The sequence below is a fragment of the Neovison vison genome, chromosome 5, assembly GCF_020171115.1.
Source record: "Neovison vison isolate M4711 chromosome 5, ASM_NN_V1, whole genome shotgun sequence".
In the NCBI taxonomy this organism is placed as follows: domain Eukaryota; kingdom Metazoa; phylum Chordata; class Mammalia; order Carnivora; family Mustelidae; genus Neogale; species Neogale vison.
In genome coordinates this window covers 59,675,302-60,252,017 of record NC_058095.1, presented here as the reverse complement: position 1 = coordinate 60,252,017, position 576,716 = coordinate 59,675,302, and the positions used below count along the sequence as shown (strand labels likewise).

Here is a 576,716-nt window from a genome sequence, read left to right as displayed (position 1 = left end):
ATCAGAAACCCACCTTGATCCTTACCTCACACCATATACAAAATTTACCTCACAACAGACCACAGACCTAAATGTAAGCTAAAATTACAAGACTTCATCCTAAAATGATCCTACACCCTCCTTTGCAGCCAGCCCTCTCCCTCCATGCCTCCCCATATCCTTGAAAATCAGTCATCTGCCTGCTTCTGTCATTGTAGTTTTGCCTCTTTTTAAGAATGTGCATAAAGTGGAATCACACAACATTTAGTTGACCTTTTTGTATCTGGCTCCTTTGCTTAGCATAACATTTTTTGTTGTTGTGTTGTTTTGGTAGTTTTGTTTTGTTTTTAAATTGAATGAGAGAGAGAGAAAGCATGAGAGGGGAGAAGGTCAGAGGGAGAAGCAGGCTCCCTGCAGGGCCAGGAGCCCAATGCAGGACTTGATCCTGGGACTCCGGGATCATGACTTGAGCCAAAGGCAGTGGCTTAACCAACTGAGCCACGCAGGTGCCCCGGTTTTGAGATTCAACCACATTCTTGTATATTTCTGAAGCCTGTTCATTTTTATTGCTGAGTGGTATTCCGTGGTATGGCTAGAACACAATTTGTTCATCTGCTCACATAAGAACACTTGGATTATTCGTATTTTTTGACTCTTACGAATAAAGCTGCTGTGGACATCTTAGTACAGGTCCTTAAAGAGACATCTTCTTTTCACTTGGATAACCCCTCGTGAAAAACTGCTAAACTGTTTTCCAAAGTGGGAAACAATGTTGCATTCCCACAGCCTCTAAGCCAAATTGGGAGGAAGATGAGGACCACTGAGCTAGCCTCCAACCCTCAGAAGGAGCACAGAGATGTCAGACCAAGCAAAAGAGCAATCTTTATTGCAGAGACAGGACCTCAGGAAGACAGAGGTACAAGTAAAATACAGAACAAACTAATACCCACTGCTCGAGCCCAGACCAAGGGCAGGGCCTCGAGTTGGCCTGGTCTCAAAACGTCTTCAACACAAGCTCACATTCTTCATTCATGCGCTCACCCTTTGGCATCCAGAATTGCAAATATTTAGGGAACAAGAAGATGGGGATTATTGTATATACAGACCAAAGGCCCTCCTCCTGGACTGTTTCCTTCTTGTGAGTATTTAATTCATATTTGCCTCATTTGTTTGAGTTCATTAGACAGGGACTGAAGTTACAATGAAATCTAATCATTCTGTAAAAACGTCTCCCCGCAAAGTCCTTCACGGACCGTATCAGCCACAAGGCCACACAGACCCGGGCACAGAGCTATTTACCCACTCTGCAGAGGAAAGAGAGCCATGTATGCTAGACAGGGCCGAGGGCAGGGGAAGGGATGTAGGCAGACCCAAAGGTCCAGCTGGTTGCATCCGTGGTTGCGGACCGTCAGGCCAGAACCAGCAGGTGGCAGCAGGGTCAGAGCTCAGATGGGCTCCGCGGTCTAGGGTGGGGCTTTTAAAATGACAACCTGCAGAGCTTCAAGGCTCCTCACGGTGGACATGAGGGGATAAGGGGCCACCAAATACCCTTCCTGGACTTCACCCAAAGCAGCTCTGCTTTGAAGTGTTTTACATATTCAACTTTTCACAAGATTTTGTTGTTATCCTTTTTTTTTTTTAAAAGATTTTACTTATTTATTTGACAGAGAGAGAGATCACAAGTAGGCAGAAGAACAGGCAGAGGGGGAGGGGGAAGCAGGGTCCCTGCTGAGCAGAGAGCCCTATGCCGGGCTTTATCCCAGGACCCTGAGATCATGACCTGAGCTGAAGGCAGAGGCTTAACCCACTGAGCCACATGGGTGCTCCGATTTTGTTGTTTTCTTAAGAAAAAAAAATTCTTGCTAAAAGCAATTTGAAAATGACTAGTTCAGAGCAAGATCCCAAAAGGAAGCCTCTACAGAGGCAGAGAGGGGGCATATACGAGTAAAGCAGGCTCCAAGGCATATCAATGGGAGTGTTGAAGACAGTGACTAACAAAAATCATCTACAAGGCAGGTGCTCCTCGAGTCCAAAGAGGTAGACATTTCTGCCCATGGCAGGAGTAAAGGTGCATGAGTGTGTCCATATGGATCAGACGTGGGCCACAGGAGAGAGGGGACTTTATAGGACCACCAAAACACTGTCCAAGAGACCCGCCTACAGAGGAACGGAGACCTCGGCCAGAGGTGGGGAGTTAAGCCTGAATTCCTTAGAACAGTGGAAGGAAACATGAGTGGCCACTGGAAGTAAATATATCAGAGGTGCCATGAGAAGCATACTTGAATATTCCTGGTACAGACGCCAACCAACCCACAGATGAAGTCTGCTTTGCTCATGTACTAACTTGCTGCAGATGGAAATATCAACACTCAATTACATGAATACTGGTCATGCTAGACCTTTCTGGCTGCTATCCCTCATCCCTCCCCCATTCAGACCTGGAGGGTTTTCTAGAAACCTCAGCCAGTATCCTAGGCAAGGTGGGAGAAGAGTAGTATTCCCCATTCCCTCCCTATCCTATGCACACACACATCCCCACACACACCCACACACACACATGCTCACACATATGCACGCACACACACACACACACACACACACACCCCTTCCATAACAGGCATGCCTGGGATGGGAGAGGGGATGGAAACGTTAACCTTGGAAAAGTTTGGAGGCCTTCTTTTTCTCAAACACTGCATTGAGTTAGATATATTAATTACTAAAATAAAAATACTCTTGAAGCTAAAAATGACCAGAGGACTTTTTAATTCTTAAGAATGAGCTGGCTGACTCTGTTGGCCACCCAGGATTTCACCAAAGTGCGGAGGAGCCCATATCCCCAGGGAGCTGAGGAGGGGGAGTACAAAATTGTTAAAGTAATAGTTTTTTTGTGTTGTTTTTTTTTTAATATATAGGGAAAGGGAAGGGCATTCCAGACCTTGGAACAAGGATGCTCCTTGTTTGAAGAAGAGCAGGTGCGCTGGGAAGACCAAAGCAAAGGAAGTGAAAAGGGGAGATGGGGCCACCCTGCAGGGAAGACTTGCTTCCAAGGCTCTGAAGTGTGTCCTTTATACTGCCAGAGAGAGGGGAGTTCTCTGAGGAGGCAGAGAAATGTTCTGTCAGATACTATCAGAAGACACACCCGGGGACAGTGTGGGCAGAGACTAGAGGCCGTTTGGAAGTCACTGCAATAACCCAAATGAAAGGTGAAGGTTTCAATAAGGACCATTGTGGTTGGGATGGGAAAAGGATGGATCTGAGAATCTCTTGGAAGGCATCACTAATGGGAACCAGCCAGTCTTTGGACGGGAGGAGTGGGGGAATGGAAGGCGAGGATGGCCAGTTCTTAGAGCCTGAGCAACAGGAAAGCAATGGTGCCAAGAGCCTGGAAATGAGCTAGAGGAAGAGAAAGAAGGAAGGAATACACTGAGTTCAGTTTCAGACATGGTGAAAGGCAGGTGCAACTGAGGCAGGGCGTTCTTGGAAGCATGTGTGAGAGCAGCTGGAAATCCTGGTCTGGGAGGCGCACAGAGAACAGGGCTGCGAGACCAGCTCTTCTCTCCCCACTCGGCACCCTCCTCAAGGGGGTAACTCCTGCCCAAGGCACTCATCCACACTTGGAAAATTCTACCAATTATTCCTCAGCACATGTTAGGGGTAGAGGAGAAAAATGGATCTCCTCTTCACATTTTCATTATGTTCATTCTAAAATTATACTCTCCTGATTTCCAAGGACTTCCAGTGCCTGGTGTTGATATATAACCACATAGCTTCGCCCTCTGTGTATAAGGCTGAATTACTTACGCCTCGTCCAGGGCTCGCTCCTGACACAGGTTGTCAAACAGAAATAGAACACGCATCTCCTGCCTCTGGGGGTGAAACCTTACAGAGAATTCCATGGGCTGCAGTAAATAATCCGCGATGTTCCTGGAAAGGAGGTCCGTGCTCAGACAAGGTAGGGTCACTGCAGATTTATGAGTGTGTCCTCTCACGCACAGGCTCTGTGCAGCTCGGGCTGGGGCCTGCAGACGGTGGGAGGTCCGAGGGAAATGCAACACGGGGACAGCTGGGCACCTCAAGAGCCACATTCACAGGGGCTCCCATGTCCTGGCGTTTTCACTGCCGTGCTCACTGCCAGAAGAACTTGAAGTTTACTGAAACCTGAGTGTGTCTCCTGACAGCCATTCACGTGTGATACCCAGAACACCGGCACACACTTGTATTGTTGCGAGTCCAAGATCTCCTGGCCACTGAGCATGCCCAGAGTTGGCCTTAGGTGAGCTGTGCGTGGGTGGAGATTGCTTTCCCTCCCTGCCCTTGCCTACTGTTCCTAAATGGCTTTCCTTCTCTCGTGCACTCTCTCTCTCTCTCCCCAAATTTTCCTATAAAAACTTCCTCCTGGGGCATGACTGGGTGGCATTACTTTACCTCTGAATATCTTCATTTTTCTCACCTCCAAGATGAAGGAGGTGCTTCATCAAACTTGAACGGGCAAACTGCTTGTTGATAAAACACAGATCCAGATTTGGAATCAGAATCCGTGGCGAGGCCCAAGATTCTGCGTTTTGAAAAAACTCATGGTCGATTTCAGTGCTGTTGACCCATGGAGCTCACTCTAAGCCAGAAGAGGAATCATGATGGCAAGGAGAGCTCACCTGCAGGGCTCTCTCCGGCTATGTCCACACGCCGCTGGTAAAGTCTGCTCACAGAACTGGGCTGGGAGTTCTGGGGATGCTTCAGCCTGGGGGTGGGGGGGGGGAGAACATCAATGTGGTCATGATGCATTCAAAAGAATCCTCAAATACTTGCCTTCAGTGGGAGAGATGATCTCTAAGTGCTCTTACAAGATGATGATCTAGAACATCCGGTTCTCTTCAACTGGGAGCATGTCTTAAAAGCTGTCCATGTAGGAAAGAGTCTCATGGACTCATTGGTGTTGAAGATGAATCATGGAGGAAAATCTTCCAGAAATCTTAAAGGGTCAATAAAGTAGGACCAAAAGATTATTGATAGTTAACAAAAGTTAGTTCATACAAAAAGCTTTTAAAAGAAGTTTAGGGACACCCAAGTGGCTCAGTTGGTGAATCATCTGCCTTTGGCTCAGGTCATGATTCCAAGGTCCTAGAATCAAGCCCCACTTTGGACTCCCTGCTCAGCAGGCATCCTCTGCTCCCCCTGCTTGTGTGCTCTCTCTCTTGCTCTCTGACAAATAAATAAGTAATATCTTTAAAAAAAAATTTTAGGAGGAGTGTTAAACTATGGACTCTGAAAAACAATCTGAGGGTTTTGAAGAGGTGGGGGGTGGGAGGTTGGAGGATCTAGGTGGTGGGTATTAGAGAGGGCATGGATTGCATGGAGCACTGGGTGTGATACAAAAATAATGAATACTGTTACGCTGAAAAAGTAAAAAATTTTAAAAAAAAGAAAGAGTGTTAAAGGGGAAAAAGAAGAGAAGTTACAAATAAACACAAAAGAAAACAGAAAAAGAGAACTACATTCATAGGAGATATTCTAGTAACTATAAAATAATATTTTGAGCAGAAACCAACAAATTTCAAAAGTCGGAAGCAACGGATGAACTGTTTAAAAAGTATAAAATGCAAAAACTTTAATACGAAAGACTGGAAAATTTATTTAGACCAATAATGCTTAAGAAATTAAGAAAATAAGAAAAAACCCTCTCTCTAGCCTCACACCCAGACAGAAAGCCAGGCCCAGAAGGATTGAAGGTGAGAGCTACCAAACTTTCAAGTAATAAATAATCTGTATATTATATTAGCGGCCTCCCCAACAAAAGGGGTTTTTTTTTAAAGATTTTATTTATTTGACAGAGAGAGACACAGCAAGAGAGGGAACAGAAGGAGGGGGAGTGGGAAAGGGAGAAGCAGGCTTCCCACTGAGCAGGGAGCCTGATGTGGGGCTGGATCCCAGGACCCCGGGATCATGACATGAGCTGAAGGCACATGCTTAATGACTGAGCCACCCAGGCACCCCAAAAAGGGTTTTTTTTTTTTTTAAGAGGGGGAAAAATATATAACCTTGATGCCAAAACCAAACAGGGACCATACAAGGGAAGAAAATTATAGGCCAGTTTCACTTACGAAAAGAGACGAAAATCCTAAATGAAATATTGGCCAACAGAATCCAGCATGTATTTCAAAATAATTCATCATAATCAGAATTTATCCCAGGTATTGAAGGATGAGTCAACACCAGAACAACTATCAATCTAATTCACACAAATGAAGACAGAAAATTCAGATGATGATCTTAACGGATAATGGAAAAGCATGTCATATGTGTCACACATTCTCATTACAAACATTCCGAAAACAGGGATATAGAGAGGCTCTCAAATTGACAAAGCTTACCTTTCGAAAACTATATCGAACAAAACACATGCTGGAGAATGTTTAGAAGGTGGACAACAAGGCACATGTGTGCTCTCACCCCTACTCTTTGGTGTGATCGGTCTTATCTAATTCAAGAAGATGAAGAAGAAACAGAAGATTGAAAAAAGTAGGAGTTGCTATTATTTGAAGAGGCTATAGGGAACACTCAAAGTAATCAAGCTGATAAATGCTTACTGAACAGATGAGGAAATAGATGCACGGGACGGTCCAGCAGGATTCCCAGACACAAGATCAACACATGAACACAGCCGTGTCCAAAGAGCACGGAGGAATGGCCATTTGAGGAGCTCCATGTAACCTGGCTTAGTCTGTTCAGGCTGCTCTAACAGAAGACAACAGACTGGGTGGTTTTTGAACAACAGAAATGTACTGCTCACCGTTCTGGAGGCTGAAAGTTCAAGACTATGGGGCCTGTGTGGTTGGGTGAGGGCCTTCTACCAGGTTGAGGACTTCTTGTGGTATCTTCACACTGTGGAAGGGCCCTTTGAAGCCTCTTTGATAAGACACTGTTGCCAACCCTGAAGGCTCTGCCTCATCGCCCCCCAAAAGCCCCATGTCCTAAAGCCATCACCTTTGGGAGTTAGAATTCAACATATGGATTGAGAGGAGGGACATGTTCCAAACGTAGCACTCTCCCCCAGTGAAACAACCGTAATTAGTGAAAATTACAAAAAACAACCACCTACAGTCTCTGGAAATTGTCCTAAAGGCACAGGGCAAAGGGAGAGACATCAATTCAAGGAAATGTGAATCTCAGTAAGACAGTGAACGAGTCTGTCTGTTTGAGCAACAACCCACTCATTACATGCCCACCCACTCCTGCTCCGTGTGAATGAACTTCTATTCTGGGACTTATGTGGCCAAAAAGACAGGGCTCCCTCTTCCCCAGCTCTCATTGTGAGGGCACTGTTTCCCCCTGGGACAAGCAGGTTGCCCACAGTTCCCATCCTTCCACATAGCTCCTGTTTCAGAAGTTCCATTGTGGGAGGATGAAACCCAGAGGTCTGGGGTCCTCCTTCCTCTACTCCATCATCAAATGGAAGCAGTATGAATAAAGTACAGGAAATAGCCCAAATTCCCATGTCCCCATTCCTGCCACACTACCTTCTCTAGATAGCACCCATAGACTTATGGGGGGTGAGGGATAAGGAAGACGTGAGGGGGCACATCTATGATCAGCTGACTAAGAAAGAGCGAACTCAGGCATGGTTTGCAGAGGATCTGGCCTTACCTAGAGGCACCATTCAAAAGTAGACAACTGGAATTTCACTTCCTGGGACATCCCTGATGTCATCCCTGATGATGAGAAACCCTCCCCAGGGGGTCAGACCTCTGGGCAATGCATCGGACTGGTCATTTTTCTTAGAAGGAGAAGTGGCCAGAGGTAGGAGTCCATACTGATTCATGAGCTCTGACCAACGGTTTGGCTGGGTGTCTGAGGACTTGGAAGGACCATGATTAGAAATTTGATGGTAAGGATGTCTGAGGAAGACGTATGCAGATGGACTTCTCTGAATGGATAAGTAAGTAAATAAATATATGCATGCATACATACCTATTGTATCTTATGTGACTGTACATCAAAAGGTAACCTTGGCAAAAGGCTTTTAGTAACCAGGTGGATGAGATGATCTGTTCCATGGATACCAGTCAGTCTCTTTCCTCAACCACTCTTGTTATTCCCCAGGGGATTCAGAAGCAAAGTGGATATGGTGACAGGGACGGGGGAAGTGCATGATCTCAGCAACAGGGACTTCTATTGACCAAGGCCAATGTGGCTACCATCATTGTTGGGTGCCCAATCTGCCAGTGGCAGAGACCAAACCTGAGTCTCTGATATGCACCATTCCCTGCGGCGAGTCAATCATCAGGTTGATTCCATTGGACCCCTTCCATCACGGAAGGGAAAACCATCTGATCTCCCTGTAACAGACACTTACTATGGCTATGTGTTTGCCTTCACATGGCGCTTCTATCAAAACCACCATTCATGGACTCACAGAAGACCCTATCCACCATCCACCATCATGGTGTTCCACACAGCAGTGCTTCTGATCAAGGAACTCACTTCGCAACAAATGAACCACAGCAATGAGCACAAGCTCATGGAATATGCTGATCTTTCCACATTATTTTTTATCCTAAAGCTGCTAACTTGATATAATGGAGGAATCCCCTTTCAAAGCCTGTTACAGCACCAGTTAGGTTACAATTCCTTGCAGGGTTGAGAGAAAGTTCTCAGGTGTCTGTATATACCACTAATCCACACCTAATATAGGCTGTTTCTCTCACAGCCAAGATTCATGGGTCCAGGAATCAAGGAGTGGAAATGGACATGGCAGCACTCATTCTCACCCTTACTCATACGCTAGCAAAAGTTTTGTTTCCTGTCCCCCTGATCTGCTGGTCTACAGGTCTTAGTTCCAAAGGAAGGAATGCTCCCACCAGGAAATACAGCAGTGATGCCACTAACCCAGAAGTTAAGAAGACCATTTGGCCACCTTGAGACCCTCATGCCTCTGAATCAATAGGAGAAGTAGGGAGTTACTGTCCTGGCTGGGGTTATTGATCCTGTCTAGCAAGGGGACATGGTTTAAGTGATCAGCTGTGGATATTAAGCAGAACATGAAGGAAGAAAGACCATGAGAGGAGTAAGGGATGGTTTAAAAAAAAAAAAAAAGAAAAGGTAAGATCAATAGACTGAAAGTCCCATGGAATCAAAATGTTGGCCCCCGGGCTTTGCTTCCTCCAAAGACTTTCCTGCTGTTGTCATTCACAGATTAGACTCCCCTCATTTCCATTCCAAAAAGGAAGATCTAGATGAGTGTTCAAATAAATACATACAATGTCACAGAAGGACAGATACAGGCAGCAAAGGCAGGAGGATAAAGGCATGATCATGGCAGAGATGGGGGGCTATTTCATACTCATTGGTCACAGAAGACCTCTGAGCTACAGTTGCATACCCTCTGTAATGACCGTTTTGTGCCCAGCATCTCCCCTCTCTAGTAAGCCCCAATCCCACTTCTGCATCCTATCCCACTCCTGCCAAGTAACTGTGCCTACTTGTTCATCAGGAAGTATTACCTAGCAATAAGGGTCTTTATTTTTCCCTTGCCTGCCTCCAAATGTTTTCTCTTTCTCCAGTCTGCCCACATATCCTCCAGGCTCCCTGACTGGGAGAATTCTTTCCTCATAAAGTACAGCCTCCCCCATTTTGGTCTTTACCTATTATATTTGATCTTCTCCTGACTGCCCTGGTTCCTTTTCTCTGGCCTTCAAACAACCACAGATCTTCCCATGTAGAAGAGAATGTTCTCTTGAATTTTGGTGCGTCACCTGGGAAGACTCAAGGGGGACCTCAACCCTGAATCTCCTCTCCTGGAAAATGCCAAGAGTCCCTAGTATAGACAGTTCCTAGTCCAACGTGTGCCGATATTTGGAGGTGGGCCTTTGGGAGGTAATTAGGGTTGGATCAGGCTACGAGGCTGGGTTTTCATGGTGGGGTCAGAAGAAGAGGAAGAGACACAATATCTCTCTCTCCACCTTGTGTTGACACAGCAAGAAGGCAGCTGTCTACAAGCCAGGAAGCCAGCTCTCTCCAGAGATCTGCCAGCACCTTGATCTTGACCTTTCCAGTCTCTAGAACCGTGAGAAGTAAGTGCTTGTCATCTAAGCCTTCCAGTCCAAGGGTTTTTGTTAAAACAGCTGGCGCGGACTAAGACAGTCCATGAACCTCTCCCCGTCCTGCACAACCTCGCTTATTCCCCACCTTCCTCCTTCTTCCTTCTGTGACTGGTCCATATACCTAAGTTTTCTTTTCTGCCCCTTCTTCTCCTCCTTCAACGTTCTAGCTCCAAGATTCATTCCACTCCCCCTCACACCATCTCTCAAATCTGCTCTCCCAATCCTAGAGCTACTGGCACAATGTCGGCCCCCATCTTCATCACTGAGGAATCAAAATCTCTAACAGCCTCCTCACTGGCCCCTGACCCCGGACTCACCTTTTTCTAATCTATCCTGCATAAATTCATCTTTCCATGCTCCTATCTGGATCCATTCCTGCTCAAAACCGTTTGTGCCCTGCCCGTGAAATTCCAGACTAAGGGGTTTGGACTTGGGCCTGGAGATAAGTCGTTGTGAACATGCCCTCGACCTATCTTCTTAGATGTGTTTCCCATCACCCCCGCCCCCAGGAACTCTTCTGGTATTGCCCAGCCTCCCCTCCCCCACCTGCACACACTTCCTGTCTCCTTGTGATACCTGGCTCTTCCCAGGCACCGCCGGCCGCCTCCCTCCTCCAGACATCTGACTTGCGGTGTCTGAGTGCAATCCGTCACCGTTTGCAGGGTCTGAGCTCACAGCAGCAACATTTTAGAGTAAAAAGGTACCCCTGCATCTTCCTACGCAAAGCCAGGAACTGGGCTAGCTGACTTCTTACTCCGAGAGAGATTCTGTCACTTGCCCAAAACCAAATGGAGATAAGCAAGCCCAAATCATTTAACTCCTTTCCTAACACCCTTTGCCCCACATCCACTGTTTTTTGTTTTTAGCTATAATTAACATTCAGTGTTACGTTAGCTTCAGGTGTATGGTAAAATGATCGGACAATCCTTCATGTCTCCCTGCTCCCCAGCGTCTCTCCCCAAGCAACACATTACAGCCTCAGTCCATTCCCTACGCTGTTCACCTCTGTGACTTATTTAGTTCATAACTGGAGGTTTGGAGTGCTAATCCCCTTTCCAGATTTCACCCACCCCTCCCGACCTCCCTTCTGCAACCATAACAACTTGCTTTCCTTCCCGCAGCATGCTAAGCATCGTTCCATGTGTTGGACACACAGCAAGGAACAAGACACCTGTCCTTCCTGAGCTGACATTCTGGGAAGGGGAGGCAATCATTAGACAGGTTAGGGAAGAAGAATACATAGAATGTTGTGGGGTGAGTGCTGTGGTGGGGGAGGGTAAGTGTGGATGGGAGGGGGCTGCCGTCTTTGAAAGAGAAGTGAGCTAACGGTGACAAGGGTGTAGATGGGGAGGAAAGAGAGTAGTGGGAGGCTCTGCAGGTAGGGGCGGTCAGCACATGTCAGGCAGTGACACAGGAGTGCTCCTGGACTGCCCACGAGCAGCAAGGAGGTCCACGCAGCTAAAGCTGAGGGGCCAGTTGGGAAAGGAGGGACGGTCAGAGACCTCTGGAGACACCTCTGGGAAGGGTAGCCCTCAGGGAGTGAGACGGGACCCACCAGGGGTCCTGAGACAAGCAGCAGCGCCATGGGGCAGGAGGTCAGGACGGTAAGCGGCAAGAACTGGGGAGAAGATGATGACAGCCCCGGGACCATCACGGGAGCAGCGGAGGTGGTAAGCAGTGGTGGGATCCGGGATTTGGTTGGAAGGCGGGCCAACAGATTTGCTGATGGACGTGGACAAGGAGAGACAAAGAGGCGTTTGGGGCAACTCAAAGGTTTTGGCCGGGCAGATGGAGACTCGGAGTTGCCCTTCACCAAAATAAGAAGGTTTATCAGGGAAACGAGTACTGGAGAAGATAAGGAGCAAAGTTGTAAGTAACAGGACGTGAGATGCCGTGCCCCCTTCCAAGCGGAGATGTGGTGGTGTAAGACGTTAAATGAGCCTGGGTCCGGGGAAAGGTGGAGGTTGGAAATACAAAGTTGAGAATTACCCATCTCTAGGGGGACAGAGTTCTGAAGCTGTACAAGGTGATCCAAGGAGGGCGTGTGTCGGTGTCCTTATGCTCGTGTGTGAGTCATTTTCTCCACGGTAATGCCGGTCGCCTGTATTTTATAAGAGCTGTGTATACAACAGGGCGGATATGTACTAAACAGCATCTATTAAGCTCCCACTTTTTAAGCACAGACCTCAACAAAATAAAATGTGCACCCCACATTCATCAGCCAAAAGCTTGGGAACACGGATAAACCATCCACAGACGTGCGAGGAGGGGGAGTAAATTTCCCCGTGCTTGGAACCTAACAGGCTTGGAGCCAACGATGATGTTTATTAGGTGTTTGGGGAATGATTTGGGAAATAAAAAAGACTCTGGCCTTCAGATTACCAGTGACTTGCATGACTATGAGGAAATCGCTTCTCCTCTCCCAGCCTCTGTTTGCCCAAATGCAAAAAAAAAAAAAAAAAAAAAAAAAAAAGGAGGGAATGGAACTAGATGACCCTTAACCCTTCCCTCTGTCAGAAACGGAAACTTGACCTTTTCTGGGAACTGGTTTGATTTTCGGTTAGAGGGCTCCCCCAAGTGGTCCATGGGGAGAATGCAGCTTGCCGGGCAGGCTTATAATTGAACCCATAGATTGATCATTCAGACACGCTGGCTCCCATTTTAGAGGCATTCTCTCCTTAAATCTTCACCAGAACATTATGAGGCAATCATGTTTTTATCCCCACCTCCCAGAGGAGGAAACGGACAGCGGATCAAGGTTGCAACAGCGATGATCGGAGCTTCACACCCAGGCGGTCTGAGCTCCCAACCCATGCGTCCATCAGGACACGTCCCCTCCAGGGATAAGAAAGGACAAACAGCCAGGACCAGAAATGCTTTCTTGGTGTTGGCACCTCCCCGGGAGAGGTTATGAATGTCCTTGCTTGTGGAAAAAGTCAAAGAGTCTCCCTCCTCCTTACGTCGGGTGAGAAAGGATTTCAGCAGCCAGCGGAGGCCCCTAGGGACCCCAGAGCCCCGCCCCACACTATCCCCACCTCACACGGGGCTCTTAAGCCAGCAGGGCTGGAAGGAGGGTCATCTGCTGCTGGTGGTTGCTTTGGGTCAGTGTCCTGAGATTAGCTGGCGTCCAGGTAGTTCTGGAGAAATGTGTCTGATTTGGGGTTCAATTAAGTGACTGAGCTCAAGGGACCAGAAAGTGGCTGAGCCTGGGGAGACCCGGGTCTTCTGAACCCTCATCCCAGTCTTTGCCCTCTCTCGTGTGCTGTTGCTTAAAAATTAATATTCTAGGTTGGTAAGATTCGCTCACTTAGGATTACATGTCTCTGAGGTTTTTTTTTGTTTTTTGGGTTTTTTTTTTTTTTTTTAAGATTCTGTCCATTTATTTGACAGAGAGAGAGAGATCACAAGTACACAGAGAGGCAGGCAGAGAGAGAGGGAAGCAGGCTCCCTGCTGGGCAGAGAGCCCAACGCGGGGCTCGATCCCAGGACCCTGAGATCATGACCTGAGCCGAAGGCAGAGGCCCCAACCCACTGAGCCACCCAGGTGCCCCCATGTCTCTGAGTTTTGATGAAGTATGGTCGTGTCTCCAAGGTTTGACATCTTTCCGCAGGGCACCTGCTCCTCTGGGCTCTCCAGGGTGGCTGGCTCTTGAATTCTGCCTGGAGATCTTGGCTGTCGGAGGGAGGGATGGGCTGAAGTGGGGGTCCTGCAGGATGCCAGCCAGAAGCCTTCCGGATGGTTTCAGTATTTTGGAAAGGATGACTGATTTGCTCGTTAGCTGGGCTTGTATGGAAAACAGCGAGAAATCAGCCCGATGCCCAGAAGCCGGTAGTGTATTGATCCTGGCGGGGGTCCTGGGGAGAAGGACACTTAGAAGCAGGAGCCACGGTGGGCATGGGGCTCAGACACTGGCCCTGCAGGCTGCTTGGGGTCCGCAGCAGCTGTAGGGCCATGAGGCTGGAGTGTTGGAATTTCACTCCATACCCCCTGCCTCTATGCCCTGGGTTTCTGTTCCTGCATCAGGAAAAGAGCACTAGCTCTCGGTGGATGCTCTCTACTTTGTTGTTTCTGCCCTGTTGGACTCGGACTTGCCCATGATGTGCACAGCACATGTCCTCTAACTTGGGGACACTCCATCCCCATGCTTGTGTTCAGCACTGGCTCTCACTGCTCGCTGCTTCCTCATCTCAGTATTGCCCTGTGCACAAAGTACAGACGATGGGGCCACTCACTTCCTTACACCAGGCCTTGCCATGGGGTAGCCGAGGGCTGGCCTGATTGTCCATGATCCAGGAGACTGTCACTCAGGGGGAGAGAGAGGCAGGTGGTGTCACGGGTTGCTGTCACCCGTGTCAGAAGGCATGTCACACGAACTTCTTTGTCCAACACAAGCAGGATCGCCGAGGCTCTTCCCCTACGACTTCTGTGCCACTGTCCTCTAGTATGTTTTTGCAATTTGCTGAGAAATATGTCAGATAAGCAGGTGTATGTAAAGGATGTATGTGCCATTTAAAGAATAAAATAAACACCAAGGTACCCACCGTGATCCAGCTGAAGAAAATATGAATGCTGTGTTAGAGGTATTGGCTCCCCTCTCTGTCTCCCGTCCTCTCTGCCCCGAGAAAAACCAATATCCGATGCTTTGAATTGATCGTTCTTTTGGTTTAAGGGTTTTCCCACCTCTGAATGTGTTCTTATAGGTTTTCCTCGGTTTTCTCTGGTTTTGGACTTTGCATACGTGGATTCACAGCTGATAGAACGTTCAGGGATCTGTGCCATATACTCAGGGTTGTGTTTTGGGCATTCACCCTGTTGCTGTATGGTGGAGTATTTCACTTCTAGTTGTTTCTAATAAGCTATTATTACATACAGCTACATCATAAAAGGTTATATACAGCATAGCTGTATGTATCTACATGCATGGTTATTATGTATCTGCTACTGGTGGGCATTTGGGGCTCCCTGGGTTTTGTTAGTATAAACAATATAGACATTCTTAGAAATTTCTTCTGATCGACCTGGCAGAACATCTCTGGTACACATGCTTAGGGCAGAACTGCTGATTGCAAGTTATCAATATACTCCAGTGTATTAGGGTGTAGCAACTTTTTTCCCCTGGGTATTTTAGGTCAATTGATACTCCCAACAATAACGAATGAGAAGTCTCAGAGCTCATCATCCCTGCCAACATGTGGTTTTGTCCAAATTAATTATGGACGTATAAATTAAAATTAAACGTTCCTAAGGCCATGGAGGATGAAAATGGTATCTTACTATGGTTTTAATCTACCATTCCTGAATACCAATTACGATCAAGCTTCTTTGCATATGCTGATATTCTCCCATTAAAACACCTGCATATGCCTTTACACAATTTTTTATTGGGCTGCTTGATCTTTCCTGATTGAGTCACAGGAGGTTTTTGTTTTGTTTTGTTTTTATCTATGGTGGATGCCCCAAATCATTAGGTATTATTTTCCATTGTCTTTTCAACCTTTAAAAGTCTGTGGCCCACTGGTATTCTAGATTCATCTGGAACTGATGTTTGTATACAATGTAAAATTTCACTTTTCCATTTCCATCCTAAAGACCCATTGTCCTAGAGCCATAATTTTTACCTCTCACTACAGGGAATGCCCACACCATAAAGACTGAGTTTTTGGAATATGCATGAGTTTGGCCCTAAGGTCTCCATTCAGTTCCTCAAAAAATGGTATGCAGAATGACCCCCTCTTCCTCTAGTCTCTGGAAGATGTGGCAACGTTTGTAATTCTCTGCTCCATAAGTGTTTGGGAAAACTATGCCTAAAACCAGGCATCCAGCATATGGTGCATTTTTGAAGATTTTTAAACTATGCTTCATTGACTTTAATGGACACAGAACTGTTAAATCTTCACATCAAGTCCAGTGATAACTACAGCTCCCTATTCAGTCCTAAACTAATTTTCACATTCTTTCTCTATATAGTAATCATGCCAGGGATTTGCCCTTTTACTGATCTTTTCAGAGAAATCAATGCTGTCTTTACTGGTTCTCTCTACCAAATTTTGGCTGTGGGTCCCCCCACATTTATTTCTGCTCTTCATTCTTTCTTTCTTTCTTTCTATTTTCTTTATATTTCCTCTGCTACTAAGCAAACAAAAGTCAGCATACACATAGAACACCTGAACAATGAAGTAAACAAACTTGATCTAATACACTCAGATACAGAATAGAAGTAATTTTTTTTTTTCAAGTCAAGAGTGACATTGAAAAGGAAACCACTGACTGGCTCTAAAAAGTGCCAGATTACAAATACATGCCACATATACCATCAATGTAATTGAATTACAAGTTAATAATGGAAAGATGTATGGAAATTTTAAAATATGCTGTTGAGTAACCCCTTGAGCAAAACAGGAAATCATCATGGAAATGTAAGGAAAGCCTAAGACAGAACAAAAGTGAAACCACCATGTATCAAAATGGATAGGGCTCATCAACAGCTGTTCTTAGAGGGAGGTACAGAGCTCAGCACAGAGCTCATGTTAAAAAGAATAAAGTCTCCGAAATTGAGCAAGATGGCAGAGGAGTAGGAGACTGAAATATCATCAGGTCCCAGGAGTTCAGCTAGACAGTTATCAAACTGTTCTGAACACCTACGAACTCAACAGGAGATCAAAGAAAAAAGGAGCAGCAATTCTAGGAACAGAAAATCAACCACTTTCTGGAAGGTAGGACGTGTGAAGAAGGAAGTCCAAGGCAATATACAGGAGGATAGGCTGCAGGGGGAGGGACCAGCTCCTGGCAAGCCATAGAGCAGTGGAGCACAAAATTGGGACTTTTAGAAGTCTGCTCCGCAGAGGGATTTGCTCGACAGGCTAAGCAGGGGGAGGAGCCCTCAGGGACAGTGTGGTCTCAGGACCCACAGAGACACAGAAAGACCGGAGGTGCCTGAGTGTGGAGGACCTCAGAGGTATGGGAGTGGGAAAGCCCACGACAGAGATGGAGCCAAGGAGTGAGCTCTCAGCTCAGGGTTACCTTAAACCATGATCCAAGGCACATTCAGGCCACTAATCTTCAAGCAGGGACCCCACAAGGGGCAGATCGGGGGAGACCCCCTCCTTCCTCTTCGGGAGGAATGGTGCAGGAGCGTGTAGCAGGAATCTGGTGGGTTTGGAGACTCCAAATGGGCCTGAGTACCAGAGATAGAAACACTCAGTCACAGGCCAGGTGAGCTTGGAGTGCGGCCAGAGACCAGGGAGATGGGAGGGATTGAGCACTTTTCTCTGAGATGCACTGAGGAGTGGGGACCCCAAGCTCTTGGCTCCAGCCAGAGACTGGGAGGCCACCATCCTCATTCCCATCCTCCAGAACTCTATGGAAATTGTTCAGGGAACAAAAGCTCCAAGAGCGAACCCAAGTGGATTACATAGCCTAGCCCCTGGCAAGGGCAGGACAATTCCACCTCAGGCAAAGACATCTGAGAATCATGGCAACAGGCCCCTCCCCCAGAAGATCAGCAAGAACATCCAGCCAAGACCAAGTTGACGGATCAATGAGAACTGCAGAACTCCAGCACTAGGGGAAACCAACACATAGAATTCATGGCTTTTTCCACATGATCTTTCAGTCTTTCAAAGTTAAACTTTTTAAATTTTATTTTTTCTTACTCTTTAATTTTTCCTCTTTCCTAATTTAACATTTTTTAATGTTTGTCTTTTCCTAATTTAACGTTTTTTAACATTTGTATTGATAACGTTTGTCTTATCAATAACTTTTTAAAAATCTTTTAAAATTTTCATTGTTATAGTCATATTTTATCCTTCCATTGTATTTAATCTTATTTTTTGTATACATATAGGTTTTTTTTCCTTTAAAAATTTGGGATGCAATTTCTTCTAATAGATCAAAATATACCCTAAATCTAGTACATGACTTTGTTCTAGTCTCCAGCCTGATCACATTTTCCCCTCTTTTTTTTTTTTAACCAACCTCTTACCAATTTCTTTTTTAGAATCTTTTTTAATTTTCATCTTTACAGTCATTCCATCCCTTCATCGTGTTTAATCTTATTTTGTGTGTGTGTGTATATATATATATATTTTTTTCTTTCATTAAAATTTTGGGAGGTAGTTTCTTCTAACAGATCAAAATACACCCAAAATCAAGTGTGTGGCTCTGTTCTATTCATCAGTCTAATATATATATATATGTATAGAAAAAAAATATATATATATGTATGTGTGTGTGTGTGTGTGTGTGTGTGTGTGTGTGTATTTTTTTTTTTTCTTTTCCCCCTACTTTCTTCTCCCCCTCAGTTTTGGGTCTCTTCTGATTTGGATAGTGTATATTTTTCTGGGGCCGTTGCTATCTTTTTAGTGGTTTGTTCTCTCATTAATTTATTCTTATCTGGGTGAAATGACAAGGTGGAAAAACTCACCACAAAAAAAAAAAAAAAAAAAAAAAGAACAAGAGGCAGTACCAAAGGCCAGAGATGTAATCAATACGAACATTAGTAATATGTCAGAACTAGAGTTCAGACTGATGATTATCAAGGTGCTAGCTGGGCTTGAAAAACCATGGAAGATATTAGAAAATCCCTTTCTAAAGAAATAAAATCCTTTCCAGAGAAATAAAAGAACTAAATTCTAACTAAAATCTAAATCTAACTAAAATCTAAACTAAAATCTAACTAACTAAAATCTAAGTTGAAATTTAAAAAGCTATTAATGAGGTGCAATAAAAAATGGAGGCCCTTGCTGCTAGGATAAATGAGGCAAAAGAGAGAATTAGTGATATAGAAGACCAAATGATGGAGAATAAAAAAGCTGAGAAAAAGAAAGAAAAACTACTGGACCACGAGGGGAAAATTTGAGACATAAGTGATACCATAAGACAAAACAATATTAGAATAATTGGGATCACAGATAAAGAAGAAAGAGAGAGGGGCAGAAGGTATATTGGAGCAAATTATAGTAGAGAATTTCCTTAATTTGGCAAAGGGAACAAGCATCAAGGCACAGAGAACCCCCCTTTAAATCAAAGAAAAATAGGTCCACACCCTGTCAACTAATAGTAAAACTTACAAGTCTCAGTGACAGAGAAAATCCTGAAAGCACCTTGGGACAAGAGCTCTGTAACATACAACAGTAGAAATATTAGATTGGCAGCAGGCCTATCCACAGAGACCTGGCAGGCCAGAAAGGACTGGCATGATATATTCATAGAACTAAATGAGAAAAATGTGCAGCCAAGAATACTATATTCAGCAAGGCTGTCATTGAAAATAGAAGGAGAGATAAAAAGCTTCCAGGACAAACAAAAACTAAAAGAATTTGCAAACACCAAACCTGGAAATATTGAAAGGGGGACATTAAGCAAAGAGAGAGCCTAAAAGTATCAGACAAGAAGGGAACAGAGACAATATCCAGTAACAGTCACCTTACAAGCAATACAATGGCAATAAATTCATATCTTTCAATAGTTTCTCTGAATGTAAATGGCCTAAATGCCCCAATCAAAAGACACAGGATATCAGAACAGATTAAAAAAAAAAAAGACCTAACCAAAGAGGCTAAGAATCTATACTCAGAAAACTATAACGTACTCATGAAAGAAATTGAGGAGGACACAAAGAAATGGAAAAATGTTCCATGCTCCTGGATTGGAAGAATAAATATTGTGAAAATGTCCATGCTACCTAAAGCAATCTACACATTTAATGCAATTCCTATCAAAATACCATCCATCTTTTTCAAAGAAATGGAACATATAATTCTAAAATTTATATGGAACCAGAAAAGACCTCGAATAGCCAAAGGGATATTGAAAAAGAAAGCCAAAGTTGGTGGCATCACAATTCCAGACTTCAAGCTCTATTACAAAGCTGTCATCATCAAGACAGCATGGTACTGGCACAAAAACAGACACATAGATCAATGGAACAGAATAGAGAGCCCAGAAATAGACCCTCAACTCTATGGTCAACTAATCTTCGACAAAGCAGGAAAGAATGTCCAATGGAAAAAAGACAGCCTCTTCAATAAATGGTGTTGGTAAAATTGGACAGCCACATGCAGAAAAATGAAATTGGACCATTTCCTTACACCACACACAAAAATAGACTCAAAATGGATGAAGGTCCACACCCTGTCAACTAATAGTAAAAGGAATCCATCAAAAAGAGAAAGGAATCCATCAAAATCCTTGAGGAGAACACAGGCAGCAACCTCTTTGACCTCAGCCGCAGCAACATCTTCCTAGGAACATCGCCAAAGGCAAGGGAAGCAAGGGCAAAGATGAACTATTGGGATTTTATCAAGATCAAAAGCTTTTGCACAGCAAATGAAACAGTTAACAAAACTAAAAGACAACTGACAGAATGGGAGAAGATATTTGCAAACGACATATCAGATAAAGGACTAGTGTCCAAAATCTATAAAGAACTTAGCCAACTCAACACCCAAAGAACAAATAATTCAATCAAGAAATGGGCAGAGGACATGAACAGACATTTCTGCAAAGAAGACATCCAGATGGCCAACAGACACATGAAAAAGTGCTCCATATCACTCGGCATCAGGGAAATACAAATCAAAACCACAATGAGATATCACCTCACACCAGTCAGAATGGCTAAAATCAACAAGTCAGGAAATGACAGATGCTGGCGAGGATGCGGAGAAAGGGGAACCCTCCTACACTGTTGGTGGGAATGCAAGCTGGTGCAACCACTCTGGAAAACAGCATGGAGGTTCCTCAAAATGTTGAAAATAGAACTGCCCTATGACCCAGGAATTGCACTACTGGGTATTTACCCTAAAGATTCAAACGTAGTGATCCGAAGGGGCACGTGCACCCGAATGTTTATAGCAACAATGTCCACAATAGCCAAACTATGGAAAGAACCTAGATGTCCATCAACAGATGAATGGATCAAGAAGATGTGGTATATATACACAATGGAATACTATGCAGCCATCAAAATAAATGAAATCTTGCCATTTGCGACAACGTGGATGGAACTAGAGCGTATTATGCTTAGCGAAATAAGTCAAGCAGAGAAAGACAACTATCATATGATCTCCCTGAGATGAGGAAGTGGTGATGCAACATGGGGGCTTAAGTGGGTAGAAGAAGAATAAATGAAACAAGATGGGATTGGGAGGGAGATAAACCATAAGTGACTCTTAATCTCACAAAACAAACTGAGGGTTGCTGGGGGGAGGGGGTTTGGGAGAAAGGGGGTGGGGTTATGGACATTGGGGAGGGTATGTGCTTTGGTGAGTGCTGTGAAGTGTGTAAACCTGGCGATTCACAGACCTGTACCCCTGGGGATAAAAATATATTATATGTTTATAAAAAATAAAAAATTTAAAATTTAAAATTTAAAAAAAAAGAACCAATGATATGCTGTCTATAAGAAACTCATTTTAGATCCAAAGACACCTCGAGATTGAAAGGGGGGGTAAAAAACAATTTACCATGCTAATGGACATCAAAAGAAAGCTGGGGTGGCAATCCTTACATCAGATAAATTAGATTTTAAGCCAAAGACTGTAATAAAAGATAAGGAAGGACACTATATCATACACAAAGTACCTGTCCAACAAGAAGATCTAACAGTTTTAAATATCTATGCCCCTAATATGGGAGCAGTCAATTATATATCCAATTTTTTAAAAAGATTTTATTTATTTGACAGACAGAGATCTCAAGTAGGCAGAGATGCAGGCAGAGATAAAGAGGAGGAAGCAGGCTCCCCACTGAGCAGAAAGCCTGATGCGGGGCTCGATCCCAGAACCCTGAGATCATGACCTGAGCTGAAGGCAGAGGCTTAACCCACTGAGCCACCCAGGTGCCCCTATATATCCAATTAATAACAAAATCAAAGAAACACATCAACAGTAATAAAGTAATAGTAGGAGACTTTAACACCCCCGTTACTGAAATGAACAGATCATCTAAGCAAAAGATCAACAAGGAAATAAAGGCTTTAAATGACACACTGGACCAGATGAACATCACAGATATATTTAGAACATTCCATCCCAAAGCAACAAAATACACATTCTTCTCTAGTGCACATGGAACATTCTCCAGAATAGATCACATCCTAGGTCACAAATCAGGTCTCAACCAGTACCAAGAGATTGGGATCATTCCCTGCATTTTTGCAGACCACAATGCTCTGAAACTAGAACTCAACCACAAGAGGAAAGATGGAAAGAGCCCAAATGGAGCTCCATGCTCTTACATGGAGACTAAAGAGCATCCTACCAAAGAATGAATGGGTCAACCAGAAAATTAAATAAAATTGAAAAAATGCATGGAAACAAATGAAAATGAAAACACAACTGTTCAAAATATTTGTGACACAGCAAAGGCAGTCCTGAAAGAAAAGTATATAGTGATACAAACCTTTCTTAAGAAACAAGAAAGGTCTCAAGTACACAACCTAACCCTACACCTAAAGGAGCTGGAGAAAGAACAGCTAAAAAAGCCTAAACTCGCAGATGAAGAGAAATAATAAAGATCAGAGCAGAAATCAATAAACTAGAAACCAAAAGAACAGTAGAATAGGGATGCCTAAATGGCTCAGTGGGTTAAGCCTCTGCCTTCAGCTCAGGTCACAATCCCAGGGTCCTGGGATCAAGCCCTGCATCAGGCTCTCTGCTCAGCGGGCAGCCTGCTTCTCACCCCCTGCCCTGCCTGCCTCTCTGCCTACTTGTGATCTCTGTCTGTAAAATAAATAATTAAAATCTTAAAAAAAAAAAAAAACAAAACCCACAACAGTAGAATAGATCAACGGAACTAGGTGCTGGTTCTTTGAACGAATTAATAAGATTGATAAACCCCTGGCCAGACTTATCAAAAAGAAAAGAGAAAGGACCCAAATAAATAAAATAAAATCATGAAGGAAAGAGGAGAGATTACAACCAACACCAAAGAAATACAAACAACTATAATAACTATGAGCAACTATACACAAGCAAATTTGACAATCTGGAAGAAACTGATGCATTCCTAGAGACATAAAAACTACCAAAATTGTACTAGGAGGAACAGAAAACCTGAACGGACCCATAACCAGTAAGGAGATAGAAGCAGTCATCAAAAATCTCCCAACAAACAAGAGCCCACGGCCAGATGGCTTCCCAGGGGACTTCTACCCTGGGAAAGAAGAATTCTTTAAAGAAGAATTCATATCTAGTCTCCTGAAACTGTTCCAAAAATGAAAAATGGAAGGAAAACTTCCAAACTCATTTTATGAGGCCAGCATTACCTTGATCCCAAAACCGGACAAAGACCCCCATTAAAATGGAGAATTACAGACCAATATCTTTGATGAACACAGGTGCAAAAATTCTCACCAAGATACTAGCCAATAGGATCCAACAGTACATTAAAAGGATTATTCACCAGGACCAAGCGGGATTTATTCCAGGGCTGCAAGGTTGGTCCAACATCTGCAAATCAACCAATGTGATACAATACATTAATAAAAGAAAGAACAAGAACCATATGATACTCTCAGTAGATGCTAAAAAAGCATTTGACAAAGTACAGCATCCTTTCTTGATCAAAACTCTTAAAAGTGTAGGGATAGAGGGTACACCCCTCAATATCATCAAAGCCATCTATGAAAAACCCACAGCGAATATCATCCTGAATGGGAAAAAAAATGAGAGCTTTCCCCTTAAGGTCAGGAACACGGCAGGGATGTCCACTATCACCACTGCTATTCAACATAGTACTAGAAGTCCTAGCCTCAGCAATCAGACAACAAAAAGAAATAAAAGACATCCAAATTGGCAAAGAAGAAGTCAAACTCTCACTCTTTGCAGATGATATGAATTTTATGTGGAAAACCCAAAACTGCACTCCAAAACTGCTAAAACTCATACAGGAATTTAGTAAAGTGTCAGGATATAAAATCAATGCACAGAAATTGGTTGCATTTCAATACACCAACGATAAGACAGAAAAAAGAGAAATTAAGGAGACAGTCGCATTTACAACTGCACCCAAAATCATATGATACCTAGGAATAAACCTAACCAAAGAGGCAAAGAATCTGTACTCAGAAAACTATAACATACTCATGAAAGAAATTGAGGAAGACACAAAGAAATGGAAAAACGTTCCATGCTCATGGATTGGAAGAACAAATATTGTGAAAATGTCCATGCTACCTAAAGTAATCTACACATTTAATGCAATCCCTATCAAAATGCCATCATTTTATTTTCAAAGAAATGGAACAAATAATCCTAAAATTTATATGGAACCAGAGAAGACCCCAAATAGCAAGAGGAATGTTGAAAAAGAAACCTAAAAGTTGATGGCATCACAATTCCAGACTTCAAGCTCTACTATAAAGCTATAATCATCAAGACAGTGTGGTACTGGCACAAAAACAGACACATAGATCAATGGAACAGAATGGAGAGCCCAGGAATGGACCCTCAAGTCTAATCTTTGACAAAGTGCGAAAGAATGTCCAATGGAAAAAAAAGTCTCTTCAACAAACAGTGTTGGGAAAATTATACAGCCACATGCAGAAGAATGAAACTGGACCATTTCCTTACACCACACACAAAAACAGACTCAAAATGGATGAAAGACCTCAATGTGAGACAGCATTCCATCAAAATCCTTGAGGACAACACAGGCAGCAACCTCTTCAACCTCAGCCACAGCAACTTCTTCCTAGAAACATCGCCAAAGGCAAGGGAAGCAAGGGCAAAAATGAACTTTTGGGACTTCATCAAGATCAAAAGCTTTTGCACAGCAAATGAAACAGTTAACAAAACTAAAAGACAACTGACAGAATGGGAGAAGATATTCGCAAATGACATATCAAATAAAGGGCTTGTATCCAAAATCTATAAAGATCTTATCAAACTCAACACCCAGAAAACAAATAATCCAATCAAGAAATAGGCAGAAGACATGAACAGACATTTCTGCAAAGACATTCAAATGGCCAACAAACACATGAAAAAGTGCTCCACATCGCTTGGCATCAGGGAAATAAAAACCAAAACCACAATGAGATACCACCTCACACCAGTCAGAATGGCTAAAATTAACAAGTCAGGAAATGGAAGATGTTGGCAAGAATGTGGAGAAAGGGGAACCCTCCTACACTTTGGTGGGAATGCAAGCTGGTGCAGCCACTCTGGAAAACAGTATGGAGGTTCCTCAAAAAGTTGAAAATAGAGCTACCCTACAACCCAGGAATCGTACTACTGGGTATTTACCCTAAAGATACAAATGTAGTGATCCGAAGGGGCACGTTCACCCGAATGTTTATAGCAGCGATGTCCACAATAGCCAAACTATGGAAAGAACCTAGATGTCCATCAAGAGATGAATGGATAAAGAAGATGTGGTATATATACACAATGGAATACTATGCAGCCATCAAAAGAAACGAAATCTTGCCATCTGCAACATCGTGGATGAAACTAGAGGGTATTGTGCTGAGCGAAATAAGTCAATCAGAGAAAGACAATTACTATATGATCTCTCTGATATGAGGAATTTGAGAGGCAGGGCGGGGGTCCTGGGGAGTAGGGAGGGAAAAAATGAAACAAGATGAGATCAGGAGGGAGACAAGCCATAAGAAACTCTTAATCTCATGAAACAAACTGAGGGTTTCTGGGGTGGGGGGTGGATAGGGTGGCTGGGTAATGGACATTGGGGAGGGTATGTGCTATGGTGAGTGCTGTGAAATGTGTAAGCCTGATGATTCACAGACCTATAACCCTGGGACAAATAATATATTATATGTTAATTTTTTAAAAAAGAATAAAGTCTCAGAATCATTGAGTCTGCTGTCCATGTTAAGAAGTGAGAGAAATAACATTAAAAACCTAAAGGAAGGAGTCGAAAATAAGAGGTATTAGAAATAAGAGCAGAGGGGCGCCTGGGTGGCTCACTCGTTTAAGCGTCCGACTCTTGATTTTGGCTCAGGTCATGATCTCAGGGTTGTCAGATTGAGCCCCAGGTCAGGCTCCATGCCTAGCATGGAGCCTGCTTAAAATATAAAAAGAAAATAAAAAGAAAAAAGGAAATAAAAGAAGAGTAATGATAAGCACATGCCAACAAATGTAACAATATAGATAACATAGGAAAATCAACTTCCAGGAACTGATGCAAAAAGAATTCTCAGAAATCATCCTCTCAAGAAATTGATACAGTGATTTAAAATCCTCTCATGGGGGCACCTGCGGGGCTCAGTGGGTTAAGCCTCTGCCTTCAGCTTGGGTCATGATCTCAGAGTCCTGGGATCAAGCCCCATATGGGGCTCTCTGCTCAGCAGGGAGCCTGTTTCCCCCCCTCTGTCTACCTGCCTCTCTGCCTGCTTGTGATCACTCTTTCTATCAAATAAATAAAATCTTAAAGAAAAAATCCTCTCACAAAGAAAACATCCAGCCAAGACAGCTTTATAGGCAAAGTGCTAAACAACTTTCAAGGAATACATTATCCCAATTTCATGTACAAAATCTTCCAGACAAGAGAAAAAGGAAAAATTCCAATTCTTCCTCCAAGGCAAACATACCCTGATTTTTTAAAAAGGAAAAAAAGAAAAAAAAAGAAGTCTTACAAGAAAGGAATATATAGGCCCATATCACTCAGGATTATGGAAGCGAGAATCTTAAACACAAGCAAGCTGTGTTTATCCTAGTGATTAAAGAGTGGTTTCAAGGTGGATGAGTATTAGAAAAGCAAGGTAGCGTGATCCCCACGTGAACACATTCCCCAGGAACACCATTAACGGTGTCTTACTGGGGCACGCCATCAGAGACTAAAGCCCCTGGTACTTCCTAGTAACAGCTGCCTGGCTTCTCTTTAATGCCTAAACTCTGCTTACTGTTGACCGTATGGGCAGCTAAATCCTTATCCGCCTCTTTGCTTTCAGCGGAAACATGCCACAGATAAAGAAATCCAATTCATTTTGCATTGTTCTGGGGGAAAAAATCATTGAGGCTCAAAAGAATGAAGTGTGATCTTCAACAAGGGGGAGAATATCAAGAGTATATATGGCTTTCTTCACAGAAAAGCCCTATTTCCATATGATGCTCACGATGACCCTATCACTGGGTCACAGGATGGCTGAGACTGACTTCAGATAACTCACAGCCAAGGAAGGGAGGAGATAACCATCACTGTGCAAGACTAATGCTGCATGGAGATAAGGACAAAAGAAGGAAGGAAAGAAGGGAGGGAGGGAGGGAGGGAGGAATGGAGGGAGGAAAGGGTAGTTTGAGCTCAGAACAGAATTGGGAAGTCCTCCCAGAGTTAGAGCTATTGAACTCAGATCTTAAGGAATGATGAGATGCCCTCAAGACAAGGGGAAAGAAGAGTTCCAGACAGAAGGAACGGGCTTAGAGAACGAGAAGGCTTTGAAGAGCAGATCGCAGGTTTGGCGAACCATGAAAGGCTGTACGTGGCCAACAGCTCTGTAAAGCATCATCTATCCAGAAAACAACATCGGTTCAGGCTCCCCTACCTTGTTCTTTACCCTGCACATTCGATCAGGAACTCGTGGAGCTAATTCCACTTCCTACGTTTTCTCTTAAATCCTCTCTTCTCCATTCCCACTACTTTACCTCCCCCAACTTTTGCCTAGAATATTGCAAGCCCCTTCCTTCCTCCCCCCAACCCCTGTATTTTTAATGTAGGCTCATGCCCAGCTGGAGCCCAATGCGGGTCTTGAACTCATGATCCTAGAGCTGAGAACAAGAGTCAGATGCTTTAACCACCTGAGCCACCCAGGCGCCCTGATATTGCAAGTTTCTTATTTGGCCATCAAATCTTCCCACTTCCAGCCTACATGGTCACTGAAATGGTTTTTTCTAAAGTACAGCCAGGCCAGACCATTTTGTCACTTACTATCCCATACAGTTCTCTAGCACACAGGAGAAAATGTTCATCCTTGCCGTGATATGTAATTTCAGGTATGATTAAGACCCTGTCCACCTTTTCAGACTCATGCTATCCCTGACCCTTCCAGACTCCTCGCTGGCACTGTGACGGTGCACAGGTTACTAGTCCTAGTTACTAGGATAGGTTACCTAGCACAGTGAGCCCACTTTACCCTGAAGAGAGGAGTGCCTACCCATGTGTTCAGGATTAAATAAAACTATGTATCTAGAAACATAAATACCTGGCCTTCATCTTGCATATCCCCAGGACTTATTAAAGAACTGTAAACAGAAGAATGATGCAATTCCATCAGCACTTTAGAAAGATGAAAGGTAGTAGTGGGGACAGATGGAGGGGTTGAGGAAGGTGAGGAAGAACAGGGAGCAGGAGGAAATTCGCGGTGAGAAAGGAGTGTGTCACGTCAGCCAGACTAGAAACAAAGGAACTACGGGAAAGTGAGGGATCTAATCTAAGGGACTCAGTTCCTAACTGCAAGTGGACATATTCAGGAACAGAAGCTGATTCTAACATGTTCTGATGCCTTTTCTGCCCTCCCATGAAACTACGCTCCATGCTTTGAAATGGATTCACATTACAGAAACGGGCAAACGTGTGCGGGGATCCGATCTCGCAAGTCAAGAAATCAAGCTGGGAAATGCCATTTAGGATTAAAAGGGAGCAGGGATGACTGTGTGAAAATGCTTCTAACGAATACGTTTAAAATCATTTTTCTGAAGACATGAAAAATGTTCTCATCAATGGCTCCAGGGATGAAACTAATGCAGAGTTTATAAAAACAGGTAGGAATCCAGTGCATGTAACAAATCTTGGTTTCAAAAAAACAAAGAAACAACCCTAGCCATTTTATAAACACATCTTCTAGTTTGTTACATTGTCAAACCGGAAACACAGTTTCAGGAGAAGACTCAGGGCAAAGTATCAAGAGACTCAGATGGTTTGACTATCAGTGCATTGCCTTATGGAAACTACGAAGCTTCTTAAACATCTGATCAGAAGAGCCAGATCAGAAGAGCCAGGAAAACCTAGAAGTCCCACTGCGAGTTCTTCCACAAAACGTCCACAGAGACAGAAATTTCAAATGCACATAGAAAGTTGATTCCTTCTATAATCTCATGACTCAATTGTGACTTCATACTGTGCTATGCAGATTGACAGTTTTAGCCAGTAGGGTCGCGTCCTATTGTTAAAGAGGATGATATGCTTCGGCACGTCCTCTGAAAAATGAAATAAAAATGCTAAAGCAGAAATTGCATTACCTTATAACGATTTCAAGGTCTGAGCTGAGATGATACGCTTCGGCACATCCTCTGAAAAATGAAATAAAAATGCTAACGCAGAAATTGCATTACCTTATAATGATTTCAAGGTTTGAGCTGAGAATCCCTGGATATTCATTTATCGGAAGGAATTCCTGGATGCCCGTTTATCTGAAAGAAATACATCGGTTTAGAAGATGTGCGGAGGCTGATGGTTCACCTAATGGTATTCCTTCTACGCGTAGTCTCGTGCCAACGTTTCGTGACATCTGTTTCTTGGAGTGTATTCTAAGAGAGTCACTAGTGCTATTGATTTTCCTTCAAACCACTTTGTGAGCTAATTAAAGGAGTTAACAAGCAAGACCAATAGGTTTTAGGGTCTCCATCCCTCACCTCCCAAGTAAGACACAGAGGTTCTAGGTATGGCTGGTGCACTCCAGACCTGGCCAAGAGCAGGAGACACAAACTGTCTCGGACCCCCAAGACAGGGTGGCCAGAGCTCCAAGCCACTTTTGAGACTTTCTGTGTCCTACATCTGTCTTCCTGCAGCTGAGACAGACGGATGGAACGAGGAAGTGAGAAAGCACTTTAATACAAACTCAATACCAGCTTAAGTTCTTCTCCTGCAGAATCCCCCTCATCAGTGACTGCCACGTAAGGTCATCATGCTAATGGAGACTCACGGCCTCTATCCTGAATTCTTAGGTGGGCTGTGCCTGAGAATTCAGTCGGATTTAGAGCTTCTCTGCTTAGTTCCAAGGTAGGAGGTTCCTCCTTCCTCACAGCTGCCACTGAGCCCCACTGGGGCCCCCAGAGTCTCTGATGTCGACTCATCCCCGAGACAACAAAGGCGGTCTTGGTCAGGATGGATGTGCAGCTGTAGCTGGGGACTTGTGTACTTCTCAACTCCACTGGACTCCATGGTGCGGCATTCCCTACAGTACATGTTGCAGACTTGGATTTGAATCTCACCTCCCCTCCCTACTGTTATCAGAGTCAGAAGCTGCCTTCTCCCAACCCTGTTTCTTCTCTTGTACCTAAAACGGGACACTGCCACCTGACTTGGGGAGGCTATAGTCAGGATCAACGGAGAGGAACAGTCCACGCAGAGTCCCACGAAGCCTGAAGCACAGTCTACCTAGCTCTCATGACATCGTCTTGCTCAGCTGGGGTCGGGTGCCGCGGGCCACCCCTTCCCTTAGTAGCTGAGTTGGAGCTGGGGGGTCGGGGTATCTGAGAGCCATTCCTCGGAGAACGCTGGGTACTTACCGCAGCTGGTTCTGCATCTCAGATCAGGTTAGAAACAGGCATAGGAAAAGGGGAAGGTGCTGAACTGCACGTGAGCAATGACTCAGGTGCTGGTCAGTAACTGGGAGGTGGTAGCATTAACAGACATATTCAGCGCTGGCGCTTCGAAGCCCTGGTCTCCCACAGCTTCCCGCCTCTGTGGCTTCTTGCTCAGCTCCATCTGTCTGGGATCCCGTCCACCTCCTGGGTCTGACCTCCACAGGTCTCTGACCCAGAATTCTCCTTTTCCTCCTCCCCCCTCTCTCTGGGGCAGTGGGGACTGCAGGCGGAGCTGCCGTCTCATGCCTAGCTGGTGGCCACAACACCAGGAGCAGAACACAGGGCTGGCAAACAGGCAGCCGGCAAGGCAGCCTGGGCTCCTACGGGCTGTGTATGTCCAGCATGTCACAGGTTGAAGCACGACACCCGTCTCCTCTAGCCTCGAGAAAGCCAGGGCGGGTTAGGGCAACTGACAAAGGAACAACCTTGAAGAAGAGACCATATCCCACCTCCTTGGACAGAGGGCAAAGCCGGTGCCTCAGGGATACACCTGTGGTTTCAAGATGAGCAAGCTAAGAACCACGGCAACCGCCAAGAGGAGAGGAGGAAAAGAACGGAGCCGTAGACGCTTCCAGACGAAGAGAATTTCTCCCAACATGAAATGCACAGATAATTTAATGGAATTGACTTGATTTTCCCCTCTCAGGGTCTGACTTCAGGAAATCAAATTACAAAGTCATCATCATATCCTAGATTTATTACAACTGACCTGCAGGCAAAAGGATAGAACTATTACATAAACACTTCGATTCCATGTATATATCTTAAATAGAGGAGGGTTCAAACAAGAATACAGGATAAAATATTCCCAAGCTCCAAGAAGCAGGTATGTTACTGAGTTCCATTTGTACAGACAAATAAGGCAATATCCCTGCACATTAGCTTTTTGATAATTTTTATACATTTTTCTATGGTACAAGAGAAAAATAACCAGAGCTCACAATGTACAGTTCTTACACTATTTTCACAGTTTGTGAACACTATACACCCTTTTGTTTTAATAAAGATACATTGTAATAAACTCCTTGCCCTTAAGTTTATAGTTTATAATAATCTATGATTAATACACTAAAATTGCCTTTTGATGTGGTCATCCACACAAGAGAACGGTCAGATGAAGCTCCTGGACAGTCAGAATTGCTTTTATCCCCACGTGTCCGATGGCAAAGTGACCCTACGCGGAGCCAGACGGGAAGTGGACAGGAGAGCTACAGATTTCCTCTTGAGTCCCCGGGAGCAACGGAGGACGATGGCTTGGTGTGGTTGAAGGAAGACGCGCAGCAACGCTTCCTTTCAGGACACTGGGGGGTCGAAGGTTTAGGAGGCTGGGGTGGGGGGAAACTGGGGAAACTAGGGAAGTGGACCGAAGCGATAATTCATTTCTGAAACTTGGAGATTTACGGGGATGTCACGTGACACAGCACCGTCCTCCCTCGACTGTTTTACAGCATTTGGGACGATCGCCCTGGGAGGGGGCTCCCCCCGGAACCACCGGCCACACCTGCTTCCGACCGGCCGCGGCTGCCCTCTCCCGTGCGCTTGAACTGCTCACGGAGCCGCTTCACTGCCACACAGAGCCGCACGCTCGGGGCCAGCGAGGCCACTGTGACACCAGAGGGGCCACCCGGCTAATGAGTTGGTGATGGAGCAGAACATCAGGGGGCAGACCTCAGTGGCCTCACAACTACTCTGGGGCGGTTTGGGGGTTTGGGTTGGTTTGGTTTTTTCAATAGAATTCCAATTCCAAAAAATAACAGTAATCTGCCAGAGACTCTCGCCGGCGATGAGCTTCTGTAAGGGACCCTCGTCTGGTCGGACGTGTCTCCGGAAGACGCTTCTTCACCACCCGCCACATCGGCGAGGCCCTGTGTTTCTCAGCCTTTTAAACGTTACAGCGTGGGAGGGACTGGGGGCTAAACATCCCTGGAAATTAAAAAGGTTTTTGCTATAGGATGGGGGAAAAAAAGGCAAAATATTGGATTAAGCAAAAGTCACAGAGCGGCAACAGACCAGACGGGAAGGGAGGGGGATTCTGAAACCGAAGATCTGGGCCAGTGAGAGCAAAAGGTTGAGGTTTGGTCTTGTGCTGCCCTACAAGCACTCTCTACATTATCAGTCAAGGCACATCGCTTCTAGCTGCTTCTCCCTGTGCGTGAGCTGTGACAGCGGAAGTCTCAGGCGCGGGACCGAGGGGAACCCAGAGCTGCTACAAGTCGGTCTGGGTCAGATGCTCGGCACGGAAACATCTGTACTCTTTGCCCTCAGTACGTTTTTCTTGTTTCAGTCCGGGTGGTTTGTGGCAGATGGAACATCGAGTTGGCAGCACACCAAATTTGAGAATGAAGATTCTTAGGATCAGCACCTTCTCTGACAAAGTGGCAGACTCCTGAGTCTTCCCGACGAAGAGCAGAAGGACCGGTAAAGGAGAAAAGAACACATTCTGTCCCGTCTCAATATTTCCGTGTCCGCCTCTTTGAACGCAACATGGTTTTTGGTAAAGATAAATTCATTCTAATTTAACGTGATATTTCAAACAGGAAATTTGGCTGAGCACATCGATCCCCGAACACCGACTGTGACGGTAAAGCAACAGAATATCAAATCAGTAAATCTATTGCACTTGGTGAAGAAAGTAAATTCCTCCCTTGTCTCCCAGCTCCGGAAGGCCGTGGGTCTCGTGGGCTGCACCAGCTCTCCTCACTCAAGCCCGAGTCTCTCTGTTCAGACATCGTACGTCCATCACTGCATTCTTCCGGCATCTGGAAGTCCGACAAAACACCACGCCAGTAGCTGCGTCTTCAGTTTTGAGTCTAGAAGTGAATTTAAGAGGTGATCTAATCACACTCAGCAAATTGATCGTACTGACTTCCACATTTCATGAGTATATTCATCACAAAAGAACAGGACGCGGTCTCTCTGACCAGCACTAACACTGTGATCAATCAGGTATCACGGGGATGCGTGTTCTAGGTGACGGGAGTATACAGACAGGATGGAAACGAACACCAATCTTATTGCACATGGTGTCTGGGCGAGCAGTAAAAACACTGTGATACGGGATGAAAATTCTTTACGTCTTGCTTCCTCTCAGCCCTTTTTTTCTCAAATCTGACGCAGCAGCGAGATCAGTCGACGTACATGGGAGAGCTGGGAGTCGCTGGCATCTGATCCAGGATCTTACAAACGTAGCAGGCAACCTCAACGGTACGTTCTTCATACATCAAAATAAAGGGATGTTTCTGCAAGAGAATTGGACAGAGAGAAAGAAAAACATCAAAGTCTGTGTCAGAGCCCACACTGAGCTGCTCCCGACTGCGCCGTGGCACAGAACCGAGGGCTCCCACCACGTGTGGCTGCACAGTTTCGTGGCACTGGCACAGAGAGGCAAGCATGGCCAGTGCTTCATGGAGACGTGGGGCCGGGTGTGGGCAAGCCTGATCTGGATGGGCCACCTGGTCAGTGAAGTCGGGAAGCTAATCTCTGCCACAGAGCCCATCTGTCGAGGCAGAGAGCAGAGTGGGGCCTCTGCCGCCATCTGAGAGCCAAGAAGAGCTCATGGATCCCATCGCCAATCCTCTTGGCACATGGGACACAGACCTCAACCTCCCCTCCCATCTGCCCATGTGCAGCAGAAGGATCTTAGAGAAAAGACTCGGCCAGGGCCTCAGATGCATCCCAGGATCGCATTCTAGGGGCGTCTGCCCTGTCCCCTGCAAAGCCCCTTGCCCCGATTCTGAGTCACTAAAGCCCCCCCTCACATGCCCTCTCCGTCAGTACTTTTCATTCATGGCTTCTCTGAGCTTGTGGACTGCATATCTTTACAGTCCTTGCTAGTGCTGACCACAGGCTGGACCTAACATCCGGGACAGCTAGACACTCAGGTCTTTTCTTCAAAGATCCCCAGGTCATTAGATCAATATTTTCTTCACTGCCGAGACCGATGCCACATCCAGGATGGCTTAGGACACCCACGTCCTGGGGAAGGGTGGACTGTCAAAGAGGCAGGAATTTGCCGCGTGACGTAAATTTGCAGGAGAGCATTTCATGATGGCAGAAGCACAAGAAAGTCTTATGGGTGTGTTACCCATACCTAGACCATGTGGTGGAAGGTGGCTCCCTTAAAGTGAGTGTTACAACTCTTCAGGGTAATTTTTATGACCCGTCAAGGTCAAAATTTTCTGAAAATTTCCATGAGAATCCAGATAGTAAATTGGTAGGAAAATTATAACTTTCAATTTGCTCCTTCCAAATATCTATTTCAAACATTTTTTAAAATTATTCATTAGGTCAAGCTGTTTGTCTAGGATGGAGAGGACCATTACTTGCTTAGCAAACCGGCATGCTAACAGAATTCACAGTGAGGAAATATCTAAAATTCCCAAAAGTAAAAACAAAAACAAAACACAGAATATAAAACAAACAAAATTCCCAAAGTCTCATACTCACCAGAAGTTCTTTATACTTTGGCCTTTTGGATTCATCCTTTGTAAGGCTAAAATAACACAAAAAGAACATTAATAAAATGGAGACACAGTTACCCAAGTATTTTTCTTTTCACAAATGAAATATGACAAAGAATCAAGCAGTTTTTTCCTTCAGCTATAAGAGTAACAACAAGGACAACCCACCGAAGATAAAAAAAAACAAAAAAACAAAAACAAAAAAAAAAAAAAAAAAACAAGAAATTAGACAAGGTATAGCCTAAGGATTTATCCTGAGGATATTCAGTGTAGAAGCATTAGTGAAAAACCGGAAACAAGGTTAACTACTGAAAATCGGATAAATTATGGCACAGCCGCATGGCAGAGTACTGCGCAGTTAACTATATGAATGTGTACGTATAAAATGTGCGTGTGTGCATGTGTGCATGTGCTTTCTAAATATACACACGAGTATTTACACAGACACAACCAAAGAGAAACCAGTGTCTGGGAACTAAACTATATATAAATTTTATCAATTTATCCTCAGATTTTAAAAATTTTTGCATTCTGTATCTCAATCTGTGTTCTCTGGTCCAAAAGTTGACAGCATCACTACCTCACTAAGGACCACACTGCTATGTTGAACCCCTGCCCTGGTGATATCCTCCCCTTGAATCCTACCTTGTCTAACTTAACGTGACCAGAAGCATCTTCATGTAGTTTCTATTTTCCCAGATTTGTCCTGGACCATATCTTAGCCACCGCTCTCCTCCAACCTATTATATTCAACTTCTTTTACTATCAAAAGGTAACCAGGGCCACCTGGGTGGCTCAGTCTGTTAAGCATCCAGCTCTTTGGTTTTGGTTCAGGCCACGATCTCAGGGTCGTGAGATCAAGCCCCGTCTCAGGCTCTGCGCTCAGTGGAGTCGGCTTCTCTCTCCACCCCTCGCCCCCACTTGTTCTTTCTCTCAAATAAAGAAATCTTTTTTTGAAAAGTTAACTGCTGGCAACACAGTTCTCCGATTTCTACAGCCAATGCTGTGTTCTACACCCGCACCTTCTGCGCGGCACAGCCCGTAGCTACACAGAGTTCCTGAATGCACAGCCACCAGCCTCTCAGGGCGACCTTGGTGGCACACAGTCATCCGAGCCACCTGGGGCAGCCTAAGCTAGAGACCGCTCCACAGAGGGGTGGAGAAATGCAGCTCCTCACCCACGTCACGCCAAGCTTGGGGGCCCACCCAGCGGCATGGCTTGCTCCGGGGTCCCTGAAGGCCCCGGCTGAGAACACGCTACAACCCAACTTGGCCCCGCGAGCTGCTGGTTGCAAGGTCTCTTCCACCCCACCAGCTTCCCGGCGACCAACTGCAACCCCTTCTGCTGGGTTCATAGCCCTTCTTGGCGAAGTCTATCTGTTCTAACAATCTATGAATGCTAAACTCTTTGTCTTTTCTAAAAAGACATTATTCCATTAAAAAAAAAAAAATCTGTATTTCCTCCATGTTGTGAATGATAACTGAATGCCCGAGTATAAAACTAAAACTGTAGGACAAGGCTAACAATTCTGTTTCCTCTATACCCCAGAACTAGGACTCGTTTTCTGGCAAATACTGTTGCTAATAATGAGTTGGTGGCCGTCTAATTAATTACTCCCTCATAGACATTCTATTCTCCTGCTAACTTACACCTTATCATTGTTCTGTACTCCTACTTCAATGCATTAGGTATAAATTCACCTTGGTCTATCCTACATGGTAGAGACTTTAATTTCAGTCCGAGAACACATCCTAGATCACTTCTCAAATGCTTTTCACGATTGTCTCCAATATTCCGTCTCCACTTCCAGAATTATCTTGTCATTTTCACTACACACCTGCGAGAAGTTCCCACTCTAGTCTCCTTGGTGCTTGACTGCTCTTTGCTCCAGTGTCATTTGTGTCACGCCGGGAAACCCCTCAGCCCTATTCCGCCAAGTTCCCAATTCCGTCCTCAATTGTTTCCAGTCTAGAGTACATCAAATCTGCTTTCCTTTGTAACAATAGCTGTGTTTTTTCATTTCTAAGATTTAATGAACTTTCATATCCAGCTCTTCCTTTCATCGCTGTTTTTCTCCTTCCTCGGTTTTAGCAGAACCCACGCCTTCATTTCCTTGGACACCCTAAATACGGTGATTTTACCTTGAACTGTATTTTAGACTATTCCACAGACTCAGCTTGGTTTACCATAAACTCATGTTCTATTAGTTGCTTTTCTTAGCATTAGACTCCATGTATTTTGGAAATGTGGTTTGCAGGGTGTGCACGCTTCTCCACACCTCTGCTCAGCAAGTCTCCAAGCACCTAAGTACTATGAACAGCAGCTAGAGAGACAGCGGTTTCACACATCCGGGGCCACCAGACTAGAACATGGTGCCACCATGGGTCCCATACAGACCCAGCACCCTGGCTGTCTACGACCCTGCCACTACATAGCCTGTAGCTGTGGCCCAGGCACTGACTGACACAAGCATGTCTTTCACTCCCCAGATCCCGACTTCTAAGCAAACCCTGCTCCTGCAGACCCCGGTCCACAAAAGGGCACTTGTCTACCTCTGATCCCACAGGAAGTAATGCCCCAGCTGCCGCTGCCCGCTTCTAGACCTGGGGAGAGCACGGCCACAGCAGCAGACTTCAGAGCATTTTATACACCCTTCCGTCCAGCTGCCACCCGCACTGATATTTACTTTGTAAAGCTGCCACGACTTTTTGGTTTCTGATTTTTCCATGTCATTTACTGGAGCAAAAAGCTGTGCCAATGTAGACACTCACGACGCCATGTGAGCAGAAACGTTTAACCCAATTTTTATTAACACTATCTTGTTTCAGAATTCCTGCTGTCATCAGTAATCACAGTAACCCCAATTAATTAAGCCCCAGGGATCCAGTAAGGGAGCCGGCTGTCAAATTCATCCCAATGAAATAAAATGTGAACATGTATTTCCTCAGCCACATCGTGGGTGCTCTGGCCACCAGACCGGACGGGGCGGACTGTGAAACATTTCCATCATCTCCAAAAGTTCTGCTGGCAGCTTCAGACCCACTTTTCAGTTTACTGATCTCTCTTCAGTTACACCTCATCTGCCGCTTAATCCAGCTACCGAGTTTTACTTTATGATTTGTATTTCTGGACATTCAGTTTGCTGCTTTGTAAATTTCTGTTTATCGCTTATATGTCCAAGCGTCTTCTCCATTTTTCTTTAAATTTATGAAAAACTTTCTCCTGTTTCTCATTATTCTCATATCTGAAGTCCTCAGATGCATCCTGCTATCAGTCGTTTCTACTAATTCTCATATCTTGTATGAGTGCTGGAATTTCTCCTGAACAACTCATCCTGCATCTGACTTATCTTTGGGAATTCTTGGGTCCCAGCTTGAAGGATCTGTCCTGCTTCTGCCAAATGACTGAGTCTTTCCAATCAGCAACCTCTTAACAATCTTTACCTCCCCTAATTTATTTTTTTTAAGTCACTTTTTTTTCTTATCAAAGTATTGTTGACACACAATGGTACACTGGTTTCAGGTACACAACAGAGTGATTCGACAAGTCTGTGCATTACACTGTTGCTCCCACATATCACCATACATGCTACAATATCACGGTCTATGGTCCCTGTGCTGCACCTTTCATGTCCATGATTCATTCCTTCTGCAACTAGAAGCCTGGACGTCCCACTCCCCTCCACACATATGACCTCTCTCCAACCTCGCTCCCCTCTGGCAACCATCAATTCTCAGTATTTATGGGTCTCTTCCTGGTTTTTGTTTATTCATTTGTTTTTGCTTTTTAGATTCCACATCTAAGTGGAATCATGACATTTGTCTTTCTCTGACTTATTTCATTTAGCATAATATCCTCTAGGTCCATCCATGTTGTAACAAATGTCAAGATTTCCTTCTTTCTATGGCCAAGTAATATTCCTGTACGCACACACCCCACATCTTTATGCATTCATCTACAATGGACACAGATTGCTTCCATATCTTGGCTACTGTAAGTAATGTTGCAATAAACACACAGGTGCATATATATTTTTGAATTAGTGTTTTCATTTTCTTTGGCTAAGTACCCATTAGTAGAACTACTGGATTGTATGGCATTTCTATGTTTAATTTTTTGAGGAACTTCTGTACTGTTTTCTAATTCACATTCTCACCAACAGTGCATGGAGGATTCTTTTTTATCTACATCCTTACCCATACTTGTTATTTCTGGCCTTTTTAATTCTAGCCATTCTGACAGGTAGGAGGTGCTATCTCGTTGTTTAGATTTGTGTTTCTCTGATGATGAGTGATGGTGAGCATCTCTTCATGGGCTTCTTAGCCATCTGGATGTCTTCTCCGGAAAAATGCCTATGCAGGTCCTCTGTCTACTTTTTAACTGAATTATCTGAGGTTTTGTGGTGTTGAGTTGAGTTCTTTATATATTTGGACATTAACCCCTCATCAATGTCTTACCTCCCGTAGTTTCTGATTTCACTTAGTTTTAGAACTCTGTGGACTCCTTGGTTTTGTACCAACTCTGATACATATAAAAAGACACCATGAAATGTTTATCTGGTATTTGAGTAGATTCAGTGCAATTACTGTCCAAGATCAAATCCACTCCAAAAATCTGCAGTCCACACTCATCATTCCACAGCTGTTTCTTTGCTCTTTGGGTATGGCTCTGATTTTGTGTCTTTCTTAGCTGATATGTACATTTATGGGTGCCTGTTTTAAACGGAAGCTTGCCAAGTTTTCTTTATCTCTGAAATGCATAAGACAACAGCAGTATCTTACAACATCCCTAGACAGGTTTTTTTTTTCTTTTTTCCTTCCCTATTCGCTAATTTGGTCTCAAACTTTCATTTAAGGACTCAAGTTTTTCTTCAAGTCAAGATAATTTTCATTTTAATTCTCTACTATCAGTTAAGTGGAATCTCCTGGATTTTTCTTCTCCAGGTCTCTCATTCATCTTTTTATCCTTTCCTCTGCAAGATTAACTCAAGGGTGTTCCCCATATAAAGGATTCAGTCAACCCTGCAACATCTGCTAAGCTATGTACCATCACTGCCTCCCCTTCAATTCAGAAACCATGTCTGCTACTTGGAAACTTCTCCTGAATTCAAATTAGTCCATTTCCCCCAGCTTTTCCGCTGACATTTTCAGTGGCAAATTTTATAAGGGGATATTTGTTCAAATTTTCCAGACTTATACAATTCTCATCTTCCTTTCTCTTTCTCCATGCCCCACAGGCACCAATGCTGACTGAACATGAGGAATTGACCCTGGTCACAGACCTTGGTGACTGTGAGAAGGAGTAGAGGGCCATCCCAAGGGCGCCATCACCTGGTCAACGGATCTGCCTCCTGGATCTGTGACCACAGATTCCACCATACTCCCCAACCTCTAACCAACACAAGTGTCCTCACTGGGAGTCACTGCAGACTCCCAGTACAAGACTGGGACCAGACCCCAGACTGGGCCAAGTACAAGGCAGGGGTGAATACTGCCAGAGAGTCCCGGCCATGTCTGAGATCAACTGCAGAAAACACTCCCTCAAGACATTTTTAGATCAAGATCTGCTTCCTACTGGCCTGGCCCCCAGGTTGCGTGCTCTCCTGGGTCCTCTGTGGCATGCTGAGAAATTCCAGTGCAGGTCTGATATCCTGCCTGTGCTGTTTTCCCCCTGCATGCAGCAAACTAGAGCAGTCAGCCCATCTCTGAATTCAGCCTCGTCTTCCCAATTTCACAAGAACTCCTCATAGAACTTTTGCCCTTTTTCAGAACAAGTAAAGACTTAAAAATTCTATTAACATTTTAAATAGGGAGGCAAAGCAGGGAGGAAGGTAAGCTGGGCACTGGTATCATCACTTTGGTCCTGAAGCCCTCATCTCCCTTTTATTCCTTAAGGAAACTTCTAACTGAAGCATATGTTCAGCAAAGCAACACACCCTAAATGTAGAACAAAAATAAGAGGAACAATATTCTGACTCTACTACCTTTTATTCCTTCTTGTCTTCTTAAATTTCATACAAATGAAACCATAGATACTGTTTTATGTCTTCCTTCTTTCATGCAATGCCGTTTGCCCTCATTGCCAAGGGTAGCAATGGCCCATCTTTGTGCTGTGTAGTGTCGTGTGAACAATGCTAGAACTTCCTGTCGACCCTACTGCTGATAGAGATGCTTCTTTTCAGCTGGAGGTGATCATGAACGTGTGGTTCTGGACGTCTCACACGTGTCTTCTGGCGTGCCTCTGTCTGGGCCTTCGTGGGGCACGTACTTGGGACCTGAACTGCTGGAGCATAATGTATCCACTGGCTGTATTCCACCAGCTCTAGGAGATCCTGCCACGGCTTCTCAAAGAGACTGCACCAACTTACAGGCCTGCAAGTGCTGGATGGGACTTCCAGTTGCTTCAGATGCCCTGATACCATCAGTCTTTTAACTGCGGTCATTTCTGGTGATCGTAACGGTGTTTCATCGTAGTTTCAACTTGCGTTCCCCTGCTTTCTAATAATGCCGAATGGACACCCTTTCCTATGTTTACTGTGCACCTGAATGCCATCTTTTTAAGCATCTTTTCAAGTATTTGGCCATTTCTGGTTGTCACTTTCATATTTACAAGTGTTTTATACTCTTTACATATTCTGAATGAAAATCCTTTTTCCAATATCTATGGCAAGGACACCGCATGGTTGGCATTTCATTCAGTTGTGTCTTCTAATCAAGAGACGTCCTTAGATGTTAACAAAATCTCTTCTTTTATGCTTAGGTGCTTTCTGTGTGCTGTTGAAGAAATTTAATCTACCCAAAGGCTATGAGAATATGTTCCTGTATCTTCCGTTACAAGTTTAACTTACACAACTGAAGAAACTCAGTTTGGCCAAAAAACTGCTCAAGGGGAGGACTGAGAAATGTGGCTAGAGCAATATACCAGGTCCAGATCATAACGGGTTTTGAAAGCTAGGTTAATTTAGCCCCCCCCCCTTTTTTTTTTTTTAAGGGCCATGGGCATCCTCTGGACCAGGGCTCCCCAGGCCTTTTTTCACCATCGCCCTTTCCTTCCTGTGCAATTTAAACACCGTGTACCTGTTTATATGCTGTAGCAGGCCTGCAGAGGGCTGCAAACCATTATGTTAATCCAAGAGTTCCTGCCTCTCCGGAACAAATTTTTGACCCCTCTGGGGTGATGATATCACTCTGTTAAAAAATGCATGCTCTAGACAGTCTTAAACAAAAAGGAACATAATCAGACGTGCATCATAAAAAATACAACTCTGACAAAAAGAGTGGTCTGGAACAATGGGATACTGGAATATGAGGAAAGCCAGTAGAAACTGAATGATCCAGGTCAGAGAGGACAGAAAACACCCCAGGACAGTGGAAGGGAGGATGGACACATGCAAAGAGGTGACAGGAGCAGGTCCTAAAAACAAATGTGCTTCCGACTACAGCCCAGGATGATCTGGGATGAGCGGAAACCACAGACCTACTCAGGTTGATGTCTATAACCGTTATCTGTAGGGAAGCATGGTACCAAGGGACACGGAAATAAAAAATACATAAGTACTACACACAGATACAACAAAAACAGTAGAGAGATCAACGGATGAAGAAGAAATCAACTGTGGTGAGAGGTTCACAGATGATCGTTTTGGAAATTCTACTCCATGACTCACAGATTACTTTAACTAAATTATTTTATTAGAAGGGAATATATAAAACGATCATGTGCGATTCTGTAAACTGCGTATTTGTGTGCAAACTGGTAAAAGTGGATTGTTTTTGAAAAGGAAGAACAGCCAACTTGAGTCATCCTTATAGCCTTCTACCTATAAAATTTTGAGGAATTCCTCTCCCCCGGGGAAACCAATGCAAAGATAAGATAGGACTGAATTACAGAAGATGAAATAGTTCCTAATCATATTTTCTAAATAGTCGAATCTTTTCTAATTATTTGAAAAGACGGCAATGCTAGACCATGAAATGGAAGTCTTAAAAGGAAGAGAGAGGAGCGAGAAACAGCAGTCCTGGCAAGAAAAAAATTCTGAGAAAAAGAAGAGTGTTTTCAAGAATGCTTTTTGCTCATAAACACATCTCATTTTTAAGTCATGTTGGATAAATTATCGAAAATATTGAAACGATAAAGCAGATTTCATTTAAAACACAGACTGAGGCGGTACAAAGCACGACTGTATTCCTGCCTCCCTGCAGTTAGTCCGACGTTCTCCATACACGGCCGTGCACATGCACGTGCGCGCACCTGTGACAGGGCAGACGAAATACACTAGGCTCGGCACACACCGCCCTTAGAATAAGGTTGCAGAGTGCCGGCGCCTGGCCCACCAGCGGAGGGCAGGGCCTGGCTCTACCGCACGCCCACGTGTTACATGCTGCGACAGCGCTGCGTCACCGCTACGTCAGCGCAGACAGCTGCCCTGCACTCACAGTCTGACCTGGCGGGGTCGGACTTGGGAAAAGCTTCCGGGTCATTCCTGTATAGCTTCCCCATTAGAACCACGTCAGACGGAGACGACCCGTGTCGCCTGGTGGCATTTCTGGCACAAGGCCTTAGACATCCACAGGCAGCAGCCTCTCTGCCCGCGGCACTGCTTCTCCTCAGCACCAAGTCCTCAGTACTCAGCACCTCAGTACCTCAGTACCTCGTGAAAGACCCTTCCCCCAGTTAACTAATTAACTGCTCTTTTGCCTTTCTGTAACCGCTTGGCTTTTAGGGGGTGATACTGGTCTCCTGTTTGAACAAGATACCTTCTGCTAATAGCCGAGGCATAGGCAGGAGGCAGGGGGCCGCATAGTCACGTAGGCAGGATGCTTCTCTGCTGAGTAATAAGGTCCAACTCCCCCTCCTCACTCCCCCTTCCCGCCTTTTTCTTCGCGCGCGGGTCCTCCAAAGCCAATCCGCAAACACCAAGTATGCCTTTTTCAAATGTTCAAGTTGTCAGCCAATCAGCTCTGCCCCATCCAAAACTTGTTTGTATCTGTCTATAAAAATCCTGCACCACCCCAGCCTGGGGTGCTCAGCTAGCAGGAGCTGCTGACCACCCGCAGGCGCCTGCGCTACAATAAAGAACCTCTTGCTGTTTGCATCCTGTGGCAGTGTTGAATTCTTGGGTAAGGGGATCCGCGGGTCTTACACTCGTACGGAAGTACTCAGTACCCAGTCGCAGCGCAAGATCGATATTCTCCGCCGGCGGGAGCCTTCCGTGAGACCCTGGGACCCGAGCCCCCGCCCGGAAGCAGAGCAACAGCCAGCAGCGCCCCTTCCCCGCAGGGGGACCGCGCCGCAAGGGGAGCAAGCCCCACGGCCCTCTCCACACCACCTCCGGGCACTCACCACAAGTTGACGAAGTTGATGAAGCTCGGGGAGAACTCGCGTTCTTCGGAGTTGCTCAGCTGCGGAGGGTCCCCTTTCACGACTTGCGTGAGCTGATCGAACACACTGTTCCACTTCGGGTAAGGAAACCGACCTGTGGCTAACTCGTACTGCAGAGAACAGGGGAGAAAGCACGCTGCGCGTTATCACTGCTCCTCACGAACACCACGTGGAAAATCTGAACTCCAAGCAAAACTCTTGTGAAGACTTGAATCCAACCCAGATAAGGGTGAGGTGAGGTTTTTGCAATTATAAGGGGAGGCGGAAAAGGTATTTAGAAATCAAGAGGCTGTAAAATCAACTGAGCTCAAGGATGGGGCCAAAGGGAAAACCTAGACAATGTCGCCACCGCCTAAGCGTCAGGGCAGCCCTTGATTCAGATGCCTTTATATGAAGGACCCTGGAAGGCTGGTTCTAGAACTTTACTGGTGCAAAAGGTGCACAATTTGTCATTATCTGAATGGAAGTGGTCAGTCATTTCTTCTTATATATATGTTTTTTTTTAAGATTTATTTATTTGACAGAGATCACAAGGAGGCAGAGAGGCAGGCAGAGAGAGAGGAGGAAGCAGGCTCCCCACTGAGCAGAGAGCCCGATGCCAGGTGTGGTCAGTCATTTCTAAGGTAAGAGAACTTGCAACCAACAAAAGCCCAACCTGAGCTCTGAAGAAGCAACATGCACATTCTGTTCTCCAGGAGTCCTGTGGTCACTACAACTTCACCCACAAGCAGGTATTACCACACCTGAAGAAATCAGGTCTGGGCTCAACCCCAAACCCTGAACCCCAAAATGGCACTCGGGGCAGATATATCTCTAAATCACACCAAACTAGATCTGAAGGTTCTTACAGACCCGCGTCCCAATGCACCAAAGTTCAAACATATTGGGCTGTATTCTTATCTTTCTCTCACTCTGTTCTGGGGATAATGAAAACCAAAAAATTGTGCTTTTTCCAAAAAATAGGTTTAAATCTGTGGCATGGCCTAAATGAACCCCGTGCCAGGTGCACTGATAGGTGACAGGTAATGGGAGGGGGGAGACCTCCAAGGTCATCCGAGAAGGTATCTGAGAGAGAGCACTGTCTGAGGACACCGTCTCAGAGCTTCTTCAGCTCAGGGCTACTGGATGGTGTTGATTTAGTCAAGTATTAAATTACTAATTTATTAAATTACTAGTTTAGTTACTAGTGAAAGGGAAGCTACCATGCAAACATAAGGGCATCCTCCAGAAGGAGGCTGGGCTGGGAAGTTCTTTGCCCTAAGATGGCGCCTTCAGCTCACCACTGTCCCCAGTTACACACGCCTGTTGGGGAGCAGCAGGCACGCCACACACATGCAGAAATTCAGGCCTCTAAGGTTTCTTTCCAATATAAATACAAATTCTTAGGATGAAGTAAACTTTATTGGTTATTCACAACACTAGGAATAACTTCATCAGATTCATTCTGGAGAACAGATGTTAGTAAGAGAAGGAAAAGGTAAAATGCACCACAGAAAGTGAAGGACTTAGGAACTTAGAAATTAATTTCACAGATTTCTTAATTTGTATAAGATTATTCACATGGAAAATAGATTAGGAAGCAATTTTAAGTACTGAATGCCTTGCTTTTAAACAAAATTTAGTCAGATATATTAAAAGAACTTACTGAAAACGTTTCTGTTAAAACTTTTCACAAAACAAAATTCTGTTTGTAAGCTGAAGTAAATACTCCCTTTAAACATAACTGGTTTGGACGTAGGTATTTCTCAATCGTGACTATCCTTTATATGCACATGGTTAGGTACTCAGCAGGACGCTACAGATCGTGCTGTAGGCCTCTGGACCAGTCACCACAGGGCATCACCTAAAAGATGCCCAAGTTCTATGTTCTCTCCTAACTAAAGAAGAAGGGCTTACTTCTCTCTTTTGGTCAGTTGGCTTCACAACAAGAAAAAACTCCATGACGTATCGCTCGTACCACGTTATAAGGGAAACCGGATGGAGTCTTCTGCAGAGGTCAGCCCCTAGCCTTAACTGTGGGTACAGAGAATTCATCATGCCCGGCAACGTGACTCAGCAGGATCGCTAACAAGGGTATGTGACTGCCATCTACAGGAAGATCTCAAGGCCACATAATGCCAATGAACAGATGGAGAGTATTTAGTAAGCTACAAAAAAAAATTCTCTGCTCAGAACCTGTGTTACCTCTGGGCCATGGGACCTTATTAAAAATGGGAGGAAACTGAAGGGAAGCTTTAGGCTGCCTCCCAAATAGGACACAGCTCCATCTAGTGATAGGAAATCCCACAATGTAGAAGCACCTGTCCAGAGTCAGAAGAATGCTACCAAGCCGTGGTATGTCAGGAAGCACAAGAAAATAAATCTAAAGCTTTAAACCAAAATTTAGGAATAAGGAAGTAATAAGCAAATACAGATACTTCTAAGACAGAAGGAAAATTTTAGTACAGTCATAGATGAGAAAGAAGAGTTTATTTCAGGTGCCTGGGTGGCTCCGTGGGTTAAGCCTCTGCCTTCAGCTCAGGTCATGATCTCAGCGTCCTGGGATGGAGCCCTGCATCGGGCTCTCTGCTCAGCTCCCCCTCTCTCTCTCTGCCTCCCTCTCTGCCTACTTGTGGCCTCTCTCTGTGTCAAATAAATAAAATCTTTTTTAAAAAAAGTTTATTTCATTGCACTTAGTTGCAAATTAAGTAGCTTTCTCACTCTTCTTTCTCAGCACTGTTTTAAGGTAGAACTTTTATTCGAATTCTCACCTAGGTAGTTGGTATTCCTCCAGAAATGAATTACTTTATACTCACCATCTGTGACTTTTCTATTCAGTGAACAGAAGATTCCAAGTAGAAACAATGTTCATACACGTAAACATGTCTGCCGGACACCCTGCTCTTTTTCTTTTTTTTTTTTTTAAAGATTTTATTTATTTATTTGACAGACAGAGATGACAAGTAGACAGAGAGGCAGGCAGAGAGAGAGGAGGAAGCAGGCTCCCTGCTGAGCAGAGAGCCTCATGTGGGGCTCGATCCCAAGACCCTGAGATCATGACCTGAGCCGAAGGCAGAGGCTTTAACCCACTGAGCCACCCAGGTGCCCCCGGACACCCTGCTCTTGCCCGAGGTGGGAGGAGCCACCCTCCCCGTCCCTCTTCCTGATGCAGGTGTGACTCCTAGTACCTCTGCCAAGAGATCCAAAAGCACAACGGAGGGCGCAGAGATACCGCAAAAAACCTTGAGGGAAACCATCAACTCTGGTTTGATTTTCAAAGTAAAACACAGACTTTTCAATCGGAGAAAGACAACTATCATATGATCTCCCTGATATGAGGAAGTGGAGATGCAACGTCGGGGGCTTGGGGGGTAGGAAAAGAATAAATGAAACAAGATGGGATCAGGAGGGAAATAAACCGTAAAAGACTCTTAATCTTCACAGAACAAACAGGGTTGCTAGGGGGAGGGGGGTCAGGAGAGGGTGGTGGGGTTATGGACATTGTGGGGGGGTGGGGGGCTGTGCTGTGGTGAGTGCTGTGACGTGTAAACCTGGCAATTCACAGACCTATACCCCTGGGGCTAAAAATACATAATATGTTTATAAAAAAATTAAAAAACACAGACTTTTTCCCAACAACTAGAAGACAGAGTCCCTGTGATTATAACTATAGAGGAAAAAATAGATAAGTAAAGTCAAAGACTAGAAGAGAAAAAAAAAAAGCAGTTCTCAGGAGGGGTGGAAGGCTGATAAGATTTTCTTTCCATTCTGAATTTCCTGCTACAGTACTGTGATGAACATACCAATGTGATCCCCAAACTCCAGACATCAGAACGGACGTCATATCCTTGTCGTGACGCGCTCGGGTCTATTCTTTCAGGCTGGAACAGAAAGAGAAGTCATGGTCATTAATTATGCATATTCTCAAGGAACATGATGGAAGCAACAGCTGGGTAGGGAGCTGAAATGCCAGCATACTCCTAGAAGAATCCACGTGTAGGGTCAGACTGGGAGTAACAGGAAGCCATCATCATAATGAAAACCAACAACAATAACACCCAACCCATTACCACCTCCATAAAGGGAACACAAAGCAATTCTTCTAATTTTTACCCCCAAGGACTCACCAGCATTTACAAACCGGAAGCTGAGAACAAAGAAAAAAGGAAGAAAAGTGGAAAAGTGAAAAAAATTAAAGAATTACAGGGTCAGATTAGTAAAAACAAACAAAAAAGCAAAAACAAGAAAAAACAAACAAAAAAAAGACTAAGTCTTATCTGTTTCACTGAATAAGGCCACACCACAATATATCTGAAATACAAGAGCAAACATGAGCTAATTTCATTGCAATTACTCCACCCATTCTTCATCATAAAGCTAAAGGCATCACTATGCATATCTTTAAAGACATCTATTAGTCATTTTTAACCAAATTAAGGCACTGTCAAAATATATTATCCTATCATCCAAACAGCAAAAATCATCTTTAGTAGTTTCCATGAAGAGAGCATTCTTCACATTTCCTTGAAATAAGGGACCATGATTTACACAGTGCATCAGGGACGGAGAAGGAGGTAGAGAACCAGGAGCACAGAGCTGGCAATGATCCTTACCGAAGGCTGAGAGTCACTGCTATTGAAAGAAATGTGCAGAAGTGCAGAATTGACTGTGTTATAAATCCTGCCTGTCAGCAACAACTTATTTGGAGACCTATTTTACACATTTTTGTTTTGAGCATGAGTACTGTGGCTGCATAAATAAATATTCACTGGGAGCTACTTAGTTTTTAGCTGTAAAAAATGTGTATTTAGGATAAGATATAAGGTACCCAGAAATCCCAGATAGTCAACCAAGAGAGGAAAATACTCTGTCCAACAACAGCAGGTTACACATTTTTCTCAGGCTCTCATGGAACATCCACTGATATGGACCATGTTCTGGGACATAAAACACACCTTATTTTTAAAATGAGAATCATGCAAAGTGTGTCACAAAATCACTAAATTAGAAATCATTAAGAGAGAGTTACCTGGGAAGTCCCCAAGTATTTGGAGATTAGGCAATACACGGATCACAGAGAAAGCCTCAGGTAAAAAACAACAACAAAAACAAATTTTGCACTAAATGAAAATGAAGTAGAACTTATCAGACGTTGGAAAATGCAGCAAAAGTAGTATTCAGGGGGAAATTCATAGCGCTAATGCAACTAAAAGACAAGACAGATGGCAATCAACACCTCACTTTAAAACTTTAAGGAATTAGAAACAGAAGAACAAGTAAAATAGAGAAAAACAAGCAAACAAAAAAAACACACAATGAGAAAAGACAACAAAACCCAAAAGCATTCTCTGGAACGCTCAATAAAATTGACAAACTTTCAGCTACACTGACTAAGTGAAAAGGAAAGACAATCAGATGACTAAAATCAGAACAAAAGAGGGGACATAACTACCACTCTTCCAGAAACTGAGGAAATGGACATATTTTTTTTTTAATGAAACCTATCAAAAAGAATACAGAAATCTGAATAGACTTAAAACTACTTTTTCGGGGCACCTGGGTGGCTCAGTGGGTTAAAGCCTCTGCCTTTAGCTCAGGTCATGGCCCCAGGGTCCTGGGATCAAGCCCCACATCAGGCTCTGTGCTCGGTGGGGAGCCTGTTCTCCCCTCTCTCTCTGCCTGCCTCTCTGCCTACTTGTGATCTCTGTCAAATAAATAAATAAGATATTTAAAAAACAAAACAAAACAAAACCTACTTTTGCAATGAATTTGTTATTAAAAATCTTCCCATGAAAAAAAGCTGAAATCCAGATGGGTTCTGGTAAACTCTTTCAACCATGCAAGGGAGTAATAACACCAGTCTAACACAAATGTCTTTTGAAAATGTTTTATGAGGCCAATATAATCACTTATGGAAACCTAATAAAGACATCACAACACAATTCATAACCCTCATAAACACAGACACAAAAACTGTTAACAAAAATAATGAGAAAATCCAATTGGCAACATGTGAAGAGGTAATAATTGGGACCAAGTTGTGTTTATCTCAGGAATACAATACTGACTTAAAACTTCAAAAGCAATCTGATGTAACATATTTTCAGAAAAATGAAGAAATATCTTATCTTCGTCTTAATAAATGTAGGCATCTAACAAAATTCAAAATTCAGTTCTTAGAACACTAAGAGAAAAGAAGGAAACTTCATTTCACAAAGGGCATCCAAAAATCACTTATAGCTAACATCATACTTACCTCTGAAATCCAGAACAGCCCCTTCCTTATTAAATGTGGAATAAGGTACAACTTCTTTACTTTTTAAAAGATTTTATTTATTTATTTGACAGAGAGAGAGAGAGAGAGAGCACAAGCAGGGGGACCTCCAGGCAGAGGGAGAAGGAGAAGCTGACCACCCCTCAACTGAGCAGGGAGCTTGATGCGGGACTCGATCCCAGGACCCTGAGATCATGACCTAAGCAGAAGACAGATGCTTCACCAACTGAGCCACCCACGCACCCCCGAGGTACAACTTCTATTCAGCATTGTATTGGAGGTCCTAGCCAATATAAAAAGACAAAGAAAAAACAAAACAAAAACAAACACTATTTTGAACACAGACACCTGAACTTCTGCAACTGTTTACACAGAAAATCCCTACTAAAACTAAAGTGAAACTAGCAAGGACCCAGGGCACAATGACAAAATATGCAAATCGTCTGTCTTTACCTACAACAAGAAAAACACTGGAAGGGGCCCCTGAGTGGTTCAGGCAGGTAAGCATCTGACTCTTGATCTCAGCTCAGGTCATGATCTTGGGGTCCTGGGATTGAGCCTTGTGTCAGGCTCTGTAATCAGTGTGGAGTCTGCTTGTCCTTTTCCCCCTGCTCCTTCTCCCACTCGCTCTTTTTCTCAAATAAATAAACTCTTTTTTTTATAAAACAAAAATATGAGGTGCCTGGGTGGCTCAGTGGGTTGAGTCGCTGCCTTTGGCTCAAGTCATGGCTTTGGGGTCCTGGGATCAAGCCCCGCATTGGGCTTTCTGCTTGGCGGGGAGCCTGCTTCCCGCTCTCTCTGTCTACCTCTCTGCCTACTTGTGATCTCTGTCAAAACAAACAAACAAACAAACAATAAATCTTTAAAAATATATAAAAAATAAAATCTTTTAAAAAAAAAAAGAAAAGAAAAACACTGGAATACATTTTAAAATTCCATTTATAATAGTGGCATCAAGAAACATGCATTCCTTAGGAATAAATTTAAGAGTTCAAGAGATCCTACACTGAAAACTACAGAACACTACTGACAGCAAAACGACCTCAATAAATGGAAAAACACCAGGTACTGAAAAACTCGGTAATGCCAAGATGCCCACAGGTCAATGTATGAATAAACTGTGGTCTATCAGTAGAATGCAGATCTTCTCAGCAATCAAAAGAATAAACTAACTAACACACATCAAAAACAGGGCTATCTCTTCAAAACATTACGCTGAGAGAAAGAAGGCAAGACACTAACCAGTACATGGTGTAAGATGACAATTAGATGAAACTCCAGGAAAGCAAATCCAACTGACACTGACAGAAAACAGGACCAATGATCTTTTTTTGGTGACATACATCTTCATCTCTTGATTGATGAGGTGATTACCTAACTACATCTGTCAAAATCCAAAGTGTATACTTAAAACAGGAGCCTACCATTTGTGGTTCTGGTGGTCGTGTCCTTCTGAAACTGTTGTATGCTTATATCAAAGGGCTGGAATTTCTAGCACATGTGTGGTAAGAAAACTGACCCAACTCCTATAAGTCAGTCAAACAAGGGTTTCACTTCCTTTCATGTCACTTGATATTTATTATTCACTAGGGACAGACACTTACTTAAGTTACATGATTACTGGAATATTTTTTGCTCATGAGGGATGTAAATGATTTCTGTTCAGTAACCCCAGAAGTTTACATCTTTATGGACGGGGAGATGATGATCTCCCCGTCCATAAAGATTTCTGAATGAGCCATCCCATCCCAGCGTTCTTTCCTCGGGGACCATAAATACTGAATTACACAAATGTTCTTGAGCTAGTCTCACCTTCCTGCCTGCCCAGTGTTCTTATGAATGAGTTAAATGTATTTTTGATAGGTTCTTTCTTTATTTGTATGTATAGTATTTTTAACATTTTGAAAATTATTCTTTGAGAGAAGTAGATATCTAAGATTCATGAACTAAAGATCCCACATCCCAAAGCTAAATCCAAAATATAGGTCTGAAAAACACAAAGCCTTCTGGGGTGCCTGGGTGGCTCAGTGGGTTAAAGCCTCTGCCTTTGGCTTGGGTCAGGATCTCAGGGTCCTGGGATCCAGCCCTGTGTTGGGCTCTCTGCACAGTGGGGAGCCTGCTTCCTCCTCTCTCTCTGCCTGCCTCCTCTGCCTACTTGTGATCTCTGTCAAATAAATACATAAAATCTTTAAAAAAGAAAAAAAGAAGAAGAAAAACAAAAAGGCTGTTAAAATTATAAAGTTTAAAAACATCAACTCGAAGAATAGGATATGTAACATTAACAAAAACGGCAACAACAACAAAAAAAGATAAGACAATTTTATATCCAAAAGTATGTATAAAATATACAACTCAAGTTACTCTGTATTGAAATATATAAAATAAAAACCAAGAAATAAGGAGAAACTGACAATCATAATGTTAACAGATTTTGAACAAATCCTTAATTTTCTTGGATTAAAGAGGCAAAAAAAAAGGGGTGCTGAATAAATGTACTTAATAATACAGAACAGGCATTTTCCAATATTTCATTTTTAGTTGGACACTGATCATGCTAAAAAGACTCTCACTATGTCCCAATAGGCAGAAATGTACAGGCTAAAAAGCTTTGAAAGGAAGTAATAAGCCAAAAGATTAAAAAGAATCAATGAAACACTTTGTAGTGGTTAGCTATGATGTGTAACAAATTATCCTAAAACTGAGTAGCTTTAAAACAACAAACACTTATTATGTCACAGTTTCAGTGAGTCAGGATTCAGGGACTACTTCTGATGAGTGGTTCTGACTCAGGGCGTCTCATGACTACAGTCAGGAAGTTGGGCAGGACTGACGACTTTACTGGGTTTCTGGAAGATTTGTCAACAGGCTCATATACACAGTTCCTGGCAGGAAGCCTTAGTTCGTCACCACATGAATCTCTCATAAAGCTGCTTTAAGTGTCTAAACAACATGGTAGTTGGCTCTCCCCAAAGTGAGCAATCCAAGAAAGAAAGAAGAAAGAAGCTACAATGCTTTTTTATGACCTACTCTCAGAAGGGACACAACGTCCTTCCTGCCTTATGTTCTTCAATAGAAGTGACTTGCAAAGTTCAGTCCATGCATCAGGCTTATTTGGTCTCCACCTTTTAAAGGGAGGTGTTTTAAAGAAACTGTAGACAAATGTTTAAACTACCACATATTTGGATATTTAAAAACATTCCAGAAAATAGCTCTTAACATCTAACATTTAAAACAACTACGAAAACAAAAATATGTATGTGTATGCACAGACACATGCATACACACCCACACACGTGCTGATGCTGAGGAAATAGTAAAATTTCACAGGTTTTAAAGAATTCTCTCTCTTTCCTCAAAGACTCCTGACTAAGATGGATTTCAATCTCAAGGAACAGAAAACTATCCCACCACCGATGTTCTGAAGTGTGGGGAAACTTTTTTGAGCTCAAGGAGGTCAAAGATGTTTCACTCATGAGCTAATTACTAACTTTTTACTATAAATAAAATAAAGATGGAAATTTTCCCAGTTTGATTTTTAAAGCTGGCATAGCCCATATAAAACCTTCACAACATGAACTATAACTAATCTCATTTAAACATTTTCATGCAGAAATTATCATATTAACATACCAAATGTAAAAATACATTAAACATATAAACTGTGAGTTGGGATTATTTCTCAAATGCCGGAATGATTCAACCACAGGAAAGAGAGGTTACTATGTTCATCCTATCAGTAGATATGCAGGGAGCAACATTGCCTCATGGACTGAATGACACCAAAAAAGGCACTTAATAAAATTTTAACAGCTGTTCCTGATTCATTCTCATCTTCTCTCTCTCTCTCTCTCTCTGTCTCTCTCTCTCTCTCTCTCTCTCTCACACACACACACACACACACACACACAGAAATGCACAGAGACTTAAATCAGAAGAGTCTAAAAAAAACATGAGAATCCTATCAATATTGTCAATCAACATCTAGATGTTCTAGGCAAAGCAACAGAAGTAAATATGAGAAAAATAAATACATACACATGTATGAGAAAGATCAATAAATATGAAGAGGGCCAAGGCAAAAATTATGTGCAGAATGGTACCTGGAGTACCGTCTGCAACCTATTAAAAAATCAGGCAGATGAGTAATTTGGCTGGTTATAAAATTAACATATCAATCTAACTAGCTTTCCTCTGCATATCAGCAATTATTAGGAAAACACATCATATTACATTCAAAATAGTAACAAAAACTGTCTTAGCACCCAAGAACACAATGGGGAACAAAGACTTGGGTCTCCAAGGGCTCGCAATCTGTTTGGGAGAGATACTGAAACCAACAGTCGGGTAGTGATGAGGGTTTCGAAGCCGAGCAGGGTCAAGGAGGTTGAGAGAGAAATGGAGGGCACCATGTCACATGCGGTGATCCAGGATGTTTTATCGATGCATTTGCTCCCAGACCTAACGGAAGTGAAAAACTGGCACACTAAAAATATTCACAGGGGAGAGAGTTCAAAGAAGAAAGGAAGAGACCCTGAGGCAGGAATTCCCTCTCATATATATGTGGAACGGAGAGGTCAGCGAGCTGGACAAATGAGGCTGGAGATAACATGAGGGTGACTCAGAGAGAGCCTTGTAGACCCACTGTGAGGATGTGGGGGTGAAGGGGCATCATCTGACAGTGCCTGGAAAGGAGAGCCGGCTGTTGCGCTGAGCACAGACTATGCAGTAGAGCAAGGTCAAGCAGGGACACCATTCTGGGGATGACAGCCATCAGGCAGGTGAGAAACGCCAGTGGCCTAGGAACCTCAGTGGTTTTTAAAAAGACAATGGGTTCCGTGCCTTCAAAGTAAAGCAGACAAGCCTTTGCTTATGGACAGGAGACAGAATATGGAAAGTAGAATGAAATGAAACTCCCAAGTCTGAACAACTAGAAAGAGGAGTTCGTATTTACTAAAATATAGACAAACTGGGGCAGGGAGGTGGGGAGCAGGAAGGGAGGCAGCCCCCAGCTCTTGTAGGAAGCAGAAAGGTGATATGATGAGGTCGAGAGCTCGGTAATGGACTTCTTGTATCCATGACTTCTATGGGACCTATGAAGGGTCATAAAGTAGGAAACCAGAGACATGGTTTTAGAACTGACAGGTAAGGTGTGGGCAGGAAAGAAATTATCAGCATTCATCATTCCTGAGCACCCAATAAATGACAGATGCTGCACTTTGCTGAATAAAAGAGACAGAAAGAATTAATACTTGGGATTGAATGAACTCACTAAAACAATCAACATAGTTAAGAGGGAAAAAGAGACTGATTATCAACCCTGGAGCACACCAGTGTAAAGAGATCAAGAGGATGAGAAGGCCCTAGAGAACCGGGAGAGAAAGGCCAGCCAGACAGGTACCCAAGAGTATGTCATGTTGTGAAGCCAAGTGACCAAAGTCCTTCAAGAATGCAGTATTTTAGGGGCAAAGGGCACCTGGGTGGCTCAGTTGTTAAGCGTGTGCCTTTGGTTCAGGGCAAGATCCCAGGGTCCTGGGATTGAGCCCTGCATCAGGCTCTCTGTTTTGTGGGAAGCCTGCTTCTCCCTCTCGCACTCCCCCTGCTTGTGTTCCCTCTATTGCTGTGTTTCCCTCTGTCAAGAAAATAAATACAATCTTTAAAAACAAAATAAAGAATATAGTATTTTAAACATTACAGGAAAACTAAGGAAGATCAGGACTTAAAACTCACCATGGTCTTCAGCAACATAAACGATGGTATTTACTCTGATGACAGCAGTTAAAATGCAGTAATGGGGGTAAAAGGACCCACTAGGATGGATTAAAAAAAAGGGGGGGGTGCCTGGGTGATTCAGTCGGTTGAGTATCAGAATCTTGATTTCAGCTCAGGTCTTGATCTCAGGGTCATGAGTTCAAGCCCCATGTTGTGCTTGAACACAAAAAAAAAAAAAAAGGGGGGGGGGACACATACAAAGGGTATAAACAAGTACTCAGAAATGACAACAAAATTTGCAAGAATTTAGTAAGAAATGTGCACAGCCTGTAAGAAGGAAAAATAAACAAGAAACCAGAGCAAATGGAGAGAAACAACATATTCTTCATTGGGAAGACTCAAGAACATAAAAATGCAATAATCAAAGGAATTTATATGTCTAAAGAGATGCCACTTAGATTCCTGCTGAATTCTTTTTAATATGATACACTGTTCATATGAAACATGCAGAAAGATGATATAACGTAGTCCAGAAACAGTCCCAAATCCAAGCATTTAGTACCAAGAGTGCTGATTCTAAACAACAGAGTTTGTATAAACAGATAATTAAAAAAAAATGTTTATTTCATAGGTGAAGGGGATTAACAGGGCTCTTGTCACCATGAGCACTAAGTAATGTATAGAACTGCTGAGTCCTTATATTATACATCTGAGACTCACACCACTGTATGTTAATTATTCTTGAATTAAAAAAAAAAAAATAGGGGCACCTGGGTGGCTCAGTCAGTTAAGCATCCAACTCTTGGTTTCGTCTCAGGTCATGAGTTGAAGCCCTGTGTTGGGCTCTGTGCTCAGTGGGGAATCTGCTTGAGATTTTCTCTCCCTCTCCCTCCAGCTCACATTCTCTCTCACCCTCTCTCTCAAATAAATAAATAAATAAATAAAATCTCTTTAAAGAATTAATATTAAAAAAATTAAAGTTTAAAAAAATTCTTAACTGTTTAACCAACTGTGAGGAGAAAAGTTAGACTCTTTCCCTTAATAACACATCAACGCTGATCACAGCAGGATTAAAAACCTAAAATGTAAAAAACAAAAGCCTAAACTTAGATATTCTGATGTGACCCTGCAACCATGTCTAATCTTGGCATAAGAAAGATCTTTCAAGACACGCTAATGGCCAGAAAGCATAAAGGTAACACTGATAAACTCACCACATGGAATTTTTCTATTTCTGCAATTCAACCACAAATATGTAAAATTTCAAGACAAAGGACAACTTCAGGGAAAATATATGCAACCCAATAAGAAATGGATTAAGATTCTCATTATATTTTACGTCAATACCAAAGACTGGCATCCTCATAGAAAAATGGGCAAAGGTTAATACATAAAAGTGGCCAAATTAAAAAAAAATGCAGAAGTATCTACCTTTCTCAATGATTTTAAAATACATAACAAAAGGGCACCTGGGTGACTCAGTTATTGTTAAGTGTCTGCCTTTGGCTCAGGTCATGATCTGTTGTCCTGGGATGGAGCCCTGCATTGGGCTCCCTGCTCAGCGGGGAGTCTGCTTCTCCCTCCCCAACTCTCCCTGCTTGTGTTCCCTCTCTCGCTATCTCTCTCTCTGTCATAAATAAAATCTTAAAAAATAAATAAATAAATGAAATAAAATACATAACAAAACTCCCAGGAAAATTTCCCCAAATCCCATTCTGGCCAATCAACTCAACAAAGATAAAACTGTAATACTCTAACCCAGAATGACATTTAAAAATATACTCTCTCAGTCGTACATCATTTCCCCATAGGTCTCAAGAGGCGTGAACCTTTTATAGCCAAGGGAAAATAGAAAAGAGTTGTGGGAAGCCACAGCTTAAAAATTTTGTGGCAATATTAAGAATAACAAAATACTAACAAAACAAAACAAAACAGGGGCCCCTGGGTGGCTCAGTGGGTTACGCCGCTGCCTTCAGCTCAGGTCATGATCTCGGGGTCCTGGGATCGAGTCCCGCGTCTGGCTCTCTGCTCAGCGGGGAGCCTGCTTCCCTTCCTCTCTCTCTCTGCCTGCCTCTCCATCTGCTTGTGATTTATCTCTGTCAAATGAATGAATAAAATCTTTAAAAAAAAAACAAAAACAAAAACAAAAAAACAAAAAAACTGCAAGCAGGCAAAAATAAAAAGTCAGTTAATTTTTAGTGGCCAAATTCATTATATATGAAGATGCCCTGGCCTGGAAACATGCCTGCAAATGCCTACAGAACAGATAAAAAGCATATGTGTAATAAGTTTGCATTTACATAAAAATGTAGCGGGACATATGCTCACAATTTTTTCCCTTTATGAATGAATGATGGGTAATCAATTCTCCATTTTACGGTCTGCATTTTATCTTTTATGTACTGAACAAGGACATGATCTTCCAATAAGAAACACATTTATAAAACTATCAACAATAGAGTTCTTCAAACTTAAGAGTTGTTAAACATTTTTTAAAACAGGCATAATGTGATGGGATTTCAAAGTCACCAGGAAGTGAAAATATCAACCCACGTCAGTCTGTAGATCAGTCATAGGGTCCTTCATTTGCCTTACAGAGTTTTTGAGGCAGAAAAGCAGAGGTCATTCCTCAAAAACTCTGTAAGGCGAACGAAGGACCCGCGGATGGCTGGTGCAAAAGATGAGGACAGAGATACGTTAGAGCTCCAGAAGTATGGCAGGAAAAGTAGACGGAAGAGTTCCTTTGGAAAATTAAGCCATTCAAGATCGCCTGTGTATATTGAGAAATTCAGAAAGCCATGTGCATGCCTGAGGCAGGACACATGCTCAGAAAAACCTGATAAGAACTTCAGCTGTAACCTCTGGCTGATCTACAGACTGAGGGCAAGTACGAAGTAGAGGTAAAGGCAGGCTTGTAAATGGTCGGGCTACACAGGAGCGCTCAAGCGCAGAGCCAATCTGCAAAGACTGGAATGTTGGGGTCTCTTCCCCATTGTTTTCTTTGTGGATTTTTTTTTTCTCTTTTTGGGTCCCGGTATTAAAAAAAAAAACAAACCCTAAGAAAACAAAAAACAAAACCGTCAAAACACTAGCTGAACACAAGCTAAGAAAACAGACATCAGAGACCACCTAGGAGTAAGAATACAGACTTTAAAACAAGACGGTAGGAAAAAAATCACTAGAGAAACAGCTACATCTCACAGAAAGGAACAAAACACACCATGAAGAGAGGGGGAGAATCATCTTATTTTATTTCCAGAATTAATAATTTAGTTCCCAAATCACCACAATTTATTTATTTATTTAAGAGCGAGCACACCTGTGTGTGAGCAGGGGTCAGGGGGGAGCAAAGGGGGAGACCATCTCAAGGAGACGCCCCACTGGCACAGAGCCCGACGTGGGGCTCCATCTCACGACCTGAGCTGAAACCAAGAGTCGGAAGCTAAACCCACTAAACCATCCAGGCACCCCCCCAGAACCACAACACTATAATATTCAAAATGTCCAGTTTCTCACACACACAAAAATACAAAGCACGCAAAGAAACTGGAAGTATGACCCATCCACTGGAGACACGAACAGAAACTGGAAACTTCCTGAGGGAACACAGACACTGTACTTAAAAAGTCAGATAACCCAGATGGAATGGAAACGTTCCTAAAAGCACACAAATTACCAAAAGTGACTTAGAAATATTAGAAAATCTGAATAAACTCGTAACAAGCAAAGAGACGGAGTTTGTCACAGAAGCCTCTGAACAAAAATGAAGTCTTACAGGAACTGGTAAATAATTTCTTTACCAGACATTCGAAAATGTGAATGGTCTTCCAAAGGGAAAAAAGTGAATACCACTGTTTCAGTCTTATACACAAGTGGAAAATGAATATTATGTCCTGAAGAATCAAGTTTTTTGAAACCAAAGAGAGAGAAAAAGAATACAAATGAATGAATGTGTATTACCCAATTTGTTGAACAAAGACCAAAAGAGGACACAAACTTCAACAATTTCCTGATGTTGATTTCAGAACCTGGTTAGATTTTCCTGCCTAATAGGCTGTATCTATTTTAAAAGGAGATTATGTCAGGGTTTGAGAAATGTCCAAGGTAAATAAATTGACATATTTCAGAAAGGACTGCTATGAAATGAGTTCCTACTTCTACTAGCAATCAGGACGACGTAACCTACAAACTAATACAGATGAGTTTCTATCACAGAGGGAGAAGAGGTACAAGAGGAAATGCTGGTCAAAGACAGGGAAGCTGGTGTGACTTCATATTGGAGGACAGCAGAGCTCGGGAAGCATGAGAGGCTAGCAGGGGAAGGAATCCTTCGGAAATGAAAAGATTAATTACTGATTTGGAGAAGAAAAACAAAGGGAAAATCGAGAAAATGAGTTTCTATTTTACAAATATCTCAACTGCTTTAAAAGGGAAAAAAAAAAGCATGTCTATAAGCATTACAAGATGTGCTTTATGATGCGATACAATATGAATTACCTATTGTCTAGAAAGCATCCGTGCTGAAACAACATATAGCCTGAAACTCCTTACGAGGAAACGATAATCAGACAAACCCAAAATGTGGGACGTTCGCAGGGAAATCTGTATATGAACATCGTATCAGGTGATGCCATGAAATTCGTGTTCATTACCTTGGGTTTTTGTTTCAGGTATGGTGGTCATGGTAGTATGGTTACACAGAACACTGCCCTTGTCTATGGGAGATACAGGTGGAAATGTTTATAATGAAATTCCTATCTGCAACTTACTTTCAAGCAGCCCAGAACACACACACACACACACACACATGCACGCATACACACACACCTGTACATACACACACACCTAGACAAGGAGGTATAGAGGCCCCAAAACATGAACGTTAACAACTGGTTTATGGAAAAACTTGTGTTTCAACTCTACACTTCATACACCTTTATGTTAGATAATGTAAAAAGAAATCACAATTCCCAGAGAGTAAAGACAAATAATAAATCTTAAATAGAAAGACAAGATCCATTTCCAAGGCCTTCGGTCAAGGTGCATCAAAGAAGAGTCACGTCAGAAGGCGTGTAATAACAAGAACGCCGATCACACTCCCGTCCACCTGTAGGCCTTGAAAGAATGGAGTGGACAGAAGCATTTCATTTAGCCCAGTAATGATCAGAGACACAGAGTTTATCTTCAGCCTGCTGACTCCAAGGCTGAAGAAGCTTAGCAGGGAAAGAAAAGCCCTACCCTTCCTGGGCCTGAGAACCCTGTTTCCACACAAAAACTTAAAGGCTACTGCTCTCTTAAAAGTTACCTGAATTCAAACATAAAACCTACATAAATCAGGGACACCTGGGTCACTCAGTTAAGTGTCTGCCTTTGGCTTGAGTCATGATCTTGGTCATGGGATCAAGCCCCACATCAGGCTCCCTGCTCAGAGGGAAGACTGCTTCTCCCTTTGCCCCTGCCCCTGCTCGTTTGCTCTCTCTCTGTATGTCTCAAGTAAATAAATAAAATCTTAAAAAAAAAAAAACCCTGCATAAATCAAACATAATTCTTAGTCAATGTCACATAGCAAAAACACTTCAATACTGTGCCAAGCCCTACACGTTACTTCTCAGGGCATTACTACTAAATGCATCAAATATGAGACTTCCCAAATGCTCCCTGTTTAATATGTCTTATTTCTTGCTTTTGAAACTTTTGTTCCATTTATCCCCTAATTATCAGGATGAATGCAAGACCTTCCACATTTTCCCAATAATCTGCCTCACCAGTCAACATCCACAAAGCCCAAACTTGAAATGGACGCCTCCTTTCGTGCACACACATGTGTGTGTGTGTGCACACACCCAAGTCCATAAACACTGCAGCCAACGCTGTTGACGGGAGTGTCTCAACAGTCTGCAAAGCCCATGTGTCACTGTGTCAGAGCAGCATGCCAGTCCCCAAGGAACCACGGACACATTAGGGAAGACACTGACAGTTAGGGTAAATGCTTAAAATACAGACACTAAATTTCCAATCAAATACAAATCAAAATCCAGCTGTAGGCACAGCATGTGCATTCGCGGGGATAAGAGGAGCGTGACAAGGAAGGCTGTAAGTCTGTCTTCCTGAGGCTGGCGCTCAAGACCTCCACCCTTGGATCTGTCAGTGTGCTACATCCACCTCTGAGGAAGGGCCAATAGTTTGTAGAACACAGCCCCAGACTCTAAGCTGTACTGAGTTCTATTAGGAAAACTGCGAACTCCAGTCTCCCATTCTTCTCCAACTGGAAAAGAAGTATCCCTGAGTGGCCTAGGCCACATTTTCCACGTGTGAATGGATGATGTGGACACGTGATCCATAGTATCCATGACCCTACAGTGACCCAACAGTCACACAAGTACATGGGGTGCGGGAAGCTCGGAGGCCTTCTGAGAACTACTGAACCACCTAGCGGACGAGCGGAGTAGAGTATGACAATGAAACAGGACTTCACTGGGATAATGTCATAGTTTGATGGAGAAGCTAGAACCTCAGTTTGGTTTTTAGGGTAGAGGAAAATGTTCTAGTATGGCGAAACTGCGTGACCAGTGGCAGAAGGCGAGCCCCCAAGGGCACAGGCTCTCTGGGCAAAGACTACCAAATGGGAAGGTCTGGCCTTTGTACTTACTGCCATGTAAGGCCTACACCCGGCATCTCTTGTCTTGGCAATGGAGTCCACCAGCTGTCCGCTGATGCCAAAGTCACAGAGCTTAATATTTCCACTCCTGTCCAGAAGAATATTGGAAGGTTTGATATCTATGAGAGAGAGAGAGAGAGAGAGAGAGAGATCATTTCATGTAAACGTGATTAATCAGGGCACCTGGGTGGCTCAGTGGGTTAAGCCTCTGTCTTTGACTCAGGTTGTGGTCTCAGGGTCCTAGGATCAAGTTCCGCATTGGGCTCTCTGCTCAGGAGGAGCCTGCTTCCTCCTCTCTCTGCCTGCCTCTGCCTACTTGGATCTCTCTCTGTCAAATAAATTCTTAAAAAAAAAAAAAAAAAGAAAGTGATCAATCAAATGAGCTACATTTTGAAGCCAGAGTAAGCACAAATACCAAAAAACCTTAGTTTTAGTGACCAAGTCCTGAAAATGCAGATATGTGAGAAGATGAGGAAAAATGAGGAAACACTGCTCTGAATGCCAATGTTTAAAAACTTAGTATTAAAAATGCTTCATAAGAGGGGCGCCTGGGTGGCTCAGTTGGTTAAGCATCCCCACATTGGGCTCCCTGCTCAGCGAGGAGCCTGCTTCTTCCTCTTCCTCTACTGTTCCCCCTGCTTGTGCTCTCTTAAATAAATAAATAAAATCTTAAAAAAAAATGCTTCACAATATATGTAGGCATTCTATAATGCTTTCTTTGTTTTCACCAAAAGACTTATATTTACTTGCTTCAAATTCACTACTTACTGGTCAAAATATGAAGAATGAATTTAATCTCTCTGTAAAAATACACCAAGCTACTACAGAGTATGTCAAAGACTATCCACCTAAATGCAAACTATACAAATTACACACCCACAGTTAAGTCACAGCTGAGTCTCAGGGACGCCTAGGTGGCTCAGTCGGTTAAGCATCTGCCTTTGGCTCAAGTCATGATCCCGGGGTCCAGGGATTGAGCCCCACATCCAGCTCCCTGCTCAGCAGGGAGTCTGCTTCTTCCTCTTCCTCTGCCCCTCTCCCTGGTTCACGCTCTCTCTCTCTCTCAACCACTCTCTCTCTCAAATAAATAAAAGCTTTAAAAAAAAAAAAAAGAGTCAAGTTTTAGCTAACCTAGGAAAGTATCCAATCCAATCCATCAAAAAGGCCACAGCTTTGGGATCAGAGAAGCAAAGATTGAAAATCTGGGTCCAAAATTCACAGTGTGACCTGGGGCAAGTGATTCAACTTTGACTCAGCAACCACAACTTCGTCAACTACAAAATGAAAATAATTGCTAATTCGTAGGATTCTGGAAATTAAAGCACCTAATACAGTACCTGAACTTTATTTAAATTCAATAAATGCATCACTTAATAATTATTTCTCCTTGAGCAATTTTTTTCTGACATTAGATGACTTCATCAAGTTTCCCCTGACCAACCCTTTCCTCTAGTCGTCCTTGAGATCCATTTTCACCCCTTTGGAAGTGTGGGTGCTTGCTTTTCTGCAAATATGAGAAAGCAGAATCCCTCCCATTTGGTTCTCCCAAGTTTTACAGTCTTGCCAAATTGGACCCTAGGTTTTCACCCCTTCTTCACTGATCATGAATTCACTGCCACTGTGTACTCATCCCCTGTTGAGTCAATTTGCCCCCTTTGCTCATGAATTCCCCATCCCTGTCTCAGTGCTTCTATCCATTTTATTGTCACTGTCATGATTCAATGAATAAAAGGATACGAATAAATACAAGATACAAAACATCGGTTTATAACTCAGAAGGGGATCTATAAAAAATCCAGAAAAGGTCTCCTGCCATCACTGACAAGGCTGACTACGACTGCCTATCAAACATCCATCCTATCTACCACCCCTTCCCTTCTAACGGAACCTGCATTTGATTTTATGGAGGTCTCCCTCCTGCTTCATGTAGCTGTAACCACACCTTCCCAAAGCGGGGCCTGACTGGTCCAAGCTTATCAGGGTCAGCTGACGCTCCCTGCCAATAAGCAGTTTAGAGTAAGGGCATGAAGCAATTCTGGTGAAAACATTAGAGAGATGTAGGGAAGATGTCCCGGCCCCTAAGACAGCCACACAGGAAAAGGAACAGCTTCTCCAGGAGGCTGTCACATCTACATGTGACGCTGGGGAGCTGGGCACTTGCTTTGGCTGTTATCATCCAGAGGATGGAGCCAATGTATTAAGAAGGAAGGAGCCAAAAGAAGGGAGCTTGCGCCCTAGACATAATGTGCCTAGAGCCACCTCTCCTTGGATTCATTAAGACAGACAGTGAACCTCCTTGACGCTTAAGGCAGTTACTAGGATTTTTTGTAACTCATGATCAAAAGCACTCCTAACTGTACCAAAAAAGCTCACTGATCCTAATTAATAAAAAAGACTACTATACTGGGGCACCTGGGTGGCTCAGTCAGTTAAGTGTCTGCCTTCAGCTCAGGTCATGACCTTAAGGTCCTGGGATCAAGCCCTGTGTCGGGCTCTCTGCTCAGCCGCGAGTCTGCTTCTCCCTCTGTCTGCTACTCCCCCTGCTTGTGCTCCCTCTCTCTCTGACAAATAAATGAAATAAACTAAATAAAAAGGGCTGCTTTTATTTATTAGTAGGGAAACCAAAGTCATCTTTGAAGCTTTTCCCTTTCATCCAGCCGCCCCTCAGGCACTGTCTTAGCGCTTCACTGTGATGGCAAGTATCACAGAGGTCATTGTTAAATGCACTAAAGGTGATACTACTCTTAAGTGCAAATGACAATCAAAAAAGAAGGAATATCCCCAAATAAGAATGCAATGAACTACAAAAAGAACAAAATAATCTTCTACAGGAACCGGATTCTACATGATCTCAAGCAAAAAAGAAAATAAGAAGTCCATCTATCTAAAATTATGTTTATTAACAAGCATTAAGCCAAAGCAAAATAAAGTGAAATATTCTGATGTTCAAGGGTAACTAATTTCAGTGGTCTTGAGTTAACCCCAAGCTAAAATTACTTAAATAGATGCACCAATTACTGAGGTCTTAACTACTAGAAACTGTTTCCTAAAATGTAAGGCATTCCACTTCTCCGAATATGACCTTTTACTTTCTGTCCTGTTTATTGTCAGGCTGAATCCCACACTGCCATGTACTGTCCTGGGCTTGTCTGTTACAAGTTTTTTGAGGAAAGTGAATTTAGGTGCGTCTTCAAAGCCACCAGCACTACCCGGAGTCTAGCACAGTAATAAAGAGAGTAGCTATTTAACCTATTTGCTGAATTAATTTCACGGTTCCCACTGGCTTCCCATAAATCTACGTGAAATATTTGGACCTGTGTCCAACAAGGCCAAGTTCACTGTTTTCGCAAATACAAACATTTTGGAAGAATTCCAATGTACAATAACAACTAAAGCATCTCTCTTTGCAAAAATATCCTCTAAAGTAAAGAAGAAACACCCAAAAGGGACTGTAGCGTCCTTTAAACTGCTCCACGTACCATCCTCCTGACCCTGTGACTGTCCCCAGGACCACCTTTGGGCCCATTTGTATATACAGAGAAACATCATCTATCAAGTAAATGACTAATTATTTTCAAAGAAGAGTAAGAAGAACCTTGCAGCAAAATGTATGACAGTTTCTAAGCTCAATATACTAATAAGCTGAAATTTATAGAATCTCAAAGGAAAAAATAACCTAAATTAATCAACAAAATTTTAGGGAAAAAATAGTAATAATAGTGTTAGGGTACATATAGTATGTTTTGCCAAAAATACAAGTATTTCAAGAAAGCTTATACAGAGACACTGTAATTTGCAATAATGTTTTTCAATTAAGGAAGAATATTAACTTCTTTTTTTTAAGGAAAAATATTAATTTCCAATCCATAAAAAAGAATTCATACCCACCTCTGTGAATGATTTTCAAGTTTTCTTTTAAGTGGTTTAGTGCTTTCACAGTCTGGGGAGAAAGAGCAAAGATGGAATAAGCAATTAATATTCTTTTAATCATTCAGCACAGTGTTTATCATGGATAACAGCCCTAGTAACTTTTACATTCTTTAAAGCTTAATTATTTCAATATTCTGTCTGCTTTTTATGTTAACTGAAGATCCTAAATGATTATTTTGGATCTGAAAACTTAGCTGCTCTTACATGCTGTTCCCTGACAGCTAAACAGAACCTGGTAACTTAGAACTTTTTAGTAAGTCACTACAAAGTTGTACATTGTTTGCATCTTCAAACTTTTCAAGAATGGAAATATTCAATTACGACGGAGTCCACAGTCTGGCTCCATTATCAACTCTAATTTAAATAAGTCTTTCTAAATTTCCTCAGTTTCTCTTAATTATTCATCCACCTTTACCCGGCGCTGAGCCTTCAAAGTAATTTTGGCAAAGTCAGAGCATGTTTGCTCAACCACTACAGCAACTTAAGCACAACTTACAGTATCGTTTGATCACTGCCCATGATCACAAAATCAGGCATTTCTCCAGGAATACAGGGAACAGGGGCTTGAATTAAATTTCCCATACTCTCAAATTAAAAGAGAACCAAGAACGTGCCAACCATTTGCTATCAAATGGTCAGGTCTCCGCCCCATCAAGCAAGCTACTGGGTGTCAGGAATGCGGAACTTGCCATGTTTCAAGTAGCTGGGCCTGTTGTGTTCATTGGGTTATTAATCAGCAAAAAGAGAATTAACACAAAGTAATTTTAAATGTTGTGCTTAAAAGAAAGGATGATCACCAAGTCTAGAAACACAGGCAGATATATAACCAAGGATTTATTTGTGTATCTACATCACACAGACTGAAATAGACAATAAAATAATTTTGTCTATGTTTTCTAACCTCACGATCACCCTGTCATCACAGTGGTTAGGAGCAGGATTCTGAGATTGGGCTGCCTGGGACGTTCCAAGCAAATTAATGACTTAACCTCTCCAAGCTCCAGATCTGTCATCTTTAAAAAGAAGGGTTACACTATTCACCACAGAGAGTCATTATGAGGATAAAATGTCGTAAGACCTTAGCCGGATGCAACTAAACACTCAAAAACCATTAGCCACTGAAATGATTCTACTATTGTGGCATTACAGTTATTATGAACAGTGAAAGTTCCAAGATAATACGGGGTCTGGTATACTGGGGAGAGAGATGATAAAAATGATTAACATAAAATGTCATGCATCTTCCCAAGAATAAACAGATTTCTAAAATAACTCAGCTGCTTTCTATAAAATCATAAGAAAGAGTATATGATGTTTTAGCTCATAAAATATTTAGATTTACATACCAATTTGGCTAAATAAATTAAAATACTAACATGAATCGTAAGATTATGATTTTAATCTAATTTTTGAAATTCCTATTACACACACACACACACACACACACGCCCCTTTCACAACTAACATACAGTTCAGAAATTGTCTCTGTATTTTTGCATTAACTCTTAATGATCAAAAAGGATCCGGGGGCAATCAGCAGGCAAACTCTACTGGAGGTGGAGGAAATGAAAAGGCAGAAAATTAAATCCATTAGAATTTCCACCTTACAACTTCCTACAAAGCTCAGTTTACACACCCACTAACTACGTTACGTCATTGGCTTAGATTCTTAGGGCTTTCTAAGAATCTTACTTTACTCCACTGAAAAGAATTTTGTGAACTACCTCTGTCAACTAAAAGATTCAGAGCAGGAAAGAAAATGATCAGGAATTCACTTTGAAAACCACAAACACCCGTGTGAAAGACTACCTCTTTTCTTTACAGTGCTCTGGCAAAAGTGAATTGGCCAAATTGGTAGCAATGCTGGGTCCTGAAATTTCTAGTCAAAACTTTTCACAGTGGACAGCTCAAATCTTAGACCACAGGAAAGATACTTTGTGTCTAAGAGTTTCAACAAAGGGACTTCAAGGAGAAGGCTATGATCCTGATCAACTTAGAGATAACGGTGAGAACACAACCAATTCGAAAGCAGTTAGAGCAACAGGGCTAAAAAGGAACAGAAAATTTCTTTTTCTGGTTTTGTTTACAGCATAATCTACTATGGTTCACTGCGATTTTAATGAACAGAATACTGTAGTTTATATGTAGAACATATTCTGAAAACTATTCTTATGACTTGTTGTATTAACAAACCCACAGAGTGATTTTGTTTCTTTTCCTATTATGAATGATTTTCCAAGAAGGTCAACAACATTCTGTGAAGGACATTCAGATAGGTGCATTCAAACTCCAGCAGCATCTTTATATAAGTATATATACAGAACAATTTAAAAACCAGGTACTTACTGCTAAAGTGATTTTGCCTAAAATTTCTTCTGGAATAACATCATCTAATACACTATATACATATTTGTAAAACTTATCAAACGAGGTAGACATGAGTTCCATACAGATCCAACAGTCACCCTACAAAATAACAAATATCTGTTATTCCTTTGCATCTTAGTATTAAGTACCATGTTTCCTTTACTTAAAACAGAATACAATTAGAGAAAAAGCAATCTTCTTCTTCATTTTTAATCTTGCACTAGAGGTCATTCTTGGTCCCTCATTAGAGCCCTGGGCAGAACAGTCTCCTCCTGTGTAGACGCGAACCTATTTGCCTCATTTCCCCACTCTTAACTGTAAAGACAGGGACAGTCTTGCTCAGAAACCTTTGTGCATTTATAAAAGTAATCAAATGTGGCCATAATTAAATACAAACAGAAAATGTGGGAAACTGCTGTCATTAACAAAGAAAGTAGATTACAGTAATCTGGACGTTCTATATAAGCTTGTAAAATTAGTCAAAAAAAAAAAAAAAAAAGGAAGGAAAAAAACACACAGAGCAACACCAATGCCTCACATTCTTGTATACATGGCGCCTTCTCTGCGGCTGACCTTTAAAATGCAGGTCATGCCAACTTCCAGCACCCCCTCACCCTGCTCTTTGCTGAAATCTTCTAATAGAAAATGTTAAGTTATTTGCTAATGTTTTTCCTCCATCTCCCTCACCTAAGTAACACAATCTGCCAGCACAGGGCCTCCATAAACACTCCCCAGATGAACGAATGATTTAACTGAATCATCCAAACACTACAGGCAGCATCCTCGTGTGTTTTAGATCAGGCAGAAGGCAATCTGACAATAAAACAAGAGAAACAGAAGTATCTATCCCCTCTGATAGAGTCATCCGACTAGAAATCTAGTTAAACAAACAGTCCATAAATTCCAAAAAGAAAAAAACAAAGAAAACTCAATGATCTCACAAACTGGATGATCTCACAAGAGGGAACGGCGCACCATTAAAGGGATTATCTAATATGACCTTCCGTGGAAAACTACATGGTTCGTGACAGGTGTGCAGAACACACAGCACACGGGTAGACACCATGGTTCTGACTCTCTGAAAGGATGTGAACACATGAACAAGGGCCACAGTGGACCTCACGAGCATAAAGACAGCTATCGGGACGATGATGGGAATGGTCTCAAATGAGTGTGCATGTGCTACTAACGGATGGGTCCAGCAGCATCCTCGGAGATGTCTGACCGCTCATCTCCCACCTGGACTGACTGTGCAGGAGACGAAGGCCCGCTGAAGGACGGAGGCTGGAACAACACTGCCGGTCATGCCGGGCTCAACATGGAGAAGAGTGACAGTGCTGTGCCCTGGGGACAGACGCCTGCTGATGCACGTGTGTAGCTATGTGGCTCCACACAATGCTTACATGTAAAACATATCTGCCACGGGGAACGTCTGTTTTCTTCACTTAAAGTCCTTCTCTCTCGACGGCTCTTTCTTTTGAGTGCTCTAGCAGACGGACCCTCATAAAAGACTGAGTAACACACTTCGCGCATAACAAACACCTGAATTTATTCCAATCTCAAGACACCATCTTCACAGGTGTATTACAATATATTTTTTTAAAGATTTTATTTATTTATTTGACAGAGAGAGATTACAAGTAGGCAGAGAGGCAGGCAGAGAGAGAGGAGGAAGCAGGCTCCCCGCTGAGCAGAGAGCCCGATGCGGGACTCGATCCCAGGACCCTGAGATCATGACCTGAGCCGAAGGCAGCGGCTTAACCCACTGAGCCACCCAGGCGCCCTGTATTACAATATTTTTTTATAAGAGCAAAAGGCAGCGCACTTAACTCATCTACTTAGAAAAACAGTAAGGAAGGACCAGGAGAACAGTGATGTGGAAAGACCACTGACACGAGGGTCTAAGAGGCCTCACTTACTATCCAGGTTCTCCCACTTACATAGCTTGAGCCCCCTCAGTTCCTCATCTTGGAAACAGGGTTGCCCTACCTTCCTTAACAGACCAGAACAAAAATCAAATGGCTTAACATACATAAAGTACAAAATAAAGTGTCTGGTAGGTATGAAAAATGACAGTTAAGAAAATGAGGGGGAGAAGGGAGAAGGGTGGAAAAACAGGAAGGCGGCCAAGGGAGAGAGACAGAGAACAGGGGAAATAAAGATGGGAAATAAACTGGAACTGGGGGGTAGGGAGAGCGGGGAACAAAGCAACAATCAGCCCCAGAGAGATCTTTGTGGTTGATAAGGCACAGAACCTGATGTGACCTTCTTATTTCTTCTGGCGGTTCCTTATGGCCATAACAGAGAATAGGTAGCAGCAACAATGAGCTGCATTTAAAAAAAGGGGCAGGGGGTGGATGGTCTGAGCTGCCTCAAAAAGCAGCGACAGCAACCTTACTTTCATGGTCAACACAAGATGGGATACCCACCAACTGAAATGCAAAAGCAGGAATCACCAAATATGGATTTACTGGAAAGAAAGGTGGAAATGATAAAACACTGAACCACTAAGATCAAGTGTTCCTGGAGACAAGAACCAGATAAAAACAAAGGCATGCTTATACGCCAACAGGAAGTACTCTTAAAAAGTAAACTGTTCAAAAAGACACCACTCACAATACAAAGAAAAACTATAAAGCATCTAGAAATGTATTTAACAAAGGCAGCAAAACATTTATATGAGAACGTGTGTAAGATGTGACTAAAGACATAACGAGTCATCACAGAGAGGCAAAGCACATGATGAATGCAAAGACTCGAGATCATGAAAATGTCAGATTCCCCTTAATTAGCTTAAGAACTCAAGTAGATTCTAATCAAAACTATCATGCACCTGGACAAGCTGATCCTAACACTTATATAGGAAAGTAGAGCCAGGGCACCTGGGTGGCTTAGTCAGTGGGGCGTCCGTCCAACTCTTGGATTCAGCTTAGGTCATGATCTCAGGATCCTGGGATAGAGGATGGCATCGGGCTGCACAGTCAGTGTGGAATCTGCTTGGGATTCTCTCCCTCCTGCTCCCTCTGCCGCACCCCACAAGCATCCGCATGCGCTCTCGCTCAAATAAGTTTATTAAATATTTTTTTTAAATTAAAGCAGAGTCAAGAATAGTCAAGACAATTTTTTAAAGAAGGAAGCCTAGTCTACCAGACAAAGTCTTTTTAAAGAGCTTTCACAATAAAAGGCAGAGGTATGATGCAGGGGGTAGTAAAAATACAACAGAACAGATTCAAAAGTTCATGTGCACGTGGAGATTTGAAGGACGGCAGATGTAGCAAAACAAACAGCTGCAAAAGCACAGAATATGTAATGACTGTTGCTGGGACCAGAGGCCTTCCAGACAGAGAAGAGTTAAATTAGGTCATTACCTCAGATCATTCACAAATAAAAATTTAAAAAAAAAATCCCAAATGGATTTTTTGAAATGCAAAAGTTAAAAACCTTTTTGTAAGAGTTCTTCAGGACTTCAGGGTAGGAGACAAATTCCTTCTCCAAATCACACATGAAAAGGATACATTACAAAGGGTAAGATCTGCTAAACTGAACCCCCTTATAATGGATATTTCTGTACAACAAAGGATACCTCACCAGAAGTTCAAAGATAAGACAAAAGTATCTATTTGGGTATAAACAAAGAATTAATACCTTGAATACTAAAGCACTATGCTAAATCAATCAGGCAAAGACAAAACTTAACAGAATAAAGGAAAAGGGATATCGATTCGATTGGCAAGTCACAGAAAAGAAGACCTGAACACACATGTAAAAAATTCTGTACCTGGCCAGTAATTAGGGAAATGTCATTTGAAAAGTGAGGTACCACTTCAAACTCACCTGACTGCCAAAAATGAAACATATAATAATACCAAATGTTAGCAATGAGATCTGTGTCAATAAACGTTTATGGTTTGTCCAGCAACCACCCCCTCTGTGTTCCATACACGGCGCCCAGCTGAAACTCCGTGTCCCCGTCTCCTGCGCAGAGAAGGCTGGCCAACAAGATGTCAACACAATTGGCTGTCGATTCCAAAGCAGCCTTTTGGGTTCTTCCCTCTTCCCTTCCTTTGCGTGGACATCACAGCTGAACTCCACAAGCCAGCCTGGACCACAGGACAACCTTCACAATGTCAACCACAAACTCAGTCAGCCACTGCCAGCTTTCAGTGCCGACACCTTAATACGATTCCTGATGTGGAAACCCTCACTCTTGCGGGTAGGAACAGAAGTTAGCGCAACACTGAGGAGGAAAAGGACGATATGCAGTTGGAAACAGTTCATACCATGTAACCTAACAACCTTATTTCTAGAGACAGACTATACAGAATCTGCGACCTATATCCCCAAGAAGAAATGCAAAAAGAAGGTTATTTTTATACTTTATAATGCAAAAAATGAGAAACAACCTATAGTAGGATTATTAAAGAAGTTGTATTTAATTAGCGAATACTGCCCAGCAGTTAAGATAAATGAACCAGATCAGGGGCGCCTGGCCGCACAGTCAGCAGAGCAGGCAACTCTTGATCTTGGGGTCCTGTCGTGTGTCCACAGGGCAGAGAGCCTACTTTAAAACATCAACCAATAAAATAAAACAATAAATTAATCTAATCTATATATTAACGATCTATATTTCTATGGATGAATCTTGAAAACTCTGTTGAATTAAAAATGCTATGGGAGATAGATGCAGGATAATTTCATTTATGTAAACTTTAAGAATACAGAAAGCAATACTAAGTGTTATTTCGGGAAAGATATGTATGTCAAAAGCCTAAATGAAGCAGTTGAAGGAGATACTCGCTTCAAGGTAGAGTTTAGATCTGTAAAGTGAAAGGGGGTTTAGGATGGGGGCTTCCACTGTATCTATGATTTAAAGAGGAAATATAACAACGTGCTCATTGGAGGTGTTGGGAACACTGTGATTCCCCTAGAAGAGTCTGCAAGTTTGAAATATTACACAATTTTAAAGAAGCAAGAGCTATTTTAAGAAGCTAGAAAAAGATGAGCAAATTAAACAAAATATACAGAAAACTGGAAAGAGTGATCAGAATGAAAAACCTTTTAAACAAAAACAATACAGAAAATTAATGCAACTGAAAGCTGCCTCACTGAAAGATTGATAAAAAACTGAAAAATCTCTAGCCAGACTCACCAGGAAAAAATAGAAAATATGCAAATTACCTATTAAATTGCTAATTAATTTGACCATTTAGAGGAAAGGAACAAATTTCTTCAGAGAAACAAAGTACCAAATTTCACTCCAAAAGCAACGTAACTTGAATAGAACTCTATCTTTGAAAGAAACTGAGTTCGTAGTTAAAAATCTCCTCACAAAGAAAACTCCAAATTCAAATGGCTTCATTGGTGAATTCTACCAAACATTTACAGAAGGAATAATACCAATCCTGTATAAAGTCTCTCAGAAAATGCAAATGAGGAGTATTTTCCAACTCATTCTGTCCAGGCACTGATACGAAAGCCAAACAAAAATATCGTAAGGAAACTACAGCTCAGTATCTCTCAAGAACAGATATAAAACTTCCTAATAGGAGTGTCTGGCTGCCATAGTTGATAGAGTGAACAACTCTTGAACACAGGGTCCTGAGTTCAAGCCCTACACTAGGTATGAAGCCTACTTAAAATAAATAAATAATTTTTAAAAATTTTTAAAGAACTTCTAAATAAAATTTTAGCACATTTAATCCAATAATATATTAAAAAGGTAATACATCATAATCACATGGATTGATCCCAGAAATGCAAGGTTGGTTTAACATAAGAAAAGCAGTATGTGTAACTTACAATATGGAAAAAAGAATTTCTTTAACATCATATAATCACCTTAAAGATGTGGAAGAAGACTGAGAAAAAAATCTAACATCTATTCCTGATTAAAAAAAAGAAAAATAATCTCAGCAAATTAGAAATAGAAGGGCATTTCTTCAATCTGATAAAGAACATTTATGAAAATCCTATAGCTAACATCGTCCTTCCCGGTAAAAGCCTGAATTCTTTCTCCCTAAGATCAGAAATAAGACAAAGATGGGCACTGTCACAGTACCTGAGGACTAGAAGACCCAGCCAGCACAATAAGGCAAGACATCAATAAATGGAACCCAAACTGAAAGAGGACGTGAACTTTCTTTACTCACACACAACATGATAATCTACAATTTGATGGAATCTACAAAAAGCTACCAGAACTCATAAGGGAGTTTAGCAAGGTTACAGTACACAAGATTAAAAAAAAAATCAATTTGTATTTCTTTATATTAGTCACAAAACACGAGGAGACAAATTTCTTTAAAGTATCATTTATTAAAGCACCAAAAATATTTAAAAACTTATGGATAAATTCAACAAAAAAAAGTGAAAGTCCTGTACAGTGAAAGCTATAAAATATTGCTGAGAAAGATTAAAGAAATGTTAATGAATCAAGCAAAATACCATGTTAATGAGTCATAGACTGAATGTTGTTAAAATACCGATACTCCTCCAATGACCTCCAGATTCAGCCTAAGCCCAACCCAAATCCCAGGGACTGTGTTTTGTCGAAACTGACAAGCATATTCCAAAATTCATACAGAATTGGAAAAACAGGGGCACATGGGTGGTTCAATCAGTTAAGCATCCAACTCTTAATCTCAGCTCATGGCTTGATCTCACAGTTGTGAGTTCAAGTCCTGCATTAGGTTCTATACCCGGTGTGAAAACAAAACAAAGAAAACAAAACAAAAGGAAGAGAAAAAACGTTAAAGAGCCAAAACAACTTTAAAAGGAATCAAGTTTAAAAACCAGCACTACCTGATGTTAAGACTAGTAGAAGGTCACAACAGTTTGGAACTGTTACAAAGAAGAACAAACAGGTCAATGGAAGAGACCAGACAGTCCAGAAACAGACCTACACACGAGACAACCGACTTCTAATGCAAGTGCAAAGGATACGCACAGGACAAAAGTAAACATCAATCCATACCTTCCACCACATAAAAATTAACTCCAAATGGATGATAAATATAAGTGTGATACCTGAATTTATAAAACTGCTATAAGAAAACATAAGAGAAAATCTGAACGACTGTGAATTAAGGAAAGATTCCTTAGATACAACACCAAGAACACATTTAAAAAAACAAACTAACAAATTTGCCTACAATAGCATTAAGAACGTTCATTTTCCCCAAAAAAAAAGGGGGGGGCGGGGGGGAAATGCTGTTAAGAGTATAATGGATGGGACGCCTGGGTGGCTCAGTTGGTTAAGTGTCTGCCTTCGGCTCGGGTCACGATCCCGGCGTCCTAGGATCAAGTCCCAAATTGGGCTCCTTGCTCGGCAGGGAGCCTGCTTCTCCCTCTGCCTCTGCCTGCCACTCTGTCTGTCTGTGCTCGCTCGCCCTCTCGTTCTCTCTGATAAATAAATAAATAAATAAAATTTAAAAAAAAAAAAAGATTATAATGGATAAGGCACAGGTCAGATATCTGATAATAAACCTATATCCAGAATAGATTTTTTTTTTTTTTTTTTTAAACTCTCAAGGGGTTCAGTCAGTTAAATGTCTGACTTTTGGTTTTGGCTCTAGTCATGATCTCAGGGTTGTGAGATCAAACCCCACGTCGGGCTCATTGCTGAGCACAGAGTCTACTGGAGACTCTCCCTCCCTCTCCCTCCACCCATTTGCCCCTGTGCATGGGCTGTCTCTCTCAAATAAACAAATCTTTAGGAATATAAATAATAAAAATTAAAAAAATAAAAACTCCCAAAACTCAGGAACAAACAAAAAAACAAGTTTTTTTTAAAAAAATGGACAAAGGTTGGAAGAGGAACTTCATCAGACAAGACATATGGTTGGTAAACAAGGCAATGAAAAGCTTTCAACAACACTAACCATTAAAGAAACACAAATGTATTGGTGCTTGCGTGGCCCAGGGATAAGCAGCCAACTCTTGATGTGGACTCAGGTCATGATCTCGGAGTCCTGGAATCAAGCCCCTTGTGGGGCTCCTTGCTGAGCGGGAAACATCTTCTTTCCCTCTCCTTCTACCCTGCCCCTCCCCGCCCCCACTGCTTACTATCTATCATATGAGTGTACATGTTTGCTCGCTCTCAGATAAATCAACCTTGGGGGCACCTGGGTGGCTCAGTCAGTTAAGGGTCTGCCTTCAGCTCAGGTCATGATCCCAGGGTCCTGGGATGGACCCCCACGTCAGGCTCCCCTCTGAGCGGGGAGTCTGCCCCCCCAACCACGGCTCATGCACGTGCACAGTCTCAAATAAATAAAATCTTAAAAAAAAATTTTTTTTTATTTTAAAAATTAAATTCCAGGGTACACCAATTACAATGGCTAAAAATTAAAAAGACCATCCCAAGTGTTGGGATAGTGTGGAAGCAAGAGAAGTCTCTTACATTACTGGTGAAGGCTGAAGACAGTACAACTACTTTGGAAAACAAGTTTCACAATGTTAAACATTCACCTACCAGGTGAGGCAGCCGTCCCACTCCAGGTATGTACCTGAGGGAACTGAGAGAACACATCCGCCACAGACTTGCACACAAACACTTACAGCAGCGTTATTTGTAACAGAACAGAGACCTCTGAAAGTCCCTTAGCCCGTGAGGGAGAAACCCACCTCCAGCATACCCCCACCACGGAGTATTGCTTCCACCACTCAGCAGCGTAAGTGACCAAGCTGCTGACATCCGCCACATCCATCACGCAGAGTAAGGAAGAAAAAACATACATACTGTAGGATTCCATTTACATGAAATTCTAGAAAATGCACATTCATCTCTAGCGGCAAAAAGCAGCCCAGCGGCAGCAGAAGGGAAGTGTGTATGACTTGCAGGGCACAAGGAAACGTGTGAGGGGTGGAAAGGTCCACATCCTGCTTACAGCGATAGTCCCACAGGTGTACACGCTTGTTCACACACCTGAAACTGTACGCTTTAAATATGTGCATTTTGTCGTATGTTGATTTCACCTCCATAAGGCCATGCAAGGGGGAAGGAAAGGAAAGAACATGAGCAGGATCAGGGATAGAAAGGGAGGAGGGCACTCAAGTCAGCTAATTATCAATGCCTTTCATACAATCCAACAATCTTCTATAACCAGAAGTTACTCAGAATAGCATTTCCCTCACTAGAATTTCTCCAGGCTCAAAAGATACTTGAAATAAGGGTTTCGTGCTTTTAAATTCTGAAAATGTACATATTGAAGGACATGTTTTTAAGTGATTCTAGGTTGCAGTGTTGGTAAGATAAATGGAAGGGGCAGACGCTGGTGCCAGTTACAGGCTAGAAGGTATGTTTATGGTCAAGATCTTTGTTTTCCTGTCCACATAGTCTGACCAGGAGTTTAGAAACCTGCGCAGTTAGGTGTTGTAGTAATTTCTCTATGTCAAAACCAAGTTGTACTTTGGACTTTTTAACTTGAGTTCAGTTCCGTTGCAGAAAGAAGTGTAAAGGGCTGGACACAATGGCAAAAAAGCCAGCTTCCATACTGAAATCATTAAGTATGATTCAATCACTGCTCTGAGGAAAGCTATGAAACCTGCATTGGCTCGATTATCACCCAACGGAAAGACTGATCCCAAGAGGAGCAGCCAGAAGAAGAAAACAAACATCCCACAAGTCCTTGAGTGACAGCTGACTGAACCAAACCACAAACTGATGTCTTACGGGCATACAAATTACAAAGTGAAATGTTCTGGAAGGTTCCTCACAGTGACGGGCATTAAAGGCCATTTGTCCTCCTCACAGCGGTGGTTAAGAATTCCAGACTGCATATGCTCACTTCTGCTCTTTCCTTTCATAAACCCAGAATCGTGGGTTTATTATTAGAACTGAAGGTCAGGTCACCAAAAAGATCTTTTGAAGTGATCAACCTCAAAAGAAAAATGTTTCTCTATACCCTTATTAAATTTGTTTAGTATTTTTAACCTTTGTAACCACAGGAAACACACTCTGCCTGTCCATTCTTCTTTAAAGGTACACTTTTAGCTTCTAAACTCAATTTTTTTTTTTTTTAATTCAGAAAGGACATATTACTTCTTGGGGCAGGGGTGTGGGGGGTTCATGTTCAGCCTATCTGAGCATTTTGTGACTTTATACAACTTAACTGTATAGTTCCTCAGCCTTCATCTGATCACACTCAAAAACTGTAGCAATGTTAAAAAGTAGATTATTTTTTTTAATGAAGCTGAAAGTTTCTCATCCCCAGACCACTTGTTCTGTAACAGAAAGAACAGTGAGACTTTTGTCCCTGAAGTCCCATCTCCGCCACTTACTGGCTGCGTGACTCCCATCGAACCTCTGCCTCCTCTCTGGAGAAGAGGGATAAGGCCCCCGAATGCCCCGAGGCTGTTACGAACAGAACATATAAGAAAACTACGGAACACCCAACAGATGTTTTTGCTTACGGTGGTCTATCTCAACTCCCTTTGACCTCCCTGAGACAGTTACACTGTGTTTTGCCCAGCTTCTCATAAGGAACGATGAGGAGATGCGACTCCAAGCTTGCTGCGTTGTTTCCAACACTTTGCAATCCTGCAGATCACTTACTCTGCCTTCTTTTCATGAAATCAGACTTCTACACTGTGTGGGCTAGGGTCATACGTCTAAATGTTGCTTAAAGGGATGATGAAACTATGCACCTGAGAAACAGGCTGCGCATCCACGCTCTATGGAGGGGAAACCGCCGCGAGGGGCAGGGACTACAACGCTGGAAGAGCTGGCTGAAACTCTAGAAGAGCAGAAAGTCTAGTCCAGACCCTAAGCCACTACAGCTCTGCATAAGATCCGAAGAGTAAAACAGCCAGAGGATTTAGTGATTATAAAGACTAAACTCACGGTTTGGGGGAAGAAGGGAGGAGGAGATGGCAAGATCTTTGTGCAACACGAAGAAAGTTCCGGATGTGTGATGTTACAAACAGCACGGAATTATGGACTATTAGGTCCAGGGTTCCCTCAATACATGACTGTCTACTGTCCCAGCACACTACAGGTACTGCAGTGTTGAGGTTCATAAATCAGGTGTACCTGATCACAGACACAGATATTCGAATCATGAAAGTACAAGGACAGAGTAGGAAGAAACTATAGGAGTCTAGAATTAACAGTAATTAATTAGTGACTCAGCAAAGCAATGGACACCTCCACCTACTAGAGTCACCCATTAAGAACACAGAAAAACAAATTAATAAAAACATAGGGACTGAGCGGGAAATTCCTTAACTAATCTCAAACGTCGTCTCCAATGACAAGACTTCATAGATTTCTAGTCACTGTGACAGCCAGTCCTATCTTACAACACAGTATTTTTTAAGTCAGTAACTACAACAAAACCTCCAAAGCTACATACATACACACCTGGTGATCCAGTCCCAAAAAGAAGGGAGAAGGGCTCTCACCAGCTTGCGAGGACCCCACCGGCATAATCCTACCATTTTCACAATGAGAATGGTATTTTATAAAGAGCATTAAAAGTGCTTCAGGGTTCATTTAGCTGAAATCCTTCTGACCTAAGTATCCCAAGTGTACCAGGACTGTCCTGACACCATAAAGTGTCTGATTCAGGCCCAGCACCAGCTCCGCCCGCTGCCCTAACTCTCTTCCCTGCTTCAGGCAGTGGGACGACTAGAAGAGAGGATGTGGGTTTGACAGCTGGAGGCAGAAGGGACGAGCTATGTCAGGACACAGAACAACCAGAGGCTAAAAAGAAGACACATGACCCCAAGACCATGCAGTTTCTTTCTTTCTTTTTTTTTTTTTTTTTAATATTATTTACTTATTTATTTGAGAGAGATAGCGAGAGAGGGGGCAGGAGCAGGGAGGAGAGGGAGAAGCACACTCCCCGCTGAGCAGGGAGCCCCAAGTGGGGCTTGACCCTGACCTCACGACCTGAGTCAAAGGCAGACATTTAACCAACTGAACCACCCAGGTGCCCCGACCACACAGTTTCTACAGAAAAATCTGGATGAGAAGATTGGCTAAGAGAATGTCTACTATACTTGTGAATTTCCTCATGGGCTGTACTGAGGGAGAGTAAATGCTTACATTAAATGCAGATACAGCTGATGGCAGAAATAAATAAGTTTTTAAAAGGGTGGTGGGGGCAACACTGAGGGGGTTCAGAGCTGAGAGAGCAAGCCCAACCTATAGCAAAGGGTTAACATCCAGAAGTCAGCTCATTTGTCAGGTTCTTAAAGAACAGAAACTATGGGGCGCCTGGGTTGCTCAGTGGGTTAAGCCTCTGCCTTTGGCTACGGTCATGATCTCAGGGTCCTGAGATGGAGCCCCACATCGGGCTCTCTGCTTGGCGGGGAGCCTGCTTCCCTCTCTCTCTCTGCCTGCCTCTCTGCCTACTTGTGATCTCTGTCAAAATAAAAAATAAGTTTATTAAAAAAAAAAAAGAACAGAAACTATAAGAAAGGAACAGCCATAAATATGTATTTTAAAAGTACAAGATCCACCCCTTAACTAAGGAACAATGAATGCTAGAAATGAACGTGTATATTTTCATGAATTATATGCTAAATTACTGAGGAATCAGCTTATTGCTGATTATGGCAATTAACTGGAGATCAGAATCTAAGCCTGCCATCCTCTTATTTATTCCAATTAGATATTTATTCATCAGCTAAAACCCCCAAATTATTTATTCCTACCTCTCTGAAGAGTGCACCATAAAACTGAACAATGTATGGGCAATCACTACTCCGCATTACTACATCCAAATCCATAAGAAGTTGTTTTTGTTCTTTTTCATCCACTGTTGACCGAATTCTCTGGAAAAGAATGACAAAAGATGTCACAAAAACATAAAACAACTTTAGAAACCTGAGAAAAACCACTACCACCACAAGACTGAAAAGTTCTAAGCAAACATCATAAATACTAACCAGACATAAAAATTATCATCTTCCTTAGACTTTACAAGAACAATTTTTATCACAGAAAAACAAAATAGCACTTGGGATTTTTTTTTTTTTTTTAAACAAAATAGCACTTGGGAATTCTTTAAAGGACACAGGGCTTTTTAACCTCAAGCATCCAGGGATGACGTTGGAAGTTACGTAACAGTTGGTAGGCAGTGAAAATTAACCCTCACATGCAAATACAAAGAAAAGCATTAGGAGCTGTACTTAAACAGTTTTCATTTGCATAATGAGCTTCACAGATACCTTGATTGTATGGCTAGGTATTCAAAGCAAGAACTGGCCTCCTCACTCCTTGGGAACCTTACCCCCTAGCATCCTCATTCGTTAGAGATGCAAAACGATCCAGAACAGGTCACCATGGGAGTCAGTGTAGGTGCAGCACACAGAGGACGTTCCCAGCCTCCCAGATCCTACGCTGGAATTCTCCCCCTCCACCACACTGTCTATAGGTTAAGAACAGAAAGTTCTACCTGACTCCCTACCCCCTGGGTCAGAAAGGAGCACAGTAGGAACATGTGGAAGAAAACCTACAAATGAGGAGACAGAAGGCTGTCTGTCTGTCTGTTCCTACACCGATGAGGCCCTCTTCTCTGTACATGGTAGACCTGGGCCATATCCCTAACCCACCTGCACAACTTCTCAGCACACTTCTAAAAGACTGCCTCCAAAACCAGTGCTCCCACCGCCCACTGCCCACCCGGGAACAGCACGGTACATGGAGACGTTCAGAGGGACAGTTCCCGCTGCACGAGAGAGAGATAGGAAGAATCAAGTTCAGAAAACGTAAAACATGAATAACGAAGTTATAGTTTCACATGGAAGCATGCAGACAACTTTTTTCTCATAAAAAAAGTTCACAATGTCACACCGCACCACTGTGTACGACATATAGTACATACTTACAAGGCAAGTTAGTATATCAAAAAATACATAAGGTGGCATTTTGTCTTCCAAAGACTTCAAGGTATCTGTCCTCAATGTTCTTGAAAGGGATGAAGGCAGTCAATTAAATTCTTGAGCCCATTTTACAGAAGAGAAGCCAGAGGCACAGAGAGATACAAAAGATGTATTCCATGTAACATGACAATAAGCAGTTGCAGAAGGAACAGAAGCAGGTTCTTTCATCTTCCTCTCTCCCCACTAAATGAGGAATCCCATATATTCCAAACACAAACACATTTAATTTTGCTATTTAAAATTTATAGACTGCTAGCTATAGTACTTCATATCAAATAAAATTTACTAACTAGCATCCTCTTGTATACACTGATTTAAGACTTTAACACTGAATATCACTACCCAGACAAACAAGAAATAATAAATAAATAAATAAGAACAAAAAATAATGACAAAGTAAGACTAATACTTTTAAAATTAAGAAAAATTGCCTTCTTTGTCTCATTTCTATATTTTCAGAGCTAGGAGATTAGTTACCTTTCTTTTAAATCAACATCAGGATACTGTCTGCTCAAAAAGTATATTTTTTGAAAGTCAAAATAGCCCAGAGATGTTAATTTGTTATTAGTTCAAAACCATGACATCAATAATTTTTGTAAACATCTTAATTACATGTATTCCTGTTTTTAAAACAATAACATTGAAAGGATAGCTGTGAAAATACTAGTTTGGGAAGGCAATTTTTTAATAAAAACTTAACAATCTCATATACCTACATTTAAAAGACAGAGAGCTGGTAGCTACAGACAAATGGGGAAGAAAAAGGCAATGATCCTCTGAGGAAGATTTCCACCAACCAAAGAATTCTCACTATTAAAAGGTTTAAAACACTTTTTTTTTCTATTTTCACTTGTACAAATAGAGGGGTGTGTATAAATATACTAACACTCACATGCCACAAGGCACTAGTATAAAAGATATCCTCTTTCCTAATTTGTTTCCCCAAACTGGTTATATGGTTTTCTAAACTTCCACTGTACAAATGCTCATATTTCAACTACTGGAAAGCATATTACAGCCAAAACCTCAATTGTTACCATCGGTAACTGACTCTTGAGGACAATTTCTACGTACTGCAGGAGGTCCAGAATGGGCGCGCGCTACTATGTGGACTGGAGGCCCGACTGAAGTTCCAGCATCGGACTGGCATCTACTTCTCAGTCCTGGGCCAGATCAGCATGAACAGGAATGTACAGGGTTCCTGGCACAGCTCAAACCTTTGAGCTCGTCAACACAGCAGTAAAATCTGTTCAGCTGTAAACTATTCTTTAATGCCACTAGTAATACAAAACAGAGCACGGGGCTGCTGGATGGCTGACTGGTCTACCAGGAAACGGATTCCACTCTTGGACACCGGTCAAGAGATCATCATCTCTTCATGCTCTCTGAACATCTGGTCCAAGGGACAGGCGGTGGGTAGAAGAAGTGCTAGTGGTACGGAGTCAGAATCATTTGGGGACGAGAAAGCAGAGCGAACTCTCCATTATACAGAAGTTTTAGGGATATACTGCAACATGCATTCTGTGTGAGCACTTCATGAAACAAACTGACTCAAAAGGCCTTAAAGGACTCAAAAAGGGGATTAGCCACAAGCACACAGCTACAATAGTGGTTGCTTCAAATTTGTTATTTTAACTCAATTAAGTCAATAAATGTTCAAGTTGGAGAATACATAATGATCAATGACTCAAATGAGAGAATTCTTAATAGTAAGACTCACGACTAGGAACACTTCTCTGATGGAACAAAACGACGCATGTGGATAAGATTTCTACCACTGGAAATAAGGAGAGCCAGGACTCTCTAATATTAAGGGAGAATAATCACCCAAGTTGGAACACATGAACAAGACACACTTCCCTTCCCTTTCTGACACTGTCCTTGGAACTCCCCTCTCCTTGCCAGATGAGATGCTACCTGACTCAGACTCGTATCATGAAGCCAATTAGATCCTCAAAATAAAGAGGGAAAAAGAACTTTCCTTACGAGGCATGAGAATGGAAAATGGAAGCACAAAGGTGACATGAATTATATCTAAAAAATCTCTCACAATTACAATGTTCAGAAAGCAATGTATTGGTAAATGTCTTGAATCACAGGAACCTTTTATTTATATCATAAATTTAAAAGTTAAATAAGACTAATTGAGTTTGGAAAACCATTTTTTTTCCTCATAAGGAATGGGGTTGGAAAGCGCACATAAGACCACAAAATATTTAAGAAAATCATCTCAAGAACCATCAGTTTTTTTAAAAGTTTCATTTTTAACCAAATATCAGAACCCATTAAATTCACTAATTTTTTCACCGTGGAACTACTGAGCTCTTTTACTTGTGACTCCTTCATTAATCTAACTCCAACTTAGATGCTCTCAGGACAAATTATACTTTTTGAAAATCAATCCACATTGCTTTTCCAGTAATAAAGTATTTTCAAATTAGCACCAGATTTACTTTATTTGGAACAAAATATAGAGAAAATACCTAAAATCAAAACAAGAATTACCACCCTATATTAGAAGCTGTTTTCCATAGTGAGATCAATATACTTGAAGCTTAAAAAAAAAAAAAATTGTTTTTAAAATTGTTGTCCAAATTTGTGTTCAAAGTTGTTTCATATTCCAAATAAGCAGCAGGAAAACACCAGCAAAAACAGCATGTAGCTACAGATCAGCAACATCACAATGACTCCAATGAAGTCTTCCAGAGACACAGAAAAAGGATAAACTGAATACTCAATTCTCTGTTTACACGACTGCTAGAGTTACACATGGCTCTTATCCATGTGTAAAAATTGAAATTAAAAGCCCAAGAGGGGCTGGGTAGTTCCTTGTGTTGAGCATCCGACTCTTGGTTTCAGCTCCAGTCATGATCTCGGAGTCATGAGATCGAGCCCTGTGTCAGGCTTCACACTGGGTGTGGAACCTGCCTAAGATTCCTTCTCCCTTACCCTCTGCCACTCCCACCCCCCATTTGCTATCTCTCTTTCAAAAAAAGAAAGAAAGAACGAAATTAAAAAGTTTTGAAAATTAAAAAAATGTAGAAGTCCACAGAGCTTCCCTTCTCTAGAATAGCCAACCCAACTCATGCCATTGGCTGGAGCCATAAACTCTGATGCTCAAATTCCATACTGATTAAGCTGTAGTGACAGGAAGTTAACAGGTTCCATGGGTAAGCTAAAAAATTTAAGTTAGAAATTGTCCTCTTGCCCTGTCCTACCTTGTGCACAAAACACAACAACGTCCACTCTGAGAACGGTCCAAATCACGCAGACGGATTTACCAAGAAGTGGCTGAAAGGTTGCTTTCCTTCTCTCTGCACAATGTGGCATCTGGAAGTCATTGGTAAATTTAAACGCTGGCAGCTTATACTTGGCCTTCATTTGGAATGCCTCAATGTTTAACAATTTAAATTGAAAGCATAAATACCCCTTCACTGATAGTGAGCCATATTTAAATGTGGCATAGTTCTCAGTGGCCGCTAAATATACTGGGACCTTCACACTTAGATGATGCTTGCACATTATCTCTAAACCCTGCCAACCTGCCCATCAGGAATGAATGGCTGGGGATAAAGCTAACATAAGTAGGAAGAACTTCCCAGTAGATTAAGACCCACTGTTCTAATGGAAAGGGATTATGTGAACTATTAAAACTACATTCACTGAAGGACTAGGATGGGAAGAGCAGCAGACACTATCAAAGAAACCATTTACTGTTTGTTTCTCTTCCTTTCCTAAATGGATTTTCAGGGGTCAGAAGAAACAGAGAGAACCGATAAAAGGAAAGAGTGTCACAATGACCCAATTGCTATTATGGGATAAGGCCAGGACAGCCCAGCTGTGGCAAAGAGAAAAGGAAGAAAGGCTCACAACACAATGGCTAAGGGACGAGCTGTAGAGGAAGCAAAAGAAGATAGGCCCAGGGGGGCAGGTCCTCAGAAGCAAGGAGCATTTTGCTTAGGTGCTAACTCAATACCCAGCTGCTAGTCTCACCACTCCTGCTGACTCCAAGTTCACCCTCACATCTCCATCTCAGAGTTCCCAAAGATTTCTTAGTTGCTAGAGAGGCCAGGGATATACCAAAGCACTAGGGCTTGCCTTGAAATGACCCAGTCTGTCTCTTCCTGGGCCCTGGCGTGAGAACTTCCGACCCTCCCCGGAAACCCAGAGCTCTTCTTCCTACCAACTCAAGCTCTAAGAAAAGGTCAAACAGATGGTCAGCTCTATCTCTTGGACAATGTGGGTGTGGGGAAGGCCCTCTGGGTTATGTGATCCCATTCCCGCTCAGAGAAGGGGGAAAGAGCTCCTCATATGCTCGAAAGACTCAGAATAAGGCGAGACTGATGACAAGTCATAGAAGCTCTTGGTTAAAAACAGCAGCGCCACAATGTGTGTGACAGATGTCAGATCCCAGGATCGGATCATTCCAGGCAAGAAAGATGCAAGTCATCTGCAAACAGACAGGAAGTCAGAGGAAGAACTAAGGAAGAACCGAGGCGTCCAGGAACAAACTTGAGAGAGGCAGACTTGAAAACAGCAACACAGTCAAAGAAACTTGAAAAAATATCCACTAATTTGAACTGATATTCTTGTTTTGTTTTTGTTTTGAAATGGACAAAGTATGTCGGGGTATGAGATGTGGGGGAACAGAAGGAATTAAAGTGGAAGGGCATGCCTCCTAGTCCCAGCAGACGAGGTCTCTAAATTCTCACCAGTTCATGTCAGGTTTGTGTGGGGCTCAGAGGAGGGTTCAGAGTGCAGCATAGCAAGGTCGTGAGAGCGCAGTCGGTGACTCCACAGGCTCGCCACGCATGGTCAGCTTCAGCTACCCGGGGTACCTTATGAACAAGGTCCAAGTACTCAAAGTGAAAAGAGAAGTGGGTTCGCCGATGAGAATTCAGGGCCTGGATACAACAAGGTCCAGCAAGGTGATGGGTTTGATCACCTTACCAGAAATCAGTTCGTGGCTTTAAAGACTATCTAGGCATTGATTAAGACAATTTGACATCCGATAAAATGATGCCAGCTATTAGGATTTTGACCGTCAGCATGGCAAGGTGTCCTTTTCAACTTGCCACCCACCCAAACTGGAGCACGGAAGGTATATCCTCTTCAGCAGAACGGTGTGGGGTCTGCAATCACTGGCATGTAGCTAAAACTCGCATCCATGACTGGGGTTCATCCCTAAGTGTAAGCACCCATCATCATCAAAGGTTACCGAAACATCAGGATTCTGTGCTTCAAGTAATTGCCAAACGTCTTGCCAGAGTGGTATGACAGCTAGAACCACCATTCCCAGGACAAGAATAAAACCTAATGCTCCCTGGGTTTTACCAAGTGGACGTTGATAAATATCACCCATGCAGAAATCCTAGAATGGGTTCATGGGCAAACAGATCGCATGGGGTCTTAGGTGGAAAGCCTCTCCATAGCAACCATTTCATTTAAGATCAAAAGATGAGGGGGCACCAGGGTGGCTCCTTGGTTAAGTGTCCAACTCTTGATTTCACCTCAGGTCACAGTCTCAGGGTCAAGGGATCAAGCCCCGCATCAGGCTCCAAGCTCAGTGGGCAGTCTGAGAGTCTCTCTTTCCCTCTCCCTCTGTCCCTCCCTCCTCTAAAACAAATAAATTTCTTAAAAAACCAAGTCAAAAGATGAAAAGAACAAGGATTATCTTAATTGAAACAGTTGTGACAATGACATTTTGAAAATGTGTCCTGTTCCTGTTATCTACAAACCCAACCCTGCCAAGCCAGGAAAGCACTCTGTTCCTTAAGCATCCCTTGCTAAAGAACACTCCTAAGGTTGGTGTCTGTGAATAAAATATGAAGGGAAGCCCACTGCCAGTCAGTAGGTGACTTCAGGCCAACCTAAATCAGTGATGTGGGGGACGGGAGAGCAAGGATCTCGCATCAGATCTCCAAGCGCCCCAGTGGATCCTTACAAAAACGCTGCTTTCCCGGCAGAAATGTTCAGAAGTCAGTTCTAATGCAAAGGTGGAAAACCCCAGAAGCCACTGCAGCATATCCGTGTGCTGTGACCCCCTTCCTTGGGCTGCAGAAAACCTCGGGCATTCTTTTGCTCCTAAGTTCAAAACAGAGATGCCATAGCCCCTGCTACAGAGGTTCATGGCTCAGCCGCTAGAGTCTTCTAAAGAGATCGCGTTCAGAAATGCCCACCCTCTCTGCCTCACAATGCCCTCACTAACAAGATCAAAGCAGAGAACAGCATTAGCTAAAACAGTTTAAAAAGCCAAGTATTGGGAATGCTGACCGTAGATGCAAAATTGGCTTTCCTCTCTAAGACTAACCAATATAAGTGTCTCCTAAATCAATTGTTTTAAATTATGAAAACATGTTTCTACTAAAGTAGGAAGAAAGAATACTAATGTTTAATTGCAAAATCACCCCAGGTCTTTAGAATCAATTTAATGAACTCTCAATTGTATCTTAATCAAATTAATTAATTAACAATAATACCCCCTATTTTCCTCACTGAGGATACTGAGACCCAATTAATGCCTAGTTCTACACAGGCTCTGTTACCCATCCCCCAAGAACTGGGGAGATCAGTTCCCAAAATATATGGGGTATTTATCATAGCACCGGCAGAACTGCCTGAGGGCAAAGCTAATGGGACAAATTACATGTGTCTTGATTAAAGATGGTATCATCGGGGCACCTGGGTGGCTCAGTGGGTTAAGCCGCTGCCTTCAGCTCAAGTCATGATCTTGGGGTCCTGGGATCGAGTCCCGCATCGGGCCCTCTGCTCAGCAGGGAGCCTGCTTCCCTCTCTCTCTCTCTGCCTGCCTCTCCATCTACTTGTGATTTCTGTCAAATAAATACATAAAATCTTTAAAAAAAAAGATGGTATCATCGGGGTGCCTGGGTGGCTCAGTGGGTTAAGCCTCTGCCTTCGGCTCAGGTCATGATCTCAGAGTCCTGAGATCAAGCCCTAAGTCGGGCTCTCTGCTTGGCAGGGAGGCTGCTTCCCCCCCCACAACTCTCTGCCTGACTCTCTGCCTACTTGTGATCTCTCTCTGTCAAATAAATAAATAAAATCTTTAAAAAAAAAAAAAAGACAGTATCATCTTCTTCCTCTTTACTAATTATAGCATCTACCTACAAAGGGTACATTCTCAGCACTAAGATTTTGCAAGGCCTAAAGATCATATACGACAGATCATTACTTTGGTACCCATGACACTAAAGTGAGATATGAGAGAGGAAATCTGATGTTTAACCAATTTCCAAGGCATGGCCGTAAGACCACAATAACAAAAAGGACAGATGTGCAGAAGGCATATCGGAAAGGGGTCAGATGATCCTCCTTCACAGTAAAATGTGATAAGGTTTTTCTCCAAATTACTCACTACTCACTACATAGGCTGAGCCAGAGATCCCAGAGCTTTCCTCCGAGTTCATGTCCCAAGAGCTTGCAGTATGAGCAAGAGGGGGTTCCCATCTCCTATCCTGGCCAAAAAAGTACTGTTTTGTCTCTATTATTTATTAGGGTCTCTCCACAATTCCGTTAACCGAAAGAAGCCATGGTGTAAAAATTCCAAGGAGCAAAAGAAACTTGTGCATACAAAGAGTTCCAAACCTGACTACATGAGGGACCTAAGTTCAAAACCAAGGCTGATGGGAGGACAGCACTGCTATGTCCTTTGGATTTGCCCTCTCCGGGAAGGCCTCCACGTCACACTTCATCTGCAACACCACAACATTCGAGCAACCTTAAGAAGAGCCCAAGAGCATGGCTCCACCCAGCATGGATTTCTTAATGAAGCCACATGATCCAGCCAGTCAAGTAAGAGCAGAAGGCACTGGAATCAAGCTTCAACTCAAAACCACACAGCCATGACATGACCTCTGCACCCACAAGCGATCTGGAATATCAGCACTAGCACTGCACCGTCTAAAACTCAACGACATTGCCTAAGCACTCCATACTCTCAGAAAGGAGCTTCTCCCATTTAAGGCCACTCCTGCCAACTCTCATCCTAGTGCTTTCAGAGCAGTGGGCAAGAACAATGTTTAAAGACTAAAATGACTTCACCCAATGAGGTTCACAGCTCCCACCAGAATTACTGAGTAACGGAACTTCTGGTAGAAAGGGCAAGGTGTCTGTAGTGACAGGGCAAATGAGTAAGCCGTCCTCTGCTGACCCCCGCGCTCCCGCACATGCAGCTCTGCCCAGATCAGGGAGGCCTCCCCACTCCCCACTGAGCAGACGGAAGCCCGCACACTGCTCAGACAAGGACAGAGCTGGGGGCTGCTGATGGGGGCAGGAAGAGGGGGCTCTGGGGTTTCCCACCAGGCATTTGGGTTGACCTAGGTCTCGACTCCCAAAGGACGTGGAAGGCAAGATCCAAATACCATGCGAGAGGCAGGAATGCAGGAATCAAGATCAGGTTACCAGCCTAGGATCAATCCGGGGCACTCAAATCAATGCAACAGGAGAGCTGGAAGAGTAGAGAAAACACCCTGAGGCTTGAAGGAATAAGACCAATTAGGCCCAAGAGCAAGAAAGGGAAAACACTCGAAACCCTTCAGGTCGGTAACTCAGGCTGACCTAAGCACCTAACCTCAGACAGCCAGGCTGTCTCTCCGATTTAACAGAGATAACTTCTCAAGCAGAAGACTGAAAGCTCATCCATAAATACCAACAGTGACAAGCTCAACACAACACCTTCGCATCCCCACCGACCTGCCCGCCACCCATTCATTCCATCGGCCTTGGCTCCGGGGTCCCCCCCTAAGTACCAATCCCAGTTTTCCATCTTTAGGGGCATCAACTGCATCCCCTCAGAGTCCCTCTCATCTGCATTCTTTTCTACTCTCCCTGCCAACAAGCCCACAGACAGACACAAGCAGACCTTCAAGAGTCAACCTGGACATGGTTTATTAGGACACAGCAGGGAAGCTGGAAGTCTAGTGTGGGTGCATGGTTTATGCCACAGGCAAGGTCAGGTGAAGGACATGCAGTCAGGTCCTGAAGGCTCATCGCTCCCTCTGTCCGCAGTCTGCGTCTGTCATACTGCTCCATTCCAGGACACCGGCCTGAGTTGCGGCCAGAAGCCACTCTTCCTAACACTTTACTCCTGCATCCCAGATTTGCTCTGTCATGCCGATTCTGATCATCTGTGGACCAGACTCTGAGGGGTGTTTCTCCCAGCTCCCAATTTCTCTGACCCTAGCCCAGAAACGCAACCATCATTCCCTGGTTATTCCACTGTCATGCAAAATGGGCCCTTAAATAAACGTAATTTGCAGAGGATGCTGAGCGAAGCCTGACGCTCCCAATCAGAGTAGAAGGCCATCCTTACCAAGCTTTCAGAAGATCCTAGGGCAGGAATGGCTTTGTACTTTGCAGCCCCATGACTCAGTCATTCAAGAAGTTCGGTAAGTCAGTCATAACACTCCCACTTGCAAAAGACTTAAGATTTCTTTCCCCAAGCGTGTGTAATTGAAACTGAGGATTCAAAATTTTCCCTGTCTTAGGGCCTAATGCAGAGAACCTCACTGGCAGCTTGAAGAACTGTCCTCAGGCCATGAAACTGGTATAAGTACAACTCTTTCATATGCTGGGTGTTACCTTGCTGAATCTGAATTATTAGATCTTAACCGATTTTTAAGTTACTGTTTCTGGTAACTAACAAATCATCTTTTCAAGCATTTCTTCCATGTGAAGAAGTTTTGAGGGCTCCCTCAAAACTAAAAATGAGGAAGAAGAAGAAGAAGAAGAAGAAGAAGAAAAATCAGTCTAATACCACATTTCACTTTTGTTTAGATACTGCAAATAAATCTTAAGGATAACGTATTTCTAAGATAAACTTAAATGTTTAATCAAGTAATCCTGCTCTATTAAATGCATATTAAAACACTGGTATAGAACTGCTTCAAGTGTGTCCTCCTTTTACCAACAACAATGGAAAACTCATGGGAGTGTGAACCACTACCTCCCATTCTTTTAAATCTCTATAGTCCTTATCTCAAAGCTAAACACGGCAGGTGCTTAGTCATCAAACTATCTACATGGAAAATGTCAACTCAAGTCCCTAACCACACGCTGCCTGTGTGTGTACTTAATCTGGTCCGTGGGCCTACCTGATAAAGTAACAAACTCTCAGGTGTGACAAAAGGATAAGCTCCTTCAGAGACCAACAAGACACACCTTTAGAAACTGTAGGGGCACCTGGGTGGCTCAGTCTAGGTTAAGCATCTGCCTTTGGCTCAGGTCATGATCCCAGGATCTTGAGATCAAGTCCTTCATCAGGCTCCCTGCTCAGCAGGCAGTCTGGTTCTCCTTCGGTTTCTGTCCCTCCCTGTCACTTGTGCTGTCTCTCTTTTTCAAATAAATAAATCTTTAAAAATATAAAAATAGTAGACATCATCTATCAATCATCAAATTGGTATCAAACCTTAATGTGTATTAAGGAAGAAACCCTCTTCGAGTATCATACAATGTCATGGAATCTGACGCTATGCTTCGCCAACATGTCAGTGGCTACGTCCTGTCACCACCCTCCCCAGGCTAAACTAACACGCTGGCTCAGGAATTCCAGCAGATCAACAAAAGAGACAGTATCAACTGGTAGGTACAGACGTGACCATTACCAATCTGTAGGTCAATCTGTAGATCGACTACCTCAGAAGTACTTCTTAAGAGCTGGAATTTTAAAGGCATTCTAATAGGGTTCTCAAAATAAGGTCAGATTACAAGTAGAAGTCAGCGATTTCCTATATTTGCCCTTAAATTCCTTCGAAACTCAAGTAAGCATTACAGAGTTCAAATCAAATTAAGAAAAACTTTTCTTGGGGCGCCTGGGTAGCTCAGTGGGTTAAGCCTCTGCCTTCAGCTCAGGTCATGATCTCAGGGTCCTAGGATTGAGCCCCGCAAAGTTACAAGTCACAATGAAGCCCGTTCCTTCTTTACCTTGAAAACCTACTGACCATGGCTCAAGTCTATCCAGATAACGAAAACAGATTACGATATTGATCTACATGGTAAAGCAGAGAACACAGACTGAGAAAAGCAGTACATAATTATTTACAAGTCCTTTCCCTAGTATCTGCAAGAAAGTTTAGAACTTCAGTTATATAGGCTAGCTCTCCCTTAAGATCCAGCCAAGGAACAGCAGATGTCACCTGCAGAGAGTACATAAGAACAATGCAATCCTCATCCGAGAAAATCTAAAGAAAATGACTTTCCACTTACACTGCAATGGCATAAAATAAAAATGGGAAAATCATTCCACACTGCAAGGAAAACACTATTTTATTTCAACAGATAATGCAAAACAGAGGCCTTAGCCTGTGCTTCTGTAGAGGTCCCCCAGTTCTAGGTAAAATCTTGTCTCCGTATGAGTCATGCTAAGAAAAAAGCCTATAGGTGTCAGCACATTGCAAAAGAACTATGACCAAACACAAGGCTAAGAGCCCATCAGGAGAATCATAAAATTTCCCCCCCATCATTAATTTCCCTTCAGTTTCACATGACCCCTCAAACAGAAATGCTCAACAATGACGGAGGCAAAAAGAGAGGAACATTTTGCTCACAATAAACTTCAGCACAGATAGCATTTCACATTAATGCGATACAAATCCACTCCCAAAGTCAGTTACGAAACTGAGGCTCCTCCCCTGTCAGGTTACTGTGACAAACTCTCCCGATAGGGTGCTGACAGGAAACGGACTAGCTCAGACTGTCAATTAGTAAACTGAGGCATTACTGGTTCCCCTATGGATTTTAAGTTGGACAAGGGAATGGTTGTATCTCATTTGTCCTTTTTCTTTTTAAACTCCCACCCCCAACACTGTCGATGTTCCTGTAACATCTTACACACAGCAAACATCTGTTCAGTGTCTAAACAAACAGATGAAACACATTACAGTTACATGGGCCCACAGGCGTCGGATGGAAACCATCCGTTCGTAACAGGTACTCCCATCAGCCTGCCAGGTACAGTCTACGGGCTGATCTCCATTTCTGGCCATTCTTGACTTTCTTTCTTTCTTTTGTTTTAAACGAGCATATTATAAGGTATGGCACTCACAGTAAGGACAGGGGGAGACAGCATTATCACAAGGTATGCATGTCGATACAACTTTCCAACCGGGGAACAGGGCAGTACTGATGGAGACGAAATAAACAAACAGGAGCCGAGCCGGTCAGGGCCGAGTAAGGTTGAGGTTAGTGGCAACAGCATGTGCGTGGTTTCCAGGAAACCTTCAGTAAGACTGCTGTTAGCCCTAGCCCCGCACCTTGCCCAACCCAGTGCACTGCCTCTTCTTCCAGCTCCCCGCCTGGCTCAGTGCAGCACTGCCCTGCTCCCAGGGGTGCAGCCGCCCGGCCTGAACTCACCTTGGCAGTGGAAGGGCCTGAAGTTTAAAACACGTTAATGCATCACGCCAAAAGTGCAGTGAACATGCGTGCTTCATACACTCGCGTTTCCGGGGCAATAGCAAATGTGCCACTGACAAGACAACCATTGTACAAAACGCCCTCAGAGGATTTGGAGAAACAGTCTTACAAACACCCGTGTTTACCACACAAGCAAGAACAGAACAATAGGGATAGCACTGCACCCAGAAATCGCACCTAATGGAGGAAAGTGCCAAAAAGAATGACGGGCATCACCTACTTTAACTGCCATTATTTGCCCACTTGGTTTGTGGACCATTTTGTTGACAGAACCATAAGCTCCTCGTCCAATTTCTCCAAGGTCTTTCAAGTCCTCCGCAGTGAAATCCCAGTGCTGCTCAGGGGAGATCTTCAGTTTTCCTGACGATTCAATGCTGTGTGTTCTCAGTCTCTCTCTGTTAAAATATTGGGAAGCAATTTTTCCACATTTTAAATAGGTTTTGACTTTTTCTTATAGCTAGCACTGATGAATGCGTGGGAAAATGTTTTTCAAGCTGCTAACACCCTCTGACCTCCAGGTTTTTGGAGTTGTTTTGTTTACGTCGTCTTGGTTTTTTACACACTGAACTCATTAAGAAAGGCCTAAACTCAGGGAGTCAATAAACACAGCTTTAATGTGATTCAGAAAACCGAGTTTCCAGTTATTGAAGAAAGTAATTCTGTAGACCAGTTTTCATTTCCAAATACAAGATCTTTTCCAAACTGTGCAAAACTGTGTTACCCAGTGCAAAATCCCAAGAGCTACAAACCTCATTTCCGAACAGTTCTTATCCTACCTTACCTGAAAATAATAACCCCAGGCCCTCCATTCTAAGGACAGCCGCTCCTGAACTTGGCTGCATATTAGAATGACCTGGTGTGATTCTTAAAATGCAGATGCCCAGGTATCATCTCATAGCAATTAAATTAGAGTATCTGGGGGCAGGAGTAAAAAAACAGTATTTTTAAAGATCCCCAGGTGATTTTGGCAAAGTTTGGGAAATAGGATCCTACATACTGCCCTGTTCCTGCCCATACCACACTGAGGTAGGGGGTAGTCAAATGAACGGCCAGCTGCCTCCAGGAGAAAAACTGTCATGTACCCATCAACTCTGAACCCTTCAACCTAGATAGAGTGATGAGGTGAAAACCAAATGATGCATGGACAAAAATCTCATTATGGATTTTCGTTAAATTAAAAAACCATCTCCAAAATTCCAATCTGGAGATCAACACATTAACTTGTAACCATGCTTTGTAAAAAAGCAAATCTAACGAAAGACATAAAAACAATCTCATTCCTCTCTCTGTGCTCCCGTCCCCCTCTAGCCCCCACCCTGCCCCCCGACACCAATGTATAGGAGTGAACTATATCAAACTAGAGTGTGAAAACTGAGTATTTACCCTAAAGATACAAATGTAGTCATCCGAAGGGGCACACGTACCCTAATTTTATAGCAGCAATGTCCACAATAGCCTAACTATTAGGAAAGAACCTAGGTGTCCATCAACAGATGAATGGATAAAGATGTGGCATACACACACACACACACACACACACACACTAGAATACTATGCAGCCATCAAAAGAAATGAAATCTTGCCTTTTGCAATGATGTGGACGGAACTAGAGGGTATTGTGCTGAGCAAAATAAGTCAATCAGAGAAAGACAATTATCATATGATCTCCCTGATATGAAGAAGCTGAGAGGTAAGGTGGGGGGTTTGGCGGGTAGGGAAGGAAAAAATGAAACAAGATGGGATCAGGAGAGAGACAAAGCGTAAGAGACTCTTAATCTCACAAAACAAACTGAGAGTTGCTGGGGGTAGCGGAGGAAGGAGAGGGTGGCTGGGTTATGGACACTGGGGAGGGTATGTACTATGCTGAGTGCTGTGAGGTGTGTAAGCCTGACCACTCACAGACCTGTACCCCTGGGGCTAATAATACATTATATCTTAAAAAAAAAATTAAAAATTAAAAAAAAAATCTGATCCGGGAACACAAGCAAGAAAAATTTACATGCTTGGTTATTTATTTTTCGTCTTCCAAAATTTAGATACGTCTTCTCAGGTTAGCAGAACTGTTTTTTGTAGCTACTTTTAAGGCTCTCAAAATATCCAGAATTTCAAAATCATTTCCCCAGAATTGCTGTCTTTACTAGTATTAATAGTAACCACGATTCAAGGTCATAGCTCAAAGACTATATACTTTGTCCAAATAACCAGGTAGTAAGCCGGCACTCTGACTGCTGGATTCCCAGGTCACAGTAAGTCGTAATACCAGCTGTTTTCACACAAGTTATTTTCTGTTTACAACATACTTTCACCAGTTGACCCTAGTGACTAATTTTCTTAGCAATCTTTTTCATGATGTAGAAATATCCTAACACAAAGGAGTTCATTTGCAAATAATTATTGTTCTATGATCACTCGCATGTAAACACCATCTCTGTGACTCAGTTTAATCACTGGTGAAACAGCACCAGCCAATTGCTGAGGGTAGCTGAAAAAGAGTTAGTTTAAGTACCGTGCAAACTGGAAGCAACATTTTCACATTATTCACTAATTCCTGGGGCGTGGCAGACGGGCTTTAAGGTGCTCCCCGTGAGCTGCATTTCCCTGGGTTCACAGCTCTGTGTAAGCTCCTTTGTCTGAGTGTGGACAAGACCCGCAACCTGTTTCTAGCCAATAGAATACGGCAAAGGATGTCACTGCCATGAATACGTTGCGTTAGATAGCGTCTGTTGCTAGCCTTCCAGAGATAAGGAGCATTTCACTACCATAAAAACCACGGAATAGCGAGTTGTAATATTAACTATTACTACAAGATCAATTTTTAGAATCATGGAATATCTCTTTGAATAGCTTGGCTTATTGTAATGTGCTGCATAGTTTCTGGATGAGGTCTTTTTTTTTTTTTAAGCAAACAGACAGCTAAGGGATGCGAGTTATCTCCCTGGGCTAATGCAAATGTTCAAAAAACTGAGTAAGGTGACAGACGCACAACTCTGAACATAGGAAAAGTAAATGAACTGTATAGTGTAAGGAGTAGATTGTATGGTATGTGAATAATATCTCAGTAAAGCTGCTGAAACAAAAAATGAACAGCAGAACGAGGCTATTCCCGAGTCCATCTTCTCATTTAACAGAAAAAGTTGTGAAAGTCACAGAAAAACATGCTATGGTTATGCCATCATGAAGCATGTTCATGGAGTCTCCACTTCCAGCAGGCTGGCGATCTTTCCTGTGAAATCGAATCCAATTTCACAGTCATTGTTTTAAGAATTAGTCCAATCCCAATGGCTTCCAAAGAAGGATTGGACAGAGATGCAGTCTGACCTGACTGTTTACCATTATATTAGACAGTCAACCACTGAGGCAACTGTACTAAGTGTCCAAAACCTTGGCTGTAGTTTTTATCTTGGGGCCAATGTGTCAAGTAGGATTTAAGTGCTACTTCTACTAGAAAGGATCAAAAATTTCCAGATTTCATTATTAATTTCTTACCTGAAAATTTGCTCAGCTCAACTCCACTAACCTATAAGTTACCTCCAATACCTCTGCCTCATCCGTAGCTAAGTTCAGCCCAAGACCTTATATTTACTCTTATATCTGTCCTTCTAAAATGTATATTAAGTGCTCCACATGAGCAATTCCTAACCCAGACATCTCCCCATTCCCTCTGTTGGGCTCTATTCAAGAAACAAGCAAAGGACTGAGGTTCCAAGTCTCAAACTCACTCAAATCTCACACAGGAGCAATTCCCAGTCCCATATCTAACCATGTATACAGAAAAGTCCTTAAGTAAGTTGGTAACATTCTCCTTTGGATTTAGAGGTCTTTAATATGAAAACAAGTTAGAATGGACTTTGTCATAATTGGACTTGGAATTAGACGATCAAATGATGCACACTCTAGTTTAAAAGTTAACTATACACTTAATTCTTTTAATACCCACAGATCACAAGTCTGATTGCAAGGGCGCCTCTGATGAATACAGTATTTCCAACAGCAGCATTTGGGGATGGAGACTAGCACCTGGGAAGCTGTTCAGATGCAACTGATGTCACCATTCAAATGTTTTCTCTCATAGAAAGGTAAGTAGAACTTTCAGGGCAATAATAAACTTGGGTGAACTCTACAGACACCAACAGAAAGTTAAAATCTTTAAAAAACCATACACAATCAACTTTATTAATGGACTGGAACCAAATTTGGAAAATCAACTCATGGACACACTGCATCTTACTAGCAGATGTGCTGATTAACATAAACAGGCTGGGTCCACGTCCCCTGCAGCTAGTATGTCCACTTTCCTTTTCAAAAGACTCTATTCCCTGCTTTTGTAAAAGGATGCTACATGAATGACTGAAAAAAAAATTAAAGATTTTAGAGCTTACCTCTCCCAACTGTTTAAAGGAACACTTGTCCCCTCCATGCTTCATCTTTCCACAGAGAGGGATCGGGTCTCTCACCTGAGCCCCTACTGCTGACCAGTGAATATGGAAGAAGAAACTAAACACACTCAGTTCAAGTCCTCTCTTTTGAAGCCAGATGTCCTGCAGAGAGGGTACAGACACTCTGGCTGTCCCTCTGTCATGCCTTTTATAAGAGGCTGCCACTGAAGGGATGCATAAGTCTAATTATGTTGAGGCCGGGAAGAGTTAGCGAAATATTCTGGCCTGAAAATCTGAGCTAAAATTTCCAATTTTATGAAGAATACAATGGATCTTGGTTCAGTTGACTTGGCTTTGGCTCACGTTCAGGTCATGATGCCTTGGGCTCCACCTCAGGTAGGAGACTGCCTTAGATTCTTTCCCTGTCCCCCGACTCGGCCCCACGCTTACACGAGTGCACACTCTCTCTCTCTCTCTCTCTCAAATAAATAAATAAATACTTTAAAAAAATACATATGAAAATCTTGTCATCTCCCTATGTCTGGTCCCTACATCTCTCCCAACTGATGCCAAACACAAATCAAAAGGAGGCTTCTTCATTTTTTACTAGACCTCTATGTAACCAAAACCCCAAATTCTCAAAAATGTTAACAAAGCATTGGATAATAAGAAAATGAAATCCAATCATACAAATTCTAGAGTTTGGAGAGAATAAATGATTTCCACGTGACGTAAGAGCTTCCAGGTGCCATGAGTTTCAGAGCTCTCCACTGACCCAATAACGTACAACCAACTCCCTTCAGCCCCCTTGCAGAAGCGCACAGAAGTACAAAAGACAAACACTTTCGTGACCTGCGTTATACCTGTAACTTCAAAGTTCTGGTTTATTCCACTTCTAAAAAAGTTCACCAAGAGGCTCAAGGGCAACAAGATTATGTGCAGTCTGCTGATGGTGACTTCTGTCCTAAGACAAAAGTTCTGTCCTAAACTAAATAGCAGGCCTAGAGAGAAAATATATGAACAGCAGAAAACACACTCATGACGAAGACTGGGAAAACGTAAAGACCAGCAAGCAGCAATGTAAAACTGCCATTAGCTACACTCTTACTTCTCTCTGGGATATCTCTTTCTTGAGACCAGGGGCTGTGTTTTATCAGCAATTACTTCTAAATCTCTCTTCCTTTCCCAGTTCTCTGTGGATAATTTCATAGAGTATCTTGAGCTGCCTTCAGTGAATGCTCCACAGGGTTCCACCTTCAAGCACCTGACAGTCCAATGGGGAACTGAGTCAGCTGCCACCCAACACCCATCCTCTTCTTCTCGATAAGGTCACCATCCTTTGCTGGGGCAGCTAACATGCTGTACTTCCCAGCTGCTACAGAATGAACTGTGCCTGAGCCCTCACCCCTCCCACCAAAATTCACATCAAAGCCTTAACCCCCAAAGCGACTACTGGAGACAGGGCCTCTGAGGAGGTAATTAAGGTTAAATGAAGTCATAAGGATGGAGCCCTGATCCAATACAGGATTAGTGTCCTAGAAGAAGGACACCACACAGCTGTTCCCAGTGGAGTCTCTCCCCCATCCTCACACTTACACAAAGGTCACATGAGCACCTACCAAGATGGCGGCACCTACAAGCCAAGAGAAGAATCCTCAGAATGAAACCCACCTTGTCAGCACCCTGATCTTCCCAGCTTCCAGAACCACTGGGTATGAATTTCTGTTGTTTAAAACACCCAATCTGTAGTTTGTTATGATGGGCCAAGCTGACAAAGAATCAAACTTCCTTGCAGTAAGAAGCAGTAATATAAATGGGGTATTTAAAAGGAGCTGACTCAGCTGGAAGGAAGGTCTTTTTTTTTTCCTTTTTTTCTTTCCCCCCCTTCTCCTTCTTGTTGCCTGGAATGTTGGTGATGACTGGAGTTCCAGCCACTCTCAGGCCCTTGAGAAGGAAACTCATGTATTGAGAATGAGGAAGCAAAATATTGAAGATCTCCAGACTCTGATGACCATGAAGTCATTACACCAACCCTAGGCCTGCCTACCTCCAGACTGCATCTACAGAAAGAAAGAAACTGTCTTATTTAAGCCGTCATTTGTCTTCACGTTGTTTATATGAAAACTGATCATTTCCACTTAATACAGCCCGTAACACCATTATATTTCCCAGGAACTGTCCACGAAGGAGGTATCCAGCATCCCCAAGTAGTGGGGAGGGAGGGAACAGGCCAGAGTTTGGTCATCAAGATGACTGGGAAGTGCTATGAGCACTTCGTGGCTGAGGGCCAATGATGCTGACTGGCTTCAGACCCACAGGCCAGTTACAAACAGGACAAAAACAGGAATAAAATCCTTAGTTCTGGTATCCCTGATTTCTTATGGCCCATCTAAATCCCATACCTAATCTTTTGTATATGTTGCGTGCAACAACATACACACAGAAACAACGGACATAGATGCTATGGGCATCGCAAGTAAGTGGAATAGGTGTGTTTTTTTATTTTTTATTATTTTTTTTTAAATTTTATTTATTTATTTGACAGAGAGAGAGAGATCAAGATCACAAGTAGGCAGAGAGGCAAGCAGAGAGAGAGGGAAGCAGGCTCCCCGCTGAGCAGAGAGCCCGATGCGGGACTTGATCCCAGGACTCTGAGATCATGACCTGAGCCGAAGGCAGAGGCTTAACCCACTGAGCCACCCAGGTGACCCTAGGTGTGTTTTTTTACAAAACATGCAAAATGATGGGTAGAATGCTCGAATCTATGCTATATAGACCTTATTAAAATATAATTCGATATACAGAAATTACTTTTTGAAATCAGGGGATTATCTTGTTACCTGAAAACCCAAAAAATAAATAAATTTTATTTTTAAAAGGGGGGGTGCGCCTGGGTGGCTCAGTGTGTTAAGCCTCTACCTTCGGTTCAGGTCATGGTCTCAGGGCCCTGGGATCAAGCCCCACATCGGGCTCTCCGCTCAGCGGGGAGCCTGCTTCCCTCTCTCTGCCCTTTCTGCCTACTTATGATCTCTAATAAATTAATAAAATCTTTTAAAAAAATAAAAACTTATAAAAAAGAAAACCCCAAAACTATAATTTCTGAGCCCACGTGTCAGCGTGGAAGTCCTTTCTGTACCCTCTCTGATGGCCAATCCTCCAGAGAGAAATGACCCATGTGTCCCGTTACTCCTTAGCGAACTGACTTGGAGACACTGTGTTTTAGCTGTCATCTTTTTACAGACCCAGACTAATTTCCTGTAGAAATTAGTAGAAATCCTGTAGAGTCTAGAAATCCTGTAGAGTCCCTACCCCCCCCAAAAAAAAAAAAACACTGTGACATAATGTTCAGAGCACTCATCAGACTGGTCACCGAGAAAAGCTTATTTCTATGTAAATTGTCTAATAAAGCTGCCCAGGGCTTTGCACACAGGTAGGTGGACCTATTTTCTGAAGAGTCACAGCTGACAAAGCCAAGGTTACCTGGGGCAGGTCTAGTCACACCCTCCTCCCCCTCTCTGCTAAACCCAGTGTTCCGCTACACTAATTCATCAACAGGACAAGTACTCAAACCTCTTTTTCCCACCAGATAATGTCACACAGACTAAAGCCACACAGACTAAAAAGGAAAAACAGAAAACTCAATCATAATCCAGAACAAACTGCTCTCAACAACTCAGCATATATACCCTTTGTGTTTTTCTGGCACAAAATGAGATCTCACGCCTATTGCTTGACAGACCTCACCTCGTCTGTTTCTGACCTATTAGCCATGACCTGGTCCACACAGTTATTGCCATGCTGCACGGCCGGTCGGCCTGAGTCAGGGCACCGGCTGTGGGTGCCCACAGGGCCCAGACCGTGCACCTTCTCCCTCACGCTGACCTGAAAGGCGAGAAGGGTGACATCACTCTTTAAAGTGGCATTCTGATTTCTTACCCTTAGAGTCGGACGTCTCTTGCCATCCGGTGAACACGTGGCTCTTCGTGGGTTAACTGCCTGAGGGAACACCCCCAGCCCTCCTTGCCAGCACTTGCCGTTGCTGCTTCGGACAGAAGTCCTTTATTAACAGACTGACTCTTGGTCCTGCATTGTAAATATTTCTCCAGGGTGCTGTCCACCTCCCCATTCTATTTATGAATTTAAACATGTAAAAAATTAGAGAGTGCCTGGATGGCTCAGTTGGTTGAGCACTGGTCTCTTGATTTCAGCTTAGATCCTGATCTCAGGGTCATGAGATCAAGCCCCGCATTGGCTGTGCACCCAGAGTCTGGTTGAGATTCTCTCTCTCTCTCTCTCTGCCCCTTACGCACTGTCCTCCCCCCACCGCGAGCACACAGGCAGCACTCTCTCCCTCTGAAATAAAATCTTTTTTAGAAAATTCAAAAATGTGTATACTTTCAAATCCTTTACTCTGTTCCATTCTTTTCTTCTGCGGTCACACAGTATCATTTATGTTCGCTTCCACGTGTGATACAGACTTCATGCCACCGCTGTGTTTCCAGTTTCCTGGCAATCATCTTTTCTCCTCTATCCTCCTATCAGTAATCCTGTTCCCCATTTATCCACTTCTGCACAATCTGCCAATGCTTTTTTTATAAAAACCATGATGTCTTCTACTGTATTAGGAATGCTGCAAAATATCACATTCAGAGATGCTCTTTCTCAAAGTCATGAGGCTATGGCTCCCAAGTTCCCTAATTCCCGCTCCCGTATCACAAGGAGGATCCATGTGGCACTTGGGCTTGGGCTACTGCACAGCATCAGCACACAGACCTCCTCTCACACCGGGAACAACTACAAAAAACAGACAGAATATGAGACGGTCTTGAAGACACTGGACACCAGACAACAAAGAGCAGTGAACGCCGACAGCCAACAGACAGAAAATACACAAGGGGAGCCCTGTAACTGCCCCCAGCTTCCTGTCTGGAAGGGCCCACAGACTGTGATGGGGGTCAGGGAGATCCTGGCAGTTCTCCTATGTCGGGGAGGTGGCTCTGGGCACCTGAGGAGACCAAGGCAGCTAGAGTCCGAGAGGTAGAGTACCAGATAAGAGAGAGCTGCAGAGGAGAACCCCACAGATATGCACAGAACCCTCCTTGGGGTTCCCACAAAGTTCTCGCACTCTTACAAAGAAACCATACAGGTCAGGGGAAGAACCATCCAGAAAGATGAGAGGGGAAATACCCAGGCTGGAGGAGCACTCAGAACACCCACCAAAGCTAAAATGCAAGACCCAAAGGATCCAACTATTTCCAATTAACTTAACTGAAGGACAAAGCTTTAAAATATTTCTAGGGATGCTGGGGCACCTGGGTGTCTCAGTGGGTTAAAGCCTCTGCCTTTGGCTCGGGTCTTGGTCTCAGGGTCCTGGGATCAAACCCCACTTGGGGCTCCCTGCTCAGTGCGGAGTCAGCTTCTCCTTCTCTATATGCCCCTCCCCCTGTTTATGCTCCCTCTCGCTCTCAAATAAATATATAAAAATCTTAAATTAAAAAAAAAAAAAGAATGCAAAACCATCCAGCACTCAATATCTGGCTGCAATCTAAAATTCACAAGTATGCAGAGAAGCAAAGTAACGTGCCCCAAACTGAAGAGAAAAGTCGCTCAGCTCTAACAGATTCAGAAATGACAGGGATGCTAGAATTGGGAGACAAGGACATCGAAACTGTGTGGATTACTGTATTCTGAGTGTTTGAGACACTAAAGGAAAGAGTTAATACATTGAACGAACATGGAACATGCAAAAAAAACAAAAACAAAAACAAAAAAAAACAAAGCAAATGTCTGGAAGGCAAAGCTATAGCAGGGCAGAAGGAATCTTTGGGTGATGGGTAGGTTTGCCACCTTGCCCGCAGGGGTGGTTTCACAGGTGTGTGCACATCAAAACTTAGCCAACAGTACACTTCAACCATGCACAGGTAATTGAATGTCCATTATACCTCAACAAAAGTGATAGGAAAGAGAAAGAAAAAGAGAAAGAGAATGTCTTTGGGCCTCACTCTCCTTGTGTGAAAGGGATTTATTTGTCTATCATGTATCTATAGTTCAAACCATGTCTATAGTTCTAGGCCCCCCGGGGCTCAGCTTACTACCAATCAGAGAACACACTGCTCCAAAGGTAAATTCTCCTTTAGTGATCTCCTTGTTCTCCAATACTGGACTCTTCAACTGAGAGTAGCAAATATAAGAACACAATCCTCCATTTATATCGCTACTACGACCCTTCTGCCCACCCACAACAGTTCTTGGAATGACCGCCCTGCCCAAATACGATGTGCCTGCATCCATCCCGCCTCCCTCCTCCCACCCTGCCCCATGCTTATTTTCCACTGGTAGTCACCAGTGAGGGGGAGGGCAGACAAGGAGTAAAGGTGCTCTGTCTTTGAAACCAGTGGCTCTGAAGAGGCCACCTTTCTTCCCACGGTCTACAGAAATACTCTTAAGAGAAACCCTCTATAAATTTTTCTTTGTTCCTACAGTGATCCTACATAGGGTTTAGCATCAAACTGTCTTATTTTCTGGGTTTCATATATTCATCCTTGTTTCTTAATAAATATTTCAGCAGGATACTACTACTCCTACATCATTTTGTACTAAAAATCTGAAATTGCTTTTATAAAGTCAGAACTTTTAGTCCCTGAAGCAAGTAAGAAGAGTCTTAACTATTTTCCATTCCCTACCTGCAGCTTCTGAATTATCTTTTGAACACCTATGAATCATTCTCAAGCTTACTTTTATTATTCAGGGGGGGGCATTTATCCAAACGAGTCAATGAGAAAAGATGATTTTATAGAAATAAATTTTATTAACAGACACACTTAGGAACACGTGCTATTTTATATAATATACCTATTTGAAATCGAGGGTATTTCTGAACCTCTTACAATGCCTAAGTTTTAGCTTGGATGAACCATGATCAAACCAGTTTAACTTAATACCAGTCTATGCTTTAAACCTTAACTCATTCTATTTCCTTATGTGTACTCTAGATGCCAAGAGAAAAATAAAAGTTAAAATCTAACTGCAGTTGAATTTGAATCTTTCTATGAAGTTATCTACGCTGAAGCATATAATTCAACATGTGTGGTAGTTCCTAAGCAAAATATTCTGTGAAAAGGGGAAAACCAGAAAACTTTCATCCCCACAGCTTCTGGACCTTTCAATTTGGTGTGTAAGATGCACACGGTCAGAGACGAATAGGAAGCAATCAGAAAAGAAATAAAGACTTCGTCCAGGTTTATCCTCCAGGGAACTCCGCCTGAAAACCCTGGACTGGGCCCAATGTTCCTCCTCAGTACCCACAGATGCTGAGATCAAGAAACACCCAGTCCACGGCCAAGTCCTGACCTACAGTCCCAGCAGTGTGTTTGGGTTTTCTGTTCTCGCCGTTGTTTTTTAAATGTGTCTTAGCCTAGTTTGGCCCTGCTTATTCCTGGTGAACCCTAATGAGGACCCACTTGTAGCCATCTTTGCTTGACTCTTCAGAGAATTATCCCCCCAGAGTCTGCGTGAGAGGTTTCCTTCTAAGGGGCACAGGTGAGGCTATGGACAATAGGCCAAGGCCCCTCAAATGACAGCATACAGGGGTTTTCCCTGCAGGTCTGCATTTACGCTGGAACCCTCGTCTACTACCTGATTGATTCTTCACCATGGCATGAACACTTCTCCAGCATTCCCAAACACGCCCCGGTGTGCTGAAGGAAGCAGCCCAGGAAAGCTAGGACAGAAGCCTACTCCCTCAGTCACAGGAGAAGAGCACAGACGCCTCCTGCCCAGGCCAGCAGCTCGTACTGTCCCACCACGACACAGACCCCTCCACGCAGGGGCAAGTCTCAGATTCCCAGACCTGTCTGTGGCTGCACACGTCCTGTGCTACCACTCCTGCACAGCTTACGAAGTTTATTTATTCTGAGTCACGCATGTATTCCCCACTGCCCTAATGTAGACAAGAGTCTCCTTCCTCGAAACTGTCTTTCATTAGAATGCCAAATCCACTGTGTTGTTTTTTGGGGGTGGGAGCCGAGGAGAGACTGGTCTGAGGCATCAGACCCTGCCCTTCCTCAGTTTCCCATGAATATTCTGGTACTTTTCCTCCTGTGATACCCTGGGACGACGACCTCTCCCCTGCTCCTTGTGTTCGCATCCCCGAGGCTGTCTGCTCTGATTTTAACTGCGTCTGTCCCACCCTGTCCTTGGAAAGTAAGTGTGACCTTCTCTCCAGCAGGTCAAGTCTACTGCAGAGCATATGCTCCATGGGTTTCCAAAGGACACCGGCCAGGAGCTAGCAGCTACTCTTGACACAGAACATGGCCTGAGAAGCCAAAACCCAGTTCTTCAACACCACATGCACTGGGCTAAATTAAGACCCCATCCGCGCCCCTCCTCCCCAACAACAGATTTGTCCATTTGGAACCTCAGAAGGTGACTTTGTCTTTACAGATATAATTGAGATTCTTGAGAAAAGGTCATCCTGGATTCAGGTGGGCCCTAAATATTATAACGGCAAGCATACTTGCAAGAGACAGAAAAGGAGACAGAGACACAGCAAGACACAGGGAGACGCAGGAACGAAAGCCAAGCGAGACAGAGACAGTGAGTGGAGTCACGCTACCACAACCCAAGGAGAGCCAGGAGACACCAGAGCTGGAAGGGAAGGAAGGATCCTCCTCAGAGCCTTTGAAGAGACCTCATCCTGCCAACACCTTGATTTCGGACTTTTGGTCTCCAAAACTACAAGAGAATAAATTTGTGGTTTTAAGCCACTAAATCTGTGATAATTCGTTACAGCAGCCGCAGGAATCCAATACACCATCTAAACCACGAGTCACCGAACTTCTTCTGTAAAGAAACAGATAGTAAGTATTTTAGGCTTTGCCAGCCAGGCTCTGTAGCAACTACACAACCAAACAGGTGTGGCTATGGTCCAGTAAAATTTTATTTACAAAAACCAGCAGCAGGCCACATTTGGCTCCTACATGATCTAAATGGCATCTATCGTTAAAATGATCTACGTCGTACCTATTCATTTTTTATATCCTTCCTCTTTCAAATTTACAATATTCTCTGGAAGAAAAAGAAATTCCAGTCATGTACCCAAATCTTATAGCTTTTATTTCTAGAATTTAATCTCGAGCCCAATCTCTGACTTTTTCTTAACCCCAACTCACCCACCCCCTGACACACACAACACACAAATCAACAGGCAGTGAAAACAGGGGTCTGATAACCCACCGTGGCTCTCTCACCTCGCCGGTAAATAAATATACTAAGAGGCAGCAAAGCTCGAAGCCTGAGGCAACCTTCCCATCTACGTATCCTTCAGCTAATTACCTTAGCCCATTTCCTTTTCCTGGACATGAGAACCTGATTCCCCAACCCTGCCAGTGCCTACAGATCTTCCTTTGATAAATGTCTCCTTGTGCCCAGAACCTTCTATTATCTAATTAGCTTGATATGTGTTTTCTCCCCTTCTTTCATTACCACATTCTTCTTCGTTTATCTTACTCTTGATTTCCTCCCAATGCTACCAAACATGTCTTTTCTCTCCAAATTATTTATTCCTCCTTTTCCCCTAAGCACCCTCCATTTCATCAAGCCAGCATACAGCAAACGTGCCTCAGGCTGCTCTACGCTCTCCTCAGCATATACCTATATATGTAACTCGCAAATCTCTTTAGACAGGAAAATAAACAGAACACATACCCTGCACACCACTGCAACTGTTCTTCTCTGTCCGTACTGTTGGGATCTCTAGATGAATACTGCTTTATGCATCCTTCTGCAATGCAGCTCTGTTAATTCCGGAAATTTCCACAGTAAACCGGGTCTGTCGGTTGCCATGGAAACTGCCTGCTTCCTGGCACTACTAACAAAATGAGTATCTTTGCTCAGATTTAAGATAAGGCAAAGGGAAGAATTAAGAAAAAAAAAGAGAGAGACAGACAGATGCCCAGAAGAGTTGCTCAAACACTCCAAATATAAATTTCCAAATCCTGATGTTCATATCCAGTGAACAGGAGATATTAATTACACGAATCCGCAGCGCTTTGAAGCAGTACTGATTTATGAAGCAGACAGCAACATCTTACCACTAAGGGAGAGAGTAACAGTAGAGAGTGTGAGATCAGCGTTCGTGTTCGCATCTTGCTGCTATAGATGGCACAGTCCGTTCGAGCTGAACGTGGGTCAGCTGTACTGACAGCTTACCCTTAGAGGGTTTTTCTGGGCCACGTTTCTTATAGAGAAAGTTAAGAATGCTACCCTCAACCAACAGGTTACAAGTTTTCTTAAGATCCTTTCACTGCCCAGGCCCCACTCTCCACTGGTGGGTAAAAACCTTTCTTGCTAGCATATAAGGAATCGGAGTCCTTAAAAGTTTATCTCAGGAGGAGACACCAAGAAAGCCATGTTCCTAGGACTCTCAGAGCAGGAGACATAGCTGACCATAATCCCTTCCCACCTGCCCTTGGAAACAATCGTGGTTTCTATGACATCACAGCGAATGATCTGCTTCCCACTTCTCAAGCATCTTGTTTTCTTTGCCTATAGCTCCTCTCCTACTCAACCTCCACAAGCTAGATTTCCTGGGGGCTCAGCCCTGGATCCAATTCCCTCATCAAGATACACTCGTCCCAGACAACATTAGCATCTATGTGCTCACAATTCTCAACCTTTACTCTCCCATCTCCCCCTCCTCTGGGCAGAAGAGTCATACTTCCAACACCAGAGCATATGAAGTATTATCTCCTTGACCTAACAGGTTATTTCATGGGCATCTCAAACTTAATGTATGTCAAGCTGACCTCTTTCTTGCTTTTCTGTGTTCTCACCCACAGATGCTCCACACCCCGTCATCCTCATTTCAGCAGTGGCAACTGAACCCATCATTCAACCCAGAATTCTGGAAGTCACTGGGAACATCATCCCCTCTTTACCATCCACATTCAAACTGTTACTGATTTTTGTGAATACTACCATCAAAATTCCTTTGGGATACGTCCATTTCCCTCTGTCACTGCTGTCATCAACCTGATGTCATTATCCTTCCCTCTATCACTGCTGTCATCAACCTGATGTCACTATCACCCAGCAACACTACCACATCACCTCCCAAGGACTCCTGAACTCCTTTCTTGCTTCCCTCCAACACATACTCTGCACAGCAGTCAGAATTCTCAGCTGGGAAGTGTCAGATGGTGTCACTCGCCTGCTTATGATCCTTGCACAGCTTCCCACTCACTCTGAGTGCCATCCCAACTCCTTACCAAAAGGCCCCACATTATCTAGCCCAGGACTACCTCTCCACCCCTGAAACACCCCTGATCACATTGGCGTCTTTTCGGTTCCATGAAGAACTGAATGTTTCCCGCCTTGACATCCTGCCACCCTACATATGTACACTTGGAACACTCATCAGTCCCTTCCCTAGATCTAGTAAAAGCCTATTCGGGGTTCAGAAGCCTTCAAGGACTACTTCTTTACCACTTCCATTCTAAATCAAGCCCCTTTAATACGCTCTTACAGCTGGTCCTTTTCCTTCAACAGCATGTACACTATTGGCAATTATACACATGCACACACAGATTTGCTGTGTCACCCCTAAACCTTAAGTTCCATGAAGTGGTAAGGAGCATCTCTTTTTTCCAACATGACATACCCAGTGCCCAGCACAGTATCTAGCAGACGGAAGGCATTCAACGAACACTTGCTGAATGTACAATGGAATGCATACAGGGCTGCTCTGGTTTCAGACAGCTACCAAGGCAGTTTCTCACAAAGCTTCACTGCACTCACTCCCTGGACTCTATGAGATACCCCTAGAACCATCCCCTAAGCTCCCCGTCCTTTTGCATCCATTTAAAACCCAAGATATGGAGGAACACAACCCTGGCATCTGACTTCAGCAGCTCCTAGGCGAGGAGAGAGGCACCAGCAGCCATCTGTGTGGACCTGCAATGCTTCTCTGTATTGATGGCTCTCAGCCATGGGCAGTTTTGCACTTCCAGGGTCATGGGGCAACGTCTGGAGACCATCTGCATTGTTACTACTGGGAAAGGAGATTGCTACTGGCATCCGGCTGGAGGCCAGAGTCGAGAGACACCAGTCAGCATCCTGCAGTGCCCAGGCCAAGCCTCCTGTAACAAGAATTATCTAGGCTAAAATGTCAGTAGTGCCAAGGTTGAGAAGATACAGCTACTTCCAGTCTCCTAAGACAGGAATAGGGCCAAAAACTGTCAGTCTAGGAAGGAAAGGATATATGTAATCAAAAAAATGTGACATTTCATGGGGCGCCTGGCTGGCTCCGTTGGTGGACCATGCAAATCTTGACCTCAGGGTTGTAAGCTCGAGCCCCAGGTTAGGTGCAGAGATTACTTAAAAATAAAATCTGGGGGGCGCCTGGATGGCTCAGTGGGTTAAGCCTGAGCCTTCAGCTCAGGTCATGATCTCGGTGTCCTGGGATCGAGTCCCGCATCGGGCTCTCTGCTGGGCGGGGAGCCTGCTTCCTCCTCTCTCTCTCTCTCTCTCTCTGCTGCCTCTCTGCCTACTTGTGATCTCTGTCAAATAAGTAAAATCTTTAAAAAAATAAAATAAAATCTGGGGGCATCTTGGGTGCGCATTTAAACATCCAACTCTTGTTTTTGGCTCAGATCACGACCTCAGGGTCCTGATACTGAGCCCTTCGTCAGGCTCTGAACGCAGTGTCTGCTTGAGTTTCTCTCCCTCTGCCCCTCCCCCCTCTGCTCCTGTTCTCTCTCTCTCTCTCTCAAATAAATAAATCTTCAAAAATAAATAAATGGTTATCAGTATGGAACTCATTAAATACATAATACACCTATACAAACATAATGAAAAGATATATAAACTGACTTCTGAAAATGAGTAAGATATTGCTAATTTAGAAATTTCTTCAAGGTCTACTAAGTGAAAAACCAAGCTATAAAGTAATGTACTAAACTGCTTTTTGTATAAATATTTTCAAGGATTTATATCAATTATTATATATTTTGGTATAAAAGTTTTTCTCAAAGGACACATTACACCTAATGGTGGGTTATTTTTAGAGAAAATATTTGGTCTCTGCCGCCAGCTCCTGGCACAGAGCCATCTGTCCCCAGTAACAGATGAGAATTCTGGTTATACCACACACTTGTTAATATACCATGGGCTCTTCAAGTTTTATCCATTCGGGGGGGTGTGTGTAATAATGTCAGATAATAGAAAATATATATATTTGGTCTCTGCCCCCAGCTCCTGGCACAGGAGAACGGGGGTGCCTGGCTGGCTCAGTGGGTTTTAACCCTTGTGATCTCCTGAGTGGTTAAGAACACTGGCAGCATCTCTTGTTCTAAACTGACAATCCTGGAAGGCTCCAGAATGGGACCAGTCACCATGAAGGCCACGCCAGGATTAGAACTTTGGAATTTTCAGTCATACCCCATCGCCACCTCCAGAGAAGGGAGAGGGGCTGGAATGGAGTTAATGATTCGTCGTACCTACATGACAAAGTCTCCATAAAATCCCAACAGTAAGGAGCGGGAAGAGCTTTCGGCTTGGCGGACACATGCACACAGACGTTCTGATGCTCGGGAGCCTCCTGTGGCTCATCCGTTGTACTCCTCATCTGGCCGTTCATCTGTACCCTCTATCATGTCCTTGAATAAAGTGGTAAAGCTAAGTGCTACCCTGAGTTCTGTGTGCTGCTCAGCAAGCAACTGAACCCCAGGGGGTTGCTGGAACCTCTGGTCTCTAGCCAACTCGATAGCACAGGTGACAAGAGGCTTTGGCTGGTGGCTCAAGCAGGGAGCGGGGGAGTCTGGTGGGACAGAACCTGGATCCATGCAATCTGATGCCACCCCTGCACAGTGTCCGAACTGAAGCAAACCACAGGACCCCCAGCTGGTGCTGGACATGTGCTTACTGTGGTGGGAAACCCCCCACACACATCTGGTGACCAGAAACGTCAAAGTGAAGTGTTCTGTGGGAGAAGCAAAGGATACTCCCAGGGAAGAAACACACTGAACTGGGTGCTTCCCTAAACACACGTGGGAAATCTGAGTTTTCTCATTTGCAAATGGTTTCTCCTTGTGGTTTTAATTTGCATTTCTCTAACTACTGATATTGTGAAGTATATTTTTCATGTACTTATTATCTACTCCCAAACCTCCTTTGTGAAATGCATTAAGTCTTTAACGTGTATTTTTAATTGGGTTCTTTGTTTTGTGTTGTACTTCATTATATATGTTAAAGGCTTTTGCAGATAAATAAACTATGAATAGTTTTGTCCCAGTTAATAGTTTGGCTACTTATTTTCTTAAGAAATTTCTGAAGAACGGGGGTGCCTGGCTGGCTCAGTGGTTAAAGCCTCTGCCTTCGGCTCGGGTCATGATCCCAGGGTCCTGGGATCGAACCCCACATGGGGCTCTCTGCTCAGCAGCGAGCCTACTTCCTCCTCTCTCTCTCTCTCTCTGCCTGCCTCTCTGCCTACTTGTGATCTTTCTCTGTCAAATAAATAAAAAAAAGTCTTTAAAAAAATTTAAAAAAAAAGAAATTTCTGAAGAACGGAAACTTCTAGTTCTGGTAAAATCTAATCTATTGACTTGCAGTGGTTATGTCTTTGTTCTATCTAAGAAATATTTGCCCAGGGTCCCTGGGTGGCTCAAAGGGTAAGGCGTCTGCCTTCTGCTCAGGTCATGATCCCAAGGTCCTGGGATCAAGTCCCACATGAGGCTACCTGCTCAGCAGGAGCCTGTTTCTCCCTCTGCCCCTCCCCCAGCTTGTGGGCACATCTCTCTTTCCCTAATAAATAAATAAAAATCTTTAAAAAAAAAAAAAATACTTGCCTATGCCAGATCACAACTGTATCTGAATGTTTTCTTTTATTTATTTATTTATTATTTATTTATTTTTTTTCCAATTTATTTATTTTCAGAAAAACAGTATTCATTATTTTTTCACCACACCCAGTGCTCCATGCAAGCCGTGCCCTCTATAATACCCACCACCTGGTACCCCAACCTCCCACCCCCCCGCCACTTCAAACCCCTCAGATTGTTTTTCAGAGTCCATAGTCTCTCATGGTTCGCCTCCCCTTCTAATTTACCCAAAAGCACATACCCTCCCCAATGCCCATAACCCTACCCCCCTTCTCCCAACCCCCCTCCCCCAAGCAACCCACATGAATGTTTTCTTTTAGAAGCACTATAGATTATTTGCTTGTAGGATTATGATCCATCTCAAACTAATTTTTGCATGTGGTATGAAATGGGAATGAAGATTTATTCTAATTCCACACTTTTTCCAGTTATTCCACCACCATGAAAAGTTTATCCTTTGCCCCCTTGAATTGTACAGGCCCCCAGGCAAAAAAAAAACAACTGACTGTGTGTGTCTATCGGACTTTCTATTCTGTTCCACTGATGGATCTGTGTATCCTCATGTCCCACAACAAAGCCATTACTATAGCTTTATAATAAACCTCAAAATCAGGTATAAGTCCTCCAGTTTAGTTTTCCTTTTACAAAAATGCTTTTGGCTATTCTAGGTCTTTTGAACATCCACATAAATTTCAGAATCATTGTGTCAAATTGCATACATTCGTTAAAGTTTGCTGGATTTTCTTTGGGATTTCAGTGGGTCAGCAGATCCATGTGGGAAGAACAGCTATCCTAGTCATACAGTACCTTCCAAGCATGGCATCCTGACCCGTATAGAGGTCTTTAATTTCTTTCAGCAATGACTTAGAGTTTTCATTAGGGAAGGCTTACACAATTGTCATTAAATTTATCTGCAAGTATTGTAGACTTTTTCACGGTACTACAATCATTTTTTTTCAATTTCACTTGTCCAAGTGTTATTTTTTAAATTGATTTTGGAACAATGATCATTCTTCCTGCGAGCTTGCTGAAGTCACTCAATAATGCTAGTAATGTTCTCTAGTTGGGATTTTCTGCATTTTCAAGTACATCATATTAAAAAAGAAAAAAAATCTGTTTGCTTCTCTTTCCCATCTTTCTGTCTTTCAATTATTATTCTTACTTTATTGTACTTGGTAGGCCTCCAGTCTACTATTGAATAGCACGGGTGAGTGCAGACATTCTTGTCTTGTTACCAATTTCACGGAGAAAGCATTAAGTCTTTCATCATTAAGTATGATTTTAGCTATAGATTTTTCACAGATGTCCTTTAAAAGGCTGAAAAATTCCCCTTCTTTTCCTACTTTAATGAGAATCTCTATCACAAATGGATAACTGAATATTCTCAAATCCTTTTTCCACATCTACTGAAATGACTACATAATTTTTTGCCTTTATTTTATCACTGCAGTGAATTATATTGATAATTTTTCAATGTAAAATTAAAATGAATCCCATTTCATTGTGATGTATTGTCAATAGATATATTGATAGATTCCATTTGTGAATATTTTGTTGAGGATGTTCACGTCTATGTTCATGAGAGATAGCGGTCTGTAGTATTCTTTTCTAAGAATATCCTTGTCTAATTTTGATATCAGGGTTACGATGGCCTCATAACATGAGTTGGGAAATATTCCCTACTCCTCTATTTCCTGAAATATTTGTGAAGGCTTAATCTTATCTTTTATTTTAATGGTTGACGAAATTTACCAGAAAAACCATCTGGGCCTCATGTTTCCTTTGTGTGAAAGTTTTTAACTACAAATCTATTTTTTAAATAAATATAGGGATATTTGAGATCTTCTACTTTTTCTTGGGTCAGGTTTGATACTTCTATCTTTCAAAGAAATCTGTCTCCATCATTCAGGTTACTGAATTTTTGGCATAAAATTATTTATCATATTTCCTTATTCTTTTTTTGTAGTGAGATCCCTTCTTTCATTCCTTACAGTCATAACGTGAGCTTCCTCTTTCTTTAATCAGTCCTGTTGGGGTGTTCATCACTTTTATTGACCTTTCCAAGAAATGACTTTTGAATTTGTTCATTTTCTAGTTCATTGCTCTCTACTCTTATCTTTATTATTTCCTTTCTTCTACTTATTTTGGATTTCACTTGCTCATCTTTTCCTAACTGCTGGATGTTTTTGTTACTCTTTCCAGTGATTCTGTGTTTGTGCCTTGCCTAGACATATAAATATTTGCGAACAGTATCATCACACCTTCTGTTTCTTTCTGATTCGTTCAGAATCTGTAATCATTCTCTCAAATGAGTTTAATCCATGCTCATTTATTGCTTTTATCCCTAAATTAAGAAACAAATATTTAGATGATTAGTCGTGGAACAAACATATAAAGTTTGACATAATTCTTATTACGTCAAGAAGCTTAATTTTAAAAGCCTACTCATTGAAGAGATTTTCAGATAAACAGTCATCACTCTCCCCTTCCTCCTCAAACACCAACACAGCATCAGAAAAGGATTTTTAAAAGACCCAAACTCACAAGAGACCACACTCCATGAGAAGTTGCAATGCATTTTTGGAAGATCAAAAGTAAATGAACAATTAACAAGGCAGAAAAAAGGTAAAACTAAGAACTGCCTGCAAACAGAGGGTACCAAAAAAAGTAAGCTGACTTGTACTATAGAATCCCAGAGAAGTTCAAGAATGAGAAGCATCAGTGAGGGATGAGGGATGAGGGTAACTCCAAGGGCAATATTATAATCTACATGTGGTACAATTAGATCCCTGGATTCCCCCAACCAGGTGATGATCTCTCCATTCCCTCAGCTGGTAAACAAGGCTGTATACTGTAGAGAAATTACCAGAAGAAAATGTAGTAAGGCGGATTAAGCAAGCACCTATACAACAGACGTACACACAGCCTCCTGTGGTTAGATCTACAGCAGACTTTTTAGCAGCCTGACATGCATACCTTCTCTCAGCAACCCAAGCTAATCCCCTTCTCACTTCTTCCTCCCCTAGGAGGAAAAAGAGAGAGAGAGAGATTTGCCTTGAGAAAAGAGAAGTCCTCCAGATCTGATATCTGGGAATCTTCCAAAGGAAATAATCAGACCTCTCTCCTTCACCTCACCATGAGTTCTACCAATAAAACCACAAAGTTTCTGGGGGGGTGGGAGGTTGGGGTACCAGGTGGTGGGTATTATAGAGGGCACAGCTTGCATGGAGCACTGGGTGTGGTGAAAAAATAATGAATACTGTTTTTCTGAAAATAAATAAATTGGGAAAAAAAAAAAACCCACAAAGTTTCTAATCAACTTTCTGTTGCCTTATTGTGGGTGTCTGTGTGTGTGTGTGTGTGTGTGTGTGTGTGAGAGAGAGAGAGAGAGACAGAGAGAGACAGAGAGAGAGAGACAAACAAGGATCAAAAAAGGTAAGAACAAAGAAGTGAAAATACATAGAAAGTTGAAGGACAGAAAAGGTTAAGAAAACTAGGCACTCAAAACTAAGAGGTGCAAAGCCTGAAGTAGGATTCTAGTCAGAGAGCTCCTGGAAAAGAGAAAATAAAAAGAATAAGAGAAGAATAAATCGTGTACTCTAGAATGAAAGATAGTGGCTTGAAAGAGACCACACCAAGAGCTCAGTGGAAGGAAAGAAGAAAGGAAGGAGAAGAGAAAAGAAAGGAAAATAAAACAAAAGCAGAAAAGTGAGATTTCAGATATGGAAGAGAAAGTCCAACCCTACAGTCATCCACAAAGGGAAAAAACAGATCACATTCCAAAATCCAGGAATCACAATGGCATATAAGTTTTTAATAGTAACTCTGGAAGGTTGAAAATATCAGAGCAAAGCCTTCAAAACTCTGAAGGGCAATTTCTACCCGGGAATTCTAAAGCCAATAAAGTTACTAATCTATCAAGAGGGTTAAATAAAGGAATTTTCGGACCTGCAAAGACCCAAAAACCCCACTTACTACGGAAGAAAATTTATCTCAAGAAGCTATTAGAAGACATAATCCCTCAAAATGGAGGGAAACTAAAAACCAATGAAAGAAAGAAAGAAGACAGACATGAAATCCCAAGCCAGGGGAATCAAAATCAGGAGCGCATCACAGGCATTCACAAACCAATGCCAACAGCCATGAAGCAGGCCTAACATGCAACCACTTCAGATGACAGCAAGATTACAGCTGGGTATACAACTCTTTAAAAAGAACTGAATGATCACCTACTGTCCTATGTTGAGAGAAGATTCACAGTGAATCATTAAATAGAGCAATTAGGGACGCCTAGGTAGCTCAGTGGGTTAAGCTCCTACCTTTTGGCTCAGGTCATAATCTCAGGGTCCTGGGATCAGGTCCCACATTGGGCCTCTCTGCTCAGCATGGGGCCTACTTCCCCCTCTCTCTCTGCCTGGCTCTCTGCCTACTTGAGATCTCTCTGTCAAATAAATAAATAAGACAACTTTTTAAAAAAATTGAAAAAAAAATAAGGCAACTATTAACTCTGAGGAAAACAAATTTGAACAAGAACAATAATGTAATCTTACTGACTCAGTTGTAAATGATAATAAAAAAGAACACTCTGGGGCACCTGGGTGGCTCAGTGGGTTAAGCCTCTGCCTTCGGCTCAGGTCATGATCTCAGGGTCCTGGGATTGAGCCCTACATAGGGCCCTCTGCTCGGGAGGGAGCCTGCTTCCCCTCTCTCTGCCTGCCTCTCTGCCTACCTGTAATCTCTCTCTGTCAAATAAATAAATGAATAAATCTTTAAAAAAAAAAAAAAAAGGAAAAAGAACACTCTGAAAAGATATGTCTCTTTTCTATAGTATAACTCCTTATTTATAGAGAGGTTTCCAGAAATATGCCTACAATACAAAGACAAAGGACTTCTATAACATTCTGAACTATATCAGAACTCAGAGTCTTGCTGTCAGATCAGAAACAGTTGAAAAACTCATAAAAAACAAAGGAATCAGACATTTATTTAAAGAGCAGAGCTCTGCAATTCTACAGGTTAAAGAATCAGGGACACCTTCCAATGTCAGCCTAAGTCTCTGGCTCAAGAACAAAGACACTTTAGAACACAAAAACTAAATTCGTTTTTAGTAGACATGCAACTCGACAGCATTCATTATTAATTTCTTTAAATATTCCAGAACTAACACCCAGTATCTCCGCTATAAATGCCCAGCCTGAGGAGAATTATACTAGTGAATCTCCAAGGGTAGGAGGGCCACATAGGATCAGTGCAACCACAGCTATTACCCCTATGCTCGGTTGAGAATCCCATCTCTTGTGAATCTCTAACATAAGGAAACGTAACACAACCATCAGGTGTACCAAGGTAGGATGTGGGACTGAGAAAAAGCTTAACCACCTCTGAACTTCAAAAACCACGATGATGCAAGCTCTGGTGGAAAATCTCACTCGCTGGGGTTATTCACTAGAGTCAAAAGGGAGAAATGGCAAAATGTCCATCAACATATGAACAGATAAACAAAATGCCATATATAAATTCAATGCTGTTCAAGCCTTAAAAAGGAAACTGTGACACATACTACACTTGGAGAGAGTGTGCAGACATTATGTTAAGTGAAATAAGCCAGACACAAAAAAAAAAAAACAAATATTGTGTCATTCTGCTTCTATGAGGTGCCTAGAATGACCAGATTCAGAGACTAAGTAGAACCAGGGCTGACAGGAAGAGGGAGGAATAGTTAGTGTTTAACGAGTACACTTCCAGCTAGAGAAAATGAAAGCGTCCTGGTGGTGGATGGTAATGGCAGCTGCACAATAATGTGACTATACTTAATGCCACTGAGCTGCACACTTGGGAATGGTTAAGATGGTAAATGTTCTGTTATGTATATTTAGACCAGAGAGTCAGAAAGAAAGAGCTGGCAGCAGTAAATCTAAACCAGTCAAAAATTAAAAGATCCCTTAGTATTTCATACATTTGGTGCTTCCAATTTTGGAGTACTACTTTGTACCTACAAGTATTTCTACCATGACTGCCATTTTGTGAAAGTGCTTACCACAAAAGTGTAGTGATTCCAAATTACTATGACTCCATCGAAAAATATCAGAGATGGGAAAAACACTCTGAAACTCATGTAGATTTGAGAGATGTTCTAATGGGCTACTTTAGGGAATGAGGGCAGTCAAGACTACAGAGCCCTCTCTGTAGTCATCAGAAACATTAATCTACAACTTTTGTCCTTAACATTTTATCTTAAGAAAGTAGCACAAAACTGGGTTTCCTTCCCTCCCCTAAATCATCATCTAAAGTAACAGAAGTCATGGGGTGCCTGGGTGACTAAGTTTGTTAAGAATCCAGCTCATGATCTCAGGGTCTTGAGATCAAGCCCCATGTTGGGCTCTGCACCAGGCTTGGAGGCTGCTTAAAATTCACTCTCTCCCTCTGCCCTTCCCCTCCTATTCCCTCTCTCTATCAAAAAAATAAATAAAATAATGAAAATCACTATTCTAATTCAACAACTGAATTGACATCAAAATGCTAAGTGACATACTCAAGGTCACATGGATGATGATGATGATGATGATGCTAAGAAAGAAACCAGGATTTTAATATTAACCAAAATGGTTAATTCAAAAAAATATGATTAAAAGATAAAGTATGCATAATTTAACTGGGAATAGTGGCTAGATAATTTAGAATTGCTATTCTATGCTTTACAATAAAGCTCTACTGGGTAGAATTATCATGAAATTAAGAATACCATTAGTTGTTAACTGGGACTTTAAAACTTATCTAAAACTACTTCCTAGATATTCGATAGCTCAGCTGAGCCTCGCTGTGCTCAAATGTAATGAAGATAAATGAGATCCCAGACATCTTCTTGGTCTCAACAAAGAGATTCCTTTAAACTTAGAACATATGGTTTCAAAATGTTTAGCTCGAGCCCCAAAACGTATCTGTCCTCATCATTATTTATTTCTCATGTCAGCATTTAAGCTAGTGTTTCGTCTTGTATAATTCTGATATGTTTTGAAGATAAAAGGGCTGTTCTTTCAGGATAACAATTGTATTTGGTGCATTCTCAGTGAGGCAGTGCACTGAGAGCACTCAAACATTACTCAGTGTGAGGAAAGCATAGAACTAACAGTAGAATATCTAACTTTGTTCATGTCAAGTTGATATACAGAACAGGACTATGGCACCAGTCTGCCACATCTGTAACAATACCTCTGTGGTATCAGAGAAACCTATGGCACTTTCTATAATCCAATCCTGACAGATATTAAAAGGCAGCCACACATTTTTGCTTTAGCTTTTCCTTTTATACTCTCTATTTTTACAGCTTAATCTTCCATTTAAAGAGCCAAAGGACAAAAGGTTAACGTCTGCTACATTCACGTAATAGTTTCAAAAGCCTCTATCACAATACTTTTCCCTCAATGTCTATGCTACCTAGAGCAATCTACACATTTAATGCAATCCCCATCAGATTCCATCAGCTTTTTTCAAAGAAATGGAACAAATAATCCTAAAATTTGTATGGAACCAGAAAAGACCCCGAATAGCCAGAGGAATGTTGAAAAAGAAAACCAAAGCTGGTGGCATCAGAACTCCAGGGTTCAAGCTCTATTACAAAGCTGTCATCATCAGGACAGTATGGTACTGGCACAAAAACAGACACAAAGATCAACGGAACAAAACAGAGAGCCCAGAAATGGACCCTCAACCCACTGGTCAACTAATCTTCAACAAAACAGGAAAGAATGTCCAATGGAAAAAGGACAGTCTCTTCAACAAACGGTGTTGGGGAAATTGTACAGCCACATGCAGAAGAATGAAACTGGACCATTTCCTTACACCACACACAAAAACAGACTCAAAATGGATGAAAGACCTCAATGTGAGACAGCATTCCATCAAAATCCTTGAGGACAACACAGGCAGCAACCTCTACAACCTCAGCCACAGCAACTTCTTCCTAGAAACATCGCCAAAGGCAAGGGAAGCAAGGGCAAAAATGACTATTGGGACTTCATCAAGATCAAAAGCTTTTGCACAGCAAAGGAAACAGTCAACAAAACCAAAAGACAACTGACAGAATGGGAGAAGATATTCGCAAATGACATATAAGATAAAGGGCTAGTATCCAAAATCTATAAAGAACTTAACAAACTCAACACCCAAAAAAACAAATAAACCAATCAACAAGAAATGGGCAGAAGACATGAACAGACATTTCCACAAAGAAGACATCCAAATGGCCAATAGACACATGAAAAAATGTTCCACATCACTTGGCATCAGGGAAATACAAATCAAAACCTCAATGAGATACCACCTCACACCAGTTAGAATGGGTAAAATTAACAAGTCAGGAAACGACAGATGTTGGCGAGAATGCGGAGAAAGGGGAACCCTCCTACACTGTTGGCGGGAATGCAAGCTGGTGCAGCCACTCTGGAAAACAGTATGGAGGTTCCTCAAAAAGTTGAAAATAGAGCTACCCTACGACCCAGCAATCGTACTACTGGGTATTTACCCTAAAGATACAAATGTAATGATCCAAAGGGGCCAATGTTTATAGCAGCAATGTCCACAATAGCCAAACTATGGAAAGAACCTAGATGTCCATTAACAGATGAATGGATAAAGAAGATATGAATACACACACACACACACACACACAATGGAATACTATGCAGCCATCAGAAAATAAAATCTTGCCATTTGTAATGACATAGATGGAACTAGAGGGTATTAAGCTAAGCGAAATAAGTCAATCAGAGAAAGACAATTATCATATGATCTCGCTGATATGAGGAATTTGAGAAACAAGGCAGAGGATCATGGGGAAGAGAGGGGAAAATGAAACAAAACAAAACCAGAGAGGAAGACAAACCATAAGAGTCTCTTAACCTCAGGAAACAAACTGAGGGCTTCTGGAGTGGAGGGAGGTGGGAGGTATGGGCTGGCTGGGCAATGGACACTGGGGAGGGTATGTGCTGTGGTGAGCACTGTTAACTGTGTAAGACTGATGAATCACAGACCTGTAGTCCTGAAACAAGTAATACATTATATGTTAATAATAATAACAATATAAAATAAAATGTAAATACAAAAAAATAAACATTCATGTATAAAAAAAGAAAAAAATACTTTTTTCTCTTTTAATGTGTTAGAAATACTTATTAATTTCTATCAGTGATAATTAAGAACCTACGCTTCCTGGTCAGGGTGTCTCCTCATTCTCTAAGGACTCACAGGAAAAGAACAGTGGGGGGAATAAACAGAAAAGAAACAGTGAAGAAAGAGAGATTTTGGCAAATTTCTGAATGCCTGAGAGCAGACAAAAGTGTGTGGCAAAGAAAAAACTAATCAAGTCCAAGAGAAGGGACTTCATAGTCTCAGAGACTTACCAGCCACATGCAATAGAGGACCTTATTGAGATCCTTATCGAGATCAAAAAAAAAAGGTTTTTTTGATGAAGTAATCTACTTATATGATGATATTAAAGAATTATTTATTCTACTAGATGTAACAGTGGTATTTTGATGTTTTTAAAAAGAAGCCCTTATCTTATAGAAATACACCTCAAAATAGTTATAAGTGGAATGATGTCTGAAGCTTGGTTAAAAATAAGGAGGGTGGAAGAACAGACAAAATCAGTCTTGGCCACATTAACAACTGAAGCTGACTGATAAATACAAGATCCAGCTATCACTCTCTAGTTCTGGATATGTTTGCAGTTAAAACAAACAAACAAATAAACAAACTAACAGTAATAGGGGTGGCCTGCCTGGCTCAGTCAGTGGAGCATGTGACTCTTGATCTGGGGATTGTGAGCTGGAGCCCCATGTTGGGTGCAGAGTTACTTAAAAATAAAATCTTTTAAAAAATGTAAACTTCTTTAAAATTTGAACTCTGCCCATCACTTAAAAGGGGGGGGGATTTCCTTAAAAAAAAAAAAAAAAAAAAGTACCACCCAGAACACATGGTAGGAGGGGAACATGCAGCAGAGACAAGAAATAAACAATGATCCCAACACGACTGCAGAGAGGATGCAAAGTTAAAGGTATGAACACCTAGAAGTAGAAGAGTTCATTAAAATTCTTTCTATAAGAAAGATCTAGTCAGTTCCTCCTCTTCTCTGCACCTTTTCCCCAAAACAGAAAGAGGGCATGACCTTAAGAAAAATAAACATATTATCTGGAGAGAATGAGTCCTCCTAGGTGATTGTTGGCCTTAATCATTCTGGCATCTGAATATTCCTGGCCTAACAGCCATCTCTCAAACCATTCACAGAGAAACAGTCAGGTCCACCAGCTGACCACCTGTGCCAGAGCTACCAAGAAGCCTTCTAATTTCCTCGTCCTCAACTATCAAAGGGCAACCCAGAATTACAAGACACATGGAAAAATACTAACACAAAGAAGAAAAACAAGATTAAAGAAAAACTGACCCTTGAAGAAATGGATTGCCTAGTGGATAGAAAAGAACTTCAAAATTCCAGATTTTACATCCATGATAAAAGAATAAGATGCTAAGAAGAAGCCACAATCAACTACTGGAAGTTAAAGTCAATTGCCAAAACAGAATACTTCATACAAGGATCAGAAAAGAAAGGGGGAGCCTGGTGGCTCAGTCAGTTAAGCATCCAACTCTTGACTTTGACTCAGGTCAGGATCTCAGGGTGGTGAGACTGACCCTGACCCTGATCCTGACATCGGACTCTGCACTGGGGGTGGAGCCTGGTTAAGATTCTCTCTCTTCATCTCATTCTACCCTCCCCTGCTCCTTTCCCCACCCTGTTCATTCACTTGTGCTCTCTTTCTAGAAAGAAAGGAAGGAAGGAGAGAAGGGAGGGAGGGAAATCTGTAGAGAAAGAAAACAAAACGATAAAAAGTATGAAAAAAAAGTCACAGATTCAGGAAATGCAGAAAGTCCAGTGTCCAGACAACAGGAGACTATGAAAAACATGAAGGAATCAATCAAAAAAAAAGCAAAATTTTTTCAGAAAGAGATACATGGATCTTGAAACTAAAATTGTCCTTCTAGAGTACAGAAGGATGATCCAGACCTAGATGTATCTTCATATAACTAAAGAACACCAAGAATAAAGGAAAAAAAATGCTATAAGTTTCCAGTGATAGAAATAGGTAATCTGTAAGTAACATCTCTGCTATAATTAAACAAATCTACACATAGTCCCCAAAACTTATCTTCTACTTCCACTCTCCAGAATGCCACTCTCCCTTCTCTACATGTCATTCAAATCTTGTTCCTCTGTGAAGTGTTTCACCGAGCTGCTTATCCTAAAGTGATCTTACTCCCTCCTGCACCATTCATGTGACATTCAATCTGTATTACCTTATGCCTCACTTCTTGAACTGCTGTGCCCAACTGTTATTTCTTAGAATTTTATTTAAACTGTTGGTTCTCAGAAAATAAGGACATGTTCTTAAAATTTTAAATCTCCCACAGAATCTGCACCCAGGAGACATCAAATGCCAGGTGGCTGTGAAAGTAGTTCCTGGGGCATATCTTAACTCTGTTGCTTACATTTCGTCTTATCTTTTCCTAAATTCATGAGAAATTTTCTATTTATATCTGTAATTAAAATTCAAGGACATTTTAGAAGGGGGAAATACATGGAGGTGACACAGAGGTAGTTGTTTCAAACTCTCACACACTGCAAACTACCTACCCCACACAGTGACCCACAGCGGTTTAGTGCCTGACAGTACAGCTCAAAGGAAGAACACAAAAGGATCCCTTATGGAAGGGGGTGGGAAGGTAGAGGAGATAGGCTGCCCTAAGTAGTGAAACAATTATCTTTGACCAATATCAATATTAGTAGTTACCTGTTCCTGATTGATATAACAGACCAGTCCAATAATAATAGTGAAATGAGGTCTGGGTCTAAAATTTTTACATACCAGAATCAAAATCTAAAGGTTCTACATGAAGTAAAAAGGCTTATTACCATGTCCTCTCAGACTTTCAACATGTGCTGGGAAGGGACAAAAGATAAGAAACCTACCTGGTTGAAGTGGTTAGGTTTAAAAAAAAAAAAATGATTGACTCAAATCTTGGAAGGAAGCTTTTTTTTCCACCCAGTTTACTGTTTAGGGAGGGGAAAAAAAAAAAAAAGATTTTCAATTCCATGAATTCCCAAAGGAAGAGAGTATAAGTACATAAATATTTTTGCGGTTCTAAACATAAGTCAGGTTGCCTTTGTGTCCAAGGGGCTTTAAAAAAAAAAAAGCTGTTAAGTCTGGCAATAACTACCTATCTTTTCTGTCTTAGACTTCGAATACGTGGTTCAGCTAGCAACCAAGGTAACAGAAGTGGACCATGTTCAAGAATTAGTTTTGTACTAGCTTTCACTAGAAATTCTAGGAAATGAGGAAGGAGGTTCTTTTAAGAATGTTTCCTTGCTGCCAGAGCTCTGACTAATTAAGAGGTACTAAGAGTTTCCTTCCTCAATATAGCCCCCACTCGATGTTTCAGAGGAGGTAAAAAGGCTGGGACTCAAAGCTGAGCTCCGACAAGAAATCTCATTAAGAACACCAGTCTAATAAAATTAAAAGACACTATTCCGAGGCAAATGAACTGTTACTCCAGTTTTCATTTGTTCTAAAGTTACAGGTGAAAGCCTAAAAGCACAGACACACACATCTACATTGCTCCCTTCTACACGTTGATGTTTTAAAAATCACAATATATTTTCAGCACTCCTCTTGCAGGACACGCTACCTTCTACCAATCTGTTACTGTTTGCAAATACGATGTATGCCAGACATCAAAAGGAAAGTAAAGAGCAAAAAATGTGCCCTTTGAGAGAAGCATGAACATATTTGTAGCCTAACAGGACCTGAATAAAAATTGTTGAGGAATTATTAAAAACTATAAGATAATATATCCTGACCTCTTTTTTAACCATACCTTCTATCATTTGCTTTATTATTCTCAATATTATTCTCGATATTATTGTTCTCGATACTGGAACTAGGTAAAATTATATTTATGAATATAAATGCAAAGCTACTGGCCTTGACCCTTCATGATCACAATAGGTCTTATGGGGGGAAGAAGGGAGGCATCATTATTTAACACAACACTTCAATTCAAAGGTCTATAAATATTATTCTGAAGGTATTATTTTAAATTAACAGATGTTTCTAATACTTTAAGTGACCTTCAGTAAGGTGCTAAAATATCATTTTTGTATTTTAATAAAAAATACTTAGGGAGAAAATATATATATTTAGGGAATACATTTTTAAAATAATCACTGACAGCTATACATACACATCATGTAGACCTATACACGTACACATTCTTTCAATGTACTGTGACACGGAAATCTTACAGGAATGTCATTTACCCAGAACAGGACTCCTCTTGATCCCCTAGTAAGAAGGGATGATTTGTGCAGATCTGCAGGGGAAAGGTACGTCTCCTAAATACCACTTACAACTTAACTGGAGACCCAGAAGGAAAGGTCTAAACATATTCTCAGAGTTCAACGTGAGGAAAATTGAAAAGATAGCAAATTATCTGGATCTTCAGCACTCTTTCCCTTCAAGTAAACTTTAACAAGGAAAACAGTGTTCACCTACTTCAGACTACAGAATCAACAGCTTTCTAGTCAAGTTCAAACAGTAGTATTTCAAACGGCCTATAAGATCATGAAAGTAACCAACATCTCGACTTGGAAAAAGTACACAAAACACAGTAACTTTGAAACCTCCGCTTGAGTTGAGCCTTGTAGTTGATTACCAGGAATACTCACATGTGTGGGTTTTGAACTCCTGTAGGGTTGGGATTCAGAGTAAACCTTGCTGTAGATTTGAAAGGTGGATTTGCAAAATTCAACTTCAGTGCTTTGCGTTTACCTAAGAAATAACAAATAAAAAGTAAAAGTTTCAAGTACTATAAAACAGATACTCCTCTGAGGGCATAAGAAATTCATACCCAAAAAGCAGAAAAATTTGTTTTAACACATAGTTAATATCATATTTTGAAAGGCAACAAAAAATTTCTCAGAATTAAGAACAAGTATATAAAAATGAACTGAAGCTGTTATTAACCACGAATCACCCATTATCCTCCAATACAACAGAAAACGCTTCAAGTTTACAGTGTTCAGAGATGCTAACATTTTTGCAAAGGAGAATACCACTATAAAAATCATTTACCTCGACAGATAGACTGAAAAATACTAAAATAGTACCACCTTACCAGGGTTACCCTTCAACACCTTCATTTAATGAAAGGATTTTCCCCCAAACATAATATGAACACCTGAGTGAAGAATCCAGAAAGCAGTCTACAACCATAATGAGCTTAAAGAAACACCAGGCCACTGTCAACTGCGCGGTCACCACACAGGTATTTCAAATAATCTTATCTGGAGCAATGTCTCTGGGGTAGGGAGGTAAGGTAATCGTCTTTTATATAATATAAACAAAATCTGTCTGGTGGAGAAAAGCCAAAAAATTCAGAAAAGATAAAGAAAACAAAAATATACAAAATATTTTATATTTTATATATATTTTATATATATGTGTGTGTGTGTATCTAGAGACTATATGGATTTTTTAAATATATGTGTATTACATACATTTCTAAGTCCAATTATCCCCAAATAATCACTGTCTCTTAGAAGCTATTTTCTATTTGTAGATACACAATCAGACAATACATTTTGCAACATGCTTTACTCCTTGACCACGTTTCTTCATATGTCAATAAATCCTACAAAATCATTTCTTTGGGATTGTTCTCCATGGAGACTCTGCAAACATAGCTGGGTTTTTAAGCATCTGCAGCACATCTTAGTTTCGCACAGATGTTAAGGATACTTTTCCCAGCATCCACTCTTCCCAGTTTCTTATGCCTGTATCTACCTTCTTAACTCCTCTGCAATCCAAACACTTTCCCACCCCAGAGGATTCGGAAGATGTATGAAGGGACTCATTCGGCTCGGCCTAGTGGTTTCAGTATCTGCAAGCTTGAATGCACCACACCAGCTGGACAGGGGCAGAGGCAAGAGCACAGAGCTGCTGGCCGGGGCTCCTGGATCTGCTCTCAGGCATGGACCTGTCGACAAGAGAATGTGAATTCCCAAGAAGACCAGACACATCATTTTCAGAAGTAAGCACACTACAACATGAATTTCCCATGTAACTTGCCCACTCAGGTACCAAACATTTAAGTTTTATTTGACATCAAGTAGAGGGAGGACATTCAACCTACACATCCAAAAGGTACTCTTCTTGCAGCAAATTTAGCTGTATTAAAAAAGCAAAAGCAAACTCTGTATATTACCAAAAACGAAACAAAACAAAAAACAAAAAACCTTCAAAAAATTTACATGAATGCTTGGGAAAATCCTTCCCATACAAAAGGAGAAACTCTAAGTATATAAAGATACCACACAAGTCAAGAAAAATAGAGAATTTGACAAGGGTGTGAACAGTAAAGCAAAACTGAGAAAAAATTATGAAAGGCACTCACTAACACCAAAAACATTTAAAAGTTTTGTTCATATGAGGGGCGCCTGATCTGTTAAGTCTGTTAAGCAGCCGACTCTTGATTTCAGCTCAGGTCACAACGTCCTGGGCCTGGGACCCACATCAGGCTCCATGCTCAGTGGGGAGTCTGCTTGGGATTCTTTCTCTTCCTCTCCCTCCGCCCCTTCTCAAACCCTCCTACCCCACACACACTCTCTTGCTCTCTCAAATAAATAAATAAAATCTTTTAAAAAAACGTTTCTTTCATGTGAAACTGGCAAAGCATTGGTCTCATTTTACATGCACACCAATTTTTTTCAATGATCATGTGTTCATCAATGTGCCCAGGTAAAGAAATCACAAGTACAATACATTGCTGGTTAAAAAGTAAATTGATGTAGTATTTTTCTTTTAAAAAAAAAAAAAAAGATTTTATTTATTTGACAGGGAAAGATCACAAGTAGGCAGAGAGGCAGGCAGAGAGAGAGAGAGAGAGAGAGAGAGAGAGAGAAGCAGGCTCCCCGCTGAGCAGAGAGCCCCATGCGGGACTCAATCCCAGGACCATGAGCCGTAGGCAGTGGCTTAACCCACTGATCCACCCAGGTGCCCTGTAATATTTTTCTGATGAAAGGTTCAGCAATATACAAGAAAAGACTTTCATGAAAATGTTCTTTTACTTCTTAAAGATTTGTCTTCAGGAAATATTTAAAGGCAGAGGACCCTCCCCAGGCCTTGTACCCTAACGGAATCTGCCTGGCAGGATCTGGAAACTGCTTGGGACTGCTGCCTTTCTTCCTTCAGTGTTCTCCTGCTTTGAATGGGTCTCTCTAGAACCGGGTTCCAAAGCCAGTCCCACTCCTGGGTTTTGCAAGCAAGTAACCTGTCTTGTTTCCAGGTCTGCAGAGGGAGAGGAATTCTGCGTCACAAGGGATTGTACTCTGTCTCACCCACACCTGATTTGGATGCTTTTGATGAGGAGACTGAAGCCTGTGGAACTGATGGCGTCTCAATCAGATCCGGGTTTGCACTGACACCGTAATGAGCTGCTAGTCTGGGAGCCACTGGAGCAGGGTGAGCGTACTTTGCACACAGGGCAGGTGTGTACCATGAGTGAGATGTAAGTGAAAACAGTGGCCCTCAAAGACACCAGGTCCTAACCAATCCCTGGAACCTATAAATGCTACTGTATAGGGCAAAGTTTCTGGAGATAAAATTAAGGTAAGGACTTTGTAATCATAAATCTGAATGAGCTCAAATGCCCACAAACTCCCCAAATCAAAAGCTGACCACCACCTGTGTGTGTGACCCACCACAATCTCTATATGGTGAAAAACTGAAAACACACTTGGATCAAAGGCAGGACAATAACAGAACAAAGCAGCATTGTGAAAACCACCCAGAGAAAAACACCAAAATTGGCCCTTTCTTCAAAAGCTCACTTTGAGGGGACAGTAGCTATCCTCTGCAGGCAGATAAAATCTATTATGACCAAAAAAAAAAAAAAAAAAAACTATTATGACAATTAAAACTCACTTAAACAGTTTCCTTTAAAATAAATATTTATATAAATACACACACATACACAGATTCCTTCTCAGCACAGCATTCATATTTAAACAAAATAAACCGGGCCTTAAAGGACATTTCCTGCATAAATGGACAAGCACACAAATGCAACACAAAGTAGCTTACATAAGCTAGATGTGGACACACTCCACACTTTACATCTGCAATGATCCTGAGAGCCATCCAAGCATATATTCTGATCGTTCACCAACAAAACATGCTAAATAATTCTAGAAAAGTTCACAGCCTAAGCAGAGCTGACTCAGAGCCTGAAACTGGTACCGGAGGGTAGAGGTTAAGGTCAAGCAAACTACGTGGGCTCTCCCAGCAGGGCTCTGCACTTGCCAAAGGATGATCATTTTGAGATGAACTCACACCGCAGTCTTAAGGAGGAGAAGGAAGACCCCAGTCAGTCGGTCAAGCATGAGATTCAGGGAGAAGCAGAAAGAGACCACTTTTACACTACTTGAGCAAGGCGATCTCTGGCTATTTAATGAGCATCCTCCCCATCCCCCATTTCTTCTTCTCCCATTCACTTTCTCTAAGGAAGAACTTTTATTAGGACTTGTCCTTCTCATCTTTCTCAAGGGCCCCCAGAACCTAACCCCTAAAGGCAACTATGCACTCAGTTATTTTTAACAACAAAACTATAAGCAAATATGACATTAGAGCAACATAGGTTTTGTTTTGTTTTTTTAAAGCCTGCAACAACTTCCACAGGGAATAAAGGGCATAAGGAAGAGACTGATACTACACTGTCCTGTGGAGAATTTTAGAAGCTAACAGAGATTAAAATATTTGTACAATAAATGTTGATCAAGGAAGATTATTAATTTGTTATTATAATTCCCCCTTGGATGAGACTGCCAAATAATCAATTCCTAACCAGTCAACAGAGATAAACAGAGCCTCCCTTATATCTACAGCAGCACAGAAACCAGGCATGATCAAACATCTTAAATTATTCATATGGAAGGAGCTTCCTGTGAGAGAAGACTTCCTTGTATATTTAAAAACTTATTCAGTGCCTGATACAGAAAATGCTTTCGAATGTGTATTAGATCAGTCTAACAATAAATTTCACATGGAGAGCCCCAGACAACTCAGATGTGGGGCAAATCAGCTGGAATAAGTTTCTGCTGTTTATCACCCAGAACCCTGACTCTTTGGGACAACAGTATCTGTCCCTGTTCAACACACTGGGGGGATCAGAATCACAGCCGGCTCGGTGCTGGGCAAATGGCTCAGCAGCCTCATGCCCCGTTCAGCCACTCCAAGGACTGGGGATCCACCTCTCTGTACCACCCCTGAAGTTCTGGTTTCAAAGTTCTGTCTTAAGAAAACATCCAGAAATTTTAGACAACCTTTCCAACACCATCCATATCCACCTTCCTCAGACTTCTCATCGGAGAAGCAGTCCCAAGGATGGGATCTTCAAGAAGATTCCAAACCATGATTCCGAAGAACAAGGATTTGTCCAAGCATATCCATACCCACCTGAGCATGTTTTGCTCTTACTCTGACTGGAGCACAATGCACGGACTCACAGAACACTGAAGGTGGAAGAAGACATCTTTCAACTTTACTTAGCTTCAGTGATTGGACAAAGAGCTTTGAATATTCTCCCTCCACTAACTTCTCAAGCAATACACACCTTTAACATCACTTTCCACAATCAGCTGAGCCGACCCAGTAGTTGAGGTCAATGTCAGTCAAAAATGCCATCCAAGGGCAGCAGAGAGTCTACCAACGAACCAACTATGGACGATGGCCACTCTCTGCGGTCCAGGTTTCCAGAGACACCCCTCCCCAACTCTCCAAAAATGAGAAAAAAGCAGTATTTCCTAAGCACTATATCTAGTTTCCAAAACATCAAAAAAACCAACCTGTTCTCAGAGAGATCCTGTGTTCACACGGGATCCACCTTGTCACCCTCTCCCACCCTTCTCAAGCCTGTTCCCATCATCAAATTGGGAGTGATTTTCTGTTCTAAATGTCTATTGATTTATCTTTGAATTCTACAAATCACCTGTAACAGGTATAAAACAGCAGTTCAACCAATATTTACTGAATTAGAATTATTGTTTTTTGGGGTTTTTTTGTTTTGTTTTGTTTTGTTTTTTTTACCATCATTGCACTATCCTTTCAAACAACCTAGTGGGCTTATTTTCTTTTACATCATAGGAAAACAAGATTCTGCTGTCCTTACAGTCAGAATCAGACAGCCAGACTCTTCCCACCAACCAGTAAAAAAGGAGACCATCTCTAAACTATGGCAGTCGATCTACATATCTTCAACAACAGTGGTTTCACCAAATCTGAAAAAGCAACAGTAAAATTTCTTATTGTCGATGGCAGCAAAGATGACTGAAGAGCAACAGATGCATCTAGAAAGTGGCCTTTTTGATAGAATGTTAGTGGATCACCAGGCATTACGTGATAGATTGTTACCAAAATAGCCAGCAACGAATCACCTCTTTACAACATGACTTTGCTGCTCCTCCCGTCAAGAGGTGGAGTCCATCTCCCTACTTCTTCAATCAGGCTGGGCTTTGGACTCGCCGTGACCCCAAGAATATAGCAGAAAGGATGTTGTAGGACTTCCAGAGCTAAGCCTTCCACGTTCACCCTCTTGGGAAGTGACCAAGTCTAAAGGTGAAGCAGCTCAGTCTAGCTTCTTGGGCGATGAAAATCCACACGCACCAAGAGGTCCAAGGTCCCAGCCGTCCCACCTGAGCATAGGCTCTACCAAAAGACCTACTAGCTAAACGCAGACATGTGACAGAGCTCAGGCGAGACCAGCACAACCACCACCCAACTAACAAGCAGAACCATAAAAATTAAACAGCTGCTCTTTAAAGCCACTGCTCAGAAGCCAAAGGAACTAGGGAGGAATCATCAAAAAGCAGTAAGAACCAGTCCCTCTTGTGTTTGCACAATCCCAGTGCCAGCACAAGGGAGCTCCAAGAACCTAGCACAAGAAAAAGCGAGAACTGGCACTACAGGGTAGCCGTTGCTCATAGAATACCTACAGAAACATGAGTGACTGACCTACCAGGAACCAGAGCATCCCAGCAGGGGCAGAGGGAAAAGAACTGCTGAAATTCTCATTTCCCCCTCGGCTCTATCTCTTAGTACCTCATTTTCAAAACAGAGTATCCAGAGTCACTTGTTAAATCTGCAATCACCAGTTATAAAATGAGGAACACCATTTCAACTAGGCAACTTCATATCCAAACAATCTCAGAAATGAGGAAATAAAACGGTAGAGAAGAACTTACCCTCATTCCCTTTTCTACCACAATTCCTACAGTGGTGAGTGCCCTAAGCTATTGGATAGGCTCAAGTAAGTTGCGAGAGTAAGACAGGAAGGATGTGAGATTCGGAATCAGAAGAAACAGACGACTTTGTCCGTTTCCTCCCAGACTGGCATCTGGGTCAATTCGGGTATTAAACAGGCCACTGTCAGCTAATACTACTTCGTCCCCCTCCTCTGCCAGCCTTTGATATGTAAGAATGAATAAGTTCTAAAAATTTATAAAAATCTAACGTAGAACTCTGAACTCCCATCAATAAAGGAAAACATGGTCATCCATCCATACAGCTAAGCAGTTTGGAAACTGGATTGTTCTGAGTTTAAGAAACCAAGGGGGAAAAGTGCCAACAGGCCCTTTTAGCACACAGTTCAACACTTCTGTGTGTAAGATGGTTTTGGGGGAAGTCCAATGTCATTACTGACACAGCCACAGGTGCAGAAATATCACAGTTACACACAAGCTGTTGTGTCAGGTAATATGAAGACAGATAAGGCAACTGACCTGTCCACAAAGCCTGTTTTGTTTGGTATCCTAGCAAAATCAAAAACGAACATGGCAGGAGAAGGCTAAATGACAGGAATGGGGAGAGTATTACTTCTGCTACATGATAATTGATTATCACTGAAATACTGATTAAGATAAGACAGGGGTGTTTCTGTGGTCAAGTACCAGAGGCATCTGTAAAACCACGACAAAAACAGTACCTTACTTGCCTGCCGTGTGATGCTGGGCTGGGGCTCACCTACCTTTAAAATACAATGATAGCAACTATGAATAGTAACTATGAAAAAAATGGTAACTACTCTGTTATTAGCTGTAAGTATCAAAACCTAATTGAAAAGTTAGTTAAATTGGTAAGTTCTCTAAAAAGGGAAGAACCAAAAAGAATGTGTCTGATACCTTTTAAACCAACAAAATATATGAGCAACAAAGGAAGCAAGAAATTCAGCTTGCTTTGTAGATTCAACTCCTGTGCCAATAAAAATCCCTGTTCTTACCCAAAGCCAGCATCCCAATGGTGTTCAATTAGAAGCTAGGAACCCAGTATGGGGCGGTAAAGCCAGGCTATCTGGTCTTGACACTCAGCTGTGCTACTACTTATCAGCTATATGCTCCTGGGCAAGTGACTTCACCTCTCTGCCACGGTCCCCACTCCTGCAGCACAGGACTGATGTTCCCCTCCTCTGAGCAGGGCTGGCAGGAGCGAAGGTGTTACTGTGGCTGACACAGTCAGCTGTCACTCATTCGTTCCCACCCTGCATTAGCAGTTGTGTCCTGGTTTCTGGCAGCAAGGTCCTGAACCAGGGCGGGAGATCATGGATAACCATGCTTCCGAAACGTTAAACATTTTCCTCACCTGACAGGCTTAGGGCCTTGGAGGCTCTGCTGCCAAAAAAAGAATCGAAATAATTCACTCTCACCCTTGTCCACCTCTGGCAGATGATTCCTACAGCTCTCCTCGGGTAGAAAGACTTCTGTAACCTGGAATACCAAGGACTCTGTCATTCCTCCACCAGGGCCTAAAGGGACACTGCTCTGACACAAAGGCGTAACCATTTTCTAGCAGACTCTGTGGACTCCAGGCAAAGGCAAAAAAAAGCATTTTAATGGTTGGAGGCTGCATTTCAATAGGAGACCTGGTTTGATTAACAAAAGTTTTCAGGGAGAGTCTGCATGCTGAAAAGCCTCAACTGGCTCCCAAAGGTGATCATCCAACACGGGGAAAAAAAAAATTTTAACTCAACTTCCATGGCAGTAAAATGGAGAGTTTACCAAGTTAACATCCTTCCAAACCTAACATTAAAAACTCATACTGAGGGGCACCTGGGTGGCTCAGTAGGTTAAGCCTCTACCTTGGGCTCAGGTTATAATCCCAGGGTCCTGGGATTGAGCCCCGTATTGGGCTCTCTGCTCAGCAGGGAGCCTGCTTCCCCCTCTCTGCCTGCTTCTCTGCCTACTTGTAATCTCTGTCAAATAAAAAAACAAAATCTTAAAAAAAAAAAAGGAAGAAAGAAAGAAACTCATACTGATTCTTCATTCTTGAAGGGTTCCCCTGACCATCAACTTTGACATTGATTACATGCCCCTCTACGGTCACCACTAATTTTACCTCAATTATGCACAATGTCACTGTTATGAGTTTCTACAGAGAGATACACCTTTGAGCTAGCAATTAATTAAAGCCAACAACAACGCCCCACTTGGATCAGACTCTGAGCCGGAGGTCTACTACCAACGAGCAAATACTAATTCCGCAGGCCAAACTGGCCAAGGCCTGATTAGTCCAAACTCTTCAAAAATATGGGAGAGCCAGCTAATTCAGGATTACCAACACAGCACAAATGCCAAGGTTTTACTGAAATAAACAGGACTCGAATGCCCCTCCACATGGTCATGCTACTGGAATGAACACTGTCAAGCAGAACCTTGACTTTGGATTGCCACAGTCCCCCTTCTCCTGTGAGGTCCCCAGGTTCACTGAGGGGAAAAAGAATACACCTCTGTACCTTTGTCAAAACCACACAGCCCCACAGAAGGTTATGAAGGTTATGAAGTCATAACCTTCTGAAATGACCAAGAGTGTATGGGGGGGGGAGGTCCTCTATCAGCTAAAATTTACAGTATTTTAATCTCCAACAAAACAGGAAAAGCTTATTCAAGACAAACTCCTCCTTCCAGAAGTCACGCACCAAGGGTTTTGGAAGCACAGCCTCCATGGGACTCCGAGTGGGAATTCCAGTTACATGTTACACACCCACCTTGCGAAGGTTCCAAATGGATACCAAAAAGGTGTCACCTCTTACTGCCAACACAACTCCACTCCCCAGTTTCGGGGAGAAGAGAAAGAAGGTGCTGATAATTCTAAGTTCTTCATTTGGCCCCCACTTGTATAGTGTTCTCTATTAGACCACCACCCTACACAGCTCTTTCATCCTAAAACCTGAGCTGGGGGCGCTGGGTTGAGCATCCAACTCTTGGTTTCAGCTCAGGTCGTGATCTTGGGGTACTGGGGTTGAGCCCTGTGTTAGACTCACACTCAGGGCACAGTCTCTTGTGACTCTTTTTCCTTCCCACTCTGCCCCTCCCCCGTTCTCTCTAAAATAATTAAATCTTAAAAAAAAAAAAAAAGGCCCGACCTACACACCTGCACAAATTCCATTCCCACAGACACACAGCAACTATTAGGGTGTCAAGGGTCCTAACCAGGACAGGAGAACGTTCATACCAAGTCAGTAAAGGTACTCAGCACCCTGTCCAGGTGTTCAGAACACTTTAAAATCCATGTCATACCTAAAACAGCCAAACCCACAAGGCATTTACATTGAGCCTTAAATCTGTGAACAGGTCAACAGGGGCCCCACGGAGACAAGTGAGACATAAATGCTGTGTTGATCAAACCCACCAAGACATGCTGTGCGGGATGGTCAGTGGTCCTTTCTTCTGGGCTATACATAGGCCATGTGGTGACCTCTACCTCCCAGTAAGACCCCTCAACATTCTATTTAAACTCTTCATCAGCTCCCCAAAGTTTCAAGTTACTATCTTACCACATACCAGCAGCACAACATTAGGATTTCTGGAAAATCATCCACATGACAGACTCATACTTCTTGGTAGCCACCTTTCTAGTGGGACGAGGCACATGACACATACACTTATGAAAACTGGGTCAAGGAAAGTCACAAGGCTTGTTCCAGCTGTCACCAATACCCTGGGGCCCACACCACTGGCTTCCAGCCCACCTCACTGTCAAGACACACCACACAGCAGATAGTCTCGGAACAGCTGGCTTGAACTCTAACTAAAGGAACCAAAGTGCCCACTGGTCTCAGGTCACATTTATTCCTCCTGCTTGGTAGACCCCACTATCTACCACTACCATTTTAATGTCCAGCCCCCCAGAAATGAAAGAGGCACATTAACCGTATTTTCTAACTATGCCATCAGCCATCAGTGCTTCAAACCTTTCACATATGTGCCATGACGTGAGGGAAAGAACACTTGTACAACACAGTGGAGGGCACACAAGTGTGTTCTTGGCTAAAAGCCACTGACCCGAGCTCCAGTGAGTAGCCAAGGCCAGAGGCCAAGGCGAGCTATGTTTCCACTGACAGGTAACGTGCTCTCGGCAGCACCCAAACTGAGGAGCCCCCGCAACAACCAGATTGCACTTGTCCCTCTTGAAGAGTTTACTTAGAATAATATTAGCCACGAAACAAAGTCAGATTCTTATCAAACATTAATTTCTTCCTTTGTTTGCCTGAAATACCAATGAGGATTCCGACCCGTCTCAAATAACTCTTCCAGACTCAATCCTACGTGAACTTCACTAACGAGTGGGTTAGGATAAAGAAAACTGTAAGACACAGGTAACTCAGCATCACAGTGACTCCCTTGGTCCTGGGAGGTGGGGCATACTGATCCTTTTCACAAAAGAAAATCAACCATCCACTGTCTCAATGATACTGGCACCCATTCCTCTTTCTAGGTGGAAATGTAGATGAGCCCTCATGGAAAGCTGACAGATTCAAAGCTATGGGTCTGCTGTGTGCAAGGTAGTTTTGCTACAGCGTCTGTGATGTAATAAAAAATATGTCTGGTACTTGTCCCAGGTACCTGACATGGCCACTGGAATATTCCAAATGACAGAAGTGTCTTTTGTTATTCATAATAAGCCCCTTCCTTCCTACCAAACCAGAGATTATGCTAATGAGGTGAAAGGGCATGAGGACCCCCCCACACACACAGGCACTACACCTACCTAATTTCAGGATGGGAGGCTGGTCTCCAGAAAAACCAACCTAGTGCTAAGAGCAACTTTTTTTTTTTTTTTTTTGCAAATTAAAAACCTTTATGTGCCAAAGCTATCTTTTAAAGTTGTGGTCATTGTATATGCATGCTTTCTTTTTTTTTTTTTTTTTTTTCCCAATTTATTTATTTTCAGAAAAACAGTATTCATTATTTTTTCACCACACCCAGTGCTCCATGCAAGCTGTGCCCTCTATAATACCCACCACCTGGTACCCCAACCTCCCACCCCCCCGCCACTTCAAACCCCTCAGACTGTTTTTCAGAGTCCATAGTCTCTCATGGTTCACCTCCCCTTCCAATTTACCCAAATTCCCTACTACTCTCTAACGCCCCTTGTCCTCCATGCTATTGGATATGCTCCACAAATGAGTGAAACCATATCATAATTGACTCTCTCTGCTTGACTTATTTCACTCAGCATAATCTCTTCCAGTCCCGTCCATGTTGCTACAAAAGTTGGATATTCGTCCTTTCTGATGGAGGCATAATACTCCATAGTGTATATGGACCACATCTTCCTTATCCATTCATCCGTTGAAGGGCATCTTGGTTCTTTCCATAGTTTGGCGACTGTGGCCATTGCTGCTATAAACATTGGGGTACAGATGGCCCTTCTTTGCTAAGAGCAACTTTTAGTCCCATTCCCTAACCTCCATGGAGGGGAGAAGGGCTGGAAATTGGCCATCACAATGGTCAATGATTTAATCAATTGTGCCTACGGTGCAACCTCCATAACCCCCCTCCCCCTACAAAACAACGAGCTCCAGGAGCTTCCAGCCTGGTGAGCACTCAAAAGTCCTAGAAGGACGACTTCCCCAGAGAAGGCATGGAAGCTCTTCGTCATCTCTCTCCATACCTTGCCCCGCACATCTCTTCTATTTGACTACTCCTGAATTGTTTCTTTTGTAATAAACTGATAAAAATAAGTGTTTTCCTGAGTTCTGTGGGCCGTTCTAGCAGACAACAGAACCTGGCAGTGGAGTCATGGGAGCCCTCTAATCCATGACTGGCCAAGCAGACCTGGGCACCCCATTTGCGGCTGGATCTGAAGTGGGGGTAGTGCTGTGGGGCTGACCCCTTTAACCTGCAGGATCTGATGCTAACCGCAGCTATGTACTGTTAGAATAGAACTGAACTGTTGGCACACTCAGCTGACATCAAAAACACTGGAGAACTGCTTGGTATCAAAACACTGCATTGTCAAAATCTGAAACACTGAGAAGTGAAGAATATTAAGTCAGTTTCAAGAAATAAGTATTTTCCTATTTCCATTAATATTCATGCTTGATTTTTTATGCTATCCAAATCTATATTCAAGCCTAAAAACAGGTTAAAAATATTGCAATTCAATTAAACTAGAAAAATACGGTTTATGAATATATTTTCTCTAACATATATCAACAATTTATAAACCGAATGGACGTAACATATTATCAACTTAAGTTGATAAAAAAAAGGTCTTCTTCTTTTTTTTTTTTTTCTTTTCTTTGTCCTGGATGAAGGTTAATATTTTTTTTCCAATTTATTTATTTTCAGAAAAACAGTATTCATTATTTTTTCACCACACCCAGTGTTCCATGCAAGCTGTGCCCTCTATAATACCCACCACCTGGTACCCCAACCTCCCACCCCCCCCGCCACTTCAAACCTCTCAGATTGTTTTTCAGAGTCCATAGTCTCTCATGGTTCACCTCCCCTTCCAATTTACCCAAAAGCACATACCATCCCCAATGTCCATAACCCTATAAGAAAGATCTTCTTAAAGAATGAACATACATGACCACATTAGGCTAGCTCAGGAAAATCAGATATAAGGTCGTATTTACTTCTTTTCCTTTCTATTTGGCTCTGCAATGGCTCAGAGCTAACTTTTTATTCCAAGCTGACTTCTCCCTGGTCTCCAGAAAACACTTGACTCCCTTACCCTATTGCCCAATTTGCTTATCCCAAAGCAAAAACTTCCTAGCAGCATATCAAATTTCACCTGTAATATCCTCTCCCTGCCTTTTTTTTTTTTTTTTTTTTCCACCCTCTGTCCTTAGGAATCCAGAAAGGCAAAGGCAGGAATCAATTTTGTTCATATACATAATTTTGCATATATTTTCATTCAATTAAGATAATTTGGAGAGCCTTCAGGTAATCTTTTACCACTAAATGGCACTCTTACATGACCAGAAGGTTAACCTTCACTGACTATGTGTGCTGATGGTAAGACAACTTGCACCAGACACACTGGCTACTTACTGCTGCAAAGCAGGAGAATGCAAGCCTTCTTCCAGTAGCCTGAGCTACCTAAGACAGAAATAAAGCCTTATTTCAAAGATAATTTCTCTAATTCTAAAACACCAGCAGTAACTCAGCAATCATTTAGTAACTGCAGAGGAGGGGCAAAAAATAAAATAAATTAAATAAAAAATCACACTATGCCATTTTTAACTAGTCTTCCTTTATTGATATAACAACCTCTCTCCTTAGAAACACGGTCAAGATTTGAATAGAAGCATTCTTCACATGCAGAACCTAAATATTCATCTGGATGATTTCTGACCACTGGTAATTAGATCTAGCACTCCAGTGACTCAGGACTTCTCAGAACAGCACAGCACAAGAACGCAAACATTTCTTGAATAAACGGATAAATCCAAGCTCACATTTTGCTTTTTTTTCCTCATTAATCAAAATATGTGTGGCAAGAAATTATGTTCTCTGAAGAAGTTAGCCAGAAGCCTTAGCTCATTAGCATAATCTCTGGTTTGGTAGGAAGGGGCTTGTTATGAATAACAAAAGACATTTCTATCACTTGGAATAGTCCAGTGGCTGTAGGAGCTCTGTGCCAGGTACCTGAGACAAGTACCAACTATATTTTCTATTGCATCACAGACGCTGTAGGAAAACTACCTTGCACACAACAGACACATAAATTAGCCATGCTCTGGCCTTCAAGAAGATATTTGGTGTTTTCCGGGGGGAGGGGGTATTTTTATTTTTTAAGATTTTTTTTTTTTTTTAAGTAATTTCTACACCCAACATGGGGCTTGAACTCCCAACTCTGAGATCCAAGAGTCACCTGCTCTCCTGACTGAGCCAGTCAGGCACCACAGATACTTGCTATTTTTACAGGCCGAGGGTTGCATAACATGTGACAATCTTTTGTATACTCAAATGGCTTTTCCATTTCAATGCTGCATTACACTATACATACTTTTTAATTTTTAAGCAATAATCTATGATCTAAATTTAAACTCATATCCAACTGTGTTACTACCAAAGCAAATAACAAAGGTAGAAAGTGAGTGAGCCTCCTGTACACAAAGCTAATACGATGTACGCACAAGCAACAACTACAGCACTATCACACTCATCTGGTTATCAGTATCTGAAGAGCTTCTTTGGACCCCACTGAATAATTCCTCCCAATTTAAAAACCATTAAGCTGTAACACTTTCATTTCTTAGTGAACACAAATACTATTTGTTGCCCATAAATGTATTCCATAAATTAAGGTTTTTGAAAGGTTAAAATAAAGTAAGAGTTATCACTAGAGTAAATGGCACTCAGAGAGGATACGTTGTATCCCTTCTGCTTCCTGAACGGGAGGATTTTGATGGCAATTTCTCCAACTGGTTGTCAACAAACCGGGTGTGATCAAATCAGCTGTAGAACATCATAAAGGAGAGACTTCAATAATTCAGTTACAAGAGAGTTAACTACACAGGAATAGTGAAAAAGAAGAGCTGGGGAAGACACTTTTGCTACTGAAGGGTGCATAATGACACCTGTTGGACAAGACCACACCATCACTGAAAAGGCAATTGTTCACTGGAACGCCAAGTAGTTCCCCAGGTTTTTTTTATATCCTGGATGAGAACTCTAACTTACTTCTATTCTCACCACCCTGCCTTTTGATGACTAATGCTGGCACCCAAGTAATGGGAAGGCAATGCCCTAGAGGACCTGAGCATTCTAAGCACTGAACAGAAATTAATAAGCAAAGCCAGACTCTGATTTGGAATTGGATCTTAATGTGGCAGAACTGGTCTCACACACTCACGAATTCTTCAAATTCACCAAAAAATGTCAAGAACAAGTATTTGACATGTTTTCTAATCATGTTCAGAGATTAAGAGATTTTAAAAAGCGAAAAAGAACCCTGATTAAAGGAGAGGTTGAGGGGCGCCTGGGTGGCTCAGTGGGTTAAGCCTCTGCCTTCGGCTCAGGTCATGATCTCAGGGTTCTGGGATCGAGCCCCACATCGGGCTCTCTGCTCAGAGGGGAGCCCGCCTCCCCCCCTCTCTCTGCCTGCCTCCCTGCCTACTTGTGATCTCTCTCTCTCTTTCTCTCTCTGTCAAATAAATAAATAAGTAATCTTTTTAAAAATAATTAAAAAAATAAATAAAGGAGAGGCTGACTTATGTTCCTGGGCACGTAGGTAGATTTCCAGCCTCAATTCTCCCAAAGTACAGAAAGGCACAATAAATGTCTGTGTGTATGTGTGCACCCAGAGACACGTATGTTCACGTTCTTCAACACTGGTGCAGTTAAGTCAGAGGTGATCAGTGCTTCATTTAACTTGCATCCAATGGTATGCCCAAACACAAATGCTCGGTTTTTTGGCTGAATATAGCTACTCTTTGCAGAACCCACAAATGTTTGGTAGTGTGAGTTAAACAGTCCCCAACGAAATAATTTAGACAAAAATCATTGATGATGGCTAAAACCATCAGGTGAAAAGCTCATGGGGACCTTTCTCACTGACAGCACGTTAAACCCAGTGATTAATCTTAACAAGGGCTACAATCAGAAATCCTGTGCCTCCTGATGTGATGCAACAAGAAATACACACCACCCATTAAAGCCTTCCTGCCAAAAACTGGAATCTCTATGTGATCAAGCCTCTATCTCTAACTGCCAATTAACAGAAGCTACAGGGCAACAAGGAACCTGTAAAATACTAATTACTGAAAGGACGTAATCAGCCAGATGCAAAATATGCAAAAAGCTACAAAATGCATGACCCAATTTTTTCAAGGAATAAACGGCAAGAGAAAAAAAGAAGAGGGAACCACCATAGATTTAAAGACACTGAGAGACATATCAACTAAACGCAGTATGTGTGGACCTCGCTGAGATCTTTACTTGAACAAATCAACTGCAAATGTCCGTAGGGCACTAAGGAGATCTGAACACTGAGTGGCTATCTGATAACGGTGTTTTATTTATTCACCAGTGTGACAGCGGTCTGAGGTTATGCATTTAAGAGTCCTTATCGCTGAGAAGACTGTGACTGACACAAACGACACAAATGTGGACGACATCCTGAAAATCAGAATCAGTGTGAAGGTACTTCAGCAGACAGGGGCAGAGGGAGGAGAGCACATGAAATACTGAGAGGCCACAGGTTGGTAACCGCTGATGGGATATAAGAGGCTCATGGGGGTGGCTAATACTACACTTCTTTCATCCGAAGCTTTTAAAAATTAAACAACATTCTTTCTACCATTTATAACAGACAGGAAGTCAGGGGGACATGAATCTCTTGCCAATAGCATGAACGGGTTGTGAGGAGTCTGCATACAAATCCATCCTCACACGGCACAAGGCTACGCCACCTTGTTCGGGACTCTCGTGTCTCATCTTGGTCAGCTGCTCCCTGGACATACAAAGTCATTGGAGAGTCTGGAAGCAATTCATTCTCTGAGGCTGTCTAGGCCAGAATAGTATGTATTTCTTTAATTATCAAGTTTTCTCCTAGTGGTAGATCCCCTATGTCCTAACTTCAGAGACAGAGGAAGGATTCTTTCCACTTAACATTCAGCCAGGCTAATTAGATAACACTGAAACTCTCCAAGGCCAGAAAATCAGAAATGATACACGTGATGAGTCCAGATCTCACGCTCATTTGCAAGTGAAGGCCGCCAGAAAGCCACCTGTTTAGAAGATCAATCCCAGGGCGCCTGCGTGGTTTAGTCGGTTGGGCATCTGCCTTCAGCTCAGGTCATGATGGCAGGTCCTGGAATCAAGTACCGCATCCAGCTCCCTGCTCGGTGGGGAGCCTGCTTCTCCCTCTCCTCCCCGCTTATGTTCTCTCTCATTATCTCTGTCTCTCTCTCTCTCTAATAAATAAATAAGTAAATAATATTTATTTAAAAAGAAAAGAAAGAAAATTAATCCTACGAGCACCCCTGCTTTCTTCCAAGACGTAAGAAAACACAATGGTTTACAGCATGTCGACTATGACCAGAGTAAGGTCACACAGTTCTGTCACTCATTAGCTGGATGACTGGAAGATTTACTTATTAACCTTTCTAGGCATAATAGTTACTATACCTGCCTCGTGAAGTTGTAGGAATTAAAGAAGTTAATAGAACCTGCTCGGAACAGGGTCTGGCACACCGTAAATGGGTTACCTATTATCATTATCATCATTTCTGCCAGTCCATCTCTACATGTTCAATCTCTCAACGAACAAAAGCTCCCTCAGAGTAGGCTCTAGATCGAATTCATCTTTAAAGACCCCAGTGCCTCTTATCATTAGCACTATTTGTTAAATGTTACATTTGTGCTTCTGTTTATTTAACCTTATACAAGGTTCTCTACAGGGGAGGGAATATGATTATATACACTTGATTTTCATTTCTCATTACTGTTCATCTAACTCTGTCTAATGAGAAGATGAACACCAGCCTGGGTAGTGTAAAAGTTTCTTATAAAACTTTCTTCTAGTACACCTTTTCATCTAGACACTTGCATCTGGATTTTGAAAGCACTCGTAAAATCATGTCATGGGAATCCCAAGTATTGGCAACACCTTGTTTGAAAACCATCACCTTAAATTGAAAACCACTTTGATTACTTAGAGATTTAGTTGGGAATACACTCTGGAAACCTTCCACAAAATTTCTGCCCTGTGGTTGCCGAACCACAAAAGTTTTTTTGTTGTTGTTGTTGTTGTTTGTCAAACAGCCCAACACTGCCAAGAGTGAAGTTCAACGGGCCAGTGAAGGAAAACTTTCTGCACTGTAGGATTATCACTCATTTTTTTCTTGCTCAAAAACACCACACATTAAGCTTCTCCAAAAGATTTTTAAGGTGCAGTAGCTATTCAAAACCTTCCTTCTCCTAGCAACCAAAACCATTCTTCAGGAGGGATTAATGTTCCCTCCACTTTCAAGATCAAAGACAATTAGGCAACATTCCCCTTGGAATGATACACAGTATAAAGGGATTGTGTGAACCTTGACTCAGACTGAACCACTACTACAATTCTTGGGCTATAACTTGTATAAAAGCTGTTTCGAAGCAGATGGACTTTCCACAGGCAGTGGAATATTCTGGATACTAGTTGGGCTTATGGCAAATCTTACAAAAGCCTTGTCTGTCAACTAACTTCAGCATATAAACTTAAAATATAAATAATAGTAAATCTGGGGGCACCTGGGTGCCTCAGTGGGTTAAGCCTCTGCCTTCGGCTCAGGGTCCAGGGATCAAGCCCTGCATCAGGCTCTCTGCTCAGCAGGGAGCCTGCTTCCCTTCCTCTCTGCCTGCCTGTCTGCCTGCTTGTGATCTCTGTCAAAAAAATAAATAAAATCTTAAATAAATAAATAAACAGTAAATTCCATATAAACTATATAAATTTAAATAAAACTTGTTAGCCTCCCATAGCAACATTCTGTTTGTGATTCCAAAAAAAAAAAAAAAAAACTTAGCTGAATTTCATAAATTCCAAATAGTAAAATCTTAGCCATTGTGTATAAATTTTTCCTACATAAAATGGAAAATCAGAAATGTAATCCACTGAATTTTCTAAGCTCTTAGTTTAAATGCAGGATGGTTTGACTCCCTCCACTACTTCCCCTGATTTTCTACATACTCTACCTCCAATACAGTTAAATACTCTAGAGCAAAACATCATCTTTTATGGATACTTATCAGGTCAGTAAACTTATTAATGATTTCCTCAAGTTTCTGGAAAGATTACAAAACATCCTTCCTCCTCTTTATGGTTTCTTTTTATTATTATCAACTTAAAAACAACTAGGGATGCTTACTGTAAAAGAGTAGTTTCATGGGGCACCTCAATGGCTCAGGTCATGCTCTCAGGGTCCTGGGATGGAGCCCCATATTGGGCTCCCTGTTCAATGAGGAGTCTGCTTCTCCCTCTTCCTCTGCCCCTCTCTCCGCTCATGCACTCTACCTGCCTCTCTCTCAAATAAATAAATAAAATCTTAAAAATTAAAAAAAAAAAGAGAAGTTTCACAATTAAATGAGAATTTGTCATTAGGATACCTCCATTTTTTTCTCCAAATACTCTGATGTGCAGTGTTACCAAAACCAACCTCTACCTGTAATCCAATTTCTATTTGTGACTTCAAGAATAAAAGTCAGCTCTGGAGCACATAATTTTCTAAATAAAGATCCTGTTGTTTATGTAAACTTTCCCAAGTAAAACAATTTTTAAAAGCCACTAAAAAAAAGTTTTCAGGGGCGCCTGGGTGGTTCAGTGGGTTAAGCCGCTGCCTTCGGCTCAGGTCATAATCTCAGGGTCCTGGGATCGAGTCCCACATCGGGTTCTCTGCTCAGCAGGGGGCCTGCTTCCCTTCCTCTCTCTCTGCCTGCCTCTCTGCCTACTTGTGATCTCTCTCTGTCAAATAAATAAATAAAATCTTTAAAAAAAAAAAAAAAAAGCCTCTGCCTTCGGCTCAGGTCATGATCCCAGGGTCCTGGGATCGAGCCCCACATAGGGCTCTCTGCTCCACAGGGAGCCTGCTTCCTCCCCTGTCTCTCTCTGCCTGCCTCTCTGCCTATTTGTGATTTCTCTCTCTCTGTCAAATAAATAAAATCTTTAAAAAAAAAAAAAAAAGTTTTCAAAGCTACCAAAAAGAGTAAAGGCCCTAATTCTCACCCAAACAAAAAAGTGAGAATGCTAATACACTATGGTAAATTTGACATCTATAAAAGCACTTCTCAAAAAATGTTTCTAGGCATATCACTGACCCTCCGCCCACCGCCAAAAATCAATTTTTTTAAAGATTTTATTTATTTATTTATTTGACAGACAGAAATCACAAGGAGGCAGAGAGGCAGGCAGAGAGAGGAGGAAGCAGGCTCCCTGCTGAGCAGAGAGCCAGATGCGGAGTAAGATCCCAGGACCCTGGGATCATGACCTGAACCGAAGGCAGAGGCTTTAACCCACTGAGCCAGCCAGGTGCCCCAAAAATCAATTCTATAAAGCAAAGCAAATCATATTCTGAAGAACTGTGTTTAGGTTAGCTGATTAAAGCCATTGAGATATTATCATTCAAACTTGGTCATTCAAACTTGGTCAGAAGTCACATAAACACCTTTACAAATACAAAATCATTATCTCCAAATGATAAATGATGAATTAATCAACCTTCCAAATGTAGGCACTCTAATCAGAAAGAACATTGTTCCCTAAAGTAGTCTTACATTCAGACTTCAGAATAATGTGACAATCCAACAGTGTTAAAAGAAATATAACACTGTTGTCTTAAATAATTATAACTTCATCTATTTACTTATCTTAAAAGCATATTATCTTAAACAAATTTATTTAGAAAATCAAAAGGCAAATAAATGCAAACTATAATTGATAAAAAAGAAGGCCATGAGGTGCAAAGTGGATTTTTATTGAATTTCTATAAAAATCTGACTCCAACATTAAATAGGCAATCTCACACTGTGTGTGTAAATGCCCACACACACATTTCCAATAAAACTCCACTAGCTTAAAACAGCAATTGTAGTAAACTAATTGGAATAGTGATGTAACAATATAAAAAACAAAAACTATGTGAAAGTCAAACAATGGGGAAAAATTAATCCTTCAGAGCTTCCATTAGTCATCAGAATCATCTTACAATAAGTCTTTCTGATTTATGATGGAGAATTGAACGTTTGAAGCAGTTGTACTCACTGACTTTTAACAGTATCTAATTTTGTGCTCTTTGCACCCCATCCCCTCCTACAACCATTGTATGACATACAAATATTCTTAATGAAGTAAATGTAAAGTACTCTGATAATTTTGAAACATCCTTTGAATAAAACAGAAGATTCTCACACTTGAGTATGCTCTATTGGATGAGAAAAGACTATCTGAGTGATTTCAAGCCCTCTATTTTCAAAGAGGCAATGACCACTTTTAACATCAAGTTCACGTATTTCAAAGGTAAGACTGCAAACATTACAAAACTGTAATTTTTAAAGTAGGACCAATCTTGGAAAAAAGTTACGGATGTAAGCAACTGAAAACTTACAGTTTAGTACAAAAATAAATGGTGTCAACTTAGAGCTGGCCATACCTACCAACTTTCCTGCTCGGACCGCCCCAGATATACGTGCCCACTCCCCCCGAGTCTCCAACTGAGGTCCCAGTCACAGACAGTTCGGCTTCACTGCAAAGCAGGGCGAGCCCATTGCTGGTTCTCTGAGCCACGATCTCCAATCAGGGAAGCAGGTCTCAGAGACCCACTGCAACCTCCGCCCACTGCGCTGTTCTCGCTGAGGACCTCAGCAGGTGCCCGCCTGTCCTCCTCCGCCACCCCACCCTGGGTCCAGCTGTGAATCAATCTATAGCATCCGCCGCTGAACACTCAGAACTGAGCCAGGATCAACTCAAGTCACTACACTACGAGCTCACTAAGGGCAAGGACCTAACTTACTTGCGGACCAATCGTTTCCCTCTCGCTACGCACCGAGGTGTCCAAAAGGTTTTGTGTCCACAATGTTTTGTGAATGAGTGTATCAAACTGTACTAAATCCCAAAAGCTGGAAAACAAAGAGGGCAACCTCCCATAAAGAGGGGAAAAAATAAAAAAGGAGACATGAGCAGTGTGAAGGGGTAATGAAAATCCAAAGTGAGCATCAAAGTGGGAATACACACGCTCCCATGTGCGGCTCTTCCACGTGGGCCGCATCGCTGATCTGCCGTTGCTGTAACAACAGAAAAGGGACAGAGCCATTTAGACGGTCTAGAGGCACTTTTCATCTAGCTATAGAGCTTTTTATGGACACTACATACACAAATTTAAACTTAATAAAATCAGTACATTTCTCCTGTTTTGTGTTCACAACTAGGCTAAGTAGAAAAAAGGACAATGTGAATGCAGCTTTAAATTTTTTAAATGTTGGCATTTTCCTTAGATTTTTGTCCACAGATAAATTAAAATTATATTAAACCTTAAACAAATATTTTAAAACTAAAAATTATTGAAGTGTATTAAAATTAAAAACAGCATAAAATCAAAGTTGTAACTTCATTACATATAGATGTATATCGTATATGTAGGTTCATTATGGACAGGAAACACATAATATTGTTAGTTAAAGGTAAGAGAAGGATAATAGTAATGAACCAATTAAAAAATTGTATCCTACAGCCTAGCTGCCCTACTATCTATCATGAGTGAACCATTCCAGAAATAAATTTTTGCTAACTACATTTCAAAGGAAGTCACAATGTTCAACCAATGGAAATTATAAAACATTTTGATTCCATCAGAAAACTTTAAAACAGCAGAAAGTTTTCTCCAGGTTAAACGTTGTTTCCTTTGAACTAACTAACTTAAGAATGATCTATATTGGGGGATCCAAAATGTACAGCATGGTGACTATTGTTAATGATACTGTATGATACACTTGAAAATTGCTAAAAAAGTCAATTTTTTTTTTTTAAGATTTGTTTATTTGACAAAGAGTATAAGAGGGAGTAGACTCCCTGCTGAGCCGGAAGCCAGCCCCAGGAGCTCCATCCCAGGACCCTAGGATCATGACCTGAGCCAAAGACAGATGCTTAACTGACTGAGCCATCCAGGTGCCCTAAAAGAGTAAATCTTAAATGGTCTCAGCACAAAAAGAAATACTAATGTTATGGGAGGTGGGGGAGGTGCTAACTAACCATACTGTGATAATCATTTTGCAATATTTATCAAATCACCACACTGTACACCTTAAACTTAATGTTATATGACAATTAAATCTCAATAAAGCTGGGAGGGAGAAGGATGTTTATCAAAAAGTGGTCCCCATTCTTCCTCATTCTGTGAGTAAATCAGCAGATGATGATACTAGTTAATATTATATTGGGGGATTTTTTTTTTTTTTTGTCAACTGGAGAGTAGCCTCCTTGAGTGAGGGTTTTTTTGAAACTGCATTTATACAAATGATATTTAAGGTTAAAATGAATTTGTTTTAGCTTAAAAAATGTGCTTTAATAGAAAATGTATTCTGTATTCAATAAAGACTAATGTCCTAATATAGAGTACTAGTCTATAGTGGGTTAAGGGGAGGCAGGAGGAGGAAGAAACAAACTTTTTCAAAGAGAAAAGTTAAAATGCTCTAAGTGTATGGTTCAAAAAAATCAATTTTAAAGCATGAAAATTCTGAGTAGAGTGACATACTTTTTGCACCACGATATTAATAGAAACCTTTCCTCAATTTGTAGTCTAAATTATGATTAAGTCCAAATACCTATGTACAGCTTTTTATAACTACATCATATAAACCTATCTTTTGATACCTGTATACATCTTTCTAAATCTAGTCTGCTTTCTGGACCTATCTACATTTCCAAATCTACATACATCTGCATATCTATATATGTCTTCCTATGCCTACGTACATTTGAATATCTGTATCTTTCTATTTCAATTTCAAGTGCAAACAAGAACAATTTACAGGGGCACCTGGGTGGCAGTGGGTTAAAGCCTCTGCCTACAGCTCAGGTCATTATCCCAAGGTCCTGGGATCAAGCCCCACATCCCCACATCGAGCCCCACATCCCTACATAGGGCACTCTGCTCTACGGGGAGCCTGCTTCCTCTTCTCTCTCTCTCTGCCTGCCTCTTTGCCTATTTGTGATCTGTCAAATAAATAAATAAAATCTTTTTTTTTTTTAAAGAACAACTTACAATCAAGAATATAACAATGACTTTTTTTTTCTTTTTGGTATTTGGAGTAAGAATGAGAAATGGAAGCTCTTTTAATGTAAAATTGCCATGGTTGGTTAGTTGAAACAATAGTGGACACATTCCCAATACCAAAATGGATGTGAAAAAAAGTAAGTAGCATAGTATCATAAAATTTGTAGCTTACTTTGTGCCTTTTCACAGAAGTTTATCTGAAAGCCTAAAGTAAAAGAGATAAGTTCCAGTTCATTGACTGTAAATCAAACAAACCAAAATTAGAACATGACATTGCATTTTTATGTTACATTTGAACAAAACCAATTCAAGAACAGTTCAAATCACATAAGCCCCACCATCACCGTGATAAATGTAACATACGGGCTTTCTTTAAAAAAGTCAGCTGTCTCAGATAAAGCTGTACTTTATCAAGCGAAGCTGAAGTCAAGTTTAAATTCTAAATTCTGCCGTTACCTTAACTTTTCACATCTATTCGAGAAACAGAGTAGCCATTAGCCCCTGGAAGTCAAGAGTAACTTTTCGAATATTCTTGTTAATTTTTTAAATCCAGAAATTCATAACACATTACAGGTTATTTTTATTAACTCACACTACTTAGAACTATTCATGATTAATTGCTACACTGATTCAAAGGCTTCAAAAGTAGGTCATAAATTGGGAAGCCTCAACACTCAAACCAACGTTTTCTAGTCAATTCGCTAACTTCAAGCGTAAGACAGTGAACTAGTGAGGAGGGGCAGAAACCCTTCTAATGGAGGCCTGACAAGAAGACTGTGTCCCTAGGAATGATACAGCAGAATGGAACCTTACAAGTTACAGGAAAAAAACCTGTGAACTCATTTCCCAAATCCAGCTCGACCTGCTTATACCTTATGCCTACATTCATACAGATTTAATTTCTTTGTGAAATGCACTCAGTAAAATAGGCTGTTTATGACCAAACCTTCACAAAATCTCATCCGTTTGGTTTAAGTGGGTCTGGTTTTCTTAGTAGTCTTCCTATGCCTGTGTTCATGAATGCTTTTGGGAACAACACGGGGAAATTCAGAATGAGGATCCACTCAAGCTTGCATTTATGCAAACACAATCAAAACTTCGAAAAAAAAGAGGCAGGACTAAAAGGAAGGATGTGTTTAAATTGTCTTTCTCATCCAGTTACCAAGATGCTTAAGATTCTAAGATAAAGACCTCACTTACAACATACAAAACCTGAAAAATCTTAAGGTAGCTACTTTAGCCAAAAGTAACCCACTGCTTACTACCTAATCACAAAAAGACAACACAGGAGGGAGTGTGAATGGAGAGACTTCACCAGCAGAAGTCCTTGGGGCAAACGTGGACACAGCTACCACCTCAAGCTCAACTTGCTACCCCACCAGATATATGGCAGGAAAAGACTTCAGAAAGAAAAGTCAGAGATCCGTGGGTTTTAGAAGCCTAAGCAACTAAAAGCTAGCCAGCTTCCTCCTGGGCAAAATGAGGGGAGCACAGGTCAAGGAGAGGAAACTGGCTCTCTGGAGACAGACAGAAATACACAGATAGAGAGCACACTGGTGCTTCAGCAACAACCACCCCCCACCCCCCACTCCCCCACCCCCGCCAATGGTTCCAAAGCCCAGCTTCCAGTACCCTCCCTCCCCCCACAGGGGAGGGGGGTAGGTGGGGGGAGAAAGAAGGGAAAATTCACCTGCAACAACTGGAGAGGATGCAAAGGGAGGAAAGACTGAAACAAGTTTAAGTCAATAGTCACTCTTTTCTTTTTAGCTCATTGGTTGCTACTAGGTAGCAAAAAATAAATAGTGGATGAGAGGTAAACAGAATAGCAATATGAATGGGGAAAAAAGCAAGATAAATAAACTTGAAAGATACAAGAAAAAGAATGAGCTGGATCTGTCTGCACAATTATGTAAAAAAAGTTCCAGGAGGAAAAATGTGTAAAGGCAGATGTAACTGACAATGTTAGAGTGTCACCAATTACTGCTCTAACACGAGGGGTTAAACCCACTTCAAGTACAGAACCAATGCAGGTAACTAAAAATGGAGGAGTCTGGAATTCCCAAAGCGTCACTACAGGACTTGTTCTTTTTATTATGGATAAATGACCCCGTGAAGGGATTCTGAGGCCTCACACCAACATTCATCTCTGCATCATTTCTTACTCAGAAAAGACTTGCTAACAGACCCAGAGTTCAAAGGCAAGGAGGGCTCCACTGACTCAAACAGAATGGCTCACTTTGGAATTCCACTTAGTCTTATCAGTCAGATCAGATAAAAGGCTATTAGCTAAATCTTTCTAGACCTCCCCTAGCTCCTTACTCTCAAAGGGCAGGGAGGCAGTGAGGGGACCACCAGCAATCCTGTACAAGAACAGAAAGACGGTGGTAAAGAAACGGTGAGGAAAACTTCCAGTATCCTCGGCTGTAGACAAAGCCAGATTTTGGCTATACTGTAATTCATCCATTAATATTCATTCACATATGAATGTGAATGAGGTCTCCTGTATCTCAGAAATTCTGTCTTCCCATCCACACACTTAAGGTATCAGTAAAATCCGTTGCTGGTAGCAGTTAATCTTAAATATCTTAGGTGCCTCCCTCTTTTATTCTGGTATCTGTACCCTGAGTCTAAATTCTACATGATCCTCTACTTCAAATTTGAGTCCTTTTCATTTTATCTGGCCCTAGGTGAGCTTACTTGTGTTAAATCTTAGACCCCCAAGATCAAGCATCCAGAAGTATATGGTGGTGTGGAGAAATGGAGCTGTGTAGGGCTTTTTCTCTCCTCTTTCTCACGAGGTCACCCTCTTTCCCACATTCCTACTCATTCTCTGACTGTTACCTCAATCGTGACAGCCCTTCACTGGCCATGACTCAAAACTTACCATTACCGTATGTGCCCGATAAAGTAAGCTTGTCTACATTAGCATAGAAGACCCTTTACAATGTGCATTATGTATATAGAAAAACAAAAGGCAAAGAGCCTTTGTGAAAGGAAAAAAGAAGCAACATCAGCCCAGGGTCCTAGTTCCAACTGTGAAACTCAAATCATTTCACTTGACCCCCAGGATCCTTCTTTAACTATAAAATTTAAAAAATATCTGTATGGGGCGTCTGTGTGGCTCAGATGGTAAAGTGTCTGACTCTTAATCCCAGCTCAGGTCTCGATCTCAGGGTTGTGAGTTCAGGCCCCATGTTGGACTCCATGAGTGTGGAAGCTACTTTAAAAAAAAAAAAAAAAAAGTAATCTCATCTTAAAATTTGGAAACAGTGTGTCAGGACCTACTTTGCCTGGGTAAGAGCCCCCCTCCCATGGGGTTTTACATTCTCCCTGGCCTGATGCTTTGGGTTGATGTTATAACCCGGAGATGGTACGTGCGGGACAGGGGTGTAAGTGATTTCCCACTTCCTCAGCGATTCCTTTCAGGCCTCTGGGCATCCCAGATTTGGGTACTGCTGACAATGGACTATGAATTTCAGAATGAAGCCACACTAGCGTAAAGAAAATCAAAGCCACCTTACCAGGTCACGCCCATAGAGCAATCTACCAAGCCTTCCTTCTGACAAGCATGAAGAGTCTAGTTGTTTGCTGCCTTCCAGATTCAACCTCAAAACTGTGGCATGTGGCCTCAACTGCAGTTACTCAGAGTACATCATTACAGCTCTAACATCTAAGGGTTTATCTTGGCTTGTCTGAAATTTGCATGTGCATTGTACTTAGAGTGGTTTCCATAAGATTTGACTCCTGCTGTGTTGTTTCCTTTCACTTTCCTTGCTTCACCAGCCTCAAACTTCAGAGAAGTCCACCATAATTCAGTTGGTCCCAGCTTGTTTGTGTCGTCCAGAACCATTCATGATTTGACAAATACTGATCAAATCCTTTCCATAGTTGTTTTGTTTTGTTTTGTTTTTAAGATTTTATTTACTTGACAGAGAGAGACACCGCAAGAGAGGGAAAACAAGCAGGGGAAGTGGGGGAGGGAGAAGCAGGCCTCCATCTGAGCAGGGAGCCTGATGCGGGGCTCGATTCCAGGACCCTGGGATCATGACTGGAGCCAAAGGCAGTCGCCTAACAACTGAGCCACCCAAGCGCCCCTCCATAGTTGCTTTTAGTTTGGGATCTTATCAGACCTCATGATCCATTTCTTTTTCCTGCCTCTGGCCAATGACTACCTCATTTACTCTTTGGTTGTGTAACTAAATGCTGTATTAATACCTCCAGCTTGTTCAGGGAAGCCTGAGTACACCTGGGGAGGGCAACTGATTACCTCTGTGACTGTGGGAAGTATCTAACCTCTATGAGCCTCAACTTCCTCATCTGTAAAATAGAACAGCAATACCCAAAAGCGCTCTGTGATGATTAAGCAATATCTCTAAAATGTCCAACAGCACCTGGAATACTGCAGGTCATTATTACCGTAGTGATCATTCCTGGTCTCTCCCTCGGGTGAGCAATGCCTGACACTTTCCCCATCAGACCAGCTCCACCTACACAAAACCAGTCCCTCTCCTTTCATTCCCTGTCTCCCTGGGAGAAGTAAAAGGGAGGGACTCCAGACAGCCTGGGGATCCCACCCCAGGCCTTACATTCTGCCACAGCCCTTCCCAGACACAGCCTGGTGCCCTGGTGTCCAAGAAGGTGGATACTTTCCCTGGCAGGAAGCTAAACCAGATCTCAGAGATACCAGCACACATCAGGGGAGCCAATACTTTTTTAGTAAGGTCAGACAATGAAGGCATAGCAGATATATCTGGTAACACTTCTCTTATTTCTCCCTTTTATAAATTTTGAGTGCCCTTTGGTAAGCTGAACATAACAAGCCTTGAAAAAGCTGCTGTGGTGCCTACTTCAATCATCTTTCCATGTGGTGGGGAATGATGTGTTTGCCAGGAATCAAGCTGTATACAATATGAATGTTACCTTCTTTCGAAAGGCCCATCTTGAGTTAACTACTAACCAATGGTCCCTTTCACTGTGTAGCCACAAGTTAGGCCAATCTTATCACTCCTGGCCCTTGAAGCCTTTCTATAAGTACACAGTAATTCTATACCTTGCCAAAAGCATGAAAAGTCAACACATGAAGACTTTCTGGAGCTCCTGGGGTCGGGGACAAGGGGAGAAGCAAACCCATGCCCATTGGCAGAACAGTCACTTCCACCAAATGTCAAATTTAGTCGGGATAGCAACATAAATTATTAACTCTTCTGCTAAATGGGTTCCTTTTACATATTATGTACGGTGATGAAAGGGTTCCATTACCTTTCAAATCTATACTGGCTTCCTGGGCCAATGCCTAATTAAAATTTTCTACTTACTTTAGATTCCCAATCAAAATGCCTCCTAATCCAAAATGCTACTGTCAACCCTCCATGAAGTTTAAAACTCTAGAACATAAAGGAGCATCAGGAAGCAACAAGGCTCCAAAATCAACCCAAACATGGCTGGCTGCTTAGAGCTTCCACCCTCCCCAACCGAAACCTAAAATAATTTCCCCTTTCTATTCCTGAATCTGCATCATTCTGGCAAAGTTTCTTCTCTCAGACCTGAATGGCTGAAACAGCTCTGAGCACGGAAAACCTGTGTGACCCTGTGCTACTGAGCAAGAAGAAAGGCTACTAGTCACACGAGTGGGTCAGAACCCACCTCCTCCAGAGCAAATCACTTCATTGAATGTTAGTTCCCTAATCTATGAGAGGGAACTAAGGCAACCTACCCTTAAAGTAGTGTTTATGAGCATCAAATTAGGGAAAGAGTGAAAAAGAGCTGTGTTAACTATTGGTTTCCCTTCTTAACTTTAAATCTGAATGAAGGTTTCCCAGGTTGTGTAACTTGGACCGACTCCCTATCTCTGAGAGATGGAGACTACAGAGACTGACCTGGCTTATGTATGATAGAGCTGCTTGTGATCTCCTGATCCCTAGGAAGCAGGGAAGGTTGGATGAGCCCAAAGCAATCCAGCTGCTCACAGAAATGGAAGAAAAATAAAGAAATTTATGGGGGGGGGGGAACAGGACTCAAAATACAGGGTTAACTAATATCCCATCTTAAAATGAGTTTCAGTACACATTCACTTGAAGGTACATGAGAGGAAAAGGAGAGAAAATAAGTATATTGAAAGGATTGTTTTTGTACTTTTTGTCTTTTAATACTAGGATTGTGCTTGTTTTTAAGAGAAAACAGAGAAATGCACTGTGCTTTGAGAGGGGACCAACTTGCTTGGTCCCAGGTTTTGTCACATGAATGGTTAAGGGAATAGTACTCAGCCTGCCTGGAAGGAAAGGGAAACAGTCCTAGGGAACTATATCTACTGTCTGCACAATTCAGTTCTTTAGTATCCAAATAAAGGCATCTTCCTATGGTTCTTGGAAACCACAGACTAAATGGTACAACAGTCTAATATAATCACAAATAAGGCATTTCACACATATTTTATATATTTAAATATTATTGAGAGAAAAAAGTGTACTGATTTGAAATCTTTTTTAGCAGACATCCACCATTACGCCTGAAAGTTCTGTGTTTCTTTCATAAAGTTTTTTAGTACTGAGGTATAATTAATATACATGACATTAATTTCAGATATATAACTTAATGACTTGATATTTGTACATATCACAAAATAATCGCTATAATAAGTCTAGTTAATATCACCATACACAAAAAACTTACATTCTTGTGATGAGAACTTTTAAGATTTACTCGTAGCAACTTTCAAATATGCAATATAGTATTATTAACAATAGCTGCCATGCTGTACATTATTGTGTATGTGTTTCTGGTTTTGTTTTTGTTTTTAAGCAGGCTACACACCCAGCGTGGAGCTCAGCGCATGGCTTGAATTCATGATCCTGAGACCAAGACCTGAGCTGAAATCCAGAGTTGGATGCCTAACCAACTGAGCCACCCAGGTGCCCTTGTGTGAGTGTGTTTTTTAAGGAGAACCAAACGATCATCTTTTTACTTTAAATGCTATTTATAAATAGTTCAGGTGAAGGTAAATAAGCAAGGACTGGACTAGTAGTCCATAAGTTTTATGACACATCTACAGCTGAGACCGGAGAAGAAAAAAGAAAAAACTGCCTATCTAGAACAGCTCATTAAGAGAATCAGAGGTACCTACAATGTAGACTTTATAACTGCTTCCTGTAGCAAGTACTTTCCGATGCTTCCATATTTTTCAGAATCAACTATAGATGCTAACTATTCTAATCACATTTTAAAAATCGCTTTAAAAACTGACACTTCTCGGGCGCCTGGGTGGCCCAGTGGCTTAAGCCTCTGCCTTCGGCTCAGGTCATGATCTCAGGGTCCTGGGATTGAGGCACCCGCATCAGGCTCTTTGCTCAGTGGGGAGCCTGCTTCCCCCTCCCCTTCTGCCTATTTGTGATCTCTCTCTCTCTCTGTCAAATAAATAAATAAATGAAATCTTTAAAAAAAAAAAACTGGCACTTCTCAGCTGAGTAGAGTTTACAGAAATACAGAAGTCTTATTTTTAACAGAAGTTTTATTTTTTCCCTACTTTAAGTCTTCTAAAATAAACTTCTTGTGTTTATGAGATAGTCATATGTTTTAAGTGTCTAGTAATTCAACCAGGTGAATAGCCATGTCTATTAAAAATCCTTATATACTTACAGTTTACAATTTTCCAAGCACTCCTGTGTGCATTAATCTAATAATGTGATCATCACAACAGCCCTGTCAGGTAGGTTGTATCCCTATTTTAACAGATGAAAAACTCAGAGTTCAGAGAAGGTGAGTAATCATCCCAAGTCACAGAGCTTGTACATGACCGAGCAGGTATTCTACCTGAATCCAGGTAGAATAAAGACTCATCAGGAATATTCTTAAAAGAAAGGCTCAATGAAAAGTGGACATCAACAGATTAATGAGAAGGGTAGAACCCAGTAATAATGAAGCTGGAGAAACTGTGCAGTGGATCATGAGGGGTTAGGGACACATCTAGTAATAATGAAAGAGACCATTAAGGACACCCTTACAAATAACAGCATTGTTGCTATTAACAATGGTGATGGTGGGCATGTATCACATCCTTACTATATGTCAGGACTATGCTGTGTGCATTCTCAAAGAAGTTGTGATTCCTACATTATTCCTACATTTCAACTGAGAAACAAGCTTGGAGAGGTTAAGTATCTTGCCCTAGGTCACAAAAATCTTAAATCCTGAGAAGGGGATTCAAATCCAGGACTCCAGAGCTCTGGATCTTAAACATTATGATATTAAGAAAATAATGCCTCCCAACTGGGCCACTCCTGGGCCACAAACCCCATGAAAAAAGTGTACAGGGTTATCCAGTGCCCAGCACAGCGCTCATCACATAGAAGTACCTCTTAATGTCTGTTAGATAAAATGTATTCCATATATGAATACTAGTTGCTTGAAAGAAGGGAGGTCATTAACACCGCCCAGAAAGGCAGTGTTCTGGGGTAGCAAGTAGAAGTAGACTGGAGCAAGGGGGTGATATACCAAACATTCTGAGGCTCTGAAGTCTGATCTAAAACTGAAGGTCTCTAGGGCAGATGAAGCATGAAAGGTTAGGCTCGAACTACACAAAACAGAAAAGATCCTAAACTGCTATTAAGCTCATGGTCTATAACCTGGACTGTGCTAGACAACATCCTGAGAATGTCAAGTGCTTCTCTTCATTCTGAGGAACCAAAACAGGTTCAAGTAACAAGATATATCTAGCAGGTTCCTGAAGCAATCAAGGCTAGACATGGTAGTGGTAAAAGAAATTCATCAATAATTCAAAGAGAAGTCCTATGTATTCCTTCTCCCTTTGAAAATAGGTTCCGCTTGATAGAAAGTTTAGTTTACTAGGCACTGGCATTCAGGGGTGGCGGAGAAGCATGGAGAACGTCAGAATAATGCCCAGCCACAAGGACTTTGCATTCCTACAACACCCCAAGGTCTTCCCCACTTTGCCCACTTTGGAGCCTTCATACAGTTTCCCTTTGCCTTTAGCAGGAGCGTCGTCTTTACAGACAGGTCTTCTTAAACCATCTTATCAAAGCACTCTACCTTTCCCCATTATCTTCCATCACAAAACCCAGCTTGTTATCTCTGTAACACTTTTCTCCATTATTTACCTGCCGATTGTCTTCCCTGGCCCATCCCATGGGGAGGGTAATCTCCATCAGAGCTGTGACTGCCCCGTTCACTCTTTTCTGCAAACCCAGCACTACACAGTCTATGCCCAGCACTAAGCAGATGCTCAATAAATTTTGTTTTGAGCAACAAAAAAAGAATACATTTATACAACTTTTTCAAACTATCAGCCTCCCTACTCCCCACCATGAACTCCCCGCCAAAAAACCTGCATTACTTTTACAAGCATTGTAAGTCACCCGTTTTGCATAAGCAATACAACCCTAAGTTGTCGTTTTGCTGTTTCATTTCCCCACCAGCAACAACTAGACTGGAAAGCGGTAAGATCACTAAATCCATGTTTCACTTCGTCTATACAGTGTGCTGTGCAACACAGCAGCATCCAATAACGAATTCAATTTGAATTAATGATGAAAGCCTGCACAGAAAGTGTCCTCTGAGCTCTGACATCACCCTGTCTATATGTCACCATTCTTTATGTGTATCAAAATTATCTCATAGGGAGGGCAGCTGGGATATAAAAATGACTAAAATCCTGTCTCTGCTTCCTGAATCACAGACGCTCTCATAAACACAAGATAGTCAGTAAATGTTGACCCTAACGCGGTTCAGACACACCTAGACACCCGGTTAAGACTGACCAAAGCGTCCTTAGGAAGCTTTTCATCAAAGAGTAACCATGGCGACACGGACCACCAAGGGTACCCCGACAGATTCCGCTAATAAGGTAACATAAGCAGTCAGCCGAAGTTGTCAAGAGATTTCTGAGATTCCCTGTTTTAAAAATAACATTACTCCTCGAAATTCCGCAGGAAACTTAAGGAAATGGCCCCCGATGGGCTGGGGCCTGGTATTTTCACAACAGCCCCCACCACCACCACCACCCCTGTCAGGAGCCCTACCGATCTAAATGCGCACTCCCGGTGAGGACAGCCAGCCATGAATTAGGAAGCTGCCTCGGATGTCCAGACGCGACACGGGACCACTTTGACCCCTGCCGCGTTCCACTGCCTGCCCCTCTGCACTGGAACCGAATCTGCTCTCTCTCGCTTCTGTGCTGAGATTCTGAGCCTGCCATGCTCACGCGGACACCCCCGGCCCCGGACAAGCCGCTCCGCCAGGCCCGCGGCCGTCCACACCACCACCTTACAGGTGGCACAGGCCCGAGCGCCTCCTCCCCCCACCCCTCTCGCCCTCCCGGCGCGCGGAACCCCCGCGAAAGTTTGCAGGCGCGGGGTCCCGCTGGAGCGCAGGGCCGGGAGGTCAGCTCGGCAGGCGGGCCGGCTCCAGCTGCGCCCCGCGGGGAGCCAAGATGGCCCTGCGCGGGGCCCCACTGCGGCGGCGGAGCGCCGGGGGGCGCCGGGCTGGGGCTGAGACGCCGCCGCCGCCTACCTGCGCGGCCGGGTCGCCGGGCCGGGCGGGCTCAGGCCCGGAAGCGCGGGCGGGGCGGCGCCAGGTGAGCGGCGGCGGCGCGGCGGGGGCGGCCGCGGGAGCGGTGCAGGGCCAGGTGGGCCCCGCGCGCAGGGCCGCCGGGGTCGAGCGGCCGCGCGCGGGCGGAGGTGGAGGCCGCGGCCCCGGGCCTGCGCGCGGGGCCCGGGCCGGGGCCGGGGCAGGGCCGGGCGCGCGGCGGGAAGCGCGAGGGAGGGCGGGGGGCGGGCGCGGGCGGCTCCGGTGGCTCCCTCAGCCGGGTCCGGGGGCGTCCGCGGCCGCGGGGACAGGCCGCGACGACGCCGACGGCCGCGCCGGGGGGCCGGGGTCGCGGCGCTGGCGCGTTCCTTACCCTGCATGCTGCTGACGGCCGGGTGGCCCGGCGCCGGGGGCCCCACGGGGCCCGGGGTGCCGCTGCCGCTGCCGCCCCCGGAGCCGCCGCCGCCGCCGCTCGGGCTCGGAGCCGCCATTGTTGGGAGTGAGGAGCCGAGCGGCGCCGCGGCGGCTGCAATGCAGCAAGCTCGGCCTCTCGCACGGCCGAGGGGCGCGGCTAGCGCCCGCCTTGGCCCCACCCCCGTCCCGCCCCCTGGCACGCCCCCGCCCGCGCCTGACGCGGAGCCGGGCCAGCTGCGGATCCGCAGAACCGCCCAGGACGCGGGTGCCCGACCCGGAGGGAAGGCGGGCGGGACTGCTGCGCCGGGGCTGCGGGGCCTAACGAGGCTTGCACCATTAGGAGTGCGTGTGCACCGGGGAGGTTAGGGGACGCAGAGCTTTCCTTGTTCCCACGGAGGCCTGTGACCCCAAAAGTTGAAAAACCCGGTTGTGGGGGGAGAGGGGAGAGAGCACCTGGCTGGCTCAGTTGGTGGCGCATGGGACTCTTGATCTCCAGGTCGTGAGTTCCAGATCCATGCCCGGCACGGAACCTACTTAAAAAAAGAACCACCTTGTTGGAAACCTCAGAACCCCAAATCAGAGCGGTAAAGCTACAAAGGATCCCAGGGATCATGCTTCCTGTCTAGTGTCTGACGCGGCTCGTCCGGAGGAGTTGTCTAGCTGTGGTTCCATGTGAAGCTACTGTTAAGTTCTGCCTAACACCCCAAGCCTCTACAGTGGCCTGGGGGCTGCCAGGGAGTCCTACTCCAGTAGGGTCCACGGACACATCCCAAAACTACGAATCCGAAACTACATCTTCATATAGATATTAAATTTGAAAAACAGTGTCTTAAGCACCTAGCATTCCCTGGCCTCCCCAAATACACTAGTTATGTCACCATCTTCCCCTCAACACACCCTGGTTTCCCTCACCCACCTCCTCAGCACCTGATAAGACTAGGGGTGGTCATTATTATGAGCTGCATGAAATGACAACCTCCCCCCCCACCCAAATCAAGTTTCTTCCATTGTTTTGCGCAGAAACTTTGATTTTAGGAAGGCGCAGCTAAAAGCAGCAAAATAGTCCTCTGTGAAGTTAAGAGTTTCTGGGCCAATGGAAATGTGACTTGGCAGCTGGAGACCTGGGTCTCTGGGTAGAGTTATCTCTGCCTATAATAGAATGACCAACTATTCAACATAGCAGACAATCTAAACCGTGATCCCTGCCCTTTGGAAGCATTGCACAATGTACACAAGGACCTCCTTCTGGAATCTCCTTCTGCACAGACTATCTGTGCTGCAACTTCCTCATAACATGTTGGAATTGTGCCCTCGGTCCAAAGAGCTCTGCCTTCTTGCTGTAAATCCAACCTCAGCCTCATCATGAGTGCTCAGATGCTAAAAGTGGCTAGAGATAGGGCTTAAGAAAAGTAAATTGGGGAAGCAATAAAGGCATATGGAAGATGGGTGGATGTATTTAGTGGAAAGGCTTTCATTCTCCGCTCTGCCTCAGGACTCCCCTCACAGGGTTTGGCTGACCCAGCAATACCTCCAAGTCTCAGTCATTGTAAACAGTGCCATATCCCCATCTAAGAATCAGGAGCCCAGGGGCGCCTGGGTGGCTCAGGGGGTTAAAGCCTCTGCCTTTGGCTCAGGTCATGATCCCAGGGTCTTGGCATCAAGCCCCGCATTGGGCTCTCTGCTCAGCAGGAAGCCTGCTTCCCCCTCTCTTTCTGCCTGCCTCTTTGCCTACTAGTGGTCTCTCTCCGTGTGTGTCAAATAAATAAATAAAATCTTAAAAAAAAAAAAAAAAAAAGAATCAGGAGCCCATCTTGCTTTTATTGGTTCTGAGAAATCCTGTATCTTCCTGTATCTTATAAGACCCAGAAAGAAAAGGTTCCCATCCAGGCTGCCCCGTACAGAGTACAGGCTAAATATTCTGTCTACATCTTCTGCATGGTGCAATTGGAAAGAGAACAATGACAAAGAAAAGGAGAATCTTTGACTCCCTACCATTCTCTCCTTTGAAGGTGCACACTGGAAAATGGCTTTCTTCTCTTTGGGATTTATACCTTAGTGCCTAGGGGGTTGGTATACAAAATCAGATGAAGTTCTTGTTTCCAAATATGAACACAACTTATGAACAATTAGAAAAGACTGATGCAGAAAAAGAAGGCACTGCCCTTCCCACACAATTGTTTCGTATTTTCATGGGCTTGGCCACTTTGGCAGATTGAGAAAAGGCATCCGCAGCCCTACAGTTTTGCTGACAAATGAACCAAATATAGTATCTTGTCATCATCAAGCTCCAGTTGCAGCATGACCAGATATGAAATCGTTCTATCTGAGCAATTTTCAGACACTTTATTCCAGTGTCTGCCAGTAGGGTTCCCAACCAGTTCCTGTGGTCTAAATGTCACTGTTGCATCTGTATGTCACCTCATTTCTCTTTTCCAGCTCTTGGGAAATTGGGGTGGTGCCAAAAAATAGCTTGGAGGGCTATTAGTCTCCCCGTCCCTATAAGTACTTTAAGAATCCCACCCCCATTCTTTGATACAGGTAGTTGATTTATTCATAATCTTATTATGTAATGTGCTACAAGCCCGCTTTTCCAATTATACATATTTCTTTAACAAAACTTGTTAATTTGATAGAAATCCTGGAGGCAATACTAGAAATTAGGCAACTACTAGGAAATTCCTTTAAAACCATGCAGTATTATTTTACTAGTATTATTTTAGATTATACATAAAAAGTTACATTTCAGGGGTCCCTGGATGGCTCTGTTGCTTAAGCATCTGCCTTTGGCTCAGATCCCATGGTCTTGGGATTGAATTCCACATCAGGCTCCCTGCTCAGCGGGGAGTCTGCTTCTCCCTCTACCTTTTACCCTACTTGTGTTCTTGCTCTCTCTCTCTCTCTCTCAAATAAATAAATAATCTTAAAAAAATTTTAAGTTACATTTGGGGTTGTTCAAACCACCAGTTAGGTCTGCATATGGGCAAAAGCAAGGAACAACATTGATTTCTTAAAACTGACAAAGCTATAGGCTTTTTACTTTTTCTTACACTCATATTTTTCATATGTTTGTGTTTTATCATTCAGTATGGGGTGAATTGTGTCCCGCCAAAAAAAAAAAATGTATAAATAACTATATTTGAAGACAAAGCCTTTAAAGAGGTGATTAGGGTAAAGTGAAGTCGTATGGGTATGCCCTAATGCCATATGTCCAGTGTCCTTTTAAAGGGAATAAGAGACAGACACACACTGAAGGAAAACTGTGAAGACACAGGGAAGAGGTGGCCATCTACAAACCAAGGGAAGAAGTTTAAGAAGACACCAATCCTGTCAACGCTATGATCTTGGACTTCTAGCCTCCAAGGCTCTGAGCAAATAAATTTCTGTTTTTTAAGCCATCCAGGCGGTGATAGTTGGTTATGGCAACCGTAAAAAAACAAAGACACTTGGGCGCCTGGGTGGCTCAGTGGGTTAAGCCACTGCCTTCGGCTCAGGTCATGATCTCAGGGTCCTGGGATTGAGTCCTGCATCGGGCTTTCTGCTCAGCAGGGAGCCTGCTTCCCTCTCTCTCTCTCTGCCTGCCTCTCCATCTACTTGTGATTTCTCTCTGTCAAGTAAATAAATAAAATCTTTAAAAACAAACAAACAAACAAAAAAATCTCATACATGGCTAAGAAAATGAATTGCTTAAAAGTAAAAAATTACTTTTACTTTAATAAGTAAAAAATTGCTTTTTAAGTAATAAAACTACTAGCTGGCATAATCTTTGGGGAGAGGGAAAGTCAATCAGGCAATAACAATAATCAAAAACTTCACCGGGCTGGGCTCAGGGGGTTAAGCCTCTGCCTTCAGCTTGGGTCATGATCTCGGGGTCCTGGGATCAAGTGCCACATTGGGCTCTCTTCTCAGCAGGGAGTCTGCTCCCCCCTCCCGCCGTCTGCCTCTCTGCCTACTTGTGATCTCTCTGTCAAATAAATGAATTTTTACAAAAGGAAAAAAAGAAATTCATGGGGCACCTGGCTGGCTCAGTCAGAAAAGCATGTGACTTTGAATCTTGGGACCATGAGTTCAGGCCCTGTGTTGGGTAAAGAGATTATTTATAAATAAATAAATAAATGTTTTTTTAAATTGCCATTTAGAAGAGCTCCTTGAGAAAATCCCCACAGATGCTTCAAACTCTTGGATCTGCTATGTAAAGACATTTAAAGAGTATGGGAGTAACAGATTAAAAGCGTTACTAATAGCAATGTATGTCAATATCAGAGGGCCTTGTCCCAAAAGAGGGTGTAGAGAAAAGAAATGTACATGTTTCCAGGTGAGAGCACCTTTGTTTAAAAATCTAGCTTGCTGGTTCTTTTTTGATCCCTATGTCTCAATGGTTAGATTACAAAGACGTGTTTCACTTCACATTTCAAGTACAGTAAAAGTAAGTATAACTAGATTTCCCTTTAGGACCCTGATTTCAGCCTCTGAGAAAGTAAAGGTCAAACACCACTATTTGGCAGGAGCAATCACCAGACATCCCCTGTAAGGGCTCAGCAGTTGACTTTGAGCAAAGCCCATCTTCTATCCATCTCCAGTCACTGAGGACTCAAGACCAGGACATCCAATAACTGATTTTGCCAGGCAAAGGGCTGCAAGCTGTGTGGGTTTCTAGATATTGACTGAACACTGTATTTAACTGGAAATAAACAGCATGTGAGAAGCTTTTAACTGTCATTAAAAGAATCACAGTTCTGTCAGTTCAGTTAAAAGAAGATGTTAACTAATTATGCCTATTAATAATCAGGCATGCATATAAAGATTTATGGGTAAATGTTCATCACAACATTATTTGTAAGAGTAAAAAAATGGAAATACCTCACTGTAAGTCACTACCACTAAGTGAAAGGTAATATCGACAGTATTAGCCATCATCTGACCAGATTCAAATATGTATTAGAAAGCTATGATTCTCATATACCAGCACAATACCCACAGCTTGTCCTCATATTCTGTATTCTGTTCATCTGTCTTCATTATTAACACACACACACACACACACACACACTAATGAAACTGAAACAAAACAAAAACCAGCATCTTTTGGGGAAGGAGAGCATGAAGCAAAACTGAGTGGGAAGGGGCAGGAGGGAATTTTCTAAGGTAATGATCATGTTCTATACCTTAACAGTAATTGGATTACACAAGTGTATATGCTTATCAAGATGCTGCAAATAATCTAGATTTGTGCAATTCAAGGTATGTAAATGTACATTGAAATAAAAAAACTTGAATATCGTGGTATGAATGCTAAAGTCTTCAAGAGGACATACTCATATCTGCAATTTACTTTGAAATTTGTCAAAAACAAGATGGCTGAATGAAAAGCTAGTGGGATGGATAAATGGATATATATGTGCTAAAATAAATATAATACAATGTTAATGGTAAATGTAATACAGTGTTAATGGTAAATGTAATACAATGTTAATGATAAAATCCAGTGGGTAGACTGACATGAACAATTATCTTTTCCATTGAATGAAATTTTTTCTAATAAAATATTAGGGGAGGGTCACCCGGGTGGCTCAGTGGGTTAAAGCCTCTGCCTTCGGCTCGGGTCATGATCCCAGTGTCCTAGGATCGAGCCCCACGTGGGGCTCTCTGCTCAGTGGGGAGCCTGCTTCCTCTTCTCTCTCTGCCTACTTGTGATCTCTGTCTGTCAAATGGATGAGTAAAATCTTTAATATATATATATATATATATATATATATATATATATATATTAGGGGAGGGCGCCTGGGTGGCTCAGTTGGTTAAGTGACTGCCTTCGGCTCAGGTCATGATCCTAGAGTCCCGGGATGGAGTCCCACATCAGGCTCCCTGCTTGGCAGGGAGTTTGCTTCTCCCTCTGACCCCTTCTCTCTCATGCTCTCTCTCTCTCTCTCTCTCATTCTTTCCCTCTCAAATAAATAAATAAAATCTTTAAAAAATTAAAATAAAATATTAGAGGAAAATGAAAAACAATAAAACAAAAAAGTGCACAGAAGTTAAACATATTGCTAAATTGTATTGCCCCCTCGAGCAAAATCACAACCCAAATGATATGACTTCTAACAGCTAAGTATACATTTGTCTAACTAATTTATCTGATGGGGTAGGTTTCCTATAAAATTCAGAAATTCCTGAAACGTATTATCTGAAAGAAAGGAATCGGGCACCTGAGTGGCTCAGTCAGTTAAATGTCTGACTCTGGATTTTGGTTCGGGTCATGATCTCAGGGTGATGGGGTCAACCCCATGCTCAGCTCTGCAATGCTTCTCCCTCTTCCTCTGCTCTTCCTGCTGCTGTGCTCTCTCTCTCTTGCAAATAAGAAAAGTCTTTGAAAAAATTGTAATAATAAAAGAAAGGACTCACCTCGGTATAGCCATACAGGGTCCTCACGAGAAAGAGCATTTGTTGTTGTGGACTCATAGGAGACCCCACAGACACCTCTAGCTAAGTCAAAATCTTAGGTTTAATAATTAGGGGAGGGCGTTGTGGTTTTGTTTTTGAGATTAAGTAACAATATCTGGTTTGAATTTAATAACATTGTTTTGTTTCATTGTGTGTTTTGTAACAGCTTTGAGCTATAATTCACATACCAAATGATCTGACAGAGAAGTACTGAGCTAAGCTTTCCTTAAAGTGGATTTGAAGTACATTTCCTTAATTTATTATATTTAGTAAGGGAAATTTTATTGACCCCCTTCTTTAATTCAGGAGGATGAAAATGAACATTTGTCATTATTATAAAACTTAAATAAAATTACTTTTTACTTTTGATTTGACCCACAGTAATGTTTTTCTATGGGTTGGTCACACTTCATAGAAAAAGAAAAAGATTTCCTATTCATCATCTGAAGGAAAATGGACAAGCTCGTTATAAAGTTCATATGGAAAAATAAACCAGTCCCCTAAAGAAGTCTGAAAAAGGAAAACAATAAGGGGATTTAACCCTGCAAGATATTAAAATACCTTAAATCTACAATGATTGAAACTTTATGGAACTGGCACAGGAATCAACAGGCAGATGGAACTAATTAGGAAGACAGGAAATAAGCTCTAATACTTATAAGAATATAGTATGATTAAAAGTAGGATCTCAGTCAAAGGTAGAAATCTGAAAAGAAGTACATTTCAATCCATACCTCGAAATTTAATTCAGAATAAGTTCCAAGTGAATAAAATAAAGTAACGTAAAAGGGAAAAAAAGAAACCATTAATGGATAAGATGAACCCATCTTCCTAAGCATGACAAAAAGTCAATTAAGAAAAAAAATCTTTGGGATGCATGGGTGGCTCAGTCAGTTAAGCCTCTGCCTTTGGCTCAGGTAGTGATCCCAGGGTTGTGGGATGGAGTCCCGCATCAGTCTCCGGGCTCAGCAGGGAACCTGCTTCTCCCTCTCTTCCCCCTGCTTGTGTGCTCTCTCTTTCTCCAATAAGTAAATAAATAAAATCTTTTTTAAAAAATAGGAAAAAATCTTTAAATCTTCTTGGCAAAAACCACAATAAACACATTCAAAAGACACAACTAACTGGGAAAGTCATGTTTCAACTTATAAGACAGATAGAGGCTTAATTTCACTAATAAAGAGTTCCTATTAAATCAACAAGAAAAAGACCACCAACCTAATACAAAAATAGGAAAGGATATCAAGTAGACAGATCTCCAAAAAAAGAATATAAATGTCTCTTAAAAATGCAAAGATGTTTAACCTCACTTAAAGTAAACAAAGTGCCAATTAAAACCACACCGAGATATCACCGTTTCAATTGTCTAACAAGCAAATTTAATAACACACTATGTTGATGAGAGTGTGGAAAACTGGCTTTCTAGACATTGCTGGTGGGAATACACATTTGCACAACTCATTAGAAGACAATGTAGCAATTTCTATCAAAATTACAATTACATTTCCCTTTATCACAAAGAGTGTTACTTCTAGAAGCTTATTCCAGCAGATACACAAAACCTCATATAGGGTTATTGAGTATAGCATTTTTATAGCAAAACGTTAGAATCACACAAAATGTCCTTTAATAGGTGAACAACTAAATAATGTAGAAGGAATACTTAGCAGGTGTAATACTAGGAAAGCTCTTTATGGAGTGTTGTGCAATGATTAACTATATATAATGTTAAGTGAAAAATCTAGAAGTAGAACACCATGTTAGTATACTGTTATTTCTGTGAAAAGAGAAAATGTATATATTTAATATAGGCATACTTGCTTAAAATATATTTGGAACTCTTTATTAGTGAAATTAACCCTCTATCTGTCTTATAAGTTGAAACTTATAAGACTAAAAATATTGATTGTCCCAAGGGAGAGAAACTGGATTGGGAGAAAATCTTGTCGTTATATACTCTTTGGTAGCATATAATTTGTGAATAATGCATAGGTAATACCTACATTAATATGTACCTAAACCAGGAAGAATGGCTGTTTTTCCTTTTGCTGTTGTAACGAGCATTCTTTTTTTTCCCCAGCATAACAGTATTCCTTGTTTTTGCACCATACCCAGTGCTCCTTGCAATCCATGCCCTCTATAATACCCACCACCTGGTACCCCAACCTCCCACCCCCCCGCCACTTCAAACCCCTCAGACTGTTTTTCAGAGTCCATAGTCTCTCATGGTTCACCTCCCCTTCCAATTTCCCCCAACTCCCTTCTCCTCTCTAACTCCCCATGTCCTCCATGCTATTTGTTATGCTCCACAAATAAGTGAAACCATATGATCATTGACTCTCTCTGTTTGACTTATTTCACTCAGCAAAATCTCTTCCAGTCCCATCCATGTTGCTACAAAAGTTGGGTATTCATCCTTTCTGATGGAGGCATAATACTCCATAGTGTATATGGACCACATCTTCCTTATCCATTCGTCTGTTGAAGGCCATCTTGGTTCTTTCCACAGTTTGGCGACCGTGGCCATTGCTGCTATAAACATTGGGGTACAGATGGCCCTTCTTTTCACTAAACCTGTATCTTTGGGGTAAACACCCTGTAGTGCAATTGCAGGGTCATAGGAAAACTCTATTTTTAATTTCTTGAGGAATCTCCACACTGTTCTCCAAAGTGGCTGCACCAACTTGCATTCCCACCAACACTGTAAGAGGGTTCCCCTTTCTCCACATCCTCTCCAACACATGTTGTTTCTTGTCTTGCTAATTTTGGCCATTCTAATTTGTGTAAGGTGATATCTCAATGTGGTTTTAATTTGAATCTCCCTGATGGCTAGTAATGATGAACATTTTTTCATGTGTCTGATAGCCATTTGTATGTCTTCATTGGAGAAGTGTCTGTTCATTTCTTCTGTTCATTTTTTGATATGATTATCTGTTTTGTGTGTGTTGAGTTTGAGGAGTTCTTTTTTTTTTTTTTTAAAGATTTTATTTATTTATTTGTCAGAGAGAGAGGGAGAGAGAGCGAGCACAGGCAGACAGAGAGGCAGGCAGAGGCAGAGGGAGAAGCAGGCTCCCTGCCGAGCAAGGAGCCCGATGTGGGACTCGATCCCAGGACGCTGGGATCATGACCTGAGCCGAAGGCAGCTGCTTAACCAACTGAGCCACCCAGGCGTCCCGAGGAGTTCTTTATAGATCCTGGATATCAACCTTTTGTCTGTACTGTCATTTGCAAATATCTACTCCCAGTCCATGGGTTGCCTCTTTGTTTTCTTGACTGTTTCCTTTGCTATGCAGAAGCTTTTGATTTTGATAAAGTCCCAAAAGTTTATTTTCGCTTTTGTTTCCTTTGCCTTTGGAGACATATCTTGAAAGAAGTTGATGTGGCTGATATCGACGAGATTACTGCCTATGTTCTCCTCTAGGATTCTGATGGATTCCTGTCTCACATTGAGGTCTTTTATCCATTTTGAGTTTATCTTTGTGTATGGTGTAAGAGAATGGTCAAGTTTCATTCTTCTACAGATAGCTGTCTAGTTTTCCCAGCACCATTTTTTGAAGAGACTGTCTTTTTTCCACTGTCTGTTTTTTCCTGTTTTGTTGAAGATTATTTAACCATAGAGTTGAGGGTCTATATCTGGGCTCTCTACTCTGTTCCACTGGTCTATGTGTCTGTTTTTATGCCAGTACCATGATATCATCCTCAATGGGAAAAAGCTTGTAGCCTTCCCATTGAGATTAGGAACACGACAAGGATGCCCACTCTCACCACTCTTTTTTTTTTTTTTTAACAACTATTTTTTCCCCCAATTTATTTATTTTCAGAAAAACAGTATTCATTATTTTTTCACCACACCCAGTGCTCCATGCAAGCCGTGCCCTCTATAATACCCACCACCTGGTACCCCAACCTCCCACACCCCCCCCCGCCACTTCAAACCCCTCAGATTGTTTTTCAGAGTCCATAGTCTCTCATGGTTCATCTCCCCTTCCAATTTACCCAAAAGCACATACCCTCCCCAATGTCCATAACCCTACCCCCCTTCTCCCAACCCCCCTCCCCCCAGCAACCCACAGTTTGTTTCGTGAGATTAAGAGTCACTTATGGTTTGTCTCCCTCCCTATCCCATCTTGTTTCATGGAGTCTTCTCCTTCCCACTTAAGCCCCCATGTTGCATCACCACTTCCTCATATCAGGGAGATCATATGATATTTGTCTTTCTCCGCTTGACTTATTTCGCTAAGCATGATACGCTCTAGTTCCATCCATGTTGTCGCAAATGGCAAGATTTCGTTTCTTTTGATGGCCACTCTCACCACTCTTGTTCAACATAGTATTAGAAGTCCTAGCAACAGCAATCAGACAACAAAGAGAAATAAAAGGTATCCAAATTGGCAATGAAGAAGTCAAACTCTCTCTATTCGCAGATGACATGATTCTTTATATGGAAAACCCAAAAGACTCCACCCTCAAACTACTAAAACTCATACAGCAATTCAGTAACGTGGCAGGATACAAAGTCAATGTACAGAAATCAGTGGCTTTCTTATACACTAACAATCAAAATACAGAAAGGGAAATTAGAGAATCGATTCCATTTACTATAGCACCAAGAACCATAAGATACCTGGGATAAACCTAACCAAAGAGGTAAAGGATCTGTACTCGAGGAACTACAGAACACTCATGAAAGAAATTGAAGAAGAAACAAAAAGATGGAAGACCATTCCATGCCCTTGGATCAGAAGAATAAACATTGTTAAAATGTCTATACTGCCGGGCGCCTGGGTGGCTCCGTGGGTTAAGCCGCTGCCTTCGGCTCAGGTCATGATCTCAGGGTCCTGGGATCGAGTCCCACATCGGGCTCTCTGCTCAACGGGGAGCCTGCTTCTCTCTCTCTCTCTCTCTCTCTCTCTCTCTCTCTCTGCCTGCCTCTCCATCTACTTGTGATTTCTCTCTGTCAAGTAAATAAATAAATTAAAAAAAAATGTCTATACTGCCTAAAGCAATCTATACTTTTAATGCCATTTTGATCAAAATTCCACTGATACTCTTCAAAGAGCTGGAGCAAATAATCCAGAAATTTGTAGGGAACCAGAAGAGATCCCGAATCGCTAAGGAAATGCTGAAAAACAAAAATAAAACTGGGGTCATCACGTTACCTGATTTCAAGCTTTACTACAAAGCTGTGATCACCAAGACAGCATGGTACTGTAACGGGCATTTTTATAAAACAGTTGCAAAATATGTATTACTGCATATTTATATTCTTTTAAACAATTACATTTTATAATGACTCAAGAACACAAATAATTTTTGAACTGTTTTATAAAAAGTTATGTTTTTATGCTATTTTCCTTACAGAAAATGTTTCTATTTTTCTTTTTGTTAAATCAGAAGTGTACTGAGTTATTATTCTCTCTTCCAGTTCTGCTTGAATACTGAAGAATTATAAGATACATAGATGATAAATCCTGTAAGAATTCATTCAGTAGATATTGATTACTAGATTAATATACCAGAATTCATTGATAGTACTTTTTTCACCTAGAGAAGTCTTCACTGGTTCTCAGTTCTCAAACCTGGGTGGTGTGAATGGTTCTAGGAGAGTCCCTATAGGGACACACAGGCTCACAAAGAAGGTTGCTGACACCAATCATATCTCTTTGAATATATCCTTGAATAATGTAAGTTGGACATGCTGACCAACCCACACCCTCAGTGCAAAATTCATGTACGACTTTTGGTTCCCTAAAATCTTAACTCCTAATATCCCACTGATGACTAGAAGCCTTACCAATAACATAGTTGATTAACACATATTTTGTGTATGTATTATATACTGTGTTCTTAACACACAGTGTTCTTAACACCCAAGGGGTGGGGTGTCAGGGTGGCTCAGTTAAGCAGGCTAAGCGTCTGCCTTTGGCTCAGGTCATGATCTCACAGTCCTAGGATTGAGCCCCGAATTGGGCTCCCTGCTCAGCGGGGCATCTGCTTCTCTCTCTCTCTGCCCCTTTCCCTGCTATCCTCTCTCTTTCTCTCTCTCTCTCTCATAAATAAATAAAGTCTTTTTAAAAAAAGAAGAAAAAGGAAGAAAAGAAAATCACAAGGCACATCTGGGTGGCACAGTAGGTCAAGTGTCTGACTCTTGGTTTTGGCTCAGGTTATGATCTTAGGGTCATGGGGCAGAGTCCTGCGTCAGGCTCCTTGCTCAGTGCAGAGTCTACTTGGAAATCTCCCTTGCCCTCTCCCTCTGCACCACCCCATGCCCACTCTCTCTCTAAAATAAATAAATCTTTAAAAGAAAAAGAAAAAAAATCACAAGGAAAAGAAAATACATTTACAATATTGTTCTTTATTTATTGAAAAAAAAATTCAGGTATAAGTAGACCCACGCAGTTCAAACCAATGTTGTTCAAGGGTCAACAGTGTATGTGTTCAGGTTCATGGAGGAAATCTAAGATCGTTCAATGGACTTGGAGAAAGAAGTCCAGATTCCATCTTATAATCAAGTACAAAACTTGTTTCCATCTCCCAGATGGGACTTGCAATTCTTTTTTATTTTATTTTATTTATTTGACAGAGAGAGAGAGAGAGAGAGCACACGTAGGGGTAGTGGCAGGCAGAGGGAAATTCAGGCTCCCTGTGGACTTGGGATTCTAACCCCTTCCATCCCTCCTTTGCCCCCAGTGTACATGGGCTGGAATTTATATAACTCTAGTGCTCCTAATGTCATGATTTTCCCAGGGCAGTCACAATTTCAAATACTATGTTCCTGATTTTGAACCACGAGATCTGAATTCTGGTTCTGGAAATAGTTACCGTTTACTTTGGCTAAATTCTAGTCTATTGACCTTAACAAATTCCTTAGAATTTCTCTCTTGGGAGTTTCCCCCCAAAATATGAAAATTGGAGAAGAACCCTTCCTAGATGCCTAGTGCCTCAGACAGATGAGGCACTGTGAATGTAACTGACTAGGAATAAGGCTCTGACAAGGGTAGTACTCTGCCCAGTCTGCAAGTACTCAGCCTTGCCTTTCCCCCTGATTACCCCCAGACCCTCTGGTCAGCAAAGCTCTCAGGCATCCCCCAATGGGCTCTAAAACCCAAGGTGGGCATCATTAATCTATCATCTCCTGTGTTCTGGATAATATTCCTGAGCAATCCTGCACAAATGCTTTCAGAGGCCAGGTAGTAAAGTACCACGAATACATAAAGAGGTTTGATTTTTTTTTAAAGAGATCTGATTTAAAGGGACAGCCAGACAGGGTGAGTGGGAAACCTGCACCATAAAAAGCATTCCCATTCAAAGAAAGAATTTTTAAAATTGTGCTTGGACACGAAATACTGGTTGCCCATTACAGCAGCTGGTGGGGGGTGGTCTACACTGACATCAGAGGGAAAGGATCTTGGATAGAATTCTGTAAGCTATAAAGAATACATTCCAGGGGTGCCTGGGTAGCTCAGTGTGTGAAGCATCCACCTTTAGCTCAAGTCATGATCTCAGGGTCCTGGGATCAAGCCCCGCTTCAGGCTCCTTGCTCAGCGGGAAAGTTGCTTCTCCCTCTCCCTGAGCCCTCCCTCCTGCTTGGGCTCTCTCTCTCTCTGTCTCGAATAAATAAATCAAATCTTAAAAAAAAAAATACAGTCCATGCCTAATTCTTGGTAATCAGCTCCTTCCAAGATGGACTTTTTCTTTTCTTTCTTTCTTTCTTTTTTTTTTTTTTTGCCTCTGGGTACTTGCTGTTTCTTTTGCACATCTCCATGGGCAACCTAAACCCTGTGGTGGCCCCCTTCAAGACTAAGATGGGCTACCACTGCTGATTAACTTCATTCTCTGTGTGTTCTCCTGACACTACATCATGAATAGGTTACATTCTGGAAAACCAGTTGTTTTATTTTGTTTTTAAATGAACCCTGGTGTCTGGTTAACCCGAATCCTTCTTTCTCTGTGTGTTCTCCAATGTTCAGACCCTTTCTGCTAATTAGCAGTGACGGATAAATCACCTGTCTTATTATCTCCCCAGGGAAAGAAAAAGCTTGCTTCTCATATTGATCTAGAACTTCAGGAGTCACCACATGCTCTGGAAGCTTCCAACAGAGAGAGGAAATTTCAATCTGAAAAACCCAGTGCAGACAGAAGCTCGACATGGGCACGTGTCCAGCCATCCCTAGCATCAGACAGTAGGGACAGATGGGGCTTCCCACTGTTCAGTGCTGTTGGGATTTTCGGGAGTCGTGGTCATCAAGAAGAGGTAAATGTCACAGACATAGCAAGGGCAAGGTCTGGTTGTCCAATGTTGGCAGACTCATCAGCTTAGCAAAGGTCATGCAGCCTAAAGCAAAGGAGATACATGGGTGCCAAAAGTGACCATAGAAAGTGCCAAAAACAGAGGTCAGTTACCAAGGGATCAAGATGAGGCACTTATGGGAACCAGAGAAGGAGAATTCTGGGTGGTGGAAAGTTTAAGGGGGTATGAATCATCTTGCTCGATCCTTTAAGGTTGTTATCTGAATGGAACTTACCAGGTTTTCAAGAGAACCTGTTCAGTTAATGAGAAGAAGAATCACCTACAAAGTCAGATGCTTTCCAGTCTGTGTTTTTCCAGAGGGCGGGGGGAAAAAGCTCTTTTTCTGGCATGAACTGAAACTCAAAAGGGGAGTCAACATATGGAAAGAGTCTTGGCCAGGTTTGAGCCCAACGTTCAGGGAATTTTTGACCTAACCCTCTTCCTTTTTTTTTTCTTTTTTAAAAAAAAGATATTATTTATTTATTTGACAGAGAGAGAGAGATCACAAGTAGGCAGAGCAGCAGGCAAAGAGAGAGGGGGAATCAGGCTCCCCGCCGAGCAGAGAGCCTGATTCGGGGTTTGATCCCAGGACCCTGAGATCATGACCCGAACTGAAGGCAGAGGCTTAACCCACTGAACCACCCACGCGCCCTCCTAACCCTCTTCTTAATGGGGGTAGCTGAAATCTTGGTATTTGCAAGGACAGAGATTAAGCTCAGAAGCTGAGGCAGATCCTAAACAAACAGAAATAAAATAAAATCAAGACTGGGCCTGTCACAGAAAACAGCATCAGTGGTAGATATAGGTAGATACAGGTAGGTATAATCTCTGTCAGACGACGTCCACAGTTTTCTTTGGAGATTTCTTGTGATCTCGAAGAAATAGACAATATTTATTACACTATGCAGACTGTCATGTTTTACACAACTAAATTCATTAATAATAAATAAATTGAGAATTTCTGCATCTCTGATCATGTCAAGCTGGTTTTTTTTTCTTCTCTTCTTGGATATTTGGGCATTCTGTTGAAACCCTGTTGCAAAAGAGCTTATGCTCAGATATATTAATTTTTTATTACCATTCTTTTCACAAATCCATTTTAAATTGGATGGTACGTAAACACTAAGATACCAGTAACAGTGAGATTTTAACAACCATAAGAAGTAGGTGACTTTGTATCTTTCTAAGGGGACTGAGATACAAAAGGATGGCTATGCTAGACCCTAAAGAGGTTTCCACGCTAAGAGTTTTCATGGATAAAAGTCGACACTAAATCTGTTTTAGCGTCCTGATTACCAGTCGACTGTGCTACTCCCTGTGCTGTGTTACTATTCCTGCCCAAGTAAGTTCTGGAAACTCACTAGATCTGTTTGTCTCTTGAAGTTTGAGTTCATAGACAGTCACCTATACTGGATGCTGGAACGCTTCTCCTCAGATCAATATCAAAAGATCTGGACCTCAGCTCAGATCTTGATTGCAGGGTTATGAGTTCAAGTTCCATATTGGGCTCTATGCTGGGCAGGGAGCCTACTTGAGGGGGAAAAAATCATATATCCACGTCCCAACTCTCAGAAAATCGGATTAGGGATGAAGTCAAGAAATCTGGGTTTAACATGTTTTCTGTGTGAGTCTGATGAGCAGCTGGGTTTGAGAAGACTGATTTAGAGCAGTGGGCTTGTGGGCTTATGGGATTTACTCTTTTCTAAGCGAGCACCCCTTACCAGTAAAAAAAAAATGGGGGGGCAGGTTAGGAAGGAACTATTTGTAGGTATATTATTTGTAAATAATATATGTGTAATATTTTGTCTTTTTATTCTAGATTATAAAACATAGGCAAAATAAAGTCAATGAAGGCTGAGGTGAGAATAAAAACTATTTAAAAAATATTTATTTTTCTCATTGAGTAATGTTCTCATAAAAATATAATGAACAATGAAATAAATATGCTGCATTCTCTCATCAAATCTTGGTTTATACTCTGTTATGCAGAGATTTTTCGGGTCTGGTTCTAAGTTTATTTTTGCATTAGTTTTAATGGTTGCCATAAGTGAAAAATCACACAAAACCTCCAAATGGAAAAAGTACATCATTGGCAGTACATATTAATTTTTCAGTACCATCTGCTAATTAAGCAAAAGTTTTCGATGAAATGGGGCAACTAATTTCCATAGTCTCTGATGTCAGTCAGCACCTCTTGCAAACAAATTGGAAGATACATTGCACTTTTATTTATTTATTTATTTATTTAGAGCAAGGATGAGTGGGGGAAGGGCAGAGAGAGAGGGAGAGAGATAATCTCAAGCAGACTCTGGGCTGACCATGGAGCCTGCTGTGGGGCTTTATCTTCTGACCTGAGCTGAAATCACGAGTTGGACGCTCACAATAGCTTAAGCAAAACTCACAGACGCTTACTCGACTGAGCTACCCAGGCACCCCAATACCTTGCATTAAAAAAAAAAAAGATTTTATTTATTTATTTGAGAAAGAGCAAGAGAGAGAACACAAGCAGGGGAGAGGGAGAATCAGGCTCCCCACCGAGCAGGGAGCCCAACGTGGGACTGGATCCCAGGACTCTGTAACCATGACCTGAGCCAAAGGCAGATGCTCAACGGACTGAAACATCCAGATGCCCCCAAACCTTTCTCATCGGACTTAGTACTTGGTAAGATATTGTATGACCTTAAACATTGCTGAAAAATAACCTTCATGTTCTGGTCATATTTTTTTTCTGGATATATTCTATATATAACCTGTATGTATATAATCCTTTTCTCTCTACGTAATCTATATTATATAATCTTTATATATTTATAATTTGTATATTTTATAGTCTGTATATATACACTGCCACATATACATACATATTTATATAGAATATAAATACTTATATTTACCACTGTAATTATACATATATACACATGCATGCATATACTTACATACAGTACATATAGACATATTTTTGTGTATATGAATATATATTATATACAAACATACATACATATATAGTTAAGTGACACTCATCATCAATGACAGTGGATATAAATGTACATTTCTCGGACGCCCGGGTGGTGCCCCATGTCACAGACCTTCTCTTCTCTTAGGATACCTCCCATACTATGACGCAAGTCTGCTCAGCATATGACAAATGAGGGGACAGTTCAGTCCATTTTACTCAGTACTCATGGAGTTGAGTTTCTTTCTCATCTCTGAGGCTCCAAGGGTTTAGATCAAAAGCATCTGCCTAAGCATTCAATAAATAGCTTTTTATACTTAAAAAAATCATAGATCCATTTGAGGAAGCCTCCAGAAGAATTCTTATATCTACAAACACCTGCACTAAAGGGATTTAGTCATTGAAATCCTGAAGCCTCTGACTGAGAACCCCTTGTTGAAAGATATTTTATGTCCTCAGGAATTTGGTTTGGTTAGAGAAGCATCAGGATTTATCCACAATTTTTTTTTTTTTTTTTTTAATGAAGGACTCAGATTTCTCCAGTCAGGTCTGTGGTCCCTTGTCTCACCTGTGAGCAGGTATGAAATCCTATCTCAGCCCCACCTGAACCTTCTCGAACATCTTAAAGACCTCCTTCAAGACACTCCCCGTAAAACAAGTGATATGTTAGGCGTTCTCCTCACCAGAAACAAAACAAAATAAAACAAAACAAAAAACAGCATTTTGTTAAGTACTCTCTAAACAGCCCATAGAAGACAATGTGGCTTACATTTGCTGTGAATTAAAATCACGGTTTACTCCAGTGACGTCAGGAGGTTACAAACCACATCTTGATGTCACAGGAAGAGTATTGAGACTGGTTTCTGTTCCAACCTCCCTTCCTTGCTCACTCGACGTGGTCAGCATTTCCACACAGCCTTCACTGGTATTCTCCACTTCCTTAAACTCAAGTCAATCTGGATCCCCATGCCCCCACCTGCTAAAGTCAACATCCCTTTTCAGATCTCTGTTCAAATCTATGTTACTAGGTTTCAGTGAATTGTTAATGAGATAACTGATTTGACCCACTGTAATCTCATGTAATTGAACTTCACTGTTAAATTCATCGTAAATTTTTCTCCTAAGAGATCCCCCATAATGCTCCCAAAGCTTACACCATCTCTGAGCAGTGTGTCCTCGCTGACATCGTGCAGCAGAGATAGGCAAGAACATGAAATTTGGAGTCAGAAAAAAGTTTAAATTTAGGTTCAGCAACCGACTGTCTTTGTGGCCTTGAGTTAGGCACGGATCCCTCCAGATCTCAGTTTCCTTATTTCTGCAGTGGGAGTGTTTCTGAAAACTGACCTCTGTGCTCTGAAACTGAAATATGTAATGAGAAGACAGAGTTTGGGTGTAAAGAAGGAAGAAAATTTATTACTTAGCCAAGCACAGGAGGCTAGAGCAGGCTAATGCCCCCAAGACTACATGCTTGTCCGATGTAAAAGGCTGAGAGGTTTTATAGGAAAATGCAGGATCTGGGCGGTTTCCATGGGAATCCGGAACGTGCTGCTTTGCCCTGCGTCACGTCTTCAAGGTGGTCTCATGACCAGCGCTGCCACCTGCCATCAGAATCTCGTTACTAAGTATACATTGAGGTCAGTGAGATGTCAATATCGATACTGAGTTCCTGGAACAAAGGAGTCTATACAGAAAAACAAGCGAAGGGGAGGTGGGGGAGGCTTCAAGAATGAGGAAGAAAGAAACATGTTCAGTTTAAAGCCGAGTCTTGCTGAAGCACTGGTGGGTTCATCTGAATTTCCATCCATCTTTAGGTTTTTGTTTTTATTTTTAAAGATTGTATTTATTTGTCAGAGAGAGAGAGAGAGAGAGCGAGCGAGAACCAGCACAAGCAGGGGGAGCAGCAGGCAGAGGGAGAGGGAGAAACAGGTTCTGATGAGCAGGGAGCTGGACTCTGGATTTGATTCCAGGACCCTGAGATCATGACCTGAGCCGAAGGCAGGCCCTCAACCCACTGGGCCCCCCAGGCATGCCATCTTCACATTTCCGCAGTGGTTTCAGGAGCAAGGATGTTTGCTGTGTCTGTCAAGAGGAGTGGACTTTTTAATTTCAAAGTGAATATTTTTTAGTTTGTAAAAGACACAATTGGTTCTGGGTTGTAATATTTTGTTGGGTCTTTCCTTCTCTCTTTTCCTTCCATGATGCTCTTCTTTTTATTTTATTTTTTATTGTTTATATGGTTTCTACTTCTTTTACTCTTTGAACCATCCAGGATACTTACTTAAAAAATCGCTTTCAGACTGGGGTAACCTGGCTGCCTTCTTCAGTGGATCATGTGACTCTTGATCTCGGGGTTGTAAATTCGAGCCCCATGTCGGGTGCAGAGATTATGGAAAAATAGTTTTAAAAATATGGGTTGCCTAGGTGGCTCAGTTGGTTAAACATCTGTCTTTGGCTTGGGTTATGATCTCGGGGTCCCAGGATCGAGCCCCGCATCAGGCTCCCTGTTCATTGGGGAGTCTGCTTTTCCCTCTCCCTCTGCTGCTGCCCCCTCTCATGCTCTGTCTCACTCAAATAAATAAACAAAATCTTTACAAAACCATAAAAAAATCTTAAAAAAATCTCAGATTGTTCTATTATCTATAATTTTGGGGGTGCAAGTTCTCATTTAAAAAAATAATTGGCGACTGTCCCTTTCGATGGATTGTTTCTGGTGCAGCTTATAATTTTTACTTTAAGCTTCTCTTCAGTGAAGAATGTTTTCTGCAGGTGCCCCACGTGGTCTAATTGGAGTAACCCGGAGTTTTGTAAATCGAATAGCAACCTTTCCTCTGCTCAAGAGTACTGTTTCAGGGGCACCTGGGTGGCTGAGTGGGTTAAAGCCTCTGCCTTCAGCTCAGGTCATAATTCCAGGGTCCTGGAATTGAATCCTGCATCGGGCTCTCTGTTCAGCAGGGAGCCCGCTTTCCCCTCTCTCTTCCTGTCTCTCTGCCTACTTGTGATCTTTGTCAAATAAATTGAAAAAAAAAAACTTAAAAAAATACTGTTTCACAGTTTTCTCTTCCCTCTCATGAATTACAAGTTTGTCCTCTCTGCTGGATCATTCCATTCAGCATATAAACACGCTGCAATACCGCCTAATTTGTCTGGTTTTGATACTTCCCTTTATGACAAAACTTCTTGAATGATTTGTTTCTATTTGTTGCTTCTATTTGTTTCTCTATCGAAGGGCTCCATTCAGGTTTTCTCCACTCTTTGCTGTTCTTGCTGAAGTCACCAGTGATTTCCCCTCTTGCTGAAACCCACGGTCAATTCTCAATCCTGATCGTACCCTTGACCACTAGCTTTTGATCTAATTGATTATTGCCTCCTCCTCCTCCTCCTTCTTCTTTTTTTTTTTTTTGAATAATTTGCACACTTGGGCTCCAGGACATCCATCTGTCTTTGTTTTTCTCCTACCTCGATGCCCCTTGATCTCTTTCTCCTTTGATGGGTCCTCCTTAAGTTCTTGATCCTAACATATTGATGTGTCTCAGGATTCACTTCTCATACCTCTTCTCTTATTTTCACTTGTTGTCTCAGGACTTGGGCATTTGTTATTTTCTGTGCCTTGGAGCCTCCTCCAGATATCCACAAGATTTGATCCTTCATGTATTGTCTGGGTTCTGAGATGTTTTATCCGTTAGCTCTTCCCTGATCATCCTATTAAACTACATACCATTCCTAACACTGCCTATCCCCTCTCACCTTGGTTTAATTTTCTCTACAACACTTATCATTATCCAGCATACTTATTATTGTTTGAGTGTCTATTTATTGGCCAACTCTTTCACAAAACATAAATCCTCTGAGGGCAGGAACTTTGTTCATTGTTGTGTTACCTGCTGTTGGAACAGTGCTGGGTGCTAGAGGCATCTGTTAAATATTTACTGAATAAGTGCGTGAATAAATGAATCGGAATAGATGATAGAGTTCCATTATTTCCTAGACTGAGAGAGATACCTCCCAACTTTTAAAATAGATTTTTTAGTTGTTTAGTTTGTTCAGACAGAAGGAAAATTTCATGCTTCACCTCAAGTTGCCAGTTCATTTTTATTTTTTATTTTTGTATTTTTAAAAAGATTTTATTTATTTGAGAGACAGGTGGAGAACACAGAGAGAGAGTGAGAAGAAGCAACTCCCCACTGAGCAGAGATCCCGGCATGGGCTCTATCCCAGGACCCTGAGATCATGACCTGAGCCAAAGTCAGACACCCAACTGACTGAGCCACGCAGGCACCCCTATTTTTATTTTTAGAGATTTTTTGTTTATGAAAGAGAGACCTAGAGAGAGCCTGAGCAGGGGTGAGGGTCAGGGGGAGAGGGAGAAGCAGACTTCCCACTGAGCAGGTAGCCTGTTGCAGGGCTTGATCCCAGGACCCCGAGATCATGACCTGAGCTGAAGGCAGATGCTGAACCGAATCAGTCACCTAGGAGACCCTCAAGTTGCCAGTTTATAAAGAAATTATTAAACTACCAAGTGTCCCTTCCATGTCAGGAGCCATCTATCAAGGTTTGAGTTCTTACCCTGAGCTTCACTGGTTCTGAGGACAGGCTTCAGGGCTCTGTGAACTTCCTGAATATGTGTGAAAAATGTTGAAGATTTTATGTGAGTTTTCTTTGGGAAAAGATTTATAGCCTCCATCAGATTCATGAACTATCTATGGCCTGACTAAAGGTTCTGAACTGTTATCTTCCTTGGATATCGATCAGCTAAAAGCTAAAATGTTGAAGACAGAAACTCATCATCTTCCTTTCCAAAGTCTCTTGACTTTCTTAATACGAAAGCCTTTTGTGTCAGAAGAAACAGCCACTGCAGGTATCTCTTTAGAATGTTCCTGATATGGGGTGCCAGGGTGACTCAGTGGGTTAAGCCTCTGCCTTTTGCTCAGGCCCGGATCTCAGGGTCCTGGGATGAGCCCTACATTGGGCTCTCTGCTCAGCAGGGATCCTGTTTCTCCCTCTCCCTCTGCCTGCCTCGATCCCTTTTTGTGATCTCTGTCAATCAAATAAATAAGTAAAATCTTTAAAAAAATTTATTAAAATGTTCCCAATAAATTGCCACCCTGTTGCTTCAGGAGCTCATAAAGTAGCACTGCTAGACAAGTTGACTTTAGAAATTTCCACTTGGGTTAAGCTGAAGTAGTTTTCACATGCTGGGTCTTGTTCAGGCCCTGGGACCTAGACCAAGATGCTAAATTCCTTTTCCACTGGTTGGTTTTTCAGATATGTAAAGATATCACGATTCATCCTCCTCCCTCTTCCAAAGCCTTATTTTCTTCAGAATGTCTTCAATTCCTCTAAACGTGGGCCAGGGCAGCGCATCACCCTGCAACCGTTCCTGAATGCCACCCCAGTTTGACAATTGCCCCAAACTGAACCCACACGCGATACACATAGGAGTCCGGGCTCACACATCTGGACCCGATACTTTTATCAACGCTGCTTTGTATCACGAAACGACTGCTGCGGCGGAGTGCGGCAGGGACGGGGAAGAGAGACAGAGGTGGAGAGTGGAGAGAGGGGGCGGTGTCAGAGAGAGGAGGCAAACCACAGCGCTTCGTGACTTCTGGCCTGCGGGAAAGGGAAGGAGGAGGGGACCGAGGAGGAATCATATGTTGAAGCAGAGAGTCTGGGGGAGGCAGAAGGAGGGAGACAGACAGAAGGACGGATGGGAGGCGACAGGTTAGCTAGCACCTGGCCACATTCCAACACGGGGAAGTGGAGAGAGAGCGTCCAGGAGCTGGAGCAGCAGGACGGGGAGAGGTCGGGATGAATCAAATGCCGCAGGGAGGCCGAAGGCGGGGGTGGGGCAGGGTACGGTGGGAATGGAGTGGGGGGGAGGGGCAGAGAGCAGAGGCCCCGCCTGAGCGTCTGGGCTCCTGGCAGAGTCGCAAAGATGTGGAGCCGGCACAGGGTCTGGGACGGACAAGGGAATGATCTTGGTGGACCGTCGCAGCGCTTGGAGACCAGCGAGACAGCAAACGCACCAACCTGGAATGAATGACCCAAGCGCCGCAGAGGGCGACCGGGAGCGGCCTGGGAGCCCCGAGGACGCAGGAGGGGCGGGGCGACTCGGGCGGCCAATGGGAGCCCTCGCCCCAGCATAGGCCACGCCCCTTCGCGTCAGCACCGGCGCCGGCGGCGCGCGCAGTCGCCCGCCTCCCGGAAGTGCGCCTGGAGTCGGCGTCGCGGGCCGAGGTGAGCGCGCGCGGGCTGGGCGGGCCTGGCTGCGGCCACCCGGGGTCGGGCCTGGCGCCTCCTGTCTCGGCGCCGGGCTCGGTGGGGCCTCCGGGAGCGGCGGCTGCGCCGGCGGACGCGCGCCTGATGGTCTCGGAGGGCGAGGGGACGCGGCGGGTGCGGGGCAGGGGTGGCGGGGCCGAGGGGCTGTGGGGTAGTGGAGACGCCGCTGCCGCCCCCCATTTAGCGGGCTCTAAGCGCCGGACTCCTCGGCCGCGCCCCTGGACCCGCACCGAAACCGGGCCGTTTCCTCTGCCTTCCCCCGGGGGCTGGAAGAGAGGGGCCCCGCGTGGGCCGATGCCCGGAGCCTCTCTCTCTGGGTTGTTTTGGGCGCTGGGCAGCGAGAGTGGAGGATACCTGGGTGGGGAGTGCTGCCTCGGCCTCCGGGATGCCACATTCCAGTAGCCCTCCAGCCTCAGGGCGTTTGTGAAAGCCCCCAAACCCGCTCCCCAGCCCCAAGTCCCCCAGCGTTGGCAGCTCTCCTCCCCAAAAGACAGGCCTTGCCTGGAGCTTCGTGGGTTCCAAATCGGCCGCCCCTTGTGAGCCTCTCGAGGTTCCTAATCAGTCAACTCTGATAGTTGCCTTGCAGGGGGTTTGCGAGGATTAGAAATGGCATGAACAGGGCCTGATAAGGAGCTGATGCATAGTGTTGGGGGAAAAATTACTCGTATGCTCGTTAAAGACGGCGAGGCAGCGTTTGTTCAGGGGGGCTGCTGCAATGCGGTTTTGCAGGAGAGCTACCGGGCTGCACCCTGCAACAAGGAGGAATGGAGAATTAAACAGCCAAGGAGCCCCGGTGCGGGGGCGGGAGGGAGGGGTCCGCGGATGGAAAATGACTAAGAGGAAGCATCCGGGACAAAGGGAACTCTGGCTGACATCGACTTGACTGGAGTTTTGCAGAAGTCAGGGCTGGTGATAGGGAATTTGTTCAGGTGTCGGGACCGATCAGACACCATGATTGATGGAGAATTTGACCAGCTATCGGAGATGAGGGACTTTCCCTCTAAACAGGACTCAGCGAGGTTCTTGCGGGACTAAAAGGGTCAAGGACAGACTGAAAGGCCAGGCCTTGTCAAAAAGAGGACTCCCTTGACTTGACTGAAGTTTGCTTCAGGAACGAGTGTTTGTCGGTATGAGGTACACAGCAAAGGGCTACTAGTATGCATAGATATGGTAGGCATACTTACCTAAGGGTACATTTTAAGTTCACGCTGATTTGTTACAGTTTGAATAACAACTATACATGTGGGATTACTTGAAACATTTTTCGTAACAGGAGCAGATACTCATGAAGTCATTGGAATAGAAACTGTACCCTCCATAATTTAATCTGGAATAATTGAGGCATTTTTTTCTTAGCCTTTTTTAGGATATAATTACTAAAATCAGATTTAAATATTTTATAAGATTTATAATTTCCCCTAAATGTTATCTGTACTGCTATCTTCATTCAGGAACCAAATAAATTTGAATGAGTCCACCCATCAGTCTCTTGCCATCTGAAATCTTTCTACTTGTTATTTGAAACTCGGGAGCCAAATAGCTTTAGGTAATGAAGGATGCTTGTATATTTATTCAGTATTTATTTAATATTTTTGTGTTTATTTGTTAGATTTTTATTTACTTATCTTAGAGCATGAGTGGGAGGGAAAGAAAGGGAAAGAAAACCCAAGAAGACCCCACACTGAGTGGTTGGAGCCAGACCCCCGGATCTTGACCTGAGCGGAAACCAAGAGTAGGCTGCCCAATCAAGTTTGCCACCCAGGCACCCCATTCATTCATTCATTCATTCATTCATTTATTTTTTTAAGTAGGCCCCATGCCCAGGGATGCAGGGCCTGAATTCACAAACCTGAGATAAAGGGTGGGACACTTGACTGACTGAACCACCCAGGTGCCCCTTATTTAGTATTTTAACATATTCAAAACTACATTTTTTTCTCTAGAGCTTTAGCCGTTACCTATACATTTTGATACTGTGTTTTCACTATCATTCAGTATGAAAACATTTTAATTTTGGGGGTGCCTGGGTGGTTCAGTCAGTTAAGTGTCTGCCATCTGCTCAGGTTGGGATCCTGGGGTCTGGGGATGGAGCTCCAAGTCTGGCTTCTTGCTGGTGGTAGGTAGGGTGGGCAGGGGGTGGGCAGCCTGGTTCTCCCCCTCCCTTTTCATATCCCCCTATTGCTCTCCTTGTTTGTGTGCCTTCTCTCTCTTCCGCTGTGTCAAATAAATAAATAAAAATCTTTAAAAAAGAAAAGAAAACATTTTAATGTCCATTGTGATTTTTTCCTTTGGCCATAGGTTATATTAGTTAATAATTTCTGTATGTTGGCATTTTCTAAGTATCTTTGTTACTGGTTTCTAATTTCATTGCACTGTGGTGCAATTGAGATTCCAGTCTTTTCTTCTTTATGCATGTAGTGAATGTTTCATATGAACTTGAACTCAAAATGAATGTGTATTCTGCAGTTGTCAAGTCTGAATGGCCATTAGATTGCGTTGGTTTATAATACTCAGATTTTCTGTAGCCTTACTGTTTTTGTTTGTTTGTTTGTTTGTTTTGGTCTTTGCTTTCTATCAGCTATGAGGATTTGTCCCTTTAGACTTGATATTAGGTGCATATACATATTGGGTTTTGGATTCTAAATGATTAGACTCATCATAATGATATGTTCTTCTTTTTCTTTATTTCTTGAAGTCTCTTTGTCAGATCCTAATATAACCATACCAGCTTTTGTATGCTTGCTGTTTGCATAGGATGTCTTTTCCCCCATTGTTTTATTTCCAAACTTTTGTGTCTTTATGTATTAAGTATCTCTATTGTAGGCACTCTGGTTAGGTCTTACTTTTCTAAGTCTGGTAATCTTATAATTCAGATGTTTAGTCCATTTACATTTAATGTGATTACCAATACAGTTGTGTGTTAGTGGACCATACTCTTTTTTTCCTGTTGATCTTTCTGGTTTTTATTCTCTTGATCTTACTGTATTCCGAGATAGTATTTTTAAGGATTCCTTTATTAGCTTTTTAAGCCGCACTTCTTCGTATAATATTTTTACAGCTACCAGGATGTATCTTTATCAGAGTTTAACATATTAGAGTTTAATATTTATACCACTTTATCCTAAACAATTTACATTTCTCATTCCTGCCTCTTATTTAACACCTTTACACTTCCAGTTTGTCACCTGACATTTAGGTGTCACTTCCCACTTCCTATTCCTTCCTCATTTAACAACTCATAAGTGTAATTACCTGATTGATACCATTTACTCACTCCTTTGTGCTGTTTTCATATCTTTAACTTCTACTTATGTTCTATGTACATGCTGTTGTTATTTTTGATTTTAACAGTGAGTTGCCTTTTAAGGAATTTAGAAGAAGTGAAAGCATAGTATTTCTATATTTATACACTATATATTTACCGTTTTTGGAGATCTTCATATCTTTCTGTAGGTCTGTGTTTCCCTTCAACTGGAAAGGTGTCCTTTAACATTTCTTATAGTACAAATCCCTGTAGAGGGGTGCCTGAGTGGCTCACTCAGTGAAGCGCCGGCCTTCAGCTCAGGTCATCTTGGGGTCCTGGGATAGAGCCCCAAGTTGGGCTCCCTGCTTAGTGGGGGGCCTACTTCTCCTCCCCATGTGCACCCCCTACCCCCATGCTCGCTATCTCTTTTTCAAATGAATAAATAAAATCTTTAAAAAAAAAATCACTGGTGAAAAATTCTCCAAGCTTATTTTTCTGAAAAAAGTATTTTTTTAAAAATTAAAATGGGAGTTAACATACAATGTTCTATTAGTTCCAGGTTTACAACATACTAATTGGACAATTCTGTACATTACTCCGTGTTCACTTCAATAACTAGTTGTCTTCACCATACATTGTTAAAACATTATTTATATTCCTGTGGTGTGTTTTTCACCTGTGATTTGCTTGTATATACTGTATAACTTGTTATAACTGAAAGTTTGTATCTCTTAATCCCCTTTATTTTGCTCATAACCCGCACCCCCCTCCCCTTTGGCAAACATTTATATTTAAGAGTCTGGCTTTTGTTGTTTATTCTTTTTTTTTTTAATATTCTACAAATAAGTGAAATCATAAGGTATTTTTCTTTCTCTGTCAGACTTATTTCACTTAGCCCAGTGTCCTCTGGGCCCATCCATGTTGTCAGAAATGGTTAAGATTTCATTCTTTTCTGTGCCTGAGTAATATTTCATCGTATATGTACACAGTATCTTTATCCATTCATCTATCAATGGACACTTGGTTTGCTTCCATATCTTGGCTGTTGTAAATGCTGCAGTAAACATAGGGGTGCATTTATCTTTTCGAATTAGTGTTTTTGTTTTCTTTGTATAAATACCAGTAGTGAAGTTACTGGCTCATATGGTATTTCTACTACTTTTAAAAATTTGTTTTAAATTATAAATTTTAATTTAAAAAAATTTTTTATTTATTGATTTGAGAGAGAGCAAGTGAGAGAGAGAGAGAGAGAGAGAGAGGACAAGAGATTACAAGCCAGGGGAAGGAGTAGAGGGAGAAGCAGACTCCTTGCTGGGCAGGGAGCCTGACATGGGGCTTCATCCCAGGACCCTGGAATTGTGACCTGAGCCGAAGGCAGACTTAACTGACTAAGCCGTCCAGGTTCCCCAGTATTTCTACTTCTTAATTTTTTCTGTTTTCCACAATGGTTGCACCATTTTACATTCCCCCAACAGTGCACAAGGGTGCCCTTCTCTCTACATCCTTGCCAACACTTGTTATTTCTTGTGTTTTTTTTTATATTAACCATTGTGAGGTATCATTGTGGTTTTGATTTGCATTTTCCTGGTGATTAATAATGAGAGCATTTCTTCTGTATCTCTTGGCCATCTGTAGGTCTTTGGAAAATTTTCTGTTCAGGTTTTCTGACCATTTTTTAATTGAATTGGTGTTTTTTTTTTTTTTTTTTTTTGGTGTTGAGTTGTAGAAGTTCTTTGTATATTTGGATAGTAATCCCTTATTGGTTATATCACTTATGCATTTCTTTTTCCATTCACTAAGTTGCCTTTTTGTTTTTTTTTTTTTTAAAAGATTTTATTTATTTATTTATTAGAGAAGGGGGGGGGAGAGCAAGCACAGGCAGACAGAATGGCAGGCAAAGGGAGAGGGAGAAGCAGGCTCCCTGCCAAGCAAGGAGCCCGATGTGGGACTCGATCCCAGGATGCTGGGATCATGACCTGAGCCGAAGGCAGCTGCTTAACCAACTGAGCCACCCAGGCATCCCTGCCTTTTTGTTTTGTGGGTGGTTTCCTTTGCTGTGAAAAAGCTTTTTATTTTGGGGTAGTCCCAATGGCTTATTTTTGGTTTTGTTTCCCTTGCCTGAGAAGACATACCTATAAATACGTTGCTAAGGGCAGTGCCCCAAGATTTTACTGCCTGTGTTTTCATTTAGGAGTCTTATGGTTTCAGGTCTCACTTTTAGGTCTTTAATCTATTTTCAATTAAATTCTGTGTATATTCTAAGAAAGTGGTCCAGTTTTGGGTACCTGGGTGGCTCAGTCGGTTAAGCGTCTGCCTTTGGCTCTGGTTGTGATCCCAGGGTCCTGGGATGGAGCCCTGCATCAGCAGGGAGTCTGTTTCTCTCTCTCTCCCTCTCTGCCCCTCTCCCCTGCTCATGCTCTCTCTCTCTCTCTGTCAGATAAATAAGATCATAAAAAAAATGTGGTCCAGTTTCCTTCTTTTGTATGTAACTGTCCAGTTTTCTCAGCATCATATATTGAAAAGAAGCTTTTCCCCATTGTATATTCTTGCCTCTTTTGTTGTAGATTAATTGACCATATGGGTGTGGGTTTATTTCTAGGCTCTCTATCCTGTTCTGTTGATCCATGTGTTTGTTTTTACGCCAATATGGTACTATCTTAATTGCCTTAGCTTTGTAGTTTATCTTGAAATCCTGGAGCAGAGATACCTCTAGCTTTGTTCTTTCTCAAGACTGCTTTGGCTATTGTCCCTTGTGGTTCCATACAAATTTTAGGATTATTTTATTTATTTATTTATTTTTAAAGATTTTATTTATTTATTTGACAGAGAGAGATCACAAGTAGGCAGAGAGGCAGGCAGAGAGAGAGGGGAGGAAGCAGGCTCCCTGCTGAGCAGAGAGCCCGATGTGGGCTCCCAGGACCCTGAGATCATGACCTGAGCCGAAGGCAGTGGCTTTACCCACCGAGCCACCCAAGCGCCCCAGTATTATTTAGTTCTGTGGAAAATACTATTGTATATTGATAGGGATTGCATTGAATCTGTAGGTTGCTTTGTGTAGTCTGGGCTTCTTAAAAATACTAATTCTTTTAGTCCACGAGTGTGCTGTATCTTTCCATTTCTTGTGTTGTCTTCAGTTTCTTTCAATAATGTCTTACAGTGTTTTGTTTTGTTTTGTTTTAAGATTTCATTTATTTATTTGACAGACAGAGATAACAAGTAGGGAGAGGCAGGCAGGGGGATGGGGAGGCATTCTCCTTGCTGAGCAGAGAGCCTGATACGGGGCTCGATCCCAGGACCTGAGATCATGACCTGAGCTGAAGGCAGAAGCTTAACGCACTGAACCACCCAGGCGCCCCTGTCTTTTATAGTTTCCAGAGTGTAAGTCTTTCACTTCTTTGGTTAAAGTTATTCCTAGCTATTTTTTTTTTTTTTTTAACGTGCAGTTGTAAATGGGATTGTTTTCTTAATTTCTCTTTCTGCTATTTCTTTATTAGTGTATGAAAACACAGCGGTTTTCTGTATGTTAATTTTGTATCCTGCAACTTTACTGAATTCATTTTTCAGTTCTGATAGTTTTTTGATGGAGACTTTAGGGCTTTTTATGTATATCATCATGTCATCTGCAGGTAGTGACAGTTTTACTTCTTCCTTACCAGTTTGAATGCTTTTTTTTTTTTTTTTTTTTTTTAAGATTTTCTTTATTTATTTGACCGAGATCACAAGCAGGCAGAGAGAGGGGGTGCTGGAACCAGGCTCCCCGCTGAGCAGAGAGCCCAATGTGGGACTCCATCCCAGGACCCTGAGATCATGACCTGAGCCGAAGGCAGAGGCTTAACCCACTGAGCCACCCAGGTGCCCTTGAATGCTTTTTATTCTTTTTTCTTGTCTGATTGGTACAGCTAAGATTTCCAGTATTGATGTTGAATAAAAGGGGTGAGTGGACATCCTTGTCTTACTCCTGATCTCAGAGGAAAAGCTTTTAGTTTTTCTCCACTGAGTATGATGTTAGATGCAGGCTTTTAATATATGTCTTTTTTTTTTTTTTTAAGGTATGTTCCCTCTAAGTCTACTTTGTTGAGAGTTTTTATCATGAATATATGTATTTTGTCAAATGTTTTTTCTGCATCTATTGAGTTGATCATATGGGTTTTTTCCCCTTGTTAAATGTGATGTGTTAGTGTTTTATGACTATTGAACCACTTGATTGAAGTGAATGATTTTTTTTCCCCAATTTATTTATTTTCGGAAAAACAGTATTCATTATTTTTTCACCACATCCAGTGCTCCATGCAAGCTGTGCCCTCTATAATACCCACCACCTGGTACCCCAACCTCCCACCCCCCCGCCACTTCAAACCCCTCAGATTGTTTTTCAGAGTCCATAGTCTCTCATGGTTCATCTCCCCTTCCAATTTACCCAAAAGCACATACCCTCCCCAATGTCCATAACCCTACCCCCCTTCTCCCAACCCCCCTCCCCCCAGCAACCCACAGTTTGTTTCGTGAGATTAAGAGTCACTTATGGTTTGTCTCCCTCCCTATCCCATCTTGTTTCATGGATTCTTCTCCTACCCACTTAAGCCCCCATGTTGCATCACCACTTCCTCATATCAGGGAGATCATATGATAGTTGTCTTTCTCCGCTTGACTTATTTCGCTAAGCATGATATGCTCTAGTTCCATCCATGTTGTCGCAAATGGCAAGATTTCGTTTCTTTTGATGGCTGCATAGTATTCCATTGTGTATATATACCACATCTTCTTGATCCATTCATCTGTTGATGGACATCTAGGTTCTTTCCATAGTTTGGCTATTGTGGACATTGCTGCTATAAACATTCAGGTGCACGTGCCCCTTTGGATCACTACGTTTGAATCTTTAGGGTAAATTCCCAATAGTGCAATTGCTGGGTCATAGGGCAGTTCTATTTTCAACATTTTGAGGAACCTCCATGCTGTTTTCCAGAGTGGTTGCACCAGCTTGCATTCCCACCAACAGTGTAGGAGGGTTCCCCTTTCTCCGCATCCTTGCCAGCATCTCTCATTTCCTGACTTGTTGATTTTAGCCAAGATTGAAGTGAATGATTTTTTAATATATTGTTGAATTTGGTTTGCAAATGTTTTGTTGAGGTTTTTTACATCTGTGTTCATGAGAGATAATGACCTATAGTTTTCTTTTTTTGTAGTGTCTCTGTCTGATTTTGGTATTAGGATAGTACTGGCCTTGTAGAATTAATGGAAGTTTTCCTTGTTTCCATTTTTTGGAATAGTTTGAGAAGAATAGTTATCAACTCTACTTTTTTTTTTTTTTAAAAGATTTTATTTATTTATTTATTTGACAGACAGAGATCACAAGTAGGCAGAGAGGCAAGGCAGAGAGAGAGGAGGAAGCAGGCTCCCTGTAGAGCAGAGAGCCACATGTGGGGCTCGATCCCAGGACCCTGGGATCATGACCTGAGCCGAAGGCAGAGACTTTAACCCACTAAGCCACCCAGGCGCCCTTCAACTCTACTTTAATGTTTACTAGAATTTGCCTGTGAAGCCATTTTGTCCTGGACTTTTGTTTGTTGGGAGTGTTTTGATTACTAATTCATTTTCATTACTAGTAACTGGTTCATTCAAATTTTCTAGTTCTGAATTAGTTTTGGAAGGTTTTATGTTTGTAGAATTTATCCATTTTTTTTCTGCGTTGTCCAGTTTGTTGGTATATACTGTTTCATAATATTCTTCAGTAATCTTTTGTGTTTCTGTGAATTCAGTTGTTACTTTTTTCCTTTCATTTCTAATTTTACCTATTTGAGCCCCCCCTTTCTTGTTTATGAATCTGGCTAGAGGTTTATAAATTTTTAAAAAATATTTATTTATTTTACAGAGAGTGTGCACAAGTGCTTGTGGGAGGAGGGACAGAGGGAGATGATCTCCAATAAACTCCCTACTGAGTGAAGGCAGTTTAATGACTGAGCCACCCAGGCACCTCTGGATTTTTTTTCTTGTAATTGATTTCTAGTTTAATACTGTTGTGGTTGGAGAAGATGCAGGATATGATAACAGTTTTTTAAATTTATTGAGACTTGTTTTGTGGCCTAACATGTGATACGCCCTGGAGAATGTTCCAAGTACTCTTGAAAAGAATGTATCCTGCTGTTTCTGAATGGAATGTTCTGGAATGTTCTTTATATTAATCTCTTAGTTCTGTCTGGTCTAGTATGTTATTCAAAGCCAGTTTCTTTGTTGATTTTCTGGATGATGTCTCCATTGATGTAAATAGGGTGTTAAAGTCCCTTATTATTGTGGCATGACTGTCAGTTTCTTCCTTTATATCTGTTAATATTTGCTTTATGTATTTATCTCCTGTGTTGGGCATATGAATATTTACAGTTGTTACGTCCTCTTCTTGTATTGATCCCTTTATCATTATATAGTGCCCTTCTCTGTCTTTTTGTTACAGTCTTTGTTTTAAAGTCTATTTTATCTGATATAATTATTGCTACCCTGGCTTTTTTTTTTTTTAAGATTTTATTTATTAGATAGAGTGCACGTGCGCTCGTGCAAGCACTGTCAGAGGGGAGGGGCAGAGGGAGAAGCAGACTCTCTGCTGGGTAGGGAGCCGGAAGCAGAATTCGATCCCAGGACCCGGAATTGTAACCCGACCTGAAGGCAGATACTTAACTTACTGAGACACCCAGGTGTCCTACCCTGGCTTTTTTTTTTTTTTCCTTCACTCTATTTGCATGGTGTATGTTTTTCATCCCTTCACTTTCAGTCTGTATGTGTCTTTAGGTCTGAAGTGACCTCTTATAGGCAGCATATTGGTAAGTCTTTCTTTCTTTTTTTTTTTAATTTTATTTATTTATTTGACACAGAGGGAGACAGCAAGGGAGGGAACACAAGCACGGGGAATGGGAGCCAGAGAAGCAGGCCTCCCGTAGAGCAAGTATCCCAGGACCCTGGGATCATGACCGGAGCTGAAGGCAAACACTTAACCACTGAGCCACCCAGGTGCCCCATTAAATTTTTCTTCATTCAGTTTCCTTATGTCTTTTGATTGGAACATTTAGACCATTTAAGGCATAGTTGATAGTTATGTATTTGTTGCTATTTTGTTATTTTCTTATTATTTTGTAGTTCTCTTGCTCTCTTCCCTTTTGGTTTGATAGCTTTCTTTAGTGTTTGCTTGGATTCCTGACTCTTTATCTTTTGTGTATCTATTACAGGTTTTTGATTTGTGGTAACTACTGGTTTTATATGTAATGTGTATAGCAGTCTCTGTTTAGTTGATGGTTGCTTAAGTTTGAAGATCCTAAGTAGGCAGAGAAGCAGGCAGAGCGAGAGAGGGGGAAGCAGGCTCCCCGCTGAGCAGAGAGCCCAATGCAGGGCTTGATCCCAGGACCCCGAGATCATGACCTGAGCCAAAGGCAGAAGCTTAACCCATTGAGCCACCCAGGTGCCCCTGAACACTTTTTTTTTTAAAGAGTAGACTCCACACCCAGCATGGGGTCCAGCACAGGGCTGGAACTCAAGACCTTGACCTGAGATCAAGAGTCTGATGCTTAACTGACTGAGCCACCCAGATGCCCCAATTTTGAACACATTCTAAAAGCGGATGTCTTTATTTTAATTCTGATTTTTGAAAGATGTTTTTACTGGGTCTGGAAATCCAGGTTGATGGTTCTTTTTCTAGAATTTGCATTTGGTTCTTTTTGTAATTTCTATTTCTCTGTACAAAGTCCCTATCTCTTCTCTCATTATGACTATATTTTTCTTACAGTCCTTGGACCATCTTTGGGTTGGCTTCTCTTTCATATTTTCCCTTTTCTTAAAAAATTTTTATTTATTTGACAGAGAGGGAGCATGTGCGTGAGTAGGGGGAGTGGCAGGCAGAGGGAGAGGGAGAAGCAGGCTCCCTGCAGAGCAGGGAGAGCCCGATGTGGGTCTTGATTCCAGGACCCTGGGATCAGGACCTGAACTGAAGGCAGTTGCTTAACGAACTGAGCCACCCAGGTGCTCTTTTCATGTTTTTAAATGTCCTATAATTTTGGGTTACATCTTGATATTGTGGGTGGCACATTGTAGATGCTAAGGGTTCTGTGACCTTCCTCTGAGGAGTATTGAGTTTTGTTCTAGCAGGCAGTTGAGCTACTCACTGATCACCTTTGACTCGAATTAGCTTGTTTTTTTTTTTTTTTTTTTTTTTTAAGATTTTTATTTATTTATTTGACACAGAGAGAGGAAGAGCGTGTATAAGCAGGGGGAGCAGCAGAGAGGGAGAAGCAGGCTTTCCACTGAGCAGGGAGCCGGATGTGGGGCCCGATCCCAGGACCCCAGGGTCATGACCTGAGCTGAAGGCAGATGCCCAACTGACTGAGCCACCCAGGTGCCCCGAATTAGCTTGGTTTCATATCTTGTTAGGACAGATCTCTGGAAAGCCCACAGTGGATCCTGAGGCCTCCTGACTTGATCAGACTAGACCAGTAGACTGGGTTTCCTCTGCGGATCTATTTTGAGGCTTTGCTTTAGGCTCTACTAGGGCAGGTTTAGAGTAGGTCTTATTCTAGGATATGGTCTGTACTCCTAACATGCCGCCTTTCTGGTATCTCAAGATGCTTTGGATATTAGTGAGGTCTGTCCATTCTCGGTGGTCAAAACTGATACCTCTCATCACTGACTGGCATTTTGTATTTCTTTTGCTGCTAACCCTGTAGCAACAGCTCTCTGTTAAACCTCGCATAAAGAGGGAGCAGCAGCTTTGTTTATTTATTTACCATGTATTTATTTATTTTAGAGAGAGAGTGTGGGAGCGAGTCGGGGATGGAGAACAGAGGGAGAAGGAAAGAGAATCCCAAGCAGATTCCATGCTGAACAAAGAGCCTGACGCCGGGCTCGATCTTGTGACCCTGAGATCATGACTTGAGCTGAAACCAGGAGTCAGATGCTTAACTACAGAGCTACCCAGGTGCCCCAGAAAAAGCAGTTTTTATTTTTTCTTTGTATTATTTTTTTAAAATTTAATTTCAGTTAATGAACATCTAGTGTATTATTAGATTCAGAGGTAGAGTTTAGTGATTCCTCAGTTGTATGTAACACCCAGTGCTCCTTACATCACGTCACCCAGTTACCCCATCCCCCCAGGCCCCAGAAAGCAACTTTTTTTTTTTTAAAGATTTTATTTATTTATTTGACAGACAGAGATCACAAGTAGGCAGAGAAGCAGGCAGATAGAGAGGAAGGGAAGCAGGCCCCCTGCTGAGCAGAGAGCCCGATGTGGGACTTGATCCCAGGACCCTGAGATCATGACCTGAGCCGAAGGCAGTGGCTTAACCCACTGAGCCACCCAGGCGCCCCCAGAAAGCAACTTTTAAAAAGCTGGAGTGTTATGCTGATCTCTGATTAAGCCAGACAGATGAAGTGATTGGGTGTGTTTGCGTGTTCATTTTGTTTTTATTGTTGTGGTTAGCATTACGGAGAAATGATGACCCGTAGCTCTTTAATAACATTCCAGGAGTGACCCAATGAGCCAACATTAGGATCTTATGCAAGAAAGTTAACTTGAAATAGTATGTGATTCTTAAAACATTTCTGAATACTAACTGTGTCATTTAATATTTCTCTCTTCCCTTAGTTACTGTCTTCTACATTTTTATACCAGTCGCTCTAAAGGAGTGCTCACTTAGTTCAAGGCCAAAGGAATGTTTCTGAGGTAGTCATTGTTTGTTCTATGTCTCCTTTAAGCCCAGGTTTGAAAATTTCAGCTCTGACAGGTTTTCCTAAATTCCCAAATAGTCCGGTTTTCCATGTGGCACTCAAAAGAGGTCACCTAGAAATTTCATTGCATCTTTTGGGGGAAAATCACTTTGTTTTCTTCATCTTCCTATTTATTACAGAAGCATCAGATTACTTCAACATTAGCCTTTATTTCTAGGGCTTTGATGTCTTCATTTAGCTTTACTTTGTAGTCTGCAGACATACCGATGCAGATAAGGAAGGGTGCAGAAGAGCCGTTGGCTTGGAAACCTCTAGTGAAAATGGTTCACATGGTGCATTTCGTTTTTCTACCTGGTTTGCACGTTTGAAGACTGGGAGGGAACGTTGTCAAATGCTCAGGCTGGTGATGCCAGGTTAGAGAGTATTAATGATTTGCTTGGTGGGGCATGTGCCTTCTTTCTCACCGATTATATATCCCTCTCCTCTGCCCAGCCCTGGCTCTCACTCCCTCTTTAGCGACCCTGTGAAAGCCTCAGTGAAGACCCTGTCGTCCTGGCGACAGCTCCGCCCGGAAGACACTTCATCTCAGAGGACTTGCCAAGCCAGAGGATGCCCGTGGACCTGGGGCACGCCCTGGTCCCACCGCCGCCCCTGGCGAAGGCCGAGGATGCCCCGTTCTCTGGACCAGCTGCTGGCCCTCGAGGGGAGCTCTCTAACCCCGAGACCGCTCGCCAGCTCTTCAGGCAGTTCCGTTACCAGGTGATGTCTGGGCCCCACGAGACACTGAGACAGCTGCGGAAGCTCTGTTTCCAGTGGCTGCGGCCAGAGGTTCACACGAAGGAGCAGATCCTAGAGATCCTCATGTTGGAGCAGTTCCTGACCATCCTGCCCGGGGAGATCCAGATGTGGGTGCGGAAACAGCGCCCCGGCAGTGGGGAGGAGGCGGTGACCCTTGTGGAGAGCTTGAAGGGAGACCCGCAGAGACTGTGGCAGTGGGTAAGCAGAGGGTGGGAGCTGCCAGGGATGCACGGGGCTTCTCTGGGGCCCCTACCGGGTATGTTGTCCTGTTTCTGACCCTCAGCTGTGGGGGTGGTTTTCCGCATTAACAATCAGTTCTCCAGTTCAGTGATGCCAGCGAGGTGTCTTACGGTTCAGTTAGATCTGACACTGATACTCGAGGGTGGGCAGACCCAGTGGGATAAGGGTTGGTCTCACCAGCCTGCTCCCACTTCAGACACCAAGCGTGAGTCAGCCAGGCCAGCTGTATTTAGACTGATGGCCTGTAGGTGTGGAGGTTCCCACCGCCGCCTCCTCAGGTTTGTTAATTTCCCAACATGTCTCCAAGGAGGAGGTTTCCCTGGTGTCTCTGGGCCATCCTCCCAGCCCTTCTGTGTGGCCAGCTCAGGAGCTCCCTGAACCCATCGTTCAGGGGATTTTGGGGAGCTTTCTTTACTTAGGCATGATAATCATTGGCCGTTGTTGATTGAACATCTCCAGCCTGTCTCTCTTTCTCAGGGGCAGAGGGTTGGGGCTGTGGGTTCAGTCCTCTGGTCACCTGGTAGGTTCCTATGGTGACCAGCCTCCATCCTGAGGCTGTCTGGGGGCCCACCGAGTGTCACCTTCTTAGCATAAACTCAGGAATGGTTGAAAGGGGCTCATGATGAATAAAAAGGTTGCTCCTATCACTCCTGTTGTTTCGGCAGTTCCAAGAGTTTTAGGAACTCTGCCAGGAACCTGGGACAAAGACGAATTACATATTTCTTACTATACCACATCAGTATCTCCCCATATCTCCCCTAATTCTAAGACTGGATGAACACTTTCTCGTCCTTAAAAATAGAAGATAAAGTCTCTTGTCCCATCCCATCTTTATACAAAAGTGTTTGAGAAGTTGTTCAAAGGATACCTGAGTTTTAATTGGTGGAGACTATCCAGTAGAAACACATCACTACTAGCACGTTCAGGGTCTCCCAGGCCCAATTCAGGCCTCAGCTCTTGGCCCCTCTCAGGATGTTTTCCGCACAGGTTCCTACTGGTCTAAACAGAGAAGTTGGTTTTCTCTTCCCCTACTCCATGTCCCAAATGACTGCCTTATTATCTGTTATAGAGCTTTAGCTTTGTTTCTATGTTTTTAGAGTTTCTTTGTTTCTTTCTGAGAACCCCTCAGTCTAGATCTTTCGGTAATTAGTAATATGTGGTCTCTAGATCAGCATCCAGGTTCTAGGACAGGAAATCTTGTCAGAGAAGATGGAATCTGCAAGCTGCCAGGTGGGGGAAGTGGAGCGCCATCTTGAAATGGGGCCTCAGGAGCTGAGGCTTCAGGACTCACCCTGCAGGCCTCTGGAGCCTCCAAGCCAGACCGTGAAAGAGGAGTCTGACATGGAACAAGAATTAGGTGAGAAGCAGTTCAGTTACTCGTGATGGTGTGTGATGCTTTCTTGGGGAGTTTTGGGGATTGTGGTTAGTGGGCCTCAGAGTGAGTTGCAAATGAGGGGCTTCTCAGATGAGGGTATCTCTGGAAAGTTTGGAACAGGGTGGATCTACTGAATCACTCTGATTTGGAGATTCAGTCTGTGAATCTCCTTTGTGACTGGGCCAGACCATTTGAATGTAGGTTCTGAGGAAAGGGGAAGGAAGGAAGGGGAAAATACAGGTGAGGCTGCTTGCAAGGCTTGGGGAGTTGGAGTTTTTAGGGAGGTAAACATGAATCTTGACATCATGGATGGTGGGACATGCATTAGTTCTCATTTGTGACAGTTTTTAATCCATGCCCTCCGAGGAGCAGATTGCAATGACCTTTGATCTTCAAACTTTCTGTTTCTCCCTTCAGCGATGACTGCTGCCCCATGTCCCACCCCACCAGAGGAAAGGCTCATCAGAGACCAGGACTTCGGAGCCTCCTTTCTCCAAGCAGCACCCCCGGTGAGCTGACTTCCCTGCCTCTCTCACCCCAGAGCCGGGCTTGAGGGTGTCAGCAGTCAGGAGGGTGGAAAGGGGACATTTTCTCAGAAGCAGAGGGGAAAGGACAACAAGAACGATACACATGGAATGAAACCCAAGTCTCAGCATTTCCCTCGAGGCAGAATGTTTAGCAGTTATCTTGATAATGGAATCTGGGTCCTGGAAGAAGTGGCCCTCTTGTTTCTCCCTTTTCCTATTCCTTGGGTTATGCTGAGAAAAGGCTCTGCTTCATATCCTGGTCTAGGCCTTGCCCATAGGAGTCAGTCTGAGATTTTGAATGCTTCTATTTAATGTGGGACAGGTGGCCTCCCCCAGCTTTATGGAGGCGTAATTGACAAACAGCAAACTGCAGTTACTTCAAGTGTATAGTTTGGTAAGTTTTTGACATGTACACACATTGTGAAACCATGACCACAGTCAGGATGATAAACAGACTTGTTATGCCCAAAGGTTTCCTTTTGCCCTTTTGTGATCCGTCCCTCCTGTTCCCCACACTCCCCCAGTCCTGAGATCCCGAGGCCACCACTGAGCTGCTTTCTGTCACCGTACGTTGGTTGGCATTTTCTAGAATTGTATGTAAAATGGAATCGTGCCATCTGGACTCTTCCCTTTGTTTTTTTGCGTGTAAGTTTTCTTCTTTAATATTTTCTCAGTGGTTTTTAACAGTTGGACTATGATGGACCTGAGGGTCATTTTCTTCATGTCTCTTATAGTTGGGATTCTTTGGCAATCTTGGATCTGTGGACTTATGGTTTACAACAAATTTGGAAGAATTTTGGCCAGTATTTCTTCAACTGTTTTGTGTCTCCCTTCCTTCTCCACTTCTTTGTAGACTTTGAGAATAACACCTATGGGGTGTATAGAATGACAACATGACATATGTTAGATCTCTTGAGTTGTCCCAGAGCTTACTGATGCTCTTCTCTCTTTAAAAAAAAAAAATCTGTTTTGGGGCGCCTGGATAGCTCAGTGGATTAACTCTGCCTTTGGCTCAGGTCATGATCCCGGGGTGCTGGGATCGGGCCCCACATCGGGCTCTCTGCTCAGGAGGGAGCCTGCTTCCCTCTCTTTCTCTGCTTGCCTCTCTGCCTACTTGAGATCTCTGTCTGTCATGTAAATTTAAAAAAAAAAAATCTGTATTATTTTGGATAGTTTCTGTTTATGTGTCTTCAGGCTCACCAATCCTCTCTTCCACAAAGTCTAATCTAATCCACTGTTAATTCCATCCCATGTAGTTTTCTCTAGAAGTTTCAATTGGGGCTTTATTATATTTTTTATGTCTGTACTTAACATGTTGGGTCTTTCCTACACCGCCCTGAACATGTCGGATGTGGCTCTGCCATCTGTGTCAATGTCCTTGTCTACTACTCTATGACCTGTGTCATTTCTGAGTCACTTCTGATGGATCGATTGATCTCATTTTGAGGTGTTTTCCTGCTCTTTTGTGTGCCCAACAACCTTTGACTGGATGTCGGACATTGTGAATTTTGCCTTTCTGGGTGCTGGGTGTTATGACATTCCTCTAAATGTTGTTGAATTTTGCTCTGGCATGTGGTTGAGTTACTGGGACGTAATTTGTGTTACGTCACCAGAGAAGTCTTTAGTCTGGGCTTATACTTTTCCCACTACCAGCAATACCTTTTCATATATTCTTCCTGATGCTGCCTGATGTACAAGGTTTCCACTCTGGCTGGTAGAAAATAACTGTTTCCAGCACCATCCAAGCTCTGTTTCCTCTGCTTCTTTTGGGGGATCCTTCCCAGACTTATGGGGAACTCTGTATGCATCTCTGGAGCTCTCTCTCTTTTCAGCTCCCCACTCTGGTCTTTTGTCTTGGTAACTGTAACTGCCCTCACCACCCCAAATTCTGAGCTCCTTCTGCCAGCTCAAGGGGGAGGAGGCTGTCTGCCTCTACCTGGCACCCCCACCTCTGCTTCCTGGGCTGCTCTCTCCAGGCAGCAAGTTTGGCCAATGCAGGGCTCCCTCCCCTCATTCGTTTCCTCACTTTCAGGGATCTCTGCTCTGCTCTGCCTGGCATATGATGTCTGTGAACCATTGTGTCACACACTGTGTCCTCTTTTCAGTTGTTGCTGGCGGGAAGGTAAATCTGGCCTCTGTTATTCCATCTTGGCTGTGAGCAAGTTTGGGAACAGGTTTATTTTGAACACGTAGTTAAATTAACAACTCAGAAAAGTTGGTTTGATTAAAAATAAGGTTTTTCGGGACGCCTGGGTGGCGCAGTTGGTTAAACGACTGCCTCCGGCTCAGGGCGTGATCCTGGAGTCCCGGGATCGAGTCCCACATCAGGCTCCCAGCTCCATGGGGAGTCTGCTTCTCCCTCTGACCTTCTCCTCGCTCATGCTCTCTCTCACTGTCTCTCTCTCTCAAATTAAAAAAAAAAAAAAAAAATAAGGTTTTTCTGGAACCTGTACATCTTTTTTTTTTTTTTTTTAAAGATTTTATTTATTTATTTGACAGGCAGAGATCACAAGTAGGCTGAGAGGCAGGCAGAGAGAGAGGAGAAAGCAGGCTCCCTGCAGAGCAGAGTGCCCGATGCGGGGCTCGATCCCAGGACCCTGGGACCATGACCTGAGCCAAAGGCAGAGGCCTTAACCCACTGAGCCACCCAGGCGCCCCTGGTACCTGTACATCTTGATCAAAGCATTGTTTCAGACCATGGGGGAACCCTTCTTGGATTTGCCTCTGGGGTACTTGGAGCGAAGGTCAAGGTAGGGAAGCCAGTAGGTGGAGCTTGGTGTGATGCTCAGGCCAGGTGTGAGCCTCAGCTTTCCCAGGCTCGGAGATACAGAAACCAGATCTGCTTCACACAGTTTACCCTGGGGAGAGGCCCAGACTTTTTTAGTGACTCAGGGATACTTGTCTTCCTACTTTCCAGAGACCTAGAAAGCAAATTTTTAGGCAGGAGGTTTCATATTGACAACGATTTGGGTATTCTGTGAGACATTTCAAGGAGACATGGAGGATTATTGTTGCCTCTGTAGTTAGTACAGAGTATGTGTATGAAAGGTCTGTAACAATTTCTTAACATACTTGAACCGGTAGAGTTAAGCATTAACAGTACATAAGGTAACAACACGAACCATGACTTGGTTTGGATAGCTCAAATCAGAAGACTAAAAATGTTCAGCAACACTGTGTGTGTGTGTGTGTGTGTGTGTGTGTGTGTGTATTTCCCTACATTGCAGATAACTGATAGCCACTCAGCCCAAACAAAAGTCACTCTTGTCCAATCCCAGCATCCCTGCTCCAACCTCTAACTTCTAACAAAGCTCCCAACAAAAGCCATTTGCATTAAAAGGACCTTGATATTTAATGGATGCTTTGTGAAGGGAGGGAGATATTAAAATAGATGTAATCATTCCCTCTGCTGTCTTTTACAGGTTGGGAGATTCGTGAGTAATGCCAGAATAATGAGGTAGCCTGCCTGCACAGTGGTCCTTCGTTGTTAGGCATGGTGACTGAGTTTAGAGCCTCACACAGGTTCAGTCCTGTGTCTTCCGGCTTCTGGAAAGGAGCCCTGTGTGTGGAACTCTGCGCTAGTCCGTTGTGCAGTGTCTCCTGGAACCACAAGGTGGTGCTGTCTCCACACAGAAAGATTACTTTTTTATCGGAGTCCACCTTTCTGTCCTGGAGTAGGAATTGAGATTTTATATTTTCTCTGTTTATAAAAATGAGGAAGAGGTAAGACGGGTACAGGTGTGTCTTGCCTGTTAGAGTCAGGGCTTGCTTCACGCACCCCCAGCTTCCTGGCAGTTCCTTGAGTGAGTGTGTGGCTTCATGTGGAGATACACTGTTTAGAGCCCTCCTGAAGCATCTTTTCTGAATTTTGAATGAGCTGATTGTGGCTCTTGGGGATTTTGGGGGCTGCACTCTCTGTTGACTTGTACTCTCCTTGGGGGCTCCCATTTTGGTGACCATAGAACCGGCCATGTGTCCAGCAGGCTGGGCAGCCGAGCAGTCTCGCCCGTGCTTGGCCACCAGAGCAAGGGTCTGTGTCTTCTGATAGGGAAGGTCAAAGGGTCCCATATTCAGCAAACTGGTTATTTGCTCAAGTTGGCTCTTATCTGTGGGCTGTTAAGGTAGCTTCACTCACAGATCATGAAAATAAGCTCACAACTCTATGAATTCCTTTATATTATTATTATTAAAATACAAATTAAAAATGTGGTTATAGTGACACCTGGATGGCTCAGTCTGTTAAGTGGCTGCTTTTGGCTCAGGTCATGATCTTGGAGTCCTGGGATCGAGTCCCGCATTGGGCTTTCTGCTCAGCAGGGAACCTACTTCTCCCTCTGCCTGCTGCACTCCCTGAGGCAGGCAGAGAGAGAGGAGGAAGCAGGCTCCCTGCAGAACAGAGAGCCTGATGCGGGACTCGATCCCAGGACCCTGGGATCATGACCTGAGCCAAAGGCAGAGGCTTAACCCACTGAGCCACCCAGGCGCCCTCACATTTTTATCTTAAAAAAAGAAAAAAAAAAATCCAACTTGTCTTTTGCTTTTTAAAATTTTCACTTAGTATCTGCTCATTGCAGACTCTTGGTATCTTCGTTCTTTTTCAGGTCTTCGCTTCCCTTTTGTGTGCTGTGGGGCAAGACTTGATTTAAGACTGAGAAGGGCTTCCCTGAGTATACCTGTTCATAGGAAGATCTCATTTTCTTATTCGTCCTCCTCATTTTTGCCCCCCGTAGCTAGCAGTTTGTGATAATAATGGATGGCTATCGGCTTTGAGGTCCCTGAAAGTGTACAGGACCCCTTAATTCTCAAACTCTTGGTGGAGAGTCTGGGAGACCAAGTATCCCATAGACCACGTGTAAGATAATAACGGTAATAAATGTATTACTTCCTGAGGAGTTATTTGCCAAGGGCTTTGTTTCTCCTGGACAATATACATGGAGTGCCCTCTCTACCCTGGGCATTGTCGTGGGGATGGAGAAAGCAGAGTAGCTCTGGTAGCTCATGTGCTAGGAGGGGCAGGTCTTAGAGACTTGTGCGTGCGTGTGTGTGTGTGTGTATGTGTGCACACACAGATGTGTAAGCATTTGACAAACAGCTGAATGCTGTGAATGAAGACTACAACATGCTGTGAAAACAAGTGATGCCTTACTTGTTAGCTTTTGTGTTTCATGCTCTAATCAAGTAAGGATGGAGATGCAAAGGTTATGTGACTTAGGTTCACACAGGAGGCCCCTGTGTCTGACTCCAAGGGCTGTGTTGTTCATGAATCCCACCTCTGTACAGACCGAGTCTCTAACAGTCAGCTCCTTGGGGGCAAGATTAGAATTTGAATTCACGGGAGACCCCAGTTAGGCAGACTTCCCAGTTTTGAGCCCCTGCTCTCCAGTTTCCTAGGCAAAGAAGGACATGCTTTAGGGATAATAGGGGCGCATCTTGTTCCCATCGAGAACCCATCGATTTTCCACTAAGTGGTAGGAAAACTAGTCTAATGTTAGACCTTAAACTCAGAACTGTTGGGGAGTTTCCAAGCATGCACTGAGGCAGCGTCTGTCTCTGCCTGGAATCCACTGATCTGTGTCCCGGAGACAACGCAGTTGACGTCCTCATAGGCTTTTGCCACCTTTTTGCTGATTTGCACTTGCATTTCCAACACATTCCCTTTTAATTTCTTTTCCCTCTTGAATGTCCATATTTTAATGAAATGTTGGGACTCTTAGGTTCTTACCATTCAAAGACCTCTATTATAAGCACTGAGTTAAAAGAAAAAACTAAAGGACAGTGTAGAAAAGGCCTGTGCCTTCTATGCCCTTTAATCTTAAATATGTGCAACTGGAAAAAATAATCCAGAACCTTAAAACTTGTTTTCTAACCCGGGCAAGAAATAGTGACGTGGAGACTGTGGGTTTTTTGCCCTTGGCCTCTTCAGTGAGCTACCTCTTGCCATCCTTAGCTCTTCGGATGGGCCGCTAGGGCATGGTCCTGTTTTCCTCGAGGTGGGGAAGGCTGGTTCACAGACCTGCAGTGAAGTCACGGCATTGTGTGCTTTCTAGGAGCAGTGGAGGCACTTGGATTCCTCGCAGAAGGAGCAGTACTGGGATCTCATGCTGGAGACCTACGGAAAGATGGTGTCCGGAGGTGAGGGCATGTGCTAGTCGGATGGGAGGAGGCGTGAGACATTTCCCGTGTCTCCTTAGAGACAGCCGCTTCACTTCACGTTCCCTGGGGAGGGGAGGGCATGAGGGGTACATCTGGGAACTGGAGATAGCACTTTATCTTTTTTTCTTAAAATTAACTTTATTTATTTATTTGAGAGAGAGAGAATGAGAGAGAGCATGACAGGAGAGCGAGCATTCAGAGGGAGAAGCCGACTCTCTGCCGAGCAGAGAGCCCAACTTGGGACTCGATCCCGGGACTGACCAGGATCATCACCTGGAGCCAAAGGCAGTTGCTTAACCAGCTGAGCCACCCAGGCGCCCCTGGAGACAGAAGTTTAGTGAGAGTTTCTTCTGAGTTTCTTCTGAAAGGATTCCGTCTACTCGGAACTGTCACGGCTGCATTTCATGTAGTAACTCCCGAAATCTATGAGATAGGTGATGGTCTCCCTATGTTGGAGATGACCATGGCTGAGTGTCAGATTAAGCCACATGCTCACTGTTAATGTAGCTTGCGAGTGCTGAGTTATGACAGAACTCAGCATGGCTGACAGTCCACGCTCTGTGCCACTACACCGCACTGTCCCATCAGCCATTGGCGGGCCCAGTCACGAGCCTGGCACCTGCCAGATGGTGTGGAAGGCCTGCTGGTCACCTGTCCACACTCCTCTTTTGTGACCTTCATCGTATTATCTCGGTCATGTTGTGAGTTACTGGTGTCTTAGAAGCTCCCAACAGCCTTCTAAGGTCTATCTATCTTTCTTTCTTTCTTCCTTTTTTTCTTTTTTTAAAGATTTTATTTATTTACTTGAGATGGGGAGAGGGAGAGAGAGCATGAGCAGGGGGCTGGGGAGAAGCAGACTCCCCATTGAGCAGGGAGCCTGATATGGACCCCAAGACCATGATCTGAGCCAAAGGTAGATGCTTAACCAACTGAGCCACCCAGGCGCCCCTTAACATAAGTTTTTCGAGTGGTCTCCAGATCCTTCGTGCTTCCCTTTCACGGTCAGGTTGTACCTTTGAAGGACAAAGCTTGGTCCCCAGTTCTCCCCATTCATGTAGGCTTCCTGTTATCTCTCTGTGTGCCAGGCGTTTCCAATTCCAAGTCTGATCTGACTAATTCAACTGAGTATGGGGAAGAGCTGGCAGGGCTGCACCTCCATGTCGGCGAGAAGATTCCAAGAACCCCCTGCGCTGGTAAGTGATCTCTCATTTCTGACCTGTCATTAAATCAGAAATGGTAGGGGAGGTACTAGGACCGAATGTCTACCAGCTTGTCTGTAACTAGCTGTGATCCGGTCAGCCTGGTGTGAGTGCTGAGGTTGGGTCTCCTTGTTTCTGGTATGGGGCTGTTGATGCGTATATATGTGAGCACGGAGCAGAGACCACACGTGGACCTGCTGCATTCCGTCTTGTGTGCCTTGACAGCTTGCTTTCTCACTGAGAATAAGATTAGGACAGATGGAGACCGACACAGATAGGAGTCGAATTCCCATTGCAAAAAGATGACATAACAGCAGTCCCTTCCTGACTCCTTTGTTTTTCTTCTCTCTTTCTTTCTTCTGGTTCTAGCGGAATGAATGCTAATTAAGATAGAACAGAAAAGCATGTTTAACTAATCGCCAAGCACCTGACTTTCACTAAACAGCAGCAACGACAAGCACTTTTTATAAATCGACTAGATTTATAAAAAAAGATTTATTAAAAGAAAAAAAAAAAAACTAGAGAGGAAGAGATACACGACCTTGTTCTGTTGTAATGGAGCCATCACCCTTTGTTTGCCGCACTCTGAAACAGCGCAGTCGCTGACACTGACCTGTCATGCATACCCCCGCACCCCCACCAACACCCTTCTCCACAGACGAGAGATCCCAGATCTGTGCAGGAAGAAAAGGACGAGGGATGCCAATTATATGACAAGTCATTCTTTCTCCTCTGTGGGATTGAATTAATTATTTTCCCTTTCTAATGTACTACAGAGACAGCAAGCATCAAATGAAACATACGATTTTAATTCTGATATATTTATCATAAGACCTTTTCACAAGGATTCCTCTGGAGCAGTATTTTTCTGACTGCATTTAAGGACCCATCAGCATAGTATAAAATCATCTTCTAGGTTGCAACTAGCATTTAAAAATTGCAATGATAGGGGCGCCTGGGTGGCTCAGTGGGTTAAAGCCTCTGCCTTCGGCTCAGGTCGTGCTCCCAGCGTCCTGGGATCGAGCCCCGCTTGGGGCTCTCTGCTCAGCGGGGAGCCTGCTTCCTCCTCCCTCTCTCTCTGCCTGCCTCTCTGCCTACTTGTGATCTCTATCTGTCAAGTAAAATAAATAAAATCTTTAAAAAAAATTGCAATGATAAGACTGAGTAGAAAATATCAGGATGCAGACAGAAAATATAAAATGTTAGGGTAGGTAGCATTTCAGGAAATTTTTGTTCCAAATATGGGTGTGCATTTTGTATCTCAGTATTTCTTATTTCTTTCTCTTATCTCATATTTCTTACTGTGGTTGAAAGACAAGGAGAGTTTGAAAACACTGCTTTAGAGGTTGTTGCAGTAGGATTTTTGACTTATTTTTTCTTTTTAAAGATTTTAAAAAATTTATTCATGAGAGACAGGGAGACAGAGGCAGAGGGAAAAAGCAGGCTCCCCTGCTGAGCAGGAAGCCCAGTGCGGGGCTCGAATCTAGGACCCAGGATCATGACCTGAGCCGAAGGCAGAGGCTTAACCGACTGAGCCACCCAGGTGGCCCGGATTTTTGTTTTCATAGATTTTACTTTCCGGAGCATTTCAGATTCACAGCAAAGTTGAATGGAAGGGACAGAGATTTCCCAAATGCTCCCTGGCACGGGGATTTTATTTGTGATACATAGTCATATACATGATGATATATTTGTGATTTATAGCTTACATTTCCCCACTTTTTTTTTTTTTCCCCTCCTCCTTCAACCCACGTGCTGACATGGTCCCATTAGATCTTACCTTAAAAGAGACCGCGGAGCATCTATAAAACTAGCCTGCATTACATAAAAGGGCAAAGAAATGCCATTGTCAGTTCCTGAAAGAGAGGCTACGTGGGAAGAGAGGCCAGGGAGGTAGGCACGTGCCGGCTGGCCTGGAAGGAGTGCTTGAGGAGCCCTGCGGAACGTCGGTGCCGGAGGTGCAGGGGTGCAGGGATGGGACCCGGATTAGTGTGGGAACAAGTGACAGGACCAGAGAGGACTGGCCCCGTCTAAAAGACAAAACAGTTAGCCATTCTACCAGATCTGGACTCACACCGAGGGGGCAGAAGTCTCAGGAGAGAACATTTGTGCTGTTTGTTTGACCATATGGGGGAATAGCTCCTAAAGCAGGCCAGCAGGGGAGTAAACCTCAGGAAGCCCTGTTCTTGCCTCCTGTCAAAATCCCAAGGGATTTACCCCCCTCTCCCAAACAAAATTACTTGGGAAAACGAATCTCCAGTAGTTATCTGGGAGAATGCTGCAAGAATACACAAGAGTCTTGGAAGAAGAATGTTTCATCAGCATTAGGTCTCTAAATATTAAGAGTCTGTCCGTTTCATCTGGCTGGCTCAGCCGTGGAGCTTGTGACCCCACCTCGGGGCCATGAGTTTGAGCTCCACATTGGGCATGGAGTCCATTTCAAAAAAAAAAAAAAAAAAGAAAGAAAAAGAAAGAATCTGTCATTTTAGAAAGGTGAAGTCATTAAAATGAGGGGATATATAAAGATTGCCTCCCAGACTGATGGAACAGAAAAGGGAGCCTCGGAAGGGACACTGGTCTGTATGGAGGAAGAGGGAGCACAGGTCCACGGGGGCAGGGATTTTTCATCAGTTGGTTTAAATGTGAAGAAAAAGATATAAAATGTGAAAATAATAGTAAGGAAAGATGTGGGTGACTGTCTCACATCTGGAGCGGTGAAGATTTTATCAGTATAAAAGCCACGGAAGAAAACAGTTAAGGAAAAGTGATGAGTTGAGTATATTGAAAAATAAAACCACGCCACAACTTATCCATATACGTAAATAACCCCGAAGAAAACTAAGGTAACTAAATTGGTGAAAAACATTGTTCATTGACATGACGGATTAATGATTATTTTTCTTAATATATAGAGAGTTCATGCAAGTTAATAAGAAAAAAAACGACTTTCTCAATAAAAATGGGCAGCAGTCTTATGAAAAATAGCTCACAAATATGAAAAAATTCATCCTTTATTAACTAAGGAATTAAAATTTATAACAATGAAAACCTTCTTTCTTTTGACCGCTCTCAGTGGCCAGTATCTTAGAAATCGTCAGTATTTAAGTACTGAATGCTGTCTTGCACTTAGCGCAGCTGCTCCTGGCGGGGGGTCATAGTCCTTCTGGAGATGGAGCGGCCAGTCAGTGTCAGGAACCTCAGGAGGAGTGTTCGTGCCTGCAGACATGGTACTTAGACTTCAAGGAACCGGAAGTGGTCAGAAGTGCGGACGAAGAAAGATTGCAGCAGAAACCGCCAGCAGACAGCCTCGATTTCCACAGTAGGAGGGTTCCTTCAGGAAGGCCTGTGCTTTGTCTTAGGTGTTTATGGTGATGACTCCGCGACGGACCGTTGTTCTGCTTTAAAGTGGTATTTACAGAGGCTTCTTTAAAGACAAGAGCAAAAGTACCTTTGTCATTTGAGAGGAATGTGTTCTAAGACTCTGTGAATTAGCAGGTCAGATCTAAGTTGTTGGCAGATTCCTGGGTCTCTCACAGATAATTTGAAGACACTAATACAGGAAAGGAAAGGTACGTAGCTTCCTTAGATCTGCAGGAGGAAAGTAATTTTTCAAAAGCTGGAAACAAATTCTTCCACCAAAATAAAGGCCTTTATGCTATGTATCGTTTAGTGGTAATAACCAAAAACTTAATTGAGGAGGAAAACAGGCTATTTTTTTAAAAGATTTTTATTTATTTGAGAGAGAGAGAGAGAGAGAGCACGCGCACGCAGGGAGAGTGAAAGAGAGAAGCAGACTCCCCGCTGAGCGCAGAACCCCATGTGGGGCTCGAACGCAAAACCCTGAGACACTTAATCTACTGAGCCACCCAGGTGCCCCAAGAAACACAATGTTTTAACTTAATCTAAGTTAGTGAAACACAGGTGAGTGCTGCATTAAGGCACAAGCTGAGGGACCCACGTCTGTGCTGTACCCTCACTGTGCATTAAAGCCACACAGTAAGGTGACACATTAATGCATTTCATGAAGTTTTAGGTGACTTGTGAATAGGAGAATCCATGTGAAATTGGTAAATAGTGCTGTTTACAATTTAAGTGCCACAAAGCCAGGTATGGAATGGTGTATACAATATGATGTCAGTTATGTAAAAAAAGAAAAAAGAGCACACGTGTACATACATAACCATGTATATAAACTGTAGATATGCATGGGTCAAACAGACACAGGGAGGAAATGTATAATCACCGTTGTTCCCTCTGGGTGGTATGATTGAGGTTAGTCTGGTTTTCTTCTGTTTTTCTCTCTAAATTTTTATTAGTGATCAGACTCATGTTTTCTGTAGAACCAGGTAAAAACGAATCCTTTTTCAGAAGAACACACTGCTGTAATACACTTGGTTTCCCCCGGCCTTAAGAAATGCAGGCCGCTCCGGGCACCTGGCTGGCTCCGTCCGTGGAGCTTGCGACTCTTGATCTTGGAGTTGTAGGTTCGACCCCCATGCTGGGTGTGGAGAGGACTTAAAAAGAAAATCTTAAAAAATGCATGCCGCTTATTTACGGGGGCCGGGACCCCTGCGTGCCCCCTCCACAGTCAGACATTCTCCTCAGCTCTAGTGCCGGACCTCTTAGCCTGAACCCCAGCAGTGAGTGCCAGGCACTCGGGCTGGATGATAGCATCCTTCCTCACTCCCTGATACCCTCTTGACAAGAAGCATTAATGTTTCACGACAACCCTTTTCCTGACATACCGGTTAGAAAACAGGGCATCCCATTGATGGAACGATTTCAGATCTTCTTTCTTCTTCCAGGAGACAGGCAGGAGAACGACAAAGAGAACGTGAATTTGGAAAATTGTCGAGGCCAGGAAGCCTCCGATGTCTCCTGTCAAGCGTCAGGAGAGGCACCTTCGCAGGCTTCCTTGGGTGGCCTCTTCAGTGAGGATGAACCGAGATGCTTTGGAGAAGGGGACAGTCTCCCTGGGGCTCTGGAACACTTGCAGGGGGAGGGGCCAGCCGGCCAGCTCTCGCCCCACGGAAGGAATTCTGGGAAACCGCATCCGGCTAATCCCCATCCAGAAGAACTGTCCCTGCCATGGCTGGAGGAGAGGAGGGAGGCCTCCCCGAGAGGGCAGCTGAGGGCTCCCATGGCCCAGAAACTCCCCACCTGCAGGGAGTGCGGGAAAACCTTTTATAGGAATTCTCAGCTGGTTTTTCACCAAAGGACTCATACCGGAGAGACATACTTTCAGTGCCCCACCTGCAAGAAAGCCTTTCTGCGGAGTTCGGACTTTGTGAAGCATGAGAGGATCCACACGGGAGAGAAGCCTTGTAAATGCGATTACTGTGGCAAAGGCTTTAGCGACTTCTCGGGGTTGCGTCACCACGAGAAGATCCACACGGGAGAGAAACCCTATAAATGTCCCATCTGTGAAAAGAGTTTTATTCAGAGATCCAACTTTAATCGACATCAGAGAGTTCACACAGGAGAGAAACCTTACAAGTGTTCCCGCTGCGGGAAGAGTTTCAGCTGGAGCTCAAGCCTTGATAAACATCAAAGGTCCCATTTAGGAAAGAAGCCCTTTCAGTAGTCAGGCGGTCTCAGCCCAGTTCTGGCTCTGGTCCGTTTAAAAATACTTCGTTCCACCTGGAGAAGTTGCAGCTCTTAAAGACCAGCCCTGTTTTCTCTGTTTTCTTCCGGGATGAGAGAGGAGATTTACCTGAACGCGGCTGCGGCCTGGGAGGACATAGCCGCCCCTGGGTTGGATTTTGTGTTGGTTTAGTTTCTTGCTTCTGCATCAGGAGAAAGAACAGTCTTCCTCCTTCAGCTCTTCTCTTTCTGGATCCCTTGGGGAAGAAAGTAGTCCTTGGAAATCCTGTTTTGCAAGTGCTGTGTGGGGAGAGTTGAACCGGATTAGCCACAGTTACTGCTCATGGGAAGGACCTCATGCCGGCTCTTTGGGTTGGGGGTCGTGGGGCAGGTCTCTTGTTCCAAAAGGGGCAGTGGAGAGGGCCAGTGAGCTCCCGTGTGTTGTCATACAGGTACAAAACTAACTTCAGGCGTCCCTCGTTTTAAATAAACTTCTTAAAGCCACTCCTGGTCTTATTTGTGTCTCGACTGTCGACTGTGTTTTAACTGTAACTCAAAGTGCATTTTCTCACAGAAGCCCCTGAGTGGTGGTTGAGCTCCTCATCATCCCGTACAGACTTACCAAGTGTTATCAGTCAGCTGAAGAGGGATAGGAAACCGCTAACCTGGTGTCCAGGTGTGAGAGCTCGCTTAGTGCTGGGTGTTCTTTCTGTCAGGTAACTGTGTGTCATCTCTGGTGTCCTTCTGAGCTCACCTCCCACTTGCTCACCTGCCTCAACCTGCCCCTCTTCCTCCTGGCTGTCAGTTTTCCAAAGTGTTGTGTGCTTTAAAATCATTGATTTATTTATTTTTTTTTAAAGCAGGCTCCATGCCCAGCATGGAGCACAGCGCGGGGCTTGAACTTAGGACCCTGAGATCAAGACCTGAGCTGAGATCGAGCGGGACGGTGAATCGACTGGGCCACCCAGGCACCCCTAACTGATCTTCATGATCTCCTGTTGTCAGTAGGTATCAGGAAGAAGTCAGTAGTGTTGATCTACTTTCAGTTCTGTCTGGAGGGGGGGGACACGTTTGCCTAATATGTGTGCTTTGTCCTTCAGAATCATATGCCAAAAAAAAAAAAAAAAAAATCATATGCCCCACAGAGTCTTGCTCCGCCTTCCTTCTGTCTTGATCCTCCTCTCCCCTGCTCTTGTTTTACTGTTGTGGAGGATGGGGAAGGCTGAGGCTCGTGAGGAATTAGCATTTGATTTTGTATTTGGTACAGCAGAGATTTAGAGAGTGCTGGGATTTTATTTACTTCTTATGTGACAGAGCGCAAGCAGGGCATAGTGGCAGAGGGAGGGGGAGAAGCAGGCTTCCCACTGAACAAGGAGCTGGATGCAGGGCTTGATCCCAGGACTCTGGGATCATAACTGGAGCTGAAGGCAGACACTTAATCGACTGAGCCATCTGGGCACCCCAGGATTTTATGTTTCAGATCAGTTCTGCAGATGTGTTCCCTGAACCAGCAGCATTGGAAGTTTGTTAGACTTACTGAATCATAAATTCTGAAGGGTGGCCCCCAGCAGTCTTTGTTTTAACCAGCCCTCCAAGGGGACTCTGGTGTCTGCTTAAGTTTTAGGGCCAATGTTCTAAGTCATAATTCATTAAAGATAGGCAGAATTAAGGATTCTAGAAGGAAGACTGTGCCCTCTTGAACTCTTCTGGGTACCCAGGACTCCCTATAAGAGCTCTTTAGAACTGTGGAACTCTTTGGGCTTCCAGTGAAAATTTGTTACATAGAGAAAAATCGAGAAAACTGTTAGGTTAAAAAGCTTGAGGTGAAGGGTTTCTCCGTGGGTCCCTCTTAAATGATCTGCAGGATGATAGAGATACAAGGAAACAACCTACCTCGTTCACAGTTGTGTTCTCAGCAAACTGTAGGTGTTTAACCGATTGAAGTCATGTGTGGATTAATGAAGGATAGATAGCATAAGGTGTGCGTCCCTTATCCTCTAGAGCAATGATCTGCAAAATATGGCCGACTGTCTGTTTCTGCAAATAAAGTTTTATTGGAACCCAGCCACACCCACTTATGTATGTGCTGTGGCCACTTGGGGGCCACGGTGGCAGCGTTGAGTCACTGCAACAGAGACAAAGGCCTGGCAAAGCCTAAACTCTTTACTCTCTGGCCCTTGACAGAAAAAGCTGGGCGATCCCTGATCCAAAGTACTCTTAAACCCTAAAGTGCATACGTATCACCCAGGGAGCTTGTCAAAATGCAGACTCGGGGATGAGCTGATGTGTCTAGTCCCCAGAATAGCTGGGAGCTAGAGCGCTGAGTACGTGTCGGGTACCAACATCAGGGCTCAAGTGTTTGTGGTTCGTTTCTCTCGGTCTCTTCAGGCTCATGTATGACTGTCGCTCTCACAGCTGGGACCAGACACACTTGAAGAATCAATCACTTTATTAGGAAAAGTGCAATGTTAAGAAATGCTTCTCCCCTTGTTCCTGGGTCTGTATTCCTCAAGCTCTGTCTTACTTTAGGCACTTCTCTCCAGGCTCCCTACAAGAATTCTACAGAATTGTGAGTATGTGTGATTCTTTATCTGTGCGTCTCCGTCTTCCCTCCCCCACGTGTCCTGGGCAGCCTGCAGCCCAGCCTTGTTTTCTTAGTGGTTCTGCAGGCAGCTAAGTCTGGAGAAGCAAAGCGACTCCAGCCAGAACCCACTTAGATGGGTTCTCCTTAGTCTTCAGGTTGAAGGTCCACACGTAGGTGGGTCCCCGCTGGCAAGTCTTGTACACAGGACAAGGATAGACGCTATGGCGGTCCTGCTTATCTGCAGGAATGGCCTTGATGAAAATCACAGGCATGGGGGGTGTCAGATCCTTCAGCTTTGCCTCTGTAATGATCCCAGCCTGAGGACAAGAACAGGAAAAGAGCCAGTTTAGATCAGACCCAGAGCCTGGCGAGCCAGCCTTCTGCCTTTCAGGTTTGCTCAACAACCCGCATTGGAATGCATCTGAGATGCGGAAAACCTACTTCTGCTGTTTTCCAGTCTAAATCACTTTTTGAAGGAGAGTTCTAGAAGTTGTTATGTGTCTCATACAAATTAATCCCTTTGAAACTCGAGTCTCTTTATATTTTTTCATCCTTTTGTTTCATAAGCGTATCAAATGCGACTGTTTGCCAGATGTTGTCATGCTAGGTGCTAGGGATTTAAAGACGAGGAAGACACGGTTCCTGCCAGCAAATGCTTTAGGTTTTAAGAGTTTGGTTATGTCCTGTTCAGTCTCCTGTGGGACCTCATCCGCCCTCAAGGGCATTTTGACTTTGAGCAGAGCTATGTTCTATCTTTACTCATGTGACAGAGAGGACCTGACTAGTCTGTAGCTTTCCAGTTGGGGACTCTGTGGTTTTCTGAGATATCCCATTAGACTGATCTGGGACAGTTTATTATTTTTTAAATTAATGAATTAATTTATTTATTACTAGTCCTGTGAAATGTTTTCAGGAACAAAAGAGTTTCTTCATCAAATAAACTTGGGAAATGGTGTTTATCATACCCTGGGCTTGAAGCTTTATAGTGCACTCTAGCACAATGAAGACAAGAAATCCTAGCAGTAAAGAAAAGAGATGAACTTTATTTAACCTGGGCTTCCCCAAACTTATTTGACCGCAGGACTCTTCTTTGCAACCTATTTATTTCCCATGACACTAGTGTTTTATGGAACGTACTTTGGGAAATGTTGATCCAAAGTGATTCACAGATTCCTTGCTTTTTGTGCTGGTGATTCAGCCCCTTCTACTATGGAGAGAGCTTGGCTCATTTCCCATAAAGTTTATTTAAAGCGGAGAATGTGCCTTTTCAGTGCTATGAGAAACTGGGTGTAAGGCATGAAGAGTAACAGAACTAACGTAAATGGTGGGGGCCCATTTAGCCTGAAAAACTTTATGGCAGGGAGTGGGAACAGGGTAGAACCTTTCTTTTTTCCCCACATATCATAAACACCAGCCCTTTTAGAATGTATTGAATCAGTGTTTTATTTATTTATTTATTTATTTGACAGAGAGAGATTACAAGTAGGCAGAGAGGCAGGCAGAGAGAGAGAGGAGGAAGCAGGCTCCCCGCTGAGCAGAGAGCCCGATGTGGGACTCAATCCCAGGACCCTGAGATCATGACCTGAGCCCAAGGCAGCAGCTCAACCCACTGAGCCACCCAGGCGCCCTGAATCAGTGTTTTTTAATGTGCAGTCTTCGCATTGTAATTCCAGAACATTTCCATCACTCCCAAAAGAAACTCTAACCATTAGCACTCACCATTAGTAGTGGGGTATTGATGTCTCCAGTTACTGTGGTTGAATTCTCTATTTGGGTGACATATTTGTTTCCATCTCTTTACTTTCAGTTTATTGTGTTTTTGAATCTAAAGTGTGTTGCTTGTAGACAGAGTATCAGAAAAATACATTCTGCCATGCTCTTCTTTTCAACTGTAGTGTTTAATCTATTTACATTTAGTGTAATCACTGATAAGGGGAGGTTTACCTCTGCCACTTAACTATGTGCTTTCTATGTCTTCTGTCTTTTTTGTTCCTCGGTTTCTTCTTTGCTGCCTTCTTTTCTGTTCAGTAGATATATTTTACTGTACCATTTTGATTCCCTTGTTATTTCATTCATTGTTTTAAAATATTTTCTTAGTGGTTTCCCTATGGATTTCAATTAACATCAATGTATAAAAAATCTACTTAAGGCTAGTACCAACTTAATTTCAGGAGTATACAAAACCTTTATTCTTTTACAAGTTCCATTCCTTACCCTTCCTGTGCTTAAGACCTTCTGTTGTTTTCATTATACAGAATTACATTTTTTATGCTTATTAGCACAGATTTATAGTTATTGCTTCTTGCAATTGTCTTTTAAATCAGTTAAGAAAGAAATAAAAGTTACCAAAAATTTTGTTTATACTTTCCTTTATGTTTACATATATAATTACCTTTACTGATATTCTGTTTCTTCATGTGGACTACAAGACTTACTGTCTTGTAACTCATTTCATCCTGAAGGACTCCCTTAAGTATTTCTTATAGGTCTGGCCTGGAAGTGGTAAATTCTCTCTCTGTCTCTCTGTGAACTCATGACCCTGAGCTGAGATCAAGAGTCAGATGCTTAACAGATTGAGCCAGCCAGGTGCCCCTCTTTCTCTCTTTGTAACCTGGGAATGCCTTAATTTTGCCTTCATTTTTGAAAGATAGTTTTGCTGGATATAGAATTGTTGGCTGACAGTATTTTTCTTTGACCAGTTTGACTTTTCATTCTACTGGCTTTTGGTCTTCCTGGTTTCTTACAAGAAATCAGCTCTTTATTCCATTGAGGACCCCTTGTATGTGATGAATTGCTTTTCTCTGGCTGCTTTCAAGATTCTCTCTTTTTATCTTATAACATGTCAAGATATGGATTTTCTTTCCTTTTCCCTTTCCTTTTTCTTTTCCTTTCATGTTCCCTTTCTTTTTTTCTTTTTCCTTTCCTTTTCCCTTTCCTCTCCTTCTCCCTTGCCTTTCCTTCTTTCTAAGGAGGCTCCATGCCCAGAGTAGAGCCTGATGTGGGGCTTGAACATACGACCCTGAGATCAAGACCAGAGCTGATACCAAGAATTGGAAGCTTAACTGACTGAGCCACCCCGGAGCCTCAAGGTATGATTTCTAGGTTTATCCTATTTGGATTTTGTTGAGATTCTTGGATGTGTGGATTGATGTTTTTATCAAATCTGGAAAGTGGTCATTATTTCTTCAAATATTCTTTCTGGCTCTTTCTCTCCTCTCTTCTCCTTTTGGGACTCTCACTATGTGGATGTTTGTATGTTTGATGGCATCCCTTAGTTTTCTAAACTGTTCATTTGTCTTCATTCTTTTTATCTTTCTACTTCTCAGATTGGATAATCTTAATTGATGTATTTCCAAGTTTGGTGATCCTTGCCTACTCAAATATTCAGCTGTTGCATTCCTCTATTGAATTTTCATTTAAGGTATTATACTTTTCAACTCCAGAGTTACTACTTGGTTTTTTTAAATGTAATCTCTGTCCTTATTAGTATTCTTTCTTCAGTGAGACACTGTTCACATACTTTCCTTTGGTTCTCTAAACATATTTAAAATGACTGATTAAAAGTCTTTGCCTAGTATATCCCACTTAACTCCCTCAGGGACCATTTCTGGTGACTGCTTTTCCCCCTTTTTGTTTCTTTGCATGTCTCATAACTTTTCTTTGAAAACTTGAACATTTTAAAAACTATAATGTGGCATCTCTGGCGATCAGCTCTCCCTCTGTAGGATTTGTTGTTAATTGTTTAGTGACTTTTCTGAAATAATTCTGTAAAGTCCGTGTCATATATGACTACTGAAGTGGCCTGCTCAGTCGGCTTAGTGGTTAGCAAGTAATGGGCCAGAGATTTTGGTAAGTCTCACGGTTTTTGCCCAGGGGCTCTTTGTATGCGTTGGGCATGTCTTCATTGCTCAGCAGGGCAGTTTAAAACTCTGCATTAGCCTTCACTTCCTGCTTTCACAGAATCTCAAGGTCAGCCAGAGGTGAGCTTCCAGCCTTCTCCAGTCTTTCTTGAGCATGTGCACAGCATTGCACATGACATGGCCTTCTGGGTTTCCAGGGACATCTTGGAGGTCATCTCATTCTCCAGTTTCTCCTTTTAAGCCTTTTGGTTAGCCTGTTATTTGCACTGTTCTCTACCACCTCAGGCAAGCTTCGAGGTTGCCTGTTTTCAGTACATGCCCTTGGGGGGAAAGGCTGTTGCTCTGGGTGAGCTCCAGCTCAGGTCAAGTAGAGGCGGACTTGTAAATGGGGTCTTCCAGGAATCCAGTACATGGGGAAAATAATGCCTGTTTTCTGGGAATGGGGCTTTGAAAGTACTCCAGCTCCATTTTGCCGCCTCCTGTGGCTGGAAGGCTGCAGTTTTCACTGTGACTGGGCATGTTGCTTTCCAAGGCCTCCATAGAGTTGGTGGGGAAGGGATGGAAGAGAGCAAGTTAAAAGGCTGCAAAGCTTGCTCCGCTTACTGAGAGTTGGACATTTTTCTTCCATAACACTCTTTAGGGGAGCCTGGTTGGCTTAGTCAATTAAGTGTCTGCCTTTGGCTTGGGTCATCATCTCAGGGCCCTGGGATTGAGCCCTTTGTTGGGCTCCCTGCTCAGCAGAGAGTCTGCTTTTCCCTCTCCCTCTGACCCTCCTCCCTGCTTCTGCTCTTTAAAAAAAATAAATAAATAAAAATAATAACACTCTTTGGATTGCTAAAAGCCTTTGGTTGATTAAAAAAAATTTTTTTTAAAGATTTTCTTTCCTTTTTTTTTTTTTAAGATTTTATTTATTTATTTGATGGAGATCACAAGTAGGCAGAGAGGCAGGCAGAGAGAGAGGGGGAAGCAGGCTCCCTGTGAGCAGAGAGCCCGATGTGGGCCTCAATCCCAGGACCCTGAGATCATGACCTGAAGGTCAAAGGCAGAGGCTTAACCCACTGAGCCACCCAGGTGCCCAAGATTTTATTTCTTTATTGTCAGAGAGAGAGAGAGAGAGCAGAAGCAGGAGGAGTGGCAGGCAGAGGGAGAGGGAGAAGCACACTTCCCGCTGAGCAGAGAGTCTGATGAGGGAAACCATCCCAGGACCCTGGGATCATGACCTGAGCCAAAGGCATTTAACCCACTGAGACACCCAGGCTCCCCCTTTGGTTGATTTCTAGAGTTCTGTGAAAAAGTTGGTTCTGACAATTTTAGTCCCATGTTATGATTTTATGGAGGAGAGGATTTTTGGACATTCTTACTCTTAATTTTGCTGACATCTTTCTGGGGGCAGAAACTTGAGAACCAGAGTTCTTGGTGGGTGGGTATTACTTTTTGGGAAGTTATTATTATGAAGAAACAAGGTAATACGATATTAGAGGTAGATTATTGGAATCTGTGTCCTTTCCCCCTCTCCCACAGTGCCAGTGTTCTTCTGAGCATCTTTCCTAATTGTTCAGTTTGGTGTTTCTTGGTATTCTAGTTCTGGCCACCCTAGGCCACACTATACCTACAATCCATGTGTGATCCCCACGGACGGGATCTTGGACAAATGTTCAGGTGGAGGGGAGAAGTCAACTTCCTTCTCAAGGTTGTATAAGCACTTTCCCACTTTGTTTTCCTCTCTGTTAACAGGCCCTCAATCGGTTTCATAGGGCTGCTGTAACAAGTTACTATAAATTTGATGGCTTAAAACAGAAATGTCTTCTTTCACAGTGCTGAAGGCCAGAGTCTTAAATCAAGGTGTAGGTAGGATCTGTTCCTTCTGGAGACTCTGAGGCAGAAACTGTCCCCTCTCTCTCTCCTAGCTTCTGGTGGCTGCTGGCAGTCCCTGGCCAGCAGTCTCTGCCTCTGTCCTCACAGGACATCGGCTTCTGTGCCTCCAGCATGGCCTTCTTCTAAGGATTCCAGTCCTTGGATTTAGGGCCTGCTCTGCTCTCCTCATCATAACCACTTATCTCCACAAAGACCGTGTTTCTGGATAGGGGTGCGTTCTGAGATTCTGGTCGAACTGCTTAGCCCAGTGCAGCTGTGTATGTCTGTTATGTGGCCGTCTGCATTACTGTAGGTCCTTACAGTTTTTCCCCATTAACTTGGGGCTGACTGCTGGGAACAGTGAAGTGTCACTTACCAAGCAGGGAGTCTGACTCAGCACTCCTTCCTGGTCATGGGTGTAACAGATGGAAAGTGTCCTCCATCCTTGCTCATGTCATTTATCCGAGCCAATCTTAGGGTTACTCGTTTTTATTAGGCTTCAGTGAGGAATCCTTTCAGAACGTCCTGCCAGGTCATATCTACTGGGCTTCCTTTGCAGATGGGGGCAGTGTAAAAGGCAGAAGGGACGCCTGCCCTCCTAGAGCTCGTAAATGAGGAGAGTGGCTGTGGTTGAGGGGTGAGGACGGGCCTCAGCCACTAGTGGGGACAGCTGACTCCAACACTCTCTAAGTGCCAAGCCCTCTTCCAAATGTCCTCCATTGTAACCATGTTCATCTTGGCAGCAACTCTATTTTCCCATTTAACATTTGAGGAAACAGCTTCTGAGAGCGGGAACCATGTCCCAGGGTCACAGTGGCAGTAGATGGCGGTGACGGGGTACAGACCCAGGTGCTTGGGTCCAGGGCCCTTGCTTTTTGTCACTGTACTCTATGCACTCTGCGGAGTCTGTGCTCCTCGTGCCACCCCTGGCTCTGTGAGAGTGGCTGGCTAGCCTCAAGGGCAGGGTAGCTAGGCCAGAAGATCCCGGGACATCCCTTTTCAGGGTCACACTCTGTGGAGGCAGTATGTAAGGTCATCAGCCCACAGAGGATTCCCTGAGGCTCCCCCAAGATTTACCTGTGCGTCCCAGCGAGCGCCTTCCATGAAGAGGCCGTGGATGTAGGCCCCTTCCCGAGGGGGGCTCCTGAAGTCCTCCCTGTTCTTCTTGGTCACGTCACACTGCAGGGCCATCTGGTCCAGTGGCCACTCGTTCTTGCGGGCCGTGGACTGCATGATGGCAGTGAGGAAGGACTGGGGGTTGAAGAAGCCAGTCAGCCACACCGTGGATGGCATTGCCAGGTCTCCTACCCAGGCCTCCAGCTCTTTGATTCGGTTAAGGAGGTCCAAGAACCAGGCTCCCAGGCCTGCCGTGGAAGGGTAGGCTCGCCTGGCCCAGGGCTCTGGCACTGTGTCCAGGTACAGGGCGTTCTGTAGGGTCTCCATATCCCCGGTCATAGTGAGCTCCCCCTGTAGAGAAAGAGCAAGAGAGCAGAGAGTGAGGGGTAGCAAGTCCCTGGAAACAATCCACCTTACGGACCACTGGCTTAAGGCACACAGCCAGCCAGACAGGAGATAGGACACAGGGACTGTCCCTGTCTAATACTTGATTTGCAGACTTTAAAACTCTCCCTGCTCCATGATGTCAGAGTCTACACCCATCTACTGGCAGTAGTTAATGTCCACTGCAGACCTCAGACCCCCTATTTATTCCCTGCTCCTTCCATCTACCAAGCTCAGGTTTCCTCCATCCTTCGCAGCAGCCCTGCAGGCTTCTGTGTACAGTTCCAAAGCACCCAAGGCCCAAGCCTGGAAGGTCTGTGTTGCCCCAAGTCAAGGGTTTCCTCTGGAAGCAACGTATTAGATTTACAGCCCGCTTGGAAGGAGCCCTCTTCCAACGACGTAAAATTCGTAAAGAAAGGTTCCACTGAAAACCACTGTTACAGTCGATTTTGTAACTCTGGTTATGACAAGGGTCTCTAGCAATTTCTTGAAGAATACCCACCTCTAGCACAGCAGTTTCTGTGCAGGGGTTCGAGGACACGACGTGGCTTGTGTTAGGGAGTGAATTTGTCCCTCCCTGCCCACCCACACCTCAGTGTGATCATGGCATTAGGAGGTGATGGGCTCGTGAGGTGGGTCCCTCATGCATGGGATTGGCACTCTTGTTATAAAACAGCCCCTCGAAAGCCCCCTTGCCCTTTCTGTCTTGTGAGGACGGGGTAGGAAAGTGACCCGACTGTGAACCAGGAGGTGGGCCCCCCCGCCCCAGACGCCAGATCTACCGCTACCTCTGGGACCGTGAGAAGTACATTTCCATTGCTGATGAGCCACCCAGCTCGTGTTCAGTTAGAGCAGCCCGTGTGCACTGAGGCCGCTTGGCTGGCCCCAAGTGCAGACTGCTGAAATGTCAGGTCTCTGTGGGACCTAGAGTTACCCTGCCTGTGGGATGGGACACTGGGCCATGCAGTTCTAGGCCCAGCTCTTTCCTAACTCTTGGAAGTGCTTAAAACAAAACAAAACAAAACAAAACAAAAAACTTAAGCACACCTTCCTTAAAGAGGAACTTGTTTCAGGTTCCAAGTGATAGCTAACCCTCTGACCCCTGATTTATAGGAAACAGGTGACTAACTTCGTCATGAACCTCAAAAAGCGTAACTAGTGTGTATATAGAAAATACCGTGGAATCGAGTGGCTGGGCTATTTTCAGATCTAAATACCTTAATATTTTAAAGAAAAGGCAAACAGCCCCATCAGAGCAGTGCCAGGTCAGCCAGACCAAGAGAGTACAGCCTGAGTCACAGACGTTTAACAACTAGCTGTGCCACCCAGCAGCCCCACTAATTCTTTATTATGTGGAGTTTATAAAACCTAGCTATTAATAAGGTTTCCCTAAAAATAGTTGATTTAATAAAATAACATTAAATATCAAAATTAAATTTAGTGCAAAGGGAACAAAATGAATGAGTTCAAACCCTCTCTTTTAAGAGAGCCTATCCACATAACTTTTTCTTACCCCATTACAGTATCTAGAACCTTCTTTACAATGATGAATGAGTCATAAGGGCGGACATCCTTGCTTACTTCCAAACTCAGAGGGAAAAAATTGTCTTTCAGAATTAATTGTGGTTTTTCTTAGGTGTCCTTTATTTACTTGAGTAAAGGCCCTTTTCTTATTTTTCTGATATTTAAAATCAAGAGTTGATGTTAAATTTTATAAAATTCTTTTTTTTCATCTATGAAAATGGTCACATGGTTTTCTTATGCAGTGCATTCATACAGTGAACTCCACTGACTGATTTTTGAAAGTTCTGGGATGAACAGTTCTGGGATGAACCCCATGTGACCATGATGTACTAACCTTTTCTTGTATGATTTCATTTACCAACATCTTGCTAAGGATTTTTGTATTTGGATTTATGAGGAATATTTGTCCTTCATTTTCTTTTCTCATAGTATCTTTAGTTTTGGTATCAGGTCAGTTCTGGCCTCATAAAATTTATTGGGAAGCATTTCCATTGCTTTCTATTTAAATTAAACTATTTGAGGGACACCAGGACGGCTCAGTTGGTTAAGCGTCTGACTCTTGGTTTCGGCTCAGGTTGTGATCTCAGGGTCCTGGGACCAAGCCCCACATCAGGCTCTGTACACTGTGGAAAGTCTGCTTGGGATTTTCTCCCTGCCTCTGCCCACCCCCCACCATGCTAAGATAAATAAATAAATCTTTAGAAAAAAATTAAGCTATTTGAGGTAATTGTAGACACATTTGCAGTTGTAAGAAATAATACAGATAGGTCTTGTGTACCCTTTGCCCAGGTGTCCACAGTGCTAACATTTTGCAAAACTGTAATACAGTATCACAGACAGAATGCTGACATGGATACAGTGAAAATACAAACATTTCTGTCACCATAGTGTCCCTCACGTTGCTCCCTTCTAGACACACTGACTTTCCTCCTGGCCTCACCCTTTCCATAACCCTAGTAATGAGTGATCGGTTCTCTCCTTCTATAAACGTGTCTTTTCAGCAGTATTATATAAATGGAATAATTTATCAAAACTTTCACCTTCTGGGCTTGGCTTTTCACTAAGCATAATTATTTGGATATTCACCCAGGCGTTTCACTGTACCAAATTGTTGATTCCTTTTCATTGCTAAGTAGTATTCCATAGTATGTGTGGTAGGCAGACTAAAGACCCTTCCAAATATGTTCACGTCTCAATCCCTATAACCCGTGAAGATGTGACCTCATGTGGCAGAGGGGATTTTGCAGATGTGATTAAGATAGGAGTTTAAAGTGGGGGTGGGAGCTTATCCTGGATTATTGGGGTTGGAAGCAGGCAGGAGAGTCAGAATCAGAGAGATTGGAAGATGCTATGCTGCTGGCTTTAAAGATGGAGAAAGAAGCCACTGGTCAAGGATGGGAGAAGCTGGGAAAGGCAAGTGAGCCTTTCCTAACTTCTTCCCTCGAACCTGCAGAATAAATACAGCTCTGCCCAAATCTTGATTTTAGCTAAGTGGCACCCATTTCAGACTTCTGACCTCTAAAACTGTAAGATAAATTCTTGAAAGCCAGTAAGTCTGGGGTAACTTATTACAGCAGCAAGAGGAAACTAATACAGGATAGATGGCGATTGTTTGTTTCCCCATTTTACCCACTGAAGGACATCTGGGTTCTTTCCAGGTTTTGTTATTACAAAGGAAGCTGCTCTAAACATTTATGTGTCGATTTTCCTGTGAAATTAAGTTTCCATTTCTCTGGGATAAATACCCAGAAGTGTAATTCTTAGGTTGTGTGGTATTGACATATTTAGTTTTTAAAGCACTGTCCAGCTGTTTCCCAGAGTGGCCGTTTTATATTCTTACCGGCAATGTGTGAGTTCTTCCTTTTATTCACATCCTTGCCAGCATTTATAGTTGTCATTCTTTTTTTTTTTTAAAGACTTTATTTATTTGACAGAGAGAGTACTAGCAGGGGAGCAGCAGGCAGAGGGAGAAGCAGGCTCCCTGCTGGGCAGAGAGCCTAACACGGGACTCGATTCCAGGACCCTGGGATCACACAACCTGACCCAAAGATGCTTAACTGACTGAAACACCCAGGCGTCCCGTGTTATCATTCTTATTTTTTTTAATTTTAATTCCAGTATAGTTAACATGCAGTGTTATATTAGTGGCAGGTGTACAATATAGTGATTCAAGAATTCTGTATATTACTCAGTGCTCATCATGAGAAGTGTATTCTTTTTTTTTTTTTTAAGATTTTATTTATTTATTTGAGAGAGAGAGATCACAAGTAGGCAGAGAGGCAGGCAGAGAGAGAGGAGGAAGCAGGCTCCCTGCTGAGCAGAGAGCCCGATGCGGGACTCGATCCCAGGACCCTGAGATCATGACCTGAGCCGAAGGCAGCGGCTTAACCCACTGAGCCTCCCAGGCGCCCCTCTTTTTTTTTTTTTTTTTAAAGATTTTATTTATTTGTCAGAGAGAGGGAGAGAGAGCGCGAGCACAGGCAGACAGAATGGCAGGCAGAGGCAGAGGGAGAAGCAGGCTCCCTGCTGAGCAAGGAGCCCGATGCGGGACTCGATCCCAGGATGCTGGGATCATGACCCGAGCCGAAGGCAGCTGCCCAACCAACTGAGCCACCCAGGTGTCCCGAGAAGTGTATTCTTATTTATTTATTTATTTATCTATCTATCTATCTATCTATCTATTTATTTATTTGACAGAGAGAGATCACAAGTAGGCAGAGAGGCAAGCAGAGAGAGAGAGGAGGAAGCAGGCTCCCTGCTGAGCAGAGAGCCCGATGTGGGACTCGATCCCAGGACCCTGAGATCATGACCTGAGTCGAAGGCAGCGGCTTAACCCACTGAGCCACCCAGGCGCCCCCGAGAAGTGTATTCTTAATCTCCTTCATCCATTTCACCCATCCCTCCACTCACCTCCCCCTGGTGACCATCAGTGTGTTCTCTCTAGTCAAGAGTCTGTTTTTTTGGTTTGTCTCTCTTTTTTTTTCCTTTGCTTATCTGTTTTGTTTCTTAAATTCCCCATAGGAGTGAAATCATATGGTATTTGTCTTTCTCTGACTTGTTTTGCTTAGCATTATACTCTCTAGATGTCTTCACGTTGTTGCACATGGCACAATTTCATTCTTTTTTATGGCCGGGTAATATTTCTGTGTGTGTGTGTGTACCACATGTTCGTTATCCATTCATCTATGGACACTTGGGTTGCTTCCATGTCTTGGCTGTTGTAAATAATGCTACAGTAAACATCGGGGTGCACATGTCTTTTTGAATTAGTGTTTTATAGTCTTTGGGTAAATACCAAGTAGTGGAATTACTGGATCATATAGTTGTTCTATTTTTAACATTTGGAGGAATCTCCATACTGTTTTCCACAGAGGCTGCAGCCGTTTACATTCCCACCAAACAGGGCAAGAGGGTTCCTTTTTCTCCACATCCTCGCCAACACCTGTTGTTTGTGTTGATTTTAGCCATTCTGACAGGTGTGAGGCAATTTCTCCTTGTGTTTTTTTTTTTTTTTAAAGATTTTATTTATTTATTTGACAGAGAGAAATCACAAGTAGATGGAGAGGCAGGCAGAGAGAGAGAGAGGGAAGCAGGCTCCCTGCTGAGCAGAGAGCCCGATGCGGGACTCGATCCCAGGACCCCGAGATCATGACCTGAGCCGAAGGCAACGGCTTAACCCACTGAGCCACCCAGGCGCCCTCTCCTTGTGGTTTTAATTGCATTTCTCTAATGATGAGAGATTGTGGATTACTTCTTTTTTGGTGTTGAGCTGTATCAGTTCTTTTTTTTTTTTTTTTTTTTAAGATTTTATTTATTTATTTGACACAGAGCGGCAGGCAGGCAGAGAAAGGGAGGGGGAAGCAGGCTCCCTGCCAAGCAAAGAGCACTATGTGGGACTCGATCCCAGGACCCCGGGGATCATGACCTGAGCCAAAGACAGAGGCCTCAACCCACTGAGCCACCCAGGTGCCCCCAGCACTGTTTTTCTGAAATGCTGTCTTTCCCCCATTGACTTGGTTTTGTACCTTTGTCAAAAATCATTTGAGATATTTCCACTTTCTTTATTCTGTTTTGTGTGTCTGTCCCTCTACCAATAACACACAGTCTTGATTACAGTAACTATACAATTTCTGAAATAAGGGAAACTGCTTCCTCCTACTTTATTCTTTTTCAAAATTGTCTTCACTATTTTAGTTCCTTTGCTTTTCCACATAAATTTTAGAATGATCTTCCCTATATCTACAAAAGGTTCTTGCTGGGATTTTGATAGGAATTGCATCAAACCTGTATACCAATTTGAGTAAAATTGACATCATATGATGTAATCTTCTAATCCATGAATATGGTATGTCCCTCCATTTATTTCTGTATTCTTTATTTTCTCTTATCACTGTTCTGTAGATTTCAGCATACAAGTCCTATACATGTTTTGTTAGATTTGCGTGTAGGTATTTCATTTTTTTTTTAATCTAGAAAAATGTTTCTGTGGCTGATGTCAAAGAAATTTCCTCTCTTCTCTTCTAGGATTTTTATGGTTTCACGTTTCACATTTAGGTCTTTGATCCTTTTTGAGTTAATTTTTGTATATTATTAGAAAGTGGTCCATTTTCATTTTTTTGGTAAATGTGCAGTTTTCTCAGCACATTTATTTATTGAAGGGACCATCTTTTCTCCCATTGTATATTCTTACCTCCTTAATCATATATTAATTGACCATATAATTAAGGGTTTATTTTGGGCTCGCTCTTTAGTTCAATTGATCTATGTGTCTTTTTTTGTTCTAATAACATACTATTTTCATTACTATAGTTTTGTAGTGTACCTTGAAATCTGGGGTGGTAATACCTCCAGTTTTCTTCTTTCTCAGGATTACTTTGATTATTTGGGGTCTTTTGTGATTCTGTATAAATTTTAGGACAATTTGTTCTAGTTCTGTGAAGAATGCAATTGGTAATTTGATAGGCATTGCATTGAATCTGTAAACCACTTTGGGTTGTGTGGACATTTTCAACAATATGGTTCTCCTAGTCCATGAGCATGGAATATCTTTCCATTTGTTTGTGTCATCTTCAGTTTCTTTCATCAGTGCCCAGAGCTTTTTAAGAGTACAGGTCTTTCACCTCCTTGGCTAAGTTTATTCCTAGGTATTTCTCTTCTTTTTGGTGCAATTGTAAATAGAACTTATTCTTAGCCAAAAGGCCAAGAAGCAATTAGAATAGTTTTCTTAATTTATCTTTCTGCCCCTTCATTATTAGTGTATAGAAACAGTATGAATTTCTGGGTATTTGTATCCTGCAACTTTACAGAATTCATTTTTTACTTTTAATAGTTTTTTTGGTGAAGTCTTTAGGGTTTCCTGTGTATGGTATCGTGTTATCTGCAAATAGTGACAGTTTAATTTCTTCCTTACCAATCCGGATGCTTTTTATTTCTTTTTCTTGTCACATTGCTGTGTTTAGGCCTTACAGAATTATGTTGAATAACAGTAGTGAGAGTGATCCTTCTGTCTTGTTCCTGATCTTAGAGGAAAAGCTTTCCAGTTTTTCAGTATATAACTAGTTGCTTCTCTCTGGATACTTTTAAGATGCTCCCTTTATTTTTAATCTTTGACATTGTTATATGTCTTGGTGTAGACCATTCTTGAGTTCATCTTATTGGGGACTTTTTTAGTTCCTGGACCTGGATATCTGTTTTCTTGTCCAGGTTAGGGGGGTTTTCAGCTATTATTTCTTCAAATAAAATTCTGGCCCCTTCTCTCTCATCTCCCTTCTGGCAGATGAATCTGCTCCCCGTCCGTCAGTACTATCCCTCCCCATCATATGTAGACTCTCTATCCTTTGTTGTGCAGAAGCTGTTCAGTCAGCCCTCGCTTCCTCTTCAGGAGGAATTGTTCTATATATAGGTGTAGATGTGATGTAACCGTGGAGGAGTTGAGTTCAGGGTCTACTTACATCACAATCTCAGACCCCCCAGCCCCCATCTTTTAGGGTTGGTTTTTTTGGTGACAAGTTCCTTTATGATTTTCCTTTCATTCCTAAAATATTTTCTCTGGACATAGGATCATAGTCTGTGTGATATCTCACAGGAGGGAGATAGCAGAAGGAAGTCTGCATATGGATTTCTCCTACTCCTTCTGTGACTTCTTCCTCCATGATCCAGCTGTGTGTGTATTCTTACTGGCCCATTATAACAGTCTCAGTCATATGTGTACTGTATGCTGAGATCCAGTCTTCAACTGTGGGAGTGATCTGGGGACAGAATCCCCGACACAACAGCATATTGTTACATCTTGTTTATTTGTTCTGACAGTTCTAATGAGTACTTTGGATGCTTGGAACATTTATAATTAATGTAATTATCAATAGGACAGAGTTTAAATCTACCATATTTTACTTACTTCAGTGGTTGCCCTAGGACGGGGTTGGCAAGTTTTCTGTAAAGTGTCACATAGTAAATACTGTCGGCTTCATAAGCCACATGATATTTGTTGCAGCTACTCACCTCGTCAGTTGTTACACAAAAGCAGCCATACGCAATGTGTGAATTAATGGTTGTGACCATATTCCAGTAAATGCAGTGGCAATTTCTTAAAATAAGACAACAGTGAAATCTGCCACATCAATTGACTCCTTCTCTCATGAACAATTTCTCTGTAGCATGCAATGCTGTTTGATAGCATTTGACCCACAGTAGAGCTTCTTTCAAAATCAGAGTCTGTTCTCTCAAACCCTGCTGTTGCTTTACCAGCTAAGTTCATGGAATATTCTCAATCCTTTGTTGTCATTTCAGCAGTCTTCACAGCGTCTTCACCAGGAGTATTTTCCATCTCAAGAAACCACATTGTTTGCTCATCAATAAGCAGCAACTCCTCATCCACTGAGATTTTATCAGGAGATTGTAGCACTTTGGACATGCTCAGGCTCCACTTCTGCTTCTAGTTCTCTTGCCGTTGCCACCACATCTGCAGTGACTGCCTCCACTGAAGTCTTGACCCTCATAATCATCCAGGAGGGCTGGAATCAAGTTCTTCCAGAGTCCTCCTGCTCATGTTGATATTTTGACCTCTTCCCATGAATCACAAATATTAATGGCATCTAGAATGGTGAATCTTTTCCAAAGGTTACCTATTGACTTTGTCCACATTCATCAGAGGAATTACTATCTATGGCAGCCAGAGCCTTACGAAATGTATTTCTTAAATAGTAAGACTTGAAAGTTGAAATGGCTCTTTGATCCATGGGCTGCAGAATGGATGTGTTAGCAGGGGTGAAAACAACATAAATTTCACTACATCTCCATCAGAGCTCTTGGGTGGCCAGGTGCATGGTTAACAAGCAGTAATATTTTGAAAGGCATTTTTCTGAGCAGGAGGCTTAAAATATTCTGTAAACCATGTCATAAACAGATGGGCTGTCATCCAGGCTTTCTTTTTGCATGGATAGAGCACAGGCAGAGTAGATCTAGTATCATTCTGAAGGACCCTGGGATTCTCAGAATAGTAAATGAGCATTGGCTTTAACTTAAAGTCACCAGCTGCATGAGCCCCTAACAAGAGAGCCAGCCTGTCCTTTGAAGCTGTGAAACCAGGCATTGACTTCTCCTCTCCAGCTATGAAAGTTCTAGATGGCGTCTTCTTCCAGTAGAAGGCTGTTTCATCCACACTGAAGATGTGTTGCTGAGTGTAGCCACCTTCATTAGTCATGTTAGCTCCATCTTCTGGAGAACTTACTGCAGCTTCTGCATCAGCACTTGCTGCTTGACTTTGCACTTCTATGTTGTGGAGATGCTCCTTTCCTTAAACCTCCTGAACCAGCCTCTGCTAGCTTTAGACTTTTCTTCTGCAGCTTCCTCACCCCTCACAGCCTTCATGGAATTGAAGAGCATTAGGGCCTTGCTCTGGATTAGGCTTTTGCTTAAAGGAATGCTTGGGCTTGTTTGACCTTCTGTCTAGACCCCTAAAACTTTCTCCGTGTCAGCAAGAAGGCTGTTTCTCCTTCTTACCATTTTGTGTATTCAGTGGAGAAGCAGTGTACTTTCCTTTAAGAACTTTTCCTCGGCATTCAGAGCATAGGTAATCCATTTGGTGCAGGGGGCCTAGCTTTTGGCCTATCTTGGTTTTCAACATGCCTTCTTCACTAAGCTTAGTCCTTTCCAGCTTTTGATTTCAAGTGAGAGACATAGGACTCTTCCTTTCACTTGAATACTTAGGAGCCATCGTAGGGTTAAAGTTGGCCTAATTTCAATATTGTTATGTTTCAGGGAAGAGGGAAGCCAGTGGAGAGGGTGAGACAGAGGGAGGCTGGTCAATGGAGTGGTCAGAACACATAAATATATACCAAGTTTGCTGTTTTAAATGGGCCTAGTTGGGGGACCTGGTGGGGCACCTGGGTGGCTCAGTTGGTTAAGGGTCTGCCTTGACTCAGGTCACGATCCCAGGGTCCTGGGATTGAGCCTATGTCAGGCTTCCCGGTCAGTGGGGAGTCTGCTTCTCCCTTTGTCTCTCCACCTGGCTTGTGTGCTCTTTCTTGCTCATTTCTTCTCTCAAATAAATAAAAAATATTAAAAAAAAAAAGTAAATGGGCATGGTTTGTGCATTCCAAAGCAATTACAATAATGATATCAAAGATTACTGATCATAGGTAACCATAACAAATATAATAATGAAAAAGTTTGAAATATGATAAGAATTACCAAAATGTGACACAGAGAAACAAAGTGAGCAAATGGTGTTGGAAAAAAACGAGGCCTATAAACGTGCTTGATTGCAGGGTTTGCTACAATCCTATTTGGGGAAAAAAAAAAAATCTGTGAATCTCAGTAGAGTAAAATGCTACAAAATGAGGTATGCCTGTATTTAGTTTTCTTTTTTGAAAGTTTTTTTTTTTTTTTGGTTGTCATAGAGTTCTGGGCTTATTTATTTATTTTTTAGATTTATTTATTTGAGAGTGAGCGGGAGAATGAGAGCAGGGTGGGGAGAGGGAGAGAGAATTTCTGTCAGACCCCTCACTGAGCAGGAAGCCTGCCACTGTGCTCGATCCCTGAGCTCATGACCTAAGCTGATATCAAGAGTCAGACCCCAACTGACTGAGCCACCCCACACCCCTATTGTTTTCTTTTTGGTGCTTTTCCTTTAGTACCTTCTCTCTCCACTGTCTCCAGCTTGCATAGCTCCCTACCAGAAGTCTGCTGCCATTTGTCTCTCTTCTCCTTTGCATATACTTCACCTCACCTCCTGCCCTGCCCCTCATCCCACCTGCTTTGCCCTCGGGTTTCACCAGCTTCATCATGAGGTACCTTCACATAGTTTTCATTAGGTTGACTCTACATGGGGTGTGTTGAGCTTCATGTGCCTGTGGGTTTATAGTTGCTGACAAATTTGCAAAGCCATGGCCTTTATTTCCTCAGGTATTTTTTTCTGACCCTCCCCATCACCTCCATCCTCCTGGGGCTCCAAGGACATAGGTTAGATCACTAGATATTATCCCACAGGTCCCTGATGTGCTGTTCACTTTTTTCCAGTATTTTTTCTTTTCCCCTCACTTTGGATAGTGTCTTTGGCTATGTTTTCATCAGCTGTAAGTCTTCTGAAGGTCTCATTTTTCATTCAGCTACTATATTTTCCACCTTTGTATGTTCTTTGTATATGTTCCATTTGTACTTCATCATATTCCCATTTTCTTCAGTCTTCAACATACACAGCGAACTCAGGATCTTGTCTTAACCTCCTTGCATGTGAATTCCATCATCCCTGCCATTTCTGGTGCTTTTCTGACCCACTTTTCTTCTGGATATGGGCTAAATATTCCTGCTTCTTTACATGCTTGTAGTTTGTTTTTTGTGTGTTAGACACTATACATCTTATATTCCTGAGTGCTGGATTTCATTATATTCCTTTAAATAGTGCCAGAAAGATTTACTATTTTTAAAAAATATTTATTTATTTATTTATTTGCCTGCAGTTAATTTTCTTGAACTCAGTGGATCTGTTGGTGGCTTGCATTTCAGCTTTGCTGCAGGGGGAGTACAAACCAGCTTTCAGTCTTAGTCTGGGTCCAGTTCAGTCCTTTTACTAAGTTGATACCCTTCTGAGAATCCTCCCTGAAACTTCCTATGTTGTTGCTGTTTCGTTTTTTGTTTTGTTTTGTTTTTAATCTTTGTACTCCAGCTAGTGGGAACACAAACTATTCCCAGCTCTGTGTGAGCTCTAAAAATTGTTCTCTTTGCTCCTATCTTACGGTTCCTTCCCAGCCTTGGCTAATTTTTTTCCTCACTTATGTGCAGAGCTGTAGCCAGCCAGAGTTTTGGGGGTTCCCTCTGCAGATGTCGGAGGCTTTTTGTCTGGGCAGCTCCCTGTCGTAGGCACTCTGCCCTACAAACCCCACTACTTTGGCCTTCGTGAGCTCTGGTCTGTGTGCTCAGTTTGGTAGAACTGTGGGGCTCTTTTCCTGAACTGTAGCCCAGAAACTGCCTCCCCATAGTAAGCTTGTACAGTGAAGGGATCGCCTTCCTTCTTCCCTTTCAAGACTCACAGTCATGTCATTTCATGCTTGTCCAAATTGCTGGACTGTACACCATCAAGAGTGAGCCCCACTGTAAACTGTGGGCTGTGGCTGATGGTGATAATTTAGTGTAGGCTCCTCTTTTGTAACAAACGAGACCACGCTGTTGGGAGATGTGGATAGTGGGGCAGGCTGTGTGTGGAGATAGGGAGTATGTGGGAAATATCTCTATGTCCCTCTTGATTTTGCTGTGAACCTAAAAACTGCTCTAAAATAATTAAATCTTAAAAAAATGTGCCATACTTAATTTTTAACACCATTTGGAAATCTGAAGTCATTTCGATAGAGAAACATCAAATGTGTAGCTTGGCTTTCTTAAAAATTTCTCACATCTGCTTACAATATGGTGTTAATTCATTCTGACCATGATTTTGCATTTGCTAATTGAATGTGGAAGTGACAGAGACTTCGAGAATGTCTCTGAGGTTTTGCCAGTTTGAGAGTGAAGAACAATTCCGGAAAAGAGGAAACCATTCATCTTGTAGTTGGTTTCTGAGGTCAGTATTCCCATGACCTTGAGCTGAAGGAGGAATGACTCACTTTCATTGTAGGGGCTGAGAAGAAATGACCCCACACAAATTCACTAAGTCTAAGTTGTGTCCGTTTCTTAAGAGGAGAGAAAAGTATAGACTCTAGGACAGTGTTTCCCACAAGCTGTTCAGCAAACATCAGTTTTCTGCGGTGTTGCCAGATTGGCTGGGGTGGGCAGTCAGGAAATTTCTTTGGCCAAGCTCTGGGCCAGTGGGTCCTTCTTAAAGACTCCAGCTATAGTAACATACAGAAACGTGTTTGCATTTGTGCGAGCCTGATTTTCTCAAAATTCCTCCTGCCTGGATCCTCTGTGCCGCTGATTAATATCTGTAACTTACTTGCTTGCAGGTCAAGAGTCAACTAAAAGAAAACTGACCAAGTAAATGCTGAATCCCTGTCTTAGGAACATGCTGCATTACAGGGTCCTGTGACTTGCTTGCCGCATGTCAGCACGGCAGGTGAATCTGGGAGAATGAAGGCAGGGGGTGGTGCGTGGAGAGGGGTCCCTTATTGTAGATACAAAGGCTAGCAAGCTGTGACCTTACCCACTTTATTCATCCCTATAAAGACGTGGTTTCATAATCGAGTAAAAACCTTATTTTTCCTATAGGTCTCCATTCTTTGGAGTCCGTGAGGCGTGCGTTTTTTTTTTTTTTTTTTTTAAATAATAAAGCTCAGATGCCTAGGCTACAGTCCAAATGTAGGACTCAAACCTCCAGAGGGCCAGGAGCGTCCATTCGGAAAGGGCACCCCTGATGGGTCTGAAGCAGCTGTTGCGCTGGGCTCACAAGGGGGTCAGCAACACCCACATTGTCCTCTGCGAGTGGCCACAGGGTGCACCCTGTCCTGACGGTCAGTTCCTATCTACTTTTTCTTCCTTCTGAACATGGTCTTTGCAACCAGCTTTCACTTTTCTGGAGCAGGGGAGGAGAGAAGGAGGAAAGTGGGAACGATATGGGCAGTGCCCCTGAGGGTGACCACAGCCCACCCTGCTGGGTCTTCTGACAAAGTGCCGGAGGACCCGAAGGCACACGGGCCAGGGTGGCTGCCTGCTGAGGGGTGACTGTAAGTCAGCAAAGGGTCAAAGCAAGGCCCTATCAGACCGGCACTCTCAAGTCAGCGCCCAGTGGCTCAGAGTACAGAGTTGGACTAGTTCTCCAAGTCCGCGAGCTGGAGCTCAAGTCTGAGTGTCCTTCGTGTATTCAGAAACCGATCTGGTGATTTAGCCACGGGCAGCTTAGGAAACCAAAAGTCTGACGCCTAAAACATCTGAATAATCAAACACGATTCTTGGAGCACCTGGGGGGCTCAGTCGGCTGAGTGTCTGACTTTGACTCAGCTCACGATCTCGGGGTCCTGGGATTGAGCGGCAGGGAATATGCTTTTCCCTCTCTCTCCACCTTTTCCTATATGACCTTCATTTTGTTGACGTAGGTTCCTGTAACCCTACTTTTTGGAGGGTGTTGTTGTTTTTTTTTAAATCATGAATGGATGTTGTACTTTATCAAATGCTTCTTCTGCATCAACTGAAACGATCATGTGGTTTTTATCCTCTTATTTATGTGATGTGTTGTACTGATTGATTAGTGAATATTGAACCCACTCCATCTCAGAAATAAATCACACTTGATTGTGGTGAATGATCGCTTTAATGCATAGTTGGATTCAGTTTTCTAGTATTTTGTTGAGAATTTTTGCCTCCCTGTTCATCAGAGATGCTGGCCTGTAGTTCTGTTTTTATGTGGTGTCTTCAATCTGGTTTTGGTGTCAGGGTGACGCCAGACAAATGGAACGAATTTGGAGGTTTTCCTTCCTCTTTTATTTTTCGGGAGAGTTTGAGATGAATAGGTATTAACCCTTCTTTAAGGTTTGGTAGAATTCACCCAGGAAGCCACCTGGTCTTTTGTGTTTTGGGGAGTTTTTTGATTAGTGGTTTAATTTCATTGCTGGGAGTTGGTTTGTTCAAATTTTCTATTTCTTCCTGATTCAGTTTTGGGGGGTTATATGCTCCTAGGAATTTATCCATCACTTCTCGGTTGTCCCAATTTGTTGGCATATAATCTTTCATCATCTCTAACAATCTTCTGTATTACTGAAGTGTTGGTTTATATTCCTTGTCTTTCATTTCTGATTTTGTTTGTATCCATTCCCCATCCGAGAGAGAGCGTGCTTGAGCGGGCTGGGGAGAGCGTGCTTGAGCGGGCTGGGGAGGAGGAGAGGGAGAAAGGATCTCAGCAGGGAGTCTGATACGGCCCTGAGATCATGACCTGAGCTGAAACCAAGAGTTGGGTGCTCGGGATGCCTGGCTGGCTCAGTTGGTAGGTGTCTGCCTGCGGCTTGGGTTATGATCCCGGGGTCCTGGGATTGAGTCCCAGGTCGGGTTCCCTGCTCAGCTGGGAGCCTGCTTCTCCCTCTGCCTCTCCACACGGCTCCTGTTCCCTCTCTCTCTCTCCCTCTCTCTGACAAATAAAAAAATCTTTAAAAAAAAAAGAGTGGGGTGCTCAACCAACTGAGCCACCCAGGCACCCCCTCCCCCGCTTTTTTTTTTTTTACATGAGTCTGCTAAAGGTTTATCAATTTTGTTGATCTTTTAAAAAAAATCTCCTGGTTTCATTGATCTGTTCTATTTTTGTTTCTCACTTTGTTTTGTTTTAGTTTTTATTTCATTTATTTCTCCTCAAATCCTTATTATTTCCTTCTTTCCACTGGTTTATTCCTCTTCTTCTAGCCTTGTTAGGTGTAAGGTTAGGTTGTTTGAGATATTTCTTGCTTCTTGAGGTACGCCTGTATGGCTATAAACTTCCCATTTTGAATTGTTTCTTTTGCATTCCAAAGCTTTTGGATTGTTTGTGCTTTCATTTTCATTTGTCTCCATGTAATTTTTAAAAAAGATTTTATTTATTGGAGAGCACGTGCAAATGCACAAACAGCGGGGAGGGGTAGAGGGAGAAGCAGACTCCCCACTGAGCTGGGAGCCCGATGCGAGGCTTGCTCCCAGGACCCTGGGATCATGACCTGAACTGAGGGCAGACGCTTAACCGACTGAGCCACCCAGGCGCCCCGTCTCTGTGTATTTTTTTTACTTCCTCTTTGATTTCTTGGTTGAGCAATTCATTGTTTAGTAGTTTCTTATTTAACCTCCATGTGTTCTTTCCAGATTTTTTCTTGTGGTTGCTTTCTGGTTTTGTAGTGTTGTGGTCAGAAAAGATGCGTGGTGTGACTTCGATCTTTTTGAATTTGTTGAGATTGTTTTGTGGCCTAATACGTCATCTCTCCTGGAGAACGTTCCATGTGCACTTGAAAGAATGTGTATTCTGTTGTTTTAGGATGGAATATTCTGAATATTTGTTGAATTAATCTGCTCCAATGTGTCATTCAAACCCACTGTTTCCTTGTTGACTTTCTGTTTGGATGATCTCTCCGTTGATGGAAGTGGGGAGTTAAAGGCCCCTACTATTATTTTATTACTACTGATTATTATTAACCGTTTTAAGTATTTGGGTCCCCCCATGTTGAGTGCATATTTACAATTGTTGGGGCGCCTGGGTGGCTCAGTTAAGCATTGGCCTTTAGCTCAGGTCATGATCTCAGGGTCCTGGGCTCGAACCTGCGTCAGGCTCCCTGCTCAGTGGGGATACTGCTTCTCCCTCTCCCTCTTCCCCTGCTGTGTGCTCACTCACTCCCTCGCTAATAAATAAAATCTTTAAAAAATATTTACAGTTGTTGTATCTTCCTGTTGGATCGTCCCCTTTATGATTATTAAGTGTCCTTCTTTGTCCCTTCTTAGTCTGTTTCAGAGTCTGATTTGTCTCACGTCAGTATTGCTACCCCACCTTTCTTTTCACATCCATTTCCTGGATAAATGCGTCTCCATCCCTTCATTTTCAGTCTGCATGTGTCTTTAGGTCTGAAATGAGTCTCTTGTAGGCAGCAAGCAGATGGGTCTAATTTCCTTATTCATTCTGTAGCTCTGTGTCTTTTGTCGGGAGGATTTTGTCCATTTACAACTGAAGAATTATTCATAGGTATGTATGTACTTACTGCCATTTTGTTAATGCTTCACGATTGTATTTATATTTCTTCTCTGTTCCTTTCTTCCTTTGCTCTCTCACTGTAAGTTGGCTTGCTTCAGTTATCTGTTTGGATTCCTCTCTATTTTTTGCATATCTGTTACAGGGTTTTGACTCGAAGTTTACATCTTCTGCATATAGCAGTCTATAGGAAATTAATGGTTGCTTAAGTATGAAATCTGGAAGCACTAAATTTTTACTCCTTGTTCCTCCATATTTTAGGTATGTGATGCCATGCTTTATCTCCTTTTATCTTGTGAATCCCTTGAATGATTTTTATAGGTATAGTTAATTTTACTGCCATTTTGCTTCCTCCTTTTCTTATTCTGGCTTATGGTCCTTCCTTTCTACTCAGAGAGTCCCCTTGAACATTTTTGGTAAGGCTGGTTTAGTGGTGACGAATTCCTTTTTTGTTTGGAAAACTGTCTCCTTCTATTCTGAATGACAGCCTTGCTGATGAGGGCGTTCTTGGCTGCAGATTTTTTCCTTTCAGCACTTTGAATATATCGTGCCACTGCCTTCTGGCCTGCAGAGTTCCTGCTGGAAGATCGGCTCACAGCCTGATGGGGTTTCCCTTGGATATCACTGTGCTAGCTTTGAGGCACCTCTTTGGATGGGCTCTGGCCTGGAGAGTGTTGGGGGGGGGTGGTCTGCAATGTGTGTGGGTGTGCAGCATTGGTGAGGTTTATGCATTGGTTCTCTGTAGGACGGGACCTGCTGCTGCCCTGGGGATGGGCCGGCTAGGTTGGAGGGGTAGATCTGCAAAGTGTGTGGGTTGTGGGAGACGTGGTCTTAGAAAGGTTTGCACTGGTCTTCTGGAGGAGGGAACCCATGCCATCAGGCTGGAGGCAGTGGGGTGTAGCGCAAGCACATCCGGTAATGAATGTGCCCACGCTGGTTCCCATAGGCAGCAGTGTGGTTTCGCTGGAGGGCGGGGGAAGGGAAATGGCACCTGGCAGCCCCTTTGTTCCTGCAGGAGCCTCCCTAGCATCTCTGCCTCTCCAGACTTGCTCTGAGATCGTAACTAACTCTCCCTCCCCTGTGCCCTAGGCATATTTCAACCTGCTGCTTCTATAGTATATCTGTACGGCTGTTTGTTTGCTGTGACCCCTCCTTAAGGTGGGGGACTCCATTTCCTCTTGGCCTCTGGCTCTCCCAGAACTGAGCCTGGTGATTTGTAAAATTCCAGGGTTTAAGTCACACTGGTTATAGGAACTCATGTAATTTGGCCTCTCTGGTTTCCAAAGCCAGGTGTGAGGGCTCCTTAGTGTGATGGTCTGTTTCTCCCCCTTCCCTATGTCCGTGGCTGCCATGGCTGCTTTAGCTCCCCACTGTTGTCTTCACCCTTCCCACCCTCTTTGCTGTGGCCTCTTTACCTTTAGTTGTGGAGTCTGTTCTGCCAGTTTTGGGGTCGTTTTCTGGGTTAGTTACACTGATGTGTTGCCTAGCTGTATCTGTGAGGGAGGTGAGCTTGGGGTCCTCCTACTCCACTGTCTTCCTAGTCTCTTTCCTAAGCATGGTGCTTAACTTACGCTTACAGAACATCTCAATTTGGACTAGTCACATTTTAAGTGCTAACCTATCATTGGCTGCTCCTGTAGACAGTGAAGGTCTAGGAATTTAGCTTCTTGTAGAATTTTTGTCCTTAGGCAGAGGACTTTCTGGGTCCACTGGCATCAGAATATGGCCCTTTGGAAGTTATACCTAGTTGATATAAAGAAAGAAATTGGCCTTTAGGAATTTTGTACATCAGGCTTTTGTGCATTTGGTTATTGGGAGTCAGTACCTTTGACCAGTCAGCTCGGACTACTTGCAGAACCTGTTTTCACTGTGTAAGGCTCAGAGCTAGATGTCTTACTGTGGTGAGTTTCCAAGGCAGTTCCTCTCTGTGGGAACACGGTTGTGGTAACTGACCTCTTTTCAGTGCCTACCCTATCTTCCTACACCACTTTTGTGGCTCAAAGCCTCTACAGCCCTTGGGCTTAGCAAACTATGCCTCCCAGTTCAGCTGATACTTTTTGGCTGGTAGCTTTATGGTTTCCCATCCAGCCAATTATGAATGGTTACAAACACAAGTTTATCATAAATGCTAGGAGTACTGACTTAATGATTTAATTAATTTAATTAATCTCCTAATTTTGATGCCCCATCTGATGTGCTGGGCAGCGTGAGTGGCCCTCTGTCCTTCTGTGTGCCAGCTGACCCACTCCCAGAACTTGAAACTGACTGTTCAACTCTTAATCTCACAGAACAAACTGAGGGTTGCCGGGGGGAGGCAGAGGGTGGTTGGGCTAAGGACACTGGTGACTGTATGTGCTATGATGAGTGCTGTGAAGTGTGTAAACCTGGTGATTCACACACCTATACCCCTGGGGCTAATAATACATTATACGTTTTTTTTTAAAAAGTGGCTGTTCAGGAGACTCTCAGTCCGAATGTCCCCTCTCCCATCCAAGTACTAACCAGGCCCGACCCTGCTTAGCTTCCGAGATCAGACGAGATTGGGCGCGTTCAGGGTGGTATGGCCATAGACCCGAATGTCCCCTCTGCCCCCTGCCAGGTGAGCTGGTCAGCAGAGCCAGCCGTATGTCCCACAGTGGCTGGCTGGGAAGCCAGGAACGCTCGCTGCTGCCACATCAGACAGCGTGCTGTGGGGCTCTCCCGTGGACCCCTAGACTTAAGAACTCGTCCTTCCCTGACCTCTGCTGCCCTTCCCCTCGCCCGCCCCTTCCCCCATCTTTCTCCTCCATGTGCTCATCTTAACACTGCGCTCCACAAATGACCCATCACCAGAATCACCTCGCCGCTGCTTCAGAGGACAGGTTTCCTGGCGCCGGCCGCAGCGGGGGAGCTGGGACACGTACTGTGAGAAATCCTCCAGGGGGTCCGACAACCAGGCCGCAAGACTGGGTTTAGGTGACGGCATTTAAAAATAATCTCTTCTCTACCTCCCAGAGCGACCAGGAGAAAAAGGCCACCCGAGGTGTCCTGACGGCCTGTCACCACATTTACTCACCTGCGTGGACCCTCTGCTCTGGTGAGAGCAGGGGACTCGTAGAGCAGGGTGAGGGCACCTCTGTCGGCTCCTCTGGAAGATTCTTCCCCTTGGCCCCACCCATTGTAGTCCCCCTTTCTCTGCTGGCCTCTCCCCCGATGCCACAGCCTTCTTTCTTCCTTTCTCTTCCCGCATCTCTCTGTGTGCCTTCTGTTGTGACCTGCCTGCCTGCTCATTCTTCCGAGGCCGTCCTTCTGCAGGGAAGGCCCCCCTCTCGGTCTCCTGGCACCCTCCAGCGGGAAGTGCTTAGACCTGCCCGGGGAGCTCATCGGTCCGCTTTGCCTGAACTAGACTGAGAGCAAAGAGAAACCTCTTTGCCCATCCCCTTCCTCTCTGCCCAGGCATAGTCTGTGATTCCTGACACCTGACCACGGCTGCAGCTCTTGGAAGAAAAAATGAGCGAACTGGCCCAGTTGCACGGACCCTGTAAGCTGGGATTGCCTCAGACCTCCCCGAGTCCCTACTAGTAGACACCCGCGTGCCGCAATAATGGGGCTGCATCACGTGACCTGCCAAGTCCTCCTTCACCTTCGAGATTGTCCTATGGAATGTTGCATTTCGTTTGATTACAAGCTGGTATGTAATTTGGAAACATCACCAACTACTGTCTTCAACATCCCTTTCTGCCTGTCCTTTCTCCTTGCTTCCCTCCACCTATACTGGGGAGGAGGAGGAAATTACCAGATTTAAAAAAAAAAAAAAAGGCCCACTAATTCAGAATTCGCAGCCTTGTTTCACAGTTTCTAGGGAACCACTTGCGACAGAACACACAGTTGTTCCTCGTGCGCACAGGGACCTGTGGCGGTGTACATCCGAGCTACAGAACTGGGTTCTCACCTCCCCTCTGTCTGGGCCCAGTTCTGTTCACAAACGCGCCCGTATATGCTGACGACAGCCCCTTCCTCAGCTCCTGAGAGGCAGCAGGACCCCCGTGTAGCTGTCATGGAGGGGCACAATCACCATAGCCAGGCCCCTGACATGGTTCCCTCCTGGCACATCGAGGAAACTTATGTGAGGCGCTGGGGACAGAAACAGACTCATGCAGAGTTTGTGCAGGCTCTTGGGTCTTTCCTACAACCTCGATGTTGTAAAAGACCGTTCTTGCCCCTGGTGCCTCGATAATAATTATCAGCTGATACTTTGGGGGTACTTACTACCCACCAGGGACTGTTCTAAACACTCGATGTAAATGAATTTATTTCCTCCTTTCCAAAGCCTTATGAAGTAGGACCATCGTCCCTGTGTTACAGGTGGAGAGGTGGAGGCCCAGCGAGATCCAGGCCACTTTAAGGCCACACAGCAAAGAAGTGTAGGGGCCGGGGTGACCCCGGGCCACCTGGTTCTAGAACCTCTCCTATCCAGTGCTCCTTTGCCCCCGATGTCAGCAGAAGACACCAGGCTGTCAAAACCTCCTTCTTGCTTCCTCCTCAGGCAGCTCGCGTGCGCTGACCGACCGGTCTAGCACGTTCTGACTTCACTACGGCTTCGCTCGTCATAGAACTTCGGTCTTGGAGCCTCTGCAGCCCAGCCAGACCCTGGTTTCTGGGAGGGACGCCATCCCAGGCATTCGGATTGCTACAGGACAGCTCTCTAGCTCGCAGGTCGCGGCACCCCCTCTTCCTCTCCTCTGGGCGTCCGGCTGTGTCCTCTGGCTGTGCCCTTTCCCACCAGGACCCCCACCCCTTACCTTCAAGCCGAGGTCCAGCTCCGTCAGTGAGCGCCGGATCTCGCGGGTGAGGACGTTCATCCGCTCACACTCCTGGAAGGCGACCACGATGTAGGGGCTGCGCTCCTCCACTTTGGCCAGCAGCTCTGCCATGTTAAACTCGTCCGTCATTCGCTCCTGGATTTCTTCCAGGAGGGCCTTGACCTGCCCCGCAATGGGAAACAGGGGGTTAAGAAGGGCTTCTAACCCCCCAGGACTCCGGTCCCCTGTGACCCACTGGTCAAAATGCCGGTCGGCCGTCCCAGGTCTGTACTCCTGCCTGCTCAGGTCAGCTGGCGCAGGCCGTGGGAACCGACCGTGGGCTGAGCAGCTAAGAGAACAAACATCCCGTTTGAGTGTGGCTTTCTGAGAGTCGGGAGTTGGGGAAACCCAGGGGCTGGCACTTCGCGGTGGGGATCGAACTGGAAAGACTCGGGGTCACCTCGGGGGGTCGCCCCATGAAGCTGGAGCGACGAGCGGAGGGGTGAATGGATGTGTGTGCTCAGGCTCCCCATTCTCTCTGTTTCCCTGAGGCCTCACTGCACTTTCTGTCCTCCGGTCCTGGGCAAAGCAGCCCCATCTGTCACGGAGGCCTCCTCCCAGCCCCATGGTTCCCTTCACCACAGACTGTCAGCTAATTAGACCAAGGGAGCTGGAATCCCCGGGGTGTCTCTCCTGGAAGACTGGAACCAAAGCACGGAGATCCTGGGTTATCCCGGGGCAGGCACGTAGAGGCCGAGTCTGCCATTTTGCAGTAAATGAGTAAGCCCAGGAGGTCTGTCAGCAGAGAGAGAAAAATGGAACGAGTGCAGACATAATAGAACATGTGGCCAGGGGGGAGGGAGGGCGCCAGCGAGAGGAAGCCAGCCCTGCGGGGGGGTCACGAGAGCCGGGCTCCTGGGCACCTGCTGGGGTGGACGTTGTTCATCATCTCTAGTAACAGCTTGTGAGACCCCCCTCCTCCCCACGGTCCTGGGGTGCCGTCACGAGTCCGAGCCTCCCGCAGTCTGAGGAGGCCAGCCAGCTCCTCATGCCCAGGAGGGAGAATGTGCATCTCGAGTCTGAGATTCAGGGACAAATCTGAGATTTGTGGCCAGAGCCACTGACCCGAGGGCCCAGAAAGGATGCCATTCTTTCTTCCTGGGGCCCTGGAGCCGTTGGGTTTCTGTCCTTTCTCGGGGTGGTTCCTTTGACACAGTGGGCTCATTTCTTGCCTGTTTTAGCTAAATTTGTCTCTGTTGCTTGCAGCCAAAGACCCTTGGCTGAGTTAGTACCATTCTGCCAGATATCACCCGTGTGACTGTGAGCAAGTCAGCTGGGCCTCCTTTTTTTTAATCTAAAGATTTCCAAGAGCATCTTTCTTCCCTCACGCCTCTCCCCCAACTCCCAGGGCTGATGCAGAGATCAAATCGAGGGAACTGATGGATGTGGCAGCATCTGGAAGCTGAGCAGAGCTACAGAGGGATTATTAATATTCACTTTGCCTCGTATTGTTAACACACAATACCGTAGTCTCTCGGAAAAGAGCTGATGTCTAGAAAAGGAAAGTAAAGCCTCCTCTCCCTGTCAGAAAGGGCTCTCCGGAGCCACCACAGCAAAAACCAGGACAGAACTTTAACAGTACCTGAGGGCTGCTGCTGGCAGAGAAGACAAATGCCAAAATTATATCCTGTTTCTATCGCTGGAGCGGAATTTGAAGAAATAGCCCTATATCCGTGAGCTGCCACTCGGACACCACACACAGAGATGAAAAGATAGTCTGGAGGCGCGGTCCCAACATACATGGAACATGGAGAAACAGAGTTCTCTTCTGTCCCGAGTGGGGCAAGCAGGATTTGGAGACCAGGCCTGAGGTCAGGGAGGGCTGCGAGGGACGGGAGGGGTGCCCAAGGGCCTTCAGATGGGAAGAGCGGGCTGCAAGGGATGTGGTCTAATTTTTTTCCACAAGCAAACTCCTCTGCCTTTTTATTTTTCTTTTTGAGAAATAAAACGGTTACCGTAAAAAGCGAAGCATTATAGATACTCAGAATATTAGGAACAAAATCCTGTCACAATCCTGTCTCTTCCCTCTGAGGTGGGAGAGAGAATGTTAACTGCTCTGTGTTTCTAATCCCCGCAGACGTCCTTCAATACACAGAACTCTGTCCGTCTCGTACCGATACCGATGATACTTCTCCATGCTCTCTTCCTCCCCCTGTGCCCACGCCAGCCTTCCCCCTTCCTCTGCCCTCCCCCTCTGTCCGTCTATCACTAGTGGTGTCATACTACGCTTGCTTTTCACCTTGTAATAAATCCTGGACAGATTACAGATACACACAGATATTCCTGTTAAAAAACAGTATGTATTTTCTGCGTGTACTGGGATGTACAGAATGTGCTGTATGTACACACAGAATAGTATATAATACATCCATTAGGTCACTGTTTGGTGTACCATGGTCTATCGTTTACTTCCCTTCTGACGCCTGTTTGGTCCGTTCATTTGTACCATAATCAATCTGTAATAAATACATATATACCATAAAATCTGTGTACTTTGGCGTGTTTCTGCTGGCTGGCTTTCTAGAAACAGAATTACGGGTAAAAAAATATGTACATTTGAAATGTTAGTAGCTCTTGTTCTGGAAGTGAAACCTCCACCCACAGAGGGAGAATACCCGTTTTCCGACACCCTCACCACTGGATACTATCGCCTTTAAAACTGTACCATTAAGTGAAAAATGGTATTTCACGTACCTTCATGGAATCGGGAGTGGTACCGAGAACTGCTGTTTTCATCGGTCCTTTGTATTACTGTGATTTTGTATCCCTCTGCCCCCCTCTTCCGTCCTCTCTTCCTCCTCACCTGAGAACTCGTCCTATATTAGCAAGATCGCCCCGTTCCCAGTGAGCATGGCAGAGTTTCTCTTAGCTTGTCTCTGACTTCATTCACAGTGTTTTAAAGCTTTGTGCATCTTTTAAATTTTTCCAGTCACCAGATTTGTCCATCTTTATCGACTCGGAGTTGTTTCTAAAAAGGTTTGGTTTTTAAAAAGCCGCCTTTGTATGATCATAAACTCATTCGCCAGGTTTTCTTTCAGTACTTGTTACGTTTTCATTTAAAAACATTTCATTGTGGTCGTCTGAAAGGTGCTGTGGTATGAGTCAGGGCACCTGTTTCGCTTTACTCAACAGGACGAGCCACCTGTCCAATTCTAGGGGAGTCCAGTAGTCCAGGGCCCATGGGGGACACAGACCCCCTCATCCCCTATACAGGAAGGGTGTAGGTTTGAGGGAGGCCCTGCAGCCAGCACGATGGGCTGGATCATGTCCCCCTAAAGCACATGTTTTAACATACCCCCCGCCCCAGTATCTTAGAATGTGACTGTGTTTGGAGACACGGCCCTTAAAGAGGCAATTAAATTAAAATGAGGCTATGAGGGGCCCTTACTCAATCTGACTGGTGTAGGAAGAGGACAGATGCACAGAGAGACATAACAGGGGCCCATGAGCTCAGGGGGAAGGCCTCACGAGGCCACAGGAGAAGACCGCAATCCACAGGCCAAAAGAGAAGCCTCAGAAGAAAAGCAACCTTGCTGACACCTTGACCTTGGACTTCCAGCCTCCAGAGTGGTGGGAAAATACACTTATTGTCCAAGCCTCCTGGTCTGTGGGACTCGGTGATGGCAGTTGGGCAAACTAATGTGGCCAGGCACCCCCTGATGAGTAGAGGCACTTGGGGACAGCAGTTCCAGCTCAGGTCATCAGAGGAGCCCAGAGAGTCCCCAGAAGAACATCCAAGCGGGGGCCGAAGACGGTGGGAGGCGGCCGTGTCTGCTCCCCACTGCCTGCCCCGGTGCCAGGAGGTCCAGCGGGACACCTGTCCCAGGTTCTCATTCAGATGGAGGCGGGCAGGGAGCAGATCCGCGCCGTGTGCCCCTCTGGGTCACCTCCACGTTCTCTGTTCTTTGCCACTCTGCTGAGCTGTTGTGTCGGTGTGAAGGAGGACGTGTGAGTCCAGCGCTCATGGCCCAGCTGCTCGAGCAGCACACGCACAGCCCCCTGCCCGGTGCGGTGCGTGCAGTCCGTTCGCCTCCATAACACACACACACACACACACACACGTCATTCCTGGAGCTGGACACGGGGGCTGAGGACCTTCCGAGAACCAGCAGCTTCTTGGAACCCTGCCCGGAGAACCCTGTCTTTTCCTTGCGTAGCCCTGGCCTTTTTCAACGTTAGGGCTGGAACAGTTTTCATTCCAGCTGGCTTGGCTTCTGGGTGTCATAACCTTTCTTCTCAGATTCTATCTGACGCCATCAGATAGTGGGGTCGGCTGAGCGGTGTGATGCAGAGCAGCCTTCTCGAAGGACGCTCACCAGCCAGGTCACCAGGTTCCCGTGCCTAATCCGACTCCAGAGGCACAACTCCAGGCTCCTGGGCTCGCCCGGGGGTGTACTAAGATCTGAGGACCACCCCATGGTACCACTGCACACCTCTGACCAGAAGTCCCGCTACTTCAGGTAGGAGGCGGGTTGTTTTCCAAAAATCAATCCCCGGAGCCTAGAAGTCGGTAACCACCCAGCTTCCCGATCTTCAGTCTTTCCTCGTAAACCCAGTTAAAGGAATCCAGGCAGTACTAGGGAGCGGAATGGGGGGAGTGAGGGACATCGTTCAGGGAGAAGTTTCGCTGCGGCTCCTTCCTGTTCTGCCCTCACAGCATGCACCCCAGGAGCAGAACCCTCAGATCACCTCCGGGGGTGTGACCTCACCCCAGACCTGACCCCAGTCTGCCGTTCTGCCTTCCTGACGTTTCTGCAAGTCCCGTGCCTGCAGCCCTTCCTCACCTGTGTGTTGGAAGACTTCCTGATCCAAGTTCACGCAAAAAGAAGGCATTTTTGGTTTCGAGTGACTCCGCCCAGTGAGCCTCTAGTTGATGGAGTGCGGGTGGCTCTCGTGAGTGCAGCCCCAACCCTGCACTGCTCAGCTCGTAGGAAATCATGAGGTCCCTTCCTAGCTCCCCACACCCACCGCTGTTCCTGCCTTTCTTCTTTTGGGCAGAGAAATGGACTAGAGACGGTCTTCAGGTGAACGAGAGAAGCAAACCAAGCCCCGTGGCAGGTGCCTCCGGTGACTAAGCCAGATGACCAGAGCAGTGGGTCAAGCCAGGCGGCCACAAGCAAGCAGAAGGTGTGCAAGGCATGGTCCCCGGGACCAAGGCGGCCGGCAGGAGGAGCATCTCGAGGGCCGTCCTAGGGCTCCTGGAAGGAGCTCTGGCCATTCTCCTCCCTGCCCACCTACCTTTTCTTCCCTCGTGGTGCCTGCTCCGGCTCCGGCATGGCCGTCCCGGGGCTGCAGCTCCAGCACCGTGCGGAAGAGCTTCTCCGAGGTCTGGGTCAAGAAGCCGATCTCAGCATTGGGGTGCAGGCCGTAGAGGTAGGGCGACTCGGCAGGCAGCTGGTCGTCGATGTACTGCAAGTCAGGGCTGAAAGTGACACACGAGCCCAGATGCGGCTCCCACCCCCCCTCCCCGCCCCCGGTTGCTGCCAGCCTCGCCCCGACACCCTCTGTCCCCGCATGTCCGGCCGGGACCTTCCCAGCCCATGCGGGCATTCTCGTCTTCAGGAAGCTCAGAGGCCCCGATCTGTCTCCAGTCTCCCCCGCTCAGCCTGCTCCCAGGTCTGTGCCTGTCCCTCCCTCCGCACACCTTCCGAGTCCTCGAGAAACACCGCACTTCACATCTTACTCGAGCCCTCCTGCGGCCCCCGCCCTCTCTCCCTTAAATTTCTCTCTCTCTTCCCCATTGATCTGATCAGAGATGACAAACCTAGATTCAAACATGGGACTGTGCACGCAAAACAGAAGTGAGAATCGAGCCGTGGGACAAGGCGAGTTTTGCTGTTAACCAGGGAATTCCTGCCTCTGGCAAGAATTACTTGAATTAAAACAGTTTCTAATCGTGCCATCTGAACAACACATCCCTGTGCTCGGTGACGGTGGGCCACCGTCGGCTGTCCCTATAAACTCTGTCCCTCACTGTCTTCTCCGAATCTCTTCTGGGTACCCTCCGGTTCTCTCCACTACCGTGAGAAAGGGCCCCTCAGGGCGAGCTCCTGATTCAATTTTTTTTTTTAAAGATTTTATTTATTTATTTGACAGAGAGAAATCACAAGTAGGCAGAGAGGCAGGCAGAGAGAGAGAGAGGGAAGCAGGCTCCCTGCTGAGCAGAGAGCCCGATGCAGACTCGATCCCAGGACCCTGAGATCATGACCTGAGCCGAAGGCAGAGGCTTAACCCACTGAGCCACCCAGGCACCCCTCCTGATTCGATTTTGATTTCCTACTGTGTCCTCTCATCTAGGTAAAAGATGGCTCGTTTCTTAAAGGCAAATTCGTGTGTTTAGTTTTGTATTTCTTCCAGCCCCCAGCACACCCCTGAACTCTTGGTCGGTGCCCTGCAGCCACATATCAGCTGGTGGATTAAAGAGAGATGTAAAGAAGATGAAAATCCGTCTCAGTCATTCAGAACCGGCAAACTCCGCCGTTGCCCATCCCCAGCTCAAGCCTCTTGTCGGACGGCCCCGCAGGCACTAGGGGGCGCCCTTGCACAACTTTCTCTGCCTTCCGCTCAAGCAGTTTTTAGAAATTCCTTCTTTTCTTTAAATAGTCCTAGTGTTTGAAATTTCCTTTCACAGGTTCAAGTCTTTCTGGTTTGAATGACTTTGGCAGTTTATCTTTTTCCAATTATATCGTTTTTTAACAAAAATATTTATTGAAGTAATCTCTATACCCAATGTGGGGCTAGAACTCATGACCCCAAGAGCAAGAGTTGCCCCCTCCTACGCTCCTCCGACTGAGTCAGCCAGGCCCCCTTCTGTTTAAATTCTATGAATTCAAAACTTTCTCTTTAAAGTTTGTATTCATGTTTCTGTGACTGGTATTTCCCTTAAAGCTGGTATTCAGAGTTATTTTAGGCTTTTTTTTTTTTTTTTTAATTATCCTTTAACATATCTTCCATGGCAGGCTTAATAGGCAAAGATGGTCACTTTAAAAATAGCTGTGGTCATAGCCAAAGGAAAACTCAAAGTGACAGTCCAGAAGAGCTCCCTGGAATGTGTGCGCGCAGGGGCCTGTGTTTGCAGCAGCCAACAAAGAACAGGAGGGGTGAGTGATCTGCCCACGTGGTCGGGGCCCTCTGAAGATCTTTGGAATCGCTAACATAAACTTACTCAGAGTTGGCTAAGTCCTTAACCTGGAGTTTTGCTCCTAATGGCTCTGTCAATATCTCGGATGAAAACAATCAAATGAATGCCCCAGATGTTATTTGTAGAAAAGAGCAATGAATAGGGTTATTGAACCAAACATCAACAATAGAAAGATCTACTGTATTGCTAATTGGAGGCTGGGAATCCTACCGCTCTCAGATCAAACAGGGCAAACTTGGGGCTGAGTACCACACTCCATATAAGCTCTGTTCTACAGGTTGTTCTTCCCTGGTCCTATGTGAACGTCCCTGGTCCTGTAGGACAGACTTGAAGGAAGCCCCAGGTCCCGAGTGAGCAGAGCCTTACCTGATGGTAGCCAATGAGATCCAGGTTGCCCGGGAGCGGGAAACCCGGTGCCAGAGACAGCTCTCCTTCTAGCATTTCTGGCCTGATGAATTCCTCCAAATATGTCCTGCAGAGTCTCCTGTCCCAGTCATCTGTGATGTGGCCTCCGTACATGATCTCTCCAAAGAGGTAGCGCAGATCATCATAGGGGACCTGGGAGACGGGGAAGAAAGGGCTCTGCACAGACATCGGGGTTGCCCTTGCGTGTGGGCAGAGTGTAAGCCACAAGACGGGATGATTTTCAAGACAATGAGCAATGCTGTCTGCACCTGCACAGCCACAGCACCCCGAGGAGCTCGGTAAATGCTTGAAAACTTACTCACATCCGAGAGTGAGGAGAGGCAAGGTGCCAACCCCCTTGCATATATGCCTTCCCTCTTTCATGGTCATTAACGGTGGCCAGGAAGTCAGGCTCCACCTGCAAGTCTCTCCCATGGCAAACAGCACACGGGACAAAGTAAAGACCGGGGAACGTTCCTAATTTCATACCACTTCTCAGCATATTCATTTATGGTCTCCTCCCAAGTTCAAAGTGATTGAAATGGAGCAGGCAAAGTTAAGATAGTGATGTCAGTTGGGGAACCATGTGGGGAAAGCCTTGTGTCCGTGCAGAGAATGAAGAGGGGGTGTCTGGGGTGGAGCTTCCCAGGGCCCTGGAGCTGGAGGCTGAGCGATGGCTTAGGGCGTCTGGGCCTGATTCACGTTTCCCACCTGCAAGCGGAGGGGGCCTTGCTAATGCTATGTTTGGTCTGTGAACAACAAAAGCCTGGATGGTCTCGACATGCCCTTATGTAGAAGGGCATGGGCTGTTAGTAGAAGTTTTCTGTGAAATGGACACAACAGAGAAGAGAAAAGTTCTGTGTTGGCTAATTCAACCAGGAACAGGTATCAGGTGGGCATGGTCTGGTGGGTCCTGGGACACAGACTCAAGGGACTCATTCACACCAGGCATGAGTCACTGGTTTGGTTTCCTGAGCTTTCTGAGCCCTAACCTCTCCGTGGTGCCCTTCTCGGCCTCACGCTGCTGGCCTTTCCTTCCTGTACTCGGATTGGGTGTAGACCATTCACACCGCGTGCTCTTTCTCCCTGTGCTGACTGCGTCACCCTTCTGAGGGGTGGACCCGCCCCTGCCCCCCACCCCCGCGGCCCTGGCCAGAGACTCTATACCTTTGCGTTGGCCTCCAGGAAGTTGTAGAGCACATTCACAGAGATGGTGAGGTCCCCGGTGTTGAAGGGGTAGGAACGATTCCATCCCTGTGGCCCGAACTTCCGTCTCTCTGCCACCACCCCGTGAAAGTAACAGAGAGCAAAAAGGATGCTCTTAAACTCCGTCTCCCGGGAGCACATGTCCAGCGTGTCCTGCAAGGGAGGTGTGGCCTCCAACGTTAGCACAGGTTTGCTGTTGCGCAGCGCGGACCAGCGCGTGGGTTATGGCAGTTGGAAGTTGCGCTGCAAAGTCCTTCTGTAGATCCTGGTTAGGTTTGGAGCTACAGTGAGACTAACAGATTGCACTGTGGGTGGGCGCAGGCTTAGGGTCCGAAGGGACCTTGGGGAGGGGCTGGGCTCTAGTTTAAAATCTGAGTTAAGGTTTTAGATTCAGGTTCTTACAGAGTTTGGTTTGCAACTGACGTCTGTATCCCTGGACATACCAGGTAAGTCCCCCAGCATAGCTGATGGCAAACGGGGTCATGGGTCGTGAGGGTCGCGTGTGACATGGGAGTGACACTTTTTGCGGGGGTGTGGGTAGGGGCTCCTATAGCAACATCTCGGATTTCTCCCCTTTCTGTCTGCTCTTCTTGCCCACAGTGGAACCAGAGCAGGTGTGGTCACGGCTGGTGCGACCGAGGGGGAGGATGGGAATCAGAGCCACGAGACAAAGAGAAATCCCATACCCATCGCCATACCACCTGCTCCCCTAAACTTAAGCAGAGGGGGACCAACCATGCGGCTGCGAGAACAGGAGCACAGAGGGGTCCTGCCTGCCATGCGTAAGATGGTTGGGGGGGGTGAGGCTCATGAAGAGGGGATTAAAGAAGGGACAGAAGGAAGAAATAGAAAGTGAGAGACAGTGCAGAGGAAGGCAATAGGATTGTGCTTGGCGGATTTTAAGGGGGTCGGTGGTGACGGTGTGGCAGATGGAGAAAGTGTGCATCTCGAAGGCGTGGAAGGACAAGAATCCTTACATTGCCTGGAATGAACAAGAATTTCCGCTAAGTGAGACCCTTTGTAATCAGGAAGGAGCAAGATGCAGGCAGAGCCTACGAGGGACGCTTCCAAAGCTTGTGTCAACCGGACTGGGTTGAGTCCTGCTGTTTCGTCCAAGGACTGGTCCTTAGACTTCGCTCACCTGGGCAGAAGCAGAGGAGACAGGACCAGTTCAGCTTCTACTAGCTCTGACTTTTCCATGATGAGCCCAGGACAGTCCCTATCTCTCCCTGGACATGTGGCGGTCCCCCTGTGCCTTTGCTGGATACCATATTGGGCACAAAGCTATGGCTAGGAAAGGTCAGAGGTGGCACAGAAGGACAAGTCACTGCCCATGAGAGCAAGACCTTAACTGCCTTCTGGATGTAGGATGCTTCCTTTGTTACTTTTTTTTTTTTAAAAATGAGGAAATACTTTATTTTTTATTTTTAAGATTTTATGTACTTATTTGAGAGAGAGAGAAAGGAGAGAAAGTGAGCGAGCAGGAGTCGGGGGGGCGGTGGGATGGACAGAGGCAGAGGGGGAAGCAGGCTCCTGCTGAGCTGGGAGCCCGATGTGGGACTCGATCCCAGGACCCTGGGATGGTGACCTGAGCCGAAGGCAGACGCTTCACCGACTGAGTCATGCAGGCGCTGGGCTCTGCTAAAAAAGGACTCGAAGCACAAAGACAAGAGTCCTGGTTGACGGTGGCACACTCAAACAAAATCAGAATAGAATGATCGTCCCCAACAGCAGGGTCAGCAGGGATCCAAGAGCTCAATTCTGTCATTTGTCCCTTAAATGACTAAAATAGGGCTCCGAAGGAACAGAGTGAATACAGGGGTAGTAACCAGGCCTCTGTTTTGGGGCACTTAATAAAAGCAGGATGGAACAATGAAAACACTTGTGAGCAATGACTGTACTCTCTCTCTTTCTCAGAATGAGTTACCGAAGACGGCTATAAATGGGCCAAAGCCCAACGGTGGGAGGGCCTGAAAAACCAGGAAAAGCCTACATCCTTTGGGATTTATTTCCGAGGTAACCCAGATGGGACGTGGGGCTTGCAGGGACAGAAACCCAAGAACAAGGGTCTGGGGAGAGGCTGAGAGGTGAAGCCAGAAGGCTTTCATAGATGGTGATAGTCCCACTGAGGCATAATATTGTAATGCTAATTACTAGGAGGCCCAGCATCTGAGACACCTTCTTGCCCTTCTCCCTGCATCTTTCCAAGACCCTGGAGGCGAAAGGTCAGAGAGGGGTCTGTGTGTCCTTCAAGAGAGTTAGCTAACTGCCTCCTAGTGCCTTTTACTTTTCAGTTATGAATAAAAAAAAAAATTCCTGGTAGAATACACAATATACAATTTATCGTGTCAACCGTTTCTAAGATGGGAAAGGGAGTAAGAAAGGAGGCTGGCCACATTTTGCTTCTCCTTGGAAGCTTTCCCCTCCAAGCAGGGCTGCTTGATCTCCAAGCTATGGGGGATCTCACACACTCAAGGAAATCTCCTCAGATCCTGACTACCATATAGCCGTCAAGTTTAAGTCAGACCAGACCCCAGAGGGCCCCTAGTCCTGGTGGTTGACGTTGGGTTAGTGACAAAGTCCTCCTTCAGGTTCCCGAGGGGACCGCTCTGGGACTGGGGGTGAGTCTGTGAGTGTGGGGTCTGTGGAGCCCGAGGTCTGCGGGGGGCTGTTAGAAGACAACGTCTGAGAGGACAGATCCTAGAACCTTCCGCCTGGACTCCACCAAGGCCCGGGTGACGGATGGACTTTGAGGTGGCTCCATAGCCCCCGATCTCCTGGCTCTCACATCTTTGTGGATTCCACTTCCCAGGTAGCGGGAGCTCCCCCAGGGAGAGGCAGCAAGACAGGCCGCCTTCCTGAGACGGTGAAGAAAGCCTGAGCCGCAGACTTCACAAGTCACCCTCACATACTAAGTCAGTAGCCCATGGACCCCTTTGCCTTTAAATCCACGCTCTGCAACACAAGTCTCAGATTCCCGCTAAAGGAAGGTTCTAGTACGCGGTGGCCTACGTCTGAAATTTCTGTCCTGATCCTCTCAGCTTCGCCCTGGCATCCGCTGGAGGCTTGCTAGAACGCAGGTTCCTGGGCCCTCACCCCAGAGTTTCTGATGCAGGAGGTCGGGGGTGGGGTGGGAGAGGTGGAGGGTCTGAGAATTTGCATTTCTACCAGGTTCCCAGCAGCTTCTGCTGCTCCGGGGACCACGCTGTGAGAGTCTACCACATGGCGACGTCCCAAGGCCAGATCCCCCATCTGACACCCAGGTTATGTGACGTGGATGCTCGGGATGCCTGATGATGGCAGGTGTTCTCGTGGAAACATGCGCACCTGTCCCCAGCGTGCTCAGCCAGTAAGCATGTGGCCGGCGTAGCATGTCCCTTAGATGTACAGCCACATGCCCTCTCCTTCGAGGGTTATCTCCTTAGCAGGGAGACCTGCGCAGAGTTCGCCCACGCCTCTTGCCAAAGACAGACCCCCAAGCTTGGCTCCCCTTCCCCACCCGCAGTGTACTGGGGAACTGAGAGCGGGGCTGTACTCCGCGGGCACTGGGAGGTCCGTCCCAGAGCGGACACACAGCTCCACAGCCCGTCCCCCCACTTCCCACCCTCCTGGCAGCTGGATGCTCTGAAACGCAGGTCAGACGCATGGTGAGGGGCGCGGCCCGTCCGCCCCGCGCCCGTCCGCCCCGCGCCGGTCCGCCCCGCGCCCGTCCGCCCCGCCCCCAGCCCCGTTTGCCCTGCCTCCCCCATCCCCCACCCCAGCGGTACCTGAGAGAAATTGTCCAGGGCCTTGTGCAGGTTGGCATGCATGCCTGTGGGAGGCTCGTTGGTGATCTTGATGGCGTTCTCCAGGATGCCCTGGGGGATGACGTGGCCCTCCGGGGAGGGCGCGGGCTCTGCGCTGATGAAGACCCTGAGGTCTGGGTGGCTGTTTTCTGCGTGCTCTGCCAGCTTCTCCTCCAGGGTGCTGAGCCACTTGGCCACCAGGTGGATGTTCTAGGGGGAAGGAAGACCCCCCCACCCACCCCACGCAGGCATCTGTTTTGTTAGCGGCAGACGGTTTCAGGAAGGCAGCAGTGGGGGGCAGGGGGCTGGCCTTCAAATAAAGCTCATGACAGCAGGTGTCTTGGGTTCCCAGTGATGGGACCTGGCCGTCTCTGGCAACTGAACCCCTATTCCCTTGATTTCCCAAGTCTCTCCAGCACACAGGGCTCAAACCTGACGCTGCACAGGGATTCCCTGCAGGCCTTCTCAAAAACAAGATACTTGGGGTGCCTGGATGGCTCAGTGGGTTAAAGCCTCTGCCTTTGGCTTGGATCAGGCTTGGATCATGGTCTCAGGGTCCTAGGATTGAGCCCTGCACCGGGCTGTCTGCTCAGCGGGGAGCCTGCTTCCCTTCCTCTCTCTCTGCCTGCCTCTCTGCCTACTTGTGATCTCTGTCAAATAAATAAATCTTAAAGAAACAAAAACAAAACCAAAAACAAACAAGATCCTTGGGTCTAGGGCAGGCCCGAGCATTTGCATTTCTACTAAGATCCGGGCAGAGCTGAAGGTGCTGGGCTACACTGGGAGACTGGAACACATGGTCCAGACGCTCCAAATCTTGACCCCCGCCTCTGACACTGGGAGGATTTGAACCCTTGATAACTCAGAAGCAGGGCCCATGGACTTGGAGTGTTGCCTTCCCTAGGAGCCGTCTAGAAATGCAGACTCTCCGACCCTACCCAGATTTCCTGAATCAGTGCATTTCAATCAGATCCTGCCGTGATTTGTATGCGTGTTAAAATGTGAAAAGCACTGATTTAAACTTCTAGCTAGCTTTCTTGCGTCCTCTCTCCCTCTCTCCCAGCCATTCTGCTAATTGTTGCCAAACTTATCTTCCTAAAACACAGGGAGGCATAGCTCCTCACACGCTGGGAAGGCTTCCTACTCCAAGCCGGGCTCCTTCATCTGCGTCCTTCTCTCCCCTGCCCCATGTGATTCCTGTCTATCTGTCTGTTTGAACCTACACTTGTTTCTCAGCACTACTTTGCAGAATCCAGGATGTAGGCAGGATGGCTCCTTTGTGGCAGGTTCCATTATGATGGAGAGAAAACTCCAGAAATACTGGAGGAAGCCTGCCCACAGAGCCTTAAATATACGGATCGGCATGGAGCACGGCACTTGGCCCCAGCAGCTGGTCTCTGGGCACTGCTTTCTTTTCTATAAAAGGAGAAAGAACAAGAATATTGGCCCTACTTATTTCACAGACTTGCTGCAAAGGACCAAAGTTAATGGGTTTGAAAGGGCTTTGTGTGCCGTAACCACTACATAAGCGTGAGGGGCAGCTGCCGAAATGAGCATTTGTTAAGGAATTCATTTGTAAGCCCTGTGTTGGAGCTGAGGCTCCAGGGCGCTGCCTGGGAAAGCCAGGGCCACCTTAGCCAGGCCCTCCACTCCTCCTGCAGGAATTCCAATTCCCGAATTTAAGCCGGGAGAGCTCTCAGGAAAGGACATCAGCAGATGCAAGCGTTCTGGGGTCACTCTGTGCCAAGGGAGGAAAGGCTCTTTGTTTGCCATCCGTGTGGCTGGGAGGGTCCCTGAAGGATAAGGGTCCAGGATTGGGTCTCATCCTGCCAGCCTGTGAGGGAGGAAGTGGGATCCCAAACTGTCACGGTCTTTTCTCTTGAGTTTCTGGACAAAGAGCCCCAGGGAAAGGAAGGACGAAGCCCCCCAACTCTGGGTTCTCGCTGTGGCCAGTGGTGACGCAGTAAGGGGTCAACAGACAGAAGTTCTAGGGACTCAGAGCAAGAACGGGATGGGAGTGACCTTTCTTGTTTGTTTATTTTCCCTTGCACTGATCTCTTCCTCAAGTCTGTCACTGAGTAGGCTTTCGGAGAGTGTTGCCTCTGTCTGCCCTAGGCGCTGGGCGCCAAGGGGATTAAGGAGCAGGTGTCTCCTTAAGGGAATGTAGTGAAGGGCACGGTCATCAGGTAAGTCCCTTCAGCTCAGCCAGGGCACCCCAGTAGAGCTCTGGCCCAGCCCCAGCTCCCCGGCAAGGTGCATAAGCCAGGGATGAGGGGACAGGTGGCGACAGGAGAGGGGCGGCCCTTATGTCTTGTGAGTTCGGTGAAGTGAGCAGCAGGAGACCTCCCAGACAGGCACCCACCGGCATGAGCTCTGGGTGCAGAGGCAGAGCTCCAGTTACATGTGTGCTGTCGTGGTCACGCGGGTAACTGAGAACACAGAACATGGGGTACAGCAGAAGGGTGGAGTGGTGGAAAGTTCTGGGATACATCTGGGAAGAGGTTCACCTACCAGACCCCATTCCCACAGTCTTCAGCTGGATACCTACTCCCCGAGGAGGCCCCAAACAGGAAGTTAGGGGGGCATGGGGCTGTGAGGGGCGGGGGACAAGGAGTCATGGGGAGTGGTGGGGAGGACCCCAGAGGAGGGACGGAGAGAGGATCAGGCAGTGAGATGGGCAGGGGTGTGGAAGGAAAGGCAGGGGAGAGAGGCGGAGAGGACAGAAAAGCCCAGAGATTGCCCTGCGAGCTCCAGACAGCTGTGGGGCCAAGAATGACCCTGAACAGGGCACAGGGGTCATACCTGCAAGATAACCCAGTGACCTTTCTTGGCAGCCAGGTCCAGCGCTGCCTCAGCCACCACCTCCTGTCCTTGCCCCAAAGACACGTTGTGGAAGTTCCTGTTGTTGAAGGTGTAGCCGAGCTTTCTACCTGAAAGGGGTGTGGAGTTGTCCTTATTTTCGCTCATGTCTGCTATCTTTGTTGTTGTCCTTTGGTTGTGAGGAGAGGCCCATGGCCCTACCACTGCTCGAACCCAGGTGTGCCTGAACGCTCATACCCTTCCCCTCTTCCTCTTAGGAGCGTGCTGGGGGGTGAGGGATACCTCTTCCCGCTCTCTGTTCCCAAACAACAGGAAGCACTTGTCAGACATCGACCCCCACCCCTCCACCCTCACTGAGTCCCCAAGGGTGGAGTGAAGTGATGACGCCCTTCAGTGTGGCTTCGCTTGAACACCAGGCATTGGTCTGCTGCCCTAGAGCCTAAAATGGCTTCCAGGCTATGCATTTTCCCTGGACCTCCACGGGGTGGGATGCCTGGTTGGGGTAAGACTCAGGGAGTTCTGGCTTCCTGATCTTTACTCCGTATTAGCCTCCTCTGCTGTTCCTCAACACGGACGAATGTCTTATCTCTTCATTTTGCATGAATGAGAGCAAAGAGCAGCAAAAGGCAGGACAAGAAAGGGCTTGGCTGGGCAGGTGGAGATGCTCTGTGTCCTGGGAAGGGCAGCTGTTACAGGGACACACATCACAGCCATCTCACTGCGTGTTCTGCCGGCCCAGGAGAAACTTCACACAACACAGCCAGCCTCAGCAGCGAGGACCACTTCTGCTGGGATGTCAGCTATCAGCCCCGTACAATAAAGTTTAGAGAAATTACATAATATTCTTTAGACAGAGGATCATAAAAGTGTATCTACGGCCACGCAGGAATTACGGAGCAATTTTCTTCTAGGAAGATAAAGTACGCGAGAGAAAAGAGAAGAAATAGAAAGACAGAAAGAAGATTAAAAAATATGTCCTTAAACATTTCGTTTCAGGGGAACGGAAATGAAAGATACAATTCGATATTTTGTGCAAGAAAATTTAAACAAAACTGTCAATACTGGATATTTCTTTTAAATGCTAAGAAAAGGTATAGAGTCTCCTTCCCAAGTCTGTGCGAGACGAAGGATGATGACTTTCTGCAGCAAGGAAGAGTTATTAGAGATTCAACTGAGATGAGCCCGAGAAACACCCTTATTAAACCATAAATCCTTGCTGGCAATAGATCTGATGTCAGCTTTGGAACCGGCAATATAAACAACTTATTCCAGAGAAAGTACCAGGATAAAAGGTGCCGGGATTATTAGACAGCCTCCGTGAGGTTCCTACTCACAAAAGAGCCAATTTCTTTTGTTTGTCAGGGAGATGTAGGAGAAGAGGTTCTCGCTGAAGATCAGGTTGCAAAACACGGACTGCAGGGACCCATTGGGGCAGAGGCTGGCATGCACAGGGGGGCTCAGCGTGGGTTAGTTTAGGCTTGAGGTGTGGTGATGAGGCTGATGTGGAGAAGTTGAGAAGGGGTAGCATTGATGGGATTTGCAAGGACCGAACGTGCCGGCCCCATGTCGAGCTGGGGCAAACTTGCGGGGTCCTTCCACTGGCAACTCTGAGGCTGTCAGGGCTCCCTGCACCATCACCAGCAAGCCCCTCAGGCCAGCCACATTCTCGTGGCTTTTCATCTTCATGCAGTTCTGCACCATGGCTCCTGTGCCTCCCCACTCCCACTACCTTTAACTCTTCTTTCCTTTTCTGATCTTCCTTCCCACTCTCCACGTGGCAGTGTCACCCAGATCGTGTCCATTGTAAACCTCCTTCTACACCTCCCCAGCATGCTTCTTTGTCTTGTCTCTGAGGACGTGGCATCTTCTGTGGCCCTGTCCCGAGCTCCATGTATCCACAGGGCTGGGAGGAAGGGGAATGTTTTTCTAGGTTCCTCTTCACTTGCAGGTTATTTCTTCCCATCCTTGTATAAAAGCCCCCTTTCTTTTTAAGCACGTGTCATTTGGCTATATTATCTGCTAACATCTATGTTCTCTGCCTTCCACCAACTTCCCAGTGAGATTCATTTCCACTGGGAGCTCAGTTCAAAATCTTCCATATGTCCCGTTTCAGCATTATCCCAGCAAAACTCAAGGTCATAATGGATGACTCAGTCAACCTCCAGACTCCCGCATCGACATCTTCAAAGAACCGAACTCTATCCACTTCCGTTACTCACTCCCCATGGCTGTGCCCAGAACTTTACGATCATCAAGAACCATGTCGTACAAATTCTTCATTCATGTCTATGACCGTTGCTTTCTCCTCTCTAGTCGGGTCCCTCCATCCCTCCTCACCTGTCACTCTGCTTCAGTGAAATGCCCAGTCCATTGGCCCTTCTATTTTTTCTAACCTTCACCTTGACTTCCCTCTTATTTTAATATGGATTCAATAATCCTTTAGGACGAAGATCTTAGAAAACCTTCAACTCCGGTGCCCCTTCTGCTTCTGTGCCACCCTTTTGCTAAATCCACCCAATCCTGGATGAATTAACAAGACAGGAAGGGAAACATTTGGTGTGTTGGAGCCACCCCAAGTTCAGGATTCTCATCCTCAATGCTGTTTGGCAATCTTTCCATCTACTCCCAGCAACTTGCTTCACTCTCTACTTCCCTGGGGGAACATATGCCATGTGGCAGGAACTCCTTTAATTTTCTGCCATTGTATCTGCATCCCTGCGCAACGGAAGAGGTGTCCTCCCTCTCCCTTTCCCTCTTCTGTTCCCTGAATCCCATCTCTCCTTGTCTCATCAACCTTTATCTCCCCATTCACTTTCCCACTCCCTGGCACATGAACAAATGGTCTCTCTCAACACAAAAACCAATATTCCCCCAATCCTGAAGCTGTTCACCAAGACTGCACTTGCTCCCACCTCACTGAGTTCCAATGGACTATTAAAGAAAAGAGAATAGAGCTAGGAACAATGGGAAAGAGGCTGCATGCAAATGTGGGTAATCTGGCTACAGAAACACTAAATTGAATACTTTCTTTGAACACACTGGGTAGCAGGTTTGCAAGAAAATTGTAAGTGAGCTCAGAGTTCTGATCAGCACCTTGGAGAGAGCAAACAAGGAAACAGGGGAAGGCAAAGGTGCTTCTTCCAGATTACAATGTGGAAATTACAGAATTATTTATTAAAGCCAGATAACTGAACAAAGGAGGAGAGAGACTGGGTAAGACGATGAAAGAGTCAAGTGAAAGACAGAGAAGATGCCTGTGAGTTAGGGTGGAAAGGGGAGTCGTGGGTTGGGAGGGCCACGGATGAAGCCATGCTTCAAGGACAGAGAGGAAGGAGCCAGCTGAGCTGCCTCAAAGAACAGAGGGATTATCATCTTCGTTAGAATGCTGTACAACGCTACTGTGCTCTGAACATTTCAAAGCCTTTTCATGTCCGAGATTTCATTTCTATCCTACCGTAGCCCTAGGAGGCAGGCATTATGGGTGATTGGGAAAAATGGGTGATTGCTTTTAAAAGAAGCAAAGGCGAGAATGTATGAAATAAGGAAGTGTAGCTCATTCAGGAAGGAGGTGATGAAGAGAAAGGCAAAGAGGGTAACATTAAAGCACTTTGAGGGATTAATCTGAGAAGGCAAGAAGGAAAGCAGTGGGGGTGGATGGTGCTAGGTTTTGTCTTAGAACAGAAGCCATGGAAAGTGGATGGAATTTTGTCCTCCTTCCCACCCCTCCCTCCTCCTCCTCCAAAGTTGTTGAGGAAGGAACATCCTGGAGGAGACTAAGATGCACAAAGCTGCCAGAAAAGCATAGATTCCTGATCAAGGGTCAGTGGATGAGATGTAGGGACTCGAGAACTCCTAAAATCTACACGGGACTTTGTGGGTTCAGCGCATTTGGGTTGGGGTTAGGGGGTGATGGTGGCATGAGGATAAGGAAACAAAGCTTTCACTTGACTCTCAGGTAGGTAGGTAGGTTCATTCATTCATTCGTTCATTCATTCATTCATTCATTCATTTGTAGACTCCACGCCCAGCATGAAGCCCACGGTGGGGCTCGAACTCATGACCCCAAGATCAAGACCTGAGCTGATATCAAGAGTCAGATGCTTAACCAATTAAGCCATCTGGGTGCCCTGACTCTCAGGTTTTAAAAACCTCCCCATATTAAAACCTGCCATGTTGAAACAAAGGGACAGAGAAATGAAGGGGTTCAGAACATAAATCACAAACTCAAAAATGGGAAAGGATGCCAAGCTTTGTAAGCGTCTACGTGGAGTGAAACAGTGAGCTGTCTGATACACAGACTCTCCCCAAACACAGAGACAGTAAGTTTCCTTAATACGCTGGGGCTAGGGAGAGAGAGGGAGGGAAGTGTGAGTCAGCCGTGTAGGCTCCAAACTGGAGAAGAGGAGCCCATCAGGCAATCTGATTTGATTCAAGATGCAGAAAGCATGGCTGTCACCAGAGTCTATGTTCTAAGTGGGTGAATTAGAAAATAAATGAAGCCATCAAGAAGGCAGGGGGAAGGGAGAGAGAGAGAAGGAGTCACAGGTGCTTAAGTAATCTGTGGCTGATGAGCAGCAATATTGCCTCCAGTAAGGAAACACGACTTGAGATTAGGCCAAGGGCAGGGCTGAGATAATGTATTCAGAGACAAATAACCAATATGGCTCAGGGAGAGGTCGGCGTCCCCGCAACGACAGAAAGCCTCGAAGTGGGTGATGGAAGAGATGGAGGTCAATTGGCAAAGGACAGAAGGAAATTGCTCATAAACAGGGCATACGCGAGCTTCCAAAAAGGAAAATACTGGATCAAAATGAGGCAGCTAGAATTTGCCAATACGAAAGGACTAAACCTCCAGAAGACAGAATAAGAACTCTATAAAAAGGTGAAAATTGGGAACAACTTAGCGACAACAACAGTTCTTATGACACTCATTCATGTGTTAATTCACAAGTAATTGCGGAATGCTTTTTCTCTGCTAGATACACTTTTAGGTACTGAAAAGTGTGGTCCTTGACCTGAGGACCTTAATGACAAGCAGGTAGGCAAACCTCAGTTAAAATGATAAAAGAAGTATTTATTTATTTGTTTTCTAAAGATTTTACTTCTTTATTTGAGAGAGAGAGAAAGCAAGCAGCAGAGGGAGAGGGAGAAGCAGGCTCCCTGCTGAGCAGGGAGCTCCATGAGGGGCTTGATCCCGGGACTCTGGGATCATGACCTGAGCCGAAGGCAGACGCTTAACCGGCTGAGCTGCCCAAGTTCCCTTAAAAGAAATATTTAATTAGAAGTGTATTGAATGCTCTGAAGCAAATACATGCATAACAGGGAATCACTGGTCTTGCAGGGAGGTCGGAAGAGGCTGGTACCTGTAGGGTGAGTGGGTACCGCAGTCTTGAATGGCTGGGGAGAAATATTTCTGATAAAAGAAATCTCTTGTGAAAATGCCCAGGTCAGGAAGGCTCATAGTGTGGCTGGGGATCTAAAAGGACTGTGTGGCTGGAGTAGAGTGAGATTGGGGGAAGGAAAGAGCCAAGGCTTGGCAGAAAGTTCAGGCCGTGCAGGGCCACATAGATCATGCCAGTGGTACCAGACTTTCCCTAAGAACAAAGCGAAGCCACTGGAGTGTTTTAAGGAGGAGAATGATACAGTCAGATCTGAGGTTTAGCAAGATGTCTTTGGCTGCCAAGTGGCCAAAGATTGCAGGCAGCGGGAGAAGACTGAGGTGACTTCAGAGGCCCCTGTGTCAGTCCAAGTGAGGTTACGGTGACTCACACCAGGAAGGCAACAGTGATGCTAGAGACCAGGAGACCAGCCTGAAATGGATTTAGGAGGTAGAATCAATAAGACTCAGTGTGGTGGGTGGTGGAGGGAGTCTCTAAGGCGATCGATTTCCAGGTTTTGGGGATGAGCAACTTGGTGAATGGTAGTGATATTTACCAACAACAACAGCGCGAAATTTCCGGACATCAAGAAAGGTCTGACTTTTCTGCTTAAAATGGCATGCTGAGTGCTGAGCAGATGAATGGAAAAGACCCACACCCACCAAACACAGCTCATAGTGCTTCAGCCACAAGCTGGGGAGACGATCCTCAAGTTCCCAGCACAGAAACTGGTAACCACCACGACGGGAAGAAGAGCGCCTTACTGGCATTTGATCCCAAGGGAACATGACTGACTTCTTGAAGACAACGGAGCAATGCGGATGCATTCTGGAAAAACCATTTCACACCTAGAAAAACTACTGAAAGAGTATATGGGCAAAATTAAAGCCTTTTAGCCACCCAAGGATACAGAATTTTTACTTCCCATGATTCTCTTCTGATGGCGCATGCTAGCAAAACTAGGGTCAAAATGGAAGGTAAAAGATCCAGGATCCCCAAAATGATAGTATTTGACTAGAATATAGAGAGAGTAAGTCGCAGGGTGGCTAGCATGCAAGTTATCTATTTTAGAACAGAACGTAAGTGAGCTCTGGGTGGAACATTCTCAAGGAGGATAACGTGGATTCTAGACAACATATACGATTAATAGAGGTATGAAGCCATGATAATGGCAGAGGGGACATTTGTTTCTTCTCTCAAGAACAAGGAAAAGACACTCAGAAACCCTAGGAAGAATGTAAAGCTATCCAAGAAAATCATCATGTACATGAAGCAAACTGAAATTTGGTATGACTTTGAAACTCTGTGCTGAGAACATTCTTCTCTGAGAGTGCCCTAGAGATGAGTACATTGGATCCACGAAGAAGGAAATGTCATCCCAGCATATTTGCTTGCCTCTTCGGTGACTAATATGTGTAAATTAATTATGACATAAATGCTATTGGTTTTCAAATATTACAGTTAACTCATAGACTAGGCACTAGGCATGAATAAGATTAATGATGGTAATGGAGTAGAATGAATATATATTCATCCTTGTCTATGGAAAAAGCACAGCTGAATTAAGTTGGAAACCTGGTCTCAGCTTACACAGAGGGAAGTCCAAAGAAATGATCTAGAAGTCACAGAATAAAACATTAAGTTTCACTAACATTGTTTAAAAGTCAACACAGCCAATAGAGGAAGTAAACTTTAAAAAAAAGATTTTAATTATATAGAAGAGAGAGAGAGGGCCAGAGAGAGAGAGCACAAGCAGGGGGAGCCTAAGACGGGGAGGGAGAAACAGGATCCCCGCTAGACAGGAAGCCCAATGTAGGGCTCGACCCCAGGTCCCTGGGATCATGAACTGAGCTGAAGACAGATGCTTAGAAGCACTGATCCACCCAGGCACCCCATAAGTAAACTTTTTAAAAAATATTTGTTTATTTATTTGAGAGAGAGAGAGAAAGCAGAGTAGGGGGTAGAGGTAGAGGAAAAAGCAAGACTCCTTCCTGACTAGGGAGCCTGAAACAGCACCCGATCCCAGGATCCCAAGATCATGACCTAAGCTGAAGTAAGATGTTTAACCAACTGAGCCACCCAGGTATGCCAAGGAAGTAAATATTTTAGTATAGATACCAAAATTTGGGAGTTTGCCAATGAATTAGATAATTGAATAAAATGGCCAAGTTCTGGGGTGCCTGGGTGGCTCAGTGGGTTAAGCCTCTACCTTAGGCTCAGGTCATGATCTCAGGGTCCTGGGATCGAGCCCTGCATTGGGCTCTCTGCTCAGCGGGGAGCCTGCTTCCCACCCCCCTCTGCCTGCCTCTCTGCCTACTTGTGATCCCTGTCTGTAATAAATAAATACAATCTTTTAAAAAATCTTTAAAAAATGGCCAAATTCGTAGAAATAAATACCCAAACTCACTCAGGGAGAAATAGAAAATCAGATTAGATTTATAACAAATGAGATTGAAGTAGTAATTTAAAAACTTCCCACCAAGAGAAGCTCAGGTCCAGGTGGTTTCACCATGAATTGTATCATACATGAAGAATTAATATCAATCTTTCACAAAATCTTCCAAAAAATAGAAGAGGAAGGAACACTTCCCAAATCATTCTCATGTATAGGTTACTAATTTTTCCCTTATACCGCAAACAAAGACATCACAAGGAAAGAAAACAACAAGTCATTATCTTTTATGAACATAGGTGTAAAAATCCTCAAAGAAACATATGCAAATTGAGTCTAGAAATATATGCAATGATTATACATCAGGATCAAGTGAGATCTGAGGAATGCGAGGTTACTTTAACTTCTAAAAATCAATTAATGTAATATATCAATAGAATAAAGGACAAAATGATATCATCTCAATGGATATGGAAAAAGCATTTGACAAAATCCAACACCTTTTCATGATAAAGGAAAAAAACCTCATCAAACTAGAAGGAAACTAGAAGGAACTAGAAGGAATCTGATGAAAGGTATCTATAAAAAACCTGCAGCTAACATCATATTTAATAGTGAAAACTGAATGATTTTCCTCAAAGATCTAGAATAGGCCCAGGATGTCCAAGCTTGCCATTTCTACCTAATACTCTGTTATAAATTTTAGCTGGGTCAAGTAGGTGAGAAGAAGAAATAAAAGGCCATCCAGTTTGGAAAGGAAGAGGTAAAACTATCTTTCCATAGATCACCTAAACTTGTATCTGCAAAAAACCTAAGGAATTCAGAAAAATCATTGGAACTAATAAACATGTTCAGCCAGGTTGCAGGTTAGGAGACCAATATACAAAAATGTATACAAGTCCCTAGCAGTGACCATTCCAAGAATGAAATTAAGGAAATAATCCCACTTTACAACAGAATAAAAAAGAACAAACTACTCGGGAATGAACTGAACTCAAGAAATGCAAGGAGGTGAAGAGTACACTTACTGTGACGAGCACTGAGTATTGCATAGAAATGCAGAATCATTTTATTTTACACCTGAAACTAATGTAACACTTTCTGTTAATCATACTTCAACTAAAAAAAAGAAATGCAACACTTTATACACCCCAAACTATGAAATAGTAATAATAGAAATTACAGAAGATCTTAATAAATGGGAAGACATTCTATAGTGCTCTATTAAGTCAGAAGACTTAATAATTGTTAAGATAATACTTGCTTGATTGATCTACAGGGAATATTATCCAGCCATAAAAAAGGAATGGTATAGGCTATAGCTGCAACCTTGATGAACCTTGAAAATATTATGCTAAGTGAAACAAGCCATCAATGAAAGACCTCATAATGGATGATTTCACTTCTAGAAAATGTCCAGAACAGGCAAATCCTTAGAGACAGAAAGTAAATTGGTGGTGGGCTAGGGAGGACATGAGATGAGATAAGGAGTACTCACTAAGAGATACAGGACTTTTCTGGTGCGGGGAGAGACACAATTTTGCTAAAATTAGATTGTGGTGATGGTTGCACAGCCTTGTGAAAATATTAGCAAACTGAATCATATACTTGCAATGGGCGAATCATACCGCGTATGAATTATGTCTCAGTAAAGCTGTTAAAAATGGGGTAGGAGTGGACGGTCTTGAGTGGGCAATAGTGGGAGTGAAACTCTTATTTTTTTATATCGGGGAATGTAAATAGAGATCTAGAATTGATCACTTTAAAACTAGTGATCAAAGGGGTGCCTCGGGTGGCTCAGTCAGTTAAGCAAGCTCCTTTGGGTGCATTGGCTCTGTGCTCGGCATGGAGTCTGCCTGAGAGTCTCCCCCTCTCCCCCCGACCTCTCACGGTCTCTCTCTAAAATAAATAAATAAAACTTAAAAACAAACAAACAACAAAAAAAACCTAGGGATACAAAATTAGTAGGAAATAGTAGGAAATTAGGAAATTAGTAGGAAATAGAGCAGGAACCACGAGGAGGACTAAATTCAGAAATAGGCAAAAAAAAAAAAAACCCCACAAGAAGCCCCCAAAATCCCCCAAAACAAAAAACAAGTGTCTGGAAAGAGGTGGTATGGGGAGGGCTGGCTGGAGCTGAGAACTGTTGCTTTCATTTTGAATTCTTTATTATCGATACTTTAAAAATATGTGAGAGTTGCGTGAATTTATTAGGAGACTACAAAAATATACATAAAATCAGCAAATAAAAAAGATAATTCTTGTTTCTCCCATAGATCTTACCCATTCTTCTCCTTTTTTTTTTTTTTTTTAAAGAATGTGGAGCCTGACATGGGGCTCAATTCTCATGACCCTGAGGTCAGGACCTGAGCTGAAACCAAGAGTCGCATGGCTTAACCGACTGAGCCACCCCAGCATGCTAATCTTCCTTTTTTTTTTTTTTTTTAAAGATTTTATTTATTCGACAGACAGAGATCACAAGTAGACAGAGAGGAAGGCAGAGAGAGAGGAGGAAGCAGACTCCCTGCTGAGCAGAAAGCCCGATGCGGGACTCAATCCCAGGACCCTGAGATCATGACCTGGGCCGAAGGCAGCGGCTTGACCCATTGAGCCACCCAGGTGCCCCCGGTGCGTTAATCTTATCCATTCTTTAGGACTGAGTCAGCCTCATCTCAATGACCCCCAAGCACCAGGCATAGGCTGTGGAGTCCTTTCACTGCAATAACGAAGAGACTGCTCTTGGAGCTGTATGGCCTGGGCTCTGACCTGTCAGGTCTTTATTTAACTTCATGAAATGTTGTCATTTTGCCAGGGTTATAGTTTTGTCATTCCTCCACTTGCTTCCACCTGCTCATTCCTTCATTTAAAGCATCTTCCGCTTGCTCATTCCTTCATTTAATGTATCTATTTCTTGAGTATCCAGCACAGTTCTAGGAACTAGGGATATCCTGGTGACAAGGACACCCGATCCCAAGGAGCTCTCACTCTCTTAGGAAGACACAGTAGTCATTAGACAATTATAAGGTGATGGACATAAAGAAGGGTGCTCCAGGAGCACATGGGAGGGGAACCTAGAATCTTGGAAGTCAGTAGGGCTTCCTGGAGGTGGTGACCTCAAATAAGGATCTGAAGGATGAATAGAAGTTGATCTGGTACGGGGATTCAGGAAGGGACGCAGCATGCACGGGAGAATGGGTGCCACGTAGAATGCAAAAGAGGGGATTCGAGGAATGTAGGCAGAATGGTAGATCCCCAAAGATGCACATGTACTAATCCTCAGGACCTATGAACATAAGACTTTATAGGGCAAAGAGGACTCTGTAGTGTGAGTAAATATAAGGCCTCAAGATGGGGAGCTTATCTTGGATTATCTAAGTGGGCCCAGTATAATCACAGGAGTCTTTCTAAGGAAAAGATGGAGGCAGTAAGACCCATTTATGATTTCTGATCTCCAGGACTGTACGAGAATACATTCGTGTTATTTTAAGCCTCTAAATTTGCAGTAATTCATTACAGCAGCAATAGACTAATGGAAAGGAGGCTGGAGAAGGAGGGAGGGATGGGAGGATGAAGTTCCCTGTGAGACACGTTAACGAGTCTGGACCTTATTCTCAGGGGAGTAGGAGCCTTGAAGAAAGACCACTCCAGCCAAAGCAAGGGTGAGTAGGTGGGTGGGCGGGTGGTAGGACAAGGTCTCCTGGTAAAATTGCTAGCAGGGACTCTTCCAGTGGTTCCCCCCTCCAGGGAAGATCCTCTAGTATTGGCTCAGCCATGACCCTGACTTCTCTGTTAGCAAATACTGGGTACTACGTATTGAGCTTTGAGCCAGGAAAAGGGAGACCAATGGATGCAAGGAGTGAAAATTCGTGGGGCTAGGGTAATCTCAGCTCCAAGAGGATGATTTCTCACCTTGATTCTCCACGTCCTTCAGAGGGTCCACCCCTGGAGACAGGATGAAAAACATGGGTGTGGCTGGCCCTGACTCCTCAAACGAGGTCGCGAAGTCTGGTGCTCTTCCCGCCACATATTGGCTTCCCAACTTATCCTCAATAAAATCTCTGCCAGGAAAGAAGCACACGCATGTGTATCTGTCACAGACCGGTCATGCTGGAGACAGGGAGGCCTACAGACCTGGCAGGATGTACTCAAGGTCATGGGCTTGGTAGTTATTAGTTACAGAGCTGCGGCCAACTTCCAGTTCCCTAGTTGTTAAGTTGGCATTTAGAAGCTATGCCATTCCTGCCTGCTGTCCTAGATCAGGGCTTGTTCTGAATCCCTATCTGTCCATGCCACACCTGACTCCTCTGGGAAGCCTGCATGTCCTGTCCCTTTACCACCATCTTCCAGAAGATGGCCAGGATCAATGCTTTCTAGAAGCTTGCAGGCACAGCTGCATCCTCTGTCTTCTGCATCCTGTGGTCCTCCTTCCCCACTCAAGATTTAAGGCTCTCCACCTCCCTATGATCTCCTGCTTCTATCACCATCTGTTTCACAACTATTCTACTGGCCAATGTTCCTTTCCAGACTGTCCCATGCTATGCCAAACAAGCCTTGCAGTTGTAACCACTTACTGGTCATCGGGTCCAACTCTCGGCCTTAATGTTTCCCCAAGGACACTATTCTCTCTGTGGTCTCTTCCATTGGGCTCCTTCTCCTGCCTCTGACCTACCTCAGGACTGAGAGGTGGGATCATGGTCTTCCTCTCTGATGCCTGCTGTTTCTAAACCATGGCTTCCCATATTTGGGGGGTCCGTGGACACCCCACTCCCTGGCCGCGTTCCCACGACCCCTGCAGGTTGATGTCACCTACTGTTCCTCTCGTCACTCTAGTTCTTCCCTGAACCCTTAACTCATGGACCATCTCTTCACCAGCCCGAGTGATGTTGACTTTCATGTGGACAATCCTCCTGATTCTTAATCTTCATGTCTTCCCCGATTCAGCCACCTGATTCCATGGCCACACCTCATCCTTGTCATCCCTTGAGGGCTTTTTCTACATCTGAAACCTTAACTGAGAACATCCCACCCTCTGACTAAAGCCTTTTACCAGCAATTCAGCAACAGACCCTTATTCCACCTCTGATTTGCCTGCTCTGGTGCCAAGACTGATGTAGGATTTTCAGCATTTTGTCCTCCCTGTTTTCTTTAAAAAAAAAAAAAAAATCTTTCCCTTACTTGGGGCATCTGGGTGGCTTAGTTGGTTTAAGCATCTGAATCTTGATTTCCACACAGGTCATGACATTAGCATCAGGCTTCATGCTGACTGTGGAACCTGCTTAAGATTCTCTCTCTCATTCCCTCTGTCCCTTCCCCTCTTTCCTGCATATGCTCTTTCTCTCTCAAAAAAATCAAAATCAATCAAATCAAATCATCCCCTTACTCTCTTCACTTCTTTCCTATCCAGTGTAGATTACACAGCTTATAACCTTAAACACACAAACCAACAAACCAAAAACTTCTTGAGGTACAATTCACATAAAAACCTATTTTAAGTATGCCATTCACTATTTTTTGATATATTTACTGAATTATACAGCCTTCACCATAATCCAGTTTTACTACACATTCATCATGCCAAATAAGATTACTCCTGCCTACTTGAAGAACTCCTGTTCCCACCATCCAGCCCCAGGCAGCTGCTAATCTGCTTTCGGTCCCTATAGACTGCACGCACCTTGATGTCCAATCAATTATCTCGTCTATATCCTGATGCCCCTACCCCCGCCCCTTGCCTAACCCCTGCCTCGAACTGACTCACGCTCCAGACCTACTGAACTGCATCTACACCGGGGCTGTTGGATGTTGCTGTGGAGAACCACCCAACGGTGAAGACTGGTGCCATTACACACACAGGATCTTAACTAGCGGAGCCCTCAATGCTGCTTGGAGTTCTTTGGGTTCCCTTGGTCGGCCTTCTCTCCCACTTGTCACAGACTCTATTTCAAACCCTGTATCCTCCTTGAATTCCAAAACTGCCACTGCCTCTGGCACACAGACTCCCCTGATGACCTCGCTCCCAACTTCTCAGAGAAAAGAGACGCCATCACACAAGATCCTCCTCAGTTTCCTGTCATCCTTCTACCACCTCAGCTACAGCCTCCGCTCCTTCTCTCTCCCTTCTTTGTGGTCAGAGAGATGTTCTTCCTTTTTTTTTTTCCCACGTGAAAAGATGTTCATTGTCATTAGTCATTGGGAAAATACAAATCAAACCACAATGAGATACCACTTCACACTCAGTATGACAGCTATTATCGGGAGAAGAAGAAGAAGGAGAAGAAGGAAGAAGGAAGAAGAAGAGGAGGAGGAGGAGGAGGAGGAAGAAGAATGGGGAGGAGGAGGAGGGGGAAGAGGGAGAGGAGGAAGAAGAAGAAGAAGAAGAAGAAGAAGAAGAAGAAGAAGAAGAAGAAGGAGGAGGAGGAGGAGGAGGGGGAGGAGAAGAAAAAGAGAAGGAGGAAGGGGGGAGGGGGAGAAGAAAAAGGAGGGGGAGGGGAAGGAGTGGGGAGAGATGTTCTTCCTGCTGTGGATGAACCCCTGGGTACCATCATCTCCCACCACATCGGGTGTGCGCAGTATCCTTCATAGGCTGATATTGATGAGCACCTCTTTCCAAATCATGCACTTAGGTATTAAGAAAATACATGGCAAACACATAGCAATAGGCCTTATGGGGTTGACCTTTGTGCTCAGCTCTGCTCATTGGGCATTGCTGAGACTGTCCCATGCCTTCCCTGGGGCTCCCCACTTTCCCGTGTCCCGTACCGCATGGCGTAGGTCATCCGGTCGGGCCGCATGGCTCTCATCACGCAGAGGCGCTGTAGGGCTGTCTTGTTCTTCCACTCCTGTGGAAGCTTCTCCTTCTCAGGATATTCCGATTCCACAAACTTTTTCCAGCTTTTGGCAGATCCCTCAATGTCCCGATCCAGATTATAGAATCCTTCCATTGATGAAAGTGCCTGAGAAATTGAAGGGAATCTTGCTCTGAAATGCAATTTCTTCAGAAAGCTATAATTTTCATGCTGTTTTGGGGGGCGGGTAGGGTCAAGGAACAAGATAATAGTATAGATATAATTCTGTCTCATTCATTCTCCAGTCTGGAGTTTTAGATTTTTCCCCCAGGTACTAGCAGAAAGGTTTTGATAAAGTCACCTTCAGGAAACCAGACCAATAATGTGCAAAGTTTAGCAAATAAAGATTGAGCAGCCCTTACCTGCTGGGTATTGCCTGGAAGGAGGGACAAAAAGGGATGCCATGAATTTTCTGGTCATGGAGGTCAGACATTCTAAGTCTCTGACTCCTTCCTTTCAGTACTCACTCTACTGGCAACTCCTGTCAAGTTCTCTCTCAAGATGTCCCTAGCATCACTGAGGTTTTGTTAATGCCAACGTAACATTTCCCGAGTTGCCTGTTTCCATAAGAATGAAGCTCAAATGCGTAATTTGGTATATCAAATGTCTTCATTTAGTGCTTCCTTCCAATCCTTCCAGTGAACTTGGTGTCCTGCTTCCCTACTCCTGCATCCAAGAGTATCTGTGGCCAACCTTGGAACTGTGCCAGACTTGTTACCAACTCCCTGTTTGTTCTGCTTTCACCATGGGACAGACAGGTCCTCGTTCTTTCCTCCCTAATTACACTCCTTCCTTTTCTTGTGCTGGTCCCAATTAGTATGCATTAGGGTCCTTCCTACAAGTTGTTAAGTCCTGTTCATAGTCAGCAACTTCTCTCAGGTTCATCCTCTGCAACCTAGAACATAGAGCCTCCCCATCCTCCTTGTGTGGGTTACTTGGAATCATTTGTAGAGTTGATCTCTTCAATAAAGGGTCTGACTCAATTTTTAGATATTTGATTGCTGACAGCTTTAAAGTCTTATCCTTCCCTCTTCCTTTTCTGCTCCACGTTCGGGCAAGCTAATTAGTGAGCATTGGTCCTTTCTCCTCTGGTGCTGGAGGGAGGTTGTAGCATGCAAACTCCCACCCATGGGGGGGGGGACAAGATGGCAGGGTACTAGGAAGAGGCGTCTTTTCAGCTGGTACCCCAAAGTGAGCTGATTACCTACCAAAGAACTCTGATCACCCATGAAATCAGCCTGAGATCAGAATTATACACGTCTGGATCTCTACAGGGGCAGAAGACGCCAGTGAGCAGGTAAAGCGGAATGGGAACAGCGGACTGATATCGGAAGATAAACAAAAGGGGGAGGGAGCCACCAGAGGCGACCGGTGCAAAAGTAATACCCCGATACGAGCGAGAGTGCCCTGCGTCTGGGGACCAGCATTAACTCGGAGACTGGTTGAAAGCACTCCAAAAGAGCAAAGGATCGCGGGGGCAAACTGTGGGAATCGGGGCGGCTAGGGACAGGGGCTTGAGTCCCCGGTCCCAGATGGCCTCCCCGGTGCGGAGGCAGAGAGAGTGCGGCGGAGAAACCGGCTCCTGGTCCCTAAGCCGCCAGCGTGCCCCAGAGCGCGGGGTTCCGGCTCCTGTGAGGGGATGGGAGCCGCGCCGGTCTGCAGAACGCGCGCTAGCCCTACCACAAAGCTTGAGATGCGCGTGCACGTCGCTCCAGCTCTCCTGGGTTTCTAAGGCCCTGGGGCGCTTCTTGACCCGGGCCATTGTTTCAAAGTCTAAGCCTCGCGCCCGCGAAACTCTTCCCCGGACAGAGGCGCGCAAAAGCCCAGCCTGCGGCTTACGGACCAGCGCCCCGTTCTCAGTGCCCCAGACGCGCGCCCGACCCACAGCCGCCTCTGAAAAGAGGTGCGCGCAAGCCGGGCACTCCCAGCCCCGGCCAGCGGCAAAATCTCAGTGTGCGATCGCTGCTTGGAACCTCTCTGGCGGTCAGGAGCTCCCAGACAGCCGCCACTGCCTTGGCTTTGGGGACGAGCAAAAGATCCTGCGCCCCCAGGGTCTTTAACTTGGAACCTGCACTGCCAGCATCCAAGGGGGAATTTATTCAGCTTCTGCACCCAGACTGAGGCTTCTGAGTCGGAGATCAGGAAGTGTTCCAGGGTGCACCTTGACTGCACCAGAGTTGATACATCCAGCTACATCTGTTCAGTCTTCTCCCACCAAAATGACTAGGAGGAGGAATGCCCAACAGAAGAAAAATACAGAGGATGGACCTTCCGCAACAGAGCTAACGGCTATCAACATAGACAATATGTCGGAAAGAGAATTCAGGCTAACAATTATCCAGGCAATAGCTAGGTTGGAGAAAGCCATGGATGACCAAACAGAATTGATTAGAGCCGAACTGAAAGCGACCAGACAGGATGTTCACAATGTTAGGGCGGAGCTTAAAGCTACCAGGGAGGAGGTCCACAATGCTCTCAATGAGTTCCAATCCAATCTAAACTCTCTCAAAGCTAGGGTAACTGAGACAGAAGATAGAATTAGTGATCTGGAAGACAAACAGATAGAGAGAAAGGATCAGGAGGAAGCCTGGAACAAACAGCTTAGATCCCACGAAAGCAGAATTAGGGAAATAAGTGATGCCATGAAGCGTTCCAACGTCAGAATTATTGGAATTCCTGAAGGGGAGGAGAAAGAAAGAAGTCTAGAAGATGTCGTGGAACAAGTCCTTCATGAAAACTTTCCGAATCTCGCGAATGAAACCAGCGTTCATGTACTAGAGGCTGAACGGTCTCCACCCAAGATTATACACTCCAAAAAAACATCACGACACCTGATAGTCAAATTGAGAAGTTATAATTGTAGGTATAATCTCTTGAAAGCTGCCAGGGCAAAGAGGCTCCTTACTTACAGAGGGAAGCCCATCAGAATAACGTCAGACCTGTCCACAGAGACCTGGCAAGCCAGAAGAGGCTGGCAAGATATATTCAGGGCACTAAATGAGAAGAACATGCAGCCAAGAATACTTTATCCAGCAAGACTGACATTCAAAATGGATGGAGAGATAAAGAGTTTCCAAGACCGGCAAGACTTAAAAGACTATGCAACCACCAAGCCGATACTGCAGGAAATATTAAGGGGGGTTCTATAAAAGAGGAAAAATCCCAAGAATAGCATTGAACAGAAATATAGAGACAGTCTACAGAAAGAAAGACTTCAAAGGTAACTCGATGTCAATAAAAACGTATCTATCAATAATCACTCTCAATGTGAATGGCCTCAATGCACCCATAAAACGGCACAGGGTTGCAGATTGGATAAAACGACAGGACCCATCCATATGCTGTCTACAAGAGACCCATTTTGAACCTAAAGATACACGCAGACTGAAAGTGAAGGGGTGGAGAAGCATCTTTCATGCCAATGGGACTCAAAAGAAGGCTGGGGTAGCGATTCTCATATCAGATAAATTAGACTTCAAACTAAAGACTGTAGTCAGAGATACAGAAGGACACTACATAATCCTTAAAGGGACTATCCACCAAGATGATCTAACAATTGTAAATATCTATGCTCCCAATATGGGAGCAGCCAATTACTTAAGAAAACTGTTAATCAAGATAAAGAGTCATATTGATATGAATACACTAGTCGTAGGTGATCTTAACACGCCTCTTTCAGAATTAGACAGATCATCGAAGCAGAAAATCAATAAAGAAACAAGAGCATTGAACGACACATTGGACCAGATGGACCTCATAGATATATACAGAACATTCCACCCTAAAACAGCAGAATACTCATTCTTCTCAAGTGCACACGGAACCTTCTCCAGAATAGACCACATACTGGGTCACAAATCAGGACTCAGCCGATACCAAAAGACTGAGATTATTCCCTGCATATTCTCAGATCACAATGCTTTGAAACTGGAGCTCAATCACAAGGAAAAGTTCCGAAGGAACTCAAACACCTGGAAGCTAAAGACCACCTTGCTTAAGAATGCTTGGATCAACCAGGAGATCAAAGAAGAACTGAAACAATTCATGGAAACCAATGAGAATGAAGACACTTTGGTCCAAAACCTATGGGATACAGCAAAGGCGGTCCTAAGGGGAAAATATATAGCCATCCAAGCCTTGCTCAAAAAAATTGAAAAATCCAGAACACACCAGCTGTCTCTACACCTTAAAGAACTGGAGGATCAACAACAAATCAAACCAACTCCACACATAAGAAGGGAAATCATCAAGATTAGAGCTGAGATCAATGAGGGAGAAACCAGAGATACAGTAGAACGTATCAATGAAACTAGAAGCTGGTTTTTTGAAAGAATCAATAAGATCGATAAGCCACTGGCTACACTAATCCAAAAGAAAAGAGAGAAATCCCAAATTCATAAAATTATGAATGAAAGGGGAGAGATCACAACTAACACCAAGGAAGTAGAAACAATCATCAGAAGTTACTACGAACAGTTATATGCCAATAAGCTTAGCAACCTTGATGAAATGGATGCATTCCTGGAAAAATATAAACTACCAAAATTGAACCAGGAAGAAATCGACAACCTGAATAGACCGATATCTAATAACGAGATTGAAGCAGTGATCAAAAATCTCCCAAAAAACAAGAGCCCAGGACCTGACGGATTCCCTGGGGAATTCTACCAAACCTTCCAAGAAGAAATAACACCTATTCTCCTGAAGCTGTTTCAAAAAATTGAAGCAGAAGGAAAACTTCCAGACTCTTTCTATGAAGCCAGCATTACCCTGATCCCCAAACCAGGCAAGGACCATACCAAAAAGGAGAATTTCAGACCAATATCACTGATGAATATGGATGCTAAGATTCTCAACAAGATCCTAGCCAACAGGATCCAACAACACATTAAAAAGATTATCCACCATGATCAGGTGGGATTCATCCCTGGGCTACAAGGATGGTTCAACATTCGTAAATCAATCAATGTGATACAACAAATTAATAGGAGAAGAGAGAAGAACCACATGGTCCTCTCAATTGATGCAGAAAAAGCATTTGACAAAATCCAACATCCGTTCCTGATTAAAACGCTTCAAAGTATAGGGATAGAGGGAACATTCCTGAACCTCATCAAATCTATCTATGAAAGACCCACAGCAAATATCATCCTCAATGGGAAAAAGCTTGCAGCCTTCCCGTTGAGATCAGGAACAAGACAAGGATGCCCACTTTCACCACTCTTGTTCAACATAGTATTAGAAGTCCTAGCAACAGCAATCAGACAACAGAGAGAAATAAAAGGTATCCAAATTGGTAATGAAGAAGTCAAACTCTCTCTCTTCGCAGATGACATGATTCTTTATATGGAAAACCCAAAAGACTCCACCCCCAAACTACTAGAACTCATACAGCAATTCAGCAGCGTGGCAGGATACAAAGTCAATGTGCAGAAATCAGTGGCTTTCTTATACACTAACAAGGAAAATACAGAAAGGGAAATTAGAGAATCGATTCCATTTACTATAGCACCAAGAACCATAAGATACCTGGGAATAAACCTAACTAAAGAGGTAAAGGATCTATACTTGAGGAACTATAGAACACTCATGAAAGAAATTGAAGAAGACACAAAAAGATGGAAGACCATTCCATGCTCTTGGATCGGAAGAATAAACATCGTTAAAATGTCTATACTGCCTAGAGCAATCTATACTTTTAATGCCATTCCGATCAAAATTCCACCGGCATTCTTCAAAGAGCTGGAGCAAATAATCCAAAAATTTGTATGGAATCAGAAGAGACCCCGAATCGCTAAGGAAACGTTGAAAAACAAAAATAAAGCTGGCGGCATCACCTTACCTGATTTCAAGCTTTATTACAAAGCTGTGATCACCAAGACAGCATGGTACTGGCATAAAAACAGACACATAGACCAGTGGAACAGAGTAGAGAGCCCTGATATGGACCCTCAACTCTATGGTCAATTAATCTTCGACAAAACAGGAAAAAATATACAGTGGAAAAAAGACAGTCTCTTCAATAAATGGTGCTGGGAAAACTGGACAGCTATATGTAGAAGAATGAAACTCGACCATTCTCTTACACCGTACACAAAGATCAACTCAAAATGGATAAAAGACCTCAACGTGAGACAGGAATCTATCAGAATCTTAGAGGAGAACATAGGCAGTAATCTCTTCGATATCAGCCACAGCAACTTCTTTCAAGATACGTCTCCAAAGGCAAAGGAAACAAAAGCGAAAATAGACTTCTGGGACTTCATCAAAATCAAAAGCTTCTGCACAGCAAAGGAAACAGTCAAAAAAACAAAGAGGCAACCCACGGAATGGGAGAAGATATTTGCAAATGACAGTACAGACAAAAGGTTGATATCCAGGATCTATAATGAACTCCTCAAACTCAACACACACGAAACAGACAAACACATCAAAAAATGGGCAGAAGATATGAACAGACACTTCTCCAATCAAGAAATACAAATGGCTATCAGACACATGAAAAAATGCTCATCATCATTAGCCCTCAGGGAGATTCAAATTAAAACCACATTGAGATATCACCTTACACCAGCTAGAATGGCCAAAATTAACAAAACAGGAAACAACATGTGTTGGAGAGGATGTGGAGAAAGGGGAACCCTCTTACACTGTTGGTGGGAATGCAAGTTGGTGCACCCTCTTTGGAGAACAGTGTGGAGATTCCTCAAGAAATTAAAAATAGAGCTTCCCTACGACCCTGCAATTGCACTCCTGGGTATTTACCCCAAAGATACAGATGTCGTGAAAAGAAGGGCCATTTGTACCCCAATGTTTATAGCAGCAATGGCCACAGTCGCCAAACTATGGAAAGAACCAAGATGCCCTTCAACGGATGAATGGATAAGGAAGATGTGGTCCATATACACTATGGAGTATTATGCCTCCATCAGAAAGGACGAATATCCAACTTTTGTAGCAACATGGACGGGACTGGAAGAGATTATGCTGAGTGAAATCAGTCAAGCAGAGAGAGTCAATTATCATATGGTTTCACTCATTTGTGGAGCATAACCAATAGCATGGAGGACAAGGGGCGTTAGAGAGTAGTAGGGAATTTGGGTAAATTGGAAGGGGAGGTGAACCATGAGAGACTATGGACTCTGAAAAACAGTCTGAGGGGTTTGAAGTGGCGGGGGGGTGGGAGGTTGGGGTACCAGGTGGTGGGTATTATAGAGGGCACAGCTTGCATGGAGCACTGGGTGTGGTGAAAAAATAATGAATACTGTTTTTCTGAAAATAAATAAATTGGGAAAAAAAAACAAAAAAAACAAAAAAAACTCCCACCCATGTACCGGAATACTGACTCTGGCCCCAATCTTAAATTACCAAAAAACTCCAAGGTGGTCTTCCCTGGCTCTCAAGCCATTTTCAGACTACTTGGGAGTTCCCCTGCTCTCCCAGAAAGACTCACTATGTGAATAATAAACTCTTTAATACGCTCTTGGTATGTGTAGGCATTATTAGTCTTGACATTGGAACCAAATATCGGGTAGGGGTTCTTCCCTTTCCATTTCTCCAGAGTGCCCACATAAACATTAGTCACTTGGACATTTATCTGCAATCCTTCCATGACTATTCAACTATTCATGACTATTCCATGACTATTCTGCTTGTAAGTCTGGTCTCTTCAATGACATTAAAAGCCAGACTAAGTCCAAAGCACCTACCGCAATGCCATGAATTTCAAGGATCCCAATACATTCTTGTTATTTGAATGCATTCATTCATCATTCATTCATTGCAACATTTATTTAATGTCTACTACATGCCAGGTACTTGGGAATACAAAAGAAAACAAAAAAGGACACATGTCTTCAAGGACCTTGTGATCCTAAGTTAAGGAGAAAGAGGAGATGAGGGAGGCCTTAGTAGGTATACAGAATTCTGCTGGGCAGAGACAGAGGTAAAGACAAGGAAGGGGCATCTTGTAGGGTGGGGTCAGCAAGAGTCAACATCTGGAAGGGGAGATTGTGGGATGTGTCAGAAAGCAGGAGAAAAGTCTTACCTGTGACCAGGGGCAGGTAAAGTGGAGAAGGAGAGAGACCTTTGACCTGGGCTTGCCTTGGCTTATTTCCCAAGCAGATGAACGCATGTCCTATTTTTATGTGCCCTTTTCCATGGGGTCCATGGCCCCATGACTTCACCCTGGCCACTCAGCAGGGGATGTGCATCACTTGTACTGAAAGGAGGGGTGGGGAGTGGTGCAGGATGGAGAAGGGAGCTCCAGGAGGTGAAGGCTCTGGTCTCAGTGTCCACCCCTACCCCTCCCCCCTTAGGAGCCTCTTGTGACTCAGAGACTGTTTTAAAACCTTCGTGGGCTTTGATTTTCTCATTTGGAAAATGAGGCCAAGTCATCCTAGCTCATATTCTAATGCAGATACGAGTGCTCTGAAGACTATAAAACCCTCCCTGGTGCTTTCTCGGGGTTCCTACAGTTATTGGATCACACTTGTTGGTTTTCTTGCCCATCACCTCCCACAAGACGGTGAGTTCCCTGCGGGCAAGAACTTTCTTAGGCGGCTTTGTATGTCTTGGGCCTTGCAGGCTGCTTAGCACTTAGAAAATGTTCAGTTAATAAAGTTTGACATCTGCGTGGCCAGCGGGAGGGCTCTTGACAGGCTGAGAAAAGCTGCCTCTGCTGTAATTACTTCTCTCTGGGCTGAGGAACAGGCTCCCATCTCCCTCCCAGTTTGCACCACCATTAACCCTCCTGCACACCCATTACCCCCTTCGGTGCCACCACTCAATGGTGCAAATGACACTCTGATCAGTGTCCCCAGCTGCCGGACGGGGTCTGGGATGCACGTTCTTGAAGCCCTGGGTTGAATACAACGGCCCCATTTAATCTTCCAAATGAGGGAAAGGGATTTCTAGCCTTCTAATAAGCTAAATGAAAATGACTAATTAACCTAATTACATTGGACTATGTAGCAAAATACAACTGTGCTCAGCTGGCATCTGGAGGGGTTGGTAAGAGGTCCTTTCACAGGCTGACAGAGGCGTGCATCTCAGATAAGATTTTTATAATGAAGAAAAAGAACTTGCCCATTACCCAAGTTCAACATTTGGCGAGACTTAAAAAAAAAAAAAATCCTTACAGAGAATAAATAATAAAAACAGTGTTTTATCACCCAGATTTCACTCATTATTTTTGCTTATTCGTTCTTTTGGGGGGCAACAGAGCAATCGACCTTCCTCATCAGATAGTATTAAAAGACTTTTTTTTTTATCATGTCCCATTCAATCAATTTTGTTTTTTTAGGCTGAAATCCAACCGAACACTTAAAAGGAACATTTATCAAAGGTTTCGTTCATGAACACGACACGCTGCACTGTTTCCGTTGGACGGGTCTGGATTCCATATCAGGACTCACAGAAAGAGAGAGAAAGCCGCACGCATTTGTAAAAGCCTTTGAAAAGCCAGAGGCACCTAGCCCACAAAACCAAACAAAAAAGCAAAGCAAAGTGAAGCAAATAATCCATCTTGTGAAAAGAGAGATGGAACCAGGAGGCACAGCAGCTTCAGAGTGGAGGAACTTAAAATGAAAACAGTAGGGAGTGGCTTTGAATCATTTATTCTCTATGACTTCTGCTGCAGAGGGCTTGGTGGGATAATAGAGATGATGGCAACTGGACTTGACCCGAACTCACAATTCCTCAACGTTTTTCCATCAGTGGGCAAACGCTGTCAGGCACGACCCATGTCAACCACAGCGTACGTACAGCCCACAGCTGGTAATGAATCATCTTATCGTAACTCTTGTGGAGTGAATCGTGGTCCCCCAAAAAGATGCGTTGAAGGACTGACTTCCCAGACTTGTGGATGTGACCTTCTATTTGGAGACACGGTCTTTGCAGGTGCAGTCAATGTAGGATGAAGTCACTAGAGTGGGCCCTAAGTCATTATAAGTCATTCTTATAAGGAGGGAAGATGCAAAGAGACGCGGAGAGAAGACGGCCGCATGAAGACCTTGGGGGAATGGGCTGAGTCTGCCACAAACCAGGGAACACTGGAGCCAGCCTGCTGGGGACCTGGAGGAGGCAATGGAGGACCCTCTCCTAAGAGGCTCTGGAGGGAGCACGACTCTGTTGACAATTACATTTCAGACTCCCGGACTCCAGAACTGTGGGAGCACCCAGCTCCCGGTGCTTAGTTATGACAGCTCAGGGATACTACCTACTGCATCCGTTCACATTTACTGATCATTTATTGTCTGTTCGGCCGAACCCTGTGAGGTGGGTATGATGACAGCCATCTTGCCAATGAGGAAAGAAAAGTTCAGAGGAATAAGATAACGTGCCAGAGGCCACACACATTCAAACTTGAACTTGACCCTGGGGATGTCTGACTGCAGAGCCTGTGTTGACCAGTCTGTCACTGCACTACTTCTGCAAAGGGACTCCTGCAGAACTGATTTCCAGAATTTATTTTCCATAAAGGCGTCAAACGAGGAGGCACTATTGTCAACTCTAGGCCCCCACTGTCTGTCCGACAAGATAGTCAATGAGCAGGTGAAATGTGGCTCATGCGATCGAGGAATTGCGTTTTTAATTGTACTTCATTGTAATTATTTTAAAATTTAGGATTAGAATCTAGAGCTTGCTTTAGTAGTTGGAAAACTTTTAAGTATGCTTAGAACAACTGAGGTATATGAATCAATGATTTAAAAAATACATTTTATGAAATCTAAAAACATATCAAGTATTTTTTTTCTTAAGATTTCATTTTTAGGGGTGCCTGGGTGGCTTAGTGGGTTAAGCCTCTGCCTTCAGCTCAGGTCATGATCTCAGGGTCCTGGGATGGAGCCCCGCATCGGGCTCTCTGCTCAACAGGGAGCCTGCTTCCCTTCCTCTCTCTCTCTCTGCTTGCCTCTCTGCCTACTTGTGTTTTCTGTCAAATAAATAAAATCTTAAAAAAAAAAGATTTCATTTTTAAGTAATCTCTATACCCAATGTGGGGCTCAGACTCAATCCTGAGATTAAGAGTCACATGCTCTACGGACTCAGCCAGCCAGATGCTCCTTAAATATTTCTGATGAAAATTTAACATCTGAACTGAAATGAACTACTAGTAGAAAAAATACACACCAGGGAAATTAAAATCAAAACCACATTGAGATACCACCTTACACCAGTTAGAATGGCCAAAATTAACAAGACAATAAACAACGTGTGTTGGAGAAGAGGTGGAGAAAGGGGAACCCTTTTACACTGTTGGTAGGAGTGCAAGTTGGTATAGCCACTTTGGAAAACAGTATGGAGATTCCTCAAAATATTAAAAAGAGAGCTACACTATGACCCTACAATTGCACTACTGGGTGTTTATCCCAAATATATAGATGTAATGAAAAGAAGGGCCATCTGTACCCCAATGTTCATAGCAGCAATGTCCACAATCGCCAAACTGTGGAAAGAACCAAGATGTCCTTCAGTGGATGAATGGATAAAGAAGATATGGTCCATATATACTGTGGAGTATTATGCCTCCATCAGAAAGGATGAATACCCAACTTTTACATCAACACGGAAGAGATTATGCTTATTTGCCAGATGGGACTCGGAATGGCAAATGCAGTTAATAAATGAAAGTCAAATCACACCTTTATTATTTTGGCCACAACTATGGCTTGCCGGCCCAATCTGGCCCACCACCTGTGTTTGTAAATAAAGTTTTATTGGAACTCAGCCATTTCCATTTGCTTCCGTATTGTGTGTGACTTTGGCAGAGCTGAGTAGTTGTGACAGAGTCTGGCCCTCAAAGCATAAATATTTACTATGTGACCCTGTGCAGAAAGTTTAATGAATCCTGATTTAGATACAGTCCGGATTTAGATACAGATGATGAAAAGAATAGCAGCAGACCCTGAAAAAGAAGCTAGAAAGATATTTTGGGCAATGGCGGCCTGAATGGAATTAGCCTTGAATTTCCTAAGACAGTCCCTTTGAAGAGGGGAGCGTGTATATAAATATTAAGTTCTGGGCTTCCATTATAAAGTAAATCAACTTGGATGGCTCTTAAGGGAATTATGCTCTGCGAACCAGCCAGTCCACAAAGGTTACATGCTGTAGGATTCCATTTACATAACATCCTTGGGAGGATCAAATTATACGAAGGGAGAACTGCAAATAGCGGTTGCCAGGCATTAGGCGTTAGGCAAGGGAGCAGGTTGTTCTGGTTATCAAGGGCACCATGAAGGATCCCTACAGGGATGGAATTATCTGTATCTTAACTGCGGTGGTGGGAACATGAACCTTCATGTATGAGAAACTAAACACACACACACACACAGACATGCACATAAAATCTAGCGAAATCAGGGGTGCCTGGGTGGCTCAGTTGGTTGGTTGGCTGGCTGCCTTTGGCTTGGATCATGATCCCAGGGTCCTCCGATAGAGCACCACATCCTGCTTCTCCCTCTCCCTCTGCTTCCCCCTACCCACTCATGTGATGCACGTATGCATGCGTGTATGCTTTCGCTCTTGCAAATAAATAAATAAAATCTTAACAACAACAACAACAACAACAAACTAAGCCGTACAACATAGCAAGACAAAGGGCTTTGGGTTAAACAGGAACAGATACCTCCTACCTCCTGGCTGTGAGAACAGAATGCCTTTCTAAGGTGCTCAGTGAATGTGAGCTATTATTAACCACTGAGAATCCCAGGCTGGAATGCGTGTCCCACTTGGAGACTGAGTTGGGACTCTCCTGGACATGCCCAAACAGAGCCTGGCATCTGTTTGGTTCCTGGGAGCCCTGCTGCAGCATCCCCATGCCAGTCCCCGAGCCTCACAGAGGAGCTCACCTTCTGGCCCTCAGCACTGACAGGTGAAACGCAGCTTTGCTGAGGCCAGGAAGCTTGCGGGATCTTAGCATTTCCCCACATTCTGGAGGCAAAGCCCGTACCTTGCATGCTCCTGGCTTCTCCAGCAGGCCTGGGAAGGGTGAGCTCTGCTATGGGGTGCCAGGTAAAGACCCCCGCCTATGTTTAACACAGCTCTGTGCTAGTACCCCAAAGGGAGCCCTGCTGACATCATGCGGACACTTGTCAGGGGAAAATCTCTGAGAGATGAGAACCTGACTTCTTTCTGGGGGTCTTTTCTACTGACCTTGATACCACCCCAGGCCTGATGGGAGAGGAAGCTCACGGGACTGGTGACACCCGTCTGTCCTGGAGATCGAAGCAGGAAATCCACTTCTGCCGCATCAACTTCCTGGTTCATGAGGAGAATCTGCAATGTGGAAGAACGGTTTCTTTAGGGGGTTGGGGGCCACAGGGTTCTAGAGATCTTGGGGTTGGCACTCAAGGTAATTACTGCTGCTTTGAACCCTAGAGCTTGCCACCGGTTTTGGTTGTTGAAAGAGGGGGGAGGGGAAGAAAGTGAGTATCTGTGCAAATCTCTCCTGGGTGCGTGTGTATCCACCCCAAATATCAGAGTGACTTAAATGCGCCCAGTGAATGACTAGCTACCTTGGTTGGCAAGTATTTTGTACACCAGTCCCAAATGCCGTGGTGTATGTCCCCGCAATCACATTGAGACGGACACATACAAATGACGGAACTCGAGGAGAATGTCAGTCACATACAGATACATGTAAAACAGAAATGCCTACGTGAACCAATAACGCAAAAGGGCTTCCAGAATAGGGGGCTGCCTGGCAAGCAGGGGTGGGGGCATTAATTTGATTAAACCTACATGTGGTTTTGAACTGGGTGTTGGAGAAGCGAAGGGGTGGGGCTGTCTGGGCAGGAGGACAAGGTGCTCCAGGGAGGGGCCAAGGAATGGGCCAGGGCAGGAGGGGGGAGTTAGTGAGGTGTGTGCAGGGGAGAGTGGAACACTCTGCTTGGCTAGAGCTAACGATTCACACTGAGAGGTGCTTGGGGAATTGTCCTCCCCCCTTTTAAACGGTGTTCTGTGCTGTGAGGTTACAGATGGGAATGCTCACTAAGAAATAATTATTTGGCAAATTTGAGGAAAGCTCTCTTAGGAGGGAAAAAGGCCTGGTAAAATGAGGTTAGAATATTTATGAGGAGAGAAGAGCGAAAGCTAGGGTTGGGAGCTCCTTGGGGTTTGAGGGTGATGAGTGGCAGGAGAGAAGACAGTTCGTGCTGGGGTTTAAGTTCTTTTTTTTAAAAAAATTAATTAATTAATTAATTAGACAGAGAGAGAGAAAGAGAGAGATATCACAAGTAGGCAGAGAGACAGTCAGAGAGAGAAAGGGGGGAAGCAGGCTCCCCGCTGAGCAGAGAGCTCGATGCAGGGCTCCATCCCAGGACCCTGAGATCATGATCTGGGGCGAAGGCAGAGGCTTAATCCACTGAGCCACCCAGGCACCCCCATAAGTTCTTTTTTTAAGTAGGCTCCATGCTTGGCATGGAGACCAATGTGGGGCTCGAACTCATGACTCTGAGATCAAGACCTGAGCTGAGATCAAGAATTGGATGCCTGACCGACTAAGCCATCCAGGTGACCCAAATTAAAAAAAAATTTAAGTAATCCCTGTACCCAGTGTGGGGCTCAAACAACCCCAAGCTCAAGATTTGCATGCTCTGCTGACTGAGCCAGTGAGGTACCCTGAGTTCTTTGTATGATAGCCACACGCGTCTGGACTGGAGAGGGAATACAGGGGGTAAGGGGACAAGCCACGCTAACACTCCCCCATGCACTCAGGCTTCAGAACATGCCCATGTTGTCAGCCCAGAATAGACTATCCAGTGTTTAGAATGGAAAGAGGTCTTCAAGACAAGCTAGTGTGTGCTCCTGCTAAACTTATGGAAAAAATTCCCAATCCTAAATGAGATCCTAAATGAGATTACAGGGATAAATGCAAGAAAATAAGTTTTCGTGCCTTTTTGATGTTGAGAATAAGTGAAAGACAAGGTTTTTAAAATTAGCACTGGGGGTCCCTGATGCACCCAAACACTTGGAAATCAGAGTTTCTGAGGACCTTTTCAAGGCCAAGGCTGTCGTGGCTATGAAAAGACATTTGCAGTTAACATGGGAAGTTTGGCGCATTGAACTCGTCTCTGGAGGTAAATAAATAATGAGAGATGCTGTAAATTTCTTACAGCATCTCAAAAAAGGATCTAGTTATTGGTATGGCCATTGAGTTTCATTGTTTGTGCCACTTTTGGGTTGCTGGGTCGTGGAGGGCTATGCTGATCTGAGGATCTGAGGTCACCCAAGGTAAACAGGAAGTACAACAGTTGATCAGACATGGCCGCCAAGAGTGGGACAACAGTGAGGCAACACGCATGCACCATATTGGACCTTCTTGTCCAACACTTCCGCTTAGAGCCAAATAGTCATCACATTCTATGGGAAGCGGTGTGAATAGAAGAAACGTTCTTTACTCCTGCTGGTTGGGCACTGGAAAATGACCTCTTTTCCAGAAACTTCTTCAATCCGCATTTACCTGAAAGGTAAGCTGGGTAAGGTAGGTCAGCTTGTCACACTCGAAGAGACCACGGGTGGTGTACTGGTACACCGAGAAGGTGATGCTGTCTATCAGATTGGTCACGCGTTCCTTGAGGCTCTGAACTGGAGCAGCCTTCTCCACAGCCTTCCTGAAGACGATGCTGAATGCCTGGGGACAGGAGGGTGGACACTGGTAATTTACACAGCTCTCTTTGTACATAGCTAGTAGACTTACCTGGGAAGAATACTGTAATTCGCCTGCCACAGAAATGACTTCCCAGCAGAGCCTGCCAAGAAGGGACTGTGGCCATCAGACAACATGCTATTAGCTCTTTTCTTAGTTTGCTTGTATGAATTACATGGCTACAAAGTGGGCAAAGCTATGGGGCATACAGTCGAGAGCCTCCAGTTTTGACCAGTGAAAAGTAATTATCCAGTAGCCCAAATCATTAAATTAGATCCAGTAAGTTTTGTTGGATAACTACCCTCCAAAAAGAGTACACACAGCCAACAATAACCAGTTGGGCTTAATGATCCTAGCCAGTAAACTCCACAATTCTTGATGGTAGAACCAAAATGTGTTGGACAAATTTATTATCTTAAAGAGACCCCTGTAAACGTTGTAGGCCCTCAGAATATTTTCAAATTAATTATTTTTTCATTTGGGAATGATCAGAACCTCACGTATTGTTTTTCTTCCTATGAACTGTGCATTCATTTGGAGAGTCCTCTTATGCATTCCTTATTTCCTGATAGACACTTCCTGTGGTCAGGGAGCAGGGTGCATAGCCGGCTTTGGCTCTATCTTCTGAACATGAAGGCTTTCGTATGAAATACAAATTTACATGAATCAATTTTTCATTACTTTAAAGTGTACAGCATTTATAAAGATATTAGGAATGCTACATTTTGAATGGGATATTTATACAATGCATCATTAAAGAAAATTGAAATAAAAAGATGATTGGGCCTTCTCAGTTCTGGCTATGCAGATTTCCAGTCTTTTCTCTTTTTCCCTTTTGTGGCTTTAAAAAGAGAATAAAAAAAAGTCTTAGGTCTTTCTAAGATCAGGCATTTGAACCTCAATGGGAACCGATATAAAATCTGTGTCTCGGTATTTCCTCATTTGCAAAATGGGGGGAAATATGAATTCCTTTATTTCCTAGTTCCATGGTCTTTCTTGTTACTGAAACCCTTGTAGGCTTCCTTCCTCATTCGTGTTGAGGATTGTGACAACATCTTCTGACCACCTCAACCCAACCCCCTGGGATGTTTCTCCACACCTGGCAGGGTGGGGATTGGACTTTCCTTTGAGAAATGCCATTCTAAGAGCTGGACCCCTCTATGTAAGGCACACAACAGAGGGAGCCGGGCCTTCCATCAGTCCTGGACTGATGGACACCTCAGGATACCCTGAGCACTTGGCAAGTGAAGTCTCATTAACCCTGTCTTAGCCTTTGGCTGAGTTTTGAAGAAAAATTGCAATCAAGTAGGTTCCATCTTAACCATGTTATGAGCTTCCAGGCTGGTTCACAACTGGCTCTCAAAGAGTTTTTGCTTGCGTAAAAGGAAATAGACACACTGGAACACATTCCTACTCAAAACAAGTTAGAGGGCTGGGATGTGCCACACTGGCCTGTCTCTGGTTTCTGTGCTCTGAGAACACCTCTCCTTTCTCTGCCTGGAACAGAAACTAAAAATTTCAACCTCAGACCAAAGCCAAGACCAAGGAGACTCCCGTGGTTGGTTTTTCTTCCAATCACACAAGGCTTCAGGGTGTACTATTGTTTCAGAGCCCCTGAAGACACTTCATTTTGTTATGATTAAGTATTTAAATCTGCTTTCAGTGATCAAGCTGGTCAGCAATTCTTAACAGCAGCACGGGGCCCCACAATGCCCTCCTGCCCCAAGTAGCGCTTCCAATGATGAAGCAAGCCTCTATGAGGATATTATTGCTTTAAGACAACTTACATCATGTTTCAGAACACACATTTTCATGGGTTTCATCTGATATCTTTTCAACGGCTCTTAGAACTAAGGAGTGATCTTGTAGTTATGAGGCTTATCATCTAACTTTCATACTGTCTTGAGATACTTTATAATTCTTTTATCTGCCGCTTTGACCTGAATACAAGCCCAAGTACTAGATTTATTGTAAAAACATAAAATATTACATATTTATTAGTAATTTTTTAGAGGGAATGGGAGGGGCAGAGGGAGAGAGAGAGAATCTCAAGCAGGCTCCACGCCCAGAGCGGAGCCCCATGCAGGGCTCCCATGACCCCGAGATCATGACCTGAGCCGAAATCAAAAGTTTGGACACTTAACTGACTGAGCCACCCAGGTGTCCCCAAACCATAAAACATTATAAACACATTTCATGTAATCTGCAATTGAGGGAAGGGGCCCCAGAAATGGTTAAATGCCACCTATAATTTAGTGAGCCCCAGGTACAGGAGACGTCCTGATTTCCCACCTGCTCACCTCCATCCCCACACCCTGGCCCCAAACTTGGTCAGAGTTTACCTTCACAGAATGAGCTGTGTTCTCTGAGTATGGGTGTCTATCTTCTGTTATGTCAAACAAGGAGGTTGATCAGAAATGCTCCTACCCACAATGTCTCTCCACCTGTGCTCTTTTCCTGAATACCGTCCCAGAGGAAGATATACGTTGAGTGACTTGCTTAAAATTTACAGGGCTTTATTTTTTCATGAGTGAGTTAAGTTTAGTCAGCACTTACAATTTGCTGACGTCTTTGGTTTAGAAAGATTTCAGCAACCATAAAGCAGTAGCTTTGAGGATATTAGAGTAATAAGACAAGTCATTTAAGGCTGGACTGCTATTATTGCCTCCTTTGGTCCTTAGTGGGTATGGATGGCATGTACCTTTGATTGTCCCTCTATCCTATTTTAAGCTCTTTGGTGGCGGGGGTCACTTCTGATATTTCTCCGTCCTCCTACCACAGCACCTCCTGTGTCATCTGTGCTCGCTGAGTGAGTCAGGCTGTGGCATCTCGCATTCCAGCCCAAGCACCTGTGAGTCCTGAATGCCCCAGTTAAAGAGATGAGGACCGTAACATGGGTCTGAAGACACTATAGCTGCCTTCCCGGACTTGACCTGGAAGACCTGCCCTAGCTAATGAAGCCTATAGACAAGCCCTCACGGAGAGTTGTGGGGGCCGTATTACGATGATTATGCAAAACAAAGCAGGTGTAGGTCACCTTGAGAGAAAACTGGTACATCGGGTGGACCTTGCTGAGGTCGTTCATGACGAAGTAGAGCAGAGAGGCTCGGGCAGCTGCCGGCCGGTAGTGCTCTCGGGCCTCATTGATTTCCACTTCTGTCACCTTGGCCTCTTGGACCTGTTGGGGAGGGAAACAGTGGTGCGTTGTTCCAACCAACCCATCCGCCTGGCTTCTCTGTGTCAATACACACGGGTCTGGGTACAGGGAGGCAGGAAGGGTCTGGGGCGGGGCAGGGGGTGGATAGCAGCTAGAAGGTTAGGAAGCTGCCACGTTAATTAATTAATTAATTAATTTAATTAGAGAGCACATGCATGTGTTTGTGCATATGCATGGGGGGTGGGGCAGAGGGAGAGAGAATCCTAAGCATGCTCCACACCCAGTGCAGAGCCTGATGTGGCGCTCAATCTCATGACCCCAGGATCACCACCTGAGCCAAAATCAAGAGTCTTGCACTTAACTGGCTGAGCCACCCAAGTGCTCCATGCTGTGGTAATTTTTTTTAATAGTGCTTGAGTGAGAAAAGAGGCGACATACTCTTTCACGAGTGTGAGTGCAAGCTCTTCCTGCTGGGAAGTGTGGGCCATGCAAGCTTCTGAGCTTCATTTCAAATGAGAAAGATCTCACAGAAAAAAACATATATAACTTGAAAAGAAAGAAATAAACTTATGTGTGTATGTATGTATGTATATTTACATATACATTACTAGGAAATAACCAGAATTCCAGGCAGTGAAAATCCAGTGAAAACAGCATAATGGAATTTTGTTTTAATTTTTATGAAAGAGTTAATATGTAAATTCACAAAGAGGATTCCTACCTTCCTTCCTTCCTCCTTTCCCTTTCCTTCCTTTTCCCCTTCCTTCCTTCCTTTTTTCTTTCTTTTTAACAAAAATGTAATGCCAGTGTAGTAACGTTCAGTGGCATATTGGCTTCAGGTTACAAGACAGTGATTCCACAACTCTATACGTCACCCATTCTCATGGTGAGAAGTGTACTCTCAATTCCCATCAACCATTTCACCCACTCCTCCACCTGCCTCCCCTCTGGTGACCATCAGTGTGTTCTCTAGAGTTAAGGGTCTACATTTTGGTCTCTTTTTCCTTTGTTCATTTGTTTCTTAAACTCCACATATGAGAGAGACCATATGGTATTGGTCTTCATCTGACTCCTTCACTTAGCATTAAAGTCTCTAGATCCACCCATGTTGCCAAAGGATCTCTTTCAATGGAATGGTTTATTTTCAGAAAATTTCTTATCACAGGGAAAAATGAGAAAAGAGACCTTAGCATCAGAGAGGGATTCTGAAAGAACATGCTGCTAAATACACACCTCAGTATGACCTGCTTTATGCTCCAGAAGAATGAAACCAATGATAATTCATGAGAGTCTCAAAGGAAAAAGTACAACAACAACAACAACAACAACAATGACCCCCTTTGAAGATGAGCTTGCAGTAAACAGTTACAAATTCAGAAAGAAATGTTGACCAAGGTGACAATTAGAAACCCTCACTCTGCCCTCTTCCCCCAAATCCCAGAAGGATTAACATTCCAAGAGCTGAAGATCACTGAATGGTCTATAGTTCACCATTAACTATTACTGCTTAAGAGCAGTAGAGATGGAAGAAAGCATAAAATCTGGACATTAGAAACAGGAAGACAGACTGCCTTAAAAAAAAAAAAAAAACCAAAACAAAACCACACAACTCACTAGGATTTCTAAAAATAAGAATTCAGTTATTTAAATGAAAAACCAGTGCACAGGTTAAAGAATGGACTAGCATCAGAAAGAGAATATGCAAAATAGAAGACAAATTGGAGGAAATTGGAACAAAAGCAGTTCAGAGAGAAAAAAGATGAAAAATATATAAGAGGTTGTGAGAGTTGGCAGACAGAATGAGAAGATTCAAAATACACCTAAAAGAGGTAAGTAGTGAATAGAAAGAAGCAACACTTGGAGCTATAATAGCTGAAAATTTTCCAAAATTGAGATCAGAGCTCATCAAAGAAACAGTCAACATCAAAGAGAATTTACTATCTACAGACCCTTGAAGAAATATTTACTTCATTTAGAAGAAGATTGAATCCAAAAGGAAGAAATGAAGTCTGAGAATTTCTTATATACATGGTTAATCTAAAAAACAAAGGCCATAAAAAAATGGCCACCTTGGGAATATTGGGAATATTACATGGAACTAAAATATTAAACAGTAACAGAAGTTGGGAAAGGATGATCAAAGCATTCTGAAGTCCTTATATTGTTTTGGTTAGAGGCCAGATACATCATTAGACTTTGTTAAGCCAAAATATATATTGTTAAGTCACACATAAAATGAAATACAATTTTCATATATAAATGAAACAAGATTCATCAGTAAGATAAAACAAAGTAAATAACTTTAAAATCAGCAAAGGATAAAGAGGAGAATAAAGAAAAAGCAAAAAAGGAGAGAAAACTAAGTATGGTTGCTAGAAAACACAAATTAAGACAGTAGAAAGAAATTCACTCTATCAATAATGTTAATAAATGTAAATCAGTTAAATTCAGCAGTTGAAGACGTAGATTCTTGGAAGGGGTTGGACTGAACAGAAATCATACAATTACTCAGAATGGCGTTCTTGAGATCCATTCATAGATCGACACGTTTCCAGCTCACCTGGATCCTTAATGCTGTCCATGAACTGTGTTTCCAGAGCCACGTTTCATTCCTATTCCAGCAACTGCAAACCTTCACTCCGCTCTCAAAGCTACCTACCTCACCACTACTCCTTTACTCTCAGCAGGTGAACGTGACTCATGCTCTCCCCGGTTATACAGAGACCAACAGAAGGAATCTCCTTCACTTCTGCCTCTCCTCTGATTCCTTTAAGTCTCCGTCTCCCTAGCTCAGTTGCCTACATGGATCCGTGGACTACGCATCTCATTTCTAGACTCATGTTTGTCCCCAGACCCTACCACATCGGAACCAGCTCTCCCTCTATTTATTTATTTATTTTTTAAAAGATTCTATTTATTTGAGAGAGAGAGAGAGAGAGATAGCCTGAATGAGGGGAGGGGCAGAGGGAGAGGGAGAAGCAGACTTCCCACTGGGCAGAAAGCCTGACATGAGGCTTGATCCCAGGACCCCGAGACCATAACCTGAGCCGAAGGCAGATGCTTAACTGACTGAGCCACCCAGGCACCCCTCTCCAACTTTCTAAAGACAAGCTCGTTGTCTGTGACCTAAATGACATTTCCCCTGACTTTCTTATGTCCTCCACTGTATTAATTGTTCCTTCTTTTTCCTGTAAATTAACATTTTCTTCTTGACTCCTGCTTTTCCTCTGTAATCCATGCATCCTCCCACCTCCACGAGGATCAGGCATGCTCAGTCTGTCCCACCTCAGGGGATCCATGTTCTTAAGTCACCGTCCTTTCTCTGTCCCCCATTTCAGTTTGACTTCTTTAAAGGGTTGTTTATACTTACCTTCCCTTTCTCAGCTCCCATTTGCTCTCATTCTAATGTAGTCTGGCTTCTGCTTTCACCAAAACCACTCTCCCCAAGATCACTGATGACTCCTTTTTGCAGAGTTCAGTGGCCACATCTCAGCCACATCCTATTTGAGTCCTCAGTACCATTCAATACCACTGGCACAACTTCTTCAGATGCTTTCTCTCATAATCTCTGTCGATCCTCCAACCTCTCTGCTCTACTCCAGTTCACATCTTCTGTATTTCTCTTCAAACATATTAGTCTTCTTCAGTGCTCTATTCCCAGTCTCATCACCACAAACATGTCTCCTGGGACTTCATCCACTCCTTGTTTCAATGACCAACTACTTGTTGAAGACTGTCAGCATTTTATCACCAGCCAAGATTAAATATCCAGAAACCCATAGCACAGACCTATGCAAATGGCCCAAGGTGCTTGGAACTCAACAGAACACAAACTAGAATGATAATTTCTTCTCATCCCCCAATTCATTTATGCTCCCATCTTTCAGTTTTTGGCACCAATACCTAGCTAGGTGTTTATTCCTGGAATCTGAGACATTTCCTTGACTAAAACTTTTTTTTTTTAAATTTTATTTATTTGACACAGAGAGAGACAGAGAGAGAGAGAGAGAGCAAACACAGGGGTGTGGGCAGAGGGAGAGGGAGAAGCAGACTTCCTGCTGAGCAGGGAGCCCAAAGTGGGGCCTAATCCCAGGACCCTGGGATCATGACCTGAGCCAAAGGCAGACGCTTAACTGACTGAACACGCAGGTGCCCCTGAAACTTTTATCCACATATAACCATATGTGAATTGGTTTATGTCCACCTCCCCATCCCTCCTTCCCAAGACAGTGGAACTTCTACATACTTATTGTACAAACCCTGCACCCTCATATCTGGAGATACAGAGAACCCGCAGTAAAACCCGGTGGTCACCCAGTGGCCATGGAGACGATGTGAGGCTGGACCTCCTTGTTCTCAGTCTCTCACTCCAACCTCAATTTTCTATTATTCCAGAGAGGGCATGAGCCAGACTACCTGCCCTCATTGTTACTTTTCATTTTTCTTACCCTGTCCCTACCTGGAACAGAGGCTTTGCTATTTGGAGAAATCTCAAAACTCTGACAAGGAGTGTATTCCCTCAAAGGTGTACTGTTATCATTCTGAGCAGGGCTGTCATTGCTCCTCTGATTCAGGAGCAGGGCTGGGAACGTTCCTGAGCCTGTGTAAGCAGCAGCAGCCTGCCCACGAAGGGCGAGGGGCTCGGACACCCCCACGTCTTGTCTTCCAGTCCCCCATGGTGGAATAAAAGCCTTCCAAACCTTGTGACATGAAGGAAGGAAGTCCATTCAGCATTGTCAACCGTTTTGGAGAGCTGAGCTTCCTGAGAATCCACCCGAGTTCTCTCATGGACACTGGACTTGGGAGATCTTTGTGGGTAGGTGGGTTTTCTCAGGGTGCAATCATGCCTGAACCAGCCAACGCTCAGAGCAGTGTGACTTCTTAGCTTTGGGGCCATTGCACAAGCTGCTGAGGATGAAGTCTGAGCTACCATCCCCTGCACGGAGGACGAGGCCGGGCACCGACTTAATGCTCATTAGGTGTCCCCAGGGCTGAGCTGCCAAACGCCATCTCCCAGAAGATGGGGACTCCCTAACATGGGGTGTGAGCTGGTCGACTCAGGAATCCTGCCTCCCTGGACTTTCTAGAAGGAATCTGGGAACCTAGAAAAGCCATCTGGGAATTCTAACTTTTTTTTTTTTCCCCCAAAACTCAGAACTCAGGGGCTGGGAAGAGGGTCTTGCCTCCCAACCTTGGCTGACACGGCAGTTTTACCTTCTTCTCAACTTCGGCAGCTGTCTGCTTGGTGGTCTCCAGGTTCTCCACTAAGGCTGTGTCCCCCAGGAAGTTCCCAGATGCTGAGGAGAGGCGAGACAGCAGGTCATCTTCTAACGTCTTCAGGGTGATTTTGAACCCATTCTGCTGCTTCGTGAGATCTGACTGTAGACATGGAGCAAGGGGGAGTCAGGTGTGGAAGTCCAAAGGATCCTAAATAAATAAATGCTATGGGGTCAAGTTCCTTCCTTCAGATGGATGAAGTGGGAAGCCAGATAGCTTGAGGCCAGACAAGCAGATGAATGGGATCCCAAATGCGCCATTTATTAGTTATGTGACTGTGGGCTAAATTCACTGCTTCTTTTTCTTCTTCTTTTTAAAAAGATTTTATTTATTTGACAAAGAGAGAAAGTACAAGCAGGGGAAGCGCAGAGGGAGAGGGAGAAGCAGACTCCCTGCTGAGCAGGGAGCCCAATGCGGAACTCGATCTCAGGACCCTAGGGTCACAAATGAGCCAAAGGCAGATACTTAACTGACTGAGCCACCCAGGCACCCCGACTTTCTGGTTTAAATTAGCTCTCTGACTCTTCAATAGAACAATACATTATTTTCTTGAAAAGTCTTGTCACTACCTCAAATGACATTATTTTTTTTATTTACGGTGATCTTCTATGTTCCTCCACTAGACTGTAAGGTCCATGAGGGCGGGAACATAGTCTTCCCGTCCGTGGTATTTTGTTGTAGCAGCCTGAGTTCACTAAGACCCTCTCCTCCCACGGTGGTTACTTCTGGACTCATGTGGGGGCCCAAGCATGTTCCTAGCCCTGGGCCAGGCTCTGCTGTTGGTGACAAGAGTGTCTTCTGCTCTCCCTGATGTCTTCGGCCTCTCTGGTCCTTGCCTTGCTCTATTGTCTTTCCCAACTTGACATTCAGGCAGCTAAATGGTGCTGGGTACCCCCTTGCCGCCCTCCCCAAAGTCTAGCAAAGAACCGTGATGATTAGCTCCAGGAAAAGCAACGAACCAACCAGGCACATAAGAGAGAAAAGCGAGCAACCCCAACCCTCGCCCGGAATGGGGAGCAGGATGTGGGGGCTGAGCATTTTCGTCCTCCCTTCCTTGGTGGGTAGCCCACATACCTTCAGCTGCTCCAGGTCTGGCCTCTCCATGCTGACCACAGCGGCCAGCAGCTGGTCCTCCAGGCCGTCCCTGGTCACCGTGAAGTTGATGAGTGTGGCTTGAGCCTGCAGTTCAGGCTGGTAGTGAGGGTTGGCTAGCTTGGTGTGAAGGATGAGCCGGAACTTGGGATTGTATTCACACTCTTTGTCTCCGATTTTAATGAATCTGGAACACAAAAGGTCATGTTGGAGGTGGGGGTGCCTTCCTGGGAGATTCGGTCAAGGACAGAATTCTAGATGTTTTTTGGCGAGATGTTAGCAAACAATATGGCCACATTCGGATTCCTCCCAAGCATGTCTAGATTGAGCCCTGAGATCCTTGTTTGCCCTAATGTGGGGCACGGGGGTATGGGGGGTGCAGGTGGGGGGTGAGAGACTTTCTCATGCGGCCGCCATGTTTGATTTGGCGTGCCTGACTCTTGGGAGGGTCATTCACACTGTGGTCCAAGTAGGCTGGTACATTATGAGAATTTCCCAGCAGATGGCACTAAAGCGTTTGCAGAAAAGGACACCAACAGTTCGCACAAAGGTGCTTTATAGGCTTGAAAGATAGGGCGCCCTTTTTTCATGGCTGGCCTGGGCAGTGGGTGAAGGTCCAGAGTGAAGAAACCTTCTGTGATATTTTTCTTTCTATCTCTCTCTATGTGCCTGCTGTCCTTCATCCTCTCTCGTCCTCTTCCTTCTGCCAGACACTTGCTAAGCCCTGATCCCTTGCCAGCCCCCCAAGCAACAGGGGCTCATCAAAGGGCCAGAGCGCCGAGTTCTCAGAACCCGGGAGTCTAGTTTGGATAAAATCCTCAGGCTCACAAGTCAGTCTGTGTTTTGAGCACTTCCTTTCTAAAGTTCCTCCGAAACCATGCACTGTTCCCACATAGGAGGAAGTCAAGGACTTGATTGAGGGGCGCAGAGTAACTCCAGGAAAGTTTCTCCACAAGTCAAGGGCAGCTGAGGATTTCCCTCGCGGAAGTGAGAGAGGGGTGCGTGCTGTGAGGGGATGGCGGGGAAGAGCAGACCTGCTCACGGTTCTGGGACCCCGCTCCCTGGGAAGGATCAGCGACAGAGCGGAGCCTTACCGTCCTTTCTTGATGACCTCTCTCCCAAGCAGGGGTCCCAGAACAGGATCAATGGACTCTTCTAGATTTTCGATCAGCACCACGTCTCCGGCCTCCAGGGCACGCTCTAGGGTTTGGAGGTAGCTGGGGAGAGAGTTGGGCAGCGTGAGTCGGTGGTAAGGTACAGATGTGCAGAAAATGTAATATGACAACCACGGCCTCTGTGGCAGATGTGTGGGGCGCAGTTCCCTGGGCTGACTCCGGTGGCCCCGTTTTCCTCTACTTAAATGTATATTTCTGTGATCTTGTGCAGTTTCAGAGATAAGAAAACATGACAGAATATAAAAAGGATATGAAAATGAATGTGACCTTTTCATCGGTCATTCACATTTTGGTGTTGAAAGTGTGTTTTGATATATTTTCAAGTTGATTCCTTTTATTATACTTTATTTATAATTTATGTTTGTACTTGTATTTATTTATTAGTGGATTCGTACAGCACATTTGTTTTATAATTTGGTTCTTGGGGATAAAATGTATCGGAAACATTTTCCCAGGTTGTTAAATACTCTTCTGTAACAATTTTCTATGACCAGATGTTAGGCTGGACTGATATATCTTAATTTTTTTAAACAACTAATTGTCAAACCCAGGTTATTTAAAATTTTTTAACATTACACAGAGTTTAATAAACATGTTAAAAGGTTGATTTTTCTCTAAATAGACTGGTAAGTTTGATATAACTCCAGTTCAAATAACATACAACAACGAAACTACAGAGACTGACCATAAATCTTAAAGTTAGTAAAAGAATAAGGATGGTAAAAAAGAACTAAAAGGTCCTGAAAAAGAAGAGGAGGGACTCATAGTAGCTAATGCTGAAATATTTTATATACCTTGAAGCATAGGTATATGGTATCCTATGTATAAGATATATAGGAAGAAAGTGAAAGGATTTCAGCTACCAAAAAGTTAGCAGAGTTCTTCTCTGAAGCATGAATCACAGGAGTTTTAAATTTCTTTTATTTTGTAACAGCCACCCCCCCGCTTTTTAACAATGCAACTTTTCCCCAATACATTATTATTTTTTTTAAAGATTTTATTTATTTGACAGAGAGAGATCACAAGTAGGCAGAGAGGCAGGCAGAGAGAGGGGGAAGCAGGCTCCCTGCTGAGCAGAGAGCCCGACATGGGGCTCCATCCCAGGAGCCTGAGACATGACCTGAGCTGAAGGCAGAGGCTTAACCCACTGAGCCACCCAGGCGCCCCGATATATTACTTTTGTAATGAGCTTTACCACAATAAATGTTGCCAAATATAAACCTAGGTAATCAGAGGCCAGTATAGTATTATATCAATGGAAAAGACTGCTTAATAAAATACTGTAATGTAAACTGTCATCTCTAATCAATTGAGGAAAGGATGGAGAATTTAATAGATGGTACTGGAACAAGGGCTAACTACTTGAAAATGAAAATTAGGTCTGTATCTTCTATAGGGGCCTAAAATATATTTCAGGTGATTGGATTTTAATGTAAAAAAAAACTTACAGAAAAACCTAAAAAATATAGGTGAATATTTATAATTTCTGGAGAAAGACTTTTCTAAGCACGATGTATGGAAGAAATGGATGACATACCTGGCTTAAAATCCTGCAAACAAAAAAGCCCCCCCAAACTGTCATAGATCAAATCCCACAAATAAAATCAGAAGGCAAATGACACCTGGAACAAATTTCCATTCATATGATGAATGGAGACTATACTTACGAGTCTTAACACATACTGTGTATTAGAATATTTATATTCAGATAATACACAACAAATCCAGAAAACTATCCAACAGAAAAGTGGGCACACAGAAACACAGAATTAATGGATACATAGTTACTGTGGGCGTGCTGTGTGTCAGCACTGTCTTTGGTACTAGGGATCTAGAACAAGCAAAGAGGAAAGTGCACCGGTGTCTAAGGTACGGTTGTTAGCTAATTAGAAAGGATTCTTTTCTTTCTTTTTCTTTCTTTCTTTCTTTCTTTCTTTCTTTCTTTCTTTCTTTCTAGAGAGAGTGAGAGCATGAATGGGGGGGGGTTGGGCAGAGGGAGAAGGAGAGAATCATAAACAGTTTCCATGCTCAGCACCGAGCCTGATGTGGGGCTCGATCTCACGACCCTGAGATCATAACCTGAGCCTAAACCAAGAGTCAGGGACTCAACCAACTAAGCCACCCAGGAGCCCCTAGAAGAGAAAGCTTTGATCCAAGTGTGGGGAAAAGGTCAAGATGAGATTATCTGGCCCATGACACAGATATAAATATACCCTGACATACCCTGGGATTCATTTTAAATCTTACCCTCTCTAGGAGAAGGGATTCATGTCAGTAGCCAATATTTGCTCTGTTTAATGATTTTTGTAACATTGAGTGTTTGAGTTAAACAATGCCGGCTGATCTGGACCTCTGGGCAGCCACGTTGGGGGCATATGACCAAAGCAGCAAGACTCACCTTGGCAGCTGTATGTTAAGAGTAGATAAACCTTGGGTTTCTAACTGAGGACCACCTGCTTCAAACACTGCCTCCATCGGTTGTTAAGAACATTCAATAAATTAATTTATAATGGCGATGAAATGTACATCACCCACAGCCTGCCATCTTAGCAGCTTCCAACTTCACAGCTCAGGGACATCGAGCATATTCCCACTGTTGTCACCACCACCCATCTCCAGAAGTTGTCCATCTTGCAAAACTGAGACTCTGTACCCCCTTAACCAATAACTCCCCAAATCCCTCCTCTCAGCCCCCTGGGAACACCATTCTGCTTCCTGTCTCTGTAGATTTGACAACTCCAGGAAACTCATGCAAGTAGAACCATATGGCACTTGTCCTTTTGTGACTGGCTTATTTGACTCAGCAGAATGTCCTCAAGCTTCCATGTTAGAGTGTCAGAATTTCACTCCTGTTTCAGGCTGAATAATATTTCATTGTATGGGTACAACACATTTTGTTCATTCATTCATCTGTCAATGGATCCTTGAGTTGCTTCCACATTGTAAATGTGGTGGATAATGCTGTTATGAACATCGCTTTTATTTTTATTTATTTTTTTATTATGTTCAGTTAGCTACTATATAGTGCATAATTAGTTTTTGATGTAGCGTGAACATTGTTTTTAAAATGGCATACTTGGGTGGCTCAGTCGGTTAAGCATCCGAGGCTCAGCTTTCCACTCAGGTCATGATCTCAGGGTCATGGGATTGAGCCCCGCTTCAGGCTCCCTACTCCGTGAGGAGTCAGCTTGTCCGTTTCCCTCTGATCCTCCCCTTGCTCATGCTCTCTCAAAATAAATAAATAAAATCTTAAAAAAAATTAAAATGGTACACCTCCGCAAACATTAATTTGCTTCTGGGAACCTCAGTTTCCCCAGATGTGAAATGGTGCCAGTAATGCTAACCTTATCAGCTGTGTGGATTAAGGAAAGCATTTGAGATGAGGTCCCTAATGTGAGGACTGGCACGAACCAACCATCTCACAAATGATCTCTGTCCCTCACCCTCTCCACCACTGCCCTGTCCTATCCCGCTCAAGTGTCCTGATGGCACAGAACAGGAACTGAGAACTGAAAATGTAAAGCTAGGATCTAACACAGGTACTGAAGCCATGAGGTGGGAGGTGCTGAGGCTTGGGGAAGGTGCTGGATAGACATGCTCAGTGTCGTTCATGGCCCTTTGGGTAGTAACACCCCCATCACTCCCACATGGCAGGTGCCAGAGCTCTGGAAATGTCAGAGCTGACTTGGTTGCTATATATCCAACTGCAATGGTCCATCATTCCCAAGGAGAGACAATGTTTAGGTTTGCTCTTTGGGGCTCTGGGCTGGAGGTGGGAACAACGGGCAGAGAAGTGGGTTCTAAGATGGGCTAAGACAGGTACTTTTGGCTAAACATGAAGGGAGACTTTGTGAAACCCAGAATTTTGCTTGCCTGTGGAGTGCGATGCTCGGGGTGGACGTGTCCAAGGAGAGATGGGAGGGGGAGGACAGATAGTGGAGACAGGACTCCTGGTGGGTCAGGAGGCACTCTTTCTCTTTCTCTCTCTCTCTCTCTCTCTCACACACATGCACACGCACACACACACACATGCACTCACACGATTTCTCATGGCAAAGAAAAGCAGAGACCCGGAACCCACGCATCTTTCATTGAGAGGTTTCCTAAAATGGGAAGAGAAACAAGAGAAACCTCATGGAAGGAGCAGGAAGGTAGAAACAACCCACTGGGCCTTAAGATCCACTCAGGACACTTTTCTTGTCCCCTCCGCACAAACGACACAAAGGGAGAAGCGATGTGCTCAGCCACCTACCCCTTCTGGCCAATCTGGGTGACCCGGAGGTTCTCGCCGTATCTGTTCTTGATCCACTTCACGCCTTGTAGCTGTGGGTCAACTGCGAGTGGCCAGCGCTCACAGCTGAGGAGGATGGCGGCGTTCTCCGTGGACATGCGGTCTGCGGGGAGGCCCTGGTTCTGCCAGGCTGCCACATCAGCGTCATCTGTCAGCACCCGCAGGGGATCCAGGGTGGGGTTGACGGGGATGGGGACCTGGGGAGGCGGAAGGGGACACACGATCAGAGCAGAAGCAGGCTTCCTCAGCTGGGGCTGGGGGAGCTCCCAAAGTCGCCAAGACTCCTTGGAAAGCACGATTAAAATCTCCCCAAAGAGTGCTTTTCTGGCTGTGTGATGATTTCTGGAAGCGTTTTCTTCAAGTCCTGGGAGCTTTTTTTGTTTTTTTTTTTTTTTTTCTCTTGACGGAGGAACAACAGTGGAGATCCGGCCTCCGTGAGCCTTTGTTCTTGGGTGTACTCATCTAAACCGAATTTCTAGCATGGATTATATGTGCGTCATCCACAGGCTCCTCTCTGCCCTTGCTCTTGCTAATAGGGTCCCTTTTCCCCCGAGTTCTCAAGGCCTACCTCTGCCTGTGCCATGTCACCCTTCCCGTCACGCACAGCACTCACCACGTGCTGACAGAGGCCCAGCTTGCAAAGAACCAGAAATGCTTCCCTTTCTCCCAGCCCAGAACACACTCCCCCCCCCCCCCAATTCTGGGGTCGCCTGCATAACCTCTCCCTGCAGACTTGCTGGCTGGTGCATCCTGGGAAATCTGCCAGCACACCTGCGGGCCTGAGGATGCCTCCCAGGGCCTGGTTCCCTCTGTGGCCCCTGTGTGTGCCCCAGACTCCTCCTTTACTTTTTTATTGTTGACCACTCTCAACTCATTTAATTCTTCTACAGCTAATATTTTCTACTGGGGACACACTTCACGCCTACATTTTTTTTTTAAATTGGGGTAAAATTCATGTCACTTAAATGAACCGTTTTAGAGGGCCTGATTCTCCAGCATTTGGTCCATCGTGATGTTGTGTGTGATGGCAAGCTCTATCTGGTTCCAAAATGGTGTCTTCACCCCCAGAAGAACCCCATACCCTTTGGCAGTCACTCCTCCTTCCTCTACCCCAGGTCCCAGCTTCTACTAGTCTATTTTCTATACCCCTTCTGGATCGTTCACATAAATGGAATCCTACAATGGGTAGCCTTTTGTGGCTGGCTGCTTTCCCTTAGTGGAGTTTTTTCAAGTTCACATACACATGACCCTTTAATGTCTCTGTCCCTCTCTCCTCTGTGGTTTGTATTCCCTGTTCCCTCGGGAAACCCTGTCCAATCCATCGCCCCATCTCCAGAGTGTCCCTGGAGAGCCCAATGGAGAGAAGACATGATGTCCTCAGGTGTCCCAGAGGGCAGTGGTTGGGAAGATGGGAAAGCAGGTGGAAGCAGGTGGAAGGACATGGGTGCCTCCGTCCCATGCAGGGGGATGCTCAGGTGGTAGTGGTGGGAGGAAGCAGGCAAGAAGGAACGAGAAGAGCGGTATAGTTAGCATCATGTGAGCTCACTGGTAGCCCCAGGCTGGCGTGGTCAGGAGAAATTCAGGATGTACGTACTTCCAGCTGGCTCAGGTAGGGTCTCCAGGTCCCGTCCATAAGGCTCTGCCGGTACCTCTTTGTAAAGAAGCCGAGGTAGGACACGAAAGCTGTGGTGAGTAAGATGTCTCCACACAACTTGCTTTCCTGGTGTCGGAAGTTCTGTATGGCTTCTGCCCACCTCACATTCTCAGAGGCGAGTCCTCCCACCTGTGGTTTCAGAGACCAGAAGGGAGAGAAGGGTCACCATCCTGCAGACTCTACACAGTACCATGGACTCAGTCACAGAGAATGCACACGGCATGTCTGATACCAGAAGACTCGGAACATTATTTATGTGGCCCTTTTGCTCAAAGGGGACTTGCCACAGTGCACACTCAATAAACACACCTGTTCTGTGTTATACATTGCATGGGCTGTGGATGGATTACAGTCTTGGAGCACAGGCTTCCAGGTTCTACCCTTTATAGGCTTGGAGACAAATACCACCTACCTCCAAAGGCTGGGGAGAAAATTAAATGTGATCATGTACATTCGTCACTTAGCGCAGTGCCTGGGCTGCAGAACCTATTAGAAAATGGTATGCCTCCCCTTCTCCTCGCCAAATGCTAGGGATCAGAAAATAAAGAAAATCACTGCCAGGCACTATAAATAATTCACAGTGGGTGGGCACAGAGACACGGTGATTAGGACAGAGTTAGAGTGACTGGACCATGGGCATGCACAAAGAACCAAGATGGCGGAACGTGTCCTGACTCTGCCCGCCACACTTTGGCAAGGCATACCTCTTCGTGGGACCCCTCTCCAGGGGAAGAGAGGCCTCCTTTCTATGGATATGGTAGAGCTGAGTCTGTGTTAACACTGACTGACCTTGTCCTTCCTCAAAAGATGGCAGTTCTACCAGAATATCATGGTTGGAAGAGACCTTAAGTATTGGCTAACCCAACCACTCCCAGGCCCGTTTTGGATTATCTTACTACAACCTCTAGGTGGGCTGGATTCAGAGCCTTGACACCCTGCCTGCCTTCCAAGAGGACTAGTTCAGAAACTGCTTCAGCCAGGCAAAGAAGGCTATGCTAAGTTCTGGAAACCAGACAGAAAATGGAATGGAAGCCAGGCCAGCTAGGAGGTCTGGGATGCTTCCTGCCCATTTGCAGAGGAGCTGTCTCTAGACCGAACTGTCCAGTTCAAATGACCATCTCAAGGCAATGCAGCAAGAGTGGGTCCAACAAACAACTGCACAGACACACTTCCATGATGGCACCTTTCCTCACCAAAGCATGGCCCAGTTCCACCATTGCTGTCACCCGTTTCTCCTAAACATGAAAATCTGGCTTCATTGTAGAAACACACGGTGGCCAGAATCGAAGTCAAAAGGCTTCGACTCCACCACCCTTCACTGGTGGCAAGGGAGCTATAAAGGCTGCCTATGGAAGAGAGCTCATACCTAGTGGACCCTGCCTTGTAGGATCTTAGCTAATGCAGGACAGGAAATATAAGCCATGGGGGAGGTTACAAAAAGGCTATGAATTCTTTGACACTCCATTCCTCAATAATTGGCACCCGGGCCACCTTGGTAGCTCAGGCAGTTAAGCATTTCACTCTTGGTTTTGGCTCAGGTCATGATCTTGGGGTTGTGGGATCAAGCCCTGCATTGGGTTCCGTGCTTAGTGAGGAGTCTGCCTGGGATTCTCTCCCTCCCGCCTCTACCTCTTCTCTCACAGTCTCTCTTTTTCTCTCTCTAAGATAAATATATAAAATTAAAAAAGAGTTCCTGCCTATGCTCCCCCACCCTGAACCTGTGACCACTTTAACCGATAGAACACAGCAGGAGGGATACTGTGTTGGTGTTTGGTCCCAGGCCTTAAGAGACTGGGATCCTCTACTTACTGTCTGCTACAGCGCTTGCTCTTGGAGCCTCGAGACCCCGTTTGAGATGTCTAGGTGCCCTACTGGAGAGAGCTTTGCCCTTCTAGTGGTTCCTGCCAAGGTACGTTGATAAACCAGCCATCCACTAGACAAGGAATGCTGAGTGGCCCCAGTAGGCACCACCCTGAGCTGAGAACCTGCCCGGGGAAACCTGCCCAAAGTCCTGACCCACAAAATTACAAGAGACAACAAAATGGTGGTTGTGTTACATCACTAAGATTCAGTCAGCAAATACGCCAAGACAAACACCCTGCGGGGACCCTCAACTTTACTCTTAGGGAGGCCAGAGCCTACATGTGTGCATATGCATATGTTTGTGCACACGCATGTAAGTGTACATACATGCATCTGGGCAAGGTCACGCTCACAGATGCTCAGGGTCAAGAGGTGTCATTCTTGTCTGCTTCTGTCTCAGATCCTTATCCTGGTCATGCCTTTATCATCAAACATTACACAGCAAAGAGTTGCTGAGCTTGCCTATCGAGTGGCCGGCTTTGTCTTGAAAGGCTTCCTCTGGTCGATGCGCATATACCACATAAGGGTGTCATGTCTCACCCCACTGTCTCATAGATCAAGGGCTCCCATCCTCCCAAACATCTCTGTAGGAAAACGGTCTTGACCAGACCAGGGTGTGCTTAGGCGCACTTCTCAGGGTTCAGTCCCTGCATCCCAGCACGTTTTAGTATCTGCTCCTCCCTCTCGCCCCGCCCACAGCCCAGCACATTTTAATATTTCCCCCCAAGTCAAAGCAGTGCTAAGCTGTGCTCATCTATTCTGTACCTCGGTGGCACTTGACAAGCTTAGCTAATGTAATTACGGCTCAGGCTGCTGAGGTTCACACTCACCAGGCGATTTGCAAGGGAGATGGTGCCTGCGGTTGCTTCAGCTTCTTGCTGACATTTGAGTTTGTCTGCCGTCGCTTTCTCGAACTTGGCTGTGAGCTTGGCCAGGTTTTCATTAAGGTGCTGTTTAGGAAGGAACACAAGGTCTATCCGTAATTCCAGCCTAAGTTGCCTCCAGTGGGGCTGATATAAGAGTCATGTATAGGTGGTGTTTAGGGAAGGCATCCTGGGGTGGGGGAGCTGTAAGGGACTGGAGAAGGTAGGGCAGGGAAGGAAAGGCAGGCAAATTAGGGGTGATCTCAGGTGGAGCCCTCGGGGAAGCCCAGGTCAGCCCTGTCCTAAGCAAGAAGGCTGAGCTTTCTTGCCCCAGTCCTTGGTGCGGGGCCAAGTGGGGTGATGGAACTGGGGTGGGGTGCATAAACTCTGTTTCTCCTTGAATTGGGAGTGGGAAGGGGTTGCAGGTGTTATTAAAACACCAGTGCTTCTATTAAAATCAGAAGTGCACTGAAGCCTGGATTGGTCTGAAAATGGTCAGAAGGATGCCAGGGGTCCTGGGAGGGGAGCATACTGTATTTGCTGCCACAGGTCTGCGGTTTGGGACTGGGATGTGTGCAGTCTAAGTCCTCTCCTTGTTTTCAGGTCCTAGGAGTACAGGTAACTTTTGCTAACCTCATCTATTCTGTCCAATAATCCTGAAGTAGAGGAGAATTTTGTAAGAAGACATGGTTTCAATGTTTTCTAAATTTATCAAGAGTTTAGAATTGAAGTATGTAGCTTCTGTTGCCCCCAGAATACATATTTGCATACACAAAGACATAGGGACACATTGTAGATACCTCCAAATAGGTCTCATGCCTATGCAGTAGCTGGCATTCAGGCTGCTTTGCTGGCCATTACCATGTCCCAGGAGAAACAAATCAAGGGCCAAGTTTATACAGCCAAGCAGTTTGAAAAGCAGGTGGTGAGTCATCCGATTGACAATGGCAGACTGGCCACACTCATTTACCTTCTCTTCTTCCCAAGACTTCTCTAAAATAATTATGAAGCTATTGAAAATATCATAAACCCGGAACACTGAGCAAATGTTGAAGGTCACTGGAGAGTGAGGGACTGCAATCAATTTATGGCAGACTGGACTTAGAGAAGAGTGGAAAGTACCAGAGGAGGGCACAGGAAGCTACAACACAGAGCGGGCCTCCATTCACCAAAGGAGACATGTACCAGGGATTTGGAAATGTTAGGTGTGATGGAAGGGGGTGCTGAAAGTAAGAGGGCTCATTGGGAGCTGACTGATCTTCTACCCCCATCTCCACCCACGTGCCCAGTGTCCAATGTCACCAGGTGCCTTTGTCACCAGCAGGAGATTCAATAGTTGCAGGGAGAAGACACCACGTTGTGGCATCAAGGATGCAACCCAACTTAACTCAACTGATCCTGAAAACAAATTCTGCCAGTCAGTCAGCTAGGCCCTTGCTTGCCGACCCATACCAGCTTTTGAGCACTACTCTTATAAACATGAAAAGACAAGAAGCCATTTGATAAAGACTAAATTAAGGTAAACAAGAGGGGGGGGAACACCTGAGAAAAGATACAACATTAGTCACAAGGAGCACAATAAAATCCTTCATGAGTAGTTTTTCAGGAAGACTTGAGCTGTTTCATCCATAAAATAAGGAAAGAATGTTAGCAAAAGGAACAGAGGACAAAAACAGAAAACAAAACAAAACAAAAAAACCCAAAACAAAAACTATTGCAGACATTACTATTCTTATTAACGTAAAAAATTAATAGATTCAAGGGAAAGGTTAAAAGATGAATTTCAGGAAAGTTAGAAAGTGTAAGAAAACATAAAGTGACTCTGAGGGAACAAAAGACTCATCAGAATGTTCAACATCCAACAAACATGTATTCTAGAAAATAAGGTCAAAAAGTAAACAGAAGGGAGATTACCAAAGAAATAATACAAAATAATGTTCCAGAGTTGAGGAAAAGAAGTCTCCACATGCTGAGTACAGTGAATCTAAAACATGGCAGCTAAGCACATCAGTGCAAAGCTTCAGACATCAAGAATACAGAAAAAGGGGTGGCTGGGTAGCTTGGTTGGTTAAGCATCTGACTCTTGATATTGGCTCAGGTCATGATTTCACAGTCATGAGATCAAACCCCACATTGGCCTCTGCACTGGGCATGGAGCCTGCTTGGGATTCCCTTTCTCTGTCTCCCCATGCCCCTTCCTCCACTTGTGCTCTCTCAAGAGAAAGAAAAGAAAAAAGAAAAGAAAAAAAAAGTAAAGACTTTCAGAAAGGCAGAAACACAGTGCATTGACAAAGGAATGTGACCCTGACTGCTCATCAGACTTCTCACTAAAGAACAGGGTAAGGCATGCAGTGTTCTAAGTAGGGCGGGGTGGGGAGGGGGACGGACACTAGCATCAGAATTCAGTACTTAGCGAAATTGCCAGGTCATTTTAAAAATCAAAGAAAGGTATTTCCAGACTTGAACCAATCAGAAAATTGACCTCTTACTTAACATTTCTGAGAAAGTTACTTAAGAGTGAGCTCCAGCAAACAAGAGAAGAAATCAAGGAAGGAGAAGTCAAGGGCTCCGTAAGTCACTGAAACCAACCCAAGAAAGCAGTGAACATGTTTCCTCTCCAACACTGATTTGAACTCTGAGTCTGGGACAAGAGTGAAGGGTCGTGGGGGCAAAAATGGAAGTGTTAGGACACTGGATTGCATGGAGAGTTTAAGGGTAATGAGGTTATGCAAAAGGAACTAATGACAGAGAAAAAAACCACAAAAACAAGTAGAAACTCCAGGGGGAAGGGGAAAGATTGTATAAAAGAAGGAAGTGAATTAAAAATAGAATTGTTTTAAACAAGAAGCAGAATCAGACCTATAAACACAGAGAATAAACTGATGGTGGCTAGAGGGGAGGTGGGGGTGGGGGTGGGGATGGGCAATATGGGTGAAGGGGAGTAGGAAATCCAGGCTTCCAGTTACAGGATGAATAAATCACGGGGATGAAAGACACAGCATAGGGAATATACAGTCAATGATCTTGTAATAGTGCTATGTGATGACAGGTGGTAGCTACCTTTATGGTGAGTACAGCAGAATGTAGAAATTTGTCACATCACTATGTTGTACATCTGAAATTCATGCAACATTGTGTGTCAACTATCCTTGAATAAAAAGAATGATTTTCTTAATCTCCTTTTTGGATCTTTCAATGTTTATGTATAGAAATAGTGATTTTTGCGTGTTTATTGTATATCTTTCACGTTTTCAGAATTTATTAGCCCAAACAGCATTTTGTGGATTGTTACTAATAAATAATAATTTCCATAAATAGAGGAAACGGAATACTAATGGACCAGTTAGATCTGCTTAAAAAAAAAAAATACAGGAAGGTTCAGAGAATGCAAAGGGAATTTACTGACGTTTCACCTTTCCCAGTCAGTCAGTGAACAGAGCCCGGGACACTTAATTTTGGTTGCAGAACACAGCAGAGATATTTTGTATCTCGGTGACTCAAAAGCAAAAGAAACAATCAGTAGTGGCAACAGAAGGTGGGAAGTGGGAGGTTGGGGGAAGAGCTGAAGGAACAGGCAATAATTTTGTCTTGAAAACCAAAGGTTGCAAGGGAGCTGCTTCTCTGCCCCAGGGCAAGAATTACCTTTAATGTCAATTAAAAGTGGTTGTCATGATGGTGTCCAGAAGACACGCAGCTGAAGAAACAGGGATGTCAGCACAGTCTGGAGATGGGGCCAGGAAGACCATGGGAGCTGGTCAGAGGAGCCTGACGCTGAATAACACGGGGATTCGTGGGAACTCGTGACAAAACTGGGTTGGATGGGGTTACTCAAGGGGCTTCTGAACTCTAGGGTCGGTTCATGCTGTTTGGGAATCTTCTGATGACTTTAAGGCCGGCCAGAAATCAGATTTTTATGAAAAATCTCCTGTTGATTTAAATACTGATGGTTAACAAAACCGTTTGCAAAGACTGAGTGTGGGCCAAAGGAAACACATGGAAGGTACTAGCATGAAGGCTCTGAGTGGCTTGACCAGTCCTTTTCAACATGAGCACTTACAGGGCTGGGGACTGTGGTTTCTCGTTAGATGCCTTTCTCTGATATTTTACTTACATGTCCGTATAAGCTCCGTGAAAATGCATTGTTTTTATTACCGTTCTTTGAATGAATCATTATATTAATATTTGCCATCATGACAGAAAAAAAGGAAAATACCTATACGCAAAACCCATCCAAAATATACTACGCAGATATAATGCCAGTATTCCTGCTTTTAGGTCTTTGATAATCTGTTTGGGAATATGCTTAAAAAAAAAAAAAAAACCTTTAGCTTGGATATAATGTTCTTTACTTGGAAGTATCGTAAAATCCTGAAAATAAGGCTGGGGGACAGGAGGAGCTGGCAATGGCCTCAGTGTCCTAGAGAGAGGAATGTCCTTGCCTGGGGTGGCCCTCATGTTAGGGGTGGGAGTGTCATTGCATCTGTTAGTGTCTGTCATTAGTGGGGGAGTGTCCCAAAGTGTTAGGACGCTGAAAGTATGTGGATAAACAAAGGAGGGAGAGGAGGATGTTAAAAGCTAGAGTACATTTTTTTTCAAAAAAAAAATTTTTTTTTTTGGCAGAAAAGAAGTGTCTTCCTAAGGTAGCCAAGTATTTGAAAGAAGCGCTTGTTGCTTTCACAGGTTGACTGGGCCCATCATGGGAATGTTGGCTAGTGAAAAGGTATAAACATTTTGAAAACATTCCCTTTGCACCAAATGTTCCTTTAGTTAAAATAACTTGAGTGAAAAAAAAAAAAAAAGAAAACCAACTTTGAAAATGCAGTTCTAACATTTTTCTGGGAGAGACTGTAGAATATGGAAATTCTCAGGCTTACTCCCTTCAGAATCAGTCGTGGGGGTGTTCTGGTGTTCTGGTGTTCTGGTCTGGGTGTTCTTTGAAGAAGGCCATTGTTAAGGTGATTATCATCCATTTTAAGGAGATGGCCCCTGAATGTCTGGATTTATAAAGCCAAGGTACTGAGCGATTAGCTGCTTTGCCCAGGTTTCTTTTCCTTTTTTCCTTTTTTAAAATTTTATTTTTTTTTCCAGTGTTCCAAAATTCATTGCTTATGCGCCACACCCAGTGCTCCGTACAATACGTGCCCTCCTTAATACGCACCCAGTTTCTTTTCTTGAGAAAGAGATCGGTGGCAAGGTTCTTTGAATTAGCACCTTCAGCCACGGAATTTAATCTAGCAATTAATACGCCCGTGTCATGTGAAGTGGACGGCACATCTGCAATTTACTTCTCACTATCTGTAAAGCCCCTTTTACCATCACGACAGATCTGCCCCAAGGATCCTATTTGCCTGGAATGTGTGCGTAGCAAAGAAAGATCCGGGAAGTGTTTCGGATTGAACTCGATCCTAGGAGCGACCAATCACCTGAGCTGGAGCACGCGTGTGAGAGCACATGTAGGGAGGAGGAGGAGGGGGAGCTGAGGCGGGGTAGCCATGGTCGTGGTGACCGTGGCAGTGGCCTTAGCCCCATGTGGACTATGGGAGGGCTCTGTGAGGACACTCTCCCTGGTCGTCACTGTGTTCTCAATAAGCGAGAGGTTACTGTGTCCATTTTACTTCAGGAAACGGAAGTGTGGGCATTTTAAAGACCTTTCTAAAGGTCACACATCTGTAAAGGGGACAGCCTAGAATGGAATTTCAGTGGCTCTCCCGTCCTAAGGGATTCCAATTTCTACCTTTGATTGCGTCCATTTTTAAGGGCAAAGGTGAGGTTCAAGGGGGAACTCTCTCTCAAACAGGTGTAAACCCACGATCTCCCCAGCCCCCAGTCTGGAGAGAGGCAGATCTACTCAAGACATCACCCAGAGGTAGTCAAAGCTAATGACCCTCACCGTTTTACACTTACGGTCAAGGGACCGTCCCCCCAACCACAAGGTACTGCTTGGTTCTGAAAGCTTCCATAGAACAGCGCAGACCTCATAAGGGTCTGCAGGATCGGTCTGTATTTGAGGAAATACAGGATTTAAGGAAAAGCAAAGGGGGCCTCAATTGAAAAGCCAGGAGCTTCGGCATCCCACTTTGGTTTTCCCGCCTCTTTTTCAAAATCAGGACCCTCGGGGGCTGGGACACGGGGGGCGCATGCGGTTTCCCCCAGAGACTGCCCGGGTGGAATGGGGGAGGAGGGCCCCGGCCTCACTTACCGCGATTTTAGTTTTTATAGCCGCCAGCTTCTCCTGGGCAGCGGCGAGGTCTGCGGTGGCTCTGCTCAGTGCCTGGCGCTTGGGCTCCACGTCGCAGAAGACCTCGTAGAAGCGCACGATGTTGATGACCCAGGAGCAGAGCCCCGCGGCCGCGGACGACTTGGTGGCCACGAGCTCGGGCTTGAACTCGGGGTCCTGCAGGTACGGCCTGATGGCCTTGAGGCAGCTCTCGGGGATGTTCTCCTTGTCGAAGTTGACGAGGGAGTCCAGGAAGCCGTCCACTTTGGCCATGGTGACCTTGGCGGCCTTCCAGCTCCGGTCCTTGGGCACGCGGCCCCCGCGGGCCGTGAGGGTCATCACCGCCGCAGTGACGTTGCTGACAGCTGGAGGCGGGGCCCCAAACGACTTCAGCTCGGTCAGGTTGGTCTGCGAAGAGAGGAGGAGGTGCTTAGGAACAAACGATCGTGGTTCCTTTGTCCTCCGCTGCTAATGGACTTGGGCTCCAGGACGATCGTTCTGAAAGGGCTGCTTTGAAGCCCGCGGAGCCCTCCGAGTTTTAAATGTCATGACTCATCCGACGGAAACCAAAGCTACCCCCAGGGGCTTCAGACTCCCCTGCCAAGGGCTCGCGGAGACTCAGCTCATTTGTTCAGTTCTGGAACGCCACTCACAGCCCATTAGAAACACACAATTATTTCACATTTGACAGTAAAATAGAAGGATGCCAACATTCTCTGAAATAGGCAGCATGCTATGAATAAAAGATAAGGTTATTATAAATTAATTTCCCATCTTGGATTGGAGAGACTAGCCCTGTAACCCAACAAATTTTATTTTTCTTTAATTAAAGAGCTTTGTTCCATGAGCTTATTCTAACTACACTTGACTGTCCGGATGGCAAAGTGACATTTTCCACTGGGAAATAATTCGGGCCTAAAGCTGAGCACAATCACTGCGCCCGCTTCAAGGTGGGGTCGTCCTCTGCTCCAAGCATCACTTGCACCAGAAAGATATGGCCAAACGGCCTTGGCAAGTCATTTCCACTCTCCGGGCCTCTGTGTGTCCATCTGTAAATTGGGAGCAGGGGTGTGCCCTCATCTGTGAGAGAAGCCGTGTCTTAAATGCATGTGACGTTGATTTAAGGTTTGTCATGACCACGTGTGAGAAGCCTATGACTCCAGAAGCACTTGTTTTGGGGAGATGATTTTGGAAGGGTGGGGAAGTCTTGATTTGGAAGATGTGCCAAATTCATTTCCAGCCCAAGAGGGCCTGGAAATCTACACACGGTGAGGGGAAGGGATTACTTCTTGCTCCTAATGAAAGCACGTGGGAAGACGATATCTGCTTCTGAAACCATTTTCACATTTGGTCACGAAAACTCATCAGAGGCGGGGATGGAAGGATGGCATACATGTTGGGAGGGTGGCCTCCCCTGGGGGCAGAGTCAGGACATAGAATCAGGAATCAAAACCCCACGATTTTAAACCAGTGTTGAGTTCAGCCTGCTCAGCGTCCGGAAATAAGCAACCATAAAAATGTACAGAGTTGAAAGGGACTCCTACGACCCAGATATGTCGCTGTTAATGTTTCCATGTAGTTCCTTCCAGTCTTCTTTTTTTTTTTTTTTATATTCGTATCTCTTGATAAATTACCCATAGCCTTTTTGGTAGCAGTGACAGAAGACCCAGCTCAAGAATAAAGAGGACTTTCTGGTTCCAGTATCTGAGGGCGATGAGCTGGGAGCTGGCTGGAGGGACGAGCAGGACCTGTGTTTTTCTTTCTTTCTTTCCTTCCTTTTTAAGATTTTATTTATTTATTTATTTGACAGACAGAGATCACAAGTAGGCAGAGAGACAGGCAGAGAGAGGAAGAATCAGGCCCTCTGCTAAGCAGAGAGCCCGATGCGGGGCTCGATCCCATAACCCTGGGATCATGACCTGAGCCGAAGGCAGAGGCTTTAACCCACTGAGCCACCCAGGCACCCCATTTGTTTGTTTGTTTGTTTTTTTTTTAAAGATTTATTTATTTGACATACAGAGATCACAAGTAGGCAGAGAGACAGGCAGAGAGAGAGGGGGAAGCAGGCTCCCTGCTGAGCGGAGAGCCTGATGTGGGGCTTGATACCAGGACCCTGGGATCATGACCTGACCTGAAGGCAGAGGCTTTAACCCACTGTGCCTCCCAGGTGCCCCAGGACCTGTGTTTTGAGCGCCTGTGGTCTCTCTGGATCGTCTCTTGTTTCTGCTGCTCCCTGCGTGCACTTCTGTTTTGCACAGCATCTTCTTGTGTTGCAAGGCCTTCGACCTACCCCTCTGCCCTCACCTTGTGTCATTGTCTCTGTCACTAAGCTCTAGCCATGGTCTCCTCCTTCTAGTGCATCGATTGCCAAGCTCATCCCCCCTTCCAGACCCCTGCCTGGAATGTTTTTTGCTAAGCTATTTGCCTGGCTTATCCCTTCTCATCTGTCAGGATCTCAATTCAGAATTCAGACACTGCCCACTGAGAAGGACTTCCCCATCAGCTTCCCCTTCCCATCATTTCCCATCAGCTCCTTGATGATCTGCAGACAAATTGGGGCTATCAGAATTGGTCACCACCTTTTCTTTATTGAATTTCCATATCTTCCTCAGTCTTGTTAACCACAGTTTCCCCAGGGCCTAGAACAGAACTCAGCATACAGCAGATGCTCATCAACATGGGTGTCCAACAATCATCTGGAATGAAAGGGGGTCAGCTGTTCAAGGTCATCGCCATGGCTTTGCAACCGGAAGAGGAGACCTTTCCTCCAGTGCAAGTGGAAATAAAAATGTCCTGGGAGGGTGCGCCTGGTGGCTCAGTCAGTTAAAGGGCTGACCCCTGGTTATGGCTCAGGTCGTGATCTCAGGGTCCTGGGACGGAGCTGTGCGTCAGGCTCCTTGCTCAGCAGGGAGGCCTCTTCAGATGCTCTCTCTCCCTCTCCCTCTGCCCTGCCCGCCCCTTGCAGGCTGTCAATCAATCAATCAATCAATTGGTCTTTTAAAAAATGTCCTGGGAAATGATCTCGTTTAGTTAGACGGGGCTCCTGTAGCCAATCACTGCAAGGCAGGTGGTTACGGTTCTCCTAAGAGGAACACAGGACAGAAGACACAGTTCTAGGAAGGCAGGTGGGATTGTGAGCGAGTCAACAGCTGCATGCTTGGTTTCTCCACTCCACTCCTGCCATCAGGCTCTTGCTCTCCCTGCTGCCTGGACCTGCTCTTCTCCAAGTTTTTACTCAAATTTCTCCTTCTCTGTAGAGTGGGGTTGGGAGGGTGGCCCGGGTGGGGGGAGGAGAGCCGGTCAGGATCAAAGCTTCAGGGAGGATCCAGAACCACAGGGGGGCAGTTTGAGTTCATTCTAACATCAAGGGAAAGCCACTGGAGGGTTTTAGGCAGCGAGTGAAATGATGTGGTTTTGCTCTGAGACCTTTTAGCGGCTGGCCCGCCCCACTGCAGCCAAGCAAGGCCGACGCACAGTTGTTGGGGTAGGAGACTGAGCCAGCCCAGGACCAGGGCTCTCAAAAGTGGAGATGTGATAGGTGATTGGGTTTGGGACATCTATAGGAGCTAGTGTAGGCAAAAGTTTGAAAAAGAGGCATGAGAGAACATGGCTCCTCTGCTCAAATAGAATTTTTAAAGTCAACGTACCATTGGGGGACGAGCCACAACTGACGTTAAACATTTAATTCCTGGAAACTTTTCCACAAACGTACCATGTGGATAAGGTTTGCAGGACATTCTGCTACATGAATCTTCGTGAAAATCTTAGACAAGCTCTTTGGGAGTGGATTTGCTGGGTCAAAGGGCAGGGCACATCTTTAGTGTCCTTTGTACACACTACCCGCCTCCCCAGAAATTCCCATTCCAGTTCTCAGTGTCTGAGAAAGTTTACATTTGCCCCTGTTCAGCAGTGGTCACATTATTTAAAAAAAAAAATTTTTTTTTTCAATTTGACAGGCTGAAAAGGGGATAACATCAGTTTAATTCATATATGGGCATATACATATTTACTAGCGATACTAAATGTATTTTTTCATGTTTTTAAGCAATTTGGGTTTTTTGTTTTGTGAACTGTTGGGTATTGATCTTTGCCTACATTCCTACTGGGCTGTTTATCTTTTTATTTTTGATAGCTGTGTTAGTTGTTAGTTGGGGTAGCTGCAGGCCAAAAAGATGGTACAACACACTGGCTAATTTGAGGGGCATTAATGAAAGGAATTATTTATAAAGTGATAATGCCTTACCCTGGGCTAGTAGCATGGGCTAAGTGGGACTGGGGTGTCTCCATTTCTATCCCTGGAAGCTGTGGTTAGGCCAGAGAGAAGAGAGGGAAGGAGAGGAAGGGAGGGAAGGAGGGAGAGAGAGGAAGGGAGAAGGAGGGAGAGAAAATCGGTGGAGAGGGAACCTGACGGGAGCTGTAGTTTTCAGCAGTGGGCAGGTTGGGACCAAAGGAATAGACACATTTATCTCTGTCCTCCAATCCCTTGCTTGCCTTGGTCAAACAGGACCAGAAGTAGGAGGTCAAGGGAGAGTGTCTGAGCCACCCAAGCCAGCCTCCTGGGTCACGGAGAAAACAGAATGGGGAAGGACCAGGAGGAGTAAATGGGTGGGGAGACAAATGGTGAGTTTCCAGCGCAGTTTATAGGAAGTTTTACATACTAAGGATATTAACTCCTTTCTTTTTAAAATTAAAAAATCTTGTTTATAATGTTGTGTGGTATATAAAGATTTACTTTTCATGGAGACAAATTTAATAATCCTTTTCCAGATGATACCATGATTATCATCCTTTGTTTCTCTGTTCAGAGGGTCTTTCACATATATTAAAATTGATCCTAACTTATCATTTTTTTAGTTATTTTATAAATTCATTTTTTTCTTATTGTTAACTGCTTTACAAGGTAACACTGTCCTTTTATTAAAAGACTTAATAAAAGTTATTTTTATTAAAAGACTTAATTAAAAGTTATTTTTATTAAAAGAATACTTATTATGAGATATTTGGCAAAGATAAAGGTGAAAGCAGGAAACACTCATAATTTTACTACCCAGAGATAAATGTTACATATACACCTCTAGGTCATATATACACATACATATATACACAGACACCATGTGTATACACACAGCACACATACCTACCACACACACGTATACACACATACATGTACACACATATATCACATATATATCATATATACCATATATAACACACAACACATATATACACACATCATATATACATACATCACATGCATACACACGTACAAGTCACATATATCATATACACCATCACACACGCCATATATATATGTGTCATATATACACAAATTATATGTGTACACATGTTCACATCACTAAATATACATCATATGTGCACACATCATGTGTATGTCATTGTATTAACACACATCACATGTATACACAGGTGTATGCACACCTAGATGTCACACACATGCACACATCACATATATGCATGTGTCATATATACACATCATACATGGACACATGCACACATGACATAGAGACTAACAGACACAGAAGAAAGACTGTGAGTGGAGATATGTATGAACTTGAGTATATAGGAACGAGTATCTGGCTGATTCATGTATATACACATATACATACACAAACACAAATGTACATTTATCAATCACTGTTTATCTACTTTTTGAGCCTGATTTTCACAGAAAATTGTATCTGAAATTGTCCGTGTCATTATCTTTGTAGAACATGATTTTAACTGAAGTATGTGGTTTCCTTTCCTTTCGATGAGCCACAATTTATTTTACCAACTCCATACAGTTGGACGTTTGAGTTATTAAATCTTTAACAGCTACTTAAATGATATGGACTTTCAAAGACATTAGACACAAATAAACCAAAAATCAAACTGGAGGTAACTTAGGTTTACATTTAACTTCAAAAATAACTTGAGGATTAGCAGACATCCTTGTAATAGTGAATCTTCCCAAAGACTTGGTATATGTATATATATTTGTCTATTCAAATTTTATGTTCTTCAACAAGGGTGTGCAGCTTTTCTATACATTGTTTCAGTGAATTTATATTCGGTTATTTGTATCTTGTGCTTTGATCGCTAATTTAAAATATCATATTTTCCAATGGGCTACTGCTGATATTAAGAAAACTATAAATTTTTGTAAATTTTGTGATGGGCCCTTAACTCTTCCTTTTTATTATTATTTTTTCTATAACAGGTATTATAACGTTTACATGATGATTATTTTTCATTTATTATGGTTAGAAATTCTGGGACAACTTTTTTATTTTTAATAATAGTGACAGAGACCATTATTATGCTTTTTTTTTTAAATCTTAATGGGAACACCTTTAATGTTCTGTCATTGGATAGGATATTTTGTCCTTGGATTGGGATTGATTGCCATCTGTTAGCTAAAAATGCAAATATCCTTGTATTCCGACTTTATTGAGAGTTTTAGTAAGCAGCGGATGCCGAATTGTGTTAATTCCCCTTTTGACATCTCCCCAAATGACAATGAAGCTTTTCATTTTTGATCTAGAGTTGGGGATGGTTACCTGAATAATCTCACGTAGGGAAAACCTGCCAGTGGGTGGCATGGTGAATGTGATTTACTAGTGTTTTACACAGGTGTCTTACACCACCGTTCTTAAGTTAGAGTCATCTGAGGTTTTATTTCCTTGTGCTGTCTCTATCACTTTCAGTACCAGGCTCATCGCATAACACAGTCCTTTAAGAAGTCCTTTCAGAGAGAAGTCCGCTCAACTTGGAAACTCTAGGATTTTCCAATATATTTGATCATAAAATGGGCTTTTTGTATTACTTGCTAATATTAAAAGTCAAACGACAGGGACTCTGAGTTGAGAGTGGAGCATGATGCAGGGCTCGATCCCAGGACCCTGAGCGCAGGACCTTGAGCCGAAACGCCTGGTGAAGTGGAAAGGAGCAGCCTGTACTGTGTGTGGCGAGGGCATTCCTGTGGACCCAAGGATCCCTAGAATGTCCTTAAACCCTCCGTGTTCCCAGAACTCTGCTATTTCATGCCCACTTCCCTGCTTTCCCATCATTTTCAAACTTCACAATCAATCTGTAGTTAATGCATGAAGAACCCCTGTGAATCAGAGCTGGGTAGTAAGTCTCTGCACATTTTGAGTCTCTGCCTTGGCAGATTTATTTCACTTTTATAGCTAAACTGAAATAAATCCGGTGTAGCTTTTCCTGTCTTAATGGGAATGGTTTTGTTTGCAATTTCATAGTCCTTTCCCCCCTACAAAGTTACTTAGAATTTTCTGTTTGTTCCCTATGTATTTTTTACAGTGAACTTATTTTTTTTTACTGTACAAATAACATATAATGGCAATTGCATTATTAAAAATTACTCGTGGGGCACTTGGGTGGCTCAGTCAGTTAAGCATCTGACTCTTGGTTTTGGCGGCTGGATTCCGAACCTGAAACCCTCTACCTTGGCCCTTGGATCTCTCTGGGACACCAGGGTGCTGTGCTGTCTGGGTCACGGGAGCCCCCCACCCCAACCCCAGGAGGGGTAAGCAGATGGGACAGACGGACACTGGATCCTCTCACCTTATTGAGGGTGTTGAGAGCCGCCTGGGCTGCCGTGAGCGCTGGCTCTGCCTTGGCCAGGTCCTCCTCACAGTCCTTCTGCTTCTGCTTCACCTCGAGCATGATGAGGGCCACTCTCCGCTCCTCCTCGTCGGCCATGGCCTTCTCTCTGCTCACCTTGTCCGTCTCCACGCCAACCACCTGAATCAGCTTGTCAGCGTCTTCGTTTTTCTGCCTCAGCTCCCCCTCCTGTGTGGCCAGCCTGGCTTTCAGGCCATCCACCTGCCGCAGAGAGGTCCCGGGCTTAGCAGGAGCAATGGGGCTTTGGACAGGGTGGGGGGGCCCCCTGGGGATCTGACCTCGCGGGGAAAAATGACAACTCCTGATGGAAGGAAGGTGCAAAGCTGAGCTCTTCTCTTGAGCCAAGTGCCTTGACCCAGGAGAGGAGAGGGAACCTGGACTCCCTCTTCCTCCTCCCTCTACAGTAGACGTCATAGAAGATTCTAAGCGACGCATGTCCTGACCTTTCTTTCTCCTTGATGCCCACAAGATGTAGGCTGCTTCTCATGGACATCAGAGCCCGCCTCTTATAAAACTCCGCATGCCTCATGTAATACTTTCCACACGAGTGGGCATGTCATAAAAATCAGTCATTATTTAATGGACGTTGGCCAGTGTGAGGTATGCCGAGAACTGAGCAAGCGACTGAATGTGGGGACAGACAGTGGCCAAACTGTGTATAAACACAGAAATCTGACCCACAACCGTGACCCTCCTGGTACCCAGGAGACCGACCCATTATGTACCATCACTAGCTCAGGAAGCCCGTCTGCTGTCTCTAAGTCAGTCAGACATGTAGGAAGTCAGACTACCACCTCCGTAACAATCCAGGAAGGCAAACAATAAATAGCCTCTGTAACAATTAAGATTAAGAGCGGACCCTTTCCTTAACTTTTGTCCCACCTGCCAACTTAGGACTGACCAGAGAAGGTCAGACATGCTCCTCTATCTGATCACTTGGGCACCCAATTCTGGGGCACCTGCCACCAGCTTCCGCAGGCCCCTAGCCTCCACTGGACACACCCCATACCTCGCCTTTCTTCCCACCATGAAGCTCTCCCATCCCTCTGCCTGCCTGCCTTTGAGTCTCTGCCAAAACCCAGGTGCTGGGGGTTGACTCCCAGCTAGAGCGAGCTAGAGCGAGCTCTGAAGAGCGAGCACTACCTTCTTCTTACTTGGTTGCTCTTAGTCTATTTCCACAATCCTTACGAGAGAGAGATGACCATCAGAGAGAATTCCAGTGGCCAGACCAGAACCCAGCAGGGCTCTCCATCCAGCCTCTGGATTCATATGCATTTTGGAGGAAATAATGAAGTGCTGGGAACATTAGCACGTAGGAACGGTCTATTTCTATGATCTGCTGGAGGAGGAGTGGTTTTCTCTGTTTCCATCAGTCGAGTGGAGAGTGCTGCTTCCCAGAGTGTGGTTCTGGGACCAGCAGCAGCAGCAGCAGCCCCTGGGAACTTGCTAGAAATGTAAACTCTCGGGCCCACTCCAAACCTACTGAATCAGGAATTCTGGACTGGGCCAGGCGATCTGTGTTTTTTGTGGGCCCTCGTGGTGATAACAGAGGCCCTTCTCCACCTCTGAGAGTCACTGGTCTCATTTTAGGGCCCTTTGACATGCAAAGAGAAGCCTCCTCAGATCTGGTTCTTTCTGGGAAGTAAAAAAAAGCCACTTGTCTTTGCAATATGGCCCATAAACTTTACATTGCAGGATGACCTCCTGTGTCTCATTTTCCTGCAGCCCATTTCCATGCAGCAACCCAGGATGACTTCAGAGCTCCTGAAACACGCCAAGCAGATTGGAAAGCTTTATGATGCAAAATACAGAAGGGGAGAAAGAAAACAGAGGCCTAGATGCTGCCCAGTAATTCCCTTTTCATGGCAGATCAAAAGAGAAGAAAAGGAAGGCGGAGGGGTGGGGTGGTGGGGAGAGAGAATGCTCTTTAATTTTGTGTATTTGTGGGAACTGGAGACTTTTGTTAACCTCAAATGAAGGCCTGCTCCCCAGAATGAGTCTTATATACCCGTGCCGGAAGGTTAATCTGTTTCTATCTCCCGTTGTTCAGCTCCAGGGAGTTATTTCTACAAGGACAAAGATGCGATTGTAAACCAAAATGATTGAACCACGTAATCACCGCAGTCGGAACACACATCAGTAACTTTTTGTTCCTTTTTAAATCTTGGGAGACTTGAGAAAATTGGAGTGGGTTTTTTTTTTTTTTTCTTTTGGTTTGTTTTTGTGGGTTTTTATTGTTGTTGTTGTTTTTTTTTGCCTGTTTGTTTGTTTTGCTGATTGCACATAGACTTCATGACCTAGGGTCCGAGGTAAATAATCACCAGCACTGTGAAGGGAGCTTTATGGTTCTTAAGCTGTGACAGGAGGGTCCGCCTGTCAGAATGAGGTATTCCCCACGTAGCTAAAGGGAGGGTGTGAGTCAGGCTCATTTTATGGCTCTTCTGCCATAGAATGGTATGTTGAAAAAGGTCAAGTTAAAATTTCCTCTTCTCTTTTCCCTTATTCAAAGCATTCGAGCCCCTCTTTGGCTCTCTTCTCTTTAGACACCCTCCCCCAACCCCGGATAGGAGGATCAAGAAGGACAATGTCACAGCCAGCAAAGAGAGTCTCTCCCCAGTCTTGCTAGCCCCATGAATGTTCATTCGGGGGATGGGGGGTTGTCAACTGAGAGGCTTGACAAGAGGCTGGTGGTGAGAGACGGTCCCTTCTTCAAGGATCAGGAACATGATACTAAAGAGACAGGTTAAGCCTCCCAGGCCTTTCTCCTCAGAGCCACAGAAGGAGGAACCTGGGAAAACCCACAGCAACCTCCACTGAGCCGAGGTCTGGAAGCCCAGAGCTATTTTCCTTCTTCCTCTGAGTCCCTCTGGTCACCCACCATGTTCTCATATGAATTCACGCTTCACGTAGGTGCTCCTCGCAGATGGAGAGGGTTCCCATCTCTAGTAGACCCATGGTTATCTGCCTAATAACAACTTCTCAGCCCTGTTTCGGAAACAGAGTTTGAATTTCCTTTGGGGAGTTCTCCCTTCCCATGTCCTTATAGTCTGGGTGGAGCTGATTCTAGTGGTTGTCCTTTGAACCTCACTTGGCCAAGGAGAATATCCAAGTCCCAGAGAATGGTTCATGTGTGGGCAGAACGATGATCAGAAGAGGCCAGTCAGAGCCACTGACCATTTATCTAGGAGCTTGGCAGAAAATCCTGGGAAAGGCGAACTCCTTCTTACAGTGGGGCTGCAAAGCAGACAGAATGTGATTCCGAGGTTGCCAGAGCCCAGGGGGGTCGCTTGCTTGAACAGGGATGTTTAGGGAGGATCTAGCTCCAGTCCTGTCCAGATTCAGCTCCGTCCCTGAATTTTCTTGGTTTTATTTGTTGTTGTTGTTCTTTGGTCTAATCAACTTCAGTTGGATTTTGGTTAGCTGCCAAATATATCATGTAATCTAAAAAAAAATTTTCTCTATCTCCTGTCTTTTCCTTCTTTCTTCTTCTACTTTTTAAAATGCTAAGTGAACTTGAATTCTTTTTTTTTTTTTTTTCATTTGTAACTGAGAGAGTCCTGATGAATACATCATGGTGAATTACTGAACCATCAACTTCAGGTAGATTCGGTGGCCTGAGATTATTTGAAACCCCAGGATAAACTGAATTTAAGAGTCTCCTGACAGACAGACAGACCTAGGGAGTAAATCTTATATGCAGGGAATTGGCAAAAATCTGTAGGCCTTTTATGAACATTTCTTCAACCCAACAGCCCCTCTTCCTCACAAGCCAAATACAGAGTGGGGATGACAGTGGGTTCTGAAGATGCCAGCAGGAGACAGAGCGATATCCCAAGTCAGAGTTGGGAGTTCTGACTGTGCCAAGAGAAGAAATGGAACAGAAGGGACGCCAGCTGTGAAGCTCTCTGAGGCAGTAGCAAAGATAGACAAGGCTGCCCAAAGACCCAGCAGAACAGGCCACCGTCAGCAGAGCCAGTGAGAGTAAGAAGACCACAGCCTGGGGCTTCACCACTGTCTCCTGAAGCCATGACCACCACCACTGCCTGATGGGAAGGAGCAAAACACCCTTCACAGGGAAACAGCCCGGAGCTAGACTTATCTGAACTGACTGCCTTCCAGAGACTGAGTTTCTAACTTGAAGTGACCAAGGCAACCTGAAATGCAAGATTAGGAGGTTTCTACTCCTGGGGCACCTGGGTGGCTCAGCTGGTTGAATGTCCAGCTTTTGGTTTCAGCTCAGGTCACAATCTCAGGGTCATGGGATTGAGCTCTGTGTTGGGTTCGTGCTCGGTGGGGAGTCTGTTTCCCCTCTCCATGGCCCTCCCCCTGGCTTGTGCACTCTTTCTCTCTCAAATAAATAATCTTTATAAGAAAAAGAACTTTTTATTCTTAAATGAAAAAGACAGCTCTCTAGCTAAGTTAAATTCAGTTATAGAAAAATAAAGTTACATTTATGTCCCCTTGAGTCTAAGCATGAAATTATGGGATGATCATACAATTATTAATTATTGTCATTCTCACCAGTCCAATTACTAGTCCTAACACTGCTATTGTTGCTAAAGAAATCTGGAGTCCATCCGAGTCAGGGTTGTGAGATTCATTTAGCCACAAGATTATGAATCCCCAAAACTGTCCTATGTGAGTAGCAGGAATGATACCACATAATCCAAATAATTACCCTTATACCAAGATTATGATAATATACTTAAGGCTTTTTCTATCTAAGGAACAATTTCAGATGAAAGGTTTACAACAGAGTTAGGAAGCTAAGACACCATTTTTATCAGAAGAATCATCCTTGTAACCATCCATGAGTATGAAATACATACCATGTCTACAGTATTGGGGAGCCCTTCCTCCAGCCCCATTCTGAGCTTGTAGGTGACTTTAGAAAGTGTTCATTTGGTTGGCTCCCTGGCCATCTGATCTACCCATATGGCCCTTTTTCTACACGTTTATAGAACACCTACTATGAGCCAATGAATCCCGGTGTCTGTGCTTAAATGACTGCTGGTGGTATGACATGACATATACAAGAGAAGAAATATAATTTGGGGATGGGACCTCAGAGATGGGAAGGCACACCTTCTCAGAGCTTAGAAAGGGCTTCTGGGGCAGGGGTAGCAAACCACATAGGTGTTGACAGTGACAAGCTGACAAGGGCAGGGGCGGATGTAAAAACCCAAAGACATGAAGAGGCTGTGGAGATCTGGGACAATCACAACCAGTAAGAAGTGCTGGATGCCGGGGTGCAATGGGGTAGATGGGGGGAAGAAAGAATGGCACATGGGTAAAGATACAGTTTGAGATTTCTAGAAAAGTCCAGAGAATCTGCAATGTAGTGTCTAAAACATTAATGCCCACAGAAGAGAAGACTTAAGCTTGTGAACTGAGCAAAGATCCCTCCAACAGCAAAGATCTCTTCAATATCCCTCTGGTTTGGTAGCTGCCAGCCCCACATAATGAATGGGCACTTAAAATGTGTCTTGTCCCAGTGGTGATGTTTTGTAAGTATAAACACACACAGTAGTTTTTGAAGACATGTAGAAAAAAAAATACTTCATTGATAATGTTTTTATACATTGATTACCTGTTAAAATGAAAAGATTTGGGGTGTGTTGGGTTTAATAAACCTATTCTTAAAATATATGATGTAATTATGTAAGATTGAAATACACGGTCAGAATTAAATTCCTTTTATTCCTTTTACTTCCTTTGGTACAGCTACTAGAAAATTTAGTTTGCATATATGACCAGTAGGATATTTCTATTGGATATTGTGTCTAGAATACAGTAGGGGGACCCATCTATTCATTCATTCATTCATTCATTCAACAAACATTTAATGAGTGCCCACTTTGTCCAAGCACTGTTTTAGACATATCAGATGCATCAGTGAACCAAACAGATAAAGATCCTGGTCCTTATGGAGGTCGTGTCCAAAAGATGGGGATAGACACCACAAAAGAAAGATAACAAATAAGTAAGTTACATGTTGGTGGGGTAAGTGCTATGGGAAAAAGATAAAGTAGAGCAGAATAAGGGACGTGGGTGTGGTGTGGGATTGCAACTGAAAATGGGGTCATCGGAGTAGGACTCACTGAGAAGGTGACATTTGAGCAAAGAGGAGGAGATGAAACAGTGAGCCATGGGGTGAGAGAGGGAAGAACACCTGAGGAGAGGAAACAGCCAGTGCAAAGGCCTAGTGTTGTCTGAGGAGAGAGCATAGCAGTGGCACAGCCAGAGAGAGAGGAACGTTGTGGACATAGGGTAGTGGGAGGTGAGGTCTGAGAGTCTGCGCGGCGCCATGGCAGAGAAGCTTGGGGTGCCATTTTAACTAGGGAAATGGAAGCCATCTCAGGGTTTGGAGCAGAAAGGTGACATGCTCCGACATATGGTTTGAATGCATCATTCTGGCGACTCTGTGGATGATGTACCAAAGATGGGCAAAAGGAGCAGACAGATGAGCTAGAAACATGCTCTGGTTGCTCAGGTTAAGGATGCCAGTGGCCCAGATCAGGGGCATGGAAGCATAGGAGGTGCACAGCGCTGGGATTCTGGGCATATCTGAAGTTAGAGCCGATAGCGATTTTCTGATGTTTGGGCACAGGGCGTGTGACAGAAATGAGAAGAGTCAAGGACAACCCCAAGCTGATGGGCGATATGAGAAATTGTTGGTGATGCAGGTTTGGGATGGGGGAGACATTGCGGAGTTCGATGTGTTGAAATCATCCAGGTAATAAGTGTCTAAATCAAGGCATTGAAAATGGGGATACAGCAAGAGGGGTACATTTTGAGACATATATATATATATGTCTTGTTAATTCTTAACTGAGACAAGGAGAAGAATCTAAGGTAAGTCCCCGATTTTTAGATATTTGGGTAGGTAGGTAAAAGCACAACTCACTGAAGTAGAGAATTTTGAAGGAGAAGAGACCAAGATTGATGCTGGGACTGGGGAGGCTCTTCCGCTAGCTATAGGCAGACAGAGCTGGGTTCACCTAAGGTACAACCAGTCTTCTACTGGGATGATCAATAATTCCCAGAGAACAGGCGAGGGGAGGGACAACAGGGGCTGCTGGGGGGACAGTGTTCTGAGGGCATCATAGGTTGGCGGTGGGAGACAGGTAGAGGAAGAAGTGACAGATGTTAAAGATAACCTGGAAGGACTGCATTCTGGGATTCTATCTCATGCTGTTTTCTAGAAGCTCAGAGATTGAGAGTACTGAGAAGTGTTGGGAGAGAAGATGCCATCTTTCTACAATAAAGGTACATGCCAGGTAAATGGCTAGGGCCTTGGCTGGGATCTGTGTCTCTTGATCTGCCCAGAACTGTAGCTCTGGGAAGGGGTGTGGTCATGACAAAATGGACACAGAGGAGCGTCATGGACAATTGTTACACGTCACATGTGGACAAACACCAAGTCTGAACAGATCTCACCATGCCTGAGAGTAAATAAAGAAAAAGAAGAAAAGGGTCTTTTCAGAAATACAGAACAAGGAAGGGAAAAGCATCCAGGAGACTAAGAAGGGCACAGGTCTGAAGATGGCGCACGACCGGATCTAGACAATACATCGAGAAAGCTGTCTGCCATCATCGGTAGGATGGTGTCTGCGACAAAGTTGCAGGAAAACAGGCTGAAATAAGAAAGCAATAGGATGTGTTGGAAGGAGAAAAGGATGAGGTGAGGAAGAGTTGTTAGGATATTAAAAATGTAATAGCATAATTAAAGTCTTCCCTGGAAACATAAGCAGAAGCAATATTAGAATTGTTGAAGGTAAACTTGAAAAGTTCTCCTAGAACCCAGAAGCGAAAAAAGCCAAAAGGATGAGATCAACGAGTGAGGACATAATAGATATAGGGCACAGAGAAGCCATCTGGCAAATCATTGCTCCTGGAGGAGATGCCAGAGCAGATGAACAAAACCAGATAACAGAAGAAAAATGGCCCAAGCAGAAGAAACTCTATGTGAACAGATTGCAAGGGCTTACAGAATCCCACTAAATGAACTGAAATCCTCTCAGCATATTGAAACTATGATTCAAGAAACTAAAGTGGGGAGAGAGGACAAGTCAGAAGAAGCAAATTCGACAGTTATGCCAAAAACAAAACTCTGAAATGATGACAATGAGCAAAAGGCTTAGATCTCTGTAGGAACATGGGATGCCCAAGAATTAAGTTGATCACAATTGAGTTTAATGGTGCAAATGCAAGAAAACCACACCGCGTTCATGAGAGGCTGGCTCTGCAGCCAGCAAACAGAGCACAGGAGGGGGCCATCAAGGGGCTGGCAATGTCTGATGGGCATGCGCAGGGGCAGAGAATGTGCTAGAATTGTCCTCCAATTCTCAAGGAAGGAGCAGGAAATTGAAACAAACTTGTTCCCTTTGGAAAAGTAAGTAGAAATATATTACAAGGACAGAACAACAGGGACCTCCTTTTGATGGCCAATTACTGAGGAATATATGAAGAAATGCAAGAAATGAGACAGGATTTAAGAAGTCAGGTTCTGATGGTGCTTTGACAGATAATACAAAGAAATAAAAGAAAAACTAGTATAGTTCTACAACTGTCTCTCCCAACCACTCATTTCTTTTGGTTCTGAAGACAGAAGGGAAGCTGGCCAGAGAGGAAAGGAAGGTAGCAGAAGAGGAGGAGAGCGGTAACAAGCAAGATTAAAGAGGTGTTCTGGAGGACTCCATCATCAGTACGTGGGAGCAGACCAGACCTGAAGCTCACAGTGGGCCCTTCTGCAGGGGGAGCTCAGCCATAACTCCTGGAACAGTGTCTGATGACACCAAGGCCTCTGGAAAACCATACATGATTCTCAGGCCTGGACCATGATCCCTCCAGTTTCCTGGAATGGTGTGCTCCCACTCCCTCTCGATGCCCAGAAGGCAGGGGCGAAGGAAGACCGTCACCCACCTGGGCAGAGGTGCTGTGAAGCTTCAGCAGCCCGTTTTCGAGACGCGCTATTTTGGACTTGAGCTCTTTTCCATTTCTGTGTAGCAAACTCTGGTAGAGTCTGATGAACTCCAGGAATGACTTGGGAGTTGTGTAGTTGTAGCGTTGTTCATTGGTCAGATAAGACTGAGACATCTGGTTGACACTCGTGTGGACAAAAGCCATGAACTTGCTAATCGACTGCTTGACTGTGGGCTGAAAGTGAAAAGTGGAAAATAAGTCTTCACTGTCTGGACGTGAAGACGGAGGTGATGGCCTGCCCCACTCATGGCCTCATTCCATGGGCAGTTCTATTCCACTAAGTCTATTCAAGTCCGAACTTGAACCCCGAAACTCTGGACATGGAATTCCTTGTACCCCAGGTGGGCGGGACTTTGAGGAGTATCTCCTCTGCCCTCTCACCTCGATGCCTTCTGTGTTCTGCAAAAAGCGAAGGCTGACGGACTCCAGTGCTTGCCGAGGCCACTCATGGAACCAGTCGATGGCCGTGCAGTTCACAATGGCTGGGAACTTCCTGCTGCGGACTCTCAGCTTGTTCCCCACGGGGGATAAACAGAGAGTCACCTGAGAAATCAGAGGGTGGGGAGAACCAAGAGGGCATCAGGGAGATACTCATAGTGAGACAGATAGAGCTTTGTGTTATTTCCCAGAAAGTCGGGAAAAAAATCCAACAGAGGAAGAAGAAAATCTGTCAATACTAGCCAGGCTTCTAGCCAAGAAATTAAGAATGCTGGGACTGCATGAGCCAAGGGAGAGGCTATTGCCCTTGAAGCAGATAAGGGCAGCCTTGCAAAATTGCTCAGGTGAAGAAGGGCACTCCAGCCTCCCTACCCACTCCCAGTATAATCTATGAGGGCAGCTTGTCCAAAATAACAGCAGAGGATCTCATGAACCATCTCTGGTCTGCCTATCCTGGGCAGTAAATCTTTCTATACCTTCAGTTGTCGTCGGACCCGATTTATAAAGAACTTCCAACAGTTTTCTCTGTTATCAACTAGACCTTGGCTCTTGACTTCATTCCTCACGTTATTTATGATGTTTTCAACTTCATCATCAGAGTAGAGGTCTGGGATCTCTCCTGGGAGAAATGGGACACAGATGAGTGGCTTTGGCATCTCTCTGCATGATACAATAGGATGTGAGGTGCTATCCAAACTTGGGACACAGGGCCTATGATTTTTTGGCCGTGTCCCACCACTCTTGCTGGTGGAATTGGACAGACACCGTATATACTCCAAACTCAGTGCAGGTGGAGGGATGATACTTTAAAGAATGGAACAAGGGTACACGGCATTCTTTTGTCCTGGGGTAGCAGCCTGTAGCAGAAAAGCTCTCAATTCTTTACTTCTTTTGCCTAAAACATTTATTTACTAACTACTGTTAGGAAAAATTTTGCTTCTGAGGAGCTTAATATTTAGTAGGAGAAATAAAACAGATGTAAAATACTTATAATATAAATATAAGTGAAAGGAGCCATGAGAGAAAAACACATAAATCCATATATTGATGAAGAATGAGCTATCCCTTCCTACTGAAGAAGAAAGGGAGAGAGCATGAATGGTTTTGGGGAACCTACTATATGATAAGTATGACATCTTAAAATCAATGGGGAAAATGAACCTTTAATACAGGGTATTAGGAAAACTGGGATCTGGAAAAAAAAATACTATGGTTAGATCCTTATATTCCATTGCACAGTAGGATAAATTCCAAATGGATCAATACTTAACTATAAAAAATAAACCCATAAAAATGGCAGAAGACAGGAGGGAAATATTTTTATAACCTCTGAATGGGGAAGGTCTTTCCTAAGTATAACTCAAAATTGGTATGTTTTAAAAGAAAGATAAATTTGGTGCATCTAAATTGATACATTTTATGTAAAATTAAGAAATTTATTAAAAAAATAGAAAAAATGGATTGGCGAAAACATAGGCAAAGTATAATAAGAGCAAACATGAAGGACCAATTATAACATGTTTCCAAAAGATGGCATACAAATGGCCAACACATACATGGAAAGGTGCTTAATGTAATTAATTATCAGGGAAATGCAAATGAAGATTACAATGAGATATCACCTCACACCTTTTGGGATGGCTATTATCAAAAAGACAAGAGATAGTAGGTGTTGATGAGGATGTGGAGAAAAGTAACCCCTGTGCACTGTTGGTGGAAATGTAAACTGGTACAGCCACTATGGAAAACAGTGTGGAGGCTCCCAAAGAAATTAAAGATAGAACAAGTACATGTGGTCCAGCAATTCCACTTCTGGAGTACATGTGATCCAGCAATCTCACTTCTGGGTATATATTTGAAAGAAAAAAACTAGATCTTGGAAATATCCATACTCCTCTGGTCATTAGAGCATTATTCACAATACCTACAACATGAAAACGGCCTAAGCATCCATCAACAGATGAATGGATCAAATAAATGTGACATATATAAAGGAGTATTATCCAGGCTTTAAAAAAGGAAATCCTGCCATTTGCAGTAACAGAGTAGACTTGGAGGGCATTATGCTAAGTGAAATAAGCCACAGAGAAGGAAAAATACCGCATGGTATCACTTACATGTGGGATCCTAAAAAGAAAACAAAACAAAAAAACACCCCAAAACAAATGAAACTGAAAAACAAAAAACAGCCAAATTCATAGAAACAGTGTAAGAGGGTTTCCCTTTCTCCACATCCTCTCTAACACATGCTGTTTCCTGTCTTGCTAATTTTGGCCATTCTAACTGGTGTAAGGTGGTATCTCAATGTGGTTTTAATTCGAATCTCCCTGATGGCTAGTGATGATGAACATTTTTTCATGTGTCTGATAGCCATTTGTATGTCTTCATTAGAGAAGTGTCTTATACTATTGGTAGGAATGCAAGCTGGTGCAGCCAATTTGGAGAACAGTGTGGAGAGTCCTTAAGAAATTAAAAATAGAGCTTCCCTGCAATTGCACTACTGGGTATTTACCCCAAAGATACAGATGTAGTGAAAAGAAGGGCCATCTGTACCCCAATGTTCATAGCAGCAATGGCCACGGTCACCAAACTGTGGAAAGAACCAAGATGCCCTTCAACAGATGAATGCATAAGGAAAATGTGGTCCATATACACTATGGAGTATTATGGCTTCATCAGAAAGGATGAATACCCAACTTTTGTAACAACATGGACGGGACTGGAAGAGATTATGCTGAGTGAAATAAGTCAAGCAGAGAGAGTCAATTATCATATGGTTTCACTTATTTGTGGAACATAACAAATAACACGGAGGACATGGGGAGATAGAGAGGAGAAGGGAGTTGAGGGAAATTGGAGGGGAAGATGAACCATGAGAGACTGTGGACTCTGAAAAACAATCTAAAGGTTTTGAAGGGGTGGGGGTGGTGGGAGGTTAGGGGAGCCTGGTGGTGGGTATTATGGAGGGCACGGATTGCATGGAGCACTGGGTGTGGTGCATAAACAATGAATTCTGTTACACTGAAAAGAAATCAAATAAAAATAAATAAAAATTTTAAAAAAGGAATAAAATATTCATAGAAACAGAGTAGAAAGCGGTTGCTGGGGCTTGGGGGTTGAAGGAAACAGACAGAATATGATAAAAGGGCACAAACTTTTGGTTATAAGATGAATAAGGTCTTAGGATCTAATATATAACATGGTGATTATAGCTGATAACACTGTACTGTATAACTGAAATTTGCTAAGAGATTGAACTTAAATGTTCTCATCTAAAAATTTTTAAAAGGTGAAAAAAAGAAAATACATATTTTCTCCAATTATAGTTAAATAGCTAATCTCCTTAATATGTAAAGAAACTCTCCCCCATTAAAGGAAAAAGTTAGGGGTGCCTGGGTGGCTCAGTCAGTTAAGCAGCTGTCTTTGGCTTGGGTCATGATCCCAAGGTCCTAGGGTCCAGCCCCACATCAAGCTTCCCTGCTCAGTGGAGAGTCTGCTTCTCCCTCTCCATCTGGCTGTTGCTCTGCTTACTTCTGCTCTCTCTCTGTCAAGTAGATAAATAAAATCTTTTAAAAAAATTAAAAAAATTTTTTAAAAGGAAAAAGTAAATAATGCCATTTTAAGATATGGTGACGCATACAAAAAGAGAGCTCATGGTATAGGAAATACAAATATCTCTTAAATATATGAACAAATGCTTTACCTCACTTGTAGTAACAGAAATGTACATCAACACTATGTTTATGTTTTTGTTTGTACTAATGAGATTGGCAAACATATGAATACTCAACTTCACTCGTAGTAATAGAAGTGTACTTTGAAAAGTATGTCTAATTATAATTTTTTTAAGATTGGCAAAGTTCTGAAAGTTAAATAAAATCCCGTATTAGTAAGGTGGTGTATGATGGATAAATCTTTTTAAAAATCCTAATTAGAGGCACCTGGGTGGCTCAGTCGGTTAAGCGGCTGTCTTCAGCTCGGGTTGTGATCCCAGATTCCTGGGATCGAGCCTCGCCTTGAGCCCCACATCAAGCCCCGCATCAGGCTCCCTGCTCAGCAGGAAGCCTGCTTCTCTCTCTCCCACTCCCTCTGCTTGTGTTCCCTTTCTCACTGTGTCTCTCTCTGTCAAATAAATAAACACAATCTTTTAAAAAAAAATCTTAATTAAATATATAAAAATAGATACATGATGACCAAACAACGTTTGTTCTAGAAAAGCAATGATGGTTAAGTCTTAGAGAAATCTATGAGAATAATTTGCTACATTAATAGATTAAAGAAGTAATATATTACCATTAGAGATACATAAAATTTCCAAATACTGTTAGCAAACTAGGAATAAATAAGATTTCTCTTAACCTATATAATAGATGTCTATCACAGACCCAAAGCAAACATTATATCAAATGGTGAAATACTAGAATATTCTCTTTCAAATCAGGACCAAGGCAAGCATAACTGTCATCATGTTTCCTATTCAGTGTTATACAGGAGGTCCTAGACTATACAAAAAATCAAGAAAAGGAATATGTATAAGAATAGCTAAGGCAATCATAAAATTATTGTTCAAAATCTAATTTTCTACGTAGAAAATCTAAGAGAATATATACATAAACCACCAGGACTCACAAGCATATTCAAGAACAAGCTTGAGGGACACAAAGCCAATTGGAAATAAAAGGGCATCTGTACTCAAGCCAAGAAAATTACTTTTCTTTTTAAAATCTTTTTTTGAAGATTTTATTATTTTTAAGTAAGTTCTATAGCCAGTAAGTAAGTAAGGTCTATACCCAACATGGGGCTCAAACTCACAACTTTGAGATTCAGAGTCATACACTCTGAGTAAGTCTGCCAAGTGCCCCCCACCCACCAAATGTTATTTTAAAAGTTATTTAGGGTACCAACAAAACTATAAGGTGGGTAGTAATATATGAAAAGATATACAGGATTGTGGTGTAAGAACAATAACATACTACTTGAAAGGCATAAACAGAACCGTAAATAAATGGGAAGAGAAACTATGCTCACAGGAGGGTGACTCGGTATTACCCCCATCATAATGATGCAATTCTAACAACAACAACAAAATCCAACGCATTTCTTTCTTGATCCTGACAAGCATACTCTAAAATGTACACAGAAGAACAAAGGGTAAACAACAGCCCTGACATTTCTGAAGAAGAACCAGAGGGAAGGAGTTGCCCTACAGAAATTAAGTCTCCTTATACAACTTTATTAATTAAAACAATGTGAAATTGGTGTGGGCCAGACAAATAGAACACCAAGGGTAACACCTTAGAAACAGACCCAATTATAAATTAAAAAATTGATACTAAAAATTAGTTGCAGTCTTGAGGTGGATTAATCAATAAGTGATGTTAGGATAATTCAGTATTAAGATTAAAAATTAAAATTAGAACTCTATAAATTTTAAAGGGCACCTGGGCGGCTCAGTGGGTTTAGCGTCAGACTCTTGATTTTGGTTAAGGTCATGATTTTAGGGCCATGAGACTGAGCTCCGTGTTGGCTCTCTGCTCAGCAGGGAGTCTGCTTGAGATTCTCAACCTCTGCCCCTCCTCCAGCCACCCCCCCAATCTCAAATAAAGAAATAAATAAATCTTTAAAAAAAGAAATTTTAGGGAGATTAAAGACATAAATATGAAAAGTCAAACAGTCAAAAAAAATCCTTATTTTAAGGATTTATCCATCTATTAGAGAGAGAGGGAGTTGGGGAGTAGGGACAGTGGGAGAGAATCCCAAACAGACTCCCCACTGAGCATGGAGACTGACGTGGGTCTTGATCCCACAACCCATGAACTCATGACCAGAATGGAAACCAAGAGTCAGACCCCAACTGCCTGAGCTACCCAGGTGCCCCCAAACAGTAACAATTTAAAAACAAAATACAGGAAGTAATTATTGTCAGGTTGAAGAGAACAGAATGCTCTGGAACAGCACAGGGCATTAAAAAGAACTGTTAAGTTTTACAGCATTTAAACTAAATCAGCATGATGCAAGTCAGATGCAGACTTCAAAGGGTACCTACAACCCTTATAATGACCAAACCATTAGTATTCAGAATATAAAAAGAACTTACAAATCCATAAGAAAAAGACCAAAAACCCTGGAGCAAAAGGGCAGACTACAAAAAGAGGCAACTCAGAGAAGAGGCCTAGCCAGTAAACTCTCGGAAATATGCTCAAGGTCACAAGTAAAATGGGAAAGAAAACAATGAGATTTCATTTCATGCCCATTGGCAAAAACCAGTATGTCAGGGAAATGGGTGCAGGAGAGGTTAGGAGGAAACTGGCATCCAGGCCCTATTGATCAGAGAGGAAACACATTCGACTAGTCTGGAGAGAAGCCTGGCACTTTTTGTAAAGTTGAAATGCCCGTACCAGACAGAACAGCAATCTCTGTATTGGGCACCTAGCTGGAGAGACGGTCCGCACATGCATCTTGGGCACCTCGCTGGAAAGACAGTCTGCACATGTGTGCTGGAAGTTTCTACTTTGCAACATTATGTGTAACCGCATGGGGGTATTCTTGCTTTCTGTGCATCCAGAAGAGTTTGTGAAGAAATACAGAAAAGCGTTAAGGGAAGAAAGTAAGTGTGGTGGGTGAGAGCATAAGAACTACGAAGGAGAGTCAGAAATTGGGAAAAGAGAACAGAGCAGAGTTCTAACTCAGGGGCAAGGGGTTGGGCTCCTGGCTCAGATGGAGGAGGAGGAGGGATGGTCATCTTCCTCTTGGAGGAAGAGAAGAAACTTAGAAAGACATGATGATGGGTTTTGGGGAAAGGGAGAGTTGGGAGGATCACACTAAACAATGGGGTCTTCTCAGCAAGGAGAGGACATTGAGCTGGTAAAGGATAAAGAAAGTGCCAGTAGAGATAAAATCCTGGAAACACTGGGTATGACATAAAGGTGAGCAGGGTTGACTCCGGGATATTCTGTGGGCCTCAGGAGCTCTCCCTCAGTCCCAGAATGAGGCTTGAGGTGAGTCCTGAGGCCATCTGGACCTGAAATCATATACGATCTCCCCCTTCAAGTTTTCCAACACCTACGTGCTTCTTCCTTCCTTCATAACTAATGCAGAAGTGTGAGCATCGTAGAAATGTTGGAGGCCAAAGGTGCTACTGGGGCCACCCTACCCATGTTGCCTCCTTGTGGAATTGGATGAGGTCCCCAAAGGTGAGAAGTTCGGCAAATGATCAACTAATCAGAGTGATCAACTAATCAGAGTGATCAGAATTCTGATTTTATCCATCAGTGACGCTGTTGCCCTTCCTCGGACTACTTTATCTGCAGCAAAGTCATGCCTTTTTCCAACAAATTTCTGGCCTTCATGATCTGAACACACTAACCCAGCCAAGAGTTCAGTGAGTATTTTATACTAATTAGACTTATATCATTTCAAAGGCCAGAATGAAAAAATGGATGATCATGAAAGCGATCATTTACTTTCCTCCCTTAATTGGACAAACTTGATTTAACTCCCGTTCATTAAGGCATTTTGGACCATGCATATAAAACACTCTGAGCTATAACTTGTCAAAACCAAGGTCTTAGCAATGAAAGAACCCTGTTCCGCTATTTGATAAAAACAGAGGTCAGAGGAAACTCCTCTAAGAAAATGAAATGGTATTTAGCCTGTGTTGGGAAGGGAGTACAGGGGAGTTTTACAAAGAGCAACGTTCAGCTGGAAATGACAGCACCCATACTCCTCGGACTTTAGGAGCTGACTGCCTATGCTGCTCTGTGGTCCTTTCTTTTTTTTTTTTTTTCTTTCTCTCTCTCTCTTTTTAAAAGATTTTATTTATTTATTTATTTGAGAGAGAGAGAGCAGGGACAAGGAACACTAGCATGGGGAGTGGGAGTGGGAAAACAGGCTTCCAGCCGAGCTGGGAACCCAATGCGGGGCTTGATCCCAGGACCCTGAGATCATGAACTGAGCTGAAGGCAGACATTGAGCCTACTGAGCCACACAGGCTTCCTGGATCTTTTGGTGTTTTATGTATAACATGCTGGAGATGGAGGAGCCCAACCCCAGATCCATAGGCTGATCTGGCCTGCTGCCTCCATGAGCATGGCCTGCAGGTTAAGACTGGTTCTTAACAATTTTTAATGGTTGAAAAGAATTAAAATAATAATACTTAATGACTTGTGAAAATGACAGGACGTTCAAATTTTATTGTCCATAAATAAAGTTTTATTGGTCATCACTGCAATCATTCATTTATATATTGTCTATGGTTGTTCTCCCAGTATGATGACAGAGTTGAGTAGCTACGACAGAGACTGTCTACAAAACTGAGAATATTCACTTTCCAACCCTTGATAGAAAAAAAAAAATAGTATGCCGACCTGGTTTATGTGATACCCTTTAGTGCCAAGATGCTGAAAGTATGAGGCCATTTGGAGACTTTGTGTTCTTAGGATGCTGGTGTGTGTTACTAGGTCTCAAGAACCCTTAAGAAGGTCTGAGTAAGGATGTCAAGGAAGTCCACTGGAGTGTATTATCTTGGGGGGGTTGGGAATTACTAGATCATAGAGTAGGTCAGGTAGGGTGTTTTCTTGGATCTTCTCTGCATTCAGTTAGAAACCATATTTTAGAAAGACCCTTTGGGAGCAATGAGGAGAATGGATTAGAGAAGGTATTGCCTAGGAGGTGGGGAATGAATTAAGAAGTGTCTACATTTGTTGGGGAGTCCGGGTGTCTCAGCTGGTTGAACCTTTGATGCTTGATTTTGGCTCAAGTAATGATCTCAGGATCTTGGGATTGAGCACCACGTCAGGCTCTGTGCTCAGTAGGGAGTCTGTTTGAGGATTTCTCTCTCTGTCTCTCCACCCCTACCCCCAACTTGTGCTCCGTTCTCTCTGTCTCTCAAATAAATAGATCTTAAAAAAAAAAAAAAAGAAATGTCTACATTGGTTTAAACAACAGATGAAAAGACCAGTGGTAGCTATGAGAGCTGTGATTTAGAATCAGAAATGGTTAGGGGATAAAATTCGTGGCAATTGATTAACTCTGGTTTGATTTTGGAAATGGCATCAGGAAATCAAGGGATCAAACAATGAGGTAACAAACTGTGGAAGGAAAACTGCAGAGCCTATGAGATTAGTAGAATATGGAAGAGGATGCTTTGGGGGGAGAGATGAATCAGTGGCATACATTCACTCTACCTTGATCTCTAAACTAACAGTACTTGTAGATAACTAGAGAGGGATGTGTTCATGGCAAGGTACCCTGACACAGTGTCACAGTCTGCCCTGTGTTGTCCAAGAGTGGAGTGAATGCACAACCCCACAAAACTGAAAAATGGTGGAGGTCCTGAGGAATTCCTGAAGCTTTCCCTGGACTGGCAGTCAATTAATTTCTAGCAAATTATTTACCTGACAGGGAAAATTAGAATTAAGATATGCTCTAATTCTCCCTGTCAAAGTGGTTAAAAACAAAGGGAGGAATATCAGAGAAGTATGACTTGTAACTGCATCTCCATTTTAACAGGTGTATGTAAAAACGTATTTTTACATAGAAGCCTTAAAAGAGAAATGTGAACTTGAAACTTCACGACCTTGGAGCAAGCTGACCGCATTATGTTCTCACTGGGCAGGGCTTCGGAAATTCATTTACTCTTTAAAAAGTTGTCTTCTAAATGAAAAATTAAAAAAAAATACGTAATTGAGAACGAAAATTTCCATTGGTGAAAGTCTATCAGCTTCTGTGTCTCAGACATTATTTTAGGAGAAGGTGACCTGGCTGGATCGGCACCAGCTGACATATAGAGTGAGTTTGGCAACATTCCTGGTGTTTCCAAAGCTGGAAGTGTTTGGAAGCACATTTTTACCTTTTTTGAATTTTAAGAAATTAGACTAGGGTACAGGGCTGGAGCGCCGCTGGCCCCACTCTCATTATTCAGTAAAATAGTAAAAGGTGAGACAACGTCGTAGGTAAAATGCTGTTGAGGAAGGTGGTAGTATGTCGAGATGGTATTTAGAATGGGGGTGGGTGGCAGATACCAGGGCTTTCTGAAACGCCAGAAAACTGGAGGCAGGAATTTTGTTCTGGAACTTCTGGGCACTGACTGCCTTCTTAACCCGGATGAAGAGGTAGTTTTGCAGATGCTGAATTCGGTTTAAGAGCCAGGAAAGCATATTCTATGTTTAATTAATATAGATGCAAAAATATATGCTTCCCATTGCTGTAAATGCATAATCTGAGTACTCTACTGTCTTATATTCTTGGGCATATACATGCACATATATCTTGGATTATGTGTGTACATACGTGTGTGCGTATGTGTACGTGCGTGCACATAGAATTTTTTTTTTTACCCAGAATGGCTGACATAATTTCTGAATTCCTAAATAAATAAGAATTGTAAAGTATCACAACTGAACTTTCTGACAAAGTCCTGTCTTGCACGGACAGTGTCACGGGACGGTTGACATCCTCGGTCAAGTATTTTGGAAGCCAAGGAAAACCACGTGAGAGAGATTCTGCATTTCTTGTTGTTTCTCCTTTGCGTGCACCAGGTTCTGAACCCTTCCTTAAATTAGCAGCCTAATCTTGTCCTGCTGTGTAAGTTTCGTGTGTGCAACTTCTCCGTGTCTCTCCTTGCCAATGTCTAATCTACCTGAAATACTGCGAACATTCTCGTTTCTGTCTTGGATATGGGGAGGGAAGAGCCCCTTCTCTCTGGGCTCGGCAGATCACCGGACCCTAGACATGCTCTTCTTCCAATACCCAGATCCATTTCCAGCCAGAGAGCCCCAAGATTACTGTCTGTTTTCTAATGAAAGGAGCCAGGATGAGGCACGGCGCTAACCCTAGAAGTATCTTCCTGAATCAGTCCTCTACTCTCTCAGTTTTCTCCCTCATTTCTATGACCTAGCTCTCTGGACCTGGGAGCACCTTGGGATGACTGATTCCAGGGGGAATATACATTCATGAGCAGAGTTTCTTACCAGAAGCCAAGAGGTCATTGATGAGCACCAGGAACTTCTCATCAGCCACTTGGGCGTCGGTCATGAGAAACACCACACTGAGATTCTTCACTCCGGCTTTCAGGCACAAGCCAGCCAAGTCCATCTGTGGAAACGATCAACATTAGAGATCTTTGGGAAGACGGCCTTATTGAAAGATCCCCAATCAGCTCTTTAGGAATGGGACCATTTCCTTATCTACCTTAACGGGAAAGAAAGTGAAATAGCAGTGGGAAATAGGCCTCATTCCCAGGCCTCAATCCCAGTAGAGGTGGATGAGTCAACTTGAACAGTGACGATCTTTAATTCATGCAATCACTGTGGCTCCTGTATTCACTTCCGGAGCTCTTCCTTTGTGCCGAGGGGTAACAGCACAGCTTTCCAAAGGGACAGAGATAGTCCCTGCTCATCTGTGTTACTTATATCATCATACAAGTGAATGACCAGACCCAAAGGCAAGCAATTGCTCTTGGTCTTGACAGAAGAGTCATGTATTTGGGGCCAACAATCCCAGTAATAAATGTATCTTATGCTAGCAGTGTTTTGTGTTCTCATGACTTGTTCCAGCAAAAGCTCTGTGTTGGAATAAAATATACTAGGGAACACACTTGCATACACACACACACACACACACACACACACACACAATCATCTGGTAGGAAATTATATCCATTCAGAACTGCAGGTGGATGAAGTCTTGGGCTAGGATGCCAAGCCCTGCATTTTCCCAGCGTAGTCAATCTTGGTTCAAGCTCTGTACCCCACTCACAGAGCCCAGCTGTCAGTCCCCGATCTTGGTCTTCTTGCTCGCACCACTCACAGCTCATTTTCTAAGAGCCTCATGCATTTCCTTATGCCAAAGCTTCTTTTATGTCCCATATATCATTCCCCTTTAAAGTTAGTGAACTTCCTTTAGTATCAACCATTCTCAACCTTAGGTACTTACAGAATTAGTTAAGACAACATTTCCCAACTCTCATCAGAACCATCTGAAAAGTCTTGATGCCCACGCCACTCCGCAGACTAGTTAAGCCAAACTTTCTGGAGGGTGGGATGCAGGCATTAGCGGTGTTTCAGGGGGATTCCAGTCTATAGCCAAGGCTGAGAACGGCCGTCTTAGGTCATTCTGTAAATGCTTACTTCTATGAACTGACTTGTTTCCTCTTTTTTGGAACCACTGGAGATTGGTCTAATGTGGACCTGGTGTCTGACTTAGATCCAGCTAGCTGTGGAGAAGCTGAGCTGTGGTTTCGGAGCAGTGATGAGCACCACTGACTGAGAGGTTAGGAAGGCAGGTGGGTAGGTCTGGCCCCAGGCCAGCTGGGATTCACACAGGGAGAGCAAGTGTGGCATCCTGGTAGAAATGATGTCAGGGCTCCCGACCCTGCCTCTGTTGTAACCAGGCACAGCAGGGAAGGGCAAAGTGACCTCTTTCAGTTGTATAAATGCTTTTCCCCACGTTCTAGATCATGCAGCATGGCTGCTAAGGGCTTGTTTGGGACCAGAAAACGTCCCTGAAGTTCCTAGTACCTGGTAAGCACTGGAACAGTATTTCAAAAATGCGAATTTCTTACAGGACTTGGGCAGACTGTCAGAACTCCTTCCAAGTCCACCAGAGCTGCTAGAGGGCTGTGTGCTCACTTTGACTCAGGGTTGCCCCTGATCCGGTGAGAGCCAAGGTTATCCCGAGGGAGCTGAAGCAGCTGAGGTTTTACAAAGGCAGACCTGAGTCCAATGAGTCTAATGAGGGTCACTGGCCTGGAATTGAGGAAGGGAATGGCCCGCTGCTGACGGGGAGGTTCTCAGGAAGGTGACTGCAGAGCTAAGGAGGGATGACAGGGAGCTATGGGCATTGTGGGGGTGGGGGCTGGGGGCTGGATCTCACCTTGAAGTCTGGGATCTGGTACCCTCTCCGCAGCGTGATCTGGAATACTTCCATGGAGCTGATGAACGCTGCGAGCCTCGTCAGACTCTGCTTGCCGCTCCCACCCACGCCCACCAGCAGCGCATTTCCCCGGGGGGACTCAAGGATGCGGTTGATGTGGCAGCTGCGGGGAAAGAGCAGAGGCACGTGGCCTGGATCAGACTCTCCTCTGTGCCGAGCCCGTCCCATGGTCTGAGGGAGCAGTGCTGGAAATGTAAGTTACATTGTCCCCAAACCAGGCCTTGCTTTCTTGCCCAAATGGATGGAGGTCACTCCTGCTTTCTGCTTTAAGCCAAAGCCTCTGGTGAACCAGTGGCAGTGGAGAACGAGCTCGTGGCAGCTGGAAAGGACTGGAGGGGACCCAGACTCCCCTCCCCACCCAGCTGAGCCCGAGTTTGCCATATCTCCCACAGCACTTGGCCTCACCTACTTGTGCTTCTAGGCAAGAGGAGGGGGCAGGAAAAGGAGAAGAGTAGGGGAAAAAAAATGCCAAGGGAGGCTAAAGGACAAGCAGGAACAGAACTGTCTGTTCCACTAGAGAGAGAAGAAGTGAAATTAAAGTCAGCAGAATAACAGGGAGCCCTGGACATTGATGCCTTTGTAATGACTGTGGATTCTTGGTGTCAGCCTACAGGGCGCCCACTTGCTTGGCTTCTGGATTCTTCCCCTTTAAGCTCTACTTCCCTGTTTCAGTACCCATATTCCCTCCCAGCAGTGATGAAAGGTTCCCAAGTCCTGGGCTTAGACAACATCCTGCAGAGGACCCTCTTCCTCCTGACTCACTAACCCTTCCTCAAATGCTACTTTTCTTCCACCTGTCCATGACCCTCCTCCACGTTCTTCCTTCCCCTTAGCGCTATGTATAAATGTTACATAAGGTACCTACATTCTTTATTTTAAAAAACTCCTATTCCCTTTCTTTCCTCCTCACCTTAAAACCAACAGCTACTCATTATACAAAATGCCTGAAATACAGAAAAATTAAAATTCTACACTAAATAGCAGTAGACACCACTGACATTAACTACACACCCTTCTGGACGTTTTTCTAGAATATGTGTGTTTGTAGGTATATACTTATGGGTACATACACTTACTGCATCTGAAACCCAAGATGTTTCTATCTATTTCAAATCTATCTATTTCTATCTATTTCAAAATCAGGTTCACATTGTATATTAAACAGCGTTTTGAAGCTACGTTTCCATTTAGTCATAGTGTGTGAATAATTTTCTACACCACTGAGTAATCGCTAAGCCATGCTTTTAATGGTGAACCACAGAATAAATTCCTAGTCTGCAACAGCCTACTATGGGATAGTTACGTTGTTTCCAATGTTTTCCAGTCATAAATACTGTTACGTAAGTATTTTTCATTTCTATCTCTCATCATGTCCTCAGGATAGATCCCTAAAAGACAAATCATCAAGTCAAACAGTAAGACAATTTTTATGGCTTTTGATACATCCCGAAAAGCTGCTTCCCAGAACGGTGGTACCAATTTGTCATCTTCTTGGGTAGAACTGATCCAAAGGTGAATGTTATTTTTGAAGGGTGAGAATATGTTAGATTATGTGAGTTTCATTAGCATGCGTCATGTTAGAAAACTTGGGAAATGGATAGAAGGAGGATGAGACCACAGCTGCTAGTGACCTTGGACTTGACCAAGCATGGAGAACAAGAGCTCAGGGGGAATCTGACCAAACAGAGTGTACATCTGAAATTAAACAGTGTAGGCTACAGTCCTGTGTCCCCATCTTACATTAAGGGTATCACAATGACAGATATCATATTCACATTATGTAAGGGTCATCAGGAGTGGAACCATTGAAGTGCGGCTAAGCCCAATTTGGAGGAAGGGCTGGAAATGGAGGGGTGGGGGAGCTTTGATGAATGGGACGTGACCCATCAACGAAACGGGAGCATGGATGAGGTTACTGGGCTCCTGTGGGCCTTCTGTGGCTCGAGTTTTCTTGCTACTGCACATTTCTGGCATATACTGGTGACTGGGTCATAATCAGCGTCAACAAACTAGATGTTTGTGGGTCCTCATTGACTCCTCTCCCCTGTGTTTGCCGAGTGTGTTTGCTACTGAGAGGGAAACCCCAGCAGGAAGGCAGGTAAGCCAACAAGGCCCACCTACCAGCAGGTGGGAAGAGTCTGGCCCCCATTCTTGTTGATACTGGGTCTTACGTAGATGTCTTCAAATCTTTGCCAATTGAATGGTTGACACTATGATTTAAATTTTATTCCTTTGATATCTAGGAAATTAAATATTTTTCTTATTAATTATTACATTTTGTTTTGTGAGCTTCCTTTTTCAGGTCCATGGTCCTCTTCTTTTTTTTTTTTTTTTCTAAGTTTTATTTATTAAAGTAATCTCTACATTCCATGTGGGCTTGAACTCACAACCCTGAGATCAAGAATTGCATGATTCTCTGACTGAGCCAGCCAGGTGCCCCAACTGCCCACTTCTTAACTGAAGAGTTCCAGATCTGTAAGGCCCCTTTAGGTATGTTCTGAAACACACTGCCCATTTGTCACTTTTTACCTTTTCGTTTTACTTGGCTTTTGGATATGCAGATAATTTTAGCTTTCTGGATTTAAAACCCAGAAATTGTAAGTCACTAAGTTTTTGTGGTGAAAATTAATTCCCCCTAGTATTTAAGACTTATTTATTGACCTACATTTAGTTCTTTTATGATTTTACTTTTCCCCTTTATCATTTTTTTGTGGTATTTCTACTCTTTCTTTTTTGTATCAGATAGATTTATAATTCTCTGGGCCCCTTATTAAATCCTAGTTTTGAGGCATCAAAAGAGCGTGCATACTCAGCTTGCTTTCTCTACAGTCCTCGCACATGTGAAGGTGTTCGATGAATTTTGGTTAAACTGAAACACAACACAGGCCTTACAGTCAGCATCATGTCTGGGGGACGCATGCAATCCCACATCATGTGAGGGGCTCATGTTTGCATTAGAGGGTGCCTGACTCCAGGGATAAGAGAAACCGAGCTGCTAAGACATCCAGGCCCTCTCTTTGGAGAAGTCCCCCTGGGCTCTCTGGGCCGCCCCCAACCCCACTATTCTGGAAGGCCTGAATTCAGCTTAGCATGGTCTCTGCTGTTTGCCATCTGATGGGAAATGCATCGTTAGTCCCGAAGTTTCCAGAGAAGAATGGTTCAGTCTGCAACTGTCAGCATTAGACTCCAGCTGGGGATCCATTAACAACCTCTGACGAGGGCAAAGGACTCTGCATTCAAATTACAACGTTTAAAAAAAAGGAAGATGAATATTCTGAAGGGCTCCTGGGTGAGAAAACCAGCGCAGTCTAAGTTAAGCCTGTTACTGAATTTCTGTGAGATTAAAAACAAAAGCTGAAGATGCTCCACAGCACAGCTGGAGGGAGCGGGCTTACTAAGGCTACACACGCACACACACATGCGCACACGCATACATGCATGCACACATATGCATGCAGACACACACATGCACACGTCTGCACACATGCACATGCATACATACACATATGCACGCACACATGTCTGCACACACATGTGCACTCACATGCATGTGCACAGACAGCACACATGCACACACATGCATTCAGACACACGTGCATGCACACACATGCACACATGTCTGCACACACATGCACACTCACATGCATGTGCACAGACAGCACGCATGCACATGCATACATGCACACACCCACATATGCATGCCGACACACACATATGCACGCACACACACGCACACACGTATGCACACAATGTGCACTCACATGCATGTGCACAGGCAGCATACATGCACATGCATACATGCATGCACACATGCCCTAGAGAATAGATATGGTACAGAAAGGAAGGGGCACAAGACAAGTCCATTTTTTTCATTAAGTGATGCTAAGAGAAAGGAAAAGAAGCAGAACAACCTCTGTGGGAGCCAATAAACCCAGAAAGAGATAAAGATTATGCCAAAAGCAGTGGAAAAGACGTGGTGTGAGGCTTTAAGGAAATGCAGACCCAGAATCTGCTGAAACAGTGAAGAAAGTCAGTGGGAGAGCACCATGGTGCCATTAAGGGCACAACAAAGAAAAAGCCTAGCATCTACGGACTGCTTGTTAAGCACAAAGCACTGGCCTCATGCAGCAATAACCCAAAGACGTGGACATTCTCACTACTCTCACTTCCCAGAGGAGGACACTGAGGCTCGGGGAAGTTCAGTGTCCTCTGCTGAACACAACAGCCAATGAGTGGCAAAACCAGGGTTTGAATGTGGCTGTGGCTCTGGCTCTAGAACCTGTGTCTGTAACTCATGGCACGGTGCTCTGTGGGTTCAGCATAAAGGCAGCAGGAAGAATTAGCAGCAGAGCTTGGGAAAGGCATCGGGGAATCAGACTGAGAGACTGATAAGCGCTCAAGTCGTGAGAACAAAAAACCAGATGATCACATCAAAATGAGAATAAGCCTCATCGCACCCATGACCAGATGCCCTTGCTCTGGCCCCTCCACCAACCCTGTGGGTTCCTGGGAAGCGCCAGAGCCTTTGTCCTGCTCTGCCTCGCCCTGCTCCCCGCCTTGGGTCTCAGAAGTCAGGACCTTCCTGGAGAAAGCCCGAACCCCTCTGCCTCAGGCACCGTGTGGAGTGAGGTGAGGCCATGAGTCTTCTGTCACTCTTGGGTTATTTGTGTCTCTCACTGTTGGCTGCGGTCCATTTTCTGGCACAAGGGGTTGCTTCTGCTCTCTGTGGCCAGTAGAGACAGCAGAGGGCCGAGGAGCCCCATGGATGGGAGGGCAGGGCAAAGACCATGTTGTGGGACATTGATATTTTTAAACAAATGGACATGAAATTATACGTCCAAATATACTTTAATCTTGAGAACTGCCTCCCTTGAAGTAGTTCATTATTCCAGGTATTTTGCCATTGCTAACTGGAAACCATCTTCACAGCTTGTTAAGGAGCGTCAGGAGAAAAGCTAGTTTTCCCATCCTTATTTCTTCTTAAGAACATTATGAGTCAGTTTGATCACCCATGTTGGGCACCACATTGACCAAATCACTTGCTCTTCTCCCAAATTAAATTTACCCTGAAAGGACAGAGATTTATCTCAATTCCAAGACTGCGACACAGGCTCTGATAGTTATTCAAGTGGAGAGGAAAATGCTCGCTTAAGTGTCCCGAGGTTTATGAATGGATGTCCCAAAACCCTGGTCCTGGCCATCGACTACACAGCAGACAGCATCCAAGGTTTTGGGGATTCAGCTGTGAGCAAGACCAAGTCTATGCATAAGGAACTCACACTGGATCGGGAGAGACAGAAACACAGATGAGGAAGCACCAGAGTGTGATGATGGAGAGCAAATCCACTGGAGACAGTGTGCCAGTGTAAGCCTTGGCCTCTCTGTTTCTGGGGTGTATGGTGCTAGGTGGTTTCTCCCACATCTTTGGATTATAGCCTTCTTGTGTGTAATATACAGGGATAAGTTCAGACCTTACTTCTTCAGGGTTTTTGTGACAAATGAAGTGATGTAAGCAAAGCTCTATGCACCAGGCCTGCGGTGAGTTCCATTTTCAGGGTAGCTGCTACATATCACACCAAGTTCTCCCTTTCCAGAGAGGTCTTCCTGACCTCCCTCTTTAAAATTGCAGTCAACACCCTCCCCACCCTCCACCAGCACTCTAAATCCTCCTTCCTTCTGTTTTTCCTCTCCATCCTTTACCCTAAATGAGATGCTAAGAATGATTGTTGAGTACCTGCTATGTTCCAGACACTGTCCTAGGTATTGGAGATCTGGTGGTGAATACAAAAAAGATCCTTGCACTCATAGTATGCTAATCCAAAGATATGTGTTGGGTGGATGGATAGATGGATGGATGGATGGTTGGATGGATGGGTCAGTGGGTGGATGGATGGGTGGATGGATGGATGGGTGATGGGTGGATGGATGGATATAAACAAACAGATTAATCATGACAAATGCAGCAGGGAAGTCAAGGTATGTGAGCTGAGGTCCCAGCAGCGACAACTGACTTTAGCAAGAGGGGGCTCTGTGGTGACTGGATAAGAGCTTCTTTGTTCCATTGCTAAGAAAAGGATCCAGAAGAGAATGAGAAGTGAGAAAGTATAGACAATCATTTTGATGAGTTTTGTTGTGAACAGGAGCAAAAAAAAAAAGAAAAGAAAAGAAAAGAAAAAGGCCATAGGGGATGGAAGGAGATATAAGAGTGAAGGAATAGTTTATTATTGTTGATAATGATAATGTGACATGTTTATAAGTAGGTGTGTATGATCCAACAATTACTGAATTAATGATGATGGCACAAGATGGGGCAAGGGAGGAGGAGGGGCAGGAGGGAGGCAGGAGACAAAAAGAATAATTTAATTTCATAAAGACATCAAGTCACTTAGAAGATGCTAAAAGGTGGGATCCAGGATGTGCATGGAGGGATTGGCCTTAGGTAGGAACAGGGATGGTTCATTTACTAAAATATCAGAGAAGTCATAATTTGTGGGTGGGATGCAGGTGGGCTGTTAGATTTGATGGTGGGGGAAATGACAGAATTCTCTTCTGGTTGCTTTCATTACATCAGTGAAGGAAGAGATGTGCTCATTAACTGGGAACAGAGAGAGGGGAGGGATGCTAGAAGCTTGAGAAGAGGAGAAAAATGTGGGATGCAATCACCACAGGTAGACCAAGAGAGCAAACTGCCCAGGCTAGTGGAGGTAGTGAAGGTGGGCTTCCAGCAAGGTCAAGGGCCCATGTGAAAAGTATGGCTGAAATTCTGAAACACATGAAGCCCCAAGGGGGGTGATTTTTTCTGCAACAATCATCAGATGCTTGGAGGCAGGTGCAGAATAAGACAGTGAGGTTTAACTAGAATGGGGTTTTGTCACATGGACACAATGGCAGGGAAGTGAGGGGGGCTAGCACCAGGATGATGGGGCTCATGGTGGCTGAGGACAGTAAAGACATGGTAGCCAGAAGGGGAAAGGAGTTTGATGTGATGTGATGTCTTGAAGAAGTTGAAGAACAGCAGGGTTATTTTTATTTGGGACAACATGAAAGGACCCTGCAGTGAGAGAAGTGAGACGGAGAAAGACAAATACTGTATGACCTAACTTATAGGTGTAATCCAAAAGAAAAAAGAAAACAAAAAACCACAAAGCCACACAATAAACAAACACATAGAAAGAGAAGAGATCAGATCTGTGGTTGCCAGAGGTGGGGGAGATGGGGATGAGAAATTAGGGGAAGATGGTCAAAAGGTTAACAAATCCCAGATGTAAGATAAATGAGTTCTGGGGAGGTGAAGTGTAACACGATGAGCAGAGTCAATAATGCCATATCTTGTATTTGCAAGCTGCTGAGAGAACAGATCTTAAAAGTCCTCATCACAAGGAAACCAAACTGCAACTTGTGAATGACTGTTAATCTTATTGTGGTAATCCTTTTGTGTTACACACGTAGGTCAGACCATGATGTTGTACACCTTTAATTAATGCAATGTTAGATGCCAATTATACCTCAATACGACTGGGTCAAGAAAGAATTCCCTGGAACAAAAACTAGAGCAGGTGAGTGGAAGGGTAGGAGGCCCAGTTCGGAGGGTGGGCTGTTGGAAATGGAGACTGTGGAGATAGGCTCATCACTGATGACAGAAGTTCTGGGGTGGGAACATGTGAGTGAGTGGCTGAGGGGGGATGGAAGAGAAGACCATTGGAGCGAAGGACGCCAAGGAGCAAAAAGACCAGGTTCTATGCAGAGGCCAGCCAGCCATGAAGAACGATGAGGTCGAGGAAGGAAGTTGACCCAAGCACCCGGGTCTTTGGCAAATGTTGGGGAGGGACTAGATGTCAGCAGATGGCTGTAACAAGGCGAGGGAGTAAGTATGAAAGTCTGGGTGTTTGTGCTTTTGAACAACTGGGGTTTTGAAGAACTGGGAAGAAATGATTTCAATGGGCCACTGGAATGAGATGGGAGAGGAGGGCTTTTAGCTCTCTCTAGGGTGTGGGGTACATGGAATGGGGAGAAAAAAGAGCTCTGCTCAACCCAGGGGTGAGTGGGGTTTTACTCAGAATCATCAATGAGTGGACATTCAGAGAAGTTGAAGTGGTTTTGCTGCTGAGGTCCACAGGTACCGGGGGACAGGGTGGCAAGATTTTGGAAGGTGGGATGTGATGCAGTTGGGGGAGTGTAAAGAGAAGTAGAGGGACAGCATTTGGTGGGAGAGGAGAGACTTGGTGACTACTCTCAGTGATTCCACTAAAGCCACAACATTCACAAGGGTATTTTTGAAATGTATGAGCATTTAAACAAAAATCTTCCATCTCATTATTTTAAAGTTGGTCCTCAGACTTGTATGGTGTAGGGACATGGGTCCTGAGCTGTTCTGGTGTCTCTTATCATCTCAAAATTTCCCTTGGTGGCACTGTGGACATGCCTAGGGATTGCAAATGACAGACAAGGAAACAGATCCAGTGCTGTGTGCGTTCAGTACCCTGCCTTCCCCTAGGGCCAATGGCAGATGCTACCATGGCTGCTCTACTGGCCGCCATCTCGACCCCCATGGCAGAAGCATGACTGTTTTCCTGGTTTGATCAAGGTGTCCTCAAATGCCTAAATGGGACGTCCAGTGTTGGGAAGAAGAGACAACCGAGGAAAGGCAGGAACAGAAGCACACTTACACATGGCGCATGGCGTCCTCAAAGAGAACCAGGTCCATCACTGTGTTGACTTCATTGTGGTTCTCCAGGGCTTCTGCTAGAGTCTGGGTCAGAAGTTCCCATGATTGTACAGGCATGTACTTGGGCTCACCGATACCATTGGCAAAATGGCAATACATGTTCAGGCCTCGGGTCTGTTCCACAGTCTCATCGATATCCTGGTGGTGGAACACAGGCATAAGGACCCCCTTTACTGACTCAATTCTGGTTCCATAGGGTGAAGACCGCTCATTTGCTTTTTCTCTCTGGACACTTCCTGCAAATTAAGTATCTGTGCTGCTTCCCCTACTTCCTTTCTCCTGAGCAGCTCTTATAAAAGAGACATTTAACATTCATTTGCCAGCTCCGTGAAGTCACGGGTGGTGTTTATTACTCCCTGTGGGCTGAGGACAGGATATGGAAGGTGGAGGTACACTTCCCATAGGCCCAGTAAGAGCCCATGTCTGGGCAGAGGAGTGGGTGGGGACACGTGGCTAGAATTCCCTAAGCAATCTTTCACCACTGCTGGGTGAAGGGGTCCATGCCCCACTGTGCTTATCTCTCCCACATCTATTCCCAACAGGTCTTGCTTCCCACTCCAAGGCAGCAGCATAAAACCTTTCCTCTTTCCTGAGAGACAGCACACTGGAGGCTGCAAGCCCCAACTTCACAGGCTCAGCCCAGAGAACTCGGTTTCTACAAAAATGCACATGAGCCATCCTTAGGTGATCGGTTTCTCTACAAGGATCCTGATAATCTGGAAATGTTCACAGGAAAGCCCCCGATGCAGGAAGTTTTCATAAAGATATGAGCTGACGGCGTGTTAATTCTTGCCCACAAGGCAGACCTTACTATATTTAATAAAAACCTAGTATGACTCAATTAAAAGACAGCGGGTCTGTGTCTCTTTACCACCAAGGTACCCTGCAAGTATCAGAGAGGCAACTAATCATTTTCTTAATTTAGAGAGGAACTACTTACTTATCAAAACTCAAATCCTAGAGCTTTCAAAAGGAAGAAAGGTGGTAGGGGAAGTAAGTCCAAGATAGAACATGCTTTCTAGTACCTAAGTAGGAATTTATACAAGTACGAGCAACTCTCTCCACCTGCCACTCTTTTCTTACAAAGTTCTGACTGGAAGAGGCACCTGGGAAAGAGGGAAGCTGCATGTTCTTCACTGGCAGGATATTACCCCGGGGAATGAGTCACTGCTGTAGGGTTAGCTTTGTAGCTCAAGGGATAAAATTCGTCACATCTAATGGGGGTGCATGGGGAGAGGATGAGAGTCTCATCTACAGGGAAGCCAGGACTCCTGCCTGGTTTATAAGAAGGAAATGGGAAGAGTTAAATATGAAAGAGTTATTATACTTTGAAGGTGATGTCAGGGCTATGGAAAGCCTTCCAACTATTGTGGCTTTGCTACACAGGAACCGTAGACGTCCAGACACCTGGGTAGGATTTAATGCAAGGCAAGAGAGCCATTCTTGCTTGCTGGAGAAGGCACATGGGGAAGTGACGTGGGAACCCATTTACCCAGTCTGAAAACGGGCTAATATACCGGGAATTGGTTCTGTCAGAAGTCAATCTACATGAATGATGTAGCAGAGGAATGACCCAAGTACTCTGCAAAGGCTGGTTTACAAAGACTCTTTGATGAACAAAACAATGGGTTTCTGATGTTATGATCAGAGCCAGGCTATTCAGGAGGGAGAGAGAAAATCAACCTGCCTGGTGATTCAAAGACTTCTTAATAGTGACACCATGCCCCACAAGGGCCACTTCTGAGAGAACCTTAAGATTTTATTGGTAGAAACAGGACTGTATCACTTCCTTGGTGGAAACTTGGCAACTTTTCTTTAATACCGCTGACAAGATTTGATGCAGCCAAAAGTATCTCCAGCTGGTATTTCAAATGTTAGTGGGGAAAGCCAATGGCAGTATTAATTATATCCAGGTCTATGATCAAAAGAATGTGTTCTTAGGATACAGACCCACATAGGAACCTCTGTCTCAAAGGCTGAATGTTGATACTCGAAAGGGCTAGCTCAGAGCAATGGAAGAAGATAGTCAAAGCTCGCTTGCAGAGGGAACAATGAATACACGATTTGGCAAATCCTACGATGCTCAGAGGGGCATCTGAGATGTGAGTACTGAATATTGGGGCATAGCAAAATTATAAGTGGGGGAATTTCAGGGTGTTTGTACTAGTAAGGAGCCAACAGAGAGAAGTTACTTCACAAGCTGTCTAAAGGGCGGCTGGGTGGAACAGCTGGTTGGGCATCTGGCTCTTGGTTTAGGTTCAGGTCATGATCTCAAGGTCCTGAGATCGAGTCCCACATAGGGCTCTGGGCTCAGTGCAGAGTCTGCTTGAGATATTCTCTCTCTCTCTCTCTCTCTCTCTCCCTCCACTGCTCTTGCTTGTGTGCACACACTCTTTCTGTCCCTGAAATAAATAAATCTTTAAGAAAAAATGATGTCCTATCATGTAGGTTGGGATGGACTATATCTTCAGAGGTAGACCCAGGATGGTATCAGGGAAAAATCTGGTGCTAGACTTAACCAGGTGAGCTTTGGGACATGGTACATTTAAATACAAGTTTTGATTATTTCTAAGTTCAAGAGAGGACAAGAAGTATATGTGGAAAATATGGAGATGTGGTCAACATTTAGAAGGCTCAGGGTGAGTTGTGGGATAATTTTGAGACTAGAAGTGTAATATGATCTTGGGCTGTGTTAATGTATGCTTCCCAAGACAAAGTCTATGGAGTAGTCATTCTGCAAACTATTAATAGGTTTTATGAAGGGAAAAGAGTTTCAGGGTCTCATACATTTGGGAAATGATAAATGAATCAGGATTATTCAAGAATTTTAGGGCTTTAATGTACTGAAAGCATTGTAAATTTCTAAGAGGGATAGAATACGAAGTATTTCTCAATTTATCATGGAGATCTTCTTTCCAAAGAGTATATTGTAGTACAACTAGTTAGGAGAATAATTTTGGGAAACAGTAACAAAATTATAGTTAATCAGAGGGAATGATGATTTTGCTCTAGATCAGAGCAGTTGTGTTGTGTGATGAAAGTCAGACACCATGATTTTGGAGGGGGACCTCATGGAAAATTAATCAAGATGATGGCAAATTTCTCCATGTCAGAAGCCATGTCAGAAGTGGCTTAAAAGAACACAGGCTGTTTGGTCTGGGGGAGAGAAGATCCAGGAAGGACAAGACAAATGATCTTAAAATATTAGAAAAGTTTTTCATGTAGACCTACAATTAGTGGACAGGGAAATAAATTTTAGATCATTATTAGAAACACATTCCAGCCTTTAAAGTTATCATAAAGGTTCCAAATTTCAAAATTGTTCCAAATTTCTGGTCATCAGTGGCTCCCTTGGCAAAGATGGCTCCCTTGGCAAAGATGAAACTGGCCATTTTCAAGGACGTTGGAGCATCCACTGGGAATACCAATCCAGAAAATGCTATTGAGAGGAATCAGTATAAGATGCAAGCATTGGATCAGATGATCCCCACAGACCTTTTCAAAACTGACATTCTAGGATTTATTTGTGCATTTTGTTGTCCTAGCATTTTTCACCTCAGCAAAACAATGACAGATTTCTTTCTCTATCTAATCTCTGATTTTGCCTCCAATTTATGAGCTGGATATTATCATTTGGTTGATTATCTGCATAATTATTATTTTTCAAATGTAAAATTATTTTGCAGGGCAATACTCACATCAAAAATTTTCTTGACCACTTCTGTCTGGATTTTATCGAAAAGATCAAAGTCCTTTTCTTCTACCATCTTATCCCGATAAACCCGATTTGATTCGTGCAGATAGAGCTTTATGAGGTCCTGTGTGGATTTTATACATTCTACTGAGGAGAAGAGAATGCCCTTTAAAGAGAATAGAGAAAAATATCATGTGAACAATAATTTAAAACTGCAATAGCTATAATTTATTGAACCAGTTATGTGACAGGTACTGTACTGGAAGTTTTGCCAGATAATAATCATTCAACCACCATGATGATTCTACAAAATAATTTTTACTATATTTATTTTGTACAACATGGACATCGGGATTCAGAAAGACAGGAAGTATGTCTATGACATATATATATAGTATGTGATTTTAGTACAAAACCAGAAGGTTTGAAACTAGGTCTGCCTGACTTTAGAGCCTAAAACTCTGACCATTACATTCTAACTAACCATACTGAGGAGAGAGGTAGCTTCTCTGCTGTATTTCAATTCCCTAAGTGCCAACTCAAAAAACAGGCTGGGGAACAATGGCTTATGTAAAATCAGGAGGATGACAGAGGGCTGGGATGACTATAACTAACCTTTGCAGGTCAGCAATCCATTTATATATAATATGTTCTCCTTCTATACACTATAGGGATTATTCCAAATATTTACTATTCTTTTAAAATTTCTCTGTTACCTCACCTCTTTCTGTTACTATTTGTCAATGTCTTAGTCTTCTTTTTCATTGAAAAATGGAGACCACCAAGATTAGAGTCTCTCAACGACCACAACAGGTCCTATGACTTCAATCTCATTAGACCTGGGTTTCCTCCCATTGCTTTCTTTTTTATCATAGAGGGAAAGGGGCTATTTAATTATTCCTCACCACCACAAAATCATGCTCTGACTCATGAGCATGGCATAAAGTTCTGGTCATAATGGGACCACTAGTCTAGCTCCTCATGATCACTCTTACCATTTCCCATAAAAATCTAGATTTCAGTTTCACCAAATTAAAATTATTTTCTGATACTGCATAATTTTTGTGTCTTCATGCTTTCTGCTTTTCTTGCTATGTTCACATTTCAAGATCCAATTCAAGTGTTATCTCTTTCTTGAAGTCTTCCATGACACTTCTCTTCCTGCCCAACAGCATTCCCTCTGATGTGTTCCACTTCACCCTTTATATATACATCTATTTGTTCCTAAAATCATTTTTCTTTGGACAGGTTTGCTTCTTTCAGTTCATGATGAGTGTCTCAAAGGCAGGGAAATTGACAGACTTCATTTTGGGTATTGTTTATTTTTATTATTGTATTATTGGCATCTAGCATGGTGCCTGACATATACTAGATTCTTAATGAGTGCTTGTTGAAAGAAGGAATAGACTAATACTGAATCCTTCAATTACTATAACATAGCAAGAACCTCCATCAAGATTGCTGCTTTCGGTAGGGGCAGAATATCTGATTATAAACCAATCCACTGAAGTCAACTACAAAAGATGGGAAAATTATCTTTAAAGTTTCATCTTTTAGAGGCATTAGGGAGTAACCAGGGCAGCGGGGACTCAAAGAGCTGAATTCTAGAGAGAAGAAAAGGAAGAAAGATTAACCCTAAACCTGGCACTATTTCTTTTTCCTTTGGACATTTGCCAATTCACAACTAATGACTTACAGGTTCAGAAACTGAAAAGACAGAGAGACAAATGACAGGTTAAGATGCTGAGCAAACTTATCTCAAGAGGTAGGAAGGAGGAAAATTGAAGTTCGGGGATTACCTAGAAAGGGGTCATGGTGAAAAACCCCAAGGGAACCCCTCAAATGGTTATACACTAGGAACATGAGTGAATCACAAATCATTTAGTCCTCACAGAAACTGGAGCCTAATTTCAATCTTATCAGTCCATGGCAACAGCTTGGCAGAAACAGATGCAGAAGTAATCACTGAAGGAAAATAGCATCATCTAAACCCTCAAATTATCTGTACATTTTAAAACACTTAATGTCTGGCAATCAAACAAAAATTACTGGGAATACCAGGTGATATGGCCAAATCAAGAAAAAAACTGACCCACAGAAGATCTAGGTACTGGGAATTATCAGACATAAACTTTAGCAAAACTATGATTAATATGATCAAGACATTAGAGGACATCAGGTAAAGAACTTCATCAAAGAACTGGAGTCTTTAAAAATGAATCAAATGGAAATTCTCAAATTAAAAGTTACCCCAAATTATAGTTAATGAAATTAAGAGCTTATCAGTGGGGTTAAGAGCAGAATGGACAGAGTTGAAAATTGAATTAGCTCACAGGAAGAGAGAGTAACACAAAATATTCAGATTGAATTACAAACAGAAAAAAGAATGAGTGTCAGGGACATATGAGACACATAAGTCATATATGTGTATTAGAGTACTAGAAGAAAAGAGAGAGAAGCAGAAGCAGCATCTGAAAATATATTGGCCAGAACTTCTCTAAAACTGGAGAAAAAATACAACTGAAAAGAAAAGATGTCAACCCAGATTCAAAAGTGCTATAAACATAAGCAAGATAAATACAAAAAATAGCACTTAGACATCGGGGCATATCAGTGAAATTTTTGAAAATCAAAGACAAACAGAATATCTTAAAAGTTGGCAACCAAAAAAAAAGAAAAAAAGCAAGCAAACAAAACAAAAAAACCCCAAACATGTATTGTCAAAGGAATGTAAGACTTGAGAGATAATTTCTTAACAGAAACATGGAAGCCAGGACAGTAGAAGGACCCCCTCAAAATACCAACACAAATAGCTGCCAACCTAGAATTCTAAAGTCCCTTCCAAAATTCTTTTAAAAAATAAGAAATAAATGTTTTTTCATTTAAATAAAAACCTGAGAAGTTATTTTGTAGCAGAATGGAGCATACACTAAATACTAAAGTAGTTCTTCAGGCAGAATGAATATGATTCCAAATGGAAGAATCAGAAATGCAACAGGAACAAGAGCAACGGGAAGAGTAATATGTGAGTAAATCTAATTAAATGTCGACTTGGGGCACCTGGGTGGCTCGGTTGTTTACACGTCTGCCTGTGGCCCCGGTCATGATCCCAGGGTCCAGGATTGAGCCCGGTGTTGGACTCACTGCTCAAGTGGAGCCTACTTTTCCCTCTCCCTCTGCTCCTCCCACCTACTCACTCTCTCTCCTGCTCACTCTCTTTCTCAAATAAATAAATAAATAAATATTAAAAAAATAAATGTTGACTAAGACAATATTAGTGTAGTATGGGTTTTCAATATACACTGAATTTTAAAAATAACAATAGAATAAAAATTGGAGAGATGTAAATTGTTCTAGGAATCTTGCATTATATGGCAACTGATAAAGTACTAATTTACCAAAGAAAAAGGGACAAAATGATGCATTTGGTAACCATTAGATGACCAATAAAAAGACATCTGCTAAAAGAGAGAGAAAATAAAAGAATAAAAAGTAATTGGTTTGATAGAATACAAAAAAATGAGAGGAAAGAAGCATAGAATAGGTAGAACAGGGGCGCCTGGGAGGCTCAGGGGTTTAAAGCCTCTACCTTCGGCTCAGGTCATGATCCCACTGTCCTGGGATGGAGCCCCGCATCAGGCTCCCTGCTCAGTGGGGAGCCTGCTTCTCCCTCTCTCTGCCTGCCTCTCTGCCTACTTGTGATCTTTCTCTCTCTGTCAAATAAATAAATAAAATCTTAAAAAAAGAGAATAGGTAGAACACACTGAAAACAAACAGTATAAAGTAGATTTAATCCTAATATATATTATATAAAATAACATCAAACATAAATGAACTAAATATTTTAATTTAAAGGCTATGATTATTAGACTATATTTAAAAAATCCAACTAGATGTTGCCTATAGGAGATATACCTTAAACATAAGAAAAAAAGAGGCTGAAATAAGAAATTGAAAAACAGTATGGCATGAAGATATGGACTAAAATAATGAGAAATAGCCACCTTACTCTACAAAACCGACTTTAAAGCAAGAGCCATTAAAAAAAATAAAGCAGTGTATTTAATAATAAGAAAAAGATCAGTCCACTAGGAAGATATACTAATTCTAAATATGTGTGCACATAAAAACATGGCTTCCAAATACATAAAGCAAATATGACGTAAACAAAAAGAGAAATGGACATGCCCACAATCACAGACAGAGGTTTTTGCATAACGTTTTTAGAAAGTTACAGAACAGGTTGTCAAAAAAGCCAGTAAGGGATATAAAATATTTCAACGACATGAGTCACAAATTTGACCTAATCGACATATTGACTCAACCATGCTCAGAACCTGAAGAATGCACTGTTTAAGAAGACACACTGGGGGCACCTGGGTGGCTCAGTGGGTTAAGCCGCTGCCTTCGGCTCAGGTCATGATCTCAGGGTCCTGGGATCGAGTCCCACATCGGGCTCTCCGCTCGGCAGGGAGCCTGCTTCCTCCTCTCTCTCTCTCTCTCTGCCTGCCTCTATGCCTGCTTGTGATCTCTCTCTGTCAAGTGAATAAATAAAAATCTTAAAAAAAAAAAAAAAGAAAACACACTGGTCAGACCTTTCGAAATAAAGCAGATCTCAACAAATTTCAAAGGAATGAAATAATTGAGTATACTTTCTGACAACAATGGAATTAAGCTAAGCATGCATAAGAGAAGGATAACTAGAAAATCTCTCAATTCTAAAAAAATAAAGCAATATATTTCAAAATATCCCATGAGTTAAAGGAGAAATCATAGGGGGAATTAAGAAATATTATGAAGTACATGACAATAAAAATATAACATACAAAAGTTTGCATGATACAGTATATGGCATAATTAGTGATAAATTCATAGCCTTAAAATGAATGTTTTATAAGAGCTGAGAGGCTGATGATTGATGACACAAGTAGCTATGTCAAGAAGTTAGAAAAAAGGAGAACCCAAAACTAAAGGTATGAAGAAAAAGATTATGAAGAAAAGATCAATTATTAGTAATATAAAAGCAGACAGCAAATACAGACAGCAAATAAAGCAAAAAAAGGATACCATGTGTGTATACTTATCAGTTTCTTTGAAAAGATTAGCACAATTGATAACTCCTTAGTAAGACTGGTAAAAGAGAAAAAAAAAGAGAAAATGAGAAAAGTCACAAATAATCATTATCAGGTATAAGAAAGAGGAGATAATGTCAGATACAACAGGTATCTAAAAGACAATCACAGGATATTATAAATGATTGTATGGCAATAAATTAGAGATTGAGAACATTGATATCCTACAACTGACACACGAAGAAATAGAAAATCTGAATTGTCTAATGTGTACAAAGAAATAGAACTCATAACTTAGGTTCTTCCACAAAAATACTCCAGAGGGGTGCCTGGGTGACTCAGTGGGTTAAAGCCTCTGCTTTTGGCTCAGGTCATGATCCCAGGGTCCTGGGATCGAGCCCCGAATCAGGCTCTCTGCTCAGCAGGGAGCCTGCTTCCTCTTCTCTCTCTCTGCCTACTTATTATCTTTCTGTTGAATAAATAAATAAAATCTTCAAAAAAATACTCCAGAGGGTTTCAGCAGTAAATTCTTCTGACATTTCAGGAAGGCTCACTACAGTGTTTTCCAGAAGCTTCCTGAGAGAGAAAAAGGGACCACTTCCCAATGCATTTTATGAGGAAAGAAGAATTAAAGGACAACCTTATTAACGGAGGTGCAAAAAACATATTAAAAAATAGCAAATGGAATCCAGAAAAATATAAAAGGCTCAACATGTAGCAATTAAACTGGGTTGATTATAGGAATGCAAGAGTGATCTAAGATTCAAAAGTAATCAATGTAATTTATCACATTTCCAGAAACAACAAGAAAAAAAAATCGATGTAATTATTTTAAGAGCTACAGAAAAGTTGCTTGTTAAGTTTCAACATATACTCATGGTTAAAACTCTTAGGAGACTATAATCAGGAAAGAATTTTCTTATTCTGGCAAAGAACATCTCCCAAAACCCAGAGTAAGCATCACACTTAATGGTCAACTAGTACAAGCTTTTTTTCCCCTGAAAGTAGGAATGCAACAAAAATCCATTCTCACAACTTCTCTTCAACATTTTACTGGCAGTTGTAACCAGCACAATAAAACAAGAAAAAGAAATTATAAGATTAAAGGATTGGAAAGAAGGAAATCGTCACTAGTATTTTTTACCAATAACATGACTGTATATGTAAGTATAAGCATAACACTGAATAAAGTTACAAAGTGAGTTAAAAGTTACAAAAATAATATTCTATTTTGATAACATCCCAAAATAGGCCAAAAGAACTTAGGGATCAGTTCAACTAGAAGTCCACACAGCATTTACCTCTGTGGGGTGGGGTGGGGTGGAGAAAAACCAAATCTAAGGGAGAAAAAAGGAAGAACTTTAGGGATGTGGGAATGTTCTGTTTTTCTATCTAAAGATCTTGATCTCATTCTCATAGTTATGTAAGTGTGATGACTGTGATAATTAATCTAGTTGTGAGCTTATGACTTGTGTGCTTTCCTACATGTATATTATACTCTGATAAGTTTATTTTTGCAAAGAAAGAAATTCCATTAGGTCCCTTTGGCCCTACCCACACCTGTGTCTCAGCCTCCCTCCTTCTTGGCTCTCCTAGGTATCAGCCAGGGATGAGATTTAGAGGGCAGGGAGAAGCAATGACCAGGAACCCCAACTTCCTGGACTGTCTTTCACAGTGACGTGTGCTATCACTGGGAGTTTATAATCCCGGGAAAGCCAACTGCTCAGGATGCCCAGGAGTTAAGGGCTGAGTCGACGTGAGCCCACCAAGCACAGACTCTGCATTCCCTTAGTCACACTGGGATGGGAGCCGTTAGTGATTTCTGCTACTCGGAGCTCCTGATCGTGCCCTGATCAGGACAGTGAGGGAAGTGCAGAGAAGGTCTGAGTTACTGAGCCTTGGGTCAAGCCGAGTGGAGGAAAGCAGCATGCTCTTGAGGCAACGCCTGTCTTCTCACAGGCATTTAACAGATCCCCCCCACCCACACCCTGTGCCAATGCTTCCATCATCAGGCCTTCAGGCAAGGAAGAGGGGAAGGAGGCAGGGGAAGCTGTGGTCAAACTTGAGCCTGAAACTGACGTCTAGAGGAGGAGGGCGGGGGGCTGTGCGGCTGCAGGGAGGCAGGCACTCCCAGGGAGGGATGCATTTTCCTACCCACTCTTGGGGCAGGTGGCTGACAGCTGGCAGGCGGCCGAAAGCCTAGGGGATCGCCACTCAGGCTGCCTGAGTCAGGCAAAGACACAGGCTGGGGGAAGGGCGGGGGGGAGCGTGTGGAACAAGAGACCTTCTCCCTCACCTTTGCCCCCCCAGCTTACCTGCACCATAGAGCTGAAGATTCTAGCTTTGGGTCTCAGTGCTGCTGCGTGTGCAAACACGACTGAGGTACTCGATTTCTTTGTGGCACAGCATTGTCATTTCCCAATTGGAAAGAATTGGTATTTCACCTTACCCTATGGTTTTGAGGATGAAACTGTTCGCTAACAGATGTGTGAGGCCTCGGACCGTGCTCGGTAAATGTTAACTCTTGTTACAGACTCTATGTGGGGCCCACTTTGACCTCCAGTGATCTTTCCAATCTCGTCTCTCAGCGGCCCCCTCCACCTTTCCCTCCGTTCCCACGGGGCCAGATGCTTTCCTATTCCTTCCAACGACAAGGTGTGTACTTTCTACCTTCGTGACCATTCATGCTGTCACCTAGGTGGTAACTTCCCCGAGCCTTTCTGAAATTGGGATAACAATGTGCATCCCCAAGGCTTGTCATGAGTATACAATTCGGGGTGTGAGGGTGACAAGGCGTCTGTCCGGACAGGAGTGGGATGGTTCTGATAAAAGAGACTTGAGGCTCTCCTCCCTTCAGCTCTGCCCTATGAGTGATGTGAATTTGCTCTGACAATGTGAACTCCCTTTTCAGCATTTTGGAAATGCAGAGGGTGACTCCCCCAACCACGCCAAGCTGCAGTGAGGTGTCAGAGAGGGGGTGTGTGATAACAGAGGTCTTTCTCTGGGATGCTTGGGGGGGCTCAGTCAGTTAAGCATCTGCCTTTGGCTCAGGTCATGATCCCAGGGTCCTGGGATCGAGCCCTGCATCAGGATCCCTGTTTGGCAGGAAGCCTGCTTCTCCCTCTCCCATTGTCCCTGCTTGTGTTCCCTCTCTCACTGTGTCTCTCTCTGTCAAATAAATAGATAAAATCTTAAAAAAAAAAGAGGTCTTTCTCTGTTAATACTCAAAAGATGAGAGACGAGAGTAGGCATGCACAAACTTGGTGATTGTCCTACCCTCATGCTACAAGGCTTTGAGCGCAGTTTTTCTTGCTGCCTCAACTACCTTATGCTCATTCTCTTTGTCAGAAGCACAGATAAGACAGGCAGAATGGTGTGGAGGACGGAGGGTCTGGCCAGGAACCCAAAGACCCAGACTTGTGTTCTAGTTCCTTCACTGGCTGGCGGTACGCTCTCAGGAAAATCTATAGAAGCCCTGGGGGGGTCTCTGTTTTTCCTCGTGTTTAGCAGAGCTAATGTCTACGAGGGGTCCAGGACCCAGGAGGGCTGTCCTGAGCCAGTGAGGCGTGTTCTCAAAGCCCTGCCCTCATGTGGGTCTCGGTGTCTGCACGGGTAGGTTCAGCCTTTCTGGAACACAGCTGTTAGATCTCTGAATTTCTTCTCTTTCCAACCAAAAAGGCTGGTTGGACCATGCATGCAGGCCCTGTGTTCTCACGGTCGGGGCCTTTGCCCCTTTGAGGTTCCCCAGAATCCCACCTGTTCAGGTAGGGCCATGGGTAATGAATTCCAGATAGTTGTACTCGCCGTGGTGGGGCCCGCCTCCCTCCCTGATCAGTCAGACAGACATTCCCCTCCAGGTGTGGCCTCTGCTTGGTGTAAGAGTTATCCTTCTCCTTTATCTTTTCTCAGGGCTCTCTGGGGGAGGAGTCTCTCTGAGAAGCAGTTTCTGCAGATTCCTGTCCAGAATGGGAAAGTCGTGGACTCTCCACACTCCATGAGGGTGGTGTGCCTGACCAAAAGGAAGAGGGGGCTGGGGTTTGCCACACTACCCTCTGGGCATTTTGCCAGTCAGGGTCAAGCAGTGGAAAGCAACAGGCAGAGACAGGCCATCACTACTCAGAGGAGCAGCTCGAAGAGAATCAAATGGCTGTGGCCTGGAAAGGAACCTGGAGTTTTTAAACCGAGGCCTCCCAGAGGCTGGCAGATGGTGTCTTATGAATATTCCAACATGGCTTTTTTTCTGGAAGCAGATCTCTCTTGCATGACTCAGGGGACGTTCTTTTTGTGCCCAAGAATAATGGGTATAGCACCAGGGCCTGCAAAATAGTTTTCTCTGCTTTCCTTCCGAGGCACAGCAGAATCATTCTATACCATTTTCTTCAAGGTGCCGAGCCTTCTGCAACCCAAAGGAATCAACTTAAAAATGTGTCCTGGGGAAAGGGGAACCCTCCTACACTGTTGGTGGGAATGCAAGCTGGTGCAACCACTCTGGAAAACAGCATGGAGGTTCCTCAAAATGTTGAAAATAGAACTGCCCTATGACCCAGCAATTGCACTACTGGGTATTTACCCTAAAGATACAAACGTAGTGATCTAAAGGGGCACGTGCACCCGAATGTTTATAGCAGCAATGTCCACAATAGCCAAACTATGAAAAGAACCTAGATGTCCATCAACAGATGAATGGATCAAGAAGATGTGGTATATATACACAATGGAATACTATGCAGCCATCAAAAGAAACGAAATCTTGCCATTTGCGACAACATGGATGGAACTAGAGCATATCATGCTTAGCGAAATAAGTCAAGCGGAGAAAGACAACTATCATATGATCTCCCTGATATGAGGAAGTGGTGATGCAACATGGGGGCTTAAGTGGATAGGAGAAGAATCCATGAAACAAGATGGGATAGGGAGGGAGACAAACCATAAGTGACTCTTAATCTCACGAAACAAACTGTGGGTTGCTGGGGGGAGGGGGTTGGGAGAAGGGGGGGTAGGGTTATAGACATTGGGGAGGGTATGTGCTTTTGGGTAAATTGGAAGGGGAGATGAACCATGAGAGACTTTGGACTCTGAAAAACAATCTGAGGGATTTGAAGTGGCGGGGGGGTGGGAGGTTGGGGTACCAGGTGGTGGGTAATTATAGAGGGCACAGCTTGCATGGAGCACTGGGTGTGGTGAAAAAAATAATGAATACTGTTTTTCTGAAAATAAATAAATTGGAAAAAAAAATGTGTCCTGGGGAATGGCGTAATCGGCAGACAGAACTCTATCTGGTTGATGTCCTTCCTCGAGGATCCCATGGTACCCTGTTCACCTGTTTACTAGCTCATGATTCCAAAGACCTGTGTGTTGGCCTAAGAGTTTGGTGTTCACTCTTGTTTTACTAAGAGTGGAAGGGACCAGATCATCACTGTGTCTCCGGGCAGATGGACTCACCTGGAAGATGTTGGCAAAGTCTCTGAGGTTGAAAATGTAGTGGAATTTGATCGCTGTGGGTAGGAACGTGGTGGCGATTTTCTGGTGGAAGGTCAGGGCCAGATTGATGAGCTGGGGGCTGGATTTCTGCAGGGATGCTGGGAAACGTCCGAGTGTCAGGTGCTGAGTCAAGATGGCGCCGTAGATGGAGGCCAGGGCATCCGCTCCCGGGAAGGAGAGCACAAACACACTGAAATGACGCTGCCCAGGGGAACAGGATGTCAGTTAGAGTCATGAGTTAGAGTCAAAATTGCCTCTTGGGGATTTAGGTAAAATAATGAGGAATTCTTAGAAGGGCTTTGGATTCTATAATCTGGTCACATGCCTCATGCTGAACCTACAGTTAAGTTGAATCTAAATGATTAGAGGGGTAGTGGGCTTTGGGCCTTTAGTCAAAGATGTCCGCAGGTAGGAAGAGAGCAGAACTTGAACTCAGAGCATTCGAGTCCCAACAAGTATTTGATACTGAAAGTCCACATGAGAGTCATTTCATCTCTCTGAAGATGAGCCGAATAAGATGGACTCCATGACCACTTCTAGCTCAAAAAACTTCATGGCTCTGGGTCTTTGTCCCCCGAGAAATGCAAATCAGCATCCTGTATGATTTGCCGCTTTCAAAGGCTGGACAGGGGAAGGGCCAATGATTACTTGTCACTTAGTGATACCTGCTCTGGTAAGGTAGACTTTATTCAGGATTTGGGTACCCCAGCTCCTCCCATACCTGCAGGCGTGGGTTGATGGTGAAGCTGCCTGCAGTGGGGTTCATGCAGGAAACGTACTGCACATTCCTGACCTCCTTCAGGGACAGCTTGTTCCGATCATACCTGGAACGGACAGAAACCACAGTGAGAGCTGGGTGAGGGCCCAGGCAGGTGAATGCCTTGTCAAGGTGAGGTGGGATGTGTCCTATCATTCATGAGTTTGGGTGTTAAAAAAAAAAAAAAGTCTAGATCCATTGGTAGAGATTGAAAAAGGACAAGAGCCTAGGCCCAAATCTAGAGGGATCCAACATCGATGGGAGTAGTGTAGGAGAAAGAAGCCATAAAAATGGACTAAGGGGTAGGGTGGAAATCCAGGGTATATGGGCCCCCCCAGAAGGCAAAGGAAGTCAGTATGTCCAGAAGGAGAAAGCAGTCAAGCACATCCAGGGCTGTAGAGAAAGGAAGACAGCAACCCAATCCAATGGGTCTGTTGGATCTTACAGAAAGAGTTAGGGGTTGAGCAAGAACAACCATTCAGTAAAGTGGAAGAAACAGAAAACAGGTAGTAGGGTGAGCAGCGACAGGGAAGGTGGGGAAGTGTAAACAGAGCAGAGACATTTGGCTTTGTAGGGAGAGAGAACAGGCCAATAGTTTAAAAATGGTGTTTCTGAACACAATAGAGGAAATCTAGGTGAGTCTCCATGTTGAGGAGAAGGAACTCTTCAGGAGATGAGGGGTGGTTAATGCAGGAGGTGGAAGAGAGTAGAAGCGAGAAGCTGGTGATGGTTCAGTTTCAGGGAAGGTGTGCCAGGACTGGTGAGAAAGCGAAGCAGCGGGGAGCGGGTAACTTGTACAGATATGGAAGAAAAAAAACAAAGATGGCGCCCGTGGTAGAGGTGGGGTGGGAAGCTCACAGACAGTCCCAAGGCATGAAATAGCCATTGCTGAGAGTGGAAGCATAAACATGCCAAGGCAAGAGGGCAGGGTTTCCAGGGAGTCCCTACTGCTCATTGAAGTCTGAAGTGTATGCGTAGGGCTGAAGGGTCCCAGTACAGTCCAGATGCTGGTGTGGATGCGGATGGCCATACATGGCAGGCATCCCGCAAAGACATGAGGCATGACTGAGAGGCAACTTGGGGCATCATCACAACCATCATTCTCTCCAAGTCAGTTCCCTCTTTGCACTGACCATTTTCTCAGCAGCTAATTCAATGCAGGGTAGAAAGGTGGGCCAGAGTGGGGTGTCCAACCATGGACTTTTTTTTTTTTTTTAAAGTTCAGACCTTTTGCCATGAAAAATTATGCTCTTTGAAGAGACAGTGTGAGACCCTGTGAGTCGCTCCAAAGGAGACACAGGCCGTGAAGGTTTGCCAACCTCTGTGTGCTCCACAGCGTGGGGGCTGTTCTCACTCTAGTACCTGCTTAAGGCTGTGGAGCCACAGTGGGAGATGGGAGTGGTGAATTCTGATTTGGGGGTTTGGAGAAGGCAACTTTTGAGGTGAATATTGAAGAAAAAAGTAGGTCCTTTTCTTTTTTTTACCTTTAGATGAGAGTGCAGCATCTTCCTGGACCAAACTTCCCATGTAGGCATGAATGCCCATCGGAAACTCCCCAGGAAACAGAATCCCATGAGGAATGTGGTTTGCTATGGGGTTTCTCACTGGGCACCAGCACTCACCTGTGGTTTGTGGGTCCAGCAGAATAGCCTTCAGCCCCGACTTAGGCTTCTTCCTCCCCCCACCACCCCATGGGCCCCAGGCCCTTTGCATGCCTGCTCTTACCAGTGGCCATAGTCCAGATGCTGCCGGATGATGGTGTGGGGCTGCACGGTTCCATAGGCGTCCACTTCCGGCATGTTCATGTCATCAATGAAATAGATAAGCTTCTTGTGGCCTGGGGGGCCATAATTTCTGCCAGCCTTCTTTTCTAGAGGCTTTTCCAGGACAGCTGAGGAGATGAGCCAGTTAGTGAGGGAGGGAGGTTCAAACCTCAGATGCCAGCACAGAGAGAGAACAGGGGTGAAGGACAGACAGTGGTGCAGCCTGCAAACAGCAGCACTTACTATGAGATCCGGGATATTCTATGGGACCAGGGGTGACGCCAGGACTCAGCTGGTAGAGGGCGACTGCATCAACCAGGCGTTCAACACCTTAAAACGTGTCCTGTGTCAAGTCCTTGCAAACATGCACAATCTCAGTGAAGCCACGCAACATCCGTGCAAGATTAGTATGACCATTCCATTTTACAGGTGGGGACACTGGGGCATGGAAGAACAAAGGCACTTCTCTAAAGTGAAGCTGGGGTACAGATCTGGAGCAGTTCAATTTCAGAGCCCATGCTCCACCTGTCATAATTGTGGTCCCCAGTTTTCTTGACTTATGGAGTAGAAACAGAAGAAACCTTCACAGTCGGGAGGCCTGGGGCTCGACCCTCAAAGAAATCTATAGATAATTGGATCCTGGGTAGACCTGCCTCCTCTGGGTCACACAGTGTAGGAGCACAGAGGCTCTGTGGCTCCCACATCAGGGTGGGTGGGGGCCCCTTCTCCCCCCGGGGGATAAGACAGGAGTAGTGGATAGCTTGTCAGCAGAGGTCTCAGAGAGTTCTCCTCCTGGGGTGAACAACAGCCTCGGGGAATTTCCCAGAAGCTTCCAGCACCCTGAAGGACTCCTCTGCTGCCTTCAGGTTAGTATCAGGCTCCATGCACAGAATCTCAGCACCTTTCTGGAGACTTACCTAGACTCTTCTGGAATCGTCCCTTCACAAAACACCCTGCCCAGCCTGATGGGACTTGTTGAGAGTGACCTTAAGTAATGCAGTGGAGATCTATATAATTTTTTTCCCAATAAAGCAATTAAATATGTATTGCGAGAACTGACACTTATTACAGCTGGAAGCTCTAAAAACCATCTGATTCCTTCTCTTGAAAAACAAGTTTGTAAACAAGGAGAAAGTGTCAATAGACATTTGGAGGTGACAGATAGGAAGACAAGTTCCTTCAAGAAGCTTGAATATTCTAATTTTCTGGCCCTGAATTAAATTAAGTGTTTCAAATATGAATTAGATTTAAATTTAATTAGCATTCAATTAACATACCCTATCAACCAATTAATCACCCAACACCTTTTTTCCCCCTAAAGATATAACAACTATATACGAGATCTGTCAAAATGAAATATAATTAATGGGTTGCCAAGGACACATTTTTGAGAACCGTCCTTCTACTAGGGAAAATCTCCTTTCCCCAGAGCAGTGATATTCAAATCAACCCCTGGAATGAGGCAGACCCCTATAATTTGGGTTGATTAGGTCTTTTGCTTCTGAAGGATTGTTGAGGAGGAAAGCATGTCAGTTAGCAAGTGCGAACACACTGGGTCACCCCAAAAGGAGGATGTTAAGTCCTCCAGGGAGGGAGGACTCCCTCGGGAAAGGCACATACATTTTTGAACCCCCCATGACTAAGCTCTCCTCCAAGTCACATCTTGGATGGCATGGGGGTCAAGTGATTATTTCCAGGCAGAACTGGGGGACAGACGTGGATCTCAGCATTAGCAAACAGGTTGGTGGTGAAGGCACTCAACACGTGAGAAATATAAAGAATTGTCATCCTCCCTTCAATCTTCTGGGTTCTGCCTTGTTGTAAACAAGTCCTGACAATCAAGCCCATACCTGGGCCTGGAGTTTATGTGCTCCATCTCTTCTCTTCTCTTTCTTTCTTTCCTTCTTTCTTTCTTAGATTGACTGATTGATTGCTTTAGAGAGCACGAGAGAGCAAGCACGAGTCGGGGGATAGTCGGGGAGGGAGAGACAGAACCTCAAGCAGACTCCCTACTGAGCGCAGAGCCTGATGCAGGGCTTGATCTCACGAGCCTGAAATTATGACCTGAGTTGAGATCAAGAGCTGGACGCTTAACTGCCTGAGCCACCCGGGCGCCCCCATCGGCAACATCTTACCTAACTTCTCCACAGGGACTGGCCTCACATTCAGCCAGTAGCCATGTCCTGTGCCAGTTGCCCTCTGCTTTTAGTCACATAGTTCCTTCCGCAATATTTCAACACCATTGTGCATTTGAGGAGCAATTTCCATTTCAAAGTGGGTTCCCATCTGTTCTCATTTCACTGTTTCCACCATGACCACCCTTTGGCCATAGGCTCTAACCTGCTAGATCCACCCAAGTGGCCTCCTGCTTTTGCTCTGGATCCTGTCACTATGTAGCATTCCCAAAAGAACAGACAGGAGTCCCCTTGCCATGATGTGAATCAGATCCTGCCAGTCTCCTGCTTACAACTCACCTGGGGCATTCCATCCCTCCTGGGGCAAAAGCCAGTCTGGGTATGTCCGTAAACCTTGTATCTCTGTTTTTCTCTCTGATGCTCCCCTGTCCACACTCTCTGCTCCAGCTGTCCTGCTCTGTTACACTGCCTGCCACAGGGCCTTTGCTCTAGCTGATGCTCCTGCCTGCCATCCTTTCTCCCAAAGGTCAGCCCAGTTTGCTCCCTCTTTTCCATCGGGCATTTGTCTGCTCAAATGCCATTTCTCAGTGAGTCCTGCCCTGCACTAGGGCCAAAGTTAACTCCTCACCCCTAATCCTCTGTGCCTGCTTCATTTCTTCTTAAAATTTCACTTAAAATGCTCTATATTCTACTTACTTGTCTTATGTATTATCTTACCCTCTCCACACTATAAACTCCATGAGGACAGGCATTTTTCTGTTTTTCTGTCCTAACCCCAGCACCTAGAACATTATCTAGCACACAGTAGGGTGTCTGAAAGACACTTACAAAGAAGTGAATGAATGAATTTTATGACAAACCCCATGAATGGCAATGAAAGACACATTACTGCCATTTTGTAACTAAGAAAACAGAGGCTAAGGCAGGTTACGAGTCTTGCTGGAATTAGGATCTAGGTCTGTAGATAACTGATTCTAGTGCCTCTCTCATATATCTCTTAGGGAGAGAACCCTTAGAAGCCCTCAAACCCCAGTCCCCATCTAGGGCTGCCCTGACCATTCCTGTCCAGGACTCTAACCCGGGTCACCTGGTGTCATTGCACCGTGAACCAGCTCTCATGACGTGGCTTCTGCCCCTGACAATGCCTCAGTTTGGTGAACTCACTGTCTGACCATGTTTTTGACAGAGATCCTTAGCAGTAAATCCTGTCCGGCTTCACACCGATTTTCCTTTCCTTGGAACTCTTTTCTTCCCACATCGTCTAGTTTTTTCATGAGTTAAGACATTTCCATTATTACTGGAAGGGCTTTGCATTTTTTCTCTCCAAATGTAACGTGCTCTGCACGATTGCAAAAAGAATACATATTCAGGATATAAAGATTAAAAAACACAGAAAATCATAATGATGAAAGTGAAAATTATCTGGGATTCGATCACCTCTCAGGAGCTATTAGTTTCAATATTGTAATGCATTTTATCCCAGTCTATTCACTCTGTTCCATTTCTCCTTTACAAAATCAGAATTATACTGCACATTCTATTTATAAAATATATATATATATTCAACCCATGTGCTGTAAACATCATTATGTAAAAACATATCCTCCTAAAACATGATTTTAATTGCTGCACTGTGTTCCATAATTTGGAGGTACCAAAATTTATAGGATGGTTTCTCTGTTGTCTGAAACATATATTGTATTCCTTTTTTTTTTTTAATACTCTGAAACTACCTTCGCTTGTCCTGAGCAGCGTGTCCTGCCCACGAGGTGACATATCTTTTGTGATTTCATCTTGTGTTAGCTCCTTTTTGAAAGACATCAAGGCAGGTGGACAAGAGCTGTCAGTAGTAATGATGGAAGTGTGATGGGGCTCCTTTGAGGTCAAGAGTCTGATCTTTTCTGGTCCTGTCCAACCTCAAACTTTTCATGAAAAGGTTATGGAGAGTCCTATTACACAAAGGTTCTGATGCCTGAATTCCTAACCAATTAGGGCAATTAAGCACTCAAATATTTGTTCAACTAATAATTTAAATCACAGGTGGCTAGTCAGAGAATTCCAAATTGCGAACAGCATCATCTTTAAGCATCCTCTCTTTGTGCTGTGAATATAAGCCCATAGATAATTGGCACATTTCTTTGCTTCTCCTTTCTCTCTTTCTAGATCATCCCGTCTATGGGTTACTGCAAATTTCTTTAGTTTTAAAAATTACTTATATTTTCTAAAAGAATGAACAGAGGCTTCAAGTATTTAAGCAGACATAAAACAGACCAATAAGAGACTTAACAGGGATTCCAAAATAATACGGAGAAGAAACGTCTTTGGACCCATCTGTTATCACAACCAAATCAAAATGTATTGCACACTGTCCTTTATGAACTGCCTACCTGAAATCTCAGAACTAAATCCGTGTTTAATGACAGCAGCCACGTCATCCTGGCTTACTGGAACAAATCCACCTCTCATTTTCTATGAACAAAAATTTTCCGGGCACTAAATTCTAAAGGGCACGTATTAGGGATACTTACAAAAGGGATATCAGGTTACAGAATGGGCATAACCGTCAACTGGGGTTTCACAGGAGATATAAAAGTAACTTAAAATGATCTTTGATCATACTAACCCTCAACAGAGCCCAAGGGTAGATCATTAAATTGTAATGCGGGAAAGGGAATGAAAGCACGGCAGTGGGTTTGTGGGGGTTGCGGGAGCTGGGGGGATGGGGAGGCGTGTGGGGCCCTGCCTCCCTCAGCATGAGGTGTCAGCATTCTAAATCTGTGCTTTGGGCAGCTATTGGAGAGAAGTCAATAGAAATCTGATGTTTCGATGACTACCTGAAGGGCCTATTTTATTTACTATCAAAGGGAAAGATATCCATGTGCTCTAGATATCAGATGAACAGAAGCGGAGCTGGCATTCTATTATGGAAAGCGAGAAGCATGACTTACAGTCTTATCAAAGCAGAATGAGGCTATAAGCTTGATGAAATAAGACAGCTTGGCTATTAACTCATTGTGTGACTTTCGGGGAAGTCACTTAACACCTGCAAGCCTCATTTTTCTCATCTTGCCGAAACAGAGACTACTGGATCTGTCATGGACACCATTTCCAAGTTCCCTCTCTTTAGTCACTTTCCAGCTAGGGTGACCATGTTCCAGATCACTGGGGATTCTGGAGAGCTGTTATTTCCTGACATGGGCACTAACTCTCCCCTTCATCTTTTTCTTTTTTCCATTTGGAATGCAGATGTGATGGCTGGAGCAGCAGCCATTCTGCCACCCTGAGGGAGCAACTGCGAGAATATAAATTATAGCATTGATATCATTGAGCCATTGATTTAGCATTCTCATCTGCCTACCTCAAGACTTCTTGTTGCATGAAAAAAAATCTGTTTATGTCATTATTTTCATATTTTCTGCTGCATGCAGGCAAAGGCATCACTGACATTGTCTCATTGGATAGGGAGGGTTAAATGAACCAAGAGGGTAAGACCCAAAGTTTGGCACAGTATAAACATTACATAAAACATGTCCTTTATGTCCTTTAGTATAGTTGAAGTTAAACCCCCTAACCACCTCTTCTGCTTGTGTTCCTTTTGTTTTGGCAGTAGCGTTTTGAAATTATTGCGTAGTATTTATAGATCCTTAAATTCAAGAAGGATTTGATATTATTATAATAATAGCTTCCATTTACTAAGCCCTTATTGCAAGCTAGGACCCATTCTGAGTGTTTTACATACTTTATCTTGCTATTCAAGAACAAAAAGAATGAACTGTTGATACGCTCAACAACATGGCAAATCTCGAGATCATGCTGAGTGAAAAAAACAAAAAAGAGTGCATATTATAATTCCATTATAGACAATTCTAGAAAATGCAAACTAACCTATTGTGACAGAAGTAGGTCAGTGCTTGTGTAGGCATGGGCAGGGTGGAAGGATAAGGGGGAGAGGCACTTTCAGAAGTGATGAATACGCTCATTATTTCAACTCTTGTGATAGCATCAAAGGTGTGTAAATATTTTAAAACTTATCAAACCGTATACTTTAATATGTGCCATGTGTTGTAGGTCAATTATAACTCAATGATTTTTTTTAAAGGGAAAATGTCGAAAATCTGCTGCCTTTAGTGGGAAAATGGATAAACAGGCTGATTTATTCACAAAATGGAATCCTGCACAGCAGTAAAAAACAGTGAAATAGATGTACATGTATCGAAATAGACAATGATTTAAAAAGTTGCTAAAGGAAGTTATGTTTAAAGTGTAATTGTAACACAACATTGTGTATTTTTATGGGTACATATATGTACTAAAAGTGTAAATTTGTGCCTTTTCACGTGTCTGTCAGCCATCTGGATGTCTTTGAAAAAAGTCTAGTCATGTCTTCTGCCCACTTTTTAATTGGATTATTTGTCTTTTTGGGTGTTGAGTTGTCTAAGTTCTCTATATATTCTGGATACTAACCCTTTATCAGATACATCATTTGCAAATAGCTTCCCTCATCCCATAGGTTGCCTTTTAGTTTTGTTAATTATTTCCTTCTCTGTGCACAAGCTTTTTCTTTTGATGTAGTCCCAGTGGTTTATGTTTGATTTTGCTCTCCTTGACTTAGGAGACATATCTAGATATGTCAAGGAGACATATCTAGAAGTTGGCATTGGCTGATGTCAAAGAAGTTACTATCTGTGTTTGTCTCTAGGATTCTCATGGTTTCAGGTCTCCCATTTGGGTCTTTCATCCATTTTGCTCAGTATCACTGATCATCAGGGAAATGTAAATCAAAACCACAATGAGCTATCACTTCACATCTCTCAGAATGGCTAAAATCAACAACACAAGAAACAACAGGTGTTGACAAGGAAGCAGAGAAAGGGGAACACTCATGCTCTGTTGGGAATGCAAACTGGTGCAGCCACCGTGGAAAAGGGCATGGTAGCTCCTCAAAAAAGAACTACCAACCAAGATGCCCTTCAACGGACGAATGGATAAGGAAGATGTGGTCCATATACACTATGGAGTATTATGCCTCCATCAGAAAGGACGAATATCCAACTTTTTTAGCAACATGGACGGGACTGGAAGAGATTATGCTGAGTGAAATCAGTCAAGCAGAGAGAGTCAATTATCATATGGTTTCACTCATTTGTGGAGCATAACCAATAGCATGGAGGACAAGGGGCGTTAGAGAGTAGTAGGGAATTTGGGTAAATTGGAAGGGGAGGTGAACCATGAGAGACTATGGACTCTGAAAAACAGTCTGAGGGGTTTGAAGTGGCGGGGGGGTGGGAGGTTGGGGTACCAGGTGGTGGGTATTATAGAGGGCACAGCTTGCATGGAGCACTGGGTGTGGTGAAAAAATAATGAATACTGTTTTTCTGAAAATAAATAAATTGGGGAAAAAAAAAAAAAAAACTACCAAAAATCCAAGATTCAGCAATTGTGCTCTAGGTATTTACCCAAAGGATACAAAAATACTGATTCAAAGGGATACACGCACCCCGATGTTTTTAGCAGCATTATCTATAATAGCCAAATTATGGAAACAGCCTAAGTGTTCATCACCTGGTGAATAGATAAAGAAGATGTGATGTGTATAAAATAGAATATCACCCAGCCATAAAAAAGAAGGACATCTTGCTATTTGCCGTGATGTCATGGAGCTAGAGAGCATAATGCTAAGTGAAATAAGACAAAGACCATATAATTTCATTTGTATCTGGAATTTTAGAAATAAATAAGAAAAGGGCAGGGGACTGGGGAGAGAAAAGCAAACCAGGAAACAGACTCTTAAGTATAGAAAACAAACAGATGGTCCCCAGAGGGGTAGGGGGTGGTGGTGGGTGAACTAGGTGATGGGGATTAAGGAGGGCACCTGTCATGAGCACGGGGGCAGGGGGTAGTTAGGGAAGTTCTGAATCACTCTGTTGTACATCTGAAGTTAATATTATGCCATGTGTTAACTGGAATTTTAAAACTTAAAAAAAGGTGTAAGTTTGAAATGATACACATTAACTTCAGTCTTCAAAAAGGGGCCAGGAGGGAAGATGGGGGTGTCTTTTCAATGCTAAGATTCACTGCAAAAATGACAGGATTGTAACGTCTGTGAAATCTGGGTGGGGATACATGGGCATCTGTTATATATATGTATATATATATTTTATGGACATTTCTGCATGCTTGAAATAGTTCTTAATTTTTAAAAAAGTTTAAGGAATTCTCCCAGGTCCTTCTTAGCATCCAGTTCCCCCTGCCAGGGGCACCTATTATCAGTTTATTGTATGTCCTCCTGGAGATAGTCTAATTATATGTAAGTATAAAAATATAGAAATATTTTAATTTATCTCTTTTTTTTTCTTCAAATTTTTATTTAAGTTCTAACTAGTCCACACAGTGCAATGATGGTTTCAGGAGTAGAACTCAGGGATTCATCACTTACATACAACCTCCTGGGCTCATCACAAGTGCCCTTCTTAATACCCACGACCCTTCTAGACCATTCCATACACAACCCCCTCCACCAACCCTCAGTCTGTTTTTTTTTGTTTGTTTTTTTTTTTTTAAGTAGTCTCCAGGTTCAGTGCAGAGCCTAAGTTGGGGATCGAACTCATGTCCATGAGCTCAAGACCTGACCCGAGACCAAGAGTCGGATGCTCAACTGACTGAGCCCCCAGGCGCCCCCTGTTCTTTATCATTCTATCTCTCTTTAAATGTGACACATTTTGGAGCATACCGTATACTCTCTTCTGTATCTTGCTTTTCTCATGCAACAAAGCTGTGGACATAGTTCCAACTCTGTTCATACAGAATGTCCTCTTTCTCTGCAATAATGCTTGGCACTCTGTCATGTGTATAATTAGGCTACTTCCCACCATTTGCCACTACAGACTCGATATAAATGCACATTTTGCACATGTGTCTGGGTGTACCACCTGCACTTTGAGGCAGATTGCTTTGCAACACATTCGATCCTTTTGGTCCTTAAGACACAGGGTCTTAAGCACGACCAGCAATGCAAACACTCAGCTGCAAAAAGAGGCAAAAGGAGGGCTGGGGTCAGGACGTGGGTGGGGGAATCTGTCTCTTGTCCAGGGCAGAGCAACTACCCTTGGAGTTCTTGTAGCTCCTTTTTGAAAGTTTCCATTTCCTATTGGATATCAGCTTTCTGGTTCCCCCTTTTCTAAGTGTCGTGGGCCCCCTTACATCTGCCATTTTGTTGCGTCTAAAATGTTTTAGGCTGAGAAGCCAAAGAAACAAAGTTGTTTGGATTGTGACCAAAGAAAGAGGCAAGAGGTTCCAATAAGGGAATTCAGCATTTTTTTCAAGGGTATGACCTCTCTTGCGTGGACTCTGGCATTTTCACTGGCTCCTCTGGGGCTCTGGGTGACTCCTCACTTCCTACTTGCTTCTGGATGGGTGAGGTTAGAGACCCCTGCCTCATCCATCCTTAGTGTGGAGAATGGATGGGATCAAGAGGCTGCTGGGGAAGTCACAGGAGGCAGAAATGTTGCATCTGGTGAGGAGCAAGGAGCCAGTGTTCTCCTGGGTCTACTGACAGCAATCTGATGCTTTTGGATAAATCTGTGTTCCAGCAGGTGAGGAGGGGACAGTCCTCCAGGTTAGGGGCCCAGAATGAGAGAGAGGGAGGTCCAGGCACTGCAGGAAGGTCATCTACCTTTCCTTGAGTATAAGTTTTTATTCTCCATTTAAAGTATTTTTCTACATGAAGAATCCTCATACTAGGATTCCAGAAAACAACTCCTCCAGAATACTCGAATGGCCCCACCAAGGGTAAGAGCACTAAGAGCAAACATTTATTGCTGTTTTCAAAGTATTTTCTTGCCAGGGAGGCAGGGTTAACTTCAGGGTTAAGAGCACAGGCTTGGAAGTTGGACTGTCTGGGTTCAAGCCCAGGCTCCATCATGTACTGTTTGGCCTAGGGTAGCTTACTTAACTTCTCTGTGCCTTGATGTTCTTCCCAAGAACATGGGGATGATTCAAGGACTTACTTCATGGGGCTGGACAGGATTAGATCATTTATCAATGTACAAAATCCCGATCTCAGGTTGGTGCATGAAGCATACTTGGTGAGTGCTTGCTAAATACCAGTTGTTATTAGCCTAGTTGTAAGCACTGTGAGAGTCAGAGTGAATGGGGAGGTCTGATCATCTGATCAGTCGCTGGACTCCAGGCATACAAATGAGTGCAGAGTCCTGTCGTCCAGTGAACAAGAACAGTGTTCAGGCGTGAGCCAGCCAGGCATGGTGAAGTCTGCTTACGACCGCTGGGTCCTGGTCACATGGCTGCTGTCGTGGCATGCCATGATGGAGCTTGGGGTCTTCTGGAGTAAGGACACAGCTAGTGGTTTACTGGAGCTGCCTTCTGAGAGCTTACTGGTACAACCGAGGGAGTCTTGCCAACTGGGTTGTTAAATCATTATTTCAACAATAAATTCAATAAACTTACAACCAGTTAACTTATCTTAAAAACAAAGGTAGAGATACTCAAAGCTCATCACATCTCAGTTATTTTACCTTGTCCTACCATCATCTGTGCCCTTGAAGTTATTTTTGTCTACCCTATCTGGGAAGTGGCAACACCACACAGGGGGAGCTCCTATACCTCTCTTCCTGCCCACCGTTTGCAGACTTCGCACTGGAAGCTGGAAATGGGCCATGGTTGGAGTATTTATGCTACAGAAATTGAGATAGATTTTGTTGCCCACACAGATTTCAGAAAGTGGTGGACAAAACACATTAATCGTGCAGATTAAACTTGAAAGTGCCTCACGCCTACAGATGTTTACATTGTGAAGAGCACAAAAAATCCACATACTCTTCATCTGCCTTCATCTCAGGTCATGATGCTGGGGTCCTGGGGTTGAGTCCTGTGTTGGGCTCTCTGCTTGGTGGGGAGCCTGCTTCTCCCTCTCCCTCTGCCCCTCCACCTGCTTGAGCTCACGTGTGCTCTCTCTCTCTCAAATAAGAAAATGTTTTTAGAAAATGGCATATCCTTTGGCTATTCAAACAGAAGATGCTCACATCACTGACCAATGGTGAAGTCCTAATGTGAGTCTCCGTCGTTTCACGTTGTCTTCCTTGTCAACGTTCATGTGTGAATGACAGGTGCTTGTTGAATTGGGATGGACCGTGTGGAACATTTAGGAATCCAGCCAGGGATGCAGCCCAGAGGCTCCCTTGACAAAGAAACGGAGAGTCTCTCTGTCACCGAGGGGCTCTGGGTGCCTGACTGCTCTGAGAGGCAGGGAGCAGACAGTGGGCCCCCAGCAGCACCCAGAGCTGGCTGGGACCCCGACCCCAGAAGACCTGGAAGAATAGCAGAAGGAAGGAGGGAAGTGAGCTGTTCTTTCTGTGGGAGCTGGGGAGGCAGAACACTGCCAATACCAAGCTGGGTGACTCTGAAGTTCTCGCTAGGGCGGGGGATGGCGCGGAAGGATGGGGTAAATGAGACGGGTCCAGGCTGAGCAAGAGGAGGTTGCAGTGAAGCCTGTTTTGCAAGTCTGCTAGCCTACAGCCTGGATGTTGGACAGGCAATATGCCAGGCTCACTTTCCCTGTACTAAGCTATGGCTTCCGATTTACCAGTCTGCAAATAGTCTAGTGCCTGGAATTCCTGGTCTGTGGTTTTGCATTGTGGGTGTGGCCATGCACTGTGGTGTCCTGCGGGAAGCACAGCCAAGGTGCAGGGAGAGAATACGAGCAGGGCTTCCCCCTACCCCAGCCCTACTGGTGCTCTCCCATCACCAGGAACTTGGCTCGGGCACCTCTTGAGAAGGGAGCTGCTCCTAGGGTTCAAGGGATGAGCACTTCTCTATATTGTTTCTATATACAAGGAGTCCCTACAGGTAGTGAGAGTCAAGGTGAAGGTGACTCTAGGAAGGTGAAAACTCCTTTTCTGCGGGGGGAACCTCTGACCCTGAAGCCACACCTGGAGGACCTGAGTCCACTCAAGAGCCCAGCATGTCAACTCCCCATGAAAAGCAGCCCCACGTGCTCAGAAGGCTGGATGCACCCTGCCTGCCTTGCTGCTTGATGGTAACCTTGGGCGATTGTGTACATTCCCTGAGCCTCAGTTTCCCTATCTCTAAGACAGGAAAATAAGACAGGAAGGGCGAAGGAAATGATCCCTAGAGCCGCTTCTACAAGCCTGTGGCTATCCTTCGCTGAGTGTCAGCTCTCCTTGGCATCCAGGTCCTGAGAACTGCTCTGTGTTGACCTCCTGGCCTGGGAGGGATCTGAGAGGCCAGGGAGGAAGGCAGGAGGCGGGATGAGAAAGTCAGTGTGGAGGGTGTAGGAGGAGTGGAACAGAGGTGCTGGGGTGGAGAAAGGACAGGAGAGGTGAGAGGGATGTGTGGGCACAGGGGACGTCAGGCCCAACAGGTGCTGATGCTTTGCTCCATTTCTACGTCCGGGCACGTGGCCACTCAGACACCCCCTCCCCCGCCCTCCAACGTCCACGTGTTCCGGGCCCTCACCTTGCAGCATTGCCGACGTGGTGTAGTAGTTGAATGGCACGCTCTTCACCAAGTACTCCTCGGCGTCCAGGCTGGCCAGCTTGGTCCCCACCAGCACTGACTTGCCCGTGCCCGCAGTCCCCACCAGCATGACGGGCCGCCTCCGCTGCATGAGCCGCTCCAGGAAGTAGCACACTCGGATGGTCTCGCTCGTGTGCACCAAACAAGCCTGCGGTGAGAACACAATGAGTGTGCCACGGGCTCATGGGAGTGACAGGGGCCTGGCAAGAACTTTCTGGAGCATTTCAGAAGAGGCCTGGTGGTGCTGGCTGGCTGCCACGGGCAGGAGGGACTTCCTCCTTCATATGCAGAGTAAGACCATCCCATAAGCTCTTTCTTCTCGGTGGAGAGCACACCCTCCTCCCTCTGGAGCTCTGTCTGCCTCCCTGCAACCTCCCTATAGGTTTGGGAAACTTCTGTCCTGCCGTCTCCCCGCTCTGTTACCCAGGATGCCAGTGGAGTCTGGTAATCAAGTTACCTGGTCTTTGTGGGGGGTGGTATGGATCTGTGGGTTCCTTGCACTAAGATTTCCTCTTGAAAATTGTGTAGCGGGGGATGACTAGTTACTGCGAGGTTAAAATGCTTGGCTGCTGATAAAGAGGCTTCCACCAGAGCCACTAAAGGTCCTTGGGGCAACCGTACATCCTCGGTCACTGGGCCACACTCACCTGCAGGGGCATCTCGGGGTCAAATTCAAACTGGGGGATGAGCTTGGACCAAGGCTCGAATTTCTTTGTTGCTGGGTCTAGGTAGTAGTCAAAGATGGTTCCCTGGGAGGGGAACTTGACCGTCTTGAACTCCGTCAGCCACCACTTGCTGAACTCTGCTCGGTAGTCCACGAGCTGCCAACACAGAGCGGGTCAGGGGGCAAGGCTCTCCAGGGCTTCTGAAGCCTGGACACACTGCCCTGGTCTGAGGCAGGAGATCAGAGTGGGGAACAGGAGATGCTTTGCTCGAAGGAGCAGCTTCTTCAGGAGGAATGCTGCTTCCCTGGGTCTCAGCCCTGATGAGCCACAGCGGCTCAGGGGCCAGCCCTGAGCAGGTACGTGTGACACCACTTGACCATGTGGCTGACACTGCATCTGAGCATCCTTGTGGGGTGCATGGAGAGAGGTGTAAGAATACTGGTGCGGCACCCGTGACCCCAAGATGGGCAAAATGTGGCCAAGAGCTCCTGAAGAGATAGATGGACCCACAGCCTCCCAGACAGCTGAGAGACTCAGCCATTCCAGGGTGGCGGTCAGGGACAGAATGAGTAAGATGGTGGCTGTTGACATTGGGTAGTATGGGGTGGCAGGGTAAGAAGAGCCTCAGTTCCCTCATCTGTAGAATGAGCATCCTAGAGAAGAGGACTTCTAGGGTCCCTCCAAGAGCTAAAATTTCTAAAATGTAGGAGCAGCAGAGACAAAATTGTGCTGGTTTTTCTGACAGAAGGAACAGGTAGAGACATATAATTTACATGCGTATGCATTGGATCAAGAGCCCTTCAGGATAGGGCTGGACATCCAGTAGACTCAAATAATCTCATTGCGTCCAAGCTGAAACACACAACATGTACGTACATGCGTGCACACACACATATACACACCCCCATAGTGTACCCGCATACTACAGGCAGGAAGCCTATTTTTTGAACAGGCAGACCTAGGAAACATCCCAAAAAAGAAAACCTGAAAAAAGACCCAGATTGGGCATTTTATTATTTTTTTAAGATTTTATTTATTTGGGATAGAGAGAGAGAGCACGAGTGGAGGGAAGGGCAAAGGTACAGGGAGAAGCCAGCTCCCCACCAAGCAGGGAGCCTGACACGGGGCTCGATTCCAGGACTCCGGGATCGTGACCTGAGTCAAAGGCAGACACCACCGATGGAGCCACTGGGGTGCCCCTGGATTGGGTATTTTGGGGAATGTTTCTGGAGGGCAGGACAAAGATGGAATTTGAAGGCTGGACAAATGGGGAAGCTGGGTGCATGGCAGTGATTCTGGATTCACAGGAAATGGAACTCCTCGTTCTCTTACTGGGTAAGTACGATTGAATACTTTTGCTTTCTTTCTTTCTTTCTTTCTTTCTTTTCTTTCTTTCTTTTTAAGATTTTGTTTATTTATTTGACAGAGATCACAAGTAGGCAGAGAGGCAGGCAGAGAGAGAGGGGGAAGCAGGCTCCCTGCTGAGCAGAGAGCCCAATGTGGGACTCGATCCCAGGACCTCAGGATCATGACCTGAGCTGAAGGCAGAGGCTTTAGCCCACTGAGCCACCTAGGTGCCCCAATACTTTTGCTTTCTTATTTATTTTTTTAGTTTTTTGGAGTGCTTTTTAAAAAATTTTTTTGCTTTCGAATGAGAACAGAAACAAGGTCTAATAGAAGGACAGATTTGTTTGCTGTTCTTCTTCTGATCTGACTTCAAATGAAGGGAGTGCTCTATCTTCTCCATATTGGGCTCTACAATCAGAAGACCTGGAAAAAAACCCATTTTTAGCTCCTGGATAAAACCCTTCAAGATTTTTAACTTCTTACTAAAAAGCCTGGTTCTAGATTTTGGTGGAAAATCCGAGGCCACCTCTAGAACAAAGGAGGTTGGGTGGACCTTGAGCTTCTGGGTCACGGAACCAGCCCCCCCCCCCTGCTGATATGTCGTACCAGCATTGTCTCCTCTCCAATATTGGCACATGACCTCACCTCCACTCTAATGGGACACTAAAGCCAGGGTCACCTCTGCCAAGTCAGCCAGAAGCGCTGTCTCGGTTCAGTTCCTTGGATGTCTCTTCAGAAGTAACCTTCACAAAGAGGCCCCTTCAGACACCCCATTGCCTTTGGATCTGGACAGTCCTGTGGCCCCTTCCTGCCCCTTGAACTTGAGGACACTGAGGTCCATCTGTATACTGCACAAGAGTCTGGGCTGTAACATCCGCTCACCTGATGCTCCCCAGGCTCCGAGCTCTCCTGGCTAATACCAACTGTTCCTATCTGATACATGAAAAGACAGAAACGGAAAAGGACAGCTTCTAGAAGCACACAGAGGCACCACGAGTTGGATTCAGGTGTTTGGTCCCAGAGAGCTGGTGCTCTTTGAGACATCACCATTTCCTATGATCCTTGCAAAGTATTCAGTGAGAACCTTGTCTTGCTTTTGAAGCTCCAACTCGGGTATGGGCTGCAAATCGACTTTCTCCTTGGCTTTAATGACAGCTTTACAAACACCAGCACCACCGCTGTTCCTGGTGTGAATATTTTGGCCGGCTTCCTGTTTTTCTACTTAGGGCACTATTTCTGGTGTTTGGCTTGAATGTGGCTGGAGTCAGGGCCTTGGGCCTTCCCTGCTGCTAAAAGCTTTCTCCCTCCTCCTCTCCCCATGTGCTAGCATGGCTGCCTACGGCTCCAAGTGCTCCAGGGCCCGGGATGCCTGGAGGCATGCTTTCTCCCAGGCTTTTAAAAAGAGCTGAGTGGATTTAAATGTGTATTGCCATAGAGAAATTGACCAAGTGTCTTCACCCTGAGCCCCCACTGCCTGCTAAGCACCAACCCGGGGGAGAAGCCCAGCAGCGTTGCTATCTGACACACGAGCTGTTGAAAGGTCAGGCCTGTATTTGATGGAAAGCAGTAACCTGTGCCTTTTGGATCTCAGTACTTGGGCGAGGTCTCGTCCATCCTGCTGGATTCCTTGCCTCAAAGGGGAAATGGAAAGCTGTCAAAGCAACAGTCTACGGAGAATCTCCAAAGACCATGAGAGGCAGAGTGGAATTCTCAGATGTCTCACTCGCAGTTTGGGTATGTGCACCTCCCCCCTCCCCACCCCCGCCCAACCTCTGGCTCTGGCAATGGGGAGAGGTAGGCTGGGACCTTGCGAGAGCTGCGTTCTGAATGTGGAGCACCAAAGAGCATCTCAGGGAGGGAAGGGAGAGAAGACGGATGCTAACACCCAGGGCCTGTGCAGATGGACAAGAAATTAATTGTTCGTTTGAAATTTGCACTCCAGGCTCACCGACATCTTGGATTCTAGAACACGGCTTTGCCGGAGGCTGAAACTTTCTACCTCTCTCCTCAAAAGAGCCTCCAATCAACCCAGACCAGAAAAGAGTAAATCCGAACTATTCACCCACTACAGCTTGCTTTGATCCCTTGCAATGAGGGGGGGCGCTGGACACTTGCTCTGAAACTGCGTATTTCTGGTATGAGATGACTATTAATAAGCAGGTGTGCGCTCCAGCATGACTTTAAGAACTTTGCATGTGTCTGTGTTGGACGATTGCAAACAGTATCCCTTCCTGTAACCTTACAACTGCCATAGAAACTGGGCACCGCTGTCAGCACCCTCATCGCCTTCGTACACAGGCAGGAAGTGAGGTGGGGGGAGGGGAAGCGATTCGCCCAACGTCTCCCAGGTCCTAAGTGGCAAAGCTAGGATTCAGATCCAGAGTCTGTGCCCTCAGCCCCCCATGTGACACTGCCTGATAGCTGAGGGCGGCTGTCCAAGACTGGCCTGCCTAACCTTGACTCTGATGTTTCCAGATAAAGAACTTGTCATTTGGAGAAAACTAAACCAGGAAAATGTCGGCAGGGGGGGCCTGGTTGGCTCTGTCAGTTAAGCGTCTGCCTTCAGTTCAGGTCGTGATCCTGGGGTCCTGCTTCGGACTCCCTGCTTCTCCTTCTCCCGCCATCCCCTGCCCTAGCTCGTGCTCACTCTGATAAATTCATAAAATTTTTTAAAAGAAAAGAAAAGAAAAATTATGGGGATATTGGAAGGGTTAGGAATAGGATGCCAAGATATTCCAAGCCAACATCCCTACCCCCATACCTGAGCCACAGCAGCCAATACCACGATAGAAGTAGTGACTTGTTTTCCTAGCCCTAGATGTCATTTAACCTTTGGTCCACGCTCCTGTGGACAGCTCGGGGTTTCGGGGGATTGCTGATTTTTTTTTTCCAATTTATTTATTTTCAGAAAAACAGTATTCATTATTTTTTTTAAAGATTTTATTTATTTATTTGACAGAGAGAGAGAGATCACAAGTAGGCAGAGAGGCAGGCAGAGAGAGAGAGGGAAGCAGGCTCCCTGCTGAGCAGAGAGCCCGATGTGGGGCTTGATCCCAGGACCCTGGGACCATGACCTGAGCCGAAGGCAGAGGCTTTAACCCACTGAGACACCCAGGTGCCCCAGTATTCATTATTTTTTCACCACACCCAGTGCTCCATGCAAGCTGTGCCCTCTATAATACCCACCACCTGGTACCCCAACCTCCCACCCCCCCGCCACTTCAAATCCCTCAGATTGTTTTTCAGAGTCCATAGTCTCTCATGGTTCACCTCCCCTTCCAATTTACCCAAAAGCACATACCCTCCCCAATGTCCATAACCCTACCCCCCTTCTCCTAACCCCCCTCCCCCCAGCAACCCACAGTTTGTTTCGTGAGATTAAGAGTCACTTATGGTTTGTCTCCCTCCCTATCCCATCTTGTTTCATGGATTCTTCTCCTACCCACTTAAGCCCCCATGTTGCATCACCACTTCCTCATATCAGGGAGATCATATGATAGTTGTCTTTCTCCGCTTGACTTATTTCGCTAAGCATGATATGCTCTAGTTCCATCCATGTTGTCGCAAATGGCAAGATTTCGTTTCTTTTGATGGCTGCATAGTATTCCATTGTGTATATATACCACATCTTCTTGATCCATTCAAGAAGATGTTGATGGACTTCTAGGTTCTTTCCATAGTTTGGCTATTGTGGACATTGCTGCTATAAACATTCGGGTGCACGTGCCCCTTTGGATCACTACGTTTGTATCTTTAGGGTAGTGCAATTGCTGGGTCATAGGGCAGTTCTATTTTCAGCATTTTGAGGAACCTCCATGCTGTTTTCCAGATTGGTTGCACCAGCTTGCATTCCCACCAACAGTGTAGGAGGGTTCCCCTTTCTCTGCATCCTCGCCAGTATCTGTCATTTCCTGACTTGTTGATTTTAGCCATTCTGACTGGTGTGAGGTGATATCTCATTGTGGTTTTGATTTGTATTTCCCTGATGCCGAGTGATATGGAGCACTTTTTCATGTGTCTGTTGGCCATCTGGATGTCTTCTTTGCACGTCTGTTCATGTCCTCTGCCCATTTCTTGATTGGATTCTTTGTTCTTTGGGTGTTGAGTTTGCTAAGTTCTTTATAGATTTTGGACACTAGTCCTTTATCTGATATGTCGTTTGCAAATATCTTCTCCCATTCTGTCAGTTGTCTTTTGATTTTGTTAACTGTTTCCTTTGCTGTGCAAAAGCTTTTGATCTTGATGAAATCCCAATAGTTCATTTTTGCCCTTGCTTCCCTTGCCTTTGGCGATGTTCCTAGGAAGATGTTGCTGCGGCTGAGGTCGAAGAGGTTGCTGCCTGTGTTCTCCTCAAGGATTTTGATGGATTCCTTTCTCACATAGAGGTCCTTAATCCATTTTGAGTCTATTTTTGTGTGTGGTGTAAGGAAATGGTCCAATTTCATTTTTCTGCACGTGGCTGTCCAATTTTCCCAACACCATTTATTAAAGAGGCTGTCTTTTTTCCATCGGACATTCTTTCCTGCTTTGTCAAAGATTAGTTGACCATAGAGTTGAGGGTCTATTTCTGGGCTCTCTATTCTGTTCCATTGATCTATGTGTCTGTTTTTGTGCCAGTACCATGCTGTCTTGATGATGACAGCTTTGTAATAGAGCTTGAAGTCCGGAATGTGATGCCACCAACTTTGGCTTTCTTTTTCAATATCCCTTTAGCTATTCGAGGTCTTTTCTGGTTCCATATAAATTTTAAAATTATTTGTTCCATTTCTTTGAAAAAGATGGATGGTACTTTGATAGGAATTGCATTAAATGTGTAGATTGCTTTAGGTAGCATAGACATTTTCACAATATTTATTCTTCCAATCCAGGAGCATGGAACATTTTTCCATTTCTTTGTGTCTTCCTCAATTTCTTTCATGAGTACTTTATAGTTTTCTGAGTATAGATTCTTAGCCTCTTTGGTTAGGTTTATTCCTAGGTATCTTATGGTTTGGGGTGCAATTGTAAATGGGATTGACTCCTTAATTTCTCTTTCTTCTGTCTTGTTGTTGATGTAAAGAAATGCAACTGATTTCTGTGCATTAATTTTATATCCTGACACTTTACTGAATTCCTGTACAAGTTGTAGCAGTTTTGGAGTGGAGTCTTTTGGGTTTTCCACATAGAGTATCATATCATCTGTGAAGAGTGATAATTTGACTGCTTCTTTGCCAATTTGGATGCCTTTAATTTCCTTTTGTTGTCTGATTGCTGAGGCTAGGACTTCTAGTACTATGTTGAATAGCAGTGGTGATAATGGACATCCCTGCCGTGTTCCTGATCTTAGTGGAAAAGCTTTCAGTTTTTCTCCATTGAGAATGATATTTGCGGTGGGTTTTTCATAGATGGCTTTGATGATATTGAGGTATGCGCCCTCTATCCCTACACTTTGAAGAGTTTTGATCAGGAAGGGATGCTGTACTTTGTCAAATGCTTTTTCAGCATCTATTGAGAGTATCATATGGTTCTTGTTCTTTCTTTTATTGATGTGTTGTATCACATTGACTGATTTGCGGATGTTGAACCAACCTTGCAGCCCTGGGATAAATCCTACTTGGTCGTGGTGAATAATCCTTTTAATGTACTGTTGAATCCTATTGGCTAGTATTTTGGTGAGAATTTTCGCATCTGTGTTCATCAAGGATATTGGTCTATAGCTCTCTTTTTTGATGGGATCCTTGTCTGGTTTGGGGATCAAGGTGATGCTGGCCTCATAAAATGAGTTTGGAAGTTTTCCTTCCATTTCTATTTTTTGGAACAGTTTCAGGAGAATAGGAGTTAGTTCTTCTTTAAATGTTTGGTAGAATTCCCCCGGGAAGCCATCTGGCCCTGGGCTTTTGTTTGGTGGAGATTTTTAATGACTGTTTCAATCTCCTTACTGGTTATGGGTCTGTTCAGGCTTTCTATTTCTTCCTGGTTCAATTTTGGTAGTTTATATGTTTCTAGGAATGCATCCATTTCTTCCAGATTGTCAAATTTGTTGGCGTAGAGTTGCTCATAGTATGTTCTTATAATAGTTTGTATTTCTTTGGTGTTAGTTGTGATCTCTCCTCTTTCATTCATGATTTTATTTATTTGGGTCCTTTCTCTTTTCTTTTTGATAAGTCTGGCCAGGGGTTTATCAATTTTATTAATTCTTTCAAAGAACCAGCTCCTAGTTTGGTTGATTTGCTCTATTGTTTTTTTGGTTTCTATTTCATTGATTTCTGCTCTGATCTTTATGATTTCTCTTCTCCTGCTGGGCTTAGGGTTTCTTTCTTGTTCTTTCTCCAGCTCCTTTAGGTGTAGGGTTAGGTTGTGTACCTGAGACCTTTCTTGTTTCTTGAGAAAAGCTTGTACCGCTATATATTTTCCTCTCAGGATTGCCTTTGTTGTGTCCCACAGATTTTGAACCGTTGTATTTTCATTATCATTTGTTTCCATGATTTTTTTCAATTCTTCTTTAATTTCCCGGTTGACCCATTCATTCTTTAGAAGGATGCTGTTTAGTCTCCATGTTTTTGGGTTCTTTCCAAACTTCCTCTTGTGGTTGAGTTCTAGCTTCAGAGCATTGTGGTCTGAAAATATGCAGGGAATGATCCCAATCTTTTGATACCGGTTGAGTCCTGATTTAGGACCGAGGATGTGATCTATTCTGGAGAATGTTCCATGTGCACTAGAGAAGAATGTGTATTCTGTTGCTTTGGGATGAAATGTTCTGAATATATCTGTGATGTCCATCTCATCCAGTGTATCATTTAAGGCCTTTATTTCCCTGTTGATCTTTTGCTTGGATGATCTGTCCATTTCAGTGAGGGGAGTGTTAAAGTCCCCTACTATTATTGTATTATTGTTGATGTGTTTCTTTGATTTTGTTATTAATTGGTTTATATAGTTGGCTGCGCCCACGTTGGGGGCATAGATATTTAAAATTGTTAGATCTTCTTGTTGGACAGACCCTTTGAGTATGATATAGTGTCCTTCCTCATCTCTTATTATAGTCTTTGGCTTAAAATCTAATTGATCTGATATAAGGATTGCCACTCCTGCTTTTTTCTGATGTCCATTAGCATGGTAAATTCTTTTTCACCCCCTCACTTTAAGTCTGGAGGTGTCTTCGGGTTTAAAATGAGTTTCTTGGAGGCAACATATAGATGGGTTTTGTTTTTTTATCCATTCTGATACCCTGTGTCTTTTGATTGGGGCATTTAGCCCATTAACATTCAGGGTAACTATTGAGAGATATGATTTTAGTGCCATTGTATTGCCTGTAAGGTGACTGTTACTGTACATTGTTTCTGTTCCTTTCTGATCTACCACTTGTAGGCTCTCTCTTTGCTTAGAGGACCCCTTTCAGTATTTCCTGTAGAGCTGGTTTGGTGTTTGCAAATTCTTTCAGTTTTTGTTTGTCCTGGAAGCTTTTAATCTCTCCTTCTATTTTCAATGATAGCCTAGATGGATATAATATTCTTGGCTGCATGTTTTTCTCGTTTAGTGCTCTGAAAATATCATGCCAGGTCTCTGTGGATAAGTCAGCTGCCAATCTAATACTTTTACCATTGTATGTTACAGACTTCTTTTCCCAGGCTGCTTTCAGGATTTGCTCTTTGTCACTAAGGCTTATAAATTTTACTATTAGGTGACGGGGTGTGGGCCTATTCTTATTGATTTTGAGGGGCGTTCTCTGAACCTCCTGAATTTTGATGCTCGTTCCCTTTGCCATATTGGGGAAATTCTCCCCAATAATTCTCTCCAGTATACCTTCTGCTCCCCTCTCTCTTTCTTCTTCTTCTGGAATCCCAATTATTCTAATGTTGTTTCGTCTTATGGTGTCACTTATCTCTCGAATTCTCCCCTCATGGTCCAGTAGCTGTTTGTCCCTCTTTTGCTCAGCTTCTTTATTCTCTGTCATTTGGTCTTCTATATCGCTAATTCTTTATTCTGCCTCATTTATCCTAGCAGTGAGAGCCTCCATTTTTGATTGAACCTCATTAATAGCTTTTTTGATTTCAACTTGGTTAGATTTTAGTTCTTTTATTTCTCCAGAAAGGGCTTTTATATCTCTGGAGAGGGTTTCTCTAATATCTTCCATGCCTTTTTCAAGCCCGGCTAGAACCTTGAGGATTGTCATTTTGAACTCTAGATCTGAAATATTACCAATGTCTGTATTGATTAGGTCCCTAGCCTTCGGTACTGCCTCTTTTTCTTTTTTTTTGTTGTGAATTTTTCCGCCTTGTCATTTTGTCCAGCTAAGAGTATATGAAGGAGCAAGTAAAATACTAAAAGGGTGGCAACAATCCCAGGAAAATATGCTTTAACCAAATCAGAAGAGATCCCAAATCGTGAGGGGGGATCCCAAATCGTGGGTGAGGGATCTCCTCTGATTGGGATCTCCCAATCTCTTCTGATTGGGATCTCTTCCGATTTGGGGATAAAAAGAGGTTCAAAAAGAAAGAAAGAAAAAAAAGAAAAAGAAAGAATTTAAAAAAAGAGATTGAATTAAAAATTCAATCAAGAATTTAAAAAAGAATTAAAAGAAGAGATTGAAGAGATTGGGATCTCTTCTGATTTGGGGATAAAAAGAGGTTCAAAAATAAAGAAAGAAAAAAAGAAAAAAAAGATTTTAAAAAAAGAAAACAAATAAAGAAAAGTATAAAAAAGAAAAAATATATATATTAGATAAACTAGTTAAAAAACGTTAAAAAAGAAAAGGGTAAAAGTTAAAAAAAATTTTAGCAGAAGAAGAGAAAAAAATGAAAAAGAAAAAAATTAAATTAACTGCAAGACTAAAAAATCACAGGGAGAAAGCCATGAGTTCCGTGGTTTGTTTTCTCCTCCTCTGGAATTCTGCTGCTCTCTCCTTGGTATTGAAACTGCACTCCTTGGTAGGTGAACTTGGTCTTGCCTGGATTTCTTGTTGATCTTCTGGGGGAGGGGCCTGTTGTAGTGATTCTCACGTGTCTTTGCCCCAGGCGGAATTGCACCGCCCTTACCAGGGGCCGGGCTGAATGATCCGCTTGGTTTTGCTTTCAGGAGCTTTTGTTCCCTGAGCGCTTTCCGTAGAGTTCCGGAGGACGGGAATACAAATGGCGGCCTCCTGGTCTCCAGCCCGGAGTAGCCGAGAGCCCGGGGCCCCGATTCCCAGTGCGCCCTCAGCGAACAGCTCCTAGTAGCTCCCGTCTGCCTGACCTCCAGCCGCGCTCCGAGCCTGCGACCGGTTGAAGGCAACACCGAGCTGTGAGCTTACTGTCGGCTCTATCTCTGCAGCCGGCTTTCCCGTTCCAATATCCGCAAGCTCTGCAACACTCAGACACCCCCGATCCTTCTCTGACCCTGTGAGACCTGAGGCCACGCCGACCCCGCGTGGGCTTCGCCCCGGTTTAGCCTCTGGAGCGATGTCCCTCAGCGGAACAGACTTTTAAAAGTCCTGATTTTGTGCTCCGTTGCTCCGCCACTTGCTGGGAGCTGGCCCCTCCCCCTGGGGTCTATCTTCCAGTCACTTTGGATTCACTTCTCCGCCAGTCCTACCTTTCAGAAAGTGGTTGTTTTTCTGTTTCTAGAATTGCTGTTGTTCTTCTCTTCGATCTGCCGATGGATTTGCAGGTGTTTGCAATCTTTAGATAAGCTCTCTAGCTGATCTTCTCCTGCTAGCTGAAGTAGTCTCAGCCTGCTACTTCTCCGCCATCTTGACTCCTCTCTCGGTGGTGGTGGTGGTGGGGGATTGCTGATTAACTCTGGTCTGGCACAGAGTCATCCGTATCGCACTGGTTCTGGAATGCTAAGGGGATTCTGCCCTCTAAAGCTTCTGTAACACAGCATCACTCCATCCATCAAACACACATCGTCTTGCAAAGCAATGGACCTACACCTCTGTTCCAAAAACACTGCAACTCCCCAAGAAATTGGGATACATCACTAACTCCAAAAGCAGGAGCTCAAAACATAGCCTGAGCTCATCTGTCTCACTCCAAGAGGCCCTTCTCTGGAGGCTGATGTCTAGCAGATCAACGGACGGGTAATCATATAGTCTGATGCCTTCATGTTCATTCTGACATTTTACGGTCCTATTTTTCCAGATCTTTGTTGGAAGACTAATTTTAACCACTGCGGGTTTGCACGTTGACCATGGCACGTCCTCTTACCTGGTCCTGGACCATCGCTCCGCCGAAAGCCCAGATGGCCGCAAACACAAAATATAGCTCATAGGTTTCCTTGGGGCTGTCCGCAGGGATGTCCTCCTCAGTCAGGAGACATTCCAGAAGGTGACACAGCATCTGGACCATGCTCTGCTCTGGGATCGGAATTATCTTCTTGAATCTGCAAAGAGAGACCCAGATACGCCGGACGATACTGAATTTTCCATGCTGGAGGCCTGTTGGAACCTACTTGGTTTTGGGGCGACCTGTGACCCATCAGTTCTTTGGGATTATGTGGGGACGACATAAGCCTTCACTCTCATTGGCTCCTCAGTAAGAGGGGCCCAGAGTGTTCTGAACAGGTTCTTTCTCATGGCCCTTCCTCTGGGACCTTCCCCGTCAGCTCTTCCCTTCTCTGCACACCGAATGCTCCTCTCTGTCATCGGCAGGGGTGTAGACCACTGTGACACGATGGGGTAAAATCTTATCGTCACTCCCTCACCGTTTCCTCAAGGGTCAGGAGGGTGCGGGGCTGCGGCTGAGGCTGGTCCTTCCTGTCCTTCAGGTCCTTCCCTCAGTTCAGCCACACAGAAAAGCTGTTCTCGGGACCCAGAGTCTTGCTGGGGGTGGGGGCAGAGGGGGCCCAACAGATGTTCACTTTCACACTCATGATTTTCTAGATGGGGTTTATCTTCTGGAAACACAGCTCTCTTCGCCTCGGCCTGTGAACTTTCCACACTGGCTTTGGAGGTCCTGACTGAAGGGCAGGTACCAAGAGATGCCTTTATGCACGAGGGAGCACGAGTGTGAGCGTGCATGTGCACATTCACAGGCTTGCTCACCCCCTGCGAGCACACACTGCACATGGCCACCCCTCTGCGGCGTCCGGTGTGTGCTCGGCTCTCACCAGGTGGCGGTCCTAATGGCAACACTACCATAAGGCTGTCCCGTGGTCTAGGCACCACTTCCACGAGGGATGAGAAAATTAAGGACTGACAGGCTTGCCTTCATTTTTCCCACTGTGATTTGTGATGGAAGGTTCACGTCCCACTGTCTCATGCCCGGTTCTGCGTGAGGCACCAAGGCAACAGAGGTCGACTACATGGACCATTGCCAGCAGGTTCCAGACAACTGCGGGGCCCCTGGCCTTCTCAGGGGATAGAGAGGGTCAAAGTGGGAGATGCTGGGAGGGGAGAGAAATTAGCATTTGGGGTTTGGAGGAGAGCTCACAGGGAAGGCAGGTGTAAGCCCGGCACAGCGCTTGGAAGGGGCTGCATGGCTGCTCTGAGGTGGGAAGGGACAGGTGCTCAGGTAGCCCAAGGACACCTGCTTATCTCGCAGTGGAGTGTGGGGAGCATGCTTGCTGGGGCAGCCTGTACCCCAGTTCATCAAAGCAAAGAGGCGTGAGCATTTCCTGGGATCCAGGGGTGGTCCAAAAGCCAAGGACCACTGGAGGGCTTTGCAGGAGGCGCCTGCATGACCGGCTGGTGGAGAGGCATTTCTTACTTCCAAGAAAGGCACCTCGGAGGTCTCCAGTGATGGCGGAGGGGCCAAGGAATTCAGAATCTTTGAGAGAGAGTCGGGTTTGACATCTGCCACGCTTCGTGTAGCTCAGACCATGCTGGTTCCAGCCATTAAGGCCTTTCCTACCCTTTCTCTTTACTCTGTCCCCATTTGACCCCAAGGGGGCAGAAGCTACAGCTGGTTGGGGGTTGGTGGTAGGGTGGGGGGCAGAGGAATGAGGAGAAAAGATGTCAAGCACTCCTTTCCTACTGCAGGTGAGAGCAGGCCTGAGCGGGGGGCAGGGACAGAAGCTTTCCCTGTAAATGGAGTTTGCTTTTCCACGTTTTCACGTGTGTGTCCCTACAAGCGAACATGTGTCTCTGAATGACTGCAGAATGACCAGGAAAGTCACAAATGGGGACTAGATTTCATGTAGGCGTGGGAGGAGGACAAGCCACATAAAAAGGGTTTTTGAAGGAGTAGTAGGAAACAAAATCAAGTTGATTTATAATCCCCCCCTATGAGGCCAGCTTGTTGAATATAAAAATTATTACGTGTGGACATCCCACAGCTCTGTGGGGCCCCTCAAAAGCTGGCCTTAGGAGGGAAGTCTGAGCTGGAGGCCTGTGGCTGGTTCCTGACAGCCGTGGTGCCCAGGGCACAGCCCGGAACCTCAGCCCCCTGCCCATGGATGCTTTGCCCTCTTAGGAATCGAGTGAGTGCTCAACGCACCCCATGCGGGCACTGTACACCATGGACGTATTTCATCCTTGGTGGCCACAGAGTTCAGACATCAGGGTGGGGGACTGTCTCTAGATGGACTGCACACTGCCAGAATCTCCGAAGCTTGGTGCGGAGGCTGGTGCACGCTCTTCTGTATGCGTGTGCGTGTGCGCACGCGCGCGCGCGCACACACACACACACACACACACACACACACGAGTTTGACATCTCTTGTCCTAAAAGCCCAGAGTCAGAAAGAGCCTGACTTTCAGCCGCAGGCTCTACTGGATCAGTGTCTCAGCAAATGATGTAGGATGGGGTACGCTCGCTACTTTCCCCAAACCTGCCCTTCCCGTGGAGTATTAGCCGCCTGGACCACTGACCCCTCGTGCCCATTTTCCAGCCTTGCCTGCCACCTAGGCTGCTTTATCTCATTAGATCCCAAGGCCATAAAGAGCCCACAGGCCACAGAGACTGGAGACGTTTCAAGGGTTTCAGAAAATGAGGCAGATCGGGAAAATACTTCTTGGTTGGGACAGTGCCCGGGCCTCCTGCCACCTACAGATCCCTTTCCCCTCCATGCTTTCGAGCTCTGCTCCATCCCACTCAAGGATCGTTCTGAACAGTGGCCTTCGTCTCCCAGAAACATCATCCTAACCCTACCTCGGTGAAGGTTTGAGAATTTCGGATCTCTGAGCCATGCCGCCTCCCTAGCCCCGACTGCTGATGGTTGGACTTGGCTGAACTAGGAGGCTGGCTGCCTGACTCAGGGAAGCGCACGTCGACTGGCAAGAAAGGATAGAACAAAACCAGGTTCCAGACCCTGAGCCTCCCTCTGCAGGGCGCTGCAAAATTCCTGCTGTAATAAGTCTCCTTATTTCAAGAGCACTCATTCTTTTGTTCACGGGCTAAGTGGTTAGCGATTACTGCTTTTGCTTTTGTAAACCTGTAAGAGGAAAAGCGAATCTGCAGAGTCCCCAGGGGCCAGAGTGGAGGATTGACATGCCCTATTGGGTCCTGCGTTATCTGGGCAGTGGGCATACTCAGCCGGTGACAGGAAGTGGGCCCTGTTTATCCCTGACGCGTGTCATCGTCACCTCCAGGTCTGCTCAGTGGACATGTGTATTATTTCTAAGGAGGCCAGCTATGTGCCCTGCAGTGTGAAGGATCTCAGGACGGTCATCTCATAGTGCAGCCCACAGGCTCTGCAGACTTCCTCCGTATTCTTGCCTGAGCAGACAAGAGGCATCTGGTAACGTGTGCCGCCCTCTGCCCCCTGCTAACCCAGAGGGGAAGGCTCTGTGGACATCTGGCTTCAGGGACAGGACAGGACATCCGCGGGCTATCAGGTGTGAGCTGACGGGCTCCTGCGCTGGGCTTCAAGGCCTACCTGGCTCTGAGCGTGTCCAGGCAGGCCGGGAGGTACTTGTCAAACAGAATGGTGAGGTTGGCTCTCTCGGTCTGCATTTCCCTCTTCTCAATCCAGCTGTTCACTGGAGGACTCCACCCCAGGTCTGCCGGGTTGATGTACAGGATTCCTGGGGACACGGGGAGTTCTGATCAGTGAAGCCTCAACAGAGGACAGCGGGCTCCTTACCTCCAGGAGTTACTCTGTGTGGGTAGAAAATGTACAGAAGCCTGGACTCTGAAGAAACAGAAAGCCGGCCTTGGTTTGAGAGGGTAAGCAGGTCTGCTCTGGGTTTGCTCTGGGTGGGGACCAGTCAAGTGGCCAATCTAGGCTCTGGAGGAAAGAAGGCTGTGATGACCCATTCTGGTCATGGTGGGCTCTAGAAGGATGTTTCTGTCCTAATCCCGGGAGCCTGTGAATGTGACCTTACCCAGTAAAAATCCCTTCCCTTGCAGATGTGATTCAGGGTCTCACAATGAGATTGCCATGTATTATCTGGCTAGAACTTTTACAGGTGTCCCCATAAGAGACAGAAGAGACAAGGGACACCCGGAGTAGGCAGCCACGTGACTAAGGAGGTGGAGGCTGGAGTCCTGGGGCCAGCAGCCTAGGCTGGAAGATGCAAGGCAGGTTTCTTCCCCTGGAGGGCTGACAGCTCGAAGCTGGATGCCTGAATTCCAGAGTTGTGAGGGAGTACATGTCTGTTGTCTGGAAAGCCACCAAGTCTCTGGTGGCCTATTAGGCAAACCTAGGGAAGAAATACAGACTTTTCCAGACCCATGTGCCCACCCTCAGCTGGGTCCTCAAGAGGGAATCTGATGTGACAGTGGAGATCAGACCCTCTGTCCTGACGCTCTATGCCATGCAGATCAATTTTGCAGGGGAGTCAGAGGTAAGTTAAGGTATAAGATTGTCACTCTCACCACGATGCAGTGAGAAGTGTAGTCCCTGCTCATCTCCACTGATGTGGGAGGTGGAAACTGGCCAAAAAGCAGGCTCAGCTGAGGCCCTTCTGGGCAGAGAACAGTGACCCAGCTCAGGGGCTGTCCCTTCCCATCTCTGAATTAAGAACAGCCCATGGCCTTGACCTTAGGTCACCTGCTCACCCTCATGGACACAGATCGGGGCTAGAAGCCAGCCAGAGGTCCATGGGATTTATGTCTGCCTCCTGTCTGGAGCTTCCTTCAGAGCCGGCCGTACCCTACGCAAGGCTGAAAGCACCTGTTTCCAAGTGAGCAGCCTGGCGGGTTCTTTCCCTGCTTGGGTCATACCTGCTCTGGAGACCGTTGCCGGTGTGGCCGTCCGCAGGTGGCTGATCTCGAAGAGCAGCCTCATGGTGGGATTCAGGGGGATCCTCTCATTGCTGGCCAGGGTCAGCACCTGGACACAGGGAGGGACACCCCAGGTAGGAGGGAGAGAGGGCGGATTCCTCCGGACAGGGATTAAGGAGGACTATTTTCTTCACTCTGATTACAAGTATTTGCTGAATTTTCTACAAGAATCCTCTACCTCTTTTCCTCTAGCCCCTCTACCTCCATCTCTGTGTGTGCAGTGGGTCAAAAAACAAGTTCTCTAAAAAGAGTCAATGACAGTCAAGGATTCGAACGGGCTAGACCATATTGGAAAAACAAGAGTGCTTCTAAGAAGGGTTTAGGGTTCATATTACTGTTTCTTCTTAAGTAGTTCCTCTGGGGACGCCTGGGCGGCTCAGTTGGTTGGGTGTCTGACTCCTGGTTTTGGCTCAGGTCATGATCTCGGGGTCGTGGGATCAGGCCCCACGTTGGGCTCCAGGCTTAGCTGGGAGTCTGCTGGTCTCTCTCCCTCTGCTCCTCCCCCCACACTCTCTCTCTCGAATAAATAAAATCTTAAAAAAAGATAAAGTGGTCCATCAGGGAAGGAGGTGGGAGCGTGGGCAAAAAATGGGTGAAGGGGAGTGGGCAGTACTGTGCTCACAGTTACAGAATGAGCAAGTCATGGTGATGAAAGGCACAGCATAGGGAATATGGTCAGTGGTTTTGTCACAGCATCATACGGTGGCAGATGGGACCCCCCCCCTTGTGGTGAGTGCCCCCTTACACAGAGGGCTGTCCAATCACTACATTGTGCACCGACAACACACATACCCCCCCCCTCCATACCTTGTTATCGTCCATGACAGTGTTCAGAGACTCAATCCACATTGGGTCTATGTCGCCGTCCAGTAAGATCCACTTGGGCCCGTCGTGGGTGATGTTGGCCAACTCCCGCATGATGGAAGAGAACAGTCCTAAAAGCAACCATGAATCACTCACCAACCAATCTCATCGATGCCCTTTCTCATCAGACAGCCTTTCCCTCTTAGCTATGACACCCAGGAGAAGGTGTAAATGGAGGAGGCAGGTCAGGACTGGATTTGTATCTTAATCTATTGCAGTCTCTTTGTGAATGCCAAGGGGCTGCTGTCTCTGTGTCTCCCTCGGACCCTTTTAGGAAGAGCATCGACAGAACGCAGCAAAATCTGATGGTACTGGCTTAGGTGACAGAGAATCGCTTCAGCAGGCAACTGGGACAGGATGGGTTTACAGAAAACCCTTCCAGGTGAGATTTCATCTTTCGTGATGGCAGCCCAGGCTTTGAGAGACATTCCCAATGTGATTCTAATTGGCACCACATGAGATTTAGATCTTAATTTGGACAGAATTGATTTTTATGATAGTAAGCTTTCCCAGTTGATGCTATGGTATGTCTTTTCATTTACTCGAATATTACTTTATGTTCCATAATAAACTTTTATAGTGTTTTCAATATATCTCTGGCTAAAAGTATTCCTCAACATTTCATAGTTTTGTTGCTATTGTGAATTGGATTTTTTCCTCTGTATTTCCCCTTTATAGCTGGCTATAGAGAGAAAAATTATCAAATTCTGTGTATATATTTTATGCTTAGTTACATTAGTAAATTTTCACATTAATTTTACTGATTTTTTTCAAAATGTCTACTGAATTCTCTAGGCATAAAGTTGTATAAGCAGCAAAATAGTAATTTTTTCCTTTCCTCTATCTTACATCATATATTCCATTTTCTTGTCTTACTACATTTTCTAGAATCCCACGCCAAGAGTACTGAATAATAATGTTGGTAACAGCTCCCCTGGACTTATTCTTGATTTTAATAGAAATGGCTTTAGTTTCTCATCATTCAGAATGCTCCCCCCTCCTTTGGACTTTAGACAAAGATTTATTTATGAAGATTTAAATTTATTATATTTAAGGGTTTTCTATCTATTCCTATTTTACTTAGAATTTTTAAGTTAGGAACAGCTCCTGAGTTTTTAGCACCTACTGTTGAGCTCATGATTTCCTCCTTTAATTTTGCAAAGCTTTACATGAAAACTTAAAAAAAAATCCATCTGTCCTTGCATTCTTGGAGTAGATTCTACTTAGTCAAAATGTATTCTTATTTTTATTAACATAGAGATGGGATCTACTGTTATTCAGGATTTCTGAATCTATATGATTAAGTGAAATTGGGCTCTTTTTTAGGTTCTTTGTAAGTGCTAGTACCAAGATTATTCTGGTTGCATAACATGAATTGAGAGGTATCCTTTTTTACCATTTTGGAAACTCTTTTTGGCTACTGTTTTAACCTGCTTTTTCACTAGTTTGTTTTCTGCTTCTTATTAAGTAAATTTTGTTAATATTATATTTTGCTAAAGGATCACTTTTATTTTTCCTAGTGTTCCAAACATGTAACAGATAATTAAGTATCTCTTCCATCTTAATATTGATCTATTACAGCTTTTAATTCTTAATTGGATACACTTTTACTCTTCTTCCCCCATCAGTCTTGCTCAAAATGCTTTTCCTGGTCTTTACAAAGAACCCATATTTACGTTTTATTTATCCTTCCTGATTTTTTCTTCTTTTTTGGTTCCTTCCCATTAATTTCAGACTGTATCCTTCTTTTCTTTTTCTCAATTTTTTTCAGGTTCAGTTTACTACTCTGAATAATTTCTTAGGACAGATACTGACTGCCTTCATTTCTAGCCCATATTCCAAAATAAGAAGAGTTTAGAGTTCTTCTTTATTGGCCTTTGGCAGGCTTCCTTGGTTTTTGTTTGTTCTTTTTACTGTTTCCAAGAAGAAATTCAATATATATTTTTTTTCTTTCACCCGGGTGGTTAAGAGAACATCTCTTTTTAAAAATAATTAATTAATGTTTTTAAGTAGGCTCCACACCCAGCCTGGAGCCTGATGCAGGGCTCAAACTCAAGACCCTGAGACAGAGACCTGAGCTAAGATCAAGAGTCAGACCCCTAACTGACTGAGCCACCCAACTGCCTTGTGAGCTTCTCTTGATTTGCAATCAGTACGATTATTTTGGGTCATTTTTAGTGTCCATCTCTACATCTATTGCACTATTATCAGACAATGTGGCCTTTACATTGATATTTTTGAATTCTTTAGTTTCTTCTGTGCCCAACTAAACTTCGAATGTATAAATGTTCTAGGAATATACCAAGAAAGGAATGTTTCCTACTTCTAAATGATGTGTTCTATTGAGTTTGATGATGTATTTCTCAATTTCTCTATGACAATGCTTATTTTTCTGTCTATTGGATCTGCCAATTTTGGTAAAAGTGTAGTAGTAATATCAACCACATTCCTATTTTTCCCAGATTCCCCCCAAATTTTTAAAAAGTGGTCCTCCATCGCTTAGTAGTTCTCTTTCTTTGTGAATACAGATTTATGATTATAAATATTTGTCAATGTCTCCATATTTGATGAATACTACATATTTAATAAAACTTCAATTAAAATTACAACACAGCTTAAAGTTTGAATTATATGAGCTTAAATTTCATATGGAATAAGAAGTGCCCGAGACTAGCCAAGAAAATTATGAAAGAATATTGAGGAGGAACTTATGCCATCAGACATTAAAATGTTATAAAATGACTGTGAATGGAGTAGACTGACACTCGTATAGGATTAAATAATGAATGGGAAGAACAGAAAACCCAGCATCAGATCTCGGTATATATGGCAGGCTGGTGCTTACATGCAGAGGGAAAGGATGGATGGCTTAATAAATGGTCTTGACACATTCAATTATCCCTTTGGAAGCAAATACGAAGTGGATTCCCTCCCTCATACTGAGCCCAAAAATAAATCCCAGATGGATAAAAAAAATGCTCACGTACAAGGAATCTTTAGGACCCAATTTAGGATACTGTGTCTATAGCTGAAAAAGAGGAAGAATGAGCAACTGAAGAGGAATGCCAGATGCTAAGAGAATGGACAGACATTTCCTCTTTTAATTTCCTCTTTTAAAAAGTGTGTGGTTGGGGCGCCAGGGTGGCTCAGTCAGTTAAGCGACTGACTCTTGATTTCAGCTCAGGCCGTGATCTCAGAGTTGTGAGACTGAGCCCGGCGTTTGGCTCCGTGCTCAGCACAGAATGTGCTAGGGATTCTCTCTCCCTCTCCCTCTATCCCTCCCTGCTCTTCTCTCTAAAATAAATGAATAAAATCTTTTAAAAAGTTTTTTTTTTAAAGTGCATGGTAAATATGCCACAAAGTGCCTGTAGACAAATGGTCTACAGGTTTCTACGGTTTCTGTAGACAGAAAAAACAATTAGTGATGCACAGAATGGACAAAGCGTTACTATCTCTCATATATAAAGAACTGTTACAAATGGACAAGAAAATAATACAGGGAAATAAAATCAGAAAAGAGGCAATTACGAAAGCCAAGAAGGAGGAAAAGATACTAAACTTCATTAATGGGGAGTGAAATAAAAATCAGAGAGGTTGCCCATCAAGTCCCCTTGTTCTAGGCCTCTGACTCAAGGCCCTAAATTAGATCCCGGGCAGTTGGGCCTTGATGTAGCCAGACACCGAGATGGGAGGAGGGAGCTGAGAGGCCCTCATTCCAGAAACCACGTGGGTTTTAGAAAGAGGTCATATCAGCTCAGAGCTCTCTTGTCAGTTCTCTCCGGATGACAGCGCCCCTTTCCAGCATCTACCAGTGATTTCTAAGTCTTGGAAGGTGACACTGGGGTTAGCACTAAGTGAACAGGAGTCTGGGACCCTGTGAATCACTGTAGAAAAAAGCATGGTTCTAGAACCCATCTGTGATGAACGGGCATGAATGATGTCTTCACCTAGGCCATGAGGCCCCGTTATTTGTAGTGGTGTCTCTCCATCATTCCTGGGGACTGACAGGAACAGGTGCCCCCTGTGGGAAGCCAGAGCCTGCCATGTTACCTCTTTGGGAAATGAGCTGTGAACTCCCAACTGCAACCCGTGTCTTAAATCTACTGCCAGGGAATGTAGGGACTCTGACTTCAGCTACACAGTCACAGAACCACAGTTTGAGAATGCCTGCCCTGCTTTCTCCTCTTTCAATGCCCTTTCTCAAGGAGCAGTTGGAAGGGTCTCCAAGCAGAGAGAATCTCTCAAGGGCTTAGGTTCCCCTCCAAGCCAAAACTGGGGTCTGCCTCTCTTTGATTCTTTTCGCTTCCTTCTCTCCCTCCAAACTGATCAGGCCAGAGTTCTTTCCTCTGAAGTTCACCCTTGGGTGTAGATTCAAGCCTGCCGCTGGGACTCAGCATAGCAGGAATTTTGTCCCACGGGTGTCCCGCCCTTACCATCCTTCCACTCTCTGGTAGCTGGATTGATGATGCCGAAGAGTTCATCATTTGTGACTGCTTTGGGGTTGAGGTCAGCCCAGACAGGGCGGCGTTTCATGATCTGATAGGTCTTGTGCAAGGACTTGAGCACCTGAGACTTGCCAGTGCCGGCGCCCCCCACCACGAATACGGAGTGTCGCACGGCCAGTAGCTCCTCCAGCTGGACAACCTGGGGAGACACAGTTCAGCCAGAGGGACAAACCTGTCACTCACTGACATCCCAATAATTGATAATTATTAATCATCAACTAAGTGTTGGAGAGTGTTCCAGCTGAGGGAGATTCAGAGAGGACCCTCCCCTCTCCATGATCTTACAGGCTAAAGGGGAAGCATAATAATTGTTATAATCGAGTTATTTATAAAGTGCTATGGGAACAGGTAGGAAGAAACAATTGATTTTGTACAGATAAAGGGAATAAGAAATCCTTTGAAGAAGAGGAGATATTTGAACTGGGGCTTCAGGGCTGAGTTTGCCAAGATGAACAGGGGCATTTGCAAGCAGAGGTATAACAGCATGGAGGCTTGTGGTGTGACAGAGCCTGAAGTGGTTGACCAGATAGTCTGATGAGTCTGGAGTCAAGGAGCTCTTTGGGGACATGGTAGCATTGAAGGTCTTATCACTCTTGTCCTGGCTTGCCTCCTGGTTTACCTTTCCATGCTTGTAGGAGCACATTTACTGGAATGAAAATCTGATCACATCGCTGCCATCACTCTGTCTCTACAATGGTTCTCCATAGCTTTGATGACAGTATCCCAAACCCTCAGACTGGCTTAAGAGGCCCTTTTGCAGACTGGCCCAAACCAGCTTCTTCTTTCCCCTCCCCCAGCATGCACATTCCAGGTAGACAACTGGGGTTCCTTAATAATGTTCTTTCCTGAGTCTACATCTTTTAAGATATGGCGCCTTCTGTTCAGATGTTATCCTTTCTCTCCCCTTTCTCTGGTTGGTCCTACATATCCCTTAGCTGGCAGCAGGTGTCCCATACCTACATCTCAGTACTCAACATTGCCATGGCTACTCTTCTCCCTATTCGATTACCAGCTCCATGAAGGTAGGCAGGACTGGGTTTCTTATCTTTTCATTTCCACTGTCTATCAGAGAATCGGGCACATACTAAGTGTTGATATTTGCTGAAAACGTGAAGGAAGGCTGGAAAAGCTGAGTGGCTCCTATTGTAAAGGGTCTTATGCCCCATGGCCTAAGACACTGAACTTTAATGTAGATCAAGCACATTTTGCACTATGAGACCCTCAATGGCTGAGGAATGTGAATGCATGGGGTAAGGTACTAGAATCTGCACAGTGTGGTACAATACCAAGATCTCCCCATACATCCTATTTATTCTGCATTTCAAAACATGAGAAAAGGGAACTTCTCTGTTTTTAAAAAAAATTAAGTGATACAGATGTTCAGATAAAATTTCTAGAACTGTACAACCTGGGGATCAGGAGGAGAACATCACTCCGAGGCTCAATATAAAGGTAAAATTCTGTTTGGGGAATGAGAGGACTCATTTCCCCAGTGGCAGGATCACTGACTGAGAAGCTGAGTTGTGATTTCCACAGCATCACTATTTTCCTCTTCTCTGTCCTAAGCGATTGCGGTTCCTCTGGTTCAGAGCCCAAGAGCACCCAAAGCAGATTTGCAATCCTGGCTCTTGTTTTTATCCTTCAGGAACTTAACAAAGGGTCTTCTGAGATAAGGATGAGGGAAGAATCAGGAAAGGTCTGTGGGGAGCTGATGTGTAAGCTAATATATGAATGAAAAATGTCAGCCATGTGAAGATCCGTGGGAGACATTCCAGTGGAGTGACAGTGAGTATAGGATCATCAGGTTCTGGGGCGCCTGGGTGGCTCAGTCAGGTAAACGTCTACCTTCAGCTTAGGTCGTGATCTCAGGGTCCTGGGATAGAGCCCCATATTGGGCTCCCTGCTCAGTGGAGAGTCTGCTTCTCTCTCTCTCTCTCTGCCTCTCCCCTCCGTTCATGCTTTCTTTCTCTCTCTTTCTCTAGTGAATAAATAAAATCTTGAAAGAAAGAAAAGTCCCCCAGGTTCTGGCTGCAAGCTTGGAGGGCTCAAAGAACAGCAAAGAAAGGTAGGAATATAGGGGGGTGAGTATAAGATGAGATAAAAGAGGTAAGCAGGGGTCAGCTATGCAGGAACTGGTGCTTGGAATTTTATTCTAAGGACAACAGAAGCATTGGAGGGTTTTTAGCATGAAACTGGCCTGAGGGCATTGCATTTAAAAATGGAGGAGGGGAAGGGAGGGAAGTGGAGGCAGTGTTCAGGTTATTGAGCAGAGATTATATTATATTCCTAGATTTTTTTTCCCCATGAACAACTACTGACTGCTTTCCTGATCCCGAAAGCCTTAAAATCACTTTCTAGTTCCATCAACTTCTTTTCATTCATTTCAATAGCATTATTGAGATAGAACGCAAGTACCATAAAATTCACTTTTTGAAAGTGTCCCAAGCAATGGTTTTGAGCCCATTCATGGAACCGTCCCACCATTACCACTATTTAAACATTTTCTTCAACTCCAGAAGGAAAAAAACATCCCACGGGGAGTCACTCCCTATCCTCGATTCCTACCTCAGCCCCGTGCAACGCCTCTGTTAAATCAGACTCTTCTGGCATTTCATATAAATAGATTTATGCAAGTATGGGGCATTTTGTGAATGGTCTCTTTCACTCATAATGCGTTAAGGCTCATCTGTGCCGAGGCATGTATCCATACATCGTTCCTCCCTGTTGCTGAGTGAAAGTTCACTGTGTAGGTTTCAAAAGTTGTTTATTCATTTATCAACTGAATGAGCTATTTCCACACTCAGCCAGTTAGGAATCCATCCACTTTCGATAGTATCTTTTGCAAGGTAAATATAGAAGTATCCCTATCCTTCCCTTTATCTTTCTTTCCCCGACTTCTGCCAGACACATTATACCTTTACGTTGCTATGTTTGTTAATATTTATATTCTGTTTTGGCCTTGTAGTTAGACCTTTTCTATTTTCTTTGATCGAGGGTTGAAGACCAATTGTGGCTTACATTCCGCCGGTTGTAGAGAGTTTTCACTGGGGGAGAAAGTTGTTGCATGGTCTGCGTTGTGTTCTGTGTGGGCCTAGAGTCATGACTTGACAGAAGACGTTCTCAGCATCAACCCAAGGTCAAATGGATACTCCTTTCTTACACTCCATATGGTGATCAATATCGCGTTATGTTTACTTACAAAAAATATTTGGACCATGACTTTTTTCTCTTGTTCTTAATTGCTTTCCTTTCACTTTGTTAAAAGACATATGCCTCAGGCCCCGTAACTGAGAAGTTTAATAAAAGCACATAAGAACTTTCATCTTGTTGACCTATTCTTGTTTTGAATATATCCATTTTTTTAATGGATCCATTTCTGAGGTCTTGTGTTGGACACCAGGGACTTCCTGCCCTATTTTGGATTCACTGTTTTCTAGGTCCTATGACAGCTAAAATGTTAGGAGTTTTTTTTTTTTTTCCTGATTCTTGATTTTTTTGAGACCCATGATTTTTTCATTTTTCACTCTCATTTTTCCATGGTATATTCTCAAGTAACTTACTCAAAAGGGTGCATAACCCTGATGTTTACTGCAGCATTATTTACAGTAGCCAAATCATGGAGGAAGCGCAAGTGTCCACGCAGAGATGAATGGATAGAGAAGTGGTACAGATACAATGGGCTATGACTCAGCCATAAGAAAGCAAGAAATCTTGCTATTTGCAATGACATAGAGCTAGAGAGTATGATGCTAAGTGAAGTAAGTCAGTCAGAGACAGACAAGTTCCACAGAATGTTACTCATATGTGGAATTTAACAAGCAAAACAAATGAGCAAAGGTGGAAAAAAAAAAAAAAAGAAAAGAAAAGAAAAACGAGAAATAAACCAAGAAGGAGACTCTTAACTCTAGAGAGCAAACTGATGGTCACCAGAGGGGAGGTGGGTGGGGGGTGGGTGACGTGGGTGATGGGGGTTAAGGAGCACACTTGTGATCATGTATGGAAGTGTTGAACCACGATATTGTACGCCCGGATTGAGTATTACATTGTGTGTCAAGTGGAATTTACATAAAAACAAACAGCAAAAAAGCATAAATAAATAAATAAACTAAAACAGGGGGTACACAAGAAGTAAGATTTAGGACTCTGATAATATCTTTTTTTTTTTTTTAAAGATTTTATTTATTTATTTGACAGAGAGAGATCACAAGCAGGCAGAGAGGCAGGCAGAGAGAGAGGAGGAAGCAGGCTCCCTGCTGAGCAGAGAGCCCCATGCGGGCCTTGATCCCAGGACCCTGAGATCATGACCTGAGCCGAAGGCAGAGGCTTTAACCCACTGAGCCACTCAGGCGCCCAGGACTCTGATAATACCTTGAATGACAACTTGGTTGGCACAGAATTGGTTTTGAAACCGTTTCCCTCAGAATTCTGAAGGAGTGGTCTCCTGGTCTTCTAGGACCCAGTACTGCTGATGAGAAGTTCCCATGTTGCCCTGAACCTCACTCCTACTTTGGGTCCCCCTACCTCCTCAGTCCCTCACCCAACCAAGAAACTTACTGTTTGCCGTTGACCCCTGATTTCTGAAATTCCATTATGATGCGTCTTTGTGACAGTCTATTTGAATTTATTCAGTTCAGTACTGACTGAGCTCCTCTAATCTCGTGTTTCTCTTGTTCTAGAAAGTTCTAAAATTCCCATTGGCAACATGTTGCACGGAGATCAATCTTTTCCATGTCATCTTGACTCTTGCACTTTGTCTGTGTATCATATATATTTTTTATATACACATTTTATATTTACATATAGACACAAGTATCCCTGTCCTTATAAAACATATACATAGTATAAAAACAAATATATATATAAAATATACATTTTTTTTTTTTTTACTGTACCCACATATACATAATTCTGTCCTGGGGGGTTCCTTGACTTTACCTTCTGATGCTCTCACTGAATTTTATGTATCAATGATACAATTATACATTTTAAAGAGCTCTTTACAAATCTCTGATAGTTCTTCTCATTTTTTTCTAGCATCTCATCCCCTTTTTCTGGGCATCATTTTTAAAATTTTCTTAAAGGAGACTAGTTAGAACTTTCGAAACACTCTCTACCTTATTCACACTGTTGTCAGCTCCTGCTTGTATGTGTGTATGTGTGTGTGTGCGTGCGAGTGCGCGTGCACGTGCGGGGCGGCGGTGGGAGGTGGTGGGGAGTGTCTCTCGGTCCGCCTTTGTCTCTCAGGCTGTAGGCTTTCTCCAGGATTTGCGGAGCCTCAAGTGTAAATGAAGAGTGGCACCGTGTTTTCTAGAAGGCAGGGATGGCTGGATATGCTCAGGGATGTTCTCCCAGAACGAGAGCTGGTGCCGGTGATTAGGGCTCGGCCTTGGTTCTTTCACGTGTGGAGGAGTCAGCAGGTGACTGCCCTCGAGGCTGAGGGGCCCCAGAGAGAACAGGCTGACCATACACAGAGGCACCAGCACTCCAAGAGCAGTCAGAGCTTCCCCCCAAGAGTTTATTAGGTCACTGTAGACTCTTCTTTCTGGCTGTGGGTTAAGTGCCTGGCGGTATGTGGTCTGCCTTCTTGGGAATCTGGGACTAGAAGGGGGAGTTTTAATCATGGTTAAAGATCCATTCTAGACAGAGCCTTCTTCAGTCATTCACTGTTTTAATGCAAGGAGAAATTTCTTCACCTGCCTTGAGCCTCCCCAGAACACAGGAGAAACCATCACGGTTCCAAAGGCCATGGAACCTGTCATACATTCCCTGAAGTTTCAGGGTTTTTCCGGAAAGTCTGTAATTGCTGCTAAAAATCTTCGTTTTCTGTTGTTCCTCTAACAAATGACTGCCAGTGTGGAGGCTTGAAACAACACAACTCTTATGGTTTCAGTGCTCGGAAGTCTGAAATGGGTCTCATGGGGCATGAATCAAAGTGCTGACAGGGTCAGTCCCTTCTGGAGGCTCTAGGAGAAAATCTGTTTTCTTGCCTTTTCCTGAGTGTAGAGGCTGCCTGCATTGCTGGCATGTGGCCTCTTTCTCCACCTTCAGTGCCAGTGGTGGCAGGGGGACACTCACCCTCCTACCCTGCTCTTTTACTTAAAAGACCACCGTGATTATACAGGGACATCCAGGTTACCCAGGATCACCCCTCCAACCCAAGGTCAGCTGATTAGCAGATTTAATTCTATCAGCGACCCTCATCTTCCATTGCCACGTCACAAAGCACAGATTCTGGGGACTGGGAGGCAGATGTCTCGGGTGAGGGGAGGGAGGGTGGCATTAATCTGCCTACCACCCTCAGGTCTTTCTAACTGTGAGAAAGCTTGCCCTGGATCACTTCAAAATGCTTACAAGCTCAGGGACACCTGGGTGGCTCAGTGGTTTAAAGCCTCTGCCTTGAGCTCGGATCATGATCTCAGGGTCCTGGGACCGAGCCCCGCGTCGGGCTCTCTGCTCAGTGGCGAGCCTGCTTCCTCCTCTCTCTCTGCCTGCCTCTCTGCCTACTTGTGATTTCTGTCTGTCAAATAAATAAATAAAATCTTAAAAAAAAAAATGCTTACAAGCTCAGAAACATGCCAAAGAAGCAGCATGGCTCCCACAGTCTACCACTATCTGTCCTCTCTAATCCTGTCTGAAGTAATTCACAGGAAAAGGACATGTGCAAGAGCAGTCTGGGCTGGGACTTAGTCCTCTGCTGGATCGTGAGCTTTCCAGTGGAAGGGGCGCCATCTTGCCCTTGCGTTCCCCACCACCCATCCCACAGTGTGGGTGCCCCAAGAAAGAGCTCTTGAAATGAACTATGCCTAGGTAGACACATATTTGTACATCTAAGGCAACCCTTTGGATTAAGGTTGTCCCATCATCCAAGAAAAGCAGTGAGAGACAAAAAAAAAAAAATTCTATGGAGGGAAAGCCTCCACGTACCTTGACTACAAAGTTGTCCTCAGCCTGGAGCTTCAGATCCACCACTGCCTTCCGAACCAGCGCTTCAAAGTTGAGATCTCTCCTCCGGGGCACATTCAGGGCAGGAAAGAGGTCCCCGATGAGGCCCATGAACACGGGTATGTCGTCGGTCACGATCTTGGGGATGTTGAAATCGCGCAAGGAGCGCATCAGGACTTGGTCCTCAGGGCGGTCAGGGTCCCCTCGCTTCAGGGATCCAGCCACCACCAGCACAGACTTGATGGCCCGCAGACCCCAGTCATAGTGATCCTGAGGGAAGATGGAGCAGGTCAGGCGGGCATGCTGGGAGGCAGGACGCCCTATGCCTGTGTAGCACCTATGAAATTATAGGCAGGTCACTTCGGAGGCCAGGGCAGAGGCTTAGGAAAGGACCAATGACACGGAAGATTGTGGTGGTCACAGATCCCAGCTTCCGGTTTGGGATTAGCTATTCTTCCCTCTATGACTGACCACAAAGCAGACCCAGGGTATACAGGGGTTGGGGGCCAGGGAAAGCAAACAGAACCACTCCCCGACCTATCTGGCTACTCCTCGCATGTTCAGAGAGAGGAAAGGCATCCAGGAGGAAGCCACGTTAGCTTGTAGAGGTGGTCAGGAGGAAGCCAGGTTAGCTCCTGGAGAAGGTCAGGAGGAAGCCAGGTTAGCTCATAGAGGTGGTCAGGAGGAAGCCATGTTAACTCCTAGAGGTGGAGGAAACCATGTTAGTTCCTATAGGTGGTCAGGAGGAAGCCAGGTTAGCTCCTGGAGATGGTCAGGAGGAAGCCAGGTTAGCTCGTAGAGGTGGTCAGGAGGAAGCCAGGTTAGCTCCTGGAGATGGTCAGGAGGAAGCCATGTTAGCTCCTGGAGATGGTCAGGAGGAAGCCAGGTTAGCTCCTGGAGATGGTCAGGAGGAAGCCAGGTTAGCTCCTGGAGATGGTCAGGAGGAAGCCAGGTTAGCTCGTAGAGGTGGTCAGGAGGAAGCCAGGTTAGCTCGTAGAGGTGGTCAGGAGGAAGCCATATTAGCTCATAGAGATGCTCAGGAGGAAGCTATGTTAGCTCGTAGAGGTGGTCAGGAGGAAGCCATGTTAACTCCTAGAGGTGGGGGAAGCCATGTTAGTTCTTAGAGGTGGTCAGAAGGAAGCCAGGTTAGCTCCTAGAGATGGTCGAGGCTGAGCTCATGTGCTCTACAATGAGGAGGACTTCAAATGCTCTGAGAAAAGCAGTGCAGAAAAATTACCGGTAGCAACTAGTAGAAAGGCAAGAGTTTTAATCAAAAGGCAGGGGTGCTTGGATATAAAGTGGTAGGAAGAAAATGAGATGGATTTAAGAGAAATCGCCAGGGTGGAATGCGCAACTGTTCATCCACGGTTGGATGGAAAAGAAAATGCCAAGGATGACTCCCAGCATTCCAGAATTAGCCAGTGAGTAAGTGCGGGTTTGCATTCGGAAGCACAGAATGCAGAAGTAGCCTGGGGTGGAGACAGGCAGGAAGACGGGCTTTAGAGGCCCAGCTTGGGGAGCTGTGGTGTGGACTGCTACATATACAGGTTTAGAGCTCAAAAGGGGGGTTTGGGGTTTGGGCTGAATTGCTGGATGTCGGCTGCTGGCCTGCAAGTCCGTGGTGCTGGGGAATCAGCAGATAACACAGTGAGCAAGGAGCCCCAGAAAGCATGGAGAAACAGAAGAATTTTGTTTGTTTGTTTGTTGTTTAAAGATTTTATTTATTTATTTGACAGAGATCACAAGTAGGTAGGGGTGGGGAGCAGGCTCCCTGCCGAGCAGAAAGCCCGATGCAGGGCTCAATCCCAGGACCCTGAGATCATGACCTGAGCCGAAGGCAGAGGCTTAACCCACTGAGACACCCAGGGCCCCCGAAACAGAAGAGGTTTTAAAGAAATACACCTGGGTCAGATTTCATGGGGCTGAGTGTGCCCATGGCTGCAAAGATGGTTCTAGTAAGAGAGGCCTGAAGGGAGGAGAAACTCAATGGAAACAGCCCAAGGACGCTAGACTATGGAAAAAAAAAAAAAAAGTCTGGGGACCAAATAAGTTTTTGTTTTAATGCTAGGCTAAGAAAATGAACACAAATCTTGCTGTAGAAGTGGTGAGAGCTTTTACTCTTCTTACAGAAAACTGACTCTCTGTGAGAAGTCTCCCCTACATTGGCCCAGACCCCATTGAAAGCCAGGCAATCCCACTGGACTGGTGGTCCAGCCAAACTGGAGAGAGTACCTGTTTCGAGAGCAGCTCTTTGCACAGCTGGTAAAGGGTGATGAACTTTCTGGCTAATGATCGTGCTTCAATGAATCCTTCTGCCACCAGCATGATCTCGCAGATCAGCTCAAAGTCGGGAACCACCATTGCACAAGGCCTGTGAATGGGGAGACAGAGGACCAAGATGGTTTCCCACACACAGGTGAAGGGAGGCTTGGAAGACAAGCAACACTGGTGGAGGTCACGGACAGAGGGATCTGTGATATAAACACTTAGCCCTTAGCAAGGGTTTGATCGGAGATTCCCAATTTAGGGATGAGTTGGCTAAGGATAAAAGGTATGGACTCTCTTGTCCAAGGAGATGGATAAGAACCTATTTCTCATTTTCACATGCATGTCTCCTCCAAGTCTAGACACCTGGGGCTTATTCTGTGCTTACGTACATATAAATGTGAACATTTAATGCTAAGGTCTAAAATAAATACCCACTAAACTCCATCTGGCCAAAGAATGCATATATGAGGGGCGCCTGGGTGGCTTAGCTGTTTAAGTGACTGACTTGATTTCGGCTCAGGTCAGATCTCAGCATCATGAGACTGAATGCCACTGAGCTCCGTACTCGCTGCAGAGTCTTCTTGAGATTCTCTCTCCCTCCCCTCACCCTGCTCTCATGTTCTCTCTCTCTTTAAAATAAATAAATAAAGTGTTTTTAAAAATGGCATGTATGGAAATAGAGGGGGATTTTTGTCTATAAGGATTTAATATAGTTTCCCCCCACTGCTAGCTCTGGAAACATTTTATTTTTAAATTACTTATTTTTAGAGTTAATTTATTAGGTATGTAACAGGAGCCTAAGATTGTTTACATTTAGCTGCATTTTCCCTAGACAGATATAAAATTTTCAAAAACATATCATTCAAGAACATTTTTCCTTTAAATTATTTTTCATTGTATTCAGATTCAAAGGGGGAACCAAACACATAGAGTCTCAAAATTATTCTGCAGCTTGAAATAAGGTTAAGTATGAGTCCACTGGGACGTATGGGTGGCTCAGTGGGTTAAGCCTCTGCCTTCGGTACAGGTCATGATCTCGTGTCCTGGGATCAAGCCCCGCATCAGGCGCTCTGCTCAGCAGGGAGCCTGCTTCCTCCTCTCTCTCTCTCTGCCTGCCTCTCTGCCTCTTCTGATCTCTCTGTCAAATAAATAAAGTTTTTTAAAAATCTTAAAATAAAAAGTATGTATCCACACAACAGAAGGCTATGGAAAATAATGATAGAGGAGGAAAACTATTTAGTGGGATGGGAAAATATTAGTTAACGAAGGCAGGGTCCTACCTTAGATTGGGTCTTATCCTAAGTTTAAAAAAGAAATACTCTGCCCACCAGATATTGGAAGGGAGCTTGCCAAAGGGCTGCAACCATCTCTGGACAGTAGTTTTCAGATGGGGAAGGCAAGAGTTCTGGAGTCAGACAGTCTGGGTCTGAAACCCTGTTCTGTGGGCTCCTAGCTAATGCCAGGAACGGTTCCAACCTGGGCAATGTGCTGGCCCTGTTTTCTCCCTGTATGAGGCAGGTACTAGAAGTACCCAGCTCACAGGGAGAGCTTTTGTGAAGATGAAGTATAAAAGTAGAATTTCGTATTTATTGTTTTTATGCATATTTTTCTCCACCCCCTCCCGTTTTTCTGGTGTAAACGTTCCCTTTAAATTTGGCGGGGAAATTGCAAAGAGTGGCTCTGGTCAGGGTAATAAGCTACCTCTGCTATTGCTTGTGAACACAAAGCTCACTTAAATACTTTGTGCAAATGAACAGCCACCACGTGGGCAGCCTGGTGATATTCCAACCAGCTCTTGGTAGCAGTGGCCATGGGCCTGGATGGGGGGGATGCCCACACCACTCCTGTGACACAGGTATCTGCCACTGCTGGAGCACACAGGGACCGGACCAAGGGACGGAGTGCATGGGGTGGGGGTGGGGGGGTTCAGGGGTTTCCTGGGCTCCACGTGCCCGGGAGTGCAGGGGTTCTGGGTCCCCAGATGAAGCCGACCTCTGTGTCATGACTCCCAGGGCCTCTCTGGGTTAGGTCACAGTCCAGCAGGCAGAGAATCAGAAGCCACAAGGCATCTTCTGCAGCTGGGCTGCCTTCTCTGCCCTGAGACAAAGAATGGAGACTCCAGTCCCTTCTAAAAAATGCATTTGCATTTTCTTATTACGATACAGATTTTAAAGCATGGCAATCTCCACCAGTGGCCAAGGGGAAACAGAAGAGGTGTTCTTGTGCCTCACTACCAGGAGTGCGGTTCAGCAGTGCTCTTGTACAGAAAGTAATTTGTCAATGTGTATCAAGAGCCTTGAAAACGCACCTCCCTGTTGACTCAGTGATTCTGCTGCTGGGAAGCTAGCCAAAGAAAATAATCACACATACAGAGAAAAGGACTTATGCACAAAGATGCACATTATAGCAGTATGTATACATTTCCTTTAAATGTTAGAAACTGTCTTAATATTTAAATATGGGGGGTACTTAATTACACCTTAGGCCATGTACTTGGCAGAATAAAATGTAGCCATAAAATGAGATTTCTTAAGACCATCTAACAGAAGAGATGATTTCTGTTAGGATTATGATAGAGTACGAAATGGGGGGAAAAAAACCCAAAAAACAAAAAAACAATGTGAAACTGTGTGCTGACCACAAATGTAGGACTTCAAAATACCCATATAAAGGAGAACAGAGTAGAATTCAGAAAGAAGTGATTTTTACCGGTGATAGCAGGAAAGGTGGTTTTATAAACTCTATTTTGTTATGCATTCCAGATTTCTTCTTCTTCTTCTTTTTTAAAAAGATTTTATTTGTTTATTTGACAGATAGAGATCACAAGTAGGCAGAGAGGCAGGAAGAGAGAGAGGAGGAATCAGGTTCCTTGCTGAGCAGAGAGCCCGATGTGGGCCTCGATCTCAGGACCCCGAGATCATGACCTGAGCTGAAGGCAGAGGCTTTAACCCACTGAGCCACCTAGGCACCCCACAGATTTCTTCTAATATGTATGGCAACCATTTGCAGTGAAGAAAACAAGAGTAGCTTCTCTGCTGGGCCCTTGTGCAGGCTCACCTGAAGAGAGCCTTGAGGTTCTCCGGGAGCTCTGTGCGGCCAGCGTAGCCCGGGTTCATGGTGATGAAGATTCCCACAGAAGGATCCAGGCTGATCTCCTCCCCAAGGAAGTTGAACCGCTGCTTCTTGTCTCGGATTGCATCTTGAATGCTTTTGACCTGGTGAGTGAGTCGACAGAAAAGGTCTGCACCATGTTCTGAGGGTGGGGTGCTAACTAAGGCTGGGAAGCATGGTGATACCTGGTGCCGACACCTGCTCTGGAGCCCCTTCCCCTGAAAGACAGGTGCAGTGGCGGCACCCTGGACCATCTCCTGCCTGTCCAGAAGAAATCTAGTCGCCCATATCTGTACCGGCAGCACAGCAGCTAAGGGGTTGGGATTGAAGAGTGAGAAGGTGTCTAACCCCACTCCCTGGGCACTGTTCCAAGGGCTTTTTGCATATTAATTCATTTGCTCTCCACCAAGATCTTTCGAACCCAGTCCTCGATGGTGAACCAGAAGCACTAGGCAGTGGGGTAGTTTGCCCGACCTTGCACCACTAGTAAGTGGTCATGTTCTGGACTTGAATCCAGGCAAGGGGCCTCGGGGGCCTGGGCTCTTGGCCCTGCATGACGGAAGGAACACCAGGACCTACCCCCAGGGCTTGTGCTGAAGATTAAATGAAATCAAGCCTGCAAAGAGCTTAGCATACAGAAAATGCTTAAGAAAGGCATTGGGAATTGTTAATGTGGTCCTCAGCCTGACTTAACCTCCTCTGACCACATCTCTAGAACAGACATTGTGATCATAGCCTACCTCTTCAGGGATTGGGTGCCCCGGAGATGGCAAAGTAAGGCCGGACCCACATCCCTGAGGGCTAGGAGGGCCTTTCTGAAGAGATCAGACTTGTTCTTCAATGTGGGGACGTAAGCTGAAGCTTGACCTGGTCAGCTCTACATTCTAGATCACTCTTACAGCAGTGGGAAGAAACAGAACCACTGTTTTTCACACATGGCGCTTTGGAAAAGCATGTGCAAAAATGATCCATGACAGAAGGAGGGAAGACAAGAGGGACACGCTTTTTCAGCCCAGCCCTGGAATGTCTCCGAGTATCTCCAGCTTCTCGGGGTTCCTGAAAGCAAAAACTGACAGCAGGCGGAGCGGGGAGAGGGTGGGCAGTGCAAGGTTTTGAGTGAGCTCTAGTCACGTTGGTCATGGTCACGGTGTTTAGAAGAGCCAGGCGTTTTGGGAAGACTGGGCTGTAGGTGTGTGTCTGGGAGAGAGGGGACAGACAGAAACAGGGAAGGACAGAGCCAGAGCCAGAACACTTATGGAAGGGAGAGATGGACAGACAGAAGGATGACGGATGGACAGCAGGAGCCGAAGTGGAAGAGAGACAGGAAGCAGCTGGACTACCTACCACAGAGCAAGCCTCTCTCCAGTGCCTGGCTGGGCGGAACTCACCAGAACATGGGACGGGTCTACAGTTAAGCTTCCGCTCCTTTCCCCAAAGTAAAGCTCTCGAGACCAAATGCATTTGAGCTCACGGCAATTAGTGTGAGAATGAAACCTCTCTTCTGCACACAGAATGGCAATGCTGTTGTGGGACAGGTGGTCTCCAGCGCCCTGCGCATGTGGGGCTCATGGCACAGCCCTGCACAGCACCCCCCCGCCTCCCCATCACCCCACAGCTTATGCGGGTGGTTAAGAATGGGCTCTCTCCCTGGCCCCAGGCCTCCCCGCTATCAAATACGCAGAATACACACCATCTTACAGGGTGGGAAAGCGAGTTTAGTCGCCATTTACCGATTGCCCTGATACCCTTGGGAGAAGGCTAGAGCCCAGGGCCCTTTCAGTCACTCACGGTGACTCTGCCTCCCCTCCTGCAACACCTGAGCCCCAGAACCTCACTCTTAGGCAGAATCGCACGCATCACAGCACCGCGGCATGTCCTTTCATGTGAAACTCTAGAGGGGGCGCTCGTGAGCGAGAGTATGGAGCCGATGCAAAGCTGGAGCGTCTGTATTTGACGGGAGTTGTCCTGTTGGGTCCCCTCAATAGCTGGGCGAGATGGGCAGATCCTCATTTTAAAGATAAGGAAACCAAGCCAGAGGCATTTAAAAAGCTGTGCCCAGTTATGCAAGACGCCGAGTTTAGGGAGGGGAGGGGAAGGGCACAAGGGAAAGCGAAGCTGTTCCTATGACTCATTGTGTAAGTCTAAAGTCAATCAAAAATAAAAAGTTGCAAGAAAAAAAAGAAAAAGAAACTTGTCAGCTGTCTAACAGTTGGTACGTGGGGCAACCCGAGTTACCAACTGGGCAATCTGATCCCAGGGCTCGTGTTCTCATTAGGCCCTTCCCCAAACTGCCTTTTACCAGAAGGACAGTGTGCCAGCCACGCAGGCTCCGCATCAGACATGTACCTTTTGGGGGGATTTTGTTTTGCTCTGAAAATAATCATAATTTAGAGACCTGTGTTCCCACGAGCTAAGAAAAGGCACATTCACTCACTAAAGAATACACACACACACACACACACAGAGCTACGTAGAAACCAGTGTTCTCAGCTAGGGGTGATTTTGCACCTGCCCTCTCCAAGGGACATCTGGCCATGGCTGGAGACATTTTTGTTGTCCCAAGTTGGAGGGGGCGGAATTTCTGGAATTATTAGGCTCAAGACATTGAACATGCCAAAGTTGGGGAAACTGTGGTCCACAAAATCATTTCACCAGTGAGGAAATTGAAGGCAAGAAGGTACAAGGGGCTTCTCCACCATTCAGCATCCTGGGGCCTACCAAATTCCTGCGCAAATTCTTAGCTCCACCCCTGGCTGACCCAGTCAGAAATTCTGGGGTGGGGTCCAGTTGATGGGTAAGCTCTCCAGATGATTTGGATATAGCCTCAATTCAAGAACTACCGTGGTCTGGTTAATTCTTGGATTTCCGCTCCTCCTCCCTGCCCATGGTGTCCCCATCAGACCTGCAGGCTGGCCCCTCCCCCTTGGTGCACCTGCGCCTTCCACTCCCTCTGCCCCACCTGCCATGGACAGGACATGTCTCTGTAGCCTGCTAACCTGGGCCAACCCGGCTCAAGCTGGTGGGTCTTGAGGTCAGATGCATGTAAAGCAGAAGGCAGAAAGTGAGCTCCACGAGAGAGGGATGATTAAAGGCTGTGGTGGCTGGAAGAGAAAGTGAGCCTATCAAGACCCACCGGGCTCAGGCTGGGGGATCAGAGTTTTGACCTCTCTGTATCGCACGCCAGGCCTGATTGCAGATGATTGGTCCAGGATCCTGCACAAGCCTCGTGTGCATGTCTGACCCTGGGGGTGCTGATGGGATCTCTTAAGAATGAAGTCTTTCCCTTCCAAGGCTAAAAACTCGTCGGGATCATGGAGGGTTCTACCCTGACATCCTCCCACCTAGGCTGGAGACTTTTATCAGATACACTCATGAAGGCTAATGGTCACACCATCTTTTCTGCAGGTGACAGGTGTCAAGGAGGTCGTCGACTAGCTCAGAGTTGCCTGAATCCTCCCAGTTTTTTCCTCCAAGCCCCTCTACCTTGCCCTTTCCATTCTAGGGAAGTGGCCCATTTCAGGGTCCAGACCTTGCCCCCAGATGCCATGTGGTACTAAAATCCTGCCTTGCTCACTTCATCCTTCTCTCTGCAAAAGCAGATTGCAGTTTGCAGGAAGTGCAACACACTCACGCTTTGTACTTTAGAAAAAAAAAAGTAATTTTGTGTTTTCACCTTAGACCTTCAGCTCCTCTATAAAGAGTGGTACGTGGGAAGCTCCCTTGGTTCTGAGACCTTAGCATGTGTTCGGTGCCCTGAGTCCTTGGAACACTGCTGTGGTGGCCTCCCAAGGCCTTGTTAACTGATCTGCCACTTCTTGCTGCTTCCTTCCTTGGCCCCAGCATACCTGTGCCATGGGGAAGGAAGGGACATGGCAGAAATGTCTGGTCAGGGAGCATGGAGAGGGACAGGGGGCTGGAGGGAGGGGGGTGGTGGAGTGTGTCCTGCAGACATGCATCTCCGGACCCAAGGCCTAGCAAGCTGATTGAGATGGTACTGGCAAAGTTCTGGGGGAAAAAAAAGGGTAAGTGTATTTTATACATTTTTAAAATAGCAGAGTAATTGCTCTCACAAATGCCACACTTTGTCCCAATCACATATGCAGTTCTGCTTGACCAATCTGACAGAGACATGAAAATACCCACCTCCAAGAATGCTGGAGCACACACACTTTTGGAGAAGTTACGGGAAAGAGGAGCACAGACAGGCAAGGAGCCAGAGGAGGAGACAGAGAAGGCGGGTGGGGGGGGATGGGGGAGAGCGATCACAGCTGGTGTGGCTTCTGAACCAACATGCCAGCCTGGATTGCTGCGGGAATAATTAAGTGCAATTTTCTCCTTGGATGGGTGTAGGATTTTAAATGGGATGGGCTCAGATTCTGCCCAGGCTGTTGTCAGACCACTTTCTTGAGAATGTCTCTCCTACAGGTGTGTGCCGAGACTGGAATATGAAAGCATCCAGAATTCTGGGTTGAACTTACTTAATTCCAGAAGCAAAAAGGAACTTCAGAGAACCTACAAGGACATTCTGTTGGGCAGTTTCAAAATAAGGTGAATTCACAGTGTTTATCTATTATGTTAGGGAAAGTGGCTGGTGAGTATTGCCTCATCAGTTAGGGCACTATGTTTGGGAAGACAGTCTGAAGTTGGGTCAGCTGAGAAGGAGTGAAGAGTGTTGAGGAGGCTGGTGAGACCTGGATGTGGACCCTCCTTCCCTGCCCCACGTCTCGTGCCCTTTTATTGCCCTTTAGCCTGTGGCCTGCAGTGCTCACATAATAATTATAGTAATCACCACTTCCATCATCATCATAGTCATCACCATCATCAGTACCACTGTCACCACCATCACCACCATTACTGCTATTTCCACACCATCACCATCATCATGACCACCATCATTGCAGTCACCATCATCATCATGGCCAACACCATCACTATCATCTTATTACCACTATTTTCACACTACCATCATCACCATAACAACCATCATCACTGTGATCATCATCATCACCATGACCATCATCACCAATATCATCACTACCAGTATAGCCACCACCAATATCACCACCACCACCACCACCACTGCCACCATCCTCATAGTTATCACCATCATTACCACCATCATCATGCATCACCATCACCACCACCATCATCATGATCATCACCATCATCAACACCATTACCGTTGTTGATAGTATCACAGAGATTAATACTTGTCACATGCCTACTATCTGTAGAGCTTTAAGTGCTTTGTACACATTAACTCTTTTAATAATTATTACAACTGCATCTAGTAGGTACTATTATTAACTCTCTTTACAGATGTGAGACTTGAGACATAGACTTGCCTGAAGTCAGCCAGCTGGTAGGTGGCAGAACCAGAGCTGAACATTGTTGTGTGGTTTCAGACATGAACTGCACACATAAGCACTTGCCAAACCTCCTTGCCTGGTTTATCCCACCCTACAAGAAGGTGTTTAAGATCCCAATTGCATGTGCAGTTGCTCCCACAATCTCTGGAACCCAAGATAAGCTCTACACTGACCCTGGTCTGGCTCTCACTGCTTCTTGTTGGCTCTTCCCCAGGGCTTCTTGGAGGGACACCGAGATGGCCCTTTGGCAACCCTGTTGCACTGGAACACCATAGGGGTAACTGTTGAGGCTAAGGGATTTCAGGGAGGGCAGTCATCTCAACACAGCATGACTGGTGAGGAAGAGAAAGGCCCTCTGCAGTAAGGCCAGCAGCCAGAAGGGAAGATGCGGAAACTCTTACCAACAGAGATGAGAGAGGTAGACATCACAGTAGGTAGAACTAACAGAGGATGGTGGGCAAGGAAGTAAAAAAAGATGGGTGACCCATGAGCTGCCAGGTGTCTACCGTGGAGAAAGGAGAAAAACCCCAGGTACATGGTATAATTATGGTTATCAATCCCGACACTCATGGTCACAAAGAGCTTAAGCTTCTCTCCCGACTCTCAGAACCATCCTAGGCCCAGAATTAGTACTCACAGAAAGCTCTATTTTATTCATGTTACTTTACATCTTCTATCCCCAAATTCACACAGAGCTGAAAGGGGTCTTAATCCTGGTCCTTCTAAGTTCTGAAGTGACCACACAGAGGTAAACGTAGCCAGTGCCATGTTTTTGGCCAGCTCAGGCATGTTTTTCTTTTCTTTCTTTCTTTTTTAATTGATTGAGTTGCCAACTTCCAGAAACCTGGAGATTTTTTTTTTTTAATAAAAATCTGGAATTTCAGCTTCTCTTTAGAATTTAAAAAATCTGGCAGCACTGACATATTCTGACAAGGCAGAAGTGTGCTGGTAAATGCTGAAGACCCAGCTCACCAGGAGAACAAAATGCTCGATTGTAGGATTTGCCAGTTTCCATTGTGAGAGGACTCCCGTCACACCTAATTTCGAGCCACCAATGTGAAATGCACCCAGTCAGCACCTGTGGCCCAAGCTAGTTGAGCGTTCTCAGTCCAAGAGAGTGTTCCAGCCAGCTCTTTGACTTCCTGCTGCCCCCAACTCCTACAGAGTCCAACAATCCAAAGGCAGGGAAAACCATACATCACCACCGGGAACAAGAGAAGAGCTCCATGGTTTTGCAACTTGCAAAAGTCTCATCAAGAGACAGGGCAAGAGTCCCTGCATGGCAGCACCAACAGGCTGGCCAATGCAAGAGATGGAACGACGAGATGATGACCTTGTGTGAGGGGGTGGGGTGCGAAGTGCAGGGACCCCTGCAGAGCCCCCTCGCCCAACTGCTTATGGCTCCCAGATCCATCTGGAGTTGAAGGTGAGCCATGGAATCAGTGGATGGTGTGAGCTCTGCTGCTGTTCCAGCCCACATGGACGGTGACAGCCTGTGGCATGGGGACAGCATGCTGGGGTGGGGAGGGGTGTCCTGTCAGGATGCACAGGCCAGCAGGAGTGGGAGGGTGCTGCTTCTGTCAGCTTCCCCACTGTGGACCACCATCTGCTGCAGACACAGGGTGGTCTGCGGTGCCCTTGCCCCCAGAAGCGTGTCTGTCAAGCTAAGCTTTTGCCTTGTCCATGCCCCTGCCCCGCCCATTCCACTCATTGGTGCTGAAGGAATCAAACTGAGGCTTAGGGGACCGAAGAGTCCTGCCCAGCTCTGTTTTTCTTGTTCTGTCCTCTATACATATTGCTCTGGAAATCAAGGCAAAAGACAAGAGGGAAATTACGTGGTTGGGCTGTATGGAGCCCAGGCACAAACTGGGAGGCCAGTCATGCCAGTGTCCCAAGGGCTGTCACCACAGGCTTACTTCATTGCGTAGACCCCTATACCGGCTTGTGGAGCTGGTAGCCTGCAGGGGGCCTGAGACCCCGAGGCACCAAGTTTCCTAGAAGGAGGAGAGAACAGGTGCTGGCAAAGGCTATGCTTCGCTGGGGCAATGGAGAGGCTTTGGGGCTGGGGTCTCCCATTGAGGATGCAGCTCCACCTGGGGCCACCACAAGAGGCCACTGACTTCACTATGGCCACTGACTTTCCTGCTGCTCAGCCCCTCCTTAAGACCATTGTCGAGCAGGGAGCAATTTTCCCTACAGAAACTTCTAGAGGCTCCCTGCTGCCCACTGAAGAAGGCACAGTACATATCACGGCATCAGAACCCGTCTGCTATTTGCCTTGAACCCACCCCTTTAGCCTCATGTTCTTCTCTAGCATTTTACTCCTCATATACCAGATATCTGTGTCTAGACCTGCACCCCGACAGTGTGGGCGGGGGTGCTGGGTTCAAGTCCTAACCTTGCCACTTGCTGACAATGTGTGCTTGGACAAATTACTTTTCAGCTGGTCTTCGGATTCTCCCCCCAGCGTCTATCTATGACATAAGTGATGATACGTAAGAAGTAGTTGGCACAGAAAAGAGTTTCAGCAGAGGCTGTCTCTCTTTTTCCCTTCCCCTCCCTCTTTCTGCTTGCTTCTTCTGTCTGTAAAGACCCTTACCCTAATCCATACCATCTCCACCTCTTTTAAGGCCCGTTTTCAAGATGGTGTATTATTTAGCAGTCTTGCCCCACCCCATGAGTCCAGAATCAAATCACTCATAGAGTACTGAAGAGCGCTCATGCCCATCTCAAGAGTTAAAGTTGATTTGTGAAGTTAGGGTTCAAGTCCTATTCAACCCCCCCCCACCCCCCCCCCTGTTCTGAGCATAGCACTCACTGTGCTACATGTGTTTCGCAGAGGAGACGATTTCTGGATGAGCTGAAAGACAAGTGGCCACACAGATGTGACCCAAACATGACTTCCTTCCTTCAGCAACGGGCACCCTGGGAGGCTCGCTTTAAACACAATGAGGGGAACTGGACCGAGGGAGGCAGAGCAGCTTTCCCAGACTCAACTACAACAAGGAAGACACTTCCAAAGTCCATGGCCTTTCCAAGAGCTGGGCCCTCCCATCCAGTCTGATCCTCTCCTCGCCCCCCGGGAAGCAGGTGGAACCTGTCACACAGGAGGAAATGGAGTCCCATGGCCAGTAAATAGATCCACCTCAGTAGGGACTCACAGGATGTCCATATCCTTGCTCCAGGGCTGATTTTAGAGGGTGAGGGGGCACGGAGTCCAAGTGGGGAAGGGGACACAGAAGTGGATGAGCAGAGCTTGACAGCAAGAGGACGTAGGCCTCCACAGCGTGAGGCAAGAAGACCACGGGGCTCCCACTGACTTCTGGCCCCCATACCTGCACGGCCACCACTGACAGGACCTCCACCGAGATTCGGTTAAACTCATCGAAACAGCCCCAGGCACCAGTCTGAGCCAGGCCTTTGTAGATATTGCCACAAGACTGCAACAAAACGTAAAAAGATTAAATTAGTCTCAGTGCTGGGCTCATCGTCGTGCATCTAAGTCAGTCCCCATCCTGTTTGTGAGAGATCCTTTCAGTCCTCTCAAGATCACTGGTTTGAAAAACTCCTATTATAATTTCAAGGGCACTTACATTCTTTTTTTTTTTTTAAAGATTTTATTAATTTATTTGACAGACATCACAAATAGGCAGAGACACAGGCAGAGAGGAGGCAGAGAGGAGGAAGCAGGCCCCCTGCCGAGCAGAGAGCCCAATGTGGGGCTCCATCCCAGGACCCTGAGATCATGACCTGAGCCGAAGGCAGAGGATTAACCCACTGAGCCACCCAGGCGCCCCAACGGCACTTACATTCTTGATGGCTATGGGTGCCCACGTAAGTCATGGGATCAAACAGAACGTTTTTAAGACACCTGGACTAAAATCCTTTAAAATGTCATCAGGCTTCCATTACTGTTGATTCTGTAGCTTTCAAAATCCCAGGAAATGAATAAAATATTATTATTATTATTTTTTGCACCATACAGACCAAAAAAAAAAAAGCCTTCTCCTCAGCCTTTGGCATCTGCTGATAAAAAAAGTTTATGTCTGTATCTTTAGATCTGAGCCCCAACTCCCAGGCCTCCCAGAGGGCTAGGAAGCTGGAGATAGACAGGGAAAGTGATAAGATCTGTAGAAAGTGAACGACAGGTAAATATTTTCAAATGAGAGCAAGAAAAGAATTTCAAAGGGAAGATGGCATATCTGCCCTAAAAATAAAAACCATCTGGGCATTCGGTGTGAAGCAGTAAACCATGGAGTCATACAAAGGGGGAGGTTACGGGGGGACACTCTCAAGGCCACTGGCAAGGTGATGTCGCTAAAGCACCGGGCAAGTGAAAAAGCCTCATTTGCTTCTGTGATGAGGGTTTGCTGACCATCAGCGTTGTGCACAGCTCATGTTCTAGATGCAGAAGGGCTCGGTCCCTCTAAGTGCTTCTAGCTAGGCTGTGGACAGAAGGCGTACAGACAAAACAGGTAAATTGCCACAGGACCAGTGGTTCCAATGGGCATAGTAAATGACACAGCTGTTAATGGTGTTCAGAGAGGAGAGTGAATTAAAGCACGTGCTAGTAAACAGTGTTGCCAGAGAGTTGAATTTCAGACAGTATTAGGACATTTCCCAAAGTTGATTTCATGGGATGCCAAATCCTGGAGATGCCGCTTAAAGAGAAAACGTTTGGTTCAGCTGAGTTTATGAAACACCGCATTCTAGAACCCTCCTTTCCTAATTTACAACATATATTAGGATTTTAAGGGAAGGACTGGAAAGTCCTGCACCATGAAATTTGGTCAATGTTTTAAAACCAGGATTTTCTGTTTTCCTCATGGGACTCCTGGTTTTCTCAGGATGCACGCTGGTGAACATTTGTGTAGTGGACAGAATGCAGGAAGGGAAGTCAGAAGATCTGGGGTGCTGGTATCTCACAGAACCATATGTTGTCTTCAGAACATGCAGTGGGAATGCTGGATGATAAGTATCTGAGCAGGCAGAATGGAAGAGGATAGGAAGAGTGGGTAAGGGCTTTCCAGGAGCAGTAAATATTATGGGCAATGTATGAGCAAAATCATATTATGTCTAGGGAAAAATAAAGCTGTTGTTTGGGCTAGAAAGTTGAATTACAATAGGAGGTCATGGTTATGAAATCCTTGAATTATCAGAAGGGACTATGCAGGTTCGTGGAGGTTTGGGGCAGAGGAAAGCAAGATTAAAGCAACATTTTAGGAAAATTGATCTAACATCCCATAAGCTAGCCTGTGATAATGGTGGAAGGATAAGCCCCACATTTCTTTAAGCTCCCTGAATTAACAGATTCCTCTATTCATGCAACGGACACTTCCTAAGCACGTACTATGAATCAGGGACTGTCCTAGGTCATGAGGAATCACCTGTGAGCAGGGAGACAAAGTCATAATCCTTATGGGGTATACATTCTAGGAGAGAAAACAGACAATGACACAAAAAGAAGAGAAGGTCAGATAATGACAAGTCTCATGAGAGTCCTACAATGATATGGTTATTTCGGACTGAGTAGCCATTGATAGTCCCTCTATGGAGGAGCGGACGTAAATCCCAGACACTGCATCTTATAGGTGGATGTTATTCTTATTGTATTCATGAGTATGTGTGTGGGTATATATAACACTTGATATACATATATAGTAATATATATTATGTCCATTGCTGTCTTTGGCAACACATCAAATGCCACCATTACTTATGTGGCAGTTTGGGAATCAAAAGCCCATGTCTTTGCAGATGAACAGTGGTTCTGAAAACTTGCTAAAGATTCCATCAAGTGGAAATCTGATATAGAAGACAAAAAAAGGGTTAAGTTTTCATAGGTGGATACTGGTCATCCCCACACTTGACCCTGTGGGCCTGAGTACAGCCAGGGACCCCATATCACCAAACTTTTTTATGCCACCCCAACAATAGGAAGGTACTATGAGCCTGACTGTGGTGTCACCTAGCACAAGACACTGTTTCTGGAATAAGGCCAAAGATCTTGGAGCTTTGAAAGACCTGCTGAAGGATGAATCAACATTGGTGAGTGATTACAACTATGGAAGGAAGGACGTGAAAAATCAGCGTGTCTAAAATTTCCACACTGGGGAACAGGGAAAAATGAGAACCTTAGCATGCATGGCTTGGGGATGCTGGCTGGGAGGAAGATAGGGGTCAGCAGGAAATGTCTGAGAAAGGGTGTTAACCAAACATGAGGGCATTCAAATGCCCTTCCTTCTAATTGGGAAGACTAGTTCTTGGGCGAGCCTGGAAGGTAGATTCTGAAGTCATCAGGACCGAGATAAAATGTGAAATTATAAAAGAGGGTCAGAGAAGGAGACCCAGATGGCAGGATCAGAGAGTTATTGTGGAATATAATGTTTCAGAGACCAAGAGAGTAGGTTTCTCAGAAAGGGATGTGTGTTTTATAGTGTTGATGCCACAGAAAGGTCCAACAACAAAAAAAATCCCAGGTACTTTCAGGTTCAAAACCATTTGCTGCTTCAGCAACAGCATCTCTGAATTAAGGTCAATGGGGACAGTACTGCTGGCATGACATAAAGAACATTTTAGCACTAAAATTGCAATGGTTTCCAGAGGAAGCAACTAGGTTCATCAGTTTTCCAACCAGATGCAACAGAGGGGAACCATGAGTTTGCTTTTTTCCCAAGTCTTCACACTGTTCTGTGTCTACCCTGTTACCTGATACCTACAGAGGCAGAAGGCAATGTTAGGGTCCCTGACCACAGTCCATCTCTCCTCTTTACCCTCCCCCATCTTAACACCCCCCCCTTCCCCATGTCCACCAGGTATCATTCTGTTTGTTAAAGTCTCTCATTTTTTCTTTTCCATTTATACTACGCCAGGGTCTGGTGACTCACCATTCCTGGTTTGAGTAACTGCAATGTTCTCAGCAAAAATTTCCGCCTTTCAGTCCCTTTCTGCTCCTATTCATCTGGCTACCCAAGGAGTCTTCCTCAGATGCCATCCATTTTTGTCATGCTCCCACCTGAGTCCTGAAGCCCACAGGGTCTTCCTAATGGCCACCACTTCTGGGGCATGTTCTCTTCATGGCTTTTTGTCCCTCCCTCCTTGTGGAACCCCTATCTCCTATAATCTATCCTCCAGTCTGCTCTCATGCACTTGGCTACTGCTCCATATTTATTGCTAACTTGTTCTCTGGGGATATGGAAACAGGTTTTTGTGAGTGTCATGAATGACCAGTCAGAATGATGCCTGGTGAGGTGTGAAACAGCTCTTCCTGACCCTCACTCCATTCTCTCCTTGTCCCAGCTAAGCCCTGTGAGGACAGTTCAGGGTAGAAGGCAGAGTAAGGAGCAGGGGAAGGACCGTGATGCACAGGGAACTTGGTTATGTCTTTGAAGCTGATGTTCTAATGGGTTAGGTGGTGTTAAAATGGTACACGCCCTGTTTGGCACTCACCCAAACCTTACACAGCCTTGGGTCTCACACCTCCAGGATGTTCGTGACCAGCGTACTCTGTGGTCTTCCCATCTCTGAAGTATTCCAGGGATTAGAGTCTGTAGAACACACATTCTACATGCTATTTGGTATCTCCCCTAATTATTTCATATATCTCTATTGTCTATCCAGATAGACCAGGTTATACTTTGTCTCTGTATCTATCCATCATCTATCTATCTATCATCCTGTCATCTCTCTCTCTCATTTCTTCCTCATTTATCCATCTACCTATGTGTATTCCTCTGTATTATGTATGTACCCATCCACCCACCGACCCACCCATTCATCCATCCTTTCATGATGCACACACATGCTGAGCAATGGTGATACTCTGTAAATTAACTTGCTTGCTGGAGAGCATTTTGTGATGAAAATAACTCTAATCAGCTGGACACCAAAGGGAAAAGAAGGTTTGCAAACGGCTCAGTGAGGATGTTGGTTACATAAGATATTTGATGCCTAGAAAGAGACCACCATTATTTTGGCATGTTTCCCTACAGTTATCCCTATAGTTCTTGCTCTGATCTGTGTCTTCAGTAGACTCAACCAAAGCTTTGCACAGTCCAGACAAACTATGGATAGACCCCTTTTCTCATCCTATACCCTCAGAGGCATTGGTGGGGTATGAGGATTCAGCTGTAAGTTTTGAAAGAATTGGAGAAGATAGCCTTGGTGACTCCCTCACCATGAGGCCAACTCATTTATTTCTGTTTGCTTGCCAGGCATCAATTTGAAGAAACCCTGCTGATCTCCTTCAATCGATACACCAGGTCTTCTACATCTAAATGAGCGTGTACTCTGGAATGTCCCTCTGGGAGAATACACTTATTCAGCAAGTCTGCCTTTGATCAACTATAGAAGAATCTAGAAACTTAATTCTTAAAGGTTGAGTTCATAGGAAAATCTCACTTCCTTCTTTTAGCCTGACTTTTTTTTGAGAGAGAGCATTCACGTGTGTGCACATGCTCACATGGTGGGGTAGAGGGCGAGGGAGAGAAAGAATCTTAAGCAGGCTCCATACCCACCATGGAGCCCAATTCGTGGCTTGGTCCCACGACCCTGAGATCGCAAGCTGAACTGAAATCAAGAGTCAGATGCTTAACTGACTAAAACACCCAGGTGCCCCCTCCTATTTTTTTTTTTTAGAGAAATAGCACTTTAATGTGTTCATCATTAAAAGCAACCATGATAAAATGTAAATTGTGTAGAATATGGGCAGGACAGCTGTTGGCATCTGAATCCTCACTTTGTTTGCTTGCTGTGAGCAAACACGGCAACTTAGGTCTCTGCAACTCTTTGCACAGCAAAATTTTCCATACAAGAGAAATTACTAAACTTACAGCTGATGAATCTCATTTAGACTTCTGTATGTTAGCTCACAGTCTCTAAAAGTATTCTTAAATTAAATTTATTTTGTACCCCATCTATGATGATTTACACATATAAATATTTAATCTACTAATGCTAAGCCTTTATTTTTCCTCTCACTCTAATTTACATGCCATTCTGTTTCAAAAGGGACTTAAGATAGTTTACCAAAATAATACAATAGAACAAAATAAAAATAAGGAGAAAGTGGGACAATCTTATTACACTTAAAAAAAAAAAAAGAATCGGGGCACCTAGGTGGCTCAGTGGGTTGGGCCTCTGCCTTCAGCTCAGATCGTGATCCCAGGGTCCTGGGATCGAGCCCCACACTGGACTCTCTGCTTAGTGGGAAGCCTGCTTCCTCCCTCTCTCTCTGCCTGCTTCTCTGCCTACTTGTGGTCTCTTGTCTGTCAAAAAAATAAATAAAAATCTTAAAAAAAAGAAAAAAGAATCTATATGACCTCTAGCAGAATATTGCTAGCTAAGAAGTGACCTATGGACCTCCTGTTCCTCTTGCTTTTCTCTAGGACACAGAACCTGGAATACATTTAAAAAAGTAAAAATGAGGAGCGCCTGAATGAAGAACATTGGTCTTTTCCTTGACCTTCGTGGGTATCACTTGTTGGAGTGGAAGTTAATCTAGTCTCCTTCAGAAGTCACATTTGTCCTTGTAAAAGTATTTTTCCTGGGGCGCCTGGGTTACATAAGTGGGTTAAGCCTCTGCCTTCGGCTCAGGTCATGATCTCAGGGTCCTGGGATCGAGCCCCTGCATCGGGCTCTCTGCTCAGCAGGGAGCCTGCTTCCCCTTCTCTCTCTGACTGCCTCTCTGCCTACTTGTGATCTCTCTCTCTCTGTCAAATAAATAAATAAAGTGTTTAAAAAAAAAAAGTATTTCTCCCTTGTAGAAATACTGGGGAAATGCCCACTTTTCCAGAGAAGCACAAATTCGACTTCCATATAAAGACTTCATGGGAGCCACTTGTGAGCCCTTCTGTAGTTCTAGGTCAAACAGTGAATATAGGCCTTTGGATAGATGCTCAGCCTTGTCATTGTACAGGTGACAAGAGACCTCAAAATGAAGCTCACTGGCTTACAGGGAGGTAACCAATCTCCAGGGATCAGAGATTCTCAGGTCTCCTGGGATGAAGCCAGCAGAGATCTCTGTGCCTGGACCTCTGAGCTGGGCCAGGGTGGCATGAATAAGCCTGGACCTAAACTGGGATGCCACCCAGTTCTTAGTCCTGCACCCCCCACTGCCCCACCCTTGAGTTGAGACATACCTTGTAGTCCATCTGCTCTGAGCAGTTGAACACATACACCATGATGCCCAATGCTCGGCCCAGGTCTTTGGTGGTCTCTGTCTTGCCTGTGCCTGCAGGTCCTGCTGGGGCTCCACTCATGGTCAGGTGCAGAGACTGGGTGAGGGTGATGTAGCATCTGGGGAACACAGGAACGCGGAGGTCATTGCCAGGGCCCTAGGTGGCCTGACCAATGGCTCTGGTCCTGCTGGGTCCTGGGGAGATAGACCTTAGATTCTAGGCCCTGGGAGACCTGACAGCTTCTGTAAAGGAAAGCCAGAGCCCCCCACTCCCACCTGTTCCCCTCAGCGCTGTGGGGAGAAGTCTCTGAAGGGTCACCTGATCCTTCAAGGGCATCACAGGCTCACTGCCAGGCCTTCTGATCTTGCACCTGCTCACTGACCATCTCTCCATCCCTCCACCCCAGTGCCCTAAGTGTTTTCATGGAGAGCTACTCTCACATGTCCATGCTACGTTCTGAATGTCTGCATGCCCCAGCCCCCCAGTTCATTCGTGGCAATCCTAACCCCCAAAGACTATGATGTGGGGAGGTGGGGCCCTTGGGAGGTGATTAGCTCATGAAGGTGGAGCCTCATGAACGGGATGAGTGCCCTTCCTCCAGAGGGACCCTCTGTCTCCTCCACCATGCGAGCACATGGTGAGAAGATGGCAGCTTTGAGCCAGAAAAGGGGCTCAAACAAAAACATGACCATGCTGGTGCCTTGATCTTAGACTCAGCAGCTTCCAGAACAGTGAGAAATCCATCTCTGCTCTTTATAAGCTACCCAGACTGTGGTGTTTTGTTACAGTAGTTCAAGTAAACAAGGAGAGCCAGACACACTAGGACTGTGCTTGTTCCTCTTTCTTTCCCCCATCTAGCCCCAGCCCTTCTGGTCCACCTGAGTCATGTTCTTCTTCAACACGGCCTTCAATAGCCCAGCTGGTGGCTACTCACCCCTTGGGTCTCATATTTGACATGGTTTCCCCCACTTAGGAGTATTCCTGGACCTCTCAGGGGTGGGGAAGTGAGCAGACTCCCCTCAGATGAGCTCCTCTTCCACTGTATGGCACTCCAGCTACCAACAATATAAGCCACATGCACTGTTCATCTAGATCTTAATGAGGACATGAAGGTGGGGCCATGTCTCATTCATTGTTTCATCTCCAGAGCCTAGTAGAGCTCTGGGCACATTAGGCCCTCAGTAATTATTGATGAAACAAGTTCATGAATGACGGGGTCAGTCATTGTATCTGTTTAACCCTCCTGTGACTATATTTCCTAATAACAAAATAAAATCAGCTTTAAGCTTCTTTCTAGTACTTCTTATTTTTTAGGTTTATTTACTTATTTTAGAGGGGGGAAGGGGCGGGGCAGAGAGAAACTCAAGCAGACTCCTCGCTGAGTGTGGGGCCTGACTCAGGGCTCAGTCCCACAACCCTGAGATTAGGACCTGAGCCAAAAACAAGAGTCAGATGCTCAGCTGACTGTGCCACCTAGGCCCCCCCTTGTTTCTGGTACTTTTAAGAAGGACTTGCCTTTTCACTTAGTTGGAAATGTGCCCTTGAGTAATAAGCACATAAAAAGATGCTCAAAGCCACTAGTCATTAGGGAAATGTGAGTCAAATCCACAGTGAGGTACCATGATGCACCCTCGAGGATGACTATGGTCGAGTGTTGGCAAGGATGTGAAAAAACTAGGAAACTCATCCACATTTGTGGGGATGGAAAATGGTACAGCTACTTTGGAAGACTGCTCGGCAGTTTCTTAAAAAGTAAAGCTTATTAGGGCAACTAGATGGCTCAGTCGGTTGGGCATCTGACTCTTGGTTTTTGCTCAGGTTATGATCTATGGTCATGGGGCTGAGCTCCAAGTCAGGTTCCACAGTCAACAGGAAGTCTGCTTGGGATTCTCCCCGACTGCTCATACCCTGCTTGGACTCTCTCTTTAATAAATAAATGAATCTTTAAAAGAAACAAAACCCAAACCAAACCAAAATGAAACAAAAGTGTAAAGCTTACTGTATAATTCACTAATTCCCCTTCCAGGACTTTACTGAAGGGAAATGAGCATTTATGATCAGATAAAGACTTACACAGAAATGTTCCTAGCAGTGATATTCTTTTTTTTTTTCTTTAAAGGAATTGTTTAAAAGTTTATTGCTAGAGAGAAAGCCATAGAATTTGTCACACATTAATGATGATGTTTCCATTTTCCCCTCTAAGGAGTATCTTCATGTCAATAATACTTCTGTTATTTGATGGAAGGTGAAGACATAGCAGCTTTTGGGGTGGTCACAATTAAAAGTCCAGGAAAAATTGCTTGGGAATTAAATAACCATTCTCAGTACTGATCACTTTGATATAACACAAGACAAAGAGTCAGAAGACTGGTTCTAGGAGAAGTTTCATGATCATTAGCTCTTAGTTTGGGCTACCATAACAAAATAGTATAGATTGATTAAAAAACAGACATTTATTTTCTTGTAGATCACGAGGACTAGCAGTGATATTCTTAATGCCAAGAACCGGAAACATCCCAAATGTCCGTCAATGGAGAATGAGTAAACAATTATGTGATGTATCTGTCCAGTAGAATATTACTTAACAATGTAAAGGAATGAAGTACGTATAGATATATGTTACACGAGGGGGAAGCTTTAGAAGCATTATGCTAGGTCAAAGGTGCATAATATCTTGTAGGGCATCATTTCATTGATGCAATGTCTGGAAAACACAGAGACAGACAGCAGATCAGTGGCTGCTTGGGAAGAGGACTTGGGATTGACAGGAAAACGGTGATAGCCAAGTTTGAAACTGGATGGTGGTCATGATTGTACAACTCTACAAATTACTAAAAGTCATTGAATCATACATTTGTTTTAGGATTTTAGGTAATCTCTACACCCAATGTGGGGCTCGAATTCATAATCCCAAGATTAAGAGTCACATGCTTCACCTACAGAGCCAGCCAGGCGTCCCTGAATTGCACACTTGTGATGGTAGAACATAGAGCTCATACATTATACCTTAAGAAAGCCACTAAAAATGTGCCATTGGCCTAACTTTTCAAAACCTAGCAAATTAATACCCAGGCTCTGGGTTTAATTAACCTGCAGGCCGGACCAGGAGGTGCTGTCCAAGGGGACTTCCAAAATGAATTCTGTTTCCGAATCTGATGTCTAAAGTTCACCTGAAACCACAGGCTAACGCCCTTCATGCCAGATGGGGATTGTGTCTCCACTAGAAGCAAACTGGGTTTGAAAAGACTGGAAGAGAGTCCCTGAATTCTTCAACTGAGCATAAAACCCCCATAATGTATTTCACCCTTTGTATGTGAAACCCTGGAAAGCAGTTTGCCCAAGAAACCAGATCATCATGGACGCCTGCAAAGCAGCGTTTGCTGCTTTGAACCACAGCTGCCCTCGTGGGCTGGGTTCTGCCTCCAGACTGGCCCCAGTGCCTTGCACACTTCCCAGCCTCAGGCTTCTGCCAGAACTATCCAGGGCCTGCTACATCCCTGTATCTCCCAGGAGGAAAGGCAAGAAGACTGTCAGAATCCCAGCCTCCTGTCTGCTCCCCTCCCCACTCTCCCCGACCCCCTCTCTGTCCTCCTCTGCTGGCTGGAGAGTAATCCCAGACCTCTTCTCTCTTGCTCTGCAGAGAAGAGCAAGGAATCTGGGAATCTAGAAGCCCAAGGTTTCACAGAAATAGAATTTTCCTAGAATCTGAAAAGAAATCCTTGGAACTGGGTGTCCATCTCATTTTGAGCTTCTATGAGCTTCTGATTATCTCTAGAAGAAGCACTTGGGGGTGGGAGGGGGAAGTACAAAAACCAAAACAACGCAAAACACAAAGAACATCTTTGTTCCCATAATAGCAGAACTCTAGAGCTAGAAGGGATTTCTGAGATCAGCTAATCCAGCTATTTTGTAGATGGGAAGCCTAAGTTTCAGGAAGGGAAATCGGGCTAAGGTGCTGTAAATAACTCAGGCACAGGCCGTGGGCCTTGAGCTTGAGCCATAAGAAAAACACAAAGGAACAATATTTCCCTCTTCTGCATGAGGATTGCCATTATCTTGGGCCCCTGGCCAGCAGGCTGTCCCAGGCCTTAGGGACACCGGCCCCTGCTCTCACATCTGGGGTCTTGTTGGCTTGTCCGTCTCTAACTGTCAAGCCATCTGCTTCAGTCTGTGTCTGTTTTCCCCCGGAGGATGGTGGGTCACACTACCGTGGTCTAAGGCAAGGACTCGAGTCAGACGGAGGTCAGAGTCGCCTCTACTACAAAGTGAGCAACTTGACCAGGATCACAACCCTTGGTGCCTTTCAAAAGACGTCTCTGGAATCCATCACGTGGGTTTGGCTTTGCACCAAGTTCAGTACCTTTGCTGCTTTGAACCAATAGCTACTGTAGGAATGGCAGGGACTCCTGTAGGAGGCACTCTCACCTGGCCGACTGGGCCCAACATGCCCGCAGATTAATTTTGTCTGGTTGTTCCTGGACACGCAGACCCTTTCCTTCTGGGACAGACCTCAGGGGTCTGGCCTCTTCACCAAGCCAAGCTCTCTCCCATCAAGTCCTTCCAAGAGGACCACAGAGCCTCTTCCCCACAGGGGGGCAGGATTCCAGAAGGCAGCCCCTTCCACAGTGGGCCTGTGTAATTGTTTGAAAGGCTTTCCTGATATCAAGCGATGTCAATCTTGTTCTCTTTGGGCAAATGACTTCTATAGGTCTTATTCTTATCTCCCCCAGCAGGCTTTTTTGAGGGTAAGATGATACAAGAGATAGGAAGGGGCCTTGAAAAGAGAAGGCCGATCCAAGTTTAAGGTATTATTTTTTAAGGTAACAAATACACACAATGTAGCTTTTCTTTCTTGATACAGTTATTCAATTGGCAGCTTAGAGAAAACATCAAAGCCAAGGCTTCTTGATTTCAGCTATAAATAGCCTGTTGCTATCCCAGAAATGTGGTCTGACTAATCTTAGAGCTGGTGAAATCATAGTTGGTTTGTATTCACTTTCTACTGCTGTGTAAGAAATCACCATAAACTAAGTGGCTTAAAATAACACTCCTTTATTGCCTCCCTCTTTGAGGTCAGAAGTCCAAGTGGCTCCTCTATGGAGGGTCTCATAAGACCAAAATCAAGGTTATCAGTTGGCTGGACTCTTATCTGAACACTCTGGGGAAGCATCTGCCTCCTAACTCACTTAAGTTCTTGGCAGAATTAAGTTCCTACCATTTGTAGGACTGAGGTCCTTGTTGGTTGCTGTTGGGCTTTGGATGGTTTGGCTCCTGGAGGCCATGCTCCCATCTTTGCATATGGCTCCCTCCGCCTTTAAAATCAGCAAGGGCATGTCAAAGTTTTCTTAGGTTTCAAATCTCTCTGATCTCCCCTTCTGTCCTCCGCCAGGAGAAAGCTCTGCTTTCAAGGTCTCATATAGTTACCTTGAATAATTTCCCTCTTGCCATAAAACAAAACATTATCATGGGAATGATACCATGATATTTACGGTTTTCACCTGTACTCAAAGGGGGAGGAGCTCATACAAGAAAAAAAGTCACAGGAGATCACGTTCTTGGAATTCTCCCTACCACACGGTTCAGTAATCATAACTGTGGAATGAACGTGATGCCAACGATCCCTCCCTGGTGGGGGGGCCTCTGGTGACATCAGCAGGACTCAGGTCCTTGCTGTTTGTTATTGCTATTGACAACTTGAATGAAGACATAACTGATTATATACAAGATAGTCTGATGTTCTAAATAATCTCAACAGTTGAAAAAGATGGGTTTGACCCAACAACGTGAACTTTAGGAAGGATGAATGTAAATTAATCTTTGAGGGCTTGTGCATATATAAAACAGGGTAGGGGGAGAGGTGGTTAGAAGGCAGTCCACAGAAAAAAGATCCATGGCTTTTAAGAGGTGTCAGGCTCAAAAGGAGAAACACCATCGACAGAAGACTATCCTCAGCATCAGCCTAAAACAAATCTGTCCCTCCGATAACACTTGAATATTTAAATTTCAAATGCTGTCCTCAACCTATATGCCCCCGATTCTACGATCTGTTTCTTATGTCATTTGGTTCTGAGCTCCTTTGTCACCCAGTGCTCATCTTTCTCTTTGCCCACACTAGTTGGTAAATGTTGCTCTCAAAACATGGCAGAAAGAACTGAGAGCATTGGCTGATAAGTGATCTCTTTAGCGAAGACAACAGCACACTAGGGCACCGGGGTGGCTCAGTTGGGTAAGCATCCAACTCTTGATGCAGCTCAAGTCATGACCTCCTGGGTCATGAGACTGAGCCCTGCCCGGGGTTCTGCACTCAATGGGAAGTCTGCTTGAAGATTCTCTCTCCCTCTGCCCCACCCCCCCCAAGGAAATAAATAAATCTTAAAAAAATGACAACATACCTAGTATGAAACCTGAGTTGGTACAACTATGCTTTATGCTGTATGTCTCGAAAATAAGTGGACATTTTAGAAGTCACAAAGAAAACTCAAGAGAATCTGAAACAAAATTCTTCAAATTTTTAACAGAGGGCAGTAGATGGGCAGAATAAAAGATGAGTTTATAAAAATCAGTGTTCTCCTATATACGAGTGAAAAGAGGGATAAAGAAAGATATGGTGAAATTAAGCAAAGATTTCTTAGCCACAACACCTAAAGCATGGTGCATAAAAGACAGACAGATTGGACCTCATCAAAATTAACAACTTCTGCACTTCAAAAGACGCCATCGAGAAAGAGAAGAGGTAAGCAGGAGACCGGGACAGGATACTTACGAACACGTGTGCAATATAACAAGAAGAGTCAAAGAATTCTTACAATTCAAGGAGAGGACAAAGAGATCTATTGAACAGTAGGCAAAAGATTTGAATGGGATTATGCCAAAGAAGATTTCCAATTGGCTAATGAGACCATAAAAAGGTGCTCAACATCTTTATTAGGGAAATGTCAATGAAAACTCTGACGAGATACTACTTCCCACCCACTCCACGGTTGTAATAAACAAGACAGATAACAACAAAGTTGTCCGGGCTGTAGAGAAACGAGGACACTTATACGCCGCTACTCGTGGGGGCGTGAAATGATTCCGCCACCTTGGAAAATAGCTTGGCGGCTTCCCAAAAAGTTAAACATGAAACAGTGGTACCACCTGGCAATTCCCCTCCTGGGTGTGTGCCCAAGAGAAATGAAAACTTAGGCCGACACAAAGACTTGTTCACGGCAGCATGAGTTTTAAGAGCCCCAAACCAGAAATGACCTCGGTCCGTCAGCTGGTGCCTGGATAGACAAAATGTGTCCTGTCTATAAAATGGGATGTTATTCAGAAATAAAAAGTAAAAGATTACAGACACATGCTCTATCACGGACGAAGCCCCGGGACTATGCGTAAAGTGGAAGAAGCTGGAAACGAGGGGCCACACATCGTATGGCTCCATTTCTAAGAAATGTCTGGAATAAGACAAGTTTGGAGAGACAGAAAGTGGGTTTTCTGGGGCTGGGGACAGGAATGGGCACATAAACGGGCATCAGGAATCTTATGGAGGAGGATAAAAAATGCCGTAAAATTAATTTATGGTGATGCTTACACCACTTGGTAAAGTTTCTAAAAACCATTCAGAGGCGTACTTGGAGAGGGTAGAACTTTTTGATGCATGAAAGAAACCTCGATCAAGTTGTTTAAAAACATATATTGTGGGAAAAAACTACCTTATATAGCAACAGCATTTTTTTTCTTTTTTCTTTCTTTTTTTTTCCAATTTATTTATTTTCAGAAAAACAGTATTCATTATTTTTTCGCCACACCCAGTGCTCCATGCAAGCCGTGCCCTCTACAATACCCACCACCTGGTACCCCAACCTCCCACCCCCCCCCGCCACTTCAAACCCCTCAGATTGTTTTTCAGAGTCCATAGTCTCTCATGGTTCACCTCCCCTTCCAATTTACCCAAAAGCACATACCCTCCCCAATGTCCATAACCCTACCCGCCTTCTCCCAACCCCCCTCCCCCCAGCAACCCACAGTTTGTTTCATGAGATTAAGAGTCACTTATGGTTTGTCTCCCTCCCTATCCCGTCTTGTTTCATGGATTCTTCTCCTACCCACTTAAGCCCCCATGTTGCATCACCACTCCCTCATATCAGGGAGATCATATGATAGTTGTCTTTCTCCGCTTGACTTATTTCGCTAAGCATGATACGCTCTAGTTCCATCCATGTTGTCGCAAATGGCAAGATTTCGTTTCTTTTGATGGCTGCATAGTATTCCATTGTGTATATATACCACATCTTCTTTATCCATTCAAGAAGATGTTGATGGACATCTAGGTTCTTTCCATAGTTTGGCTATTGTGGACATTGTATAGCAACAGCATTTTTAAGAACACCTAGTAATAATATGAATACTCAAAACCCATATAACAATACTTAGACACTTTTCTGATGTAACTGCAAGATATTCAAACATAGTCCAAGATAGGGAGCAACATAAAAATATCACATGTTGTAAAAATGGTTCTTCCTTCCAAATTAACTGGAAGATATTAAAGCTTGCTGACCAGAACGCTAACCATTTATATTCTGTAACTTGAAAAAATGAGTCAAGTTCAGGGGTGCTTGGGTGGCTCAGTAGTTAAGCGTCTGCCTTTGGCTCAGGTCATGATCCCAGGGTCCTGGGATTGAGCCCCCCGTCAGGCTCCCTGCTTGGCAGGAAGCCTGCTTCTCCCTCTCCCACTCCCCCTGCTTGTGTTCCCTCTTTCAGTATGTCTTTCTCTGTAAAATAAATAAATAAAATCTTTAAGAAAAAAAAATGATTCAAGTTCACTTGAAAAGAAATAGAAGAGCAAAGAAAATTTTATATATATATATAATACATATATAAAAGATAATGTGGGGGCGCCTGGGTGGCTTAGTGGGCTAAAGCCTTTGCCTTCAGCTCAGGTCATAATCTCAGGATCCTGGGATCGAGCCCCACATCGGGCTCTCTGCTCAGCAGGGAGCCTGCTTCCCCCTCTCTCTCTGCCTGCCTCTCTGCCTGCTTGTGATCTCTTTATCAAATAAAAAAAATAAAATAAAACAAAAAATAAAAGATGATGTGGGACCTTAACTGTATAAATAGAACTCAGGACAAAGGCACAGTCTTTAAATAATATGGCACAGTGCTGGGCATGAAGATGAGACAGAATAGACATTTTGAGACAGTTTGGTAACTCAGAATTTTGGAAGTTGTAGAGCAAACATCATAAATGGGTGAGGGAAATGTCATATTACTCACTAAAAAATGTGCCCATCAGTTACTTAGAAACCAAAGAAATAAAGTATTCCCTGCCATCGTTTCTGTGGGTGTTTTTTGCTCAGGATCGCACACATATGGTAAAAGCCCTCTGTCTACATGGCCTTCAATCAAAGTATCTCCCACCTTCCCAGGCATGGGCACAAGGCTCGGGCTGGGCAAAATGATTGAGCTCACTGGCTCCAGTAATGGATGCAGAGATTGACATGGGATCTAAATGGGACACATCAGGGTCCCCTGAAGGAGTTCTCAGCACCATAGGTCCCTATGGCACTGAGAAAGACAGGGAAGGGATCCATCTTCTTCCTGGACCAGGAATCCCAAAGTCATGGGTGTGGAGACCACCCTTGCTACTATCCAAAGAAAACCCATGCAAGAAAGAAGACAATGCTCAGAAGGAAACAAGAGCCATGATAGGAGAGTGTCCCGTTGCTGAGAGTTCCTTTCTGGGCCCAGAGCTGCTACACAGAACAAGCTAGACTCAAACAGGTCCTCCCTCTGTTTATGTTAGTTTAGGCTTGGCTACTATCACTCATAGCCAAAAATGTTTTGGTAAGAACACTCATCTAACTCAATGGTCAAAAAGTTTACCAAAGAAACTGAAAAGTGGAGAAATAAAATAAACCACAATAAAATATAGTGAATATTGGAATGCCTGAGTGGCTCAGTGGGTTAAGGCCTCTGCCTTCAGCTCAGGTCAGGATCCTAGGATCAAGCCCCAGGTTGGGCTCCTTGCTCAGTGGGGAGCCTGCTTTTCCTCTGCCTCTGCCTGCCCTCTGCCTGCTTGTGTGTGCTCTCTCTCTCTGACAAATAAATAAGTAAAATCTTTAAAATATATAATGAATATTAAGTTGATCTTGAAATGGCAGGGGCTTTCTAAACATAAAAGTAATAAAAAGGGCAATGACAGTTGTAAATAATTCACAGGAAAGGAAAATCTCATAGTCATAAACACATAAAAATGCTCAAGCCTGTGAGTAATTAAGGACATCCAAATCCAAATGAGATACTATACTGACGTACAAAATTAACAATACTTTAAAAAATAACACTGAATGCTGGTGAGGATGTTGAGAGGTGAACATTCTCGTAAATGGCCAGTGAGAGTGGTAACGGGGAAGATTAATTTTAAATTATGTGTCATCTAATTATCCTGCCTCCTGGAATCTCTCCTTGAAAAATAATGAGAAATATCATTAAAAAAAGTATAAGCAAGTTCATGGCAGATTCATTTTTAATACTAAAGGCTTAGGTGTGACTCAAACATTTCATACTATGGGTGTGTTACAGAAATGATGGGACGCTTGTGAAGAGAAGGTAAATCAGCTCTTAGAGTGTTTCAGAAGAAGGTTTCGAGAATACGCACATGATACAAGGTTATGTTTAAAAAAAAAAAAAAAAAAGCAGGGACGCCTGTGTGGCTCAGTCGGTTAAGCCGCTGCCTTTGGTTCAGGCTGTGATCTCAGGGTCCTGGGATCAAGCCCCACATCAGGCTCCCTGCTCACGGGAGCCTGCTTCTCTCTCTGCCTCTGCCTGCCCCTTTGCCTGCTTGTGCTCTCTCTCTCTCTCCAACAAATAAATTAAAAAAAAAAAAGCCATCTACCATTTTTTTACATAAAGCATACGATGGCAATTGCTTTTGTCAAAATCTCCAGGCAGAAATTAACAGGCTAGATATTAACAATGGTCATCTCTGCATGACTTTACGTCTTGGTTTGCAGAGCACTAAGTTTTCTGATAAAAACTGCAGATAGAAACTTGGAAAGCGCAGGACTTTTGCTAGCTGTGCCCTTCCCCGGCCAATCACCTTCAAAGACTCTTGGGTCAATTATATCTCACCTGCTTGCAGTAGTTCCTGAGAAATTAGAAGGTACTCTAACTCAATAAGCACTTGATTAAAACAGTACTTAGCACAGAGCAGGGCAGAAAGGGGCGGCTGGGTATGAAGGTGACAGGAGGGGAGTTATGGGGGCGTGGGGGGGGGAAGGAGGTCATCCAAAGGTTGAGAAACAACTTATGTGAATTGCTTTTGTTCAGCCTGAAAAAGCATTTCCATTTACTTCTTCAGCTTAGTGCCGGGCCGAGCCCCGCGATGGTGGTGAAGCCACTGCACTCACTTACATATTCAGGTCCCATCCGGGCAGTGGGAAATTCCAAAGAAATAGGCATAATCAGTCGGATGTACTGTAATGCGGGGATGCTTTTAATGAATGTGCAAAGGTTGTATGGATCAATTGTCCATTTGATTAATTCCTCCGGCAGGAGAGAATTAAATGTACTTAGGCTACACACCAGCAAAGGGTGAACGCTCTTTAAAATGTGATTTTCTGTGCTAAGGCCATTTTCTTTTTCTTTTCTTCTTCTTTTTTTTTTTTCTGGGCAAAACATTTCTTGAGCTAATAATGGAAGTCAATGAGAAAATAGAATTTTACATATAAAGATTCACGACGTACCATTTTGTCAGAAAAGCAAGTAAGGTGCAAAACGAGGTCAAGGTCTATATAGTATTCACCATTATTTGCAGGAAATGTTCCTTTCTAGTTCTTATTTGCATTGTTCCATAGAAGGGGTGATAAATTCCTGTTTTAGAGATAATTCCTTGTCAAAGCTTTACCCTCTCCCTCTCTCGAAGGCGTTTGGCATTAGAGTACTACAGGCTTCTAAACTCAAACAAGGCAATTATCTTCTCCGACCCTTGGGCGGGTGTGAAGGCTCAGGGAAACGGAAAGTCTTGCACTTTTATCACTTGGAATGATAACATCTGATATGTCTGCAGAAAGGAAGAAGATACGTTCTGACAGGTATAAGGAAGCTAAGACACATACTCAAGTCTCAGAAATCGTTTCACTGAATTTTCTAAAGGAGTGAATTTCTTGAATGCCTATCAGGTGCCCCACGTGTTGTTGGGTCCCACATGGCAGAGCAGTGAGTAGATCAAGGTCAATGTCACCACGTAACATACAGTCTAGGGCAAGAGATAGACATTAATTGAATGGTTCAAATATAAAATGGCTTCATCATTCTGTTGCAAGTGATGTAAATTCCCCAACTATTAGCTTCTCCTCCAAGGGTGGCAGAAAAACTCACTGCCAAAGAGGATCTTGGGCCAGATTTCCTTCCTGCTTAGGGCTGGTGTCTTACTGAGAGTCACTATTAAGACAAAGACACATGAGAGGGTCCACTCTGAATGAAGTGTGAGGGGGGAAAACCTTTCCTTTGAGCCACACCAAACGAGTGCCTTGAAGGGATTGATCCCGAGTGAAGGCCAAGTACAACCCTAAGATGGCCAACCTCCCCAAGACTTGCTGTTGCCAACCCTGTCCCAGCTGCATAGAAATTCGTGTCTCTCTCGGAACAGATGTCTCTCTGCCTTTTGTCCTAAGCTGGGGCCTGGAGGAGTTGCTGGTCCCCAGCTCAGAGCAGAAGACAGAGTAGCTATTCCTCCTTCTTTGGGAACCAAGGCACGAGTCCTCTGCCCGTCTCCTGAGTCCACCTCTTTTTTGATCCTGTCTATTCCCACAGTCTGGGTCTTCAATACTCAACCACCAATCATTCATTCGACATACTAATTTCAAGGTCTGCTAGGTGCTGGTGACACAGCAATGGACAAGACAGACAAAGCTCCTTGATGGGAAAGAGCTTCCATTCCAAAGGGAAATATAGCCAACAAATGAGCAAGCAAGGTCTTTGCAGAATGTGGGAGATGTTAGGAAGAAGGTAAACACTGGGAACCATCTTGGTTATTGCTGTGTGTGTGTGAAGAGTCAGAGTGAGGCGGGGTTTTAGTAAGAGAGGTTGTGGAAGGTCTCCTCAGGTCTGAGGACAGAATGAAAGGATGAAAAGGTGACTATGGAACAGTGAGCATGTGAAAGACATTCCTGGAAGAGGGACCCCGCCCCATGTATAGAAGGTTCTAGTTTAAGGGGATCAGTGGGGCTGGGGTGCAGGGACTGAGGTGTCGGGGCAGCAGACAGGAATTGTTAGGTCCCACAGGGAATTCAGATTTTAGTCTAAGTGCAGTGGGGAGTGACCAGAGACAATGATGTGGCCTCTGTGGGCTCCTAACCACCCCCAAAAAACATGGCATCTAAGAGTAAACATGGAAAGGTTTGAGGGGGACTCTGGGTAGAAGATCTTTCCAGACTGGGCAGGAAGATGAATTAAAGAAATGTACAGCATGGGGGCAGGGAGGAGAGATGAACCATGAGGTCTGGTTCTATGGATGGTGTTGGGATATTCCCACATCCCATTTTGTCCCATGAGTACCGTGATCACGATTCCACTCAGTGTTATCTTGGAAACACAACTGAAGATCTGACCAGAAGGCAGGTGGCAGGAGAAAATTAAATAAAAGATGGCATTGATTCTATGTGGCCATTCTAACCTTCACAGATGATGACAATGTCTTCGCCAACTGCAAGTCACTTACTTAGAGCAAGACAGCCATTCAGGTACGTGACTCAGTTTGGAGAAGAAGGAATTTAGTACTCAATGGAAATAGAAGGGAAAAGGGTACGCACTCTTAGTAGACTTTACAGAAATCTCAACAGACTTACAGTAGCCCGTCCTCGCTCTCCTTTGCCCAGGCAGTACTATCAGATAAATCTTCCTAAAAGTAGAGTTTTCATTGTTTTGCTCCTCTTATGAAGAATCTCCAATAATTGATCACTACTTACTGGGTAAAGAAGGTATGATTCATACCTTCTAGTCAGGATTCTGACCCATCTTACCAGGCTTGTGACCAACCATATCCCCCCAAGTCAAGAGTCTACCCCCTCTTCCAGGAACAGGTCTTGGATTTTCCCATTTCCATGCCTTTGCACACAAAATTCCATTTTCCAGACTGTTTATCAGTCGTTCTTCAGCTTCTGGGGATCCTAGACCACTTTCCCAAGTAATGGATGCCGTAGACTCTCTCACCAAAAACAGTGACAACGCACAGTCAGATTTCTGTACAATTGCATGGACCCTGTGGCAGTCATTCTAACCTACCACGAAGCTGTTGGAGTCCTATACTTCCTCCCAGGTCCAGATCGGACGCCACCCATTCCCTGGTGCATTCCCGGTCCTCTTCTTCCTGTGGTGGGCAGGATCTCCAGTGCTCGGAGGGCTTATGGCTAAGTCACTTGCTTGGAAATTGGTGGCAAATGGCTGTGAGCCCTATCTTACCTATGATCCTGCATGCTTTCCCCTTGGGCTATGTATATTTTTATCTGTGTAGGTCTTATTTCCCTCACTGGAATAGGAGTTTAAGGACAGGAGATGTTTTAGTCACCTTTGTATGCCCAGTGACTACTTTGGGGACTGGTGTGTAATTCATTCATTGAATGAATATGAATGAATGAATTAATTCATTCATGAATTAATATGAATGTCAGAGGCTACGGTTCTCCAAAAATTATAAGCTCCTTCATGACAGGGAGTCCCTGGTTCTAATCGGATTCCCAGCGTGAGAGGTGCTCAAGAAATGTGCCAGACGATTGGTAAGAAAATAGGAATGGGGCACCTAGGTGGCTCAGTCAGTTAAGTGACTGCCTTCAGCTCAGGTCATGATCTCAGGGTCCTGGGATCGAGTCCCGCGTCAGGCTCCCTACTCAGCAGGGAGTCTGCTTCTCTCTCACCCTCTGTCCCTTCCCCAACTTGTGCTCTCTCTCATTCGAATAAATAAGAAAAAAAAAAAAGAGAGAGAACAGTAATAAAAGATCATCTACTGAGCACTTATGATATTCTGAACTCCTTACAGCGTTACTGTCTTTTGTCTTTACAAACCTCATGTGAGGTGTGTGTTCCTAACTCCATTCCACAGAGAAGAAAACCAAGAACAAGAATTAGGTCAAGCTTTTCAAGGTCAAGTAGCTGGTATGTATTAGACCTGGTGTGAGGATTCAGGTGAGTGTGACTCCCTAGTAATTCCTCAAGACTAATCACAGCTCCCTGATTTGCTCGGGAGTTCGTTCTGAGAAGGCCCCTGCCTTACAGCTTTCCAGTTTGATTTTTACATGTGTTGGTGGGGCCAAAACCCTCCACCTCTGCGGACAAGTAGCAAGTGATGGTTGACCACAGCTGGCCTGAGGCAGACCACAGTCGGGTTCCCTGTGGGGGCGTTGATGCCCGTGCTCACCTGTCCGTCAGAGGCGTGATCACCAGGCGAGGCGTATTTCCCAGGTACTCGTAGGAATAGAGAAACTGTGCATCACAGATGTTGGCAAAGCAGTGTTTGGCCTCATCATCCCAACGATGCCGCAGCTGGGACAGCCAGAGGAAGGCCTGAGCACTGTCCACCTGAAGAGAGGGTGCAGAGTACTGGGGGTGAGTCACTGTCCAGCAGGCAGCACAGGACCTGCAGGCCACAGGAGATGCAAGAGGAGCCCACGAGGGCAGAGAGACAACGAGCTGCTCTGATGCTGGGGACAGCCTCCATGACGCTCTCCCAGTTCTCTGGCTGCCACAGAATCTGCAACCCCCATGTTTGAGCTGTATGTGAGCTTCTCCCTTATGCCACTGTTCATGGTATAACTACCCACCAAGGGGGACCCTCTTGAAGGTCTGGGACTCACCTTCTGAGCAATCATCTTGGCCACCACATCCCGGGCGTGCACGTCAATGGTGCATATGGTCATGATCTTCTGCCGGTCCCCTTTTGAGAGCTGGCCAACAAGCATGGTGATGAGGGTTTTGAGCTGGGCCACTTGCTTCTTGTAATAGTCCTTCATGGCATTCTCATAGCCTTCCTCCAGCCTGGCAAATGCAATGCCCACCTCTGTGGTCCACCAGATCTGAGTGCAGGTCAGGGCCACCTGTGGTATGAGAAGCCACTTAGTAAAGCCGTCGCCAGGACTGTCTCCCAAACCAGCCCACTCATGCACACCCAGTGAGAGCCAGAATGGAATCACATGGGTGACGTAAGCCCATTCCCTCCCTCTTCCACTGCTTCTTCGCCATATTGTCAAAGAGTTTGGAAAGATGGCACTAGACCTATGAAGGGAAACCACACCAAAGGATTGGACAATGTGTCCAGAAGATGCTCATTAGTAGTGTTCAGAAGTCTACTGTCTGACAGGCATTACAGGATTGGATACCAAACATTTCGAGGGAAGCTTGTGGGAATGATGATGTATGAGGTCAGAAATGACTGAATTAACCTTGACTAAGCAAGCCACTTGTCTCCATCTCCTTGGAGATGGGAAGTGGTTCCAAGTGGGGAAAGCGCAGTCTACTCTTGGGGGAAAAAAAAAAATGTATTCTTTGGTTGAAAACAACCAGAGTCATTCTGGTCAATGTCAGTGGCTTTTAGAAATTGCTACACTGATCTTTCCATTTCTACAGCCCAGGTGAAGCATCTTTCCTGCTCTCAGGAGGTTAACAATATGCTGACTGACCATCTCAAGAGCACTCAGACTTAGTTCCGCTCTTCTTGAACTTCTTGCAGTCTGAGTGTCCTAGCTTAGCAAGCCAGCAATGATCACTTGTAATGCTTTTGCTACATGTATTTTTTAATTCTTAAAACCTATCACCTTAAAAAGCCTACTTTTGAAGACCAAGGTGAACTACAGCAAAATTCACTGTGGTCAACAGGACTTGGGTCTTTCAGAGGTTTGAAATTAAATAAATGGGAAAAGGGATTTGAATGAACGTTTCCTCTGTTTGCTGAGAAACTTAAGATGGAAAAGGCAGAATTTTGATTATTCATGGTAGAGAATTTAGATGCATTGATCATCTGTTGTATCATTTGATCTGTCAGAATAGCAGGAGGCAACACATTTTCTTGGCCCAAAATTCTGATTCGGGTAAACAGGAATCCTGACAGGAATGATTCCCTTTGTAAAAAAGAGAAACCTGTCATATAAATGTACCCTTCTCTCTTATATCTGATTTTGCCTTTGGGTTTAGACACATGGTTTTGCCTGTACTGTGATCTCATTGGGATCTTATTGGAATGTGACATGTCAGCTGCACAGTTAAAAGAATATTTCTTCCCTTCAGCAGTACTGACTCCCTTTCTTGTTTCTTCTGTTTGTCTACACTCGCTGCCAAGTCTACACTCGAATGCTAACATTTTGCCACCTTCCTCTTCCTTCTCCTCCCCCTGGCACCATGACACCACCTGGCACTTCCCTGAAATGGCCACACCAGGTTCATGGACGTCCCTCAGCCTCTTTATTTTGCTTGATCTCTGCCAAGTGCATGGCATGATTGACCTCTCACCTGCTGCTGACAGTTTTTTGGGTTTCCATTATGACCATTCCCTGCTTTTCCCTCTATCTAAAAAGGCACTGTTTCTCATTCTGCTTTATTGGCCCCTCCTTGCCGACCCCATCTTTGCATGACGCTCAAGGGGGTGTTCATCTCTGTCTACATATTTTCCAAAATGGGGGGAGGTTCCTCTCTGCTCCTATGGCTTCAATTACCAGGAAAAATCTGCAACCCCCAAATGTACCAGCACCAGCGTCCCTCCTTCCCTAATGGGGAAGGCAAGAGAGTACCATGCAGCCAGAGTCATCTAGACAATTCTCATTAATTCACACCTTTCTCTCATCTTCCTCCTGAGAAGCCTGGAAAGGGTTCAGATACATCTCAGAAGCAAGTCAGACTCCCTCATGTGGTGCACAGAACTGGCTTTGAGTTTCCTATGCAGGCCCCATCTGCTGCCTCTCACTCCCTCCTCCCCTTCCTCTTGCTGCAACCACATTCAGTTCCTCAACCACGAGATGCTCTTCCTTGCTTCTGAGACTTCACTCATGGCACTCCCCATGCTTGGTGGCTCTTTCCCTCCATCTTTAACTTTTTTGCTCCACTTCAGATCTCAGCTTCTATGTCATATCCTCAGTGGAGAAAGGGAAAAGGTGGTTCCTGAACCCTACTACCTAGCTCTGTGCTCCCAGAGTACCAGGTCTCATTGGTAAGTGACTGACTACCATGTCAGTCTGTAAACTTCGCTAGGGCAGGGTTATGATATCTTAGGATGACCCCCTGTTGGGGGTCACCTGTGCTCAGCAAAGATCCTGGGACATCCCAAGCAGGCTGGCTCAATGAGTTGAATGGTTTACATTTTCTCCCTATGGTAGCCATGAGAGTAAAGATGGCCAACCCTTGGTTCTCCAAGGTAATAGTGGTAATGACAAGGTAATGACAAGTCCCCTGTTCCCTCTGGCTGACCCCCTTCACAGATCAGCCTTTCCTGACTGTGAAGCACATAGTAAGTTTAAGATAAGTTGTCCCTTGAAGGCAGAAGGAGGCCCCAGAGAGAGAGGACCCAGCAAAGGATAGGGACCCACGAAGGTCCTGGTTAGAATACCTGAGCTGGATAGTCGAAGAGCCACTGTTCCCTTGGCTTTTCTTCATAGGCAACTACACCTTCTGTCATGCTGTGCCTCACTGTGGCCCTCATATGGGCAAGCACATGGTTCAACCATATTTCTACCTGAAAAAGAACTCTGAGTGAGATGCTGGGTTCTGAAGAAGGTATGATCATTCACCCTGAGGGAGGGAAGAAAATGTACAATGGTGTGGCTACCATAAGGCATAGGGAGCCATTTTGTTTCTGGACCTAGGACACTAATGGGTGAGAATGAAGCTCAGTTAATTAACAACAGGCCCATTTTAACACACAGGTTACAGCAGCAGGTTAAAGGAGGCTTCATTTAAGGAAGTTTTAATCTGGGTTGAGCAAGGTCAGTAAGTCCTGAGTTCTCACAAGCTTTTCCACACTGAGGATGGAGATGTCAGCCAGAATTACATTTTCCAACTAAATGCTTTCTGGTCTACCAAAGGATACATCCAGAATCAAACCCCAGGGTTACTTCTTATAAAACTAAGAATGTCTGATCATTTCCTGGAATTAGAATTGCTTTCTAAGAAACACGTGGATGAAGGGAGACCTCTGTAAAAGATCTTTTCTCCATGTATGATGCAAGACTCAATTAAAGCCTCGGGACAATGCTGTGTTGGATCGCTTAGCATAATAAACAAAGAAGGGCTTATACTTTAGCAGTGATGGAAGAGGACAGGAAAGAGGGTTAAGGAGAGAACCATCCCATGTTTTGTGCTTCTTGAATTGCACAAGGGAGACTTAGAGGTGGTAGTTCCTGGAGTGGGATGGGATCTGGCTTTCCCAAGGCTGGGGTTGTGGGAGGAAGGGACTCTGAGCTGTATTTGTACAGAGAAATGACATCTCGGGAAAATGGCTGATTTCAAAGAGAACTTTCTCCAGGGGAAGATGTCAGCATGCCAGATTTCCCTGTGGGGTGCCCTGGGGGTTGTCATGTTAAAGCCTCCCAGTGCTGCTAATCATTTTAAAAGTCCTTTTCTCATTGACAGGGTAGTAGTTTATGTGCATTTTATTCCTCTCCATACAGGTCTTTGGTTAAGAAAGACAGATGGATATTGACATGTGTCCTTCCTGGAGAGAGGAGAGCAGGAACTAGGAGCTTCTTCAATGTCAGTTCAAGTGAAGAGGAGCTGGCAGTCCCAGGACACAGACAGCAGTTCTGGCCCAAGGTCAAGGTGGCCATGCTGAAGGTTGAGGCTGCCTGTATTTGAATGCAGACACTTGTTTTTTGTTTTTTTTTTTAAAGGATTTTATTTATTTATTTGACAGAGAGAGATCACAAGTAGGCAGAGAGGCAGGCAGAGAGAGAGAGGAGGAAGCAGGCTCCCGGCTGAGCAGAGAGCCCGATGCGGGACTCGATCCCAGGACCCTGAGATCATGAACTGAGCCGAAGGCAGCGGCTTAACCCACTGAGCCGCGAGAGGGAAGGGGGATGAAGAGGGAGGGAACAGGACTTCTACTCTACCTGACCACTGCAGTCACAGGGCTCACTGAAGGCCACATACTCTCCTTCCTTGCTGTACATGCCGAGACTTATCTTGGTTGGTTGCTCACCAGCATCCAACTGGAACTGCATCTTCGCCATATTGTCAAAGAGTTTGGAAAGATGGCGCTGGACCTACAAAGGGAAACCACACCAAAGGACTGGATGATGTTCCAGGAAGACACTCATTAGTACTGTTCAGAGGTCTACTGTCTAACAGCCATTAGAGGGTTGGATACCAAACATTTAGAGGGAAGCTTGTGGGAATGATGGTGGTATGAGGTCAGAACTAACTGAGTTGGGTAGGAGTGGTCAAAGGAATATAAAGTTGGTGGGAATCATGGGAATCATAACTTAAATTTTGATCTCTAAAGAGATCCAAACAGAAAGAAATTAGAATCCAAGCTAAAAAGATTTGGTGGGGGGCAGGGTGGCTGGAAGCAGGTAGACCGCAGATGATGTCTCAGGTGATGTCTTAGATGATGTCTCAGATGATGTCTTAGCGCCGCATCAGAGGGGATGTGAGGAGAAATTGCCGTGACCCGTGAATTCCAAACTCAACCATTTGATCACTCACCAATAAAAACAGCAGAGGGTCACAGTTACGGAAAGAATTAAGGAATTAGCCTCTCATGCTTCATCTCTCAGAATGGGGGAGCAACTTAAGGATTTACTCAAGCAAAGTGAGAAATAAATAAAAAATATTTAAGAATGAATGCATCATGTATAAAGGATCTGGCAATGATCTTGAGCTCAAATGTTAGTGTGATAAATATTTTACCTCCACCATACCTGGGCTGCTCTGGAATGAATTCCATCTATAGGAAAAGAAAAAAGGCGGGGGGAGACTTTACCTCTAGGGATAACCTCTCTTTAGTATTTGCTTCTTACCAGCAAACCCAAAACATCAGTTCAGGAATTGGGAGAGTTAATTACAAAGAGAGAAAATAAATGCATGGGTGCCATCTTTTGGCTCCAGCAGAGAAGCTCTCGTCCATCGTTGGTGGCGCTGCAAAAAACTAGGACTTCTATGGAGGGAAAATGGGGCAACATCTAACCTGACCTCATAGCACTTACCTTTAACCCAGAAATCCCACCTCTAGGAATGTACCTAGAAGGCAGACCTCCAACAGTACAAAACCCCAACATTATTCAATGCCGTATTATTATTTGGAATTATAAAATAATATAAACAACCTCTGGCCAAACTATGGCATAGCCCACAGGGCATGATGCAGCTGTATTAAAAAAAAAAATGAGGAAGATATCTTTAAATGGATAGAGCATGATTTCCAGGACCCATCAGTACAGAAAAAAAAAAGGCATTCAAGTAGATACAGTATGCTACCTTTTGTGTGAGAAAGGAGGGGAAATAAGGAAAGGTATGTGTGCAAATGTAAATGTACATCCGCTCATGTCTGCGCTCAGAAATGAGGGGGATCGGCAACCTAGAGGAAGTGGAGGGGAGGAAGAGGAGGAGGAGTGCTGCCCATATACCTTTTTGCACAGTGTGACTTTAGAATGCTACATATTCAAACACTGCAGTCAGTGAGGGTGGGAACCAACCCCCGAAACTCAAGGCAAAGAGAAAGAAATGAACTTGACTCTACTTCAAATGAATAATGAAATTACACCAAAGCGGGGGAAAGAACTCATCCGAGTCACTTCTGAATGGGATATTCTGACTGTCTAGCTTCAAAGGAAAAGTGGAGAACTAGAAAGTCTTGTTAGGTTGAGAATCTTGAAATCTTGTTAGGTTGAGAAGTGAGGAGAGCTACAGGAGCATGAAGTGGAGACATCATCCCTCCCTCCTATCCATTGCTTGGGAGACTCAGACCTTTGGTCTAGGAAGGTCACTCTCTCTCACCAAATGTGGTTCCCAAACCAGCAGCATCCCATGGGAAACCCTTAGAAATGCAAATTTCCAGCCCCACCCAGACAGATAGAACCATTTAGAGCTCTGGGGGGAGGGCTCAGAAATCTGCATTTTCCCAAGCCTTCCCGGTGATTCTAAGGCACCAGACCCCCCCCCCCCCCCGCCCCGCAAGTGACTCTCAACCCCAAATACCAACAGTGCTCCAATTAGTTACTCTACTATGAAGGGAAAAAAATAAGCCAACTTTGTAGCATAGTGGCTATTTTACAGATGAGGAAAGTTTGTTAAAGAGAAGGGACACCCAACTAAGGCTACCTGGCCAATGAGTGGCCAGAGCCAGAGGCTAGAACCCCAAATTCTGAACTCCTCATATACACTCTTTCCACAAAAATTATAAAATGGGGCACCTGGGTGGCTCAGTGAGTTAAGCCGCTGCCTTCGGCTCAGTTCATGATCTCAGGGTCCTGGGATCGAGTCCCGCATCAGGCTCTCTGCTCAGCAGGGAGCCTGCTTCCTCCTCTCTCTCTCCGCCTGCCTCTCTGCCTACTTGTGATCTCTCTCTGTCAAATAAATAAATAAAATCTTTTAAAAAAAATCATAAAATGTTGAGTGAATACAACCTTCAGTCTTCTCCCCCATGGAAATCTGAGCTATAACTTTGGACAGCGATATCCTGGATGTCTCTTCAGAATCAGAGCAGAGGCATTCTTTGTAAAGGCTTAGCGCCCCCTCGACCTTCTCCAGCTCCAAGTTTCCCTTTTAGGGGGCATCAGAGATGCTGGTGGGAGCACAGGTCTGAAATACCCACACCACTAGGGAGAGGAGGTGTGATGGGAACCTGGAACCCTCCCACCAGGAGCCCCCTCCGTCCTTCTGGATGTTTCCATGAGCGCTACCCCCCACCCCAGCTTACCTGTTGTGGCGCTGAGCCATTGGAAAGGGTGTCTAACAGGTCTGAAGAGGACAGAAAGTAAAACCTAGGGAATGCGAGCCTTTTGGTATCCAGGTACTCGGCCAGGGCCTTCTCACACAGGTATAACCTGAGGGCACAGACACAGAATTTCCTGATGAAGTCAGCTTAGACCCACAGGTGCACAGACTTGACTAAAATGCAGACAGATGCAGCGTATGGAACGTATGCAGATCTGGGGCAAGAAACACTCATGGGTATTTGCAAATATACACACTGATGCATTCCTACCAGAAAAAATGCTTCTAATAATACCTCCCATTATTCTACAGGCAAATCAAAATGTGTGTGCATGCCACACACTCACTTGGGCAGTTCAAGGAAGCATCCCCGAGACAGAATTGGGAAAAGGAAACATTGCCCTCCCCAGGACAAAAAGGGGCGGCAGCAAGTAGACCATCACCTGCTTTGAAGGTCTTCCAGTTTTTCATAGAGACCTTTTTGGTTGGTGGCTTCCACCACATTGGGTGTCTTCTGGGCAGCATAGGCTAGCTCTTTAAAGTCATTGTCAATGCCTTCAAACCTCTTGGAATCCTGAAATAAACACGTGAGGGAAAATGAACTTTTGCTTTCTTGGACTCGGAGATCCCCTCATGAAGCAAGTCAGAAGCTGGAACCGGTGCTGGGGATGTCCTAAAACTCAAAGAAGGAAATATCTTGATCTTAAAAGAACTTCAGGAACTATCCTGAACGTTTTGGTCATAAACCCCCTTTCTGTTTCTGAAAAAGCACAGAGGAATGCAAAGAGGTTTTGTGTACGTGGGTAATCTATCCACCACTGCATCTCCTCAGTGGGAAGCTCAATTTGAGAACTTTGAAAAATATTTGTTTGTTCATTTATTTAAAAAAATACTATTTATTTTTGGAGAGAGTGTGTAGGGGGAGGAGCAGAGGGAGAGAGAGAATCTCCAGCAGACTCCAGCTGAGCACAGAGCCCGACATGGGACTTGATCCCAGGACCCTGAGATTGTGATCTGAGTTGAAATCAAGAATTGGACACTTAGCTAACTGAGCCGCCCCAGCACCCCTGCTAATTCATTTAGAAAGTAACAATATTAAGCCCACGATGGTAACATAACATGCTTTTATCAAAAATAATTGTATTTTCCACAACAAAATAACTTAAAGAGAAGGCAGCCTTGTTTCACTTTTTTTTTTTCCCCCAAGATTTAATGTCTGACTTAGGACAAGACCAGATTTTCTTTCCTGCTTGGCATTCAATCCATTGTGATGTCAAGTGTCTGGAAACCTCTGGAAAACCCGTGTGTGTGCATGGAAAAATGAGAGTGAAAAAGGCAAATAGCATCTTAGCATTATTACTAAGACAGTCTTGACCTTGAGGCTTCCCTATGAAGGTCGGGGTCCTGGGACCACTCTTTGAGAACTGTTGGCATAAAACACATAACTTGCTGTATGGGATGGACAGTGGGTCTGGTGTTCCTCCTGGGTCAGTGCAAAAGTTCATGTAACCAGAGAAAGATGTTCTTCAGCAAATGTGATGTCGAATTAATTATCATTGTTTCTCAAACACACAACCACTCTGCAGTGTCCTCGGAATGCCCAGGACAATGACATATGCAGGGTTCAGCCCAGTACCTGTGGCATTATTATTACGTGACAAAACTCCTATCAGCATGTGCTATGGGCATAACTTAATTACCTCCCTGAAGTGGGGGCTGGTATTTGTCCCAGTTTACAGGAGGAAACCAGAGCACAGAGAGGTGAAGTAATTTGCCCAACATCCCACAGCTACAAGTGGGAAAGCTCGCCCCTCTCCCAAGGAGGTTTTAAAAATAGGATGGCAGGGGAAATTATGACTGCTCCATGAGGTGTTCTGCTCCCATGGAAGATGAGAAAGTGTCAAGGTTATTGATATATCAGAAGTATGGAACAATAATGCTCTGACAGAAAGAGCTGGAAAGAAAATCGTCATTACATAGTGAGCAATTATGTAAAAAATCTGTCTATACATGAAGCCAAGTTGGGAGACATTCATGAGGAATGAAAATAGTTACTAGTTAGGGTGTCAGATTATGACAAATTTTATTATGGTTTTAAACTGTCTCTGTGATTGTGCTGTTAATACAGAGAAAATAAACGCATTCCCGTATTTCGCACATGGACCTGCGCGCGCCACTATGGAGAAGCCAATGATACTCATTCTCTCTGATGTGTGGTTGAAAGTTCTCCAAAGCCTTCTTTAGAGTTTCTACAAAAGTCTCCACCTCTGCCCTTACCTCCTCATTAAACCCACTCTTCTTCAATCCCTCGCCCTGGAGAGAAAATCTGGCTTATTCAATGTGGCCTCATGACAACATCTCTCTCGGAACTGTTTCCGGCTACTTTTCATTCCAGATGTACAACCTGTCATCTGCATTAGCGCATGAAGGAAGCCTTTGCGGGATGAGCTGGAAAAATACAACGTTTGGACGGAATGTGCTTTAAGTGGGGCCCGAAAGATACGTGACGTCTTGGAAGCAAGCTAATTTGGAAGCAGAGAACTTGCTGTACCCAAGGCAGACAGGAGAATGTCTGCAAAATAGAAAGTAAAAAAAAAATTAAAAATTTAATAAATTAGAGTCCATCGAGAGGTGGGTAAGCTAATGGCACATAAATTAGGACAGATTAGAAGGGGCAATCAACCACAGGGAAGGCAGTAATGAGGAGAATGCAGATTTTTGCAAAATTCATTGCTCAGGATGGAGCGGAAGGCTGGTGTTTAGCAGGTGGCACAGGCATGTTCAGCTCCCTGCTGAAAAGGAACTTGCATTTGCCTGGGAACAAGGTTCCCTTCCAGTGGGTAGCTGCTTTGTAGTCATCTGTGGGGCAACACAGAAGGTTATCCCACACTGCAGCAGCAAACAGTTCCCGCTTCCTTTCTTGCATATATGTTAAAAAAAAAAGAAAGAAAGAAAGAAAGAAAAAAAAACAACCCTGAAACACCAGGTTCTTCTTCCTTTTTCCCACCCTTTCGGTGACAAACAAATTGGTGTGCATTTCACCTTCTCTTTCCCTCTGCCTGACTTTTGGTGACTTGGCCCACATTTGTGGGAGGTACCTTAGAGTGAAGCCAAGGCTGGCAGAGAAAGAAAGGTCTAGAAGATGTGGGAACTAGGGACTCCTCCCTTGACTCAGGTAAGGGAAGAGAGAGAGCAGGAACTCCTTGGCAGGTACCTGGGGCAGCTGAGCCCGGATGTCCTCGGAGCCCATGAATATGCTTTCCAGGTGAGACCACGTGCGCTGCACGTGGAACCAGGCAGAGATGACAGCGTCGGCCGTGGACAGCTTTTTCTGCCAGCCAGACACATCCTCCAGGAAGAAGGCGATGTACTTGGACATCATCAGGTTCTGCAGCTGGACTTGGCTATCCTCCAGCACCTCGATGAGGTCCTCATCCAACAGCAGTTGGGGGATGTTAGTACGTGGGTGGGGCTCGTACTGGAATTCCCTGCCGGCCCAGGTAGTCTGCAGCTCCTTCAAGGTCTTCTCCATGGCCATCTCTTTCACAGCTTTGTCCACGATGCCCCGGACCTCGTCCTCCAAGTGGTGCAGCTGGAGCTGCAGGAGATGGGCCAGGGTGGCATCCTCATCCATGGTGAAGGTCGTGCCTGTGGCCTGTGTCAGCTGCCTCCAGTGCCTTTCCCGGAGAGCTGGGTTCTGCAGCTCGGCTACTGCCCTCAGGGAGCTCAGTGTGTTCAGCACGGTGCTCTCTAGGCCCGTGAACGCATCCCAGGTCCTGACCTCCTTGTCGAGGTTCCGGATGTGCCGGGCAAACCGTTTACACTCCCACTCCAGAGCCTCCACATTGACCTCCTTCCACCGGGTGGTTTCCCAGGCGTGGATGCTGGAGGTCACCATCCCGATGGTGTCCCAGAGCTCCTTCAGCTGGCACACCTCCTTCCTGCATTGCTTCAGCTGCCTATAGTCGGGAATGTTGACCTCAAACAAGTCAGCCGCCTCGGAGATGGAGGCCATGGTACATTCCATCCGCTGGATCTCCACGTGCCTGGCATCCAGAACATGGTGAGGGTCAATGCTATCAAACCTACAAGACACAACGTGTTCCCTTTGTGAGTACAGTGCCCAGAGAGTTCATGTCCTGGAATCACCCAAGTAACACCAGCTCAAATCTTTAAGTGCTTAGTATTTCAGCAAAGAGCAGCAATTGTCACTGAAGCCTGGGAAGAAAAGGTGCTCGGGGTAGGGTAAGCACGGCCAGCAGCAGAAAAGGCCATTCAAGGAGAACATCACGCTTGGCTCTTTTCTTCACCTCTGAGGAGATAAAATCACTCCTCTCCTAACCCCTTGTTCAAGCACCCTTTAGACTCAGCTTCCACTTGCTGGCTTCTGGAGCACCTGACACAAGAGGGCACTATCATGTTACTGTCAATGCTATCTATGCAGCCACAGCTCTAGTCCAGAGCTGCGAGTGGCAGGGGTCTAGAAGCGAGAGAGCTGGCACTTACAGCCCAACCCTAGACCCAATCTGACATTACTCCCTCTGGAGCACTGGTTCTCAGTCTGGATGGCACGTTAGAATCTTCTGGAAGCTCTGAACTCCTCCACGCCCAGGCTGCTCCTGAGTCCAATTAAATCAGACTCTTTGGGGGTGAGACCCGGGAAAAGGTAGTTTGCTTTCAAGCTCTCCGGCTGCTTCCAATGGGCCAGGTTGGTGTCCTTAATCCTGGTGAAGCTCACTGGTGCACCCCCTTCAGGCAACAGCACCTTCCAAGTTTGGGAACCACAAGTAGAGGACCTTGAAGACCTAGCATAAGGCCCTCACCAAGGCCCTGTACAGTCACTGTCCCATTCCTTCACTATGTCCCTTGAGTCAGGCTCCTCATCTTCTTAAGTCCCTCCTCCGAGTTGTCCTTGCTCTCCCTTTTGCCCACTCTGGCCTGCTCTCTCCTGCATCCTGGGTGACCTGTGCTTCTGGACCCAACTGCTATGGACACAGTTTTTACAGCTGTACCTCACATTTCCTCACCCTCTTCTCTCCAGGGCTCAGGGCATGGCCCCACAGTCCCTGACCCTCACCTGCTTTATGGTGTTACCCCTCCAGACCAGTGTTCCTGGCATAGCCTCTGCCCCAACACAAGAGCCCAACATGCAGGGCTGCCTGACTAGCCTAGTTGGTGGAGCGTGCTACTCTTGATCTCAGGGGGTCATGAGCTTAAGGCCCAAGTTGGGGATAGAGATTACTTACAAATTAAAAACCAGATAAAGAACCCTACACATAAAGGAACCCATGTGGGCAGGGAACATTTCTTTGATCAGAAGCATGCAGAATCAAGGTGTTCAAGGAGCCTCCTGTTTTCCTCCCTTAATCTCCTTTCTCCCTGTCAACGGTCTTAGGTTTCTTCTGTGCTTGGAGGACTAGATATGGGGCACCCTGACTTCAGGGTGAATACATGTTCCTCTAAAATCAGAACAGTGCAGGGGGTCTGGCTGGCATAGTCGGTTAAGTGTCCAACTCTTGGTTTCTGCTCAGGTCACAATCTCGGAGTCATGAGATCAAGCCCTGTATTGGGCTCCACATTCAGCATGGAGACTCCTTGAGACTGTCTCTCCCTTTCACTCTGCCCCTCCTCTTCATGCTCTCTCTCTCAAATAAGTAAATCTTAAAAAATAAAATAAAATCAGATTAGGGCACCATGGGGTTCATTATCAAGGGGAAAGTTGAGAGGAAATGAGTGGCTGGAGAGTTGGTCATGTCCTCCAGTCTAACATGCATGCGTGTGTGGTGTATGTGTATAAGGTATGTACGTGTATGTTGGTTGGGTAGTGAAGTGTGGAAGGGAGGAGGACATACAAAGTCCTATTCTTGAACTGTATCTTGTCTCAGTTGTCTTTGGAAATATTTGGCTTGATGGATGGAAAGTAATCCTAATTAAAGTCATTTACCTGAACTGCTCACCACTTAAGCCTAATTACCATGCAACACAATAACAGTTATGCATACCATTAAATTAGTGTCAGATTAACTTTGATGCTTGCTAGGTTTGATTCTACTTGTTCCACCTAAATAGTTCTTGGCTTGTGTGCTACAGTTGTGCATTTACATCTTAAGAGAGTGAGACTGAACATCATGGCATGTCTTCACTATTCTCCAGTTCCAGAGATTTCCAGAACAGAACAGGAGGTTGAAGTCCTCAGAGCTGAAGAGGGTCCTCCCTCTATATAAGCAAGGCATCTTCTCTCCCAGGACAGCAGTGGAAAAAGAACCAGAAGGAAAGTGACCAGAAAGAAACCTAACTCTAAGCCTTCCACTCATCTTCGTGGCAAGAGGTCCAGCAGGAAAGCTCACCATGCATGAGTGACCCTTCTGCTTGGTCTTTATTTCCAAAGACTAACTGTCAGGGTGCATAAGTTCTATTTTTTATCTTGACCGAAGTGAATTTCACCTCTTGCTGTAGAAGATCTGCCAGACACACTCTAAAAGTCCACACTATTTACCTTATTAATGGGGAATAATTCAGGAATAACTTGTTAGGTAAGCTGTGAGCTCCTAAAGTGTTGGGGGTGTACACAGGAGAAAATAAATGGTCTTTCTCACCATTCTTTCCTTAGCACATGCGAACACCCTTAAATCACTATCGGCTCCTCGAGTATCTGGAAGAAGTGATCCTTTGTCAAATCTATTTCAAACTTCATCTACCTCTTGGTGTAATTTTTGTTTCCAGTTTAAATTTATGGACAGTCATTTCCTGTGCACACATAAAAGTTAATTTGACCTAAATAACAAAAAGAATCCCTAGATGTAAGGGCAGGTAACCCTCTTCCCATTTCAAAGCTCTGGTGCACATTGTAAGGAGATTCACAGAGCTGATTAATGTGCCTAATAAACTGAGAGTAGTTCTCTAGACCCTAGGGGAACAATACAGTATAAGAACAAGAAAGCAATTGGAGGGAAGGGGGGGTAGTAAGTCTTTAAAATTGAAATAATAATGCAAAAGTATTTTAATCTAAAAGAGAAATGTCTGGAAAGTTGGGATGAATAGAATGGAGAGAAATGGATATTTGGTGCTCATATGTATGACTGCAGAAAAACCATTGACTTAGGCCTGACCTAGACAGAGGTATGAAGAGAGGCAGAGGGAGGAACGTGAAAACAGAATTAATTCTTGGGAAGCCACCAGGTGGGACACGTTGACCTCAGAATCATACCTGGGCATTCCATGATGACACATGCATCCTAAAACTCCCTTCCCCCAACCTGAACATGTGATCTTCCAGTTCTTTCCATTCAGTGGCCCTGTGTCGGTAAGTGGAGGAGTGCTGCCTTCCCCTTGCTAGTCCAGGATGGAAGACAGAGAATGGTGCTGGTCTACCTGCTCATCTCCTGTACTTGGATCAATCAAGCTGATTCCTCTCCTAAATCCCTTCCAGATCAGTTCTGTCTCCATTGTCATGGCCATGGCTTCAGTCTAGGGCTATTGCTTCTCACCCAGGCTGCTGCCATCACTGTCCCATGGAGCACTTGACCTTGGGTCAGTCTCACTCCATCCTGTTCCCTGCAGCTACGTTCCCTGCAGCCACGGGATAGTGGTGTTTATACTGTGTTGTCCTCAAGCTTAGACTCCTCAGCAGTTAATAATGGTCAAAACGTGGTCGTGTGGAACTCTTCATTCTCACTTCCATGTCCTACAGTTTTCTTACTGTTTCTTATATTCTCATCCTTCTGTGCCTTTGCCCAGAATACCCCTCCCTCCCACTCGTCTTTTTCTAAATGGCTAATCTGCATTTTCACATTGGCTCAGGGACCATCATCTACAGGGGGTGTGGATGGCCTCCTCAGGGGAGGTTCCAGTTGGCCACCCAATGAACATGTCTGAGTACTTGTGTCTGAAATTGTCCCTGAGGTCAGGCAATATGTATTACCTTAAAATCCCAATACTTACATCATATTTTGCCACCTCCATTGCTGAGACAACAACCTCTTGTGTTCTACGGAAGCCTCAATCAGGTAAGACAGATTAACTGGAAGAATAGGGTCAAGCTGAAATAATGACATATCTTAGGACACTGATATGTCCATGCAAGATTTGGTGACTAATTCTGCTCTCTTTACTCTGCTATTGAAGAGACAACAGATGCTATGCAAGCAATACATATCTGGACTATCTGGAGATCTTTGCTTTCTCTAGCTGTCATCCAGGATAGTACCCAAAGGGAGGGCATCTTCAAGAAAGCTCTCTCAACCGTTCACAGAATCTGGTAGCCAGACAGCTGAAAACATTAATGGTCTCCACTGAGTTGGACCTCATTAAGATCAAGTGCTTTGACTAAGAAACTGCTGGGTAACCTTGGTCTCGATGTGGGTATGATGACTGGATGACATAGCATCATCATTCCTTAAGGTCAAGACTGCACTCAAGGTCAGGAACACTGAACCAGAGAAGGTCACTAGGAGTGTGGAACGTTCCTTTCACTCAAAGGGGGAAACTCACCTCCAACTTCAAGAGGTGTGGAAAGTCTCTGAAACTGAGGGTGATGATTTAGCCAATTACTTCGAAGTGAGGGAGCTCAGTTAGGAATATGCTGATACAGCTCAGACTTACGAACTACAGAAGGAAGTCACACTTGAACACGAAGAACTTCAACCCAACTGACCAGACATCACCCAGCATCTGACAGGCTGCAAGATCCTAATGAGACACTCACTTTCTTCTTCCTCCTCAAAGCCAAGATCAGCGTGAGCTAGATCTGCAGTCTAATCAGGGACAGAAACTTGCACTCACAGAGGAATGCACCAGAGGATGCATTTTAGATATTCATAAATGATCTAAAAGGGAAGGAAACAGATTTAAAATCCTTGGCCACATACAGTGCCTTAAAATGTCAAGCACACACATTCACACAACACCAAACTAAGGAACAAAACGAGGCAAGAGTTGATTCCCACTAAGACTCCCTTCAGCACTAAATCCACAATTCTGCTCTAGCCCTGATGTTTTCTTGACAAGAAGAGAAACACATCACAATTGAAGTAATGTTTGCCTTTCCACGCTGCTGTGAGCAGTTCTTTTCAAAGTATTCTCTTGCAAAAATTCATCTGCATGTCAAATTAACAGATGTGAGCTTGGAAAACCCAGCTAAAAGAAGCAGAATCCTTCCAGCCAGCAGATACAAGTGCTAAGAAAGAAAAGAACAACGCAGCTATCACATTCAAGAAAAACACCACCAGCTGATCAATACAGATACAGGATATAACTATGAAAGAAGGATACACCTTTCCAACAGTCACACAAAATCACACCAGCAAATGGGTGTTGTTTACTTTCAAGCAGGTATCAGAAGACCCTCTGGGAATCTATTTCCCCAAATATCTGTGGAGTTCCTTTTTTGAAAAAAAAAAATTTTAAGGGACAGTTGATGCAAAGATATTCACGTCATTCCTTTCATGGCTGTTGCCATTGGTGGATTGTTACCACTGAGTGGTACTACTCAGCTTGATAACCCACCTCCCTCACCAGCTTTGCCTCTGCATGATCAGTGTTGAATTTCAAAAATTCCATTGTGCTTCCAAAGGAGAGTCCAGAGAACAGGTGTCAGACATTGAAAGAATGGTCCCAGAAGGAGTTTTGCCAATAGTTAGAGCAATAGATATTTCCTTGGAATAAGGGCACAGCTCCGAAGGCAATTATTCTAGAGGCATCCAGATCTCATTTAGAATTACATGCCCTGGAATGATGGTTTGAAAGGGAACCAGTGACCTCCACCTACGGCAGCAAGTCTTAAACTTGGCCGCACACTGGGATCACCTGAGGGGCTTTACAAACTACTGATGCCAGGTCTGGGCCCCAGAGAATCTGATTCAGTTGGTCTGCAAGACAGACTGGACATGGGCAATTTTAGAGGCTCCCCAGGTGATTGTGATGTGAGGCCAACATGGTGGCACACTGCCTTAGTCTCGTGACAGATACACGTTTGTCTTATGCAGAGTTGACCCTCTGTCCTGCCTGCCTCTTACTGCACTCCTGTTGTTTTCTCTAGCCCCAAGTAATTGGGAGGCAGGAGGTGCTTAATAAGTGTTTGGTGAGTGAATAACAAAAACATGTAGGTCCTTCCTATCTGCCATGGTGGGGGACCGATGGGTCCAATTTGCCTGAAACAGAGGGACTTCCCTGGAAGTGCGACTTTCAGCGCTAACACCAGAGCCACCAAGGGAAAACCGAGATGGCTGGTCATTCTTGTGCCAGATACTACGGTAAACACTTGTAAAAATTCTTTCACTCTATCAACAACCTATGTCAGCAGACACACGACACTGAGAACCAGCTTGTTCTGGTTGGAGCCCCTGCATTGAACAGTGGAACAAGCACAGACCCCTGGGACACTTACTTCTCTACTGAGGGAGAATTTGAGCCAAACTTGTCTGTGTCTGTGTGTGTGCAATGTGGACCCATCTGAATGACGCTGCCTGGTCCTATTGTTGTCTTAAGTAAAGACCCCTTCTCAGGGGCGCCTGGGTGGCTCAGTGGGTTAGGCTGCTGCCTTCAGCTCAGGTCATGATCTCAGGGTCCTGGGATCGAGTCCCACATCGGGCTCTCTGCTCAGCGGGGAGCCTGCTTCCCTCTCTCTCTCTCTGCCAGCCTCTCTACCCACCTGTGATCTCTCTCTGTCAAATAAATAAATAAAATATTTAAAAAAAAAAAAACAACCCTTCTCACAAGTGGGGACAGGTCTGAGCGGTACTAAGCAGAGACAGAAAACTCCATCACCTATATCTTTTCCTTAGGCTTCCAAAGTGCCTTCCAGAACTATTTTCCAATTCTACCAGCCACTTTTTTAAACCAAGACAACACGAGTCTGTGAGAATTTAGAATACAAATGGCTTTGTCAAAAACCTCATGTTTTGATCACATACAGTCCTTTGACAAACCTGAAGAAACAGAGTTTCTAGATTTTTGTTTTAAAGGCACGGTTTTGTGCAACCTTTGGTTGTCTCATCCAGGCCATGATTGGACTCTGCCCACTCAGCACCACGTTCTAACCAAGACCCAAGTGTGAGGGAAGACCTAACTCGTCTTCATCTGCTAAGAGAATTCAAGAACTCAACTGAAAGACCCTCAATTACCCAAAGATTGCCATGTTGAAAAAGGAAGGAGCGGGTGCGTACCTGAAGGGGGCTTCCCTGCGGAATCGCTCCCAAAACTCCTGTTGTTCAAGGTCAAAGGTTGAGCACCTCTGGCGGAGGAGGGCCACTTCGTTTGCCTGTAGTGGTGCCACTTGCTGCCTCACGGTGACGGCCATCTTTTTCACATTGTTCCACTTCTCAGGCAGCTCCTGCGAAGATGACCTCCATGTGGTCAGACCTACGTTGTGCTCCCCCTCGCCCGCAGATCCAATGCTGGATGGCACCCGGATGTCTTTGGGTCACCCACAAAGCCATGCTATGATGTCATGGTGTCATAGGCTCCCTTCCCCTGACCCATCTCTCCCTGGTCGCCTCCCTGCCTGGCTATCCCCTCCTTCTGACTCCTCCATACCCTTCTTGCCCTCCACTGCTACCCGGGCAACCTGTGCTGTTTTCTGTTTTTTCTCAGTGCTTGACTATTTTCTTTCATGCTTCACATCTCCTTAGTCCATCTTAACGTTTCTCATACTTGGTTTTTTTTTTTTTTCTCTGAATCAAAACTTGGCTCATCCCCCACAACCAGCCCCCCACACACCAAAACACTTCATTCACATCAATTCTCCCATCTCTTTCCAGCATTGTGCTGCCTCATATTTGAGGAGTTTCCAGAGTGTGCTAGAGAGGCACACACCCGTCACACAGATAGTTCCAAAACATGAGCCTTGGGTCCTCACCAAGCCCCGTTTCTCATTTACCTCAACCCAAATCACCCCACTCTGAAGGTCAGAAACTTTCCCTCTCTTTCTTTTATTTGGAAAACACCCTTCGTACTGACCTCCAGCTGCTTAAACACCAGTTCCGGCAATTCCTGTTCATAGGTCTTCAGCAATTCAATAGTCTGCTTTAAGGGCTCAAACATCTCATTGGTGCTGCCCTGTCGTTCTTTCACAGCCATAAGGTGTCCCATAACCTCAACCAGTCCTTTGAAATCCCCTTTTTCAACTTTCTTGAGCATGCCGCTCTCACTATTCTTGATAAACACTTCAAGGTCAGCCAAGCTAAGCAAAACAAAGAGAATGGGAAGAAGCATTTCCCTTCTGCTCCTCAAAAGGAAGATTTATTTATTTCCCCCCAAAATAACAGCTATCACTGGGGAAAACTTCCCACAAGTCTAGCACTTTGTGTAGATTAGACCCTGATGCTGAGAATATGGTCCTCTTTGGAAGGGTCATGGTGGCAAAAGACAGAGACCTCCATGCTGGAGGAGACTCGGGAGACAGGACATGTTAGTGGGACAAACTGGTGAAATATGAATAAGGTCTGTTGGATTAGTTACTAGCTCTCCACCAGTATTAGCTTTCTGGTTTCGATAACTGCATTATAGTTAAACAAGATGGTATCATTTGAGAAAGCTCTGTGAGGGTACAAGGGAACTCTGTACTGTTTTTGCAACTTCTTTTGGTATGTGATGTTATTTCAAAGCGAACTTCAGAAAAAATATTTCAAAAAATTGAAAATAAAAAAAAATATTATGGTCTCTAAAGTCATACCACACTTGGATTTAATTTGGACACTTACTAGAGGTGTAACCAAGGCCAGCTCACTTAATATCTCTGCCTCTCAGTCTCCACACCTCTATGATTGGGAAATCATTTGCCTCACTGGTTACTGTGGGAGTGAAGCAACATTCAATTTTTATTTCAAAAATATTTATTGAGCATCTATTACATAAAATGAGATATATCCTATATTTGCACCCAACCATGCTTCCAGATTCTGAGGAGAGAATGACAAATGAGAGAAACTAAGGCTCTGTACACATGAAGTATACATTCTAATGGGAAAAATACATAGGAAACAAGTCAGTGAAATAAGTTGTATAGTTTCACATGGTGTTGAATGCTGTAAGGGGATGGAGACTATAGATAGTTCTATTTTCTGTGGAGTGGTCAGTGAAGGCCTTTCTACTGAGGTGGTATTTGAGCAGGAATGGAATTTATGAAAAGGAGTGAGCCACAGAAAGAAATGGGAGAAGAGCTTCTGAGGAACAGGGAACAGCACGAGTAAAGGCACTGAGCCTGGATTCAGTCTAATGCATTTGAGGAAAGGGAAAATGTCAGCAGGCAGAAGCATAAGAGGAACAGGGGGAAACACAGAGAAGGTGGGAGGTGAGAGAATCAACAGGGGGTAGACACCACAGGATCTTGTTTGCCAGGGTAAGGAGTCCAGATTTTATTCTAAGCATGAGCTTCCTGAATAGGAGAATGGCATGATTTGACATATTTTCAAAAGATCTCTTGTTGGAGGAGGCGATGATGATGGTGGCAGCACTGGTAGGGAGACAAGAATGGAAACCAGGAGGGCCATTTGGAGACTCAAATGGTTGTCCAGGTGACAGAAGATGATGATGACGATGACTCTGGCCTGGAAGGTGGACATGAGGAATGGAAAGGTTCAAGATAATTTCACAGGTAGATACTATAAGACCCACTGATGGATTGGGGAGAGAGGTGAGGGGACAAGAGAAATCATTAACTCCTGGCAATGGGGTCAAAGACAATGCCATGTAAAGATATGGGAAGAACTGAGGAAGACTGGGTTTTTTGGAGGCAGAAGGTGGAAGAGGGATAAGTTTAAAATTTATTATGTGTGGGGTGCCTCACAAACACTAGACACCTAGGGGAGGTATCTGTCAGTCAGCTAAATGGAAGTCTCGAGTTCCAGAGAGATGAGGCTAAAAACACAAATTGGGTAGTTACTGGCACATGGATCATTCTCAGTGTTGGTTCAGAGATCACCAGGACTAGGAATGTAGATAGTAAGTTCAGAATCGAGGTTTCAGGAATGCTAATATCTAGAAGAGATGAGCCCAGCCAGAGAGACCAGAGACCAAAAAGACGGGTCCAGTGAGACAGAAGCAAAAGCACATAAGGTGAGGTATCCTGAAAGCCACAGGGAGAAGCTATTGGGGAAAGATGGAATAATCGGCTACACCAAATCCTGCTGAGGTGTATAAGGAAGATGAAGGTGATGATCACAGGATTCACCCACATGACTAACGCTGGCAATCTCAATGAGAGTGGTTTTGGTGGAGTGGTCTAGGAAAAGGCTAATTGCGGAGTAATCCAGAGCAGAAGCTGGAGATGTCTGTGTCTAGCTGTATGACACGCACAATAATATGCATAAATAACCCTTCCACTGAGCCCATGAAAATGCTTAAATATATATTCAACATCATTTAAAAATGTGTCACTAAAGTGACACAAAGTTAGGGGACTTTGGGAGGCTGAGCCAAGCACTAAGGAGGGGTCAAAGTGATCCTCCTGTGATGGTTTCTACTGAACCCCAGAAACAGTAAGCTGATATTTTGATTGCTCGTGGGACGTGGGGAACCGGTGACTCAGCCTGGGGCCCTCACGAGGTGAGGGGGCTGGTAGGAAGCTGCATGTGAAGCTATGACACCACAAGGGCGAAAAGAAGTAAATCCACTGCATGGAAAGGGCAAGTATGGAAACTTCCTGCCTTAGCCTGGGAAGCAGGTGGACCACTACATGTTGAAATGCAGGTGGTCTAGGGATGGAAGAATCCCTTGATGACAGGCAAACACAAATGGAGGACTACACTCCAGTCCTCAAAGGATCCCACAGATGTTCACCGATTCCAAGGAATGTGATGTTTACCCTCCAAAGTCACAAAATACACAAGGAAAAAAATCACCATGAGTAGGAGCCAACAGAAGTAGTGAAATGAAACCTGCAAAGATTTCAAATGTCAGAATTCATAATCTGGAATAGCAATATTTCATTTTTTTTTTTTAAAACAAGAGTTCCTGTTTAAGTGCCTTGTCAATTGTTTGTGACCCAGACAGCAGGAAAAAGTGCCTTCCCTGTGGTTTCTCAGATACCAGTTCAAGACTGGCTGAGAAAAATAACTTCAACCTTCTGAGCACAATGTATTAGTCAAGACAGAAATGTTCTTTTCAGGAATCACCCTTCAGAAGGTTAAGTAAGCTCTTAGAGTCTCAGTAGGTCTCAGCCACTGCCCCTGACCCAACTTTAAGTTGAAATATAAAATCAGCATTGCCTGAGTCAGGAAGAGAGGCAATTTCAGGGGCTCTCCAAATATACTCAGAATCTGTGATCCTGCATGGATCTTTGCTTTCTGAGAAGGTTCTGAGACGAGAAGTGACAAAACTTACTGAAAATTATGAGTTGTGATGGCATTACTTTGTGACGAAAAGCATAGCAAAAGCCTTTAATAAATATGTTTTAGCAATTCAAAAATGATCACACTGTGCTATGCTGATGGGCAATTCCAGGAGAAGGAAGCTAATACTTTTTGGTAGTTCTTTACATTACCTTTAATCTATGGCATGTAGAAACAAAACATTTTTAAATTGACAAATCACAAGTTGTCTTAAGATCATCCTCTAATGAACACGTTCTAAAACTTAAAAAAATGAATAAATAAAGGAGAAGCCTCAATATTTGAGTAAAAAACAAGAGAACACAAAAATAAACACACAAAATTATAAAATAACCAAACAGGGCACCTGGGTGGTTCTGTTGGTTAAGCATCTGCCTTTGGCTTGGGTCATGATCTCAGGTCCTGGAATTGAGTCCTGCTTTGGGCTCCTGGCTTGGCGGGGAGCCTGCTTCTCTTTGTCCCTCTATGCTGACCCCCCACCTATGCTCTCTCACTCTCTCTCAAATAAATAAAGTCTTTTTTTTTTTTAAAGACAGTTTATTTCTTTTTCTTTTTTTAAAGATTTTATTTATTTATTTGACAGAGAGAGATCACAGGTAGGAAGAGAGGCAGGCTCCCTGTCGAGCAGACAGCCTGACATGGGGCTCGATCCCAGGACACTGGGATCACAACCTGAGCTAAAGGCAGAGGCTTTAACCCACTGAGCCACCCAGGCACCCCTCAAATAAATAAAGTCTTAAAAAAATAAATAAAATAACCAAATAGAAGGTCTAAAACTAAAATGTATTCACTAAAGTTTAAAGCCCAATGAATGGATTAAACAGGAGATTTAAACAAAGCTGAGCAAATCAGACAGCTGTGTGATAAAAGTGGAAAAGTTATCTAAACTGCAGTGCAGACAGACAGCTGTAAACTCTGAAAATCTGTTAAAATATGTGGAGGATAGTGAAAAAACATCTCACGTAAGTTTCCTAAGAGCTCAGAAGAAACTGACAGAATGGGCAAGAAGCAATCTCTGAGATCCTGGCTGAGAATTTTCTTAAACTGCTGAAAGATAAGAGTTCAAGAAAACCCAACAAATTCTAGGTGGAATTAATACAAAGAAACCCTCAAGGGGGCGCCTGGGTGGTTCAGTCGGTGAACTGTCTGCCTTCGGCTCAGGTCATTAGCCAAAGATCCCGAGATCCTGGGATCCAGCTTTGTGTCAGGCTCCCTGCTCAGCAGGGAGTATGCTTCTCCCTCTCCCTCTGCCCCTCTGCTCTGTTCGTGTGCTCTCTCTCCCTCAAAGAAATACAATCTTAAAAAAAAAAAAAAAAGAAAGAAAGAAAGAAAGAAAAAGAAAAAGAAAAAAAAAAAAAGAAAACCTTGGGTTGCCTGGGTGGCTCAGTGGATTAAAGCCTCTGCCTTTGGCTCAGGTCATGATCCTGGGGTCCTGGGATTGAGCTCCACATCGTGCTCTCTGCTCGGCAGGGGGCCTGCTTCCTCCTCTCTCTCTACCTGCCTCTCTGCCTACTTGTGATCTCTCTGTCAAATAAATAAATTTTTTTTTAAATCTTAAAAAAAAAAAAAAAACTTAAGGTACTTCATATGGATACCTTCACCAAAAAGGAAATATAAAGGTTAAAATTAGCTGATTAGCTTCAGAGCAAAGACAGATTTCGACCAAACCAAACCAAAAAACAAAAATCCCCCCCAACCCCAGAGTGATGGCTGACTGCTCAGAAGCAAAAATGGCAGACAAGAGACAGAGGAATAATGCGTTCAATAAACTCATAGAAAACAACTGTTATCCTAGAATTCTCCCTTCTATAAATCATTTTTTTTCAAGTACAAGGGAAAAATACATGACTTTTCAGAGAAGGAACATAGAGTTTCACCAATAGACTCTTAAACTAATGGAGCTTCCGATGGACATAACTTAGGGAACTAGTCTGTAATGTAGAAAGAGGCATTGGGCAAAAATTTGATAAATTTAATTGATTTTAAATAAATTTCAATAAAGTATATAAAATAAAGTGGAATTTGTAGTATTTGAATAAACAATAGAAAACAACTGAAATCACCGTGAATGAGATTATCATTTGATGTATAAATAGTTGAGATCAAACTATTCTAAACTCTTTATACTGATTATGAGGAGAGTAACAAAACTGACAAATTTATTCCTTTTAAGGATGCTTATTAAAATAGCTATGGTAACCATTAGAATAGTAGACATGGATGATGTAACATCCAAATTAGCAGAAGGGAAGAAAATGGAATTAAATAAAAACAAATTAGGCGCCTGGGTGGCTCAGTCATTAAGTGTCTGCCCCTGGTTCAGGTCATGATCCCAAAGTCCTGGGATCAAGACCCACATCGGGCTCCCTGCACAGTGGGATGCCTGCTTCTCCCTCTCCTATTCCCCCTGCTTCTGTTCCTCTCTCACTGTGTCTCTGTCAAATAAATAAATAAAATCTTAAAAAAAGAACACAAAAAACCAAATTCAACCCAAAGGAGGCAAGAAAAGGAAGAAAAAAAAAAGAATCGAAAGCATATAATAAAATGGTAGAATAGATATTAATGAACAAAATCTCTCAGTTAAAAGATACATATTAAGGTGAATAAAACATTTAGTTCTATGCCGATTATTAAAAAAATCTCCCCTAATATAAAGGCACAGAAAGATTAAAAGCCAAAGGATAAAATGAGAGACACCAAGCTAATATCATACAAAGGAAATTGGTTTTGTTACATTAATATAAGAGAAAACAGACTTTAATATAAGAAATATAGCTAGTAATAAAGAAGATTTTTATGTGTGGCTGAAAGTTCTAATTTTCCAGGAAGATATAAAAAGTTAAACTCTGTATGCTCATAGAACATAATCTTAAAATACATGAAGTAAAAAGGGACAGAATTACAAGGTGAAATTGACAACCTACCATCAAAGTGCAAGGTTTTCTTTTCTTTTTTTTTTTAAGTTTTTTATTTTAAGTAGGCTCTACACCTAGCATGGAGCCCAACATAGGGCTTGAACTCATGACACTGAGATCAAGACCTGAGCTGAGATCAAGAGTCAGAAACTTAAGTGACTGAGCCACCAAGGTGCCCCAGAGTGGAAGATTTTTAATACAACGATTTCAATAATTAATCAACTAAGCAGACTTAAAAAAAAAAGGCAGTGAGGATATAGTGGATTTGAATAAAACAATTAACAAGTTTGATCAAATAGTCCTACACAGAGCATTCTTCCCTCCCCAGCAGTTACAGAATTATACATTCTCTTCAAATGTGCACAGAACATTTATAAAAATTGACCATAATGTACAGTTAAAGCAAACTTCAATAAATTTCAGAAGCTTATTATCTATATCACCTTCTCTGACCACAATGCAATTGTTAAAAATCCATAACAAAATATAACTGGAAGGATGTCCCAGGAAGATGGCAGAGTAGGAGAACCCTAGGCTCACCTCATCCCATGGATAGAACTAGATGACACTCACATCAGAAACCACCTGAAGACTGGTAGAATAAACCCCACAATTAAATGTAGAGAAGAGGCCACATCAAAGAGGGCAGGAAGGGTGGAGACAAGGTCAGAACTAAATGAACTTGCCCAAGCAGCCTTGGGAGGGAGGCATCTGGGGGCACAGAGAAGGACTCAGGGGGTCCACATGGGAAAGTGAATCCCCATAACATGTGTCTTTGAAAACCAGAGGGGTTGAATGTTGGTAAGTTCTTATAACCAGTGGGACTCAAAACCTGGAATTTAAAAAAATCTGTAGGCTTGGCTCTGGGAGAGCCGGGCAGCTAAGGGGAAACTGAATCCCTGCCCTTAAAGAGACAGCACAACAAAAAGCCATGGAGATAGAGCAGAGAAGCAGCTCTTTGAAAGGATCCTGGGGCATACAGGAAGGAGAGTTATGTACTAATCTCAGAGCATGTTCTAGAGACACAGAAATTTCTGGGGAACTCATTCAGGAATAAAGGAACTGGCAGGTGCCATTTCCCTCTCCTGTCCCCCAGCATAAACACATGGGCACCTGCAGACTCACTACTTAATGTGCCAGCACAGCTGCCCCACCCCCATGTTGTACCTCCCACAATCCCTCCCTTTGGACAGCCCTCCTCACTATGGGCACTGCAGAGCCTCTCCCACAGAGGAAAGGCAGGGTGTAAAACTTGCTAGCAGGGCTGCCCCAATGCACTGCCCTCTCTAATATGCTCTTGGGCACGGCCCATACAAGGTAATGCCACAGACCTGGCAGTATGCAAGCGGCCCCTAGAGTAGCCAGCATACTCCAATCTGGGGAAGGAAACAGCAATCCAGATCCAGAAGGCACAAAGATCTGCCAACAAAATCAACCCAAGGAAGGTGGGTTAGACACATAGCAAAAAGTAGTGATAAAGAGAGAATTTTAAAGGCAGCAAGAGAAAAGAAAGCAGTTACATACAAGGGGAAACCTCATAAGGCTACAAGTGGATTTTTCTGCAGAAACTTTGCAGGCCAGAAGGGAGTAGAATGATGCCCTTAAAGTGTTGAAAGGAAAAAATCTGCAGGCAAGAATACTCTATTCAGCAAGGCTGATGTTCAGAATAGAAGGAGAAAGAAAGAGTTTCTAAAAAAAACCCAAACATTTAAAGGAATTCAAGACCACTAAAGTGGCCCTGCAAGAAATGGTAAAGGGGACTCTGAGTGGAAAGGAAAGACCGTAAGAAGGACTAAGGAAAGTAGGGAGCACAGACACAGCAATAGTGAGTGTATCTGTAAAAATCAGTCTAGGGACTCACAAAATAAAGGGATGTGAAGTATGACACCATATACCTAAAATGTGGAGGGGAGAGGATTAAAGACTGGGTTCATAATTAAGTGACCATCATCTTAATACAGACTGCCATATGCAAATGATGTTACATACAAACCTAATGATAACCACAAATCAAAAATCAGTAATAGATATGCAAAAAACGAAGAGAAAGGAATCCAAGTATATCATTAAGGAAAGCCCACTTATCATGAGAAGAGGAAAAGAAAAGAAAAAAGAACTACTAAAAAAACCCCATAAAACAAGTAACAAAATGGCAATACATACATACCTATCAATAATTACTTTCATATAAAAGGACTAAATGCCCCAATCAAAAGGCACAGGGTGACAGAAAGGATAAAAAGACAAGACCCATCTGTATCCTGCCTCCAGTGGACTCATTTCAGATCTAAAGACACATGCACATTGAAAGTGAAGGGATAAGTAACCTCTTTGACCTTGGCTGCAGCAACTTCTTTCTGGACACATTTCCAAAGGCAAGGGAAACAAAGGCAAGAATGAACTACTGGGACGTCATCAAGATCAAAAGCTTTTGCACAGCAAAGGAAACAATCCACAAAACCAAAGGACAACTGACAGAATGGGAGAAAATATTTGTAAATGACATAAAATAAAGGGCTAGTATTCAAAATCTATAAAGAACTTATCAAACTCAACACCCAAAGAGCAAATAATCCAATCAAGAAATGGACAGAAGACATGAACAGACATTTCTGCAAAGAAGACATCCAGATGGCCAACAGACACATGAAAAAGTGCTCCACATCACTGGGCATCAGGGAAATACAAATCAAAACCACAATGAGATACCACCTCACACCAGTCAGAATGTCTAAAATTAACAACTAAAGAAATGACGGAGTTGGTGAGGATACGGAGAAAGGGGAACCCTCCTACACTATTGATGGGAATGCAAGCTGGAGCAGCCACTCTAGAAAACACAATGGAGGGTCCTCAAAAATTTGAGAATAGAGCTACCCTAAGACCCAGCAATTGCACTACTGGTATTTACCCTAAAGATAAAAATGTAGTGATCTGAAGGGTTACAGCTGCACCCCAAGGTTTATAGCAGCAACATCCACAATAGCCAAACTATGGAAAGAGCCCAGATGTCCACTGACAGATGAATGGATAAAGAAGATCAGATATATATATATATGATGGACTATTACAGAGCCATCAAAAAATATGAAATCTTGAAAAAAAATATGAAATCTTGCTATCTTCAATGACATGGATGGAACTAGAGGGTATTATGCTAAGTGAAATAAGTCAATCAAAGAAAGACAATTATCATATGATCTCAGTGATATGTAGAATTAAAGAAACAAGGCAGAGGATCATAGGGGAAGAGAGGAATAAACTTAACCGAGGGGATAAACAACTTATACTCTGCAAACTATAAAACACTAATGAAATAAATTGAAGATGACACAGACAAATGGAAAGATATTACGTGGTCATGAATTGGAAGAACAAACATTGTTAAAATGCCCATACTACCCAAAGCAATCTATAGACTTATTGCAATCCCTATCAAAACACCATCTGCATTTTTCACAGAACTGGAACAAATGATCCTCAAATTTGTATGGAACCAAAAAAGCACCTAAATAAAGCCAAAACAAACAAGAAAACAAAACAAAACAAAACTAGAAAACAAAACAAAACAAAACAAAACTGGTCACAATCCCAGAATTCAAAATATAATACAAAGCTGTAGTAATCAAAACAGTATAGTACTGGCACAAAAACAGACAAATAGGTCAATGGAACAGGATAGAAAGTCTCATAACAAACCCAAGATTATATGGTCAATTAATCTTTGACAAAAGAGGCAAGAACATGCAATGGGGAAAAGTTTCTTCAACAAATGGTACTGGGAAAACTGGCAGCTCTATGCAAAAGCTCTATGCAAAAGAATGAAACTAGACCACACAACACACAAAAATAAACTAAAAATGGAGGCCCAAATGTGAGACCAGAAACGATAAAAATCCTAGAAGAGAGCACAAGCGGTACTTTCTCTGACATTGGTCATAGCAACACCATAGCAATATATCTTTCTAGATATGTCTACTGAGGCACAGAAAACAAAAGCAAACATCAACTGTTGGACTACATAAAAATAAAAAGCTTCTGCACAGAGAAGGGAACAATCAACAAAACTAAAAGACAACCTATTGAATGGAAAAAGATATTTGCAAAGGACATATCCAATAAAGGGTTCATATCTAAAATATACAAAGAACTTGCACAACTCAATACCCCCAAAACAAATAATCCCATTAAAAAACAGGCAGAAGAACTACTGGGTATTTACCCCAAAGATACAGATTTTGTGGAAAGAAGGGCTATTTGTATCCCAATGTTCATAGCAGCAATGGCCACAGTCACCAAACTGTGGAAAGAACCAGGATGCCCTTCAATGGATGAATGGATAAAGAAGATGTGGTCCATATATTCTATGGAGTATTATGCCTCCATCGGAAAGGATGAATACCCAACTTTTGTATCAATATGGATGGGACTGGAGGAGATTATGCTGAGTGAAATATGTCAAGCAGAGAGAGTCAATTATCATATGGTTTTGCTTATTTGTGGACCATAAAGAATAACATGGAGGACATGGGGAGATGGAGAGAATGGAGTTGGGGGAAATTGGAGGGGGAGACGAACCATGAGAGACAGTGGACTTTGAGAAACAATCTATGGGTTTTGGAGGGGAGGGGTGGGAGATTGGGTGAGCCTGGTGGTGGGTATTATAGAAGGGCATGTATTACATGGAGCACTGGGTGTGGTGCATAAACAATGAATTCTGGAACACTGAAAAGAAATTTAAAAAATAAATTAAAATTTTAGAACAACAACGGGGGGAGGAGTCAAGATGGCGGAGAAGTAGCAGGCTGAGACTACCTCAGCTAGCAGGAGATCAGCTAGAGAGCTTATCTAAAGATTGCAAACACCTGCAAATCCATCGGCAGATCGAAGAGAAGAAGAACAGCAATTCTAGAAACAGAAAAACAACCTCTTTCTGAAAGGTAGGACTGGCGGAGAAGTGAATCCAAAGCGACGGGAAGATAGACCCCGGGGGGAGGGGCCGGCTCCCGGCAAGCGGCGGAGCAATGGAGCACAAAATCAGGACTTTTAAAAGTCTGTTCCGCTGAGGGACATCGCTCCGGAGGCTAAACCAGGGCGAAGCCCACGCGGGGTCGGCGTGACCTCAGGTCCCGCGGGGTCACAGAAGGATCGGGGGTGTCTGAGTGTCGCAGAGCTTGCGGATATTGGAACGGGAAAGCCGGCTGCAGAGACAGAGCCGACAGTAACCTCGCAGCTCGGAGTTGCCTTGAACCGGTCGCAAGCTCGGTGAGCTCAGAGCGCGGCCAGAGGTTAGGCAGACGTGAGTTACTAGGAGCTGTTCGCTGAGGGCGCACAGGGAAGCGGGGCCCTGGGCTCTCGGCTCCTCCAGGCCGGAGACCAGGAGGCCGCCATTTGTATTCCCGTCCTCCGGAACTCTACGGAAAGCGCTCAGGGAACAAAAGCTCCTGAAAGCAAAGCCGAGCAGATCACTCAGTCCGGCCCCTGGTAAGGGCGGTATAATTCCGCCTGGGGCAAAGACACTTGAGAATCACTACACCAGGCCCCTCCCCCAGAAGATCAACAAGAAATCCAGGCAAGACCAAGTTCACCTACCAAGGAGTGCAGTTTCAATACCAAGGAGAGAGCAGCAGAATTCCAGAGGAGGAGAAAACAAACCACGGAACTCATGGCTTTCTGCCTGTGATTTTTTAGTCTTGCAGTTAATTTAATTTTTTTCTTTTTCATTTTTTTTTTCTCTTCTTCTGCTAAAATTTTTTATAACTTTTACCCTTTTCTTTTTTAACGTTTTTTAACTAGATTATCTAATATATATATTTTTTCTTTTTTATACTTTCTTTATTCATTTTCTTTTTTTTTTAATTCTTTTTTTTCTTTCTTTCTTTTTGAACCTCTTTTTATCCCCAAATCAGAAGAGATCCTAATCTCTTCAATCTTTTTTTTTCTTAATTCTTTTTTAAATTCTTGATTGAATTTTTAATTCAATCTCTTTTTTTTATTCTTTTTTTCTTTTTTTTTCTTTCTTTCTTTTTGAACCTCTTTTTATCCCCAAATCAGAAGAGATCCCAATCAGAAGAGATTGGGAGATCCCAATCAAAGGAGATCCCAATCAGAGGAGATCCCTCACCCAATCGTGAGGGGGGAGAAATCCCCCGTCATGATTTGGGATCTCTTCTGATTTTGTTAAAGCATATTTTCCTGTGATTGTTGCCACCCTTTTAGTATTTTACTTGCTCCTTCATATACTCTTAGCTGGACAAAATGACAAGGTGGAAAAATTCACAACAAAAAAAAGAACAAGAGGCAGTACCGAAGGCTAGGGACCTAATCAATACAGACATTGGTAATATGTCAGATCTAGAGTTCAAAATGACAATTCTCAAGGTTATAGCCGGGCTTGAAAAAGGCATGGAAGATATTAGAGAAACCCTCTCCAGAGATATAAAAGCCCTTTCTGGAGAAATAAAAGAACTAAAATCTAACCAAGTTGAAATCAAAAAAGCTATTAATGAAGTTCAATCAAAAATGGAGGCTCTCACTGCTAGGATAAATGAGGCAGAAGAAAGAATTAGCGATATAGAAGACCAAATGACAGAGAATAAAGAAGCTGAGCAAAAGAGGGACAAACAGCTACTAGACCATGAGGGGAGAATTCGAGAGATAAGTGACACCATAAGACGAAACAACATTAGAATAATTGGGATTCCAGAAGAAGAAGAAAGAGAGAGGGGAGCAGAAGGTATACTGGAGAGAATTATTGGGGAGAATTTCCCCAATATGGCAAAGGGAACGAGCATCAAAATTCAGGACGTCCAGAGAACGCCCCTCAAAATCAATAAGAATAGGCCCACACCCCGTCACCTAATAGTAAAATTTACAAGCCTCAGTGACAAAGAGAAAATCCTGAAAGCAGCCCGGGAAAAGAAGTCTGTAACATACAATGGTAAAAGTATTAGATTGGCAGCTGACTTATCCACAGAGACCTGGCAGGCCAGAAAGAGCTGGCATGACATTTTCAGAGCACTAAACGAGAAAAACATGCAGCCAAGAATACTATATCCAGCTAGGCTATCATTGAAAATAGAAGGAGAGATTAAAAGCTTCCAGGACAAACAAAAACTGAAAGAATTTGCAAACACCAAACCAGCTCTACAGGAAATACTGAAAGGGGTCCTCTAAGCAAAGAGAGAGCCTACAAGTGGTAGATCAGAAAGGAACAGAGACAATATACAGTAACAGTCACCTTACAGGCAATACAATGGCACTAAAATCATATCTCTCAATAGTTACCCTGAATGTTAATGGGCTAAATGCCCCAATCAAAAGACACAGGGTATCAGAATGGATAAAAAAACAAAACCCATCTATATGTTGCCTCCAAGAAACTCATTTTAAACCCGAAGACACCTCCAGACTTAAAGTGAGGGGGTGGAAAAGAATTTACCATGCTAATGGACATCAGAAAAAAGCAGGAGTGGCAATCCTTATATTAGATCAATTAGATTTTAAGCCAAAGACTATAATAAGAGATGAGGAAGGACACTATATCATACTCAAAGGGTCTGTCCAACAAGAAGGTCTAACAATTTTAAATATCTATGCCCCCAACGTGGGCGCAGCCAACTATATAAACCAATTAATAACAAAATCAAAGAAACACATCAACAATAATACAATAATAGTAGGGGACTTTAACACTCCCCTCACTGAAATGGACAGATCATCCAAGCAAAAGATCAACAGGGAAATAAAGGCCTTAAATGATACACTGGATGAGATGGACATCACAGATATATTCAGAACATTTCATCCCAAAGCAACAGAATACACATTCTTCTCTAGTGCACATGGAACATTCTCCAGAATAGATCACATCCTCGGTCCTAAATCAGGACTCAACCGGTATGAAAAGATTGGGATCATTCCCTGCATATTTTCAGACCACAATGCTCTGAAGCTAGAACTCAACCACAAGAGGAAGTTTGGAAAGAATACAAATACATGGAGACTAAACAGCATCCTTCTGAAGAATGAATGTGTCAACCGGGAAATTAAAGAAGAATTGAAAAAAATCATGGAAACAAATGATAATGAAAATACAACGGTTCAAAATCTGTGGGACACAACAAAGGCAGTCCTGAGAGGAAAATATATAGCGGTACAAGCTTTTCTCAAGAAACAAGAAAGGTCTCAGGTACACAACGTAACCCTACACCTAAAGGAGCTGGAGAAAGAACAAGAAAGAAACCCTAAGCCCAGCAGGAGAAGAGAAATCATAAAGATCAGAGCAGAAATCAATGAAATAGAAACCAAAAAAACAATAGAACAAATCAACCAAACTAGGAGCTGGTTCTTTGAAAGAATTAATAAAATTGATAAGCCCTTGGCCAGACTTATCAAAAAGAAAAGAGAAAGGACCCAAATAAATAAAATCATGAATGAAAGAGGAGAGATCACAACTAACACCAAAGAAATACAAACTATTATAAGAACATACTATGAGCAACTCTACGCCAACAAATTTGACAATCTGGAAGAAATGGATGCATTCCTAGAAACATATAAACTACCACAACTGAACCAGGAAGAAATAGAAAGCCTGAACAGACCCATAACCAGTAAGGAGATTGAAACAGTCATTAAAAATCTCCAAACAAACAAAAGCCCAGGGCCAGATGGCTTCCCGGGGGAATTCTACCAAACATTTAAAGAAGAACTAATTCCTATTCTCCTCAAACTGTTCCAAAAAATAGAAATTGAAGGAAAACTCCCAAACTCATTTTATGAGGCCAGCATCACCTTGATCCCAAAACCAGACAAGGATCCCATCAAAAAAGAGAGCTATAGACCAATATCCTTGATGAACACAGATGCGAAAATTCTCACCAAAATACTAGCCAATAGGATTCAACAGTACATTAAAAGGATTATTCACCACGACCAAGTGGGATTTATCCCAGGGCTGCAAGGTTGGTTCAACATCCGCAAATCAGTCAATGTGATACAACACATCAATAAAAGAAAGAACAAGAACCATATGATACTCTCAATAGATGCTGAAAAAGCATTTGACAAAGTACAGCATCCCTTCCTGATCAAAACTCTTCAAAGTGTAGGGATAGAGGGCACATACCTCAATATCATCAAAGCCATCTATGAAAAACCCACCGCGATTATCATTCTCAATGGAGAAAAACTGAAAGCTTTTCCACTAAGATCAGGAACACGGCAGGGATGTCCATTATCACCACTGCTATTCAACATAGTACTAGAAGTCCTAGCCTCAGCAATCAGACAACAAAAGGAAATTAAAGGCATCCAAATCGGCAAAGAAGAAGTCAAATTATCACTCTTCGCAGATGATATGATACTCTATGTGGAAAACCCAAAAGACTCCACTCCAAAACTGCTAGAACTTATACAGGAATTCAGTAAAGTGTCAGGATATAAGATCAATGCACAGAAATCAGTTGCATTTCTCTACACCAACAACAAGACAGAAGAAAGAGAAATTAAGGAGTCAATCCCATTTACAATTGCACCCCAAACCATAAGATACCTAGGAATAAACCTAACCAAAGAGGCTAAGAATCTATACTCAGAAAACTATAAAGTACTCATGAAAGAAATTGAGGAAGACACAAAGAAATGGAAAAATGTTCCATGCTCCTGGATTGGAAGAATAAATATTGTGAAAATGTCTATGCTACCTAAAGCAATCTACACATTTAATGCAATTCCTATCAAAGTACCATCCATCTTTTTCAAAGAAATGGAACAAATAATTTTAAAATTTATATGGAACCAGAAAAGACCTCGAATAGCCAAAGGGATATTGAAAAACAAAGCCAAAGTTGGTGGCATCACAATTCCGGACTTCAAGCTTTATTACAAAGCTGTCATCATCAAGACAGCATGGTACTGGCACAAAAACAGACACATAGACCAATGGAACAGAATAGAGAGCCCAGAAATAGACCCTCAACTCTATGGTCAACTAATCTTCGACAAAGCAGGAAAGAATGTCCAATGGAAAAAAGACAGCCTCTTCAATAAATGGTGTTGCGAAAATTGGACAGCCACGTGCAGAAAAATGAAATTGGACCATTTCCTTACACCACACACAAAAATAGACTCAAAGTGGATGAAGGACCTCAATGTGAGAAAGGAATCCATCAAAATCCTTGAGGAGAACACAGGCAGCAACCTCTTCGACCTCAGCCGCAGCAACATCTTCCTAGGAACATCGCCAAAGGCAAGGGAAGCAAGGGCAAAAATGAACTTTTGGGATTTCATCAAAATCAAAAGCTTTTGCACAGCAAAGGAAACAGTTAACAAAACCAAAAGACAACTGACAGAATGGGAGAAGATATTTGCAAACGACATATCAGATAAAGGACTAGTGTCCAAAATCTATAAAGAACTTAACAAACTCAACACCCAAAGAACAAATAATCCAATCAAGAAATGGGCAGAGGACATGAACAGACGTTTCTGCAAAGAAGACATCCAGATGGCCAACAGACACATGAAAAAGTGCTCCATATCACTCGGCATCAGGGATATACAAATCAAAACCACAATGAGATATCACCTCACACCAGTCAGAATGGCTAAAATCAACAAGTCAGGAAATGACAGATGCTGGCGAGGATGCGGAGAAAGGGGAACCCTCCTACACTGTTGGTGGGAATGCAAGCTGGTGCAACCACTCTGGAAAACAGCATGGAGGTTCCTCAAAATGTTGAAAATAGAACTGCCCTATGACCCAGCAATTGCACTACTGGGAATTTACCCTAAAGATACAAACGTAGTGATCCAAAGGGGCACGTGCACCCGAATGTTTATAGCAGCAATGTCCACAATAGCCAAACTATGGAAAGAACCTAGATGTCCATCAACAGATGAATGGATCAAGAAGATGTGGTATATATACACAATGGAATACTATGCAGCCATCAAAAGAAACGAAATCTTGCCATTTGCGACAACATGGATGGAACTAGAGCGTATCAGGCTTAGCGAAATAAGTCAAGCGGAGAAAGACAACTATCATATGATCTCCCTGATATGAGGGAGTGGTGATGCAACATGGGGGCTTAAGTGGGTAGGAGAAGAATCCATGAAACAAGATGGGATAGGGAGGGAGACAAACCATAAGTGACTCTTAATCTCACGAAACAAACTGTGGGTTGCTGGGGGGAGGGGGGTTGGGAGAAGGGGGGTAGGGTTATGGACATTGGGGAGGGTATGTGCTTTTGGGTAAATTGGAAGGGGAGATGAACCATGAGAGACTATGGACTCTGAAAAACAATCTGAGGGGTTTGAAGTGGCGGGGGGGTGGGAGGTTGGGGTACCAGGTGGTGGGTATTATAGAGGGCACAGCTTGCATGGAGCACTGGGTGTGGTGGAAAAATAATGAATACTGTTTTTCTGAAAATAAATAAATTGGAAAAAAAATTTTAAAACAATGGGCAGAAGACATGAATAGACATTTCTGCAGAGAAGACATACAGATGGCCAACAGACATATGAAAAGGTGCTGGGCATCACTCAGCGTCGGGAAAATATCAATCAAAACTACAATGAGACATCACCTCACTTGTTGGGATGGCTAAAATCAACAATACAGGAAACAGCAGTTGTTGGTGAGAATGTGGAGAAAGGGGAAACCTCACATTGTTGGTAGGAACGTGAACTGTAGAAAACAGTACGCAAGTTCCTCAAACACTCAAAAATAGTGTTTTTGAGTGATCACCCTGTGATCCAGTAATTGCACTACTGGGTATTTACCCCCAAAATACAAAATACTAATTTGAAAGCCTATATGCCGCCCTACATTTATGGCAACATTATACACAGTAGCCCAACTATGGAAGCAACCAAGTGTCCATCGACAGACGAATGGATAAAGAAGATGTGGTCTATATACAGAATGGAATATTAGTCATAAAAAAGAATGAAACCTCACCATTTGCAACAATGTGGATATGGAGCTAGGTAACATAATGCTAAGCAAAACAGGTCAATCTGAGAAAGACAAATTTCACTCATATGTGGAATTTAAGAAACAAAACAAACGAACTAAGGAAAGCAAAGGGGCAAAACAAGAAACTGACTCTTAACTAGGGAGAACACATTGATGGTCACCAGATTGGAAGTGGGTGGGGGATGGGTGAAACAGGAGAGGAGGATTAGAGAGCACACTTGTTGTGACAGACACTAATATACAGAATTGTCAAATCCCTCAATTGTACACATGAAACTAATATAACACTGTTAACTACACTGGAATTAAAGCTAAAATCTTAAAATCACTCGAAGAACCCTATGTTTGGAAATACTTTTCTTTTTAAGGATTTTATTTATTTATTTATTTGACAGAGAGAGAGAGAGAGAGAGCAAGAGAGGGAACACAAGCAGGGGCAGTGGGAGAGGGAGAAGCAGGCTCCCCGCTGTGCAGACAGCTTGATGTAAGGTTCGATCCCAGAACCCTGGGATCATGACCTGATCCAAAGGCAGACGCTTAACCCACTCAGCCACCCAGATGCTCCTGGAAATATTAAACATATATGAACAAATCATCATGGATATTAAAAATACTTAGAACTTAATTTTAATGGAAATATCACATACTAAGGTTGTAAGATGTAGGAAAATTGTACTGAGAAAGGAATTCATAAATGTTGTTACATTAACAAAAATGGCTCAAAGTGAAGAAGCAAAGTATTCACTTTAACTTATCCAAGAGGAAAAAAATAAATCCAAAAGAACAGATGGACATAATAAACATAAAAGAATAAATTTTTGAAATAGAAATTAAATTATAATAAAGAGGATCAATAAGTTTATAAGATAGCTCTTTGCAAATGTCTGGCAAGATTAATCAGAGTAGTCAGAAAGCGCAAGTAGAAATGAATAGAAATGAGAAGAGGGACATAATCATAGATTCTGGGGAGAGTAAACAATTTAAGAGAATATTATGAATGTTATGACAATAATTTAAAGATTTACATGAAGTAGCTATATTCCTATAGAACGGTGACTTAATAAGGAATAGGAAACCTTAATATCCCTATAACCATTAGAGAAATTATAGGTAACCATCTCATCAGAAAGAAAATACCGAGCCCAGATGTTCAATAGGAGATTTAAATCAAATCTTCGAGGATCAGAGAGTTCTAATCTTACACTAACTCTTCCAGAGAATAAACAGGAAGGATTACTTCCTAACTCATTTTATGAAACTAACAAAACCACAGAGCAAGTTGAGAGAAAGTAGGAGAAAGGAAAAGTCAAGGCCAATCTTACTCTCAAACAGAGACACAGCAACAGTAACCAATATATTTGCAAACAAAATCAATCAGCGGGTATATTGGAAAAGATAATACTTTGTGTTGCGATTTTGGGCTTTTCTCAGTAAACCCCAGGTGACTTAATACTAGAAACCAGTATATTCACCACTTTAACATTTCGATGGAAAAAAACCCAGAATTCTCTTAACGGAGTTAGAAAAAGCACTTCATAAAATGTTATTTCTGTTTATGTTAAATCCCCTTAACAAATTAGGAATAGAAGGGAATTTCTTTAGGGGCCCCTGGTTGGCTCAGTTGGGAGAGCATGTGACTCTTGATCTTGGGGGTTGTGAGTTTGAGCCCCACACTGGGTATGGAGATTACTAAAAATAAAAAATAAACTTAAAAAAAATAAAGGAACTTTTTAAATTCCATAAATAGAATCCACAAAAACCCATAGCAAGAGGCGCCTGGGTGACTCCATTGGTTAAGCATCTAACTTCGGATTTCAGTTCAGGTCATGATCTCAGTGTTATTGGGTCAAGCCCCACACTGGGCTCCATGCTCAGGGTGGACTCTGCTTGTCCCTCTCCTTTTGCTTCTTTCTCTGCTTGCTTTCTCTCTCTCTCTCTCAAATAAATATATAAAATATTTTAAAAAAACGCAACAAAAAACCTCACAACAAATGTTATGCTTAGTGGTGAAATGTTGTAGCATTCCCCTTTAAGATCGGACAAGATAAGGGTACCTGTCATTATCGCTTTATTCAACAATAAACCTCAAGTCCTAGCCAGTGTGGCAAGAAAAAAATAGTGATAAAATGTATTAAAAATAAAAACACTGAGAAGGAAGAAATAAAACTATCATAAATTTGTAGATGATGACTATGTTAACAGCAAATCCAAAAGAGTGTGCTGCTAACTTACTGCAATTAATAAGTTAATTTAGCGGAGATGGTTGATACAAAATCAATAGACAGAAATCAATTCCATTTCCACAGAAAATACGATTTTTAAAATATCGTTTGTACCAGAAGCCCGAAATTAAAGTACCTAGGAATGAATCTTAAAGTCATGAGGCTTATTTTAAAGGTAATGATTACAAAATGTCATTGAAAGACATTAAAGGCATACAGAAATGGAAAGATGACGTGTTCTTGGGCAGGAACACTCTGTGAAGAAGGACGACCATTGTCCTCAAATCAAACTATAGTCACTGCAAATATAATCAAAATCCCAACATATTTCTTCTCCTACAAATGGATTTTTATCAATTTTCATAGAATAGCCAGAGCCAAGAATCCTGGAGACAGTCTTAATGACAATGAACAAGGCAGGGACTTGCCCTGCTAGGTACTGAGATTTAGGACAAAACTAGAGCAATTAGGACTTTGTCATACAAGGCAACAGCAGACAAGGAGTTATGGAATGAGAAATATAAAACCACAAACCTTTTAGGAAAGGGCATAGGAGAGCATCACTAGGATCTCAGGGTGAAAGGGATTTATGTAACAAGACAAAAGGATACGATGTTAGAGAAAAGATGAACTCCTTGGGCTATGTGATGAGGCAAACATACTGTAAAGGCGGTGGGAAGTCAGGCCACTCAAAGGGCGACTGGATTTGCAATATATACAATTAGCATAGGATTACACCCAGTATATATCAAATATCAAAAAGAAAAGATTCTAATTATCATACATGAAAAAATAGAGTCTGCACAAAAGTGGGCAAGAGCTCCATACGGGCAAAGAAGGGGAAGCATGAAACTGACCACAAACATACAAAGATGAGCCACTTTCTTCATGATCACAGGAATGCCAAATATGGACCACACACTGACAGCACTGGGAGGCACTGAGGACAAGAACTCTGTGCCTTTATCCTATTACCCCTACCAGCAGATCCTATGAAGCCGTACCTGGTTGAGGCACCTGGCCACTGCCATCACTGTATCCTGTATCAGCCGTGTACTCTGAGGTCTTACCCACCCTAGGGAAAGGACTTCCTCCTTTCCCAGACCTGGTGGACCAGTTCCTAGAGGAGCTAAAAGTGATTTGCCTTCGAGCATGCCTCTCCTATGCAAACCAATCAAACCGGAGTCCATTCGTGTCTCCAACCATCTCCTCCATCTGGCTATCACACTCCAGACCACTACATACCTACCTTAGTCACTCTAGGACCAGGAACCAAAAAACTAGACAGTGGCCCTCTGATCCCAGAGTCTGCTGAGATCACTCAAAAGGGCCCATTCTCATCCCGCTGACCCTATCTTAATGATTTTATTCCCCATGGGAAGCACAATAAAGTCTCCTGCCCCCGTTTTCCCATCATTGCCTCTGCCTGATTGACCCTAGTGCCACCCTGTGTAGCCCCATAGGACATAGTGTGTCTTGTCATCTTAGAATCTGAGTATAACCAACTACCTTTCCAATGGCAGTCATTTCCCATTGAGTCTCTTGGCTGGCCCAGCCACACATAAATAATAGTAAGACCTACAATTTGAAACATGCCTCCATGTCCTTGGAAGGCCAGACCCACCCTTGAGGAGGGACTATGAAGCAGCTACACTCAGAGACATCTCTGTTTCTACCCCACCTCTTCCCAGTGTTTTCCTTTCTTGTCTCTCAGTTCCTCAGTGAGCTGCAGTTCTTGTGAATGTTGGGAAACTGGGCTCTTCTTTTTTATTCTTTTTATTTATTCTTTAAATTATTGTGTTATGTTAGTCAGCATACAGTACATCATTAGTTTTTGATATAGTGTTCCATGATTCATTGTGTAGAACACCCAGTGCTCCATGTAATTCGTGCCCTCCTTAATACCTGTCACCAGGCTCACCCATTCCCTACCACCCTCCCTTCTAAAACCCTCCTTTTGTTTCCCGGAGTCCATAGTCTCTCAAGTTTCATCTCCCCTCCAATTTCTCCCCCTTCACTTTTCCATTCTCCTAATGTCCTCCATGCTATTCCTCATGGTTCACAAATAAGTGAAACCATGATAATTGACTTTGTCTGCTTGATTTATTTCACTCAGCATAATCTCCTCTGGTCCCATCCCTGTTGATACAAAAGTTGGGTATTCATCCCTTCTGATGGCTGAGTAATATTCCATTGTGTATATGGACCCCATCTTTATCCATTCATCTGTTGAAGGGTATCTCGGTTCCTTACACGGTTTGGCGATTGTGGACATTGCTGCTATGAACATTGGGGTGCATATGGCCCTTTTCACTACATCTGTATCTTTGAGGTAAATTCCTAGTAGTGCTATTGCCATTTCATAAGGTGGCTCTATTTTTGATATTTTGAGGAACCTCCACACTGTTTTCCAGAGTGGCTGCACCAATTTGGATTTCCACCAACAGTGTAAGAGGGTTCCCCTTTCTCCACAACTTCTCCAAAATATATTGTTCCTTGCCTTGTGGATTTTTGCCATTCTATCTGGTGTAATGTGGTATCTCAATGTTGTTTTGATTTGATTTTCCCTGATGACTGATATCCAACCAAGATCTATAAAGAACTTCTCAAACTCAACACCCAGAAAACAGATAATCAAGTCAGAAAATGGGCAGAGTATGTGAACAGACACTTCTCCAAAGAAGACATACAAATGGCTAACAGACACATGAAACTGGGCTCTTCTTAAAGAACACCAGGGAGTGGTGCCTGGGTGGCTCAGTGGGTTAAAGCCTCTGCCTTCGGCTCAGGTCATGATCCCAGGGTCTTGGGATCGAGCCCCGCATCTGGCTCTCTGTGCAGCAGGGTGTCTGCCTCCTCCTCTCTCTCTCTGCCTTCCTCTCTGCCTACTTGTAATCTCTCTCTCTGTGAAATAAAATAAAAATAAAATAAAACACTGGGGAAATCCACTTAAACCATCTCACAATGCTCTCTTGCAGTTTCGTAGAGCAGGAGGATCATCACCCTTGCAAATCTCTTAGAATTCATTTACAAATAGACCCATCCTTGATGGGGGGACCATTTCCCTTCTGCTCCCAGGGCTAGATCAGTGAGCAGGGCAGCAGTAGCATTAAGCAAGACCACCCCAAACTCAAGGAAGGGGTCAGGTTGGCTTTCCTGGGGCCACAGCTGACACCCAAAGCAGGAGGGCTGCACAGAAGGGCCGTGCCTTCCCCCCCACACCTGCTGCCACAGGCTTCTGACTGGGGTGGTAGCTGAGCTTCTAATGGTGGCAGATATGCAGGTGCTGGATAGTTGAAGTGCTCAGGGGAACAGACCATGGCAGATCCAGTCTGTCCCATGGCTAGGATAGCACAGACAGGCATCGGGGGGTGTGGGGACTCAGTGACTTGCCCTTGGTACAGCTGGATAATTAGAGACAAGAAGCAAGGGGTAGAAATAAAATCTAGGAGGCCCATGAGACCCCCTCTGTTTTCCAGGCTTAAAGAGATTTCTCAGTTAGGGTGGCAAAGGGAGCTCGGAGCTCTATTATCACCTAGAACATTATTTACCACCTCCTGGGTGCTTTTCACACACGGGGCACCAAATGGAAAATAACAGAAAAGGAGGCCTCATCTGGTGAACTGAGGGAAGGGCAGAACCAAAGTCATCACCGGTAACCAAGGGCCTGGAACCTCAACCAGCTGTTTTCATTTTTGATTGAACCAATGAAGCCATTGGGGAGAAATGAAAACCAGGGTGTCCCCCACAGCCTGGGAGGCTGGAGGAAACCAGAACAGCGGTAGTACCTGTTGGTGACAAAGTCAACGAGATGCTGTTTGAACATGAGGCTCCACCTCTTGATGACATTGAGCAGGGTCGCTTTCAGGGGTCGGAGGTCAATTTTCATCCAGCCATCAAACACCTTGATGGGCTCCAGCCTGCACACCTCTTCATAGAGGTTTTCATAGGAGTCGATCTGGGCCTTAAACTGATGCAGAAGAGGAGGATTCTCCGGAATGCCGTCTTCTGCGTGGGCTTCCATCTCCTCAGGGGTGAGGACACGCCCATACAGCAGAAACTGGCTCAGAGTCTCTCCCCGGTCCTCCACGTACAGGTAGGAGTACTGGCTGAAGGCGTTACGATAATTGCAGCAGAGGGCCAGCACACTCTGCACCCTGTCCAGGAGCGCACTCCTCATTCTCACCAAGTGGGCCATGCCCTCCATGTCCGCCTGGGGGAGGGGCGAGGCAACAGCACGGGGTTAGGCCTAGCCTTTGCCAGAAGTCTGCAGATTAGGCTGGCAGCCGGTGGGAGGGGCTTGCTGGTTAGTACCTGGTAGTGGGGAGAGCCTTTCTGGGGGGAAAGCCGCGGCACGAGGGACGATATTCCAAAAATGCTGGTGACCAGACCCTCAACAGCATCATAGAAACCGCCCTTCACCCCGTACTCCAAGGACGGAGAGAAAACTAATTCCGGTATGGCTAAGCTCAGCTGGGCTTCAAATATCGGGGTGAGGCCTGCCTTATTTTCTGAAAAACAAGGAAAGCATGCTCACACAAAAACAAGAATGGTTAAAATGGGCGCAGGGCAGTACCTGTTTTTAAAGTGCTCTGAATATTTCTTTCCTTGCTCTAAGCTGTTTCGGTAGAGGAAAATGGAAATGTAAAATTTGCTAACTCCTCCCCCCGCCCAAGAAAAGGTGAGGATAACAGTCTTGCAGTGTTTACCAACAGGGGAACCAATGACATTTTGAATAGGCCAATTCTTGCGCTGGGCTGTGCTGGGCATTGTAGGACATTTACCCTCCTGTCCTTGGAGGGCATGTCCCAGGGACTGGACAACCCAAACCAGTCCCCTTCCACATTCCCAAATTCCTAGGTTGGGGGAATGACAGGGCGGAGGTGAGGGGATGCGGAATGGCCTCTAGTTGAGAACAGGTTGATTGTGCAAAGCTCATTTCTCCAAAGCAGCTGATTTCCCTCTAGGCACACCCCATGCAATTCCACAGGTAGCCACTAGGTGCGCTGTGACACGCCATTCAGTAGTAGGCTTTGGCAGGAAAAAACAGGTTACCACCCTCTCTGTTCTGATCTTTTTCTATGAAAACCGAACCTCTTTCAATTCTGTGGTCCCAGAGTCGTAAAAAATTTAAAAACAGTATAAATAATTAACAGGTCCCTGATTACTTGCTAGAGTAACTTGCCTTGCTAAATTTAAATCAAAATATAACAGGGAGCGAAATGTTGCAAGGACAAGATGAGGTGCTTAAACTTTTATTAATAATCGCTTACATTCGTAGGTCTCCTTGACTGTGGAAATATTTGGGAGACCATGATGTGCTGGCTGCTGTGGGTGGTGGAAACCCCTGGGAATCCATTACCCCTTTCCCCCAGAAGCAGAGGGAAGAGTGGGCATGTGTGGCTGCCTTTCCCAGCTCTGCCTGCGGTCACGTTGACAAGAGGGTTAGCTCACTGGTGGCATGTGGGGAAGAGCAATGGCTGCCACTTCTGTGGCTGTGGCCCTGGAGACAGCAGGGGAGCCGTCTCCACACTCTTCCCTGCTCATGGACGACAGCCAGGCTGTGGTGGTGACCCAGCTCAACCAAAGAAATGAAGGCAAGGTCCTTGAACGTGGTGGAACCACAGCACGGTGGGAACCAATCCACTAACTAGAAGCACTCCCCTTAATCTAGAATTTAGGGGCTAGACCTCTTTGTCTTGGAAGCCACAATATTGATGGGGTTCTGGCTACCACGGCTTCATCATTCACCCCAGCTAAAGCCACAGTGGGAAACTCAAAGCTCTATAAGACCAAGGCCTTGCCTTCAAAATTATGGGGCTGATCAATTTGCATTCCTGGATTCAGGAGTGTCTCATCAAAAGCATATATGGAGGGAATGCACAGAAATTACACTATCCTGGAAGAGTTTTTTTAATAACTATGATTTGCATATGTACTCATGATATGTTCTGTATTACTATATGCATGAGGTACTGATAATTTTAATAGATCAGGTTATATACAATTTATAGGATGCAAAAGACTCATGAGGCCATTTTGACTCCAGAGATTTCTGTCCCGTGTGCTGCTGTGAGAACTTAATCCTAAGGTTCGATGCAATGACATCATCATGACCATACAAGTCAGATTATCTTGGTGGTTCCACCAACTTGGTACAAGTCAGTTACTTTAGGGGTTAAGAGGGGGAAGAGCACTCTGGACAGAGTGGGTAGCATTGGACCTAGGCAAAGTTTGCATTTTAAGAGGTGACAGGGAATCCAGCCCAAGCTGTGGAAATGGTATTGGGCTCACCAAGCACAAGAAGGTGGAAACACTGAAGGAGGGCTGGAAGGAAAGAGCGGTCCAGCTGGGCTATGCAAAGGGTCACAGTGCTTTTCTTCTTCTCAGAGGCTACCCTTCCTAGGTTCCTTCTCCTCCCCGCTTAGAGAACCAGTACCTTCAAAATTTCATCTAGAATTCCTTGACTCCAGCACCTGCCAAGTCCAGCTCCTGCCCATTCTATATCATGAAGAAAGTACCTTTCTCCTTTCCGCCAGTTCCATGGAGAGAAAGTCACTTTGGCAATCTTGAAGGACCACACCATGCCCTCTCCATCCTCTTGCTCCCCCTCAGACAGTCCAGATCGGGAGAGCTGGATAGGCATCAGTCGAGCATGGAGTCACTATGTTTAGGAAATATTTCCCATGCAGTGCCTGTGCCAAGTGTGCCAGGGCAACTTCTAGAATCTTCTAGAGGATGGCTGAGGCCCTGTGAACCTCCAGTGCTAGACGAGGTTTGGTTGGTCCACTATGGTGAACACTGTTGGTCCCTAGGAGCCAGTTCTCCAGTCTCAGTGGCTCTGCTCCATGCCCCACTGGCTACTTGCCCCCAGGCTCTAGAAGGTGATCCCCCCCGCACCATGCTGACTCTTCTGAAGTCTGTTTCTTGCTGCCCCATATCCTTTTGTGGAGCACCCTGCAGACAAAGAGCATGTCTCTGACCTCAGCCACTCCACCTACTAAGGTTTGCCCATCTTCGCTACACCCAGAGCTGGCCTTGCTTCCCTCTGTATCCTCAGCCCAGTATCCTCATGCCCTCTTATTTGGGCTGGGTGGGTATCAGGACATGGATTGTGACTTACCCATCTTACCACTGGATTTTCTTTCTTTCCCTGGGTTGGACTTGACACCTTAAACTCTCTTAAACGCCTTCATCCTCTGGCTTCAAGCTATTCACCTCAGCCTTTCCATTCTGACAACTTCGCCAATGGGACCCTTACACCAAGCTCCTCAGAATCTACTAGAACACGAAGCGTCAACTCTTCCTCTCTTTCCATCCCACCACTTACTAGCCAAGGTTGGCCCTGTGTACCTTAACTCAGTTTTTCCATCACAAATTCAAAGCTATTTTTTTTTAACAGCTTCAGAGAAAGCCCACAATCTCAATATTCCTTTTCCTTGCAAAAACTACCTCATCCCCAGCTTGCCTCTTTTCACACAGAGGCAAGTTAAGTTCTTTCACTTAACCTGGCGACAACCTCCCTGTGTTCTCAAAAGGCTACAGAGATAGAGTCCATTAAGCTTGAAGGCACAGAACGTCCCCCTCCCACTGCCATGAGCCAAGTCCAAAGGAAGCCGCCATTACTAACTATGTTGCCTGCTGCTCCAACTTCATTCTCTTTATCAAGCTTTATTTAGATTCAATTGGCACTTGGGTTTTTGCTTTTGTTATGGGCTTCACTATCTTAGAGCCTGGCTTACCACCTGAGTTTTAAAGAGAGAAAAATCTTTTTTTCTGCGAACAATGTAGAAACTCAGCACCCTGGCTATTTTACTTGGTACCATTCACAACACATCTGCAACATTTTGTGAAAAGGCACAAAGCACTCGATCACACTTCACTTTTCATCAACAGGTGCTACTGTTATCTTTCCAGTAATAACACACGTCCCTAAGCCAGTAAATACCAGTGTTTTCCAGGAGGTACTTGAGGGAGCACTCAATGGCAAGAAAAAATCCATCCAGCAACATCTCATCAATGTAGCTGAGGTAAGTCTTCCAGATATCAGAGGTTGGGTCTGCTGCAAATAGACCTAGGTTTTCCTATGAAACAGAGAAGAATGGATTTAAACCATGTTTAATAATATGGAAGGGCTGGTCTAGTTATCATTAATAGGGAAAAAACAACACTGGGGGGGGAGTTTGCTATTACACATATATAGAATCCATTCTGTCTAATGGGTATAACCACTGAGTGAAAGGAACATGAACTTAATACGTGAAGGGACTATGGGGGTTTCATCCTGTCCCCGAGAAAGAAGGATGGGGTCAGGCCACTTTCCCAGGAAAAATGGGACACAGGGTGTGATTGATAAGTGTTGATGGGTATGCTGTGGAAGAAACTATATCAAGGCAGAAGTTAGGGCAGAGAGAGGAAGGGGTGCTAGGGGTAGAGGGCTTTAGGATTCAAGGCATGTAATAAATTTGGGGTTCAAGCAAGTAAACCATTTCCTGGCTAGTCCTTAGAAATGAGCTGGAGTGTTTTGTTCGGGGCACTTACTACTAAAGGCCACCATGCTGAATGACTTAGAAAATGCATACATATAGGGGCACCTGGATGACTCAGTTGGTTAAATGTCTGACTCTTGATTTCAACTCCAGTCACAATCTCAGCATGGTGAGATCGAGCCCCGCGTCAGGGTCTGTGCTAGGCATGGAGCCTGCTTAAGATTCTTTCTCTCCCTCCCTCTCTAAAGAGAGGGAAAAAAGAAAATGCATTTACATAAAGGAACACATGTGTGCTCCCCGCCCCCAAAACCTGATGGGATGGCACAGACATCCCACTTACTCATCACCATTTTCATTACCAAGCCTTCTGACATCAACTTCCCATTTATCCCAGATCTTCAAACAAAATGCTAACTACTTTGCAGAAAGAAGTACATATTTTAGGTGACGCACACCCCTTTACAAACATTTCCATGTATAAACCCCCTGGATTAAAAAAATAAAAACCCTCATGATCCTGTCTTTACGTGACAAAACTCTAAAATGTCTAAAATACATTACCTACCTCTTTCCTTCCAAAGTAGATAGACAATTTTTTTAATGATTTAAAGCCCATCACCATGCAAATCACAAGACAGTGACAACATCGAGTTGCTCTCAGATGTTATTAAGTGTGTCTGTCTGCTTTTTATTTTTTTAAATATTTCTGTTTTATGACTGCTTTGTGTAGTTGTTCAATCTCCTCCCTAATGTCACACCATCAGAATGGCTATCTCTACATTTCCACGTTTTACCTGAACTCTACTATGGTCTAAGGAGCAGAAATGTTGGAATTTCCGTGCACTAGGAAAAGAAATGCCTTGAGTTTCTGATTCTAGCCAAGACAGAGGAATGAGATCAGACTTTCCCAAGAAACAGTTCTTTGACGGCAACTAGAGAACAGGGATGCGATCCTTCAGAGAAGGAAGTCCTCAAGTTGAGCTTTGCAACCCCCTGACTTTCTACCTAGAGGCACCTGCCAAACTGTGCCCGTGGCTCAGGAAAGAGGACCACAATGACAGACATCCTTCCTGCCAGGCAGGATAAAAAAAAAAAAAAAAAAAAGGCAATGGAGGTTTTGGGGCTACAGAGATCACGGAGTCTCCTTGAATCTTTGAACATGAAGCCGCACATCCCGGGAGCCAGACTCTGTAAGGCTGGGCGGAGCACAGTTGTAAGCTGCACGGAGATCGGGCGGTGGTAGGGTGCACTGGGCAACGTTCATGTTCTATCCAAAGTAGCAGAAGACCTGACAGATGGCTCAGAGTGTTGCCGAGACCCCAGAAACACCATCCTTTGGGGGTTAGGGCTGCCCTAGAATATGGTCTCCTTAGACCCCATCTTCACAAAGCTTAACATCGAACCTCAGCAGGAAGAAGCCGACCCACCGGTAGGTTCGCTGCCTGTCAGAGGAAACATGCAAACTCCTTAAGGGAAGTAACAACTCTGCTCTAAAGTGGCCTCCAACATGGCTGGAACAGAACAACCACCACCACAACCACAAAAATTACTAGACAGGCCAAGGAGCAGGGAACTGGGACATTTAACCGAGAGGGGAAATCATCACAAAAAACAGACTCAGCAAATAACTGCCATACCAATTCTGCAATGCTGCTTCCTCAGATTGATTTTATGTGAGAGAAAAATTAACCTCTGTCACATTAAAAAAAAAAAAAGACGACTCAGAAAATAAAATAGATGTTGGGATTAGCAGATAAGAGTGTCATAACTTGATTTAAAACTCCTCAAAGCTGATGAAAAACAGGTTCGAGAGGTTCACAGACTCCGAGCTGGGTGAACAGAAAGCAGACCTATCTGGGCACATTGCAGTGAGACGGGAAAAAAAAAATACAAAGATTAAGAAAAGAATCTATTAAAAGCAGCCTGAGAGAAACAATACATTATATAGAGAGGAACAAAGACACAAATTACGGCTGGCTTCTCCTCAGAAACATTGGGGAGGGGAGGAGACAAGAAAATAACTTTTGTTAAGACAAATAAAACTATCGATGTAGAATTCTATAGCCAATGAAACTATCCTTCAAAAACAAAAGTGAAATAAGGACGTGTCAGAGAAACAAAAACTGAGAACACGTGTCATTGGTAGACTGGATCTGCAAGAAAAACTAAAGGGAGTTCTTCATCATTTAGGCTGCAGAGAAATGACCACAGGTGGGAGGTCCATTTTCCAAGAAAGAAAAAAAAAAAAATCTAGATATGGTGAGTATATGGGTGAATATAAAATACTATAAATATTTTTTCTTGAGTTCTTTTATATTTCTTAAAAAGTATATTTATTTTTTTAAAAGATTTTATTTATTTGTCAGAGAGAGAGAGAGAGCACAAGCAGAGAGAGAGAGAGGGAAGCAGGCTTCCTGATGAGCAAGGAGCCCGATCTGGGACTCGATCCCAGGACTCTGGGATCATGACCTGAGCCAAAATCAAGAGTCAGAGTCAAATTGAACCACACTGAAAACATTTCACAGGAAAATTCTGAAGCTGATGGTGATTCATTTGAGACCTACTGAAACCCAGAACAACCACAGCAAATGTCATGCACAGGATGCAATGCCCATTGAGAAATCAGACTATTTTTTAAAAAATGGTTAATAACAAGAAGGTAGGAAAGCAAGAACAGAAAAGCAAAACAGACATGAGCAAATAGGAAACAGCAAAATGGTGAGCTAAATCCAATCATACCAATAATTACGTTCGGTGTCATCGTCTGAACATTCCAGTTAAACGGCAAAGTTGTTAGTAAAGTGAGTCTCTACTATACGGTCTGTAAGAGAAGAATTTCGAATCTGAGGAAACAAACAGGTCGAACGTAGAAGGGCAGGACAATAGGCAGGACGAAGAAGGAATGATGAATCTGGAAGGTAAGACGAGAACATTAACAGGAAAAAAGAAGCCTCAGGGCAAGGAAGTATTCTGAGAAATAAAAAGAGAATTTCATGAGTATAAAGTGGTCAATTCATCAGGAAGTTATAATAATTATAAATGTGTTTGTAACAGAAGAGCATCAAGGGACACTGGGGTGGCTCCCTTGATGAAGCATCTGACTCTTGTCAGGTCATGATCTCAGAGTCTCAAGATCGAGCCCCGCATCGGGCTCCATGCTCTGTGCAGAGTCTGCTTAAGACCCTCCCGCCCCTCCCTTTGCCCCTCCCCCCATAAAATAAATAAATCTTTTTATTTTTTAAAATTTTTTAAAAGATTTTATTTATTTATTTGGCAGAGAGAGATCACAAGTAGACGGAGAGGCAGACAGAGAGAGAGAGAGAGGGAAGCAGGCTCCCTGCTAAGCAGAGAGCCCGATGCAGGACTCGATCCCAGGACCCTGAGATCATGACCTGAGCTGAAGGCAGCGGCTTAACCCACTAAGCGACCCAGGCGCCCAAATAAATCTTTTTAAAAAGAAAAAAAGTCAACAACATCAAATACTTGATGAGAACTCTGACCACACTGAAGACTTTGACAAATCATCATTTACAGTCACAGGCTGAGCTTTTAGCACTCTACCTTCAGTAACTGGTAGAACGAATGGACAAAAAATTCAGAAACCATACAGAAGATCTGCACAATACTATCAGCCACTTTGAACTACTTGATATTTATAGGACACTATGCCCAACAATGAAAGAATAATGTATTGTCAAGTGTGCAAGGAACATGCCATCGATAGACAGACTTGTAGGTCACGGAAGAAGTCTCAGTGAGTTCCCGATAATTCAGATCTTTGAGAGTACTCTCGCTGATCACACTGGGACTGAACTCAACATTAAATTTCATAGGGCTATCCAGAGAAGCCCCGAACATGGCGAAATGAAGCCATGCGCTTCTCAACGACCACTGAGTTAAAGTATGAGTCACAAGCCAAAAGAATTTAAGGCTGAATGACAACGGAAATGAGGCCTGTGAAATTTGGGGAATGCAACTACAGCACAGCTAACAAGGAAAATTATGTCAAATGCTTGTATTAAAAAAGAAGAAAGACTTAAAATCTGTACCCTAAGTTTCTGCCCTTGGAGGTTGGTAGGGCGGGGGAAGATGGGCATCATAACCCCAAATTAAGAAAAGAAAGGCTAAAGAACAAACAGCAGAAATTAATGAACTAGAAGACAGATGAAGAAAATCAACCAAGTCCAAAGTACAGGTCACGTGCCTCAGACCACAAATCATCCCAAATGTCAACTGTGGCTCGGTACTGACTTTGGGCTTGAGATCAACCTGCCAGAAACAGCTGGTGAAGGTGGCTGGGGTAGGGCTGAAGCTGGTGGCCACTTAGAGCTCCCATCCATGGTCCGGTCATTGACAGCAGACCCAAGGCTGCCCTGATCACAGGCGGGGCAGAGCCTTGCTGCGTCAAGTACAGGTGCCTGCACAGCTTCTCTTTACTAAAGGCAGGCAGGGAGACCAGGCTCATCTTCCACGTCCCCGGGCTGATAGAGCTGGGTGACAGGGACGCTGCTGGGGGCCCACACTGGGCTGTGTGGCAAGTTGGGGCAGGTTAGTAAGGATGCTAATTTAGGGTTCTGCACTGGGAACATCCTTCTATCTCCTTGGAGTCTGGCGTGGGACTTAAGTCATGCCAGTGTCTTAACAACCATTAAAAAAGTATTAATTTTGACATGCTGATACCAGAATGTCTTGCCTCTCTTCCTAGCGGTTAGCTTTAGTTCTCTTGCTGTCACTATACACCTCCGTCCCTGAATGCAGAAGACACGGCGTCTGTTGCTGAAATCATTTCTCACACCCAAACACAATTCCCCGTGCCCTCCCTCAGCTAGTGGTATGTGTATCTGAGAGGCCGGTTATTACCTGCACGAGGGCGTGAATCTTAAGTCCAGATTCTTTGATGAGATGGTAATATTTTTCCATCCGATCATGCTGATCGTCCATGGAAAGAAGGCATTCCTTTTTTCCGTCTTTTCTCTTAAATATCGGAGACACCCATGTTTTCATGATGTTTTGAATCTCTTCCACATTGTCCTTAGCTTTCTGAATTCTTTGTTCGAGATCGTGAATGCCATTGGTGATTTGAATGACATAATCCAAAATGCCTGCTCCCCCAAAGAAACAAAATTAATTGAAATCGCTAAGGTCTAGTTGCCATAAAAGGAAGGGATTTAATATTTGTAGGGTTTTTTTTTTAAATTTTATGCATTTGAGGGAGAGAATGAGTGGGGGCAGAAGGAGAAAGAGAAGACCCCCTCCGCAGAGCAGGGAGCCCTATGCGGGTTTTGATCCCAGGACCTTGCGATCATGACCTGAGCTGAAGGCAGATGCTTAACCAACTAACCCAGTCAAGACCCCTTAATATCTGTAGGTTTTAAAAGACTTTTCTGCACAGGTTACTTTGTTGTCACCAGAGCTCTCTTCTTCTTAGTTGTGTTGAACAGCCAAAATTGACCATAACCCTGATTATGGAAGGAAAGAGACAAAGAGGTAACACTTACCAACCAAGGACACAAAAACTGGCACAGCGGCTGGGGCATACCAGTGCACCAGGATGATTTCATTGGATTAATGGACCTTATATTTTTGAGCACTTTTGCTTTATTAAATGTTGAAAACATTGTTCCCTCTTGCATATATAATAAAGTTCAGACTCGCTTAACATGGCATTCCAAGACTTCGGAGTTGACTGTAACTTTCCTTTGAAACTCGACCTCTTTTGAGGACTCTAATGAGAATTAATCTCCCTCCCCTGTGACTCACCATGCTGTATTTTTAATTCTGTGATGGCTTTTTATCGTAGCCTATCTTGCATGATTTAGAGTTGTACATATGTCTGTGGTCTCAACTAAATGTGAGCCTTTTGAGGGTAAGAACCATGTCCCACATACCTCATATCCCATATTCCCTGCCTGGTCCCTCACGTAGTACCCTGCAAATGTTAAATCATCCATGAGATTAGTAGTGAATTGGAGGATACCTGAGAATTAAAAGCATAGTACCCCCATTTGAGAGGACTACAGTCCAGGGGGGCCTGTGTGGCCCAGTCAGTTAAGCCTCCGACTCTTGATCTTTGTCAGGTCACAACCTGAGGGGTCATGGGACAAGCTCCAGATTGGGCTCCACGCTCAACAGGGGGTCTGCTGGGGATTGGGTTCCTCGCCGTTTCTATCTCCCTCTACTTCTCCTCCCACTCACGCACAAATGAATAAATCTTAAAAAAAAAAAAAAAGATGTCTACAGTCTAGTGAAGAAAATTAAGTAATTGGGATAACGTAGTAAAAGCTAACATTCCCCATATATTCTGGAGAATGCAGTCTCCCCCAGAGCATAGTCACAAGATTTTCTAAATCTACCAATCATATCCAAAGAGAAGATGAGGAATGCAAGCCCTTCTTGCCCTCTCTGCTATGGATTGCTGTGTGAGAGGGCAGGTTTGTTTTTCGAACACAAAACCAGATTACTGGGGGAATCATTCGAGGTTCAACCAACTTTATCAGGATCTCAACCCCCCCACCCCCAGCCACCAACCTCCCCACCAAGTTGCAGGCGGTGCCCTGTTACCTTCTGTTTTCCAGTTCAGAGTCCCCTCCGCAGGTCTCAGATGGAGATCAATATCCCTCAGCTCTTCCTCCACTAATGGATATTCCACCTCCAAAAGAGTCTTAATCACCTTGTTGTACCAACTGGCCATCAGCTCCAACTTGGCCACGAGCTGCCGATAGAATTCCTTGGAAGAGAACATGGTGGCCGCTGTCTCAGGAACCTGCGCCATCTGCCTGGGTTCAAGATAACTCATTTCCTTCAGCACTGAAGTCAGCTGGAGAGGAAAATCAGCGTTAAGTGGCTGTAGCCCCATGGCAGGGAAAAGCAGCAATTATCAGTCAAGGACTGGAAACCCCAGGACCCCAGAGACCTTCTGGGACTCCTCTTTTGCTTCTACATGTTCCTTAAATCCAGAGAAAGGAAATTGAGTTTTAGGCAGAAGGAAGAGGGCTCAGAGGCAGAGAATCTTACCAAGGCTGTAAGTCCCAAAGAGCAACAACAACAACAAAAAAAACTCAAGGAAGGCGGCATGAGTGACAGGAGAGGTCTAGCCTGATGCTTCTGGGCAGGCAGCTGACCAAGCCAGTTAATTCCTATGGAGGGGCGAAGGCACAAGGGAGGGGAATCACCAGGTCTAGGCCGGCCACATGCCTGAGAAGCCCCAAACTCAGACTTCTGCTGTTCTCTCCAACCAGGTCACACACACACACGGTCACAGACACTGACAGAATTGGGAAGAGATGCCCATTGCACAACTTTAATTGTTAGATATAATAATTTGAAATAGCCCTTCGTTTCTGGAAGCCTGCGTTGGCTTGTCTCTGGGTTTTAATATACTAGGAAATGGAAGTCACCCAGGCCTCTCTGAACTTCTGTGGGTACTAGATTAGGTGGAACCGCCCAAGTGAGAGGCCAAGAAGATGTGGTCCAGTGAAAAAAGAGGCCTTTGGCTGGGCTTATTGGCATCCTGGTCTTCACCCTTTGCATTTTTTTTTTTTTTAGGATTTTATTTATTTATTTATGAGATAAAAAGAGAGTGTTATCGGGGAGGAGCAGAGGGAGAAGGATAAGTAGACTCTGCACTGAGCATAGAGCCCAACATGGGGCTCCATCCCACAACCCTGAGATCATGACCTGAGCTAAAATCAAGAGGCAGATGCTCCACCAACTGAGCCACCCTGGTGCCCCACACCCTTTATTTATCCTGTTTACCTCAGAACCTATGAGGACTGATGTGTATAGGTAGGGGGGACAAAACAGATACCAGGCCACAGATTCTCCCTATCCCTCTTCTGCTTCCCTCCCCTACCTCTGCATGGAGACACCTGGACTCTTACTCTCTCTGCAATGGTTCTAGGCCAGTGTTCACTACTGCCCAGCCAAACTTACTCAGGGTCAAGGCAAATGCTAATCATTCGGTAGGGAAATGCCCTCAGCCTCCTAGCTTATTTTGAAATAAGCTCAAGATAGATATTAAAATTCAAATGTAAAAACTGAAAACAAAAAATTAAAACCTGGAGGCTGCTTATATGATATTGAGGCAGAGAAGGCCCTTCCAAACAAAAAAGCAAAACAAAACAAAACAAAACAGAAAATAAAGATAGAATTCATTCACATAATGAAAGACACACCTCACCTGGTAAAAAACAAAAGCAAAAATTTTTTAATATCTGACAAATATTGCCCAAATACTCAAACAAATTCAGAGGAAGAGGGCACTTCCACTCCAAAGTGGGAGAAAGACATGAACAGGTGATTATAGAAGAACTGTAACTGGCCAGTGAACACATGAGTAAGTTTTACTTTACTGGTGGTCAAATAAATACAAATTAAAACAATCCCAAGATATTATATATAGATATTTAGTTGTACATGCTGGAAGCAGTTTGAATAATAAGATGATATCTTTCTGGCAGGAAAATGACAAGAGTTCCATCTTCCTGAAGAGCAAATTGATAATACACATGTGAATTCTCATAATGTTAAGATCCTTTATCCCATTTCTAGGCATTCATTGCAAAGAAACCATTGAGGATGGATACAATAATACAATAATAACCAAAGACCTTCCTGTAGCATTATTTATAATGTATTTTATTTCATTGTAAGATGCCTTCAGCTGTAAGATTCACTATTATTTCATGTCCAACTAAAAGGGGAAAAATGTCATGTGTTAAACCATAAACATGTGCCATTTTCAGAGATGTTAAAAAAAGTGCATTCTATGATCAATGAAATACAGATTGATAAAACTAGAAAATAATTTAAATGCCAATGGGAATTTAAAATAATTTAGAGAAATAATTTACAAAAATACATTTCTCAGGGCACCTGGGTGGCTTAATGGGTTAAAGCCTCTGCCTTCGGCTCAGGTCATGATCCCAGGGTCCTGGGATCAAGCCCCACATCAGGCTCTCTGCTCAGCAGGGAGCCTGCTTCCTCCTCTCTCTCTGCCTCTCTCTCTGCCTGTCTCTCTGCCTACTTGTGATCCTTGTCTGTCAAATAAATAAATAAAATCTTTAAAAAATAAAATTTTCCCCATATAATTGCTATCCTGGCCCCCAAAGGGGCAAATCTGGTCATGTACCTCTATTCATTCTTGCTAACATAGCCATTGTCCCATTGCTCGAAGCTGGAGCTAAGGGATGTTCATGGCTCTTCTTTGACTTGTGCATTTGTTGTCTCCCCCTGACTCACTTTATAAGTCAGGTATTAATTCCCTCTCCCCTTTTCCTCCCTCCTTTCCTCCCCCGCCCTTTCCTCCTCTCACCTATGAACACCTATAAAGCACCGACTACATGCTGTGCATTGGGGCAGAGAGAGCCCTTGCTCTGGAGCCTACAGAGGAGGCACGGTCCATTCTCAACATCGTCTCGTCCTGAGGGCTTCATTCCTACAGTTACAACATCTAGACCGTGGCCTAGTTGGTAATCCAGAAACTCCTCACTTTGGGCATTTAACATTCAACTCCACTCAGAGTGCCTGCTGATAAAATTATGCCCAGGAGTTCAATGATTTAAATGTCAGGCTTGTGTCATACCAAAGTGAAGAAACAGACCCTCCAACTCCCTTTGCTGACTTTTATTCCAGTTAGAATTGATATTCTACTTAAACTGTAATCTTCTCAAAAGACACTCATATCCTATGAACTCCATTTCCGGCTCTCTCTGTGCATTCCTGGAGAACCTGCCACTGAGACAGAAGTAGGCAATTGCTTTTAGCTCAATGCAACCTATACTTTTGAAAAAAATTTTTTCTGATATACTTCTTGATATGGTCTAGCTTTTGGCTTTTATGAAAGATGCCACATGAAGGTCTTCTGCCCTTCTGATAACCTGGAGCAGGATCTCTCAACCTCAGCACTACTGACTTGGTTGTGGGGTGCTGTCCTGGGCATTGTTAGGGAGTTGAGCAGCATTCTTAGAATCTACTCACCCCATGCCATTGGCATCTGCTCCATGTTTGACAACCCAAAGTATCTCCCAGGGGGACAAAATGATCTAATAAAGATACATCTTTGCATGTTGAGGTTCTAGCTTCCAACTAGCTGGGTTCCTTGAGGGTGGGAATGGGGTCTTACACTGGGTTGGCCCTCCGGCGTCGAGTCAATGACCTTCATGTGGAACATGCATTCAAGGTAGGTGCCATCTGCTCTGTCTGGTACTACCTGGTAATGCCGTTACCCCACCTGCCCAAATATGGGGAGCAATATCTATTACCTGTTTAAATATATCTCTGGAATTCTAGATAGCGTCTATCTAGACTAGGATATTTAAAGTTCTAGGTGAGCTCATCTTGAGTGTAACTGCCATTCTAACTTTGTGCGGAAAGGCAAGTTCATTGTAAAACTGTTATCACACACAGGAAAGTTTAAAAAGTTATTTTGCGATATCTTCTGTTGTGCAAAATCAACACAAATCTACTGGCCAACCATGGGAAAAAAAGGTAGCCATCGGACAACCTGAGAAAACATGGCACCACAGCATTCACCCCCAGTAAGAGATCCAGGGTGGAAATTCTCAACAGCTTCTGCATATTCTTATCAAAAACCTTTTTGCTTTGGAAATCAGCCAGAACCCAATTTCAGGAACCCAAAAGGCAATTCCTACTGCCTGACTTACCTGTGGGTTAAAGTTGACAGCGATCTGTTTAGTCTCCGGGTCACGTTTCAGGAGTGGTCGGGAAAGATTGTACTGTGACTTCTCTGACACGGTCTGACACCAGTCCTCATAAAGTCTCGTCTCATACCTGCCAGAACCAGAGAGAACAGCCACCTCTTATGTACCCTCCCAGCACCTGGCAAAGTCCTAGTGAAGACAGAGATATCTTAATGTATATAGCCCAGATACCTACATGTGAATGTATGCACATGTGTATCATGAACTGAAGATACTATTGGTAAAACACTGGAATCTGTTCTTTTTTTATTTTTAAAAGATTTTTGTTTATGGGGGGGCTGGTGAGTGCATGCACGCATGCATGCACAAGTTGGGGGGGAGGGGCAGAGGGAGAGGCAGATTCCCCGCTGAGTGGGGAGCTGGATTGGGGACTCAATCCCAGGACCCTGAGATCTTGACTGGCACTGAAGGCCCACGCTACACTGAGCCACCCAGAAGTCCTTCCCTCAGTCCGTTCTTAATTCAGAGTCAGTGGCTCAGCCTGGTAGCTCCTGCAGGTATCACCTTGTTTCAAAAGGTGGCCCAGCTTAAATCAAAGGAGAGCAGAAAGAAAGGCTCCCTGCAGTCTTTGCAGGGTGTAATGGGAGTTGTGATTTGTCTCATTAACTGCTGGAAGAAGTCACTGGCTAAGATTTGCTGTCACACTGATCTTCGAGAAGCTCAAGGTGCCCGTCGTTATATGCTGACTGAGCCCCTCCCCTGTGCTGGGCTGGAGGGTCAACACAATTAAAAAACACCGCATGGTCAGTGCTGCTAATGCCGTGGAACACGGCTAAGCAGGAAATATGGAAGCACAGTCCTGGAGAGATGGACAGGACAGGAGGTATTCAACAGTGGGCTGAGGGTGTGATGCGGAGAATGCCGGGAAGGCTTCATGGAAGAGGGGCTGCGTTAAGGCTTGACTGACTCTCAGAGGAGAAGAGGTAAGGCAGTGAAATGATTGCTCCCAGCAGAGGTGAGAAAGGGTGGCCTGGGATCCGGGAACCCCTCAGGCCAGAAGGGGCACGGACAAGGCTGGAGAGGGAGGCAAAGGCCACAGGGGCTGCCTAGAGACAGTGGGGTGGGTGTGGGGAGGCCCTGAAAGACCCCCCACCCCCCCCCCCCGGTCAGGGGATGAGCCAACATCCTCGATTTGGGATTTGTTAACCGCATGGCAGTGTGGGCAGCTGGAACCGTGCCCACAGAAGATTCACTGCCACTTTAAAGCAGGAATAACTAGGAGTGCGGGCACATGGTCATTCTTGTGTTTTCTCGGAAAGGACCCAGGAAGTATTTCTAAAACTCATCTTCTCTTTCTGCAGCACAAACTGTTGCTTTCCGCTCAGTGAGCAGCTGCTGTGATTTTCTGCGACACTGGTCTCAAGGTGCAGCGAGGAGCTCCCTACTTTCTCTAGCTCTGCCAAGTTCACGCTCCCAGCAACACTACCCTGGAGAGTGTCCATTAGGGCCACGGAGCTGCATTCCCCAGAGGCCCTGTGTTGGTGGCCCAGCAGCGCTGTACTCACCACCAGCGGGTTCCATCCTGAGACACAGACAGGCATTTGGCAGCCACGGGGGCGGGGGAGGGGGGGTAATCTGCACAAACCCCGAACCACAAAGGCATGGCGGGGGGGGGGGGGGGGGGGGGGGGGGGGGGGGCTATGCCATTTGCAGAACAATGCGATCCCAGAAGCCGCTTACTTTTCCAGCAGTGAGAGCATATCTTCGTATTTCTGGGTCATTCGCTTTCCTTCGGCAGAGTCCATGCAACTGCCCCCACAAAAGAGAAGAAGAAATGGCATCGATTCAGAAGTCAAAATAATGATCCAAGTAACAAACTACAGCCTACAAAGAACAGACTGAACGGCTTCCTGGGCCGGTCTCCAAACATCCCTCAGGGAGCCAGCCTCCAGCCTCCAAGCCAGCAGCGCAAACCTGCCACTAGAGGGCACCTGCACTTACAGAGATGAGGGTGGGCCCCCCCAGGTGACACGGAGGGAACGCAGCCAGCCCTACCCACACGTGGGTAAGTGAAGTCCAAACGAAATCTGAATAAAAGGAAAACTGAGACACGACAGGAAAATGCTCTACGTAGTTTTCTGTATTTAAGGAAGAAAAACTGTCTATAATATTGTGCATTGCAACACTGTAACAAACTAGATAAGATTAAAACAATGTTATGTGTGTGTATGTGTGTATACACTGTTAGCTGTGTTTGATGCTCCTTTGCAACAGGAAATAGAGACCAGCTTCTGGGTAATGTGTGAAGCATCTGTACTTTTCAGAACCTTCCCAGGAACCCTGTGGGTTCTGCCGGCAAAATCAGGCAGCTTCTTGTGAAAATTTTTATAAAAACCCATTTGGGCTTTAAACCAACACAAAGTTTCTTCACTAGATCTCCCGAGCTTTCTGTGTAAGCCCTCACGCCTGCACAAAAAGCTCTGGATTTCCTGAAGGGCTTTTTTTTTTTTCCTCCCAGTTGCTTAGTTCCCTTCCCTGGTGAATGAGCAGATACGTCTGTGACAGATGTGGAAAGGGCTTCAGACTAGGTGGCCCCCCAAGCCCTCCTCCCCTCACTGTGGGGTTTCTGCAAGCCTCCTCACCCCATCTCACTTTTGTTTCTGGAGGAGGAGGAGGCCTGAGGGGACAATGGTTCCCCACAGCAGTGCCTGGAAGTTTGGTAAGTCACCGGGCAAGGGCAAATTCCCCCTAGGTTCTACTTCCCTTCCTGGTGAGGACTGGAAAACATTTTAGGAACCCATTTGTATATACAGCTGACCCTTGAATGACGGAGATGCCGACCCCATGCAGTCAAAGATCTGGCATAGAACTTGTGACTTCCTAAAAAACAAACTACTAAGAGCTACTGTTGGCCAGAAGCCTTCCCGAGAACATAAACAGCCCATGAAGGCATATTTCCCACATGACATGCCTTATGTACTGTATGCTTACAATAAAGGAAACTAGGCAGAGGAAAATGTTAAGAAAATCATAAGGAAGAGAAAATACATTTACAGCACTGTAAAAACTCCGTCTGGGCCAGCGGCCCCTGGATCTATCTCCTGCTCGGGTGGTGTGTGCAGGGGACAGACCAGGCGTCACCCCTCCTTCCAGCCTCCCAGCCCTCTCTGATCTCTTTCCCAGCTGCAAGTTTGAAACCATCTTCTCAGCCATCCCCCGCCTCTGGGACCAGCCAACACTGTCTTCTGAGCTCAACTCCTTTCTGCTGACCAACCACGAGCTCCCAGGTTCATCAGATTTATTGCATCGAGGAGGGGGAGGCCACGGTCAGCCTGCACCTGCAGACCGCCTACACCCTCCCTCCAGACTTCTACTTCAGTGATGTGATCCTGGAGGGCTGGGCCGATTCTTCTGGCCATGAAAGGGCAAGGGTGTCCTTTGTCTCTTGAGGTTGCAACACCAGAGTAGAGGCTGGGCCTCTTCCCAAACATGGGGAAGCCGTCCCATGATGGGAGCAGTGAGACCTAGGATGCCATGGACGCTGCCGAGAGGGGGACGAGACCCTGAACCAGGTCCTTCCGGGTCAGCTGGCCCTGGGTTCTGTCCTCGGAGGCCCTATGTCTGTGATTCCCAGAGGATGGCTTCCTAGATGAGCAGGTCAAACTTCTCAAGACACCGGTGCACACCTGTCGCATCTCCGCAGGCTGGCTGTCCCCAGGCTGGGCTGGACACGTGGCTCTTCCCCTTTGAAAGGCTCATTCTCAAGCACAATGAGGAGCCTCCAGAGCCTAGAGGCCCCTGAGGGGTCCCTCTGGCATCTCCCTTGCCTGAGTCTGTGTCTCCCTGAAGCCACTAGGTACCTTGTAACCGCCCTGGAGCCCTTGCCCAAGCCCTGGACCAAATGGAAACAAGGAAACTTTGAGGGGCGGGGGGCAGCGGGGAGGAAAGGAAAGGAAAAGAAATCTAGGTGTAAGTGAACCCACGCAGCTCAGACCCGTGTTGTTCAAAGGTCAGGTGTATATGGTAGGGAACAGTGCGGATGTGAATTCATTTTTAAACAAATGGGACTTTTCAGGGGAACTGTGGGGGACGCGCTGGGGTGCCATTCAGATCCCCCTGGCTCAGGCAGTGTAAACCACCCTCCCATCCCCCATGGCCATGGATGTTTGCTGCTGATAAAGCCTAGCCACCTGCCTCCTGGGACACAGCTGCAGCCCAACAAAGCCCCTTGCCCAAGGTCATGCCCTCCCTTGGGCCAGCCTACATCAATGGGCGGGTCTGAGAAGACGAGGGCTCAGTGGCACCGGGGCAAGCTTCCCCTGGCTAGGGACTCCCTGGGAGGACCTCTGGGCTGGGACTCTTGAGCCCCACACTGTTCCAGTCCTTTCTGGACTTTCTCCGGGGCGGTAGGCCTGTGGCCTCCGTTCTGTCTTCCCTCAGTTTCTTCCTTTGCAAAACAAAGAGCTCAGCTAGCTCAGGCTGCAGCAAATGTTGCAAATGGATTGCCTGCTGAGCCCACCTGACCTGAAGGCCTGTTTATCTGATCTGTGCAGAGTTCAGGAAAGGGGGCACTGGCTTATTCTCAAGTTGGCCGCTTTACATCTCCATCCAGATTTTCAGCTTCCCCCGGTGTCAGCATTTGGCGCATACTGAGTCCTGCTTTTCCGCTGGGCAGCACTGGATGGGGCAGCGTGACCCCCATTGGAGCCCATCCTGGCTGCCTGGCATCATCTTCGGGGCCTCTGAAAGCGTTCAGCCTCACCCCCTGCGCCAGACCGTCTCTAAAGCCCTACCTAGCGCCAGAACCCCTGTGAGGACAGTCTCCCCGACAAACCCTCTGTTTTGGTTTTGTTTGCCCCTCCAGTGCCCTCGACGCAGTTCTCTGTAAAGAGGGGTCAGAGAGAGACTGCCCTTCCTGGAAGCATCCTGAACATGATGCCACAAACAGTTCTGTCTTTCTCTTCTAGCAGCCGAGGGGCCTCTGTATCTAGCTCAGCTTCCAGGCTCGGCTGAGCGGCAGGCCAATGGGTCCCACCAAACCTGGTCAGCTGTGGAATCTCAGCGGGGAGCCTGCTCAGGACGGGGATTCAAGGGCCCCACCCTGCTTCCAGATTCAGATTCCAGCTCGGGAGGCGAGGCCTGAGAATCTGCACTGGACCAGAGCCCTGGGTACGCTAATAGACAAAGTCCTTACACCACGCTTTAGGAAACTCTGGGCTTCGTTCTTTTCCAGCCACCTTAGTGGTGGGGAGATGCTGTGGCAGAGACGTGTCTGTAGAATCCTACAGAGCTGGAAAAACCCTGACTCATTTACCTCTACAGACTGATCTCGCAGAGCAGGAAGAGGCAGCCAGCCAAGCCTCAGCTGACACCAGGGGGCCCCCTGTCAGTCCAAATATATCAATCTCACTCCCAAATGTTTGCACCCTCTCACCCCAAAATTCATGCTGCAATCCTACCCCTCAATGGGATGGCATTAGGAGATGGGGCATTCTGGGGGTGGTGAGGCCACAAGGTGGGGAGCCCTCGGAAGGGAGAGGAGGACACAGAAGATGGTGACCTTGGACTTCCCCAGCCTCCAGAGCCATGTGAAACATGTGAAACACCTGTGGTATTCTGTGTTACAGCCCAGATGGACTGAGATGTTGGTCTGTTGCTTGAGGATGCAAAGAAATGAAGGTGATTTTCATGCCTGAGCTGAGTAAGTTGCGTTCCTCACAACACTCAAAATTCCAGAACAGGAGCTGAACCGGAAACCGAGCCCGCCTTCCAGGAACCAGTTACTTACAGATGGGTGATGCGTCTGAAGATGGCATAGGGCTCCTGGATCCGCTGTCTCAGCTCCCGTGCCCAGCGGAGACCCCCGGCCACAGTTGGCATGTTCTTGTGCACTGAGGAGAACCCTGGGGACACAGCACAGGTAGAATTAGTGAGGCCGTGGCCCCAGCCCTGCCTGGGAACACCTGCCCTCAGGTACCCTGCCTTCACGTGCTAATGTCACCCTGTACTCACACTGAGAGTGGGGAGTCCCAGGAGATGGCCATGTAGGCTCAGTGGTACAGAAGGGTGGCTTTGGGGAGAACATTAAATACAGTGAGAGGACAAGGGTGCCCAGCCCAGCTGTGCTGCTCGTTGGCTTTCTGGCTCCACACCAGTGATTTTCTACCTGGCTTCGTGCATATCAACTGCACCTGTGGGGCTCTTTAGAACTACTGAGCCTCGGACCGGCCTTCACCTTTCTGACTTAAGAAATCTGGGTGGGGAGCGCCTGGGTGGCTCAGTGGGTTAAACTGCTGCCTTCGGCTCAGGTCATGATCTCAGGGTCCTGGGATGGAGTCCCGCGTTGGGCTCTCTGCTCAGCGGGGAGCCTGCTTCCTCCTCTCTCTCTCTGCCTGCCTCTCTGACTACTTGTGATCTCTCTCTGTCAAATAAATAAATAAAATCTTTAAAAAAAAAAAAAGAAATCTGGGTGGGGCCGGGTGGTCTGTATTTTCTAAAGCTCTGGAGAGGAATTCAATTGTACATTCAGGGCTGGAAACCCCGGCCTTCAACAGGGAACGTGATCTCTTGGGACCTCAGGTTTGTTTTTTTTTTTTCACCTATAAAATGGGATTGATATCTTCCCTGCTTCATTTCCACAGTTTCTCTGAGAATTCACCAAGGTTAGGAGACAGGCCACGTGGACTCTGAGCTGCTTGACCAGAGTTAGTGTGGTCTGGATAGTCTGACTTTAGTCCGTGCTGTGGGCTTCTTTGCTCATAATTAGTTGTCATGATTGAACAAGATTAGATTTTTTTTTTTTTTTTAAATCTCAGAACATTTGGTGAGAACCAGCCACTGCTTCTAACTAGCAACCTGAGCTGAATAGTGGTCTCTTTCTTTATTTTGCCACAGACCCCATTGCTCCTTGATGTAGACCCAACCCAGATCTATTATAGTCACTTTCTGCCTGACCTCCACGGCAGGTAAAATTCTACAATGACACCAATGACCCTCACACTTGCATAATCGTCTTCTCGTTACTGTGGCGGGAAACTGGCTACAATGAGAAAGCTCTCCTGTGATGATATGTTAGAGACCAAAAGGGAAATGATTGCAGGTGGGCCTGACTTAATCAGGTGAGTCCTCTAAAAGAGCGTTTTCTCTGGTTGTTGGCAGGTGAAGTCAAGGATTGGAAGCATAAGAAGGACTCGACATGCCACTACTGGCTTGAGGATGGAGGCCACCATACAGCCTGGCCATACGGTAAGGAAGGGGACTGGCTGGCTTTCAGTCACTAAGTGACTCCCCACCCCCCGCCCGTGCCTGGCAGCCAATGAGGAGTGGCAGACCTCAGATCGACAGTCACAAGGAACTGGATTCTCCCAACAAAAGGAACTGGAAAATGGATTTCCCCCCACAAAGCCTCCTGATGAGAACTTGGCCGCCTGACTCTTTGATTTCAGCCCTGGGGCCCTCTGGGTGGAGAATAAGGCACATCAAGCTGGGCTCTGACCTACAGAACTATGAGTCAAAAGATGGGTATTGTTTTCTTTAAGCCACAGACATCACAATAATTCACTGGGCAGCAGTAGAAAACTAACAAGGCCTCGGAAGGCATATGAACTTTCAGATTCTGCATCTGACCGGAAGAAGGCATGACCATGGCCCCATAGATCTGCTGGGAATGATCTCCTACCTGGAAGCGTTTCTTTTTTTTCTTTTTTCTTTTTTTTTTAAAAAATTTTTATTTATTTGACAGAGATCACAGGTAGGCAGAGAGGCAGGCAGAGAGAGGAAGGGAAGCAGGCTCCCCGCTGAGCAGAGAGCCTGACACGGGGCTCAATCCCAGGATCTTGGGACCATGACCCAAGCCGAAGGCAGAGGCCTTAACCCACTGAGCCACCCAGGTGCCCCCTGGAAGCGTTTCTTAATGACCTCGCTAGAAAACCTGCTTATCCACAGAGTGATCCTGCTCCTCTTTAGCTTAAAAACCTTGGAAATTTTCCTGGTGCCTGAATAATGAGTTCCAGATTCCTAAATCTGGCCCCAAATTCCATGGCTCACCTAATCTCCCTCCACATACCTTGTTTGGCCATGGGCAGCTCTGACTGGTCACCTTCCACATCCTCCCCTTCGTCCTCTGCTTCAGAGGCCTTCACCACTTCTCCCTGGCTATCCACTCCCCAGTCTTGCAGGGCTCAGCTCAAGGCCACCTAGGCTACACGTGCTCCCTTGGATGTCCCAGCCACAAGCCATCTTATGTCATTATGGTTCTTCATGGGGCAAGTTGAGCCCTACTTCTGTTCTGCTCCGTGTTCTTGTTAATATCACTCATACCCAATGTGTTCCCTGAAGAACCACCTTCCAGGATTAATTCCTTTATCCCTCATCCTGGCCTGCCTCTCCTACAAGTGCTCACAAATGTGTCCTGCACCTAGCAAGGACTCGATAAATGTTTGTAGAGCTGAATTGGACTTGCGTTTGACTTTCAATCACATAAGACAGGGCCTCTAACTAAGAACTGCCATAAAAATGGAGAAATCAGGGACGCCTGGGTGGCTCAGTTGGTTGGACGACTGCCTTCGGCTTGGGCCGTGATCCCGGAGTCCTGGGATCGAGTCCCGCATCGGGCTCCCAGCTCCATGCAGAGTCTGCTTCTCCCTCTGACCTTCTCCTTGCTCATGCTCTCTCTCACTGTCTCTCTCTCAAATAAATAAATAAATAATCTTTAAAAAAAAAATGGAGAAATCACACTTTGGTATGGTGTCATCCTCTGCTGGGCTCCTGCTATTCCTTCCTCCAGAAGCATGGCAGCTATGGCCTTGGAAGGGATCAGAAACCTTCCGCGGGCGTATAAAAATCTACTGTGGAACTGAAGTATGTCGGAGATGAAGCAGCGTTGGCAGCACTAACCAAGGGTCAACTCCTACATCATGCTAAGCTCTCCACCAGAGGCAGGCAAGACCTCACTGCTCTGGGTTGGCCACCAGTCTCAGCCCCGGACACAAGGAAATGCACAATTCCTTGAATACTACAATGACCTGAGGCAGTCTGAAATTTCAAGCAAGGTTTTTTGTGAAATGGCCCTCATGGCCATTTCACAGATAGAAGCGGAGTGAGTTGCACCCTTCTTGGTAACACAAGTGTCCCCATCCAAATCTTCAGCCAACAGACCTACCATGTTCTGCCTCCTCCTGGATGTGCTGACTGTAGATGGCCCTCACCGTATCCAGGTCTTTGATGAACATTTGGATGAGCAGCAAGTATTTTTCAGAAGCATCCTGTGCTATAAGTGGTCTTTCCAGGAGTTTCCCTGCAATGTCCAGCAGCTGCAGAAGAGGCGGATAGAAAAAAAGAAATAGTCACAGAGTCAACCTTTCTAAGGCTACATACATCCTGTGTCTTGGCTTTTCCTTCATATAGCCGCCAACAGAAGAGGATCAAAAATTGTTATTGTGACTGTATCTATAATTATGAATGGGTTGAGAGTGATAGTGCGCCCCCCTCTTTGCTTTTTTTAAAAAATATTTTATTTATTTATTTGACAGAGAGAGAAAGAGAGTATGTTCAAGGTGGGGAGGAGCAGAGAGAGAGGGAGAAGCAGGGAGCCCCACATGGGGCTCGACCCCAGGACCCTGAGACCATGACCTGAACTGAAATCAGACGCTTAATTGACTGAGCCACTGAGGCCCCCCTCTCCTTTGTTTCTAATGGGGAAGGAGTACTGTCCGCTAATTTAGATGCTGAACTCGGATGTGTCGAGAGACTGAGTAAAGGACCACACAAAGAGAAAACTAAAGATGTCAGAAAGGTGAAGTTCTCCATTAAAAAAAGAAGAAGAAGAAGTAAAATAGAGGTGGAGGGTGAAGATGGAGATGAGATGAAGAAGCTAAGCAGGCTGGGTATTGAGGAGAATGTGGAAGGCTAAAATCTGAGGGATGGAGCAAGAAAAAAGTTTCAGAGAGAATGAATTCTGGAAGTAATTTCTGGAATGAGTTCAAATGCTTGGAAAGGAATCCTACTAGTGATCCCATATGAGGTAGGGAGCCACACTATTTATAAAAGGTTGTGAGTATCTGTACTCAGTGGCTAACGAAGCCTGGCATGCTGGGTAACCTGGTATCCTAGGATAGCGCAGACTCACCCTTCTGAGGTTTGAGCCTCTTCTATGATTGTCCCACCAGTCATTAAAGCTACCTGAGGACATTTCCAGTGACTGGAAACTTATCCACTTCTCAAGGAAGTTCATTCCACCTTTTAATAGCTTTCAGAAATCTCTCTCTTCCACTGAGCCAAAAGCTGTCTCCTGGTAACTGCCACTGACCAGTCCAGGTTCTAATCCTTAAGCCTTTACAGAGTGAGTTCCTTTGTAGTTTATAGAAGGTCGATCATGCGCTACAAAAGTGTCAAGTCACCCAATATGTCTCAGTCAGAACTCTCAGTATGCTGCCATTTGTGTACTCCTCATCTGAAGCCACCTCCCTATTCTTCCATCTTGCTCCTGCCCTGCAATGGAGGGCAAGGGTACAGTCTTCTCATTCTAGCTGCTAGTAGCTGACTCCTATAACCAGTTACTCGCAGGGTTTGGTCCAGTTTGAATCAACTGGGCAGCACTGGTTAAATAGCATGGTGCAAGAGTCAAGGATTCAGGGTGGCAACCACAGTAGACTTCTCCACTTTTAATGGCCACCCTATTGCTAAGGCCCAAAGACAGTGTTCCAGAAGAAACCCTTAAAAAATTTATTTAAGTAATCTCTACACCCAACATAGGGCTCAAACCCATGACTACAAGATCAAGAGTTGCATGCTCTTCTGTGGGAAAGAGAAACCAAAAGTAACAAAAACTAGAAAGGAACAGAGACAATCTACAGGAATAGCAACTTTACAGGTAATAAAATGGCACTAAATTCATATCTTCCAATAATTACTCTGAGTGTAAGTGGCCTAAATTCTCTAACCAAAGACACAGGGTATCAGAATGGATAAAAAAATTAAGACCCATCGATATGTTGCTTACAAGAGGCTCCTTTTAGACTCAAAGACTCCTCTAGATCAAAAGTAAGGGGGTGGAGAATCACTTATCATGCTGATGGACATCAAAAGAAAGCCGGAGAAACCCCACTTATATCAGACAACCTAGATTTAAGCCAAAGACTGTAATAAGAGATGAAGAAGGACATGATGTCATAATAAAGGGTTCCATCCAATAAGAATATCCAACGATTGTAAATATCTATGTCCCTAACTTAGGAGAAGCCAAATATAAAGTCAATGAATAACAAACTTAAAGAAACTAATAGATGATAATACAATAACAGTAGGGCATTTAACACCCTCCTCACAGCAATGGACAGATCATCTATACAGAAGATCAACATGGAAACAAGGGCTTTGAATGACACATTGGACCATATAGACTTCACAAATAAATTCAGAGCATTTCATCTTAAATCAGCAGACCACACATTCTTTTTGAGTGCACATGGAACATTCTCCAGAATAGATCACACACTGGGTCACAAATCAAGAGTCAATGATACAAAAAGATTGAGATCATAACATGCATATTTTCAGACTACAACACTACGAAACTTGAAGTGAACCCCAAGGAAAAATTTGGAAGGACCACAAAAACATGGAGGTTAAAGAGCATCCTACTAAAGAATGAATGGGTCAACCAGGAAATTAAAGAAGAATTTAAAAAATACATGGGAGCAAATGAAAATGAAAACATGACAGTCCAAAATAGCTGAGATCCAGCAAAGGTTGTCTTAAGAAGGAAGTGTTCTGCAATACAGGCCTTCCTCAAGAAGCAAGAAAGTCTCAAAAATACAACCTAATTTTACACCTAAAAGAGCTGGAAAAAGAAGAGCAAATAAAGCTTAAGCCCAGCAGGAGAAGGGAAATAATGGAAGATTAGAGCAGAAATCACTGATATAGAAATCAAAAGAACAGTAGAGCAGATCAACAGAACTAGGAATGGGTTCTTTGAAAGAATGAACAAAATTGAAAAACTCCTAGCCAGACTTATGAAAAAGAAAAGAGAAAGGACCCAAATAAATAAAACACTGAATGAAAGAGGAGAGATCACACCAACACTGCAAAAATATAAACAATTAGAAGAGAATATTATGAGCAATTATATGCCAACAAATTAGGCAATCTGGAAGAAATGGATAAATTCCTAGAAACATATAAACTACCAAAACTGAAACAGGATGAAATAGAAAAATCTAAACAGACCCCTAACCAGCAAAGAAGTTGAATCAGTCATCAAAAATCTCCCAACAAACAGGAGTCCAGAGCCAGATGACTTTCTAGGGGAATTCTACCAAACATTTAAAGAAGATTTAATACTTATTCTTCTGAAACTGTTCCAAAAAATTAAATGGAAGGAAAACTTCCAAACTCATTCTATGAGGTCAGCATTACCTTGACTCTAAAACCAAATACCTCACTGAAAAGGAGAATTACAGAGACCAATATCCCTAATGAATAGGGATGCCAAAATTCTTAACAAGATATTAGTCAATCAGATCCAACAGTACACTAAAAGTATTATTCACCACAACCAAGTGGGATTTATTCCTGGGCTGCAAGGGTGGTTCAACATCCAAAAGTCAATCAGCATGATATACCACATTAATAAAAGAAAGGACAAGAACCATATGATCCTCTCAATAGATGCAGAAAAAGCATTTGACCAAATAGAGCCTCCTTTCTTGATCAAAACTCAACAATGTAGGGGTGGAGGGAACATACCTCAACATCATAAAGGTCATATTAAAAAGACCCACAGCAAATACCCTTCTCAATGGGGAAAAACTGTGGGCTTTCCCTCTGAGATCAGGAACATGACAGAGATGTCCACTCTCACCACTGCCGTTCGACATAGTACTAGAGGTCCTAGCCCCAGCAATCAGCCAGACAACAAAAAGAAATGAAAAAATATAAAATAAAAAATAAAATCCTGATAGGCAGAGAACTAGTTGAATTTTCATTCTTTGGAGACAATATGTAGAAAACCTGAAAGACTCCACCAAAAAAATTGCTAGAATTGATAGAAGAATTCAGCAAAGTTGCAGGATATAAAGTCCACGTACGGAAGTCTGCTGCATTTCTGTACACCAACAAGGAAGCATCAGAGAGAGAAATCAAGGAATCGATCCCCTTTACAATTGCACCCAAAAGCACAAGACAGCTAGAAATAAACCTAACCAAAGAAGTAAAAGTTCTGTGCTCTGAAAACTACAGAACACTTATGAAAGAAATTGAGGAAGACACAAAGAGATGGAAAAACATTCCATGCTCATTGGAGCAACAAACATTGGATTGGAAGAACAAACACTGTTAAAATGTCCGTACTACCTGAACCAATCTACGCACTCAAAGCAATCCCTATCAAAATAACACCACCAAAATTGGAAGGGGAGATGAACCATGAGAGACTATAGACTCTGAAAAACAATCTGAGGGGTTTGAAGTGGCGGGGGGGTGGGAGGTTGGGGTACCAGGTGGTGGGTATTATAGAGGGCACAGCTTGCATGGAGCACTGGGTGTGGTGAAAAAATAATGAATACTGTTTTTCTGAAAATAAATAAATTGGAAAAAAAAAATAACACCACCATTTTTCACAGAGCTGGAGCAAACAATTCTAAAATTTCCATGAAACCAGAAAAGATCCCAAAGAGCCAAAGGAATGTTGAAAAAGAAAACCAAAGCTGGTGACATCACAATTCCAGGCTTCAAGCTCTATTACAAAGCTGTAGTCATCAAGACAGTATCGTATTGGCACAAAACAGACAGATCCAAGGGACAGAGTGGAGAATCCAGAAATGGACCCTCAATTGTATGGTCAACTAATCTTCAGCAAAGCAAGAAAGAATATTCGATGGAAAAAAGTCTCTCTTAAACAAATGGTGTTGGGAAAATTGGGTAGCCACATGCAGAGGAATGAAATTGGATCACTGTCTTACCCCACACACGAAAATAAATGCAAAATGGATGAAAGACCGAAATGTGAGACAGGAATTCATTAAAATCCTAGAGGAGAACCTAGCAACCTCCTTGATCTCAGCCGCAGCAACTTCTGACTAGACATGTCTCCAAAGGCAAGGGAAACAAAAGCAAAAATGAACTATTGGGACTTCATCAGGATAAAAAGCTTCTGCACATCAAAGACAACAATCAACAAAACTAAAAAGCAACCTATAGAACAGGAGAAGATATTTGCAAATGTCTTATCAGATGAAGGACTGCTATCCAAAATCTGTAAAGAACTCATCAAACACAACACCCAAAAAGCAAAACAAAGACAAAAAACCAGTCAAGAAATGGGCAGAAGATATGAACAGACATTTCTCCAAAAAAGACATCCAGATGGCCAACAGACACATGAAAAAGTGCTCCACATCACTTAGCATCAGGGAAATAGAAATTAAAACCACAATGAGATACCACTTCACACCAGTCAGAATGGCCAAAATTAACAAGTCAGGAAATGACAGATGTTGGCGAGGATGTGGAGAACAGGGAACCCTCTTACATAGCTGGTGGGAAGGCAAGCTGGTGCAGTCATTCTGGAAAACAGTGTGGAGGTTTCTCAAAAAGTTGATAACAGAGCTACCTTATGACCCAGCAATTGTGTATTTACCCCAAAGATACAAATGTAGTGACCTGAAGGGGCACGTGTACCCGAATGTTTATAGCAGTAATGTCCACAATAGCCAAACTATGGAAAGAGCCCTGATGTCCATGGACAAATGAAGGGATAAGAAGATATGTGCGCATGTGTGCACACATGCACACACACACACACACTGGAATATTACTCAGCCATCAAAAAAACCCAAAATCTTACCACTTGCAATGACATGGACAGAACTAGTGGGTATTATGCTAAGCGAAGTAAGTCAGTCAGAGAAAGACAAATACAATATGATTTCACTCATATGCAGCATTTAAGAAACAAAACAAATGAACATAAGTGAAGGGAAGGAAGACTAAAGTAAGATGAAAACAGAGAGACAAACCGTAGAAGACTCTTAACTATAGGAAACAAACTGAAGGCCCCTGGAGGGGAGGGGGTGAGAGGATGGGGAAACTGGGTGATGGGCATGAAGGAGGGCACTTGACGTAATGAGCGCTGGGTGTCATATGCAACTGATGAATCACTAAATTCTACCCCTAAAACCTACCCCTAAAACAAATAATACACTATGTAAACTAACTCGAAATTAAATAATATTAAAGTGGGGAAAAAAGAAAAAAAAAGAGCTGCAAACTCTTCTGACTAAGCCAGCCAGGCACCTCTGGAACAACTATTTTGAAATGTATTTTTATGTTGCTGTGTTTCTACAAAAGCATTCATAATCAACCTGAGAAGCCCAGTTCTGTCCAGTCCTTTGCCCTAACTAGTTTACCCACAGTACTACTGGATTGACAAGAACAATTGTTCTCTGCAAGGCACAAAACAGTAGGAAGAGGATCCTTTCCCTCCTCTGCTAGGGTCGGGGGGTGAGGGGGACAGAGACTGGAGCACAACAGCACCCCCTTACTTACCCCACCACCACCGTCCTACTTCACAAACCTTAAAAGCGTGCTCCAAACCGGGGGCATCATCAAAGGCTTGACTGAAGATAGTTCCCAGTCTTCGGTCAAGATCTTCTACTCTCTGGTTAAATTCACACACGTCGTTTTCAAATTCCTGAAGAAGATAGAAGACAAACATCAAACATGATCTCCTCCAGTCCACTCCCACTTCGCTCTTTACGACAACCTCTGTCCTTGAGTTGGCTATTCCAAGGATTTGTTGTAACTTTCTTTTCTTTTCTTTTTTTTTTTTAAGATTTTATTTATTTATTTGACAGGCAGAGATCACAAGTAGGCAGAGAAGCAGGCAGAGAGAGAAAGGGAAGCAGGCTCCCCACTGAGCAGAGAGCCCGATGTGGGGCTCGATCCCAAGGCCCTAGGATCATGACCTGAGCGGAAGGCAGAGGCTTTAACCCACTGAGCCACCCAGGTGCCCTTGTTGTAACTTTCTAAACTTCACCTTGGCATTGCCTACTTTTTGCCCATGCAGACAATTAACCTGTTATTGCAGTTTTGTTTTCCTAGACCCTAGGCAAAAGGGTAAAGTGAGTGGGATGGGTGGTTGGCACTGTGTCACTGTCTCTCCGGGCTCCTCTCCTACCTCTTGAAGCCCCAAGTCCAGCTCATGCCGCCCCAAAGTCCACCACCCCGGCAGCACAGCCCCAGCAACAAGGTTAGCCTATCATTACCACCTACACTCCTCCCGTCCGCAACTCAAAATCCTATTATTTTTTTTTTTTTAGTGTAAACAAACTAATCTGGCCATGAGAAGAAAAGCAAGCTAATTAAACGAATACCCACGATTTCTTCTAGGTACACTTTAATTGGTTAGGGACGGCAGCTAGCCATTGTTCCTCCCCTTGCTAAATTTAGCAAATAAAGTTACAAGACACCCAGTTCAATTTAAATTTCAGATCAACAGTGAATATACACATATATTTTGAGGGTAAGCATGTCTCAATTATTTTATTTTATTGGGCAGCCCCAAGTGTGTTCTCTTCCTAGAAGGTACCAATTTCCCAAGAAACTTGGTTAACTCAAAGCTCTGATCTATGCAATCATTACCTGTGATTATGGCTTTCACAACACTGATGCGTATTCTTACAAAAAGACAAAGAGAAATAGAAAAGCATAGCAGTTTTCTCCCTCAGAAACCCAACCACACTAACACTGTAGTGTGTTTCCCTGTGCATGTAAGATGTGGTGCGTTTATTTTACCATTTGGTAGGAAACACACGGTATATATCTTATTTTGTTACCTGTCCCCCCACTTTTTTTTTCCCCCATACTTCAGATTCATGGAATTTTAGAAAGGGATATTTTCTGGGTTTGGCCAACTAATCTCCCACTGTTGGAAGGTGATCACAGCAGATTTCTGCTAAATTTCTTTCTCCTCTTCCCCTCCTGTACTCTTGCAATTCCTTTCCCCGTAACTCACCACTCCCTTCCCAGCATTCCATTCCCTGTTTCTGTACTGACCCTTCTGCTGCTTTTTTCCCTGCTGCAGGCTTGGACCCACAAGTCTCAGATGTCCCCGGGCTGCAGGTGACAGGTGGGCTCCTGTGTCCTTGATCCTGCCTACTGCAACACTGGCCTTCTCTTCCTCTAGAGGACTCCCTCCAGAACCAGGGCCAAAGGAAATACACAGGGAAATGCGTGTAAACACCCAGACCTTCCCACCTGGAGGCATCTGAGAAAGAGAAGAAGAAAGCTTGCAAGTTAGCCTTTCCCAGCCTCACCGTGCTCTGGAGGTCCAAGCAGTCGTAGGAGGACTCTGAGAAGACCCCGTACATCTCTTGAAATCCGTCGTACATTTGCTGGACCTGGCGACTCAGGGCATTCCCTCTTATGCCACTAAATTCAAGCTTTCCCAGTTGGTGGAAATCCAGGGTTGTCTTCAGGAGATCCTGCAGGGAAAATGCACAAAATAGTTAAAATGGGAACAACAGGGGCGCCTGGGTGGCTCAGGTCATGATCTTGGGGTCCTGGCATCCAGCCCCACATCGGGCTCCCTGCTCATTGGGGAGTCTGCTTCTCCCTCTCCCTTTACCCCTCCCCCTGCTTACACTGTGCTTCTCTCTCAAATAAATAAATAAAATGGTTAAAAATAAAATAAAATACTAACAATAGTAGCAGCAGCAGATAATACAGTAGTGCTGGGAAGGTCTAGAAATCACTGGGGTGGTGGTTGCTTAGGAAAATATGAAGGTGATTAGTATTGGGACCTTATTATTAGATTGGGTTTGTACAAACAACTCTTGGTGAAACTCACCAACAAGGCAAAGAGAAAGTATACATAAATAAAATTCACACAAACCAAAAAAAAAAAAAAAAATCAAATTTATGCTTCAGACTCTGTGTTCTCGAATAAATAATAAAACTTAACAACATTATTTGCATGATTGGTAGCTTTCCTTCTGATTTAAAAAAAAAAAAATCCATTTCAATGGGAGCATGTTGTCCAGTTTTAGAAGGACAGCAATCTTAGGGGATATTGACAGAAAGCGGATCCTCCAAACAGTCCGGAGGACAAGCTAAGGCGGAGACACCACCACTCCCAGCACCCACTCCTGCCAGGAAAAGTCAAGTGCAGGGTGTTCTTCCAAGTGTCTGCAGCCACGGCACCCCATGTGGCCAGCTGGGTGGCGGGGGGGGCGGGCAATCACGTGACATCTCTGTGTCGGGTTTCTTCATCTGTAACAGGGTAGCAATAATGGGAATGAAATAAGTCAGTGCTGGCTTAGGATTTAGGCCAGTGCCTGGTACGCACTTAATACACGGTATGTATTACTGTCACTGTGGTAGTTGATATGGCCATGTCCCGGCCGTGCTCAGAATTAAGGGACAGGTGGACAGCTCAGAGCCTCGGGCAGGAACCCCTCCCAAGGCCCCAGAAGCTGCTTCGTCTGACAGGAGCCTCCAGAACACGCTAACATGACAGACTGCATTTATCTCTCATGAATTCTGGTCTGAAATCACAGAAGCTACAAACCAAGACTCTCCCCTTACAACTTCCAGTGTAGGCGCATGAGTCTTTGACAAGAGAGACAATGATGGCCTTTGGGTGGTTTTGGGGTCTTCTACCCTGAAGGAGATTGAAGGGCAAGTACATGAAACACTGTGTCACAGGGGAGAAAACCCAGAGGGTCCTGGTTCCACTCCGGGAACTCCCTGCTGCCAGGGACTCCAGGTGGCCAATGGCCACCGCTGCGGGTTCACCAGTCAGCCCAGTGAAAGCCTGCCCAGACTCCTTTCTCTCGTTGGGACACCAAGACCTGCAACAGAGACAGGGGCAGCGGGAAGTGCTAAGATGGGCCTGGTTTGCCCTGCATTACCAGGAGGGCACCCTGAAGGCTGGAGCAGCCTATCGAACAACTCTTGTCCTTGGCTATGCTCAGGCATGTTCATCAACAAGTGGCTTGAGTCAGGGAGGAGAGAAGCAGAGAGAACCAGCCATGGAGAAGGAAAACCTATGCCTGGACCAGGGGCTCTTTCTTGCCTGTGATGGTGGGAAATGGGGCAGACTTTATGTAAAAACATGGTTCAGGGATGCCTGGGTGGCTCAGTTGTTAAGATTCTGCCTTTGGCTCAGGTCATGATCCCAGGGTTCTGGGATCAAGCCCCGGCTTCACCCTCCCTGCTCAGCAGGAAGCCTGCTTCTCCCTCTCCCACTCTCCCTGCTTGTGTTCCCTCTCTCGCTGTGTCTCTCTCTGTCAAATAAATAAATAAACTCTTTAACAAAAATAAAAAATAAAAATAAAAACATGGTTCAACTTTACATACAGGGAGGAAAACAGAAATGAATTTGATTTAAATGAAATTGACTTAAGTAGTAAATCAAATCATTCAAGAAGTACTTAGTTGTAATCAGCGTGAAGGAGAAAGGTGTTTGTGCTATGGAATATCACCTGGGTACTTATCTTTCCTAATTCCGCGGAATTTCTATTTCAATTTTTAGGAAAATACTCTCTAACCACGTTAAAAGGCAGATGCATCCCGACAGGTTTGATGACATCAGAAAACTAGATGGTATTTTGTGGCACTATTTTAGTCTCAAGCCTACTTGAAGCATGGTCTCGGGTCCCAGAAATACCACAGTATCTTCTGCCCCTGGGAGTCCTAGACGCCGAAGAAACATTTGTTGAATAGAAAACTGTATGATCTGTAAACTCACACTCAGCTACAACAGCTCCGGGAGACGGTGACAGGTCAGCAGAGAACCTAAAAACCAGGGACTCCAGAGCAATTGGAGCAAATAAGAAAAATTAGAGAAGAGAAGCACATTAAGTAGCATGGTGAGACGGCCATTAAGTGTCTGAAGGACCTCGGTCAAGTGCAAGGCAGACCCCAGGGTGGTCCTCCTCAGAGGGCTGAAATACAGCAAATGAGGGAAGAGGACAAAAAAGCGGATTTGGCCTCCACTGGCAGGTTGCACTTGTAACACAACCTGCACTTGACCCTGCTGACCTACCCCCAAATGGCAATTTCACATGGTTCCACTTAATAAAACAAAACAGTCTCGTGTGGAGAAATGCCGGACTATATATAGAACGGAGCGGTAAGAGAGGTGGTGAGCTCTCCATCACCGCATGGCTTTTCGAAGAAGTCTGACATCAGAGACGTCGTAGAGAAGGTTCCTGAATCAGGCGGAAAGTTGTCTCCCAACTGTGGAAACAGACATTGTGGGATGGGGACTATGACTTTGATTCTTAACATATCTGAATGCCAGTTCTTTCTGTTATTTATTTAGATGTCCTCGCAAAACAGATAAAAGGTTAATTCAAGCCAATATGAGGCTTAACTGATGCTTAAAAATATCCTAGGACTAAGGGCTCAAAGGCCCTGGGTACCCCCCCAACCCTGGTCTGCCATTTCCCAGCTACGCAGCTTCAAGCTAGACACCCAACATCCCTAAAGGAACCTTACCTCCCCGTGCACACACCACGTGGTTCGCTACCTCCTGACACGCACGCCAGTGGGGCTTCTGCATGACACGGTGAGTGCCTTGGTGTGACGTCCATAGGCGATGGCCACTGTCATGTGCTACCATCACGCTGATGTCACTAGCTCAGGGTGGTGGATAAGAGAGGTCCAAGGGCTGATTTTACAGCTCCCGGCCGGATCCCCCAAAGAGCATGGGGTCCCAGGCAGCGGACCGGTTGCATGGGTCCTCTACAACAAATGAGCAACCTTTAACAGCGGCGATGGGGGGCAGGGCTCCACTTGTGCCGTGGCCTGTGAGGCGTGGACTTGAAAGCAGGAATGATGACCAAACCCCACAAACACAAGCCTGGTCTCGAAGGAGAGGTCACGCCACCCATCTTAAAAGAAATGCCTCCAGAATTCATTAAGGGAGAGCACAAAGCAGGCATTCATGGATGAAAATCTTGAAAGGTCGTTGGGTGAAAGACTGTTTTCTTTACCTTTCGACAGAGGCCAACCTTATGTAGCTAATGGTCTCCTACGTGGCCACATGCTCGGGCCGGCTGAAAGGGAAGCCGCCCCAATTAGGCTGGGGAGAAGGAGGCAGCAGAGCGGCTGCAGATGGTGGAAGGAGCCGAGGAACGCGGTGCACATTAGGTCAGCTGATTACCTCTCCCCCTGCTAATCACCTCGCATAAAGCCTCAGCAGGAAATCATTTTGTCTCCAAGTGAATCACAGCTTTACAGCAATTTGATCATGAAAGAAAGGAGGGTTCTCTCCAAGACGCTTTGGACATTGTGGGTAGGGAAGAGGCTACAGGCATAAACAGAAGGGGAGAGGGGAGGAGAGGGAAGGAGAGGGAGGGTCTGCCACCTCCCTGCAACGAGGGCACAAAAAAGGAGCCAAGCCCCGTGTGGGGTGTGTGTGCATGTGCATGTGTGTGCACTAGAGCCCCAAATAGGAAGGCAGGGTGACGGAGGGAAGTCAAGAGGCAGCCAAGCCCCTCTTTTCCCCTTTGAATTTTGACTGTTGCAATTGCGAAGATTTTATATATTTTTGGTTTTTCCTTAGGAAGTCATAAAGTCAAAGAAAGAAGACCCTTTCATGGAAGGGGGGTGGTTTATAATTTGACCCAAATGATTTATTTTTAAAAAAGAGTTAGGGATCAGGCAGTAGACATTGGGTACAAAGATGCAGAATCGAGAGTATGAGGGCAAATGAAAGGCACAAAATCAGTTCCAAACCCTCTCAACGCAGGGAGGGAAGCAGGGCAAGAGGGGCCGGGCCCTTCGGAGCTCCTTGGGAGATTTACAATTTTGCTGGAGAGGTAATAAATGCCAGCCAAACCTCCCCGCCCTGTGTGACCACGGGCACGTGACCTTACCAGTCATACTTAGTAAGGGCACTGGTACCCAGCCCGGGCTGGGTGTCAGTTGCCCACCAGAGCTGGAGGTAGGCTCCTAAAACACGTTGGTTCTTGATTTTCTTGTGCTTCCTTTCCCTCCCCCAGGACTGGCTCCATCAGAGATCAGCTGGATCCCGGTTGGGAGGAGGAGGAGGGGGAGAAGGGGGAGGACGTTGGTAACCTGAGAACACAATCCCTCTGCGAGCTCAGACCTGCCCACTCTGCACAGCAATTTACAGCCCCCCCAACCCCCTCCTCGCCCAGCCCCCAACTTTAGTTTCAGCAGGTGCCCAGAGGGAAGAGGCCATCTGCACAATAAAACTTTCTTGTGCCAAAGAGCAGGGAGAAAAGCAATACAGATCAGAGGGGAAGAAATCCAAGGGAATGAGGGAGATGAAAAACCAGGCTTTTTACAACATAACCCGGGCCATGGGCATGCAGAAGAGTAAAGGTACCGATGTCATCTTGTTAGCGTGGTTTTTTGTATTTGTTAATTCTTGCCATCCACATCTCGGTGGCCACATATTAGAAGGGCAAGATGAAGAAGGCGAGGTTCATGCTAATCTCACTGAGGAGAAGCAGATTAATCCCATTTCAAACAGGCATTGATCACAGAGATACACAGAATGTTAACTACAGGGCCACATGAAACACGCTCCCAAAAGATCAACAGCCCTGTGTCCTCTGTGCTGAGCCGAGCAGAGGAGCGATGGGGGAGCCAGAGGGCAAGGGGATGAGTCAGAGTGAACGTTAGGGAGAGGAAACTTGGAAGAGGGGAGAAAATGCTAACACAGGGGGAGGAGGCAGCCACACGGGAAGGAAGATCACAGAAAGACAGGGTGAACAGAAAGGTAAGGAAAACAAAACAGAAAGAACTAACAGAAGGGAAGGAAGAAGGGAGGGAGGGAGGGAGGAAGGGAGACAAAAGTGAAAGGGAAGGGGGACAGGTGGGAAGGGAAGAGGAAAGGAGGGGGTGGCATCTGACCTCAGAGCGGAGAGGCAAGCCAGAGCGAAGGACAGCAGACTCAAGGGGTCAGGGGCGGCGGGGGGGACGAAGCAGGAAGACACAGTGGGACAACATTGAAGCCATCCTCTAATTAAAGTGGGGCAACTATTTTTCATGGCTCTGTGCCATTGATTCAGAAAGACAGACCAGCCTGGAGCACTCCTACGAGGGTAACGACTCCAGAGAGCTCCTGTTTACTGAAGACGCCCAGCACACAAGATGCCCTATTGTTACCATACCATCCATATGCAAAGTCCCATCATTAGCATGTGTGCCCAGGGCTAGAGGCGGGGCATGCTCTCCTTCCTTTGGAGGGGAAGCTAGGGCGGCTGCTGGGCCGGAAAGCTGGGGGGGGGGGGGGGGCGGTGCGGCGCTGGCTGGTATCCCACCCAGGTCGCCATGCTGGGCAGGTTGGAGCCCAAGTGTTCCTCCGGAACAGACAGGAAGGGGTTGATGGCAATAGGGAAACAGAGCAGCAGGAGGCACTTAGGATAAAGGAGATGTCCATTACTTGTTCTCTCCACCATCCAGTGAAGCATTTAAGGTGTGCTTCATGTAAGATCTAGCTTCTGGCTTTCTCCCTTAGACACTCTCTCCATCTCTAGGCCATTCCCCATCTTTCCCTGGAGAAATTCTTCTCCAGTTTCAACATGTGTTTCCTCTAGAGCTCCCCACTTTCTCAGAGCCCCTCTGAATTAGGGGGCCCTCTTTCCTGTTCCCGGTTAACACACCCAATTCACGTTTATCATGACGTGTAATACTTCCCCCCACCCCCAAACTGACGTTCCCTGATTCTGTGACTGTCTGCCTGCCTCCTCCTGCTCTTGCTTCCTGCCGAGTCCAGCCGGGAGCCTGACCGTGAACAAGAACACCCACCTGCACCATGATCAGCCGCCCCAGGAAGCCGTCCAATCGCTCAAAGACCAAAGAAGACTGGAAATCCCACTCCTGGACCTCCTGGTTCTCCTTGAAGTAAGTGCGGAGATGCTCCCTTCTGTCCTGAAAGCCCTGCTTGAAGCAGCTCAGTGTGTCCACGGCCATGTGCAGCTTCCTCTGACTTTCCTCCGCCTCACTTCTCAGGAGGCCCTCTGGGTGGAGGTAATTAGAGGCCTGGAACACAAACAGATCTGGGATCCTGAGCATACAAGGGTGCAGGGCACCCTACAATTTTTGCCCATTCCCCCCAACTCTGAGTGGAATAATTGGCCCAGCGGTACTTTCCAGAAGCATCCTCTAGGAGACCTTCTGGCCCTGTCCTCAGTTCAGCAGGTGGACTGGGACCTGGGCTCAAGCCACACTGTCTGGGACTGGTGCAGGTGCCTGAGCAGAGGAACCACCATGAACTTCGGTGGGGCCAGCTGGGGCTGGGGGACGTGTTCTTCCCCGGGTGTTCTCTTGTGACTAATATAGTCAAGTAATTCAAAAGCAAGAATTCTTTGAGAACGTGTTTCCAAGAGCCTTGAACCTAGAAAGCTAGGAAGCGGAATCAGGACAGTCGCCTTCACCACCACCAGGCAGGGCAGAAATGACCACGTCCTGGTGACATCATCTGAGCCTTCCTGTTGGCCGGGACTGAAGCCAGCCTGGCCTCAGGCTTTTGAGGTACATGAACCGATAAATTATCTTTTTGTTGATGCTGATTTGGGTTGGGTTTTCATATCCTTCCAATCACAAGAGTCCTGGATGATGAACAGGCAGCAATGGAAGAATGCTGGTCTAGCAGTCAAACAACAGCTTCCAGTCCTGGATTGGGTGATCTTTGGTGACTTAGTTAACCTCCTAGAGCCTAGAGTCGTTAAATGCTGATAATAAATTAAGGCTCTCCCTGCCTTTCTCATGGGATTCATCTAAGAATGGCCAAGGTCTTGAATGTCACAGCACCTGGCAGGCTGCAATGGGCTCTGCAGATGTTAGTTGTTACCAATCACTCTTTACATATGTTCACCGTGTTCTCACAGCTCCTTAGAGGTAAAAGAAGCCAATTTAGGAGGCAGATCACTCAAGCCTCATTATGGTCCCAAGTTCTGTTTATAGGCAGAACAGCCTGAGGTTTGTGCTGTACTGGTTGGTGTTGCAGCGGAGTCCCTAAGAAGGAGGAGGAGTGTGGAGCATGAGGTCTTTGTAGCTGAGTTCATAGCACATGGAGGGCATGGGTGCACTGGATGCAGACAGGTCCTCTTCTTTTGGCCATTGCACAGTGGGGAACATGAGATGCACAGAGCAGGTAAGTTACTTGCCCAGGCACACACAGCAAACAGGTGGTAAGGCAAAATTCGTCACAAGGACGCCTGGCTCTGGAGGCAGGATTCTTAACTGCTGGGTTTTGCCCTGACCGTGGGCACAGAGCACTGAGGGTGAAACTTACCATGCCCACTCTTTGCCTGACCCCAAGTCGTGGGCAGTGGGCGCAGGAAGACTGGTCCGCCCATGTATACCAGCACTACAGAGGACACCTCTGTGACTTATCGGCAGTGACTGTAAAATAATCCTTTGGACCATAATTATTTCCCTGCCCTGAAAAAAGTGCCCCCTTTACTCTTCCCTGGGACTCAGTGTCCCCCCTTCCTTGGGCTGACCTGCTGGATAAGGAGGTTGCAGATCTCCTGCAGTAGCACCGTAAGCCGCCCCGGGGAGCGGTAGGACTTGCAGGTGACCCAGATCAGACAGACCACGTGGAGCAGGGGCTGCAGCCGTGGCTTCACCTCGGGAAACTCCAGGCTCTCCAGGAGCTCCAGGTGGCGGGAGAGTGGCTTCAGGTGCACTTGGATGTCCCGTGCCTCTGCCAGAGCTGGAAGGGATTGAAGATGGTCACCTTCCCTGCTTGGGGCTCATACCCACCCAGGGGAGCCCAGGTGCCTGGGATCGAAGATCTGCAGAACAGTGGCTATAATTTCTGGGCAGCTGAAATAATGGTCTGGTGAGACTCTCTGACAAAAGTCCTGTATCTGGGCTTCTGCCTGGCTCTGCTAGCCCCATTCCGGTGACCAGTGTTAGAAGGTATTCTGCTGCTGCTAGATCCGAGGCCATCCAAAGTAGATGACAAGGGACAAGTTTTAGAGTCAGAAGGCTCTGCCTTCAAATGCGAAGGTCTGAACACGGCACAAACAGAACCCGTACACCGTCAGCACAGCCTCTGGACCAGAGCAGGTACTGCATAAAAGAATGTTGAGATGACTATTTGCTAATAAGCTGTCTCAGTGAGCTGGTACCAAGGAGCATCACAGGGAATAGAGAGAGAGAGCACAGACTGACTACGGCAAGGTTTTCAAAGTCAGAGGAGTCTCCCACCATTTCCTTTGAACACAGCCAAGGAAAGGGAGGTGCCTTTCATTAGTGGCCTTGTGGGGACTGAGGGGGAAAGGAGGAAACCCAGTAAGTGTCGCAGACTAATTCTGCAGATTGACTGAGAGGAAATGCAAAAGCCCCTTGAACAAAACTGATCTGGAAGGGGGGGCATTTATAAAGCCTGGCTCTTTCCTGGACAGAAAATCAGACAGTATCGCATGAGCCCAGATGGTCTCAGGTTATATCGTGGTGATGAAGCTCTGTCTTCATCCTAAAGGAAGCTCAAAATAGACACTCTTTCTTTTCAGTATGCTAGGCATTGTTCTACTTGCTAGACATAAACCATCTCATTGCAAACCCTGTGTGGTAGCTTTTTTACTCCCACTTTACAAGGGAAGAAATCAGGGGTGCCTGGGTGGCTCAGTCAGTTAAGCATCCATTTTGGCTAAAGTCATGACCTCAGGGCCATGAGATTGAGCCTCACGTCAGGCTTCATGCTCAGTGTGGAGTCTGCTTGACATTCTCCCTCTCCCTCTGCCCCTCCCACCCATGCTCTCTCTCCCTAATAAATCAATCGATCTTAAAGAAACAAGGGAAGAAATCAAAACCTACATACCTTGCCTAGGGCTTTCCCTCCAAAAATCGGCTGGCCCTGCCTAGATGAGCCAAAGCAAGATCACCCCAAGTTGCAGGGTTGAACCCTGGCGTGATGGCCATGGGGCTCACTCCACCATGAGTAGTCAATGTGTACATTTATACCTTATATCCCAAGTGGGAAGTCGTACGCGAATCAAGTTTTCGAAAATCCAGTATTGTGAACTGAGCGGGGAGTGGAGAGAACTGTGTGGGAGTGGGGGTACGTGCTTTCATCAGCTGTGCCAACAGGCACTACTCTAGCTTTCATATGCACCGTGAGAGAGGCGGCCAAGGACACAGGGCCAGAGAAGTCTTCTTTTTAGGATACCTTTTTAAAAAAAGCAAACCCTCAATCCTTTAATCCTATAAGTAGGCTTTTCCTGGATTTTTAAGGGCATGGTATTTGAGGGTTGGCTCACCCAGTCCCGGGTGCGATCACAACTTGGCTACAAGGCAGGTGAAGAAAGAAACGTACAACATTAAGCTCACGCCTCTTGAAAACTATAAATACAAACAGCCAGTTGCACGGGGATGCCCAGTGCTTGGCTGGTCAGTCGTTGACAACAGGCTCTTCAGGGACAAGAGCCTTTATGCCTGGTGGCCTGAGATGAGACCTTTCCTGCAGGAACCTGTTGCTTCCTGGGGCCCAAGGGTCTTCATTTCCAGTTCCACTTCTGGCAATCTTGTCCCTACTCTATTGCCTCTACCCTTTTAACCTCCTTCCCTTCTCACCATTTTCCAGTCCGTGCCCACCGATCCAGGAATATTTTCCTCTCCCACCCCTCCATACATCACTGAGCCAAAGAGCTGCTCTGATCATGACCAATATGAATAACACACACAGTAGGTCCTTCTAGGTTCAAGGAAGACAGATGCTCTGAAATTAAATTAGAAATGAGCTCAATTGCTCAAATTCAAATTAAATTAGAAACGGGAAGCTCAAAAGCTCAAAAAAGCTCTAAAATCTTTTTAAGACCAATTTTGAGTTGTTATTTTAAAGTCATCTCTACACCCAATGTGGGGCTTGAGCTTACAACCCTGAGATCGAGAGTCGTACGCATCACCAACTGAGACGGCCGGGCGTCCCTCCAAAATCTTTTTATTCTCAGAAGACCCCATCAGAATTTCTGACCATGCCTTTGCCTAACTGCTATCATCAAAATCCCTTTGGGGTGTCTCCCACGATCATCTCACACCAAGAGTGATGCACACCTGCTTTTGGGGGACCCCCCCTCCCATTTGAACTGAAGTATAAATTGGGGACAACTACCAATTTTCCCCTGGGACACAAAATCTCTCAGTGAAGCAATAAATGGGGGCCCCAAGAGGGATCTCATTCCGAGCCAGCTTTATGTGCTGGCTGTCCAATGTCTGTGGTAAGATTTTAGGGCCCAAGAGGACCTCGAAGACTAGCCTCTTATGCCAGCTTCTCCTCTGTTATTCAGTGTATGTTAAGAACACCACCACTGGCACCTTTATTCCTTTAGCTGAGGGGTTTTACCCTATGCCATGAGGAGGAGATGGTGGGGCAGGGCCAACAATGGTTCTGGATGCCGGACATGCCCCTCTGTAAAGGACCAAATGTGCTTGATTAGGTTTATATTTTGGACTTCCATAGAAAGAGAAATGATAGAGGAAAAAAATGTTGGAAAAATCACTGCCTGGATTAAGCTTAAATCTCATGACATTGCGAACATCTTCAAAAGCCCATTCTGACCTCCAAGGCTAGAGGAAGTTTGATAGGAGAAAGGAAAGAAGCAAAGTGCCCGGATGAGGGGAGAAGGAGCCCTAAAATCCTTTACCTCCACCTAATTATAGACTTTGCTGGCTTGGCAATTTTGACAAGGGCCGATCTTGTCTGCTGCTCCGGCGGCTAGGCCCATCCAAGAGCAGGAACAGAAAAAGCAGAAGGGAGCTAGAAACACCGGAGAGCCTTCTCAAGGAGCTAGGGGCAGAGGGAGCTGCATCCCAGAGGTGAGACTCCAACATGCACAAGACGACTTCCACTATATCATCTCACAGTGGCCCAGGGAAGCCCCCGCCAGAAGACTGTGTGCCACAACCGTGGTTACACACTGAAGCCCAGAGAGGTTAGGTGACTTCACTGAGGTCAGAAAGCACTTGCAATGCAAACTGAGCCCAAGAGTCCTGCTTTCCTGCTCCCAGATTTCATGTTCTTGCTGCCAAGCTTGAGTGGGTCAGGTTGGAGGGTTTTAAGAACGGGAAGTTGCGGACATCAGCAACTTTCCGAGGAAGATAACTCGGCGCGAAATAGGAAACTGGCCTCTGATGTTATGTGGGAAAATTCTGGCGGGTACTCACCTGCTTGGACATCTCTGAACATGGCTTGGAAAGCTGGGAAGTAGCTGCTCTGAAGCTTGTCCAGGAGCCTCGCCATGCCCCTTCCCTTTACGGCTCTCAGTTGATCATAAATGTATTCCAGATCCTCAGACCTGCAACACAGGGGAGAGGGGTGAGTCCAGGGTACCCGGGCCACAACATGATGACCCACCCTCGGGGAGACAGAGAGGAGCCCTGCCTCCAGCTGCTCCCAGAGAGGCTGGCTCCAGCCCTGTGGAGCAGGGCATCTGTTCCTGGAACAATGAGAGCAAAAGCCAGAGTTGGGGACCTGGGTTCAGAGGGGCAGCCCTAGGAGGTAGCAGCAGGGCGCACTGCTGTGACCATCTGGTGGCTCAGAAGCCTGGCAGCTGGAGGTCATTAGCTCTGGCAGTCAGGTTTGGGGCGGGCGACGGAGGTGTTGTCAGAGCACAGCTGCTGGAGAAGAGCTCCTCAGCAGGTCAGAGGAATGGTCAGAGATGGGACAAGAGGACAGGGCATCTCAGCACGGAGGCACAAATGGGGCTGGAGCCCCACAGTCATGCCCACTTATGTGACACAGACATGCTCTCCGTTCAATGCCAGGACAGGATCATGGGCCTCAAACAGCTTCCTGTGTCCTTTGGAGTAAAGGATTAAGCAGCACAGTGATAAAGAGAAGCAAGGAAGAGTGGGAAGGAGAAGCAGCAACAGTTGGGTCTTTCTGGAATCCCGTGCGGCTGGGACACCGTGGAGAATGGGCTCTGCAGCCCTCCTGATGATTGGCTGGGACCCAGGAGAGGCCATTCTGCAGGCAGCCAACTGTCTAAACTCCTCTCTCTTTTTTCAGATCCTTACAAAAATGTGTGTGCATGGAACTTTGACTGTCCAAGGAGGAGGGAGTAGAAGAGCAGAAGAAAAATATGAGAGAGACTTCATTAATTTTACATTTGGGTCTTCAAAGAACCTTTGAAGAAATGGCAGAAGGCAGAATGAGCTCCAGAAAGGAGGGGGGGGCTATTAAAATTCTAGGAAAGGGTGTATCCTCCAGTGGGTGGGAAACCCTGAGCTGCCTGCCCAGCCCAGGGATGATGAGAAACAGCTGGGGGTAGGACCAGACTCTGGGGCTGCCTGACCACCACCCCCCACTCCCCGCCCCACCAGGCCACTGTCCTCTGGAAGACATCTACGCCCACGCATTGGAGCATGGGCCTACCTGTTCTTCCAGAACTCCAACTCCGCCTTGGGGGTGGGCCTCTCCCCTTGCAGGAGGGGCTGGAAAGACTTTCTCTTGAGCACCAGCTGGACCTGGCGGCTCCATTGGATCACGGCCGACTCAAGGGCATAGATGATGGACTTATCGGTACAATCCCAGCTGTGAAAGACAAAACGAGTCTCTTGGGATATAACTTGGTGTGTCCCCCTGGCAACAGAATTCCAAGTCTTGTAAAAAATTAGGTGGGAAATTCTACCTCAGCCAGGCATCTGAACTTTCGTTGGATGACAGATTCTGATATGGGGTCCATAAGAAAAATACAGCTCCTCTCTCTGCAAAATGCTGACATGAGCACGTGCACATGATTATTTCAAGGTCAGGGGGTTCACCAGTATCCTGAAGACTAATCCCGCTGGGCCTTTCCGTCAGTGCAGAAAACACTGGACAGAAGATACCCGGATGGCCATCCAGTCCTCGCTGGAGTACCACCCATGTCAGGGAACTCCCTCCTTGACCAAGTAGTGCGATCCTTAGTAGATCAGCCCATCCTGGGAGAAAATATGGCTCGGCACCGAACCACATCTGTCCTCCGCCTGTTGCCTCATTTGGTCTTAGATCTGCCTTCTGCAGCAAGAGGAGGGAGGCTCCATCCTCCACAAGGCAGAGCACTGGCCATCTGGACACCACGGGCAATTTCATGATGTCCTGGCTTTTCCAGAATGCTGAAGAACCAGCATTCCCCGTTGTACAGCTTTCCTAAAATAAGTAAGTAAAGAAAGCTCAAGGTATGTTGGAGGGGATGAAGGATCTGGAACCATTTTGGTGGTCTTGCCACAAAGCCTCCATGGGACACAAGTGACACAAGTGACACAGAGAGAGAATCCACCAGCCACATTCTCCTACCCGACACCCACCTTCGCTTAATTTAATTAAATTCATATTTGCTGAGCGGTGATACAGCCCAAGTGATTATGGAAGGTATTGGAAGGAGAAGATACGTACCGCCCTGAAATACAATCCAGTCTTCTGGGAAATTATCAAATTTGAACAAAGCGAGACCAACCCTGCGATGATTATATACCCACACGCTGAATGTTATTATGTTAAAATATAAAAGGGACAGGAAAAAGGGTAATTTGAATTTATTTATTTCGAAAATTGAATATTTTTATTAAACCACATTAGGTTTTCTAGTTAACTGGGAAATTGCTTCAAATTATATATGTCGCCAATTACTTCCAAAGGCAAAAACTCATTACAAAGTACATTGGCATCCCATGCGTTACTTTTTCTCCACATCAAATCACGGGCCCTGAATATCTAGTGGAGATGGTAGTGAGTTTGCAAACTCCTGGAAGTATGGCAGACCATGTGCACGCAGCAAGGTGGCCTGTTGCCCCAGACACAAGTGCTGGATAGAAGATAAAAAAATATGTATCATTTAGATACACAGCCTGTCTTAAAAGAAAAAAAAGGGAGGGGAATCCCCATGGGTCAAAAACAAAACTATCTCAGAGCTGACTTCAAGTCTCCATGAAGCCAGATTTGTTTCTGTTTGAAAAAAAGAGAAAAAATCCCTAAGACTGGACAGAAGCCTCAAGCAGCTGGGGGAGCAGGGTGTGAGATGTATTAAGAGCCAGTTAGTTCCGTGACATTATGTGCTGAGTAGGTACTGGGAGGAGGGGCGCTGTCTCCCCCCACCCCCGGCCAATGATGAGCCACTGTCCCCACACGCAGGATCCTGAAATCAGTGTGGCTGTTCTCAGCCCTGAAATAATTCTGTTAGGCTTCAGACACTTTAGGGGCAGGGACTGGGGTAAGGGTGGTGATCAGCAGAACACACGCAGTCCGGGGACCATGGCAAAGGAGCTTGTGTGTGGCACGAGAGATGCGCAGAGTCGGGAACAGCAAAGTTGTCAAGGACACATTCCCATAAACCAGCGGCTCCTGTGTCGCAGAGCCCCAGATGGCCGGGCTGGTGTTACTTACACGGTCTCACTCTGAGAAGCCGCCAGCTCGAGTTTTTCTGTGCCCACTGGGAGAGGCAGCAAGGTTTTCCCCTTCACATGCTCCAGGAGAACCAGGAGGTCGCACTGGAGGCTGTGGGCGTGCCGCTGGACATCCAGACGGACCACATGGGGCCAGTCAAGGTGATTCTTCTCGTTGGCCAGGATGGGGATAACCACCTGGAACAGAGATGCAGGGGGGCAGCAAAGGCGAGGCCTTCTTCTTTGGACACTTTAAAGAAGGACTACCTGAGAAAGGTTCAGAAACTGTTTTGCAGGTTCCTGTGCTATAGGGCTGCCTACTAAGAACCAAGGTTCTAGGCTGCCTGGATATCTGGTAAGACTGGAGGGTCGCAGATAGCCTACCTGCCAATTTCCCTGGCCGCCCATCTCCTGGGGATGAGGTCCCTTAGCCAAACATGCCTCCTCATTAAGGGGACAGACGTGGCTGCTATTTCTGAGTCCCAGGCTTCTTTCAACAAGTCGATGCCATCCTCCCACAGGAGCCAGTGGGCATCCTAGCCTCAGGATGCCTCCCAGCTTGCCTCCCGTGGCTTCTGGTTTTTCACTGTGTTCCCAAGGGCAACCTTGGAACACGGCAGCCTCCTCTGAGGGGTGACCATGGGTAACGAATAATCCGCTGTCAGTCTCATTGGTCCAGAACTCTTGGGCGAGGGCCCCTCCCTCATTAATGGGGTGAGTAAGAGGTGATTGAAACTGCCACGGGAGCTGGAGGCAAAGCAGAGGACAAATGAAGGTAAGGATGTCCGTCTGTGTGCAGGAGGCAAGACGGGCACCTTAAAGAAGTAAACAAAGGTAAGGATCTTGAATCTACCTATAGAGTGAACATCAACTGGGGTTTTGGCCATCTGGCATAGTTCCTCTTATTTTTTGTTGTTGGTACTCATTTCTGGATCCAGCAGTGGGACATGAACAAATCTGAGTCCGTGAGAGGGGGGTCAAAGTCTCTCATCGGAACTTTTTGATGAAGGGAACGTTCTTTTTTCTATTAGTTTGGAAAACTGTGGCCATCCTATTACCCTATGGAGGCTCAGAATAGGGTCAATACAGGAGGAGACAGTTCCCAGGTGGAGAAAGACCAAATCCCGTGACCTCATTTGAGCCCCTGAATCAGGCTGCTCTCGAATTTGCTGAGCTACTTTATCTTTGTGTAAAGATTTTTTTTAAAAGATTTTATTTTATTTTATTTATTTGACAGAGATCACAAGTAGGCAGAGAGGCAGGCAGAGAGAAAGAGGGAAGCAGGCTCTCTGCTCAGCAGAGAGCCTGACGTGGGCCTTGATCCCAGGACCCTGAGATCATGACCTGAGCTGAAGGCAGAGGCTTAACCCACTGAGCCACCCAGGCACCCCTTGTGTAAAGATTTTATGTATTTATTTGACAGAGAGAGAGTGCAAACATGAGCAGGGGGAGGGGCTGAGGGAGAAGCAGACTCCCTGCAGAGCAGGGAGCCCCATGCAATACAGAGCTCAATCCCAGGACCCTGGGATCAAGACCTGAGCCAAAGGCAGATGCGTAACTGACTGAGCCACCCAGGTGCCTCTGAGTTACTTTCAATGGAGGTTTTGATCACTTGAAACTTAAAAAGTTGTAGTTAATATAACTTACTAGGAATCTCTGCTTGTCAAATCTCACAGCTAAGGGAAAGGAATAGTGGAATGAAAGAAATACTGGAAAAAAAAAAGATAATCAGGAAATGTGGTAATTGAGTAAGTAATGGAAATAAAGACTTGTTTGGTTTGTTGGGTTCTATATAGGACCAAAAAGTCCACGTGGCTATGAAACAGAGCACCTGAACCCAGCAGGAGAACTCGAGGAAGTTGACCTTTGCCCAGTGCATCTGGAAACAGTCTCTGAACTGAGAACTTACAAGGACAGGTGGACAGAGAGTGCCAACACAGAAAATGTTACAAATCGAGTTCTGCTCATTCATGACAAGAAAGGACACTCTTAGACCCAGGGCAAGAGGCCTAACAGGAGAGGGAAGGAATATTCCTAGGATCTCAGAGGCAGGGGCTATACCTTATCTGGTCTTTTAAAATATTTATTTATTTTAGAGAGAGGACACAAGGAGGAGGGGCAAAAGGAGAAGGAAAGAGAATCTCAAACAGACCCTGGGCTTCATCTCATGACCCTGAGATCATGACCTGATCCAAAACCAAGAGTCAGATGCCCAACCAACTGTACCCCATAGGTGCCCCTTATCTGGTTTTTTATACCCAGCGTCCTCTGTAGGGTCTGGTGTGTAGGAAAGAAAAGTGGTAAGTGGGCTTGGGGTTGGATTTTTGAGGGCTTTGGGTGATAGAAAAATAATGAACATGAACTTTCTATGAAATGAAAAGCTATTCATTTATTTGTTCAATGAATATTTATTGAGTGTCTACTATGTGCTAGTCCTGGTGTATGTGCTGGGAGGGTGTATCAGTGAAGAAATCAGACAAGGATTCTTGATCTCATGAAGTTTGTATTTGAGGGGAGAGACAGTCAATAAACAAAACATTCTGCAAAATTAAATTAATTAGTGAAGCAGATGAGCAGAGGACTGTGGGCAGGAGAGATTATAATGATAAATGGAGGAATTAGTGTGGGCCTCACTGACAAGGAACATTTAAACAAAGGTGGGAGGACAGGGAGAGTTCTGCACAGATCCTTGGGGGAAGTATATTGCAGAGAGAAGGAACAGCCTGTGCAAAGGCCCTGAGGTGGCAGCATGTCTAGTGTGATAAGGAGCACCGTGGAGGTCCATGAAGCTGGAATTGAGAATGAGAAGATTAGAGGTCAGTAAAAGGGGATGGGTCCCATGCAGCCCTGCCTATGGGATTTTGATTTTTAATCTCAGAGGAATGGAAATCATTTAAGGGTTATGAGCAAAGGGAGTAAAATTGTCTGCCATCTTTTTTTTTTTTTTTTTTTTTTTTGCCATCTTTTTTTTAGTAGAATCACTCCAGCTGCTTTGATAAGAATAGACTGTAGGGGGCAAAAGTGAAAAAGGGGGATGGGTTAGCAAGTAATTGCTATAATACAGAAGACAATGGCTTGGCACCTGGGAGAATGGAGGAGATAGTAAGAGAGGGTTTGGTTCCATATACATTTTGAAGGCTCAGCCATATGATTTCTTAATGGATTCGTTGTGGGGTTATGAGACCAAAAAAAGGCATCAGGATGAGTTCAAAGTTTGGGACTTGGGGAGAAGGAAGGAAGAACAGAACTGCCATTAATTGATGTGGGGGAGACCAGGGTAGAGTCCATTCTTGAGGGAAGACCTGGAATGTGTTTTTGGACACATTAGAATCTGATACATCTGTTAGACTTCTAAATGGGGACATTGAGTAGGTAGTTGGGAACTCAGAGAAGCAAAGGCTGGAGATAACAAATGAGTCTGATACAGGTGGTCTGTGAAACTCTGCAGGTGAACCAGTGTTCCCAAGGAACTGAGGTTCTTTAGAGAAGACAGGGTGTTCAAGGAGTGACCCCTAGGGCTCTCCAATGTTAGGAAGCCAGGAGGAAGAGGGAGTACCATTAATGGAAAGAAGGGGCCATTGTGACTGACCGGTGAAAACCCAGAAGACTGGCATCCTGGAAACCAAGAGAAGAAAGGGGTTTCCTGGAGGAGTGGGTCATCACGAGCTGTGCCAAATGCTGCACACAGGTCAAGCAGGAAGAGGGTTGATAAAGGGTCATGCCATTTAGCCAAGTGGAGGTCTCTGGTGACATTGACAAGTCCTTGACTTTCTCTTCCATGCCATGTGGGGGTGACGGTCAGATGAAACAGGAAAAGAAAGGGGCATGGCAAGAACAGACCCATCTTCTAGATGTTTCGCTGTAGAGGGGACCACACAAGTAGGATGATAGGTGGCGGGAGGAATGAGGATTTTGTTTGACGGCAAATAGCTAGTGGGGAAGGAAAAAAAATAAGAATGTAGGAGGAAGGAAAGGATGTTGGCGTGATCTCTTTAAGGAGATGAGAACAGGTGGGATTCAGAGAGGAAGTGGCAGTTCTGAGGATTGAGGTTGTCCCCAGATGACGGCAGACGGTCCACCTGTTGCCATGGGAGGGACAGTGGAGCTGAATGAACATGGATGTGGGCAGATGGGATGGATGTAGGCATCTGTGGATGTTTTATTCTATTATTTTCATTTTTAAAACCCAAGGAAGAAGCAAAAGCATCATTGAGTGAGGTTGATAGGCATTTTGGACATTTGAGGGGAGAAAAAAGAAAGTGTCTAATAGTGGTCTAGAAAAGCAAGAAAATAGGAAGCTCGAGGTGTCAGCTCGGAAGGATAAAAGGCCTATCACATGTTCAGGGTCATGAATTTAAAGCAGTGCTGGCTGTTTTTTCTCAGCCCCACGGGCTTCATGGGTGCAGGCCTGGAACAGACAGAGCATTGCGTTGGATCTCATTGGAATTATGGTGTGGAGTCAGACAGTGGGAAGGCAATGGGATGGATGGACCAGAGGCTCGGGGTAGTGGGACGCTAGGGGAAGTGGGCTAAAAGACAGGAGCTGTGGTCAGAGAAAGAAAGGTATATGAAATTGTATCACTTGGGGGTGGTTTGATAGTGAAAGGTCTGGGAATGGCCACAGGAACGGCTGGGGAAGGGATGGGAGGGGGACAAGATCACTGAAGAAGGAAGGCTCAAGGATCCCAGAGGCCAGCTTATTGGAAGGATCATTCATGTGTCTAATGAAGTAGCCATGTGTTAAGGCAGGAGTGATGTTGGAAGGAGAAACAGTGAGCCAGGGGCAGCACCATCGGGCCATGACACAGCAATGGTGGGGGAGAGGGTGGCATTGTCTGGTGACATAAGATCCAAAGTGAGGTTTTTCAACATGAATCGAGCAGTAAAGGACGCCTGTTCCAGCTCCAGGCTCAGAGATGGAAAGGCTGTGGGGGAATACAGCTTTCCTCCAGGGAGAACAGGGACAGGCTAGGGCAAGAAGAGGATGGCTCAGAGAAATGAGGACACCTCTAAGTAGGATAAGTGACAATAACGTTTGTCCCTTAGGTCATGCCTACAAGCTAGCCCACTACTGCCAGTGCCCTAATACATTCTCTGTAAATTTCATGACAGTCCTGCAAGAGAGTTAGACCCTAGACCCTGGCCCTCTGTGGTCACATGACACTGATGCATTTCATAGAACCAGGATTTGAACCCAGGCCCATCAGTTTCCACATCCCCATGCTCCCTCTTCAAAAAAAACAAACAAACAAAAAAAAAAAACCCAAAACTTTGAAATGGCATCCAAGTCTCAGAGCTCTAAGAAAATAACCTGGCAGCAGGAATGATGTGACTGGGAGGAGGAAGACAAGCAGCAGGGAACTAATTACTAAGTTTTGTCAGTTCCAAGAAACATTTCTTGGATGCCTTTTTTTTAAAACACTGCACTAGTGTCACAAAATGATGAAATTTATAGCTTCTTCCCCTTACTGACATCACACTCCCCCCTAGCGCAGGAGGACTACTCTCAGTCATGTGGGCTCCTCTGGCTTGAGTGCTGCTGAGTAGGGCCTGGGAGGATGTGGGGAGCCAAGCTGATCCACAGAGAGAGCAGAGCGGGAGCACTCTCCAGGAACACTGGGAAGGGAAAGGGGGGCTGAGGGGACCAGAGGGGAGCAGGGGACCGGAGCAGCACAATCAGCTTTAGGGTGCTTAAAAGAGGTAGAGGGGAGATGCTGTTAGAGGCTTTGAGAAATGCTAAGCCCTCAAGGTGTTCTAAAAATAATTTGGGGGGCCCCTGGGGGGATTAGTCGGTTAAGCATCTCATTCTCAGTTTTGGCTCAAGTCATGATTCCAGGGTCCTGGGATTGAGCCCCGCATCGGGCTCCCTGATCAGTGGGAAGACAGCTTGAGATTCTCTCTCTCTAAAATAAATACATAAATCTTAAAAAGAGTAAGTGTTCTATTTCTCAGACCTGTGGATTACTCTGTTAATGAGTGCTTGCTCCTTACTTCCTTCCTCCCTCCCTGCCTTGTTCCCTCCCCCTTCTCTTCTCTTTTTAGCAGAAATGGTGGCAGACTATACAATAATTCTATATCTTAAGGAAAGAAATATTTAAATTGCAGCATTATTGCGGTGCCTGGGTGGCTCAGTGGGTTAAGCCTCTGCCTTTGGCTAAGCTCATGATCTCAGGGTCCTGGGATCGAGCTCCATATTGGGCTCTCTGCTCAGCAGGAAGCCTGCTTCCCCTTCTCTCTGCCTGCCTCTCTGCCTACTTGTGATCTCTCTCTCTGTGTCAAATAAATAAAATCTTAAAAAAAAAAAAGTCTCAAAAAAATTGCAGCATTATTCACAAAAGCCAAGAGGTGAACACAGCCGATACAACCACCCGTGCATGAATGGATAGACAGACTGTGGTGTATACACATACAATGGAATAGTACTCAGCCTTAAGGAGGAAAATAATTCTGTCACATGGTACAACCCCGGATGAACCTTGAGGACATCAAGTGAAAGGAAATAAGCCAGTGACAAAAGCACACCTACTGCATGATTCCATTTACATGAGGTCCCCAGAGCGGTCAAGTTCATAGGAACAGGAAGCAGAATGGCGGGTGCAGGGGCCAAGGAAGGGGGGAATCAGGGAGTTGTTCAGTGGGTATAGACCAAGTCATGCAGGATGGTGGGGGTTCCTGGGGACTCCCTGCACAACAGTGTGTGTGGTTGGCAACCGGACGCTTGGAAATGGTTGGGAGAGTGAATTTTTTCTCCTGTGGGGTTTTTTTGGCCACAATGAATACAAAACTATCTTAAGGACCATTCCATGGCAATCATTCTTTTAATTATAGATGGACCTTAATTCATTCAGCCAGTCCCCTACGGATAAGCATTCAGTTTGTTGCCAGTCTCTTTTAACGCACCAGTGAACATTCTGGAACACTTGAGGGGCTGAACTATTTTCAAATTACTTTTTCTTGCTGGGTACATGTCCTTGGGCGGTGACACAACTCAGTGATGGGCCGCAATCGCCCACACATACTAAGTGTATTTCCACAACTGAAACTTTGTTCAGTCTCCCAGGACATTGAAAGTTACCTTGAAGTCTATGTCCCCTAATTCTTCTTCTACACTCCTGTCTCTCTCCTCTGAACACAATGGCACTTCCTTCTATCATCTTCATTCATGAGGGGATTTGAGAGGAGCCTGGATCTCTGTGGTGACAGGGCTCACACAATGCAGGGCCGTAAAGCCACCGGGGTAGTTAAAAGATTGAAATACATCCCTGTCTTCGAAGAACCCTCCTTCTCTGGGCTCCCCTCCCCCCACCCAGGGTGACTCTTCCCTGGAATTCCCCCAGAGCTTTCAGAAAAGGCAACTAAAGGACTAACATCCCGCCCAGCAGGGAACCTCCAGGACCTGGCTCCCCACTGTGGCCTACTTTAAGTAGAGTTCTGCCTCCCCCAGTCATAGGAGTTTTAAATATTTTAAATATAGGATTAATTGCCTGGGTGGGATCTTGTCTTCTATATCTTCAGTATTCCTGATAGCCTCACTCACACAAAACATCATATAACCAATACTCCATTAATACTTGTTTTCTGAGCCGCAGGACCCAGTGCATCACGCTTCCCAAAACACTCACCCTCAACTTACAGGGACGTTTACTCCCATTCCAGAAAGGTCGAAATGTCCCAGGAACCTTGCCTGGGGCACCCTCTCTGAGACCTCCTGCACTCTCTCAGCTTGGGCTGCACTGTCACAGAAGTTCCCTGGAACCCACATCTCCCGGGATCTTCCTCCCTGAGCTCTGAGCTCGGGGCAGACCCCTCCAAACACCTGTTGGGCCTTGCCAACCGGACGCCCCAACTTCTTATCTGGGCACAGGGCTGATAATTGGGCACACCGTTGTGAGATTTATGAATGAGATGAAATCACAACCAAACCATCTCTCCCCTCAACTCCCCTCCATAGGTAAGCACTGTGGATAGCCTCGCTGGCCCCTTCGAGATGCCCCCTAGGTCACCACTACCTGTCTCCCCCAGCGCCAGTTTACGGAGGGATTGAGAGATACACCGCCTTAAAATACGGTCAGGACCCACCAGGCACTCTTAAGACGCCAGCCTCCCCCTGACTTTGACTTGGCCCCAGACCAGGACCGACGCAAGTCAGAGCCCCTCGAGCTTCTCACGGTGAGCCGAACGCTCTTCAGCTTGTCCCAGCTCGCCCCCACTTCTCAGGTGGGCTTCTTTCCCATCCCCTCTAGCCCCGCCCCGGGCCCGCCCCGGGCCCGCCCCCTCCGCCCGGGCCTCCCCTCCCCCTCCCCAGCGGCCGCGGGCGCAGGGCCTCCGGGCCACCCGCCCACCCTCACCTCGGAGAACAACGCAGCCAGGTGCTCCAGAGGGGTGGCGGGCACGTCCCCGCACAGCACGGCGCCGCGGAGGCTGCGGGGCCCCGGCGGCTCGGGCCCGGTGCGCAGGAAGAAAAGCCCCTTGGCGCGAGGCGGGCCCGCCTGGGGCCCCGCGTCCAGGCCGGGTCGCACCGCCAGGCCCCCGGGCCCGGGCCGCACCACCAGCAGCGGCCTCGGGGCCCCCTCAGCATCACGGCCCAGGAAGGCGTGCAGCAGCCGCTCCGCCTCGGCCGTGCCCGCGCAGCGCTCCCAGGCGCCGGCGGCCGGCCTCAGGCTCAGGGCCACGTAGGCCCCCAGGAGTCCCAGGCGCGGGTCGGCGGCGCCGGGCTCTGGGTCCGCGCTCTCCGCAGCCCGCGCGGCGGGCTCCTCAGCGCCCGGCATCGCGCGCTGCTGCCAGCCGCAGCCGTTTCCCTGGCGACGCGGACGCGGCCCGAACTCCCGCCTCCGCTCCCCTCCTATTGGACACGAGACTCCCGGCCCCGCCCCTCCCAGCTCCGCCAGGTAAGACAGAGACGCCCTGGGCAAGGGGCGGGGTCGCGTCGCTGTTGCTAGGAAACCGGCCGCCGCTCCTATTTAGCGCCGGGTCTCTGCGCTTGCAGGTGCTCACGGGTGACCGTGCAGGGCAATGGTTTATTGACGCGGTGCGTGGAGGGGAGGGCAAGTGTATAAAAGCTTGGCTAAGATCAGATTAAATTCTTGAGAGGTCTCCAGACACTGAAAATATGATGATTCTCCAACTCCCCCAATGTGCAATTCAAACTCGAAAACTATGTCAATCATTAAACAGACGTAAGCGATTTCAGTAAAGTTTTAAAATTTCTTTTCCGTGATAACTTAAATACTTTAGAATGGTGTTCATATGCTTACTGAGCATTTTGAAATATGCTGGTGCAGCTGAAGTACTGAATTTTTATTTAATTTACTATTTAATATTAAACTAGGATTTAATTTTAGCTCACTTTTAGAATTTCAGTATCCATTATTTTTTTAAAAAGGTTTTTTTAGTGTCTTGTTTTGCTCGTGCCTTTGGTGTGTGCTCAATCTGACAGATGGGGACTCAAACTCTGAGATTACTTTGATTTTCATTCAGTCTGACCCAGGTCGGTTCTTCTTATGTGCATACAAGTGCTTCTATTTAAAAGAGTCTGCGATATACCTAGATCTTGTCTTCAAAAAAGGATAAGGTGACGCACCTTTCCTTACCTCAGAAATTATCATTTGTCACCTGCTGAATTCCTCTTCATTAGGGGGATATAAATAGCTTGGCCCTTTGCATTGCATGGGAGGGGAGAATGGGACAAGGACAGGGACAGCCTGGTGGCATGAAGCGGCTCTGAAATGAGCTTGCCCTCTCCCTACCACCCCGATTTTAGTCACCAACCAGAAACTGCAGAAATTTCTGGTTAAAAAAAAAAAAGTATGTAACAGGCTTCAAAGGAACATTAACAGAATAGGCACTTACCAAAGGCAACTCAGCTAACAAGACCCCCTCAGGAAAACTTGGTAGCTAAAAAGTAAAACGATTGATTTCGTGATAACCAGGGCACGGGATGTCCTATGATGGAAAACGTTCCCAATAGAAAAGGAACCTTTGTGTTTGTAAAGAGTGTTTTATCACTGCTAGGTTAAATAGTAGGCAGACCAGCTGTGAGTAGAGGGACAAAGCAGAGGCATGAAAATGATTTTATTTTAAAGATTTAATTTATTTATTGAGAGAGAGAGAGAGAGCATGCATGAGTGGGGAAAGGGGCAGAGGGCGAAAGGGAGAGAATCTTGAGCAGACTCCCCACCGAGCACAGAGCCTCACCCTGAGCTAAGCTGGATCCCATGACCCTGAGATCCTGACCTGAGCCAAAACCAAGAGTCAGACACTCATCTGACTGAGCCACACAGGCTCCCCACACTCGAATGATTTTAAGATGAATTTGATGATTGACATTGCAAAAAAAAAAAAAAGCATCAGGGACAGATAGAAGTATTGGAGGCTTCTTACACATATCATAAAACTCTGCAGAGTTTTTATTTTGCAGAGAGGAAGCCATGATATTGTCTAAATGCTGAAGGTCTCCAAATGTGTGAGTCCTGATCAGGTTTTATAGACAGAAAAACTTTGGGGCCATTAACTTCCTATAAACCCTCCATATAAAATTTCTACTACCCCAACCATGATCTATTTTGCCCTCCATCCTTATTGTCCTTTATGCCCAATATACATAAAAATAGAAAGCCAGGAGCCTGTGGAGATGACTCGAAGATGACTGTCCGAGACAGAAGGCTCCTGAACAGTGAGAAACCCAGCTTTTGCTTTCTTCCTCTAAAAACCCACCTTTGCCTTCACTTTAGAAGGAGGTGGGGGTGCGGTTAAATGGAATTTATTGAAAGCAGCTGCCATCAAGTTTATATTGAGTAATTATAGTAAGGGAAAATAAAATAACAAATATGTTAGCTATCTATTGCTGGGTAACAGATGACATGACAAATTAGCAGCTTAAGAACATTCATTAGGTAACAGAGTTTATGGTGGCTGAAGAATTTGGGTGCAGCTTCTTGGGGTGGTTCTGGCTCGGGATCTTGGTTTCAGCTCAGATCCTGATCTTGGGGTCATGAGATAGAGCCCCAGGTCAGGCCCCATGCTCAGTGCAGAGTCTGCTTAACACCCTCTCTCCTCTGCCCATACCCCCACCCCTTAAATAAATAAATAAATCTTTTTTTAAAAAGAGGAAATCATTTCATCTGAATAATTACACAAATTCAGTATCTTCCTTAAGAGTTTTGGTAGTAGCCCTACTCTCAGATGGCACCAGTGATTCTTGTCCCCTTTTATTCACATCCTGGTATGCTTCCCTTTCACACTGAATAGGGTGAGTGAATGTGTGTATTGGGAATATTGCAGAAATGAGTGTAGGGCTTTCAAGGCTAGGCTATGAGAGATTGTGGCTTCTGTCTTGCTCTCACTCTCTCTCTTAGATCATTCTGGCCACCAGAGGAGGGTCTGCATCTGCCCTATGTCCTCACTGAGATAGTGTAAAAGAAAACTTTTAAGCTAAGCATTTAAGAGGGAGAAAAGATTTCTGTTGTATCGCTCATGTGTGTGTCCTTTTTTTTTTTAAGATTTTATTTTTCATTTATTTGATAGAGAGAGAGAGAGAGAGATCTCAAGTAGGCAGAGAGACAGGCAGAAAGAGGGGGGGAAGCAGGCTCCCCGCTGAGCAGAGAGCCTGATGTGGGGCTGGATCCCAGGACCCTGAGATCATGACCTGAGCTGAAGGCAAAGACTTAACCCACTGAGCCACCCAGGTGCTCCTTGCTCATTTGTTTTAATTGCAGGAGCTCAGCTTTGAGGACCCAGGGTCCTGGGTCTGGAAACTGAGAGGCTCCAATGTATATGCTAACTTGGAGATTCATAAGCACATTTCCTAAAGAAGAGGGAGAAGGTGGGAGGAGGGCTGGGGAAGCAAGGTAGAGGACAACTTGGATATGCTGTAGAATTATTGACCCTTTCAGGAGAGTCCAAAGAAGGAGACACGATGTGACAGTGACTACAGAAATCCTGAGGTGCATAGAAGCAGACCCTTGAGCCTGGCTTCCCAGGGAAGCCCCTGGCACGTGGGTGGCAATGAGTGAGGGCAGGATCTGAGGAGAATAAGCAGAAAGCAGCCTTTCAGTGCTGCCTTGCTTTCCTAATTCAGGGACAGAGATGGACAGTTTCCAAGATCTTTGTAGGATTCCTAGGAAGAGGAGAGCAGAAATGCTTGGAGGGTCAGCTTGGGGCTGGGCTGAGAAGGACACAGTCTAGGTAGTTGTGTCCTCTAGAGGCTTGGTGGATGATAGCGACTGGTTACGAGGACTGACTATACCAGATGGCTTCTATCTCAGTAAGGACATAGGACAGATGCAGACCCTCCTCTGGTGGCCAGAAGATATATAAAGCTCTCCAGGAATGTCCAGTCCTCCAGAGAAGAGAGTAACAAGGAGGAATCCTAAAGACCTTATACTTATGTCAAGTGATTAGATTACCTTGAACCAGCAAGACTATTTTCTACCTCTGACTGGGTATAAGGATGGTTCAGTCTGGGCTTGGTGAGAGCCACCAACTGTTACAGAAAGAAGGAGTTCCATACAGAAATCAGACCTTCCATGACCATCGGAAGAGCGGGGAAGTAAAGTGGAAAAGGTCTTGAAGTTTGTAGCAGGAAGATCAGAGAAATCGTCATCATTTCATGACCATGGAGAAGGTAACTTTCTCCCATTTCAAGACTATTTCCTGCCTTTTAGCACACGGCTCCCAGAATCCAGTCTCATCCAGGGCCGTTTTTTTAATGAGAGTTGCTGTTTCAGATGGTAGAAAGATGTTGAATATGGAGAGTGTGGAGTAAGATTAGGCAGGATGCTATGAAAGGGTAAAATATGATTGGTCACTTCACATGGTTACCATCACAGTAAACTACAGCCCAAATCCAGCCCAGAACCTGTTTTTGCAGCTTCAATTCAATGGGAACACAGCCATACCTATTCGTTTCTGTATGTATTCATTTATGAATTATATTATGAATCGTGAAAAGTCTATGGCTTTCCCCTCCTATACTACAAGGGTGCAATTGAATCATTGCAAGTATACAGAGACAGGATGGCCCACAAAAACCTAAAATATTTACATCTTTATAGGAACAAATTGGCCAACCTCTAGCTTACATTAGATACTATGGAGTCTTTTGGTTGGTGAGAACTCAATGTGGAGAAGTCATAAAGTTGTCTTAGTCTCATGAAGTCAATTTAGGATGGGTTTGGTGGTTTTCATATGCTTTAGAGTCAAAGGTCCATCATTGCAGATTGTGAAATCAGGCAGATCTCCAGCCACTGCTGTGAAAGTGAGAAGAATTCTTTTTTTCTGTGTTTTCTCAGTTATTCTAGTGAGAAGTTGGGAGAGTTTACATTAAGTGTCCCTAGTTAGATATAATTTTAAACAATGTAATGTGCTTTCCCATTAATCCTTATTAATAGTACTGACTGCGTCTTTCTCTCCCTGACCTATCCTGTTCCTGGGGGCTGTAGAAATAGTCATCTCACACTTCTGAGAGCAGGAATGCGTTTGGTCATCATTTATTCTACACGCCTTGGGGATGAAGTGATGGATGGGATATCTTGTCTTCAGAGAGAACAAGCCATTTAGTGACAATCTAAAAGGGCAATGCTAGAGGCTGTCTACATTCTGAGTCTAGTTAATTTCCACACTGCACTTTGCCTGTTATTCAAAAGTTGGCAGAAAGGTGGTTTGATGGACATCGATTTTGTGTGTGTGTGTGTTTACCCTTCTTCCAGAAACTATTCACCCATCTTCTAGAAACCATTTGTCACTTTTTCTTTGGGAAAATATTTCCACCCATGAACCACCTTTTACCCTACCCCCCAGTCCAGGTACCCCTGCTAGGGCTCAGCTCCTAGCTCTAAAACTGAAGTACATCACTGAGCTAACCAGACCTGTCTGTCCCCTCACCACAGTCATCAGTGTGACCATGGGCATGTGATCCCATCAGACCAGCAGAGCTGGAACCAAGGCTTTGGTGAGACTGTTGGAGTCAATGAGCGCTTTCTGTTTTCTCTTGGATTTAAACCTAGAGGGCTTTTGGTCAGCACTGATGTGGACATCAGAGGCCATGAGGGGAAGGGCTATCTGAAAATGGAGTCCAGATAGCGAAAGTGGAGCTGAGAGGTGGGGAGGAGAAAGATGACATTGTTTGAGCTGCAGCCTACACACCAGACTTCTCACTCTCCTCAACAAAGATGTCTCTTCTCCAGTAAGCCAGTTGGAGTTGGGATTTCTGTTCCTCTAAGCAAGAGTCCCAACTGATACCAGTGACAAATAAGGAAAAATTTAATAGGAGAGATGAAGATGTTTCTTGGCAAGGGGGAAGGAATCCTTCAGAGAGACAGTTGAGAGAAAAGACATAAAAAAGGATACTTCTTGGAACAGTGTCTCTAGAAGATGTGAGGGTTGAACCTTCAACCACTTGGTTTCTCCCATAACGACTCCACATCGCACACTTAGCTCCTGATTTTGGATCAAGGCAATGCACCAGAGATTAATATGGGAGCATGTCCCTGTGTTTATTCACTTTTCAGTGTTTAATTCCTAGAAGGATGAGAGAAATACTTACCTAATTAAATGAGCTAAACTATAGCGATCCTTGCTTGCTTCTCACCCATACTTGTCTCACAATAATGCACTATGAAGAGTTGATGAAGCTGTTTTCTTTTTAATGAATTCTATATACTAGTTCATTATAATCATCTAAAGAGTATACAGATTCCACCCAGGATAGAGGTGGGTGGAGAAAAGAAAGCTGCGGAAAACATACCTTTTCAGCCATCTCTTATTGCCATTGCTGGAGTTTTTGGGTCTTGGCAATGAACTTTAGTTCTTTGATATGATACTCTCGATTTTAGAGGAAATCATACATCTGGGAGGCCTGAGGGAGCTGTCCCTTCCCGTGGGAATGGGATCGTAAATTTGTGAAACGCATACTCATTCCTCACTGCATGAGTGAGTGAAGTAATGCGGGTCTTGTCAAAATTGTGCTCCCCTCTGAACTGGTCAGGTGGGGCATGTGGGATGGGAAGGAGGGGGAGAAAGGATCACGATGAATGGACACGATGAATGAATGTTCTTCAGGGTCCCTAGGGCTGAGAAGAGAAAAGATCCTGGACGCTTTGTCTAATGGCCGTTGTCTCTCAGAGTCAGAGAGAACATTCCAGATTCTTCCTGCTTACCTCCAAGAAAGTAGGTGGTCTTGGTTCCTTCTCACTCTCTCCCTCTCCTTGGAGCTCCCAACCCCCACTTCCTAATCAAAGAAGCAGACCCAGATGGGCCAGGTTACTCCCGGGAGACGACAGGCACAGTCCACTAAGAGGACCTTCCAGGGAATTGGAGATGAGCATCCCTGGGGTGTCCTGTCCTCTATTCCAAGGCTTCTTGTGTGCAGCCACATGTGAAAGTCCGGGGGGATACTTAAAAGCCCCAATGCCCAGGCCTACCCTGGAGTCCCTGAAGCTGTATCTGGGGCCAGGGTCCCAGCCTTCGGACATGTTGAAATATCTCCAGGTGATTCCAAGGTATTACTGGGGTCAAGGACCACTGTGTTCCAGGGAACCCTTCCTTCTCCAGGAAGAGCTGACCCCTACTCCCCACCACCATTTTTAATCCTCCGTGTTTCTAGATCTTTCTCTCTCTGTCTCTTTCCCAACCCACCCCTTCCCTTCTCTTTGACTTCTTCTCTCCCCATCCATTCCTCTGCTTCTACTTCTCTTTCTCTGTTGGTTCCCTCAGACATTCTTATTCCCGCCGGTCTGGAGGGGTGATAGACACACTCTCAGAGAAGAGGACACCATTGCCTCTTTGTCCTTGGGGGGCCCATTAGATACAAGGTGATGGTCGACGTAAAAGGAAGACTAAAAGGAAGACACTGACCCCAACCCTATAGAGCCCTGGGGTGGAACCATGAGGCCTGGTTTGCTTTGGATTGGGCCAGAGGTTCTCAGAATGGGACCCCAGGCCATCAGCAGCACCTGCAAGGATGTTAGAACTGCAAATTCTTCCTCCCTGACCCAGCTCCACTCAAAGGGAAGCTCTGGGAGTGTGTCTTACCAAGTGTGTTTCAGAGGACTTCCAGATGATTCCAAGGTATTCAGAGCTTGCTGTAACAAGAGAGTTAGTCGCTGTCTGAGGCGGGAGGAAATTTATATAGTTAATCCCTCCTCTTCCTACACACACACACACACACACACCCCAGCATATTAAAATAAGTCACAACCTCTTCTAACATTTCCTGAGAGCTTTCTCCATGCTCAGCATGGAGAAAAAAATCTTTGTTTTTAAAGATTTTATTTATTTATTAGATAGAGATCACAAGTAGGCAGAGAGGCAGGCAGAGAGAGAGAGAAGAGGAAGCAGGCTCCCTGCTGAGCAGAGAGCCCGATGCGGGACTCAATCTCAGGACCCTGAGATCATGACCCGAGCCGAAGGCAGTGGCTTAACCCACTGAGCCACCCAGGCACCCCTGTTTTCTGTGTTTTACATGTATTAACTTATCTTGTCTTCACAAAACCCTATGACTTAAGCACAGCTGAAATCCCACTTTCTCGATGAATTGTCTGCAGCCTAGAGAGGTTTTTTGTTTTTTGTTTTTAAATGATTTTATTTATTTATTTGACAGAGAGAGAGAGAGAGCACAAGCAGGGAGAGGCAGAGGCAGAGGAGAAGCAAGCTCCCCGCTGAGCAGAGAGCCTGATGTGGGACTTGACCCATGACCCTGGGATCATGACCTGAGCCAAAGCCAGACGCTTAACTGACTGAGCCACCCAGACGCCCCTGGAGAGTTTAAATAGAAGGTCTCAGATAGTAGTGGCCCAGTTCCCAGAGCCAAAGCCCTTACCACTCTCCTATGCACCCTATTGTCCTTTGTGAGCAGAGATCCCCCAAGTGAATTTTCTGGTGCAGATCCTGCAGGCCAGCTGATGACCTTATGGGGGCCTCAAGCTTACACTTAATTTCTGTGGGGGAAATAGAAGACAATGATGGGGCACCTGCTATAGCCTCAAGGTGCACCTAACTTTCCCTGTCTTAGCTTGGCCTGTGTCATCCAATTCTGAGAGCAGGATCAAAGAGACAATGACACGGCCTTGAAGGGTGAGCTTCTCACTTCACTGGGCTGCTGGGGGCAGGTGGGAGGGGGTCAGAAGAGATCGGACAGGGCAGCCCAGGAAGGAGCAGAGAGAACTTGGGGGCTTCGCTTGCCTTCTGTTGCTATCCTCCCATGGAAAGGGTATCACTGCCCACCGGTTGACCATAAGCTTGAGTTGAGACCTTAAGATAACAGGGAATACAGGAGAAAGTCTGGTTTCCAAAGGAGTGGAGGCTCACGGCAACTGCACAGACTACCTCTCTTCCTCTTTGCCCACCCTGGATCTGAGGAGGAAGACCTCTGACTTTGATTGTCAAACTCCCGAGGTAGTATTTCATCCAGTGCAATGTGAACCCCAGGGATACCCTTTCTTCACACACCCACATAAGTCAAGAGGGCAAGGATTTCCCCTAGTGGAGAGAGAGGCCAACCAGCTCAATGTCACCATGGCTGTCTATCCCGTGCTCCCCCATCCTCCCTCCCCCATCACTGCCCAACATACACACTTTGGAGGCATGTTTGCTCACAGAGTTGGATGAGCAAAAGAGGGATGGACTTTTTTTTTTTTCCCTAAAACAGAAGCCATCTTTTTCTCCATTTGGCCTTCTTGTCCTTTGGGACCTTCTCCCTTATAGTCAATGTAAGCTGACCTCGAGCTGGCCTTGAACTAGAACTGTTTGGGTCTAAGACATCCATCACTGCAATTAAACCCTAGGCTTTGAAAGAATCTGCCTCTCTTTTATTCTTCCCCCATCTGTTAACTGGAGAAAAAAGAGTCCTCCATGAGCTCCAGCCGAGCTCACTGAAACTCCAAACGGACCCAGACAATCACAAATGCCTCTCTACTCTGCTCTCCTGGCATTTATTCCTGCCCAAGATCCTGTGGCGAGAAGTGACAGTTTAAGGGGGAGATTGAGATGTTTGGGGTTTGGTGTTTCATCCTTCTTTCCTCTGTAGTTTGACATCATTTCGATTTACTGCTACACTGACTTTCTCTTGATGACACAGCTTCCCAGGGGTCTCTGAGCTGCACAGTGAGAACAAAGGCAAGTCCAGCTCAGAATCTTTGGGAGCTTTACGGACCCGTAAGAAGGACATTGTGGAAATCAGCACAATGACATCTCAAGGCTAGCTCACAGAGGTAGACTGTCAGAGGGGTACATAGATTACACTCTGTTTATACTGTTCAATAGCCCCTTACGTAGCCAGCACCTTTTCTCATAAAAACCTACATCCTGTGACTTACTGGGACGTAAGATTATCTCCCCAGTTTCCAATATCCAAGGGAGACGTTTACAGGTGGAGTTCTTGCCCATGATCTTGTGGGTTCTCGAAATGCTCTGGTCATTCCCTCTGGTTCAAGGTTGTTACTCACTCATTGGTGCTAAGATTGTTTTTCAGAATTACAGGTTCCATCCCTGCTGTGCAGACCCAGTGGTTAAGAGCTGCCCCAGATAGAAGAGAGTAAGGAATCTTAGCTCTGACCCTTTGACTTGGTGGTTATATATTTTTGGCCAACCAACCAGACCATGGTTCCCAGACATATTGTAGGTAGCCTGAAATCATTGGCCCAGACGCTGTTTCCTTTTTAAATGAATCAACAGCCATCATTCTAATAGCAGTGTATATTTATCCTTTAAAAATATAAAAGCTGGGCCATTCTGGGCTGAAATTGACACACCATCATGATTGGCTGCAGGTGAGAGGTGTAACCCCCTTTAGATGGGGCTTATGCTCTCCAGTTTGACCTAGTCCTAAGTCCCTCACTACCTCCTAATGCAACAAACACACATAATGTTAGGCTAAGAGGCAAGGTAGCCTAGAAATTGTGTCTCCTCATAGGCAAGAGTGGTTGTCTCATAAGGGGGACAACAGGGAGTGATGGGGGCTGGGCAGACCAGAGAGGGCATGAGGCCTCTCCAAGGGGAACAGCGTTCATTCAGCTCATCTGACCCCTGCTTCAATCAATTCTCTCATTACAAATGAAACCAATGACTACATTCTCTGCATATTAGAGAGTGATCAAAGCACTGTCTTGGAAAAGAAAGAATGAAGGGCGAAGGTCAGAGCCGACTGATGGCAGAGTGCCCCAGAAGGGGCCCAACTGCACCCCTTCCATTCCAGCCTGAGCCTACCCAATTCAAGCCAAGTGATGTATGATGATTGGGGCTCCTTCATGGATGGGGCTCTGCTGGAGAATGGCGACAGCATTTGCTGGCTCAGTCTCGGGAGCATGTGACTCTTGACCTCAAGGTCATGAGTGTGAGCCCCATGTTGGGCATGAAGGCTACTTTAAATACATTAATTAAAAACATTTTTTGAAAGATTTATTTATTTATTTGGGAGAGGGCATGAGTGGCAGGGGCAGAGGCAGAGTAAGGCAGAATACCAAGCAGATTCTGCACTGAGTTCTGACCCAACATGGGACTCAATCTCACGACCTGGAAATCATGACCTGAGCTGAAACAGAGTCAGGTCCTTAAGTGATGGAGCCATCTGGGCACCTCAAATTAAAAAAAACAAAAAACAAAAAAACATTTTTTTAAATGAGCCCTTCAGCCCTACTTGTTTTAAAAATTAAAACAATAAATTCCATTTTTCCCATTGAAAAAGGAATGTGCACTCATTAAAGAAAATCAGGAAAATGCATAAAAGTCAAAGGAAATTGAAGAATTGCCTTAACTCATTGTCACTGTCGTTAATGATTTGGGGTGACTCTCTTCCACTCATTTTGCTGTACACACACACACGCAAATGTGTGTGTGTGTATGTGTGTACATATATATATTCACACGTGGAAGACAAACAGAAAGGCAAATATTGTCCACTGCTGGATAGTTCATTAGTCTACATATTTTTATTAAACATAATGATGTGGGTTGTTCAACGGGCTGTTTTTAATCACCAGAAAATTGCTCAGGATACTAAAATGACCACCACGTTCATTGTTCTATGCAACTGAAATTTTAAGGATGGGGTGAAAGTTCTGATTTGGTGGCTCTCCGGGCTCAAGACCCCCACTGCGGCTTGCTGGTCTCCTTTGCCTTCAGCGTGAATTTCTCCAAAGCATTCTGTATAGTAGAGCTCTGCTGACTGCTCTGAAGTAGAACCTGGGTTTTGGGGACTCCTGGGTGGCTCAGTAGGTTAAGCGTCTGCCTTTGGCTCAGGTTATGATCCCAGAGTCCTGGCATGGAGTCTGGCATGGGGCTCCTTGCTCAGCGGGGAGCCTGCTTCTCCCTCTGCCTGCTGCTCCCCTGCTTGTGCTCTCTCTCTCTCCTTCTCTCTCTCTCTCTAAATAAGTAAATAAAATCTTAAAAAAAAAAAAAAAGAAGTTATTTAGAACCTGGATTTTGGCCCCACACTTATTCCCTGGGGTAGGGGGAGGGAGCCTCAATTGCTTCTCCTTGCCCTTAGGGTAACAAAGGGGCACACAGCTGTCCCTGCCAAGAAGAGTGAAGATTAAATGAGTTAACTCAGGCAGCTCGGAAACTCACACAGCAGCTAGTGCATGAGGAGCTTTCATTTACCATGCAATATTATCACTATGCAGTGTCTGGGTGGCTCAGTAGGTTAAAAGCTTCTGCCTTCGACTTAGGACATGATCCCAGGTCCTGGGATCGAGCCCCGCATCAGGCTCTCTGCTCATCGAGGAGCCTGCTTCCTCCTCTCTCTCTCTCTCTCTGCCTGCCTCTCTGCCTACTTGTGATTTCTGTCTGTCAAATAAATAAATAAAATCTTAAAAAAAAATCATCACTATTCTTTCTATTGCCAAATTGTCTCCCCATGGTACACGGGACAAGGTCACCGGGAGCCCCCAGATGCATGTCATTAAGGTCCATTTTCCAAGAAGGAAGGAGTTTTTTCTTTTTAAGTTTCAGTTTGGAAATGAAAGAAAAGGACTTTCATTCATCTGGTCTGAGTCCTACGTCTCCACCCGCGGATGGCGTGCGGTTAGAGTCTGTTACCAAGAGGTGTTGGGGGAGAGGGGTATGGTTATTTGTCATTTTAGTCTGCTAATTTCACTTGGGGTAAAACCCTCTAGGTTCTTCCGTGTTGTTGCAAACAACAGGATCTCATCCTTCCTTAAGGCTGCGTAATAATGATATGTTTATCTTTATAACCATTATGTAAAGTGAGGAAATGGGGCCATCTCATTAGCAAACTTTATTCCTTCCTCCCACTCTCGGCTTTTCAGAATATTCTTTTCCCGTTTCCATCCTGTCTTTCCTTGCACTTTTCTGGTCCTGATACGTAAAAGCCTCGTCTTCTTGTAGTCCAGCCAGGATGTCACATAATTTCCCATTTCCTATAATTTTAGGATCCTTTTTTGAGTCTCTAGAGTGAATGTTCTCTTTTCCTTAATCTGGGGTATTTTGCAAAGGTCCCATGCATGGTGTGCTTATCTTTTTTTTTTTTTTTAATTATATGACAGTAGTTGACACCAGTGCTGCCTGAGTGTCAGGTATGTGACATAATGATCGGACTACTCTCTTTCTTACGTTGTACTCACCACAAAGGTAGCTTCTGCCTGTCACCACACAAAGCTATTATGGTATCCATGACTATATTCCTTATGCTGTGCCTTTAATTCCCGTGACTTCTTTGTTCCATAACTAGAAGGCCGGACCTCCCACTCCCCTTCACTCACTTGGCCCATCCCCTCACCCTTCCCCTCTAGCCACCATCAGTTTGTTCTCTGTGTTCCTAGGTCTGTTTCTGCTTTTTGTTTGCTTATTTGTTTGTTTGTCTAAGTTCCACCTAGGAGGGTAACCCGATGGCTTAGTATGACTAATTTCACTTAGCGTGATACCGTCTAGGTCCGTGCGTGTTGTGGCAAAAGGCAGGATCTCATCCTTCCTTCTGGCTGTGTAATAATGATGTGTTTATCTTTATAACCATTATGTAAGGTGAGCAAATTCTGCCATTGAGTTAGCGAACTTTATTCCTTCCTCTCACCCCCTGCTCTTCAGATTATCCTCAGAAAATAAGAAGTCACTTGGTAACTTCTTAGCTTAATAATATGCCCACTTTAGGGGCGCCTGGCTGGCTTGGTCTGTAGAGCGTGCAACTCTTGACCTCAGGGTTGGAAGTTCAAGCCCTATGTTGGGTGTTGAGATTACTTGAAAAAAAATTAATAATATGCCCACTCCGCAATAATAACAATTGCAAATAAATGTGAAATTAAAGCCTGGCTTTAGGCTCTGATCAAGCCGACTTTGGGCTGGCCAGTGGAACTTTAAAAGGGGGCTCTGTCCCTGTTTCCTCTGTTGGTGCTTCTCTTTCTCCTCCCCTGTTTCCGAGGCTGCCTCTGGGTCAGGAGAGGTGTACAAGGTGTGATATTGCAACAGACTAACTGCCGAGGCAGGCATCAAGGTCTAGTAACCTTCTAATAAGCTGGACGTTAAAGAAGTTTGCAAAAAAAAAAAAACGGGGGGGGGTGGTTTAAAATAATTCCACTCTTCTTGCTATTTTTTTTGAAAATACAGTTATTTCTGATAAAAAATATGTTATTTCTGGACACAATATGGGCTGGCTGATTATTACATGATTTAATAGATAAGTGTCTAGGGGTGTCTAGATGGCTCAGTCAGTGAAGTGTCTGCCTTCGGCTCTGGTCATGATCCTGGGGTCCTAGGATCGAGTCCCGCATCAGGCTCCCTGCTCACTGGGGAGCCTGCTTCTCCCTCTCTCCCTGCTCATGCTCTTTCTCTTTCTCAAATAAATAAATAAAATCTTAAACAAATAGATAAATTTTTAAATGGTCTCCATTTACATTTAAAAAAAAATGTATCTAGATATGTCCCACCCAAGTAAATCTCTTTGGGATACTCAATAATTTTTAAAAGTGTAAAGAGGTCCTAAGACTAAAGAGGGTTGAGACGCATCTTGAAAGATGTTGGACCTCAAGTACCTGCTTTAAAATTTATAGCCGTAACTTAAATACCCAGATTTTGCTTGTCTTCCTTTCTCTGTAATGGCAGCCATCTGCTGTTGAGAGCCACGTGATCATCTAATCTTCAGAGATATCTTCCGAATTCCTACCCAGGGAACACATGGTCTTCTGGGGATCAGTTAGGGGCTGGGGCTGTGGGGTTCAAGGTGGGAGAGGGTCTCACTCTGTGTAGACCTATCTTGCTACCATATCTACGCTACCAGACCAGACATCTATTGGGATAGAACATTCATCAGAAATGTTCCTCTTGGGGTTCTAGGCAGGAAGCTGGGCAGAAACCCACCTGTTCCCCGAACTTCCAATTTGTCTTGAGGATTCTGTTGTCTGTCTCCCTCTTTCCCAAGTCTGTGCTAGGCTACCCCATGGTGGCGAAGCTTTTCTCAGAGGTATCTATGTCTTCCTTGCTTCTCTGGTTCTCCCTGAGTTTCTGCCCCCGTGCAGGAAGGTATTTCTCTCTGTCCTGCGTAATAGGGAAGAATTCCTCCTCCGCATCCCATGTATAGTCTATCCGTGGTTTCTAATCAAGCTGGGATCATTGATACTCAGAGGTTAGCTTATAATAGCCACGAAAACACTGTCCTTAAACTGTGTTGCTCTTGCAATAACACAAGATTGTTTTTTGCTACTGTGAGCCTGACAAAAGTCCATTTTGAAAGTCAAAGTTGAACAAAGCTATCTTTCTCTGGTCTCTCTACCTTTTCCCCAGGGGAAGAGTGGATGGAGAGTTATGATGGATATAAGGTCTGGCAGGGAGGGTAGCAGGGGTCAAAGGAAAAGCAGGAAACCCTACACAGTTTAAAATCATTGCCCTGTTTTGGGGAAATAACTTCATGCAGGTTCATAGAATCCACTGTCCACTGTCTTTTCTGGACCCCAGAGGCTGGAGCTACAAGGTAGATGCTTTGCTTGTGGGATGCTTTCTCCACACTGCAGGGATATCCCTCCATAAAGAGGCTGCTCAAAGTCTGGGCTCATCCTACATTTCATCTTCAGAAAATTGCCTACAACTCCCCAGGTGGATTTTAGATTATGTGGTCCAAGTATCCTTGACCATGACTATGGAAATGGGGATAGATATTTGGCCCAAAGTGTGACAGATTGCATTTCCCAAGGATAACCATTAGCAGTATCTTCCATCAACATGTTTTTCTTATGTTCTAAACTTGTATGTTCCCTTTAGACCATGGAGCCTGCTTCCCCTCCCCTTGAACCTGGCCAGAATGTCATGACTCTCTGACCTGGAGAATGCACCATTTGATTTCTGAGACTGTATCACATACAGCATTCACCAGGTTCACTCTCAATATCTCCCTTTTTGTGTACTCCCTCTCTTTTTCCTACCTTCAGATATTTGCTCCCAGAACCCAGCCACCTTGTGATGAGGAAGCCCAGGCCACATGGCAAGGACACATGTAAATGTCCCAGTGGCTAGCCCCTCTTGGGGTCCCAACCAAGAACCAGCATTAACAGCTGGATATGTGAATATGGGAGCCTTGAAGTTGGGCTCCAGCCCAGCCACCATCGGACTGCGATCACATAAGGGACCGTGAGCCAGGATTGTCTGGCTGAACCTGTCAATCCTCAACACCTTGAGAGATTTCAACAATAAACGATTGCTGTTTTTGATGCTATTAAATTTGGGGTGTTTTGTTACGTAGCCATAAATGACTGATACACAAGGGAAGTCATTACAGAGACTGTTAGGTTTTCTCCCAGGAATTTTGGAACTGGGGCACAAAAGGGTTGTGTCTGCTAGCCATGGGGGTTGGGCCTGGGAAATTGGACAGATTAATGGCAAGGATGTCCTTTCAAGTCAGATGTGACCGTGAGTGAAAGGAACCACATACAGAAGGAAGAGAGTCTGTTTGCAAAAAGAAGGAAATGAGAGTCCATGCCAGCTAGGGAAGGGGTATTGCCATGTTTTTGGATAACCTTCAACTTCTTAGCTTTGGGGAGGCCTGGTTGTACATTCAGGCCTTTGATGCTTAGATCCTATAAGATGCTTTCCTATAATAATAATATTAATTAATAATGATAGCATTTCCCCTTTCTTTCTTTCTTTCTTTTTTTTTTTTGGCCTGGCTTGGCTGATTTGAGTGGACTTTTATTTCTCATAACCAAATAACTCCTGACTGATATATGTCTCCTAACCAATTTGAAATGGAAATGGACATTCCTTTGGCTTCCTAGAAAATAAATCAGCCACAGAACAGTTTTAAAAATGAGAGGTTTTTGATGGATTTCCTACTGCGATAGCATGTGCCTGTGTAACCTCCCCATTTTTAGTTCTCTGCACGTGGCAACTGGGGGGTTGGGTCATCGATGCCACTCGCTAGATGTTTCCTGCTCCCCATCTGCCTGAAACATCGTCAGATCACACTTCCTGGCTCCCTAGCAGCGCGGTGGGACTATGTCACCAGATCTGACACAGAAGATCTGAGCAGAAGGCATAGGTGTCCTGTCTGGGCTGACATTTAATTGTCCCTGACAGACCCTCCCCAGTTCTCTTTCTCCCCCGCCATGGTAGGACGGGGTGTTGCAGATGGTGGCTTTTCTACCATCTCTGAGTCACAGCAAGTCACCTATCCTCCTTCTGGAACTTTCCAATCAGTCATCTCTGACCTCTCCCCTTTCTGATTTGTCCGCTCCTAACGTGCTGCAGCCCAGTGCCATGTCCTTAATTTTCCTCTTGGAATCTTGGAGGAAAACCTTTCTTACTCCTTCTTCGCAGCTCACTCAGAGCGGGAAGGACCAGTATCAAAAGTGACATGGGAGGTGAAAAGCTGAGACTCCTATGTTCCAGAGATCCCAACAGGAGTCTTCTCCGTCTTTGCCTTGTTGTTGGCCTTATGTTTTCAGATCTCACAAATTTGAAATTAATGACAACTGGGATCGGCTAAGTTGAGGTTTACCTTCGAGAATCAAAGAGAAAACACTGAACAAATTATCAGAGTTAATGACATTTAAAGAGAGATACTTAACCTATTTAAGAGAAGATGCTTTTAAAGTATTTCAGAAATAGCATTTAAAGCATATTCAGAACTCTGGTCCATACCTCCTGATCATTTTTATTTTAATTACACCTTATTCGTACCTGTTCAATTAAAAAAACACCCTCCTAAGATTTTTCTATGGTTGAATTTAGTCATTTTAGGTATATGCAAGCCTGGTGATTAAATTACACTTCTCTTTAAAAATTCTCCAATTTGGAATTTTGTTTTCTCTTGGGTTTCCTTTTGATAATGAATATAGATTAGTGAAGGTTTCCTCTACGTGTGTGTGTGTGTGTGTGTGTGTGTGAGTGTGTGTGTGTGTTTGCTATGGTCGTGATAGAGACACAGTGACTTAGGAGAGATATACCACAGTAATGATTGTTATAGGGAGCAAAAAATATCTCAGTATATGTGTGGCAAGTGTTAGAATAGCAAACGGGTTTGACGACTTTGTTTTAAGTGAGGAGTCGCACTGGCAGGAGATAGCAGCAGGATTTATCAGTAGAAGATCCACACATCCGATAAGAGAGGTTTTAATTACAAAGGAGTCAGGCAGTTGGTAAGAGGCTACAACTCCCGGACTCACCTATCATGGTAGATTCTGGGAACCAGGGAGGTTCTGAAGTTGGCTGAAGACCATGCCCTGTTTGGCAATCCTTTGTTTGCTTGAACCTGAGCCCACCAGTATCTAGGTTATGGTGGAAATTCAGAAACACAGAACAACAGATGACCTTGGCAGCCACAGTGAATCCATGCCAGGAGAAAATAATAAAACAAACGAGTCTAGAGAAAGAGGGTCTTGAGTAAGACTTGAAGTCTAAATCAATTTTCACGGTGCAGCTTGATTGTCTGGCTAAATGGCATGGATATTTAACGACTGGTATTCTAAGCACCTGTGCTAATGACAAGAATGAACTGTAGGGTGCCTGGATGGCTCAGTCCGTGATGCGTCTGCCTTCGGCTCAGGTCATGATCTCGGGGTCCTGGGACTGAGTCCTGCACTGGGCTCCCTGCTCAGCGGGGAGCCTGCTTCTCCCTCTCCCTCTGCTTCTCCCCCTGCTTGTGCTCTCTCCCTCTCAAGTAAATAAATAAATAAATCTTAAAAAACAAAATTAAAGTATTAATAAAATTAATGTTGTCAAAATTATAAAGTTAAAAAATTTTAAATTTTAATTTATTGATTTAATTTTTTTTAAAGACTTTTATTTATTTATTTGACAGACAGAGATCACAAGCAGGCAGAGATGCAGGCAGAGAGAGAGAGGAGGAAGCAGGCTCCCTGCTGAGCAGAAAGCCCAATGCGGGGCTCTATCCCAGGACCCTGAGATCATGACCTGAGCAGAAGGCAGAGGCTTTAACCCTCTGAGCCACCCAGGCACCCTATTGATTTAATTTTTAAATTTAATTTTCATTAATTATTTTAAATTCTAAAATTATAAAAATTAAAAAATTAAATTAATAAAAAATAAAATGAAAAATATTATGGTTTAATTCAAATATCATACAACTCACCCATTGTAGATAAAGAGTTTGATGATTTTTAGTACATTTATATAGTTGTGCACATCACCCTAATACACCTCCTTCATAGGTGGCCACCCCCTGTTTCTACTCCTGTCTCCGATGGCCTACATTTCTTCCTTTCGGCTCGGTGTTCACAAAAGTAAGCATGGAGCTACCGTAAGAGACACAGGTTATGTTGAAACAGCTTTATTTTTTTTTAATCCATAAATATCTGTTACTGACAAAAGTGGAAAAATCCTTAAGACTAAATCTTACTAAAGTGATACCTGTTTACAGTACATGTAGAATGTGCTTTGACAAGTGAGTGGAACGATGAGATCTGTACAGAAACAGCAGGTCCAAGAGCCCTGCTCGTCATGAAGCTTCATTACGAGGAACGGAGAAACTGTGCAAAGGTACAGATAGAAAGGTACTTTTCATCGGTACTACCATATAATAAACACGGAATCCGTAAATTGGGCTAATGTGTATAAATGTTCATTAATCCCCCCCTTAGGAAATTGTGTCCCCAAACTAAAAATATTACAGTAAGAATTGCTTTGTATTTGAGAATTTCAAGAATTCTTTACTACAAAATGTCTAGCTGAGTTAAAGAACTAGAGGAATATTTGCCACGACGAAGCGAATGAATGAATCCTCCCATGGAGTGGTATTGCAGGGGTGCAGCGGGAGTGGGTGGCAAGGTGGAGCAGGGGTCTTCCTCTCCCTCAGGAGGGAGGGTTTTAAGGAAACCTACAACGTCGTTTCTCTTCCCGCTGGGAAGTTGATGGGTTCGGCCGATTTACAAGGTGGGTCTGATGGCGCGGACTGGTACCCTCAGTTCTCGCTTCTCAAGCTTTCACCAGGAGGACGGTAGTGTCAGGAGGAGGGACTAGAAAGGTACTAGCCTGGGGTGAGTGCCCACCTCCTAGCAGCCCAGGGGGTGGCGCCTCTCCCTCTCCTCCAGTTGGAATGGAGCCTGGTGTCCAGACTCGTTCTTCAGGACTCAGATTCTGGAGGGAGATACAGTAACATCCACTTCAACACAAAGTTTTCGCTGTGCATTCTCCTCTGTGGCTTGGCGTGCATTTCCAAGCTGTCCTCAGAAACAACTTACGCCCCCCAGGGACCATCCTCTGGACCTTTCTCCTCCAGCCTGTCCTCTCTCTGAAATGGGAACCGCCTCCCTCCAGCTTCGAGCCCAGATCAGAACGAACACTTGCAATTCAGAATTCCCCAACGATACAAACACCCAGGATGTCTGGGATGTGTCTGTTGGAGAGGGCTTTCATGAACACTGTTGGTAACCTATTGCATGGGTAGGCCCTTCCACCTGCAGATGACAGCATCCCTGGGTGGCCAAGACCTTGGAGCCCAACTCAGGCTCCAGTGAGGAGTCTGGTGGCTGCCTAGGGCATCCGAGGCTGTCACCACGGGGCAGGTGTAATGGGATGCGTGCAGCTTGGTTGAGGTGGGGAGGAATGTGAAGAGAAGAAGGAGGGTGACGATGAGGAATGAAGGCCCTAGAATGTAAGAGCTGGACGAAGCTTCAGAGCTCATCTAGTCAAAGCCCCTCGTTTTACAGATGGGAAACTGAGGCACTGAGAGAGATCGTGACTCGTCCTTGGTCACGCGGCAAGATGGAGACAAAGCCAGGGCCAAAGCCATGTCTCCAAGAGCCTCAGCCCTGTGCTTTTTCCTCCTGTAGTATGCTGCCTTCTGAAATTAAACGTAGAGCCCAGGAAGACATAGCTTTCATATTGAATCTATCATTAAAATGCTGCATTTATACAAAATAACATTTGAACCCTGAAAAATACTTCATTAGAACACAACAAGCTTCCTTGAAAATACTCCAGAGCAAAATTTCCCAGGTTTGGGGGGCATGGTGGAGGAATGTCTGTGGGAGGTAACAGGACAAACCCTTCTCAGAACAGGTGCTGCCTGGGGTCCAGGTCATCAGCAGCCCCTTCAGATGACCTTGGCTCAAGTCCATGGTTGCCTGTGGATGGAATCTTGAGGATGGAAGGCTGGTGGCGGGGAAAATATCTCTGAAGGAAAATGGATCATTTGGCGGCAGGGTGATGGGAATATTTCTCTAGGCTTGGAGAGTCATGAGGCTCTCTCCCATGAGACAAAGGGGGAATCTGTGACACACACAAGCAGGACAGGTGTAAGCAAGATGGCAGAGTGGCCGAGAGCCATCAGGTATATGAATCTTTGGCCAGAGCAGGAGCCTTTGGGCTCATGGCAGGCTGGGCAGGAGCTTCAAGGAACTTGCCAGCTGCAGGAACCAAAGCTGAACTTCAAACCATGATGTCTTTGACAGGCCAGTTCTCTCCGTAACCTCTCAAAGATCAAAGGAGTAGAGCTGTAGGATGCATGGCCTGGGGCATCATCTTGTAGGAACAGGAGAGGTCACAGATAGACCAAGGAGGCAAGCAGAAGTCTTGAAGAACATCTTCTTTGCTTGTCTTCACTGAGGGCTCTAAGGTTTAGAACTATGGAGGATAGCAGGATAGAGGAAAACAGATTAGGGATGAAGGAAGGTACATGGCAGGGAAGAGGGCAGAGCCACAAAGATGAGAGGAAGGAAAGACCAGAGTGGCATGGAAGACTAACGTTAAAATAAGAGTTTCTCGGTAGAAGGGAGGAGAAGTTTGAGTAAAGGGAGCATCTGGAACTTTCTAGAAGGCAGACCCATCGCCCAAGATGCTAGGGAGCTCCATGGTTGGAACCCCACTTAGGGGGATGCAGGAATTCTTGGGAAAGGCTTTGTGACTTACAAACTTATGGAGCCAAGAGTTAACTGGAAGAAGCAAGACACGGAGGGTAGAAGGTCGTGAGGGACCAAGAGCGCTCCACTACCATCAGAGATCGAGGAGACCTATGAAATCCTTCAGGGTGGGAGAGGGCCGGTGTAGAGGCCCTGTTCATTCCCACCAGAGCAATGGAGATGCGCACAAAGAACAAAACAAGCAGAGGGAAGTTCGGGGCTTTGGGCTGCCCTTGCCAGGAAAGGAGGGCTTTCATTGTGGGGAAGGGATGGCCTTCCTATGTGTACTAGTGGCCACCAGCCTGATGTGGCTGGGAGTCATGATGTCTGGGTTCCGGCCCAGAACCTTCTCTTCTCTGCTATATGAACTCGTCTGGTCATGTGGCTTTGCTTGTTCTCCGAACATGGGTGGGACGACGGAATAAATGAGATATTTCTGTATCCCAGTTGAAACATAACTTTGTGGATTTTGGAACGAAGGATTGAATTAGAGCAAGTCTGTAGACTTCAATTTTTTCCTTCCTTCCTCCCTCCCTCCCTCCGTTCCTTCCTTCCTTCCTGGCCCAAGTATGGAGCAGAAGAATCATTTTACCTAAGTAAGCATTTAGGTGTTAGGTAGAATTTTCTGATCTGACTGACACCAGAGGTTTTAAACCGGACAACAATAAGGCTGAGATGAGAAATGCTTTGGAATCAACCTATCAGACAACCCCTGAGACAGACAGACAGATAGACAGGGCAGGAGAGAAGCATCATCCTGACGCCTGGAGAACTTGGTACCAAGAAGATGCTTCCAACCCAGGACGAGATCAGGTTTCTGATTCAGGGTGTATGTGTGTGCAGACATCTGGGGAGTGGATTTTCACCCTTTCCCCTCCACACTAGCAGGCAGCCTTTGAGGGGAGGCTGGATTAGAGGGCAGTGGGTTTGGGGGGATACCAGCTGTGAGAGACACACACCTTTGTTTCTGGGCGTGGCCAACTCTCCGTTTAGATTGGTTTCCTCCACCCCAACCCTTCTGGCCTTACCTTCTGGAACAAACGCTCATAAACCCTGGGGACCAGCCCGTGAGAAGGTTTATGTGTTTGTCAGGGAGGAAAGCAGAGAGTGGTCCCTGTCCTCACAGCCTCACAGTCCCAGTGATGCCATCCCAACACGGAAGCTGAGAGCTGTGTTCATCACCCCCAGCCTCAATCCCCTCATGATGAGCCTTGAGGGGGAGACAAGAGCTTTGGAATTCTTGAAATAAGTAAGAGGACTCAGTCGATTGAGTTTTCTATGGATTGTAGACTTGTTGAGATTAAAAATTCCCAGGGCTGAACACTGGGGCGTTCCCCCTGCCTGGCCCCCTTGCTAAAGGACCATATATGTTGTATGCAGACCTGGGGGAACCTAAAATCCCAGTTTAAGGTCATTGCTTTTGGAGTCGGAGTGTGGCAACAGTCACATTTTTTCATATCATACCTTTACCGGACAGTCTGGGGCTGATTCCCCCTAGCCCCAGCCCAAGGAAGTGCCCTGGCCCTGAGAATGGGGGAGCCCCTTCTCTCCCCCCAGGCTCTGGTCTTGGGGAGGTGGATACTTCTTAGTTCACTATTCACTCTCCAAGGGGGTTGTTGCGCCCTGCCCACTGCCCACTTCCCAGGTTGGAGGCCGAGAAGGGGCTGAGTAGGCCTGGCAGGGATGGCCCCCCAACAGAGCTGAAGGCTTGGATCTGCTTGCTTGGTGCCCGAGTGC

At 44.5% G+C, this 576,716-nt stretch overlaps 3 protein-coding genes across 8 annotated transcripts; 1 reads left to right on the top strand and 2 right to left on the bottom strand.

Annotated features, from left to right (window-relative positions):
* Positions 1-31,217: 31,217 nt before the first annotated feature.
* On the bottom strand, positions 31,218-164,126 carry MAP2K4 (mitogen-activated protein kinase kinase 4). 2 transcript variants are annotated; one of them, XM_044249126.1, is made up of 12 exons: positions 163,993-164,126; positions 153,256-153,288; positions 128,722-128,824; positions 95,913-96,087; positions 82,037-82,156; positions 69,359-69,478; positions 66,971-67,022; positions 63,074-63,201; positions 48,245-48,322; positions 44,424-44,572; positions 35,067-35,112; positions 31,218-33,859 (listed from the first exon to the last, which is right to left on the bottom strand). In XM_044249126.1, the coding sequence occupies exons 1-12, from the start codon at positions 164,108-164,110 to the stop codon at positions 33,746-33,748; spliced, it is 1,236 nt and encodes a 411-aa protein (XP_044105061.1). In that variant the 5' UTR covers positions 164,111-164,126; the 3' UTR covers positions 31,218-33,745. The 2 variants fall into 2 exon arrangements, with proteins under 2 accessions (XP_044105061.1, XP_044105062.1); XM_044249127.1 differs by lacking the exon at positions 153,256-153,288.
* A 23,748-nt stretch (positions 164,127-187,874) lies between these two features.
* On the top strand, positions 187,875-217,312 carry ZNF18 (zinc finger protein 18). 5 transcript variants are annotated; one of them, XM_044249122.1, is made up of 8 exons: positions 198,211-198,230; positions 200,851-200,928; positions 201,426-201,929; positions 203,139-203,328; positions 203,764-203,855; positions 209,921-210,005; positions 211,112-211,219; positions 216,031-217,312. In XM_044249122.1, the coding sequence occupies exons 3-8, from the start codon at positions 201,543-201,545 to the stop codon at positions 216,807-216,809; spliced, it is 1,641 nt and encodes a 546-aa protein (XP_044105057.1). In that variant the 5' UTR covers positions 198,211-198,230; positions 200,851-200,928; positions 201,426-201,542; the 3' UTR covers positions 216,810-217,312. The 5 variants fall into 5 exon arrangements, with proteins under 5 accessions (XP_044105060.1, XP_044105056.1, XP_044105059.1 ...); XM_044249125.1 differs by lacking the exons at positions 198,211-198,230; positions 200,851-200,928 and adding an exon at positions 187,875-187,945 and having other exon boundaries at positions 209,927-210,005; XM_044249121.1 differs by lacking the exons at positions 198,211-198,230; positions 200,851-200,928 and adding an exon at positions 187,875-187,945.
* Positions 217,313-219,239: 1,927 nt separating this feature from the next.
* DNAH9 (dynein axonemal heavy chain 9) lies at positions 219,240-553,457 on the bottom strand. The gene is made up of 69 exons (XM_044249120.1): positions 553,038-553,457; positions 544,691-544,887; positions 542,702-542,860; positions 541,492-541,622; positions 537,825-538,036; positions 536,125-536,358; positions 529,653-529,820; positions 527,912-528,028; positions 521,501-521,651; positions 518,129-518,243; positions 514,081-514,149; positions 512,344-512,470; positions 508,241-508,496; positions 506,540-506,781; positions 501,139-501,274; positions 497,505-497,701; positions 496,979-497,403; positions 472,697-472,919; positions 471,904-472,070; positions 463,956-464,826; positions 461,185-461,315; positions 460,725-460,851; positions 457,918-458,070; positions 456,420-456,545; positions 453,682-453,921; positions 453,246-453,406; positions 437,810-437,966; positions 431,006-431,110; positions 422,248-422,405; positions 419,155-419,293; positions 416,905-417,192; positions 409,909-410,119; positions 405,419-405,546; positions 404,552-404,660; positions 403,263-403,410; positions 399,653-399,827; positions 388,128-388,301; positions 387,421-387,628; positions 374,757-374,922; positions 372,996-373,098; positions 372,236-372,475; positions 361,723-361,884; positions 357,966-358,162; positions 349,240-349,402; positions 347,337-347,460; positions 336,843-336,985; positions 336,310-336,471; positions 335,869-336,102; positions 326,884-327,144; positions 319,282-319,707; positions 313,050-313,169; positions 310,297-310,485; positions 308,664-308,899; positions 304,331-304,453; positions 303,219-303,423; positions 302,082-302,246; positions 296,748-296,888; positions 293,525-293,695; positions 291,217-291,339; positions 277,979-278,172; positions 275,129-275,277; positions 263,432-263,559; positions 260,612-260,839; positions 256,806-256,997; positions 255,600-255,791; positions 253,331-253,501; positions 248,033-248,215; positions 226,184-226,573; positions 219,240-219,709 (listed from the first exon to the last, which is right to left on the bottom strand). Exons 1-69 carry the CDS (start codon positions 553,455-553,457, stop codon positions 219,482-219,484), a joined length of 13,464 nt encoding a protein of 4,487 aa, XP_044105055.1. The 3' UTR covers positions 219,240-219,481.
* Positions 553,458-576,716: the final 23,259 nt, after the last annotated feature.

What these genes read in the sequence shown, in the direction of transcription:
- DNAH9 (XM_044249120.1), bottom strand. Translation starts at nt 553,457, where the DNA reads ATGCCGGGCGCTGAGGAGCCCGCCGCGCGGGCTGCGGAGAGCGCGGAC. An exon ending in TTCAGACGCATCACCCATCT is followed by an intron (nt 514,150 to 518,128) that starts GTAAGTAACTGG and finishes TTGTGGGGGCAG; the next exon opens with TTGCATGGACTCTGCCGAAG. An exon ending in CCTGTGACTGCAGTGGTCAG is followed by an intron (nt 456,546 to 457,917) that starts GTAGAGTAGAAG and finishes GTTCTTTTTCAG; the next exon opens with GTAGAAATATGGTTGAACCA.
- ZNF18 (XM_044249121.1), top strand. Translation starts at nt 201,543, where the DNA reads ATGCCCGTGGACCTGGGGCACGCCCTGGTCCCACCGCCGCCCCTGGCG. An exon ending in TGACATGGAACAAGAATTAG is followed by an intron (nt 203,329 to 203,763) that starts GTGAGAAGCAGT and finishes TTCTCCCTTCAG; the next exon opens with CGATGACTGCTGCCCCATGT. An exon ending in CGGAAAGATGGTGTCCGGAG is followed by an intron (nt 210,006 to 211,111) that starts GTGAGGGCATGT and finishes TCTGTGTGCCAG; the next exon opens with GCGTTTCCAATTCCAAGTCT.
- MAP2K4 (XM_044249126.1), bottom strand. Translation starts at nt 164,110, where the DNA reads ATGGCGGCTCCGAGCCCGAGCGGCGGCGGCGGCGGCTCCGGGGGCGGC. An exon ending in CTTCTGTGAAAAGGCACAAA is followed by an intron (nt 128,825 to 153,255) that starts GTAAGCTACAAA and finishes GTTATTTCTTAG; the next exon opens with GTAAACGCAAAGCACTGAAG. An exon ending in GGAGTTTGGGGATCACATTG is followed by an intron (nt 44,573 to 48,244) that starts GTATGTTCATCA and finishes TGTTCTCTGCAG; the next exon opens with TACGAGTTAGCCACAGGTCG.